Source organism: Nyctibius grandis, chromosome 2 (assembly GCF_013368605.1).
Source record: "Nyctibius grandis isolate bNycGra1 chromosome 2, bNycGra1.pri, whole genome shotgun sequence".
Classification (NCBI taxonomy): domain Eukaryota; kingdom Metazoa; phylum Chordata; class Aves; order Nyctibiiformes; family Nyctibiidae; genus Nyctibius; species Nyctibius grandis.
The window spans coordinates 83,027,517-83,604,232 of record NC_090659.1 but is presented as its reverse complement, the minus strand read 5'-3'; positions in this window follow the sequence as shown (position 1 = coordinate 83,604,232).

Sequence of the window (576,716 nt, the reverse complement as noted above, 5' to 3'; positions counted from 1 at the left end):
TTGTGTATACCTTTCTCACAACCAATTGCCCAGTCTCTTCAGGTCACCTTATAGTCTGCTCCTTCACAATGCCTTTATTCCTACACTTTTTTAGTCAGCAATGATTTTAATCATGTCTGTATTTATATGTGTGCTAAGAAAACTCTGCCAGGACAGAAAAAGATTATGAGAAAAATAAATAATCAATAAAGCAATGAATTTATTTCTCCTTTTTACAGTGGGACTTATATATCTTTTTTTGTATTTGAGTATTAATTTATGAATATCATACTATTTTTGTTTTGCTAAGCTGAGGAGTGCCAAGCAGCCTTGCCTTTCGTACTCTACAAATTTCTGCGTACACAATAATTAGCAATAACATGACACTAAGAGAGAATATAGTCTGGGATCACTTGTCCAACGTCATTCTCTAAATGAAAGTGAGAAAGAGTCTATTAGAGAGGCTGACATATGACAGCTCAACCTTTCTTCACTTTACGAATTTTTAGGAAAAAAAATGCCAAGAGACAAGAAAAGATTTTCAATTATACAAAACAATGTGGAGAGGATTATATCAACCACTGAGTGATTTTCATTTTTACTTTCTCATTGTTATTTATATCGCTCCACTGATGCTTTACAGACAAGTTACAAAAAATTACATGACCAGTGATCTGTGGAAAATACAATCAAATCTTTTCTTATTTTTGCTAGGAAAAGCATTAGGCCACTGGGTAGAATGAGATTGAAGGACGGGAGAACCATTTTTTATCTTTCTGGATTTGTTATTTTTTTTGTATGCCTGGAGATTAAGAAATTATTGATGTGGTGCAAACCAGGAAGAGTGAGCTCAAAAAAAAACCCCAACTATATCTGGAAATGTATCCCAAAAGTGCACAATTTTTCACTTGTTAACTCTAGTTTGGTGCCATAAGTTTGAGTTGTAAATTTTCATAGGTGCCCTGTCAAGAACCGGTATGGTTCCCCAGGAGGGGGGTTCACCAGCTACGACTGATCAGATCGCAGCCCTCCTCAGTCAGCCCCGCCCAGCTGACACAGGTCAGAGCCCCCTAAAAACTCCACAGTCAGCCCCACCTGTATGGGTCATAGCACCCTAAAAATAATATCCCCCCCTTCCTTCCCAGTGCACTCGGGAGCAGGGGTTTCCCTCCCCTATGAAAGGTTCTTAGTTGATCCTTGAGACAAAGATAAAGCACAAACGAGGCACGGGACTGATTCATGGTTGTCTATGTTTACTTGGAGAATGATATTCTATAAGTGGATAACGATATTTTGTGAAAGAGAAGGAAAGACATGGAAAAGAAACCAAGAGACAGAAGGAAGAATAAACTGAGATTACGGACAGTATAGCAAGGATAGGATAGTCACCACCCAGGATCCAGCAGCATCCCACAGGTCCTCTGTTTGTCTTCGGTGTTCAGTCTTCTGGTGGTGGTCCGGCACCATATCTCGGGGGTGGTCTTCTTTTATATCATGTAAGTGGGTCTCGTCATCTCAGCAATGGTGGATGTCAATGCCTGTTCTTTGTGCGATTACAGTTTAGCACATGCGAATACATCCCATGCGCTGTTCACCTAAGGGTCTTGCTTATTACTTGGCCTTCTCTACAATAGACAGGATGTTCTTGGTGGGCTGCTCACAGAATCACAGAATCACAGAATGTTAGGGATTGGAAGGGACCTCGAAAGATCATCTAGTCCAATCCCCCTGCCGGAGCAGGATTGCCTAGACCATATCACACAGGAATGCGTCCAGGCGGGTTTTGAATGTCTCCAGAGAAGGAGACTCCACAACCTCTCTGGGCAGCCTGTTCCAGTGTTCAGTCACCCTCACCGTAAAGAAGTTTTTCCTCATATTTATGTGGAACCTCCTGTGTTCCAACTTGCACCCATTGCCCCTTGTCCTGTCAAGGGATGTCACTGAGAAGAGCCTGGCTCCATCCTCATGACACTTGCCCTTTCCATATTTATAAACATTAATGAGGTCACCCCTCAGACTCCTCTTCTCTAAGCTAAAGAGACCCAGCTCCCTCAGCCTCTCCTCATAAGGGAGATGTTCCACCCCCTTAATCATCTTCGTGCTCTGCTCGCTCAATCTGGATGAGGGTCGGTAACTGATAAGCAGAAGAATGGTGCGCTGCATCCGCCATCTTATCAGTCAAGCCAATGCACACAAGCAAACTTTGAGACAATCACTTTACATTTCAGTCTCTCACATGCCCACACATGCACAGGAGAAGTGGCCCTGGGGAGTGAGGTGACCAGCACTCACCTGTGCTCCATCGTGACCTGAGCTGGTGACAGATAGGCACCTCAGGTGAGCCCAGCCCCACAGCCATGCTCACAGCATTCCTGAGTCTTCTCTGGAGAGTAGCAGCTGTGGACACTTCCACCAAAATGCAGGGCCAGAGAAAAGGTATGCCTTCAGCAGTACTCAGCCAGGTATCTCCCAGTTCAAACAACTTGCAGTTTACGGAGGAAATGAGAAACCTAGTGCCAGTTTCTTTCTCTGCTTAGTATTTAAACCCACACCTTTCTCCTGAGAGATTTCTCCAATTTTCAAGTGATGGAAAAGTCAAGACAGCCATGACATGTTTCCCACTGCTGCACCTGCACCAATGTGCAAAAAGACGTGTGAGATTCCTGGGACCAGATGGAGAGAATTTAGGAAACTGGGCTTTGCAGACTAGTGGATGGGACATGTTGCTCATAAAAAGAGATTTGCATTCAAATCCTTGTGCCCTGAACTGTTTATGTATTTTTACACAGCATAGTAACTGGATTAGAAAATCAGAAGTAGGCTGACAATGACCAGAACCCGATTTCCTCCACATCCAAGCAGTGCACTCTCAAGACCAGACTGCCAAGTTATCCTCTCCCACTCTTCACCTGCCACCACAAGTCTTGCATTCCTTTTCATATAGTCATCCAGCTACACATGAAAGCCAAATGCTTCACTCACCTGGACTGAAATGCAGATGTAAATTTCCTCAGAGTGAGTTGCAAACTCAACACAGGTCCCTCACTGTTTACCCACTAGGGTAGTTAGTGTACAGTCAGAAAGCACAGCTGACATCAACTCTTTAATGGATATAAGCCTTATCAGTTAAGCCTCTAAACTTTCAGGAATGGGCCTAGCCTCTGATCCCAGATTGATAGAAGCTTCTTGTCTCTGAGAAGGGAGGTCTGCATCCAGAAATATGCATGGAGTGTTTTCTATTGACTAACTTTACGCAGTTCCTTAACAAATGCAAAACAGTTTTGTAGATCATCTTTCTCAGGCTGTCTTTAGTCATTGCAAAACAGTCTGTGAGAATGTTTAAGTCAGGATCTGTGAGTCACTCTGTTAGGGCCAGGTGTCTGTACCTGGGATGAGGTAAGACCAGTAGGGTCAAGTCATCATGTTGGATAGGCACTAACCAGCACTGCGTTGGTAAGTGCCTTAGATTCCTCTAAGCAACTGTAATCTTCTTCTTTCTCTCTTTGCATCACAGAGAACTGAAGGAATACAAGTACAATCCCACTAAACGGGGTAAACACTCAAGTCATACTTTGATTCATGCTAATCGTAGTTATTTCGTGTATATATATATATTTGTGTATATGTATGTTTCGTAGAATTATGGACATAAGTCCAGTGATTCCTGAATCTCCTGATTCTGATTGCAGTACAGTTATAGCACTTAATATAATCTGCCTGCACCATCCATAAATGAGTTAAAGGAAAATAAAAGTCTTTTTTACTTTATCAGCTTGGTAATAATACAGGGTTTAATTGACCTCTCTGCAGCAGAATTTCTAATTCTGAAATAAAAAGTGAAGAGTCAGGCATCTTAAATTTTGTGTTAATATTTCTTAGTGAATCACCCTGAAATAGCTGGCACAAACAAGTCAGAACACAGTCAGCCAGCTCAGTTTGCCAAGGTCCATTTCTTTTTTAAGAGATAGATGAGGCTTCTCAATGTGGAGAATGCAGAGTGCTAGTGTTACGCCTTTTTATTTGAGTTGATTTATTCCAGTTGTGATGAAAGGTCACAAATTTCAGTGTTCCTTTTTTGCTTCCTTCAATTCTTACAAATTAAACTCTCTAGAGTAGGGCTAATAAGACATCTGAGAGTACACTTTGTGTCAGTCAATTCTCCTACCATTATCCTTGTGATTCAAATTACCATTATTAAGATATATTTTAAATTTTGGCATTTGTAATGTCTATATTGTAAAGTCCTATCTAGTGTCTAGTGAGTTAATATAAAATTAGTGGATCACTGCAGTGGATTCTGAATTAATCCCTGTGTTACCTAGCATCCTTAATCTTCTTCAAAATGCCTCTTTTATGTTGACCTTGGCATGCCAATGAACTCTTAGGGAAAAAATGTACTAGTTCAATAAGTGGCTATTTGCCAACTAAGTGATATTGGCTAATATGACACTGTATTCTGCAAATGACAGGTCGTAATTCTGGAACAAAATTAAATTCAAATGCTTGTTGTTGATCATTAAAACCTTCAATGACTTATGTTTGGATAACAGGGAGAACTTATTTGAAATACTGGATCCAGTTGTATTCTTTATCCTGAAGAATGGAATTACAGATTATGATAATGAAGCTGATAGGAGGTAGGTTATAAAACCAGTTTCACAGCGATCCAAAGGAGATCAAAAGGATCATGTAAAATTATTCTACATTGTATTCTTATTTAGTGATGAGCAGAGGAAAGGGCTGGGGGAAGGAAAACCTGGAAGATTCTTACCGGGTTTTATTAGGGGTTGTCAGGGTTTCAAAAAGACTTTTTATTATAATATAAAATTCTGGACTGAGGCTTAGTGTGAGACTAAACATCTGAAAAACAATAATCCTCAAAATTATGATACAAAAGAAGATGATGTAGGAAACAAAGTAAGGTGGAAAATTTCCATTTCCATCTTAAACAGATGTTTCAGAAAGGGTTATGTAAAGAACAGAATCCCATGATATAGCATTGTCTTCAGGCTACCTACATTTGTTCTGTCCTGGTTTCACTGCGATAGAATCATAGGAATCAATTTTCTGTTCAGGAAAGCTGCCCTTTTGAGAAGACTGCAGCACCTGATACTACGGGAACAAAGTTGTTAAGACACTTTGTTTTAGTTTGCGGTGAGCCATGGTATGTGGATTTCCATAGTGATCAAGGCTGTTAGCAGATTCAAGTTAGCCAGGTACTTAAGCCAGGAGGAGTGAAAGCCAGGGCAGCTGATCCAGGCTGGCCAACGGAAGAATTCTATACCATAAACATCACATTCACTATAAATTGGAAATTCTGCTGGGGATGCCCCTGTCTTCTCAATGGTCGCCATCCCTGGAGGGTCTCGCCCTTCATTCTGCTCCCAAGGCCTGCTCTTCGTTTGTTGTGACCGTCGCGCTTTTGCTGGAGCTGTGGTGCTCGCAGTGTCTGACATCTGGCATTCACTGCTGGAAGCGTGCAGCTCACAACCACTATGTGGGCTGAGTGCAACTCTGTGTATTTTTTTATTAGCATTAGTATTAATATTAGCTTTCTTATTTTATTAAATATGTTTCCATTTCAACCCACAGGTCTCCTTTCCTTTTCCTAATTCCCATTCCCGGCTGGGGAGCGGTCATTGAGTGATAGAACAACTGGTTATTGTTTAGCCCCGGATGCGGGCTAAACAGAGACACATTCTTATCTATGCTTCTAAATATTCTGAGGTGAATTGTTTCCTAAGCTTTTGTTTTGAAGTCTGTAGAACAGGGATAATGGAAATTGCAATTACAATGTTTTTAAGCATTGTATGGTCAAGAAATGAGAACACCATAAAAACTTAGCAGCCACAGAGGTGAAAATGAGGTTTTTGCTGCACAGATTGCAGGTCTAGTGAACAGTAAGAGAGATAATCAAATGGCACAGATATCTTAAGTGCAGTGATAGTACTTCAGAGGACAATTGGCCAAATTAATGCAAATAATCTGTTCATAGGCCACTACTTAAAATTTTGAATATTTGAAATAATAGTCAGTCCTATTATGCTACTCTGGAGAAATGACTACCAGAGTCCCAGGGCTGGGAGAGACTACACGAGCTGCCCTGTTGCTTCAGAGTCATCTCAGCCTGTGTAATTCCTGACAACTGCTTAACTAGCTTCAAGGCTTCCGGTAATGGAGCCTTTACAGTCTTCCCAGAAAAACTATTTCATGGGTTTGCTATGATGTTTATCATTAGAAATACATTCTAATGCCTCACCTCAACATTTCGTTCTTCAGTTAAAGATGATTCTTCATGTACAGTTCACTAACTACTCAGTTAAATTCTTGCTCAATTCTACTTCACTTCTGACTTGAAGACTGTTATGTTCCTCCTCAGTTTTTTTCTTCTTTAGGTTAAACAAATGAGTTTCTGTCATAGGTTATACCATTTAGGCATTTGATAATTCTTATTTTTCTCTTTCAGACTATCACAAGTTAGTCCACCTTTCTGAGGTATGGCATTGAAAATTTCTTGCTTCTAGCTAAGACCGTGTCAGGGCTCTATTTGTCTATGTGTTTGTTCAATACAAAGACAGTTCTTGTTGCTAGACCAAAGTAAAGTAGTAATACAATTTATTAAACTCTTTCTAATAACCCTATAGAGTACACATAGTTTTATTAATTTCTTCATATTTTATAGTATTTATAGTTCATTCATTTCCTATTAGAACAAGGAAGGCCACTTTTGTTCACAGTATGCAGAAATCCAGAATCTGTTTCATAGAATAACAGTATCATAGAATGGTTTGGGTTGGAAGGGACCTTAAAGGTCCTTTTCTTCTCCAGGCTGAACAACCCCAACTCTCTCAGCCTGTCTTCATAGGAGAGGTGCTCCAGCCCTCTGATCATCTTTGTGTCCCTCCTCTGGACTCACAGAATCACAGAATCGTCTTGGTTGGAAAGGACCTTTGAGATCATCGAGTCCAACCATTAATGTAACACTACCAAGTCAACCACTAAACAACACCCCTAAACAATATCCCTAAGCACCACATCTACTCGTTCCAGCAGCTCCATGTCCTTCTTCTCTTGGGGGCCCCGGAGCTGGACGCAGTACTCCAAGTGGGATCTCACGAGACTGGAGTAGATGGGGAGAATCACCTCCCTCGACCTGCTGGCCACGTTGCTTTTGATGCAGCCCAGGATATGGTTGGCTTTCTGGGCTGCAAGTGCACATTGCCAGCTCATGTTGAGCTTCTTGTCAACCATCACCCCCAAGTCTTTCTCCTCAGGGCTGCTCTTAATCCATTCTCTGCCCAGCCTGTGTTTGCGCTTGGGATTGCCCCAACGCATGTGCAGGACTTTGCACTTTGTCTTGTTGAATTTCATGCAGTGCACATGGGTCCACCTCTCAAGCCTGTCAAGGTCCCTCTGGATGGCATCCCTTCCCTCTAGCATGTTGACCGCACCACACAGCTTGGTGTCAGCAACCTTGCTGAGAGCGCACTCAATCCTACTGTCTGTGTCGCCAACAAAGATGTTAAACAGCATCGGTCCCAATACTGACCTCTGAGGAACGCCACTTGTCACTGGTCTCCACTTGGACTTCGAGCCATTGACCACAACTCTGGCGAATTCAAAATCCAGCACTTTAAACAATAACTGCGCCTTTGCTGTGATATTCATAGGTTTTTATTATTTTTAATAGAATTCTTTTTGCTAGAATTTGGCTCAAAAATGTAAGTTATTTAACAGATATAATTAGTTTGCTAAGCATTAACAGTTAATTATCATATTAATAAACAGTTATTACTCTTGTTCTATCCTGAACCATGCCAAAGCAGCATCATTATGCATGCATTGCTCTTAGGCAACGTAATTGTCCTTAAAGGAAATCATTACAATTTAAATGAAATTGGGAGCTACTGGTTAGGGAAGGCTGTAGGGCATGCACAATACACACTAAGCAAGGAACTGTAATTTCCCCAAATCACATCTTTTCAGTAATTTCACATCACAGGGCTATCTCTGTTTAGTTAAGAGGAAAACATTTTATTTTTGCCTTTCAATTTTACAAGGGCGTTATTTAACCAAGGACAAGCCAGTCCCCAAAATGGAAGACAATGAAGAGTCACTGCATCTTATTATTTAATATGAGTTAGTAAACTAGGACCATAATTTAAAATTTGTTTTATTTCAGGCTATAATCTAAGGAATGGATTTGCTGTGGTACTGGCACATACTGCCCAAGCAATGTGAGTCATAGACTGAATGCTACAAGTACCCTGAATGACATCCAATGTAAAATGTATTTCTGTGTAGAAATAACCGTGTCTCTTTTTGCTGATGAGATTTTTGCTTGCTTTTGCATACTCTTTCTCTTTGTTTAACAGATACACTAAAGACTTGTTCACCTCTATGACATTTTTTTATCATACGAAGGTTAAGTATTTGACTTTGTCATCTGTTAAAATACAAGGAGTTTGAACATTCATTCCTGGAATCTTTCTAGACTGATAACTAATTAATGTTTTATACTGCCATAAACATTTCCTTGGTTTAAGTGAATGACTCACGTTTACGAAAAGGTTATATCCTGTGTGGGTGCTAAGCAGTTTTCAGATGAATTAGCCAATAGTTCAAGTTTAATTTTATTAATAAGCATTTTTGACAAATATGACACATGGCAAATTATATGGCTCATAAAGTACTGTAACAGAAAACAATCTATAGCCTGTCTTCCTCTTTTCAGCAGTAAAACATACTAAAACTTTTTTTTTGGCAAAAAGAGTGCCAAAATAGTTAAGAAAAATCCTCTAACCCATACTAGCAACATAAGTATGCCTTACATTCGCTTTTTCATTTGTTTGAACCTTTCTTCATTCATATATGCTAGGCTAAAGTAGGAGTAACTCATGAGTATACAGTTGAATTGTGTCAATAAAAAAACAGAGCAGTGATAGAGATCAAGCCCAATACAGAATAGTTACATCAAGAATATACCTGGGCCTCTTTTTCCATACTGGAAAAAAAAACGTTAATTACACATAGTTTGTAATAAAGCTAAAGTAAGCCATAGGGGAGTTCAGAAGAGTGATATTTTTATGTCTACCATCCGGAACTGTGATAAGATTACAAACTAAACTACACACAAATTTAAACCAAGTGTCTTTCACAAGAAACTCATTGTCCTGTCTTTCATACAAGCTTTCAAGGGTCAGATTCTTCCTTCCTTGTCACCAGTGCCAACATGGAATACCGTTTTGAGTCCTTGAGATAAACTAGAATAGAATCTGACCTCCTTGCTGCATGGCCTGCTACTATCTTCATCACCAGATGAAGGTTGTGTGACTTTCTAAAGTCATACTTATATTGTTTTAAAAAATATTAAAAATAACTTTTTCATATTGAGAGCTTCTATCAGTGGCATTCATTATTTCTAGCTTTATTGGCATTTGAAGCTTATGATTTACTGCTAGTATCTGTATTTGTGACCTTACATGATGTTCTTGGCATTCCTGTTTTTCACCTTATGCAATTGGACTGCCTATAAAGGAAGGTCATCAAGGCTGTCAGTGAGGGGTTATGGCATTACCATAGTTGGCATGAACTGGGAAGCAAGAACTTCTGATTAGAGGTGCACCACTGCCAAAAATGCCAGATGAACAGAGTTCAGATTACTGCTCTGAAATATATAATATGCTCCTGACTGTAGAGTTGCAATTACTGTAACACTGATATTGTGCTACCAAAATGCTTTAGTGTTAGGGACTTATGAAGAGCAAGTGCAGTTTACAGCACATGTTCTAAGGCATTTCTGGTGCAGAGTTAGGCCACCACATTCACATTTAATTACAAAAATCAAGGCTCGGAAATGAATTCCAGAATTGTTGCTTGCATCAAACTTGAAGAAAAATCAAAAAGCTGGGCAACAGAATCTAGTCATGTAACTGATACCACTAGAGCCACCTGATGGGATTTGATCCAAAGCTTTATTTCAGAAGGAATGAGAAATGTTCATCTCATTAGTTACGAGCATGTACAGCTTATGTGTGTCTATTTACAGTCTCCCACTTGATATTGTAGTAATGGCTTTGTAGTACTTTGTAGTTTATGCTGCAACAAATTTCCATACAAAGCCTGATTTTTCCATCTCCTGAATTTTAAAATCGTAAAAACTATTCTTCTTTTTGGGTAGTTGGATTTCTGCCATATTTGATGAGCTTAGTAGTGGGCTCCTGTTTCAATCCTAAACATGAAAACAGTAGACTTCTAAAAAAAGTCTTTCAATTTTTCCTTCTAAAAGGTGAGAAAGCAGGAAAAGAGGAGAGAAAAAACTTTGTATACCAGTGTAGTTGAGACCCATTCACAGGATCAGAGAGCAGCTGATTGAAATCATTTCAAACTCCACTAGGGCTTAATTGTGAGAGACAGAATGATGCACCTGCTGAGGGCAAGGATGAGTTTTGGGGGTCTTGCTCCTGTTGTCTGCTAGAAACGGTCCTCAGACAAAAATTTACTGCCAAAAAGGCTTTTCTGTGGAGAACTGATTGTATACAATAATCAGTTGTACTGTAGAAGTGATTATATACAGTATAGCAACACATTAATTGTCATAATTAAAATACATCACACTCTGGATGAAAACAGTGAAACATTTAGAATTTGAAAATTCAGTGCACTAGTTTAGTTCATAATTACAGATGTGTCTGTTGGCCAATGAATACCATATGCTTTGCAACTTCTATATAGCTCCCAGCGTCTCATCAGGATTGGAGGTTGCGGGGTGCTGTTCTGGTAAAAGCATAGGCTATGAAAGTGGTGGAGAAAAAGCAAGGAGAATGCAGCAAAAGGAAGGAGACAGGATTAAGAAAATGAGTGGAATGGTGGAGCATGGAGCAGTGGGAAACTAAAAAGGGCACCTGAAACCCAAGAAAGTGGAGGGGTATTCCAACACATCTGTGCTATAAGAAATGCAAGGCAAAACATTCAAAGTGAAATTTTACATTTCTGAAGCTTGCTTTCTTCCATTCCTGCCTTCCTTCCTTTGCTTGTTAGGTTATAAACTTTTCAGAGCAGCTGGAGGAAATCAACATTCTGTATGCTCGAACGACTCTCTGGGCAATACAAATGAGTCATCAATGAGTTTAGTGTGCAGCAGGAGAAAGATGATACTGGAACAAAGTGTTCCGGTGCGTATTTGTGTAGTGTCTAGCATAATGGGCCTCTGCTCCTGACTGAGGCCTCTGGGCATTCCAGTGATGTAAATATTAACTAATAATAATAAAAAGACAAGCACTTTATTTGCATCCATGTTGCCATCTGTTGTGTAGACTGAATCAATATCAAGTACATGTTTAGCTTCGTGTGCTTTTCTCTAAGCAGTACACTTCATTTGCTGCAAAGGACCTGGCAGTTTTAAAAGCTTCCAGTAAATTTTAACATTGAAAGACATAGTTAATGTTTTTTAAATCTCCTTGCTAATAAGCAGTAGCTGTAGACTGGAATTAGAAGTAACATATGGATACAGTTGCTGATTTTGCTACAATTAAAAATATATATAATTATAATCTCGTTCTTAATACATATTCTTTGAAAAAAGGTGCCAAACTACTTACACAGCAAATAGAAGTATTTTTCTTGGATGATGTACTATAACTAATGTAGATTTTGCTTCTTTTTCACAATATATTGATAAAGTACAGTGCCCAATAATTACTAGTATGTTTGGAAGGACAGAGGACTCTGCCAGACTAGGTGTGGCTATTGATTAGGCCATTGCCCTTCTCAAGAAAATGTTTCTTTAGTCCAGAAGGGTACATGAGCAATCTACTCTGTGCACCATGAGACACAAGAATGCTCAACAAAACTTTTGAGCTGGTTTAAGATCTTAAGTATGTAAAAACAAAAGCTGCTATGTGAAATTAAAGAAAAGAAGAAAGGATCAAAACCATTTGTGTCTTAAGTTTCTTCAACTTTCAGGAATTTCTTAAGTAAATTCCCAGTTTATTTTGTGAATTGGACCACACCTCTTGTTTCAGGAGAAGGCAGAGAAGTCACTTGTTGTCGTTGACAGCCCAAACTAAGGGAAATGTTTACACAAATCTGGTGAGTGGTTTAACCTGAGCATATGGGAAAGATACCAATGAAATTATGAATAGAAGCATCAGCACATTATTTATAATTTTTCTTTACACACAGGCACACAAGTAAACAAGAATTCTGGTAAGTGATAAATGAAGGTGGAATTTTGTCTGAAGTAAACAAAGACACAAAATAAAATGCTGGCAAAAATAAGACATAATAAATAAACTGTGATTTTACATTTGTCAGTTGTAGCTTAGTTTTAATTATTCATGGTAATACTTCAAAGAGCACTAGCAGACACAGTGCCAATGTTTAAAAACCATAATGACCTGCAAAACTGTAAGTCTAGTGGCCTGACATTTATCCTAAAAAAAACGATTGCTGAACTGATAATATGGGATGCAAATACTAAAAAAAAAAAAAAAAGGCAAAACAAAACCACCACCCAACTTAAATAGAGTTATCTCATTAACACCAATCAACGTAGATGTAGAACTAGTAGAGTCTGCCAAGCTAGCCTGTTACCTGTGTTTGGTGATTCTGGATGTTCAGTTGATAAAGGTAAGAGTGTTACATAATTTGTTTATTTTTTTTTGTGAAGCATTTGTCTGGTTAGCACATGGGTTTTTTTAGTTAAGAGATTAGAAAAGGTAATTGTGCTGGTTTTGGCTGCAATGGAGTTGATTTTCTTCATAGCAGCCCATATGGTGCTGTGGTTTGGATTTGTGACCAAAACAGTGTTGGTAACACAGGGGTGTTTTATCTATTGCTGAGCAGTGCTTACACAGAGCCAAGGCCTTTTCTGCTTCTCACACCACTGCACCAGTGAGTAGGCTGGGGGTACACAAGAATATGGGAGGTGACACAGCTGGGACAGCTGACCCCAACTGACCAAAGGGATATCCCATACCATATGGTGTGCTCAGCAATAAAAGCTGGGGGGGAAAGGAAGGGAGTTTGAAGTTATACATTTGGAGTTACAGCATTTGTCTTCCCAAGTGACTGTTACACGTGATGGATCCCTGCTTTCCTGGAGATGGCTGGACACCTGCCTGCTCATGGGAAGTAGTGAATAAATTCCTCATTTTTCTTTGCTTGCGCATGCAGCTTTTCTTCACTTATTAAACCATCTTTATCTCAACCCATGAGTTTTCTTGCCTTTGTGCTTCCAATTCTCTTCCCTGTCCCATTGAGTGGGAGTGACTGAGTGGCTGTGTGGGGCTGAGCTGGGTTAAGCCACGGCCTGTAACATGATATATATTAAATGCAACAAAAATCTGTTAAGAATTAGAAAGTAATTTTAAGTAATAAATCACCATGATCAAGACACAATGTTACCAGTACTCATCAAACACTGATTCTTAGACCACTTGAAATCGTTTTCTCCAAGACCGTGTCTGGGGATGGTGAAAGAAATGGCTCTCTTCAAGGGTCCGTTATAAAAAAGGCTGTATTAATCGGACTGAACCTGGTCCTGGTGTTGTCCTCATTCCTCCAAGAGTATCAACTGGATTTACACCCTCAAATACTTGCATTTGTCCTCAGGTTACACTAAGGACATTCAGCACATAATAAAAACTCGTTCATGGTATAAAATCACCATTCTCACTGGCTGCAAACCAGTCCTCACATTACTTCAGATACTTGATCTGATTTTTTTTCTCTAAGTATCCCTCTGCCTTGGGGTCAGAGGGATACTACAGACTGTGAATGTAGCCAATCTGCTGTATAAGGGGCTAGATTTAAACAATATTGGCATTAGTCAGTCCATAAAACTTGTCTTAGGGAACAGAGGTCTGCCCTTGGCTGCCTTAGGTGTAGATACAGTCTTGGATTTTTGCACCCATCTATTTCACATTAAAATTACAATTACAATATGGAATAAAGCATGACTGATAAAGATTAGAAAATATTGAATAATGGAAAGAATGATATGCTGCTAGAAAGTTATATGGATGCCTCTAAACTAGAAAAAACAAAGAAACTTGTGGTTTAGTATGTCCAAACACACTGTATAAATTGAAAGATGAGAAATTATATTCCAGGGCTACATGACTGGGGAAAAATAAATTCAGTTATCAGACGGTTCATCAGCTGTATGTAAACTCCCATTAAGACACTTGAACCCAAAGAACTGATGTGAGTGTTGCATATACAAGCAGGACAATACTGAGTTGTTGTTGGGAATGCACTCAACAATCAGCAATGGTGGAGTAGCTAGTACAGCGGGGTCTCATCCTTGTGTCCACATTTCAGAGGATAGGTGATCACAGTGGCCACTTCTTGCTTTATAAATTAACATGTTCTAAAATATTGTAAAATTAAAAAATCTTAGTAATATTCTGTAAGTGAAATCACTGTGGCACCTGGTTGTTAGAAAATTAGAGATGCGTGGAAATGGCTGAATTTTGTGTGCAAGCTCTGTTATGAATGTTATAGCAAAATTAAACACATTAGAAGGGTTTCTATTGCTATATATGTTTTATTCCTGAATGGCAAATTACTTTTGAGTCGTATGTCTAAATTAATCTGTTATTTCCCCTGCTACGTGGTCAGAAATTTTTCCCAATCATTGGCCAAGTAGGTGCTTTCTGAGACAGCTTCTCATTACTTTTTCATCTAAGATAGACCCATGTAAGGCCAGGGTAGATTTATTGTATTGTAGGGGATGGAATAGGTGAATTAATAGACATTCTACACCATTAATTTCTACGGTGAAAGTCCAAAAATTATTCATAAGGTTGTCTAAATTAGAGCCCTTCCCATTGGAGGGGCTTGGAATCTTCACTTGGAATCTTTTTTATTTTCTTTCATTCTGTCAATGTATAAAGGACTGTAAATTGGTGCAATCATTATGCCAGGAGGCAAGAAGCAGATGTAAGTTAAAGTTGGGAGCCTATTTGACCTGTATTGTCTTCAGCGTCCTTGGCATGCAAACTCATGCAAATTGGCTTTCTCCTGTCTGCTTTAAAGGAAATTCACAACTGTGCATCCATACAAAAAAAATGCTCACGTAAAATAAACTCAGCTTGTTGGCACAAGGCTTAAACTGGCATGACTTTCCAACATATCACATGTAAGACGTTTCATAGGTCCATACCTTCTAAGGCCAGAAAATGTCATCTTGATCATCTTGCCAGACTTAATACAGGACATGGGACTCTTTGAACTAATTTTTGATTCAGCTGTAATAGATATAACTGAAGGAACAAAGTGACAGTAATTTTTTATGATTTTCAACCTATTGCACACTTTCATAATGAAAATACAAAGTCCAGAATTAAACTCTCTGACAATACAGCTTTCTTCTCTTATCTAGCTTTCCTGAATTTGCAAGTGTCTGTAAACTATGTGCTGAAAAGTACATAACTGGAACATAGATTTTAAGAGAAAAATATACAATCATATTTTAAAATTTCCACTGAGAAAAGAAAGCATCAAGCATAAAGCCTGGGGAAAATTAATAGCTAAAATAGTAGCGATTTCCACAGTACCAGGAGAACCTAAGGTCAAGTCAGTAAGACTAGATATAAGAGAATTTGATGTATCTTCACATGCCTTTTTAAAGCTTGACCTATAATTACCAAATACAACCTCTTGAATTTCTCTGGTGAAAGATGGAAAACAGCTATTCTTATGCTGGAGGATATTTTTTTTTTTTTCAGTTCAATTCTGGCATGAATGGAAGGAAGAAAGGTAGCTCAATAGTGAAAGGGTATACTTTGCTTTCTACTGTTCTTTTGCATTGGTATGAGTATGAATCTTACCCACTGAGTACGTGTATGATTGTGTTTAGTTGGAGCATAATTCATTAAATAAATTCTTTTGCCAGAATTTCAAGTGTTCTGGGAACTCTGTTTCTTTAAACCCAGAGAAAAAGCAGAAAAGCTGGAATCATGTTCACATCTCCAGACAGAGCAGTTAGCACTGAAAAGCATGGCCTATAGTGCTGACTTTGGAATGGGGGATTTTATGTTTGTTTGTTGCCAAAGTGGCCTATTCTGATGCTACGTCTTGACAGCAATTGTTTAAGATGGACAAGGGGCATGGAGCATCTGTTGTTTATAAAACACAGTAACTGCAATAGAGAATGACTTGGGGGACAGCATGAGAAGTAGAGTAATATCCCCTCACTACAGAGATAGTGGAAGATGGGACCTTGCTTCAGAATAGGTATTCAGCAGGATAATACTGAAGATACTTAGGGAAAAGAGTGCAGAATATGGCTATGAATCAGGCAAAACATAGATCCAAAACAAATGCAATACCATGCTGCTAGCAAGGAAACAGACCTGCAGTGTTTACCTTGTGAATAAGAATATGTTATGAAAAAGATGTGTTCTTCAGGATGTTCACACTTTTATTTGTCATTGTAACTACCACAGGGTATGGCTAGATATATGATAAGAAAAAAAAAAGAGATGATCTATCGGGTCAAGCTATTTATTTGGATTTCCCACTTGATTAGTATAGGTGCTGATGATTGTAATTTGAATAAATCTCAAATGAACAAAAGGTTTAGTGAAACAAGGGTAAATACAGCATACTGCAGACTTAACTTTCTGGCTTGATCTCAGACCTGCCTCATCACAGCAAACCCACCCAAAAATTACTGGGCTATATCTGACCCTGCCTGCTGTCTGCAGACCTGATGCTGGCCCTGGCTTGCTGATGAATTCCCAGCTTGACCTTAGATGTTCCCCATCCCTACAGACTTGTCTGGGGATCTGAACTCTTAGTTGATCCTAGTGATCACCGCCAAACCTGTTCTGCTGGTCTAAAACAGAGGTTTTTGGAGAATATGAATATGTTAATAAAAAAAGATGTTGATTCTACTGCAGTGATAACCCACCTGCAAATCTCTCAAGAAAAGATATTGAAGTGATAAGGATAAAATAAAAGGCATGAACGGAAAGGGGAACCAACTCTCAGTAACTTAAAAGCTGTGAATATGGCTACAAAAAGGAAACTGAGCAACAGTTAGAGCCTTTGTCAGCATATCAGGTAGCAGCAGCAATAGCTGCCTTCTGTCTGTACAATGGCTTTGAATGAATGACCTGTCTCAACTCCTCACCATTTACTAACCTGGGTCCATCAGTTGCAGAAATCCATATCTTTGCAGTCAATTTGGCATTTTGGGTAAAATAAACTTTGGGTTCTCTTTACAGATGATACTAAAGAAAAATAATGCCACAGACATCAGAGTTACAAAAAAGGTGGTGATGCATGAGCTGTTTCTCCTCTATGCTCAAGCACAGTAATAACAGCTGGAGGAATTCAACCCTGTGTATGCTTGAATGAGTCCATGCACAATACAAGTGAGTGATCAATGGGTTCATCATGCTGCAAAAGAGTAACAGGATTGAAAAGCAGTAGGTACTAGTAAACACCATAACATCTGAACAGTCTTCTATGGAAAGCCTCGTTACCATCAATATTGCAAGGAGCACAGAAAAAGTAAACGGCTTTAATATCTGTTTTGATCATTCTTGCTGAACTAGCTTTTAGAGAAAGAACAAGCAACATGTAGTAAAGCACTTTGAAATGAGAGGGGGAGAGCTTATGAGAGCTCTGCCAAAGGGCTGTCACATTTGCTAGTAAAAAAAAAGGGCAGATTACAATTCTAAAACTACTGTTCCAAGGACTCCTGGCAAAGGGGTGACACTGACTGTGCTACTATTCACAGATAAGGTTGCTCAGTGTATATCTGAGTGTTTTAGAGAAAAGGAAAATAAAGAGTCCTCAGAATTTATCCCAAAACCTTAAAGACTACCCAGAAGAAACTGGTTTAAGAGAGAAATTAATATCAGACCTCTTTCTTTCTTTTAATATTGGCATGATTTTGCTTTAGGGTATTTTTTGGGGGATGGGAGGAAAGGTGGGTTAATCTTTTTTGTTGATTTGGTTTCCCATTCTAGGAGACTACCTTTAACAAACAGAATATAGCTATTAAATATCTTCTAGTTGTACTCACAATTTTTGCAGGCATTCTATTGAAAATGTGCTACTAGAAATATGTTTACTGCTCACATAGCAAATATTTGAGAGAGTAAATTATGAATTTTAATCTAAGATATTTCCACCAGATACCTGACTTAATTTGCATTTGTCTATTCATTGAACAAAATTTGTGTGTCAAGAAAAATAATATTGCATTTGAATAAACAGTTAAAATGAACAATTTAAAATCCACGTTATTGAGAGAAAATGTGTGGTGAATAGCTGCAGGTAATGAATGTAGTTGAGAAAGTATTAAACTACTTGTGGGCACTTGACACATGGAAAAGAGGCTAGATGTTATTAAATTATTCACTGTGAATCATTTGCTCTTCCACACTCCTTCAAGTCACTCTTATTTTGACCTGATTGTATGGTCCCAACAGAAGGTACAGTGCCAGAGGAGTGTGTCATCCCTAAAAAGAAGGGTTTTTATTATTATTATCTAATTTTAGTGAATTTTTGCATTGAAGTAGTGGGGATGTCTACTGACAAACAGGAATTTTGTATTGCTCAGGGCACTGTCAGTAAGAAGAGGCTATATCTAGCACTAACATGTAGACACTGTACTTCATTAAAAAAAAAGCAAAAGATTTTTTAATTGTGAAAGTCATCTTCTACCTAAATGCTTAAGAGATGGATGGAGAGAGAAGGTTTGAATATATGGTGGCAAGGCAGGGAGAGAAAATATAGTTATTATGTCCTAAAAATTTACCAGGTAAAAAAATAGAAAATAGAAAAAAAATCCAGAAAGCTCTTGTACATTGCTATAAAACATTATAAGTGATACTAATCACAATTTCCTTACATTTCTATTCCCCTCTAAAGCTTGATACCCGCTCTGGTGGGATTAAGAGCTTCATATCATCATGGAAAAGAAATCACTTAATACTAAGAAAGACTGAATTCGAAAGAAAAGGATACATGTTGAAAGGATAATTAGCTATTACCTATCCCAGGTACATTTTCCCCAGATACACAGGGGAATACGTACTCCTAAACTTCTCTTAGCTTGAATGTTTCCTCACTGCCCGCTGTGAGTACATCTCTGGTGTTAATCAGTTTCAGTTCCAAATTCCCTCTGGTGTGCAGGTCCCCTGCCGTTCCACATTGCATGAATGGTAATTCACGCTGGAGCTCACAATACATCAAGCAGCTAACCTCCAAACATACCCAGAAATTTTTTTTTATAAAGTGTGGTAGACAAAAGTGAAGCAGGTTTGTTTCCTCCCTTCAATATTATCCCAACCTCATACATGCCCTAACTACACTCCCCTGCACATGCAATACATGGCCTCACTTTCATGCTGTAAAAAGATCACTTTGGTGAGCTGCAGCAGAGCCCTCACATTATTCACTTTGTCCCAGGGAGAAAGAAAAAAAAAAAAAGATCATTACACCTTTCCTACATGAGTCTCAGAAAAGATCCAGCCCTGATTTCTATGTATTGCGGATATATGAAGTCTGCTGTAGTAAACTAGTGCTCAGCAGTGTGGAGCATTATTCTCTACCTCTTGGTCTGTAGGCAGGGAGACTCCCTGGGGTGGGTGCATTTAGCCGTGTAGATATAACCTCTGGCATCCTTTCAGGGCATGGGTCTCTCTCTGTCTGTTACTACTTCTCATAAGCAGGATGTAACATTGCTTGGTGTCATTGCTCCTGGGCAGCCTCTACTGTCATTTTAACACCTTTCCCCACAAAAAGATAATAGTAAATTCTGGGTTTACAGTCAGTCCTCGGAGACACATATAAACGTGTCATGCTCTGCTAATGCAAGACCAGATCATGTAAAATAATAAATAGCTGCACATGTTTCTCTGTCTCAGTTTTATCATGACTGATAAGAGTTCTTAGGTTTTGGGAAAAAGCTTGTAAAAGAGCCCAAGACCCTTCTTTGTGTTTCTTCTGTCATACAATATTTCTTCTGGACCATGAAATATCCTTGCATTTCTGCAGTTTACTTTCTTGCCCTTGTATCACTGGTGCATCAGTTGTTGTGGAGGAAAGTTAAGTTGATGGCTAGAGAAAGCTCCTGTGCTCATCATCAGGTCCCCTCCTATGGATAACTGGTGGGTAACGACTATGAGGTTTGTTTTGGAGTGCACCCATCCTGGAGAGGAGTCTCAGCAAACCTTTCTGTTTTAAGTGTCAACCAACTTTTCCAGATCATTCTCAGACAAGTTACCAAAGCCTTTACAGGGTAATCTGTTACCAAGTAATGATATCTTTCACCCTCAAACTTAAAAGAAAAATATTCCAGGTTGCATGCATCTCTTTGTTGAACATTATCCCATTTAAGTCATCAAAGTTTAATGACTCTTGTTGTCTGCTCTGTGATAAAAGCAAGAATTTCTCATAACACCACCTGTGGGATTTAGCTCAATGCTGAGCTGAAAGTCAGAAAAAAAGACATGCAAGGCCCAGATTCAAAGTGATGTTTGCAACCTGACACAGTACTAGCACTATGTACTAGCACTGAATATGAAACATAGCCCATAAACTGTAAATAGACTGACTTCTTAATATCCTGATATATTCACTGATAAAGCTATTTAATATGCATGTAATGCTCTATGTTGGAGCATATATGCTTTTATTTTGAAAATCAGCTGTATAAAATTAGCATTTAAAACTCAGGAATGGGTCACTTCTGAACATTTTGAATTCTCTGAACACTTGTAGATGGGTTTTTTCTTTATGATTCTTATAAAAAAATCTGTAACTAGCTATTGAGTTCTAATATTTGAAGTTTGGGGTTCAATCTGTCAACTGTTGAAGTAGGCAAGTATGTCTAGGGAAACAACAGATATCTCATTAAGGAGATTAAATGAAAAATAAGAAATAACCTTTAAAGCAAGAAAGACTAGTTTAACATCTTTCTTTCCCTCTGCTCCCCATGACTATAATTCACACTAATTTTCTTAAGGTGCCAGTCAGTATTTCACAAGAAGTGCCTTGACAAAGAGAAAGGTATCATGTATCAGGTAGCCTTTGTATTCTTGCCGTGACACTTCCTTTTCACCCACTCTTTTCTATGTATGGCTCAATTATAATTTCTGAGACTAACCTGTATCAGGAGATGGCAAACTAGAAACAACTTTCATTTGTAATTTCTATAAGACATAATGTCTTCTGAAAACTGTAAGTGGAAGAACGTGCTGCTGGGGTTTGCCCTGTATTTAAAGAGTATGACACGTCCTCTCATTAGCTTAGTCCAAAAATCACTGGAATAAATGGGAACATTATTTTTCATTTAACCAAGTGCTTGTTCAGACTTCGGCAATGAAATGTAGAGCAGCGCGGCTCTGTGACTGATTGTAAAAATGCTTTTTAATCAGCACCGATAGACAGCTCTCTCCTCATCCTTCTTCGGACATGGAATTTCACATTCCTCAGTATCAGTGCCAGATTCTCTCCTCAGATTCAGCTCTAGTTCAGGCACTTCATCAAAGCTTCCACCCTTTGAATTTACAGTTTTCTTCAAAAGCATCGTGCAGGTGCAATGATAGGACTGAAAACTTGGACAAAGCTGTTTTCTGGGTATTAGAGATGAAATGTATAACCTTTAGAATTGATCTTACATGCTGTCATCTGGAGGTCATGTAATAGGGTCATAGGATGGAAAAAGACCTGGAAATAATCCAGTTCAAACCCTATGAATTGTAGGTAAATGTCCCATACAGGGTCTACAGAACATCTACTTTATACGACCTTGTATGTCACAGACTACATAGCACTTTCTAGCATCCTGTTATGAAGTGAAGATTTATGGTAAAAGATCAAACCTCTTAATCATACAATACTCCAGAAAGAAAGCAGAATCTCTATCTGTGTCCAGGATTCCTGCAGTCAGAAGAAATTTGAAAGCTAGAATTTTCACCGTGGGCTTTTACCCACATATAACCCGCATGTAGCACTTGCATTACATGAGCTCCTCAGCTTATACTTTTCTTAAAGTGGCTCATTATTTAGACACTATACAAGGAAAGTACTTCCTTTGGATAGGGAAAGAAGTCCTCTTCATAGGAAAAATTGCTTAATACCTCCCAGATGTGTAAGAAAAGTGAAAAACAATAGCTCATTTGAGGCAAGGCTTATGGCTTAGTGAGTTTATTAGTTCTCTGAATAGAGTTGTCTGCCCTGCATTTCTTCAGTTTCATTTAACATACAGACAAAAAAAAAAAAGTAGACTAAAATGAAATGTATTACATTTCCCATGCCAAATAGCAAAAGCAGAGGAATTTAATTATCTTTTTAATGTCTATAAAATATATGTTATTTTAAAGAATCCCACTTTATCAGGCTATCTTTACTACCCTCCAATCTGATATTCAGTGCCAGTTTATTTGTTTGCAAGAGACGATTTTAAAGGAAAAGTAGTGCTAATTTTCTGTGTCAGCTTAACAAATAAAATCCATGTGCTGTGGAGAGCAATCATTACAAGGATCTGTCATTAAAAATTGATCTGAGATGGGTTCTTTTTGTTAGTCTTTTGATAGGAGATAGTAATTAGGATTGTTTGAAGAAAGATAAGTGATACTATGGAATGAAATATACCATATTGATGTAGGAAACTACTAAAGAACACAGAATTCTATTTTTCACACTTGCATGCAGGGCATTCTCTTAACTGAAAATATGATTGCCATCAGCTGATTACCGAGGAAGCTTACATATCACTCACTTGGTGTTTAAATGACTAAGCTACAAGAGTCAAATTGTTTATTGAATTAGAAGGGTAATTGTAAACAGGACTTCAAATCTCTTCACAAAGTTCTTTCATGCTACAAGGAACTTGTACACTAAATCAGCTGGTTGGTACTGATTGCTCCAGTAGTCCATTAAGTGTAGACACCTATAACTATATTCAAATACTGATATGGCATCATTTGCACATGAAAAGGAAGAGCAGGTTGGTAAAATTTGCCCAAAGCGTCTCAGACTTTCCAAAAATTGCAATTACAGGAGCCTCTTTAGACCTCAAGATTTGTATCTTCCCAAGAAATATAACATCCTAAATTCTTTTAAGGACTCCTTCCATATGATGCATAAAATAATGTCAGTTCTCATTGGAACACAACTATAAATAAAGGGGAGAACTACAAAATTATCTGTGTAAAAGTGGATTCATGCATTAGAGCTATTAGATTGTTCACGGCTTTTTCAAATGTTAGAACCCTCATTAAAGTATCCTTGACTTAAATCTATTTAAAAAAAAAAAAGTTGCAATTGACACTCTAATGCTGCCTGCCTCAATCTTCATGTATAATTTATTCATCATACACTGCCGTTGCTAAATCGTTTAAGAATAAATTTTCATTGTAAGAGGAGCATCACTGTGGTTAGATCATTATGTATTTCCAAGAAAATATATTACTCTAGAGAGAAGAAAATATTTTTAGCTTTCTTATCTTCTTTCTTTTTCCAGTGATCTCTTTTTAACTCTCTTGTGTTTATCCTTCATCTTTTAAGCTCTCATTCAGAAAAAGCTTAGCAATTGCTAAGTTTAAGCATATACTTAAAGTCGATGAGACTGAAAAACGTGTTTTTAGAATGTGGTTAATTATTTTGCTAAACAGTGCAAATAGTCCACCAGTTAAGGACTCAGAGGACTGTCTATGCTCGCTCTCCTTGGTGTAAAAGTCACTCATTATACCTTTATTATTTCTCTGTGACAGCATGACTGTTCTGCAACTGCAATGTAGATTGGCAGACCTGTACTAACGGTTCTCCAGGTAACGCAATTTAAAAAAAATTCGCATGACTAGCAAACCCACCTGTTAGACTTATGTTTATGTCTGTGAGTGTGGGTGGCAATACTCTTACCTAATGTAAGTCACCAAGAAATTGTGTATTTAGTTTAAACTTGACAGTTGAGTGAAATTCAGTTCCCAAAACATTTATCTATCTAGTGACATTTTAAAATATCTTGGTATGCCTTGTGTCGCTTTCAGCAACAGTTCCAAAGGGGTCTCCAAAGAGGTCTCTATTTGTCATGTTTGCCAACCCCATCTTGATGTCTCAGGTATCCTAGAACACTTGAAACAGACCAGAATTCCTGTTTTGAGGCAACTGAACTGTATCTTTGACTCTTCAATGGGAATTAATTACCTTCTGGAGTTGTTCTCTTTTTTCATGGTGAAAAGAGATTTTGGGGCAACTAGTTTGGACAAGGTGACTAAATTTTAGGTGACTGAAGTCAGGTGAAATAATTTCTTTTTCATACCTTCCATACTAGATGGATTAATAAAGATTAACAATTAATGATTAATAATCAGTCTCTGCTCTGTGACATAATTATATGTTCTATGAATAAAACTGAAAAGTATATGAAATACAGGACAGTAAAACCTCCAGCAAGGTATATAAAATATTGAAGAATATGCTGTATAATATTATAGCCTTTGATCTTTCTGCAAGTTGGAGGGCGATTCTGGTCTTCAACTTGTAATGGCTATGTTTTGTTGCTCAGTTTACAGGCTTATAATATGCACTTTCTCTGAATCTATATTTCTTAACTTCCTCAAAGTAAAGTGTGAAAAAGGAAAACATGAGATTTACATTAGAAAGTACATCAATGACCTGTGATAATAAAGATAAGCCTATGTAATTTATATACATATATGTTTTAAGAACTTTACAGATAACACTTCACAAGCTAGGGAAAGGGGGATAGAACAGCATAAAAGTATTATTTCTTTTTGCTTAAGTTTGTAATATTTTTTCAGTACTTTATGGTACCTATATTTTAACGTTATATTTTTGCAGTTGTGTTTTATTATTTAGTAGATGATCGTGACCTAAAAGTCCAAGTCAATACATGGTATTTGAACTGTACCTGAAAGCTACATGATGGCGATCAAGAGTAGGAGAAAGAAATAAGTGAGGTGTTGGTACTTCACATAAGAATGTTAAAGTTTCTGATTTTTAGGTTTGATTAATCTTCCTTTAGAATACTATGATCTCCTGGCTTTCAAATTTCTTATTTCTTGCAGAATGTTCTAATAAAGTTTTTTTGTAAACTAATGGAGAGACATATCTGAAAATTAGTGTCAATGATTTTTAAGGGAATTTGCTTGGGTTTAATAAGAGAAAACTTAATCTATATTTTTTCCTAATTCTGTCTTTTCAGGTATTCTCAGGCAGGAATATGCTCCAAATGCCTACTTTTGCTGAGTACCTGCTAAAAAGAATCTCTGACAGCAGCCCCGCTCCTGAGAACCTTTTAAGCTCTGCTTGTTCCCTAGCCCTGGTAGTTCTATCTAGTCCTGTAAAGCTCATAAACTCCTCACTCCTCAGTGAAGACAGGAGAATAAACCACATTTGCCGTTTCTACAACATGCTGTTTTGGGGATATGCTGTTCTGAAATACATTAGGATAATGTAACAAATGCAAATCACCACTGATTTTACAGCCTCTCAAATCTCACAAATGCCTTGTCCAATTACCCTCAAACTTTCTAGGGGGAAAAAAAATAATCTTCTTTCAGAACACCACACAAGAGAAATTTCTAATAGAACAGTCTGATGTTAAAATTAGATGGAAGGGCCTAATTGAGCTTATAATGGAAGGTACTTACAACCTTAGCCATGGAATGACTATGGCAGCTCTATAATACTGTCTTTTCAGAAACCCAGAAAGCTTTAGACAGACTGACTCAGAGAGTATTAAGAAATCAGGGGCAAAAATACCAACCAAGACAGATCTGTGTTTATCACCGTACTGATATTGCCACTTATTGTATACCAAGAAAAAAACCCACTATTATGTTGGCTAACTAAACATTGCCCACTTTTGTGTTGAAAATCTGTGAAAGTCAAGTGCTTTGACAACTGTGTTTACTAAAGCCAGCTGAGTTATTCTGTGTTTTCAATTATATAACAAATGAGAAAATATTATAAGAATCTGTCCTTAATTCACCTATTAAAACAGTTATTTTTCAGCTTTCAGCTAAGGCACCACCACTTTTCTTATGTGGGCCAGTTCCATACTTATACACACACATGCACATTTGTTTTGTAATACATCTGAATGTCTTGGACAAAAACTTTGCCCATGGGAGTAAATAGCTTCCCTCCTACACCTTTATGCCTGAAATTTGGCCTTGGGAGACCATTTTAATGCAGGTAATCAGGCCTGCATTAATTTCACTTAACTTTAAACACCTAACCTAAGTGGCTAAATTACAACCAGACTTGCCATAGGTGATTCAGATCTCCACTGACTGTGTGAGGAGATGACAGGAACAGTGCTTGGTTAGGTACCAAAAACTAGCTGGGATAAATGTTATTCAGTGTGCCTACTCCTCCCAAGTCAGCTGAGGCATGAACAGGAAGAAAGCAGAGTGCTGACTCCACTGCTCAATGCAGTGTCCAAGACAGCTCTGTCTTGTAAAGGGAATTGTTGTTTGCTGCTGGATTAGGCCAACAGACATTTACTATCCCATTGAACGAGCTGAGGAGCATGGGTATGTGTGTCAAAGCATCTCTTTCTTACAGTATTTTTCAGAGTTACTGACCTATGGACACACTGCTCCTTTCTCCATTCTAAATTGACTCTTTAATATGTTTTTAGTGCAATTTTCTGATTTGGTTTTGTTTTCTCTTCCATGTTTTTAAGACAGATGGAACTGAGCAAAGATGAAGCCCATGGAAGTTTAGGAACTTGTGGGGTATATATGAATGAGACCATGCATTTTGCTGTTTAAATATCTACACAGTGGTGACTGTGATGGTCTCTGTCATAGCTGAACATTTCTAGTGGGTTCAGTGTACTGCTTGTAGCTTGTGAACAACTGAACAAAGTGAGACTTTCAGCTAGTTACTCAGTTTTACTGAGGCACTATACTGTTCCTGTAACAGAGTAGTACAAAGATTTCATGCTGCTTGGATTTCATTAATTTTCTGGATTATATTTCTGTACTTGATATTTTTTTTGGCTAAATCCAAATCAGCCATAGGTAAATAGACAATGTTTTTCATGGTAATACCATCCAATGGGTCTATTCAACAGTAAGATGAATTGTGTCTTGAAGAGTGCCCGTTTCTCTCATAGACTGTAAAGGGTGAGAAATGTATTCAGCTGAGCTGTAGATATCTGTACTGTAAAGCTATAAAACTGGTTGAGGTGGTATCACCTCATTACTGAGAAAAAACTTTTGATTCAGAAGTCCCATGAGACATTTTTCTCTCCCCTCTGTTTCCTTGCAGGTGAGACGTATGTGCTGCACTGCAGAGTCAGCATCAGACAGAGGCTGAATGCAACTTTGGACACAAGTTTAGGCAAGTGCCGTTCTGAAAGGCTGTGTTTTTCTGAGGCCCTAACTGCGCTGAGGTCCCAAAGGCTAGTTTGCTGACTCCCAGTTGTGGACTAACCCGATTACTTTGTCTCCTTTTGCAGAACTACATTTTTTTTATGTGTGTATAACAACAGAGAGAATGTCAGTGATACACATCTGGTAGAGTTCAGATGGTGAAAATCCTTTTTTCCTGTTTGCAGCCTATGTCTGTGTACCGGGGACAGGTGCCCAGGCACTGACAGGGGTGGGGATGCAGGGCGGCCTCTGTGAGGAGAGGCCGGGGCTGCCCCGTGCTTGACACAACTGGTTCCAGCCATCTCCAACCGACCCACCACAGGGCAAGGCTGAGCCACTTGCCTGAGATAATGGTGCCTCGGCGAAAGCATGTTTAAGAAAGGGTATAAAATGCTGTGTGGCAGTGAGGAGTCAGGAAAAAATATGAGCAAAACAGCCCTGCAGACACCAAGGTGAGAGAAGAAGGAGGGAAAGAGGTGCTCCAGGCACTGGAGCAGAGACTCCGCTGCAGTCCCTGGAGAAGACCACACCACAGCAGGTTTATCCACACATCAGGAATGAAGGAGTGAAGATGAGCCTGGAAAAAAGGAGGGAGCGAGGGGAAGGTGTTGCTTTAAATTTTTTTTGTCTTTGTTTCTCAACACTCAGCTCTATTTTAGTTAGCAATAAATGAAATTAATTTTCCCCAAGTCTGTTTTGCCTGTGGCAGTAATTGGTAAGGGATCTCCCTGTCTTTATCTCGACTCATGAGGTTTTTCATCTTGTTTTCTCCCCCTCAATGGCGTCAATATATCATCTTTCTGTCTGTAAAGTTGCAGATCCTTCTCTTCAATGCCAAAAGAAATCCCTCCATTAAAAAATACAGTAGATTCCTGGTTAGTGTAAGTGAGTATAGATCTTTATGTCATGGAAATAATTTTTGAGGTAAGTTCTGTCGGTAAAGACATCATCTCTGAAGCTGCATTGAATTTGAGGTGGTGACAAAGAGAGATGTGTAAAATATGTTTTCTCTTAAATATAGCATATTTATTTTTTATAACAGATATCTCTTCTTGTAGGGATACAAGACATATCTATTATGGTTAATGGAAACAAAAAGAATGAACTGCCTGGTAAAATTTGAGATAATTTTAATAATAACTGGTACTTTAACTTGTCAGAAAACAGAAAAAGTCCAGAAATTTTAAGAAGAAACTGTTTTCGTTTATATTGTTTGGATGGAAATTTTGGAGTCTCTTCAGCTGGAAGTACAGCATTTATTTTTCTTATGCTGATTACATTGTACATCTCTCCATGCCATGGCACTCTTAGCGTGGGTCTGTTCTCAACCTTGTTCTGCTCTTAGGTAGTTCATTCCTTCTTAAATTTTGCTGACTCCCATCTCTGAACCCACCAGACTAATTTATCTCTGGATATGGCACTACTTATTTTGTTATGACAAAAAAGAGGAATTACTGGTGGTCACAGCTGGCAGATTTCTGTTGGAGGAAGATTGAGAGACTAATTCAAATCTAGAAAGCAGCAAATAATGCTTTGAAATGTAATGAAGGCTATGGACCTGTACTAAATAAACAACAGTACACACATTACTAATGTCTTTTGCATTTAGAATTTAACATAAAAGTGAAAATTAAGGCAATTCTATGCAGTGTTCAATAGAGCTTTACTGTATTTTTGCATCTAAAAAAAGTATCTGTGCGTAGAGACATTTTAAGACATCCTTATTTCTCCCTGGTGCTCTCATATATTTTATTTCAGATATATCCTGTACTACATAGACCCCTGCCCACAAGTGGTGCCTCTGAGAGTGTCAGGCATTGTCTGTGTGAACAATCTGTGTGAAAATCATATTTTATTCCTGAGGCTTACAATTCAGAACCACTGAATATTGATACAACTTGCAAAAATGTCGAATTCTTGATCACTTGTATCATGATTGTGCTGCTTTCAATGCGATGTAATAATTATTGTATAATCTTGATGATACGTAGCTATATGATATGTTTACGTGACTACATAATAATTTAAGCTGCAGTATAAGAAGTATTCACACTCATGATGTCACTGAATTGTGGATTAGCTACAAGCGTCCTGAATAAGGAAGGATGTAAAATGAATTTTGTCAGTTTCTTTAGCATGCACCATCAACCTTCTGTCTCCTTCAGCAAGTCTTAACTAGAATGACTCATAGAACAGCTCAATAGCCTATTCAGATAATTTACCTACACCCTGACACACTTATGTAAGACATGGGATTGTCAGTAATTTACCTGCCATGGTAATTAGTTTGCTGTATTAGCTATAAATATGGCTCATAGTGTATTCACTATAGCTCATTGTCTATTTAACTCTTCCGCAGTCAGCTGTTTTTACGGTCTGACCCCTGAAGTTAGCAATACTGCTGATCTTAAACACCTGTCTTATAACAGATGCCTATTTCTCTCTATCAACCAGACACCTGGTTATAATATTAATAATGTATTTTTTAAGTTAGTCCCCCTCTCAGTAGCTTAAAATTTGGGACCTTCAGGTTGTAGTAGGATGCAGAGATTCTTAATGATGTGTTTAAAAAAATAAACAAAAAGACACAATATACTTGATGATAGTAAATGAGCTGTGATAATACTTTTCTTTATCTGTTTTATACAGACAGTCTTGTAAGTTACTGCTAAAACTCCTGTCTGCACCAGAATCATGCCTGGAAAGTTTCCACTCCCTCCCTCTAAAAGACCACTATCTTTCTTCCTCCAACTTTTGCCACTGCCAAAATGTATAGTATATATCTACTCACAGACAAAGACAATAACTGAGTGGCATCTGTGAACCAACACACTGTGAATTGCAGAATGACAGGCAGTAACACCTGAAGGAACCTGCCCAGGAATTTGAACTCTGAACACATATTCTGTGTTTGTTACCTACAATCACCTGTTCTCTGTGTGAGAATATATTTATACACACACATACATATAAGATCAAGAGCAAATGGACTAAGGAGCTCTTATAATTTTAATAATGGAGACAAATTCAATCTCAGAAATTTTAGTATCAGACAGAAACAAAACTTGTTCTGTTTTTTCCTTCTACCCCTCTTATATCAGTGAAGAACCTTTGCAATATCATAAAGATGACATTTCAGTTTCCCAAATTTGGACCTCTGTTAGCACTGCAATTCTTTAATGATTTATACTCAGTATGCATTCAGTCACAGACAGGAGAAAGAAAACAGCTTTCAGAAAGTCTTGGATACCTTACCACAATAATTGTATCAGCAAGGACTTTGGAGCACAGACAAAATACATGAAACAGGAACAGTCACTATTCACTCAAGAAGCGCAAAGGAAAAGATCAATGTTTGCTCAATAAGGAAGGTCAAAATAAGCAGAAGGTAGAGGGAATACACTGTCAAGACTGGGGTGCAGAAAATGGAAATTGTTTTTCTAAAGTGCTACTTGGTATCTCTAAAAATCTAGATTCTTTTACAGATGCATTTTGCAGAATGCTGGTAGTTAATAAACAGATGGCTACATAACAGATTTCAGCTGGAGAGCACCCATCAAGGGACAGAAGAGTGGAGATATGACCTTGTGTTTTGAGGCAGGAGTGGGAGAAAAAAACAGTGTGCATCCATGTTAAGTACCTAGCTGGAAGCCAGCAAAGTCAACATGATTCAGTGAGCTTTGGAGGAACAGGAGGTGGTCCAAGTAGTTACCTGGTGACTAAACATAGAAGTTACCTTAATATCAACCAAAAAAATCTGGGCTTGAATATAATTTTTACCATTTTTTTTAAACATAGAGCTCTTTGCTTCATTAATACAGCAAACTGGGTTGTTATATTTCACAGCTGTGCTGAGATTGACGGTAATATTTCAGCAAAATGAATATAGGTTTGTATTTGAGAAGGCAGATACGTAAATCTCTGTAATTAGGCTTCATAAGGAAAGTAGTTAGTGGTAGTTGTTTGCAACAGTGTTGTGCCTTTGCAAGCGTTGTGCCTTTCTGAACGAAAAGGGTCAGATGGAATTACTTTTATTATTTTTGAAATGCTGATTAAAGAGTCTATCAGCATCTTGAAATACTGTTTCAGTAATTACGTCATATTATGAGGACAGCATTCACTAAAAAAAATATGAGAAAAGATTTTTTAATCAATATAACTAGTAGCAATAAAGACTGGCCAATATCATCCTTATAGAATAATACTGTATCTCATATTAGTAGAATGCAATTTATTATATAAGATATCCTTCTTCTATATTCTAACAAATAGGAAGTTTTATTCTCCACTCACTGTTTCAGAAAGCCTTGTGTTTTTGTCTGATGAGAACACAGAAGAATGGCAGTTTAAATAGGTAAAGATGGTGACACTTCGTCAGATACAGAAAGAAATAGAGCCTATTTCTCTTCAACAGCAATAGTTTTCACACTTTCCAAACCTTTCCCTGGGGAACTTCAGAGAAAATCAGATGTGTACCATAATCAAGTAGAAATTTATAGGATTAAGGCTTCAGTGTTTGTCATCTTTCTGAGGGGACAGTGAAAAATTTATGACAAGTTTTTTCCAACTTAATAGTTGCAAGGAAAAAACAGAGTTTTGTAGCGATGGTTTAGGTAATGATGATAAAAAAAGGGCTGATTTGGGCTATTAAAGCAGGAGTGTTCACCATCTGGAAGAGCTATATGCTATGTAACATCTGTTGATTTCACTCTCCAGAACATCACTAAAATACTTACAATTAAGAAAAGCGGTGACTATGTATAAACATAGTTGACCATTACTGGAAGAAACACCCTATAACAGATGTAATTTTGATAACATGTAATTCAACAACGCTTCATGCAATATTAATGGCCCTTCATAACGTATTCTAATTTTAAAATTCATTACTAAATTATTCAGCAGTCTATAAAAGAGATGTATGGCACTGCAGCACCCAAGTTGCTGTATCCATTATAAAATTATATTTTTATAATCTGCATGTAATCTGTCCTTTAAGTCTCATACAGAATCAATGGATGTTTCCAGGTGCTATGACTCATTTCCAGTTTCTTCAGTCTCCTGAAAGGTTTCACTTCTGTTCCCTTATTATCTGTTTCAAGATTAAATGTCAAGCTTTTATGGTTAGTTTAATTGGTACTGTTGCTCAGAGCTTGATAGGCATATATTTTAGGAAAACAGAACACAGAGAAAATGTTTTATTTTTCTTGTAATATCTATTTGCATTTGCTGGAGGTTAAAAGTAACCTCTTTGTCCAAGCATACTTGGTCTTCCACCCAGAAAAGGTATGAACTAGGAACAAACCTTGCACTTTTGAAAGACTAATTTGGATTCCTCCTATACGTGACAATACACCCTTGGATGCCCTTTGCACCTTCGTCTCCTATGAATGTTGCAGAAAATGTTCTGGAGGAAATTATATGACCTGGGTTATAAGTCTGTATGACAGTTTCGGTAGCGGTAGAGAAGGAGAGGTGATTTTTTTTCCTCTGTTGTGTTCGAATTGATGACAAGATGACATGACAGAAAGTTTGGGTGAGCTGTTTGCTTTATTACATGGAATAGCAAAAAGTGGAGAGAGATGGTTATTTGTCTAATTATAGTAGCTGAAACATGAAAGCTGATGAGATAAAACAGACAAAGCATAAAGGCAACAGGCTGTGCAAAGTAGAACATGTTATACCAGCAAAGAAGGAAAAAGAGAGCTGATTTTAAAATGCTACATACATATAACTTACTTTAAAGTACAAGCTATGCACCACATCCAGTTACCCAAAAAAACTGCATAAAAGTGTACATAAATGGGTCCGAACAGGGTCAGGTTGCAGCTTTTCTCAGTCAGCAACCATGTTTTCACATGTATTTTTGGACTATTCTGTTTCAGGGTCTGGGGAAGAGTGAGATCAGAGACTCCAAATACGCCTAGTGCAATCACAAGAGTGATTCAAATCAATTTGCTGTTGATGTACCTGACTTAGGTTTGATCTCCAGATCGACTACTAAGATTGAAATCTTACTGGACTGGTATTGTGTGCTCTCTAAATGGATCAAGGAAGCAGAATGGTCTGCAACAGTTAGCCTATTGGTGGGTATCATTAGTAGAGATAGTTTCAAGTTAAGATGCTTTGATCATAGTCTGTTTTAAACAACTGTGAGGTCAGTATAGGCATAATCCTTTTTTACTTGTGTTAGAATGCTTTTATATGACCATGTAAACTTCTCTAGAATAGAAGGAAGACATCTGCAGCGTGGTAGCTTGGTAGAGCGCATTGTGTTATACAGAACCTGTGCACTAAGTATGCCACAGCAAAGATTTGACCCACTTGGCAGTCTGCACCTATAGTAGAAATATGCCTGATGCAGGACTCATGCCGTATAACGTCAGAGAACCATCAGTTCTATATCTAAATCTGAATGAATCATCCTGTCTCCCCCCATAGTCATTAGACAGAAATGGGAACCCTCAGGAGGCTTTTTTTCTGATTTATCTTAGATGCCTGTCATTGGGTGGGATGAAATCCCTTTTGGAGCTGTTTGCAAAGGAACGTAGGATGACTAGCACTGACATAGGCTGAAGATGTCTAAGCTAGCACAAATAAATTCTATTCCTGTTGCAAACTCCTCTCTAAGAGAATCTTATTATTCTCATCATAATCAGAATTATTCAAATATTTAAACTTCCTCCATGAAGTCTATATGGAGCTTGGCATATTTCTGTCTGTTAGCCTTTAATTTTGAAATGTCTTGAGAAATGCTGCCTTCCTTTTCTAAATTGTTATTCTTGTAGGAACCCTGTGATCCCTGTGAGTAGTATAACATTAGAAATAACAATATAAAAGAACTTGATTTTTTTTTTCCCCACAAGTACATTAAGAGTGAGACAGATTCCTCTGGAAAACAAAACCTGTCCAAAAGGTTACAGGGTGAGAACAATGTAACATAATAGCTGCACAAACTGCCTTTTTTTTTTTTTGTTCCTCTTGAATAGGCAGTATAGGGAAAATTGCTCAGCTATAGAGTTAACTAGGAGTAATCCCAAATGACAGAAAGAAGGGCACTTCATAGTCACATAATCAACTGAAACAGCATTTAGAAAGAACAGACAGCTGGCCCAGTCCAAACATCAGCAGCCAAGTGGGAGAGTTTGTCATTCTGTAAATGGCAAAATAACAAACACCTGACCTGAAGATAATAGGTTAATTGCTTTAATATTGCATTTTGCATTGATGTTTGTTTTAATGTTGTGATGGATGAAAAGAGGTCATTTTTTTTTAAAAAGCAGGCCTTCCAGAACTGCAAATATCTGCCCAGTGGCCTGATGAAAAACATCTCTTAGGTGATAAAATGAATTGCATGCAAATGACAAGTAGGCTTGATGTGTCCTGAAAACATTCAGCTTGGAGTGACCTGTGATCATAAATAACTGGCATGCTGCATAAGATCCTAGACTTGTAATTTCATCAAGATCAACAAGATGCAATCTTGAAAACTGTTTGCATGATGTGAGGACGAATTGATGCCCTTGTCCTTCCAGACTCTTGGATATGATGCTCAGGAGTCTGACTACTTTGTGTCTCTGAGTAGCAGTATAGGGCCATTGTAAATAATTAAGTAGAAATTTGTTACCCTTTTGTCAAATGTATTTCTGATGTTACCCTTCCTTCGCCTCCATTAAGAAATCCCTTGATTAAATTTTAAAGTCTTAAACAATTTGAAGGGCTGAGAGCACAGGACACAAACTACAGTCTGAATGTTTTGCACAGGAAAGTCATATTCTCTCTGGGAGCAAAGAAAATAATGTCAAGTATTTAATATGCAATCCCGTGATTCTCTTTCAAGACATGATGCTATAGATTTGATTACCAACTCAGTGGCTGGTACTTGTAGGTCATTTATTTTCTTATCTATTTGCTTTTAGAGATTCAGAATTTCTCTCTCAATATATTTACAAATATTTCTATATATTTATATAATTAGAAAGTATAGCTGAAAACTTAATCCCATGCAGTTACACTAAAAGGATACATATAGAATAGTTCATACAAATGTGAGATCTTCAGAAAAAGTATTGCCATTAATAAAGCCACAATTCTACCAATAAATCTATTCTAAGTTTTCTGAAGTGTATAAAAGAGCTCAAGAAAGAGACACAAAATTTTACAAATAAACGGGAGCTGAAAAATACATTACCCTTATCTTGATTTCTGCATCTGGAGACATGATTAATGATCATTCTTTTTATTATATACCTCTTTAAAAACATATATACAGTTACAAAGCTCATTATTATGCATGTCTTGAAGCAGACATGTAATATTTATAGTGACAAAAGCCATTTACTGTGCATTGAACAAAGAACACAATCTATACTCAAGGAAGAAAAAAAAACATTATCAGGGAGGAGCATATATTTCCACAGCAGAGAGCTTAATTCCGGAGCAGAGGACATATCATTAATGTTGACCTATTAATGCCAGCAAAAATATTGCTGTGCAGACCTAACTGCTCTCATACAAATACATCATTAAGTGTTTTATTTTTATTCTGATTTCCTTAAAGTTTGTACACTCAGTTACAAATAGCATCCATCCCTTTAAAGCTATATATCATTTTTCACCTCACTCCAGTGAAGCAGTAGAAAATAAAAGCATCCTAGTACAGTATAACATTTAAAAAACACTCCCATGAGTGACAGCCCTCAGTCATCATGCCACATTTGCACTCCCTGATTAGAACACTGTGAAAAATGACAGCTCCCTGTTACAGTTTTATTTACTCCCCCAGTAATATCTGGACACCCATTTAGAAGGTTATAGTCATTAATGTATATTGCAGGCAGTGGATGCCCTCCTTAGACTTTATATCTGAAATATACGTGCACTAATTATGTGCTTACAGAAAATGATGACTCATCCAATTTTCACATCAGACAGACCTAATTACATTTCATAGAATCATAGACTCATTTTCCCAATTACATGCTCCCATTTCAAAATTTTACAATATCAGGTTAGATACTTCCCCCAGCAGAAATCTGTAAAACAAACTCTTTGTAAAACAAATCTCTCTGCCTCTCCTCTGCCAACATTTCGTTATCCCCCAAACTTGATCTACACTGTCCGTCCAGCTGAGAAGTGCATATAGTTTCTTCTGAAATAAAGATGTGCTGTTTCTAAGAAAAACCTCAAGAAAACCTATATAGGTACTACTAGGTATATCTACATCTTCTTCTAACTAAATGAGCTGACTCCACAGACAGCATTTTTGATGTCTGTCAGAGAGCAAGAAAGGCTCAAATACTGAAGTTCAAAATCATGTTCAGCAACTGTTAGTGGCTGCAGGCTGTGTAATGAGTACCACAGAAAACATTATAAACTCAAGCTGAGGAAAGCTACAGGCATGATGGACTGCATTATATTGTCCAATGCATGGTAGACATAATAACACAGTAACAAGAAAACATCTTGTGTATACGTGTCAGAGATGTGGTCCAGCAGCAGATTTTTCTTTTTTTAATCCCTCCACAGGAAAGTCTGGAAATCTTCTTGCGATTGCCAAAAAATACTATTTTTTTAAACAATTCTAACAAGTGTTATGATATCTGAGGTCCAGTTTCTACTCTGGACATTGCTGATCTAAATTTGGTGAGCTCAGTTGATGTCAGTGATTGTTTTTGGCAGAAAGAGCACAAGCGGCCCTGTGTTATGTAATATTTTACCAGTTGTCAACTACACTTAAAAAACTCAAGGGAGAGATGCCTCTTGAACAGGTGATGATATAGGAAAATGAATTGGTTTTGAACATTTGGTATGCTCTTTGTTTAGAATCTTTAACTCACTTACAGTAATTTATATTGTAATGTTGAATGTACAAATAAACATTTCCCAGAAGAACTTTTAAAATAATCTTTTTGATCCACTTTCATAAAATTTTAATGTCCTGATCTTCAAGTTGCATTGCAAATGCAGCGTTGGAATAGTCTATAAAGTACCTACAAAAATTATAAGCACATACTGTAATCCCAGTACAGTTCTGTGAATTGTAAGACTAAGTTTGCCTGTTTGTAGCCACAGATTTATACTACCGTCATGTAACTGGGATGTGGCTGAGCCAAATTACGAATCTAGTAATTGCTTTCTGCCTCCTGAAGTTCATCTGCTAATTTTATCTGAATAAAATACTAGTCCTTCTTTTCTGTCCAGACAGCTGGTTTGCTGAGTGCTTTCAAGTATGTCCCAGGATCCTTTTCAGAGGTAACTGGACCTTGCTTGTTTTGATTTGTTTCTGTAAATATTGTTCTACCATGGCTAATTATTTCCTATTTAATATTGCCTTTGACTTTCTTTGAGCCACTGCAGTTATTCACCTGTTTATAAAGGAAAGCTCTTGGTACTTGCCAGTTATTAGCATGCTGTGGTATGTGAGCTACTCAAGGACAAGAAGGAAACCTTGATGTCATTGGTGCTGATTACTGGCAAATTGTGACATAATTGATAACTAGTCTGCCTCTGTTGCCTAGTTACTCAAATAGAAGTCCTTTTGGGTAGAATGTGTTGTCCAGTGCTTATTTAAAAAAGAAAGGGCAATATGAAACAGCTGTGAGAACATATTTTTTGGTGTATACTGTTGTGGATTTTCCTGTGTGGAATATATATAGTCACAGGCATGTTGACCTGTGACTGTGTCAACAGTTCTTGGTGACTTCTGTTACCTCCACTGGTGGAACTATTTATTGAGAGTGATATTGAGAGTGTTGTTCAAGAGGTTCTCCCAGCAGCACAACTTCAGCTGATACCATGCTGTGAAAGCTTTTTTGCTTGCACTCAGTCCTTACTTCGGAGGTAGTTTCTCACACTGTTGTATAGGGATTCTCTGCTTATCAGGCATTCACCCCTATGGCATTTCTTCATATAAGTAGGTAACAGATGCATTTGCTTTACTCTTCCTGTCTGGCCATGACGCTTGCAAATGCATTGTCATAAATCTCTGCATGTATATGTAAATAATATCTTAAAAGCGAAGGGAAGAAAAATTCTACTGAGGAGACTTAGCTCTTTTAGACTCTGAGGAAGGATTGGTCTCAGTGCAATCTTACACTGTTTAGATCACTCACTTGTATATAAATATATTTCCTGTTTATTATTATGCCTTTGTGAAAACCTTGCTGTTTACCAAAATATTGTAAAAAAAAAGTGTTTAAATTCTTGACTTGCTTTAATCTCAGAATCATCCCATTAGTTTACATAGCCTAGTTTGAAGCCCTGTATCTCATCTGAATGGAAGAGCTTTTTTTTTTCCTTTAAAAAAGCAAAACCAGAAATTAATGTTTTGAAAGGTACAATGAAATAAGATTGTCATGTTATTTGGTAGGTGGTTGAACATTTGAGCCTCTGTTATTTGCATATCAAAATGAGACATAAAAGCAGCTTGAAAATAACAACTGCAAAGCAGTAACAAGAAGCTACCTATCAAAACTCATATATAGGACTGGGATAGACTGGTCTATTGTATATATTCATGTCATTCTTGAAAATACAGAGAAAAAAAATCGTGTATGGAAACATCTGAGATTGTAGCTCATTGTAATCGCAATTGCCTCTTACTGAAATTCTTTTTGCATGAAGTTTTCCGCTCTTGAGTTTTAGTCCTTCCAGAGTTTCCTGTGCTTTCCGCTGCAACCTTTTTTTTTTTTTTTTCCCACTTGCCTTTTTAACTCAGTTGAAAACTGCTCCTCCTTCTCGTGGGGGAGTAACTGTCCCTTTCTGAGCATTGTTTGGAAATGTATCTCTTTTGACAAATATAAAGGCAAAATGAGGCTGCACATTTTATTTTAAAACGAAAACAACATATGCAGCTGACTCTAATTTTCTGTCATTAAAGAAGAATCAAGTAAGTGGAACAAAGAACTCTGTATACAAATAACAAAATTTCACTTTCACCTAGACATGTAGTCACATGGACCAGCTGGTATAAATTGACATTGCCTTTAATAGAGCTATACCAGGTGACATCAGCTGAGCATCTGGCATCTATTTAGAGGGTAAAATATAAAATCCGTTTGCTGTTTCGATATATGTCTGTACTTTCAATGAAAAGAGGGTTGTTTGAGTTGGAGTATCAATCTGCATGTTATTAGTTAACAGATTAAAACTAACCTGAGAAGCACTGGTGATTACATACATATTTGGATTTTAATAAGTCCATGTTTTTGAAGAACTGTGAGTAATTATATGCATGATTGGGTGAAATGGGACGAAATAAATCAATAATTTATTATGAGAATTTACTCATCGATTTAGTGTACAAATCATCAGTAATCATATGCACTGTGCCAAAGAATGAATTGAGCTGAGCTCATTAAAGTCTTATATAAAACTTGACTCCTTAGGATAGTTCAGTCACATGATCGACAATGCTTAAGATTCTTATAGCCCTTCGTTTAGCTCAGCCTTAGTAACAGATTGTCCTTTTTGCGGTGAAGTCAGAGCACTATTATCCATCCATTTGCTCTGAGATGCACTTTTCCATTCTCATACTTGCAGTAGTCTTTCAAGCTCTGCGCTTCACTTTTTCTGTGTTAGATTTTAAAGTCTTTTAATTGACAAAAAGTGTATTTGACATTCATTTAATCCACAAGAAAAGTGGTGAGGTTTTGGGTTACATGGCTGTCAATGTATAATTCCCATTTGTGTTTTGTGAATACCCTGTTATGTTTTACACTTCATTTTGAGGGTAACATTAAGTGCAGCTTAGAGCATTCATTTTAAAACAGGAGGCTGACACATAGTGAAGAGACTATAGCTGGGAAGCTTTGATAGAGCAATCAAGGGCCATCAACACTTAATGGCTCTACACCAGTGGATCAATGGGCTTGCTAGCAGCAGGGCCATTGACTTTGAACAACTCTGCCCAGAAGCTGAAAGGGTGCATGTTCACGTCAGAGCTGGAAAATTTGCAGCATAAGCACAGGGTGTTGAAAGGAGTCACAGGCTATTTTAAAAGGGGAAAGTTCTCCGTGCAAACAGGAAAGTTTCTTCTTCAGTAGCCAGGCAAGCAGTTCAACAAGGCCAAAGGGTTATTTGTCTCGAAGGCATAGTCTAAATCCTGAATCCACTCTGTTGCTAAAGGAACAGGAATGGTAAATACTTTCTGGGATGTTTAGTTTTAGGTAGATTTGTGCTTTATATTTTAAATACAAAAATGTGTATACATGTTTGAGAAATTGCATGGCTGAGCGAATGGTTCTTCCTTTTCCTGTGCATTGCCCCTGAATGTTCCCATCGTGAAATCAGACTACACTGCAGCACACAAATTTTTGTCAAAAATTTCCAAGTCAATTTTTTTTAGACAGCTGTGTCTCAAGGAGGCTGATACACAGATTTAGCAGCAGCACAGTGTTAGCAACAGCACCATATGGTGTTCCATTACATAAAGAGGATCTAACTTGATTTTGCACTAAAGAAGTTTGTCCAAGAAAGTTTTCCGGAATTTATGATCAGCCATTAACTAGGATTAGGAGATGTAGAAACCTATGGGATCCAGTGATTCAATCCAGATCTGATATAGAGTGCAAGTAAATAGTCTCGACAAATGTGTGTATCAGTAGAGGGGTTTTGGTTTTGTTTGTTTACCTGGGGGGGAAAAAAATTTATAGGGGGTTGTGCATAGGGGCATGCATTTTCTTCTGGCTAGCAAAATGCAGTGGTGTGACTGTTGCTTAGGTAACTGAATGTTTTATTTAAGAGCTGAAGAAATATGTGGTAAATGGACTTTGAGGATGAAATTCACTATTTTGTGCGAAATGGCTGAGAAATTGGATGTATGCAGGGAGGTAATGGGTAAAAGGTACACTAGATTCACAGACAGAACACTACGCTTGGGGAAAAAAGGTGGATAATGAATGTGGTCGTTAGAATGGGAACGCTTCAGGGGAAAGATGTTTTCAACAGTTATATTCAAAGGATATGTCATGGAGAAGTACAGAGATTGACATTTTGTTTTTAAAAAGAAGCATTTATATAATACAGACAAACCTACAGCTTGTGGGCACTGATATCACATCAACACATCACAAGCTTTTTATTTAATTGAGTGTGATTTAGGAAAAAGCATTTAGAACACAGTCTGTTCCATCACATCAAATTAACAGACCAATGTTTCAGCTGTAAACTGATGCTAATCAAGGACAAGATGCTAGAAGTTACTAAGTACCTCTTGTAAGCATTAAAGAACTTTGATTTCTGTTTACTACAGTGGGAACAGAGAATCATGATCCACAGATTTCATTAAAAATTAGGGTCTTTCTAGATTTTTTTTCAGGTCATATGCAGTTACTCTCATTCTTTGGTGTGGATTTGCCATAACTATAAGTAAACGTTTAACCAGCTCATAGGTAGCAGTCTGAATAGATGATATTAGGCATATGATGAAATCAAGTGTTTCTTAAATGGATGGTGATTTTTGGTGTTATCATCTGCATATTCCAGAAACATTATTTAAAGGAAATGTTTATTTTTTCTTTAAGATTGAGACAATTAAAAATAGCTCCATCAGAAACAGTTATTAATGAAATCTTTTTATAATATTTCATTCTCTAATGCTACTTGAGTAATTAAACAATAACAACAAGAAGAAAATTCCCAAATGATGAGTTAATCTCATTTTATTTCTTTCTTTTTTTTTTTTCCTCCAACTAAAATCCCGAGGACAAGCAGTTTGTTGGGTCAGCTTTAACAAATGGATGTGCAGTCCCTGTTACCAGGGTTACAAATTATGGCTATCTTTTCTCAAAATCATAAAAACAAGACTACAAGAAATGTAAATTACCTATAATTTTCTTATTCCAATAATTCAAATTCACATTTCCATTGCTAGGGCTGAGTAAAGGAAAGTATGATTCACGTTGCAGTGAAAAACTATTAAGGTCTAAGATTACTTGGGCTTTGAGTGAAAGTTGCCTGTTACTGTAAATGTGGAAAGCTAAAATAAAATCTTCACTTAGATTAGAAGATCTATTTAAGATCTTTGCACGTATTTGGCTGGAAATGTGTGTCAGCCTTTGAAATTTTACTGTTCCCCCAAATTTCCTAGTTCATTATTAGTACATTGAAAACAAACTCATTTTCAAACAGGTCTAAGTACTAAAGGTTCCCCTAAAAAGAAAAAAAAAAAAGAGAAAAATCAAAATAAATCTTCTCCAGCCCTTCACTGACTTCCTAGCAGTGAGCTAGAAATTACCTTAAACAGGAGCCAAGCTGTTCACAAATGAGGTTCTTCTCCTTTGAGGATCTGTATTCATTCCATGGTGCTCTAAGAGCTAGACCTTTCAGTCCTGCTGCATCTTTAAGCAGGGGGACACACTATATAAAAACGTACTTTCTGCAGTAGTTATACAGCTTCGTACTTTAGTGCATGATGTGTCTGTAGACAATGCTGTAAGAACCTGGGAGTCTATCCTCACTTCAGTATTTTAGAAAATAGAAATCTGTCTGTTTTCAGAGTTGCACTGTATTCACTGCAAGGTATTCACTGCCATGCTGCCTCCCTCCATGCCTGCACATGTGGGTCATTGGTGTGAAGGCTATTGCCCTTTCTAATGAGGCAATGAAGGCCCCTGGCATTTGTACATCATTCATTTTGATAGCTTGATTAAAGGAAGGTATACTGAGGCTAGGATTCATCTGACCCAATAGAGTTAATCTTTAAAATTTGCACATCTACATCTGAAATATCAGTGGACTATAGGCAAAGAAACATACAGTTTGAGTCCTTAGGCAGAAATCACATCACCTGTGGTCATATGAACCACACCCTAAAATTTTTGTTTTTCTTTCTGTTGACTACAAATGGAGTCTGGAGTAGCCAACTCAAACCAGGTATTGAAGTTGTAGGTGACAGAATCAGTAGAGAAGACATCCCAGTGTGTGATGGAACCCTCCACTGAAACAGCGGAAATGTACTGGTCATGGATTGAGCCCAGAATCAAGACTGGCTCCTTTCATTATCCTATCTAATAATTTTCAAAAAGATCTGGCTTAAATATTTTAAATTGAACAGTTCTTAAGTTTAACTGCATTTGTGAATATAAAATATTTCATAATGGCTTATCACTAGCAATAAAGGAGTAAACCCAATGATTTCAGTGTAGATTGTGTGTTAATGTAAATTTTTATACTTTAAGTAAATTTATTGGTATGTACATTAATAAATACATAAAATAATAACATCAAAGTAAAAAAATCAAATTATTTGACACACTATTTTGATGATCTGTAGTGAATGTATTTGGACTCTTGACTGTTAATTTCAAGAGTTTATATTTAAATTCAGAATTACCTCTTTTATCTTCAGTGAAATATTAGATTATGCTAAGAAAGAAACAAACAAATCAGCTACTAAGCAGTTCGAACTACTAGTTTTCCAGTAGTATTCTACTGTTTCTTTGTCAAACAGTTCAGGTTACTTATTCAAAATGCATTTAAATAGATTTTTTTTTTCTGTTGAAAATGACACCATCAATTAAAAAATAAATGATTTTTATTCTCAAGAATGAAGCAGTGTTTGTGATACTAAGCATTAAATATTATTTAGGACACTAAGTAAAAGGTAAATACGTATTTCAATGCTGGTTGTAATTTTGTGTGTTTATCATATATCCCTTCCACATGTTCACAGCAAGGAAGGCCAAGAGAGTATTTGTAGCTGCATGTCCTCAGCCTGATTTGAAATTTATTGAACATATATTAATACATTCAGAAAAGTCCTAACTGCTTTTCCAGTAAGCCAGGGTGTATATGAGTAGTAAACACAGAGATTTCATTTCATAAATAAGTTCCCACAACTCTTTCTTTGCCAAACAAGGGCTTTTAATTAAAGAATTTTCCATCATAAGTAAATTAAAAATAAAAGGTGTTATGAGATCAATCCTTTCAGCTCCTGAATACCAATGAAAATAAATGCAGTAAGCTGAAGTATTAGAATTCTGTTTTTCAAGGTGAAATCCAGCTTCATTATAATCAATGAAAAGCTTTGTTATTGATTTCCATACAGCCCAGATTTTTCCTGACACCATTTGCTAAGTAGCTGTGCTAATAGGCTCTTACATAGCAGGGGGGTTGTGTATTGTCATCAACAGAGTAAGGAAAGCTGCACTCCTGTCACTGAAAAGAGCATAGGTGAGTGGGAAGTAGCCCAAAGTACAGTTCAAGCAGCACAAGGCCCAGACACGTATGCTTTATGTATATCTACTGAATGTGCTAAAATGCAGCAAAACGATATTTAGAATTTCATTTTCTTCTACTGACAATCACTATTCAACAATGCTTTCTGTGTGCTTTCAAACTCATGAGCTGGAGCAATCACGAGTTATTGCCACAGTGTGACAGGCATGTTCCCATGAAACCCTGCCTCCAAAACAGCTGCTGAAAGCTGCATACCTTGTACCGGCCTCAGCTTTTCAAACACTAAGCTTCTCTGTTCATGTACAGTTTTTGTATCATGTACTATAGAGCAGTATCTTGAACAGCCTTACTCGTGGGTTTGTCATTATTTCTTTGCAACCCTGGGCGGAGCACTTTAAAATCTTTTTTCTTAGCTTGCATCACACACTTAGAGAATCAATGTAAACAGAACAAGCTCCAGCTTCAATTGTGCCTACAATTGAAATGACTGCAGCAACACTCGGGTTTGTTTAAAGCAGCTTACGTTCTCCTCTTTGGGAAATAAAAGGTTTTATATAATGGGATAAAGGAGAAGACATTGTTAATTACTCATTTTCATTTTCAATAAACTTTGGTTCACCCAGGGCAAGGCCAACTCTTGTTTACAAAAGAAATAGATACTTATTTTTAGCTTCAATTAACCGTATCATAGACACCTTCTAAAAGTCCTGTTTCAAGTAGGAACAAACGTTTTAGACTGTCTTACAGAGAAGTGGGAAACTTGAGTTACAGATAAAATTTCACATATTTCACCAGAGCCTTCAGGATTAAGTTTATTTCTGTTTTGGAAAGCATGTATACAAACATTTAGCTTTAGTGGAAGTCTTTGGGTATTCTGAAAGTGCTGGCAGGTTTCAGTTCCTAATTTCATCTTTTTGATGATATAGGAATCACTGTGTTATGACTCTTTTCCTCTGCTTTGTTTTTCACTATATTATGCTGACTAAATTCATGGGGAGGTACTGGTGCCATGTGAGGCCTGTCCGAAAGTTCTTCCCTAACTGTCTAGCTGGACCTGATCAAGGCTACTTTGTTCCCTCTGTGTGCCTGAGCCTCCTCTGATGTAATCTACGGAAACAGAAAGAGGAGAATGAAGAATAGAGGAATTTGTAAAATTTTTACCTCCTCTGGGTATGTGCAAGGAGGCATTGGTTCAGAGGGGTTCTCCCAAGTCCCTCACTTAAGACAGCCGTTAATGCTGTTTCAGTAAACTAATAAACTTGATATGCTGGTAGAGAGCTTTGGCAGGGAATGACAGTTCTGTGACATATATTTAAAAATGTGTAAAAACTTTGGTTGCAACATCATTTAAATATTATTTTTCTAACTACCTACTCAGGTAGTTGAATTGAAATGATTAAGTAACTGAAATAACTGATCTAACTGAGCAACTTCAGAAATTTGCATCCAACCTAGACCTAAGATGTAAGGTCTGGTTATCAAATACACCATTATTGCTGCATTGTTGTTTTGCTCCTTAGTTTTTCAAGGAGACACTTACAAAATGCTATGACAGTTTTTCTGTTTAGTCACATTCAGTGACTAAATCTGCATGTTGGTGATGGCAGGTCCTAAAATTTGGTAAGAACAAACCAGTGTAGTAACATTTACATTCCAGCCACAGTGGTATTTTCCCAATGATTCAAAACAACTTTAGGAACACTAAACATACAAGAACTATGTTTTCTCCAATTCAGGGTGCTACTTTTACAAGAAATATCCTGAAACATGATCCAAAACTATTAGTATTTAAGTATTTAAAAAGGTTAGGGAGAAGAATGTCTTAAGGCAGCAGAGAGTTCCATGAACTCTGATATACATGAGATACAGATTTTTTTCTTTCAATAGAGGTTTGGAGTTACTATTTACAAGTCATCCAATTTCTATCTGCTTCTTTAATACTAAAACTGAAATTATATTGTGGAGTAAAAACCTTACAAATATTTATTTTTTTAAACTTCAAATAAGTTCTGTTAGAGTTCAGAGATTTGTGAAAAGTATTATTTTCAAATAAATATCTAATTTATTGAATAACTAATAATCAGCTTTATAGCACTTGTACAGATTTTAAACAGCTTAAGAAGTTGAAGGGCATCAAAGTTATTTCAGAGTATCACTTTAGATAATGACAGTTTCAACGCAATAATTGGCAGCTAATGTATGTTAATAAGAAACTTCAAAATCTGTACTTTTCTCCTACTTTTTACAGAGTATCTGGGAAAAAATAGCGAAGTCTGGAAGTTATGAAACTTTGACTTCTGTCAATATGGTGGCCATTTTTGTCTCTTCAGAGCCTTCCTATGCTGAAAAACTATAAAAGAAAGACAAAAACCTGAAGCTGATACAGGCAAAATTCCAGAGTGTTCATGAAAACAGTGTCCTAATCAATCTGCAAGTGAAATATCAGGCAATTAACGCTGAAAGCCTGTTTAATTAAGATGAGTCATGTAAAAGGAAATGTTGGATAGTTCTATTTACACAATCACTATATTTACCCTTTTGCTAGAGCTATAATTCAAAGTTTCTACACACAAGTACTGATGTTGTCTCATTTTCCATAAAGATTATAAATTGTTCTGCTAGTTAGTTCTCAGTGACAGTATGAGGAGGGTTTGTTTGTTAATAACAGTCTAGATGCAGGACTAATGGTATGAAATCATAATATGCAATAAGGAACATACACAAAACTTACGTAAATAGATAATACCTAGGATGTCCTGATATGAAAAAATAGTGGGAAAAATTTTTTTATCACATAATCACACACCAAGCATTTGTTAACCAAAATCTTAGAGACGCATAGTCTATTTTCTTATGAGAATAAAATGCTACCAATAGTTTTTTGTTAGAAAATGAAAAAAGTACACATTTTATTCAATACACATTTAATAAAGTGTTTGTTTTTTAAAATATATCCACACATAGTATACAAGTTCTTTATAAAAACACACTTTCTCCAAAGGCTGTGACAATTTACATGGTGTGACTTTGCCAATGTATGGCTCTTTAGAGCTGATCAACAGTTGACACGGAAAGGTCTCCGAGGGTCATCTAATTTTTAAACATTCTACTGTTCCTCACATGAAGGTGAGCAAATATTGACTGACCATTTTCATAATCCATGGTGACCAGCTGTATACTTGCTACCTGAGGGGAATATTCATAACATTTTGTACATATGAAGGTAAAGTAGCGAGAGATGTATAGTTTTCACTTTGTTTTGTACACCTGCATTTTAAAATTCTATAAAAAAGAATATAAAGGATTGAAAAAGAGTGTTTGGAAGGCAAGAAAATAAATACAGGGTTTCGCTGTGTAATGCTGCATGCTAACTGCAGGTGTCATTTCAGGGCAAATGTTGAACAGGCTTGTGGCAGACCCACATGCAGTTTGGACTTCGCAGATACGGACAAGGACTTTTGCTCTGCTGAAGAGCTATATTATCCACCACAAAGAAAAGCATACTGGTGTGAGATATTCTCATTAGCCTGCTCTGCTTAGCAGGTGTGCTGCTGACAGCTGTGCCAGCTGCAGTTTAGTGGTGGCCCTCAGAGTCAAGCCAAGGTACAGTCAAAGTAGAGCACAGGAGCAATCAGCTCTTTTGTGACAGGAGCACAGTCTTTCAGATAACCCATAAAAATTACTGTATGTAAACATTTTGAATGTTTTTACTGTTATGCAGCACCCAAAAACAGCAAAAAAAAAAAAAAAAAAGTAGCTGGAAACAGGGATTCAGTAAGAAGTTGTAGTCTTAAATCAGGAAAATTATGCTGGATGATAAACAGCAAAAGACAGCATACAGCATCACTAGTTGTCAAAGATGTAGAAATTGTACTTCAGAAGTTTTGGAAGTGCCAAAAAAGTGTAGCTGAAGAAATGAAAGTGCAAATGATCTAAAATCACATTTGCAAGAACTGGAAAGTGAATCTTCTTAGTGGCTTATTGCTATGTATGTTGTTCCATCAGTCAGTTTACATTATTCCTCATGTCAAGGTGTTAGTGTCAAAAATTGCCTTTTACTTATGCATCCTTTTAGTAGGTAAGAAAGCAGATTAACTTATTTAGGAGGTAATTACCTAGACAAGAATTAAGAGTTAGACTGTCCCTGGATCTTTCACATATGCTCAAAGGGAAAGAAAGAAAATGAGCAAACACTGTAGTTCTGTTGCTTCTGAGCAAAGGTTCAGTTCAGGATAAGACCCTTATGCCTTCGTGAGCAAAATGTTTTATCAAATTATGTTGTTACCAAAAAAAAAGATCGTTCCCTGCACTTGATTTACCTTGAAATAAAGCAATAAATTAAACCTGATATATCTGTTCCAGTTGTAGTTTGTGTAGATAAACTCTGAGCCAATTTAAAGGCAAATTTTCTTGATTCTTCTGTTAAAATCAAACATTTCTTCCATAAACAATGTGCAACCTGAATCATGAAGATTCATCAACATGAATCTTCCATGACCATATTCTTACAACAACAGATATGAGAGTTCTGCAGGTAGAAGCAGTGCCTAAAGCTGTGCTATTTTGCACATAGAATTCAGGATTCACTGGGCATGAAAGAGATGGGCAAATATAAGATTGTTTCAGTCTGTTATATATGTTAAAATACAGAAGCAGCCCTGTAAATGGGAAATTCTCTCCTGGGCGAATCCCTAAGTACTGGACTATACAGTTTTCTCAGATATATGTTTTATGTTCTGCTGACCTGAACTAACCAAAGGGATATTCCATACCATATGATGTCGCACACAGCGGTAAAACTGGGGCATAGTCTTTGCAAAGTAGCCATTAGTTGGAGACTGGATGGGCATTGGTCTTCTCTTCTCTTCTTTTCTCTTCTCTTCTCTTCTCTTCTCTTCTCTTCTCTTCTCTTCTCTTCTCTTCTCTTCTCTTCTCTTCTCTTCTCTTCTCTTCTCTTCTCTTCTCTTCTCTTCTCTTCTCTTCTCTTCCTTTTCTCTTCTCTTCTCTTCCTTTTCTCTTCCCTCTCCTCCTCCTCTCCTCTCCTCCTCCTCTCCTCTCCTCTCCTCTCCTCTCCTCTCCTCTCCTCTCCTCTCCTCTCCTCTCCTCTCCTCTCTTCTCCTCTTTCCTTTTTCTCCCTTTTTTCCTCCCCCAGCCCCCTTCGCTTATTAAAGTGGCTTTATTCTGGACCCATGAATTTTTCTCACTTTTGTCATAGTGGTTCTGTCCTCTATCCCACAGAGGGAGTATTGCATGAATGACTGGGTGGGGGCTTAGTTGCTGACCAGGGTCAACCCACGACATTTACTTACTGGTTTAGATTATTTTGCCAAGTACAGTATAAATGGGGAATGCGAGGTAGTAAGTCTTAAAGGGCCATATCCCAAGGAATTGGATACTGACATATCTAAGGGTTATGTTTCTGAATTGGCTAAAGTTCTGCATTTTCTGTGAGATAAGAAACTCAGATAGAAACTCAAAGATACAGAAGATGCTGGAAAGCTGCAGGTTGTGAAGTTCAGTTGTATTTCAGATTTGTCAGCAGACAGGGATTTTGAGAACTGGTGCACTTATGACTAGATGAAATCAGTGCTCTCTGTGTCTAAATCTGGAGGGTATAAGGTACTTGTTGCGTGATGGCTACAAGAACCAGATACGGAAGTTATATTGATTTCCTTAAGCAAGATTGTAGCTCCTATGGAACTTATTAGGACATGTCTTGTTTACTTTGTCTCTGCTGATTCTGTATTGAATGATCAAAGTAAAGAATCAAACTGACTTCAATGAGACTTAGACCAGGTCCTGGAAGACTGAATAAGAAAGTTCCTTTTACTGAAATTACACAAAGAATCCTTCCTCCTGAATTCATTAGTTATTCTTTACACCACACCTGCTTCTCTAACAAAGGTTGTCCTTGGTACATGGTTAAAACAAAGAGAAAATGAGAAACAAACATCTTCATTTTTGGCATTGAAAGATGCTATTTTGTAAAGGTAAAAATAGCACAGACGAGGACAGGACTGCCTTTCTTACTGCTTACATTTATGTTTTCATAAATACATAAATAAAATGTTCAGTTTACTGGAATCTTTTTTAATGCAATGTAATCCACATTTTATATGAAATGTAATATTTATTCAGACATATGCTTGCCAAATTTGGTATAGGGAATAGAAACTAAACACTGATTTTTTTTCTCCCCTTAAATCTTGTTGCCAGAAATGTGTGGATGTACCTTTATGTCATCAGCTCTCTTTGCTAAGACCTTCATCAGGGGAGCATAGTGAAGAAACAACCAACTAAAACAATGCCTGTTCAACCCTCTTCATGGTCTCGTCTCTTTTCTTGCAGTGAGATAGTCACCTGTATGTAGTTCTCCCATGATGAAATGAAGGCTGCAGTGGATAGGTCTGTTACAATCTATCTCACATACTGGTTTCTCCATCAGAAACTGATGTGAATATAAATGGTTAATTTCGTTTTCAAGGACATATAATTAATTTTGAGATCAAGCTCAATTATTAGGACACAAGTTTTGGATGTGAAACATCCATGTGCCACTATGTTTTTTTATGTAATTACGGGTATGCCGAGTAGGCCAAATCCCAAGAAACACTCAGGTATGTAACTCCCATTAAAATCAGTAGAAATCATGTGCCTAGATGTTAGCAATGATCTATGTCTCAATCTCCTTAGCTTAGATATTACTTATGCTCAGTGAGTCAGTTCTGCATTTGAGATAGAATGGCTGAAAGAACATTTCTTTACCCCACAGAGACACTGCTAAGTACCTTGCACTCATTAACAGTTTCTATTTAACTTACTGCTCACTGCTGGATAGATAAACAACAGACACTATACTGAATTCACTGCTTTACCAAAAGATATATTAAATAATTAAGACCCTTCACAGAAAATGTACAATGCTTTTTAACACAGCACTAACCGTTATGCATTTTTAGCAGAAGGAAAAAACAGTATGAGGCATAATCCGTGATACAGCAGAAGTAATTTGTTTTTCATCTTCTTGTCAAGATTGACAGTTAATTTTTTTACCATAAAAGTCTAAACATTATTGAGGAATTCCTTATTTCTTTGGGCCTCTTAGAATGGTGTTAAACTTGTTATCTGTCAGAATGGTATCAATTATGGACAATGTCTGCCCGAGAACAATCTAGGTCTTGTAAGATAAATTGAACTGATCCCTGGTATGCACTCTCTTCATCACTACCTGTAGCTGCTTAAGCCTTTTTACCCTTGGAGATATCTAAATTCACTTTTCCAACTTAAAAGGTGCAAAAGTTCATGAGAACATTGGATCTTTCTGCCTTATCATAAATACCACAGAAATTCTGGAAACCTCTGCCAAAGATGTGAAGTATTCCTTACTTCATTATAAAGTAATCTATATTGCTAGACACTTAAACTACAACATACTGCTCATATACTTTTTTTTCGCGTAGTCAGCCCAGTGAATATCACACATTTTGAAAGGCTCAGAGTGCATTCAAGTCCACTGGGAGCCATATGTAGCGACTGATATTTATTGAACTCTCAGGGTTCTTAACAAAGATTTTGCTGCATGCATAACTGGCTAGGCTGTTCTCAGTCCTTCCCCAAGCCAAAGGTCTACAACCTTTTCTAATTCAAACTGTGATAGCAAAAAAGGCCACTCTATCCCTTGTTAGAAGTTACTGTCACCTTCCCAGTTCTTCCAGTTGACTAATTTTTCAGTCTCCCTCTAGCACATTTCAGCTGAAAAAAGATTATTCTAGGCAACTTAAAACATCAGAACCTATTTTATCTGCTGACAAGTTAAGAAAATTAATAAAAGTTAGTAGGCATAGAGACCAAACTCCTCTCAGTTGAATGCTCTTATCAGGGGCTATGATTTGTTTCTGCATTTTGTCTTCTGAATTCTGTATTTGTTCTGAACAGTGGTCTATCCCAGGTTCTGGATTCAGTCCAGACGCAGGCTGGAATTTCTATTTTAATCCTGAAGTGGGGTCCTAACAACTGGAGAGGTTTGCATGACAAGATATACACTCTGTTACTTAGTTTTTCTTGTTCTCTGGCTCCACCGGACTCATGAAACATATAATTTGGATTGCCTTTATAATTCTAATGTTTCCTCAGAGACTTGTCCCTTCTGCAAGGAACATGATTCTGGAATATGTGTTTAAAATATAAGCTTTACAGTACCAAATATGAAAATTAATTATTTGTTTTATCTGGCTAGATGCATTTTTAGTCAAAAAATATAATTTTTTTTCCTAGTTTATAAAAGCTTTTCTTATTTTTACCTTTCTCATACATCTTTCTCATACATGCATTTAGTGGTAATAAGCACTCTATTGGAAGTTTGGAATTTTACATTTCACTTTTCATTACTTGTATTTTATTGTTAATTCTGCTTCTGCTATAACAGTAGTCTGTGCACCTTTGTTTCATTTTAAATAAGTAAATGTTATGGTTGTTGTAGTGTGGTAATTTACCTATATTCAGTTTTCCACTGCTTCACCAAACAATTCATCTGTGCTAGAGGTGCTGCAGTTCTTTTTTCCTTCATAGCGCTCACTGTAACTGTTTGCAAATGGATCCAATTGTCAGCTTTTTTTTTTCATGTTCTTTTTAATGCACATTGTCTTAACCTGTACTCATTTTGATAAAATCGGTGTACTGTTGGTGTTCCTGAGCTCTGAACTGTTCATTCAGTTGATACTGAGTGCTTTTTCTTGGATTAAATTAGGATTTTTAGTCTTGTCAGAGTATTTCTGTACTTTCTGTACATTTAATTATTGATTATAATTTAATTTGCTTGATGAATTTCTAGCTACTTTGTTAAGGGTTAATTTTAATTCAGGAATCTCTCAGACCCTTTTCTAGTACTTGGTCAATTTTTATCACTTATCAGGGATAAATGACTTCTACCATCTCTTAAGAGTTATGACATTCCAAAATTTTGTTATACCTTTTTTTTTTTAATTTCACTATTTGAAACCATGTCTCTCACATGCTTAGTTATACGCAGAATTCTAGAGTTTTAAAATTTCTTGCTTATTAAATTAGCCCTTGTTTGATTTAATGGGAAAAAAATTCAACAAATGCAATGGGACCTGTGATCATATGACATAAGGTTGCTCGCTTTGTCTTCTGCACTGGTGCTTGATGCTCAGAGACCCTGGGTGAAATACTCTTTCCTTTGGGTATCATCTTTTGCATTTTCAGGGATTTTTCAGCACAGGTAACAGTGTTTAGCCACTCATTCCTGTACTTCAGGCTACTTTGAAGTTGGTAATTTATTGGGAACCTTCATCTCTTCTTCAGTTTTTACCCCCCCCAGCCAAAAATATTTAAAGGAACAGTTTCCAATGCTACAGAAGTGATCAGTAGCTCTTAGAATTGATAATCTAGATTTATACAAGATAGGACATTATGGGAAAGAAACTCCCAAGTTTAGCACATTCACTGAAACACGGGCTTCTTTTCCTATACAGGATAAGGGTACTCATGCAATGCAGAATGTGTATATGTTTCACCAAAAGCAGCACTGAACTACATATTCCTTCTTATGTGCAAAGTAACAACACTAAAACTCTTCAGATATTATGGTGTCTAAATAGTTGGTAGCACAAGCGGGAAATATGAAATTTCAGCTGAAACTGGATCAGAGCCTTCCATGTTACTCAACTCATACCCATACACACAGATAAGTGCACATATGTCTGCAATCATAGCTCCTAGCTCCTGGAGCCCCATAATAATAAATGTAAAAGCCAATAAGTCAGCTAGTCGTAGATTACTCTATATTTAAATGCTAGCAATGCAATAGTTTTTCCTCTTTCCTGGCTTTTATGTCATTTTCAAGAGAATCACTTTTCAGCCCAAGTTGTAAAACAATTCTTGCCTCCAGCTATCACAGGTAAGGTAAAGTCCATCCTTTGATAGATTCTTATTACTTATTAAATATTTAATAAGCTCTGAGACTTGTTCAAGGCTGTATTTCACTCTTCCCAAGTAATTTTGGTGCTGCTTGTCAAGGAAATAATACAAGCTGAATGAAGGGCACACAGCACTAGTTATCAGTTTGCATATGTGTCAGTAAAAATAACTTACAGATGTATAAGCAGGTTTTTTTTTCATTTTAGCTTACATCAAGTTGCATTTTAAAGTATTACCCTGAGGGTAAAAAAATAAAAGTGCTGAAAACAGATGCAGGAAACCAAAACCTAAGAATATCCAACTGCTGTGCTGAAAAATTGAATTTAAAAGGACTTCTTTTCCTTTTTTTTCTGTGATTGGCACAATGTTTAGCATATTAAGAGCAGCAAATAAGGTCACTAGCCTCAACAAGCAACCTCCTGTTGTTTCCCTTATCTTTAGTTTCTTGCTTTTCCTCTCTTTTCTCTCATCTCTTTATCTAATAAGCATCGACTTCCTTATTTCAGAGGCTCTATAATATTCTGAACCAAAGATTGTAATCTTGAAGATTTTCTTTATCACCATGCCAATGTGATAAAAAAAAATTTCTCTGAAAGTGCATACATTTTTTCAAAGCATAGTGTAAAGCTCTTGAAGTAGTATTGCTGGTGTCACGGTTTAAAGCTGGTGATTTGGAAAATATGAAGGATTATTTTGTTTTATCTTGAAACTTCATAAATTAACTTCTGTTTGCACAATAGTTACCACTTTACAATGCCACTCTGGTCCTCAATATCATTGTCTAACCACAGCAGATAATGTGACCAGCTTCATTATTTCAGTGGGAAAGATCATATTTAGCCAGTAACTGCTCTTGTCTCTTGAAGAGTACGCATGATCGATAACAGGACATTAACATAAAGATGGTATAACACAAAAGTGTTGAATAAAACATACCATATTTGTTGTTCACCTGCTGAATTTGAGATTTTCTAAATAAAATTTGTATTTTTTCATTCTCAATTAACAGGTTAAAATTTCCAGGTAAAAAATCTTGAGCTACCATAGTCAGCTAGATGAAAAAATGTTGAAATTGGACGTGCCAATATGTTATTTAATCACTGTCAAAACAATTCAATATTTCTCTTTTAGACAAAGTACTGTACTATTTTTGTGGACAAGTGCATTCTTACTCAATGTGAAATTGGATCAGAAATTCCTCTATTGCAAATCTGTAGCATTGTAACCCAGTAAATACATTATTGCTCTTGCCTATGACAGGCTACAGATCTAGAAAAGTTTGGAGAATAGAGACATAGGATGATCACAGAAGCCTGGAAAATACAAACACAGGTGAAAGCAGACTGCAACATCTTTAAACCACTCACCAGTGTTCAGGTGCTAGTCTTCAAAGGAAGGCAACCTTGGTAGCTGGGAAAAAAAAGCTGTAGGGGGTGACAAAAGAAAGAGCGAGCAACTATCCATTATATGTAAATTGCAACGTATACAATACATTCAGATGTATGGTAGACTTGCAGGTGAAGGAGGGATGTAGAATGTGATAATATATGTATAAAAATTACCCCAAGTGGATCTTAGAGTGAGGAGGAAGAAACCATTTACATTAACATCATACTTTTTCCATCAAAGGACTTGGTATACTGATGACTTGCCACCCCAAACCCCCAAGACTTGAAGCCATTGACCATAGGATGCAGAGCAGCAGTGGAAGGCTGAACATAATGCCAGAGAAAGGGGTAGATACTACAGAGTTTGTGTATACATCATTCTACCTGCATATGATTTGACCTAGAAGGGTTAAAATCAATGTAAATGGAGTAATAGTTCTTTGATTACACTGTTAAGACTTTACATGATGCATTCACAGAATCACAGAATCACAGAATCAACCAGGTTGGAAGAGACCTCAGGGATCATCGAGTCCAACCATTGCCCTGACACCACCATGTCAACTAGACCATGGCACTAAGTGCCATGTCCAGTCTTTTCTTAAACACATCCAGAGATGGTGACTCCACCACCTTCCTGGGCAGCCCATTCCAATGTCTTATGACCCTTTCTGAAAAGAAATTCTTCCTAATGTCTAACCTGAACCTCCCCTGGCAAAGCTTGAGGCTATGTCCTCTTGTCCTATCACTAGTTGCCCGGGAGAAGAGGCCGACTCCCACTCCACTATAACCTCCCTTCAGGTAGTTGTAGACTGCAATAAGGTAAACTCGGAGCCTCCTCTTCTCCAGGCTAAACAGCCCCAGCTCCCTCAGCCGTTCCTCATAGGTCACACCCTCCAGACCCTTCACCAGCTTGGTCACCCTCCTCTGGACTCGCTCCAACACCTCAACATCTTTCTTGAAGTGTGGGGCCCAGAACTGAACACAGTACTCAAGGTGCGGCCTTACCAGTGCCGAGTACACAGGGACGATCACTTCCCTAGACCGGCTGGCTACACTATTCTTAATAGAGGCCAGGATGCCATTGGCCTTCTTGGCCACCTGGGCACACTGCTGGCTCATGTTTAGCTGGCTGTCAATCAGCACCCCCAGGTCTCTTTCCGCTGGGCCACTTTCTAACCACTCTTCCCCCAGCCTGTAGCACTGAATGGGGTTGTTGTGGCTGAAGTGTAAGACCCGGCACTTGTTCTTGTTGAACCTCATGCCGTTGGTTTCAGCCCATCTATCCAGCCTGTCCAGATCCCTATGCAGGGCCTTCCTACCCTCCAGCAGATTGACATTCCCACCCAGCTTGGTGTCATCTGCAAATTTACTGAAGGTGCATTCAATCCCTACGTCTAGATCATCTATAAAGATATTGAACAGCACCGGCCCCAGAACTGAGCCCTGGGGAACACCGCTAGTGACCGGCTGCCAGTTGGACTTTGTCCCATTCACCACCACTCTCTGGGCTGGGACATCCAGCCAGTTTTTAACCCATCGAAGAGTCACAGAATCACAGAATGTTAGGGATTGGAAGGGACCTCGAAAGATCATCTAGTCCAATCCCCCTGAAGGAGCAGGATTACCTAGACCATATCACACAGGAACGCGTCCAGGCGGGTTTTGAATATCTCCAGAGAAGGAGACTCCACAACCTCTCTGGGCAGCCTGTTCCAGTGTTCGGTTACCCTCACCGTAAAGAAGTTTTTCCTCATATTTATGTGGAACCTCCTGTGTTCCAGCTTGCACCCATCCAAGCCCCAGGCAGCCAGTTTGTCTAGTAGGATGCTGTGGGAGACAGTGTCGAATGCCTTACTGAAGACTAGATAGACTACATCCACAGCCCTGCCCTCATCTACTAAGCGGGTCACTTTGTCATAGAAGGAGACCAAGTTGGTGAAGCAGGACCTGCCTTTCGTGAATCCATGTTGGCTGGCCCCAATGCCCCAATTGTCCTGCATGTGCCGTGTAATGGCACTCAGGATGATCCCATTCCTTTTGCCCATAACAAGATTTTGTGTGTAACTGGTGAGAATTCAAGTATTCTGTAACCTGAAAGCAACAAATTAGTAAGACATCCATGTAAGCATAATTAAGTCCTTTGTTCTTCTTTATACTTACCAAATATGTACTTTAAAAATATTCAGGCTTTGATACTTTCTTTTTCAAATATTTGTTATCATAGTTATTTGTTAAAAGGAAAAGAATTCCATTCTTGTGCTCCTGTTCTCAAAACTATTACTTCTCTTATTTTGCTCTCAGTTTCATAAATTTCACTAAACTGAGACAAATTTTGAAAATGGACTCCATTCTCTGCAAGTACGCTTGGCACTCAGTGAGTCTGCCACCCCATTATATATCTATGGTATGAAAAACAAAATAACTTTGCCTCTGCATTTTCCCCCACCATCCATGACTCTCTGTAGGTTAGCATGTAGGAGACACTTTGCTGAAACAGACTTCAGTGAATATTGATTGTCCTGTGCTACCCATCCTTAGCCTCGAGATCTTATAATTTTGGGTAAAGTGAAATTGCAAAAGCATAAAAAAGGAAGATTTAATGTAATGTACTGTTAATTAACTATCTGACCAGTGGTTTGTCAGCACAAAGTAGCTTTATTATACCATGATCTGGGGTATCTGCATCTCTTGAAGTCAATGGACAAAACTGTTTCTTTGAAAATTTCCTTCTATCTTCAATTTCAAGCATGAGTTCTAGCAATATATTCATGAAGCTATAGAAGTATGTGGCTGTAAAACAGCATATCTGACTTGTTCACGTACTACCTCAAAAAGCGTGGGGCAAGCCCACAGAAAGTAACAGTCCTGCACTCTGGGTCAGATGGAGACATCTGGAAAGCATGGTGCTTTCTGTCTGCTCCCTCTCAACCCAGGCATTTACCCACAAGAGTGAGACACCTGCAGATCAGGACAGGATGACAGAGGTCAAAAAGGAGACCAGGTTCTCCTGAGGTAAGAATCTGCAGTTCTCCTAAAGAACAGATATCTCAGAAAAGCAGGGAACAGATGTATACCTGTTCCTCAAATCAGGGAAAGAAAGACTTTTCCTAGGGATTCGGAGGAGATGATGTAGAACTTGCTGTAACTCAGGGAGCCCCTGAATGGTTTCTAAAATGAGAGCAAGACTGAGTGACAGTTGCTATAGTGCAGAGGCTTAGACTGATGGACAAATTTCTGAAAAATTCTTGTGCTCTGGTTTGAAATTTTCATTGTCCCTCACTCATTACTGATTCTGTTGGGATGAAAATGCATTCTGGTGTTATATGTGTGTATACTTTAGGAAACATTTTTGCTATCCCTGAATAAAAGTTATTCTTAACTTGCTAGTGCTCATCGGATTAACTTTGGTAAATATGGGGGGAAGGTACTTGAGGAAAATCCAAACAAGGGCTGCAAGACTGTTTGTCATATAAATGCCATGCAGGATCAAAAGTAATTATAATATAACACCCAATCCTTTTTATTTTCTGATTGTAATATTATCCCTTTTTATATGAGACACTAAAAGGTTAGAGATGTAGGTTATTACAGTTAGGAGGAGAATATGTTGACAGGATCCAGTGTCTTCTTCAGGTAATATCTGTATTTCAAAAAAAACCCATACAAAATGTTGACTTGCTGAATAATATGAGAAACTAAATGACAAGAGACAATTTCCTTGCTTACTGAAACATGTTTTCTTCACTCATTATGCCCCAAATTTTTGTAGTCCTTTCTCCGAAAGACATTTAATCTGGTGTTTAGATTGCTTCTTCTTTCCTTCTCCTCCCTCTATTTTTGTCTGTTTTCTGTTTTTTATCCTTCTCAATTCTTTCTGACCACTGCAATTTTAACATTATATACCAGAGGTCTTCTGTTCAGAAAGCTCAAGTGGCTAAGTGACTACAATTATTTTGTTTCAATTTGGAGGCTTCCCTAATAAGTTTAATAATTTCTGCTATTTTTGATAAAAGATGCAATTTGTCCTACCAAGTTGAAGAGGTTTAATCAAATCTCTAACAACGTTCTCCCAGTATCTTTTTTGAAGAAAATCCTTCTCTAATTACTGTATCTGTAAAAATACAACACTATTCTGTGGCCTGTGCCATTAAGCATTCTGTAGTTTCACCTCTTTTCTGTAAAGCAGAATGGGCAATATCAGCCATGATATGAATGATTAAAATGCCTCAGGCTTCTATGAGATAACATAAGCATAGACTCTGGGCCTAAGTGAGCTGATTTTCATTTTCTGTATACTGCTGTTCCTGTAGTTTTAAGAGCATTGAGGACATTGATCTTGTGGAAACTCTGAGGTGAAAGCATGTGCTCTGTGATTAAAAGAAATCCAAAAGAATATACTCTAAAACAATTTCTAAGAAAACCTACCTAAATTAATTAACCTCAGTAGAATTGGGGATACTTCTCCAAGAGAAATTGTAATACATCCCTTGCATAAAGTGCAAATATTCTAAGGCAGAGAGACATTTACCCAGAGGCATTTAAGAAATGTGGTGGGACAGTGCAATTTTGGATGATAATTAATTAAAAGTAACACATACGATAACAATAACAAAAAAGTAAACTAAATTCTAAATTATGATCTGTTTTCACAGGCAAGGACTGATGAGTGACCAGCAATATTGAAAATCAGTAGACTAAAAAGCAATGAAAAGAAAAATTTTCACTGTGTGCAGAGGAAATATTAGTTGGTGAATAAAACTCACTATGACATGTCATTTGGATTAAGACAAGGGCGATATGAATATTCATGCATAACAGGTAGGATTAAAAAATAAAATGTGTAAATATTCTCACTTTAGTGAATGAGCAAAATAGGAAGCCTCTGGAGATATGCACAGTTCAGTTTTACTTCACACGTGCTTATTATACAAATGGTCTGTGCACACACTAAAGGTAATATATTGCATTACTATGTCTATACAGTGAAGGTGTTCTCCACAAGTAATGAATGCATGCACTGGGTGCAGGTGCCCAGGTGCTGACAGTGGAGGGCTGCAGGGGCAGCCCCTGTGAGGAGAGGCCAGGGCTGCCCCATGCCAGACGCAGCTGGTTCCAGCCAGCTCCAATGGACACAGGGCACGGCTGAGCCCCTCAGCCAAGACGGTAGCACCTTGGAGAAAGCATGTTTATGAAAGGGCAAAATGTCACACAGGCAGTGAGTGTGAGAAACAGCCCTGTAGATGCCAAGGTGAGAGAAGAAGGAGAGGGAGGAGGTGCTTCAGGCATTGGAGCAGAGATTCACCTGCAGACCATGAAGAAAACCATGGTTGAAGCAAGTTATCCACCTGCAGCCCCTGGAAGACCATGTCGCAGCAGATACCCACACCGCAGCCCTTGGAGAACCCCACAATGGAGTAGGTGGACATGCCCTGAAGGAAGCTGCAGCCTTTGAAAAACCCACACCAGAGCAGGCTCCTGGCAGGAGCTGCAGCCTATAGAGGAGATCACGCAGGAACAGGTTTTCTGGTGGTAACTGTGGCCCGTGGGGACCCACACTGGAGCAGTCCATTCCTGAAGGACTGCACCCTTTGGAAAGGACCCATGCTGGAGCAGTTCTTGAAGAACTACAGCCTGTGGGAAGGACCCACATTGGAGAAGTTCGTGGAGGACTGTATCCTGTGGTTGGGACCTCATTAAGGAGCAGGCGAACAGCATGAGGAGGAAGGAGTGGCAGAGACAAAGTGTTATGAACTGACCACAACCCCCATTTCCCATCCCCCAGCACCATTCCAGGTGGGAGTAGAGGAGTTGGGAAAGAGGGAGCGAAGTTGAGCCTGGGAATAAGGAGGTCTAGGGCACAAGTGTTGTTTTAATATTTTTTGTCTTTGTTTCTCACCACCTGACTGTATTTTAGATGGTAATACATTAAATTAATTTTCCCCTAGTCAGGTCTATTTTGCCTGTGATGGTAATTGGTAAGTGATCTCCCTGTCTTTACCTTGATCCATCAGTTTCCTCATCTTACTTTCTCCCCCTGTCTTTTTAAGGAGTAAGGGGGGTGAGAGAGCAGCTGGGCGGGTATCTGGCAGCCAGCCAACATCTACTCACCACAACATGTGTATGATTTTCATGGTGCATAAGGTTTTCTGTGATTGAACAGGCTATCTGTAGGCAGCAGATTACACACCATCTTGACTGGGCAAGGGTGACTGTGCATAAGCTACATAGCATGCATGGACTTATTTTTGTGTGACAAATTGGCAGACATCTATAGAGATTTATAGTCAGTCTTTATTCTTATGTTTATTATTTAGTTGGGCTGGAAAATTTAAATGAAGTTAACATGTTTTCTTAGGAAAAAAAATATATATATAAAAATAAAGCTCTATGAAGGTACTAAACCAAATTTTATTTAGTTAATTCCAGAAGAGTAATGGAGAAAAGTCCTACAGTGTGAAGGAAAAAGTTTTCAAGAGTGATGTGGGACAACAAAAATTACAAAAATTCATATACTTTAAAAATATCTTTCTATCTGAAATCAGGAACATCAAAACTCTCATTTTCCCTTCTTATTTCTCCCCAAATTTTTCATCTGGATAAAACTCAAAGGGCAGCATGATATGGCCAGTATATTGTGTAGTCCTAAAGGACTGTGAAAATAGAGAGGTAGATAGATATCTATCATCTCCACTGAAACTGTACAAAATACAAGTTTTCCGAGCTGCTCTGTGTAATCACTGCTGCAATGCTACCACACTGGCTGATTTTGATTCCATTTTCCAGGTAGAAAATACCTTTTGCCTAAGCTTTGGACATACTTTCCCATAAGACCTTGAGGCTCTGTCACAAACCCAAGCATCTTTAAATTATTTTTTGTCCCACAGAATGATAACTTAAAAATATTTTATCTCTGAATTGTTGAAACATGTGACATACATGTTTTACCACAGTATACATGTGAGACATAGTTGAAATTTTTAAGCTCAAATTCCTATGTTAAGCTCCTTGATTAGTGCTTGAGTATCTAAATATTACAGTAGAATTTTTTTTCCTAAGAACTAGGTACCCACAGATGAAATCAATGAAAGGTGAAAGAGCTAAACCCCTTTAAAATTGGTCTACTTTTATTTACATTTCTATGTATGGATTTATGGACTTAATTTGCATTGAAAAAATGCCCATAAATGAACATGAGAAATTCAAACTGGTTTTACTTCTGTAGAACAAATATAAGCATTTTGAAAGGCTTGTAGACTTTGATATATCAAATTATACTTAATCACATATTATATAATTATATTTAATTTTTTAATATGATTTTTTGTATTTTTTTTCCTGAGCCATAAACTAACAGACTTTATACAGCTCACTGAAGGATATTCACCCAGGAGAGGTAATTCAGTGACATATCATATCCTTATCTCCTTCCTTACCCCATGGCAGAGCATATGGGAGAACACTAGGGCCATGTCAATGGTCATGAGAAAGTGAGCCAGAAAGCAAAAGGATTAAGCACATGTGGAGACAACAGCTTTTCATAGTGAAAATCCAGTGTTCAGTCATAAACTGGGGATGCCTAGTGTACTTGCTAGCACCCCTGAGGGCAGCAGTGGGCCTGTGCCACCCAAATTACCCCTGAGAAAAGACAACTGTGCTTCTTGAGGAGGATGTACCTCAGCTCCCCTCTCACTACCACTCCCGTGGAAAGCTGCCATTCCCTTACTCTGTGTCATCCTTGCATTTATGAGCAGTTAGTTAGGTGGTATTACTTACCTCACACATTCTGCAGATGTTAACACTTTCAGACATGAACACTGACCCACATAAAAACACAGTAAGTTATTTTTTCCACCACATAACCACTAGTCTGTTTTTTAACTAGTTCTTTATCCTTTTCTGTGTCTTAATCTGGGTCTCTGAAGCTTGTAGTTTTAAGCTGAAGCCTGTCGTGTAAAACTTGATCAAAGGCTTGCTACAAATCCAAATAAAATACATTATATGCACAGTTATTATCAACCTTGCCTGTAAAATGAAGATATAGGTACAAAAATCTTAGGCTGTAGCAATGTATTTGCAAGCATTACAATGTGATCTGCTACAGAGGGGTATTCTTTTAGTGTTTCATTTGTAGTATGTATTGTTCCATGAATAAGGTAATCCTTAAAAATTTTTACCCTGCAAAGTACAAAAACAATGCCAGAGTGAGTAAAGCATAATGTAAAAAGCTGCAGTTTCTTGTTAAAAACAGTGGTGATTTTGGTTTGTGATTTTTTTTTTTGTTTTGGGTTTTTTTGTTTGTTTGATCCTGTATAATTGAGATAAAGAAAGTTTTTTGCATTTGTTGCTGAATACTGCAATTAGAACTCTTATGTAGACTTGCATGTGTTTTAAATTGTCTTGTCACTGGGGATAGTAAAAATTTTGGTTAGAGGATGACATATTGTTCTGTGAATCAGAAGGCTCATGTTCTTACTAGTGAGAGAGAGTACCTGGGTACATAAGTCTGTTGGAGTCTTTGCATGAATTCTAAATTATCTATGTATTTTTAAAATGTGCCCATCATGTCAGAGAGCCATGAAAGGAGTCACAGAACAGCACAAAGTGAAACTCAGTTCCTCACTGTTGTTTTCAAGCTTCTTTTTGCTGCTGACCTCCTTGATCCATTGTTCTGCTAACTGGTTCAAGGCAGAGCTTTTTGTCAGTGACTGAAAAGGGACATTGATTTTGGCAGTTGCTATTCAGCACGGCAGGGACAAGTGTACTATTTGAGGTGGTGCTAGCAAGGAAATTACCATTAGCTTATCCCAGTTCCTGTACAGACACAACTTTAGAGTCATTCAGTTCCTCTAAAGTACAGTCTTTTGGGAAAAGTTTTATGTCCCTTCATTCCTCTTTGGATAGCGCTGTACCATTTCAGAACTGGCAGGCTGGATCTCTGCACTGAGCTCCATATTTCCTGATCATTCTAACATGACAGGCATAGCAGAGCTTGGCATCTGTGAACTCTTTCACACAGATGTTAGTAATTGATTGTGAATGGCAAAACTGTCCTGCAAATTAAAATCTATTTTACTGGTTCACTCAAGGTTCATGGAAAAAGGAAAGGAAAGGAAAGGAAAGGGAAAAGAAAGAAAAGAAGAAAAAGAAATCTCAATATCTATGAATACTAGCTACAATTTACCTACTTTTCCCATAATTTGTGAATTTTCCCTATGCTAATTAACCCACTGTTATCTAGAAATGGAATTGCTTTCCCTGTGCTCTGTATGGCTCTTTCCCAACATGTGCTATGGCTTACTGACCTTCTTACTGGGTCAGCTGCTTCAAGACTCTACAGGCTTGGTTTACAGTTAGGAAGAACACCTTTAGCTACTTTGGGAGACTTCTCCCCATCAAAAATTACCCATTATTACCCCCGTAATAACCCTCTCTCCCTTTTCGTGTTATGGTGCACCTTATCACGTCCTACTTACATTCTATTTAGTTTCTTTCTAATAGTCAAATCTGATTAATTCAGTATATGCAGGCAGATAAGATTAATTTATTGTTTTTATCAAGATTAATGCAAACAATTTCTTGAGTTTTCATATAGTGTGAGCTGATACACCATGCAGAATGTAAGACAGCACATGGTGTAAAAATAATTTTAAAATGAAAATTTGTAGGAAAAGCTATGACAGTTTTCAAGGAAGGGATGGGAAAGAAGGAAAAAAGTGTTGAATGCTAAACTTAAGAACATTACAGCACAGGATGGATAGCTAGTGAAGGATAACATTGCTAAGGTCTTTCTCTTCTGAATCTTGAGGTAAAGGAAAACAGTAACATTGCAGATACTGAAATTATTTTCTCACAGGAAAAAGTAAAAGACTAAAAGGTTTCATTATTGCACTGGAGCAGATAATTAGGAAATTATAGCTGTTACAATTTGATGAAGTAGGTACCAGAACTCTGAAGTATGCCTGCTTCTCAACCCTCAGTGTAAAACTTCAGTTAGACTTTTGAAGCATTGTTTCTACTTTTTACCCTTTTGCATTTCATTCTCTCTCCACTTTATATTTAGTTGTTGATTAGGGATGGTTTTTGTTACTAAGGAGTTATGAATAAAATTTAGAGTTCATGGTAAGGACAACAGGGGAGTAATGTAGTGAGAAGTCAGGATGAGAACAGTGAAAAATGATACTAGTAAGCATGGTGAGATTTATGAATTAAAGCATCCTACCACATGGTTTTGCGTCGCCCAAGGACATACTTATCTTGAAGAAACCTAATCAAAAGAAATTGGTAGGATTCTAAAGAAAAGCCTATATTGTGCTTGTTCACCTTTGTATCATCAATGAGTCCCATGAAGAACCTGTGGTAAACATCCAGTCCTGGTCTTATTGTCAACAATGGAGTTATACCATGGACTTGCTTTGAAGTCATAAGTATATGTGCTGACAAGCTTCCTGATAGTAACACCAGGACTCAGTTCCAATAATGATAAACATACTTTATTTGGGAACTGGGAAACACTGTTCTGCCTCTAAATTGTGCTTGGCTACCTCTACAGAGTGTCCATGAAGTTGGGGTTTTGATTAGTTATATGGACTCAATTCCATATCGCCTCTTTCTGTACAGGAATATTTCTTAAAGTAGACACCAACACATAACAGTATGCTATCACAGGGGAACTTAGGGTGGAGTGGCTACATGAACAAACCACACCATTCAGTAACAAAAAATCTAAAATTTATTTACCAAGCAGGATAGGTATAGTGAGTGTATAATAATTTCTATTCTAAGATTTCTGAGACAAACATACACTGTGCAAATGTACTCATGCCAGCCAAGTCTCCTGCTCCTCTGGTCCAGGTGTGTCTGGCACCGTAAAATTGGGGGAACAGAACACTCAGTCTGATCTTTTGATGGGGCTGGGGGCTGGCTGGCAGCCTGACCCCTACATGTGGCTGTTCCCACTTCAGTTTAGCCTTCTGCATGGTGTTGGAGATCCATGGATGAGTTCCCCTCCAAGGAGCTAATGTTATAACTATTTATGGGTTTTGGATAGACCACCAGTGGCCTCTCACATAGCCCCAGACCAATCTCCTTGACTTTCCCCATATCTTAAGCCAATAAATCAATTGCTACATAAGTAACTGTCACACTGTAGTCTCTCTCCAAGTGTGTTACAAGGAAGTAATGTTGTTAACCGTTCATCTGTGCTTCTGTGTATTTTTCCTGTGCAGACCTAAACCATTAGAGCAGGGCCAATGTAGTCCAGGTCAGTGCTTTCAGATAGGCCTGCCCATGACAACTATCACTGCTTCTTTGCTTTCCCCAGTGGATGCCAGAGCAACCTTAAGAGCTGGAACCAGGCAGATACAGTTCAAGATTCATTTTGTCTGAGTAGTTCTTTTAGGTAGGTTTCACTCATAGCATATATCTAAAACAACATACTAGTGTTGCCAGGTTACTATGTTGTATAACTTTTAACTGTACCAGAGACATTTTTTAGTGTCAGGAGGATAATCTGAAGAACTGGTAAGGCATTGATGGGCACAGGCCAGAGCATGACCTGACTCTGGAAATTTTTGTTTGTTCTTGACCATGATCCCCTGTTAATATACAAATATTTCCCTAACTCAGGATGTATTAATAGCAATTTTTAATGATCAGGATACCGAAAGATTTCAGATCAGCATGGATATCATTAAACTGATACTATCATTTCTTTTTTTTTGTAAAGGAAACCATTTTAATCTTAATGTGGTTCACTTGCTGTTATTGTCTTTTGATAATCATAGATTCATAGATTTTCTATAGCCAGAAAACAACACTGAAGCAACTGGTTACATGTAAAGTGTACAGTCTGCAGTTTCATCTGTAATTTTAATATTTAGTGAGCCTATACCCAGTGATTTATACCACTGATAGTAATAATTAATAATAATAGTCAGTTTAGGAGTGGTGTAGTAACTTAATACATAAATGTTAAGTCTGGTTTATACAGACAAGTTCCAGTTTATATTCAAGGAAACAAAGGCACAGAGCAGTGAAGTGACTTCAACATTTTGTGTGTGATAACAGCCAGCCTGTGACAATATTTCTCTCCTGACTCAGAACCAGTGCTTCATGCACCCTATCATGCTCCATGATATACTTACAAGTCATTGTTCCTTACTGTTAAAAAGAATTATTTAGCCAAATAAACACATACCTTTTTACATATCTCAGTTATTAATGGAATTAGTATATCAAAAGAAGATGATTAGTACATGTTAACTTATCATCTGTGAATTTAGAGTTCTTGGTTTCTGAACTCCAGATTTGTCTTACAGAAATATTGCAGGAAACATCTCTTTTAGGTTTCTGAAGACATTTATCTCTTCAGAGGTAAGGTGCAGGGCAAATCTTAGGAGGCAGAGAAATGAGGTATTTCTAAATAGTATTGTATTGAATGTAGTAGTTTATACATACCTAAGTATTGGATTCTGTACTTCTTAAAATTCCTGGAATTCAACAGAAGTTTTGTGTGATGAGATTTGAGAGACCAGGCTCAAAAACGTGTAAACTTGGAGTTCCCAGAAGATGAGCCTGTATAAGGCATTGTAGAATCAGAATTACGTAGCTTCTCCTGTGCAGAGAAACCACACAATAAAGTGTCATCTTTTACGTGCTGTGTAAGAACTTGCAATGAACCTAACTAGACCGAGCAGAGAGGGACCAGGTGAAGCCAGGAATGAACTGTCTTCAGATCTGGGGTTAATAAAAGGTGATTTCCCATTACTCGGCCATTCTCATTTTTAAAAATTTCCTCTAAAGAAATTGATTTGATGTTAGAGTATAATATGAACATTCTTACTCATGTTACCAAATTTTTTTCCTTATGTTAGTTTCTTTACAACTAATTTTCAAATTGTAAGGCATATTAAAAAATTGTGTTTAATCTTAGTGGCAACTTAACATAAATGAGTTCAGAATTCTTTTGGGAATATAAAATAGTTCATCAGGTCTACAATTTTTTTTTTCAGGGAAGAACCTTGCTGATTTATTTATAATATTCAAAACCAATTAAAATGTCTTCTAATTATTAGGAATACTTAATCTTCTCTAAGGCAATATGAAAGTGAAAATAATTAGAATAACAGTAGTGAAATTGAGTATAAAGAATAACTACTAATTGTAAGACATCATTAGAAAAAAACCTGGGAAATCTACCCACAGTTTTGATAATATCCCCTGATTGCAAAAATTATCTATATTTTCTATTTAAAAATAAATAAAAAAGGTATAAAAAAGTATATGCTTATAAACTTTCCCAAGTTGTACAGACTAGAGAATAGGGAAGAGAAAAAAAATGCATACTTGCTGTTTTATATTTGTATAAACTCCATAAGAAGTACCACCTACACCATAGCTACACTACAGCATAGTTTAAAATAGTTGTGTAAGAACCTAGTTATTCAAATGAAAAATTAGTGGCTGCAAACTGTTTTTCTAATCTTTACAATGTAATTATCCTGCCTGGTTTATGAAAGTCTGACAATATTTTCATGTATTCCTTTGGAATCAATTTATTAATTAAAAAATTAAGTCAGCTCTACTGACCTCATTAACTCTAATAAAACCAACTAGGTCACAGTTAAGATTCTCCTTTCACATAGGTGTTTTCTGTCTCTTTAGTGTCATTTGTAATTTAAGCCTGCAGGGCTAGTAGAATTATTTCATACTTTTTGCATTTTACTCTCTCTGGCACTTGATCTGCTTATTTAAAACAACATGAGTCCCACAGCTAACAAAAGCCAGGGACAAACTACTTGAAATGCCAAATCTAACATCTGTGTTAGCTGTCATTTGTGGTCTCTGTGAAAATATAAGGGAGAACAAAACCTGTGAGAAAAGTCTTATGATACTCACTGCATTGTCACTGCACCTTCCAGGGAACCAGAAAGGTTACTGGTTTACGTGGGTTGAGCTTCAAGAATTCGTCAACTATTAGGTTAGGAAGTGCTGATTACATACGTATTACTGGGTTATGTTTGTTGCACTGAAGAACCATGTTGTTAAAAGACCAATGTCTGCACTACAGAAAACAAATAACAAGTTACTTCATAATTAAATTAAAGCAATATCTCTATCCAAGCATAAAGAGTTTCAGAGCAAGACTGGGTTCATCTTTTGTTTTAGGTTTATACTTACAAGAAGCTTGTTGGAAAAGGATTCTGAGGTGTATAAATAGCACTATATAGAAAGCTCCAAAGTGTTTACTCTAAGCTATTTGTCTTGGTTTCCACTGTAGTTGGTTAACGGGGGAAGACAGGCCACCTAGATGACGTGTTATCCAATTTAGGCACCTATTTTAAGAGTGGATAAGTCACTTTCTTTACATATTTATTTATCTCTGCTTCCTGAGAGACCTAAAATATCTTAGATAAGAAGTCTAATCTTTCAGATAGTTATAGTAACTTAAGAGGATTACAGTAAGTTAATCATTATAGTATATTAATCATGCTTATTACAGTCTGACCATAGGCCAGTTTGTCTAATAATTCATTGTCCAGAAGAAATCTATGATAAATAAAGTGAGTAACACAACAGAAGCCCTAAATAACCCCTGAAGAGAGTGCCCTATGGGAAAACAGGCAATCCAGAAAGACTTAGCCAGGAAGTGTCTTAGTTGTAGGAAGAACTGTTGAAAGAGAAAAAATCTTCTAGGTTCCAGAACTCGTAAATATGTCAAAAATCGTTCTGTCAAGTAGTTCGATGACTCAGTTAATTCAAAATAGCAAAATAATGATCATCTAGCGATTATATCTGGTGTGAAAGTAAAAATACCAGCTGAAAGATGATCTAATGCCCCCATAGCATATTTTACATAGGCATTAAATGTTGCTGTTTACAAGAAGAAAATGAAAAGTTACGGGAATTGATTCCACTCAAAAGCCATTGTTGGTTACAATCAATGTCACAAAGCTCCTTGCTCGGCCAAAGATGACTGCAGCACTGCAGCAGCCATGATCACCTTTTTCTATAATGCACATTGTACACTGCTTTCTACTTCCATGATTCACAAAGAGGACTGTGATATAAACACTAGCTTCTGTTTCTTCTGAGGGTACTTAATATAATTAAAACCTCCAATGTATGAATTAAATATGATTTTGTCAGACTCTGCTTCAAATTGTTCCACTATTGTTACCTATTTATTTATATTTTTACAGATTTTACTTCAGGAAGAGATATTATAATCAAGTTTAAGCTAATGCGTGACTTGACAGCACTAATTCACCAAATAGTAAATAACTATAAACACAATTGCAAAAAAAGAACCTTCCTTTTTAGAAATCCAATAAAATATCAATAATCAATAATTTCATAATGAATTTTAGTTTTCTGGAGAGTACCTTACACAGTTCTCTTATCTTTTTTTTTGGCCTAATAAAGGATAGGTAGAGAATGGTCACTATCATTTAGATTGAAATTTCTCTTCCTTATGTGCAGTACTCCCTGTGACTATTTATCCTTCTTCCTATTTACTCATTAGTACATCAGTACGTTACAATTCATATTACAGCAAGTCGCAAGTGATTGTCCATAAATTATAATATGTAGGGTTTAGTGTAACACCTGCGTTATTTGGCGAGACAATTTGGACATTTAAATTGTATGTGGTTTTCCATTATCTAAGAAACAACTTAGCAATTGCGAAACACTTGCAAACACCAAAAACATTAGGGAAGAAACTTTTGTCTTTTAAAATTCTTTATTTCCTTCTGATAAATGGAAGCAGAGCGTTGTCTGAGCATAGTGCTTTCCAAAGGGCAGAAAAGTAGGAAAAATAGTGTAGTGATCTTAAGTTATGTTGAAATGACACAAGTTTTATCAACTATAGATATCTATACAGCTCTGTTTCTAAAAATGTTATTCTTCTTGCTATGGAAATTAAATTACTTTATTTTAACACATCTGCAGGTGACCTTAACTGTGTAAAATGAGGACTTGTTACGCTGGAGCAAGTCTAACATGATTTTACTCACTGTACCTAATACAGCAGCTTTAGCAGCAGGATTAGCAAAGTGAAGCAAAACACCAATAGATGTCATAGAACTTAATGGAATTTTAGTCAAATAGAACTTTTACAGTTTTTCTTCCCTGACATTAGTATATTTTTCATTTTATTTTTTTTTTAATCATGGAAGAAACTGCTTCTCATACAACAAAAGTTTTTGTAAAACCAGCCAACACAGTTACAATGCCACTGGATTTTATGTTTCTTTTATATTCAACCAAACTGCTAGGAATCAGCTCAGCATTTATGCACAAACCACTTAAGAACTAGAAAGAATTTGGAAAAGTCTAGGTTACTTGGGGCTGCTTCTGGGGACAGAGAATGCAGTAACCAATTGTTCACCCCAGGGGAAAAGCACAGCTTGGAAATTTGGTAAGTCTATAAATGTTCCTGAAATTTGGCTGTTTATGAGATGGATATGTTTGCAAGCCTTTATATGCTAAAACCTCAAAGGTACTGGGTGGTTAACTCTTATAGAAAAACTGCAGAGATGAGTAACTACATATCCAGATGACTAAAAAGTATCTTAATTAAGCCATAAGGAGTTGGATGTTTCCAGAATTTGTCAGCTATGTTGATGAAAATTGAATTTGAAACGTGCAGTTGTTGTGCGTGGGAACACTAGCTGTAGAATAGAAATTATGACATTTCTGACACAATTTTGACAATATCATATAGATTTAAAATGTAAGGATGGTCTCTGCTCAAGAAGTGTTTTTTACCCAATATGAATGAGGATCTGTAAATTTGTCCCTCACCTCAAGTTTTGTACATGGCTTTTTAGCATGGCAGATAATATCTTCAAGGAGAAAACTCATTTAAACACTGATAAGTATCAGTCCTTTAGAATGATCCTGTTATATCAGATCAACAGGATAATTAATTATTGAATTGAAAATATTCTGCTGATTGTTCTGTTTCTTCTGATGTGCAGGGTCTTAACAGTAACCCTTTTTTTTTTCCATTTGAAGTGATGAACCAAGTACCTGAATACTTTAATTAGATGACTTCTTGTAGTGTGTCTAAGGAATTAGATCTCACTAGGGTCTTTTAGCTGACTTTGTCTGTAGCCATAAACTTACTTGTGGTGGACACTACTCTGAATTAGTGACCCGAGTCTAACATTTGGGATTGTTGAATAACTGGGGAAATTTATTTGTTTGTTTGTTTTGTTGTTATTTTTGGGCTGAGTAAGACTACATAGCATACCATTCTGTTTCTAGAGTAGACTTCATTAATTTCAGCCCTCTACATGTCAAGAGAAACACTTGTGCTTCTTCATTTTGTACTAGAGTTACTATTCCTCAGGTGGGAGTCATCGCCTAACTACATGTAGACGGCCACAGTGAAGACAACTGTGTCTGAGATAGTGATTGCATGTTCCTTTTACAGTCACTGAAGAGGAATAGGTACTTTCAGGATATCATATAGCATTCTGAGGTATATAATCATCAGGGACCAGACTGACTGTCTGCTAGAAGATCTTATTTCTCTTCATTGTCTATAAGTAAGTGACATTTTCCAGTCTTTTTAAATAGCCATAGCATGATGTGTAAACATGCTGAGGAGGTTCAAGGGCGAAGGAAGAGCAACAGAAGTGTATTGCACCAGGCAACAGAATTATTTTCCTTTTCAAAAGTATACATTTTAAGGGTTTGGGATTTATTTTCTTTAAAAGACATGGCTGGTCCCTAAGAAGCTACAAATCTGAAATAATATCTATAACATAGCAACATGTTTCCATGCAGACTAGTTCTCAAAATTTTGAAAAAGAAATCCACCTTTGCAGGGTCATGTGTCTTTGTGTGCCAACTTCTGCGTATAAATCCAAACTAAACAGCTTTTCTTTCAAAACCTTACTCTTTGTTAGCCAATCACTTAAATTTTAAAAGAGTAATTTTATTTCTAGGAAAGATCTTGCATCTGCTTTCCCACTTATATCAAAAATTACCACCATTTTACAGTTTCTCAGCTGAGATGGCAGCAGATTGGTTCCTGCAGGTTAGCAAATGAAGACACTGCAATTGCATAAGAAAGTAAAGTAAGAACTATAAGATCCATTGTATGGTTAAGAATCAAGCAAAGTAAATTAAGGACCATACAGTGTCATACTTTGTCTCTGTTGATAGCAAATAGTTGATTCATTAGAGAAAAGTGTTGGAACACAAAGCTGTAGTGTAGGAAGAACAAAATATCACCTCCATTAACAAAGCATCCTATTCATGTGTGCTTTTCTTTTTTGAATTTTTCTGGTGACTTTTGTATTTCATATAAGTTTTTGCCATCTGCTACATTCTATAAAAATCAGTTCCACAGTTTAACAATGCATGGTGTGATAAGAATGTCCCCCTTCTTTGTTGTTTTGAAAACTTGTCTGCAAGTGTTTATGTTAAAGGGGTGGCTGTTAACTACCTTTAATTTCTGGCACTAGCATTTATGCCTGGGCAGAGGAGTGAACACTGCACTGCTCCTCTGTTTGAAGCTGTTGGAAGAAATAAAAAGTGGTAGCTCCACAAAACATTCTTGTTATAATTTCATGTGTTTCCCCACAAACAGAATATTACTATAGACATTGGAAAGTATGTGTATTTGCATAAGGTACCCATGAAAATATATTAAAAAAAAATCAGGAAAAAACCCTCTTTAAAAATTAAAGAGGGCTTAATAAAATTTTTCTTTTGGACAGATAATAGAAAATTTTATGGGTGGTTGATGAAAGAAAATGCAGAAAGAAAGACTGATAAAAGAAAATGCAGAAAATGCAGAAAGTACAGTACTTTTTGATGAGGAATACATTTAGAAATAATGGCTACAGTAATCTGAAATCACAGATTGACAAAAAATATATATTTGTTTGAAGAATAATGCAAAAAGATGTATAATTTAATAGTTTTGATCTTCAGTGCCACAAAAGAGGAAAACATATTAGGTTGGTGTATTGTCACTCTGGCTGAAGCATTGGCAAAAAGCTTTGCTTTAGAAATTGGTTTTAATAAGTTACTGGCATTATTATAGTGAAGTGAAAACAATGTTTATACTTTTGCCCCTGTTCATCCACCTTACAATACAGAAGCTGTAGTTTTTTTCTTCTTCTGTTGGGTTAGTTTTCCCTATAGAGGAACTCTAAATCTTTGCTGTCCCATAAATATGTGAACATAAACAGTGATTTATTGCAATTTAGCTCCTGTTTTGGTGGAGGAGGTTTATGGCAGTGAGAAAACCCATTAATCTAATTCACAGCTCATAGTATAAGCATAACCTTTACAATATATAACAGCAGAAATTATGCGTGGTTATGATTTACTGTTTGTGTTTTGGAAGGAGAAGTAGTGCAAACTTGTTTTGCCACTTGCAGTTTTAATACTCATTGATTAAGTTGAAGAATTAATATGAAACTGCTATAAATAACAGTCTATGTGTATTTACTTTTTGATACAAGTTTCTTTTTTAATATAACATATTAAAACTCAGAAGCTGTGAGAACAGTGTACTATGAGTCAGACAAGCAACTTTACAAAGCATATTCCAAACAGAATGCTATTAACCTGATCATTTATTACAACAGTAAATCTACTTAAAAGAGAGATTTCTGAAGTTGTCTCTTGAACATGTACATAACACAGAAAAGTAAGAGATTAAGTAACTGTGTTGTAGTAGTGTTAAATTTCTCTTTAGGTCTTACTCACTTAAGTATGCATATTTTATTAGGATTCATATTATCACTGAAGTGGAAAACCTCAATTTTGAGTGAAGAGTGGCTGTTAATATAATAATTGTAATATATTCATATCATGTAATACTATTATGACTTCACCTACTGCTTCTACTGAATTTTAAGAGAAATCTGTGATGCTTGAAAAACAGGCATATTTTTTGTTAAATGATCAAAAGAACTGTCAGATTTTGGTGTTTCTGTTTTCAGTCACTGTGCATAAAATCTTGAATATCTAAAGAGATAACAGCTATAATAATGAGATCTCAATTTTTTTTATATACATTCTGTGACGTTCTTAATATGTTTCTCATACTTTAACTTTCTATGATACTGTCCAAAGTAGATTGCAAAACGTGTATAAGTGATGTCGTTGGGAATGTTGCATGGTTAAATATATTTAGTTGAAGTCTTTTGAATATGCTACAGTTTATATATAGGAAATTTAAAAATACGTTATCAAGAACTCTTGACCAATCAAATCATTGTTCTTTTATAGAGCCGTGTTCTAAGACACTATTTTAATAGAAAATTCATGAAAGTGAACTTTGCATAATATTTATGTTTTTAAAATAATACTTATATACTGATAAAATACTACTAATAACAATCTTAAAACAAGGTAATTTACTATTCAGGAATTATGAGAAAGTTAGGAATCACTACAGTGATAAACTATATTGTAAAATGTGACTTCCCTCTCTCATATTGCAAATGAACCCTCAATTTAGAGTTCACTAAAATTATGATAAAAATTCCTATTGGAAAGATTTTATTATTGAAAACCTTTAATTCATAAAGACTATAATTCCTTCAAACTGTAATAAAATATTGCTGGCTAGAAACTATCTTACAAAGTCTGTTGATTACTTTTAGTTCATCTTTCATCTGAGCCATGCCTTCATTGGTGGTCTCCTTCTGACCAAAATTTAGTTCTATGAGTCATATATTGTTTTCTTTTATGTTATATGGAGGAAAATTATATCTCTCTATGAACTTCTTCACAGTTTTTCCCAATGCCTTTCTTCTGTATGGCGACAGTTTCTGTACAATGCGAGAAACTTCTTTTAAAGTTTCTACTAATGTAGTACATATTCAGCAATGTAGCTGTAATATGCTATTTGAATTTAAAATATGTATATTAATTTACAAAATTAGCTTGTGTTAGTTACTCAACTTTCCTTCTAAGCTATGAAAGGAGGAAACAAATGAAAGCCATCTCTTCAACAGTTATTAAGAAGATACAATGGTGTCTCTAGTGTCTAGTGACATTGAAAGAACATAGATATTTTTTAAGAATTAATTACTAAAAAAAGGAAAAAAAATAATGAGCTAGAAAATGTTTTTATAAATTATTTAGTGACTTAGACATTTAAAATACTATTTTTTTTGCCCTCCCACATATTCATGTCTTTATGTGTACTGAGTAATATATTATTCCACAAGTTAAACAGAAGATGTTTGGATGACTGGCTGAAGTTTCTATGCGATGTGAGGACACTGAGGACACATCAGTTCTTGCAGTGAGTTTTAAGTCATAAGATGATTTCACATGAAATTCAGTAGAATTTGGCAGATAATTTCGCTAGAATCTGTTTTAATTTCAATATTAAAGCTGAGCAGTGGAATGCATAAACTGTTTTCCTTGTATTACTTTTTTTTACAATATATTTAACTGTCATGAAGACTTGATTAAATATTAAAGGAAACCTTTTAGAATATAATGACAGATGTCAAAATATTCTAGAATCTATGTACTGGGCTAACAATTTTCCATTTCTCCAAGCAATGGCAAAAGAGCCCATTACCAATTCTGGATAAAATATATTGAGTTTTGATGGACTCAAATAATAGAGAGCAGTTGACCATATTGCAGAAGTGTGAATCATAACAGTGAAATGCCTGGCAATGTATTTTGAAGATTTAAAACATAAGGGCCATATACTGACCCTAAATTGTATAATCAATAATAATGTATGAACAATGATGTAGTAATATTGAGACTTCTGCTATGGAATTACAATACTCTAAGTGACATGGTCTAGCATAAGAAAATGTTTTCTTGAATGCTAAATCTACTGAGTGAAAAATCAGAGAAGGGCTTTTTATAAAGCAAACCAGCCTAAATCTAAAAAGCTTAAGGATGTATTTAAATATTGTAATATCCATAAATCCATAAATAAACCCTTATAGTGTTATACAAATCTAGAAGTACATTTCCCTAATACCTGAAAATCAAAAGAAGACAATTCGCTTATAGCTTTGGTAAATCAAGCTTGATCATTCAAGCCTGAAGATAAATAATTACAATCAGATGGAAGATATTTGTATGACAGGGCTATTTCCTGTCTAGACTAAATTTAGTCAGAGCAAGGAAGATTTCATGTAATCCTACTCAAATCTATTCCCATCATTCACTAATATGTTACTGAAAATACTCAAGATGAGGAAAATTTAGAAAATATATTTCAACAGTATATTTCAAAGTTATATGTATCAATGTCTCATATATTGTCTCTTACAGTATTCTTCTGGACAAAATGTCCATCATACAGCTAGACAAGTCTGTGATACATTGGGTGAGCAATTGGCTGACAAATCGGGCTCAAAAAGTTATAGTAAATGGGGTTACATCAGGCTGGCAGCCAGTCACCAGTGGCGTTCCTTGGGCCTCCATTTTAGGGTTCTTTAATATTTTCATAAATGATTTGGATGCAGGAATTGAAAGTATATTAAGGAAGTTTGCTGATGATACTAAACTAGAAGGAGCTGTGGACTCCCTTGAGGATAGAGAGGCCTTACAGAGAGATCTGGATAGACCAGAGAGCTGAGCAATCACCAACCACATGAAATTTAGCAATAGCAAGTGCAGTATTCTCCACCTGGGATAAGGTAATCCTGGTTATACATACAAACTGGGGGATATGAGGTTGGAAAACAGCCCCATGAAAAGAGGTCTGGGGGTTTGGGTTGATGGCAAGGTGAATATGAGTCAACTGTGTGCCCTGGCAGCCAAAGGGGCCAACCGTGTCCTGGAGTGCATCAAGCACAGCATAGCTAACTGGTTGAGGGAGGTGATTGTTCATTTCTGCAGTGCTCTGGTGCATCCCCACCTCAAGTACTGTGTGCGGTTTTGGGTGCCTCAATATAAGGACATCAAATTATTGGAGTGTGTGTCCAGAGGGGGGCAACAAAGATGGTGAAAGGCCTCAAGGGCAAGACTTACGAGGAGCAGTTGAGGTCACTTGGCTGGCTCAGCTTGGAGAAGAGAAGGCTGAGGGATGACCTCATTGCAGTCTACAACTTCCTCAAAGGGGGCAGCAGAGGGGGAGGTGCTGATCTCTCTCTGGTGACCAGCGATAGGACATGAGGAAATGGAATGAAGCTGCATCAGGGGAAGTTCAGATTGGACATTAGGAAAAGGTTCTTCACTGAGAGGGTGGTCAATCACTGGAACAGGCTACTTAGGTCACGGCACCAAGCCTGTCAGAACTCATGGAGCATCTGGACAATGCTCTTAGTCATGTGGTTTAGTTTTAGGTAGTCCTGTGAGGAGCAGGGAGTTGGACTCGATGATCCTTATGGCTCCCTTCCCACTGACAATATTCTATGATTCTATAACATCACATGTATATTAGCCTACTGGTTACAAAAATAATTTGACTGAGAAAATTAAAAATATAGTAACATGGATGCTCTACTAATGTGTATTTGTAATTGTGCTTTCTGATATCTTTTGAAAAGAATATCTGATTTAGTATAGTATGGGGATTTTTTGGATTTTTTTTAATTGTCTTCCTAAATCAAATAAAATAACGAATTACTATATGACAAGGTTCACAAAGTCGGTGGGACATTTTGTGAAGACAGATATTATATGGTAAAGGAATATTTGAAATCAGTTCAGTCATCCATGTTTTATACAAATGTCTCTGATGCAATAAGAAAGCTTAAGTAATAAAAAGAAGATCAAATTGGGAAGAAATAAAAATACAATTATATTCATCTTTTTAGAGGGACCACATTTGGAAAACTCCTCTCTATGAACAAAGCCCATTATTCACTTCTCCACAGGAGATAACTTATTCCCTCATTCCAGTTTTATTAAGTAAGGACAGATACCTCTTTCCTGAGAAGAGCTGAAAAAGGCTTTTCCTAGGTTATTTCACTATAAGCAAACAAGAGTACAGTGAACACTCAAGCCATCTAAAGTATGCTGATTTATGCAACTCTTTAGCATTATACTGATTGTCACATAGGATCTGCCCTTAAAAATATTTTCTACTGAAAGCAACATGGGTACTTATGCCATACCCAGCCCTTACAAAAATTAAAATACTTGACAGTAATCTTTGATGGACTCAAGTTTCATCCAAGAACCATATCACCAGCACGCTTTTTTGAATCGTGATATTCATATATCCTAAGAAAGGCATACTGTGGTCTTAATTGAACAGCATCTAAGAGTAATTCTGAGGGATCACCCGCTGTGTCTTCACAACTCTAATTCTAGGTGGGAACATCATGTAGGAGTACAGATTCATCTTTTAAAGGTGCCTAAGTCGCTTCACTAAATAAAACCCCTAGGTATCTCTAGCTCTGAATATTCCACTAGAAATGGATGCACCTGGGGCTTTCAGGCACTTATTTTAGGCCAACATGGACTGGCATTAGAACATTCAAAATATTTAATTCAGCATCTAATTGGAAGGTTGAGATAAGAATGAATATTGCATCTGTATGGTCCCATTTCTGTCCTCTCAGTATCTGAAGGCCACTTTTCATGCATTTTTCTTCTCCTAGAGATTAATTCTTATATCATCTTTCAACAATTTGCCTGGAGTGAGATTCATTTCATGTACTCCTAGACAGGTAAACATCAGTTTAAGCTAGTTGTATAAACCTCACCAAGAAAATGGATAAATACCTCCAATGAAGCATTTGTCCTAACTGAAGACAGATGTATAAACCAAAGCAGATGACTATTCTTATTTCTGCGTCTCTGGTACACAATCCTGACCTTAAGTTATATGCCTGATGCTGTTTTAGTGATCCAGCCTCTGTATGCTTCAAATTAAGTGCTTCCAACCTCCTGAGATCCCTCATTACTTCCTCATGTTCTTTCAGATCTTTCTCAACCCACAGACACTCTGGTTATATTCTCTTAGATTTTTCCAAGAAAATTTGACAGGAGCAGAAAACACCTTTTTAATTATTTCTACTTTTTTATTAAAGCAACTGAGAATTACATGCAAGCTGTCTGCTTCCCCTCATTTCATGAATCAGAGATTTATCAGTATTTCAGGCCTAACCAAATTCTCCCTTCTCCCTCCAACCAACAAGTCCTTAATTGCAATTGAAGATTCTGCAAAGGCTGCATTCTGCTTTGAGATAAGCTCCTCTTCCTATGCCATGTACTCACACTGAGAAGGTATGAATCCACCAGAGAATGACTGTGGAAGGAACATTTTTGTTTTCCCCACTAGCAATAAACCAGTAGTTGATAATGCTCCAGTGACTCTCAGGCACTCTTCCACAAGATATGAAAGACCTTCCTTGAACAGGTAAGTCATTTTAGAACACAGTAGAAGAGGATATGCTTGTGCAGTCACTATTTCCATACATTGTCTGAAAGAGTTCACACTGTGTCTATTTCTACACAATACAAACACAATAAGCCTGTTTAAAATACTGGGGAAAGTATAGTCCCATGTAAAGATTCTCCTACTGGAAGTAGGAATCTTCTTCACCTTTTCATTATGAGTCCAAAAGCAGATGCAGCCTTGATCTAGATAAGGGCTGGTATAGCAATAGGAACTGCAACTTCCTCTCATGATGCAAGATGTGAGATGCATGGTGCACCGCCTCTGCTTCTGGTAATTTGGTAGGGGTGGTAATGAGGAGGCATACAAACTTGAGTTGTCTCTGTCCCTTTCAATTCTTGGATGCAAAACACTCATTTTTGTACTGGAGAAGTGCTTGCTTTTTGTGAAGAGCCTACTACCACCATAGGAACATAAGAGTTTCCAGACTACACAGCTACATATCTAGAGTGTCAGAGTAGCTTTGCAGCTTAACTCCTGCTGCTGTTTCCTGATTAAAGTAAGAGTGTATCAGTGTCTTTTGTTGGAGACCAAGAAGCTGTAATGGACAATAGTCTATCTCCAAGACCCCTGCTGTTACCCTTGAAGAGAAAGTTGGGATTCAACAATAAACTCCCAGCCTTCTCAAATTAGTTTTCTACTTCAGAAGAAAAGTTGGTAGCATTACTGGGACATATGTAACTAGTTGTTTACTCTCTACGTTGCAGTCCTACATATTGTTAATGGTAGCAAGCTGTGCATTGCATGTCAGGATATTTCTTCACCTGCCTACCTTGTTCCCTCTCTCATCCATTATCTTTATTTCTCCTCTTTTCACCCTTGGATAGCTGATCTCCGTGAAGAGAGAAGCCCATATATCTCATTATTTCACATTTTTCTCCTCACAGATGGTAACCCCACCTGCAGATCTGCCCTTTTCATGCCATTACTAACTTCATGCCCTGTTTAAACTCTCTTATGTTTGCAACCAGGTCACCTGCTGAGGGAATGGCTACTTCTGACAAGACCCAATCTCCTATTGAGCAAATGAGCTACAGACACAAAGGCCCAATTATTATTAAGTGTTAGCATAATTGTAATTATAAGTAGAGTGTTTCATTATAATACAGCTATTGAGGCTTTAATGCATCCCTGTAATGTGCTTTATTAATAAGCTATATAGAACTGCTGACTTTACAATTTTTTGGATCACATTTATGATAACAAAAGAGGTTATGAAAATGAATTCCCTACATGAGCCCTACTGTGTTAGTTACTATGATTCACAAGTTTATTATGATAATAAAGCAACATGAGACAATAATGTTGGGAACTGAAATACACTAATGATGCTTCATATTGTTCCAAAAACATTATGCAGAAGTGGTAAAAAGTGTTACGACTTGCAGATAGTCAAAATGTAACAGATTTCACTAAACTTAAATGTATTTGGAAATGTGGAAGATTTAAACTTCACTTGAAATATGTAATAAATGGGTGACGGCAGAAAAGAAGACATTTAGAGGCAGTCTTATTTCCAAAGCAGCTATTTCTGAAGCATTACCTGATTTTAATACTGCTCAGTTAATTCAAGCAGAGGAGGTTAACTATGCAACTATTATAGAAATGAGAAGTACAGCACTTCATAGAAAATAGAAGGAAAAATGCTTTTAATAGAGTTTATTAAAATAAAAGCAGAGAGAAATTTGTGATCCATCTATGGATGAGATCTCATCTTGTAATTTGGAGGAGGAATTGGAATCCCCTATTATGAAATAGAAATAAAAAGAACAATAATAAAAAAAACCCACAAACAAACATAAAAAAATCTGGATGAAAATAAACAGGAGATAACAAAATAAACAGAATTTGTTAAGCAAAGGAAATTACCCAAGCAAGACTGAATGTGATAGAGAATGCATAGGATTCTTGAACTGTTGAAGAATATACTATGCAGAATGATACTGAAACAGAAAGGTTGGGATATTCAGAGCTGGAGTCCATCCAAAACTCTGGACAGCAGAAGAAGACCAAGCCAATACTTAACATTTGTGAAAAGACAGAGGAACTGATCATGACTATTATAGACTGTAAGTATCAGAACAGAAAGTGCATTACTGACAAAGTGGATAAAATACCATTGGTTCAGGAGAATTATCCGTAAGATGTTATAGAGATGAAGGAATGACTGAAAAGCATATGGGAACTGTACTAATTTAAATTGATACAAAAGGCATTGTGATGCTAGAGATAAAGACATTAGTACTGCTAAAGAGATGCATAAGTAGCAAAAAGGAGGCAGGATAATTATTTGTGTCTTAAGGTGATTATTTTGTTCACAAACATAGGTACGTCAGATAAATATATGTGGAAATATATAGAAGAAGTTGCCTTTTTTAATTTCTACCGGGAACTATGTCACAAATAATTAAGTTATACATGGTCACTCAATTGACTTCAACATTAAAAAACCCCCAAACACCACTGAGTATGCAGACAGCACAGCTTAATATGCTGGGAAAGTTCGCCACACACTGAAGTAGAGGTTAAAGAGGACATTTCATTTTAATCTAGATATTAGAGATTGAAGAGAAAATGTGTAATTACTTCATGCACCTTATTGTTATTGAACCATAGGAAAAATGAAAAATCATAGAGAAATGAAGAAGAAAACAAGGTACTTAGGCTTATAGAGAGTCTCAAAGAAGCAAATACCTAGAAAATGAACTTTTTCATTTAGCTATAAAGAGAAACATTTTTGGAGAGATGGCTGATGCCAGGTATTTTCTAACTTGATTCAGCCTCCAGGTCCTGGCATATGACCTTAGAAAACCAGAGCTCATGTTTATGCACAATGTATGGTTTCTTGGAAAGTACCATTTCCTCTGACTGCTGTATGATATTCAGTACTTGTTGCTTATCACTGGAAAATGCAACCAATTTATTTTATTGCATAGAGACAGGTAATTTCTGTACAGATGATGTTTTGATCTGAGAAGTGACAGTAAAAGAATGTGGCTGGAGACTCCAGGCAGTCCTGGAGAAAGCCATAGCTTCTGGGCTGTAGCTAACCAAAAAAAAATTAAGTTTTTGTTATTGGAAATGCACCTGGGAAGAAATGAAGGTGTAAGAGAAGATGACAGTACACCTGTTTTGAGTTTCAGCATGCCTACCATAGCAGGGAAGAAAGGATACTTCATGGTAAAAATAAATGCTGGCATTCTATAGCTATGTCAGTAATCTTAGAGTGCTACTGTGCAAAATTGTCCAATAAAGCTGAGATAGAAATTCTAAGAAAGAATTTAAAAAATTGAAAAGTTTTTTATTTGTTTCTTTTTAATGTTTTTATAGTATTGCATAGCATTACATAATTGTTCAAAAAGCTTAGTGAACCTTAGCCCTTTAGAACCATTGTGATAAGCAGGAAACTAAGGACATGTGTCTGCTGTAATATAGAAAATGTATCTTTGCAGGCTCCATGGTGATGTTAGCTGCCTGGGAAATTTTTAAAATATACCTGATTTTGTGCTCTGGCTGCATTGCAGTCATACCGTAACTTATTCATAGTAACACATGAATGTTAAAAAACAATATTTCATCATAGCTGGTTCAAAATGTCATGCATTATTTAAACAACTATGTTTTATTGTGTTCAAATAAAGAAGATAAATCTGTTCTTAGTGTTAGGTATGAAAAGCTTCACTTTAATTCTAGAGGGAAACTGGTAGCTAAAAAGGACCGTAAGCTGCTTACTGCCAATTTCTGGGATTTATTCCTGAGTTTCAAATTCTGTTGGCAAACATCTTCCACTATAAATGTATAGATTTCCACCCTAAATGTACATATTGTATAGATACTGGACTTCCAGATCGATTGTCTAGAGCAGTATTTAACTATTTTTTAAAAAACAGTGACCACCTAACCTTTATGAAATGTCTAGAAAACACCTTTTACAGTGATTTCATTATTTTTCATGATTTTTGGTCACAGACACATAAAAATCCACTTAAGTTTCACTTCAAATATTAATTTTTAATCTTTATTTTAACTCAGTTTTCAGGTAAATGGTTGCATATTGTTCATTGTTTTTCAGATCACCTTCATACGTATTATTGCCTGAAAAACGGAACACATCCATTAGGAGCAAGTCAAAGTATTACCTTAGGCAGAAATCATCATCTATATAAATAGAGCCAAAATAAAATCTAGAAGTTTCTGAAAAAAGTAAGTTTTTCTGATGTATCTTATGTTGCACTAAAATCAATAACGTCCTGCTACTCAAAACCTTGTAGGGAGCTAAGTCAACCTAAGACTAGTATGTATGGCTTGCAATGTAATCTATTAGTCCTGTAGAACACTAGGAGGACTCAGATGGAACATCAAGTGCAATTTATCTCACCTAACTTTATATAGCTGCAATGTAGTATCAATGTCCGAGTTGAACAGTGTAGAAAACATTTTTAAGAGCAAATTTCATTTCATCCAAAGGTAAGAAATCTAAAATGGTTCAAATGAAGATCACACTGAAATATCTGTTTCGCTTCAATTTGCAGAAAGGAAGACAGTAAAAAAGGAATTTTTTCTGACTCCAAAAAATGAAGTAAATATTCTTCAATGCCTGGCCTAAATAAAATCTCAGTAGAAAAAGAGTTTTTCAGGAAAGATGGGGCTCAACTGGGAAGAGTTTAGAAGAGAATATTCCCATCTCTAGAAAACATCATCCATCAAGAAAAGGGGATCTGGAGATCTTTCAATCATTTGTCTTTTTTGATAACAAAATCCCACTCAAGATCAGAACTAATGGAGCTACTACTAACAACAATTGTTTTTTTTTGTGATTTTTTTTTTTTTTTAAAAGGAAGACCTTCATATACACATGACAGTGTCAGGCACTTGAGAAATTGATTTCACATTCCTAGCTAATTTTAAGTCACAGATGAACTATGTTTTTTTTTAAAATAAAATATTTTTTAAATTTTAATGTTGTGGATTACTGGTTAATATTGTATGCCTAAAAAGGGTGTTGTGAGAGAACATAACTAGTCTAACATATATCAGGTGGACCATATTTTCTGGTCTCCAGATGCTTAAGTTGAGTACTAACAACAAAAGCTCATATACTAAGTGAAGCAGTCTGCTGACAGACTTAGCTTTTAGTGATTTCTAAACAACAAAATTCACTATTTTCAAGGCTAAATAAATATAATTAGGAAGTTTACAAAGATTTCTTTTTAGAGATATTTAGGGTTCAAGCAGTCTTGAATTTTAAAGGCTTATGACTCTAAATCATATTTTCACATGAAACAAGGAGATCCAGGATGTATGAGAAAGCTTAACAAAGACTGTACATCAGTGTTTAAACAGCTGCATGAAAGTAAGAAGTTGTACACAGGCTGTGAGTGATAAACTGTCTTCTCCTCACTGGCAAAAAAGAAGAAATACTGACACTTGTCTGAGTTTTTCATTATAGCCAAAGGTACAATGGTAAGCAAAAGCTCTATTATCTTGGAAATTCCTGGATAAATTTGGTGGAGTCAAATTGCCTAGGGAAATAAAATAAATTTTAAAAAGCCTTCCCATGTTCTATGTGCTCCTCAAAGAAGGATTTATATCTCTCATACCTGCTTTACGTATCAGACCTCTGACTTCAGAGTCATATGAGTGTCACTTACGATATCCTACCATATGGTGAGCTTCTTATGTTGGAACTACAATAATGTGAATGATCAACCCCAGCATTCACTTGAGATGACTATAGAAAGCATGTTATAATGGCAATAACTGTCACCTTTGCTTTCATTACTGTCTGTAAAATAAAAAAAAAAAAAGTAATTCTTTGATATTTTTAAAGGAAATATATTAAAGCACTGCTTTTTCTAAAAAAAAATTTTTGTTTAGTTGTTAAAGACAGTGGAAAATCAGTGAAAATCGAAAGGGCAGAATTCAAGTGTTTGGATTTTTAAATGACATGGCATGATTATTCTAGTTCCAGGAGCTATTGATATATTTCTGTGGTGGGTTGACCCTGGCTGGATACTAAGTGCCCACCAAAGCCACTCTATCACTCCCCCTTCTCAGCTGGACAGGGGAGAGTAAGTATAATGAAAGGCTCATGGGTCGAGATAAGGACAGGGAGATCACTCAGCAATCACAATCACAGGCAAAACAGACTTGAATTGGGGAAAATGGTTTAATTTATGACCGATCAAATTAGAGTAGGATAATGAGAAATAAAAACTAAATCTTAAAACACCTTCCTGCCACTTCTCCCTTCTTCCTGGGCTCAACTTCTCTCCCGATTTTTCTACCTCCCCCCACTTCGAGCGTGGGATCCCTCCCATGGGAGTCATTTCTCCACAAACTTCTCCAATGTGAGTCCTTCCCATGGGAGACAGTTCTTCATGAGCTGCTCCAGCATGGGTTCTTTCTATGGGGTGCAGTCCTTCAGGAACAAACTGCTCCAGTGTGGGTCCCCCACAGGGTCACAAGTCCTGCCAGAAAACATGCTCCAGCATGGGCTCCTCTCTCCACAAGGCCAAAGGTCCTGCCAGAAGCCTGCTCCAGTGTGGACTCCCCATGGGGTCACAGCCTTCATAGCCTCCTTCAGGTATCCATCTGCTCTGGCGTGGGGTTCTTCATGGGCTGCAGGTGGATATCTGCTCCACCACTAACCTCCATGGGCTGAAGGAGGACAGCCTGCCTCACCATGGTCTTCACCACGGGCTGCAGGGGAATCTCTTCTCTGGCACCTGGAGCACCTTGTCCGCCTCCTTCTTCACTGACCTTGGTGTCTGCAGAGTTGTCTCTCACATATTCTCACTCTTCTCTTCAGCTGTGATTGCACAGGGTTTTTTTTTTTCCCTCTTGATAAATATATTCTCACAGAGGCTTTACCACCGTTACTGATTGTCTCAGCCTTGGCCATCAGCGGGTCCATCTTGGAGTCGGTTGGCATTGGCTCTGTTGGACATAGAGGAAACTTCTAGCAACTTCTCACAGAAGCCACCCCTGTAGCCTCACCACTACCAAAACCTTGCCATGCAAACCCAATACAATGTCAAATAACAGCCCTTACGGAAAAATGTCCTTCTACTTTATATATAAAAAGGCAAAACAATTGCTTGCAATATAGATGAATTTTATGTTTGGTTGAGAACAACAACAAAATCACTTTCACCTCTCAGCTTGAAATTCTTGTCAGAAAAGCCCTTCAATGGAAGTATTTAAAGCCATAGCGCCTAAAAAGAAATAGCCAAACTGGATTCCCAGGTTTTTGTATCAAAGACATAGATAAAACTTCTCCCATTTTTGGAACATAAAGCATATTAGTATATGAAAATCCTTTAGCATAATAGAGAATAACAGAATTCAATAAAAAATTATATTTGTGTTGTCATAAAATTTCCTTTTTTTAAAAAAACCCTTTTCATTTTATAAGCACTTTTTCTGTAGTAGGTGATTATACAGGTAGTAGAAATATACATATATTTAGTTTCTGATCCCCAAAATCAGCAACCATTATCATATTTTGGAGAGCAGCTTCTTTATATAAACTTAATGATTCAGAAGGAAGAGTGTCTGACTCTCATGGGTATTTATGTCCAGTTTAAAACTGCACACAATGACAGTAGCTAAGATGAATTGCTGCTCAATTATGAGCATTCTTTGTGTGTTACAGTTTTACAGACAAAAGGTAATATGACTGAGTACAACAGCACTGGATGTGTGGTAAACCCCAGTGCAAGATACAGAATCACAGAATCACAGAATCAACCAGGTTAGAAGAGACCTCTGGGATCATAGAGTCCAACTGTTGCCCTGGCACCACCCTGTCAACTAGATCATGGCACTAAGTGCCATGTCCAGTCTTTTCTTAAACACATCCAGAGATGGTGACTCTACCACCTCCCTGGGCAATCCATTCCAATGTCTAATAACCTTTTCTGGAAAGAAATTCTTCCTAATGTCCAACCTGAACCTCCCCTGGCGAAGCTTGAGGCTGTGCCCTCTTGTCCTATCGCTAGTTGCCCGGGAGAAGAGGCCGACTCCCACTCCACTACAACCTCCCTTCAGGTAGTTGTAGACTGCGATAAGGTCACCTCTGAGCCTCCTCTTCTCCAGGCTAAACAACCCCAGCTCCCTCAGCCGTTCCTCGTAGGTCAGACCCTCCAGACCCTTCAGCAGCTTGGTCGGCCTCCTCTGGACTCACTCCAACACCTCAACATCTTTCTTGAAGTGCGGGGCCCAGAACTGGACACAGTATTCAAGGTGCGGCCTTACCAGTGCTGAGTACAGAGGGACGATCACTTCCCTAGACCGGCTGGTTACACTATTCCTACTAGAGGTCAGGATGCCATTGGCCTTCTTGGCCACCTGGGCACACTGCTGGCTCATGTTTAGCCGGCTGTTGATCAGCACCCCCAGGTCTCTTTCCACCGGGCCGCTTTCTAACCACTCTTCCCCCAGCCTGTAGAGCTGCATGGGGTTGTTGTGGCCAAAGTGTAAGACCCGGCACTTGTTCTTGTTGAACCTCATGCTGTTGGTCTCGGCCCATCTATCTAACTTGTCCAGATCCCTCTGTAGGCCTTCCTACCCTCCAGCAGATCAACACTGTCACCCAGCTTGGTGTCGTCTGCAAATTTACTGGGGGTGCACTCAATCCCTATGTCTAGATCATCTATAAAGATATTGAACAGCACCGGCCACAGAACTGAGCCCTGGGGAACACCGCTAGTGACCGGCCGCCAGTTGCACTTTGCCCCTTTCACCACCACTCTCTGGGCTGGGCCATCCAGCCAGTTTTTAACCCATTTAAGAGTCCACCCATCCAAGCCCCGGGCAGCCAGTTTGTCTAGGAGGATGCGTGGGAGACAGTGTCGAATGCCGTACTGAAGTCTAGATAGACTACATCCACAGCCCTGCCCTCATCTACTAAGCGGGTCATTTTGTCATAGAAGGAGACCAGGTTGGTCGAGCAGGACCTGCCTTTCATGAATCCATGTTGGCTGGCCCCGATGCCCCGATTGTCCTGCATGTGCCGTGTAATGGCACTCAGGATGATCTGTTCCATCACCTTGCCTGGCACTGAGGTCAGGCTGACAGGCCTATAGTTCCCCGGATCGTCCTTCCGACCCTTCTTGTAGATGGGTGTTACATTTGCTAATTTCCAGTCAGCTGGAACTTCTCCAGTTAACCAGGACTGCCGGTAGATAATCGAGAGTGGTTTGGCAAGTTCATTTGCCAGTTCCTTCATTACTCTGGGGTGAATCCCATCTGGGCCCATAGCCTTGTGGGTGTCCAACTGGCACAGCAGGTCACTAACCCTCTCCTCCTGGATTACTGGAGGTTCACACAGCTCCCCGTCCTTAACTTCAGGCTCTGGGGGCAGAGTCTCCTGAGGACAACTGGTCTTGACATTAAAGACCGAGGCAAAGAAGGCATTGAGCACCACTGCCTTTTCCTCATCCCCTGACACTACACTAGTCTCCTCATTCAGCAAGTGGTGGAAGCTCTCCTTGACCCTCCTTTTGCTGTTGATGTATTTGTAAAAGCTTTTCATTCATTCATTCATTGCTGTCCAACATTTCACTCTCAGTATGCTGTATCACTTGAAGTCCTATGATCCTGCTGTCTCAAAAATTGCTTCTAAGGTTGTAGTTTTGTTAATTTGCTCAACTATTTGTGCATCACACTAACCTCTGAAAAGTTGCTATATAGAAAAAAGAGGCACTATTGTTTTCTTTCTGTTTGTGACCAATATGATCAAATCCCCAAGCCTCTTCTGCTTATGCAAATAAAATACCAAAGAAGAACTATGGAGTGACCTTGGGATTCAACTGATTTGAAGAATCTGGAAAACTTTGATCTACTCAAATTTCTGAGCACCACACTGGCTTTGTTTTGTTATGCAAACATCTGTTGGAGCACCAGTCAGGTCCCAGAAGTACCTTTTTAAGCCTTATAGACATATGATTTTATTTATCACCTCAGTCAATGATATTGAAATTTCATAGTGAGAAAAGCCAGGTCAATAATTAACGCAGTTGTTTGAGGGTCTCTGTCAATTGTGATAATCAAAACCATAAATGGATTAAATGTTTGCTTAGTCACTCTCATCTAAGCAACAACAGGGTTTAAAAAAGGACAGTGATATAGTAGCTGGAACCTTTGATCCTCAAGAGACAACCTCTTCAAGACTGGACCTTCAATTAATTGTGGTCTATATGATAAGCATATCCACTGTGTTTAATTTAAGGTTTGTTTTCTGTTGGCTAAGTAGGTCTGAAGAGAGAATAAGGAGCTGTCTCATTTTTTTGCTCTCCTTCTGTCACAAGACTTCTTCCTAGGATGTATCTGTTAACCGTCTCAAAAAATTTGTGGAGAGACAAGGGTTCATGTTTACAACTTTACTACTCAGCTGCAGAGCACTCACAGCACTTGTTTATAAAGCATTGGTGTACAGGGGAAATAAGACACACAGTTCTCTTTACTGTATTCTCTGTACTGTTCTCTTTACTCTCTTTGCCTTCATGTGTCTTCTAGAGCAGTCCCTTATTATGTCTAATTTAGAATGTAATAATAGACCTATTTTTTAAAAAGTATTTGCATATGAATGGTAATATGGATATATAACTTTTTTTCCAAGAATCAAGGAGAATCAGACTTAGATCATTAATCAAAAATAACAATGCACATGTAATTTTATTTATGCCATTAAATATTCATTGGATTGTAACAGTTTATTGCTATTACTTAGCCAAATTAGATTCAAATGGATGGCCAAGAGGTCACTGTCTTCAAAACCCATAATAATCCTTTCAGGCATCCATTCCTATACAAACGCTTAAAACTCAGCTTTAGTTTATTATTTGGATAAGATAATTTAAAGTTCTAGAGAGCTAACCAGTGGAAAGGCCTGTACTAACTTCTTGGCACTTTTAAAGACCATGACCTAAGAACATTCTACAGCAGAGTACTGATGAATTCTCCCCTGCACCCCATTTTTATTTCACTTAGCATAAAATTTGTAAAATGGTTGAATATCTGGCTCTGAGAGAAAATACATTTCAACCTTTTGCTATTTATTTGTACCTTTTGATCTGCCTGCAAAAAAAAATACTCTCGATTTTATCCTGCTTTAACTTCTGTATTTCAATTGCAATGTCTTCATTATTAGTATAAGGGCAAGTATACCGCAGCTTTCATTTTGGTCAGGGTCTCGAGCTACAGAAGAGAAAGATTGAAAACATCATATTTTCTGTCTCTCCACAAATCATAGATTCACAGAATCATAGAATGGTTTCAGTTGGAAGGGACCTTAAAGATCATCTAGTTCCAACACCCCTGCCACAGGCAGGGACACCTTTCCAATAGAACAGGGTTGCTCAAAGCCTCATCCAATCTGGCCTTAAACACTGCCAGGGAGGGGGCATCCACAACTTCTCTGAGCAACCTGTTCCAATGTCTCACTACCCTCACAGTAAAGAATTTCTTCCTAATATCTAATCTAAATCTACCCTCTTTCAGTTTAAAACCATTCCCCCTCATCCTATCACTACATGCCCTTGTAAAAAGTCCCTCTCCCGCTTTCCTGTAGGCACCCTTTAGGTACTGGAAGGCTGCTATGAGGTCTCCCCGGAGCCTTCTCTTCTCCAGGCTGAACAACCCCAACTCTCTCAGCCTGTCTTCATAGGAGAGGCGCTCCATCCCTCTCATCATCTTCGTGGCCCTCCTCTGGACTCACTCCAATGGCTCCGTGTCCTTCTTATGTTGGGGGCCCCAGAGCTGGATGCGGTACTCCAGGTGGGGTCTCACGAGAGTGGAGTAGAGGGGCAGAATTACCTCCCTCAACCTGCTGGCCACGCTTCTTTTAATGAAGCCCAAGATACGGTTGGCCTTCTGAGCTGCAAGCTCACATTGCCGGCTCATGTTGAACTTCTCATCAACCATCACCCCCAAATGCTTCTCCTCAGGGTTGCTCTCAATCCATTCTCCACCCAGCCTGTATCTGTACTTGGGATTGCCCCGACCCACATGCAGGACCTTGCACTTGGCCTTGTTGAACTTCATGTGGTTCTCACAGGCCCAGCTCTCAAGCCTGTCAAGGTCCCTCTGGATGACATCCCTTCCCTCCAACATGTCAACCACACCACATAGTTTGGTGTCATCGGCAAACTTGGTGAGGGCGCACTCAATCCCCCTGTCCATGTCACCGACAAAGATGTTAAACAGGACCAGTCCCAATACCGACCCCTGAGGAACGCCACTCGTCACTGGTCTCCACTTGGATATCGAGCCATTGACCGTAACTCTTTGAGTGCGACCATCCAGTCAATTATTTACCCACTGAGTGGTCCATCCGTCAAGTCCGTGCCTCTCCAATTTAGAGACAAGAATGTCATGCGGGACAGTGTCAAATGCTTTGTACAAATCCAGGTAGATGACATCAGTCACTCTTCCCCTATCCACCAGCGCTGTAACCCCATTGTAGAAGGGGGAGTTCATGCAATGAATAACATGTGTGTCCTAAATGGCACCTATCTATCTGTCTTTTTTTTTGTTGTTTTTTTTTTTTCTTGTAAAATTGAACTAACACAGATGCAAAAGCTATCCTAACCTCACGGAAAGAATACAAGATCAGAGCATAGTGAATTTGTGAGTGACTGCTCTATTGGACTGTAACATATTCACTAACATTAACCAGGCCAAGTGTCGTACAAAGAAGGCTCAAGTTTTTCTGACCTGTCTGTTTCACTCTTTAACCACCTCTGAGACTTAGAGCTCATTTTGGAGGAGAGTGCTTGACTGTCGGAAGTATCCTCCTCATGAATCAGAAGCTATTCAAGACCTAGATGTTGAATATTCTGAGATCATCTCAAGCTGCCTCAATTGGTCTCAAGAGGGCCGTTAGTGTTAAAGAGATCAATGTCATAATGTCAGACTTGATCTAGGGAGGTACAGTGAGGTCAGAACACCAGAGCAATGGCATGAGTCATTACTGAAATGATGCTTACATGACTGCTATGGTTTTAATGTCCCATTTTTTGATGGTGTACAGTGATTATCAACAGTGCAAAATCCCACTTACATAAAAAATAACTATTTAATAAGCAGTGCAGCTGCTAATTTTTAAAGAAGCGATGTTTAGCAGTACTAAGTTAGATTATGAAGATATTCTTGCAACAGACTTGAGAGCATAAATGAGAGAAAACTGTAAGGGTGGGAAATGAGGTTATATAGACGTATTGAGGACTAGAAATGAGATATGCAGTTGTAACTTGTTCTATAGTCTATGCTGTGTAGGTGATTTTGTCATACATGTCTTGTGTCTGAATCTTTCAGTAATATGCATTTTCTCTTTTACTCCCCAGCAGTAGAAAAATTTGTGAATATTATGTTGTATGCATACTTACATCTAGAAGAACATTCACAGTTCTGTATATTTCTTTTAGAGAAAATAAGAGATGTTATCTACAACTTGTACTTTGAGAAGGTTTGTGATTGTCCTCAGTTCCTGGGAGAGCTGATTCTTCAGCCTTTCAACCTTCAAGAGAGTTACTAATTTTCTGACAAATTAGCCAAAGTAACTGAAACTCCTTAAGACAAAACAGATTTATCATTTTAATTCAGTCAGTGACTTGTTGTGTCAATAACCTCACAATTTTTAGCAGGTAACTTAAATGTTGTTTTAAATTCCAAGGTAGTGGACATGGCACGAAGACAAAGGATTAAGAAATGAACATGTCCATATGGTCAGTTTCTTTCCCAGTTTTCCTCCAGGGCATTAGCCCATACTGTACAAATTACACTCATGCTGGTTTTCTCCAGGGCTTTCTCTGCTCTGAGAGAGTCAACTAGCTGCCTCTGGAGTAAAATTTGGGCATGGCTTAAATTATAGCTTTCAATAGTGACAGCTCCTCATAGACATCAGCTGTGTCTAGATATCAGATATATTGTGTAGGTACTGTCTTCTTCTCTTTGGCCTGGGCAAACCTCTACAACTATTCCAGGAGACCACAAAAACTCCATAGACATATCCACTAGCTCTTCAATATTCATCTGGTAACTGGAATGAAAACAAGATGCCTTACCCCATCTTTGTGCTTTCACGTACAATAAAAAGAGCAAATTAAATGTTAGCATTATTAATTTTATATTGCTGTGGCCGAGATGAGATGTGATGGACTGAAAAGAATAGTGAAGACCATACTGTTGAAACCAAGAAGACAGTTGCCCAAAGATTTTGGCTGCATAAGCAGCTATTTAAATATGGTGTACTCTAGCAAGCACTTTAAATACTGCATTAAAAAACCTTATTATGGATTTATAGCACTTGAAAGTTAAAGCCTGATCCATACAATATAAAGGCAAGAATAGGTATGAACAGCACTTTAGCACTTCAAGACAATTGGAAGATAACAAACATTTTTTGCATTTGGTGGGGTTTTTCTTTTTTTCCTATTTCTAGAACAGACTTATTTGTAAGAGAAAATAGCTGGAGAGGCAAATTTAATACTGAAGATTTTTTTCAAGATCATTTAATCTCTATTAATGCGACCCCATGCTGCTATCATGGCCAGTAAGACATATGATGACATGCTGAGTAAATGCTATTTGTAAAACTTACAACTACCTGGGGGCAGCATTAATTATAGCAAGCAGTTTAGCTTCAGAGAAGATAACAATCAACTGGTGAAGCCTGAATGAAAGCCACATGGCTGCTCTTCAATTCATATTAGATAAACAAAATTTGTTTTCCTGAAACTGGCTCCTAACTCTATGCTTTTAAAAGATATGACTCTTTCCCTATTTCTAAAATATGAAACAATGTCCTGAATCATATATGAAGTGTTATATATAGGAAGATTCTCTACCCTTGTAATCCCCAGCCTGAGGGATGAGATATAACCTTTGTAAGGTATCTAACTACAATTCAGATTCAACTGTACTGCAACTGTTATTGCAGTTATACTTCAATAATGCACTAATCAATTGTTTGACTGATTCAGGGTAAGCAAAGGAGTGGAAGATAAGAGGTGAGATAAATTATTTTGCATTTGAATATTGCCTGTGTAGACATGTTGAAAGGCTAAGGCAGGACATATCACTTGAAAGGACCCAAAAATATTTGTAGGTGATGGCTACAAAGATGGTTGATGTAGGCGTGCAGAGAATTTTTATTAGTAGTGAAGAGTCTTCAATTACCATAGAGCTCAGTTAATATAAATAATTATAATTATACAAAAAAAATGTTTACAAAAGAGCAAGAATATTTTGAAATATAGACTACTGCATTGTTTCTTCCACATGTTTTAGAAGCTGTTATAACGCCTATAGTCATATGGGAAGTGGTGCAGACTTGCCAACACATGCTACTTCTAAAGGGCAGTTTTTTTGGACTGAATGAATAGTATTCAAGTGAGGTGTCAAAGCACAGGTGTAATATAAACATACTTTTTCAAGTGAAATGAAATATTTTATTTATTGCTGGCTCAGGTATTTGTCTATATCTGACCTCTAACATATCTTTTCTTTGCAGGTCTCATCTAGTGTTGAAATTACCATTTATATAACTTTGAGCTGTGGAATACCAAAATCTGTTTTAAAGGAGCAGCCAAGCATACGTTGACTTCTAGCTGATTTAAGATTGGAGGGCTTCAAACAAAAGAGTTTCATCTATCCTATACCATGATTTAGCATTTAATAAATGTTACACAAATATATCTTTAGTATTTAGGAAACGAGTCAAGAAGAAATAGAAAAAAATCTATGCAAGATATACTCTTATTAGATACATTTTAGTTTTTTAAAATGACTGGCCTAATTCTATCCTTACATTGGTTTTAAATTGCTCTAAATGTAATGACCTCAATCAAGTTATTTTTAATTTACACAGGTATAATTGAGATTTGAGTAAGACCCAGATGTGCACCCGTGATTGCTGCTGGACTTGGCAGTTTTTATTATTTTTCAGCCAAGTTCAAGTAACAAACCCATCTCATTTCTGAGAGTGTGAAACAGATCTTTTGTGCTAATGCTTCTTCCAGGAGCTGCAGCAGTACAGTATGACCTGCCTAAATGACATGTCCTTTAAGGACATGGTTCTGTTGGAGCTAGTCAAGAGGAAGGACACAATGATGATCAGAGGGCTGGAACACCTATCCTAGGAAGAGTTGAGATTGTTCAGCCTGGAGAAGAGAAGACTCTGGGGAGACCTTATAGCATGCTTCCAGTACCTGAAGGGGGCCTACAAGAAAGCAGGAGAGGGACTTTTTACGAGGGCATGCAGTGATAGGACGATGGGTAAGAGTTTTAAACTGAAAAAGCGTAGATTTCGATTGCATGTTAGGAAGAAATTCTTTACTGTGAGGGTGGTGAGGCACTGGAACAGGTTACCCAGAGAAGTTGTGGGTGCCCCCTCCCTGGAAGTGTTCAAGGCCAGGTTGGATAGGGCTTTGAGCAACTTTGAGTTGAAGATGTCCCTGCCTGTGGCAGGGGTGTTGGAACTAGATGATCTTTAAGGTCCCTTCCAACCCAAGCCATTCTATGACTCTATGACTCTACAATAATTCAGCAGATAAGAATTTTCTTGAAATCTTGCACTTTCTTTATGACATAATTTTTAGTTCTGGAAGAAATCTTTTCTTCAGGTCTTGGGCTCTGTTGCAGTCAGGATCAAGGAGTTAGAGTTTAATCATCTTGTACTTCCTTATACAAAGATCACAAAAATATGAAGAATGGAGACAAGTAATAGTTCACTACTATTTTGTGCTACCCTTTGTATTTGTTTGGTGCTAGGAACCAGCCATTTCAAGCAGAAACGTATTCCTGTGAAAATGCCTTTGGTTTGTTAAGAATTTCAGAAATTTTGAAATAGATCTGAAAATAGCATAAAATATCACCCAGTTTTCCATCTCAATACCCATAAATAGCCTCATCTTACTCTATGGAGAGTGAAAGTATTTGGAATCTATCAGCTGATAATTAAATGATACTAAAGATAAACTCTGTTTTAGATGGTGATTATAAATATTATTCAAATTGCTGGTTCTTGATGGGTTAAAGTCCAATCATTGTGTGAAAATAGGCATTGGCACTTCTAAACAAAGGTTTTGATAAAGGTGGAAAGTGAATTCTTCAAACTCTTCAAAATGGTTTTACTTCTAAGTGTGAAAAGCTGCACATCATTCTGGTTTAGAAATAGTTATCTAGGATGTGCAATCTCCCTTTATTCCAATAGATGGTGAATCCAAACTTGTCTTCCATATATAATTTCTTCCAAGATATCTTGCTTTCAGATTGTCTGTGCCCTTCTTGATTTTACCTGATTAGAGATATGGGCAGACTGTACATTCTAGACTTTTGTAAAATATCATTATGATTACAGGATATTGATACCAAATTATGAAACAAAAGTTCTGCAGAACTGTTTGTCATTCACAAGAATGTAAAAATGTTTTTGTTTACTGTGAGACATGACTTTATTTTGCTATGTCCTCCATTTGTTTATCAGTCCTGTCATTGCACAGCACTTGCTAAGGAATGACATCACAGTTCTCAAATGTCTTTCATATAGTTCCTATTGTATGAATGCATTAAGCTTCATAGGAATAACTTATCACGTATCACACTTAACCGAGTGTTCTAACATAGTACCTCCTTTCTGTGGAGTTGTTACTGTGATTATTTCAAGTATAAGACAAAGAACAATTTGTCTTCCTGATTGAAATGAAACATTACTTCACAGATACCTATTTATAACAGCACTGAACTTTTCTTCAATTAGTCCAGACTGAACAGTCTCTGATAACCCCACTGTGAAATTACAGAAAGAGCAGGCAAATATTCAGCTTGATTTTGTATCTCATCCTTCCTAGTAGTAGAGAAATCCAAACAGCATGCCATTTATCATATCCTAAATTAAACAGCTGGAGAGCTGCTGTAATTTTTCAGTGGACCGTGTGTTGTCATTTGCAAGGTTATTCAGAAATCCTTTGGTAAATGAACCACACTTGTATATGCTGCAACTCTGTTTCCCTACAAAACTCACATTGTCCAAATGCTGTTTCCTAGTTGATCTACCATTTATATATTTTACAAGTCATACAAAACTGTTACCCTCTAAAATAATTGGTCACTATTACTATTGCTTTCCTGCTGTGCAATGTTTTGTGTCTATTTTAGGGTCAAATCCATCACAGTTTGTACTTATTTCTGCTTAATTTTATGGAGTACATTTCATGGCCAACTTACCATTTTAACTTTTGTTAATTCGGCAATGTGTTCAGAAATTGTTTCATTTTCCTTCTACATCTGTTTACCAACCCAGAAGCACTCTACACATACCAGTGGCTTTAAAGATGGAAAATTTTGCAGGATTTCAGATAAAATTCAAAGTTTACTTGTGAATTCACTAGAATGAAATGTGTCTATGCAACAAGCAATAAGTTAGTATCAAACACAAGAAAACCACCATTTTTTTTACTTCTATGATAGAAATACTGGAATTAATATATCCTTCTTCTTATATTTACTGTTAGAAACCTTACTTTTCCAGTATTAATGTCTCCCTGCATTTACCTAGAGATCAGCCAGAAGCACAAGAGAAAACCTAAACAGTAATTGAAAACAGTTTTTGATACCACACTCCTATACAGTCCTCTTTTACTAATTGATCTTGAAGATCTTTACAAAGAAGATTAAAATCAGTAACTAGTTGTGAGCACTTAGAAGAAAAAGCAGATGAGTAATAGTCCACATGGACATGGTGCAAACAAGCTATCTCGACTTGGTCTCATTTTCTTCCACAACAGGTTGATATTCCTTGTGGACAGAAAATCCAGAACCCTCAACAGATATTGTGTTGCTCTTTTTCTTCCAGTATTCTCAGAAGCAAAGGAGGAAAGTAATATCTCCTAATCAAAGTTTTCTGTCTAAATTCTAGATTAAATATTTCACATGTGGGAATGTTATTGGCTAAGTGTTATCAGGGAATAAATTGTAATGGTTCATTGTCAAAATCCAGGAATGTACTAGGACGTCTGTGGCTATGCAGGCTCAAAAAGTGAAAGAAAAATCCATGGCAGAAAATTCTATTGCATGATATTGGATAGTAAGATATCATCTCTCATTCAGGAAGTTCCTGAGCTACCAGTTGTTTGATACTGGGAGAGTATTCTGCGGAAGTAGAATTGTATACTTGCTCTTAATTTTGTACTTTCTGCAGAAAATTGTTATTGTTATTCCAGGAAACTACAGGCTGGTCAGCCTCACCTCAGTGCCTGGGAAGGTGATGAAGCAGCTAATCCTGGAAACCATTTCCAGGCACATTAAGGGCAAGAAAATCATCAGGAGTAGTCAGCATGGATTCACCAAGGGGAAGTCATGCTTGACCAACTTGATAGCCTTTTATGGTGAAATGACTGACTTGGTATATGAAGGCAGAGTAGTGGTTATTGTCTACCTGGACTGCAGTAAGGCCTTTGACTTTGTCTTCCACAAGATATGCATAGAGAAGCTTTTGAAGTATGGGGTGGATAAGCAGATCATGAGGTGGATTGAAAACTGGCTGAACGGATTGGCCCAGAGGGTGGTGATCAGTGGAACAAAGTCTAGTTGGAGGCCAGTATTAGCAGTGTACCCCAGGGGTCAATACTAGGTCTAGTCTTGTTTAACATTGTCACTAATGATCTGGATGATGGAGCAGAGTGTACCCTTAGCAAGTTTGCTGATGACATGAAACTGGGAGGAGTGACTGTTACACCAGAGGGTCATATTGCCATCCAGAGGGATCTTGACAGGCTGGAGAAACAGGCTGATGGGAACCTCATGAAGTTCAACAAGGAGAAGTGTAAAGTCCTGGATATGAGGAGGAAGAAGGCTAATGGTGTCCTGGGCTGCATTAGGCAAAGTATTATCAGTAGGTTGAAGGAGGTGATCCTTCCACTCTACTGAGCACTGATGAGGCCACACCTGGAGTACTGTGTCTAGTTCTGGGCCCCCAGTACAAGAGGGTCATGGGCATGCTGGAGAGAATCCTATAAAGGGCCACAAAGATGATTAAGGGAATAGACTATCTCTCATGTGAGGAAAGGCTGAAAGAGATGGGACTGCTGAACCTAGAGAAGAGAAGGCTCAGGGGTAATCTTATTAATATACATAAATATCTGAAGGGAGTGTGCAAAGATGACAGAGCCAGGCTCTTTTCAGTGGTGCCCAGTGACAGGACCAGAGGCAATGGTCACAAACCGAAACACAGGAGGTTCCCTCTGAACATGAGGAAACACTTTTTAACTGTGAGGGTGACCAAGCACTGGCACAGGTTTCCCAGAGAGTCTGGGAGTCTCCCTACTTGGAGATACTCTGATCTATGATACTATGATCTGTCTGATCATAGTCCTGGGCACCCTGCTCTAGGTGTCCCTGTTTGAGCAGAGGGTTGGACCAGATGACCTCCAGAGGTCACATCCAACCTCAACTATTCTATGACTTAACTGAAGGCTGATGTAGCTGTTCTTATGATGAATTCTGCATAGTATCTCCTGGGTCTGGTACAATTTAATAATTTCATTAATGACTTCAGTGGTACAATAGATCACATATATATACATATATATGTCACAACTCTGCAGATCTAATTTTGTGAAAATCTTGATGATTTGGTCCAAAAACCATAGAATGATATTTGATAGAAAGAAATGCAATGTATTGCAACAAAATATAATGGGTTTATTGTGGATGACAAGCTGAACACGCATGGAAAAAATCACGCGTTGTGAGAAAACCTCCTAATATCATATTGTGATCTATGAATAATATAATCTGTAAGATATATTAAATAACGGGGTAACACGCCGGGACTTGCAAGTTTTCAACTTGATATTTTGTCTCATTTTAGTTACCATGTATCTAGAAAGTTGTGCACCAGTTGAAGACAGTCTAGAAAAGAGTAGAAGTCAAGAAAAATGCCTAACAATTCATTATGCTGAATAAAAATCAGCAGAAGAGAAGAGTAATTGTGGACTTGCTAAAAACTTTCAAGGATACGAAACAAGAAGTTTCAGAAATTTATTTAATTAAAACAAAAATTACTTGTTCTATATAATGAGATAGCAATACATTACAGCACTCAGTAATTTTACTTTAGGTAAAATGTGTGAATAATTTATTTGATTAAATAATAATTTTTAATTTTACTTTTATAAACACACAAAAAAATAGCAATAAGCTGGAATTACTGGAAAGGAGACCATAGAGTCTGACAAGAAGAGAATGATCATCTGAAAAGTGAAGGAACTGGGTCTATGGGATACAGCATAGATTTTCAGTGCAGTTTGGACACAGCTGAAAAATTCTGTTTTGCAGTCACATGTAACTGTCAGCTGTATATGTATCCCAGAAAAGCTTAGCTCTTCGTGTCAGTGTAAGGACGTGTCAATATTTAGTGTGCTGATGAGAAGTGTATCAACATATGAAATCCGAATTCCATTAAAGTCATCCAAATCTGTGCTCCCCTGAAGCATGTTTGACTTGAGTAGAGTTGCATTTGATTACAGACATTAAATGAGAACCTATCAAAAATTAAATGTACCTTTGATACTTTTTGATAGTTGAAGCCTTGAAAGAGTATAAATATTTGTGTTTTCAAGAATAATTTGCAACAGGCAGGAGCAAAACCTTTCCTATATATTAGTCCACACAGAATGTAAAAGATCCAAACATTCAAACACATATAGTGTCAAATAATACAGTAACTACAATAGCTATAACAAAAATAACAAATAGAATTAATATAATAAATATAATATAATATAATATAATATAATATAATATAATATAATATAATATAATATAATGTAATATAACATAACATAACATACCTTGTTTGTAGAACTCAAATATTCATTTGTTTTTCAATCACCCTCATGGTCATGGATGGCTATGTCCTGTTCAGGAAAGACAGGCCGCTAAGGAGAGGTGGTGGAGTTGCTCTTTATGTGAGTGAGCAGCTAGAATGTATTGAGTTCTGTCCAGAGGCAGATCAGGAGCGAGTTGAGAGTTTGTGGGTGCGAATTAAGGGGCAGGCTGGCAGGGGTGATACTGTTGTGGGTGTCTATTACAGGCCACCGGATCAGGATGAGGAGGGTGATGAGGCCTTCTACAGGCAGCTGAGAGCAGTCTCTCAATTACAGGGCCTGGTTGTCGTGGGGGATTTCAACTACCCTGATATTTGCTGGGAGGCCTACTCAGCCAGCCATCCCCAGTCCAGGAGGTTCCTCCAGTGCATTGATGATAACTTTCTGATGCAAATGGTGGATGAGCCAACTAGGAGAGGAGCGCTGCTGGATCTTATCCTCACTAACAAGGAGGGTCTGGTTGAAGAGGTGAAGGTTGAGGGCAGCCTTGGTTGTAGTGACCATGAGATGGTAGAGTTCAGGATCTCATGTGGCAGGAACAGAATAGCTAGCAGAATCACAACCTTGGACTTCAGGAGGGCCAACTTTGGCCTTTTCAAGCAATTGCTAGGGGAAATTCCATGGGACAGGGTACTAGAAGGTAAGGGGGCCCAAGATAGTTGGTTAGCATTCAAGGACTGCTTCTTCCGAGCTCAAGATCAGAGCATCCCAAAAGGTAGGAAGTCAAGGAAGGGTACCAGGAGACCTGCATGGTTGAACAGGGAACTGCTGGGCAAACTCAAGTGGAAGAAGAGGGTGTACAGATCATGGAAGGAGGGGCTGGCCACTTGGGAGGAATATAAGTCTGTTGTCAGAGGATGTAGGGAGGCAACTAGGAAAGCTAAGGCCTCCTTGGAATTAAACCTTGCAAGAGAGGTCAAGGACAACAGAAAGGGCTTCTTCAAATACATTGCAGGTAAAGCCAACACTAGAGGCAATGTAGGCCCACTGATGAATGAGGTGGGGGCCCTGGAGACAGAGGATAAAAAGAAGGCGGAGTTACTGAATGCCTTCTTTGCCTCTGTCTATACTGCTGGAGGCTGTCCTGAGGAGCCCCGGACCCCTGAGGTCCCAGAAGAAGTCAGGATAGAGGAGGAATCTGTCTTGGTTGATGAGGGCTGGGTCAGGGACCAATTAAGCAATCTGGACGTCCATAAATCCACGGGCCCTGATGGGATGCACCCGCGGGTGCTGAGGGAGCTGGCGGAAGTCATTGCTAGGCCACTCTCCATCATCTTTGCTAAGTCGTGGGCAACGGGAGAGGTGCCTGAGGACTGGAGGAAAGCGAATGTCACTCCAGTCTTCAAAAAGGGCAGGAAGGAGGACCCGGGTAACTATAGACCGGTCAGCCTCACCTCCATCCCCGGAAAGGTGATGGAGCAACTTGTTCTTGGTGCTATCTCTAGGCACATCAAGGATAGGGGGATCATTAGGGGCACTCAGCATGGCTTCACCAACGGGAAGTCTTGCTCAACCAACTTGATAGCCTTTTATGAGGATGTTACCCGGTGGATAGATGATGGTAAAGCTGTGGATGTGGTCTATCTCGATTTCAGTAAAGCGTTTGACGCGGTCTCCCACAGCATCCTCGCAGCTAAACTGGGGAAGTGTGGTCTGGATGATCGGGTAGTGAGGTGGATTGTGAACTGGCTGAAGGAAAGAAGACAGAGAGTAGTGGTCAGCGGGACAGAGTCCAGTTGGAGGTCTGTGTCTAGCGGAGTTCCGCAAGGGTCGGTTCTGGGACCAGTTCTATTCAATATATTCATTAATGACTTGGATGAGGGATTAGAGTGCGCTGTCAGCAAGTTCGCTGATGACACAAAACTGGGAGGAGTGGCTGACACACCGGAAGGCTGCGCAGCCATTCAGAGAGACCTAGACAGGCTGGAGAGTTGGGTGGGGAGAAATTGAATGAAATATAACAAGGGCAAGTGTAGAGTCCTGCATCTGGGCAAGAACAACCCCATGTACCAGTACAAGTTGGGGGTAGACCTGTTGGAGAGCAGTGTAGGGGAAAGGGACCTGGGGGTCCTAGTGGACAACAGGATGACCATGAGCCAGCAGTGTGCCCTTATGGCCAAGAAGGCCAATGGCATCCAGGGGTGGATTAGAAGGGGTGTGGTTAGCAGGTCGAGAGAGGTTCTCCTCCCCCTCTACTCTGCCCTGGTGAGGCCGCATCTGGAGTATTGTGTCCAGTTCTGGACCCCTCAGTTCAAGAAGGACAGGGAAGTGCTAGAGAGAGTCCAGCACAGAGCCACGAAGATGATGAAGGGAGTGGAACATCTCCCTTATGAGGAGAGTCTGAGGGAGCTGGGTCTCTTTAGCTTAGAGAAGAGGAGACTGAGGGGTGACCTCATGAATGTTTATAAATATGTAAAGGGTAAGTGTCAAGAGGATGGAGCCAGGCTCTTCTCAGTGACATCCCTTGACAGGACAAGGGGCAATGGGTGCAAGCTGGAGCACAGGAGGTTCCACTTAAATTTGAGGAAAAACTTCTTTACGGTGAGGGTGACTGAACACTGGAAGAGGCTGCCCAGAGAGGTTGTGGAGTCTCCTTCTCTGGAGACATTCAAAACCCGCCTGGACGCGTTCCTGTGTGATATGGTCTAGGCAATCCTGCCCCGGCAGAGGGATTGGACTAGATGATCTTTCGAGGTCCCTTCCAATCCCTAACATTCTGTGATTCTGTGATTCTGTGATTCTGTGATTCTGTGTTTGTGAATGAAGTCTCTCATTCTTACAGTTTTCTCTATTTTAGGTAATGACACTGAACATGAAAAATCTTGTAATTTTAAGTGTAGTATAGAAAAGATATTTCATGGCTGCTATAGCAGAAAAGTTGGAAAGATAAGCACCATGTTTCAGAGGCTTGATTTAGTCTGAAAAATTTGGAAACGAATCCTTGTATAGATGCCTTAGATACAAGTAATTTTCCTGTCTTATTAAAGAAACTTCTCAGAAGTCTTTCAGCATTTTTTTCTCATTTGCATTCTGTTGCATCTCCTTATTTACCGTTCCATTATTTTAATTCACCTTTCAAGCAGAAGTTCAGTTGCAAATATATATTCCAGATGCATCTCGTTGACCTTTCCAAGACTCATGAATAGTTGTTGCTGTCAGTCAGTTATACTTTGATGACAAAGCCAGCCAATCATTCCTAGAAAACGATACCAGGAGAGGGGATCTCAAACATTATGGGGCAGGGTCATACAAAATCTTCCTAAAGAGTTTTTGGATCTCACTGTTAGAAATGGGGATTTCATTTCTAAATCATGCTTCTGTCAACACACAATATGAGAGTCCAATTTGTGTTCATTTCTTTTTAATAAGTGGTCTGTAGAGGCCACCTGCTTCAGTACCATATGCACATTGACCCTTTGTAACACTCATATTCTTGGACACACTGAACTAAAGAACATACAGGGTTTTTTTTCCCCTAGCGTGACAACTTATGTTTGAACAAGTGTTTGATACAAAGAGTTCTCTTGTGATGTCTAAACTTATCAAAATAAATTAATGAAGATGTTTCTGAGCTTACAAAGACTATTATTTAAGGAACTATGCAGGATTTAGACAAGATTTATTGAAACTTTGGTTGGAATGACAGCTCAACATCCACTTCGAAGTAAGTTCAATTAAATTAGCATTCCATCACAGAATATTAGTTTCATGGCGCATAGAGAAATTATAGGCTGATATTTGCATATATTGAAAACCACAAGGGGAACGAAGCATACAGAAAGAGGAGTAAGCAGCAGTAATAATCAAATTAATTTATTTTTATAACTATCTAGCAAGTATAAGGCAAGCTAAAATAATTTTTATAAGTGGATCCAGTTAAAAATATATCAGCTCATTACTGAAAGATCAAAAATTGCCTTGTTGTACTATCCTCTCTCCCTTGCAGTAGGTTTTCTTAGGCTGTTAATTATTTGTTAAAAAAAAACAAAACCAAAACAAAAAAAACCACCTCCAAAACAACCAACCAAAAATCCAACAAAAAACCCCAGGAGATAAAGCAATATAAAGCATTCGAGAAAACAAGGCACTTCTTACAATGACTTTCATTTATTTCTTTAGTGAAGAGGAATGAAGCTAAAAAGTGCGTAACGTATTGCACAATGATTTCAAAATCTTAAAGTGGGATTTGTCTCACTAAGGGTAGAGTTTAGATGTGTCTATCCAAGAATTTCATACAGGTTGAGTGTTAAGAGACATTATGTGACTAAACTGGTTTAGTGATATCTGTAAGATTTGTTTTCTAGGATAGGACTTGGACATCCGGGTTTACCCCAGCAATTACTTTTTCTTGTTTCCTTTTTTTTGTGCCTCTATGTTCTTATTTGTGAAAAAGTATTTCTCATACTGACATTTATTAAACTCTCCAGGACAGATGGATGCAAAGTGCTACAGAGTAGTTATTTCACGGATTTCTGACTTTTTACTGATGAAAGTTACATTTGTTTTTAAAAGAAAACATTAGCTCTAAGATTATAAGATTTAATATTAGAAGATTACAGAAAACTGAAGTAATCAACAGACTTATTTTCCCATATAGAAGAAAAGGAAATGTTAATTCCAACTCTTCCTTCTCAAAAGCTGATATTCGCTCCCCTCCTACCTTTTTTCACCCTCTCTCTCTGTGTCCCTACAAATCATGCTCACTCCAAAACATTAAGTTTTAATGGCCTAAGCAAAAGTAATTTTATCTCATTGTGAAGAATATAATTTAACACAAGGTTTTCGTAAAGCTGTACTTGGTGTCTGTGTCAAGATTTTGGTAGCTAGTGTGGCTGCAGAGTGGGTTCTGACAGAAGAGGTCATGTGCTGCCCTGTGCTGGACACAGCTGATTCCAGCTGGCTCTGCAACACAGAATCACAGAATCACAGAATCAATCAGGTTGGAAGAGACCTCAGGGATCATCGAGTCCAACCGTTGCCCTTACACCACCCTGTCAACTAGACCATGGCACTAAGTGCCATGTCCAGTCTTTTCTTAAACACATCCAGAGATGGTGACTCTACCACCTCCCTGGGCAGCCCATTCCAATGTCTAATGACCCTTTCTGAAAAGAAATTCTTCCTAATGTCCAACCTGAACCTCCCCTGGTGAAGCTTGAGGCTATGTCCTCTTGTCCTATCGCTAGTTGCCTGGGAGAAGAAGCCAACTCCCACTCCACTACAACCTCCCTTCAGGTAGTTGTAGACTGCAATAAGGTCACCTCTGAGCCTCCTCTTCTCCAGGCTAAACAGCCCCAGCTCCCTCAGCCGTTCCTCGTAGGTCAGACCCTCCAGACCCTTCACCAGCTTGGTCGCCCTCCTCTGGACTCGCTCCAACAGACCCACTGCAGGACATAGCTTAGCCCATCAGTCAAGTTGGTGGCATCTCTGAACCAGTTGAAGGAGTTTATGGTACTTCTGTGAAAACATATTTAAGAAAGAGTAGAAAATGCCAAGATAGAAGAACAAGAGGCCAGAGCAGGGGGTGGTGCTCCATGACAGAGCAGGTTCACGCCCAAAGTGACTGCAGCACTTGGTAACTCATGCTGGAGTAGAGATAATGGGTAAGAAAGAAGGAACAAGGGAAGAAAAGAGTAAGGAACAAGGAGCAGCAGAAGGAAACTGCTGTACCCTGACCCCAATCTCCTGTGCTGCCTGTCGCCTCACCTAAGAGACAAAGTATAATCTGCAGTGATAACAAGGAGAGTAGAGGCTAGGAAGGGGAGATGAAGGTGTGTGGAGTTAAGTCTAGGTAAGGGAGCAAAGGTGTATTCCCTAAGTGTTTAAATGTTTATCTTTGTTTCCTAATATCTGAATTAGTAATTAAATGTTTTAAATGAAGTTAAATTCCCCAAGTCAAATCCATTTTTGCCCATTAAAGGAACTGGAGAATGGATTCCTTGTCTTTATTTTGACCCATGAGTTCTCTTGCTCTTGCTCTTCATATTTTTTCCCCTGTCCTGCTGGGCAGGGTGGGGGCCAGAGAGAAAGAGAGTGAGTGGCTGTGTGGGTGTTTGACTTCTAGCCATGGCCAATCCACTACAAGAGCACACTGAAATTAATCAAAATATGAGAATCATTCACAACTTTTGGAAATACAGCCGTCGGAAGTAGCTAGCCTTGCAACTCAAGAATGCCTCGGTTGAAATAGAGACACAGATATTCTTATAGTCAAGAAATGACCTAATCAGATTGAAAACTAATTAAAAATCAGAATACATTGTCAAGAAAAAGAATATAAAATATGAAGACTTTTTTTGTTGTTTTCTTTCTTTCCCAGAATAGGCCCCGGAGCTTGCATTTTAGATAGCAGGTCATCTGCTTGGTCAGTCACATGCAACAAATAGGCAATTTGTGTCTATTTGTGTTAATTGACTACTATCAAAACATATACTTTACTGTTTTAAGCTAACTGTTCTTTTCTGTAAATACAGAGATTTATTTTGCACTGACCTAAGCACCCTAGCTTGTTATCTTTCTTTCTTGCTCCGTTACTACAAGAACAGATTGCTTTATGAATAAAATCAGTTCCTTTCTCACACTGAAGTTATTGGCATCCAGACCAGCAGTCTCCTTCATCAATGTGTATGTACTATAAGAAAGAAGATAACTGAGCATCCCAAATTGTAGCAACAGATTAGTATTTGTGCCTGTGATCATTAAGCATTCTATTATGAGATTGCTGAAAGAAATTACCACAACTCTATTAAAAAACTTACTATTACAGAAGAATTTTTGAGTTTGTAAAGCTTGTCAGTTGATACAGGTTAAAGTTTGTCTTAGTTTGGGAGCCATTAAAAAGTATATGCAAGTTTTGAATTGATCTCTGATATTAGGACCAGACTCTTCATTCCCAAAGTAGCTTTACAATATCTTAGAATCATAGAATCACAGAATAGTTTGGGTTGGAAAGTATCTTTAAGGTCATCTAGTCCAATCCCTCTGCAGTGAGCATGGACATCTTCAACTAGATCATGTTGCTCAGAGTCCCATCCAACCTGACAGAGCCTCATCCAACCTGACCTTGAATGTTACCAGAGATGGGGCGTCTACCACCTCTCTGGGCAACACGTGCCAGTGTTTCACCACCCTCACTGTAAAAAAATTCTTCCTTATATCTAGTCTAAATCTACCCTCTTTTAGTTTAAAACCATTACCCCTTGTCCTATCTCAACAGGCCCTGATAAAAAGTTTGTCCCTGTCTTTCTTACAAGCCCCCTTTAAGTACTGAAAGGCTGCAAAAGGGTGTCTCCAGAGCCTTCTCTTTTTCAGGCTGAACAACCTCAACTCTCTCAGCATTTCTTCACAGGACAGATGTTCCATCCCTCTGATCATTTTTGTGGCCTTCTTCCGGACCCACTCCAACAGGTCCATGTTTTTCTTGTACTGATGACCCGAGAGCTGGATGTAGTACTCCAGGTGGAGTCTCATCAGAGCAGAGTAGAGGTGCAGAATCACTAAGAATCTTCTAAGAATTGCATAGAATCTTCTAAGACAACATAGCTAAACCAGTTTCTGTTTGAAAAATGTTTGGAAACTGAATGGTCTACATTATGAACGAGTGAAATTTAGTATCTTTATAGGAAAGTAAAACAGACAACTGCTGATGCTTACATTTTGGGAATGTGCAACATGACAAGACAACCTAATAAATTCTCAGTATTCTTATAACACCTCAGATATATGCAATAGCTTTGTCATGGTGTGAAAATGTTCCAGTTCTCATTTCTACTTCTTTACAATTATTGAAAATCTTGGGCTTTTTTTTTTAACATCCTGGGAAATATTAATCCTATTTATGTGTTGAAAAATTGAAGTGAGCAATAATGGAGACCTTATTCCTTACTTTCACATTGTTTGCACTACATTTAACCTAAAGGTGAGGGAACTGAAGGGAGAAATAGGATCTACGATGTTAAAACCATGGAAACATTCAAGGTCAGGCTGGACTGGACTTTGAGCAACCTGATCTAGTTGAAGATGTCCCGGCTCATTGCAGGAGGGTTGGACTAGATGACCTTTAAAGGTCTTTTCCAAGACAAACCATTCTATGATTCTATAAAAAACTGATAATAATCCAGTGTAAAATGAATATAAGGTCATAAAACAGTTTAGTGAATTAATTCTAAGATTATGATGTACAGATCTGACAAAGAGTATGATATAAAAGTATGATGTAAGAGTATATTCTGAACTGTATTTAAGAGAAACAGTGATCCATTTGCCCATGTCTAAAAGTACCACTTAAGTGCCTGAGCTACTGAAAGGATTTTAAATTTTAAATCCCTGTCTGAAATGAATAAAAAAATTACATCTTTTGGTGGACTGTGAAAGTTGATGTGAGAGGGGCCTGATAAATCCTTTCTTGGGCACTTACTTACCATTGTTTGCTAGGGATCTATCAGGTATTACCAGGGTGGCTGCTGTGATTTCCAGATCTCATTCAATATAAAGGGAAAAGAAGTACCTAATTCAGTGTTGGATATTTCATCACTGATCAGGCATGTAACTTTTTAGGCCTTATATTGTTGAGTGTCTTAGTGTTTATATAGCTTTTTAAATGGGGGTCTGATATTTGTGCAACAGTCTGAGAGCTCACACTCAAGGTTTGCAGTGACATCATGTTACATTTTTGGTGTTCAGCTTCAGCAAAAAATAAGGACATTTATTTGACTATTCAGAAATAAGGAAGAAAATTTTTCTGCTCTGAAGTAATGTGGTGTATTTGGTTTGCGCGATAAAGTTTTGGGAGCGGGACAGGGGCTGCAGGGGTAGCTTCTTTTAGAAGATGCCAGAAGCTTCCCCCCATGTCCAATAGAGCTGCTGGCCAAAATGGAGCCAATAAGCAATGGTGGTAACTCCTCTGTGATAACATATTTTAGAAGGGGTAAAAATCTTCTGCGCAACAGCAGCCAGAAGAGAGGAGTGAGAATATCTGAGAGAAACAACTATGCTGACACCAAAGTCGGTGAAGAAGGTGCCAGAGGAGGTGCTCCAGGTGCCAGAGCAGAGATTCCCCTGCAGCCCGTGGTGAAGACCATGGTGAGGCAGGCTGTCCCCCTGCAGCCCATGGAGCTCCACAGTGGAGCAGATATCAACTGCAGCCTGTGGAGGATCCCACACTGGAGCAGGTGGATGTGCCCAAAGGAGGCTGTGACCCCATGGGAAGTCCAAGCTGGAGCAGGCTCCTGGCAGGACCTGTGGACCTGTGAAGACAGGACCTCATGCTGGAGCAGGTTTGCTGGCAGGATTTGTGACCCCGTGGGGGACCCACACTGGAGCAGTCTGTTCCTGAAGGACTACACCCTGTGGAAAGGGCCCATGCTGGAGCAGTTCATGAAAAACTGCAGCCTATGAGAAGGACCCATATTGGAGAAGTTCGTGGAGGACTGTCTCTTGTGGGAAGGACCCCACGCTGGAGTAGGGAAGAGTGTGAAGAGGAAGGAGTGGCAGAGACAACGTGTGATGAACTGACTGCAATCACCATTCCCCGTCCCCCTGTGCCACTTGGTGGGGAGAGGTAGAGAAATCAGGAGTGAAGCTGAGTCTGGGAAGAGGGGAGGGGCGGGAGGAAGATGTTTTAAGATTTGTTTTTATTTCCCATTGCCCTATTCTGACTTTTAGTTAGTACTAAATTAAATTAATTTCCCCAAGTTGAGTCTGTTTTGCCTGTGATTGTAATAGTTGAGTGATCTCCCTGTCCTTATCTCAACATATGAGCCTTTTGTCGTATTTTTCTCCCCTGTCTAGTTGAGGAGTAGGAGTGATAGAGCGGTTTGGTGGGCACCTGGCATCCAGTCAAGGTTAACCCACCACGTGTGGCTTAGCCAGTACAGTCTAATTTTAAATTTATGATTGCGTTAATAAAAACTAACTGCGTGATTTCTTTTAAAATGTTTCAGCTTCCCTAGATAATTACATTACTTTAGTAGATGTATTGTTCTAGGCCTTATTGTTAAATAAAATATGTTTCAGAATGAACTCTGTCTTACTGAACCTGAAATTAATAGAATTCTGATTAAAATATCAAAAAAATATGATCATAGGTAGTTAACATGCTTTGACACTGATGAAGAAAACTGTCTTGCTGGAGAAGATCTTTGTCATCGTGTTACAGGAACTTTCATTAAAACTACTACCTACATAAATTTCCAGATCTGAGAATGTGACAATGAATGACTATAATCAGACCTATAAATATGTAGAAAGTTTAGCATCTCCATTTATTGCCTTTAATAGAAGTTTGAGACTACTATGCTCTAAAAATTAATTATTTTTTTCAGACAAATGAGTAAAAAATGGGATTCTAGTTAGAGGTTTAAAATACATTGATTGTTTTTTTGTAATATTCCAAATTCTTGGTTCTGCCACTAACACTATGCATAGTAGAAAAGTGTTTTTCATTGTTGACATTGTTTTGCATGTTTTCCTTTTGCTGTTCTTCTTTTCCAAAACTTGGAATAGTGGAGAAAAAAAAAGAAAAAAATAGCAGCAGTCATTGGAAAAGGGGGGAAAAGCCTTGATTTTTACTGTTTTTTTTTTCATATGCCGTTGAATAGCATAAAATGTAAAAAAAAAAAAAAAGGAGAAAGGAGGAAAGAGAAACTTTAACATTTTCATGAGAAGCTAAACTACTTCATTAAAGATTTTTATTAGAAGGTTTTTCATAAATGACCATTTTTATATACATTTTAAATTGAATCAGATTATTCATCAGTGCTAGTATTAGCAACTTCTAGTCTATGCTAAAAGTAACGCTTTCCTAAAGAAAATAAAAGTTGACACTTGAAATATTTGTGGGTTAATATAAAAAAACTTACTTTCAGCTCACATATACACACTTTGCAAGCAATATTAGTAATTTCAGCTCTGGAATAAAGAAACTATGAATTGCACTGAAGCCAAAGACTCCCACCTCCACCCCCACTGCCCAATATTTTCATGACTAGGAACAAGTAATATATTAGAAAAAGATGTCTTGGTCAATGGCAGAGCCAACTATCTTCTCTTTTGGAAAGAAGATTGGAAGTCCAGGCAAGGTAAGAGAAAGATGCCTGTAACTTTTGTAGAGGGTTTGGACAAAGTGGTTTGTTCTTTAGTCAGAATTGCTGTCTGTATTGCTGAGCAAATGTGCTCTGTCATGCACCTGCTTTTCCAGTCATCCAGACTGGAATACATTGTAGTTCTTTCTCTGTGTGCCCAAGTTTCCTTCCAAAGGAAACCTTAGTGTACAGAGACACTATGCATATCCAGGTGTCTTTCTGGCATGCATCTGGGATGCTTTCAGATCATATAATTACAGAGCCAAGATTGTAGAGCATACCTGCCCTGTGGTGCTGATGTGGTCACTATTTATTCATTTAAAGCAGTTTGGAGACTTTTAAACTCTCATTTCATTTTTACTCTTGAATAGTTTTATCATGAATTTCAGAACCAATGGGTAATAAACAACATTGCTTGATTGCTTTTTCAGTGCTGAATAGCTTAATGATACTTTCCTTCATCTATCTTTCCTCTCAGTTCAGGCACTGAACAAGATTCTGCAGATTCCCGAAGCATGAAGAAAATACAGCAGTCTCTAAAAAAGACTTAGAAAAAAAAGGAAGCTAAAGTAGGAAGAACATTGAAAGTACCTTAGGAAAAAAAAAAACAAACAACAACCCATCACATCGTACTTACCATGCATGGACATGGGACAGAGCAACACTTTCTGTGTATTCACATTCTGTGATTTGTTAATAGAGAATACTTTATGATTGGTCACATATATTTCAGTTGTACTCAATTAACATTAAGATTATGCCTCAATCTTTTTTTTTGATGACTGGCTTCATTAGAAAGAATGAGGGGAAATAATTCTTTTGGGGCTCTTTATATTTTCTTGTAATTCTGGTTTACTTGTCATGAAATTGCTAGATAGGTTTTATATGAAAGAAGTTTTAGATTTGTCTCTGTATTACATAGAAAACATGCCAGTGAAAATCAAGAAGGTATAAGAGACTAATTTGGATAATGCGACAGAAGCTAAACAGGATCTAAGGTGTGGGAAAAGCAAGGCCCAGCAAGCAGAAGAAATAAAGGGAACAAAAAGGTAAATTTTGAGTGGATCCCAAATTGTTACTGAGTGTATGACTGAGATCTGGCTTTGTAACTTAAATATCATCATTGGTCTGTTTAGACCAATGGACAGATTAAAGGCAGCTTGCAAAGGCATAATGTGCCAGCTTTAATAGTGGCACAGAAATAGTGGCAGTGAACTAGGGAAATGACTTTAGATGATCACCAATAATTTTAATTGATGAAGAAAACTCATCCATTGGAAAAACCTAGTTGGTAAACTAGTGAGTAAAAGTGATTTAATGTGTTCTATGGATCAGAAAATAAGACTTGGCATGGAGTATTGGCTATTAGTGCAGCTGTTGTGAAGATGTTCTGCATTGGAAAACTGAACTGAAAAAAAAGCCACCAGTGAGCAGAAGCTTTGGGAAAAATACTGGCATTTAGTGGTATTTTCTGCAAAAAGTTTAGTATTTTTGTTCTCCTGAAGTTACCATTAATCACCTAGCAAATCATCATAAAGGCACTCTAAGAGTCAATAAGAACATATAGTGATTTATGAGGATTCAAATTATTAAGCAAACAGGAAGACCCATCCTGCCTGATACTCGGTAGAGACAACTATGTTCTCCTGTTGTTTTAAGGCACTAACAAGATGAAATTATTGAAAAGGAGTAATCATACAGATGAATGAATATAGATGAGTTGAAAATGAACTTATAACAGAAATCAATGTCTAGTTAAAAAAAAAAAAAAGTCAATGCCACAAAGTACTTGTGTATGTGTTAGACCCATAAGACACTCAGAGGAGAATCTAAAGCAGCACTTTGAGATGTGACTGGAGGTGTGGCCTTCCAGTAAGTTGGACATAAGTGCCTCCTAAATCTACTGATACCAGTAGCAGATGAAAACATGTCTCCTTTTAAAGTGGAGAATGAACATATTTCACAATGAGGAACGGGATTCCTCTTACTTGAATTCTGATATGAGAAAATCAGATATCTAAATCCAAGTCATCTTTCTTCCTTGCCATGGAAGAGTACTAAGCGTGTAGTGGATGTCTAGCTCAAAGTTAGATGCCTAACTTTTATGTTAAAAAGGCTAAGTGAGATGAATCCCACGTTCTGTGTTAATTTTTTTTATGGCTAAAGATATCCAGATATTTTTCATTGTTTGACAGCTTTTAGGGAGGCTGGTGAATTCACAGGGAACATTTGAGTAGTATTTTATTAGTGAAACGTGGTCTTATCTCTTCTTTTCCCCCTTGTGAAGTAAAGCCTGATCGTGATCATTTAAAACATTAGATTACCCAAGATAGATCATAAACTATGAACTATCATCAGAGAGTTGGAACTTAATATTTTGTTGCTATGAGCTAGCTATCTGCTAACAATATTTGAGGCAGATTAAAAAGAAGCTTCATGTCTTTCAGCTATGATGATCAGTTCATATTTTATGACTGAATTGATAAAACAGATGTGCTATTTTATGCAAAACTAGCCATGCTGAACTGGCAACTAAAACAATGAACTGAGACTGTGCATGTATGCAGAATGTCACCACAATGTCTAACGTGTAAAGTTCTGCACTGGGCAGAGAACTTGGATGAAGGGGAAATGTATGGCTAATGACTAGCTTGGCATTTTAGCTGAGGTTTAGAGAGCCCAGAACAAGAATCACTTTATAAATGCCAAAATCATTTACAGTGTAAGAACAAACGTACATGTTCAAGTCAAATATTTTTCCTCCTACTGCTGACTATGTGCGATAAACCTTTCCCCCTACTAGGACTGATGAATAAGTATAGTGTTTAATGAGACATACTGTTCTAAAGAATTATCTAGCATGTGTTTTGTGAAAAATGAAGTAGCTAAAGCCTGCATATTTTGAAACAGCTTACTGAATTTCAATTTAGCCATTCTAATATTTAATTGGGATGTTCGATATGTTTATTGACTTTCAGCACTTCACAGTTACTCAAAGTGATATATCTGATTGATGATAAAAACCAATTTCTACCATCTTATATAAAATAGCATCTTAATTTTAAGACTAGTCCCACTGAAATCAGAAAGACATCCTGTGGAATAAGTGGCTGCCAATGGTGAAAAAAGGTGGCAGGAGCTAACTCAATATCTTTTTATTTGTTTATAACATCTGATTGGAGAGGGTACAGCCATTTACTACTGGTTTTATAGTCATCTGATCTGCTGTACTTGTGGTTGGCTATCAGGTAAGCCAAGTCACTCTTTGGCTTTAAAATCCTCTGTTAAAGCTGGCTTAATTTGATTCAATCTTGATTTATTTGAAAGATCATTGATTTTTCTTTGCTGTGGAACTTTTGTTTTGTTTCCAAACTCTGCAGTGCTTTGAACTGCGTTTGCTGTTAAAAAGCCCTTTTGTAAAATAAAGTTGTGGTAAAAAAACACTGCGTGGAGGTTACCTGGAGACTTCACAATGTGACATTTTCTCTGTAAAAGTACTGTGTGAGAAGTAAACAGAAATACAAGAAGAAAAATGTCCTTTTAAAAAGCACAAGCCTGCTACACAAGATAAGCAGAGGGGATAATGAATGTTATAAACCCTGGAAATTACTGCTTATTTTAGAAAAGTTTATATGTCAGAGAGGAAAAAATTAAAAGAACAGAGTAATTTGTGTACACAAAACTGTAGTTCTTCCCCCAATTAAAAGGAAAACTAACGCAAATTTTATCACTTAGCTTGTGTTCCTTTACAAACAAATATTCTGATATTGGTGTTCAGGCTACCAAGTGTCATGTATTGTCAGCTCATGTGGGATGTTACTTGCTACATCGCAGATTTGTTGGAATCGTCAGTGCATCAGTAGGTAATACTGAGTAAATAGGTTTTATTTAGATTACCAAAATTCATTCTGTAAAAAGCAGGAATAACAATAGAATTTCAACTGGAGAAAAAATATAGCTGTGAATGCCCAGAGGAGGTGATTTATAGTACAAGAATGTTTGTCCAACTGCCTTTTGCATTCAGTTCTTAACATCTCTCTTGTCGGTGCCAAGGGTTTTCAGTGGTGTGGGCACTCATCTGCTAAGGACTGGAAAGCAATCCCAAACCCATTTCAAACACTAATGTCAGACACCAGTGAATCAAATTTTCCAGTCGTTCATCAAACAAACGTTCTTAGGCTTCTTCCAAAGTTTTCCCAGTCAAAGACGATGGAATTTGACCTCATAGACTTAAGTAGTGGTTAAGTCAGTCAGTAGTTTTACATTTTGTTTTTCATTAAATAACCTCCTCTCTTTTCATGGGACACGATTAATGCTGAACCATGATCCTACCAGATGTATCCAGTTTCTGTACACAAGTATATACAATTTCAAAGGCACACAAACTGAAAACCTCCAATTTTGTGGGTCCAGACAAAGGAAATTAAGAAGCTGCACTTTCATTTCCATGGACAGTCTGTAAATGCAAATCGAAGAGGCATTGTAAAAAAACAAAATCTTGTAAATCTTGAATTATTCACTCAAAAGTGACCTTTTCTAAAAGCTTGTCCTGGAGTTCTTCTCCCTGCTTGTCCTTGCGTTCTTCTCCCTGCCATCAGGGAGTGAGGCTGCTGCTCTCTATCCACAGCACAGAAAGGCAGAGACACCTCTATGTAGACATTCTTTTTACTCATCTTTGGTTAGGTACTGAAATATCTGGAATAAGTTGGGAGTGCCAGTACTTCTCTGTTTACTATTTAGACTGTAAACAGGTTACATGTTTAACTCTAAGAAATTTAAAACTCTGTTGGATGAATCCTACTGCTAATCAAATATTTGTGTCAAAGAATGAGCATTATGAAACCCTCCTTGTATTTTACATTTCATTTAAAAGATGAAGTAAGAGTCCTTTTTTTTTTTTTATTTTTCAGTGCATGAATATTTTCCTCGGACAGATGACTGTGAGCCCAGTTTAAGATAAAATGGAGCACACAGGCCTGTGCTGCACCTATGGCAGAAGTGTCAGACCTGACTGAAAACTAAACTTCCACAAAAAAGGATAAAATAAGCAGATGAACCCAACAACAGGGCTGATTAACAAGACATATGATAGGCAGCTGTGGGACTTAAAGGTCATCCCTAAACATGAAGCACATTTACCCTTTTGGCTACAGTGCTGTGATCTTGTTCAGGCAACAAACCCTTGAGATTTCACCGTTACCCATCTATGTTGAGTTACATTGCTAATTTGAATGCCTAGTCATTATGCTGTGTTATGATATCAATTGAAAGGTCAATGAATTCAGGAAATTACTTTCTTATAGCTTATATGACAGTCTTCTTGATATTTTCAAAAAAAATTAGATAGTTGATTACTTTCCATATTACATAAGACAACAATCAGGGAATATAATGATAACATTCACAGAGAGATATAATGTACTTGCTATGGGTTTTAAAGCTTAAGATTAATGAATGAAAAAAAAAATTCAAGGCTCACTTGTAGAAAACATTAGCTCTATTTCATGTATTGAATAAGACAAATACATAAAATATAAATTTTGGTTTAAAAGCTCCATGGTTTATAAGTTTTTTCTCCCTCTGCATTTTAAAAAGTAAAAGAGGGTAAAATATGTATGCAAACAGATATGGAGAAATGTATTAAAACAATGTTTACAAATATTTGTTTAAATTCCAGATGGGTGTTTGCTTTAACTGTTTTCAACCTGCTTTTATTTGCAAACTGTAAATATTTACAGGAACAAGATTTTGCTTGTAAGGATGCTGGGGGATATACAATTTTTTCTGTAGATACTTACTCATATGAGAAGAAAGGCATTCACATACAAACATATGTATTTGTTATTTGCTGTTTGCTATTCTCTACTGTTCTCTTTACAGTCAACTATACCAGGAACAGAAACAATACCATGTGATGGTGATGACTAATCACGTACAGCAAATTTTGAGTAGCTCTGGGAAACAGTCCGCAGGCTGCAATTGTTCACTTTTATTGTCCATTGAACAATTAAAAATAATGAATTTATGGAAATTTAAATGATGAAAAATCTATTAGTAATCGATGCCAAAAATGGGTTATTATTTTTCCCTGATGATTTATTAATTTTAAGGAGCTTTTTTCAAAACAATTTGTTTCTTTCAGATAGAGCTTTTCTGAGTTGGTTCTCTTAGAGCAATGGCTTTGTCAACACTGTAAAATTGTGAAATTGTAAGTTCACATCCTGTATTGTATGAAAGTCTAGTGTGATATTAATTTTGTATAGAAAGAGAAGAATCTGTGACTGTTTTCAAGATCAAGCTTTCAAGATCAGATCTAACTAGGCATTTAAAGTATGCCCTTAATTTAAATATGAATAACCATTGATCATCACTCTGCTGGATGGAGCTGTGAAACCTTTTTTTTTATTCCATAGGAATACAGTTTTAAACTTGTCACAGCTTTTGTATGTGATATTAAGTTTGTGATTCTGCTTTTTGACCACTCTTGTCAGTATAGCCCTGCATGATGTTTTCTGCTGCTCTTGTTTTTTATAATTTGCATGTTATTGTACAGAAATTAAGCTAATAAAGCCTTTGTGGTTTTTGTTCTCTACGCAATATCCATTCATCAGAAAGTGAAGAGAAGCATGAAAACAAACGTATCTCCCACAAGAGCCAGACAAACATACTCTGAAAACAAGCAACTGTTAAAAAATAAATTGTATGAAATTATGACCCAATTGAATTAAATCTTTTTATTGATTTGGTTTGTCTCAGATGTGAGCCTCTTGTTTTCTTTGATCTGATCCAACTACTTATTTACTAAAATATTATTTGAGTTGAAATTTATTCAAATCTGCAACGTTACAAATGCACTTCAAAGCTGAAGGTATTTGACAAGACTGACTGTGTCATTCAATGTATTTCACCTTCTAGTTCTTAAAATCCAATAGCAAAGCCACCAAGAACTGAAGAGAGGGAGGAACACTCAAGAAAATATTTATTTTAAAGTATTTTGTCAATAAATAGATCTTGAAAATTGAAATGTAAAATGTACCTCTCGATAGCGAGAATGAGACATGAATGAGGTGCACATGTAACAGAGTGAATGAACACTCCAATGCAAAGATCTGTTTCTAAGTATTTCTGCCTCATTGTCAGCTCTCAGTGTAGACATTAATTTCTCAGTAGGCTAATAAAGTCCTTTGAGGAGAAAAAAGGATTTTGCAAAGGGGATGTACACATGCATGCCACAAGCATATGTATTCAAGAGCTAATGTGTCATACACTTCTAGATAAAAATATAACACTAGAAGAACTAAGAATTTTGACTGCCATGCATTAAACATTTCTAACTGATTTCATATGATTTGTGTTAGAAATAACCAATATTCATTATAATAATCCACTAAAAATGCCCATCACTTGAAAGTGTGAAATATTTGTGGCATATGTTTACAAAGTCCAAATCAATTTGTTTTATAGTGGTAATTCATTTCAGTTGAAATTTATACCAGCTAAACTACCTATTGAAGAGTGCAAGTTGAATTGCAAACAAATGCTGCAACAGCACAACTTTTATAAAAAGTTTTCTCTAAGAAGAGACATTGCTAGTACCCAATAAGTGCTTTCCTCCACCCATTGAAGGTTACCAGATCTCTGCATTGCCAACACTAAACACAAGTATAAAAGGAATAAATTGTGTATCTGTACCAAAACATATCTGTCATTTTTGAAGGGCCAGTCCAGAAGCTTTCAAAAACTTTGGAAGAAGGGAGGAAGTATTCAAACACAGCTACTAGTGTATTTAGCAGTTAAGATGAGCATTCATTTGTGATTCTTTTGCAAAGTGAAAGGATGTGGCAGCTTTAAGAAGAAATATTTATTGTGTACTTGTCTATAAATGTGACTAATGAAGCAAGAATATTGAAATCTGTGGTTGTTCAAGATAGAGAACATAAAAGCAAAGTGGTTTCCCTGAACTTTCCTAGTGTTGGTTAGGTGTTTTGAGTGACCTTGCAACTAAAATCATCCTACTCATTTCCAGTACGTCATGACCATGAGATATAGAAAGCACATTTTTTTCTAAGCTGGACATTACAAATTCTCCATCAGCTATACTTAAGAAGATAAAATTAAGCAGAGATGTCTGTCTGCTTCAGAGAAATTATGATTACCAAATATACACAAATCTATTTGGCCTGCAATGAGCCTCATCAAAAAAATTAACTGTCCATCTATCAGCCTTCTCTGACCCTTGTTTTCAGTATTGCTTTCATGGAGTACCTGTGTTTTCTGCAGGCAGAATTGTTTGCCCTCAGACCAAACAGCCATATGACGACTTGTGTTTTCAGAAGTCTTGGCATCCAGAACATTTGGGTTGCTAGACAGCGAAAAAAGAAAAGCACTAGAAATTTCTTAAGAGACAAAATGATATTGCTTTTTGTCTAGAATGCGGAACAGTCCAGCTTCAGTAACAGAGAATTTTGAAAAATTCAGCTCTTTGGTCACGCAACATTTTGTAATATCTTGTAGATTTGTCATGATGGCATTTGAATTTATAAATAGGTCTTAATCTGACATTTGTTTTATCACAAACCATTCCTATATAACCCCCAAACCTGAACACACAGGTTTGGTTATAGCCCTTAGTATCTGAAATCTTCCGTGGTTATTGTTAGAGTAGTACCCTGCAGGGCTCTTATGAAAAAGTTAAGCACTTCAGTACAAGTTGTACCCTCAGTCTTGACTTTGAGACATAACCATTTTATTGAAACTAACTTACTTTTTATCTTTTTTTGTAACTGCTGCTTTGCTTAGTCAATTTTTATTTGGTGATTAAACATTGAAATGATTTAATGGCTTTCACTTTGATAAATTATCTCATTATGAGTATATAGCTGCATCATCTGGCAAAAAGTGATAGTAAACAATATGAAAACTCAAAAAGTACTTGCACTGTGAAATCCAGTTTTTAGAAAATAATATCTGTTCTGTCAAAGACAACATGGCAGAGACAGAGCAAAAATTTAGAAGAAAAGACCTATTCTGAACATGGAGGAATCACATCTGAATACTAACAGTTCTTTCACAATTGTTCATAGTGTGTTATGATCTGAAACTTAAAACCTTAATATTTCTTGCAAGGTTCTGTCACAGGTGAAAAAAACCAGCTTAAAACGTGAATGCTAACGTGGCAGATAATTGGGTGTATGTGTGTCTGAAAATTTTGATAAAACTTGGACTGAAGAAAAGTGGCATGTCCTGAATCCTTCAGTTGACAGCGACATGAAACAGAACTTCCAGTCAGAAGGCTGATCAGGTATTGTGCTTCTGCATGCTGAGTATTTAGATTTAGGAAGAAGTGGTCTCTGAAAGAAGAAGGTGAAGATCCTGGTTGAAGGAAAGATCTGGGAAGCAGGGGAATATCCCAGACATCAGAGAGCTCTGTGGAGACAAATGCTGGGGGATGGCCAGGGACTTTGGGCAGTAATACATGAGGCTGGTGACTGTGAGCAACAGCATGGCAAGAACCAACGTGACCTTCTGTCCAGCCTTCCTGGACCAACAGTGACCTCCCTGCAGGGAAAGCATGTCCAGACCTAGTGAACATAATGCTGGAGCGGAGGGAGGGAGGGAGTGTCTATATTCACTGTGGGTTGTCCTCACCCATGACAGATCCTTAGAATGTAGCTAAACTTACCTAACTAGACATCTACCTCATAGTTATTTTCAGTAGCTGAGACTCCTGTGTCCAAATTTCTCTGTTTCTCCCTATTGACTATTCAAAACAAGAGGTTCCAATACATCTGATGGAAAACAGACAAGTTACACTCTCGGTGATAGTATTGCTCATTCAAATATAAGAAATTGCTGAGCTTTCTAGTATTGAAAATGCTCACAGGCTGAAAGACCAGATATCTGTCCCTTGGTGAAATTTATTAATCACAGAATCACAGAATAAAAGAATGGTTAGGGTTGGAAGGGACCTCTGGACATCATCTAGTCCAATCCCCTGCCAAAGCAGGTACCCCTAGAACACGTTGCACAGGGTCGCATCCAGGTGGGTTTTGAATATCTCCAGAGAAGGAGACTTCACAGCCTCCCTGGGCAGCCTGTTCCAGTGCTCTGACACCCTCAAAGTAAAGAAGTTTTTCCTCATATTTAGATGGAACTTCCTGTGTTTCAGTTTGTGTCCATTGCCCCTTGTCCTGTCACTGGGCACCACTGAGAAGAGTCTGGCCCCATCCTCTTGACACCCACCCCTCAGGTATTTGTAAGTATTGATAAGATCCCCCCTCAGCCTTCTCCAGGCTCAACAGACCCAACTGTCTCAGTCTTTCCTCATAAGAGAGATACTCCAATACTCTAATCATCTTTATAGCCCTCCTCTGGACTCTCTCCAGTAGTTCCTTGTCTTTCTTGAATTGGGGGGCACAGAACTGGACACACGATTATTTTCAGTTGGAAAGAAAATGAAGAACTTTTCAGATACCTAATACAGATAAGAGTTTTCTGAAAAATGAGTGCCTGCCAGAAATGTGAAACAAGACATTTATTGTAATTTGAAATATGGTCAGATATATATCCGGACCTCAGGGTCCCAGTGGACAGCAAATTAACCATGATCCAGCAATGTATATAGGATAACATTTTACTGATTCAGAGCTTTCACTGAAGCTCAGGAACTAACTGCTGCATGAGCATAACATGCTACACTTCTTGTTTGTAAGAGGGGGAAAATCATTCCTCTCAGATCTGGTCTAAAAATGCTCTTGAAATTAATAGTATTTTTTTTTCGTTTCTTTTGGTGGATTACCAATAGACTCTTAAGCAGTGCAGATTTTAATTCAGTGTTCTGTTTGGCTGAGGAAGTAGTTTTATAACAGAGCATCTAAATGAAAATTCAGACTTGGTTTAGGGTTTCAAAGAAGTAATGATCGGCTCTCAAGGCTCACAGCTTTAACATTTCTCCTGCCTTGTTTCATTCCAGTCAGCTATGCAGGTTAGCTATCATTAAAATTGCTCACTACTAGAATGCTATTGGAAAACGCAAAGAGAAAAAAAAGTTAACACGTTGACAAGAAATGGTGCTGTTGACTCAGTAAGTGGCACTCAAATCTCTGGGTGAGCACTAACTCACAGATCAGGTTTTTGAAAGGAACTCTTACATAATATGAGATTTGCTTGGGGTTTTTTTGACCTTTATTACAAAGAAACAAGACTATAATCATTTATAATGTCCTAAATGCATTAAGAAGGATGAATTAAGGGTTTTATACTAATTATATATGAGATGTTTCAGAGGAGTACCCTTTAAATAATAAGTGAGGGTAAATTACACACAGTATTGCTTTCCTCTAACTCCTATAGTAATCTCATTTGACCGGTTGTGCTCGAAGTCCAAAATAAGGCCCCTATAATTCTATCACAGAGCCAGTTATGTTCTGAGGCAGCTGGGACACCAACTTAATTAGGACCCATTAATTGAGTTGCCTACCTTTCTCTAAGAAGAATCTGGTCCCTATTGCCTTGCTTATGGTGTCACTGTACACTATGAAAGTCCCTACACCCTACCTCAAGTAAGGTACAATTCAGTGCAATTTGTTATGCTTAATGCCATATTTCAGTAAAGTCATACATACAGTACGCATAGTATACCTACTTCTTACACTTCTACTCGACTATTTCGGCCAGTGTTTACCATCTTCATGTTTAGAACTGGAAAAGTATTTTCTCTTTTATAATGTTGCTGGTTTTGGAATCAGTCACAAATACAAATATTCTGTGTGTTCTTTCTTCATTTATGGATGAAAGGGCATCATAAATCATAGAAAAGGCAGTCAGAGATTTTATTTAGTGCTTTGGAGTTTTTTTAAGCTGAAAGTTATGTACAACTACGTGTAGCTTGATAATTGAAAAATGCACGTACTAAGGATTAACACTTGCATAGTAATACTTCCATTTACTGAATGTCTGTGGCCAGATCCATGTTTTTGTGACTGCAGTGTAATAAAAAATGTGTTTGCTGCATCTGGATGATCTAGATTATAGATCTTAAATATGGAGCACAGTTCAAAGATTTTTCCTAAAGGAATCAAAGATGTTTGATTTCTTGTTTTTAAATAACTAGAACTGTCATGCATCAGTTCCATTAGCTTTCAGAGCCTCTGAAACAGATCACAAACACCTTTGACATATATTTGTATTATCATTACTATAAAGAGAAACTCCCTTCTAAAGCTGATAACATCAATACATGATACTTGCTGTGTTCCAGTATATCCTTACAACTTTTCTACATGTCAAGAGTCCTGCCTGGCTGCTAGTGGATGTTGACAGAATCCACTTCTTCCTGAACTCTAGTTTTCTAACCAGTTGCAGCAGGTTCTGTAGAGGCCCAATATGGCACTTTGGATACAGTAGAGCAATTTGCAAGGAAACAGGGTATTTGTTCCACAGGTTCTCTCATACGTATAGGGATGAAACAGGTTACGTATTATTCAGAAATAGTAGAATATGCTTACTTATTGAAGAAAATTACAAGAGAAGAAAGAAGCAGAAATTTGTAGTTCGTTATGCTGATATTGTTTGTTCTTCTCTGAGCTGCAGTTTCCCTCTACTAACTTTCGATAGAAGTTGTGTTACTGTGCTAAGATAGCTGTTGATTAGTCTAGTTCTCTGCCACCATCCCAGAAGAGAGGAAGAACACAGACAAAAAGTTATGACTGTTTTCATATTCCTTAAATTTTCCTACTATCCAATTATAAAGGATTCCTTCCTGTTTCTTGTAACAGAGTTCTGGGGAACCACCCAGCATAGTTGTGAAAAATCTTTACTACTTTCTCTTTTCATTAACATACATATATAGTATGCTTGATTCTTTTCTAATTTGAGACAGTTTTCCTTGGTTATCTTGAAAAACACTATATAATGGGAAGTATTAGGTTTGTATTCTTGTCATTACAGTCATTGCTATGCTTTTCCTGTAAGTGTGATGTAAATAGAAGCCAGATTCCAGAGATTTTGAAATTAAGAATGGAAACTTTAACTTGAATAACATCCCCACAATCTCATTCTATGCCAGTTGTGAGCTTTATGGAGGATCCATCAAGGGGATATATTATAGTAGTACATCCCTTTCAAATAATTTGCAATTGATGATCATCCTATAGACCCAGACATGCAATCTGATCAGACACACTAATAGAGTTTTAGTGTGTAAGTGGGCTGAGATTCTGAAAGGTCAATGGAGTATAAATAAGTACAGTAATAGTAACAGTTGTTAATATAAGCAGCAATCTAAAGTTATTCAAACATGCTTATTTACTTAATATATACAAACCATACTGTCTTTGGTTACCACTTTCTTACAAAAGGAACTATAATTTATGATTTGCCCTTACTTCCTAAACAGAAGCACTCTCATTATTCTCCAATTTCCATTAATAAACATGAAAAAAAACACAAAACCAGCTAGTTTGCTTATGAAAAACAGATGTTCATATGCATTGCGTTGCCCCAGGAACAATTTTAACAGTTTCTGTTACATATGGCTGCCAGAGATTGACAAGAACAACTATCTGGTATGCAAGGGTCATAATATCTCTCTGTATCATTCTAGTTTTAGGCCAGCATATGTCTGTTCATTTAGATGAGAACTCTATTAAGTTGTGGAATTTCATGTAGATCCATGGCAGATCTAACAAAAGTGTTTTTATCAAAAAGGCAGGCAAACAGGCTCGTGTGATAACAGCTTTAGAGCCTTCAGCTATAGTTTGTTGCGAAGTGTTTTCTTCTGAGGTAGCTTTGTCCCCAGGCCTTCTAGACTGCAAGCACTTTCCTGAAAGAGACTGATTACAGGTTGACAACCTCTCAGTGGAGACTGCAGTACATGGGAGAGGTTATATGGACAGCTGAATAGGGAACTAGCATATTAAGTAAAGGAGGTATATAGTCTTTCAGGATGGGACCCAGAGTCAAGCTTCCCACAGAGACAACATTTACCTTCTTTCCTGTCCTCTAACTCATGAAAAATCATTCCCCCATGGAAATGAATTGTTTGAAATAGTCATCTCTCTTTTGCATAATTCAAATGTGTTTTGAATATTAATAGGGCAATTCAGTCTATAAGTTGTGTGAATTAAATAATTTCCATAGAGCTTGTAGATCTCTAATAAACAGTTTGATGTAATACAAATCCCAAAACTTTTCAAATGAATAAAATACTTCTTTACAAAAGACAAAAATTACTGATCAGCTCAGAATGAGCATCATATATTTTAAGACTGATCAAAGAGACAGCAGCAAGTATAATATCAGCTCCTTAAAAGATTGAACTCTTCCATGCAAAGATATATTAATTAGAATGCTTCTGGTTTTGCTTTGTAAAATATCACTGCATAACTTGAAAATTTACAAAATAAGTTAGGAGTGTGATTAGGAAGCAAAATAGTGTAAAAATTCCATAAAAATAACTTGAAAGAAAAGCATTAGGTTTTGGGCTTTATCAAAAGCATATAAGCAGGAACAATGTCAGAAGCTAGTGAATATGTAATACAATTCATTGTGAAGAGCAGAAGAGAAAAAATAGGAACCCTAAGTGAAATGCATATCAGCTAACTTTAGACATTAGTGTTGCAATATCTGCATTTGCATTACTCATCGTGCCTCGTTTTATTTATAGTCAATAGAAAAAAACAGATATTCCAGGATGCCCAACAGACCTGTTTAATGAGTTAGTCATTGAAGTTGGCTAGATATCCCCAGGAACATATGATATAATTCACTCACAGAATCACAGAATCACAGAATGTTAGGGATTGGAACGGACCTTGAAAGATCATCTAGTCCAATCCCCCTGCCGGAGCAGGATTACCTAGATCATATCACACAGGAACGCATCCAGGTGGGTTTTGAATGTCTCCAGAGAAGGAGACTCCACAACCTCTCTGGGCAGCCTGTTCCATTGTTCGGTTACCCTCACCGTAAAGAAGTTTTTCCTCATATTTATGTGGAACCTCCTGTGTTCCAACTTGCACCCGCTGCCCCTTGTCCTGTCAATGGATATCACTGAGAAGAGCCTGGCTCCATCCTCTTGACACTTGCCTTTTACATATTTATAAACATTAATGAGGTCACCCCTCAGTCTCCTCTTCTCCAAGCTAAAGAGACCCAGCTCCCTCAGACTCTCCTCATAAGGGAGAGTAAGGCAACCATCTTGCTCTATTCACTGTATAGAAAACCAATTGAAAATGCTTAAAATCTATATCCACATGAGTGGAGATTCAGTCTACTTAAATGAGGCATCCAGATATCTTGACTGATAGAGCAGGGAGTCAAAATGAAGTGACAGGTACCTGTATAACCTGAGATCAACTTTGTATAGCCTTATTCTGAATTCTGGTACTAAACAGAGCAAGTCAATTTTCAAAAAGTTGATTGTAGGAATAACCTTTGCAGTTAGAAATAGGTTTCTACATATAGGAACAGGATTCAGTTCCACAGAAAAATGACTCACAGTTAACAGAAAGCAAATCTACATGGAACTGAAAGGAGATGCCTTACTGTAGCTTCAGTTGCAACTGTTGCCTGTAGGTATAGCACAGCTAATCTAAAACAGTACTAGACATCTTTATTTGGGCAGTTCTACTCTCTGTGTGAGTGACTCCCCATGGGTAACAAAACTGCAGGCTTTGATTGCCTACTATAAGCATCTAGTGTCATTTTAGCACTGCTGAGCATCTTATTTAACATATAGATGCTGATACAAACAAATGAAGGTTTTCTGTACGTTCCTTGTGATACCTACCAACACCAGATGAATGTGTTCCATGACATCAAATATCCATGTTTGTCAACTGAATCCCACTACAGATATTTAAGTTCCCATTAGCAGGACTGTAAATGTAGGCGTCAATTCATTAGTCCATACGTAGTTTTCTAGTGCCAATGGACATGTCCTTGGGTATCCTACCTTGCCTCTATCTACCACAGTAGAAGGGTATTGGTCTTTTACAAGCTGTATCTCATATCTACCAGAAACTTGTGTGTCTGCCTTGGATGCCCTGAGGATGACTAAAGTGCTCTGAGTCAGTACCCAGAGCAGCTGAATGTGAGCAGCTGAATCAAGCTCCGAGGAGCTGCATTAACGATAAGGAAAGCTTGGATCCCCAATTAGAGGTGTCCGTTACCTGGCACAGAATCCTGACCCAGTAGTGTGACTCAGCTGTCCAGACACAGGCATCTAGTGCCACCGGAGAGGACCCCAAATGCCTGAGACATCTGTATGGAGCTAACAGATACAGCAGAGTACTTATGAGAGATTCATAATCTATTGGAGTGGCAGCCAGAAGCTGGGCAGGATTTCCAAAGAAATCTCAAACAGAAAAAGTTGCTATATATAAGCAACTACATTAAGCCTAAGAGTTCTACTATGTATGTAATTTTCCATATTTCTATCACTCTTTATTTTCTAGTATTGTATTTAAAGCTGCTAAAATAACTAAAATTAATTGTGAAGCAAAATATTGCTGAGTACAGACAATAATGGAAAACTGTTGCATTGAGAGTGGAAGAAAAATTGTGCAACTCCCTTTAGGCCATATGCCTAAGATTGATGCATTTCCTTAAACCAAAGAAAAATATGGTCAGATCTTAATTTCTTAGAAGACATTTAGGATTTTGCCATTGACTCCAGCAGGGTCAGGAATTAGCCCAGGGAAATAAAAATATCAATATATATTTTCCTTTCCTCTCATTCATAAACCACTTCTGTACAGAAATTCTAAATAAAAAAAATTAAAAAAGAGAACAAAGGAAAAAATAAGAATAACTAATGGTGGTACTTCAGTATTTTGAGGTAAAAATCTGTGGTTTCTGTGAAAAAAAGCTTTTAAGGTTTTTAGTTGTATTGTTGAAATGAACCGAATTAACAATGAAATAAATATGCCTCAAAAAAGCAACTTTTTTTTAAAATGTGGTGCTGTAGCCTTCCTCTTTAGTGTTTGCCAAGAGAATCCTCAAGAGACAATTTTGAGTACTAAATAAGTGGCTAATATTAAAAGTGTCACTATAGTGATCTTCTGCACTACCGCTGATACTGCTGCTCATGGGCTTGTGCATGAATTTGAGTATTTCCTTGCAATGAATGGGCACACATAGAAAAAGTAGGGAGAGGATGTTCTTATTACCTCGATCTGAATGGCTGTCTTTAAGCTAGTGCATGACTCGTGTCCTGGTGGTTCAAGACCTTGCGCAGCTTTTCCAATGCAAAGAATCATTAATATTTTTTTGTCTAGTTTTTTATTTTAGTGCCATATATAGTTGACCTGTTTCAAGGGTAAAGACTTTAACTCACAAATTCCCCAAAGATTTTATGTTCTTGGTTTGGCATAATCTGATGCAAGGTGAAGGGCGAGAAAAGGGACAAAATGGGGAATATGGGACCGTGGAATTTTTTATAATGAAAGGCATATGATAAACATTATGTATGTTGTAGGTATGTACATACTTTTTACATCTTCTTTTGCTTCTAGCTTTATATTCATTTAGTGGCTGCATAGATGGTGTCTAGATTGAGGTTTGAAGGGCAGGAGAAGCTAAACAAAAATAAGTCAGTTCTCAGCAGAGATTGGTGGGAAAAAAGCAAATTTTCATTTTGAGGCTGAACAGGAAATGCTGGAGCTGGGCTGGTTGAAGGAGGAAAGGGGTGCATGACAGTTTGCATATTCACTGAACACAGTTTGCATGACATTTACGTAAGTGGAGATGAGGAAGAGAAGATTGACTGGGCTCAGTTCAGTTGCCTACAGAGGCCACTGTTACTGGAGAGTCTGCAGAGGCCAGGAGCCTGGCTACCAGCAGCTGCTTCAGAAGGACATGGGTCCTGTAACACAGACAGGCTGGGCCCATGTGGCTTTCCATATACATCTGGGTGTCTTAAATGATGGCTGGTTACTGTGCTTAGGCAACTTTCACAAAGAAAAATGACAGGGTGGCATTTTTTTAAATACATGAAAATAGCTACATTGTGGGCATCTACATCTGTGCTAGCTACTTTAAATACTCTTTATAATTGATGGAGATAGAGAGCACTTCTAGATGTGAAAAATCTTTTCCAGTAATGGAGCCCTGAAAGAGGTCAGATGAATAGGTCTTATATGTGACTATTTCTCTCCATTGTCTGTAAAACAAGCATAGGCTGAGAGTTAGGCATCAACACTTATGAAGTCAGTATTCTTCTGAAGCATCAGGTTCAGGTTGGCGTATCAGGCGTTGCTAGGGCTGTGAGCAGGGGACTGGCATATCATTTGAAGGGTATAAAGAGAAGAAATTGACATAATGACTTAATTTTAACAGCAGAGCTGGAAAGGATAGATTTAGAGGAGGCAATGAAGAGGAAAATGTTGATAAGGAAACCAGAGGCAGACATCTCAAGCCCATGAGTTAAGAACTTTTGCCACTCATAAAGAAAACTTTGTTCTTGGACTGAGAACAAAAGAGTTCTCACCCTGTCTCTGCCACTAGTTTAGTGGTTGGCAATGTCTGTTTTAGGTATTGATGCCTCAGTTTCCTCAGATGAGAGCAGGAAATTATAACACTTCAAATAATTTTACAACATATTAATGTGAAATATTGCAGAAAAGCTTCTAACTTTACAGACTGCCTTTTGTTGCATATTTGTCAGTTAAATTCTGGAAGAAGCCACTCTGAACAATACATATAAAATTACAGAAAATGACTATTCGATTCCTAAGAGGAGTAACAAGTAATAATAATAATTTAAAAAACCCAGTTGCAATAATTGACTAAGCCTGTTTTAAAATTATTTAAAATCCGGTTTGAGGAAATAATCACACATACACAGTCTGCTGTTGTGGCTTTTTAATCCAGTAGGTGTAAAATTGAAATCCTTATATTACCATGGGAGAACTATTTTAGGCAATTAGGGCAAAGCTTGAGTAAGATGTGCTAGGCATAAAATATCCAGGATAAAGAATTAAACTGTGATCAAAATAAGATGTTATGAACTTTGCAGAGTACAAGACAATTTTAAGTGTTGAACTACCTTAGTTTTGAGCAGTTTTACATTATGATTTATATGATTTTCTTTAGCACCAGTACATCAGCATTTGTAGCCTCCAGTTCCTACTTTTTCCACTTCCTTGTTCCTTATCCACCACTAAGAACACCATCAGCAATAATCCTCTGCACTAAATGTGGAGGCACCTTTGAATCTTGTTTTGCTCTTCAGATCCATCTAGAATCTAAACTTTATTGTGGGTTATTGACAAGATTTCAAGCTGATATCTTCACTGTATATATCTAAATGTTGCAAGGGTCGAATCCCATTTTAAGCAGCTTTTCTTTGTACTTGGTGACTGGATTCAGCTCCCAAATTGTAGATTGTAGATGTTGATTGCACATAATTAAATTTAGTTATCTCAGTGTGCAATTCTATGCCTATCTAGGTATTTATGTTACCACTGCAGTCAATGAAGATCTAGCAATAACTAGTGAACGGAGTTTAGAGAGCAATTCAATTCACTGGAAAATAGTTATTTCTGTTCATCTAAAGTTTTCTAGTCTACATTAATTAAAATCCACCCAAATGCCTAAATTTTGGTATCTAAATATAGCTATAAAGGATCTTCCTCTGTGGTACTCAGAAAGAGCTGCTTCTTTTATCTGTCTACATGGAAAAGTATCAGGTATTTTCTGCAGGAAAAAAAGGTATGTGAAAGTTGGGTGCCTAAATTAGGCAGTTTTCACTCCACCTGAAGACTTGCTGCGGCAGCACCGTGGTATAGCTGTCCAAAATGCACTTACATGAAAACATACGGTGGGAGTACTAGAGATGGATGAAAAGTGCTATTGTCATGGCAAAAAACTAACTGTTGCACATATTACAGCTGATTACATTTAATAGATCTAAAGTGACAGTTATCATGTAGTTTGAAGTTGGTATAAGGAGAAACCTTGTTTTCCAACAACAGAGAAGACTGTGGAAGGTTATCCTCATCTAGCATTGATGATTCTTTGCTTTTGAGATACTGGATCCCATTAAGATTGCATGCAGCCAGCACATTGTGAAAAGGAGAACTTCGGTAACTCAAACCGAAGGCAAAGTTCAAGAGGAAAAGAGTACCGGTACCATCTGTAGCTAGGTTACATTGCTGGACTGATTTTGAGTTTTTGAATAACACAGTAGCACCTGACCCCATCGTGATGAAGTATTCTGAGAACATATTCAGAGAGCTCAGCTGTCATAAGGGTATATGAGTCAAAAGATGCAATTTGAGAAGAACCAGAACAGAAACAGATATAAAAGAGTTTAATGACAGTATAAAGGTCGGTAGACAGGGGACAATGGTTGCCTAGCACTAGAACGGAATATGTAAGCTTCTCTGGTACCACTGGACCAGATATTCAGGCCCAGCTTCTCATATAAGGAGTTCTTCAGGTATTCAAGGATAGATGTATGTAATCATCTCCGAGTATCTGACCTTTCCTACTAGGAAAACTTCAAAGTGGTAGAAGTTTGAGTTTGCTAATGCAAAAATTCTCAGTACTGATATTGAATAGATATTCTTCAGTTTTCATAAAAGTGCTTCCAGTTTGGTATCAGAATTATTTTCCTAACAGGGCTTTTGAAGGAATTCTGTTCTTCCAGAGCATAGTTTTAAATGCTGTTAGCGTAGTTATATCACATATTACAACTTTCTGATTCTCATGTATGTTATATTTCATAGCTAATTAAAACTATATGTAATATGCAAACTGAAACTTGTCCAATCATTTTTAAGAGAGAGAATGCTTATTATTAACTTAAGTTCTAGGGGCTGACAATTACTTTCACAGACAGTTAATTTGTAGAACATCTTATAACTGATCAACAAATTTATGTGTAATATAGAAAACACTTTTATCACTTAGAAAGTCAGAGAGATCAATCATTTTCACATAAGCATTTTCATACATTATTTCTTTGTGGCTTATCACAAATATAACTAATTTCATATAAATTTCCACTGGATTCTCTGGACCCAGAGGAGAAGTGAAGTACTTTTTGTCATGAGATTGCCATGAGATATTGCAGCTCATGAACAGATCAAACTTTTTTTAATAATCTCTCTCTATTTTACAGATTATTGAGCCTCTAGTTTATGGATTGTTGAGATAGAGACAAATTAATACATGTTAATAAGTGAACAATGTAGAAAGTTTTGTATGAACACAAATGATTTCAGGCTTTCAAGGCTATGTTTAGTTAACTGAAAAGTAGAAAATTTAAGGTTGAAAATGAAAAAATATAATTGCAAAATGAACATTCGTCCTTTAGGACTCACTGCCAAGATGAGTCTGATGAAGAACAGTAGATTTCAGTCTTCCAGTTTTTTTTCTTTCAGAGGCATCTTGAACAAAATCTGCATGACTATTTTTATTCACTTGATTTATGCTGATCTTTCTAGAGGTACGTTCAGAGTGTAAAAACAAGCCTTTTTTTCAGGAAGGCAAGAAGGTTGTTTTCCTTTGAAGTACCATTGTCAAGGCACTGCAATAGTTCACTCTTATGGAACAGATAAAGCAAAACACAGGGTTCTGCTCTGTTTGCAACAATAATCCAAAATAATAATAGTAATAATAATATATTCAAATACATATATGCACATGTACAGATTGTACAATTTCCTCAAATTGAACTGTAGCTGACTACATAGAAAAGGAACTTTATGTAACGATTATTATATCATCAAGGCCAAGAACTTGGCAAGATTCAGAAAATAATTGGTCACTGATAAGAACATCTATAGGATTAAAAATAAAAACTAGTATCTTAGACAGAATGCAAACTTGTATGCCTCTAGTCTCTTGTAAGAGTTAAGAGACACTGCTAGGAACAAAGAATTGAAGAATTTCCACTTCATTGCTCAAACATTTGCATAAAGATGTAATGGGCACTGGAGATGTCCATACTAGAAGGAATGCTGAAGAAGCGGAAATTTAAATCTTCTGCTGTGTTATTCTGTTATGCTCCTGGTTTTAGCTTCAGACTTAAGCCCCATCTCAGCAATGATAAGTAAATCTTCGTAGAAGACTTGCAAATCTGTTAATAGTCTAGAAGTGCTGTACTCTCTTGAGACTCAAATACACCACAAGATGAAGAAAATATGAATGACACATTCTATGTGAGTACTTCCTTTTGCTTGATACTGGAGAGCAAAATCTTCCTTTCTGAGAGAAGCTCAATCAACCCCTGCCTGACAACAAGGCTGCAATGTGAATAAATAAAATAGAGTTTGAAGGATAGTGTCATATTGGTAGCTTTGGTTCATGCAAGCACAAACAGAGCTTCACAGCATTATAAATACAAAGAAAAGAAAATAAATCCCCCTCACCCCGGCAGACTGAACACCTAAAGTCTTTCTTTATAGAGTCTGTCACAATCTAAAATGAGAACTGGAATATTAACTTCATACAACAAGGAGTTTGAATCCAATGCCTTACTGTCATATAGGATGTCACACACATTTTTGATTTATTTATAACAACTGTTTTGTGCACTAATGTAAATCGTTATTTTAAAAAAGAGAGGGAGTGAATACAGTGACCACAAAAAACACAGCTTTTCCACATTTCTTCTTTAATTAGAATGCGGCTCCGGGGGGCCTTCAGGAGCTAACAGCTTATATATTAGTGACTGTTGACAAGGCAGGACACAGCAATAGACCTTAAACTACTTTTTCAAATACTATGATCAGTGACATCAAGAGAAACTCATTCCTAATGAATAAATGGAAAAAACGTGACAATAGAGATATAAGCATTTCACGGTTTGCTGAAGAAGGAAAAAAGTCTCAAAAATCAAGTCTTCTGACAAGACTGGAATAGGAAAGAATTAAAAATCTTAGACATTATCTAAAGCAAAGACCAATACATTGATAGTGGAAGGGCAATAAAAGTAGCAGGACCTGGGTTTTGAAATTTACAACAGGAAACTTTTTTTTCAGCTGGCTTTTCTGCTCTGATGAACAGAATTCTTTTAACACTCGGGCTTACATTTTCCAATGTTACATTTTCCAAGGGTACATATGGCAATTTTTATGCTGCCTCAATGTTTGTATACTATCACAGAATCACAGAATCACAGAATCAACCAGGTTGGAAGAGACCTCAGGGATCATAGAGTCCAACCATTGCCCTGACACCACCCTGTCAACTAGATCATGGCACTAAGTGCCATGTCCAGTCTTTTCTTAAACACATCCAGAGATGGTGACTCCACCACCTGCCTGGGCAGCCCATTCCAATGTCTAATGACCCTTTCTGAAAAGAAATTCTTCCTAATGTCCAACCTGAACCTCCCCTGGCGAAGCTTGAGGCTGTGTCCTCTTGTCCTATTGCTAGCTGCCTGGGAGAAGAGGCCGACTCCCACTTCACTACAACCTCCCTTCAGGTAGTTGTAGACTGCAATAAGGTCACCTCTGAGCCTCCTCTTCTCCAGGCTAAACAACCCCAGCTCCCTCAGCTGTTCCTCGTAGGTCACACCCTCCAGACCCTTCACCAGCTTGGTTGCCCTCCTCTGGACTCGCTCCAACACCTCAACATCTTTCTTGAAGTGTGGGGCCCAGAACTGGACACAGTACTCAAGGTGCGGCCTCACCAGTGCTGAGTACAGAGGGACGATCACTTCCCTAGACCGGCTGGCTACACTATTCCTACTAGAGGTCAGGATGCCATTGGCCTTCTTGGCCACCTGGGCACACTGCTGGCTCATGTTTAGCCGGCTGTTGATCAGCACTCCCAGGTCTCTTTCCACCGGGCCACTTTCTAACCACTCTTCCCCCAGCCTGTAGCGCTGCATGGGGTTGTTGTGGCTGAAGTGTAAGACCCGGCACTTGATCTTGTTGAACCTCATGCTGTTGGTCTCGGCCCATCTATCTAACTTGTCCAGATCCCTCTGTGGGGCCTTCCTACCCTCCAGCAGATCAACACTCCCACCCAGCTTGGTGTTATCTGCAAATTTACTGAGGGTGCACTCAATCCCTACGTCTAGATCATGTATAAAGATATTGAACAGCACCGGCCCTATAACTGAGCCCTGGGGAACACCGCTAGTGACTGGCCACCAGTTGGACTTTGCCCCTTTCACCACCACTCTCTGGGCTCGGCCATCCAGACAGTTTTTAACCCATCGAAGAGTCCACCTATCCAAGCCCCGGGCAGCCAGTTTGTCTAGGAGGATGCTGTGGGAGACAGTGTCGAATGCCTTACTGAAGTCTAGATAGGCTACATCCACAGCCCTGCCCTCATCTACTAAGCGGGTCATTTTGTCATAGAAGGAGACGAGGTTGGTCAAGCTGGACCTGCCTTTCATGAATCCATGTTGGCTGGCCCCGATGCCCCAATCGTCCTGCGTGTGCCATGTAATGGCACTCAGGATGATCTGTTCCATCACCTTGCCTGGCACTGGGGTCAGGCTGACAGGCCTATAGTTCCCTGGATTATCCTTCTGACCCTTCTTGTAGATGGGCGTTATGTTTGCTAATTTCCAGTCATCTGGAACTTCTCCAGTTAACCAGGACTGCCAGTAGATAATCGAGAGTGGTTTGGCAAGTTCATTTGCCAGTTCCTTCATTACTCTGGGGTGAATCCCATCCAGGCCCATAGCCTTGTGGGTGTCCAACTGGCACAGCAGGTCACTAACCGTCTCCTCCTGGATTACGGGAGGTTCACACAGCCCCCCGTCCTTAACTTCAGGCTCTGGGGGCCGAGTCTCCTGAAGACAACCGGTCTTGACATTAAAGACCGAGGCAAAGAAGGCATTGAGAACCTCTGCCTTTTATCAGGAAAAATGAGGTTCTGAGCTGAGTGTGTGAAAAGAGAGACCTGGAGACATAAAGACTCAAGATATTGGAAAGTGAGATGTAGGACATTCCAACTTGCTGATATCTGGTTAGGGGAGTTGCTATTGACTGCAAGTCTTTGTCATTGGATGGCTATTTCCTTTCTTTATGTGAAACAAATTGGTGGCACTGTTTTAGTGTCAGATTTTTGTTTATAAATCACATCATGAACATACACACTTGGTTTTGGCAGTGCTCTCAGAGGGGGCAAAGATACATTAGGCACAGTTCTCTCTTCTGTAAATGTGTTTCCTTTAGGCAGTGATAAGACATACAATCAATGTGGAAATTGCAATGCCATTGCTACTGTTTTGTCTTTGGGATCTAGTGGAGATACAGACTCAGTGGAGTCTTAACTTGTACCTGAGGGCAGATATAAGCCCTTTGAGAAGGTGTTCACTTTACCTGACCATCAGTTCAACAACTGCTATGAAATTATATGATTTATTCAGTTCCTCCCTATTTTGAGAGATATAATCTGGAAGTATTAGTGCTTGTTAGGGACTTGGTATGCTGAAGTGCTCATTGTGTTTAATGAAGTGCCAGTCGCAGAACGATTTGAAGACAAATTCTGGAGACACTTCAAATTCTATAAGCCATAGAACTGCTTAGCAGTATTATGCATCCTGCCACATAGGAAATATTTTACTGACTGGCAGAAAATGAGTGCACTCTCAGTAAATTTGCAGATGACACCAAGCTGGGTGGGAGTGTCGATCTGCTGCTGGAGGGTAGGAAGGCCCTACAGAGGGATCTGGACAGGTTAGATAGATGGGCCGAGACCAACGGCATGAGGTTCAACAAGAACAAGTGCCGGGTCTTACACTTCAGCCACAACAACCCCATGCAGCTCTAAAGGCTGGGGGAAGAGTGGTTAGAAAGCGGCCCGGTGGAAAGAGACCTGGGGGTGCTGATCAACAGCCGGCTAAACATGAGCCAGCAGTGTGCCCAGGTGGCCAAGAAGGCCAATGGCATCCTGACCTCTAGTAGGAATAGTGTAGCCAGCCGGTCTAGGGAAGTGATCGTCCCTCTGTACTCAGCACTGGTGAGGCTGCACCTTGAATACTGTGTCCAGTTCTGGGCCCTGCACTTCAAGAAAGATGTTGAGGTGTTGGAGTGAGTCCAGAGGAGGGCGACCAAGCTGGTGAAGGGTCTGGAGGGTGTGACCTATGAGGAACAGCTGAGGGAGCTGGGGTTGTTTAGCCTGGAGAGGAGGAGGCTCAGAGGTGACCTTATTGCAGTCTACAACTACCTGAAGGGAGGTTGTAGTGAAGTGGGAGTCGGCCTCTTCTCCCAGGCAACTAGCAATAGGACAAGAGGGCACAGCCTCAAGCTTCACCAGGGGAGGTTCAGGTTGGACATTAAGAAGAATTTCTTTTCAGAAAGGGTCATTAGACATTGGAATGGGCTGCCCAGGCAGGTGGTGGAGTCACCATCTCTGGATGTGTTTAAGAAAAGACTGGACATGGCACTTAGTGCCATGATCTAGTTGACATGGTGGTGTTAGGGCAATGGTATACTCGATGATCCCAGAGGTCTCTTCCAAGCTGACTGATTCTGTGATTCTGTGAATAGAAATACCTAAAGTTGTTAGTTAAATCTAAAGGCAAATGACAGTTATTCCTAAATTGATCCTAAACTGTGGTCCAATAGTGCTTCTTAGGTCAATAGATACCCTTTTCAGACTGTTGTTTTGCTAACCCAAACTTTTTTGAGGTCAGAATCTATTCTCCAAGCATCTTTTCAAAAGCCCTTATATGGTGGTGTTCCAGCTGCAATAGTAATTAAACTTGGGGAGGTCTCCAGGGTAGAAGTTGAACAGAATTGCCTCTTATAAATTTTAACAATAACATACTAGTCTTGAATCCAGTACCCACTTAGAGATCATATTCTAAGGTAATGCTTTGTGTCTATATACTGTGTTTCTTAGGTGTCAGAGTTTGGACTAGTCATTGAATCACAGAATGTCTGAGGTAGGAAGGCACTTCTAGAGATCATCTAGTCCAACTTAATCTAGCTCTAGTCAGAGTAGGGTCAGCCAGAGCAGGTTGCTCAGAGCCATGTCTAGTTGAGTTTTGAATATCTCCAGAGATGAAGATAGCCTCCATAGGTTCTCTGGACAATCTGCTGTAATGTTTGATTGATCCTGAATTAAAAGTGTTCTTTTCTGTTTAAGCGGAATTTTCTGTATTTCAGTAGGTGCATATTGCCTCTTTTCCTGTCACTGGATATTACTGTGAAGAGTCTGGACTGGTCTTCTCAACCTCCAGTGCTCTCCCCTCATCCATCAGACCATTCATCTGGTCGTTAGAAACCTATCAGGTTGGTCAGACATGATTGTGTCTTTGTGAATCTGTGCTGACTACTCCCAATCAATAATGACGCTGTCCCCAGTATTCATCTGTCCTTAGTGTGGGCTGTGTGTTAGCCAAAATTCGAGCAGAGGTTGAGTGAACAGTCACAGGAGATATCGCTGACCACCAGGGATCATGAGTTTGCCATCCAGAATATCTCACATGCTGTTACGCTTCCCTGTTCTGTAACTGGTGTCATCATATACTGGCAACAATGTGTACCAGGTATCAGGAGGCTGGGGTACTGGTCACATAGCTGCAGGCAAACCTGCCTTCAGATTCCTGACAAGTGCTTCCTTGGTTGTATGAGGTCCAGCAGACTGTACCTCTCCTTATTTATTTGTGCTAGGAACATATCATCACTGCTTTCCAGAAACTTTCTGGACTGCTTGCCCTCTCCTGTGCTGCCCCTATTGACCTGTCTTCTTGGTATTTCTTCAAGTCTCTGCTTACTTAGTGGTATGTCAGGAGCCCTCTGACTTTCTTTCATGTCTTTGTGACTCCTCATATGTGTAAAGGTTTGTATGCTACTGAAAAAATCAATGCTCCATAACTACTTTATCAACTTCTGGTCTCTCCATGAGCTTTCCCTTATGTGGCTCTCTTGACTTCTTTTCCAACTGCTACTCCTTGATCACAGTGTTGCTTGGTTGGTATACCTCTAGTTCTGACTTTTGTGCTCTAATCCTATGTCTCTAGTGGTTTCAGTCTCTTTTTTATGTCCTGAAGATAGGATGAAGTATAGATTCCTATTGAGAGGGTTCTAGGTCAGTGAAGATGGGGTTGAAGAGAATACAGTTTTTCTACCTGGAAGATTCATCACAAATGCCTTTAAACTGGTGCATCCTTCTAGCTTTCTGCATATTGTGTTAAATAAATAATGCAGTGTGTCCTAACATGCTTGTCTCATCATCAGTGAAAGCTGTATTTTGCGATAACTGTGCTGCTTCTAAAGAACTAAGCAGGGGATCAGAAGTCAGGCAGTGCAAACTACAAAGAACATATTATTAAAGAATTAGTTCATAAAACAGGTTAATGAACGTTAAACACTTATATTTGCCTCAGCTTAGTTAATTTTTTCAGTAAAAAATCATCAGAAGATATCTTTCCCTGTGTCTTCATTTAGCCCTCACCCAGGGCTAAACAATAACAGTTTTTCTCTCACCCAATGTCCCTTCCCCAGCCGAGGAAGGAAATTGGGAAAAAGAGGGAGACTCATGGGTTAAAATTAAACAGAATTAATAAAATAAAGAAACTAATATAAATGATAACACAAAACACACAAAAGTATACTCAGCTACAGTTGCAGCATGTTCCAGGAACACTAATTGCTGTCAATGAGAAAAAGGGAGGCCAGAAAAGTGGAGAGCAAAAAACCAACCCCACTTCTCCCCAGCAAGCCCTCCCTTTTATAGTGAATTTGATGTTCATGATATAGAATATACCTGCGGGCCAGCCTAGGTCGGCTGCCCTGCATTTAACTGCTAAGGGCCTTGATCACCATTGGCTGGCCACAAACTGAAACAAAAACCCAGTGAAACCAGGACACCCTGCCAAACCACTTAAGACATGTTTGCTGAAAATGGCAGTGTTTGTAAATAGTATAGTCCAAACTACTTATTTTACTTTAAGGTTTTTGTTTAAATGTCACACCTATACATATGTATTTTAAATGTACATACATCAAATTAAAGACATAATATCTGAAAAGCTTTAATTATGTACTAAAATTCTTGTCAAAAATTGATAAATCAGTAAATTGTTTGTCTTAACATCAGTTAAAGTTAACAACTTTAACTTTTCCCCATAGCAAAAATGTTGAAATGTCTTAAATATCATATAATTCTTATGAGATATTCAATTATTTTAGAAGAAATATAATACATAACTTCATAACCTGGTAATACAGCATGCATACCTTTCCAGGAAGCTGCACTATGTAATACTGTAAACTACTGTTTCTGAATAACAGAATGAATCCATGAAATAAGTTATGTCTAAATATCATTAAAGAAATGTCACTGTTAAAGAAACATTAAGGAAATTGTCCAGAAACTTCATTTGTTAGTAGCTTCCAGAAAATCCAAAACATTTTAGAAGTCAACTTGAAAAGCTAAAATATACTTTCTTTCTTTCCCTCCTCTGGATGTTAGATGAGTTATGTTTCCTCCTTTCAGACTTACAAGTTTACTGGTCACTTAATTTTCTGCTTCTGTGTATGTCCAAAATTGCTGTGTAAACAGCCAAGGATCTATCTGTTAGCCTGAACCTCAGTTTTAGTTACAAGCTAGGCAAAGCATATGCACATTAAAGGAGGACCTGAGATAACCTGGCAGTGTGCCTAATAAATCTTATTAGGAGTGAGTCTTTCACAAAAGGCAGTTGTAGATGCCGTTGAAGAACATGGCCATAGGTAAGAAACGTATAATAAACACTCACAGAAAGACCTTTTCAGTTTCAAAAAATTATGCTGTTAGTGGGCCTGAAGGCTGAACTGGAATAGGATCCTCCCTGCCTCCAGATCTTCCAGCTATGCAGCGACAAATTTCATGGGTCTGTGATAGGAATATACAAGCCATGGCCTAATTCAACACCATAATTAGTCCACTCTACTTGGAAAGGGCAACTGTGCATTGCAGGCACTGTATGCATTTTGTATTACACACTCACTGGATGAAAACCAGAACTAAACCTGATTGACAGGTCTACAATTCAGCTTTTAGGCAGCAGAGCATTTCTTAAGTGAAAGATGATAAAATCATGTAAGTATTTTATAAAAGATAAATAACTTAGTTCCCTAATACATTGTCTTGTGCCTCTGGAAAAAAACTACTATGGCACTATTATATGTTTCAGAAAAACGTGGTTAATAAGTTCTATTCTGCCTAACCATTTTGATTTGTTCTTGCATAATTGTCCAATAAGATGGGCCAAAAGCCCTTTATAATACCCCATCATTCTGAAGAGAGATGCACACAAATTTGAAGGGGAGGGAAAAGGACTCTCTCTCATGCCAGGAAACTGTTCTTAGGACTTAAAATGGGCTTTAGAAATGTCATTTTCAGAACATGACTGGAAGTGAGATTGCAGTGCCAGATATCACTAAGCATAAAAGCATATTATGTAACTTTTATAGCTCTCTCTTGTGCAATGCCTTTCTATGCTGATTAACTGAAAAATTCTATCATTGTCATTTTGTGGCCCAGAGTACAATGTGATGTTATTTAATAAGATGTATAACCTTCCCGCCTGTCTATTCTTATCGTCACTGTTAAATGGGGTATACATACATCATCATGACTGTGGCAATGTTTTTCATTGATCTAGTTATGGTTTCCAAAATGCTTCATTGCAAGACATGTTGACATTATTAAAAAAAAATCTGAAAGAGAGAGAAGAGAAATGTATTTAACATTCGTTTCATAACCTCTCTTTCCATAACTTTACAGGATGTTTACTGAGTCAGGAAAGAGAAGGATAGGTTTCAAAACTGCCTGGGAATTAAAATCAGAGAAGCCAGTCACCAGCTTCAGCATTCTCCATTTAAATTTCAGTGAAAAACTCCTCATGTTATGTCTTCTACTTACTGCTCTATTGCTCATTTGTGAAAACAAACATTTGCCATGAAGACATAACTGCCAATTTAGACTAACTAAGACAAATGAGATAATGAGGCCAGTGGCAGCTTTGAGTTGACAGACCTAGCTGAGTGCCCAGCTCCAAGTAGAAAGCTTTCTTTTCCTGCCAGAAGGTCTATATGCTAATACTAACTAATTTGCCAACCTTGGCCCGACAGTGTTTGACAATAGGAGAGTGTACTGTTTTGTTACAGATGTGACATTAATTTGGATCTAAACTAAAGCTGGAACAGGTAATCTATGCCATCTTATAATGAAGGAGGTGGTCACCAAAAATGTAAAACCTTACCTGGTAAAAATAAATACAAAAATACATAAGTCTGAAGGACAGATTATTTTAATGCAAATGATGATGAAGGAATGACAAAGTCTATAGTAAATAATGAAAGAAGTAAAGCCACTATAATCTGTAGCTCCTTATATCCCTTTGCTTTAATGTTCTTACCTTAGCATTAAAAGAAGAAACAAAGGATTTGCCCAAATTCCAGACCCAACACAAAAAGGCCACTATTGACCTGGTATTTATTTGAAGAGCTGTAAACAAGAAAAAAGTTTTCAGAGTATTTTGAAACATCTTGTTTAATTAATTCCTGTCACTAATATTTTTTGAGGGAGTTATTTCCTAAAGGAAACATTTTTTTCCTTTCCCCTCCCATCCCCCCAAACTTCATAAAGAAAATAAGTGAGAGTGAAGGAGTTAGGAATATTGCTAGGAATTCTGGTTAGGAATATTGTTTTTTTTTATATAAATGTTTTAATGTACAAAACTGCATTTATATGTTCATTCCAGATAGAAGGTTTAAATATGGATGAGAAATGTATTTCGTAGATATCTGGTACGTGAAATAACAAAAAAAAACCAACACATGAATTTGTATGTTTTTACTCCTTGGGGCTGTGAGAAGAATCTGTGATTTTAGAAGCATTTACCAAGATTTTTTTTTCCCCTATGGAGTACAACATGGCTGATGTGTAACTCTACTTACAATGTTGCAAAGAAAGCTACATATTGTCCCTAACCTCAATGGAGCTGCTGGTGATTTCAATGGCAGTTGTGTACATTGACCAAGGACATTATTTGGCCTTACACTAAGAAACCTCTAAAATACTGTTTATATAACTGTTCAGACTTCATCCTAAAAAATTATCCACCCTCAGATAATTGAAATAACTAGAAATATAATTTCATTTTCCTCCTATTTATAATACGGCCATTATAAAACTCTTCTAATGTAGATCAGTAGAATTAATCATTATCTGTAACTAATGCACTTGAAACTATATATATGGGTTCATGCTGTTTTGCTAAATGATCCACAAATAAAATGTAGGCTTTCTTTTATGAAAAACAAGCAAGTGTTATATCAGGTAATTATATATTTGACCAGCTACTTAAAGAGTACTTTAATTTTTTAGAGTTTTATAGTTTTGGTTAATCTTCTATAGTTTTGCCCTAATCTACTGTATTTTAAAAGCTATGTAAACTAAATTTTAAAATATTGATGCAGGTCTCAATGAGCAAAAAGAAGAATATATTCTAAATTTAAAATAACCAAATTCACTAATGCTTTTTGAAATATTTGCTATAATATCTTAACTTCTGATATGTTAAAATAATTATTTAATATTATAGAGTGATGATTAGTATGCCTTACTCAGATTTCTAAGCTAGATGAATGCAATATTCTTCTGCAAACCTTCCAATATTCCTGCCCTCTCCCTTGACATACAGGGGCAACTCAGTCGCTTACTCTGGGAGAAGTGGTTTACTAGGTGCCCACAATTTATATGCAGGTTTGATTCAATACTACTCATTATGGGAATAATTGTGAACTCTACTGAGTTCTGTTTTGTTGTTGTTGTTTTTATACAAGTTGCTAAATCTTTACAGTTTTGAACAATTGCAATTCTAGCTTGTAATTGTTAAGTGCAGCTGTTATCATAACTATAGCTCATATCCATAGTATTACCATCAAATACTGGGTATTGAATACTGGGACAAGCATGGGTCAATTGGAAGATCTCCAACTACCTTTTAAGGACAAAGAAAGCTCTCATTACAGTGTGAAGGACTGAATGGAAAAAGCTTATCAAGTTGCATCATGTTGCATAGTGATTTGTCTTAGGAGCTCATGAGCAGGATTCATCTGGTATAGTTGTTACCTAGTTACTTCCAAGGAAGATGTACATATGTATACAAAAATTTACTAAACCCAGCAGTCAGACCACTCAAGATATGTATATAATACAAAAACTTTAAGAAAACAATCACCCAAGGACTTCTAGCTTTTGAAATAAAATGGTATAATGATTGTTGTAGTGATCAGAAGATAACACGTCACAAATTAAATAATCCAACTGCTTTGAAAGAGACGACCATTGATGTCACGTTGTGTTCTTTGGCCTAGTAGAGAGTAGCAGATTATTCAAGAATGACTACACAACAAAATACAGTGATATGGGCAGTTTAGTGATTTGTAATTCAGTATGGTGATTTGGAAGACACTATACTCCAGCTTTGAAAAGCTAAGTGGGATTCTATCAGTTTAACTTTGTGTTTTATATTTCCTGGTCTTCAAAATCTGTGAACCTTTTTGTCAATTTTACATGTCTCTTGCGATATTTTTGATCATTCATTTTCTAAGTACAATTGATAAAAAGTAGGCTAGTACTGGGAAAAGCACAGATTGCTACAGGATTCCAGTAGAAACAGTTAATTTGATGATAATTTTCTATTTAGTTACATTTTACAGTCTATCAGTTAGGAAATTTTAATCCATTTAAAAAAAATGGATGAATTGTGTGTATATTTTTAATTGTAATAGCATGATCACTTACGTTGAACATTATCATAGTTTAAGTAAATTATATCAACATATTGGATCTCAGTTTGCTAATAATCACATAAAAAAGAGATCAGACTTATCTGGCATTTCTGATTTTTTTTAGTACCCTGTTGACCACCATTAATTATAATAATCATAGTTAATGAAGAAGTCTTTAATGAAGAAGTCTCTAATGAAGAACTAGTCTGCTGTTCTTGTTTTATGCTTTACTTGTGGACAATGTGGTATTATTTCAAGTAATTTTGTTTCTTACAGGAAAAACAAAACTGGAGTAAAAAGTCTCAAAATGCTGACACATTTCTAACTTAACACACTTTTTAAAGTATCTAAAACTTTCCATTCCCCTAAATGAAAACTGACAGCAAGAGCCTCTGATATTTTCAAACAGCCAAATAATGCTTTGTGACAGATATCTGTCTGTCCTCTGTTCTTGAAAGAAGTTCAGTGGAGAGAAGACAAAAAACATCTTTTACCTTCCCTGTAGCAGTGGTATTTTGTGCAGGCAAGGAACTGAGGAGATAATAGTCATGAAATCCTAAAATATTTCTTTCTCCATGAAAGCAGAGATTAGCATTCAGTTCAGACTAATTTGTTTATAGGCTGCTTTTTGTGGTAAAGAGTAGTAGATGTATATGGTTTAGAAACTATCTAATCAAATTAAGATTAGCTGATCTGGGTGATTAGTTGGCAAACAGCTGATTATGTTAAGTTTCTACATTTGGATGTATAATCACTTGACTGTGAATTTATCTTCAACTCAGAATGAACTTGAACAAACAAAATAGATATTGGGTGGACATGATAAGCAAAAGGAGCGGAAAGGTGGGAAAGAAGCTTAAAATGACAGGGTGCCTTTTGAATGAGCAATATTTTATTAAAAATAAAACCAATGGAAAGTACATTTGGAGAAACTTTCAACTAAGATAGAGAGAAGAGCAGTGGCTGTTTGTAGAATGAAGGACATTATTTAACTAATGGGAGAAAATAAAACAATCTCAATTTAGAGTGCAATGTATCACAAATTATTTTATAAACCTACTATACATATAATGTCATTAGTGCAGATGAACTGAGCTCTCTATATCATTTGTGAAGAGAAACAGAATTCTCCAGAGGTCAGTTCAGAGAAGTGATTTTACACTTCTATTTTAAAATGAAATGTGTTACTGCCTCTAACTGCACCATTCTCTTCATTGACCATAATTGAAATCTAGACAATGAGCCCAGATATATACATCAAATACAGATATATCTAAAGTCTAGCTGTCCGAAGACAAGATGTACCCCTGCTCAGTACATATTACTCATTTGGACTATTAGAAATGATACAGATCTGCTCCTGGAATCAGCAAAAATATTGGAAGAGAGAAGATGACTCTAATTACAAGCTTCATTTACTTTGGACAACATACTTCATTGATTCCACATACGCATGTGCAGAACTGAGTAAAAATGGCAGAATCAAAAGAAATTAAATTAAATCTATGGTTTACATTTTTTTTTTTACTTTATTAGAAAAATATAACATAAAATTCTTGTGAAACAAAAGAGTTGGATGTATACATACCTGTGAATATTTGGGTCATATGTGAGGATGGCAGTAGTGCCAGATTTTTAGGCTGCCTACTCCTACTTTTGCAAGTCAGTTCTCAACTGCTCATAGCTCAACCAAATTTCTGTTGTTCAGTTGGAGGTTTTCAAGCTGAGTGTAAGACTAGGTGATATTCATGGCCTCAGAAGAAGGATACCGCTGATGATTTACCTGAAAACACCTGTGGAAGAATCCACAGGGGTGATCACCATCTAGACATTGCTGTTAGGGTTTGATCTAAGCGCCTGCTGCTCTCATGATTGCCACTATTATTATTTGATGGCTTCTGACCAGGGGATACCACTATGCCAGACATGTATTCTTGCGTTTCCTCTGCCTTAGTGGCTGACCATGACTACAAAAACTCAATCTCCAGCTAGTGATCCATTGATGTTAACCAACTGACTGGGAAAAATTATGGCGTTTTTCTTATTTTAGCATTGTACCTTCATACTTGTAACAAAAATAATGTTAAGTGATAGTCTTTATCTCTTTTTTTTTTTTTAATTTAATTTTCATGTATAGAAGGGTGCCTTTGCTAGGTGCTCTACTTCCTAAGCAGTTAACTCCAGCAATTGGTAGATACTGAGCTTGAGTAAAGGTGTACAGAAATGGGTAAAAAGAAATAACCTGAGAATGTTGCCTACAGAATAGTTTCTTCAACACCTAAGATAGGCTTACATTAAAAAACGCTGTTGTTCTGAAGCTGTTGTTATCAGGAGTTATGTATTTAATCTTGAAAAATCATTCTTCGACAATTTTTTCTTTGTATTTCAAAATGCCATGTCACACATATAGCACTCTGAGGTTTCATGCTGAGGTGGAGGTGTAGACAGGCTAATGCTGAACCATTCATAATTTGGCCAGGCCCTTTCGTAACATCACAGTTGTAACTTTATGCTTGTTTTAGTTGAAAACTGTTGCAGTCTGGAGTATAAATACACTAATCACATATACTGATTTTGGTTACTTCCTTTTCATAGAGTAATAGAATCGTTTTGTTGGAAAGGACCTTTCCAACATCATCAAGTCCAACCGTTAACCCAGCACTGCCAAGTCCACCACGAAACCATGCCCCTAAGCACCACATCTATATGTCTTCTGAATACTTCCAGGGATGGTGACTCCACCACTTCCCTGGGCAGCCTGTTCCAATGCCTGACAACCCTTTCCGTGAAGAAAGTTTTCCTAATATCCAATCTAAACCTCCCGTGGCACAACTTGAGGCTGTTTTCTCTCATCTTATCATTTGTTACTTGGGAGAAGAGACTAACACCCTCATCGCTACAACCTCCTTTCAGGTAGTTGTAGACAACAATAAGGTCTCCAATGAGTCTCCTTTTCTCCAGGCTAAACAACCCCAGTTCCCCCAGCCGCTCCTCATAAGACTTGTGCTCCAGAACCTTCACCAACTTCGTTGCCCTTCTTTGGACTCACTCCAACACCTTGATGTCTTTCTTATAGTGAGAGGGCCAAAACAACACAGTATTTGAGGTGCAGCCTCAACAGTGCCCAGTACAGAATGACGGTCACTTACTTAGTCCTGCTGGTTATATTATTTCTTATACAAGCCAGGATTCTGGTGGCCTTCTTGGCCACCTGGGCTCACTGCTGTCTCATATTCAGCTGGCCATCAATCGATCAACACCCCCAGGTCCTTTTCCGACAGGCAGCTTTCTGGCCACTCTTCCCCAAGTCTGTAGCGTTGCATGGAGTTGTTGTGCCCCAAGTGCAGGACCCGACACTTAGCCTTGTTGAACATCATACAGTTGGCCTCGGCCCATTGATCCAACCTGTCGAGATCCCTCTGCAGAGCCTTCCTACACTCCCACAGATCAACACTCCTGCCCAACTTGTTGTCATCTGCGAACTTAAGGAGGGTGCACTTGATCTCCTCATCCAGATCATTGATAAAGATATTGAAGAGAACTAACCCAATACTGAGCCCTGGCGAACACAACTTGTGACTGGCTGCCAACTGGATTGAACTCCATTCACAATTCTTTGGGCCCAACCATACAACCAGGTTTTTACCCAACGAAGACCATACCTGTTCAAGCCATGAACAGCCAGTTTCTCCAGGAGAATGCTGTGGGAAAGGCTTTGCTAAAGTCCAGGTAGACAACATCCACAGCCTTTCCCTCATCCAGTAAGTGGATCATCTTGTCATAGAAGGAGGTCGGTTTAGTCAAGCAGGACCTGCCTTTCATAAACCCGTGCTCACTGGGCCTGATTGCCTGGTTGTCCTGTACGTGCTGCATGATGGCTTTCAAGATGATCTGCTCCATAACCTTCCCCAGCACTGAGGTCAGACTGACAGACCTGTAGTTCCCCAGATCCTCCTTCCAGCGCTTCCTGTAGATGGGCATCACATTCACTAACTTCCAGTCAACCTGCACCTCCCCGGTTAGATAGGACTGCTGATAAATGATGGAAAGTGGCTTGGTAAGCACTTCCACTCTTGGTACCCTTGAGTGGATCCCATCTGGCAACATAGACTTGTTTGTGTTTAGGTGGTGAGCAGGTCGCTAACCATTTCCTGTTAGATTATGGGGGCTTCATTCTTCTCCCCTTCCCCGCCTTCCAGCTCAGGGGTCTGCGTACCCAGAGAACAACGGGTCTTACTACTGAAGGCTGAGGCAAAGCAGGCATTAAGCAACTCAGACTTTTCCTCAGCCTTTGTCACTATGTTTCCCCCTGCATCCAATAAAGGATGGAGATTCTCCTTGGCCCTCCTCTTGTGGCTAATGTATTTATAGAAATATTTTTTATTTTCTTTTACGGCAGTAAAAGACGAGCAGTGGAGATTAAGCTCTAGTTGGGCTTTGGTCCTTCTATTTTTTTCCCTGGATAGCCTCATGACGTCTTTGTAGTCCTCCTGAGTGGCCTGCCCCTTCTTCCAAACGTCATAAACTCTCCTTTTTTTTTACCTGAGTTCCAGCTAAAGCTCTCTGTTCAGCCAAGCCTGTCTTCTTCCCTGCCTGCTCGTCTTTCAGCACTTGGGGACGGCCTGCTCCTTAGCCTTTAAGATTTGTTTCTTGAAGAGTGTCCAGACTTCCTGGACCACTTTGCCCTTCAGGACTGCCTGCCAAGGGACTCTGTCAAGAAGGCTCCTAAACAGGCCAAAGTCTGCCCTCCAGAAATCCAAGGTAGTAGTTCGGCTGACCCCCTTCCTTACTCTTCCGAGAATCGAAAACTCTTATCATTTCATGATTGCTATGCCCAAGATGTCCTCCAAACATCACATCACCCATCACATCAATGAATTACAGCTGTGGTCTTTGTAAAAGGATACATAAAATTTAAAAGAAATTGTTGGGGTTTTTTTACAAGATCTAAGCAATTTCATAATCAGATTATCATTTTAGTGTGCTTATTTCCTTGGCTAATAAGCTATGTTTAAAATCTTTGTTTTGAAATACGTTTTTCTTACCTAAATGAAGCATTCAGGACCAAGTGTAAAATAACCATTTTACATACACGCTTTTAGTACTGGTTAGTGACACAGCAGTTTTATTGCTGTTCCTGCTGGTGAAGACTGATCTTATTTTGTTCATGTTCATGCATTTGCTTATACTTAAACTGTGAAAAAGCAGAATTTCAACACTCATGATACTAAACGAATTAGAAAAGAACAACTGGAGAATAAAGAAAGCCTTAATGCTTCAAGCCCATGACTCATGAGATTTGTTTTTTCATGTATTTCTGCTTAAGACTTAGAAAAACTGTTTTCATTGGTGGTTGTGAAACAGACATGACTTTGCTATGAAAAAGAATGCTTAGTTTCCTTTGACCCATTCTGAGTGAAACAGGGAAAATATAACATTTCCTTTTTATTTTTTTTTTAATTATTAGTTAGACAATAATATGTTCAGAGCAAAGATAGGCTTTTAGAAGTGTTTAGTACAATTTTGCCTCCATCAAATTATGTTGTTATTACTGTAGTGACGTAGTAAATGTAATAGTCACACAAAATAGTCTGTGTACTTTCTACAGAGCATCAGTGTTTCACTGTTTTCAGTGTTATAATATTTAGTATCATGCAGGTCTCCTTGAATTTTCTTTTGGAATTTGCATGTAACAGAGAAAGCAACTATCTTTTGGTATTATACACATTCTAGAGTGTGGTGTTTCTTTCTTTGCCACCCCCACCTCCAATCTACAAGCATGCAATTCATAGAAATGATGTGGGTTAATGGTTTCTTTCTCTGTTACAAATCGCTGGGCGTAGTTCTTCATTGCAAAGTGAATTATCTCTGTAAAAAAAGTAAATTCAAAGTATTCAAAATATCAATTCAAAACACCAGGGCAAATAATTGCAATCTGTACCCGTTTCCAAATCTTTTGGAAGTGTACTGAGCAATTATTCAGCATTCTGTTACCAGCCCAGACTTCTTCATGTAACATTACAAAACTGGTTGAAAACAGTGAGAATGGAAAGTTTAAAAAAGAATGTATTTTTAACAGTATCCAAATAATCCTTTTTTGACATCTAAAAAACAATACTGCATCCCAAAGATAAGGCATCTCTGACCACCATATAATGTATAATTTCTGTTTTTATATCAACCTATTATATACTTCTCTACAGAGGCACTACTTAGCTACTCCTGTAGATCAGGACTGAGTGTTCTAAACTCTTTATACACAGATCAGTTTCAGATTTTGCTTTATTAAACCTAGTTTGTATAGGAATTTATATAACAGCACATAAAGTAGAATTCCTGTAATGTAGTGCAAGCATACCAGAGCTAAGCATATAGTCTTAAGCTAGTTTAAATATCTGCATTCTCTCTATAGTCCTGAAAGAGAGCTAGGCATATCTGAACAGTGACTTGGATAAAATAATCTGTTGGTGAGGTTAATTGCTCTCTAGTTGTCAATCTGTCTCCATTAACCATGGAAGTAGCAGGAGATCTGGTCTTGGTTAGGTAAATGTAGTTTTTATGACAAGTAATCTGTCAAGGAATGAAAGTGGATCTAGAGGTGAATTGTGAATTCTTCAGACTTGTGGGAAATATGCACATGGAAAATAAAAAACCAGTCTCAGAATTATGCTAGGGAAATGAGAAAGAGGGTCCTTATCCATATGCAACCATTTGGCTTCCAGAATAAAATTTATAGTTTCCCATCAGCTGCTTAACTTCCAACCATATTTTAGGGAAAGAATTCAACACTGGGAAAGACAATTTCCATTAGTCAGCACAGTAAGCAGGGACACACACATTCTAGCTCATAGAAAACAGCAGAGAGAATTTGAGCATCTCCTTCACTGCCCAAAATTCACTGGTTATTTAAGATGGTGATTAACAGGCTGAAAATTTCTCCTTTTAGGCTGATAGTCTTTCTCTGTGTGGAGAACTGGTTCTTTTCCCCCTCTTCCTCCTTTGAAACACATCTGGAAGTGTCAGTGTTGTCCACCTTTCATATGATAGCCTAGAGCACACATTCAAGCTGTAATAGATCTCATTTCTGTGGCTTCCTCAGCCTGAGGCAGTTCAAACTTGCATTTCCCAGGAGAGTGGCTTAACTAATGGAAAGGGAGGGAGCTTTCTCTTCAGCTCTTCTGACAGAGATTTGACACTGCAGCTGAGAATTTAAAATTTATAGGATGAGAGAGAATAAGGATAAGAAGTTTCCTGCCTCTTAACCCACTGATCAGACCATTCGTCTGAGAAACTGTCTTTTTTTGCATTTTATTTATATATTATGAAATGGAAAACATGTAAGCAGTTGTAGGAGCAGAAATCAGATTTAAGGACTTCCTCGCTCCCAAATTAGTAGTCCAATTATCAGGCTGCCAGGCCATGACCCCTCTTCTGCCTTCCCTATGTCCCTAAGTCTTTCATATTTTTCTACACGGTTCTATAGTTTTAGCAAATGAGGAGAACATACCTTCCTTCTTTCCTAGACTGGTTGTTAGATTCTGCTCTTGGAAGAGGAGAAATTAAGATTTGAATCCAGAGGAAGTATTCAGAGACTTAAGAAGACACAGAATCTAGTGGTTTTCCATCTTGAACATAAAACCTAACCACTAATCTGCTATGCAAAAATGAGCACAAACAATAACTACGTCCCTATCACTACCCCTTTATATTACCAGGTGTTATTCCACCAGAGATTTTACACAAAAATTGATGTGACTATTGCTCTGAGCTTAATTAACTCTTATAGTGTGGGTTATCTGTAGTCAAAAACTGGTTCAAACACTTCTCAAGATATAGATACAAAACCAGTTACTTTGTGAGAAGTAGGCGTAAGCAGAAGAGAGTCTTGACAATTCTAACCATAACCAGGTGCACCTGGGCATGTAGCACATTTTATTAGTTAAAAAATAAGTACCTATTTTTCAAATGCGTACAAATTAGGCAGAGTTTTAACTCACCTTGAACTTGATCACTGAATTGGCTTTCTGGGCTCAATTACTTATCAGGTCCACCTTCAATGCTAATGTTTTAAGAAGAAAATAATGGTTTAAAGTAATGGAAAAATTGTAAAGAATCATAATTTTGGGAGATATCCGAAATATTTTTCTAGTATCTGACATTACTTGTGTATGTGCATACCATTGCACTGTATTGTAGTTTATTTTTGTTGAAGAAGCCAATATGTCTATCACTCTTGTTTTTTGGCTTCTACATTAGTGTCTTTGTTTATATCAGGATAAATATATTTATTAGTATTCTGTCAGTAATAGATCTCTGAAAGGAAAATGTTTTTTGAGAAAACAGAAAAAAGGAAGAAATACTGTTACATATGACCGTCATAAGATAGATGAAACTATTTCTTTGACTGCATATGAAATGTCTTTTATTTTTAAATTTCTTCCAATAATTCTTCTTCCAAATTGAAATATGTTTAATAATAATACAATTCCAATTAATACATATTTTTCAGCTATCATATTAAATTGATTGGCTAAATTAAAACATTTCTTCCCTATTCTGTAGAAACTTTTAACAGAAAAATGAAACAAAGAATCTTATCATGTTAGATTTGATAGCCACACACTGAGCTGCCACTTGCAATCATATGTACTATTCAATTTACTAACACTGTAATTAAGATTATTTATCCTCCTCATTATATTCATGATTCCACTATAAAAAGTGCAAAGCCATGAGACACATGCAGCAGTCTTATTTACTCCAATGAAACTTAGATCTTGTTGAATCAAGCCCATGAGGACAATGACAATGTTAATTCAGACATAATTCTTAAAACAGTTCATTTCCTCTTTCACTTTTTAATTATTAATGGAATGGTAGCAAGCTTATATGATACAATTTCATGTCTATTTCTTCTGTAATTAAAAGAATAATGTCTACTTACTTTTGACAAAACATTTTGAGGTTTGGATTCAGAGAGATATCCCTATACTGCAACTGTGCTTAAGAATCTGCTTGTATTCTATCCTTTTTGAAGTTAAACTGAAATCTTGACTGCTTCCTGTGACAGAGACCCCAAGAATAGACCACGTTAAGTCAAGGACTGACTGAATGATGAAGGAATGAGACTTAGTTAGAGCATCCCATTCCATTTGCCACATTTCTAGCCATCAGGTGATGATTAAAGAATTATGTCAATTATAAACTGAAAAAGAAGGCTGCACATTTACTATTTATTTAAATTTATATTCATGGTTCTAAGAATGTGCCTTCAGAAAGCTGCAACAGAGCCAAACAGCCTGAAACCAAGGATGTACTAATTAAGGTATACAATAGAAAGGTTAATCAGATACATCCGGGAGAAGGGGAAGGAAAAAGAAAAAGTCCTCCCCCGTAAGAGGAGGTAGAAAAATCCCATTTACAGAAAACAGAGAAGGACCTTTTGGAAGAAGGAGATAAGTAGATATAGTAGAAAGGATATGGTAGAAAGATCCGGAGTTTTGCTTTGTGTCCTTCCTGTCTCTGATACCAGAAAGTGGAAGAAGGTGTCAGCATACCTCAGGAAACAGCTATCAGATCTGGAGTTTCCTTAGGCCTATCAAGGGCTAATTTCTGAAAAGGAAGTGATAGCTATACACTGACTTTTAGGGACTGCTGCTTTTGAAACAGTAATCAGTTTTCTTTAATTTATTTTTTGTCTATTGAGGGTATAGGAACTAAAGTATCAGTAAACACCAAAGACTAGGAGCAAAGAATTTTCCTGGACTGTTGTTTGTTCATGTATACACAAAAACAACAACAAACTGATATGAGGAGAAAAGTTCTGGGTTTTGAGAACTAATCAAAGAGCAAGACTGCATATCCAATGAATATGCAGGTCATTTTTGCAATTGATTATAATGAAAATTATGATGAGATGCTGAAGTGATGTGGAAAGAAGGTAGACTAGTAACCTGCGGCAGTTTTACTAGAAAATCAAGCAGCACTAGAAATTCAGCTAATGAGCTAGTAAAAATAAAATAAAAAATCCTGTTAAAGGACTGAAGAAATCCTGGAAATCCATACATTACCTAGACTTTGAGAAATGTGATGTGCAGCAGTATCAGTGCAGTCAAAAATACCATATAGACCGTGAGGCAACTGAGTTTATAGACATTAATCTAAAATGCATATAATATTTTGCAAGATTATGACAATTCATTTGTCATAAATAAACTTGTATTTAGTCTGAAGAAAACCAGTTTAATCCTTCTGAGATTGCCATTAGCTATCCTAAACTGCATCAGTGTGTGGTAAGGTGTGGAGTATCAAGAAAAAAAATTATAAAAACTCACTTATATATCCACGAGTTCCTGTGATGAGCATTCATTAGAAATGATAGTGACAATCATAGTCATGTGCCATTGTCTCACACGCCCTGTGTTACAAAGGCTGTACTGGAATCAAATTAAACATTGCTTTCCCATTATGACCATCTGTGGTATCATTTTCCATCCTAATATAGTGCTTAAAGTGCACCACATAAATCTTATAAGGAGTCTGTGTTGTATTTCTTACAGTAAAGTTGTATAAAATTCTACTGTTTATCTGCAGAAGGCTCTATCAGAGGCATAAGCTGGAGCCAACAATGTGCTAATTAAAAATAAAGCAAGAGAAAGATGAATAAAAAGCTTTATGGTGTGAGGAAAGGAAACTAAAGTGAGCTCCCTCAATATCAAGAATCCATGGGAAGGTGATATTCTAGAGGAGAAAGCAAGCAAGACTTTTGCAGTGTTTCTAACATGAATCCCTCAGTCACTTAATTCGTTACTGTTGCTCTACTTGGTCTGCATTATCAATAACTTTTAATTATATTCTCTCATATAAGTACTTGAACTTCTCTAGAAGAACATAATATCTGGTTTCTTTAATCAATTACTCATTTAGATTTTATATATTGACATATCTTTTATTCATATTCCTAGCAAAACCAAAAATATCCTATAGCAGTCTGAAGAGTTAAACTACCTATGTGGTGAAAAAAGATAAGAACAAAAATAATTAAATGAAATATCAACATTGTATTTTTAAATTATATTTCTTTAGGGATTATATTATGAGCAGATTCTGGACTCCTCCTTACCTACACACAAATATAACATGAAAATTGTATAAGCTTTACACAAAAATAAAAATTAATATTTTAAGACAGGTTATATTGTGCACATTTGCTGATTGGCTGTTCATATTCTTAAAGCATAAATTAATTTAAGTAAATATCTTCCCTAAAGCACTCTAAACTGCCAGCTCATGGTGGTCCAACTTATTTGCTCTAAATAATTTATCACCACATAAAGTTAACATAAAGTTTGGTCTAGCAATTAGCATGACAGGGTGGTTGTTGTCAGATACTCTTACTATAGACTGAGACTGATATACACTCGCTGAGGATGTGATGGACTGTTTAACAAGTCTATCTGACACTGACAGAAGACTGCTCCGGTTCCATTCTATGAATTATATAGGTCAATGACTTATACAGCTTGATTAATACCTCAAAAACTGTCTTTAGGTACTTGCTTAAATAAGAGATGGAAGTATGCTTAAGCTGAGTTTGCATCCCCTTTATGCTAGATGTCTGTAAATATTTCATTGAATAAGCTTATTGTCAGAATGGTCAAGAAAGCAAATTTTAAGGCTGCTCTAAGGAATATGAATGTTGAACCTTAAAATATGGGTATTCGTTCCACACATTCAGTTCTCAGAATTGTATGTCTAATTAGGAAACAAATGTCGACTAGAGTAGACATAAAAATGAGCAAATTACTTTATGAGAAAATTCTATTTTTTACTCTTTTCAAAATTTCTATGTATTTAGTAATTTCTCAGCACTCTCCATCAAGTCAGAAAAAATGAGAAAAGCCAATAATAATAAAAAAAAGGAATTAAAAAATATATTAGTGAACATGTTAAAGACTCTTCATTTTGATTAATTTTAATCTGACATAATTTACCCTTTAATTTTAAATACTGAAAGTCAAAACACAGGAATTTTCTGCTAACTCCTACATATTAGAAAACTGGATAGACATTACTAAAGAGTAATGTTTGTCAGTACATGAGGGACAACCTGATGTTATTGTTTTATTATAAAAAGTAATGGAATCTTAATTTTATTCCTCACAAAGCTGAGTGTCTAATAACATATAAAAAGAAAAAAAAAAAGAGGAAATAAAAGGGTCTTGGAGACTTGTTCTGTTAATGCAGAGCAGCAATAGAATATTTTGGACTAACTGTTCCTGTAACCAGCAGTAGTATATGCTCTGATTCTGCTCATCAGCTGTCTCTATAATGTACTGAAAGTACAGAAAGTTCATGAAGTACATGAGTTTTGGCCAAAAATGTCAACTGCAATAACTAATTTTGTTAATATATTTCTTTTTTTTTTTTTTCTAACAAATGCATGTTTCTCTTGTTGCTTAGTGGTAGGACTGGTAGTCTGTCTATTTTGACAAGGACTATGATGTAGGAAGACATTTACAACCTGAAATATGAAAATCTGTGGATAAAAATAAATAATTAAAATCTAACTGAGAATAAATACAGGAAACATGTCTTTTAGAGAGATATCATCTTTTAACCTTCCAAGACTTAATTTCACATGCTATTTCTTCAATCTGAAATACCAAATTGGCAAAAAGTGATGCAATATACGAATATTTATATTTTCTTATATTTTTCCTATAAGAAACTATGTTCACTGATGTTTATGTGTGGCTACTTGTATTTTGTAAATATAGAAGCTGGGTGCATATAAGAATGTCACAGCCTGCTAGAAGAATGCTAAATGCAACCATATAAAGAAGAATGTAATTAAGAGATGCCTACACTGTGTCTTAACAGCTGGCTCTGCATATTTCTCCTGATTACAGCAGGGGATTTTCAGGAGGAAAGCTGTGTAGAATGGATTTGAAAAATTTTTTTTTTAAGACAATATGTTGCCACTATGACTCAGACTACTTTTATTACCATGTCTGGAACTTGTCATTAGAGCTTTGATTAAGTTCCCATTTCTAGGAGAACAAGACGACTGTGGCATGACAGTAATTGAAGACTTTTAGAATCACTAGCTTTTTTTCAATTCAGTTAGTGATCTTGCATACCAAGAGATGAAGTACAGAATGCATTGACTGAATTTGTTAGTTATCTCTTCCTGACAAAAAACCACTAACCCTCTTGGTATGTAGCTTCACTAACCAGAGACAACATGCAGCCCATTTTTTAGATATGTTGACAAAATTTCTGCTCCTATTTATAAGCTTGAGCTGTTTCTGCAGTCATATTAAGTGATAATAAATAGATCTTTTTCTTGAAAGATTTTTCTTCTGCTTCAAAGAAATACAGTGAAAGGAGGTAATTTAAAAGTTTCTAAAATGATGGTCTTTATTAAAGAATCACAGAATCACAGAATCACAGAATGTTAGGGATTGGAAGAGACCTCGAAAGATCATCTAGTCCAATCCCCCTGCTGGAGCAGGATTGCCTAGACCATATCACACAGGAACGCGTCCAGGCGGGTTTTGAATGTCTCCAGAGAAGGAGACTCCACAACCTCTCTGGGCAGCCTGTTCCAGTGTTCAGTCACCCTCACCGTAAAGAAGTTTTTTCTCATATTTATGTGGAACCTCCTGTGTTCCAACTTGCACCCATTGCCCCTTGTCCTGTCAAGGGATGTCACTGAGAAGAGCCTGGCTCCATCCTCATGACACTTGCCCTTTACATATTTATAAACATTAATGAGGTCACCCCTCAGTCTCCTCTTGTCTAAGCCAAAGAGACCCAGCTCCCTCAGCCTCTCCTCAGAAGGGAGATGTTCCACCCCCTTAATCATCTTCGTGGCTCTGCGCTGGACTCTCTCTAGCAGTTCCCTGTCCTTCTTGAACTGAGGGGCCCAGAACTGGACACAATATTCCAGATGCGGCCTCACCAGGGCAGAGTAGAGGGGGAGGAGAACCTCTCTCGACCTGCTAACCACACCCCTTCTAATATACCCCAGGATGCCATTGGCCTTCTTGGCCACAAGGGCACACTGCTGGCTCATGGTCATCCTGTTGTCCACTAGGACCCCCAGGTCCCTTTCCCCTACGCTGCTCTCCAACAGGTCTGCCCCCAACTTGTACTGGTACATGGGGTTGTTCTTGCCCAGATGCAGGACTCTACACTTGCCCTTGTTATATTTCATTCAATTTCTCCCCGCACAACTCTCCAGCCTCTCCAGGTCTCTCTGAATGGCTGCGCAGCCTTCCGTTGTGTCAGCCACTCCTCCCAGTTTTGTGTCATCAGCGAACTTGCTGACAGTGCACTCTATTCCCTCATCCAAGTCATTAATTAATATATTGAATAGAACTGGTCCCAGTACCGACCCTTGAGGGACTCCGCTAGACACAGGCCTCCAACTGGACTCTGTCCCATTGGCCACCACTCTCTGGCTTCTTTCCTTCAGCCAGTTTACAATCCACCTCACTACCCGATCATCCAGACCACACTTCCTCAGTTTAGCTGCGAGGATGCTGTGGGAGACCGTGTCAAACGCTTTACTGAAATCAAGATAGACCACATCCACAGCTTTACCACATCTATCCACCGGGTTATGTCCTCATAAAAGGCTATCAAGTTGGTTAAGCATGACTTCCCCTTGGTGAAGCCATGCTGAGTGCCCCTAATGATCCCCCTATCCTTGATGTGCCTAGAGACAGCACCAAGAACAAGTTGTTCCATCACCTTTCCGGGGATGGAGGTGAGGCTGACCGGTCTATAGTTACCTGGGTCCTCCTTCTTGCCCTTTTTGAGGACTGGAGTGACATTCGCTTTCCTCCAGTCCTCAGGCACCTCTCCCGTTGCCCACGACTTAGCAAAGATGATGGAGAGTGGCCTAGCAATGACTTCCGCCAGCTCCCTCAGCACCCGCGGGTGCATCCCATCAGGGCCCGTGGATTTATGGACGTCCAGATTGCTTAATTGGTCCCTGACCCAGCCCTCATCTACCAAGACAGATTCCTCCTCTATCCTGACTTCTTCTGGGGCCTCAGGGGTCCGGGGCTCCTCAGGACAGCCTCCAGCAGTATAGACAGAGGCAAAGAAGGCATTCAGTAACTCCGCCTTCTTTTTATCCTCTGTCTCCAGGGCACCCACCTCATTCATCAGTGGGCCTACATTGCCTCTAGTGTTGGCTTTACCTGCAATGTATTTGAAGAAGCCCCTTCTGTTGTCCTTGACCTCTCTTGCAAGGTTTAATTCCAAGGAGGCCTTAGCTTTCCTAGTTGCTTCCCTACATCCTCTGACAACAGACTTCTATTCCTCCCAAGTGGCCAGCCCCTCCTTCCATGATCTGTACACCCTCTTCTTCCACTTGAGTTTGCCCAGCAGTTCCCTGTTTAACCATGCAGGTCTCCTGGTACCCTTCCTTGACTTCCTACCTGCTGGGATGCTCTGATCTTGAGCTCGGAAGAAGCAGTCCTTGAATGCTAACCAACTATCTTGAGCCCCCTTACCTTCTAGTACCCTGTCCCATGGGATTTCCCCTAGCAATTGCTTGAAAAGGCCAAAGTTGGCCCTCCTGAAGTCCAAGGTTGTGATTCTGCTAGCTATTCTGTTCCTGCCACATGAGATCCTGAACTCTACCATCTCATGGTCACTACAACCAAGGCTGCCCTCAACCTTCACCTCTTCAACCAGACCCTCCTTGTTAGTGAGGATAAGATCTAGCAGCGCTCCTCTCCTAGTTGGCTCATCCACCATTTGCATCAGAAAGTTATCATCAATGCACTGGAGGAACCTCCTGGACTGTGGATGGCTGGCTGAGTAGGACTCCCAGCAAATATCAGGGTAGTTGAAATCCCCCACAACAACCAGTCCCTGTAATTGCGAGACTGCACTCAGCTGCCTGTAGAAGTCCTCATCACCCTCCTCATCCTGATCCGGTGGCCTGTAATAGACACCCACAACAGTATCACCCCTGCCAGCCTGCCCCTTAATTCGCACCCACAAACTCTCAACTCGCTCCTGATCCGCCTCTGGACAGAACTCAATACATTCTAGCTGCTCACTCACATAAAGAGCAACTCCACCACCTCTCCTTAGTGGCCTGTCTTTCCTGAACAGGACATAGCCATCCATGACCACATTCCAGTCATGCGAGGCGTCCCACCAAGTCTCTGTAATTGCCACTAGATCATAGCCCCCCCACCGAACATGGATTTCCAACTCCTCCTGTTTATTCCCCATGCTGCGTGCATTGGTGTACAGGCATTTCAGGGAGCGAGCTGAGCACACCGATTTCACCCCAGGGGGATGGGAGGCCTCCTGGTCTACCTCAACACTAGAGCATTGCCCCAGTGGTGCAAGCCCAGCTACTACCCCATCCCCCTTCAAATCTAGTTTAAAGCTCTCCGAATGAGCCCTGCTAATTCCTGTCCCAGAACCCTTTTGCCCCTACGACATAAACCTTTCCCATGTATTACAGTCATGCCTGGTGTCTTATAAAACCAGCCATTATCAAAGAACCCAAAGCCCTGCCTGTAGCACCAGTCTCGTAGCCAGGCATTAATAGAGAGAATCTTACTATTCCATCCCACGTCATCACCGGAAAATGGAAGGAGGGAGGAGAAAACAAGTTGTGCCCCAGACTCTTTCACCAACCGTCCTAGGGCCTTGTAGTCTTTCTTCATCCCCCTCAGACTATGGGATGCAGCTTCTTCCCCACCTGTCTGGAAGATCAGCAGGGGGTAGTAGTCTGTGGCCTTCACCAGGTTGGGGAGTTTCCTGGTGATATCCCTGATTCGGGCTCCAGGCAGGCTGAAGACCTCCCTGTGATGGGGGTCAGCTCTGCATATTGGGCCCTCAGATCCCTTTAGGAAGGAGTCTCCAACCACTAAAACTCTTCTCCTCTTCCTTGTGGAGGAGGTAGCTATACACCTGTGAGGTTTTTCTGACTGTGGTGGGACCTCTGATATAGGTTGCCTCTCCACCACATCCCTATTGGACCGGCTGTATTCCACTAGGGCTTCATATCTATTGCTCAGAGGCACCTGTGGAGGCAAAGTAGGCAAGGAGGGCACTCGCCTTTTGCCACGGCCATAGACTTGCCTCCACTCACTCCTCTCCTCTAAGTTATTGTTTTCCACCTGAGAGGGGCAGAGTACAGTTGTCCCTCGATCCTGGGAGCTCTCCGGCAGGTGCTCCCATTTTTGTTGCAGGGAGGGCAGAGCCTGGCTCCACCAGTCTATCTCCATTTCAGCCTCCCGAATGCTCCTAAGCCTTTCTACTTCGGCTTGAAGCCTTTCAACCTGGCTTTGCAGCTGTGCCGCTCGGCCGAGCAGATCATCTACCTGCTCACAGTGCATACAGCCCCCTGACACCACAGAGACGCTGTAGCATTCCCTGCAGCCTGTAACCTGCACCATCGCCTCCTTCCGTGGGAGCTCTGTCTGTGTTCCCACATCCATTTTGGTCTTCTTCCGCCGGGTAGATACCATTGTTCTTTCACTGAGCTGGGAAATACCTGTTGGTGCCACCCCTGGTTCACAGCTCCTTGGCACCTTCCTCGCCTTGTGCACCGGGAGGGAGTCAGCGCCCTCCCCAACGAGCTGCAAACTGCTGCGGCCTCTCCTGCCTTGGGACACACCCAGTCACTGCTGACTCTCCCTCTACCCCCTGGGCAGGGACTAGTCCCTGTCCTCCAGGAGGCTTTTTATCACCCAGTCAATCACCACCCCCAATCAACAGGGGGTGGTGCGTTTAAATCGCCCGCGGTGCCTCCAGCTACGCCCCCTCCTCTCCTGATTCGTTGCTGGGAACCTCCGGGTCCGGGGTGGGGGGGAAGTAGCTCGGGGCTGCTGCTCCAGGGGGGTCAAGAGTACGAAAACCTCCTGGTTACAGCCCAATGCCGCCCTCGCCCCCGCACTAACCTCAAGTCCCTGTCGCTGCTGCCGCCGCTGTCAGCTGTTTGTTCTGGTTTCACTGCGTTTAAATCGCCCGCGGTGCCTCCGGCTGCCGCGGTCTCTGGTATATTAAATTATATTCTGGTCTCTGGTATATTAAATTTAAACTAATTTTAGTCGCTCAGACTCAATATAATTATTTATGATTATGTTTTTCTGAAAAAGAGATCTAAATCTAAGTCCAAACGTCAAACAGTTCCAACTCATGAAAGCCTATTGATCAAAAGATTACAGTTATTCCCTAAAGATAATTATGGTTTTCAGTCAGGTCATGACATGTCATAAAACAACGTCCAGGGAGATATTACCCTTTATACAAATTACCCTTTTGTTCCTTCCAAAGGGATCACTGATGACATTTAACAGTTGCAAGTGAATTTCGTATTGTTCTTCTGCATGAAAATATGTAAAAGTTGCTACAATTTTGCTTGTAAATGGAAAAGGATGAAAAAGAATAATAATACATGGCAAGCCTAAAGCAACATGGGTATAGAGTTATGTCATCTTTTAAATGAGATCTATTCAGATTTAAATATTTGCAATAGATCATAAATGTTTTTGTAGTTAATTTAGTTAACAGAATTTCCTAGGACCAAATATTTAACTAGCCTTGTGTTTGTAGAACATTCTTTCCTGTGTATAATCATTCAATGATACAAACATTCTGCATATGGCTGTAGGTACTTGGTAGCTGTTGAAAATTCAATTTGTATATAAAGTCCTTTCTCAGTATTACAGGTTGCCATGATCCCAGTCACATCAATGTCACTATAGAGAACTTCCTGCAAACTTCTGATGTAAGGACTACTCTAAAAAATCAGAGGAACTTTATTTACTTCATTGGATTTGCATCCATGGCATTTTTACCTCAATATAGTGACTTCTTATTTGCAACTTTACTGCATGAATTATTTTGAAAGAATCACTACAATTTATTACACATCTTGATATTCCAAGATGAAAGATGTTATAAAAATGAAAGATGTTATTATTATCATTCTGTAATTTAAGAACATGAAGTCCTTCATACTTTAACTGACTTATATGTAAATTCCACATTCTTTGTCATTTAGCAATTTTGCTATAAAAGTTAACATCTTGGAACTAATATTTTCATTAGCATAAGTATTTTGATATGAATATTTTGCCAATATAATGAATTTTAACACAAGAAATTAGAAACTATAAATTATTAAGCCATTTTGTCTATCCATCCTTTGTGGAGTTTGAAATAGAGTTTGCCTGACACATTTTGGTTTTGCATTACCACTATATGAGTTTAAAGAAAGGTCATTATTTGGACTATTACTGTTCTAGTTCTCAAAATTGTTTGGGAAGTGGATGGGCATATCTTTTAAGGAGTAACAAAAAGACAAAAAACGGAAATTAAATGTAATGCAGATACTAACTAACCTAAAAGCACACTGAAAAAATCCTAGTACAATTGATTAGGTGCCCCAAGTTGTATGTTTCTGAATGGTCTTCACAAGCATGAGTATCTCAGTGCTGTTGTGGTGCCTAAATGTAAAGAGGATCTTGGAGTGGGTATTTCAATCATCTAGATCTCTTGACGTTCTTATCTGATGGGTAGGCTCTGACCTATATAATGGCAAGTGTATATAACAGAACAACAATACAAAATTTCAATGAAAAAACTATAGACCATTTTATTATATACTAAAGCAGTTATCTGGGAGAGAATTTTAGGGGTTCATGTACCTCTTCTATGCCCTACGACTCTTTTCTGGTCTCAGATGACAGAGGAAGGACACATGTTTATACAGCTCAGTGAATAATGGTATAGGATATTTCAATTCCTGCTCAAGGTATGTGTTTGGCATTTTAGACAATGATAATCTAAGGGAAAGTACATAATATTTCTGAGAGACAAAAATCCAAGTCTCTCTTCCTGAACATCTCTTGACTCTTTCCATTGTTTTGGAAACTCTTTATTCACCATAAATAAATTTGTGATTCCAAATATATTGTAAAAGAAATGTAGGCACCTTAGGACACTTGCAGAGCTACCTGTTTGAGTATGCTTCCAAAGAACACTATCTCAACAAAAGGACTCTAAATTACAGGCTATGGAACAGAGCAAAACATTTCTACTACCTACCTAACTGCTCTCTATTTCAAAACTGCACAGACAAAGCCTATGATAACCACATATAAAAAACCCCAAACAAACAAAAAACAAAAACACAAAGAACAAAAACCCAGTGATGAAGATACAGTTCAATACTGCAAATAGGAGAAAATATAAACTCCCAAAGGGACAATTAATCTCAAAAGAAAACCAAAGAAGACTCCATGACTGGAAGTGAAAGTCAGGAAAATATACATGTCCAACACAGACTTATGGTAAGAGACGCTATCAGTTAAAAAAAACCCCACCCTGCAAAACGAAACATTAAGTATTTTATTCCTTTTAGTATTTCTTTCAGGAGCAAAAAACATTTTGAAATTTATCCTTTGCCAAAGTTTTATGACCTATTTATTTAATAAATCATATTAATGATCAGCTCTTTCTGTCATGTCTTTAAAATATATACATACATAAGCATTGCCTGCTGTAAGAAACTGCCAAAGTACTCAAGAAAAGAGTTTGTGACTATGCATAGATTAGTATTGCATCTTGACCCACTGTAATAGAATTTGTTAGTGATTATTGTGGTGGAAACTCCTGAAACAATTTTCCTTAGAGGCTGTATACAGAATCTGTTGAATTTCTTTGAAGGAATTTCTTATTCTCTGGAGAACGCACAAATCTCATTCCTAGCAGTGTTTAAATAGTCTTTGCACTCTTCAGAACATATAATCCCCTTTATGAACACTGTATCTTGTGCTGAAAGACAATAATGTGCACACTGTATAGTTTAAAATTGTGGAAAATAATGTAAATATATTCAGATCAGATGTGATTGTCATAATTTTGACCTTTTAAATATTACTGGTGCTTGAAGTACAACCAAATTCCAAGGCTCATCTGTGCACCTCAAACACATTTCCCCCCTGCCCAAGTAGGTAAAATCCAAGTTGTGCACCAACTGTGCACCACACATGTGTTCAGGTTTCCATAAACCCAAGCTCATGGACCAGACAGCTCACACGAGACAATCTAAACATAGTGCCCTTTTCAGTTCTCAGGAACATACTTGATATGACTGTAGGTTCATAGCAGTAGCAGTTTTGTTATTTATACTGATGTAAAAGCAGTTTAGAATTGTTAACAAGTTATAGTCATCCATGTTGTCAAAACCAAGATGTATGTAGTGCAAGACTGATTTTACTAAATTTAACAAAATCTGATTAGATTTCTATTATCAGGATTTATAGTAAAACACAAGTCTTGAAATGGTCAGGTGAACTGGACCTTTAGAAAGCCTATTTGTCTCTGTCAGCTGCAAAAGGATGCCTGACTGCCAGTTCATGTACAGGTGTTGATAATGTTAGACATCTATAGTTAAGCCTTCCCAAACTGGAAGAGTGTTTTCAGGGTATTTCAGAAGTTGAAAAATATATCTTACAGGGACATTTGAGAATCTTATTTATTTTATAACAAAAAGGTCAGGAAGTAACTTAGTGCACCTTTCTAAGTCACATAGACATAGGATTTATGATATAAAAGCAGATCAAGAACCCCTAGTTGGAGGCTGAATGCATACTGCAATTACTTTTTTTTTTTTGAAATAAAAGCAATTTTCAACAAAACAGATTACCTGAGATTGGGGTGTATTCTCTCCGTTCTTGAAGACTTGTAATTGAATGTAAAAAAAAAAAAGGTGGTACAGAGAAAGAGAATCTCTGTAAACTGTATCACATGCAAGGCCAGTTGATGCTAGAAGTCCATTTTAACTTTAAAATCTATTAATATGTAATTAGCATTAGTTATTACACAGTCATTGCTGGGGAATAATTCCTTGGAATAGACTTGTTTCTGTACTTGCATCTTTCAAGCAGCCTGTGTACTTTCTGTGCTTTCTAATCTCACAGGTTTTCAAGCCTTAAAAATTATCTTCTGTTTTAAAATTTTGTTTTAAAGCCATCTTACAAACACTTCATTACATTATGTTTTACTGCTATCAATAAAAATCAAAATATTTTAATGGTATTTTATATACTATTGACATAATAATTTTATCTGAAGAATTTTCTTATCCTCTTCTTTGTATTAGCCACCCATGACATAAAAGAAGACAACTGTCTAGGTAATACTGTTTGGGGGAATAAGAGCTCATTAACAATTAAGATACTTAGTTTCATAATTGTATAAACTTTATAGATAAGTACCACATAAGGAATTTGTTCTACCACGTAGGGTTGTAGAGAAACATGACATTAAAAAATAATTTTTCCCTCCACTATGTTCTGCATATGCAAATTCTAACTGCTGACCTCTTGGTATGTGTGCATTTATTTTTTCTGTTTATTTTCTTTTAACAGAAGTCCCTGAAATCTCTGGCTACTTTGATCATGCATTTTAGACAAGCAGCTTTTGTTTGTTCCGCCTCCAGACCCACATTCTCTGCTGTGATATGTCACTAATGGTTTTGTCAATCATGCATCTCCACAACGAATACTGTGTTCACTTTTGGGCCCCTCACTGCAAGAAAGACATTGAGGTGCTGGAGCAAGTCCAAAGAAGGTCAACAAAGATGGTGAAGGAACTAGAGCACAAGTCTCATGAGGAGCGGCTGAGGGAACTGGGGTTGTTTAGCCTGGAGAAAAGGAGGCTCAAGGGAGACCTTATCTCTCTCTACAACTACCTGAAAGGAGGTTGTAGTGAGGTGGGTGTTGGTCTCTTCTCCCAAGTAACAAATAGTAGGACAAGAGGAAACGGCCTGAAGTTGTGCCAGGGGAGGTTTAGATTGGATATTAGGAAAAATTTCTTCACTGAAAGGGTTGTCAAACATTGGAACAGGCTGCCCAGGGATGTGGTGGAGTTGCCATCCCTGGACATGTTTAAAAGACATCTAGATGTGGTGCTTAGGGACATGGTTTAGTGGTGGACTTGGCAGTATTGCATTAAAGGCTGGACTCATTGATCTTAAAGGTCTTTTCCAACCTAAACAATTATATGATTCTATGATTCTAAGTGCTGTTAGAAACGAGTAGAGATTGATAGTTAAAATGTCTAATCAATTTAAGAGCATATGTTATTACACTATAACACTAAACAACACATACTTATTGTAGCAGTATAGATGTGTTTAAGTCCAGCATGTGCATTCTAATCAAATTGCATACATAAGGGAGATTTATACAAATTACATATATTCTGAAGTTTTTTACAAAGGCTCTGTCTATTCTTTTTTTGCTAAGTTTTTAAATAAGAATGTGGCAAATTTTGTAAACTCAGAAGTTTTCAGCAATGTGTGGTGGAGGGAAAGAAAAAGAGAGGAAAAGTAGTTTTCTGGGAAAAACAAATAGAGGAGAATGCAGGAGGTTGTGCTCACACAGAAAGTGCAGCCATGGATTGCTGTGTATTACGTTGCTGCGTGAAAGCTCCATTAGGATTAGAAATTTTAGATTAGGAAAGGCACGTGCCATATTACCCTCCAAGAATTAAGAGAAACAGGTTGTGCATCTCTTTTTGGAACTAGCAGACTTATATAGCTGCTTATAAACTCCTAATATTGGTGCTAGAAATGCATATTACATTGATTAGCTGTAAAGCACTGCAAGGTAACACTAAACTTTTGAGTGGTCTCTGCAGTATATTTTCTTATTTTGGGTGAATGGAACGTATACAGCAGCTGTTGTAGTACATCACTAGAACTGGTTTCCTGGGATTAGCATAATGCTATTCTATGAATCCTCCTTTCCATTTTACTGCTTCTGTGTGGTTGTTTGTTTATAGGAAATCCTATCAATCATCTGGATTCATTAAAAGTCTGCCTAAACAGCACAGTTCTGTATAATTTTCCTTACCATTATTTTTAAAACTGTGCATGAGAAACCATAGTCTATGCAATTTTTTATTCAGTATCACACTCTCCTTTGAGAGGTAGACTAGATTTACATCAAGGCTGATTACGCCAAGAGGAGATCAAGCTGCTAAAAAAGTATACAAGAACATCTACACTTTTCATTAAAAAGGATCGTTTTGACACAGAAAAGTTGTTTGGTGTGGGATAGCAAGGAAAATATTTTGCAAATGCTATTCCAGAATAATGATATTCAGGCACTGCCTAACAATTTATTTTAATATAAAGGTTTGGAAACACTCTAGAGAAAGCTACTTCTGCAGATACAGACTTAAAAATAGCTTTGAAGCTTCTTTTTCCAGCAAAGCCAGGTCTACTGGAGGGAAAGCTTGCCTTTCCCTCACCTTCCTTTTCTTTTCTCTGCCCCTAATTCCAGTGATATTAGAAATACATTTAGCTGAATATAGCTCCTATCTGCAGCGTTACGTATGCCTTTTAGTGACTTGCACTGAAAGTTACATGGTTGTAGGAATTCAGCTAATGTAAAAGAACCTTTAAATATTCAATATATAATGAACTTTTTTTCACATTTAAACAGGAAGGATGTTGTCCTTATGGCTTTGTGGGGGAAATATTCCAAGTCCTTTTAAACGTGTGTGAGAGGGTGAAGCTGTGAGTTCACTGGATCCAATGGAAAAAATTATTAAAGGGGGGCAAAATAACATCCTGGGTCTTTCACAGAATCATAGAGTGGTTTCTTGGAATAATCTTTCTGAAAGCTTTTTAATTTTCACAGCTAGTTATGAGTTAGCTGTGTTTACCTTGATATCAGTTAGTTGTTTTCCACATATCTTCCATCCCTTCCTGTCTTTCCCACTTTACTTTTATAGTTTTGACATCTGGATATGCATTTAGTAATGTTCTCCTACATATTATAAAAAGAAAGGCACTAAAGATAAATAGCATGCATTTTCTCTGCATTGTGTAAATATTTAATTCCTTTGACATAACTAAAGCCTCAATTAAATTTCAACTCCATGGACAAAATTCAGAGGTTTTCCCTCGCAGAAAAAAAATATTTGAAGTAACCTTTCTAGTAGCAATGAGAACTAGAAGAGGTTAATAAAACTATGCAAATTGACCTCTGAGGATCAATATGAGAATATGAGATGCATACTCATAAATCCTCTTTTTCTCAAAGAATTAGTGGAAGAAAAATGTCTATCAGTAATGTGGTCTAAATAGAAAAGCTATTTTTCTTCTATTTTGTGTTTTAGTTAACTCAATATATTTCAGTTTGTTTATTATTTTTATGTGTTTAATAAAGCATCCAGTTTGTGTAAGTTAGTATGCCAAGCTTGTAGCATATTGGGGTATTTTGGTTCATCTCCATTTAACCTGTAGATGGCATCACTACTACATTTACAAACAGAACTGTCCAGAACAGGGGTAATACCTACTGTAAACACGAAGATTCTTAAAACACTTCAATACTGACCATAATGGATGAAATACATTAGAAACTGTGATTTCCCTCAGTATTTCAGTGGCTTTTAGGTCATTTGTGCACATTTTGTGAGCCATATACTGAGACATCTTTTGGAGTAATTTCGTTAGAGGAGGGACATGATGTTAGATAAATCACATAATGCTTAGTTTTCTTGACTCTTGAGTATGCTGCCCCAGTTTTTTTGCCTTTCTTATCATTCATTACTCGTATTGAGATAGCATCTCTGAGGCATAGGTGCCCTTTTATGTGTGGTACAAGCATAGAAAAGAGAAGTTTCCTGCTGCCTGGCTTTTATTCTTTGGGAAGTACTGAAGTGGAGACTGAGGAAGCAATTGATGAAGGGTTTTTTACCCTTTCTACCTGTTTTCTGGGTGATCACAGCTCAGGGTCATGCTCTCTTTGTGCCTCAGTTTCCGACGCTCACAAGCTGAAATCATAAAAACTGGCCAGGGCTTTGCATCTGAAGCTTGTTTTCCTGACTTCATAATCAAATCAACCCATTGGAATTGCAGGAAAATACATACTGGATCATAAGGCCTGAGGTCATAATTATGGTTATTGCCATGGGACAGTGTCAGAACACACTGTAAATACTGTTGGGTGGAACTGTGGTCAGAACAGAAGAGTCAGTAACAGTTTTACCAGAATCCTAGCAAAATACATGGTTTCTGTCAGCCTCTCTGATACATAGTTTAGGGCAGAATTTGCAATCAACAGCTTCCAAACATGTCCCATATTCACTGCATTAATGTGCTTACCTTGCATGCAAGAACAACAGCTAAAAGGGCCTGTGTTAATAAAACATATTTGAGATTTCATCAGTAACTCCTGCCATGATTTGTTGAGTTTCTATCAATCAAATGTACATAAATTCCAGGGAAATTTATTAAAATTTGAAATAACTCAGTGATATTGTTTCTTGCTGCTGTGATTAATACTACTGTCCACATTGGGTCAAACATCTAGTCAACACACTATTGCAGATATAGCTGAAATTTCTTTGTCGTTTTGGAAACAGTTTTATTTGACTACGGATAAGGAGAAAATAAATGTAGAATGAAAAGGAAAAACAGAAAGAGTATTCTGGAATACCAGTTATACGCTTTCTTTTGTATTTCATGCACAGGAAATAAAAACTGTATGAATTATTTCAACTTCCTTCCTCTCCTCTCCTCTCCTCTCCTCTCCTCTCCTCTCCTCTCCTCTCCTCTCCTCTCCTCTCCTCTCCTCTCCTCTCCTCTCCTCTCCTCTCCTCTCCTCATTTTTTCCCTCATCTCTCTCTCTCTTTTTGTCTTCTGGTGTTTTTTTTTCCTTCATTCTGCAAACTCATTCCTTCTTTGGCATTTCTTGAGCACAATTATTGCTGGTGAACTGAAAGCACTAACTGGTGAATCTGAGCTCCATTTCCTATTTTATTGATTGTAAAATAAAGTTCAAATGACTATTCATCTGCCAAAAAAAAAAATCTCTTTTGTTGACTATAATCTGCTAGCACAATAAATTATAATGTGAGCTTGCAAATCCTGGACAAGTATTAAATGCTACTGAAGGTGAAAGAAATTTATTGTGAAAATACATTGCATTTGTAGTTGGAGAAAATGCCCCTTTGAAATGAGGCTGAGTGAAAGATTGTAAAGTGAGATGACTGTAGTTTCCAGTGGTTCACTGTTCTGCAAGAGGACATGCACTTAAATTAGGACACCACTTTGTTTACTCATCTGGGATCCATTTGGCAAAAAATATTTTGCAGGTCATCATTTGTTTTTTCCTTCTTTCTACCTAGTGAATGGCTGTTATTACCTTTTGTGACCTGTCTCAGCAGGTGCTGAGCTCTGCTTGAACCTCATTGCCTTTTCCTCATGTCAGGTCTAAAATTTCAGTGAAGAAGGTAGTCACTTTGTTGTAAACATTAATACTAAGTTGTCAGATTCTCTGGTGTGAAAACAACGTTCCTTCCCTGATACACCAGACACTTACAAAGAGCATGACATCTGCCAGAATTTGGCACTAGTGACTGGCTTGACTGGTTTCCTTTGCATGGGTTCCTATGTAAAAATGGTTACCTTTCTAACACGAGTTTAAAAATTGTATCAACTGTCAGCTAAGGAAATGTGTCCATCTACCCTTAAATTTGATGTATACAATGGTTTTGGTGAGCAACTAGCAATCTTTATTGGAGAGAGCTGGGGTTGTTTAGCCTGGAGAAGAGAAGGCTCCGTGGAGATCTTACTGTGGCCTTTCGATGTATAAAGGGGGCTTATAAAACAGATGGAGACTTTTTACCAGGGCCTGTGGTGATAAAACAAGGGGCAACAGTTTTAAACCAAAAGAAGGTAGGTTTAGAATGGACATAAGGAAGAAATTTTTTACAAGGAGGATGGTGAGACACTGAAATAGGTTACTCAGAGAAGTTGTGGATGCCCATCATTGGAAGTGTTCAAGGTCAGCTTGGACGGGGTTTTGAGCACTCTGATGCTTCGAAAGACGTCCCTGCCCATGGTAGGGAGGATTAAACTAGGTGATGTTCAAAGGTCCCTTCCAACCCAAACCATTCTGTGTTTCTATGATTCTGTGTTTCTATGATTCTGTGGTTCTATCACAAGTATTTTGGCTTGCCACTGCTTTCAATCATGGCCAGTTCTGGTTCTGCATAATTTCAACCAGCTTATAATTTTCTTCAGTGACTTAAAACTTATGCCTTAATAATTGAATTTCTTCTTTTATGAAACTCCAGAAAGACAGTAATTTTACTTTCTTTTTTGTCATGCCTACCCGTATTTAACCAGATGCTAAGCACCAGTTCTGATTCACTGAGCCCTGTACACCATTCTCATTCAAACGGACTCTCCAGCAAGAGCTTTACCTGTATCTTGCATGCATTTAAATGATGGCAACTGATGAACTGCAAGCCCTCAGTCTAACGAGGCTTTTGACTCTCAGTCTTTCCTATTATTTTAATTCAGTTACCTATAAATTCACTTACCTCATGGATTTGCCCAGCTGAAAGGATCTCGTAGTTTTCCTGAAGGCGATTCCACTTTGTATGTCTTACTCTAAGAAGTGCCTACATTAAACACCTGTGACCATGTTTAGATGAATAAGTAATGTTTGAACTGCTTTCTTCACAAGTGAAGTAACAGTATTTAAACTTGAATTTACTGAAAGTACATGTATTTACACTATGGAAACAATTTTTTTTTAATCCCCAAAATAATTACCTATTAGTGTCTATGTGTTTTGGGAAAATTAGGGTCTGAGAAATAAATGTTGTTTTAGATCAAATCAGGCACTCTTGAAGATGACATCAGTACAATCTAAGTGAGTTATCCACAGACAGTTTAAACTGTAAGGGCTTTTAAGCTTCTGAGCTGCAGGTTTTGCTTTATGGCATTATATTACACAGTAAGTGCACAAGAGACAACATGATATGATTTCAAAGACTAATCTTAGCAAATCCTCAGCATTCAGCTTATTTGTTCTGAATGCAACAGACCACATAGTTTGCTATGCAATACTTTTGTTGGTGAATTGTCTTTCATTTTACGGAAAATATGCATATAAATACACTCAAATACTGTTTTGAAAATGAACACATATGAAAAATGGACTGCTGTACCAATTGAATCATAGGGTAAGTTAATAAATAATAATAATAATAAAGTTGGTTCATGTGAATGACAATAGCACCCTTGCAAGAGATAGCACTCCTAACTTATTTTATTCAGTATATAAATGAAATTTTTTAAACATTCAATTATTTCTAACCATATGTTATTAAATCAAAATACAGCAGACATACAGATGTGATACATACATAGATGAACTATAGTGCATATTACAACAATGTAGAAGTAGCAATAGGGGTTATATTATCTGCTATTGTATTGAGGACAATAAAACTGCCCATTCCATTAAAATCTACACAGCAAGACACACTTGCAAGAACATATTATGGTAGGTGTTTTAAAATTATTCATCTAAGGATGATGCTTAATTATTATATATCTAAAATAAATTATGAAAGATCTCAGCCATCAGAACAGGGAGCCAATCAATTTTTATTATTCTGTTTTATAGTTAAATACTTATTTTCAACTGTATATGCTATTGGAGTTTTTTAAAAACAAGATATATAAGCTACAGACTACTCTCTGTTAAAGTAAATGGTGCTAAATAGTTGCTTATATCTTTAGATGTTTCATATGCATAAGACATAAATGTTTTTAAACCCAGAAAGTTTATTTTAAGTAGTGTCAGTAGTTTTAAATGTTTTTATTAAACCCCACTACCACCACCTATATTGTGTTAAAATAATCTTACTCAACCAAAACACCTTAACAGCAAATCAAGCAACAGAACCAGTATACCTGTATTTCTGTTGCAACCATATTTGATCAGGTAGCAACTGTCAGGTTCCGTATTAAGCTCGTTGGCAGTTGCCCGGCTCTTGGCCCTTGACAGCAACTCCAACTAAATTAAATGCAGTCAGTCCCGAGAGGGACCCGCCTTATTAGTAACTTCAATGCAGTCAGTCCACGTGGGACCCGCCTGATTCAATTGCAGTCAGTCCATGTGGGACCTGCCTGATAAATCACCCAGTATGCTTTACCTGCCTGCAGGTAAAGCACCCCCAAAATCCTGACCAAAAGTAAAATAAGATTCGTGATCCTTGAGTTCAGAAAAAGCACGACCGAGGCACGGTATCAATAAACTTAACCTTGACTTTATTAAGTCCAACACTGAGGCAACTAACTTAGTGAACAAGAAAGGGAGAGAGAGAAATAAATAAAAGGAAGAAAGGAAAAGAGATCAGTTGAGAGGGAAAGGATAGTCACCACCCTGGTTCCCGCGGCATCCCGTGGGTCCTCTGTTGATTCTCGCTGTTGGGGATGGGCACGCGCATGGTGGGGCAAAACGGCCTCTTTTATTGCAGAGTCCTGCTGACGTGGAGCCGCCAGTCACAGTTCGCACCATTCACAGTCCCGAGAGCGTGCCAGGTCCGGTTCCCGCGCCGTAGGATTGGCCCATTGCCAGGCTGTCGCCCAATATCCCAGATGGGTCTCTCCGCAGGGGGTGGAGGGCAGAGGCATCACTCACCCCTAGTCGGCGTCTAACTTCTTGCATCAGAAAATGTCATCAAGGTGAGGTAGTCCTTTACCCCAGAAGATGGAGTCTGAGCACGTGGAACAGGACGGTTTCTGAGACAATGCCGAAAAACAAAGGGGGCAAGGAACAGATCCCCACACCACCCCATGGCTCAGAAATAGTCAATGTCGATGGTTTGATTCCAGGGGGTGTATAAAGGTAAGGACAGAAAGATATGAGTGGTTAAAAGAAGGAAAAGGGAAGAGAAAAGCATACAAAGATATAAAGATAAGTCCAATGACTTGCGATTGATATCATTCTAATAAACAGAATGAGACACCTCCTCTTCTTTACAGAAGTCTTACAACAACAACATCATCAATAACGACAAACAACTTTTGATAAAATTATAGTACACTTATAACACGTCGTAAACAAAATGAGAAAAGAGTTATATAATGTAACCACATCTCCATTATCATCAATTTTCAAGCAACAATTAGAGTAATTTAATTTTCCACAAACTCCTCCTTCTGCTAGCAGGTAATCGAGAACCAGCCAAAGTTGATTGGTTCATTGGGGTTCCAGGCTGCGGGTCCATAATACTCTATAATTCGTTGGGGATCATATCATTTGATTCCCAATTCTTAGCTGTCCATTTCCAGAAGTAAGAAGAATGGCAGTCATATCATCCCGATATAACATACCTCGGTCCAATTTTTTTTTTTTTGGTAGCATTTTATATGCATGGAACAGATTCCCACAGCAACCCAAGTAGTGTGTGTTACCATGAGCTCAAATTTAATTCATTCTACAGAGCATGCATATCAAATAAACAATAATTCATCCAGATTGTCAGATGATTCAATTAGCAGTATTCAAAACATTTATACTTTTTAAATACCATGTCAATATAGGGCAGTTAGGACAAAGCAAATCACAAATCTTGTTGCAGTTTAAAAGAAGAATTTCCTTAGACTACTTGTAGTAGTCTAAATGAAAATAACAAACTTAATTTAACTAAATCAAAATAACAAAGTCTGATACTATTTTGCAAAATTCTTCTGTAAAGGATTTAGACCTCAACTACTGAACTGTGTCTCTTAAGCCACATCACTAAAAATGGGATGATGGCCCAGTTAGATAGATTTCTTTTAATTATTTTCAAAATTTTATAACAACCTTGAAGACAATTAGAAATGTCTAACAGGATTCCACAAATCTTCTGCCTCACAGAACTTTCTTTTCTCAAAATAGCTTAAGATGATGACAATTACAGTGCCCTACGTACAGGTAACATATATTCTACCCGACATTTCTCTTAGTAATTTTAGTGGAATAACAGTGGAATAATAAACACCCTCTGTACACATCTCTTAGCCCTTGGTTTATAGGGTGGAGCCCCTCAAATTATTTTAGTGTCCAATAACAACTTGTTGCTCTATTATATTTCATATTTTAGAGCTATTCAAATCTGTCTTAATTTCACCTTGGTTTGTAATTATAACAAACTATTTTTTTTCCGTCTGTTCTGTAGCAGTTTCTAATTTCTTCATCTTCAGAAAAAATGTCCAATTTCAATTTAATTGTTTAAATAAGCTGATATATAGTACTTAATGTAACAATTTCTTCTCCAGCTGCCAAAAATCCAGAGCAGTAAAGAGATAGGATACAGGCAGGAAAATGGGACAAATTGCTTGAGAGATGAGGACATATTTATAGGATTTGGTACTTTTTTTGCTTACTTTACTTTCTAGAACATGATCAAAATAGTTCTGTAAAAAATAGGAAAAACCATTTTTCAAAGACATTTATGTAATTTTAGAGGCAGAGTGTGCCAGAAGAAGCAATATCTTCCATTAGATCTTTATTAACAGAAAAAATAGACAAGCTTTTGGTTCCAAATCGCTTCATCAGCCAGAGCAATGTAGTTCCTGTAGAAAAAAAAACCCCACGTTTATTTAAACAAGAAAGTCAAGCTGGCTCTGCTGTATTACTTATGAATAAGTTAACAAAGGCTATGAAACTATTCTTGTGAATGTTACCAGATCCTTGCCTTTGTATTGACACCTCTAGATCAGAGAAACTTCCTTCCTCATGATCAGAATAATAAAAAGAAAGAAATAAGATGTGTGAGCACATCTGGAGAGCAATCAGCAACCAAGCTTTAGCCATCTGAAATGGTTAAAATATGGCTGAACTTCTTTCAGTTTGGGAATAGGCAAAGCAGATGGCAAGGCAAGAAATATGCACAAAGCATTTGAGGAGAAGGGGTTAGAAGCAAGGGCTAGGATGAAGACAGAGCTTATTTCTTATTATTTTTAAAGTAATACTGAGGTGTTAGAGTATGATCAAAAAAGGGTTTAAAGGTGAAGAACATTTGAGGTTTACTGATTAGATGGAAAAAAATTACACAGTCTAAGCTGCAATAGAAAACTTATAACACCATAAGATTTAATGTTTCTGAAAGCTCAATAAAGGGAGGCCAACAGTTCTCAAGGATATATAGGCAGTATTCCAGATAGATACATGTAAACCACAAAGACAACCTTCTCTTTTCCAGAGACAAACTCTGAAGGTGAGTCAATGTCTTCCTGTTGACTGTGAGGTTCTGGAGAAAGTCTCAAAGTAAATTAAAGAACAGATTTTTTTTCCTTCCACTTCCATTTTTTCCTTAAAACTTATAAATTGAAAACTTTTAGCTCTCTGCCAGTTCTAGACATTTATCTGGAATACAAACATTTATCATTGCCAGAATATTTAAAAATGTAACTTGGATAAAGTGGAAAATAGAACTAGATGACATGTATCGTAGTTCTACCGAAGTCACATAAGTAGTAAAAAGACTGAGTGAAATTCGGAACTCACTCTGCAGAAACCTGAGACATGAACATAAGGATTCAAATAGTAACTCTCGAGAAGGCTATTGTGACATGAAATAGGAATAGGATCTCATTCCTGGGTTTTTCTCAAACAGAACTTTTGGCTTTCAGTAGAAAGCCTAATGTTTTAGGAGAACCAAGCCTTTTACAGCTCCTACTGATGGTCCCTTTGGAATGGTGAGAGAGTACAGTTCCCATTGGCATCTTAATGTTCAAAAATGTCTGCGAGTCTTCATTGAGTCTCTTCAGGTTCTACATATTTTGCCAAATACTTGGCTTAGAAGCAAATATTATCTGGATATAGATTAAGTAAGAGCTGCAGGATTTGGTATATAATGAAAGCTTAATGATGCATTTAAAGTGAAGAATATACCAAATACATTTTTACTTGGAATAAATAAAAAATAAAATCGTGAAATTTTCACACATGTGCCATTTAGGTCACACTGTCTGCAAATACATTTGACAGATTATAGCCCAAGGACAAAAGAAAGCATGTAGGAAATGATGAATAAGCCTTTGCCTTCTGATAGCGCCCATGTTTGCTGTTACAGGAAACACCAAATTTCATCCATCTTTGTAATTAAGTCAGTTTTTTTTTCTTACTCCTCAACTAGTTCTGCCATTCTTCTGCCCTAGGTTGAGGTGTATAAAGCTTACAGGTCTGTATGTCAACCAGTTATCCTTTTTGAGGTAGTAGACTGAAACAAGCTAATGATTCATTGGCCTCTTTTAAATGCCTAAGGGGAGATGGCTTGGCTCTGTAGATACTGATCATTCTCCACAGATTATGAAAAAGCCTGTCATGATTAGCTCAAACATGCATGTCTAGTCAGATGACTAGAAACCAGGGCAGATTAATCCTACACTTATTTGCTGACAATTGCCAGAATTCTTAACACCTATATATCTCAGTGAATAATTTCAGACAAGGAACGCATTCAACAAATTTCATCTGCCTCTCATTTCTAGTCATAAGCAGTCTTTTATGTTCTACTCTTTTTTAAAAAAAAGTAATTTATAAAGTATTCTTTAGTCTTTATATATGCAATATAACTTTCCAGTGTATAAAGCTGAGACGTATGGGTTAATTTTCGCTGGACATTAAGGTCACACAGTAATTTTTTATTTCCTGACAGGATAGGTGTAAGTGTTAAAGTCAGTTTGCGGTACTGACAGTTTGTGGGCAGGAGATCAGCATAGATGAACAAGGAGCTTCTAACAAAACTCAAATGGAAGAAGGAAGTCTACAGAAGGGGGGAAAAGGGACAGGCCACTTGGGAGGAATACAGGAAGGTTGTCAGAGTATGCAGGGATGCGACGAGGAAGGCTAAGGCCCACTTGGAATTAAATCTGGCAAGGGACATCAAGGACAACAAGAAGACCTTCTTCAAGTACATCAGCAGCAAAAGGAAGACTCGGGAAAATGTGGGCCCACTGCTGAATAAGGAGGGTGCTCTGGTGATGGAGGATATAGAGAAGACAGAGTTACTGAAAGCCTTCTTTGTCTCAGTCTTTACTGCTAAGACCATCCCTCAGGAATCCCTGACATGGAGGTATAAGAGAAAGTCTGGAGAAAGGAAGACTTTCCCTTGGTTGAGGAGGATCAAGTTAAAGATCATTTGGGCAAACCAAACACCCACAAATCTATGGGTCCCGACGGGATGTACCCACGAGTGCTGAGGGAGCTGGCAGATGTTATTGCCAAGCCACTCTTCATCATCTTTAAAAGGTCATGAAGAACAGGAGAAGTGCCTGAGGACTGGCGGAAGGCCAGAGTCACTCCAGTCTTCAAAAAGGACAAGAAGAAGGACCGAGGAAACTACAAGCCAGTCAGCCTCACCTCCATCCCTGGAAAGGTGATGGAACAGCTCATCCTGGATGCCATCTCTAAGCATGTGAAGGAAAAGAAGGTTATCAGTAGTAGTCAACATGGATTCACCAAGGGGAGATCATGCTTGGCCAGTCTGATGGCCTTCTATGAGGATATGACTGGCTGGGTAGATGAGGGGAGAGCAGTGGATGTTGTCTACCTTGACTTCAGCAAGGCTTTTGACACTGTCTCCTGCAACATCCTCATAGGGAAGCTCAGGAAGCGTGGGTTAGATGAGTGGACAGTGAGGTGGATTGAGAACTGGCTGAATAGCAGAGCTCAGAGGGTTGTGATCAGCGGCGCAGTGTCTTGTGGGAGGCCTGTAACTAGTGGTGTTCCCCAGGGGTCAGCACTGGGTCCAGTCTTGTTTAACTTATTCATCAATGACCTGGACAAAGGAACAGAGTGTACCCTCAGCAAGTTTTCTGATGACACAAAACTAGGAGGAGTGGCTGATACACCAGAAGGCTGTGCTGCCGTTCAGCAAGACCTGGACAGGCTAGAGAGTTGGGTGGAGAGGAACCTAATGAAATTCAACAAAGGCAAGTGTAGGGTCCTGCACCTAGGGAGGAGTAACCCCATGCACCAGTACAGATTAGGGGCTGACCTGCTGGAAAGCAGCTCTGCGGAGAATGACCTGGGAGTCCTGGTGGACAACAAGCTCACCATGAGCCAACAATGATGTGCTCTTGTGGCCAGGAAGGCCAATGGTATCCTGGGGTGCGTTAGGAAGACTGTGGCCAGCAGGTTGAGGGAGGTTATCCTCACCCTCTAAACTGCCCTAGTGAGGCCACACCTAGAGTACTGTGTGCAGTTCTGTGCTCCCCAGTTCAAGAAAGACAAGGAACTACTGGAGAGAGTCCAGCAGAGGACTACAAAGATGATCAAAGGACTGGAGCATCTCTCTTATAAGGAGAGGCTGAGAGAGCTGGGTCTGTTTAGCCTGGAGGAGAGAAGTCTGAGGGGTGATCTTATCAATACAAATACCTTAGGGGTGGATGTCAAGAAGAGGGGGCCAAACTCTTCTCAGTGGTGCCCAGTGACAGGACAAGGGGCAGTGGATACAAAGTGAAACATGGGTAGTTCCATCTAAATAGAGGGAAAAGCTTATTTACTTTGAGGGTGACAGAGCACTGTCAGCTGCACTGTCAGCAGAACAGGCTGCCCAGGGAGGTTGTGGAGTCTCCTTCTCTGTAGATATTGAAAACCCTCCTGGACACGACGCTGTGCAACCTGCTCTAGGTGAACCTGCTTTGGCCGGGGTTAGACTAGATGATGTCCAGTTGTCCCTTCCAACCCTAACCATTCTGTTATTCTGTGATTCTGACTTACTAATTTCCTCCCAAATTTAGGTGTTATTATTTTCCATTCATTTTCTGGATGTAATGTAATTCTGCAGAATACCCTTCGAAGTCAAACAAAAATAAGGAAAGCTCAGCTGAAACACATTCAGAGTCTTTAATATATTTTATATATATATTCCCCTCTCTTGTTCTTGTTTTCTCATGCTTCTCTATGTTTTATTCACTGTTGCTGCCTGTTGAAACATTAGAGAAACTCCTCCAAATAATTCCACAACTTGGTTGAGCTCGTTTTCATGAAAGTGAGGTCTTTCATACCAGTTGAGAATTTGGCCACTTGCCAAACAATTTAATGGAACAATTTTGATTCATGTTCATTTTAGATCTTGCCCCAGATATTTTCTTGTACATAATTTTTTTAGTAGACAAATCATTTTCACTGGAGTAATAAAATATATTTAGGAACACTATTAAGTAAATGAACTAATGCTGCAGAACTTAAAGTGAGAGGTCAAATAAGTGGCAGTATTTAGTTTGGCGAAATATATATCAATCTCAAAATTAAATTAGAAATTGGGAATTTTTTGCACACATATAACCATTTATGTTATACTACATTGGTTTCATTCATTTTTGAAGGAAAACACACATTTTATTGCTCAAAATCCTTTGTATAGAATTTCTCTCAAGAGTCTATTTGACTGCTTTTATTTGCTAATGAAATATTAGTATTGAACTCTTGTGTATTTTAAGTGACTTATGTGGTTATTGTTGTCAGCATCAACTTTATTCCTGAGGGCTGATGCTCTGATATTGTGTTCTCTGTTTCCTCTGGTGTTTTGATAAATGTTAAGGTAGCGCTGTAGAAAGAAAGTGCAATTATCGCTCAGGAAGAAAAAGTGACTGTGTAAACAGTCAATATATTTATAGTGCACTGTAAGTCAACAGTATTTGTGGGTCAAAGATCAACTCAGTGACATACCTGTATGGAATTGCTTGAAAAACTCTGCAATAATATTTTGTTACATTACAGGCTTTTATCATTTGAAAACACTTGAAGACTAGTAATTTTCAGTTTTTAAAAATTTATTTATTTTTTATTATTTGTACTATTACTGACACTTTCCATGGATAGAGAAAACTTTATTTCAAGTACTCAATAAGCACTTCTAATCAACTCTAAGAACGAGAATATGACAAATGTAGGGCTTGAAAGGACATGAGAAACCTCTCACTATTCAGTCCAATTCTGTATTGAAATGGGGTCAGATGCACCTATGTTGTCTCTGACAAGATTCTGTCTAACTTGTTCTGAAAGCCTCCAATGAAAGACATTCTACAGTGTCCCTAAGAACATTGTTCCAGTGCTGTACAATACACATATGGCAGTAGAAATTATATTAGAAAAATGTCATCACTGAAAAGGATATAGAACATGAAAGCTATTTCAAGGGGCAAAGTAGCTTTGCCCAGTGGATACTCAATAGTTTAAGTCATCAAATGAAAAGAAAAAAAAAACAAAACTTTATTGAAATGAAATATAAAAAGAAGTATACAACAAAATGTAACTCTGCAGGAGACATCTTGGCAAGGAAGACAAGATAAATATATGCAATTGTATTTTATTTGACCAGAAGTAGTGAAGTCAAGTTCTTAGAACTAATTTTTCATCTGAAATATCCTCAAAACTGCAGCATGCCCCTTAAAAGCAGAGGCACTGATTCAGTGTTGAATCAGAGGGGAAAAATATTGCCTACTAAATCACTAGTACTATTTCTTGCACCGTCTAGCTTTTTCTTGGAAGCTTTCCACTTGAGCTGACCTCAACCTTTCTAAGCAACTAAGAACAATCAGGATCACAGTAAAAGCCAATGTAAGTAGAGGCCTTGTGAATATAAATTCACAGAAATTGCAGCAATTAACTGCAATTAACTATTTGTTAATGATTACCCATATTGTATTCTGTTAACAACTAAAATGTTTGGAGATGATTGTGTTATGTCGTTCACTTACTGCTGAGAATTTGAGGTAAAATTCAAAATCAATGTAGAACTACTTTCCTTCTTACATCTTTTTATGATACCCATAATTGAAGACAATGACAGATGACTTACCAGCTGGCCTGGAGATTTTGGAACAGATCCAGAAAAACTATGGTGGTGTCTAAAATAAGTGAGGCTGAAGTTTTGTTGCTGAAATTTAAGGAGGTCATCCAAACTATCTAAATTATAGTCTCTTTGGGAAATGTTAAATGCTTGGAAAAATGCCCTTAATTTGAAGATATAAAGCAGATCTCCCCATTGCTTCAATTCCTCTTCTACATGGGACTCTAAGTGCTCCCAGAATCAACAAAGGGTGTTGAAGGCCATATATAATTAGAATATTTCCTGAAAAGTGGAAGCTTAGGGTTGGGGATCAAATCCTGTCTAGTTCAAGAGTTATATCTGAACTAGAGTTTAGGTCAGCTATTTCCTTGCTGTGAAATCTGATCACTTTTCATAGCAGATAGATGTCAATTCTTCTCATTTTTTGCCTTGCCTCGATGTTTTCTTTCCACTTATGTTCTACTTAGGCTTCCAGTTTTCTGGAAAAAATTTGCTTATGGAAACCTGTGTTAAGGAAAGTGCCTATTGTTTATAGAACACTGGGGGTTTAACTATAGTACAATTTCTTCTTGACTAGTACAGCTCTCTAGCAGACAGATCTACTGAGCAGATTTGACCTAGTGGATGTCTGAAGTGCGTAACTTTGCCATGTATGACAGACAGATTTTAAGAACATATTTGCAACTCTGAATGATTGTTCAGACACATAATTTTTCGGAACTATGAAGCCAAAAGTTGGAACTGCCTTCAGATGCTGCTCTAGTAGGGTTAAAAGGAATGGAAAGGGTCCATAGTTGAAACTTAAACATACAATTGAAACTGGGTAAGCCAGAGTCCCTATATATAATTGCACATCCATGAACAACATGTTTTCCAGATTCTTACTGGTGCCTGAATGATATGAAAACCAATCTTAGCAATTTTTCCTACTTTTTCTAATATTCATACAGCTACTTAAATATGAAAATCATCTGTAAAAACTGAATACTCATTAAAGTAGTTTATGGAACTCACAAATTACTCATTTTCCTGAGTTATTAATGATAGATTAACATTTAAAATATTGAATCAAACTTTTAAAATAACTTATAGGAGACAATATTGTCTGTAAAATAATGTCTTTAAGCCTTTTCTTAACTTTGGGATATTGAAAGTAAGTGCTGATACTGAGGAAGACTATAAATTTCTTGTAAAAATTGTGTTACAGTGTGTGCTTTGAAAGAACATAAATATCCAGAGCATTCTTCACTTTCCTTGACATTTCACAGTTCATATGTCTTTTCAACAGACACAGAAATATAAATAAACATATTGTAAATGTGAATGCACTTTGGCTTTAAAAGTTGTTATATTTAAACACAATTTCTGATCTATCCCATTTTCAGTTTACAAATTTGACATCCCCTGTCCCTGTGAAACTGATTACTGATGTAATAATAAAGTATGGACAAAATTTTCTGTAGGGTGCTAAAGGAGATAAAAATTCCCTTTTGAATCAACACAAAGACCTTTTTCAGCTTAATAACATTTAGACAGGAATACTAATATTTGTTTGACTACTGTTATATAGTGCAGAGGCTACAGAGGCTGAAACATATACATGAAAAATTGAGTCATTTTTTCTAGCTTAAAGATTAGCACCCACACTGAAACTTTTCAATACTGGCCTTACAGCACTAGTAGGATTGCTGGACACCCACAAAGCTGTTTGTTTTAGATTTCAAACAGTAAATCTCTGTTCTTTTTTGCTTTTTGAGCAGAGTAGGCCCCAGTTCTGCCTTTTGCTTCAATTCTTTCACTGTTATCCCTTCATGTGTGGAAGTCTGCTGGCTGAGATGCTTCAGACTCCAAACTTCAGTTGCCATAGATACCTCCATGGCTTAACCACATACATTCTTTTCAACAGTTTCCATTTTTGAGTGCTCTGTTTTATAATTTGCCTGTTCAGGACCTCACAGAATGTCACCATTTAAGGCTGGGCAGGCAGTTAAACAGCCAGCAGACACTCTCTATTAACCTTCTCCTTCCCCAGAGAGAAAAAGGAAAAGAGAAAAGGGAGAGAGACTTATGGGTTGGAAAGTTAAAATTGTTTTAATAATCAATAAGAAGGAAAGGAAAGAGTATAATAAATAATGAACTGTATACAAAACCGCTACTGAGCTCCCCCTGATGATGATCACGTCACTGATGACACTGCAGGCCAAGCACTGGGCAGTCCCAAAGCACACGCGGCAACAGGCAGGAACCAGATTCGTAAGTGAGGGCAGGAGCACGGGCAGAGTCTGCCCAGGATGTCAGCCATAGGGGAAGAGAGCACGACCCTCGTGGTCCCCCAGCTTTTAACTGAGTGTATTATGTGGGTGGGATGGAATACCCAGTTGGTCAGTTCGGGTCACCTTTCCTGTCTGCCCCTCCCCACAGGTGCAGTACTCTGCAGCCCCTTCCTCTGTGGGACAAAGAGACCCAACAGAGATCCTGGTTTCCACAGCAACAGGCACATGTAGTCAACTTCAGAAAGTAAAGTCACTTAAAAGAAACTTAACAGAAAAGTCTGTCCTAGTCCAAACCAGGACACGGAATAAGACAGAATCTGCTCTGCTAGACCTGCTGACCTAGTCACACTTCATTTATCAAGAATAGAGGAATCCAGTATTATGTGAAAATGTGCTGTGTTGCCTGCCTGACATAGCTTTTCTAATGTCAGTAATTTCCTCCAAGGAATCCTGGCATACATATTTTTTTTGTTTATTCTAGAGAGATGGAACTGGTTTTCTAGAACTACATGCAGAGTTCATAAGATCAAAGCAAAGTTTACAGTATAGCCATGTATTTTCTAACATTTTTCTCAGATTTATGTCTTTCTACTACTGATACAATTATTCTGCTTACTCATGCTAAGTCCAGTAGGAATGAACTATACTTACCATAGTGTGACAATATGGTTATGATGTCTATGTTTCCCGCTTTTTCACATATGGCAGATGTGTATCGAAAAAATTTTCACAAGACCAGTCCTATGATCTATAACATTTCTCCTCTGCTTTTCATCTTACATGACTATGAATATAGTTTTGGCAGCTTTAAACTTAATGAATGCTATTTCATATTTATTATGCATTGATAGTAGAGTTGATATTGGAAAAGGCTCAACAGAATGGATCTTCTCTCTGGGTATCATACTAGAAATGAAGAGAATTTCAAAGAATTGAGAAAAGATATTATTTTCCTTTGAAGTCTCAACATTTGTATCAATAACAGTATTTCTTTTGTTGTTGGATTCTCACAGTCAGTCCTTGAAAAAATAAATTATTCATTTCATAGTATCCTCTCTTTGTTATTGAGTTATTGTAATTTCAGTTTGCATTTTTATCCTGTCAATTTAGATCTATTTTGTTGAAAACCAAATCATAATCTGGTTTATACTGCTTAGCTTATTTTTACCTGTATTAGCCATATTTTAAGGAATTTCTATTCTAATTTCATTTGATAATTTTATCTGGACTTCAAATTCTGGATCACTTGGATTATTCCCTCTGAGGGTGAACAATTATTCATTGCTATGTAAATTCAAGTGCACGGGGTTTGTGCCTTCTGTATTCCTTTGAAGATGAAATATCTTACAAAGCCTGAAAGAAAGCAGGACAGCTCAAGGAGATTTCAGGGTTCTTTTTATTTTGTTTCCTTCATTAAGACAGGACAAGTGACCTCTAAAGTCTGTAGAGGCCATTCTTTTATTTCAGAGTGTTGTAAGATCTCTTGGATATATTCATGTAGTACAAATTATTTTTCTTTAGTTTTTTTTGAGACTATTTAAAAATTAAATATATGATTTAAGACCTTCTCCACCAGAAAGATGGGAATATTTAATCAGTCATCCTCTTTTCTGGATGGTATTAATCAATAGTGTATCTGAGGAATGTTTTACTCTAGTCTCACCTTTTCGATTCCTCCAAGCATACGTGGTTGAAAGAATACTGTGTCAGTCAACATGATCCTGACCATAGTTGTTACTTTTCATCACAGAATTTATCAGGGCTATAAACTCAGATTCTCTACCTGAGATCTTTCATTGTCAGGGACAGTAGAGTTGGTTTTAAGAAGTTTTAGTACTTTAGTTTGTGTTCTGCCTAGGACTCTAAAACGTAGGAGAACAGACACTTTTAGAATGTGATTCATCTGATAAAACATGGATGTCGAATCTAGGATGAAATCAACTGCTCTCTAAAAGTTTCTCCTTCTCTTCCTGTTGCCTATAAAAAGAACTGAATGTGTCTAGTTCAGATGTAGATATTTGTCTCATAAACATCCGCATTCAGCCAAATGAATTCACAGTAGTGGAGACTGTCTACATTTGAGAAAGTGGTTTAGTTTTTGTACTGTCAAATGCCATTTGACTCCTGCAGGCATGTGAAATCAGTACTCATTTCCACTTTAGAGTGCTACGGCTCTTGGATTGTTTCTTTACTAAAATAATTCATGAGTTGTAGAAGAAATTCCAGGAGTAAAGATGGGAAAAACCTATGTCTGTATTTGCCAAAAACAATTGTTAATTGTGAGGAATGGAACCAGTCACTTTCCTGCTCTATGCCTTTCTATCTCCATGAATCTTGCATTCATTTCAGCACTGACTCATCCCCTCCTGACTACAATATGGTCCAGCTTCAATGTGATGGCCAGAGAACTTTAAAACAGCACTAAGCTTAACAAAAAGAAGTATTTCACCCAACACATAATTAAGCTGTCAGATTTATTACCACAGAATGCTCTGGAGGCCAAAAATATAAATGAGTTCAAACACGTAAAATTTTTAAAAAATATTTAAAGGAATTCAAGCAAAGATTAGGCACAGTCAGAGAAGAAAAGTTCATTAAAGTCTATTAGACGTAGTGACATGGATGTTATGTTGATGATGTGGACAAGAAATCCTGGAACTGTAGTTTGTTAAAAGTTGAGAGAAGTATCAATTACACTTGCCTTTTTTTTTTTTTTAACTTTATTTTTGTTCTGGCCATTGTTTCTACTCAATTTCTCAGGGGAGTGTTTCACCTCAGAATATTTTCAAACTCAAAGCCTTTCCCAAATGAGGGTGACATGGAAGTGAGATCCACGTAAATCCAGGTGTAATAAATAGGAAGAAAAAGAAAAGAGATCAAGATGAGGTCAGAAATTCAAAAACCATCAGGCACTTGAAGCAGAGGACTCTGACAGTTCAAATACTATTGAAGGTCATTTAAAGGACAATGCAATCATTGGGCACAGTCAACATGAGTTCACAAAAGGAAAGTCCTGTCTACCTAATTTGATTTTTTTCTATGATAACGTCACCTGTTTAGTGGATGATGGGACATGAAGGTGTTGGATGTAGTTTTCCTGGATTTTAGTAAGACTTTTGATACTGTTCCTCGCAGTATTCTTCTGGACAAGTTGTCCAATTGCGAGATGAGCAAGTACACGGTACGCTGAGTGAAGAACTGGCTGAAGGGCTGAGCTCAAAGGGTTCTAGTTAATGGGGCTACATCTGGCTGGCAACCAGGGTTGTTCCTCAGGGCTCAATTCTAGGGCCAGTTCTATTCAATATATTTATCAATAATCTGCATGCAGGTGTGGAATGCATCCTTAGTAAATTTGCTGATGATATTAAACTGGGAGGTGTTGTTGACTTTTTTAAGGGAAAAGAGGCCTTGCAGAGGGGTCAGGATAGATTGGAGCTTTGGACAATCATCAATGGCATTAAATATAACAAGAACAAATACTGGATTCTGCACCTGGGATGGAGTAACACTGGACTTTCCCAAGTATAAATTGGGAAAAAAGTGTCTGGAGAGCAGCCCTCCAGAAAGGGATCTGGACATGCTAATGGTTGGACTCGATGATCTTAAAGGTCCTTTCCAACCAAAATTATTTTGTGCTGGTTGACAGCAGACTCAATATGAGTCAGTGGTGTGCCCTGGCAGCCAAGAGGGCAAACAACATTCTGGGGTGCATTAAACACAGCATAACCAGCCAGTCAAAAGAGGTAATTATCTGACTGCAGTTAGCATTGGTGTGACCTCACCTTGAGTGCTGTGTGCAGTTCTGGGCTCCACAATTTAAGAAGGATATTGAGGTACTTGAGTGCATCTGGAGGAGGGCAACAAAGCTGGTGAAAGGGCTGGAAGGAATGTCCTATGAGGAGTCAGTAAGGAGTTTGGGCTTGTCTAGTTTGGAGAAAAGGAGGCTGAGAGGCAACCTCACTGATCTCTACAGCTTCCTGAGGAGGGGAAGTGATGATCTCTTGTCCTTGTTATCCAGTGACTGGACACAGGGTATTGTTCAAAGCTTCGCCAGGGGAGGCTCAGACTTGACATTAAGAAGCATTTCTTTACTGTGAGGGTGGTCAAATGCTGGAACAAGCTTCCAAGAGAGACAGTGAATGTCCCATGCCTGTCAGTGTTTAAGAGGCATTTGAACAATGCCCTTAATAACATTCTTTAACTTTTGGTCAGCCCTGAAGTCATCAGGCAGTTGGACTAGACAATTATTGTAGGCCCCTTCCAACTGGAACTAAACTGTTCTATATGACTCCATTGAGATGTGCAAGGTGCCATAAATGCCCTGCTTGGAGGCAATGAGAATACATTTTCCAGGAAATGTACCTCAAAGTTCTGTTCTGTCTTCTGCTTTTGATGGCCAGCTTGGCCACAGTCAGAAGACTAATGAGAAAGTCTTAGCTTTGTGAGGTCTCAGGTAAGAATTGTATAAGTAAAAAGACAAAAGGAAAAGTAGAAGAATCTGGAGGAACCAGAGAAAAATCTGGGACCTGATATTCTCAGTATATATGTGAAACAAGTTTTCCTTGTGGCCTAGAAATTATATGTGCAGATGACCTCTTCAGGTGCATGTGTGCCTAGAATTTTGTAAAGACGACTCTAGCTTCTCTTGTGATAATGGCTGATTTTGTTAGTATCACCACCAGTTTTCAGTAATGCCTGGGTGGGCTGGACAGAGCGTATGGAGCAGTGGTGCTTAGTAGATATTTTTAGTTTGTGAGTTGGAAGTGGAGAACTTAGATGTTATTTACATGAAGAGGTGTCCTGAAGGCAGCCTGAGGAATTCCTGGGACAAATATCAAAAGCTGAACACTAGAAAACAGGTGGAAGAAAAGGACTGTTCTTCCCTGGGGTTTGAGGTACAACAGTCTTCTAGGAAACAATGCTCTTCATAAATTTTAATGCAAAACTCTTGGATGCATACCAAAGTGTTTATGGCCACATCAGAGCTCTTGGAATTAGGAGAGGGCAGTACGAACCAACACGTTTCAGGCTGGGTTATCTGTAATGTACATAAGATTCTGCAGGGCCTGAGGGTGGTGACTTGACTGCTACAGTAAAACAGGCTCTTCCTCTTCCAGTCAGTAACCAAGGCCACTTGCAAACTACTATTCTGAGGATTTACTGAATTTTTACTCTAGAGTTTGGGTTGCCTTGGGAAATGTTTTCGTGTCCTGTCCTTAAGTTTAGTACACCTGGCTGAAAGAGAAGTATGAGTAACAGAAAGCTAGATACTAAGAGTGTTGGGTCTGTACCATAACCACATGGTACATTGGGCAAAACACAGAGACAGCGATCTGCCTTGTCACCTGTTTACAGATGTTAGACCAAGGGTCTAGACATAAGAATTAGGAGAAGCTTAAAATAGGAAGGAAGATTCTAAAAAAAAAAAATAAAAAAAAAAATGGATACAGGTGTCTATTGTCTAGATGGGATATGAAAAGAAGGTGGTTGAGTAGTAGAAGCAGAATTCCAGAGGACTCTTTGTCTAATATAAGGGGAGGACAAAGTAATTTTATGTTGTCATAGTTCTGTCATTCCAAATTGAATTTTGTGACCTAATCCTAAAGCTAAAATGATCAGGTTGGTCTGAGTGGTCTAGTTGTCCAATATGTTTTGTCTGTCTTAGCTTCCTGCTCTCCAATTTTTGCTGACTGTTACCATGACAAAGAAAAATGGGCAAAGTTGGAAGGTGTCTATTAACTTAATTTATGTGGTACTGTAAAAATTTCTTATAGGTGCCTAGTTTGCCACCTTCACAGAAAAGAGTAGCAGTGCTATTGGCAAGAGGATTTGCATTTTTTTTTTATATTATGTGAAAAATTTTCCCCTCTCTAAGTATTGAAAGACTTAATAATACAAGTCTTGCCAAATGCTACTGGAGAAGGAAGCAGAGCAAATATAATTTTCCACAAGGGTAATGAGACCTGATTAACAAAGTTGCAAAGCTGCCACTAGCAAGCCAAAAGAAAAAATTCTAGAGAAATTGCTTTAGTGCCGCTGTTCCTACCTGCTGTTGACTGGTTTAGACTATGGTCTTGTCATTGACTTCTGTGCCATAATTTAATTATAGAAGTTCATTCTTTCTGGACAGCACCAACCATAGAGCAACATACTAATACATCATCAACTGTTGATGATCACTAATGTTGAATCAAACATATATCATTAGCTCTGTCACACAGGTGGCTTTGCAGATTAATTTCATCAGAGCAATGACCTGTGATGATGACGCATTACTCAAAGGATAATTTTGATAAGAATGGGTCTTACATAATTTTAGATTCAAGTGTTATTTAATTTATATAAAGCTTAATCAGTATACCTTCAAGTAATATAACTGACTGATGAAAGCAGGTGTGTTCCTGGAAAATCTGGACAAAGATGTAATGCATTGGGGCTAGACTGTATAGTTAAGATGAAAAAAGGTCTCAAACCATGAAGAAACTGTAACTATAAACATAGTGAAATGCAAGGTTTCTTACAAGTATTGCATTGTTGAAGAAAAACTGTTAATTAGAACTATGCAAAAATAGTGCAAAAATATTGAATCAAACTTGACTTTCATTAACTGAAAATACAAAAGGCAAAACCCTGTAATATATATACAAAAAAAAAATGCGGTAAAATAGAATATTTACCATTAAAATTTCCTTTAAATTTTGTGACTCATATAGCTGTGATTGCTTGAGGAAATTTCAGAAAAGTAGAGAAAACTACTCGCTTTTTTAAACGTTTTTCTCAGCCTTCCTATATATCTTATGGAATAATGGAATTTTAAATTTTGGAGAAACATTATTTTATGGGCTCATTTTCCATTAGCTTCTTTTTCCATGCATCCATTCTTTGATCTTCGTCAAGAGGGACTCATTAACTTTCATGTCCCCAGTAAAAATACATCTTTTCCACACAGATGTTATTTTTTCTGAACTCTATTTTCACAGTACAAAGCATCCATGGTACCTCTGCATTCTACATATTGTGTGCAGTTCTGGTCATTCTCTCTTCAAAGACAAAACTAGAAAAAGGATGGCAAAAGAAGGTCACACCTTTACGATAACTTCTGTATGGAAAGAAATATAAGAGGCTGGAATTTGGAACAGTATTTATAAAGAAATAGACATCTAGAAAGGAAGGAATGTTTGAAAAGCTGCACCAGAAATAAAATTGTCTACTGTTTTTCCCCAAAGAAGAAAAGACATGCAATAAAATTCTCAAGCATTATGTCTAAAACAAAGAAAAAGTAGTATACTTTTCCTTACAGCACAGTTGAGTTATGGAACTGAACATGGCAGAATGCTGTATAGACCCAAAGCATAAAGGGGTTCACAAAAGGTTTAAACAAATTGAAACTGAATTCAGCTTTCAGCCCAGGAAGTCTCTATTCTACTATTTTTTGGAAAACAAGAAGAATTTATTTTGTCTGTACTTAATTTCTGCCCTTAAGTATCTGCTACATTAATGTTGCTCAACAGAGGTTACTGGACTTTTGATCAAACCTAGTAGTGACGTTCTTAAATAGCACAAGATTTCTAGGTGATCAGCCTTTGCCTTATACTGGCACTGAGAAATCAGGCAACAAGCGCCTGGGATCAAGTCCGACAACAATTAGATTCAGTTTTACCTAGTCCCATTAATAAATATCAGGATACAAACTGTCAGGAGTTAATCTCAGCTTTGCCATTAATTCTACATTATTTCATTGGCATGATTTCTCTGGTGCATTATGGTATGCTTGCTATAGTAATCATTTGCATTGCTTTCATGAACACCCAAGAACTGAATTCTGTGTTATGTGAGCTATTGAAAACAGATTGAATAATTGACATTGGACTGAGAAAGTAAGAACACCGTATATGGGTTAATGATTTCTCTATAACAAAAAGGCCTTTGTGAGGTATTTTTCTTTTAGGTAAATAGCTATCAGTATTTTTAAAAATTCATTAAGTATGTTTAAATTCAACAGAAATCAGAGATGATAGAAAACATTTTATTTTCTCTAAAAGCTTCATACAGAAGAAAAAAGTTCTACCACAGTAAAAGAAAATGACTGAAAAAAATGACATCATGGGATTCCTTTTCTCACCTTTCAGTGGCTGAAGATTCAACTTAGTCACTTCTCAAACAAGAATCTGTCTTTTCTGTCACTGCCTGCTCATGATCTGACACAGAATATGCTTTCTTCCTCAGAGAAGGGTCAGAGAGTCACTAGTACAACCCCATGTTCAGATTACCACTTCAGTGATATGAATTCAGCTATTCTTGGTTTTCCAGTGTTTTTCCCTGAAGTGTCTATTTGGTCCTAAAAAAAAGTTAAGGTCAGTTCCCTCCCCTCTTCCCCCTTCCTTACTAAACTCAGTGTCTAGGCTGAGTTACATGAGTTTACACAAGTTTACAAATGAATACATGCAAGAAACAGCACTTTGAAATAAAGGTGTCATTTACAGTCACTCTTTTTTAGAGATAATTGAACGTGAAAAAAAAAGAAGTACTACAGAAGGAGCTGCAGATTTGGGGGGCTAAAAATTTAATGGTTTGGTTTTGGGTTGGGGGGGTTCAGACAGTTTAATGCATTTATTCTCCTGTACTGCTATTGTCTTCATTTAGCCCGCACCCAGGGCTAAACAATAGCAGTTTTTCTCTCACCCAATGTCCCTTCCCCAAACAAGGAAGGAAATTGGGAAAAAGAGGGAGACTCATGGGTTAAAATTAAACAGATTTAATAAAATAAAGAAACTGATATAAATGCTAACACAAAACACACAAAAGTATACTTAGCTAGAGTTGCAGCAGGTTGCCCAGAAATACCACTTGTTAACAAAGGGGGGGGAAAAAAAAAACCAAACCAACAAAAAACCCAAAAAACCATAGGCCAGAAAACCAGAGAGCAAAACCAGCCCCACATCTTCCCCATAAGCCCTCCCTTTTATAGTGAACTTGATTGTTAATGATATAGAATACACCTGTGGGCCAGCCTGGGTCAGCTGCCCTGGATTTAACTGCTAATGGCCCTGATCACCATGGCTGGCCACAAACCGAAACAAAATCCCAATGAAACCAGGACAGCTATATATAAGAACATTTTAGTGGGTGAAATTTTCTGTATACAAATCATATTATCTTTCGGTAGTGCAATATGTAATCATTCTTTGCTATAGTATTATTCCAATATCGCTTTACATTCATTAATTCCAATACTAAGGAAGAAGATCATGGCTCTATCTCAGAGAAGACATTTATTTCCAAATGTAATGTTTGTGAGAGAAGGAACTGGAGAACAAAATGCCTATGATATTTAAACATGCAACTTAGTCTTTCTGTAAAAGTTCCAGTCCTTTGGCAAAGTCAGAGTTTGAAACAGCTCATGGATAATCCAGAAGTCAGTTAAAAGTCTTAATATATGATAATTGATGTCGATAATGAAAATATCTAACGGAAAAAAATTGAATTGTGATCACTGATAGTAAAAATCTGAAAAATCTGATTTTTTTAACATCAGCTGAAATATAATTGAGAAAAATAAATAGAATTCACATCTGATGCATAAAAGTTCACTGATAAAGAAGCTGTAGCAGCAGAGAAAGAAACACACATCACTGGCTTCATCACACCTGTATCTCCTGAAGTTTAACCTAATTGTGCCTAATTAGTCTAACCTAATTATGTATGTTTCTTCTTCAATGAATGACAAGTATTCATTCCAGGAAGCCATTACTCTTGCCTTAAGACAAGTAGTATAATTGATTCTTTGAAGACTGGAATATCTGTTAATATGGAAAGAACTAGGCTACCAGTCTAGACAAGTAAACTAGTTTTTTCATGGCTAAAATTAGGTAAAACAGATCATGCTGATGGGGTGGTAATCTGTTCCACACTGTTGATACCTAACTGTAGGAGTCTAAAGGCAGGCACCTATATAGGAGCTAAATGCCAAAACCCAGGACATCCTGTCAATATAGAAAAAATTACTGAGAGAGAAGACATCTGGCTAAACATAGATGTCTCTTTTTAGAGTGACTGGAGTAGCTGTTCAGAATTCCAGTAGGTTCACTGATCAGAGACTCCCTTTCAAGCCCAAAAATGGGAGCTTAGAGCTCTAGGTTACATGCAAACACCTGTACATAGACATCTGTTTTAAGCTGTCTGCAATCTGAGTTAAATCTTACTCATGGAGCTGACTCATTTGCTGAAATGCAGACATCTACTGCCATTGAAGACATCACAAGATGTCCAAGCCATCCACGTTGATCTACCATATACAGAGCAGGACCTAAAGGAGGTCCTTGCATTTCTGGAGCAACAACTGAATATTAAGTGAGAATGAGAGATCATTTAAACTGAAAAGAAACAGTACAAATGATGAGAAGGATGACACTATCATCACCTGTTCCTGACTTTTCAATGTGAGATAGCTGAGAGATGCAAAACCTGTTTTCATGAAGTTTAACTAAGCATCCTAAATTTGACTGTAAACTACAGGCTGACATCTGAAAAATGTGAAACGAAGCAATTTTAATCATGTATTTACCTCCCCCTTATTCAAATACATCTCTCTTTCCTGCAGAGTGAAAAATATAGATACAAAACTGTAGGTAGATTAGGGTACGGCGACCGGAAAATCTCGGGCTGTAACGGAAGGTAGGCGTGGCGAAAGGAGCAGGATGTGTCATTATCGTGCGAGTTCGTACGGGACAAGACGACTATATAAGGCTGTTGCGCAGTTAAATAAACGCCATTTGTTGCATCCTCACATTGATGTCAGTGCTCAATGGCCCTGGGGTGCGGATAGCCTCAGGCCAGCCAGCAACCGAACGGAGCTTGCTGCAGACAAGTGGCAACAAGTGGTGACCCCGACGTGATTGCTGGGCTGGCGGACCGCAGGCGGTCGGAGTGGGTTCGCGAACCATGGAAACCTTGATAAAGGTGATTTCGTTACTGGGCAAGGAGTTTAAGATTTCTGTGAAATCGAAAGACATAGCCCAGTGTGTGGACCGTCTCGTTAAAGGGGGGGGCGGTGGCAGGACCGGCTGATTGTTTACATCCGAATACCTGGGAGCGGTGCTCGATGCAGCTCGCTGAGCGAGCTATGGCAGCGGGTTCTGCCAAAGAATTAAAAACATGGGGAGTTATCTTGTGGCTGCTACGGGCTGCGCGGGAGGACTGGGCGACATGGGATGCGTCTCGGATGTGTTTACATGGGGTCTACCCTGACCAAGACAGAAGTGGCAGTGGTGAAACTCCTCCAACATATACTCTCTGAGAGAGGAATTAAATATGACGAAGCTGCGTTAAAGCAGTTACTGCTTTGGGCAAAAGATAAAGGACATTTTACAACCTTTAATGATGTCTTTGAAGTGCCTTTATGGGAGAAGATTGGTGACTCTCTCTGGAATGCGGTGTCAAGTGGTGATAAGGAAGCCTTTAAATTGTCTGCTACTTGGAGGCTGGTTAGTGAAGCGTTAAAAGGAATAAAAGCAGAGAGAGAAGTCACACATACAGCTTTTATGGCTTTAGGACCACAGGCGCCTACTACCCCCTCACTGTTTGCGGGACCAACACCTCCCATGGCCCCGGTAGCTTTACCGGTGGCAGCTCCTTTATCACCGTGGGTACGGACGGCTCCGAAAAAAGCTGAGGAGCGGGGAGTGAGAAAAATAGATACAGATCCATCAGAACTGGTAGTGCGCCCTAAAACACGAACTTGATTTGAACTAATTGATTCAGACGCTGAACAGGAGACTTGGCAGAAACCCCCTCCGAAACCCCCTCCCTCTCATTGATCTCTCTACGGATGAGGCTGAGCAGGAGGACAAGAAGGAGGGTAAACATGCTTTGTACCCACCTTTACCGGATTCGCCATTTACAGAGTCAGCAGTACCAGAGTCACAAGGACTTAAAGGACTGTTACCATCACGAAATGGACACGAACTTGACATGACAGAGCTTGGTAGACGACTGGAAGAATTAAAGACGGAATTGCAGCAGCATCGTTCAGCCAACGCCTCGGGACACGTGACTATGTCTCCCCCAAAACCCCCCTCTGTGTTCGAGACAAGTATTAGGGCCACCTCAACCTCCTTTACAACTCCCTACTCCACCTTTAGATCAGGGCCGGGGGGGAGGTTTGCGTCCATCTGGTAATGTGGGAGGTGAGGGAGAGGGTCAGCGTCCGCCCGCGTATACAGGGGAAGGGGGGGGAGGTGAGGGAGGAGTGAAATGGAAAGGGGTCATTCGAGATGTGTTATTAGAAGGAGTTATAATTCCACAAGCACGTCTGGTGATTGTGGGTGCGGGTCCTGAGGGAAGAAATATTTGGCAACTGTTAGATTGGAAAATTGTAAAAGAAGCATTACCACTATAGTTAGCGAAAGACAACACAGGTGAGGACTGCAGAAAAGTTGTTGCAGGGATGGCAAATAGTAATGCCACCTTAACTGAGCTAATGGATGCTTGTGAGAAAGTAGGAACCACCACATTTCAGATGGAGCATTTAGCAAAAACTTTTGCGGCGGCAATTAAGGTAGTTCATCGTTGTTATACATGAGAACAGGAAGGTCACTTTAAGAAAAACTGCCTTAAGAAGTTGAAGCTGAGTGGGAGAGATAACTCTGTTTTGATGTGTCATTGCTGTGGGAAGCTAGGGCATTTTGTGAAGCTGTGCAGGTCTCAGTATAATGCTCAAGGTCAGCTGATAACAACCAGCTGCAGAATACGGGGAAACTGGAGAAAGAACATGGGGGGGGAACCGTATGCTGACACAAATGAATCTTCCCAACCAGTTCCAGACCTATGCAGTTAACTCGCAGCCCAAACCGCAGGGAGTGCAGGACTGGTGTTTCCACACGGGGTTAACCTGTGCGGCTGCCAAGCCTTGGACCTGTGGCAAACAGGGATAATGCTAATGCTGATTGTCAAAAGATCATTGAAGCTTTACCTAGAAAAACAGATTTGAATGCTATGATAAAGGCATGTGCAAAAGTGGGTACTGTGGAACATAAGGCTCAAGTTATGGCTGCGGCCGTACTTGGGGCTTACGTTGTCACAATTGCAGTCTCTCTTCCAATTATTAACAGGAGACACAACTTTAACAGCACCATGACACACTACTGCAGAGATACAGCAACTGATTACAGAAATAGAAAGCAGGCTACATTCCAAATTTGTACATCGTATTGATTTGAATCAGGAAATACAAATTATCACTTTGTTTTATAGGCAAATTCCGTATGCAATAATTGGTCAATGGAATTCAGAATGATCAGATTCGTTACAGAGCTATTGGCACAGATTATTCATCAAAGGACGGATGCGATGTCGGGAGCTTGTGGCCAGAGATCCCTGCATCACTAACCGTTCCTATTTTGCAGCTCAATATTTTGAGTGGTGTATGGCTAATAGCTTTGCTTTGCAAACAGCTATGGAGAATTTCTCGGGACAGGTTGTTTACCACTTGCCCTCCCATCCTGTTATAAAATTGAGTGTGGAACTTCCAATTGCCACAGGAGTGTGGTGCGCAGACACTCCTGTGGATGGAACTACCATTTTTACGGGTGGATCTGGGAACACAGGCAAGGCGGGCCTTGTCTGGTATTCTGACGGCAAGTGGGAATCTATGGTAATACAACAAAAGGGTTCACCTCAGGTGGTAGAATTACGAGCTGGATTAAAAATATTTCAGAATTTTCCCATTCCCTTTAATTTGATTGCTGATTCAGCATATGTAGCTGGCATTATAAAGCAATTGGATAGATCTGTTATAGAGCATATATGTAATCAGTGTGTTTTTGAATTGCTGCGAGCTCTGTGGCAAGAAATTCAAATCCGAACTGCATTGTTTTATGTTTTACATGTAAGAAATCATACTAATTTGCCTGGGTTTATTGCAGAAGGCAATGCTCGAGTGGACTCTTTGTTTTTTCATCCTAAAACAACAATTTGTACCAGAGTGGGAGCAATAGCACAATTGCTTGTCAAAGTGCATAAAAGGATTACAGACATTACCGGACTAGACTCAGATGCTATCTATTTACCTATCAGAAAGGAATATCTACAGTGGTTAGCAAATCAGTCAACTCTTTTTCAAATGGCCTTACAGGACTTTACTGGACAATTGTTAACACATTTGCCAAAAGATAAAAAGCTACAGTTTATTTGCAAACAGGATTGGGAAGAAAAACCTATCAGATCAGAGATACCTATGACTGGACTAACTGTTTTTACTGATGCAGGAAAGCGATCACATTCAGCAGTTATTACCTGGCAAGAGGATGGACAATAGAAACATTGTAAATTCTCAGGAATTTACTGAGGACTCATTGCAGACACTTGAATTTTTTGCGATATATCAGGTTTTTGTAAAATGGACCAATAAGAAATATGCGACTTTACACTATTTTGCTACAGTTGCATCAAGCAATAAACCTCAGAGAGATACCTTATTTTGTCACCCACATTCGTAGTCATCAATTTGATCAAAATTTGAGCATTGGAAATAATAAAGCAGACACACTTGTGTCCTATACGCAAATATCACCAAATTTATTTGAACAAGTACACCTATCCCATCAATTCTTTCATCAATCAGCGAAAATGTTAGCGAAACAATTTCACCTCACCATGGCACAAGCACGTGAATTAGTTAGTGGTTGTCCTAGTTGTCAGAAAATTGGCATGGGAATTGGAATAGGGGTAAATCCTCGAGGACTGAGTGCGTCACAACTGTGGCAAATGGATGTTACTCACATTGCAGAATTTAGAAGGCTCAAATATGTTCATGTATCTGTTGATGCATTTTCACATGTAATATGGGCAACAGCACAAACTGGGGAAACAGGTCGTCATGTCAAATGACATTTACTTGCTTGCTTTACAAGTCTTGGGGTTCCACAACAACTTAAGACTGATAATGGACCAGCATACTGTTCATAAATTTTTCGTCAATTTTGTCAACGATGGGGTGTTACACATGTCACCGGGATTCCTCATTCGCCTATGGGTCAGGCGATTGTGGAACGTGCTCATAGTACATTGAAACAGCTTCTGCAAAAACAAAAAGGGGGAGAGGAAACTGAACCTTCTGAGAGACTTGCAAAAGCTGTTTATGTACTTAACCATTTAACTTTAGCAGGAGATAAGGAGCGACCCCCAATTGTAATACATTGGGAGGCAGTTCGACAGGGAGCAAGCTATGTGCAAAACAAAGGCAAAGTGTGGTATAGGGAACCAGGTACTAACGAGTGGTTGGGACCAGGGGAACTATTACTAATGGGTCGAGGTTATGTTTCTGTCTCTACAGGCGCAGGAGTACGGTGGATTGTTTCTAAAAGGATGGTTAGCCACATTATTAGAGGGAATAGTTTATATAGTTGTGATTATAATTATCATAGGGATCTGCGTGGGTTGTGTTGAGGCAATCATTGAGAATAGTATATGGAAGTAGTGAGATAATAAATCTAACTACTTCCAAAGGGGGAAATTGATACCGGATGGTTTAGCAACGGTTTAGCAAGAGTAGGCCTCAGAGTAGGCTCTAAAAGGCCTGATCTGTGTTACCTTTAAACAGAATCAGCTTTCCTGTCAGTAATTTTCCTTTCAGCTAGAATAACAGAGAGTAACAGTATGTTCTGAAGTAAACTGCATGTTTTGTAGATAGAGTCTGCTTATGGGAATGTTTATAATAGGCATTATCCTACTTGTGTTACCCTGTTTGTTTGCATGTTTGCAGAAAACTGTGCAACGAATGGTCAATACAACCTTTGTGGCTCAACAACAGAGAGCAGGATTTATGGGTAACCAAGGCTGGGATTCTCTGACTGGGCTCTGCGAGACACAGGGAACCAGGTTTAAGAGTACCTGTGGGGGAAGCCGAAACAGCACCAGCCTCGACCTTCAGACGTGAGGAGTCATGACAGTACAGAGAGTCTGGTAAAGGGCGGGGTGCCAAGAAAGATGAGGAACGGCGGCCGTTGCTGAGTGAAACAAAAGCTTTAAACAATGCGCTTATGATTAGCTTGCTTTTGCTTTGCATCTCAGGAGTTGCAGGGGAATCTTACTGGAGAACCTGGGCTCGGGATGTTGTATCCGCCAGCTACGCTTACGCTTTGATGCAAGGCTCCAGAATCAGCGATACGCTTTACTTCGCATGACTTGAAGCATGGGGAGGGGGAAATGTAGGTAGATTAGGGTACGGCGACCGGAAAATCTCGGGCTGTAACGGAAGGTAGGCGTGGCGAAAGGAGCAGGATGTGTCATTATCGTGCGAGTTCGTACGGGACAAGACGACTATATAAGGCTGTTGCGCAGTTAAATAAACGCCATTTGTTGCATCCTCACATTGGTGTCAGTGCTCAATGGCCCTGGGGTGTGGATAGCCTCAGGCCAGCCAGCAACCGAACGGAGCTTGCTTCAGACAAGCGGCAACACAAAACGAATTGCGTGAAAACGAAATTCAGTTCTTACTGGAGATTTGATATTATGAAAAAGTAGAAAAATCTGATCTCAAATTAATCCTTGCTGAGTCTTGAGAACAGCTTTCCAAACATTTTAAGCTGGAATGCATTGGTATGATTATAGGTCAGGAAAAGTCTTCCTGTCTGGAGATTGGTAACCAGCTCTAGTATATGACTTTAGCTAAACTAAATAAAATAAAAAGGGATATTGCAGAGCAATCTGAAATAATCTCAAGAAGCATTACCCATGAGATAAAACCACACATACGTTAAAAAAAAAATAACATATACTGTACATGCATCAAAGTTCCTCTGTTATCAGGGAACTGACTTTTTTTTGGAATAAAAGCGAAATTATCTTCTTTGTCCCTTTCTTCCCTTCATTTTGTAGAAGGTTTTATATTTTTGCCTCTAATGACTGCCTAAGATTAGAAAAAGCTTTCATGCCCGAAAGCAAATTTTATTGAGACTCAGCAGACACTTTTTGGGTGGCTCCTTTCCATCCTGTAGCATATTCTCAAAGATTGTTTGATGAAATCTAATATCCTGTTTGACATAGGAAGCAAACAATGGTTGAAAATATATTTATAAAAGAATTACCACTACAATATACCTCAAAGTCAATAAAAGGCAAAAAATAAGATTGAGCATTTACCTGCTTGCTTTATCAGGAAGATCAAAATCTATTTAAAACTCTTTCCAAGACAGATGGTTCTCCTTGCAGAAAGACTTGGGAGGTTACAGAGAAGAAAAAAGTCTGTGAGTCTCAGTGAATTTGATCAAGAAGAGCTCTGTCTACCATTTACAACCGATAAATAACATATATTCCATGTAATTCTTAGAGGATGCATTTTTCATTAGAACCACCACTGGTGGTCCCATACTGCCTTCTGATTTCCTTGCACCTTGGATCCAAAGTATTCAGTGCTGGTTCTGAGTTAAGAAGGGTTTCCATAGCATTGACACAGTCAGAATGAAAGTAGATTTTTTGAAAACTGTAATAAAGGTCTAAAATACACTCCTCTGCTTTCCCATGGCTTGCATTTGAAGATCTGCATTCCCAAACAAACAACTCAGGACTATTTTAAGCAATATGTAGAAATGGGAATTTAAACCTCTTTTGCAGGGTATTGCAAAGGGGACACGTCTTCAAAAATATCTAATAGAGAGCAGTTTGGTTCTGAATATTTTAACATGTCACTGTGGTATATGAGCATCATAACCTAGCAATGAACAGCCTCCTTCATCATTAAGAATACTGAAAGAAATGAAATCATCTGTGGTAGAGGTCATCAGTAGAATCCTGCCAAATATTATACATATACAGTGCAGACACCTATACCTGAGTAAGGGGTCTAGAATTCCCTTAAAGGTAGAGACACTTGCAGTGCAGAGTAAATTTCACCCTAACATACTCTTAAAAACTGATTAAATAAAAAGAAGTTATTCCATTTTTTCAAGTGAGTGTCTAGTGGCGTGCTAACACAACTAAGTCCTAGTGTGCTGGTATAGTTTGTGCACAGTACTTTCCCATCCCACACAAAGCACATTGTTTCAGTTTTTGCTTTATTTTAAAAAAAAAACAGAAATTCTAGCTGTGACTAACTCTGAATATGGTATTTACATCTTGGCGTTGTCCTGATTATAGAATACAGTTCTGAATAGATTTCTGTCCTAATGAAATGGTGAGAACAGAAGCTCTTGATGAACATCCTACAACAGAAGACTCCATAGAGTTAAATTGACTAAATTAAACAACATTCTCATTGAATCTTAATGAGAAGGATTATCTCGTTTGTGTATGTGAAACTTATAGTAATTGTTTAAGTCACTTGAAACAAATAATCCTGTAACATATAGATGTTGTTCACTGAAGGGGGCTAGTTGTTTAGTGTGGCCGAACATGAAATATTCACCAGTTGGAAAATTTTGCTTATGCTGGAGCTAGGATGTGTAACTGTGACAATGTTGATTTTTTTCTATTATTGATTAAAAACATGATTAAGGATATTTTCAACAAAGGGAAATGAAAAGAGCACAGACACTAGATTCTTCATAAATCAAGATTAATCATGCAATACATTTCAATCAAAAATAGAACAAATTTTCAGTTTTAAGCTTCACTGCGCAGGATGAGGGTACATGGGTTCTTAAGGGTATTTTTTTTGTTTGTTTCTTTTTGAATTAATTGAATATGGGGCATTGTGCTTCTGAGCATACTTTTAATGTGATTGCATTTTTTTTCCAATGCTTACTAAATTGTTCAACGGAAATGCACATACAGTCATATTTTAATTTTCCTGTCTGATTATTTGTTTTAATGGCAAAACATTATTCAGATAGAGTTAGAAGTACTAGGTGTTTCTGAATTGACTGTGGTCTTATATTTTTGGAGATACCTGACACTTAGCTTTTATAGCTGCTATGACTGCATCAGTAATGCACACAGGAATAATTGTTAACTGTCAAGAGCACAATGTATTTCTAATCATATTCCATCAATGACATGTGTTTTACATTGTTAAATCATTGTGGCTGAAAAAAAGAGGCTCAGAATGGAATATAAAAAGCCTGTTCTTTCAGTTTCTTTGCATTATTCATAAATGCAGTACCTTGTCAGCACTTAGAGTGTAATCAAAACATAAATGATATATGAATATTTTGTGTTCAAACTGCATGGAGGATGTTTCTAAGTTACACAACACATTGCATTATCTTTTTTTATAGTCAGTATAAAATTTTAACTATGTGTGTCATAAGTTCTCTAAAAGCAAGACTTTCTACTGTTTCCTTTTTGTTCTCTGATTCAAAAGGATGAGTTGAAATTAAAGAAAAAAACACAAAAAAAATAACAAAAAATCAACAATCTGTTTTTAACCTTTACAATTGTATCTCATTCACACTGATTATGCTGTTGCATGGTATAATGGTATCATTTTCAAACTAACTATCATGAGCACTGTTTTGAGTGTTTCAGAGATAAATAGCATCATGAATAAATACAAAAATGCCATGACAGCCTTTTTTTGTGCAGTGAAGAAAAGGATTATGAAACATGACTTCTGGATTCTCACAGCTTGGAGTCTCTGACTATGTATTGAAAGCTAAAGAAAAAAGAAGTCTAGATTCTGGAGAAATTGTGAAGTAGAAAAGATGAAAGAAAATTTAACATACTGTAATTATACAAAAAGAAAAATAAGAAAAAAGGGGATGTAATGACTTACAGTTGAAAATGTGGGAAGATAAGTTAAACACATTTTTATTGTCCATTCTGATAAGCAGATTACAGAAAAATATTCCTCTTATTATACTAGGTGAGCTTCTTATTACCTGCCAAGTTTTCAGCAGCAATGTGTAACTAACACCTTGCTTTCAGTATTTTCTTTAATTTTGTTTGGAGACACTTGAGTTCAATAAAATAAAGTGTGACTAGGAAACCTAGAAACACCTTCAACTTTAACTGAAGCTATAACAAAACACTGTTTCTTGGAAGAAATTTGCCCCTATGCATAATTTCAACAGAATGCACAAATTCAACAAAATGCACAAATTTTGCTGAATATTTTGCTTCATTCGGTTATGAGAATTAATTGGAATACTGGCTTTTTGATGAATTTTTGTGCTGGAATAAATATCATACTTTTCTGTACCTTTCCCAGGCAAACTGAATCTGCTTTCAGTGGTGAAGTTTCATAACCTTTCATTGGGGAAAAAGGGTCTTTGCGCAGGAGTTAGCAGGGCTCATTGAAATAGCTTTAGACTAGATTTGAACGGAGAAAGGGGTAAAAACAGGCTTGCTAGAGATAAGCCTGGGGGCAGCACGCCAATGTTTGTGGGATGCTGTGCTAGCAAGGTCCTTCAGGCTGCCATCTCTGTGGAGGTAGGGGATGGAGAGCCAGCAGCAGACGCGCAAGAGTTATTGATGGGTTAGAAACTGCTGAGGTGCCTGAGAATGGTCACGTAGGAATTAGAGCTTCTCCCCACACAAAGGTGACAGGATGGGTAGCCCAACTGAAGTGCACCTACACCAATGTATGCATTATGGGAAACAAATAGGAGGAGATGGAAGCCATTGTGCAGCAGGAAAACTATGACATAGTTGCCATCACAGATACATAGTGGGATGAGTTGCTCAACTGGAGTAATGCAATGGATGGTTATAAACTCTTCAGAAGGCATAAGCAAGGAAAGAGGTGCAGTAGGGTGGCCTTGTATGTTAGGGAGTGATTTGGTTGTCTAGAGCTTGAGGATGGTGATGATAGGGTTGAGTGTTTATGGGTAAGAATCAGGGGGAAAGCCACAAGGCAGATATCACAGTGGGAGTCTGCTATAGATCACCCAACCAGGATGAAGAGGTAGATGAAATATTCTATGAGCAGCTGGGAGAAGGCTCACGATCAGTAGCCCTTGTTCTCATGGGGGACTTCAACTTACTGGATGTCTGCTGGAAATACAATACAGCAGAGAGGAATCATTCTGGGAAGTGCCTGGAGTGTGTGGGAGATAACTTCCTGACACAGCTAGTGAGTAAGCCAGGAAGAGAAGGCACCTCACTGAACCTGTTGCTTGTGAACAGAGAAGGACTTGTCAGTGATGTGATGTTTGGAGGCCATCGGGCATAGCGACCACAAAATGATAGAGTTTTCAATTCTTGGAGAAGTAAGGAAGGGGGTCAGCAGAACTGCTACCTTGGATTTCCAGAGGGCAGACTTTGGCCTGTTTAGGAGCCTGGTTGACAGAGTCCCTTGGCAGGCAGTCCTGAAGGGCAAAGGAGTCCAGGAAGGCTGGACACTCTCCAAGAAGGAAATCTTGAAGGCACAGGAGCAGACTGTCCCCATATGCCGAAAGATGAGCCAGCAGGGAAGAAGACCGGCCTGGCTGGAACTTAGGAAAAAAAAGAGAGTTTATAAGCTTTGGAAGAAGGGGCAGGCCACTCAGGAGGACTAAAAGGATGTTGTAAGGCTATGCAGGGACCAAATTAGAAAGGCCAAAGCCCAACTAGAACTTAATCTGGCCACTGCCATAAAAGACAATAAAAATTGCTTCCATAAATACATTAGGAACAAAAAGGAGAGCCAAGGAAAATCTCCATCCTTTATTGGATGCAGGGGGAAACATAGTGACAAAGGCTGAGAAAAAGTCTGAGTTGCTTAATGTCATCTTTGCCTCAGTCTTCAGTAGTAAGATCAGTTGTTCTCTGAGTACGCAGACCCCTGAGCTGGAAAGTGGGGAAGGGGAGTAGAATAAAGCCCCCATAATCCAAGGGGAAATGGTTGGCGACCTGCTACACCACTTAGACACACAAAAGTCTATGTTGCCAGACGGGATTCACCCAAGGGTACTGAGAGAGCTGGTGGAAGTGCTCATCAAGTCACTTTCCATCATTTATCAGCAGCCCTGGTTAGCCAGGGAGGTCCTAGTTGACTGGAAGTTAACAAATGTGATGCCCATCTACAAGAAGGGCTGGAAGGAGGATCCAGGGAACTACAGGTCTGTCAGTCTGACCTCAGTGCTGGGGAAGGTTATGGAGCAGATCATCCTGAGTGCCATCACATGGCACAAACAGGATCGCCTGATCAGGCATGGTGTTAAGTCAGCATGTGATATCATGAAACCAGGAGCCTAACTGTTATAGAGACTTTTTACAGCAGATCAGGGAATAATAAAGAGATATTTTTTAAAAGTATTTGGGGAACACCTCTCAAATATGTGCGAATATTTCTTAAAAGATTGAATAGTAAATAATTGAGACTGATCATCTGGAAACTGGAGTCAAGGTAATAACAATGAGTAAGAGCAAATACAGAGTGTAAGTCAAGACTTTGAGAAGCTAAGCACCTTGATTTACACAGGGAGAAATACAGGGAACAGGGAGTCTCAAACGACTGAGTGATACAGTCAAAGACATAGACTATGAATAAAGGTTTTGCATAGTGTTCTGATTTGCAATGCATGGGGTCAGAAAAGAGATGTTCTGCTAGTCAATAGTTAATACAATATTCTGTTTAAACGTTTTACTTCCAGGAAAAATCTTATCTAAGAAACATTACACAATCTAGACTTGAGACCTCTTACTTTCATAGAATTACAGAATCATAGAATGGTTTGGGTTAGAAGGGACTTTTGAAGATCATCGAGTCCGACCCCTCTGTCATGGGGTTGGGCTTTCAGTTCAAAACCGTTACTCCCTTGTCCCGTCACTACAGGCCTTGATAGAAAGTCTGTCTCCATCTTTCTTATAGGCCCCCTTTATATATTGAAAGGCTGCAATAAGGTCTCCCCAGTGACTTCTCATTTCCAGGATGAGCAATCATAAGTCTCTCAGCCTTTCTTCATTGGAGAGGTGTTCCAGCTCTCATTTTTGTGGCCCTCTTCTGGACTCATTCTAACAGGTCCATGTCTTTCCTCTGTTGGGGACTCCAGAGCTGGATGCAGTGCTCAGGTGGGGTCTAACAAGAGTGGAGTAGAGAGGCTTGGCTTTCTGGGCTGCAAGTGCACATTGCCAGCTCATGTCTAATTTTTCATTCACCAATATCCTTAAGTCCTTCTCCACAAAGCTGCTCCCAATCCATTCATTCCCCAGCCTGTACTGATAGTGAGGATTGCCCTGACCCAGGTGCAGGACTTTGTACTTGGCCTTGTTGAACTTCGTGAGGTTCACATGGGGCCACTCCTCAAGCCTGTCACGGTCCCTCTAGATGGCACCCCTTACCTCTAGTGAGTCAATTGCACTACTCACCTTGGTGTCATCTGCAAACTTGTTGTGGGTGCACTCAATCCCACTATGTTGATGAAGATATTAAATACTATTGGTCCTAGTACAGACCCTTGAAGGACACCACTCATTACTGGTTTCCATCTGGACACTGAGCAATTGACTGTAACTTGTTGGACACAGACATCCAGCCAGTTCCTTATCCATCTAACAGTCTATCTATCTGTCAAGCCCATGTTTCTCCAAAGTAGCAGCAAGAATACTGCGAGGGATTGTGTCAAAGGCCTTATAGAAGTCTAGGTAGATGACATCCGTATCTCTTCCCTTGTCCACTGATACAGTCACTCCATCATAGAAGGCCACCAGATTAGTCAGGCATGATTTGCCCTTGGTGGAGCCATGTTGGCTGTCTCTAATTACCTTCTTGTCTTCCATATGTTTTGACATGTCTTCCAGGAGGATCTGCTCTATGATCTGATCTGGCATAGAGGTGAGTGCTGAACAGCTGAAAGCCTTACCTCACGGAGGTGAGACGTGCTGGAGTAGTTTGTGCTCCAACTACTATAATAGCAAAAGGCTATTTGGCATCATGATCACAGCCACATTTTAAAGAAAAAAACCAGCTCTACCTCATCTGGTTCCTGTCTTCAGAGAAAGGCTAGACAGGCTGGCTCCCAAGAAGACACAGGTGTGTCTTTCTCTGTTTAGCCAGTGAAGAATGATAGTCATCTAAGATAGTAACTTCAAGTAGTAAGAACTTGTGATTGATTTTCTAAGATCTTATATTAGGAGACTTCAATCATTGCACTAAGGCTAGTTACCCAACATCTGTGCTTAACTGAGGTATCCAGATTGTGGATTTCAGCCAGAATTCCAAACACAGTCACTATACCTAACGGAGTAACTTTTCAATACCACATAATGAGCTTCACAATGGTCTCTACGTACCCCTGCAGTACCCTAGCCATCCATTCATAGTCTGTGAAATATGACACAGAAACTATGGAAAAGTCATATCTCTCTAGGCTAGCACATGGAAGTCAGGCAAGATGTGTCAAGGCATCTCAAATATTAGACACATATGTCTTTGTAACTGAATTGAGTACTATTTCTTTTAAAAGCTTTAGCCATCCTGTAGACATGTTGATCATATGTACTTGTTCTTTTTTTTTTAATTTCCTCTGTCTGCCATTGCTCGACCCTGTATAATACCAGAGGTGTTAGTGGGCTGAACCTCACACGGAATATTGACTGCAATATTCTGAGGGAACTTGTATCTCTGTGATCTCTTTACATGTCTTCTGCTCAACAGAAATGTAGTGGTATAACTTTCCTGGCACCTTTCCTTGAAGTGGAAGTCAGACTGTGATTTTGCCATGTCTCTATGCACAGTCTGGTATATACCCACATATATAATAGATGGATATATACCCACAAACTTACATATACATGTACTGAATCTGCAATTTTGAGAAAATAAGTATCAACAATTCTATTTTTTCAAAGAATTATGAAAAATATTTTTTAAATCTTGCCTGGGTTTGAGTATTCAGTCATAAAAATTATGTGTCAAACCTTCTCTACTATTAATGACTAATTGCTAAAGGCAGAATAGGAAATTTAAGCTAAGACTGCAGAGTCAATGTTTTTTGAAGTGAAACAGACAAGACCTAGAGTTTCCATCTAATAAACTTAACTTTAAAATATGGAGTAAAATAAAGCCTGGTACAAGCAAGGCCTGTTTAAAGAATATAAACTTCAAATTGTATTTAAAAGTGGATATAAATGGGGTAAGTTTTTTAAAATGAGAAAATTCTGGTTCTAAAACACATTGTAAGGAGTTTTAGATATAAATAAAATACCAATATATTTAATTATATGCAATTAAATTATATTTCAGCCCCCAAGCAACATTCGCTTTTAAAGACTACTTACAGAGAAGTAAAAAATGATAATGAATTCTAAAGACTTCTGTGGCATCATTTAAAAACAATGTAGTGAATTTATTAAATTTGTCATGGAAAATGAATGTAATTAAATACAAAAACGCTTATTTTGACTTGAGACCTTCTTTCAGAAGCAATGTATCACTGGTGTAGGGCATTTTTCTCTTTAAAATATTTACAGGAAAAGTACAAATACATTTAGTGGCAATGGCATCAGTTTCACTTAAACAGTGACAACAAATACATATTTAGTGTTAGCTAATGAAAGTAGGCTAAGAGGTATTGTACTCACTCTATTTGTTGGAAATAAAACAAGGAACAGCAAAGAAAGATGTACAATAGGTAGAAACAGATTCAAAATAGCTCTGGCCCCAGTGGCACCCATTTTAAGTATCTAAATGAAATATTCTAGTATAGCGCATAATTCAAAACTTGTCTCCTATGTAGAACATAGGAAGAATTTTGAAATCACAATGCATCATAGAGTCGTAGAACAGCCCAGGTTGGAAGGGACCTAGAAAGATCATCTGGTCTAACCTTTTGTGTGTTATGAACTCTTTATAACATGGATGGGGATAACAGTGCTAGTTTTAATCCAATGAACACAGGCAGTGCTCAGCTGTATTTTCTCCTGCAAAATATGAATAAAGTTGGTCAAAGTGTACAGTCCATTACAATTTTGGTTACAGTAGACCCATTTACTAAGAAATTCGTAGTTAATATTACACTGTTATTGTAAAATGAGAATTAAGCTCAGTCTTATTAAAATTTTACACAAGAAAAGTATTATATATTCTAATTTTTTTTCATATTTCAAGGTAACTGGTCAAAATATTTTAAAATTTCAGGTGCTTAAAATGGTGCTTAAAATGGTACTTAAAATTTCTACAGATCTCAGATATATTTAGCCATAGCAGTCACATTTTGAAAATTTCAAATTTTACATATCACTAAATCCTACTACAGTTTCATCAAAGTTTAAGAAAAACTTCAGAAAATGCTTAACAAGAAAAAAACCTGGGTTTACCCAGTTAGTTTAGTAAATCCTGTTAACCACTGATGTTGTTTGCATGTTTTTCATTCATATAGAGTATTGAGACTGATTATTGTTTACAAATGTTCCCTAGAGAGGATGCTGTTCTAAAAACAGGCAAAGGAAGTTAAGATGCTTCTGGGAAATCATCAGTGACCATCTGTCCAGACAGTTTTTGTAGTTTCCCAGTTTCTGCAACCTGATTAATTCCCATTTTCTCGATAATTATTCCTCTATCAAAATCCCAAAATGTCCAAAGCTTTCTTCCTTGCTCTGGTTGCTAGGTATGACACCTACTTTGTGCAAGAGGATTTTGCATTCTGGTCATCTTGCCTCTATAATGAGGGCTTTAACTTTTCTTGATTTTCAGCATTATTTAGCTGCCGTTGATTATTATATCTGACCTGTAGCTGCTGGTCCAGAAGGTGCAGCTCTCCTACAACCTCTGTGTCAGATTTTCCAAGTGTCATGGAAGCCTTGGATACTTAGAAAATTTCATATGGCAGTCAATGAATATGCTTGAGCAGCTAAATATATTCCCTGCAAAATAAGACTATCTCAGCAGTTTAGACACAAATTTCAGAATGAGACAGAAACCATGTATGCTCATTTATACTCATATGAGCTCAGAAACTGTATAGACTCATTTCTCTTTACTGACTACAATGGGAGATTGGTGCCTACCTGAGATTTAGACATTTAACTTCAGGTACTTAACATTTCATATATGAATTCTATTTCCACCTTCAAAATTAATACTGAATTAATTTAGCTACTCTAAAATTACATTCAAAATAGACATTGAAATATACCAGGATATTCAGAAAGCCAGACCACTATTCACAAGCTGACATAGTTATTAACCCCAATTTGTCACACTGTTCACATCGTTTATAATGCTTTACATTGTTACAACATTTTGTGTTCTTCAGTATTGCGACAAAAACCTGCAGAGGAAAAAAAACCCCAAACTCCCAAAAAATGAAGAAAGAAAGGCTCCAGGGAAAGCTGGCATGGTATAGAATAATCATCACAAGGACTTTTTGACCCCTCCTAGCCTTTTCTTATTTGGGTCAGCCAAAAAGTTATAGTGGTGTGATATCGTACATTTTGGATAGGAGTTATGTTCAGGTGTGTGACATATTGTAGCCAGATTCTTGAAGGTGGTCTTGCTACCTCTACAGGTGTGTCAGTGCAAGAGAACTTTCCCTGATTTCTGAGGCATCACCATTTCCTCAGGAAGCTGAAGAATTGAAAAGAGCATGTTGTGTGCCATTTATCTCCTTTACGGTCTATAGGGAGGTCCTTTAAAATTATTCTCTTCATGATGCAGTAGACAAATCTTTAGACTTCATTGTGTCATACCCCAGGAAGAGAGAGAGAGAAAGGTGGATGGAAGTCATTTTTTCATACTAGAGCCATTCTGATAACAGAAAATACTTAGGTATCTGCAGCTTTTCTCTCCACCCAAAACCAGCAGTGTGTTATTGACTTCAGCTAATCACTTTAAAGTTTTAGATTTTTGTTTGTTTATTTTTTCAATATAGAAGATATGAATGCCTACTTCAGCAAATTTGTTTCAACCTTTACATTTCTTCTGCTTTTTCCAGTCAGTTATGACCATGACCAGCCTACATCACATTTATTTTAACTGACTTTAATTTTTCTGGTAACAGTGGTTTGTCTTGATTAAAGATGATAAAAAATTACAACCACTTTTGCCTTTCTGAGGTCAGCTTTGGTTTCATTAGGCTTCTACTACATAAACTAATATAGCTCTGGCTTAATTTTACACGTCATTGATTAGATATTGCGGCCTTTCAATACTTGAAAGGCTTATAAGAAAGATGGAGAGAGACTTTTTACGAAGGCCAATGGTCATAGGACGAGGAGCAATGGTTTTAAACTGAAAGAGGGTAGATTTAAATTAGATATAAGGAAGAAATCTTTTACAAGGAGAGTGGTGAGACACTGGAACAGGTTGTCCAGAGAAGCTGTGGATGTCCCATTGTTAGAAGTGTTCAAGGTCAGGTTGGACGGGGCTTTGGGAAGCCTGATATAGTGAAGGATGTCCCTGTCCATGGCAGAGGGATTTCACGAGGTGATCTTTAAAGGTCCCTTCCAACCAGAATCATTCTAGCATTCTATAGTCTAAATATCTCTTGCCTTAAGCATTTCAGAAAGCTCACTCAGATTGTCTCATATATTTTCATTTGTATGTGTTTGTTTGTGGAAGTACATATGTTTATACACACTTTGATGGACTCAGTGATGAAGTCCTAGCTCTGTCTACTCATTTGGATCAATATTTTAGTTTGCATTTTTAATGTTATTGTAGCTAACTTCAATAATTCTATATAGACGAGTAGAACAAGTTCCTCAGTGATATTTTAAACTACAAGAAAAAATTTCTTGTCTCATTGGGGAAGGCAAGGAGCAGGGAGTTGCCCTGTATGTGAGTGAGTAGCAGGAATGCATGGAGCTCTACCTAGGAACAGGAGTTGAGCCAACTGACAGCTTGTGTGTAAGGATTAGAGGGTAGTCTAACATGTTGCAAGTGTCTGCTACAGACCATCTGACCACGAAGAAGTAGATGAAGCCTTCTTCAGATGACCGGAAGAAGCCTCATGTTCACAAGTCCTGATTGTCATGAAGGACTTCAACCATCCTGATATCTGCTGGAGGGACAACCCAACAAGACACAAGTAATCCAGAAGGTTTCTGGGGTACACTGATGACAACTGCTTGACACAGGTGGTCAAGGAGCCAATGAGGGGAGACATTCTGCTGGATCTCATCTTTACTAACAAGGAAGCACTGGTCAGAGATGAGAGAGAAGTTTGGAAGCAACCTTGGCTGTAGTAACCATGAGATGGTGTTCATAATCCTGAGAGGAAAGAGCAAGACAAACACCAGGATCTATGTCTTGGAAGTCACAAGAGCAGACTTTGGCCTGTTCAGGGGTCTATTTGGAAGAATCCCAAGGGATATAGTCCTGGAAAAATGAAGGATAAAGGACAGCTAATTGATTTTCATGGATAAAGAACAATCCACCCTGATGAGAAGGAACTCAAGCAAAGACAACAGGAAGTCTGGATGGGCAAACAAGGAGATTCTGGCTAAGATTAAACATAAAAAGGAAACATACAAGAAACAAATTCAGGAACAGGTGAGAGAAAAATAGAGACACTCTCTTAGAATGCAGGAATACTGTTGAAACACACAAAATACGTTTTTTTCTGTAAGGGTGGTCAAACACTTATATATCTGAACTTCTTTTCAGAAAGGGTTATTAGACATTGGAATGGGCTGCCCAGGCAGGTGGTGGAGTCAACATCTCTGGATATGTTTAAGAAAAGACTGGACAAGGCACTTAGTGCCATGGTCTAGTTGACAGGGTGGTGTCAGGGCAACGGTTGGACTCGATGATCCCTGAGGTCTGTTCCAACCTGGTTGATTCTGTGATTCTGTGAACACTGGAACAGGTTGCTCTGAGAGATGGTGGAGTCTCCATCCAAACATTCAAAATATAACTGAACATGGCTCTGGGCAGACTCCTCTAGCTGGTCTTGCTAGATCTCCAGCAATAACTTCCAGACTTCATCATTCTGTGATTCTCTGATTCTATTATTGTACATGTATTTAGCCTTTGTTGACCCAGATGGAGTCAGACGCTTCATGTTGAAAAACTGGAAAGTGCAGGCAATAAGCCACAACTCTCATTTTCTCGCCACATTTTTAACCATATACTCTTATACTTCCACTTTTCTCTGAAAATATATGCTAGTATTTTATTCAGAATTAAGTTAATATGGAAAAATGAGAGAGCAATGAAAATAAGAGAATGTGAATATGAGCTATCAGATTTCCTGATAGAAAATGCAGAACAAGGTCAGCAAAACTGCCAAGGTCTGGTAAGAGCTGAGTTATTAACAGTGAGAAATTGCCAACCATATTGCATTTTATTGGATATGTGACCCCTGTAGGAAACTCCTGCTCCACCACATACAAAATGGAACTGATATAATTGTATTGTTCCCTCTTGTGTTGAAAACCCCATCTATTAATTTTCAGTCAAATTCCACCCACCACATAGCACTTCTAACAAACTCCCTTTGGCATGGCACACATTGTGTTCTTCAAATAGAGGAATTACAACTCTGAGAAACAAGGTGTGCTCTCAGTGGTCTAAGTACAAATGGTACTCACGGGGAGGTATGCAGGTAGTCTAGATGTAACTGTGTACAGATCTAGCATGTGCTGGAGACATCTCCTCTCATACAAGTGTCAGAAAGCTATGGGATTTTATGAGTTCATGCGCCTCTAGTCTTGTGTATCCTTTTGAACTAGGACAGTGCTTGATTCTTGTCAGATTGCTATTTAAAACTTTTTTATTCAGGTTACCTGGGTATAGCTCTGTTGAGTAATGCTGTGTTCGTTTACTTTAATGAAGAATCTGTGCAGAATGAGTATATATATATTTATTTGCTTTATTTTTTCAAAGCAACAGAATTCCAAATACATGTAAATTTGTTTTTCTTTTTTTTTTCCTGGTCTGATGTAATTTATTATAAATCTGGCACTTTATTCTTCCTATTATATATATCTTTTGTGTTTCTAGGTCTAGAAGGATAAAGATTTTATACCAAGCAACAAAAAACTTACCATATTTTTCCAGTTTATACATTAAATACCCATGCCATTGAGCAAATATATTGATTTCTTCAGAGCTTTCTGTAATTTTTATTTTATCTTCTTCCATATTGACTCTGTTTCTAGTCAATTTATGAATAGAAATAAGCATGTTGAAAAAAAAGAAAAAAGTTAAATAATGCTAAGTGTATTCTTAGTAAAGTTATTCCAGATAATTGAAAGCTTAAACTTGTCTGAGGAGGAGACTAGTATATGCTTTCTAAAACTAGTCATAATAAATACTTTACAAAATATTTCTATCAATAGATACTACTGACACTAGAAATGATTTAAATGAAAACTGATTAAACTATATAATTGATATCAGAGTCTGGGATTTCAGTTTTAACTTTTTTTCTTTTTTTTCTTTTTTTTTCGCAACTGTGAGGTTTGTGAGTTTAATAAATCTATTGTAGATATATATATCCCACTACAGGAATAATAAAAGTAACTTCATTGTTGAAGTGTTATTTTCATACAATTTGTTGTTTAATATGTTTGAGGTTTTTTAATAGAGCAATCCCATGATTATTAAAACTCTGTAACACCTTCTTTCAAGTTCAAACCTCTAAATATAGATTGTATTTTGCAAATGGGATTGCAGACTGATGAGACATTTCATTTATAAAACTGCTGACAGAAACATAACTGTGGCAGTCTGCCTGTAAACCTTTATTATATTATGATACACTGTACTTCTATTAACTTGAAAATGGTCAGAACTGATTTTTTTCCTTGTGAAGAGATGGAGCTCCCTCTTTTTTTCTTTTTTTTTCTCTTAAATTTCTTTTTATCAGGTCATATTTATTAGGCCAGATCATATTTCTTGAGAAAAATACAGTAATAGCCTACTTGGAATAAGTGGTATTAGATTAGTAATGCTTAAAAAAAACCCAGCTTAGTGATTAATATACTGACATACTCATTTTAGCTGCAGATGTAAATTTGTATGGTTGTCATAAGACCTAGCCTTTTATGCGAACGCTGTAGGGATTTAAGAAATTTTAGTGGGGGCCCCAGTAATATTGGGGGTGGAAACAGAAGACAGAGGGACAGAGAGAGGGAAGAAGAAGAAGAGGAGGAGAGGGAGAGACTACAGACTAGACATTAATGTTCCTGAGACTTCGTCAGCTGGAGGCATGTTCAAGGCTCTGCCTCTGTCACTGGTCATTACTGACACCTTGGGAACTTGGACACAGTTTTAGGACTTCCTACTGGCTGAGGTTGCATGCTCCAGAATCTCTCTTGACTTCTAGCTCTTCAAGAAACCAGCTTCACTCACTGTTGTCTCACCATAGGGCTTGACTTGACACTGGCTGTCATATCTCTTTATTGCACCATACAGTAGATAACAGTTATAACAATGAAACTGTGGACCAAGAGACATAAAAGGATGTTCAGTTGTAAGTAAAGGGGGAAGCGATAAACAAAAACACACAGATACATACACCTGGTAGACAAGGGAATATGGAGACAGTGCCAAAAATCCAAAGTCTCTAATTATTAACTGATGGGCCATTGAGAAACTGCAAGCACAGCTTTAGAGAGGGCCAGCCAGGTCTTTGCAGCTGATAATAGGGTGGAAACTAGAGGAATATGAGGATTTGGGATACTTGGGATACACTTTCTATCCCATATGAAGATACACGGGATATACTCTCTATCCCATGTGTGTCAGTGCTGCAACGACTCAGTGCCAGCTACTGGGAGACCAGTGTGAAGGGACTGGGTGTTGGGTGCTGGGTGCTGGGGTCAGACCAGGGGTGTGGGCACCCCTGGCCTATGCTGCCAGCTAGTGGAGCCAGTGGGGTCTTTAACCTCCAGCCACTGGGGCAGGAGCAGTGTGTGTCAAAAAAAACCAGCTACTAGCAGGGACGGGGGTGACGGAGGGGCTCAGCGCTGGATTGGGATTGCAGGTCACAGCCCGTGTGCTGGGTGCCAGCTGCTGGGGGTGAGTTACTGTACCTTTCCCAAACCAGGTGTGCATGGGGTGTGCATGTGGATTCACTGTCAAACTCCAAGCTGGACCAGCCAGTGAGTAGGACACCTCAGGTCTGGGCAGGGATATCAGGCAGGCAGAGGGTCCGTGCTGGTATTCAGGGAGACCTGTGAGTGTGAGGTGCTGTGGGACGAGTTTGCCGTAAGCACCCAGCTGGGACCAGCCAATAAGTAGGGGGCCTATGGGGTGGGTAAGGGGAGTGGGATCCAGGGAGGGGTGCAGGGTGGGCAGAGGGGACATGTCAGTGCTCGGGGGATCCGTGAATGTGAGTGTGCTTGTGAACCTGGAGAATGTGGTGTGTGTGCTGCACTAGTGACCTTCTGCTTCTGCCAGCCCAAGAGGACAAGGGGATGTAGCTGTCTGTGCCTGTGTCAGGTGTGAGTCCTGAATGTGGGTGCTGCTGGGGGCAGCACCTTGTCTGTGGCTGTCTGTGTAGTCACAGCTGTGGCTGTGTCAATGTCTTGCATGCATGTATCTGGGATACACACTGTCTATTTCAGTCCATTTGGCCTTCTTTCTGAGTAGCTCAGCCACATCTATCACAGCACAAAGAGTTGTGTGAATCTTACACTTCAGCACATAAGTTTCCCATTTCTGTTTTCTAGTAACTGGGAAAGGCCTGACTGAAAATTCGACTTCTGGAGCTAAACTCTTATACTGTAGGTACTGCAACACTGGGCTCTACTGCTTTACTTTTTGAAGCTACTGCTACATATCTAAAGACCAAATTTTTTAAAGAGTCATCTCAAACGTGTGTGCTCATCTGAAGGTGAGTACAGGTAACACAGACTTCTTTTTGTTCCTCACCCATGAATATCCAGAGCCATCAAAGAAACCCTACTCTAGCTTGAGCATTACTCAGAGCTGCCAGCTGCCACCTTAAAATGGCCTGGTGTCCCAAAGTCCCTGAGTGACAGCTCTCATCTCCTTGGGGGTGTCTCAGATGCCCTACAGCCTCATTAAGGATGAGGTGCTTATGAATAAGCAAGTAAAGTCAGACTCTAGCAGGTATGCTGTTTCAGATTGCAGAAACCTAAATATAGGTGAGTACTGACCAAACATTATGGTGTGAATGCTTGTTAATCCATAGGTGCCTAATGTCACAGAGTCACAGAGTCACAGAATGTTAGGGATTGGAAGGGACCTCGAAAGATCATCTAGTCCAATCCCCCTGAAGGAGCAGGATTGCCTAGACCATATCACACAGGAACGCGTCCAGGCGGGTTTTGAATGTCTCCAGAGAAGGAGACTCCACAACCTCTCTGGGCAGCCTCTTCCAGTGTTTGGTCACCCTCACCGTAAAGAAGTTTTTCCTCATATTTAAGTGGAACCTCCTGTGTTCCAACTTGCACCTATTGCCCCTTGTCCTGTCAAGGGATGTCACTGAGAAGAGCCTGGCTCCATCCTCATGACACTTGCCCTTTACATATTTATAAACATTAATGAGGTCACCCCTCAGTCTCCTCTTCTCCAAGCTAAAGAGACCCAGCTCCCTCAGCCTCTCCTCATAAGGGAGATGTTCCACTCCCTTAATCATCTTCGTGGCTCTGCGCTGGACTCTCTCTAGCACTTCCCTGTCCTTCTTGAACTGAGGGGCCCAGAACTGGACACAATACTCCAGATGCGGCCTCACCAGGGCAGAGTAGAGGGGGAGGAGAACCTCTCTCGACCTGCTAACCACACCCCTTCTAATCCACCCCAGGATGCCATTGGCCTTCTTGGCCACAAGGGCACATTGCTGGCTCATGGTCATCCTGTTGTCCACTAGGACCCCCAGGTCCCTTTCCCCTACGCTGCTCTCCAACAGGTCTGTCCCCAACTTGTACTGGTACATGGGGTTGTTCTTGCCCAGATGCAGGACTCTACACTTGCCCTTGTTATATTTCATTCAATTACTCCCCGCCCAACTCTCCAGCCTGTCTAGGTCTCTCTGAATGGCTGCGCAGCCTTCCGGCATCTCAGCCACTCCTCCCAGTTTTGTGTCATCAGCGAACTTGCTGACAGCGCACTCTAATCCCTCATCCAAGTCATTAATGAATATATTGACTAGAACTGGTCCCAGAACCGACCCTTGCGGGACTCCGCTAGACACAGACCTCCAACTGGACTCTGTCCCATTGGCCACCACTCTCTGGCTTCTTTCCTTCAGCCAGTTCACAATCCACCTCACTACCCGATCATCCAGACCACACTTCCTCAGTTTAGCTGTGAGGATGCTGTGGGAGACCGTGTCAAACGCTTTACTGAAATTGAGATAGACCACATCCACAGCTTTACCATCATCTATCCACCGGGTTACGTCCTCATAAAAGGCTATCAAGTTGGTTAAGCATGACTTCCCCTTGGTGAAGCCATGCTGAGTGCCCCTAATGATCCCCCTATCCTTGATGTGCCTAGAGACAACACCAAGAACAAGTTGTTCCATCACCTTTCCGGGGATGGAGGTGAGGCTGACCGGTCTATAGTTACTCGGGTCCTCCTTCTTGCCCTTTTTGAAGACTGGAGTGACATTTGCTTTCCTCCAGTCCTCAGGCACCTCTCCCGTTGCCCACGACTTAGCAAAGATGATGGAGAGTGGCCTAGCAATGACTTCCGCCAGCTCCCTCAGCACCCGCGGGTGCATCCCATCAGGGCCCATGGATTTATGGATGTCCAGATTGCTTAATTGGTCCCTGACCCAGCCCTCATCAACCAAGACAGATTCCTCCTCTATCCTGACTTCTTCTGAGGCCTCAGGGGTCCGGGGCTCCTCAGGACAGCCTCCAGCAGTATAGACAGAGGCAAAGAAGGCATTCAGTAACTCCGCCTTCTTTATATCCTCTGTCTCCAGGGCACCCACCTCATTCATCAGTGGGCCTACATTGCCTCTAGTGTTGGCTTTACCTGCAATGTATTTGAAGAAGCCCTTTCTGTTGTCCTTGACCTCTCTTGCAAGGTTTAATTCCAAGGAGGCCTTAGCTTTCCTAGTTACCTCCCTACATCCTCTGACAACAGACTTATATTCCTCCCAAGTGGCCAGCCCCTCCTTCCACGATCTGTACACCCTCTTCTTCCACTTGAGTTTGCCCAGCAGTTCCCTGTTCAACCATGCAGGTCTCCTGGTACCCTTCCTTGACTTCCTACCTGTTGGGATGCTCTGATCTTGAGCTCGGAAGAAGCAGTCCTTGAATGCTAACCAACTATCTTGGGCCCCCTTACCTTCTAGTACCCTGTCCCATGGAATTTCCCCTAGCAATTGCTTGAAAAGGCCAAAGTTGGCCCTCCTGAAGTCCAAGGTTGTGATTCTGCTAGCTATTCTGTTCCTGCCACATGAGATCCTGAACTCTACCATCTCATGGTCGCTACAACCAAGGCTGCCCTCAACCTTCACCTCTTCAACCAGACCCTCCTTGTTAGTGAGGATCAGATCCAGCAACGCTCCTCTCCTAGTTGGCTCATCCACCATTTGCATCAGAAAGTTATCATCAATGCACTGGAGGAACCTCCTGGACTGAGGATGGCTGGCTGAGTAGGACTCCCAGCAAATATCAGGGTAGTTGAAATCCCCCACGACAACCAGGCCCTGTAATTGAGAGACTGCTCTCAGCTGCCTGTAGAAGGCCTCATCACCCTCCTCATCCTGATCCGGTGGCCTGTAATGTCATATGAGATGTGACATATTGGATGCTCTGCCTGAAGGTTAGACACCACTTGAGTACAACATAGGTCTCCTAAAGATACTGCACCACATCTCACAGCCCTGAGTAGATGTTTCATCACCTGGGGTGTCCAAAAGGGCAATAATGCTAATTTTTGGCCAACTGCATTGAGCCAGATCGGCCTAATTTCAGGTAAGAAGGAGAGTTGTACAGACTCCACTGACTAGACCTCATCGTGTAACTATCTTAGATTCTTATCTTGTATTTATGTTGTATTTAGACATGAGTGTAGTTATTTAGTGCTAAGTGTATACAGTCTACAGTTGAATTCTGCCTCTAGGAGGATTTTCAAAGTTTCTATACACGCAAAGCTTCCAGAACAGCTGCTTGAATACTTCTGGAAATTCCTTTTGGCATGTAAATACACTTAAACAAAAATGAAATAAAGAAATTATTTTAAAACATCCCTGAATGAAAAAAAAGTAGACAGCCTTTATTTTTACTTTTTCTATTTAATTTTAATTTTTATTGGAATTTTAGCAAATTGTTATAGAAACAATCTTTATTTAAAAAAATAAAATGGGAAAGTTCATTATCTGCAACTGCACTTTAATGTTCATTGTTAAGAAGCTTTTCCATTTCTCTTTCTAAGCTTTATCCTGTTTCACTTGTTTGCTTTGCTTATCTCAAGTAAAGGATTGGAAATGGCTTATTATGTAAAAATATGTTCAAATACAACAAATTATTGATGAAACAATAGATGAAATAGATGAAAATCTTTGAGTTGAATTCTGGTGCCACCAGCTTTATTAATTTCCAGTTTATATTATTTGCATTGACTATAAAATGATACTGTAGACAATAATGGTTAACTATGCCTTAAATTAATTGGATTTAAAAAAAAAATCTAAATTAAATTTATTTCAAGCTAAGTTATTAGTATATGTTTATTAGATATTCATGTCTCCTTTCCTTTTTGGTTCTTAAAAATACTGCTGTCTGGCAGTACTACTGTTTGTTTTTTCTCCTTTTCCTTTTCCTTTTCCTTTTCCTTTTCCTTTTCTTTTTCCTTCTCCTTCTCCTTCTCCTTCTCCTTCTCCTTCTTCTCCTTCCCCCTCTCCCTTCCCTTCCCCTTTTGTCTTCCTTTTCCCTTTCCTCTTTCCTTTTCCCCTTCCCCGATTCCTTTTCCCTTTTAATTTTCATTTCTCCTTTGCTTTTTCCTTTTTTCCTTTTTCCTTTTTTCCTGTTTTCATTTTCTCCTTCCTTCCTTCCTTCCTTCCTTCCTTCCTTCCTTCCTTCCTTCCTTCCTTCCTTCCTTCCTTCCTTCCTTCCTTCTCTCCTCTCTTCTTCCTTCCCTTCTTATCCTCTTCCCTCCCACTCCCCTTCCCTCTTTCTCTCCTGTATATTTGGCAGATACACACCCATTTTTGTTTGTTTGTGGAGGGTTACTCGATACAAACATGAACAGTATTATGTATTGGCTATGCCTTAGCTGCAAAATAAAAAAAAAAGGAATTGAGTATCTATTACAGTCCTGTCTGTGTTGCCTTTAGGGATGGGCCCTGCTATGAACTCTGCACTGAACTGTGACTTGGCAGTGTCTTGTAGCAGAGCTAGTTAGTGTGATCTAAAACAGGCTGAGAGAGCAAGTTAGGAATTAACCATTATTACTTAATTAGGATCCAATGCTTGATCTCTCTTCCTAACCTTGTTTTACCTACAGATAGATATACCCTGTACTACACTAAATTAAACATTGAAGGTATCATCTAATGAATCTGTAATAATGTGCTTGGTTGACTCTTTCTTCACCAAAACACCTATTAATGTATAATATCATTTCTCCAAATAGAATGAAGTCTCAAAATGACTGAACAATTTAAGTTGATTGCATAATAAATATGAGACTATCTCTTAAATGACTTGTGCTGTGCACTCGCTCTTTGTCCCATCATTGTGTAAATTGGGGGTTAAGTCAGCCTTTAGGGAGGAAAGGAATGGTACACATACAGAGTCATAGAATCATAGAATCATAGAATGTTAGGGGTTGGAAGGGACCTCTGGAGATCATCGAGTCCAACCCCCCTGCCAGAGCAGGACCAATCTAGGGCAATCTAGGGTTACACAGGAACGCATCCAGATGGGTCTTGAAAGTCTCCAGAGAAGAAGATTCCACGACCTCTCTGGGGAGCCTGTTCCAGTGCTCTGTAACCCTTACAGTAAAGAAGCTCTTCCTCATGTTGAGATTGAACTTCCTGTGCTCTAGCTTGCATCCCTTGCCCTTCGTCCTATCGCAGGGCACAAGTGAAAAGAGGTTGCCCCTTTCCTCTTGACACCCAGCCCACACATTAATCAGATCCCCTCTCAGTCTTCTCTTCTCCAGACTAAAAAGCCCCAGGTCTCTCAACCTTTCCTCATAAGGCAGGTGTTCCAGTCCCTTAATCATCCTCGTAGCCCTCCGTTGGACTCTCTCTAGTAGATCTCTGTCCCTCTTGAACTGGGGAGCCCAGAACTGAACGCAATACTCTGGGTGAGGTCTCACCAGGGTAGAGGAGAGGGGGAGGAGGACCTCCCTCGATCTGCTGGACACACTCTTCTTAATGCACCCCAGGATACCATTGGCCGTCTTGGCCACAAGGACACATTGCTGTCCCATGGATAACTTGTTGTCCACCAGGACTCCAAGGTCCTTCTCCACGGAGCTGCTCTCTAGCAGATCATCTCCTAACCTGTACTGGTGCATTTTATTACTCCTTCCCGGGTGCAGGACTCTGCACTTATTCTTGTTGAACCTCATTAGGTTCCTCTTTGCCCAGCTCTCCAGTCTGTCCAAATCATGCAGAACGGCCACACAGCCTTCAGGCGTATCAGCCAAACCTCCCAGCTTTGCATCATCAGCAAACTTTCTGAGAAGACACTCTGTCCTTTCATCAAGGTTGTTGATGAAGAAGTTGAACAGGACTGGACCCAGCACTGATAGCTGGGGGACTCCATTAGTTACAGGTCTCCAGCTAGACTTGGCACCATTGATTACCACTCTTTGGGCTCTATTGTGTAACCAGTTCTTAATCCATCTCACTGTCTGTTCTTCTACCTCACACTTCCTGAGCTTGCTCACGAGGATGTTATGGGAAACTGTGTCAAACGCCTTGCTAAGGTCAAGGTAGACTACATCCACTTGTCTCCCTGCATCTACCCAGTCAAGTCTGATATGGGAGATACACAGTCTTGAGGGATAACCCTGGAATGAGCGGCCAAGTTCTCCAGTTTAGATGGTGTCACAGAGTCCTCTGCAATCACTGGACACGTGTTTAGAAAATCAGTTTCTGCTTTTATACCAGATGATAAGTGCATTTTGCACACTATTCAACTCTTTTAAGCCAGAGAAACCCAAAGAGTTGTTGCATAGCAGTTTCACTCAGTTTGTGCTGCATAATGAAAAAAAAAATAATATGATATGAACTGTATTTTCTTTTTCAAGAATGTATGTTTAGCTGATTGTTTTAGTTTCACAAGGCAGGGTGAATGTAACTTGCAGGCAGACTAAGAATGGCTAGTAAGAATTAAATGAAAACGTATTAAATGGAAAGAATCTGTTCATGCAAACGCAGATCCAGAATCTTTTTCTTTCAGATTCTCCTGACGGCAAAGATCTAGGGTTATTTTTGGTGCTGCAAGTAATTAATTATTCTCCCATGGGAAAGTCTTATTAAAACCTCTGAAACATTATTTCATAAACAAATGTTTCTACTGTTATCTATAGTGAGCAGTTGATTAATTTGGACTGGATACAGTACTTGCTTATATAGTTTTTTAATACTGTCACTTCATTGAGTGCAATGTGTCACTATCGCACAACAGTGTTTTAACACAGTGGAAATTTAAACCATTTCTGAGCTTCTGAAATGAAAAGATTGGATTAGTTTGTAACAATTTAAAATCAGATTTTCTTTGTAACAGCAATTCCATTGTTTCCTAAAGGCATATAAGCTTGGTAAGCTCTCTTTTTGTGTGAATTAGATATATCATTTAATGTCTTTCCAAACATCAACTGATATGAAAGCTTAATACTTTGTAGTATGTACTCACTAGTATCTTTGGTAAGTAAGAATTCAGTTTAGCTCATAATGTTTCCTGACTTAGAATCATGGAATCATGGAATTATTTAGATTGGAAAAGGCCTTTAAGAACATCAAGTCCAACAATTAACCTAGCACTGTCAAGTGTCACTAAACCGTGGCCCTAAGCACCGCATCTACACGTCTTTTAAATACCTCCAGTGATGGTGACACAACCACTTCCCTGGGCAGCCTGTTCCAATGACTGACAATCCTTTCAGTGAATAAATTTTTCCTAATATCCAATCTAAACCTCGCCTGGCACTACTTCAGGCCGTTTCCTCTCAGCCTATTACATGCTACTTGGGAGAAGAGACCAACACCCACCTCGCTACAACGTCCTTTCAGGTAGTTGTAGACAGCAATAAGGTCTCAACTGAGCCTTCTTTTCCTCAGACTAAACAACCCCAGTTCCCTCAGCCTCTCCCCTAAGACTTGTGCTCCAGACCCTTCACCAGCTTCATTGCCCTTCTTTGGACTCACTCGAGCACCTCGATGTCTTTCTTGTAGTGAGGGGCCCAAAACTGAACACAGTAGTCAAGGTGCGGCCTCACGAGCGCCGAGTAACAAGGGGACAATCACTTCCCTAATCCTGCTGTCCACACTATTTCTGATACAAGCCAGGATGCTGTTGGCCTTCTTGGCCACCTGGGCACACCGCTGGCTCGTATTCAGCCATCTATCGAACAACACACCCAGGTCCTTTTCTACCAGGCAGCTTTCCGGCCACTCTTCCCCAAGCCTGTGGCATTGCATGTGGTTGTTGTGACCCAAGTGCAGGACTCGGCACTTGGCCTTGTTGAACCTCATACCGTTGGCCTTGGCTCATTGATCCAACCTGTCCAGATCCCTCTGTAGAGCCTTCATACCCTCCAGCAGATCAACACTCCTTCCCAACTTGGTGTCATCTGCGAATGTACTGACGGTGCACTCGATCCCATCATCCAGATCATTGATAAAGATATTAAAGAGAACTGACACCAATACTGAGCCCTGGGGAACACCACTTGTGACTGGCTGCCAGCTGGATTCAACTCCATTCACCACAACTATTTGGGCCCGGCCATCTAGCCATTTTTTTACCCAGTGAAGCGTATGCCCATCCAAGCCATTGTCATTCTGTTTCTCCAGGAGAATGCTGTGGGAGATGGTGTCAAAGGCTTTACCAAAGTCCAGGTAAACAACATCAACAGCCTTTCCCTCATCCACTAAATGGGTTATCTTGTCATAGAAGGAGGTCAGTTTAGTCAAGCAGGACCTGCCTTTCATAAACCCATGCTCACTGGGCCTGATCGCCTGGTTGTCCTGTTGTCCTGTACATGCTGCGTGATCGCACTCAAGATGATCTGCTCCATAACCTTCCCCGTCACTGAGGTCAGACTGACAGGTCTGTAGTTCCCCAGATCCTCCTTCCAGCCCTTCTTGTAGATGGGCGTCACATTTGCTAACCTCCAGTCACCTGGGACCTCCCCGTTTAGCCAGGACTGCTGATAAATGATGGGAAGTGGCTTGGTGAGCACTTCTGCCAGTTCCCTCAGTACCCTTGGGTAGATCCCATCCAGTCCCATAGATTTATGAATGTAGCTCATGGATGTGTATGACTTCCACAGTATCATGCACTCTGGCCACAGCAAGGGTCAGAGTACAGTCCAAAGAAGAGTTTCCATTCTGTAGTTTGTGTTAAGCATGGGAATTAAAGACATGGCTTCCACCTAGGTTGACTGTAGTTATCTTTTAGTACTCAGTATATTTTTCAATGATGATGCAGAGACATCTTTTTGATTGTCAGCAATGACAAATAGAAGAAACTTGCCTGGTCTTACCACTTTAATCCTTTGACAAAGACGTGTTTGTTACATGCCATCCTGTCTTCCAGTACTGTGCCCTGAAATGGAGATCAGGTGCTTTGTATTAGTGAAGATAAATGATGGCAAACTGAGATTTACTAGGAAAGATTATTAGGAGCTTATGACATTGTACATAGTTTTTGCATATATAATTATAACTTTATACGTAACTTTTTATATATAACAAATTTTTATATATAGTTTTATATGTATATCCTATAGTTATATATGTATATGTGTATGTATATCCTTCATGATATAAGTTTACTGCCTCTTGCTCATCTGCCCCAGATACAGACAGCAAACACAACTTGACATGCATACGAGGCATAGCAAATTTCAAGATACACTAAGGATGCAGATTTTTAGAGCACTTAAGTTATTTTTTACACTGCAAACCCTCTTTACTCATAACTATAATGAAACTAGTGCTCTGCTATAATATCACATTGGTTGTGTGAGGCTTAAAAGTGTTGGTATAATCCCTGATTATAGAATTTGTCTACTCTATGTCTGCTGGGTCTAAGCAAACTGAAGGATGCTGAGTTGTGTTTCTGATTTTAGTCTTACTCTGGAATTGAATTTGCTCTTCATCCTGAGTTCTATTAGTGCACTGCAAACCACATTTATTTCCAGCAAAGATGTGCAAGGCACATGTGTGTGTAGTGGGTAGCTGGGGGTGGGAAAGAAATGGAGGAAATTATTTCTATTATGGTTTCTGAATGTCAGGATGCTTCTGCTAATATAGTTATATTTCAGTTTCTGCTGAAGTTCACTAGGAAGGAATTTACTTGAAACATTTTTATCCAATGCTTGCCACATTACTATAATGTAAAATTGAGTATGGGTCTTTTACAAATTGTGAGGTTAACTGAATTTCTAGCCATAGAAAAGAGATTGCTTACTACAAAACTGCTCATCCACCAGCATGTGTCAAGCCTGAATCCTTGATAACATATTCAAGCTCAAAACTTTGTGTTATGTGTCTAGACACCTTGTGTTTCAGTGCCACTATATAACAGTACACATGGCACAACACTAATAGTTCACTGCATTGTCTATTGAATGCTATGCTAGATTGAGTCTGTGCCTCTTACTAACATCATCTCACTGCTCAACAAAAAAAAATGCAATTCTTGTGTTCCTTGAAAATAAAGACTGGTCTGGTTTTCCTATCATGGGCAGCTTTCCCCAAATACCTTTGCCTTCAAAACTCCAAATCTCTTAAATTTATATTTTCACATTAATCACCGTTTCACAAAATCACAGAATCAACTAGGTTGGAAGAGACCTCTGGGATCATCGAGTCCAACCTTTGACTCAACACCACTGTGTCAACTAGACCATGACACTAAGTGCCACACCTAGTCTTTTCTTAAACACCTCCAGGGATGGTGACTCCACCACCTCCCTGGGTAGCCCATTTCAATGCCTAAAAACCCTTTCTGAGAAGAAATTTTTCCTAATATCTAACCTGAACCTCCCCTGGCGCAGCTTGAGGCTATGTCCTCTAGTCCTGTTGCTAGCTGCCTGGGAGAAGAGGCCAACTTCCACCCCGCTACAACCTCATTTCAGGTAGTGGTAGAGAGCAATAATGTCTCCCCTCAGCCTCCTTTTCTCCAGGCTAAGCAATCCCAGTTCCCCCAGCTGCTTCTCATAGAACATACTCTCTAGACCCTTCACCAGCTTTGTTGCCCTCCTCTGGACTCGCTCCAGCACCTCAATGTCTTTCTTGAAGTGAGGGGCCCAGAACTGGACACAGTACTCAAGGTGCGGCCTCACCAGTGCCGAGTACAGGGGGACAATTACTTCCCTAGTCCTGCTGGCCACACTATTCCTGATACACACCAGGATGCTGTTGGCGTTCTTGGCCACCTGGGCACACTGCTGGCTCATGTTCAGCCGGCTCTCCACCAATACCCCCAGGTCGTTTTCCACCGGGCTGCTTTCCAACCACTCCTCCCCCAGCCTGTAGCACTGTATGGGGTTGTTATGGCCAAAGTGTAGGACCTGTCACTTGGCCTCATTGAAGTTCATGCCATTGGTCTCGGCCCATCTATCTAACTTGTCCAGATCCCTATGCAGAGCCTTCCTACCCTCAGGCAGATCAACATCAACCCTCCCACCCAATATTTAAGCCCTTATCACTTTTACCTTGTAAAAGGACAAGATAAAGTTTTTTGTATTTGTGAGGATTGCGAAGTGAAATCAAATGTACTGCTTGAAGTCACTAAGGCTTTTTGCCACCAGGTTTTCTCCCTCAAAATTTTATTTCTGTCCAAAGACTGAAATCATCAGGTTGGCAATTCAGGCTCTTAACAGAATAGTTGCTGAGAAAGGAGATAAGAATTATTAAATCCTTACAATTTTTCTTTTGGACAAAAAGAATGCTGAACACTGAAGTTTTCTGTTGGTCTATTGTCCCTGCTTAAGTTCTTTGCTTTATTGTTCATAAAACAACTCTCTCAAACTCTGTTTGAAAAACAGTGTGAAATAATTTCTTTTAATATATGCCTTGGAAATGCAGGACATGTCATTGCCACAATACGTAACCTCAGTTTTATTCTATTTTCACACTTTGTCTCAAATTGTTTCTTTTCAAGAAAGATTTGTTTCTTATTGAAAGAAATTTCACCTTTCACTTCCTTCTACTGGAGAGCTGCTTTTCTTAGAAGTTACTTTGAATCAATGAAAAATAGTACATATCAGAAAAGGGGAAATTTGTTGGAACAGTCAAGCCTAATTTTGTTCAACTTTTGCATTAGCTATTCTTTCTGGAAAATGAAAACCAAGGAAACTTTTCTATCAAACAGATATAAGTACTTGATTAGCTCATAATCTAAGGCTTTGTTTTTTCATTAACTCTAATCAAACAAGCATTTGAAACATATTCTTATAGTTGTGTGCATGAAGCTCATTTTAAGTCCAAACAGATAAATCCATTTGCAGGTTATTTTCACCATGTTGTTTATAATAGATACACCATTTGCCCAACAAATCTGCTTCAGACCCTTTGGCATTATGAAATATATGAGAGGTCATTTCCTATTGCCTTGGACAACATTTTATCTTATAAAATCAACCATTGAACAGGTAAGTGTGTATTTCAAGGCGATTCCCTGCCTTTCAGAGGTCAGCGTGGGTTAGTGGCATTAGACTTCACTGTTCCTGAAGTGCTTTGAAATACCTCAGGAAATAAGTAGAAAATATCACTGTGTTATCTTTTTTTTTTGTTTTATTTTTTTTTCTAAACTGAAATCATTAGAAAAGAAAGGGAGTCATCTTTGCTGTCTTTCTGAGAGATTTAGCTGTTGCCTTACCAGCACAATAGGAACCACAGTGCAGTCACGTATATATTTGGAAAACATAGACATATATGTGTATATATATACACAAAAAAATACATAAACTGGGTTAGGAAGACTAATCAAAACCATACAATTTTACTGAAGAACAAATGGTGTAGGGTTTACATTTTATGGTGGAACTGCTATTATAGATGTTTGGAGAAAACTTTCTGTGAAACATTTCTGTGTCACACTGGATTTGACCCAGATTCAAACCGTTCTAATGATGAAGTTTCTATGAACTTCAGTTAATTCAATGTGCATAATAATAGAGATTTCATTTGTTTTGTCAATACAAATGTAAATAAACAAACCTGCCCAGTATAACCTGTGAAAACAATATCTAATCATATATCTGTACGAGACAGCTATTCCTGTTATCCATAGCCAAGTAAAGTGATTCCAATATGGATAATAACATATTTTTTATCTTCTGTTTTTTTCTCTTGCTAAATCATAAACAGTGCCATCTCTGATTGAATGAAATATGACACTAAGGTGGTTTTTTTTTACATCAGTTCTAAAGGAAAATTAACAGAACATATAATTTTCTCTAAAATAAAGAATCTAAATTGTGTGTTTGCTGCTTACTCATTCATTGCTTCTCTTAGGAAGTTTAGGAAATTATGTTGGAATGTCCCCATCTGAAATAATGATTTAAACAAGTCTGTCTTGCATTATCCATCTCCTTTCTTCGCTTCCTTTTATAATAAAATTTACTTGTCTTATTAATTTTATATGTGGGTATAATTGAGATAGGTGGATGAAACTTGACACCTGCATGAACTCTCTTGTATTTTGAATGGTGACGCAGCTGAAGACATCAGCAAGAAATATAACTTCTTTTTGCTGGCCTCTGGCAGGTATAATAAATATCCTCTTTAGCTGAACCTAGATGACCTTTTTTCCATCGTTTAGGGAATTAACTACCAATGATCACCCCAGGACTCTAGTTCATTAAAGGGTACAAGTAGCATGACATTCCTGATTAAATTATTACTCTAAAACCAGTGTGGACTTATTTTTAAACATCATACTACAGATTTGAGTAATAATGCAGCTCACCAGCTGTCTGTTGACCAGAAGATGGGCTAATAAGCACAGAGGTAAATTCAGTATACCATTGAAAAATTTAAATTCCAAGTCATGATTTGAGGACTTTTTAGTTCCAGTTAAATACAGAGCTCATCAACCAAAACATTAGTTTTTACTCATAGTTTCTGGGAGATTATTCTTTGTGCTGAATTTAAATCCTCAGTGAATTATCTAAGGCAATTAGGACATCACAGTTTTTTCAGTCTGACTTAGCAACAAATGAAGGCTGCAGCAGCTTTATGTAAAATCAGAACTTGCTAAGATTTATTATAGTCTTTAGTATTCATAAACCTCTTCCTGTTTAGCACTCCAACAACATGCTGTATCCTGGCAAGAAACCAGCAAGTTATGATAGCTGCCTGATATTAATTAATAATTTAGCCTTTACAATTGTCCTGGCCTTTATCCTAGAAGTGCTTTTTGTGAGCCCTGGCAGTTTATTAGCTGATGCACTGCAGGCAATTAGAAGATGTCATCTTCATATGGGTTTGTTGCCCATTCACCTATTTAATAAAGCATTTTCATTACTTGCATTTGGCTTATGTTGGAACAGGTATAAAAATACTTGCAGCTAAAGTAAGATGTAAATGCCTTACAATGGCTCTGTTGTCATAGGAAATTTAGGTAGTTAAATAACTGTTTATTTAAGGGAAATACTAAACATGAAGGAAGAGACTGAATCCTGATTTGATTTCTCTAACACAGGATATTAAGATTTAAAATCAAAAGATGTATGTGACAGTGGTCATTTATTTATTGCTTTGAATAAAACAATTTGAAAATTATTTTGTTAAAATAGCTTCAATAGTTTTAGGTTTTAGTACGCAGTGGTGTTCTGGATATTTTTTCCTATTTTTTATTTCTTTTTGTGAGTCTAATATCTGAATGATGAGAGAACAAACCATAACACAGTGAATAACTAGAAAGGTATTTGGCATACGTGAAGAGCTCACAGAAATATTTGAGGATTCCTAGTACAAATGTTCAGACTTATTTTAATCATGTTTTGAAAATTCTTATTTCAAATTACTTTAATATACTTACTGTTTAAATTAGATTGTATGTTATTTTTCCCACAGAGGATATTTCCCTGCTGTGTTTGGAAAGGCATTTTGGGCATAATCTAGTTGACATGAGTTGTGGTACACACTGCACATTTGCAGTTCTTGATATAAAAGTTAATGGTTTCCAGCTACATAATATGTATTACAATGCATGGTAATGATTTGTAACTGTTATTCTAAAACCATCTTTTCAAGTGTGAAAATATGACATAATTATACATAAATGTGAAATATAACAATTATTTAACACTTTATAAACTATATGTAAATTCAGTTTTAACATAAAATATACCCCCAATACCTGTCAAAGTAACAGTTTTTAAATCAAACCAACAAAAAAGTAATTCCTTATACTCTCATTGTCTTACCTAATGGATGCAAAGAGAAATGCAGTTAAGATGTATTGAATGATGAATATGGAAGACGACAGTGAACGCTTGCTATAAACTACTTGGCCAATATAATTAATAAATAAATAAATTCTAAACACAATATCTTCTTCAGAGGTCATTTTAGGAAAGAAAACTGAAATTCCTAAACATTTGCTGAATGAACTAGTTCAGGCAGTCACAAAATCCACAAAGATTTTCTTAGATTTGCTTATAGAATGCTTTACAGTTTAAGAATTGCAAACTCTTACCAATGCAAGCCTAGGTTTAACTTTTACAGAGCATATGAAAATTATAAGTTAATGTATGCCAGTGACCTCAGAATGAAAACTAAGTAAGCAGAGAGAAGTAGCCTGGAAATATTAAAGAAAATAATTTTAGTGGCAATTAAACTTCAGGATGAGTATAAACCTCACAAACACAAGAAATACATTGCTATTTATATATTTAAGACAAGAAAAATGATGAAATACATTATTTCTTAGTATTCTTTTTGGCTTAACAGTGGTGGCTACATGAAAGTATTTATGGTATGCGAAAATGTAAGCAGAAGCTCTTTCATCTGAAGTTTAATAACACAGGAAGTTTTACTTCATTGGTATGTACTCCTTTCTGACTAAATCAAGGGATTTAGTCTAAATCGAGACCTGTTTGTAGAGGAGTTTTTTGTCCGTTGCTTCTCACCTCTGTTACTATGGGGCCATTTGAGGGAATCTGTCATGAAAACTTGCTGCAGCTCCAGGAATTTCTACAGTTCTACCTGGACAGCATGCAGTAAGACCTAAACTTGACCTAATTCTCATCCAGTAACATTAACTGTTTTCAGAAGTAATGGTTAATATATGCCTTTGCAGTGCATATTGGAATCACATTTTTGTCCTTTTTATTTTTTAAAGTATCACAAGTCTCTGCAATTGTTGCAATATTCTATGTCATCAAGAGACAATTAAATACAAATAATGCCATTTCATGTTTCACTAATTAAGAAAAGAAACTGAATGGAAATATATAGAATTAGCCACCAATATTTTGAATATCTTGATTACAGTATATTTTTCTCCAATAACAAATTTGGCACTGGTATGTTGTTTTTCTTACTCCTTTCTTCTATGCTGAATGACATCTGTTCCTGACAGACACAGTATGTAGAAATAAAAGACTATTCATTTAGATTACTGAACTTTTTGTAGGATATACGAAATCAAACAAACAAAAAGTACCAAACCTCTCCCCATTATTCTCTGGTTTGAAGATTAACAGTCCATCCAAGCACACACAAAGGTGAATCCATCTCGCAGTTGTAGCAATCTAAATATTAGGTATCTAATGTAATCTAGTTATAAGATTGTATATAAACAAAAATTTCAGTGTAAATGATTCTGAGTTAAATGCAGACATTGGCTTTTTCTTGAATGTTAAAAAGTATCACACATAATGAAAAACATGCAAAATGGAAGCAGAAGTGACAGAGTGGCAAACCTGAGGAAATCCAGCTGTAAGTCAGTAAGTATAATGTAAAAAATATATACAAGAGTAATATCACATTTATTTGATGGTTCTTTCCTATCTATAAGCAGTGCTTGTTTCACACAGTTGACAGACAAAACATAAAACTTCAGACATGAGTCAACTAACTAATTTTTAAGAATGATCCTTGAATGATGAGTCCAGCATAGAAATGAAGTAATAATTGGAAAGAAAGAATTCTGTAACTCTTCAGTTCCTTTATTCAAAATCAAGGAAAGGAAAAACATGACAAACATAGAGAAAACTTCCGATTGTTACTTCAGAATAATCTTTGCTTGGATTAATTAAATTCCTGTGTTGAAGATGTAGCTAAGAAAATTTTCCTTGGTAGTTCAGTAGAGAACTGTTTCTCTGTGTGTATGTATGTATATATGTATTTAAAAACTACAGTGCAAATGGCAGAACAAAAATGTTTATTACACCTTTGTTTACCTCAAAAAAAAAAAAAAAAAAAAGCTCTTCACAGAATCAGTGGGAAGGACCTTTGTAAATTATTATGAGTAGAATATGGAATAACATTCTATAAAGTTCATCCAAAGTTGATCTGCTTGTCCATCTATTATAGACTGATAACTAGAATCATAGGAAAAGGTGAAACAGTTAATCCCTTTTTTTTCTAATATATTGTTTACTATACTGTTTAAATATATTTTCATGTATCCCTTCAGGAATATAGGTATATGTGTGAAAATACACTTCATCATAGACAACGTACTGTATGGTGTTTGCTCATTTGCTACCACCTAAACCTCACAAGGCTGAATTTCCATTTTGGGAGTTCTTTTTCATCCGTTCAGGATCTTCAAAATCACAATAATCAGGGGCACTAATTGGATCTATTATTGGTTTCAGTAATATGGAAAGAGTTATTAACCTCCTTCTGATAAACCATGTTACTTAACATAATTACTGGCAGCTATTTGCTTGTAGCTGTATCTACACAGGAATTTATCAGGTTGTGTGGCGTGGTTTTGGATAATAAAATCAGTTTCATGCTGTCTCAAGCAGCAGGTTGGGAAAGACTTGCTGAAATTTGCTTAAAGGCTTCAACTAAAAAAAATGGGAAAATTTGGACAATCAAAACTCCACTTTATGCAGAAGATAGTCAAAATATGGAATCATATCACATGAGGAAACCGTCACATCTTTTTAAATTGTCTTGTTGACAGATAGTGTTTCTGTCACATGAAGAAAGAAGGTCTAATGAAATTGAAATAAATTTATCCAAACCAATGAAGAAAGACCAAAATAAATCTGTAAAAGAACAACTCTAGATGAACTGATATGTTGTCTTCTTTGTAGGAAAATAATCCTTGTAAAATTATGTATTTATAATCACATGAAGGATAATAATCAAAATCCAAGTCGGGAAGGAGTTGTGGATTGTCATCCATGACAGCAATGGATACTAAGCTTTTTTCGGTGATGCGTGTGTAGAATCTACCTTTATGTATATTGGCATATGCTCTGATCAGCTTTAGCAAAGAAGGAACTATAAGTAATTGTCTCCTTTGGAAAGAGTGATGGCCACAGCCCATCTTTCAATCTCCAAATACAGAAAAAATTATTACAGCAAGATTAACAGGAATTATAACGACAAAAAATATGATTCACTTCTATTAAGTTGCCCAGAGGTTAGCTGAGTCACCAACACTGGAATAACATAACCAAAAGGAAAGAAAAGACATTAAACTTACTGTCATGAAGGAAACTGGGAATTATTTAATAAGTCATTCATTGTGTAAAGACTATTATATAACTCAAACAGTAAGGCCACAGGGGCAAGCCTACTAATTAGCTATCAGTTTTCCTGCAATACTTTAAGTGAAAGTTATCTTTTCCTTAATTTTTCATCAGGAGCAGACATGAGCTAGAGATGTTTTATTTTGATAAAGGCAAGATGCTCAACATCCTCTGTCAGGAAACCTGTTCTATTCTTGATTGCTGCAATGAGGAAATTACTGAGGAAATGTTCTGTCCTTACACATTTGTAGATAGATGTCTTTAGATAACAACAAGCTATCTGAGTGAAAGGTTAACAGAATTGTACTTACTGTGTAGTAGGTAGTGAGATTCTCATTCGCTTAGTAAACAGTTCAGAAAGATGTCTATCTACTGAGATAAAGATTTATCTGCCCGCTTAGGAGTAAGAGAAATTTCAAGGACTTATGTGGATTAATTATCAGGAAAACACTTATACCTTTGACTGATGAAAAATTAAGATGAGAAAAGGAAGAAATCTGAAAAAAAATCAAGAATGTAATTTATATTCATTATGCTTAAGTCACTTTAAGTTTAGATGAGGTATTTCAATGTTTCTGCTCAGCTATATTGGCTGGATTTCAGAAAACACTAAATAAGTTTGAGCATATGTTGTCTGTTTTGTTTGTTTGTTTGTTTGTTTGTTTGTTTTTTTGTTTGTTTTTAAAGGGAAGGTAAAGCCACAAGTTTTCCTGCTGCTGCTGTCTTAAATGGGAAAAGAAGGAGACTTGTACCTTGACAGTATGTACACTTTGCTCCATAAATTTCTGGTAGAAGCAGTGGTCAGACAGCTCATCGAATCAGCATGGGTGAGACTCAGGTCAAAGTTAAAACACACATTACACATCTAAGGTAGGGGGTCAATTAAGTTACCCACATATAGGTGCTTAGCAACATTTGAGAAGTCTGAGATCAGCAGAGACATCCCTGTGGAACAAGCAGGTGTGATACACTGCTGGAGGACAGGTGTAATTTGTGAGGACAAGTATCTCAGATGGTAGACACCTATGCATGGGCAAGGGAACTAAAATCATAGGTATCTGACCTCCTTTTACAGTGAGTGACTGCTGAGGGCTTGATACAGTTGCCTAGTGTCTGGTAAACTTGCTTCATAACCATGCAATTAAGTGAAGAGTTTCACATAGTGCCTACGGCCTTCTAGAGCAGTGACTGAAGGTCACTCGCTGTAAAAGAAGTTCACAATCAATGCGGCTATGTGATATAAAGATTATGTAGGTATCATGCTTGCTTTTTATGTCATATACATAAATGCTTATACATATGCATGACACTTATAAACAATGATACAAAAGAGCAAGAAAATGCCTCTTCAATTAATTGATACCTCCCTAGGAGAATAAAACCAAATACACAGTAGCTTTCATAGATTCAGAAAACCTACTCTTTTCTACAAGAAACTGTTACTCAGACATTGACTTTGGAAATAAAAAAATTACACCAATACTGTAATCAGAAAATTAAAGCCTGAAGCATGATAAGGAAATTTAATTGATGCTTCTTATTTCTTTTTACTCTGTGTTAATAATGCCTTCTTTTTTCTATTAAATGTGCTAGGTTATTAGTACTTTGCTAATAGAGTTCATTGAATAAATCTAACAAGTCTTTAAAATATTCTATTATTAATTCAGTAAAGAATTACAGTTAGCTAAAACGCCATTGGTTAACTCCCCGGTAATCAATTAATATTTGGGGAAGCTATACAAATATATTCTAGGATATTTTATAAACAGCCTGCAACTAAGTCCCTCTTTTCTGGAAGGGTTGCTGAGAAGTAAGGGATTAACAAGGGATTTGAGGAATGATTTTACTGATGTGACTGTTTAGATTATCCTGGACAACACTTTCACTTTAACAGAAGGCTGAGTGGACTTCAACTTTTTTTGTCTATATGATCAGATAGGGTGCATATCAGGTGACAGAGATTTTTCTCCATCCTCTGTGTTTCCAACCTTAAAAAATATTCTAAAGCACACTGAGCTGAATTTATTCTCTGGGAACATACCTGCGAACACTGGAACAGGCTGCCCAGAGAGGTTGTGGAGTCTCCTTCTCTGGAGACATTCAAAACCCGCCTGGATGCGTTCCTGTGTGACATGATCTAGGTAATCCTGCTCCGGCAGGGGGATTGGACTAGATGATCTTTCGAGGTCCCTTCCAATCCCTAACATTCTGTGATTCTGTGTGACATATTATTAAAATATACTGTATGTATTTGTAAAGAAATGTCAAGACTCCATTAGCTTAAACTGATACGGTGAATGGTATTAATGGCCGTTTTAGACCATTGATTAGTCTTCCATTTTTACAGGACTTTCGTCTCTCCCCACTCTCAACACACATATCCTTGTCCCTACCTAAGGATAAAGAAAAAGATACTGGGCTCCTTGTTTCAGCTCTATAGTTCACTCTATATTTCTCACAAACAGGAATACATAAAGTTAACTGAAAACTACACACTGTTAGGGTCTAGTGGTATGTTAGGTATAAGAAACCCCATTAAAGATAATTAACCCTAAAGTTTAAAGCTAGAAAGAAACATACAAAAAAATCGTACAGCAAAATGCCATTATAGGTGAATAAACAAAGAATTAATTGTACATAAATTGTAGTGGACTGTTCTACAGTTGTTTGCTTCAAATGTACCTTTGATACACTCAAAATAGCTTGGAAATACGGTCTTCTGAGGGAATGATAAGACTTAATAAATAGAATTATTTTTCAGAGCGAGTTTGTATTCAGGTCTGACATTTCATTGGAAAGCTGAGATTAACTTTTGACAAAAAAGAAATGGACAGAAGAATAGACTAAAATATATGGCAACAATGACAGAAAATGGCAGATAGACAGACATTAGACCATTCAAAACTTCAAAGCAGACACACATTTATTTATGGTCCAGTTTACATATACTGAAAACCTTAAGGGACTTCACACCAGTGTAGAAAGAGAAAGAAATTAAAATTGATTGCTGCCTGCAGAATGCGCTAGAAGAGAAGTTTTCATATCTGTTTTTTACACACAGTAGCTAATACTGAGGAGGAGAAGGTGTATAGCAAGGAGGTGTTGTCTACTTTCTCTGAATGCATTTGAAGAAAGTGATGAATGAACAGTGTATCTGGTGTTTCTGTTTAGATGGAAAAATCATCTTAGATCATTGTTATTTACTCAGTGGACACCTGGAGAACAGGTCAAAGCAAAGTAATGCACTAACTCTCCTACTGGAAGTACAGGGAGTCATTTCTACTTCTGCGTGTAGCTTTGATACCTGGCTCAAACACTCTTGAGAAATTAATCAAAGCTTTATCTTTAAAATGTCACCAAAAAAAAACAGTCCCTCAAAACAATCTTCTTTCTCTCCATTCCAGCACAAGGTATAGATTCAAAAAGAAAACTACTATTCAGATATATCCAACCTCAAAACAGACTTTCATCTTTCCTGTTACCCAGCTAGTACACCCAATCTGGACATCATCCTTAATTCTGCTGCCCAAGCTAACAGCACAGTCCCAGCTGCAGATGCCATTATGATATGTTCATGGGGCATAGTTAAACCCCTCGGTAAGGATTTTTTAAATAATAGAGAAGCAGTGTGAAATGCAATGTTTTCAATTTAAAGGTAACATCACAGAAAGATGCACTGATAGTGATGAAGAAACAAGTAGCTGACATAAACTTCTGTTGTGGTTTAACGCAACTAAGCACCACACAGCTGCTTGCTCACTTCCCCCACAGTGGGACGGGGGAGAGAATCAGAAGAGTAAAAGTGAGAAAACTCGTGGGTTGAGATAAAGACAGTTTAATAGGTGAAGCAAAAGCCACACACACAAGCAAAGCAACATAAGGAATTCATTCACCACTTCCAACTGGCAGGCAGATGTTCAGCCATCTTGAGGAAAGCAGGGCTCCATCATGCGTAACAGTTACTTGGGAAGACAAACGCCATCACGCTGTACTTCTCCCCCTTCCTTCTTCTTCCCTTAGCTTTTTATGCTGAGCATGATGTCATATGGCATGGAATACCCCTTTGGACAGTTTGGGTTGCTGTCCTGGCAATGTCCTCTCCCAATTTCTTGTGCACCCCCAGCTTCCTCTCTGTCAGGGCAGTATAAGAAACTTAAAAGTCCGTGACTTAGTGTAAGCACTGCTCAGCAACAACTAAAACATCAGCGTGTTACCAACGTTCTTCTCATCCTAATTCCAAACCACAGTATTATACCGTCTACTAGGAAGAAAATTAACTCTATCTCAGCTGAAACCAGGACACCTTTAGCATGCAGAACCTTACAAAATTTGCTTTTCATTAGGACTATTGAAAAGCAGTGCCTCATGCTGAAAAAGGATGTTTTCATTAAACACAGTTGCCACAGTAAAGGTAAACAAAACCAATAATCCAACTTATGTGTAGTATTATCAGTATGATCAATGCTATCAAGAAGCTAACTCAATGACTTGGTCATTCTTCTTCTTCCTATGCACCCCAACTCTATGCATATGTGAAGTTTGTGACAAAGGTTTTTCACTGGGGCTGTGACATTCAATTATCACTGGATCAGTCTCCAAAAGCAAAATGAAAACCACATTCAGGACTTCTGTAGATTTTATTCAACTGCCTATTATGTGTAGACTTTGTTCTGTAAATTAGTATTTACTAGATACAGACACTTCTGGGAAAAACACATTCTTGCTATAACGAGCAAAATCTTCTGAGAGGATTTATTCCTTTATCTCTTGTAGTAGATATGGAATAGTGAGGGAGAGGAGCTGCTGAAGGTAACATACACAACATTCTTCTGGAGAAACTGGCTGCTAATGGCTTGGATGAGCGTACGCTTTGCTGGGTAAAAAATTGATTGGATGGCTGGGCCCAAAGACTTGTCGTGAATGGAATTAAATCCATTTGGCACCCGGTCACAAGTGGTGTTCCCCAGGGCTCAGTATTGGTGTCAGTTCTCATTAATATCTTTATCAATTATCTGTACGAGGGGACAGAGTGCACCCTCAGTATGTTTGCAGATGACACTAAGTTGGCCGGGAGTATTGATCTGCTTGAGGGTAGGAAGGCTCTGCAGAGGGATCTGGACAGCCTGGATCAATGGGCTGAGGCCAACTGTATGAGGTTCAACAAGGCCAAGTGTTGAGTCCTGCACTTGGGTCACAACAACCCCATGCAATGCTACAGGCTCAGGGAAGAGTGGCCAGAAAGTTGTCTGGCAGAAAAGGACCTGGGGGTGTTGATTGGTAGCTGGCTGAATATGAGCCAGCAGTGTGCCCAGGTTGCCAAGAAGGCCAACAGCATCCTGGCTTGTATCAGAAATAGTGTGGCCAACAGGACTAGGGAAGTAATTGTCCCTCTGTACTCAGCACTGGTGAGGCCGTATCTTGAATACTGTGTTCAGTTTTGGGCCACTCACTGCCGGAAAGACATTAAGGTGCTGGAGTAAGTCCAAAGTAGGGCAACAAAGCTGATGAAGGGTCTGGAGCACAAGTCTTATGACAAGTGGCTGAGGGAACTGGAGTTGTTTAGGCTGGAGATAAGGAGGCTGAGGGGAAACCTTCTCTCTCTCTACAACTACCTGAAAGGAGGTTGTAGCGATGAGGGTGTTAGTCTCTTCTCCCAAGTAACAAATGATAAGATGAGAGAAAACAGCCTCAAGTTGTGTCAGACGAGGTTTAGATAGGATATTAGGAAAAATTTCTTCACCAAAAGTATTGTCAGGCATTGGAACAGGCTGCCCAGGGAGGTGGTTGAGTGATCATCCGTGGCGGTATTTAAAAGATGAGTAGATGTTGTGCTTAGGGACATGGTCTAGTGGTGGACATGGCAGTACTAGGTTAATGGTTGGACTTGATGATCTTAAAGGTTCTTCTCCTGCCAAAACTACTCTATGATTCTATGATACAGGGTTAAGGGACCACGCAGGGATACTGCCTAGTTCTGTTTGGTTGCCTGCTGTAGCTCCTACTCAGTAAGGTGCGTAATTCTGGTTTGATGTACTCCAACTTGCTTCTTGCTATCTCAGTAGGATGTGCAGCCTTGCAGCTGAGAATTGCAGCAGAATGACCTTAGCAGCCAGTGCAAGATGCTGACAACAAACGTTGAGTTTAGGCCTCCACGAACTGGGAGTCCTCTCCAAGTGGGACCTGTGAGAGTTCAGACTCTATTTTTATACTGTTTTCTCCTTTCTTCCTGTTGATTTGTCAGAGATGGGTGTTTACTTCCATATCCTTTTTTAGTTTTTCCTTCATAATCTGTCCTAAATCTTTTCAGCAGCTTTTCATGAAAATATAAAAGCAGTAATAACAGCAGTGAAAATTAGGTTGGATGTGCCATAGTGAATAAACCGTGAGCGTAGACACTGCTTGAAACACTGACAATGACTGCTTAACGAAAAAGCATCAACAATAACATAGTCCAAAAAAAAAAAAAACCAGCAATGACAGACAGTCTTTTTTTCCTTGGAGAGAAAATCTATAGAGTCTTAGGAGAGTGCAACCAAATAGTGATCAAACCAAAAATCAAAAGAAAGACTATAGTAAACCTGGGCAGCAGAGACTACATAGATGAGTCTAACGGAGTTCCCTGATGTGTCTCACCACAAGGAACTTATGGAACCCCTATACTTTTCTCCAACTCTCAGAATCCAGGATCAAACATACTGCCTTGCTTATGTGAAATACTTCATTTACAGTACCATATTCCTTCATAGAAGTGAAATATATGGCTGCATGTCAAAATCAGCTTTGCTCTGTAATGAAATCACAAACCATGAAAGGTTGAAAAACCTGCCTACCGCGGTTAATTTTTTTCAAAACTACCAGGTTCTTTGTGTGGATCTACAGATCTTCTTAAGGTAGATCTACAACACGTACTCAAATTATGAAACTGTGAACTAGAAGGTGTAATTCTACCAGAAGAATAAGAATCCTGGACTCTGGAAAAACACTGCTTTATATCACATTGCATTTTTTCGGTTACTTCTTGCACACTTAACTTCTTATGATTCACAAATTATAATTTCATCTGTTTCATAGTTGCTTACCATTCATTTTCTTGCTAGCTATCTTTCTGCTCTACAGGTAACAAAAGTCTCTTTATAAATATTTAGTCTAGTCAAGTCAGCTGAAACTACTTGCAACTCATTTTTCAATTTTATATATACATTCTTTTCGTATTTGGGATTCAGAACTTATGGAATACCTCATCTGGTCAGTGTAAGCATTTCAAGTTTTGTTTCTGCCTTGGATATGGTAATTTACATTACTTTAATTCTTAATGACTGATCAGCAATTGCTGTCATATTCCTTATCATCTTTTTTGAAAAATAAGGTAGAGTATTTGATGCTGCTGCCATATTTTGATTAGCTCATTTCTCAACATTTTTATGTGTAGCTGTCTTAGCTTTCTCTTTTCTTACTCTCTTTTATTTATGTGGTTGAAGAACTTTTATTACTTCCTTTAATTTTCTTCCCAAGTTTCAGCTTAACTAGGCTTTTGTCCATTCTCATTTTATTTTTCCCCTTTTTGACCTCTGAGGCATAGCTCTCCTTGCTCATCAATCACTTTTTCTGTTCCTTTTAGGTTCTTTATTTACCCTTGATATCCTGTGTGAGGTGTTTCTTCCTCCAGAGAGCCTTGTAACCCTTTCCTGCTAAGATTTTTTTTCCTCTTGCTTGCGATGCAAGCTTCAGTGTTCATACTTTTAACTGAAAATAATTCCCTTCTTCCACTAGTTCAAATCCTTGAGCTCTTCGGTTCAGTCAACCTTAGTAACTAATTTCTTAGTTTCTCAAAGTTTGCTCTTCTAAAACCCTAGACCTTAACTATGTATTCATTTTTGTTTGTCTTGCAATTTAAAATAAACTGAATCAGCTCATGATTGCTCGATCTAAGCTTATTTTTTACAACTAACCCATGTACTGCTCCTCCCTGCTGATTATTTAAATTAACTCTGAAGTAGCACCAGCACATTTTTACTTCATAGACTATTTTGTACATATGTTCGCCAACTGATGCATTCAAGAATATTTAAGACCTACTGATGCCTGTGGGGGCATATCTTTTCAATTAATGTCAGAAAATTAAAGTCTCCCATAATCCTATACTTCCTCTTCTTGCTTCTTTCTTTCATACTCTTACAGAGATCACAGTTGCAATCCAAATCTATATGTTAGGGACTAGAGGAAGGTCCCATTAGTATAGTTCCTAAACATACCTCTCCAGAGTGACTTCTGCCTCGAGGGATTCTGTTTGTTAACTATGGAGAAAAAAAAAATAGTTAATCACTATGTATATTTTTTGTTTGTTTCTTTGCCCTCATCATTTTTCTCCCTTTCTTTCTGTCCTGCAATGGAAATTCTTATTCCTTTAATTTATTGTCCAGCTTGGTTTCATTATTAGTTAGATATTTTAATTGTTTGGGTTTGGTTTTAACATAGTTCTCAATCGGAACAACCACAATACATTTTCTAAAATACTATGCTTAATACTTACCTTCTGTTTTTTGTTGTTTTGTTTTTGTTTTTTTTTTAATATCCTTAAGTTTTTATTTCCCCCATTCTTATATATCTGGTTTCCATGTTTCCATGTATATCAGAATTTGCAGGACTTCACTGACCACTTCCTAGGTTAAAACTCTGGTTTTGATCAAGTCATCAAGAATCCTAAAACGTTATTCGTTATGTAAGCAGAGTCTGTTATTTCAGAATAGTAATCTATGTCTGAACATTAAACATCCTGAAATGTTCCTGCTAGTACCAGTCCCTGAGGTACATGTCAATCCTCAAAGATTTTGCCAAATTTTTCCCTTCTTTTGCAGAAATAATGTAGTTTTCTGAAATTCCATTTCCCTGCAAATCTTTCTATATCCTAGGCATAATGAATCTCAGTTCACATCAGTGAGAATTTGATGGTATTATTTATTCTTCCAATATGAAGAATAATATGTATCTTCTTCCTTACCACAAAAAGCAACAATCTGGCTCTTGCATTCTTTTTCAAAAGCAAATCCAGATTGTGTGATTTTTTGCAAATTAAGCAGTCCAGAGGAGATCACAAATGAAAGAATGAATGTTACTCTTAACATTTCTGTGCTTTAATATTTCAGAGAAGTCATTTCAGAGACACCATTTTGATATTACTTTTAAATTGACCTATGAGGCCAGGTCTGTCATTTTTGGATATCAGGTTACAAATATATTTCATAAAAGCATAATGCCTTCTAAAATTACTAAACCAAAAATAGTCTAGGATTTTGAAGTACTGCAGCCTGTGTAAAGACGTCTATATTATCCTGAAGAAATTAACAAAATGATAAAATGTTATGTTGTATAAATTTTTTACAAAGTCATATCTGTGCTTCTGGCTCAGAACTGACAGAGCTCTATAAATCTAATGGAACATAGAGTTCAGAATTAAACATTGCCATTAGTTGGCCGTTTTCCATAAAGTTGAGTAATGCACAAAACCCTCACGATTCTTGCAAAATCAATAATTTAGACATAACTTGGAATTTTAAATGTTCATATTCCCTTGATGTAAACATTCCTGTGGAATCAAATTTACTTAAAATGTATAAGTTGTCAAGATATTCAAATGTATTCTGTGTAAATAAATACAAAAGTAATGATAGGGAGGCTACAGTTATGCAGCATGGCTGCTTTTGTTTGAAATCTGTTCTAAAGCCTTATTAACTACAAATACAGCAAACTTCACTATATAACATTTGTTACAAATTCCATGATATTATCTAAACATGCTTGCTACATTTAAATATTTAGGTATGCTCATGCTAGCTAATATTCTAATCATTAATGAGAATGCACACAGAACATGGAAAGAAAAACTCCATTGACTTTCTGCCTTCAAAAGTTTTAGTTGTTTGTTTAAAATTATTTTCTCAAAGGAGACTCAAGTCTCAGGAAAATAATTCCCCAATTTTCATCACTTTTTAATCAGATGTGGTATGTATGTGATTTTCTGCTATTATGCTCTCAGTTTTTGATCCTCTGAAGGAGTTACTGATTGTGAGAATTTTGTAAAACATTTTAGTCTATTAGACGACAAAATTCAGTGCACAGAATATTTTATCAAGTAAATTTATAAAAATGTCTTGGATATGTTAGATCAAATGTAAATCCAACATTTAGCAATCCATACAGATGTTGACTAAACCTTTGAAGTCACTATATATTTTTCTATTGATTAAAAAACAAACAGACAAACAAACAAACTCAACAAGTCTTTTGTTTCCTTTTATGGATATATTCACAACTGCCTATGTCCTGATGCCATAACCAGAGCTCTATTTCATGTGGAAGCTTTGGTAGAATTTTTTAAATATAGATTGTCTTCAGTACCTTGTCCAGAAAGACCACATCATATAGCATTGCCATGTTTACTGTGTGTGACCTTAGTGAAATGAGACTTTGAAACTTCTGTCCCAAACTGATATTTAAATGTTTATACAGAAGGAAAAAAGTCCAATAAGAGAAAGTGAGACGTAACAGAGTAAGAAGTAGAACCCCATACAAAAACATCTAGTGAACAGTCTCTAAGAACTTACAGTGTGGTCTATATCCAAACACAGAAAAATATAACATTGTTATTCTGCTTTGCAGCTGAGGTATTGAAACATTGAGAAATTAAAGTTTGAATCCACCAAGGATTTTAGATGCTGTACTGTCTACTGATTTTAAGAAGACTCTTCTTAACCCATATCCACTCCATGAATCTTGATGAGATAGATAAGATGAAACGACGACTGAGGTGCTGAGACCTGAAATGGGGAAAGAAATTCCAGACATATTTAGAAGCAGAACTTAGATATTTGGGGAATATTTGTAGCTAAATTATTAGAGTTTCTAACAATTCATTTTTCTGATTTATTTGTTTAATTTCCACAAAAGAATATAATAATTCTTTTATTAACAATGTTATATTTTTCTGTGTTTGGATTTCAACCTAAGAAACTTTTCCAAGGTCAGATAGGATGTTTGTGGTAAAGATGACAAAAAGCCAGGAATCCCTTGGTTCCGAGATCAATCCATTAACCACAATACTGCCTTCTCTCACCAGAAGTCACACTCAGATATTGTGTCTTCAAAGCTGCCTTAATTGTCACACTTGCTTCCATAAACATTAGAGTGTGGGGGACATTCTGATTATTACATGCAACATCTGCAGTTAATAAATCTGTCACGGTTTAAAGCTGGGCTGGCTATTAAACCTGCAGCAGACGCTCTCTGTTAACCCTCCCCCCCCACCCGAAGGGAAAGGGAAAGGGAAAAGGGAGAGAGACTTACAGGTTGGAAAGTTAAAACAGTTTTAATAAACCTATAATAATGAAAAAGAGTATAATAATAATATTGGAATAATCAAATATATACAAATATATATACAAAACCAAGATCGAGCTCCCCCGATGTCGGCAACGTCACCACCGGCACTGCAGGGCAGGCTCCGGGAAGGCCCAGGCTGGGCCTAGCGACGGTCGAGAGCTGGATTCAGGGATGCACGGATCGGGATCGGGGGCAGCAGGAAAACAGACGGAGTCCTCCTTGGACACCGGCCATAGCAGAAAAGAGAGCAAGAGTGAGACCCTCGTGATCCCCCCGCTTTATACTGAGAATGACGTGTATGGGATGGAATACCCTCGTTGGCCAATTTTGGGTCACCTGCCCTGTCTGCTCCCCCCTGCAGCTGCGACCCCCCTTCGGCTCTTCACTCATAAGCAGTGAGGAATTCAGCAGTGACCTTGGTTTCTCTAAGAGTAAGTAGCAAGAGCCTTACTGCACAACATCCCTACCGGTGCCTCAGCGATAACTACAAACTTCGAGCGTTATCAGTCCTGGAAGCGGACACTGTCTGCAAAACATGTAGTTAGTTTCAGAAAGTGCAGTTACTTAGAGGAGACTTAGCTGAAAGTAAAAATCACTGAAAGGAAAATCGGCCTGGTTTAGGCCAAACCAGGACACTTGCTTCCATAAACATTAGAGTGTGGGGGACATTCTGATTATTACATGCAACATCTGCAGTTAATTTTGATATTCATTTACAAGTCATCACATTGTGCAAGATTTGCTTATACTAAATAACTTCTCTATATCTCCGCTCAAACAAATAGATCAGTCAAAATCCAGCCTTCATTATTTATTCTTGAATGATAGAAGCTTTACAAAGTCATTAACGTCTACCTGACTTTACCTGCTAAATATTCATAAATGTCAACAAACAGCTTTCTTCTTCTGATTATGTCTTGGAATACCATCTGTTTCACTGGTTTGAGTGAAATAAATCGATGTAATACTTCTGATTTTATATCAGTATGATTGGGGATAATTTTATAAGTGAAAATTAAAAAATCAAGTATAAAAAGATCTAATAAGAAATTTTTCAATTTTAAATTTACTTCAGAATTATTTAAAACATATGCTCTTTTAATGATTAAGTTCTGAAGAACTGAAGCATTTCAGTTGGATTCAGTATCTCCTTTTCATCTTGCTTCTTTTCTTTAAATCCCTCCTACTTCCAATATGTTCAGAAATCATTTTACCAAGGCCTTCTTGTTGTTAACTTAAATCTATTTTATAGCAGCCTAGTGGTATGAATGTCCATGTTGTTCTGGGTATTTATACTGAAAAAAAACATATTTGCCTGCAAACTCATGGCTAGTAAATAGCAAATCAGGACTTTCTCACATTTAGAAAAGATCTGATAATCAAACATTCTGAGTAGATTTTTTTTTTAAGATATAGTGTTTAGGAAATACATTGTTTTGCTTTACATGATCTGCAATGATGCAAGTTATGTAAATGCATATAAATAGAATCAGAAATCTGTCACTTTTACATGATAAAATATTTTAGATCTTCAAACTATCAAACTTAATATGCTTATAGCATCCCTAGGGTGCTTCATCCTGAGGGAACCATAGGAAAAAAACATAATCTTGATGATGCTGAGAGCCTCTACTGATATCATAGCTAAGAAATTCAGGGACTGGGTGTTCCTAGTGGTTGAAACTAGTCTTTCTTAGTTTTGTATGTTTGGCCTCACATACCAGTCCAGATCGTAAAGAGTGCTAGTCTTTTCCCTTCCTTTCCCTACCAGGTGTCTTTCACCCAGAATTAAGCTTTTTATTTGCAAATGGAAGAAAGATCTTTGTTTGACCACAAAGTTACATGCATCGATCATATTGGGTATGGGGAAATCTCTTCATTGTCTCCTAAAAACTCTTCAGACAGGCCCTATCATAGAGATTTTTGAAGATCCAGTCCTAGCTGTGTTTATTAATGGAAATTTTGTACCTTAATGAAGGTTGTGAATGATATGACACAACATATCTGAAAATTTGTCACTGAGAACCTAATCCAAAGGAATTTCAGATAACTGCTAAACCACATTAAAATACAGGCCAGCAGCTTTTACATGCACAATCTGGTAGTTTTTTCCCATATTGTTTTCAGTTTTGAACACTGACAGGACATTCCTTTGTGGATTAGTTAGCAACCATTTTAGGAGAATATTTTTGCACAAATTAAGTATATGCTTTTTCTTGAAACCCCGAGCCCCCCCCCCGAGCATCAGCCCCAAGCTGCTTCCCCCACCCTGGACCCGGAGGTTCCCGGCAACGAATCATGAGAGGAGGGGGCGTAGCCAGAGGCACCACGGGCGATTTAAACGCACCACCCCCTGTTGATTGGGTGATAAAGAGCCTCCTGGAGGGCAGGGACTAGTCGCTGGCCAGAGGGGAGAGACTTAGCAGTGACTGGGTGTGTCCCAGAGCAGGGGAGGCCACAGCTGTTTGCAGCTCGTTGGGGGAGGGCACTGACTCCCTCCCAGTGCACAAGGCGAGGAAGGTGCCAAGTAGCTGTGAACCAGGCCCAAGATAGTTGGTTAGCATTCAAGGACTGCTTCTTCCGAGCTCAAGATCAGAGCATCCCAGCAGGTAGGAAGTCAAGGAAGGGTACCAGGAGACCTGCATGGTTAAACAGGGAACTGCTGGGCAAACTCAAGTGGAAGAAGAGGGCGTACAGATCATGGAAGGAGGGGCTGGCCACTTGGGAGGAATAGAAGTCTTTTGTCAGAGGATGTAGGGAGGCAGCTAGGAAAGCTAAGGCCTCCTTGGAATTAAACCTTGCAAGAGAGGTCAAGGACAACAGAAAGGGCTTCTTCAAATACATTGCAGGTAAAGCCAACACTAGAGGCAATGTAGGCCCACTGATGAATGAGGTGGGGGCCCTGGAGACAGAGGATATAAAGAAGACGGAGTTACTGAATGCCTTCTTTGCCTCTGTCTATACTGCTGGAGGCTGTCCTGAGGAGCCCCGGACCCCTGAGGCCTCAGAAGAAGTCAGGATAGAGGAGGAATCTGTCTTGGTAGATGAGGGCTGGGTCAGGGACCAATTAAGCAATCTGGACGTCCATAAATCCATGGGTCCTGATGGGATGCACCCGCGGGTGCTGAGGGAGCTGGCGGAAGTCATTGCTAGGCCACTCTCCATCATCTTTGCTAAGTCGTGGGCAACGGGAGAGGTGCCTGAGGATTGGAGGAAAGCGAATGTCACTCCAGTCTTCAAAAAGGGCAAGAAGGAGGACCCGGGTAACTATAGACCGGTCAGCCTCACCTCCATCCCCAGAAAGGTGATGGAACAACTTGTTCTTGGTGCTGTCTCTAGGCACATCAAGGACAGGGGGATCATTAAGGCCACTCAACATGGCTTCACCAAGGGGAAGTCATGCTCAACCAACTTGATAGCCTTTTATGACGACATAACCCGGTGGATAGATGATGGTAAAGCTGTGGATGTGGTCTATCTTGATTTCAGTAAAGCCTTTGACACGGTCTCCCACAGCATCCTCGCAGCTAAACTGGGGAAGTGTGGTCTGGATGATCGGGTAGTGAGGTGGATTGTGAACTGGCTGAAGGAAAGAAGCCAGAGAGTGGTGGTCAATGGGACAGAGTCCAGTTGGAGGCCTGTGTCTAGTGGAGTCCCTCAAGGGTCGGTACTGGGACCAGTACTATTCAATATATTCATTAATGACTTGGATGAGGGAATAGAGTGCACTGTCAGCAAGTTCGCTGATGACACAAAACTGGGAGGAGTGGCTGACACAACGGAAGGCTGCGCAGCCATTCAGAGAGACCTGGACAGGCTGGAGAGTTGGGCGGGGAGAAATTGAATGAAATATAACAAGGGCAAGTGTAGAGTCCTGCATCTGGGCAAGAACAACCCCATGTACCTGTACAAGTTGGGGACAGACCTGTTGGAGAGCAGCGTAGGGGAAAGGGACCTGGGGGTCCTAGTGGACAGCAGGATGACCATGAGCCAGCAGTGTGCCCTTGTGGCCAAGAAGGCCAATGGCATCCTGGGGTGTATTCGAAGGGGTGTGGTTAGCAGGTCGAGAGAGGTTCTCCTCCCCCTCTACTCTGCCCTGGTGAGGCCGCATCTGGAATATTGTGTCCAGTTCTGGGCCCTTCAGTTCAAGAAGGACAGGGAGCTGCTAGAGAGAGTCCAGCGCAGAGCCACGAAGATGATTAAGGGAGTGGAACATCTCCCTTATGAGGAGAGTCTGAGGGAGCTGGGTCTCTTTAGCTTAGAGAAGAGGAGACTGAGGGGTGACCTCATTAATGTTTATAAATATGTAAAGGGCAAGTGTCATGAGGATGGAGCCAGGCTCTTCTCAGTGACATCCCTTGACAGGACAAGGGGCAATGGGTGCAAGTTGGAACACAGGAGGTTCCACATAAATATGAGGAAAAACTTCTTTATGGTGAGGGTGACCGAACACTGGAACAGGCTGCCCAGAGAGGTTGTGGAGTCTCCTTCTCTGGAGACATTCAAAACCCGCCTGGACGCGTTCCTGTGTGATATGATCTAGGCAATCCTGCTCCTTCAGGGGGATTGGACTAGATGATCTTTCGAGGTCCCTTCCAATCCCTAACATTCTGTGGTTCTGTGTAATAGAACAATTTTTTTACTCATTCAATGGGAGACTCTGCACTAAGCCAAAACAGACTGGCAGTTTCTAGGACATTTCTTGTTTTATGACATCAGATACAGTTGACAACCTCTCACTGATCACTTAGTGAAAATGGCATTCTGCCACAATTACTAAACCTAGATAAAGATTTCTAACTGTAGGGTGCTCTGGGGATAAAATGAGGTTTTTAAAGCTGTAAGTAATTAGCTGAAATGCTTATAAAAGAAAGAAAAGTAAGTGTACTGAACTTTTTTTAACTGAAGTATTTACATTTTCTGACTGACAAAGCTCTTTAATACATTTTTTTGTGTGGGCGTACCAGCTGTTCTATATGTAAAGTTATACTAAGACTTTTCCATGACTGTTAACCATTACAGAAATGCTTCCCTGAAAGGAACTGTGCCTTATGGTATAAAGTCTGTCTATTCGAAAGTTTGTTTTGTTTTGTTTTGTTTTTTTAATGCATAGTGTAGTTTTCACACTATCTAACTTTAGGTATCTCATTTACATGCCTAAGTCGGAAAGCAATCTCCTCCTGAGAATTCAGATCTCTTAAGTTCACTTCTGCCCACCAAAGTCAAACACTCGATAGGAATCAGCCATTAACTATAACCTTTGACCAGCTCTTTCAAGGTATGTGCTTTAGCATAATTTCTTTGAGAATTTATCTGATATAACAACAAAAAATAAAGTGTGTAAGAAGAGTGGCTATATAATTTGTTATAGCAATCAAGCACTCCTAGGTGTTCAGTAGCGTATCTCAATTGCACTGTGACGCCAAATGCTGCATTCTTTTGACCTTCAGAGTAATGCGCCTAGGTGTGCTATAAATATTAATAGCCCCTTTAGTTTCCTATATAATTATCCGAGTCCTGAATGGACACAAAGTAAAGGACTGAAAGGATTGCTGATGAAAAAGGTGAGGAACAATAAGCACATAGTACAAATAATTTTAAGTAATTCTACAAAAAGTTTCATTTTTTTCTGAATGGATAAACTATAATTTCAGAGATTTTAGCAATGGAGTCTCAGACATTCACCATCCTATAATATCTGCAGAGGTACTGGATTCATCCAGAATGCTTAGAAAGCTGATGATGTTGTAGAAGACATTTTAATGGTGGGTAAAGGGCAGATTAAAATTAATGCACTTTTATTTAAGTTAAAAGCCTCACTGACACAAATAACAGTGAGATCTTTCTTTCCTCAGGTTCTCTGAAGTTGAGGGCTGACTGATCAACCAAGGGGCTTGGCTGCTTTTGTGATAAAGGGAGAAAGGGAAGAATGACGTCTCGCAAATCCCTGAGCTCCCATATGAAATCTGGGTTTCACACAGAGGAGCACTGTGGTTGAATGACCTCTTCTTCCCATTGGCTCCTGACCTCCTTTCGTAGTAATGTTTAAATCAGGAGTCTTGTTCCCCTGAAGGAAAAGGAGGACCATGGCAAACAAAGGTTGACCTGGGAACTGCTATCCTAGAAGGATGAAATGTGTTATATAAGTAAAATTTTTCACTATTTACTGCATGCATTCAGTGAGAAAGGATGGAAAAACCTGTTCAGGCTTTTTATACTACTCTGAATCCACTTATTTCATGTAATTACTCATAATTAATCTGCATGTAAGTAACATAAGGATCTTGTCTTTGCTGCTTGCTAAATACAAAATTCTAATACTTGTCCCATTCTTCTGCATCCATAAAGAAAAAAAGACAGGTCATCATCATGGGAGAATTCGTCTTGAAGGGAATAGAAAGCCCGATATGCAGACTGGACCCACTTCACAGGGAAGTCTGCTGCCTCCCTGCAGCCTGGGTTAAAGATGTGAAGAGGAAGCTTCCCACCCTGGTAAGGCACTCAGATTATTACCCGTTATTGATTTTTCACTTTGGCAGCGAGGAAGTAGCTACGAGAAGTCAGAGGGCAATTAAGGGAGACTTCAGGGCCTTGAGTTGACAGGTTAAGGGATCAAGATCACAAGTAGCGTTCTCCTCTATCCCTCCAGTTTCAGAGCGTGATGAAAGAAGAAACCGGAAGAGCCAGGAGATCAATACCTGCTGAGACTGGTGTCACCGGCACATTTTTATGTTCTTTGATCATGGGTCGATCTACATGACACCAGGCCTGCTGGTGGCAGATGGGGTATACCTGTCTCAAAGGTGGAAAAGGATCTATGTGGAGGAGTTAGCAGGGCTCATTGAAAAAGCTTTAAACTAGTATGGAAGGGGGAAGGGGATAAAACCAGCCTTGCTAGAGTCAAGTCTGGGGGCGCACGCCAGTGTTCGAGGGATGGTGTGCTAGCAAGGTCCTTCATTCTGCTGCCTAGGTGGAGGTAGGGGTTGGAGAGCTATGTGGCAACAGGGACGGAAGAGTTAGTGATGGGTTAGAAACTGTGGAAGTGCCTGAGAATGGTCATGCAGGAATTAGGGCTTCTCCCTCCACAAAGGTGGCAGGATCAATAGCCCAACTGAAGTGCACCTACACCAATGCACACAGCATGGGCAACAAAGAGAAGGACCTGGAAGCTGTTATGAGGAAGGAAAACTATGACATAGTTGCCATCACAGAAACATGGTGGGATGAGTTGCTCAACTGGAGTGCTGCAATGGATGGTTATAAACTCTTCAGAAGAGATAGGCAAGGTGAGGGAGGCGATGAGGTGGCCTTGAATGTTAGGGAGTCTTTTGACTGGCTAGAGCTTGAGGATGGCGACAATAGGGTTGAGTGTTTATGGGTAAGAATCAGGGGGAAAGCCAACAAGGCAGATATCACAGTGGGCCAACAGCATCTGGGCTTGTATCAGAAATAGTATGGCCAGCAGGACTAGGGGAGTGATTGTCCCCCTGTATTGGGCACTGGTGAGGCTGCACCTTGAATATTGTGCTCAGTTTTGGGCTGCTTACTACAAGAAAGACATTGAGGTGCTGGAGTGAGTCCAAAGTAGGACAATGAAGCTGACGAAGGGTCTGGAGCACAAGTCTTATGAGGAGCGGCTGAGGGAACTGGGGTTATTTAGTTTGGAGAAAAGGAGGCTGAGGGGAGACCTTATCACTCTCTACAACTACCTGAAAGGAGGTTGTAGCAAGGAGGGTGTTGGTCTCTTCTCCCAGGTAACAAGTGATAGGACAAGAGGAAACGGCCTGATGTTTAGATTGGATATTAGGAAAAATTTCTTCACCGAAAGGGTTGTCAGGCATTGGAATAGGCTGCCCAGGGAAGTGGTTGAGTTGACATCCCTGGAGGTATTTATAAGATGAGTAGATGTGGTTTTTAGGGATATGGTTTAGTGGTGGACTTGGTAGTGTTAGGTTAATGGTTGGACTTGATGATCTTAAAACTCCTTTCCAACCAAAACAATTCTATGATTCTATGGTTCTATGGTTCTTTTTTTTATATTATATCTGTCAATATATATATACTATATGGAATAAAGCTGTTTGATAACATTCCTATATCTCTCAAAATCGGTTTCCCTTTCAACTCCACAACTTCATCATCAGTGTAACAATAAAAAAGATCCAGATATAATGTGGCTTTTCCTGTTTAAACTAACGTACTTAATAGCTGAAGTCAGCAGGCTGAATATATATCTAACTGATCTGAAAAGCCTTTCTCTGAATATCCTTTATGGCATTCATTTGAGAATAACAGGCTAAAAGAGAAATGGCTAAAATTTACCAGGGAACTTTATTATTTATTTGCAAAAAAAAAAAAAAAAAAAAAAGAAAAAGAAAAACAGTATGTATAGATCACAGGAAAAATGCAATATTTAACTTGATAAAAAATAAGTCACTTCCCTGGAGTAACATCTATATTATTGGGACTCACAGTAAATCACTGACAAAGAATTTAGATCGCTAATGACTGAACCAGAGCTGTCCTTCTTCTAGTATTCAAATGTACTGAAGTCATCTCCATGGCTATATTGATGATACTCTAAAGCAAATATTGGTAATATTCTACTGATTTTAGATTATATTTATTAATATGTGCCTGATATGTTCCCGAGGAAAAAGAGATTTGATCTGATATTAGTCTGAGGACTGAAATGCAAGGCTTTCATAGAGCTTTACCCTAATTTAGCCATTTTTTTTCCTACACACTAGTTCTGGATATTAGTATGAAAACTGGTGCATTCTGTTACAATTACTTAAATGGAGTACAGGAATCTGGGTAGTCTTTCTGAGTTGTTTTTTTTCCTAACTTTTCCTTTCACACTAAAAGTGAAAGGAAAACCATAAATCCTTTCACAGTTGAAACATCTCAACTCAGCTGTCACTACTCCCTCTGCAGTGCAACATTTCCAAAAGAGCTCAGAGAAGAGGGGGCCATGCACCCTGTCAGAGACCAGAATGAGCAGAACAAGTGGAATAAGTACTGTTAGAGCCAATGCAAACAGAACTTGATAACCTGAGAAGTCAGTAGCTATGCTGACAGCTACATTGCTCCTGATAAATAAAAGGGGCTTCAAATCTAACCATGCCTCAAAGCCAGGTGGCATGAACTGGCTCACATTCATACTGCTTAAGGGCTGCCTCCTCCCTCTCTTGAGAGCAGATTAATAATTGAGCAGAGTGCTCAAATTGGGAAAGTGTCCAGCGTCTGAGCTCACCTCCTGCCTTTCTGCCACAGTAGTGTAGATAACCTCAGTGAGTCTGGAGCCAGAGTCAAAATTGTAGGGAAGGACCAAAGGTCCACATCCTGTCTGGAATCTGAGCCAGGGATCTGAAAAAAAAGACAGAACTAATTGGAGCAAGATGCAATCCAGACTGCTCAGGACGTGTATGCTCTCCAGAAAGGGATGCACATTATCAATATTGGTCAGACAGAAGCTTTTGGGAGATAATCAGTCTATAAGTCTTGTTACTTTACAACTCACTGGCTGGAATACAGGACCTTACTTGCACAATTTGTTTCTACAGTGTTTTGTAGGCTAACATATATTCAGGCATCCCAAAATGTGAAAAAACTCTGCTTTGTGTAAAAGCCACATAAGCTCATTTACACTGGAAGATTTCCACACCTAGAAAGGAGAAAGGAAATTAAAAGGAAGTAACCTTAAGTCTGAGTATATCTCTAGTTTCTTGTTACTTTAAATGGAAACTGGGCACCAAAGTTGGAACAGAAAAGCTAAATGCTTCTGAGGATTTGGTGTTGGTTTTTCTAAATAGATGAATAAGGATCTGAACCGAATAACTCCAAAACATTCCCAGTTTTCTGGACCTTATATATAATATCTTATAACAGGTCTAATTTCATTACTGAGGAGTCCATTAAAACTTTTAGTATTGCAATTCCTTTCTGGAACTTTGGACTATTAACTCCAGTTATTGAAGGGAGTGGTACCAAAAGTACTAGAGGTCGGAAGTGATTTAGCATCATTTTAAGGGGAAGTGACAAATATACTTAAGAACAAAGGAGAAAATATGATCTACTACCATTCTAAAATTACAATTGAAATAGAAATTATTCTAAAAAGCACAAAAATTTCCCCATATTTTTCCTCATTGCTGAAACATATTTTAGTCCTGATATATCAGGGATAACAACTTTTGTCTCATCTAATTCTTCCAACAAATGGAACAACTATGAACAACCTCCTCCCCCCAGTCAGATTCTTCGGTTTAATCTGTTTAAACATGAGGTTATTTACCTCTCTAATGCACTTTGTGGTGAGGTTGTGCCAGCTGGTTCCTTGTTTGGAGTGTCAGTTTGACTTAGTTCATCTTCATCTCTCTGAACAAGAGAGTTTTGCTTCATATCCTATTAGCTGATAGCTATGATGATACTGCAGACTACCGGTAATGAGGGTTCAGTGGTTGGACGTGATGAAGGTACTGTCTTTAGAATGAGATGTTACACCACATTTTCATTTCCAAGTTTCTGTTTTTCAGAGACATGTTAAAAATCCCATAGCACTTTGGGATTTGGCCAGCTTTCCTTATCTAAATTAATACAATCACAGACTTAATTAACACCAATATAAATATTCACAGCTGTTTGTATAACAGATCTGAATGCAAAACGCTGTGTTTGCATAAGCTGTTACATTACAAGCATACAATTTATTGCTTTCTTAAGGGAGATGCAAGTTATATAAAAATAAACAAATGTAAAATGAAGTTAAACAACTGATACTTATTTTTACTTGCATTATTGTAACAGTTCTATCATCTGTATTACTGAGAAGATTTTGCAAATACAGAAAAAAGTAGTACACCGTTTTTTTATTTATTGTACATACATGAAGGAATATTGTTACTGTTATTATTTGAAATATGTCTTGCAGATTACACCTAGTAAAAAAATCTTTCTTCTAGTAAAAAATGCTTAATTTTTTTGAGAATATCCTTTTTGGGGAAAAGTCTTCTAGATTATTTCCTGTATTTACCTGAAGTTTTCTTCTTTGAAAAAAAAAATTGATCTCTTTAAGGGAAAAACAACAACTAGAAGAAACAAAGAACAACAACAAAAAGCAAACAAGAATAATCACTCTCTGGACTGTCCCTAGGACTTTAAACAAAAATTGACAATGTTAGAGTAAACTTTCCCATTATTTCAAGCTTAAAATATGCAAAATTTCTGGTCACGTCAATATAAAGTATTTTCTGATTTTGTCGTATTACGTCACCATAAAGCCTTCCAAAATTACGTGAAGGTAAATATAAACTGAGGAGTTATTCAATGATTTCTTGAGAGAAAATATTTCAAGTATATTGTTGGGGGGCTTGTTAGAATTCTGAGAATATTTCTAAACCTGACCTAGAACTTTTCAATATGTTCCTTAATTAAAAAAACAATTTTTTCCTGAGTTAGTGACGGTGATCGCCATTAAAATAAACACTGAGTCATATAAATATAAATAGGGGTCCTTTAACCATTAATTTTTTTCATGCGAATTAATGTGGCTTTGAGAGAAAGTGTTACTCTTGCTATCTTAAGGATATTTTTGTTGTCAGTAAAAAAAACCCTACTGAATCTACTAACTTCAAGTCTTTGGCAATCAGAAAATGAGGAAAAATAATACTTTCAGACAATAGGAGTGTAAGGGCTTTAGGCAATAAGGAAGGAACAGCAAACAACTCTGTAATTTAAAAGTAATCAGGGAAAAGGTTGCTAGGAAGTGTACCAACTGAAAAGAAGAATTAGAAGTATTAAACAAAACAAACTATAACAAACGAGCAATATTGAGATGGAAACCCCAGACTCTCAGAAGTCAAAACTGCCTGCTAAATCATAATTTTATTCCTTTTGAACACAATAATACACCCATTACAATAATTCCATTAATTTATTTTTATTGCAGACACTTCATACATTGAATGGGTAGTAGTTTTAAAATGGACAGCAATTCAGTACAATTTCTTTTCATTGTTAAATGTCTTAGTCATATATTTACAGCACAATATTAAAATTTCCTTTTAAAGATAGACTTGGTATATTTAGTTATTATCTTCATGGGCTTTCCTATAATGCTTATGACTCTAGAATCTGAATGACTCAATAATTAATTCATCTTCATACACTCCGTAGTGAGGGAGAGATTGTCTTAGGTGAGGAACTTAGTTGGTGACTGAGAAGATACACTGATATTTGAGGGTCCAGCTTGATTCATATAAGTCTTGATTTTTAGGGAAAATCAGATTCTTACAGGATTCTATGTTCACAGTACAGATCCATTGGCTTTAATTGCAGCTGTGAGTACTTACTATTAGCGAAAAGGAGACTCCAGGGTGTCAGTGTGTGCACCAATAATGAAAAAAATAATACCACACATAAAGTTTGTTTTAAGGGCACAGCAAGCTGGTGACAGGATAAGTAAAGAATCCAGCCACACTAACCAAATACCTTAACCACAGAATCTTTTTTTTTCCTCGCTCTGAAAATTTTTGATTATACAACTGTCATGGTTTAAAGCTGGGCTGGTTATTAAACCGGTAGCAGATGCTCTCTGTTAACCCTCTTCCCCTCCACAGAAGGGGAAGGAAAAGAGAAAAGGGAGAGAGACTTATGGGTTTGAAAGTTAAAATAGTTTTAATAAACTATAACAATATAAAAGAGTATAATAATAGTAATGGAAAAAATTAAATATATACAAATATATACAAAACCAAGATCAAGCTCCTCCGATGAGGTTTGCATCACCACCGGCACTGCAGGGCAGGCTCCAGGAAGGCCCGTACTGGGCTCAGCGATGGACAGAAACTGGATTCAGAAACTCATGGATTGGGATCGAGGGCAGGAGGAAAACAGACAGAGTCCTCTTCGGACGCTGGCCATAGCAGAAAGAGAGCAAAACCCTCGTGATCTCCCAGCTTTATACTGAGAATGACATGTATGGGATGGAATACATCATTGGTCCATTTTGGGTCACCTGTCCTCTCCACTCCTCCCTGGAGATGTCATCCTTCTGCGGCTCTTCACTCATAATTAGTGAGGAATTTAGCAGCGACCTTCGTTTCTCTAGGAATAAGTACAAGCAAGAACCTTTCTGCATAACATCCCTACCAGTGCCTCAGTGATAACTATAAACTTTGAGCATTATCAGTCCTAGAAGCAGACACTGTCTGAAAAACATGCAGTTAGTTTCAAACTGCGGTTACTTAGAAGAAGCTTGGCTGAAAGTAAAAATCACTGAAAGGAAAACTGGTTCTGTTTTAGTCCAAACCAGGACAACAAGTTAACATAACTTCAGGTAATTTGTTGGAAGTTTTGGGGATTCTTTCACTACTTCATTACACTGACTGTAACACTAGTGTATTCTGTAAAGTAGAATAATGTTCCTGCCAAAAGCATGATTAAACTTCCCATACTGATGTGAATCTCAAATCGTGGTCTTTATGAACAACCTGATATTTTTTTTCCTAATTTGCACCTGCCATCTGATTGCTTGATTTTTGATTATTAGTAATATTTGAACATGAATTTTTGATGTGTAACACTCTTCTTTATTAAAAGGTTAATCAAAATCAGTGCTATAAGTTGTGTACTTACTTTGTCACTGCAACCAAAATCTCTCATCCTCTGCCACTTGAGCTGATTGAATAGCTAAGAACATAAAGTGTGCTCTCTAAACCAAAACTCCCAACGGGAGGCACCAGCAGTAGGTTTCACAGGTATTTGCTGTTATTTGCATTCCCCTCAAACATTAGAGGGAATTATGTTTTGGTAAGACAGAATTTATTCCCCCATTTTCTTCAGGTATGCTTGTCGAAACTGCCTGTTTCTCAATACAGTATCTTTATCATCTGAATTTTCATTCCAGCCTCATCCTTCTAATGTGGACAGTCCAACCACCTGCTCCCTATACATGTTTATTCCAATGTCTCTCACCTGTAACTAATACTGCCATTTTTCAGTAGTCCCTATTTACTCTGATACTGTCTCAGAAGTCCCTATTTGTTTTTCTTTATTCAAGTAGTTCTTATTCTTGATATCATATTCTTCATATAATCTTTCTCTCCCACCTTCATCCATTTGCTGTCTTTACTGACTTCCAATCCCATTGTTACTCCTTGGGCTTCTCATTCACTTAGTCACCAAAATTATTCTTTTTAGTTATGTCTTCACCATCTCCCTTCCATAGTTTATAGTTTTCTGTTTAAGCCTTTTAAACACAGCTCCTCATAAGGGTTGTTGGCTTTCTTTTTTTGTTTTTTTTTTCCCTTTTCTTTTTTTTTTCCTTTCCATTTATTTGTCAGCCTGTCTTTACTCCTTTCTTCTTTTTCAGTTGTTCCAGCTTTCCTTCCCAGTACCTGGTCTCTGTTTCTATCCCTACTTCAAGCAGTGTATCGCCCATAATTTGCCTCTTTGTCTTGTCATCTGCAAGTATTATTCTAATGTCTTACCCCCGAAACAGAAAGCTTCCTCTCTGTGCTGATTGGGTCTTTCCCCAAGAAAAGATGCTGGCCTGAGTGTCACAGGAATGACAAAGTTGAAGTGCTTATGTTCTTTTCCACAGAATACAGAGATAACTGTTCCTTATTCATAAAGGGTACATCTTTTGAAGTAATTAATGAAAGGACAGGAATGCTATTAGTTTCACTTGTTATTAATTGTAATGCAGATTTTGGAAAAAAAGGATAAGCCCCAAGAAAAATTTGAAAGACCTCTAGCAGTTTTAACTAATGCTTTAATTAATGATGAGCTAAGGCTATCTCACTAATCACAAAAGAGAAACGCACAGATCAAAACCAACCTGGAAATACAGGTTTCATAGTGACTCCCTGATATTGTAGTGGATATATACTAGATATATGAGAGAGACAAAACCTATTTGGTCAAGAGAGGGACTCTTCTATGTTATACTAATTTACTCAATTAATATGAGCAATCACACTGTCAGAATTATGACAGTATGAAAGGGACGAGCAAAATTGTATTATGTGCAACACTGACAGAAAAAGAAAAATAATTTTATTAGTTCTTCTCCAAAGGATTTTCTTTTCTATCCCACAGCTTGCCCTGCATATCTTTGATTATAAAAAATAAGTTGAAATGGCTGGCATCAACTTGAAAGAGCTTATGGGAAACAGATTCACAGACTCTGTGCCTTCATTTATTTCTTTTTTCCTCATTGTTGCATTTGCTTGATATATTTCTCATAGAGAAACCCATATTAACACTCCAATAACCAGGATATTTTTTTCTGTAGACAACACACACAACAGCATATGCATAGTTATGAGAGTTGTCTCACTTAATTTTAGCCACTTAAATATTAGGGGACAGTTTAACCAGGTGTCTAATGTATTTGTTAATGATTTTCTTGCTGAGGAAGAAAGATAAATACCTCCAGAAAAATTTTCATCACAACTATGTCGGATGACTTACCTTAGGAGACAGTTATTTCTCTCTCCACTGATATGGAGAGAAATATCTGCCTTCAAAGGCAGGACATCTGACATAGTTGGGATGAAAATTCATAGCTGTGATAAAATTCATAATGGAGATGAAGATTCTCCATTGATATGGAAAGACTCTACACAATCAGCTTAACTATACAAATGAACACAGATGAAGCTGAATACTTTCTAACTTAGTAAATGCACGGCAATGAAGAGATGGTTATGTAGCTTATGTCCTCTGTCCTCTAGTCAGGAACACTAACATCAGTTGTAACAGTTAGGTTGTGATATAGAAATTTATCTACTGTAGTTAAAAAAAAGGACATTGTATGGTTATCAGAAAGAATTTTCACTTCATACTAATCTGTCTAAACTCTATGAACTTGGGTATGAACTCTTGGTTCTTATTAAGACAGTTGTTTGGAGTTTCACTGGTGACTTCAGAGAAGTTAGATTTCACAGATAAAATCTTTATATCCTACGCAAACTATGTTCCCTCCGACCAAAGTTTCACAGAAAGAATGTGTGAATTATTTCTCATTCCTGTCTTCGCTAAATAAGGTAACAAAATTTTTTTTTCTATTTATATTAGAAAGAGTTATTGCTAGAAACCAATACCTGAGGTAAAGTTTTAAAAACTGTTCAGCAACATATTTAGTATCAGTTGTGATGTTGACATATCTAGAACCCCTTGTTAACAGAAGCTGTTAATTATATCACTTTCAGTAGCTAAACTCTAGTAGCTGTTTCTTTTTGAGTAAACAAACTTCAATCAACTCTAAGGCTTTCAGGACTCATTAAGGATCTTAAAAAAAAAAAAGAGTTGACTGTTTTGAAAGGCACATTGACTTTGCAAATCTTTTAGCTATAAGACACATAAATCTTTAATCTGTAAGGCATCAAAGTAATTAACTGGTGTTTTAAAGATATGTACATTTAAATGCATATGAAGCAAAGTAAAATGTTAATTTTCAGAGAAAAATGCATCTCCTGAAACCTGCTACAAACTGGTACCTGAGTAAAAGTTTTCATTTTTGCTAATATTGCAGTTTTTATTGCAGCTAATGTTTTGGCAATACTGATAAATCAATAATTGTAATCTGTAATTGTAATCTAAAGTTTTAAAAGAGATGTATGAGCTTTGAAGCAGGCTTGGATGAAACGTTGAGGTGGTTTGAGAAAGACATGACTTATGTTTAATTTTAAACACTAAATCTGTTAAAAATTCAGAAGCTAAGTGTGGAAATTACTTTGCATCTAACAGTAAAAATAAAAAAAAATAGGCAAAAGTAAAGAAGCTGTAAGCAATTTTGCCTATAATTTTTGGAACTGCAGAAATTTTGTATATGGCATATGCTTAGAGGGTCTACTTTATTTCAAAAAAAATTTTTGTACTGATAATTTGTTACTGAATCCATCCAATACACTTACAATTCATAGCAAGGCCTTCTATTGCCCGAAGCCTATCAATGAGGCACTCAAGGTTTTTGAACAAGTTGTCTACCAAAGTAGGCAAGAATACCCACCTTGTGGGAAAGGCAAGATACCTATGTTACTCACCAAGCTAATGAAAAGACATTCTACTCAGCACTACCTGAATAAGAAAACTGAACAAAGTGAAATGAGCATCATGTAACTAACTCAGCACAAGCCTTGGTAATGTCTTAGTCTTGGGACCATTAGGAAAAGGAAATAATTTCTCCACTTAAAAATATGTATGGAGGTAATATGGAATATTAATATTTTCATTTGTTCTTAATCTGCAAGATATTTCATAGTGATGATAAATAGTATTTCCTTTGAGACGTTGCACTGAATAGTCCTCTAGTAAAGATTTTATTCTTATTTTGATACCTATCTAAGTATGTGCATTCTCTCAAATGCAGAGCTTATATCTCTTATTCATAAATAAATTGCATCTTATGTTTGAACGTCAGGTATATTTTTCGAATCATCTGGAACTAGAATTGCCAAGGTCATTAAACACATCCTTGCAAGAGAGGTCAAGGACAACAGAAAGGGCTTCTTCAAATACATTGCAGGTAAAACTAACACTAGAGGCAATGTAGGCCCACTGATGAATGAGGTGGGGGCCCTGGAGACAGAGGATATAAAGAAGACGGAGTTACTGAATGCCGCCTTTGCCTCTGTCTATACAGCTGGAGGCTGTCCTGAGGAGCCCCGGACCCCTGAGGCCTCAGAAGAAGTCAGGATAGAGGAGGAATCTGTCTTGGTTGATGAGGGCTGGGTCAGGGACCAATTAAGCAATCTGGACATCCATAAATCCACGGGCCCTGATGGGATGCACCCACAGGTGCTGAGGGAGCTGGCGGAAGTCATTGCTAAGCCACTCTCCATCATCTTTGCTAAGTCGTGGGCAACGGGAGAGGTGCCTGAGGACTGGAGGAAAGCAAATGTCACTCCAGTCTTCAAAAAGGGCAAGAAGGAAGACCTGGGTAACTATAGACTGGTCAGCCTCACCTCCATCCCCAGAAAGGTGATGGAACAACTTGTTCTTGGTGCTGTCTCTAGGCACATCAAGGATAGGGGGATCATTAGGGGCAGTCAACATGGCTTCACCAAGGGAAAGTCATGCTTAACCAACTTGATAGCCTTTTATGAGGACATAACCCGGTGGATAGATGATGGTAAAGCTGTGGATGTGATCTATCTTCATTTCAGTAAAGCATTTGACACAGTCTCCCACAGCATCCTCGCAGCTAAACTGAGGAAGTGTGGTCTGTATGATCAGGAAGTGAGGTGGATTGTGAACTGGCTGAAGGAAAGAAGCCAGAGAGTGGTGGTCAATGGGACAGAGTCTAGTTGGAGGCCTGTATCTAGTGGAGTCCCTCAAGGGTCAGTACTGGGACCAGTACTATTCAATATATTCATTAATGACTTGGATGAGGGAATAGAGTGCACTGTCAGCAAGTTCGCTGATGACACAAAACTGGGAGGAGTGGCTGACACAATGGAAGGCTGTGCTGCCATTCAGAGAGACCTAGACAGGCTGGAGAGTTGGGCGGGGAGAAATTGAATGAAATATAACAAGGGCAAGTGTAGAGTCCTGCATCTGGGCAAGAACAACCCCCTGTTTGAGTACAAGTTGGGGGCAGACCTGTTGGAGACCAGCATAGGGGAAAGGGACCTGGGGGTCCTAGTGGAAAGCAGGATGACCATGAGCCAGCAATGTGCCCTTGTGGCCAAGAAGGCCAATGGCGTCCTGGGGTGTATTAGAAGGGGTGTGGTCAGCAGGTCGAGAGAGGTTCTCCTCCCCCTCTACTCTGCCCTGGTGAAGCCACATCTGAATATTGTGTCCAGTTCTGTGCCCTTCAGTTCAAGAAGGACAGGAAACTGCTAGAGAGAGTCCCGCGCAATGCTTAGTAGATGAGGGCAGGGCTGTGGATGTAGTCTATCTAGACTTCAGTAAGGCATTTGACACTGTCTCCCAAAGCATCCTCCTAGACAAACTGGCTGCCCAGGGACTTGGATGGGTGGACTCTTTGATGGGTTAAAAACTGGCTGAATGGCCGAGCCCAGAGAGTGGTGGTGAACGGGACAAAGTCCAACATGAACCTCCCTGGCGAAGCCTGAGGCTATGTCCTCTTGTCCTATCGCTAGTTGCCTGGGAGAAGAGGCTGACTCCCACTTCACTACAACCTCCCTTCAGGTAGTTGTAGACTGCAATAAGGTCACCTTGGAGCCTCCTCTTCTCCAGGCAAAACAACCCCAGCTCCCTCAGCTGTTCCTCATAGGTCAGACTCTCCAGACCCTTCACCAGCTTGGTTGCCCTCCTCTGGACTTGCTCCAACACCTCAACATCTTTCTTGAAGTGCGGGGCCCAGAACTGGACACAGTATTCAAGGTGCAGCCTCACCAATGCTGAGTACAGAGGGAAGACCACTTCCCTAGACCGGCTGGCTACAGTATTCCTACTAGAGGTCAGAATGCCATTGGCCTTCTTGGCCACCTGGGCACACTGCTGGCTCATGTTTAGCTGGCTGTCGATCAGCACCCCCAGGTCTCTTTCCACCGGGCCACTTTCTAACCACTCTTCCCCCAGCCTGTAGAGCTGCATGGGGTTGTTGTGGCTGAAGTGTAAGACCCGGCACTTGTTCTTGTTGAACCTCATGCCGTTGGTCTCGGCCCATCTATCTAACCCGTCCAGATCCATCTGTAGGGCCTTCCTACCCTCCAGCAGATCGACACTCCCACCCAGCTTGGTGTCATCTGCAAATTTGCTGAGGGTGCACTCAATCCCTACGTCTAGATCATCTATAAAGATATTGAACAGCACTGGCCCCAGAACTGAGCCCTGGGGAACACCACTAGTAACCGGCTGCCAGTTGGACTTTACCCCATTCACCACCACTCTCTGGGCTCGGCCATCCAGCCAGTTTTTAACCCATCGAAGAGTCCACCCATCCAAGCCCTGGGCAGCCAGTTTGTCTAGGAGGATGCTGTGGGAGACAGTGTCGAGTGCCTTACTGAAGTCTAGATAAGCTACATCCACAGCCCTGCCCTCATCTACTAAGCGGGTCACTTTGTCATTGAAGGAGACCAGGTTGGTCAAGCAGGACCTGCCTTTCATGAATCCATGTTGGCTGGCCCCGATGCCCCCATTGTCCTGCATGTGCCATGTAATGGCACTCAGGATGATCTGTTCCATCACCTTGCCTGGCACCAAGATCAGGCTGACAGGCCTATAGTTCCCTGGATCATCCTTCCAGCCCTTCTTGTAGATGGGTGTTACATTTGCTAATTTCCAGCCATCTGGAACTTCTCCAGTTAACCAGGACTGCCGGTAGATAATCGAGAGTGGTTTGGCAAGTTCATTTGCCAGTTCCTTCATTACTCTGGGATGAATCCCATCCAGGCCCATAGCCTTGTAGGTATCCAGTTGGCACAGCAGGTCACTAACCATCTCCTCCTGGATTACGGGGGGTTCACACAGCCCCCCGCACCTGACTTCAGGCTCTGGGGGCCAAGTCTCCTGAGGACAACCGATCTTGACATTAAAGACCGAGGCAAAGAAGGCATTGAGCACTTCTGCCTTTTCCTCATCCCCTGACACTACATTACCCTCCTCATTCAGCAAGCGGTGGAGGCTCTCCTTGACCCTCTTTTTGCTGTTGATGTATTTGTAGAACCTTTTTTTGTTATCTTTGACTGTAGCAGCCAAATCAAGCTCTAATTGAGCTTTGGCCCTTCTAATCTTCTCTCTACACCACCTGGCAACATCCCTATAGACCTCCCAAGTTACCTGACCCTTCTTCCAGAGCAAATAGGCTCTCTTTTTTTCCTTAAGTTCTAGCCTAAGTTCTCTGTTTAACCAGGCCGGTCTTTTTCCCCGACGGCTTGTCTTTCTACACACCGGGACAGCCTGCTCCTGAATATTTAGCAATTCCCTTTTGAAGCATGTCCAGCCTTCCTGGACTCCTTTGCCCTTCAGGACCGACTCCCAAGGGACTCGGTGTACCAACCTCTTAAACAGGCTAAAGTCTGCTCGGCAGAAATCTAAGGCAGAAGTTCTACTCTTGCCCCTCCTTACTTCCACCACTATCGAAAACTCTAACATTTCATAGTCGCTATTCCCAAGATGGCCACCGACTCTCACATCTCCCACTAGTCCTTCTCTTTTCACAAGCAACAGGTCAAGCAGGGCCCCTCCTCTAGTGGGCTCATTTACCACTTGCATGAGGAAGTTGTCCTCCACACATTCGAGGAACCTCCTAGATTGCTTTCTCTCTGCCATGTTGTATTTCCAGCAGACTTCCGGCAAGTTGAAGTTGCCCATGAGTACAAGGGCCAGCGACCGGGCGGCTTCTGACAGCCGCTTGTAAAACGCCTCATCCGCCTGCTCATCCTGGTTGGGTGGTCTATAACAGACTCCCACCGTAATGTCCGCCCTGCCGACCTTCCCCCTGATCTTTACCCATAGACATTCAACCTTGTCATCCTCATCATCTTCCTCAATTTCAACACAGTCTAAGCACTCCCTAACATACAGCGCTACCCCACCGCCTCTCCTGCTTCGCCTGTCCCTCTTAAAGAGCTTATAGCCATCTATAGCAGCACTCCAGTCATAAGAGTCATCCCACCACGTTTCTGTGATGGCAACCACATCATAACCTTCCTGCTGTACAGTGACTTCTAGCTCTTCCTGTTTGTTGCCCATACTAAGTGCATCGGTGTAAACATCTATAGTAACAGAAATACGCAGCAGTGGGTAGGCACAGACAATGGTATGTAATTATCTATTTTGTTTCACATTTGGTGTGCTCTGTAGTACGGCTACAGATGGTGTAAATCAGCTTTCCCCTGCCTATTTTTACCCACGATCTGAGGGATAGCATGGCTCAGGGACTATTTCAGGGGACTTTAGGGATAAAGTACTCTTTTTGGAGGGAATAGACAGTTTTAGCCGTGTGAACACAGGCTGTTCCACACCGCTTGCCTCGAGGGCCAATGAACAAGGCCATGTGATTGTGTTTTCTAGCATATATGGGAGTCAGTGAGAGTCTTGAAGTGAATCTACTCATTCTTTTTCTTCTAGTGAGTACACGAAAAACACCATAAGAGCTTCCAGTTTCTAAATCTAGGGTTTAAGAAAACACAAAATAATAAATGACACTTGGCAAAAATTGCAGACAGAGAAAATTCAGACCTGTTAGGTGTGATATATGAAATAAGTTTAAAAAGAAAATGTCCATCATATCCAAAGTATCTTTGAGGATTATTTACTTCAAGTTACTATTAGCATATTTTAGAGATTCAAAGGCACTCTGAAGAGTTTGCAGCAACCCAGGAAGCCATTCAGAATTGCTAGACTATTTCTACTACATTTGAGGCTTGGCTGTGCATCTGCTCTCTGGCCTTCTCAATAACTTCCCAAGTTAAACTTCTGCAAATGTATTTTTTGCTGTGTCACTCAATTTTTTATTCCTCTAACTCCTTCAGAACTTTCTCACACACTGAGCACAGCGAGATGCTTTCAGAGAAATATCCATCTCCTCAACTCTTCAGAGTCCCATCTACCTGAATGTGCAGTGGCCATGGAAAGGCAAGCAGTCAGGTTTCTTTCCTCACAAGTTCTGAAGAAAGCGTGAAGTACTAGTGGGTATTGTAGGTGGTAAACAAACAGAAAATAGATGGTACTACCACAATGCTATTAAAAAACATGATTTCTTTCCCCTAAAACCTCAGTACAGCATTAGAATATTTAGAAAAACTATTATCAAAACCTAATCTTACAATTCTTATTTCTTGCCATAGAGATCATTGAACAGATTTAAAGCATATCCAGATTACTAGGACTGCATGGACTAAGAAGATCAATTGAGGGAGTCAGGCTCATTCAGCCTAGACAAGAGGTCGCTTGAGGGGACCTAATAGCAGCCTTACAATACTTGAGAGTAGGTTACTGAGAAGATGAAGCCAGAGTCTTTACTGAGGTGCACAGCAGGACAAATAGGGAAAAATGGTCATAAATTCAAACAGGTCAGGCTCTTAACAGGTATAAGGAAAAAAGATTACTATGAGGATAATTAAGCATACAAACAACTTGCCCAGAGAGGCTGTAATGTCTATGTCCTTGGAGATTTTCAAGACTTAACAATACAAGAACATTGAAAAGCCTGGTCCGAATTCAGCATTGACCCTCCTCTGAGCAGGAGGTAGAACTGGCTGACCAGCCGAGATTCCTTCCAGACTGAGTGATTCTTTGTTTACTTATATGGATGAACAAAAGAATGAAGTAATATTCCCCTGTCTATTTAAACGATGTTTGACACTCCCAAATTTACAATCTTTTCCAGAAAAAAAGAAGTACCAAAACAAGACTACAAGAGATCTCTTTTTTTTTGACTGTCTGTTTCTTTTTAACAGGTAACCCTGAAATGCTGTCATAAACTGGTAATGTTCTATATGGAAGTAATTTTGCTTTCTTGGCATACTTACTTATCTTGAAAGTCTATCCCAGATGTGGATTCAACTGATTATTTGAAATCAGCAGGACTGAAAAGCATATGACTTTGGATATAAAGGAGCTGTAGGAATTTCTTTTAATCAAGTATACTAAAAGGTATCTGGAGCTTGTTCAAAGAAGAGAAACAAAAAAAAAGTAGATATCTGAACTGAAGTGTATGAACAACTTCCCCAAGAAAAGGAAGTGAGATTTATAAAGGATTAAGCATCTTCTAAAAGGGATAATCTGTTTACGGGAAGCCTGAAATCTGAGACAGCAAAGAATGGTTAAACAAGTGCTATCTAATGAAAACATTAGCACATACTTGGATTTATCCTAAACAACATTGCTTTTTCTCTGAGTTTCAAGAAATAGCATGAAATTCCAAGGTCTTCACAACCTTTCACTTTGTACTCCTGGTATGAATAGTGACAGAATCACAGGCGGGATGAGGTTGACATGGACCTCTGCAGATTGTTTAATCTGTCTGTCTTTCTCAGGGCAGGGTCACCTACTGCAGGTTGCTCAGGGCCATGTCCAGTTGAGTTTTGAATACCTGCAGTGATATAGATTCACAGTCGTCCTGTGAAACCTATTCCAGTGTTTGACTACATCACTAAAAAATTTTTCCCTTATGATTAAATGGAATTTATTGTACTTCAGTTTGTGACTCTTGTCTCTTGTCCTGTCTCTGGGTAACACTGAGCCTGTCTCCATCTTCTTTACTTTCCCCAATCAGGTATTTATGCACATGGATAAGATCCTCTTGAGCCCTCTTTTCCTCAGACTGGAGAGTACCAACTCTCTCTACCTCTCCCTGAATGTCACATGTTCCACATTCCCTTAGTCATTTTGGTGTCCCTAAGACCTTGCGGTATATAAATTTCCTGACAAACTAAATATCCTTGCCTTGCTTACAGCAACAAAATATATCAGGATTAAAATGTTGACATTCCTCTAAAATTAGGTTTTTTTTGAGTCTGAAATGTCACAATTACTTTAATTGAAGAGAGGTTCTTGCTGTTCCAGGAATCCTCCCTCCTTTTCTCCCACCTTGCAAATATTGTTTTGCATCTGTAAGATCTACAGGAAACTTATCCAAAATTCTTTCTTCCATTGCTGAGACTAATACCCCAAGATAAAGTACTGAAGACTTCTGAGTGATGAAAACATAAAAGGTTTAAATACTTTTTTCTTACATATATTAACTTTCATAGAGTAATTTACCATTAGAAATGTAATTAGGAAGCACTGACAATTCCATGAACTTTTGGTCTATACTATGCTCTCAGAAGGCAAAACTATATAAAAAATATCAGTGGTTTCATTCTAATGTTGCTGCTTAGCGACGTTATGTTTCAACAGATGATTATTTAATTTTTGGTACATATACCCCTGGATAATTCAGTGCAGAAGAGGTAAAATGCACATATTTATGTTATCTTATGTTCTTGTGGGCAGGATCAGTTGACTCCATTGTTTTCCAGAGAAACAGGAGCCAGACTAGAGGTTTTCTTTAAGTGGGGAAGTATGGCCTGACCAAAAGGTTTGATTAAATATGGCTGCTGATTGTACAGACAGACTAAGTTCATATTGCCTCCATTACTCCTTCATGCAACTAGTGACATATCTGCTAAAAATATATGAAGAATACAGTTAAGAAAGGATTTGTAATCATCATTTAGGTGCATTTTTATTCTAGATACTAAAATGACACATACTGAACTTGCCTTTATACATTCATAGCACCAACCTGTCTTTCTAAAATAAACTCTGGGCACATTTACACTGTTTTTCTTTAGAACTCTAGTTTAGGGCTTACTGTCCATTTTCGTAAACCAATAATTAGTCTCTGCCCCAAAGAGCTAACACATTAGGATTATGATAGGTGCAAGAATAATCAGGTATTGTAGTAGTGGATATGTTTCAATATCAGAGCAGTATCATCAGTTTCTAATATTATTACTTAATATTAACAAGGCAATATTTTCTTTATTCCAATTAAAGAAAAATATTATCACTAAATGGATGTTGCACTTATTCATAAGATATTAAATAGAAGTCACCAGACGGTGCTGTAACACCTAATTTTATGAAGTCCTTTGTCTGAACAAACAACAGACTCTCTCTTCAGCCACAAGAAAATCTACATTCTTTCTAGTTCGATGATGTACTTCATTTTAGGGAGAGCTCTTGCAACCAACTAAAATATGTGCTTTCTATCTTGGTTTCATTCACCAATCATTTTGGTTAAGTAAATTTTGTGTTTGGGCTGAGAATCCTAAACCAGATAAATTTTCTGCATGCAGTATGTCTCTGTGAGAAGAAAAGTAGGTGGTGTAAAATTAGCAACTTAAGAACATAAGGTAAACTGTTAATTTCATTCTCAAGATTAGCTATCCCTTGGCAGAAGACTAACAGTTTACCCGTGATAAGTTAAAAAAACCCAAACCATCCAAAAAAACAACTATTTTTTCACCCGTTTAGTTATACAGCAAAGAAAACTTCCTGATTGGAGCACTTTGACACCAGTCTTGGACAGTTGCAAAAAAACGCCACTGAAACCCGTGTTGAGTTGCATGGGCGTCTGAATTTATAGCATCTAGCACTTCACACATTTTAATCTATGGATTTAAATTGATTCAAACATAATACAAAGCTATCTATAAATATCCATTGTACATCTAAGGTCTTTCTCAGTTCAGACTTCTGCTGCCCAGTGCCAGTGATACATTCTGTTATGCTTGGGGTTACTTTGACGAGAAAGAAAATTTGCTTCTTCCAGTCCATGACTTTTAAAAGAATCACAGGCTTACTTTTAAGTAAGAAGGCGTGGTAAAGACCTTGACATATGATCCAGTCATTGACCTTAAAACTCTGTAGAATTGTACATCTTCCCTGTAAACACAACCAAGGACTATTTGCTTAGATCTCCTTGTCTGTTTCTACGTTTCAGATGAAAATTCCAGTAACGCTTCCTCCCACGGCTCTTCAGTAACCAAAATACACTGAAAAGGAGTAAGAAAAGGAACTATGGGACAATATTGTTTATGTGAAACCAAAAGGAGAACTGGAAATTCATTCTTCTGTTTTAATGATATTTCCTCAATCACTTTGTACTTCTTTCACCTTTTCCTTTTTGTACTTGCTTACTTACCACTTCACCTTGCATTTTTGCTGCCAGATCAGAGAGGAGTGCTCACCTCCTTCTTGTTTCAATACACAAGAAGCAATGAAAAGCTTCCTTCTATAAGCTGGAAAGAAACATGAAATATTTTTTTTGTGTTTGCCAGAAGGTGAACATGATGCATTCTCCGTAAAACTTTCAACAAGGTCTTCTGACTTCTGATGCATGGAAAGAATAGATTGTGCAACAAATATGTAAGCCATCATGGAAAAGCATAGGAGAACACATGCAGCAGCTTTTATTACAGTAAGCCTTAAAATGAATAGCATATGTGACACTATTGTTTGTAATAAACTATGTTTTGATTATTTTTTAAAGCTTTTTAAGAATAGATAGCTGATAAAATGCTGTCTCAGAATTTCCAGTTTGGCATCCATTTTGTCTTCAGATCAGAGGACTATGCTATCGAGTTTTAGTCCTGTATACCTTTGTATGCAAGCTCTTGTGAAAGTGTGTGATGAGAAGAAACAAAAACACTCTACAAAACTTACATTAAGTAAAAAAAAGAAAGCAACAATCGGGAAATATGGAATAAAATAATAGATTATTGAGTGGTTTATTATAAACAAGATCTAATCTTTACTTCTGCATATTGCACTGAAGATAATTTCAGCCCTGATCACTAATTTTTAATTGGTCCAAACCAAATGTTTTCAAAATGCAGCTAATTCTAATGTAAAAACTTCAAGATATCTCTTGGTTATTTGTTTCAATACCTGATTAAACTAGCACTTAAAAATTCATCTTATAGTTTGTATTTTTCTGTTTTAAACTTGATATACAATCTAAGATTGGAACACACCACTGGATGACTGTGACTACTGCATATTATGACAGCTATTATTATATGTGTTATTAGCCTGTAGAATATGTGATTAAAAAAAGTGAATCAAGATCTCTTCAACTCTCTTCAAGCTAAGATAACACCTATTACTACATTTGCCTCCATTAACCTGACAAAGATTGACTAATACCAAGTAATATCACTGAAGTTAAGCTAAAGTACCAGGGCTATGCCTTATACAATCTTATTGGCTAATTCTTAAATTAATGACACATATGCGTAGAGTAGGAGAGTAGGTGCTTGGAAGTCCTACATTCAGTTTTATAGTTGGAGGGCCTGATGCCATCTAAAATTATCTGCAGAGCCCCAGAATTTCATAGAAGTTCTCCACAATGTTAACCATCTTAAAACAAGTAAGCTTTGGTTTCTCATTGTCATTTTACAAGCAGTAATTCTCACATCCTATTCTCCATCAATGTTATTCTCCATCAATGAACAGCTATTCTCCATCAATGAGCTCTAAGAAGGATCAGACATGTTTTTCTACAGTTATTGTTTTAGCACTAGATTGTTGCATTTATATCACAAGCACAGATGCTTTTTGTTAATCAGCAATAAGGTTTAGTTCCATTAGAAATTTCACACCCACTTATCACATGAAAGGTAGTTGAAATATCCATCTGTGTAAATCTAAAAACTTTTTTGATAGAGACCAAATTACTAATTTATACATTTACAGCAATCTATTTCTTATCCCTTAGCTAATCTGTTTAGACCTGCATTTCAGTATATCAATGCATTTATATTTTTACCATTCAGGAAATCAAATATTTTAGTTAAACACCATTTGTTCTGAATACAGTTCTGTATGTTGGAGTTCAGTCATACATTTTCTAGCATTATATCAACATTATCAGTAAATCTCATAAGGTCAGAAAATAGCTTTTGTCTAATTTTTTACATTTTAAACTAAATTTTTAAACATGATATTAATACATATTCTTTTTTAAGATATGATGATTATACTAGTTTATAGTGTGATTGTACAATAATTTTACATGTGTATTGGTCTATTAATCAAACCAGGAAGGAGATACAATTTAGAAAAGCCTTGAAAAGCCTGGAGGAAAGCGAATGTCACTCCAGTCTTCAAAAAGGGCAGGAAGGAGGACTCGGGTAACTATAGACCGGTCAGCCTCACCTCCATCCCCGGAAAGGTGATGGAACAACTTGTTCTTGGTGCTGTCTCTAGGCACATCAAGGATAGGGGGATCATTAGGGGCACTCAGCATGGCTTCACCAAGGGGAAGTCTTGCTCAACCAACTTGATAGCCTTTTATGAGGATGTTACCCGGTGGATAGATGATGGTAAAGCTGTGGATGTGGTCTATCTCGATTTCAGTAAAGCGTTTGACACGGTCTCCCACAGCATCCTCGCAGCTAAACTGGGGAAGTGTGGTCTGGATGATCGGGTAGTGAGGTGGATTGTAAACTGGCTGAAGGAAAGAAGCCAGAGAGTAGTGGTCAGCGGGACAGAGTCCAGTTGGAGGTCTGTGTCTAGTGGAGTCCCTCAAGGGTCGGTACTGGGACCAGTACTATTCAATATATTCATTAATGACTTGGATGAGGGATTAGAGTGCGCTGTCAGCAAGTTCGCTGATGACACAAAACTGGGAGGAGTGGCTGACACACCGGAAGGCTGCGCAGCCATTCAGAGAGACCTGGACAGGCTGGAGAGTTGGGCGGGGAGAAATTGAATGAAATATAACAAGGGCAAGTGTAGAGTCCTGCATCTGGGCAAGAACAACCCCATGTACCAGTACAAGTTGGGGGCAGACCTGTTGGAGAGCAGCGTAGGGGAAAGGGACCTGGGGGTCCTAATGGACAACAGGATGACCATGAGCCAGCAGTGTGCCCTTGTGGCCAAGAAGGCCAATGGCATCCTGGGGTGGATTAGAAGGGGTGTGGTCAGCAGGTCGAGAGAGGTTCTCCTCCCCCTCTACTCTGCCCTGGTGAGGCCGCATCTGGAGTATTGTGTCCAGTTCTGGGCCCCTCAGTTCAAGAAGGACAGGGAACTGCTAGAGAGAGTCCAGCGCAGAGCCACGAAGATGATTAAGGCAGTGGAACATCTCCCTTATGAGGAGAGTCTGAGGGAGCTGGGTCTCTTTAGCTTAGAGAAGAGGAGACTGAGGGGTGACCTCATTAATGTTTATAAATATGTAAAGGGCAAGTGTCAAGAGGATGGAGCCAGGCTCTTCTCAGTGACATCCCTTGACAGGACAAGGGGCAATGGGTGCAAGCTGGAACACAGGAGGTTCCACTTAAATTTGAGGAAAAACTTCTTTACTGTAAGGGTGACTGAACACTGGAACAGGCTGCCCAGAGAGGTTGTGGAGTCTCCTTCTCTGGAGACATTCAAAACCCGCCTGGACGCGTTCCTGTGTGATATGGTCTAGGCAATCCTGCCCCGGCAGGGGGATTAGCCTAGATGATCTTTCGAGGTCCCTTCCAATCCCTAACATTCTGTGATTCTGTGATTCTGTGATTCTGTGAAGAGATAAAACCTGATGAAAAATATATCATCAGTGTTCCACAGCTGTTCCACAAACTCAAATCTTATTCTTACAGTTAGCAAATAAGTAAATAAAAAAGGTTGTAGCAAATATAATCTTTAACATTCAAGAAATCCAGTGTTATGTTTCCCTATAAGAACTTATAGAAGATCTCGAATGGATTAGTCTGCACATGAAAATACTATGTTGTATCAATCTCCTAAATACTATGTTGTATCAATCTCCTAAAACCAATTATACTTGGGAGGGTTATTTCTAACAGTTACATGTAGGAACAACGTCTGTCAGGGACCCTGGAATTAGTCCAAATACACAGTCACAATCTTTCAAAGTACAGAAGATACAGAAGAGTGTTCAAACGTTATCTAACACCTCATTGCCTTCATCATTATTTTTAAAGTTAGTTCCTCATATTTTCATTTACCACTGGAAGACCTGAATTGGTGGATGTCAAATCATTTTGAATTAGTCCTCTAGTGAGAAGATCGGTATGAAACAGTCTACAAAGGGCAAGAATGTATGTTGGAGACTCCAACTCATTCTCTGCATGATACCCACTTACAGTAGGTACAATTTGCCAGAGAAGATATAACACTTGACACCCAACTACAGAGAATTTGACTATAGACATAAGAAAAATGACCAGATTGGTTCCATTTTCAGCCACTTTTCCTGTCTTCCTCAAAATCCTTTACAGATTGTCATTACTATTTGGGTAATGTGGTAGTAGTTCAAGGTGGGAGTCATTTCACCTCTCCAAGACATCTAACTTATACCTGAAGTTTTTTGACTATTGATGGATTTATATCATTAAGATATTGAAAGAAGACTTTAGGCAGTAAAACCTTAGCCCCTTCTCCAGGCTCAGTTTCTGTGTGTGCTAATTATACAGATTTAGATACATAAAGATCCACTTTGTTGTTTTAAATATCCGTCTCACACATGGGCAAGATTTACCTCGTTGACTAAATGTGTCTAATATCCTTTCAGGCCTTGCATAACTCTTTTCTTTCATAGCAGCTCCCTCTAATTTCTAGAAAGCTCTTAAATTTAAATTAGCTCCAGGTAGTAACTGCCTTTCTCAAGCACTTCAGGTCTGAAAGATGATGAATAAACATGGGGAGGCATGCAAGGCTGCTGTTTCCATTCCATGCCAAAAAACCTGTCTCTGTCTTAAGAGTACCTGTACCAGGGCCATTATTGGAATGTGACGTTCACTGTTTTGCTTGCATAGCAATCACACTAACCCATGTGGTACTGTGGCAAATAATGATCCTCACCTTCAGCAGAGGATCTGGATCAGTAATAGTGGTTGTAGACTTGTTGGCTATCACAGTTTTGTTCTGGAAAATGATATGCTATGCTTTAATTTTCACTGAAGTCTTCATGGAAGTATTCTTCTTCATGGGTATCATTGGTTCTGGGATTTCATAATTCATGTTTGCAGTATAGTTATCTTAAGTTCGTGTGTGGATATGTGGAGAGGAAGAGGATGTAGCAGATAAGATACAAGGGTAATGTTTAGGATGGAGTCTGCCCAGACTTTCATTCTCGGGCTAGCAGTCTAAAATGCTTTTGCTGGGAAATATAAAGGTTTTGAATAAAACTTTTATCACAAATAGAAGACTGCTGTATATTTTGGAGTAATTATACTTTGTCCAATTAGCTTAGAGAGCCTGAGTGAATCAGTCTTAATCAAGGTTGTGGTTTATCCCATCTAAAAGTAACTATGAAATTAAGATTCTAGACTAAACTAACCAGCTAAGATAATTTATGGAAGAAGATAGGCACTTTAATGAGGTCTCCAATGAAAATGTCTAAATATGGACAGATGCTAGTACCTTCCTACTTCCCCCCCACAGCTCACTGTCTGGTAAGGCTGTGAGTTAATTTAGCTGGAGTGGAGCTCCCAGCAGAAGACATTCATGACACCTCCCTCTCCTCAGTAGCCATATAGAGGGATGAGGTACTTAAGAGTAACTGGTTTACCAGGCTTCAGTGTTGGAGCAATTCCATAAGAGCCACAGTATAATTAAATCCCAGTGGGTGAAGTTAAGGACTGGGAATTGGGAGAACTGAAACGTCATTTTCAGCATCTTCCATATGTTACGTATTTGACCTAGAGCAAACCATTTAGGGTTATCTCTCTATTTCCTGACATCCCATTAATAAAGAACAAGTCTTGTGTGAGCTCGCTGGTCACCACTACTTTAAGGACTGTTTTGCCATCCCTACTTCACAAGTTTTTCCTGTCTTTTTGCTGTATTAATTTGGTTGCAGCTTTCTACATTGAATCTTATTATCTTGGTTTAATTTTTTCAACACTAGTTGTCAGCAGGAAGCATGCAATAACTAGTAAAAAAACACAGGCTTTAAAATAGATACATTAAATTTAAGAAAGATGAGGCCTTTATATTGTATTACATATTATCATCCAATTAATTAATTTTACCTAGTTATTCTTATACTGAAAGCAGTAACTTCTGTTTTACTGAAGCTTATACTTGGTAAGAACATCACATGTATGATAACAACAGCGCAGTAGGGCTCATTGTGAGGATGCTGTGTAGGTTGGGGGCTGCCTGGGGGCTGGGAGCTGGGGTACTCTCCAGTACCTGGCAGCCAGGGTCCATCCCACCCCAAGCCAAGAGCAGGACAGCTGAGGGGCACTGGGGAAGCCCCAGCCCCAGGCATTGGGCACCTCACTGGGGATGGGCCAAGGCAAGGTTGGGACATGGGCCCAAGAGTGGGCCCAGCTCTGTGAGGTTCATGGCCAGGCAGGGCAGGGCTGGAGACTGGCTGGAGACTGGCCCTGCTGCAGTGTCACTGGGGCAGCAGCTGATGGCCCTGGGGGACTGAGACGCAGTCCTGGGCCATGGGCAGGATGATGGAGCCCCAGGGAGGCTAGTCAGGGGCAATCAGGCCCATTAGTGCCCTCTGAGCCCTGACAGTGATATTCATTCATAGACACCTAACTTTTTGTCTACATGTAGGGAGTCTACAGACCTGAGGCAGATCTGAAAGCTCCCTGTATAGTAACTGACTGTCTGGTTAAACAGCCAATGGCAGCTATTTAGTCTACTCAAAAGCAAAAGAATGGCATAAAATTTTAAGCTAAAGAATTGCACAGGTGTTCATGTTATTTGAAATACTCTGGGACACTATTTCTGGTCCAGCACTGCAGTTCCAGGATGACAGAGGTCTCCTCTAAGTCTTTGTATCACATCTGCCCTACCCATTTGGTTCTCTTGAAACTTCCAGGCCCCACATGTGGCAACTGAAGCCTACCCTTACATAAAAAAAGCCAAATCCCTACAGACTCTTCTGTCCATACTAGCTAGATCTCCCCTGACTAAGTGTAAACATGTAGCTTATGCGTCAGTGTCTGGACATCGATTCAGTTGCCTAAATATAGGTGTTTAGTGCCATTTGAAATGACCTATGGTATCTGAGACTTGCATATGGGTTTGGTGGCTATAACACAGGGAGACCAACACCCTTTTGCAGTGGAACCAAAAGCCAAACAATTCATAGCAGTGTGTTTCAAATTATTACTTTCTTCAGCTGCTACTGAGGTCTTAATAAAGTTATAGATAATATTGTAATTATATCCATTAAAATATTTTCCTTATTTGACTCAGGGCAGCATTACTGAGCCATTAAAATTCCCAGATCTTTTGCTATAACTGCCATAGAACTTGTTGTTTCCTAGCCTGTATTTGTGGAGATGATTATTTCTACCTAATTGTAGGACTTCAGATACAGTCTTAAAAGACATCATCTTATTTTATCATGCTGCTTTTCCAATTTGTTAGGGTCGTTTTCACTTCTAATCTTGTCTTCCTATTGCATTTTCCAAATCATTATTAATAAGTAGCACTGGCTCCTGAGTAGAGCCCTGTAAAACCTAATGCGATACATCCTAGCTATTTGGCAAGGCTCATTAATAATAACTCATAAAAAGCCTTTGTAAAATCAAGATATGGGAAATCTACAGCTTCTCTTCTATCTGTAACGTTTACTACCTTGTCATAGAAAAAAAAAAAAAAAGATAATTTTTTGACAGGAGTTACTCTCAACATGTTGTTGTTATTTACCTCCTTGTTATCTTCTGCGTAGTTACAAGCATTTTATTCGATTATTTGTTCCAATACTTTTCTGGAAAATAAAGTTGACTAGCTGGTCAATATTTATTCCTTTCTCACCTGTTTCCCCACTTTTTTCCATTTCAAAGATAGGCACATTGTCTTTTTGTTTTGTTTTTTTTTTTTGTTCTTAGTCTTTAGGACCTCATCCGTCTTTCATGAGTTCTCAAAGATAAATGCTAACAGTGTATCTCTAAAGCAGACATTTAGCAAATGCACTTAAGTGTTATGTTTCATAGTGTTGCATTGCCTAAGCTTCAGAAACCTTGTTCCAAGAATGAAATTCAAAGAAAAGAGATAGCCATCTAAAAGGTGATGTTTGTAGAAGAGCAGAAATGGAATTCACAGCACCTAGCATCCTCAATGCTGAGTATATACACCATACAAAGAAATGAGTTTATTTAAGATCTTTGCTATTGCAAGATACCTAACTCTGCTATTTAGGAACCCAGATTAATCTGGATTCAAGAGCTGAAATGCCCTCTAAAGGTATAAACATGAATAATAAGAATAAGAATAAAGGCTCTTTCCTTTCCCAGGCAAGTGAGATAATGCCTAAATTATTAAACAAAGAAAGTACCAGTAGCTTTAGGCAATCAAATAAACAGAGTCTAAACATGACCTGAAACTTGTGCATTTCTGAGAGCTTAAAAAAAGGGATTCTTTCTTCCTGATTCTTTAAGCTTTCTTCAATATCACTTCTCAGTTTATTTTCTTGTTCTTACCTGACTCCTTACCTCTTTAGAGCTGGTATGAGTTGTGTTGGTTATCTGGCTGTCACTGTCAGTTTTAATGAACAGGCTGCCCAGGGAAGTGGTTGAGTCACCATCCCTGGAGGTATTTAAAAGCTGTGTAGACATGGTGCTTAGGGGCATGTTTTAGCGGTGGACTTGGCAGTGCTAGGTTAACAGCTGGACTCGATGATCTTAAAGGTCTTTTCCAACCGAAACAATTCTATGATTCAATCTCAATATTTTATAGAAACTATGAATTCAACAAAAGTCTTTCCCAACCAAAACAATTCTATAATTTTATGATTCTCTGAAGAAGTTAGGTCTTGGTATTGTTTGTTGAGGAATTTCTCTGCAGAATGATGAAACAATTCTTTTCCTCTTTCTTCTTATGTAGTTAAATAATGTTTTCTTAGTAACAGTGCTGATTGTATATTATTTCATGTATTAACCTTTTGATTTTCAACTTACAGGTTTGTCCCACTGTTTTATATTTGACCTCTGTCATCTGACATGGTTCCTGTTTTCTCAATATTGTGCTGGACTTCTTACAGCTCTAGAGCTACTAAATATCTATACAATTTTGTGAGGGCTATGAGGGCTACTTAATTCTATTTTTTATTAATAGCTACATCAAAAAAGGGCTACTTACGTTGTGGTGTCACTGAACAGCCATAACCACTAAACTCTCTTGTACTATTTTTGTGTACCACTTTTCACAATATAGCACTAAACTTCTTTAGATCATGACTTTCATAAAATGTCTTCCACATTTTTCTGATTTTTTTTAGTGTTTTATTTTCTGTTCAACACTACAGAAAACATCTATACGTTCATTAAATCTTTATCAGTGAAAAGAAAAATGTATAAAAGGAATAACTCTTTGTGGATACAGTTTAAACAATTTGAATTTAATTTCATTCTAGTCAGTGGCTAGCAGTGGGATTCATTTTTGTCTTGTGGATTCATTTTTGTATTACAGGTAACAGAATTTCAGTGCAGCTTACATGTAGCAGTGATCATAACTTACAAAGTTCCTGTTATATTCAGTGGATATTTAAAGTTTGATTCATCCTAACAATGGGTATCCAGTGCCATATGAGATGATAGATAGCTTAGTGTATCTATCTGTGACATCCATATGTGATTGACAGAAGCTGCATAGGCTTGCATTACACTGGATAGGAAGCTGAAAACCCAGTGGGGTGTCTCTAGATACGACAATTAACTGACTGAAGCAAAACCTTAGTTCACATGAGAATGCAACCTTTAGACTCCTAAATGTAGGCATCTACACCCTGATCACACCAAGATCTGAGCAGAGGTATGTGTGTTCCTTTTCCTAATACTCAGCTAATATTACCTTCTTCTGATAAAGCCTATATGACAGAAATACAGAACCTCAGAAACTCTGTAATATTTACTGATGCCTCTTCTTATTGCTTCTGTCACCATGGGCCGCATTAGAAGCTATTTCTTAATACAAAGACTCATAGAACATCTTTCATTTGCCAAAATGTAGGTATCTAGTGTCCTTTTGTATGCTCTGGGATACCTTACTTAGCCTGTGGTGTTCCAGAAAGTTTTGGGTTTCCTATGAGGCCTACACCATATCTGCTGGCCCAGTATTTTTGAAACTCCAGCCAGGCCCTATCAAATAAAAGTAGATGTCTATGTTTAGGCAACTGGACTGAACCTTAGTGAGAGTTACATTCACTTAGCAACCCTCTAATGTATTCAGACGTAGTGTTCAGAAGCCCTGTTTGTATTTACAGGCAGTAACTGCAAATGCAACTCAGGAACTATAAATTAAAATGGCCTAGTGAGAAGGGAATTGAGTTAAACCTCTCAAAGTAGATGGAATAAAGAAACCTGACCTGCTATCCCAAATCAAATCAATGTACCAATAAATTCAGCAGTTGTCAATATCTGAGACTTTAAGGACAGATGAAAATCTTCCTGTCACCCATACAGTTGAATAATTGTGTTGCACTATATAGAAAAAGAAAAAACATCTTCCCTGGTCATCACAATGAGCTGTTAAGCTTTTGAGAGGTGTGAAAACATCCCTTATTTTTTGACTTGCTTCAGTATATTTTTTGGTTCATGTCAGTTATAAAATCATTCACTGTTTTTTGCAGACTGGGATTCTCTACTCAGTTGTATTAATTTCCTAACAGTTTTAAGTAGCTCTTATGGAATGTTTCACAAAAGAAATCATTGCTATTTTCACCTCTGGTTTACAGGTAAAGAAAGTGAAACATAGATATTTGCCAAACTCAGGCAACAAACAATGAAATTCTAGAAATAAAATTTGGGCATTTTGAATATTTGTCCAACATAAACTCTCACTGTCACTATGATATCCATATAATGCTTTCATATTTATCTATCAACATTTTTGTGTTTGAAGATCAGAAAAACTGAAGAAATGAAGAGCTTATAATATTTCTTTTAAAATCTTAAATATCAATATTTAAAATTATTAAACTCTTTCATTTTTTCCTATTAAACTACAACATTACATTTCGATTTAAACTTATTGCTGTTTAATTTAGTGGTAGTATCATAAACCATCATGGATGTTTTTTCAAAACCACTCTTCTGTCGGACATATATGAAAGTGATGCAACCTTAATTACACACAAAAAATAGTGTCTAATTCAATATTGAAACAGATGAACAAGGAGATGGAAATGCATTTGCTGATCTACCTAAAATCCTCATCCAAATTATGCAGTATAACTAAGATTCTTTTTTCTAACAATTGATTTAACATTTATACAGTCTGTCCATATAGTAACCTTATCCTGGCTTATAATAACTGTTTGGTTGTACTGCCCCATTTTCTGTGTTAAAAAGTTGACTGTAGTTTGACCTCTAGCAATCAATACGAGAGAAAATTGCCTGTTTTCACTACTGGAGAAGTTTGGGGTCACTTGGAGAAAGGTGATTCAGACTCAGTGTGTTATTAGAAAATTTAAGTTTACTGTCTGTAATTCTTTTGTGAAATATTTCCTCAAATATTGATATAATCTTAGATTTACTTTCCTTCTTATATCCATCATTTAGATTCATAAATTGAAATTTCTGAAGTTTAGACTAATCTAATACCATTATCACTGGGATTAGAGGTTAGTTTGATTGAGAGGAACAGAGGACAGGGAGGAAGTTTCAGAGATCTGTTCAAGGTCAGAACAAACTGTAAAAAGAACTGTTGCTCACAGCTACTTTTTGACGTAGCTGCTTTTGTGCAAACAGAAGAATAAATAATTTTGGCCAGTATCATGGCTTAATATATTATGAAGGATTTAGAGAAAAAAAGTTTCATTTTAAGAAAGGAGAGAGCACAAAAGATAAAACATATTGAATAAAAATAAAGCAGCAAACATCCTAAAACTTTCAAACACAGGTTGAAAGAAAGCTAAAGATTTAATTGCAAGCATGGGATGAGTACTCATTGTTATTTCTGTACACTAAATCATTAACTGAAAAAAATAATTTTGCCCTGGAAACATATTCCATCCTCCTGCCATTTCTTTCATTATTGTGGAACTTGGTATTTCATGATCAAATTTTATCCAACTCAGTGTGTGTTCAGAGCAATGCATATCCAGCTTTCCTTACACTCTTAAATTTGTTCCATTCTTCATGTTCTGGATACACTGGCTTTTGCAATTTCTAAAAGGTTAACATTTTCAGTTTCTCAAAATTGATTACAGCAACTAATATTATGTCTGGCAAAGTACTTAATACTAATTTGTTGAATGAAAAATCAACTATTCATGTGACTTTCAGGGTTTAGTCAGTTTTCAGCTCCATGGTTGACAGCAAGAAGGACTTCCATCTAAAAAAAGCTTTTAGATAATTTAGTGTTGAGTACAGGGCAGGTGATTCCCATAACAGGGAGAAGTATAGGCCAATCAGAAAATATTCCTGAAAGCGCCTTCATTAAATGTGGAGCTATTTAATTAAATCTCCTAAAGGCTTTAAATGACAAACATTTATATGCTTATTAATAAGCCTAAAATCACTTTTTCATTTAAACTTAGGAGAAGGAGAGGTGGCTTGTTGGAAGACAAATGAAGAATATGTATTGTTAAATCCACTCTCTCCAAAGTTTGGACAGAGATAGGAAAAGAAAATTAAAAAAAAAAAAATCAAACTAATAGTAATTTAGAAGACATTGAAAGGCTTCAAAATTATTTATATTGTTCATGGACAACAGACTAAGACTTTACTTTTGTATAGGCTTACAGCGTTAATGTTATTTGTGAAAGGAATTAGTATTTAATCACGTTGTACTACCAGATATACAATGACTTTAAGGACTTAGGTCAGCTTCTATTTTTTTGTCTAAAATTCCAAAATTGTCATAACAAATAAAACTGTTAAACGAAAGCTAACATTTCAATAGATGAGACAAAACCTTTAGGGTTGACTTAAGATTTTTGTTAAAATTGAAGATGCTTGTACAGCTGCTCTTTTTGGTGCGTATACAATAGCATTCCATATCTGTCTTTATATAAAACTATAAAGAAGAGCTAAGAGAAAATTTTGCCAAGTTTTTAAGTTAGAAAAAGATGATACTTCTTATCACTTGCAATGATATTAAAAACATTTCTCTTTTATAACAGTGTCTTGGGTACTGAAATAAAACATTAGTTCTTCAGAATATTTTGAAATTTAATTCAAAATTTGATGTTATAATTAAATTTTGGAATTATTTCTATAATAGATAATGATTTTTTGGTAGTGATTGTAGTGTAGTAGCTTCATACTTTGGTGGGTCATAGGAGCTGAAAAAGTCTATAGATGTATAATTTTGTGTTTAAGTGATCAAAGGCAGTTTACAATCAGATCATATTGAAAGATGTTATCTTATTTTCTAGATCAAACTCTGTACTATAATGAGAATATTTATTCTGTCTTCAAATAAGAATTAAATCAAATGGCAGTTTGTTGAAGCTACCTGCAAAAATGGCATTCCTGTGTTTTGATCATATATTCAACAATAAACTAGAAGTATAAATGTATACATACAAAAACAGCAGTCATCCTTCACAAACAGATTTTCAGTTTCTTAGATTAAAGTAATAGGTTCCTTTTTCTAATATTTTAATGTCCAAAATGGTTTGAAATTCTGGTAGGGGAGCAATCTACAGAGAAAGGATTATACAGAGGACATGTTAGAGCATTTACCTATGTCTACAATAAAAAATAAAATGGTCTAGGGAGCTTTGTCTGAACTTGAGACAAACCAGCACATCATGTCTCTGTTCAACTAAGCTCTCTTATTTACCTGTCCTGACCCACAACTGGGCACAGTTATACACTGACTGTCAGGAATGGTCCATGGCCTCTGCTAACCTCTGAATTGTCCTAGGTTGTTCATCTAGAAAGCTATTTGGCCTGATCAAAACTGTGACAGGGATCACTCTAACAATACAATTGTGCAGATAATAATGTTCCCATGATTATCACAACTAATGTTTCCTGGCACAGTTTGATTTATAAGTATAAATGTAAACACCAACAATTGCTTGATAAATGGTTTATCTTCTAATTTCCTTAAGCATTAACTGTTTTTGCAAATTCTGAATTTGCAAATTCTAAGTGTTTCTTCCACTACATTTCCATTCTCTAAAGTAAACAAAAGATGTCTTCACAAATGCAAAGATGATGTTTGGTCCCTAAGTCATTGCTGAGTTCCACAAAATATATTTCTATTTAACTGCTCAGGACTACAGCATGTAGAGTTATGTTTGGGTACATCACTGTGCCCAAGGCAGAGAGGTAAACAGAGAGGACAGGGAGGATGACACTTAATTGTAGTTTGAAACAACCTGGAACTCACAATGCTCAAATTCACTGCAGGCAGGAGTAACTCTTCAGTGGAGGAATTGGAAATTATACAATTCTCGCAAAATTGATCACTGCAAAGGGGCTTTTGTAGAGAAAATGGTGAACCACATACTGCAGGGACTGGTCATCCAGGCATTATCAGGACAAAGCCATGTCCGTCCCTCTGAGGTCAGTACAAATATGTTAGGAGTGATGTTCCAGGATTAGATTCAAAACTCGGTCCAAACTCAACAGCTAGCCATTCTCTCTATGATAAAATGAACTAAACCGCTATATTTTGGCTTGTTCAAAATCTGAATCCAAATGTTATTCTGACTCTTCTCTGATTTCCATATAATCAATCTGGATATCAATACAAGCCAGGACATTCCCATAAAAGCTGGTCACTTGCTCTCCCTTTTCTAAGCTTAACTCTTAGAAAGCCCTACTGTATTGAGACCAATTGATAACCGAGGGCAGAGGCTTCTCAGGTGGGCATGAGTACTGGGAAGATAGCTCTCTCCAACATGGACTGAGGGCTGAGAGTTCAAGGAGAGAGAAAATATTCTGAACAAGGCTCACTTTTTTTTTTTTAAGAGTGCTGGTGCTTGTCCTCAGCTATGAATTTCTTAACTCTAAAGCCAAAGAGTTGTGTTTGTTCTCCTTCAGGGCTCATGAATCTTGTATTCTTGACTACCCAGTGACATAGCTTCAACATGAGGTGAAAAGGGTATCCCCTTTTTCTTTTCTCCTTCTTATTTCCTTCCCTTCTCCCTCATGTTTCTGTGATGATCAGGGCACACTCCTGGGGAAAGAAGTTATTTTAGTTTGAAATCCTTTAGATTAAGGATACTGAACTCAAATCTCCCAAGTGATTTATTTAACCAAGGGTCTGTCATACAAAACATGAGTAATGCCTCCCTTCATCACCTTTCTCTGACAGCTGTGTTTTAAAGGCAAAGCAGTTAATACTGTTTTATAAGTGGCTCAGTAAGTGTCAGGCACGCTTGAAGTAAAAGTTTCAAACCTTCAGTCCTACTATCTTAGTCTTCTTAGGTAATATGAATTCCATCAGGAGTTAGCTGAGGGCTGTGCATCCTCAAAAGGAGACAAGAGTATTAATAGGCATATTAAAAAATGGGATTTTAGGCAATTAGGAAAGTATTAGGTCAAACATAATCAGGCCAGTAAATTTAGCCGGTGTTTCAAATGGCAATTATGCCATGAGGTGTGTAAACTCTACCTACATTTTTTTAAAGGAGCCTCCATGCCTTTCATTGTATGCTCTTTACCTTAGTTTATACTATAATACCATAAGTACTTCCATCATCTGCCATTCTTAACCTCTTTTTCTGAAACGGTGACTTTCTTTGTATTTGTTGGAAATGTATGTTACTCTTCCCTTTACTCCTGATATCAATTTTATCCCTTTTTCTGAATCGCAGTAGATATAGATATGGTGTAGGTAGTGTACCAGTCTTTGACTCTATCTTTTCAAGCTCCACAGGCTGAATTTTTACTGGCTTGTACCTGAAGACGTTAATATCTGGGCAAGTATTATAATTAGCACAATATGTCTTCATAAATGCAATAATTAGAGAATTAGACTATTGATGGCTTGTCTTGTTAATTAGGCCTAACTTGCCACTATTCTCATTGGTCAAAAAATGAAATAACAAAAAAGACTGCTAGTGAGGATATAGACTATAAAATTTGAGAACCTAACTCTAGCAGCTGTTTGGGGACAACTTTACTCATGATAAAATGTATGATACATTAAGTTCAGCTTCTTTCCCCAATTGTTAGTGTAGTTGGGGAAAACTTGACACAAGAGGACATACAAAGCAGAGCTACTAAGATCACAGAGTGGTTAAACCTGATTTTCAGAAACCAAAGTTCAAGAAAGAGTAGGAAAAAGCCCATATAACTTATACCAATCAAAAAAAAAAAAAAGGAGGCTAGTCTAAATAAGTCATTCAGATTCCCTCTCACTGTAATAAAGAAATATTTTTCATATTGAGATGACTTGCTGACTGCAAGTGTTGTTTTTCAGTTTGGTATTTTTTTTTTCTATTGACTACCAAGGTATTTTAGACATCAGTGTTAGACTGAATGTCTAATTTCAGAGAAGTCAATTTAGGTGAGACAAATCTCAGGCTGGTTGACTGGGTGGGTAAGAAAAGCTTAACAGTATGTGGTTAGAGGTCATTTACAAGATGTCCTGTTACAATTTTGTGGTCGTGAGTCACAAAATATTATTACATTGATTGATCTACCTAACACAGCTGTTGTGAAAATGAGTTAGCCTTTGTATAGAAAGAAATAAATCAAAAAGATACAATTCCATCTCCTTTAGTCCAATACTTCTGATTGACTATACTAGGAGACACAAAGCATGAAAGGTGCAGAACTAAACTGTATGTAGCATTTCTCTTGAATTTACATTATAACTAAGACAATTCTTCAAAAGTTTGGTAGAGGAAATTTGTTATCCTCCTGTCTGGTTTCAATAGTAGCAAAACCGAGCAGAACAAGGATACAAATACGCCTTCAACTTCCCTCAACATTTCTTCTCCAAACAAGAGCTGTGTTTATTGCCTACGAATAAACAGACTAGCAGTAATTGAAAGATAATTGTGTCTTTTCCTGTGTTTGTATCTACTTCATTTGCTGAATGCAGGATTTCACAATGTTTGAGGGTCACAGAATACACTAACTCATTTTTTACCCATTGAAATGGGTAAAACTGTAACTGTGAACTCAAGCTAATCACAAACTTAAGATGTTTTAGTGATCCCAGGTTGTACCTCAGTAGAGCAAAATACTCTACACGTAGCAAATTATCTGATCTATTTTGCTACAAACTAACTAACAGTGGGATTTATCCTAGCTAACTCAGCTTATCTAAAAATTAAGATGGATTCAGCTTTCGATTAAAACACTAAAATTTTGGTATCTACCTGTGAGATATGTGTATGGACTCCTATTGGAGTTGAATATCTGCATCTCAACACAGCTGCTAAACAGAGATATGGTCTTGTTTATCTTCCCTGGCTCTTGACCTAGAGGTTTGTACATCTCCCATGACATCAATCCCATAAGGATGTCTTTGACACCTTAGAGCATCTCAAATGACACTAGAGATATGGTCAGGCAGTAGAATAGGAGTCTGTAGTCAATGAAGTCTGGAGTGTTTTCAAAGTTCCTAGAGTGTCATCCTTCTATGATCCAAAGCCTAGTTTTAATACAGTATTATGGCATAATCTTGGCTCATGCATCTGAGAAAACTGCCAAATTATGGGAAAGAGTTGTGACAAAACTACATAGACTAGAGCCATGAAAGATAAATAAGGTGGAACTACAGACAAGGTAGGAGAGAGTGGGTCAAGGAACCAACAGGAATAAGAGGCGAGAATAATCATAAGGGGAAAAATAAAAAAACCCTACGTTTTATTCCTAGTTATCTATTTTATAACAGACAACAAATGTTTTATACTTTTCAGTTTTATAATAATTATGTGATCTGTATCAATCTAAAACTTCTACAGTTATTAGTTACCCTTGTTCAGTTTCTCCTGCTGCCTAGTCTCTTCATTTTCTGTTCCAAATACTTAAGTACCCCAATGAAAGAGCAATCTCTTTTTCTATAAAGGCTTTATACTACAGAAAATAATTTTTAAAAACCCATAAAGATACAATTGTAAAATATATACTGGCATCGTCCTCTCTACCACTAGAAAACATGATACTTGTGGTAGTTATTATTTAATCCATTGCAACAAATTTCTGATGTAAAACTGAAGCAAGCCTAGGTTCTGAAATCTTTCAAAATGGTCTTGCGTTGGTGTATTCTAGACACTTTATTTCCAATGAGTAGACAAGAGTTTTCTCAAGGCATATACAGGGGAAAAAAGAGACAGTGGAGTGCCAGTAAAATAAAATATAAGAAACCATTTTCAGATGAAGAGGAAAGAAGAGGTTAGCTGGGCTTGAAGTCCCTCCTCCATTTGTGCCATGAAACTCAAACATCTGTATTTAATTTTACCACACTTGAACATAGTCAGAAGAGGAATTAAAAGAAGCCTTTTTAACTGGAGGGATATAGAGAGAAATAGCTATCAGGAATTCAACCAAAAGAGTGTGTCAAATCACCAAAAAAATATTCTACCCTCTTTCAAGGCCTATCCTAAATAATTTGAGAACAGAGATGACATTTAAAAGCAGAAGGAAAGGTGGGCAGGAAGATCAGAGCAGAAAAGATGAATTTCTTGTGCTGCAATATAACACCATCATTTTTCTTAATTATTCTTGACATTTCACCTATTATTCTGTGAGCTCCCTCAGAGCATAGAGGAGAAAAAATGCCAGTTGCTTTTCATTATAAAATGTGAAGAGATACTCGCTGTCGGCTTTTATGGCTGGAGTCTGCCCTTTGATACACAGAATCATAGCACCACCTATCTGGTAAAATTAGCTATTATGTTTGCAGATGTGCAACCCAGGGCAGATTATGCAAAATGGTGTGTGTGGTGTGTATTTGTGTGGAAGAAAGCCACTACAGTAAACTTAATTTCATATTAAAAGAGGAATATCTAAGATATGGTGAAGAAAAGTAATACTTAAGCACTGAAATAACCTTGTGAGAACTTTTATTGAAATTTGTAGGCTAAAGTAAAAAGCATGTATCTGTATAGGGCATTTCAATTCAATATATTCTCTAAAATCCAGGACCAATATTATAGAGTAATATCTATCTATCATAATGAATGAAACATTAATTTCCTCAGCTTCTCTAGGGTGTTGCTGTAAAAGAAGGATTAAGAACTGCTCATCAGAACCAATGTGAAAAAGACGTAGAAGTTAAACTAAGAAATCTACAGTTTTCACAGAAGTATAGAAAACAAGCAGAAAACTCCATCAAACCACTAGAATAAAATTTAACTTCTTAATAAGGACACCTTCATTTCACTGTTTTTTTTTTTGAAATTTAATCTCTATACTTCATTGAATCATGAAGTATAGGTAAGAAATAAATTGCTAGCCAACAAAATTACACAGATCTAGATAATCACTATCCTTAAAAAAAAAAAATACTTAATAAGGATTATACAATTGAAAGTATATGCTTGGGAATTAGTAAATGGGAGTCACAGCAAATAAATTCAGAAAGCAAAGTACATATCTGCTAGAAGGCCATCATCCATGTCAGAATGTATTTATTTGTCTATTTATTTATGTATTTATTTCTTAAGGGAATACTGACCTCTTCACCAAAGTACAGGCTCAAAATGAAAATCTGTTTTACTCACAGGAAACGTCTTGAAAGTTTGATACAATTTGTGAGTAAGCAGCTCTTCTTTAAATCTTTCCCATCTTTAATGAGATTCATGGATGTAAGATAACGAAACTACATTAACTGAAATCTGTAGGATCTCAGTCCGTCCTGGCTAGTAAAATTCATTTTGGGGAAGAAAATCTTCCATGTCAATCCACTATGAACGGTCAATTCTCTATTACTGTTTTGATCCCTGTTCCCATAAATTCTGCCCTCCACTCCAATGGTAGGGATTCTGATATTCTGTAGTCCTACCAACCAGCTCTAAAAGAGAAAAAACCCACAGTTGTCACTGCCTACTGGGTATTAATATATTAAGAAGGCACACTTGCAAAGCACTAAGCAAAAGACTTCTGGTCCATAACCCTCCCACAGCTGTGAAGGGAGACGGAATGATAGATGTGAGCTCATTCCCCACAAAAGGAGAAACTAAGCGCCAGATGAGCAGTCAGGACTAGAACCTTACCCACTGTTGCATGCCTTCCTCCTCTTTTCCAAGAGGGTGTCATTACTTGTTGCGACACTTAGGCAGACCTTTGTACTTTAAGTAGGGCTATACTTATGGGTTGTACAGTGTTAAAAATGTGTTTAAGCCAGGGTATGGTTAAGGCCAGTCTTGTAAACAGGTTCTGGCACAGCATCAACCACCAGCACGTTGCACACACCTTGTAGTGTCAGGGCCTGGGATGCCCTGAATGAATGTGAAGTGCCTGATTTGAGCATACAACTGAGGATACAACATAATGAGTGCTCCCTGGCGTATCTTTATTAGATGCCTCTTAAGGAATGACCTATAAAATTGTGGATACATAGCCATGGAGGTTTTTTGTCATCTACCTTGGTGTAGCTTCTAGGGAAAGATCCTTCAATTTTTCCTCTTGCCATTCTTCAGAAACTAGTATAAACCACAAGAGTTAATAAATTAAATGTTGATTTGCAGATGGAAATTTAATTATTAAAGAGTTTATTAGTTATTGTTATTACCATCATCATCATTATTGTTACTACAGCGATTCTAACTTAAGAAAATTGAAAATAACTATTGTAGTTCTGTCCCAGGAAAAATACAGAATAAATGTTATTTATTGACTGGTTTGTAGACCAAATAAACTCTTCGAATTAGATTAAATAATAGTGAAAAGTTATCAATTGATTTTTTTTTGCCTATTATGGACAGAAGATTGCCAATATTCGATCAGGCCTAAGATCCCTTTAGTCTGCTTTCTTCAAATAAAATATGGGTAAGAATTTGTGGCGGGTCAGGCATGAATGTGCTCTTAGATTCTAAGAACTTGTAGCCCAGGGACTTCCTGAGCCAGAACCTATTTCTTCATAGTTTGTACAATCATCTTTTGAAGGAACGTTAATTTTTAGCACAAGATCTTGCAGAAAGGAATTCCATACCTATTACACACTGTTTGTTCTTTTTTTTTTTTTTTGTAGAGAAAATAATTTTGGAGCTGACTACAGTGAATAAAACACCTGAGTGATATATTTTAGGTATCTACTTTCAGTTGAGATGACTAGAACTGTAGATTTACTAGTTCCTCTACATTGATCTAGTGGTTAACTTAGATGCCTACATTGTAGACACGTAAAATTTAGTCTGAAGATTCTACGCTTTCTCTCTGTGTAAATTAAACGTTGATAATAATAATACCCTGAAGCATGAAAGTTAATGCAAAGATATTCTGACAGAATGATTAACCTTCAAATTTTAGTATTTAGAGGAGTCTGCAAGCCTTAGAAATTTAGAGGAGGCATTCATGGGAGGCAGAGTATTCCATGTGTTCCTATTACATTTTACATTTCTTGGCTGAAGCTTCCAGGCCTGGTTGTTTCTCCTTCTGAAGCCAATGGCCCCAGAGCTGGACCTTCTATGGTGATTCTTATTAACTGGATGTCTTCTGATCACAACTCTTTTTCTTACACATTGTGAAAATATGGACATGTTCAATTTCTTTGTGCCTGATTACTTGTCACTACTAAAGGAAAAGAATGATATTCCGTATCTTCATTAAATCTGAAATTTTTTCAATGTGTACAAAGTGCTTTGGTTGTACTCATTATTGCCTGAAGTTGTCCTCAAAACACAGCAATTTAAAAATTAAATTAGTTTGAGATAATATATTTTTTATGTGCATGACTTCATAAAAAAAATAAATCCAGTTATGCCTATATCACCAGTAATTAATGTATGGCTATAAATTAAACAGTTCCCTGAGATCTTTTTAGGGGATTAGTTTTTAATGAGCTGCATGCATTCGGGACATTTGGAAAGAGGTAAAAAAAGAAGATTCCAGCCATTTCATTACTCTGTGACAGGCTGTTATTTCTGAGACAGTCATATATGCAGAATGACCACTGGTCTCAGAGATACTAGGGTAATGGCTACTGAAGGTGAAAAATGCCAGCTGATCAAGTCTGCAACAGACAGGATTCCCTCTCTCTGCTCTCTGAGCTGTTAATTTGTCTAAAATAAAAAGGAAAATAATCCAAAGTGGATTTTTTGTCATTTTCAAATAGACTGTTTGTATTTCTTTCTTCACTGGAACAGTCACTCCATGCTGCAAACTGATTTCTTTTACATTTATTAAATTCTGAGCAGGTTTTAACACAGAGGACTTCATTCTTACTTTAGATCCATGGATGCACACTGCAACTTCTCTTGTAAAAATCACCTATTGTAGTTTTACATACTTGTCTAGGGTCACACAACAGAGGTCAGATTCAAGGCCTAAACCGGTAATATCCTACCAGATTAAACAAGCTGTAATACCTGAGAAGGAAGGAACTTTATCCTGCTGAAGATATGTGTACTCTGTGTAATAAGAAAAGTAAAATAATCACTACAGCTTGTCCTTGATGTCCTTCAACAGAAAATAAACTGACATAAATATTTAACAAAAGCATGAAACAGAAAATTCACACTCTCCATTTAATATGTTTTTTATATTTTATTAATTTTTAAATTGTTGGATGTCTACATTTTTTCATAGCAAATCCTTGTAACTTGAAGGAGTATTGCCTTAGGCAAAGCACTGCTGTTTGATTTATCTTCTGCACTTGTCTCACTTTAACAATATGAACTTTTTTTCAGAGAAGTGCAAAGCCGTGTTTGACTCCACAGGGAAAAAGTTTTCTTTATTAAGAAATGTGTACAAAGTACTTAATAAGTTATGTCACTCAGTTTTACTGTATATTATTTTTTCAGTGACTACAGTTAACTTTCTGAATCCCCAGATGCCAACATTTTAATAAAAACAAGACATTTTCAACAAAATGTCAGTAGCAAAGTGATCAAAGTGCTACGGGAACAGTTTGGCAACAGTTTGAGCTTTGAATTTCCTATTCACTTTCCAAAACATTCACTTAAAAAGCATTTATTGAAGCTGAACTGCCTTTATCAGCCTGATCAGAGCTCCATAAAGAGCATGCATGATTCAACTGCCTTTCCAAGCTTTAAAAAAATATAACTTTGATATATGCCTCACAAGTACAGCACAATAGCTTTCATGCTCACGTTTGTTAAGATTTAGTGCAGCCATTAAAGAACAGAAGGGCTCTTTGGTGGCAATTCTCAGACATACCAAATATCCCAAAGCACAACCTTCTACAAATCAGAGATTAAGGTACTGACAAAAATTTCCACTTGATTGCAGTTTTTCCTCTTAAGCTTGTATCAGGAGTGACTATCTTTTCGATCAAATCTCTGAGGGAGGTGATTTTTTTTTTTACTCTCTGAGAAAAATATCAACTGAGAGGTAAAAAGTGACATTTTATGTGCCTTTTTCAGAAGTCAGTCGATTTATTTAAAAAACTTTGTGTGTGTCTGACTTATCCATGAAGTTTGTGACATGTCTCTTGTCAAGTATTGATCACTTAAGACTTTACTGTTTGCTTACTGCCATGTAGCTAATAATCTCTTTTTATTTAGTTTTGTGGCTTTGAATTCTTATCATGACCCAGCTGATTTCTCTGGGACCTATTAGACTCTTGCTTCAGCTGTGTAAATGGGCTATGGAAATTAAGCCTGCTAAAGAACCTTTCCTGGGCAAACAGCCTTTGTTTCCCATCAGTTCACACTGCAAGTGATTTGCATGCAGATAGATACATGCGGAAGCAGCAGATACCATCAATCTTTATGACTTTCTGATACACACCATTTCACCTCTACCTCTTGCAAGGGATGGCTGAGCAATCATGCTGTTCTTGAATGATGTAAAACTTTCTTGTTCAGCTCATCTTAACATTTTGCGATCGTTTCTGGGTATACACAAATGATGGAGCTTCCAAATCTCTGCTTGGTGTCTTTCAGATAGCGTTCCACTCTGCCAGACCTTCTTCTCTGTAAACACTTATGTTATACTGTCTTACTTTTCATTACTTCTCACTTCAGAATGAAGAGACTGAATATGTCTTATTTTCTTAATGTACCCAGACTATTTTTGTACAGACTCCAAATGTTAGCGGAGATGTTATTCCTAGGGTTACTGACAAATCTTGTATGGAACTGAGAAAAGCGAGTAAAATGAGAAGAAAAAGCTCAAATTTTAGGATATTTATATATATCTCACCAGCGTAATGGGATGATCTTTAGTAGAGGATTTAGATCCTGCCTTGTTCAGAACTAGGTATATTACCACCATAGGACATCATATGACAGAGCTTCTGAAGCTGCATTTATGCCATCCAAGTAGTTTGCAATGCAATGGTTCATTTTACATAGATTTCAAATGTAATGAACTGAACAATTATATTTCAGGCTTCTATTCAGTATTAATTACACACAGGTGTCTGCAACAGATCTTTCAACTAAATCTTAAAATCTATAGGTGCCTTTAAATATCTGTTTGAACAAGAGCAGGGAAAAATGTACCAGATGTTGATTTGAAATTTATTAATAATTATGAGTATCTCTACTATGGCAACACCCAGCAGTATCAGTCAGAAAGACAATCATCTCATTTGTCAGGTTAAAAAAAACCAAACAAACAAAAAACCAACCCAAAAAAATTCTGTCATCTACAATGAAAACAGAGTGAAAACACTCAATATAAAATCTGTGATTCTAAAAATTCCTACAGAACTTCCCTCTAATTCTCTGCCTGTTTATATTACAGAGACTCCCTGTCTCTTTACTTTAAATTTCTTAAACCTTTGTATTTTTTAGTTTGTACATGCCTAGAACTGTGCCAGTCCTATTACATCTCAGCAGTTCAGAGATTACTTTGTATCTAAGTGTTCAATCAAAACACAAAGCAAGAAATGCCTCTTCCAAAATATCACTATTTTTGATATGAAAATATTTCTCACTGTTGACAACATAGTGACAAAAGTGGACTGCTAACAAATATTGTTCAGATGTTATTTTCATTAAACTAAGCTGGTGAAATAGTGTTCTCTTTTTCTGTAAGAATGAGGCACTTAAAGTGCTGCCCAGATGGTAGGAGAGGTAAATTAATTTCCCTCCCTCACCTAAAATTATTCAAAACCACATCCCATATGGGAATAGGCTAACCATCTGGCTGTATCTGTTTTATCTGACTAGGGAGTGATTGGGAAATCCTACTGGGAAAGAAAAAGTCTTGAATTGTGATTCTGGTTCTAAATAGTTACTCTGAAATTTACTTATATAGTCACTAACAAAAAGTTTGAACTGTTCTGAAACAGGTACCATATTTCATATCTCCCCTGTTTCAGGTGACATCCTAGTCACTTCCACAAGAAATTATGCTCTTGCTCTACTTCAATTAATCTTGCATTTCTTTTTGCAAAGTTGCACAACTTCAGCAGAAGAGTAGGAAGATGCTAACCATATAGCGAAGCCTGTAACCTGCTGGTGAGGAAACTTCTGGAGAAATGGAATTGAATCTAATTCTGTCCATGTATGCCAATATTTGCACAGTATGACCATTGGGTGAAAGGAAGGCCACTCCTCTCATTTTTGGACATGATTTCACAGAAAGCACAAGTGGAAAGTAATAACTGAGGAGTTCTCCCTCAGCAAGTGTTTGGAAGCTCTCAAAGTGCTTAGTAGCTGAACATTGAATTGCTACAGTATGGCAAGAAACGCAAGTCTGCAATCTTGGAGTTGTATCTATACTAAAAAGCTAAGCAATGCTAGTGACTTTTCTCAGGTTCTGCATGGGTGTTTGATCTGACATAGCCTGACTCACTTCCTTGCAAACTTCTTCCACCCCCAGATGCCACAGTACTATTAGGAATAGTTGCTGGCCTGTGCTACCCAAGAAACTATGCCTGAAGAAATGTCTGAAGAAATGTCTGAAGTAAAAAACTGTGCAAGAGAGCATGCTAACAATTAGATATCATAGACAACCAGGTACAAGGGCTAGAGCTCATGTTGTGACCCTGATAAATTTACTAGCACCGTTCTGGCAACTCCAGTTTCTAGTTAAGTGAAATAGTAATTCGAAAAGTCTTCTAGTAGTTACTGCTTCTGTAGCCTCTGTTTTCAACATTTTCTATCATATCCGTTTCAAGCCCTGTTGAACTTACATTTCATCTCTTTGAGAATGAGAACACTAAGAGGCTTTTCTCATCTACTCGGCTACCCTTTATAATCAATCTTGAGGAATTTAGCATATCAGAGATTACTGACTTTTAGTCAAATACAGTTGAAATTAACCTTTGTCTTTAACCTTTGTCTTCAGAAGCATTTGAGGATAACAGACAAATAGACATAACATATACACACATAAAGTTTAGCAATGTAATCCCAATTTTACTAGGAAACAGGGATAAAATTAAATAAAAAATATACCAAAATTAGGGTGCTTTTTAAAGGAGTAACTCGATGTTCTCTTTAGATCCTTATATCAAACTGCATGATGACCGACTCTGTCTGACACCTGGCTATTGCTTTTTTTGATGTCTGGTACTTAACTTCTACCTCCTGCTGCCTTTCACTTGAGATGAAGTTTGATCTCCTGGCACCCAAAAATCCTGATTCCTAGAATGTTGATAAAGAGCATTAGAATTCTTAAAATTCTTTTGACTAGAAATAAAACTAGCAAATTAAAGACTTAACTGTTTCCCCAGCAAAAGAACATAAATTTCTCCTGGTGATTTGAAAAAATACGTTCTAAAGTATTATTTATACCACAGAGTTAAAGTTCTGTGATACTCACACATATTTCTGACAGAAAAAAAAAAACAAGTAATATAAAAATTTAACTTGAGGAGGATTGTAAATGAAAAGCAGAGCTTGAGGCTTTATTCTCATGATCACCACCATTAGTGATAGTAATGCTACAACAGAGAAAAATCTTAATGATATGAGATAGATTCTAGCTATTTTTTTTGCAGTAAATTGGCATAATAACTAAAAAATCACATTAACAAATAATACATGGAGGAAAGAAAGCCCTCATTAACCTGCTGATTTACCCTGGTGAAGCTTGTTTTTTAACTCTAAAATGACATAAACATAGGGTTATGCTCCTAACTTTGCCAAGATGTTCCTCTGCCTTGGTCATATGGAGTGTTATACAATCATAGTATCATAGAACTGTTTTGGTTGGAAAGGACCTTTAAGATCATCAAGTCCAACTGTTAACCTAGCACTGCCAAGTCCACCACTAAAAGATGTTCCTAAGCACCATGTTTACACATCTTTTAAATACCACCACGGATGATGACACCAATACTTCCCTGGCCAGCCTGTTCCAATGCTTGATAGCCCTTTCTGTGAAGAAATTTTTTCCTGATATCCAAACTAAACCTCCCCTGGCACAACTTGAGGCTGCCTCCTCTTGTCCTATCACTTGTTACTTGGGAAAAGAGACTAACACCCACCTCGCTACAACCTCCTTTCAGGTAGTTGTAGAGAGCGATAAGGTCTCCCCTCAGCCTCCTTTTCTCCAGACTAAACAATCCTAGTTCCCTCAGCCGCTCCTCATAAGACATGACATATAAACCTAAATCCAGTTGAGATGATTGAGAAATTATTCTTCATTTGGTTCTGTTTCCCCGAGGCAGCTGTTACAGTTGGCATTCTCGAAAATGCCTGACACACGCACTCTGAAAATATGTAGCAGTCTCGAAATTTATGCAGATGTCCAGATGCTAGAGTGTTGATTGAGACATGGATGATGAAGGTTCAGTTTCATGGTTCTTCCTGAAAGTAGGAAGTTCAAATCCTAATTTCCCGCTACCATTCAAAAGACACTAACCTTGAAGATATTTGCTTCTGCTGAAAAGGCCACAGTATACTCCTGTTACTGAAATCATATTTCAATTCTGAAGATTCATTAGGTGAGAAAAATATACAGAAAACAGTATACTTCATTAATTCGGTAGATTAACAGAATGGGGGTATTACTAGGAATGTGTCTTTTGTATAATGTAATAATATTTACTATTACACTATTATGTAGAGGGATGCTGGAGCTGAGTAAGGCAACCTGATACACAGATCAGGTTTGAGACCATCTAAGGAACCTGAAGGTGCACAAGTCCATGGGACCTGACGAGGTGCATCCATGGGTCCTGAGGGAACTGGTGGATGGAGTTGCTAAGCCACTACCCATCATTTTTGAGAAGTCGTGGCAGTCTGGTGAAGTTCCCACTGACTGCAAAAGGGGAAACATATCCCCTGTTTTTAAAATGGGAAAAGAGGAAGACCCGGGGAACTACAGGCCAGTCACTCCCACCTCGGCCTGGCAAGATCATGGAGCAGATCGTCCTGGAAACTACGCTAAGGCACATGGAAATCAAGGAGGTGATTGGAGACAGCCAACATGGCTTCACTAAGGGCAAATCACGCCTGACAAATTTGGTGGCCTTCTACGACGGGGTTACAGCATTGGTGGATAAAGGAAGAGCGACTGATGCCATCTACCTGTCCTTGTGCAAAGCATTTGACACCGTCTTGCACAACATCCTTGTCTCTAAATTGGAGAGACATGGACTCGACAGATGGACTACTCGGTGGAAAAGGAATTGGCTGGATGGACACACTCAAAGAGTTGCGGTCAATGGCTCAATATCTAAGTGAACACCAGTGACAAATGACATTCCTCAGGGGTTGGTATTTGGACGGGTCCTGTTTAACAACGTCTTTGTGGGCGACATGGGCAGTGGGATTGAGTGTGACCTCAGCAAGTTTGCCAACGACACCAAGCTGTGTGGTGCGGTCAACACGTTGGAGGGAAGGGATGTCATCCAGAGGGACCTTGACAGGCTTGAGAGCTGAGCCCGTGCAAACTGCATGAAGTTCAATAAGGTCAAATGCAAGTTCCTGTATGGGGGTTGGGGAAATCCCAAGCACAAATACAGACTGGACGGAGAATGGATTGAGAGCAGCCCTGAGGAGAAGGACTTGGGGGTGATGGTTGACGAGAAGCTCAACATGAGCCTGCAGTGTGACTTGCAGCCCCGAAAGCCAACCGTGTCCTGGGCTGCATCAAAAGCAGCGTGGCCAGCAGGTTGACTCTCCCTAATCTACTCTCGTGAGACCCCACCTGGAGTACTGCAATTACGGAAGGGGCCTCCAACATAAGAAGGACATGGAGCTGTTGGAGCAAGTCCAGAGGAGGCCCGCAGGGACGATCAAACGGCTGGAGCACCTCTCCTATGAAGACAGGGTGAGCGAGGTGGGGTTGTTCAGCCTGGAGAAGAGAAGGCTCTGGGGAAACCTTTTAGCAGCCTTCCAGTACCTGAAGGGGGCCTACAGGAAAGCTGGAGAGGGACTTTTTACAAGGCATGAAGTGATAAGACAAAGCGGCCCCTCACTTCAAGAAAGACATTGAGGTGCTGGAGTGAGTCCAGAGGAGGGCAACAAAGCTGGTGAAGCGTCTGGAGGGTATGTCCTATGAGGAGTGGCTGGGGGAACTGGGATTGTTTAGCCTGGAGAAAAGGAGGCTGAGGGGAGACCTTATTGCTCCCTACAATTACCTGAAAGGAGGTTGTAGAGGGGTGGGTGTCAGCCTCTTCTCCCAGGGAACTAGCAACAGGACTAGAGGACATAACCTCAAGCTGCACCAGGGGAGGTTCAGGTTAGACATTAGGAAAAATTCTTCACAGAAAGGGTTATTAGGCATTGGAATGGGCTACCCAGGGACGTGGTGGAGTCACCATCCCAGAGGTGTTTAAGAAAAGACTGGACATGGCACTTAGTGCCATGGTCTAGTTGACACAGTGGTGTTGAGTCAAAGGTTGGACTCGATGATCCCAGAGGTGTCTTCCAAACTGATTGATTCTGTGATTCTGTAATGTTTTTTTTATGAACAACAGAACATCTTCATCAAGTAGTCTGGATACTATGGTGCAATTTGGGATACGTATCTGTGTCCATCTCAGGAAAATGCATTTGACTGCGTAAGTAAATTTTGCGTCATGAATATGTTATTTATCTCTTGGTTTTTTTTTAAAGAATGAGCTATTTGGCCCCTCTGTGAAAGGCTATAGCTACTTTCCTTCAAAAAAGGAGTGGAAAAAGGCACCAACACATGTTTGAATCATGAAGCATATTTCGAGATAGATACATCCTGCACTTAATATTTCCTATTGGCCTCAGTAGAGCATGTCTTGGATCATATCCTGAGATGTCTTTTTCTATGTAATTAGTAATTAAATTCTATGTAATTTCTAAATTAAACAGTTCCAAGGAATCTTCATATTCTTTGGAACTTCAGTGTCTATTTTCTTAATTTTATTTTTTATTTTTATTTTAATTAGTGCTCTCCGAAATAATTCCTGGACATCATTCAGGAGTTATCACATGCTACGGACATTCTTAATTATCATTTTGGGTCTGCTTGCCTGTTTTGGAGGATGAAACAATTTAATGGTCTGGACACACACACAAGGACTCATTTAATGCCTGTCAGCCTCAGTGTCAGCCTGTGGTTCTGGACACATTTAATTTACCAGTACAGATGTAGCTTAAACCTACTGATATACTGTGTAGGGTACATCATAAGTTTTTATTTCCACTGCCTTACCTGTCAGGTCCTAAGCAAATCTTTGCCTGTGTTTTTCTTTGGATTTGATCCTAGGAGCCTTGCCCAAATTTACCAAAGATGTCCATTCGTAGATAAAAGAAGACAGATTAGACTGAGATGAAGTCCTACTTTTTAATGAAGAAATTATCTGTATTTCCATCTGTTAGCAAAATTTGTGCAGGAGAAGAAAGACTGCTTAGTGGATGGGAAGTGGAAAATTATTTCATACTAAAGGGACTAGTATAAAAATTAACAATATAAAATTTTCTGAGGGGAACAAAGGAAGCATTTAGAACATGAAGAACAGGTTAAGGTTAAATTAGTAATCAGATATGGAGTAATGCTATGGAGAATTTGAAGACGACTACATGAATGTGATAAAAAGATGATGAAAAATTTAGAGGACAGCAAGTTAGCATTGGTTTTCTAGAACAGACTGTTGCATTTAACTTTGATACTTTGAAAAAAATGGACAAAAAATAGTGGAGAGCCTGTATGGGAGGATGCTAAAGCTGTCAAGACAACAGATAACTAATATATAGACTAGAGTATTGACTAGAAGAACAAGAGCAAGAGATATTTTACACTTTCTTTCTTCACTGAAAGGGTTATGAAGGATTGGAACAGGCTGCCCAGAGAAGTGGTGGAGTCACCATCCCTGGAGGTATTGAAAAGATGAGTAAATATGGTGCTTAGGGATATGGTTTAGTGGTGGACTTGGTAGAGTTAGGTTAGGGGTTGGACTAGATGATCTTAAAGGTCCTTTCCAACCAAAACGATTCTATGATTCTACACTGACGAATGAGTGACAAGACTTTGACAAATCTAGCTGAATACTGGAAGTCTTGAAATGGCTATCATTGGAGCTCAAATAAGCAAGAGCTTATATCAATGTGCTTTCCTTGAGACAAAAATCTTCCATGCATGGTGGTAGTGTCACTTAGTTCTGTCAGCTCTTTTGGTGTGTATTTGTGTATGTCAATCACCTAGTCAAAAAATGCAAATTTATAATTCTGAAAGGAAAGTATTGGATTTTAAGTCTCTCTTTCTTAAGCATGTACACACAAACATGTATGTATAGACACCCTGTAAAGCACTTTTGTCAGAGCAGCAGTTTTTCTTGACATGCAATTTTTTTGGTATAAAAAAGAAGTCTAAATGAAAATTTGGCAACCCAGTCTACAAAAACAGATTACTCAATTACTTTATTTACTAATCCATTTTGTGCCAATTTCATCTTCATAGTGTCATGTTTATTCCAAAAACTGAATTCTAATGTTTGCTGCTGCTTCTTCTTCCTTGTCTTCTTTTATTTTTTGTTAGATCTAGAATGTTTTCACTCATGAAATTAAAAGTAAAAAAAAAACAAACCAAAACAAAACCAGCACACCACTAGTGTATGATGGAAATATTTGCATGGAATTTTATGTTGTTGAAATACATGAATTCTAGGTTCCTGTTTAGAAAAATGGTCTTCGCTTCCATGCTTGTCTTGTCTGAGCCACTTCTTATAGGTAGAAGATTTTCTCATAATTTCTGTGATGCTGTTCTGCAAGTTTACTAAGAGACTCCATTCACTGCTCAGGGTCCCATTCTGCCACTAGCTAAAGAAATACATGACAATCAGTTCCTGCTTTAAAAATGTGAGAGCAATGCATAAAGATTCAAAGAGATCCCCAAAACAGAGGGAAGGGGTCAAGAAAATATGAGACAAATCTGGTTAATGCTTAAAGCTGTAGTTAGGGCCTCTGGCTGCATAACTTCTATACCATTTAATCTAGGCCTTACAGTAAGGTTCAATGAAAGGTGTAAAGAGTGACAATGGGGTGTCTTTGCAGCTGTTCACAGGGAATCTCATATTTAGCCAGAAGTACACAGAAGTCATGAAGGTACTTGTTTGAAAAATTAAGGCATGGATGGAAAGGTAGTCATTTTAATTTGAATAGAGGAGGAAAGTAACAATTCAATACTTTCAGAGAGCTAATAAATTGGAGGGGAAAATAATTCAGACATGTGGAAGAGAAAGACAGTATAATAGAGAGCCGCAAAGGAAAGAGTGACATGGTGTAACTTCTGTCAATAGTACGGCCATCACAGATTTGAATTCCCTGTAACCCTTCAGTCAGATCTTATTTAGAATCAAATAGGCTAATCTCAAATTTTGTTACCAGTTTAAGTCCTTTCACACAAATACTGGAAAACATGCTTTCTGGTGCATAGCCAGCTCTTATTTTGCCTCATTCAAAAACGTAAATTGCTTGACTTGACAAATAATATTTTATTTGAGGGAGAAAAGGAAAACATAGGAAAGTACGTAAGCAGGATAACGTACAGCTCCTAACTGCTAACTATTTCGTGGTCCTCTTTTATAATAAGGCAACTCCTAAGTCAGCTGTTTTTTTCTCTGCTTCTGCAGTAACATGTACTTTACAGTTGGGATTGACCAGTCTTGCTGGGTAGTAAAGCACTACTGCTGACCTTATGGTGATGTGATCTACTTCGCTGTTAGTGGCAATCCCTCACTGCTCCTTGTTATGCTACGTGCTCACCATTTTTCTCCACTCCTTGTTATGCTAGCAGCTTTACTTGACATTTTCAGTGTTTATAAATTCTTACCAAGAATTCGGGAAGCACTGAAAACCAAGTCCCGTAACATACAAGTGATTCTTAAACAGACTCTTTTTCTCAATTTACAGATACATCTTAAACTTATTATCTTTTAGAAAACATTTTTCTACAAAGTCTTGTGTCTTTTTTTTGTTTGTTATATAAAGGCCGTAACTTTTGTAGCTTGCTACAGAAAGCTATTGCCTTAGGTTAGCTGTCCACTCTGCATACATTTAATTGGCCATCATTCCTATGCATTGTTATGATCAGAAATGTCTCTTTACTTTATGGTACTAGCAGAAATAGTTTCCAAACACAAAGAAATAATATATGCAAAGAAATAAGCTGCAGGCTGCCCGTTGCAACATTTTATCTCCTTCCTTTCCACTAGATGTCAATAGAGTGCTCTTCCTTTTTGAGCTCCCCTACAACTTGAAAATTTGGAACAAAAAATAGCAGGGGTTTGGTTTTTGCTTTAGCCCTTAGCTACAAAGCTTACATCCCCATACATCCCTTAAAGGGTATACCAAAGAGAATAAGGAATAAGAGGTCTGTCACTGAGGTAGAGAATGATTTTTGTTTACCGAATCAAGATTAGGCTCTGTGGGTGCTGAATTGAAATAAAATTTCTTTTAAATAGGGCCCTGAGAAATCAATTGTAACCACCAGTTAATGACCAGTTTGTGAACAGCTTGAGCGAAAATCAAGGGCAGTTAAGACTCCAGCAAATCGGTTTTTAACTGTACTAATGAATGATATTGCAGGGATTATTGCTATTATAAACTGTAATCAATCAGGTTTATTATTGTGTCTAAGAAAAAGTTTGCAGGTAACGATATTTTATGGGTGCAGCTCTGCAATTCCAATTTTAATTAATATGATAATCTGAGTATTCCACAATGCTAAATTCTACTTTAGGTTTCAGGCAAATATAAGCATGCATATTACACATAAAAATAACAATAAGTACTTTATGATAAAATGTGGTCATATGAAATAATAAGGACATCAGTCAAGGCATCAGGAAGCCTGTCATGATTTATAGGAAGACCATACAAATAAAGAGGACTATCTGTGTCTGGATTCATTGTTATATTCTTCCTGGTGATCAAAGTTGCAAAGTTGAGTAATTCAGGACTGTTTCGTTGATTCAGTTCTGAAAATTTCACTGCATGTGTAATTCCTGTTTACACAGTGCTTTGCTGAGCACTGCATCTCCTGCTCTCAAGGGCAGTAATTCTCTCCCAGTCCCAGGTGATACATTGGCCAGTTCCCCTCATGAGGGAGTTTTGTAAACTATTACTTTATCAACTAGGTCTGCTGCATGGTTTCTGGAGGAATGAAATGTAGCCTTCCATAGGTGTGGCTTTTTTTGTTTGTTTGTTTCAACTCTGAATACGGACCTTAACAAAAGCCTATCCTCTTATTGGTGGCTTGCAGTGTCAATGTCTGTGTGCAAGAAATATTGACAGTAGTCTAGAGGTACCAGTAGAGTTAGTGTAGGTTTACATTATGAAATACATCCATACTTTCAGGTAGGTTTGATGTGTCTTTTGCTTTGGGTCCTAGAATGCCATTGGCTTCTGTTGCATGGGTGATACTAGTGTGAGTTTCCAGTGTTGCAAAGCAGAAGATGGATGCAGATCAAAAGAAAATCAACGCAATATACAAACCCCTTCATACACCATGGAAGTGAGATGGTTACATCCTTTGGGCACACTTTCTCACTGACATTTCAGATATAGCTGTTATCTATGATTCTGAAGCCCAAAAGAAAGTGATTCAGGGACTGATCCTTGGCCCCAGAGTCTAGGGGTACAAACTGGCTTACTGTCACACTATTGAGCCCTATCTGTCTCTGCAAACTGTTCTCAGACTTACTATTGATCACATGCCCCTGGACCTCCTCTGGACCCAGAGGTTGCATTTGTGGTCCACAGATGTAATTATGATTTTTTTAATGTGGTTTTTTTTTTCTAGGTCATAACTTCAGAAATAATGTGACTGATATTGTTCAGTGTGACTTTTAGGCTAGTTGTTACCTGTAGAGACATGTTGCAGGAGGGAACGTGAGAGTGCAAAAGCTTTAGGATGTTGCTGGAATACTGTCTGGGACAGAGGAAGCCACCCGTGTGCTCTCACATCTGTAGTGCCTTTTGAGAGCAGTTCCTGGAGTGATCAGTGCCTTGAGTTGTGCCTGAGTATACTCCTTGAGAATCCCAGATGGAGTATGCATAGATGAGAGACTTAACAATTATGCAAACTAAGCAATATAGAGGTACAATCCTTGATATTGCTCCCTGGCTCTCTCTTTATTTAGTAATATAGATGTAGGTACATTCAGTCTGGCCTTGAACATGTTCCCAGTTCTGGTGATTACGTAGCTTACTTCTGGTTTAAATTAAAATTACTGCTATGGATTAAAACTGAAATGTTAACAAAGAATGGAAAACAATACCATAATTATTGTAGAGAAGCTCTTGATGTTTTTTCTAATTGGATTTTAGACCAAATCTATATTAAAGCAAAGTGATCCGCACTGGTACTTGAAGTCTCCTACCACTTAAACTATTTTATGAATTACAAAGTAAATGGGATAATTCAGATCGATATTAATCTTGGTAAATACGTGATTACAAAATGTCATGCAAACCCTAAGTGAGCAATGATAACTAAACCCCAAACAGGAGTGTGTGTGTAAGTGATGTTATATAATTTGTTGGCAGACAGTGTTTTTACTTCTTTAGCAGGCAAAATATGGATTATGGCGATGGCTCATAAACTGTGAAGAGTTAGCATTACTGAATTATGAAATGAACACTAAAGAGATGTTAAATGGTTTAGAACAGAACAAAGAAAATGGAAGTAACAAGATTTGTGTCAGTTACCAGCCTCACCACTTGTGTCTTTTAAAACAGCTATTCATTGCTATTTTTCCACCATGCCACATATTTCCTCATACTTTCTCGTTGTGTTTAATTATACTAATATCTGGCAGATAACTTCAATTTCTTCTGTTATAAAAACCTTCTGAAACTGACCTTTTATCACTTGTAATGCTCTAAATCACCTTAATTTCTCCTTTTGTTGCCTATTAATCTGATATCCCATAATAGTAAAAGTATATGGCAGAATATTTAACAAGATAAAAAGCAAAATTAGATTTTTATTTATTTGTAAAGTGAAAAATTATTACAATTAAACTGCTCTGGAAGATAAACTTGTATTTCTTTAGACTTAAATTATAGTAATTACTATATATTGTACAACTACAATAATATGTTCAGAGTTGAATGTCACCCTTTGCTAAAGTTTCCTGTTCTAGAAAATAAAATTTTCTTAAAGGTGAAAAAAAGCAAATAATTTCTTAAAATAGTAAAACACTTACTGTCATCTGAAACAAAGCGTTTGGATGTAAAATTATTAGTACTTTCACATCATCTACTGCTATATAAATAATAATTTATTTTAGGGTTATCATTTGCTTCAGGGTTCAAAAGATTTAAATAGTTCCTTTACTCACGAAACCTTACATTGTATTGTTTTGTTGGGTTTTTTTTACATTGAATAAAGCTTTTTCGCTTAAAGGACTTAACTAACTTTCATTTACTTATTTAAAGTTTTAACTGAAAAGTTACCTACACAATAAAGTTAAAATAGCCTGCAAATTGTGTTCTAAAATAATCCAAATTATTATTTTTGTATGTATTTCAGTAGAATGTGGTGGGATTTTTTCCTTCCAATAAATATGTTCTTACAATTTTTATCATCCTGACTATTTGCTTTAGAATGAAAGGTTTATTTTCACCAAGAATGACACAGCTTTTCCCTTATTTGTCCTTTCCAGTATTTGATCTTCCTTTGTTAACTATAAGGCATACAATTTCAGAGTTAGGTTTTCTGGAAAACTCCTTTGTTACCTGGTGGTTGGAAGTCTTCCAAATTGTTTTATGTGATACTAATTCAAGCATTCAGTATGTTGAAACAATCTCAGCCTTAGAATTTGTTCAAGTAATTACCTGCAGTGTTCTCTTTTGAATCACAGAAATAGGCCTAAACATTTTGAGACTGGGGGTTAATTTACTACATGAAGTATTTGTAAGTTTTTTCAAATTATATTTCTATACCTGCATTTTACTTATACTTTGAAATGCTCCTACAGTGCTTTTTTCCCCTTCAATTAAAACTTTTAGGCAAAAAATAACTAAGAAAAAGCCATTTCAATTTGGCATGTTATAGTGATCGGTATAGTTAAATGTCACAGAATCACAGAATTACAGAATCAGCCAGGTTGGAAGAGACCTCTGGGATCATCGAGTCCAACCATTGCCCTGACACTACCATGTCAACTAGACCATGGCACTAAGTACCATGTCCAGTCTTTTCTTAAACACATCCAGAGATGGTGACTCCACCACCTCCCTGGGCAGCCCGTTCCAATGTCTAATGACCCATTCTGAGAAGAAATTCTTCTTAATGTCCAACCTGAACGTCCCCCGGCGAAGCCTGAGGCTATGTCCTCTTGTCCTATCACTAGTTGCCTGGGAGAAGAGGCCGACTCCCACTTCACTACAACCTCCCTTCAGGTAGTTGTAGACTGCAATAAGGTCACCTCTGAGCCTCTTCTTATCCAGGCTAAACAACTCCAGCTCCCTCAGCTGTTCCTCATAGGTCAGACCCTCCAGACCCTTCAGCAGCTTGGTTGCCCTCCTCTGGACTTGCTCCAACATCTCAACATCTTTCTTGAAGTGCGGGGCCCAGAATTGAACACAGTATTCAAGGTGCAGCCTCACCAATGCCGAGTACAGAGGGATGATCACTTCCCTAGACCAGCTGGCTACACTATTCCTAATAGAGGTCAGGATGCCATTTTCTTGGCCACCTGGGCACACTGCTGGCTCATGTTTAGCTGGCTGTCGATCAGCACCCCCAGGGGGCCTCTTTCTAACCACTCTTCCCCCAGCCTGTAGAGCTGCATGGGGTTGTTGTGGCCGAAGTGTAAGACCCGGCACTTGTTCTTGTTGAACCTCATGCCGTTGGTCTCGGCCCATCTATCTAACCTGTCCAGATCCATCTGTAGGGCCTTCCTACCCTCCAGCAGATTGACACTCCCACCCAGCTTGGTGTCATCTGCAAATTTGCTGAGGGTGCACTCAATCCCTACGTCTAGATCATCTATAAAGATATTGAACAGCACTGGCCCCAGAACTGAGCCCTGGGGAACACCGCTAGTGACCGATCGCCAGTTGGACTTTGCCCCATTCACCACCACTCTCTGGGCTAGGCCATCCAGACAGTTTTAACCCATCGAAGAGACCACCCATCCAAGGCCCGGGCAGCCAGTTTTTCTAGGAGGATGCTGTGGGAGACAGTGTCGAATGCCTTACTGAAGTCTAGATAGGCTACATCCACAGCCCTGCCCTCATCTACTAAGCGGGTCACTTTGTCATTGAAGGAGACCAGGTTGGTCAAGCTGGACCTGCCTTTCATGAATCCATGTTGGCTGGCCCCGATGCCCCCATTGTCCTGCATGTGCCATGTAATGGCACTCAGGATGATCTGTTCCATCACCTTGCCTGGCACCAAGATCAGGCTGACAGGCCTATAGTTCCCTGGATCATCCTTCCGGCTCTTCTTGTAGATGGGTGTTACATTTGCTAATTTCCAGTCAGCTGGAACTTCTCCAGTTAACCAGGACTGCCAGTAGATAATCGAGAGTGGTTTGACAAGTTCATTTGCCAGTTCCTTCATTACTCTGGGATGAATCCCATCCAGGCCCATAGCTTTGTGGGTGTCCAACTGGCACAGCAGGTCACTAACTATCTTCTCCTGGATTACGGGGGGTTCACACAGCCCCCCGCACCTAACTTCAGGCTCTGGGGGCCGAGTCTCCTGAGGACAACCGGTCTTGACATTAAAGACTGAGGCAAAGAAGGCATTGAGCACCTATGCCTTTTCCTCATCCCCTGACACTACACTACCCTCCTCATTCAGCAAGTGGTGAAGGCTCTCCTTGACCCTCCTTTTGCTGTTAATGTGTTTGTAGAAACATTTTTGTCAAGACGTTAGATTCTCTTATATAAGCATGATGCTTCTTGTCAACAAAAGGAGGGGCCGGACAGAAGAGAATCTGAGGAAGGTGAAAAGTGAGGGAGGGGGAAGGAGTGAAAGTGACAGACTGAGAGGATGTTGGACTAGTGCCAAATCAGCTGAAGTCAAAAGACAGACAGAATTGATTTCCAAGGCAATTGGATCACATCTATTATCTGATGTTACTTCATTTTTTATATTTAGAAAGCAGGAGTTATAGCCAAATTTTCAAACTGCTAAATTTTATACTAAAAATTCCAGCTTCTCTTTTTCTCGAATTCCTTGGTTTTGTCCTAATGTGTAATTCAGCCCCTCTGACTGGCTGTGCTCCTAGCATATAGCAAATTTTGTTTTTATAGATAGCCTCACTGAAGGCCGTTGGGAAAGAAAGCAACTATGTACTTCCAATAAAGTAGTTCTCTTCTGGGTGGATAAGTCTTGCAGCTATAGGTCACGGTTGCCTTGCAGGTGTCTGCTTGCTGCTCCAGCTGTTACTGAGGAAAAGGCTAAAGCGCTCACCTCCACCTCTCCAAAGTCAGTCTTGCTGGGATAGAGGGTACCGGAGGGCACTTAGAATATAGAAATGCTGTGTTGGAGCACTTCAAGTCTGTAGTATACAGTGTGAAAAAAGGGGTATCTGGTTCAGTTAAGATGTGGCATAATAATATTACTAATTCAAACTCTATTTCTACAGAAAATTGTCAGTTCAGTTTTTTGCCATCATTTGATCATTTGTTATTGCTTACAATCGTTACTTTCAGGTCTCCCTTTTTCACACCTTACCCTTCCTGAAATGCTTCTGTTTAAGTCTCATCCTCTCACATTCTCCCCACATCTGTAGCCCTACCTATCTCTGAACCAACAGAAGGCTGCTTTTGATACATTTCAGGTTGGAGACAGAGCAGCCATTGTATTCTTCTGTTCTTTCTCTTGTAAGGATTCGTTGTGATTTTTTTAACTCAAATTTATAATTTTTTGTCCTTAAAGAAATAAAAAAAAATTATTACCATTTATTGATTAAATGAAATGTTAATAAGCCTAGTTATGACAGTCTGTACTATTCGTTCCATTGACTTCAGCAGGACTTATCTCAAGGGCTATGGAATTTTGAGCCTATATTAGGAAGGTTATCTTCCAAACAGAAAGGCAAGAAATACTATAGCTTTGTTTCTGTAGAAAACGTAATGGCTTTAAGAAGCTTTTTATGGGACCTCAGATGCTGAGAATGACAATGTAGAATATTAAGTACGCAATGGAAAGAAGTTTCTGTGCTGCAGGCTGAATGAGACCTAGATGAACTCTGTTGTGGATACAGTAATTATTACAATTATTTACCGAGCTTCATCTGTGCTGTAATTTATGATATGTGACAGGAGACACAGAACTATGACTGTCAGACTTGTTTAAAACTCTACAGTTTAGTACATTTCAAAATAAGAAAGACAATAATTCTGCACATGTCTAGGTTCAGATGATAAATTGGACGTGAAAGGAAAGACATGAACTCAGTGAGCTATTAAGATGTGTGTCTGTCTATAAATTTATTATGTATATCCTTAAGCATATAGTAGTTTGATCAAATGAATAATGCACTTGTAAATCAGATAACGGGTTATCTCTGTTCTCAATTGAAATTTTAAATCTCATTTAAAGAAACTTGTTGTCTCACCCAATCCAGGTCCTATTTCATTCAAGCAGTTTTACTCTGAGAATAAAGACTCAGGGGTGCATACACAGGAATGTTTTCATATGCTGTTTGTATTTGTATCTAATTTTCACAGTAAGAAAACTTCTTGTTTTGTGTGACTAGTAATTTACTTTCACTCACACAGGTATTTCTGTAAACAGGAGACGAAATTCTGTCTCAGTCAGGAAGTTTCTGAGTATCTGTTGTCATCTACTGAATATTTCGAACTCTGACTGATGTTGTGGCATCTCAGCAGTATGTGAGAGCAACACATTGACTCATAAAATAAGGCTTTAACCAGATAAAATACAGCAACACATTAGCTTGATAGTTAAAGCTGTCTCTAGAGTGGTGAAAGATACAGACTTAAATTGTCCCAGGAAATGGAGTAATTTACTGTGGACACACTCTGATTTTTTGACTCTTCTGTAAGAGGCCACTGCCCTGATACTAGCTGTTACCACCATACCTTGTGGGGAAACTAGTTGTGCTTGGGTGTGTCAGGACAATGTCTATTCAACAAGCAGACAAACACGTAGGTTTTTGTTCCCAAGGACTTCTAGTTACACTGATTGCCACAGCCTGAAACAAAGACAGAACATAGAACTGTAGGCATGCAGGAGATTTTCAGGTAAAAAATAAACATGCCACATGAATCAAAGGAACTCAAGTGATAGACCTCTAGTATTTGTCTGCAGGGGAATTCTTGATGATAGTATTGGATTGTTTGTTAAGCTTTAATAAATCTGATTTTTATTAAAATATCTGGGCATGTGCAGAAACAAAAAATTATTGATCTTGAAGAGTCTGAAGTGGAATAGCAAGTTCTTGTGAAGAAATAGCTCCCATGGGGAGCACATGAGAAGGGATTTTCAGCATTTCAGTTGATATAGATACTTTCAGTTTACACCTAAATCTCAGTTTAGCAGCTTAGATTCCTTACAGGAATCTAATCTCCTCTTAGGTGGTTGAGTTGTTCATGTCTTGATTGACTAATAACCTAGCTAACTAAATAAATCTCTTTTGCCATAGTTATCTTTTGTTGCTTAGTCAGTTGTATGTCTGAATATCTGTAAGCGTAACATGGTTTGTCATGGATATACTCATTCAGGCAAGCTGAGGCTACAGCCCATTCATTCTAGCAGTTGTAGAAAATGTACAAATGTAACAAAGTTTACTTTATTTGATAGAACTTCTTTAAGCATCAGATTAGTAGAATTGTCACTCTAAATACAAAAGCATAATTTTTCTCTTCATTAGCTGGAAGTAATACTGTGACATGCAGCCTGTTTTTAATATCTTCTTGTTTTACAATAGTCTGCATTTACCAGTATGTTTATACTAACCATCTGTAAATTGAGTTAGAATTGTTGTTCATCTTGTACAACTCATAGATTTATCAATACTTTCTTACACTCAGAAGATCATCATAGCATGTCTTCAGTACGTGCTTTCAGCTGATTGCAAGAAATCCTTCCTCAGAAGTGAGATTCATGCTACAACGTTCATTTGTGCCATGCATGCTACAATAACATGTTGTGTTAGGCTCTCCCACAAAGGCCTGGTATTAATCCTTACGATAGATATAATCAAGCTCAGAAGCATGTGTACTTCGTATATCAGTGAACATGAAGAAAAGTTTTCCCAGGAGGTCAATATTCAAAGTTAATACTTATGCCGTTGGATAATAAATTGTGTTATTCATCTCAGCAAAGATCAATATTTCCTCAGTGGATTGATAAGGTAAAAGTGATCTGGTCAAACTTTAGCCTATACTGTATTAAATGTGGATATTGTTACTTCTACTAATGTTTCACAGAAGTTAACTGCAATGTTCTCGGATAACTTGACAGTTAGTTATGATACAAGGAAATAATGATAAAACGTAACCTTTCTATGTGTTCTGGTTTGGACTAGAACAGAACCAATTCTCCTTCCAGCAATTTTTCCTTGCAGTTAAGTTTCATCTAAGTAACTGCACTTTCTGAAGTTGACTACGTGTTTTTCAGACAGTGTCCGCTTCTAGAATTGGTAATGGTCTAAGTTTATTATTATTACTAAGGTAACGGTATGAATGGTATGCAGAAAGGCTCTTGCTTATATTTATTCCTATGGAAAACAAGGTCACTGCTAAATCTTTTATGTTCAATCCATGCATTCCTGAATCCAGTTCGCATCTGCTGTGAAGTCCAGTCCAGGACTTCCTGGTGCCTGCCCTGCAGCGCCAGTGCTGATGTGATCATCATCAGCGGAGCTTGATATTGGGTTTGTACATATTTGTATATATTATATTATTTCCATTAATATTATTATACTCTTTTTCATTGTTATTGTTTGTTAAAACTGTTTTAACTTTCCAACCTGTAAGTCTCCCTTTTCTCCCTTCCTTTTCCCCTCTGGGGAAGGAAAGGGTTAATAGAGAGCCTCGGTCCTGGGATTAACAGCCAGCCTAGCCTTAAACCATGACTCTATGTAACATTTTGTGTATATTATGGTGCAGTGCAAAGTTAATATATAAGGTAGTATAACTTCATTTTAGTGGAGCTGAAATAATACATAGCACTTCAAGTCAAAATTTGTATCAACATTCTTAACTAGAATATACATCTCACCTCACATATGCACACATACAAAGAAATATTCATACATGAAATACCTCTAATTTATTGATTCTAAAGATTGAGAGTACTGCAGTGTACTGAAGTTGGAGTATTAGAAACCTAAGAAAAATGAAATAAACAAAGATGCAGAATTTTGTTAGAACTGATCATGAGTTGTATACATTGTCGCTCCATGACCTTTGCTAATGATGGATGCCATCATGTAGTCAAAAAGAGAAGACTTTTATAAACACATTTAAATAAAAGAAATCCAGACTTTTGCTAATTCTCAAAGAATTAAAAAATATGGATGCAAATGCTGCTGTTATCCAAAGGATCCTTATACAGAAATGAGAAACTATGCAACCTTTCTGTACTCTAGAAATTCATCTTCTGTACTGACCCTGTGTGCTCTGGAAAATCCTATTTCCAGTATGTCTATTTTAATCAGAAGGCACCACAAATCATTCATGTCATTTAGCTGAATTAAAGTAAGAAGAAACAATATTTGCATGTAACCACAGCTTCCCAAACTTCTTACCGGTAAGCTACTTTATCTAAACCTTTTTTTTTTAACCTTTGTTTTGATTTTTGTCTTGTTAGACAGGAAAATAACAGAGCAGAATCATCCCACTGTAAAATACCAAATTGTTCTTTAACAAAAACAATAAAAATGCAATGTTATTTGATAGCATCAAGTGATTTAACTGTAAGTCCTCATCCCGTTATGCATCTCTCTTTTAATTAAGTAGGTTCCCCAAATTACTCTAAAATTAATAAATGAGTATTTCACTAGTTGTTTGCACCTACAGCTTTTGCAATCAAAGCTTGTTTCAAAAAGACAAACACTCACTTCCTAAAAAGAACTACAGCTTAATAGTGGAATATGGCTGATGTTGTATCACATACTGTGCAGCAATTTCAGTAGGGAGAGAATAGGATTGGGAACCCAGGTAACAAATTAGATTGATGTGTTGTCCTCGACATACTGGCATTTTCATTTCTGAGGCCTACTAAGTCCAAAACAAAACCATTTTTTATACTTGTTCAAAATCTCAAGAGAAATGAGTTCAGGTGGTCTCAGTACAGTTTTTCATGTACAAGAGGACACATCAAAAAGCTGTCTTGTGTTGATAGTAATTCATCACTCTTGTCTGTGAAAACCATGGGATTACAAGCATGGGGAAAACAAAGTGCTGCTAACCACATTTTTTCCACCAACTATATATATCTGGCCCATTTTGTATGAATATATGAGCAGACATGTCAATGGTCGGAATGAAGATCATGTCTTCATGATTATCAAGGACTGTTTTTTAATTCACCTTTCCTACTCCTTGTCTCTGATGGAATCTCAATATAATGAAACAATCTCAAAATATGGAAAGCAAAACAATGGAAGCTATAACTTAAAGAAAAACAGGTAGTGAAAAATGTAAGTCACTAAAGAACACTGATGAGATGTTATAAATGTAATCAAGCGGCATGTCACTGTGTACAGTTTAATTCTCTCAATCTCCTAAAATGACCTCGGGAAAATTAGAACACTTGAAAATGTTGCATCTTCAGTAAGTCTTTTCCCTCAAGTTTAACGAAGGAGACAGAAGAGAGATTACTGATATGATTATGTTCAAGATAAAAGATTTCTCTGAGGAATATCTGTATTGAGAACACTGTTCAGTTTTCAGCAGTGTCAGACATATGCTTTTGGAGATGCCACAATGTCACACCAGAATGTGCAAAATTGCTTTCAAGTGGCTGTTTTTATCCTTTCTGTTCTTTCTGTCCTCCAGAACTCATTCCATGTAACTCTGGTGAGGGAAGGGAGTTTCATCATCATGATGACAGGAAAAAGACAGACGTGCACAGTTCATGTTTCCCTAAAGCTCTGATAGACGAGGACGGAACACAACCTAACTTACTAAAAATGCTCATCTGGATGACCACAGCAGATTATTGAAAAGAAATTTAACTATGGAGTCAATGTTTGTCAGCAGTATCTATCACAGATGGAGTGAGAGACTCCACTCGTAAGAGAGAAGTGGCAATGTTTGTTGATATAAACCAGCAATTTAACAACGTTTGATAGTAAATGTAACAGTGGTTTAACAAGATTCGATGGCAAGGTGCACTTCATTATTTACTGCATAGAGGACAGGGTCAGACAAAACTGTCAGGGAGACCCTCGGTTAAGTCACAACATTCAGAAAGGATGCCCTTGCTTTCTAAACTCCTTCTCAGAGAGGAGGTTAGGTGCTTCTGGATCCAATCCTAGACCCAGACTTGATCAACGGTTTATGTCTAAAGGATTATATATGAACAATCAAACCTTTATATCACATAGCTAAGATTTCAAGGTTTAGCATGCTACTTATCACCTACCGAGAATCTGCTGTGACAAGGAATCTCTCGACCACAAGAAGTAACCTCGAGAGGCATCCCTACCCAAGGGGAGATCCTGTCATGCAGCCTGCTGCCATGCAGAAGAGCTCAAAGAGCTCTTGGGCTGCTCACTATTTATGAGGATAATATGATTGACTCATAGTCATATTTGCATACTTGACCACAGATGCTAGTTGCTTCCAGATTTGGCTTGAGTCAGACATTGATCAGCACTATGGTTAGGTGAGTGCATTGCTCAAATTAACCCTTGGATATTGTGTTGTTATCTGTCTCCCCCCAATTCACTTTGAGCTGGATGCAGCCATCACAATCAGATGCATTCATTATGACACCACAGGTTCAGTGTGAAGCGCACTGTCCGAGTATCTTCCTAACACTGCTGAAGCTGGGGGAGTGTGAATTTCTTCTGTTTTGTATTCTTTCTTTGGGACATACAAGAGACTAGCATAGAGAGAAGTGAGACAGAAGTGAGGTAAGAGGGGAAGGAGGTGTAAGGCAGTGAAGAAGCTGTTCCATTCAAGAACACGTTCTGTTCCATTGACAATGTCATAGTCAGTGTAGATGGTACAATAATTAATCCCCATTAACTAATGTTGAAATGGATGATTTCATAGAATCTCAGAATGGTTAGGGTTGGAAGGGACCTCTGGACATCATCTAGTCCAACCACCTGCCAAAGCGGGTTCCCCCAGACCATGTTGCTCAGGGTCGTGTCCGGGGAGGTCTTGAATATCTCCAGAGAAGAAGACTCCACAACCTCCCTGGGCAGCCTGTTCCAGTGCTCTATCACCCTCAAAGTAAAGAAGTTTTTCCTCATATTCAGATGGAACTTCCCATGTTTCAGTTTGTGCACGTTGCCCCTTGTCCTGTCACTGGGTACTACTGAGAAGAGTCTGGCCCCATCCTCTTGACACTCACCCCTAAGGTATTTATAAGTATTGATAAGATCCCCTCTCAATCTTCTCTTCTCCAGGCTAAACAGACCCATCTCCCTCAGCCTCTTCTCGTAACAGAGATGCTTCAATCCTCAATAACCATTCATTATAATATCTGTTGGAGAAAATAAGCTCAACTGGTAATAATACAACAAATGTTTAGAACAAAGAAGAAAACTCTGTAGGAAGCCCTTGAGATTGTTTATTCTGACAGCCTATGATGTTTAGAAACAGTGCAATATCATCTTCTGAAGTATTTGAGTAAATATAAAATGAAGTAATTAATAACCTATTCACTAAATATTGTTTCCAATAACTGTGATACAGGTAGATATTCTAAATCATATATTTAAATGGCAAAATTTGAGTTTGCTCAAAAGCTTATCAGCAAATAAGCAATATTCATATTATATAGGAAAGAAATTCATAGATTTAGTCTGCAAGTAGCACTGGCAGAAAAAGTAGCTGCTTTCACATAGCTGTAATTTGGAGGGTCTGTACTATGTGATTTTTATAATCCAATATTTATGTATGATTTGGATGGGCATCAAGAAAGGATACGAATACTCCAGTTTCTCAGTGCACTGGATATACTGTGACAATAAGAATCTGTCAAAGGATCCATTTACTGCTATAATTTGGTAACTTAATATTCTTTTTAGGTTCCCATACACAATATTAATAAGTGTATTATATGTAATTATTCTAGTAGAAACATTTTCAGTAGATCCAGTGGCATTACACTGTTACAATTTAGACTGCTTAGATGCAGTCATGAAGCTTATACACCCAACAGTTATGTTTGCAGTTGACTTTTATTGACAGAATTGTTAATGCACTCACAATTTCTGAGCAATTTTACTATATTTCATTTGCAGAAGCTAGAAGAAGAGCTTTCACTTTGGGGTAAAACATTAATATTAGAGGTGCATGCAAATGACAAAATCCTGATGCTACTGATGTGGCTTTTGAAAACCCATAGTAGTCAGGCCTAAATCAGTCTATAACTTCAGTTCAGGAGAGCATAGGGATATTGGGTGGTTAAATTTTATCTTGTTCTGTTAATTATTATTAAAATTATATTAAAATATAGATAATTAATTATTAGTAGTATTAACCAATATGATCTGTACTAAAAGTAACCTCCCATCTTCTCTTTCTCCTCTTACAGTACTTATATTAATTTTTTCTGTGCTCTGGTTTACTTTGCAGCCCACAGACAGCACACTGTAGCACTGTATCTGAATCAGTAGAGAACTGCACCACTTTGGGTAAGAAAAAATAGCCAGGAGCAAGAGGACAAAGAATGGGATCTAAATTAAGTTGACTTTGTTTCAGAAACCTGCGTATTTCTATAACTCACCCAAAAATCTATAAGAAAGCAGATAGAAATTCTATTACTTGCATATGTTAAAGAAGACACCTGGCCTTTACCTGTGTTCCTTTGTTGTTCTAGTTTCTAATTAACGTGGGCAATTTCTCAAAGAAAAAATGTGAACATTTTATTCACATAGAGTACAAAAGCAAAAACCAATAACAGTAAACAGTTTCTGCATGAAGTTAATAACACAACAATGGTGTGACTGGACCTGCTATATAGAAGTGTATTGTTCTCAGACAGACAATGTGTTTCCATAAATTAACATCATCTCATCTCTGACAGTAAACAATGACTAGCATTATTTAAATTAAGGAATATAGCTTGTTTTGCTCATCATCTGTATTTCAGCACTGCTGGACTGCAAGCAAGGATTTTCAAGAAGGAAAAGAGAAAAGCAGTCCTAATAGTTTCTTTTTCTCTCTGTCAAAGTACATTTGATTTTACGAGGGTAACATGGTCATCCACAAGAATAAACATCATATGCTGCCATTGTATGAGTATGCATACTGTTGCAGGGAACAACTCAGGATATCAAGAGGTATTTTAAGCTGCAGATCTCCTTAGAAGAATAGGAGATGAAGACTAAGAGGTTAGGAACAGTGGGAGGGGAGAGACTATTTTTTAAGGAAAGAAACTCATTCTATAATCTGACTTTTAATTAAAACATACAATTCCCTTCAGATTCTGTACACCAAGAATTCTTCATAAAAAGGACATCTATCCTGAAGCTGTAATGTTATTTTCATTTTTCAAACTTTTTATCTTAGTTTTCCAGTAGAAAAAATAAATTCACAGAATCACAGAATCACAGAATGTTAGGGATTGGAAGGGACCTCGAAAGATCATCTAGTCCAATCCCCCTGCCGGAGCAGGGGGATTTCAATCAAAATTGAAATATTTGATTTTGGATCAAGACATTGTTCATCAAGTTCAGTTCAGAATAGTGTAATTTTTTCCAAGACTTTTCAGGATTCATTTGTACTCATGCAATGTTCTCCAAGGACACAAGTTAGAGAGGAAGAAACTATTTAATTGAACTGGAGTAGTTAAAATTATACATCATGACTATCAAAGAGAATTTATATGAATTGTCCAGCTACAAAATCTGGCCCATAGAGGAAAACAGGCTTTTAAGTCATTTGAATAACTCTCTTGAGGCCTGTGGCCACACATGGAACACAACTAATGTCCAAGTGACCTGAATGAAAATATTTCATCATGTCTTTTGATTTTGTTCTTGTAGAAGATGAAATCCATGTTGATATATTAGCATTTCACATAGGATGGAAAAACAGGCTTTATATCTTATAAAATATAATCCTGGGGAAAAAAAAAAAAAAAAGGAAAGGAATGATGAAATGATGATTCTACACCATGCCACAGTGTTTAAAGTTCTACCATATCACAAAAATAACTAGCTTCAAGATCAGTCCATCCCAATAAGCAGGAAATCAGGCAAAAATGCCAGGAGCCCTGCATGGATGGACAAGGAGCTCCTAACAGAAGTCAAACATAAAAAGGGAGTATACAGAAGGCAGAAGCAGGGACGGGTAAACTGGGAGGAATCTAGCATGCAGGGATGAGGTTAGGAAAGCCAAAGTCCACCTGGAATTGAACCTGGCAAGGGATGTCAAAAGCAACAAGAAGGGGTTCTAAAAGGTACATAAGTAACAAAAAGAATACTAGTGAAAATGTGGGCCTACTGCTACATGAGGCAGTGGCACTAGTGACACAGGACATGCAAGAGACTGACGTACTGAATATCTTCTTTGACACAGACTTTACTAGGAAGACTGACCTCGGGAGATCCAAGGCCCTAGAGACCAGAGGAAAAGACTGGAGGAAGGAATACTTAAACAAACTGGACACACATAAATCCATGGGCCCTGATGGGCTATGCCCACAAGTGCTGAAGGAGATGGCTGACGCCACTGAGAGGCCACTCGATAATTTTTGAAAGATCATGGAGATTGGGAGAACGGCTTGAGGGCTGGAGGAAAGCAAATGCCACTCCTATTTTCATAAAGGGCAAAGGACCAGCAAAGTACAGGCCAGACAGCCTCATCTCCTTCTCTGGGAAGGTGAAGAGACAACTAATACTGGGTACCATTTCCAGGCACACAAAAGACAAGAAAATCATCAGTAGTAGTCAACATGGCTTCACCAAGGGGAAGTCATGCTTGACCAACTTGATAAACCTCTACAATGAAATGGCTATCTTGGTAGACTAGGGGAGGACAGTGGATACTGTCTACCTTGACTTCAGTAAGGCTTTCAACATTGTATACCGTAAGATCCTTGCAGAGATGATGATGAAGTGTTAGCTGGATGAGAAGACAAGGAGGTAGATTGAAAACTACCTGAATGACCGGGCCCAGAGAGTGGTGGCCACTGGAACAAAGTATAGCTGGAAGCCAGTAACTAACGGTGTACCCCAGGGGTCAATACTTGGTCTAATCCTGCTCAGCAACTTTGTTAATTATCTGGATAATGAGGCAGAGTGTACTCTCAGCAAGTTTGCTGATGATGCCAAACTGGAAGGAGTGGCTGATACACCAGAAGGTTGTGTTGTCATTCAGAGGGATCTCAACAGACTGGAGAAATGGGACAACAGGAATTTCATGAAGTTCAACAAAGAGAAGTTCAAAGTCCTGCACATGGGGAGAAACAACCCCTTGCACCAAAATATGTTGGGTGCCAACTGGCTAGAATGCAGATTTGCAGAAAAGGCCTTTTGGGACCTGGTGGAAACCTAGAGGAGAGAAGGCTCAGGGAGATCTAATATATAAATGCCTGAAGGAAGGGTTCAAATAGGACAGATCCAGGCTTTTCTCAGGGGTGACCAGTGACAGGACCAGAGGCAACAAATGCAGACTGAAACACAGGAGGTTCCCTCTGAACATCAGGAAATACTTTTTCACCGTGAGAGTGACTGAGCATTGGTGCAGGTTGCCCAGAGAGGTTGTGGAGTCTCCATCATTGTAATTATTCAAAAGCCATCTGGACATAGTCCTGGGCATCTGTCTTTAGGTGTCCTTGCTTGAGAAGAAGGGTTGGACCAGATGACCTCCAGAGATCCCTTCCAATCTCAACCTTTTCTGTGATTCTGTGAAAATCATTTGCGACTTGTTTTTATGGTGCATTAATAGTTCAGGCAAATGAATGTTCTGTGAGATTAGCTTCTGCACCCTGTAAGTTACCTATAACAATAGTTATGTCTGTATTTCACCTTGGGTTATGAAATGTCTTAAAGCATTTGTTTTATCAACATAAATCCCTGTTAGAATTATTTCAGAGAAGTCTTGAATCTTGCTATTCTACATAGTTAAAAGACTTTAAGAACGAAGGAGACCTCTTCAAAGCTAATCCACCACTTTATAGTGAGTGAGATTAAAAAACACATGGTCTGGTCACAACTGCTTCATTCTGTGAGCAAGTGTGTTGCTGCAATCTGTAGAAGCTGAGAACAGCAGAGGAGTCATACTGAGAGGCCTGGTAAACGACAGTTGTGTTAAAGTCCTTGGTGATATATATTGTATGGTCCCTGGAAGATAAGTAAATGATCAACATGATTTAATTGTACAGCTGGAAATATTGTCAAAATATATCTAAACATGGTTCACCGTGAAAAGAGTGGTGTTGCTGAAAATACCACTCAGAAGCTAGCCTGACCTGCTATTTGAAGCCTATGCCTTTTGAAGAACAGAGCATACAGAAGAGCACGGAGCCTCTCTATAGTGCTGGCTTTCTTGTCTTCCTATAAAGTTATTGACACATTCAGCATAAAGCATGTATGAACATGCCTTCTGGACTACAGGTGCACACCTTGCAGTTGTATTAGCCTAGGAACCTTTCTGTTCATATATCAAGTCACCAGGTGCCACATTGAAAAAAGAAAAGTATGAATCATTGGCATCACACCCTCACCATAATTTTTCAGGTCAAAACCATTTTCTAGGAAGTGATGCTGATCTGTCAGTCAAACAGACTAAATGACTTAATAAGGCATGTTTTTCTGTTTCAGGTTCTATAATCTTATCAATAGGTAAGTTAAATCAGAAATTGCCTTTCAGCTTAAAAGAGTTGATCACTTTAAAAAATCACACTGCTGTCAAGATATCTGATTGGCAGTTTTATTTATGGGACAGTCATGGTGAAAATAACTGTCCATGTTTGTTCATTTGAATCTCTGTCTTTTCATGTGAGTGCTATTTTCACACTAGAGCAGGAGAAAATAGAAGAAACAAAAACCTGCTTTTAACTCTGTGAGAACATCCATAGTTTCAGTTGATGATATTTCAAGTGAACACAAACATTGGTGTTAATATTATAACATATTTGACTCCTTTATAATTTTAGATGTGTAATTGCACTTTGAAGTGTATTTCATCACTACCTGAAAGAAGACCTTGATTTTCCTTACAACACATTCATTTTCATTTCTCATCAAATGCTTTTGTTAACAGATACTTCTTGCACGTTAGAAATAAATGTTAGCTAGAAGAGGTCTTCTTCTTTGTATAGACAGTCTTTACTGCAAACCATTTACACAGTATCACAGAATCACTGAACGGTTAGGGTTGGAAGGGACCTCTGAAGATCATCTAATCTAACCCCCTGACAAAGCAGGTTCACCTAGAGTTCTGACTAGAGTTCACCTTAGTTCTGACCACCTTTCCTCTCAAATGGGCCATAGATCAGAAGTATATACCTTAATGTTTATTAGTTTTCACATTTCCAAGAGTTCATGTTAAGTTTAGTCCTATGTCATTATCTGGTTTTCCTTGGTGTCCAGTGACTAAAATAATGACTTGCCAATAGTTTCATCAATTTTGTAAACTGATGAAAAAAATCACACTCTATATTTTTTTGCATCAATTGAGTCAATTCAACAAAAAATAACTTTTTAATCTTTCTCTTCAGTGAAACCTTAAAAAAAATATATTGCAACGTCATAGACAATTGCAAGGAAAAAGTCAGTCAGCTAGGGGCTACTTAGCATACAGCTTTTGGTGATCTGCTGCGCCTGAGATTTCCACTTCACAGACTTTTACTCTTTAACAAAAGTAATTAATTGCTGAAAGCATGCAAGATCTCTGTAGTTTTTCCCTGTGGTAGCATTTGTTAGATATCTTATTTTTATTTACGTAATTCCCATGCTTCTGCAATTAATATATATGATTTATATCTGAGATGTCATTTGTGATAACTCTTTCTCTAATTGGATTCCAGGGGCCTCTATTGGTCAATCACTTCTTCCTTATGTCATCCTCTAAAAAGTCTTAAGTATGTAATTCCCCAGTTGGTCAGGAAAATCCAAGTATTTTCTCTAAGCTGCCATAGTAGTGAAAAAGAAATCTAAATTTGAAACAGGAGATTACTTTGATCTATTTTACAAAATATTATTGCAGCGAATTTCTTTATTATGTCCTCGTTACTCTTTCTGAGGATACAAAAAAAAAGAAAGAAATAAGCTAACTAGTTTGTGATTTTAGATTCATCTTAGATATAGTCAACAATGTTACTTACAGATTCTGTGTGCTGCTTTGGATATATAGTGAACATGGCCGATATTGTACATGGTATTATAGAGCCAAAGGTTTTTGGGGTTTTTTTAATTGACATTAGTAAAATTACTAGGCTCACATTGTTTGAGTAACTTAAGTTCCTCAATGATTCAGAAGCCATTTCAGATCTATTTTATATTTCTGCAGTTTAATAAATTCACAGAACTAAGCTTTTGTGTGATTTCATCCTTTGAAACTCTTACAAGACAGTCAATGTCTATTAGCATTTGCAAAAATTAGGTGACTGCTTCTGTAAAGAATAAGCCATTATGAATTTGCTTATTGCTAATGCAATATGCTTGGTTTATGAGGTACTATTGTTCTTGCTTCTCTGATTGTGAGCCATCTGCTTTATGCTCACAGTAAGTCAAATTCTGAAGTCCTTACTCTGATGCGGAATGTGTTGCTGTCACTGGGAGATTTTCCAGAATGCCGACTTCATGATTTATACAACACTATTGCTTAGCTCAAAAGATTTAAATTTCTACTTAGACACAGGTATATAGATACTATTGATCTAGTATATGGATATTGCCTACCTGACATTAGAATTTGATTCTACTTCTGAAACCCAGACAATTATCTGCTATAATGTTTACAGATTCTTAAATTCCAGTCTGATTAGATGGACCTTAGTGAAGCTCCCTCAATTCATCTAAGTAAGCAGATCATTATCACTACATTATCTTCAAGCTAACTCAGATCTTCTCAAAACAGCAGATTTGAATTTCCTCCATTTAGAGAGTTACTACAGTCTAGTTCTTTTTTTTTGTGTTCTGATAAAACACAGAGATGGGTATCTTCTGGTATATCCCTTTGAAGGAAAACTAGGCTGTTTCTTAAAGCTAATCATACATGGGTCAGAATCATGACTAACAAAACTAGTACAGTTTTTTAAGGAATGAGTGTATATGTAGACAAATTACTTCAATGTACTTGAAAACAAAAATTGACAATGTTTTTAGGAGGCTTTTAGGCGTAAAAGCTTTTACAGAGACAAAGCTGTTATGGAATGTTACTCCTGAGGAGAAATGATAGGAAGCAAAGGCTAAGGATAAATGATCAGCTTTCATATTGGAAATTTCACATGAGAAATTTCTGCTGGGACTTTTGCTTTTCCTATATTCATAATTTAGCTAGGAAAAAAACCCCAACAAACCCAAAACCAGGAAATAGTGAGATGGCAAAGTCTGCTGGTGAGAAAAGCTTACCCATGTGATAACAAATGAAGGACTACAGAACCATCTTGCGATACTGATTGACTTGATGATATAAGAGAGACATTTTTTATGATGAGTGTTGTGAAACACTGGAACAAGTTGCCCAAAGAAGTTGTGAATACCCCATCAATGGAAATGTTCAAGGTCAGTTTGGATGGGTCTTTGAGCAATCTAATCCAGTGAAAAATATTCCTGTCCATGGCAGGGTGGTTGGAATAGATGATCTTGAAAGGTCCCTTCCAACCCAAATCATTCTATAATTTTAGGATCAAGAAAGAAAATTCAGTATCAATAAAGGCAAACTATTACAGGAAGAAGTAACCTTACCATATAGGTTAAAAGTTGATCTGTCCTCATATAGACCTCCGTAATGTCAGTGACTGCTGGTGAAGAAGTCTTCTGGATGTTCTTCATAATGAATGAGGAAATAGAAACAGAAGATACAAATTATTTCATTCTAAAGCACATATCTAAAATGGATGTGGAAAAATAATGGCTGTTTTAACCTCTTTTTCCTTAAAGTAGCTTGATATTGATTCAGTTGTTGAATATTATAATGTACACTTGGAGGGAAGAGGGGCCCAAGAAAGCTGCTTAACATTCACAGAATCACAGAATCACAGAATGGTAAGGGTTGGAAGGGACCTCTGGACATCATCTAGTACAACTCCTTGCCAAAGCAGGTTCACCTAGAGCAGGTTGCACAGGGTCGTGTCCAGGAGGATTTTGAATATCTCCAGAGAAGGAGACACCACAACCTCCCTTGGCAGCCTGTTCCAGCGTTCTGTCACACTCAAAGTAAAGAAGCTTTTCCTGATGTTCAGATGGAACTTTTCACGTTTCACTTTGTGCCCGTTGTCCCTTGTCCTGTCACTGGGCACCACTGAGTTTGGCCCCATCCTCTTGATCCCCTCTGAGTCACAGAATCACAGAATGACAGAATGTTAGGGATTGGAAGGGACCTCGAAAGATCATCTAGTCCAATCCCCCTGCCGGAGCAGGATTACCTAGACCATATCACACAGGAACGCGTCCAGGCGGGTTTTGAATGTCTCCAGAGAGGGAGACTCCACAACCTCTCTAGGCAGCCTGTTCCACTGTTTGGTTACCCTCACCGTAAAGAAGTTTTTCCTCATATTTATGTGGAACCTCCTGTGTTCCAGCTTGCACCCATTGCCCCTTGTCCTGTCAAGGGATGTCACTGAGAAGAGCCTGGCTCCATCCTCTTGACACTTGCCCTTTCCATATTTATAAACATTAATGAGGTCACCCCTCAGTCTCCTCTTCTCCAAGCTAAAGAGACCCAGCTCCCTCAGCCTCTCCTCATAAGGGAGATGTTCCACTCCCTTCATCATCTTCGTGGCTCTGCGCTGGACTCTCTCTAGCACTTCCCTGTCCTTCTTGAACTGAGGGGCCCAGAACTGGACACAATATTCCAGATGCGGCCTCACCAGGGCAGAGTAGAGGGGAAGGAGAACCTCTCTCGACCTGCTAACCACACCCCTTCTAATCCACCACAGGATGCCATTGGCCTTCTTGGCCACAAGGGCACACTGCTGGCTCATGGTCATCCTGTTGTCCACTAGGACCCCCAGGTCCCTTTCCCCTACGCTGCTCTCCAACAGGTCTGCCCCCAACTTGTACTGGTACATGGGGTTGTTCTTGCCCAGATGCAGGACTCTACACTTGCCCTTCTTATATTTCATTCAATTTCTCCCCGCCCAACTCTCCAGCCTGTCCAGGTCTCTCTGAATGGCTGCGCAGCCTTCCGGCATCTCAGCCACTCCTCCCAGTTTTGTGTCATCAGCAAACTTGCTGACAGTGCACTCTGTTCCCTCATCCAGTCGTCTCTTCTCCAGGCTAAACAAACCCACCTCCCTCAGCCTCTCCTCGTAAGAGGGATTCTCCTAGTCCTCTAATCATCTTTGTAGCCCTCCGCTGGACTCTCTCCAGTAGTTACTTGTCTTTCTTGAAGTTGGGGGCCCAGAACTGCACACAGTATTTCAGGTGTGGCCTCACTAGGGCAGTGGAGAGTGGGAGGATAACCTCCCTCGACCTGCTGGCCACACTCTTCCTAATGCACCCCAGGGTACCATTGGTCTTCCTGGCCACAAGGACACATTGCTGGCTCATGGTGAGCTTGTTGTCCACCAGGACTCCCAGGTCGTTCTTCACAGAGCTGCTTTCCAGCAGGTCAACCCCTAACCTGTACTGGTGCATGGGGTTATTCCTCCCTAGGTGCAGGACCCTACACTTGCCTTTCTTGAACTTCATTGTGTTCCTCTCTGCCCAAATCTCCAGCCTGTCCAGGTCTTGCTGAAGGGCAGCACAGCCTTCTGGTGTATCATCAGCCAATCCTCCCAGTTTGGTGTCATCAGCAAACTTGCTGGGCGTACACTCTGTCCCTTCATCCAGACCATTGATGAATAAATTGAACAAGACTGGACTCAGTACTGACACCTGGGGAACACCACTATGTGCGGGCCTCCAACTAGACTCAGCAGGGCTGATCATAACACTTTGAGGTCTGCCATTCAGCCAGTTCTCAGTTCATCTCACTGTCCCAAGGATTCATGGATTCAAGGATGCAAGGATCACCTCCTCCAAGCTCAGGAACGATGCAATCCAAAAAAGAGGAAGTCAGGCAAAAATGCCAGGAGGCCTGCATGGATGAACAAGGAGATCCTAGACAAACTCAAACACAAAAAGGAAGCCTACAGAGGGTGAAAGCAAGGACAGGTAGCCTGGGAGGAATACAGAGAAATTGTCCAAGCAGACAGGGATTAAGTTAGGAAAGCTAAAGCACTGACAGAATTAAATCTGGCCAGTGATGTCAAGGGCAACAATAAATGCTTCTATAGGTATGTCAGTGATAAAAGGAAGACTAGGGAAAACCTGGGCCCTCTCTGGAAGGAAACAGGAGACCTGGTTACCCAGGATATGGAGAAAGCTGAGGTACTCAATTACTTTTTTGCATCAGTCTTCATGGGCAAGTGCTCTAGTCACACCGCCCAAGTCACAGAAGGTAAACGCAGGGACTGGGAGAATGAAGAACTGCCCACAGTAGCAGAAGATCAGGTTTGAGACCATCTAAGGAACCTGAAGGTTCACAAGTCCATGGGACCTGATGAGGTGCATCCACGGGTCCTGAGGGAACTGGTGGATGAAGTTGCTAAGCTGCTATCCATAATTTTTTAGAAGTCGTGGCAATCTGGTGAAGTCCCCACTGACTGCAAAAGGGGAAACATAACCCCCATCTTCAAGAAGGGAAAAACAGAACACCTGGAGAACTACAAGCCAGTCAGTCTCACCTCTGGGCCTGGCAAGATCATGGAGCAGAACCTCCTGGAAACTATGCTAAGGCACACAGAAATTAAGGAGGTGATTGGTGACAGGCAACACGGCTTCACTAAGAGCAGATCATGCCTGACAAGTTTGGTGGCCTTCTATGACAGGGTTACAGCATTGGTGGATAAGGGAAGAGTGACTGATGTCATCTACCTGGACTTGTGCAAAACATTTGACACTGTCTTGCACAACATCCTTGTCTCTAAATTGGAGAGACATGGACTTGACGGATGGACCAATCAGTGGATAAGGAATTGGCTGGATGGTCGCACCCAAAGAGTTACGGTCAAGAGCTCAACGTCCAAGTGGAGACCAGTGACGCGTGGCATTCCTCAGCGGTCAGTATTGGGACTAGCATTGTTTACCATCTGTCCTGGTTTGGCCCAAACCAGGCCAATTAGTCTTAGAGAAACCAAGGTCACTGCTAAATTCCTCACTGCTTATGAGTGAAGAGCCAAAGGGGGTTGTACCTGCAGGGAGGAGTGGACGGGGCAGGTGACCCAGGATTGATCGGCAAGGTATTCCATCCCATACATGTCATTCTCACTTTCCTGCTTATCACTAACCCCCTGCCTCCTGGAGGTGGGGCCCAGGAGGGAGGGGCCCTCCTGTCTCCCACTGATTGGTACCAGCTTTGCCAAATCTCCAGTTAAAAGCCTGCAGGTGTGATGGCAGGGGAGCTATTGCATTTTGCCCTCTGCCCGTGCTGGGTGGAGCTACTGCCTTTTCCCCTCTGCCTGTGCTGGGGGAAGCTACTGCCTTTTCCCCTCTGCCTGTGCTGGGGGAAGCTACTGCCTTTTCCCCTCTGCCTGTACTGGGGGGAGCAACTCTGCCTGAGGAGGATTTCCAAGCTCTTGATCTTGGTTTTGTACATATTTGTATATATTTGGTTATTTCTATTATTATTGTTATTATATTCTTTTTCATTATTATAGTTTATTAAAACTGTTTTAACTTTCCAACCCATAAGTCTCTCTCCCTTTTCCCTTTCCCTTTCCCTTAGGGGGGGGAGAGAGTTAACAGAGAGCATCTGCCACCTGGTTAATAGCTGGCCCAGCTTTAAACCGTGACAGATTTATTGGTGCCCAACGTGGGGCACGAGAGAAGCTCCAACAGGTTACTCTGATAAGTTGAATCCTGGCTCTGGTGGGAGGAGACCTGGAGAGCTCAGCTGAGAGAATATCAGATTTCTTCCTTTGAGATTTATGAGGGGTTGGAAAGTTAAAACAGATAGTGAAGATGGTGATGTCATTTTTGAATGCTGTGTTATCTCATCTTTTTATAGAGTTTCTTTCACAATTGAGTATTGCAATGATGCCTTACCTGCCGTGGGCACTGTGTTATTGCTTACTTCTTATGAATGTTTACATGCAGTTTAGCAGTGGGCGCTGGTCGAAATGTATTGTTTTGGTATGGGGTTTGATACTGATTTATGCTGTGATAAACTGGGCAGTTCCTATTCTGATCTTTTATCTCTATGACACAATGATGGGCAGCTTTAATCGCGAATCAGTAGCAGCGACTTCATCTGCACGCTCCAGGCGTCCTTTAGCAGATTCTGTTAATGATCACACTTCCAGTTTTACTTTGGGAAATAGTACCTTCTCCTTTTCTGCCAAGCTGATTCCACTAGATTTTGCGAAATTAGGATGGTGCTGTCTAGGTGGCATGTTTTTGTTTTTGGTTATCCTGAATGTGTTTCTGATGTGGGATAAGATAAAATATCGGTGCAGGGACAGTTGTAGGTGTTATGCAGCCACCTCAGATCCTACAGTGTGTACTGCCGCTACAGCCACTAAACCCACTGAAACCTTGGCAGCCTGTACCACAGCTGCTATACCCCCCAAGATGGCCACTGCAGCTACTCAGACTCTCAGCACTCCCACGACAGGCACTGCATCTACTCAGACCCCAGCATCTGTTGAATCTGTACCAATTGCTCCTGTAACCAGGAAGAAATACCAAAAGAAATCATCTCGTGAAGTGAAGGATGATGACTCAGAGCCTTCTAAGGCAGAGCCATCATATGACCCAGGTGAGGGCCCTTCTCAGGCAGAGTTAGGGCCCGACACAGATGGGGGTTTCCTCGATCGTCCTTTTAAAGCAGACCCATCACAGAAGAAAGGTCCTTCTAAAGCAGAACTATCACAAGAGGAGGACTCGGACGTAGAGATAACCTACCTTTCCTTACCCCTGAAGGACCTGAGAAATATAAGGAAAGACTTCAGCCGTTATGACGGTGAACCTATTATTACCTGGCTGCTCCTATGCTGGGATAATGGGGCAGACAGCATGCAATTAGATGGCAGAGAAGCCAGACAGTTGGGATCCCTGTCCAGAGATGGTGGTATTGACAAGGCGCTCGCAAGAATGTCAAACGCTGTCAGTCTCTGGAGGCGACTCTTGTCAGCTGTAAAGAGCAGGTATCCCTATAAGGATGATGTTATGAGTCACCTAAGCAAATGGACCACTATAGAAAAAGGTATTAACTACCTGAGAGAACTGGCTGTGCAAGAGATTATTTATAGACACCCACGGGAAGTTGTAGATCCTGTAGATCCTGATGAAGTGGAATGCAACCGATCCATGTTCCGGAAGGTTGTGAAGAATGCTCCACCGACATATACCCATACATTGTCAATATTAGTATGGGGAGAAGATGCTATGGCACGATCTAGTGTGGGCGAAATGGCTAACTGTATGCGACAGTATGAAGATAGTATTTCTTCCCCACTGCAGGCACGCATCTCGGCTGTGGAAAAACTGACTAAGGAAAACAAAGACTCATTTAAACAACTGTCAGACAAACTGTCCAAGATCGAGAATAAACTTGACTCTCTACCTACACAGGCCCATATTGCAGCTGTTAAGAGAAAACGTTCTCCTACAGGACCAGCTCAAAGGCAACGGAACACATCACGAGGTATCCTGTGGTTTGCCCTGCGTGGTTATGGGGAGGACATGAGCAGATGGCATGGACAACCTACCAGTACCCTACAGGCACGAGTATGTGAGTTGCAAGCTAAAAGAAATACCAGAGAGAATTTTTCTAGAAGGATGGCTGCTCCAGTTACCAGTGAGCAGGACCCCAGTCAGGGTAGGTGGGCCTCAAATCACTTTTTCCCAAGTGTGAATAGGAGAAATGAAGGTTCAGTCCCTGTGAGCAGCACGAATCCATTTCTTAATTAGGGGGGCCCTGCCTCCAGCCAGGTGGAGGAAAGGGACAACCAAGTTTATTGGACTGTGTGGATTCGATGGCCTGGCACATTAAAACCACAAAGGTATCGAGCCCTGGTAGACACTGGTGCACAGTGCACCCTCATGCCATCGAATCATAAAGGGGCAGAATCTATCAGTATTTCAGGAGTAACAGGAGGATCTCAAGTGTTATCTGTATTGGAGGCCGAAGTGAGCCTAACTAAAAATGAATGGGAAAAGCACCCCATTGTGACTGGCCCAGAAGCTCCGTGCATCCTTGGCATAGACTACCTCAAGAGAGGGTATTTTAAGGACCCAAAAGGGTACAGATGGGCCTTTGGTATAGCAGCTGTAGAGACTGAGGACATTAAACAGCTGTCTACCTTGCCTGGCCTCTCAGAAGATCCTTCTGTTGTGGGGTTGCTGAAGGTTGAAGAACAACAGGAGCCAATTGCTACTGCCACGGTGCACCGACGACAATATCGCACCAATCGAGACTCCCTGATCCCCATTCATAAACTGATTAGACAATTAGAAAATCAAGGAGTGATTGGCAAGACTCGCTCACCCTTTAATAGTCCTATATGGCCAGTGTGAAAGTCTGATGGAGAACGGAGATTAACTGTGGACTATCGTGGCCTAAATGAAGTTACGCCACCGCTGAGTGCTGCTGTGCCAGACATGCTAGAACTTCAATACGAACTGGAGTCAAAGGCAGCCAAGTGGTACGCCACTATAGACATTGCTAATGCATTTTTCTCTATTCCCTTGGCACCAAAGTGCAGGCCGCAGTTTGCTTTTACCTGGAGAGGTATCCAGTATACCTGGAATCGACTGCCCCAGGGTTGGAAACACAGTCCTACTATTTGCCATGGACTGATCCAGACTGCACTAGAAAAGGGTGGAGCTCCAGAACATTTGCAATACATTGATGACATCATTGTGTGGGGAGATACAGCAGCAGAAGTTTTTGACAAAGGGGAGAAAATAATCCAAATTCTTCTGAAAGCTGGTTTTGCCATAAAAAGAGGCAAGGTCAAGGGACCTGCCCGGGAGATCCAGTTTTTAGGGATTAAATGGCAAGATGGGCATCGCCAGATCCCAATAGAGGTGATCAACAAAATAACAGCCATGTCCCCACCAACTAACAAAAAGGAAACACAAGCCTTCTTAGGCGTTGTGGGTTTCTGGAGAATGCATATTCCAGATTACAGCCAGATTGTACGCCCTCTTTACCAAGTGACCAGAAAGAAGAATGATTTTCAGTGGGGCCCTGAACAACGACAGGCTTTTGAACAGATTAAACAAGAGATTGTGCATGCAGTAGCCCTTGGACCAGTCCGTACAGGACAAGATGTTAAAAATGTGCTCTACACCGCAGCTGGGGACAATGGTCCTACCTGGAGCCTCTGGCAGAAATTACCAGGGGAGACTCGAGGTCGACCCCTAGGATTTTGGAGTCGAGGATACAAGGGCTCCGAGGCCAATTACACCCCAACTGAAAAAGAGATACTGGCAGCATATGAAGGAGTTAGAGCTGCCTCAGAGGTAATTGGTACTGAAGCACAGCTTCTCCTAGCACCTCGATTACCAGTATTAGGCTGGATGTTCAAGGGTAAGGTTCCCACTACCCATCATGCAACTGATGCGACGTGGAGTAAATGGATTGCATTAATTACGCAGAGGGCTCGAATAGGAAACCCTAATCGCCCAGGAATCTTAGAAGTGATCATGGACTGGCCAGAAGGCAAAGACTTCGGAATGCCACCAGAAAAGGAGGTGACACGTGCTGAAGAAGCCCTACCATATAATGAACTACCAGAGGATGAGAAGCAGTATGCCCTGTTCACCGATGGATCCTGCCGTCTTGTAGGAAAGCATCGGAAGTGGAAAGCTGCTGTATGGAGTCCCATACGACGAGTCACAGAAGCCACAGAAGGACTAGGTGAATCAAGTCAATTTGCAGAAGTAAAAGCCATCCAGCTGGCTCTAGACATTGCTAAACGAGAAAAGTGGCCAAGGCTGTATCTTTATACTGACTCATGGATTGTGGCAAATGCCTTGTGGGGGTGGTTAAAGCAGTGGAAGCGAAGCAACTGGCAGCGTAAAGGGAAACCTATTTGGGCTGCTGAATTGTGGCAAGATATTGCTGCTCAGCTAGAGGAACTAGTCGTGAAGGTACGTCATGTAGATGCTCACGTACCTAAAAGTCGGGCAACTGAGGAACATCGAAACAACCAACAAGCGGATCAAGCTGCTAAAGTGTTCCAAATAGATTTGGACTGGGAACATAAAGGTGAACTATTTTTAGCTTGGTGGGCTCATGACACTTCAGGTCATCAAGGGAGAGACGCAACATACAGATGGGCTCGTGACCGAGGGGTGGACTTAACCATGGACTCTATTGCACAGGTTATCCATGATTGTGAAACATGCGCCGCAATTAAGCAAGCCAAACGGTTAAAACCTTTGTGGTACGGGGGGCGGTGGTTGAAATATAAATATGGGGAGGCCTGGCAAATTGACTACATCACACTCCCTCAAACCCGCCAGGGTAAACGCTATGTGCTTACCATGGTGGAGGCAACCACCGGATGGTTGGAAACATACTCTGTGCCCCATGCCACTGCCCGGAACACTATTCTGGGCCTTGAAAAGCAAATCTTGTGGCGACACGGCACGCCAGAGAGAATTGAGTCAGACAATGGGACTCATTTCAAAAACAGTCTCATAGACAACTGGGCCAAAGAGCATGGCATTGAATGGGTATATCACATCCCCTATCATGCACCAGCCTCTGGGAAAATTGAACGGTATAATGGGCTGTTAAAAACTACCCTGAAAGCAATGGGGGGTGGAACCTTTAAAAACTGGGATAAGCATCTGGCACAAGCTACCTGGTTAGTTAACACCAGGGGATCTATCAATCGAGCTGGCCCTGCTCAGTCAGACCTTCTACATACAGTAGAAGGAGATAAAGTCCCGGTGGTGCATGAAAGGAATCTATTGGGAAAAACTGTCTGGATTCTTCCTGTAACGGGCAAAGGTAAACCCATTCGTGGGATTGCTTTTGCTCAGGGACCTGGATGTACTTGGTGGGTGATGTTGCAAGATGGTGAAGTCCAATGTGTCCCTGAAGGTGATCTGATTCTGGGTGAGACTACTTAATTCTGAACTGTATGTTGTTACTGCATAAGTGTCTTTTAGGTTAAGACAGTGATGATGAGACCGGAGCTAGCTTCATCAAGTGGCGTCCAGTAACCTCCTCGAGTCTGACATCTTTAACCTGCAACCCGTGGGCATGAACCATGACAAAAGAGAGACTGCTAGCCAGAGAGACTGCTGAGACACTGCTAACCAGATGGAAACCCACAATCCTGAACCAAATGAACCTGATGGACTTTTTGCATAAAGATGAATCATAAACTAGTGATATGTATATCTATATTTGAAAATGAAAAGGTAGTGGTGATCTGAGTATGATGTGAATGGTATGGAATAAGGGGTGGAATGTCCTGGTTTGGCCCAAACCAGGCCAATTAGTCTTAGAGAAACCAAGGTCACTGCTAAATTCCTCACTGCTTATGAGTGAAGAGCCAAAGGGGGTTGTACCTGCAGGGAGGAGTGGACGGGGCAGGTGACCCAGGATTGACCGACAAGGTATTCCATCCCATACATGTCATTCTCACTTTCCTATTTATCACTAACCCACTGCCTCCTGGAGGTGGGGCCCAGGAGGGAGGGGCCCTCCTGTCTCCCACTGATTGGTACCAGCTTTGCCAAATCTCCAGTTAAAAGCCTGCAGGTGTGATGGCAGGGGAGCTATTGCATTTTGCCCTCTGCCCGTGCTGGGTGGAGCTACTGCATTTTCCCCTCTGCCTGTACTGGGGGGAGCAACTCTGCCTGAGGAGGATTTCCAAGCTCTTGATCTTGGTTTTGTACATATTTGTATATATTTGGTTATTTCTATTATTATTGTTATTATATTCTTTTTCATTATTATAGTTTATTAAAACTGTTTTAACTTTCCAACCCATAAGTCTCTCTCCCTTTTCCCTTTCCCTTAGGGGGGGGAGAGGGTTAACAGAGAGCATCTGCCACCTGGTTAATAGCTGGCCCAGCTTTAAACCGTGACACCATCTTTGTTGGTGACATGGACAGTGGGATTGAGTGTGACCTCAGAAAGTTTGCCAATGACATCAAGCTGTGTGGTGCGGTTGACATGCTGGAGGGAAAGGATTCCATCCAGAGGGACCTTGACAGGGTTGAGAGCTGGGCCTGTGTGAACCACATGAGTGGCGAGTTGCCAACAAGGCCGAGTGCAAGGTCCTGCATGTGGGTTGGGGCAATCCCAAGCACAAATACAGGATGGGCTGAGAATGGATTGAGAGCAGCCGTGAGGAGAAGGATTTGGGTATGATGGTTGATGCCAGCTCAATATGAGCTGGCAATGTGCCCTTGCAGCCCAGAAAGCCAACCGTGTCCTGGGCTGCATCAAAAGAAGCATGATCAGCAGGTCAAGGGAGGTGATTCTGCCCCTTTACTCTGCTCTCGTGAGACCCCACTTGGAGTACTGCATCCAGCTCTGAGGCACCCAGTAGAAGATGGACATGGACTGGTTGGAACGAATCCAGAGGAGGGTCACGAAGATGATCAGATGGCTGGAACACCTCTCATGATGACAGGCTGAGATAACAGGTCTCTTTTGGCTTTTTTAATTTAAAGACTTATTTTTTGTGTGATGGTATCACAAGACTCTACAGTAGCAGCTGGGAGACTCTTAAAGACCTGATGATTCAAAATTTGGCTGAGAGCAAGAACTTCTGTGTAATATATCTGCCTAAATGGAGTAACAAAGAAGCCTGCAAGGAGAAGTTTCCTTTGTTTTAGTTTCTCCCTATTGCTTCACCAGGAAAACACTCAAGGTCCTGATTTGTGAAGGGGTCTTGCTATAGGGCACTGACTGAAATTAGAGCCCGAGCTTGAATCTAGCCTCATTCAGAAAGGACCTTTGTGGATGAAAACTCAACATTCCTGACTACTTTTCTTAAATCCTGTAATGATAATGGGTAATGTCATTGGCATTTTAACAAATTTCATGATTTGCATGAGCAAGTCACATACACACAACACATGTTTCAGGTTCTTTATTGCCTGTGGCTGCAGTCAGGTAGTAAGCACTGATAAAGCAACACATCATTCAAACCAAACCAAACAAAACCAAACCAAACCTAAACCAAACCAAACAAAACAAACTCTTTGATGGAAGGAACAATGATGACTGAGACTCAGTCTGAAAAAATTAGTTCCTTGGCTGTCCAGAGGAAAAAAAAAAAGGAAAAAAAACATTCCTTCCATTTATTTAACCTGTTAGATTTAAATGCACTTCTAAAGGAAAGAAGTGACCTAGAGGAAACAGCTGCTTGTACATGTAAGCATTGTATATCTATCCTCAAACACAGTTTAAAGTACTTCATAAGAGAAAACTGTCAAAATGACAGATGAAATTTAGTGTAGATAAACATAACGTGAGGTGCATATTAAAAAAAAATTCTAATTTCATGTAAAAAATATTGGTCTCTGAGCTGAGCATTGCCATGTAGGAGCAAGATTGCTAGGCTATAAATAGTCGATTCAGTGCTCGTTAGTGACCAAAAAAAATAAGCTGAGTCCTAGGAATTATTAGAAAACAAAATAAGAACATCAGTGTTTCACTGTATGGATTTATATATTTGTCTTAACTTTGACTACTGAATGTAGTTCTGAGTAAGGACTACATTAAGTTCTGATTAAGAACTACATCTCAGAAAAGATATAGTAGAGCTTGGAAAGAGTTCAAGAAAAGGTGAGGAGGATGGACAAAGTATGTAGCAGCTTCCTTATGAGAGGTATCTGAGTCTTCTAGGCCTTCTCAAGCTGGCCATCTGGAGGTATGACAGAAGTCTGCAAAACGAGGACATGAAGAGGATAAGTGCTACATAAGCTGTTGTCTTATGGGATCGAGACAGCTACAGAGGACAGAAGCAAGGAAAATAGGGGATTTTTTCCCCATATGTTATGTTTTACCATACAAGTATAGCAAAAAATAACATCCTGTAATTGGTTTGATACCTCACATCAGTGATTAAGGTAGCTGCTCACTAATTGACCAAATGGGACAAATCATGAGCTAGGTGCTGACTTTTACAGTGGGATAACTGGGATCTTGACAGATAGCTCTATGGTTCTACATTCTTTCACAGTGTTAGTGCCTGTGTGTTAATCCTCACTGGCTTCTACATGCAAATGCCCAACATATGATGGGCCATATCAGAATATGTATATTTGACAAATCTGTATAATCACCCTAGTTTCTAGTTTTCAAAGCTTCTGCATCAACAGCAGCTTCATTTCAATAAGCTAAAAATGCTACATATCAGCAGAATATATCTTCCATGGCTACCACTATGAGCTAAACAAGTTTAGAAGTTTAAAAGTATCTTATTAAGTTAAGTGCTTTTAAATACCTTCCTTAGCATCTCTTTTGAATACTACGGTAGATAGAATAATGGGCTAAGTGGGGTGTTAGTCTAACGCAATAGGGCTATTCTTATCTCATATTAAGTTTGCCTAAAATTAGCCTGAGGACAAAAAAAAAAGAATAATCAAGGCTTCCTATCTATGCCAGTACTTTGTAGACTACCACAGTGACTTGACCTTTTCAGCATATATACAGTATATTAATAACATATTTTGGCTTAACTTACATTCCCATTTAACAAATATTCCTTTCAGTTTGGATCATTAGTTTTATATCTCCTATGGACTGTTTCCAGAATAGTGTAAATGTTTTGAGCATGCCAGGCCTCTCCACATTAAAGGAAAATTAAAGAAGTATGAAAAGATGAAAATTTAAATTAGACAGAGCAGTCATGTCTTACCACCTTTTTCCTAACTGCTGTAGTGATAATCAGTAATATCATCATTGACTTAACAAGTTCCATAGTTTCCTGCCTTCTTTGCCAGTGATACTAGCTTATGCTAATCAACAGTTTCGTGTCTGGCTTTTTGTTAGATACCCTTCTCCATTTCTTCTTTTTTATTGGAATTTTAAGTAATGTTAAAAACGTAAACTGTTTTAAATTTCAGTATTTAATTGGTGTATTAACATTTCTAAGTGAATAAAAATAATGCAAGCTTAGTAATTTTAGAAAAAAAACCCAAATATTTTAAGAAAAATAGTTGCAACTGCAACTTTTTTAAGATTTGGTTTTTTTTAGGTTTTTCAATGAGGTGAAAATAGAAAAATAATGAAAATACTTTTCATGCAAATAAACTTCCCAAAAATGTCATGGCTAGAGAATGAAGATGTAATTGTCTTACATTTAGGTCACCTATGGATGCATTTTCATTCTTCTTTTCAGAAATGAAAAGGGATGAAAACAGAGTATTCCTTTTTATGTGTTCACCTGCAAAAATATTTTTGTGTGTGAATATAACTCCAGAACTATTCCAGATGGGTGTTGTAGTTGACAACAGATTGATGTGTAGATTTTTATTCATTCCTGTTCAGAATTTGAAGTCCTATAAAATGGGTGTTGTGGTGAGTTTAATTTAAATAATATTTTTATTAAAGTCTAAGTAGGTGAAGGGTTTCACTTTTATTACATTGTTAGGATATCATTTTCTGTATATTCCAGTAATACAATGAATGATAACAGAAGAGAGCATATTGCTTCTGGAAGCTCTCCAGGACTGTTGATGATTTCCAGAAAATTTCAGGAGAATATTCTATGCTAACATTTTAATACATTTAAATATTTTAACAGTATTTACTGGGCTTTTTGTTGGAATGAAATTTAACAGAAAAATCTATGGAAAGCTGGGAGTTGACCAAGTTCCATGTTAAAACTGCATGAAGCTAATAATCGGTTTCAAGTTCATTTGGAATTCTTCTAAATTATAACAAAATTAGTCCGAATTTCGGACTAGTAAAATAGCATAAAATAAATAAGTTTTTGCAAGGCTTTGGGAATTTTACTGCAGGCATTTGGCATAACTTTAGACTAGTTGATTGTTAACTGGTTCTTTTGAAAGGTATCTGTACTTTTATCCTCCCTATACTCATTGTCTGAAGAAAACACTTTGTATGAAAATACCTTCTCTGAATGTAAGTACTGAAATAGAATCTAATATTTTAACCTCTTTTAACCCATTCAATACTTTTAGGAGTTAACTCCATCTATAATTTTAGCTACCAGTGTTTGGAGGCAGTTGAATTTTGGCAAAAGGACCACCTGAATGTGTTACACATAACCTGAGTAGCATTTTGTCTCTAACATAAATTCGCACTGTTCATTCTCACTATTCGTTCTCACTACTTTTAAGAACTGGAGAAAACAAAGAGGTGAATTTTAAAGATACTTGGGCACCTTATTTCATCTGGGGGATATCAATGGATGTTAGGGTGAAAATATGCTTAAAAGCAGTGTTATAAATGACTTTCCAATCATGAAAGGATTTTATTGCAAAGAAGAGGCTCAGATCCAGATCTCGTAACTTCTAGGCTCATTTCCTAACTAGCAGGCTGTTCTTGCTGTATTATACTCATGCATTTAACTTTGTGCTCTTGGAAGAGCAGACATTAACCATAAGAAGTTACATAGATTAGACGGAATATATTAGAATTTCAAGCAATAAGAAAATTATTCATAAATAGGAATAGCTTTATGGTTCAGATCACCTGGGAGTTACATTCTGCCTGACTCTGCAACCAAAGACATGCAACACACTCCTTGGGAATAAAACCATTCACATGCAAATAAATGCTATTCTAGTCAAGTTTTATGTCAGATATTATCTGCTTTTAATTAACATTTATCCAGGTGTCGCGGAAGCACCCACAAAATAGGCAGGGCAGGCCCTCAAAATGAAATTTATTCTAACCAAAATTACTTAGCACTCTGACAAACAATAGTAAACCGCAAGTTCGAATATGAGGCGTGAATAACACTACATAGCCAACTTAAGAATTCCTACATTTTCATGAACAATCTTTTAGAATGATGATTCAAAATGCACAATCACTCACCCAGACCTACTGCTCCGCAGAGGACCAACTCAACTCGCCCTCCAGCGGGACTCCATTTATACCCTAGTTAGGTCTGACCTGCAGTCAGTTCGGGTTGGCTGAGGGCCTCATCTTTCAGTGGCTATGAGCCTGGCAACAGTTACCATAAGCACGTGAAAAAGCAAGGAAAGGGTGCAAAAAAGCAAGGAAAGCATGAGAAAAAGCCCTCGGATCAGGTCAGGGTGGGTGCACCTGCCACACCAGGTTCAAAGAGGGTTTTGTAGTGATGATATATGTTAAGTGAGAGGAAATGAAAAACAAACCATCTATCTAGGGAAACATATTCTCATTCAGTGTTGGATAAATGGGACACGAAATGCAGAGGAGATATCAGTCGCAGTGCTCATTTTATATCCTTAGTTTGATTAGAGGATGTTCACACTTTAATCAAAGGATTCTGACAAAACAGTGCAAAGGATTCCCTGAAAAAAAAGAGGGCTTTTTGCCATTGAAATTCTGTGATGAGAGCACAACAAGGAGAAATTCTTAAACCAGGAAAGATGGTTAATGTAGGTAGTAAACTATTTCTAAATTCATAGATTTATCTTTAAGCATATTCATCATAATATACTAATAAACCTTTTTTATGTTATCTTTAATGAATACCCTAAGTTATTTTCAAAGACAAAAATGGATTTTGTTATTTGGTAAGAGGAAAAATGGAGCATAAAGCCAGCTTACTTCAGACGTTGGTCAAAGGCATAGGTCAAAACACTACATGATATAAAATATGCTTGTATGAAGATGATGAAAAGCCTCTAGATAAAGTGTGAAAGGAACAGAATCCTGTTTCTCACACATGTTCATGATACCTTTATATGTAACTTCAAGGAATCTCATAATGACTTTTTTTTCTCTGAACACAGAAAATCTCAGAGGATGTGGAGCACGTAACGATTTATCTCTGAAATGTGCTTCAAAATTGAAAAAACAGACTCTGAGGAAGCATATTTTTCTGATAAGCCAAAAGATATCTGCAAGAATCACTGTCAATAGGAATTCTTCAGAGGCTGTCCTATGATTTTCTCCCTGTTATCAACTACAATGTGTTTATTAACTACAGTGTGTTTATGGACCTGTTAACAATCTAAGTATTAAGGAGGAAAGCAAGTCATCTAGTCTTAAAAATAATCAAAGGAAGCAGGATCAATAGAGAAAATGAGTAATAGAGACATGAAGAAGACAGTCAAAACAGAGAAGCAGTCTAAAGAAAGCAACATGTAGAAAAAACAAGAACAGTACAGGGCCAATCAATTATTCAAGGACAAAGCTGCAAGTATACTTAAAATCTCTTCAGAAGCATACATCATAGACTAGCTTTAGAGAAATGTAATACTGAATTATAAAGATTTCCATTCAAATTCATCCCTGGATCTACCTGAGCACAAAAGAAAGAAAAGAGTACTGTGATCATAGAATGTATGTCAATATTTACCTGTTGCAGAGAACAACAGAATTTGAAACTCTTTTTTTAAAGGGATAGTCATTATGCCTTTCCAAATAGATTTTAAAAAGCATATTAACTTACGACAGCCATACAAACTGAAATTATTTGCTTATCACCACAAACAGATAGATATGCAGTCAGTTTCCCTCTGATATTAACTCATGTATCTCAACTCTAACCCATAGGGACTACATCTAATGATGAGAAGGCAATTGCTTCTTCATGTCAGTCTTCATTCTGTTAGCAGAGATTGCCAGTTAACACCAGTTGTTTTGGTGATTTTTGTGTTATAGATGCTTGTCCACTGGGATTTGACTTCTTCTAGTGACTTATACTTCACCTCTAGAGCAGCTGCCAGATGGTGGCCTTTCAGTCTCTTATCACCCTCTGCTACACTATCAGCTTCTGCTGCATTTGAGCCAATAATTTAGAGGTGAAAGATGCTCTATATAGTCTTCTGAACCATTGGAGCCCTCACAGTATACTAATTCTTTCTGAATAGCTCATTGAATTTTATGCCCGACTATAGACTAGGAGAAAGAAAAAGTAAGAGCAGTGCATAAAATTCAATAGAAATACTCTACTTCCCTCCCCACCCCCCCCGGTGATAAATACTTTCCTTGGCAATTATATTGCAAGAAAATGTGTCATTAGATTTACCTATTCACTGAAGACTGGGAATAGTACATTATGTTTTGGAGTTGGATGAACTCACCCAATCATCTTGGAAAAGACCTCTGCTCTGATCATGTGGAAATGGAAATGGCTGAGCATGAAACATAAAAGAATGGAACAAAAAAGAAATTTGCTATCTACAGATGATGTGAGATAGTGATAGCAGGCCAAGTGAAATTAGTATATAAAGAAATAAATTTCTTGTTTTCCTTTTAGGACATTTATTCCTTTGTGTTCTCTTTTCTCACTGCACTCACGTCTTCTGTGGATAATATGTCAAACTAGGGTTCTCCATTCCTATTGTGAGCTTTGAGGTCTCTATATCATTTATTCCTGGCTGTGAGAGGAAGAATTAGTGGATATAAGTTATAAATTATTTGCTAAAGATGTCTACCTCTCTCCATCAACTGTCAGGTCATTATGACTATTTCTACATTAACAGATAAAGTGACTCAAAAGAGTGAAACAATTGATTTGGAGAACCCTACACTATAAGGCAGGAGGTGGAGGGAGCAGATTACTTTGGACTAGTCTTAACCCAGTCCTGTGAATTTAATGCCTGTTAATATAAAGAGTTCACTCTAATGTTTTTCTGGTTTAGTTTCATGTGAAAGGGAATGATTTGTGCACTGTGAGTATGCTTGATCTGAAATAAAACATTAATGTGTTTCAGTTTTAATAAAACACACTATACTTCTAACTTCAAATAGTCATTTTTAGGAAGAATGGATACTTAGTTGTTAATATTTACAACAAATTTACTGATGATTTTTTAAGTTTATGCTGGAAAAAGTGAGATTTGCTTTGTCTCTTTTACTCAAAATGATATGCTGTAATGTCATGAAATTTTTGGATCACAGATATAATATGGTCTTTATAGTGAAACCAGGTGAAAGTTATGATAAAAGTGTGACACAAAGATGATTTAAGTGACTACTCCTTTGCTGCTTCCAAGTCACAATTCTTTAAATGGAATTCTGAAAGGTCCTGATCGTGTAAGTTGTTGAGCTTGAGGTGGGCAAGCTTAAGATCTTTTTAGTAATGGAAGCTGGAACCAAAGTGAGTGTGTCCTTTCCTCCCCTCATCCCAATGTCAACATCTCCTTTTATAAGAGGTTTGAGTTTCTAGACAATTCCTAATCCTTGGCCTCCACCCTGGGACTATGCATTTTCATCTGGAGTGTGATATTTTCCCAGGGCAGAAGTCCTTATGCTATTGCTTGGCTAGCTTTTTGTGTGTGTGTGTTTGCTTGGTTTTTCTTGTTTTAACTTGCTTGGCTGCTGCTTCTTTCCTTAAAGCAAAATCTCTTCTTGAGTACTGGAAAAAAAGAGATCTTGACTGGTAAATTGGCCATCAGTAAGCTGCTTTTTTGGGGTCTCTGTTTTCAACCTCTACCAATGTTTTCAAGGCCTTCGCCACTATCCTGTGTTAACACTGTACATCATAGTAAGAGACATTTAGAGTCAAGGTCTGGTTCACGCAGCAAGTGCTCTTAACAAGTTGATAACCAGGCAGACAATTCAACCAGGGCTTTGCAGCATTATCGTGTCATTATGGCATGCCTGTAGCAAACTCTACCCTGTTTTCACTGGGTCACTGAATCAATACGTGGTTATACAGTTACAGTGCATTAGTGTGCTTAAGTCCAAGATTAAGACTAGCTAATACTGATTAAACCCTATTTAGTGTGCTTCCATTTTTATGAGTGCAATAGGTCTCTGCTTTGGTTACATAAATCAACCTTATTTTCTTCCTTGACCAGGATAACTTGCCTAGGGGGAAAGTGAAATGATAGGGTATGATCTGGGTTAACACTGCCAAGGGTTCTGACAAAATATACATGATCTTATCATAAGAAAAGAAGGAAATATTAATTAGATAGATAATTATTGCAAATTTATAGCATGAGTACTTAATAAAACATAAATTAACTATCATATATTCCAGTGAAAGTGGAAGGAGGGATAAATTCCTACAGGAGTTTGGTTTTGTTTGGTATTAGGCAACACACTTAGCAAAACCTAAGAGATAATACAGAAAGTCAATAATGATGTGTTACGACCTGGTCACCACTGGTTCGTGGATCCCTTGGAGTAAGTTAAGGTGAAACAGCACCAAATAACTGATATGCAATTAAAACCAGTTTATTAGTACAGGGAAAGCAGCATGGCCACAAGTGTCTTAGGTTTCTTAAGCAACAGAGAAAAGAGAGAAAGGGAAAAAGAGAAAGAGGATAGAAAGCGGCTTAAGCAACGGAGAAAAAAGAGAAACAGAAAACGAGAAAGGGGATAGAAGATATGACAGAGACAGAGAGACAGAGAGATCCGAGGATCCTGCGACTTACATTGGTTTTAGTCAATCATTCCTCAGGTGGTGGGCGTGTGCACACCAGAGTCCCAAGAGAGAAGTTATAAATACTGTAGTTCATTTGTATGTGAGGTAGGAGAGGGTGGCGACATTCCTCTTGTCTCCCCTCTTTGCTCGCTTCTCATGTTATTTGGGACACCTGTGCATTTGTAGTCTTAGATTGTTCTTGAAATGAGTCAGTGATCCCCTATGGGTACCTGGTGGTCATGATCCCCCATAGTTGTTGTGACCACTCTATGACCCTGTTTCTGTGCAAGCCTGGTTGATGCCTTTATGTTGCAAAGATGTTGCACATGTAGGTTGGCCCCAAGGAAAAGATACCTCCACAGGACTTATCTCTTCCTCTGGCCTGAGTTGTAAAATAAGTCATTTAAGGCACAGCAAAGGTTCTGCCCTGAAAAGCCCTTATCTCTTCCTCCAGCCAGAGCTGCAAGTCTTTCAAGGCATAACAAAGGTGCTGCTCTGACTCTGCAGCACCCAACCCCACCTCCAGCCAGAGCTGTAAAACAAGTTGTTAAATGCATACATATTCTGTCCATCACATGGTGGCAATATATAAGGACATCATTATCACTCAAAAAATATGTCCTATATAAATTATTTGAAACTGTTAAAATAGTAAAAACAAGTGGAAAGAGTTATACTTGGGGAGGGAAAATCAAATGAACAGGTTGCAAATGTTCATTAATATGCCAGTCAGTCAGAAATACAGCAGGAAGGTGTTAGAATCTTCAGCAGAGTATGTACAAAAAAAAAAAAAAAGAATGCTCTAGCCAGAAGGGGAAGCATACTTCTGAAATGTGTTATCAGAATTATTTCTGGTAAAATGATACAGAAGTTCTCCCCCAAGGACTCATGAACTGTTGTTTGCTTGCTGCCTCTAAGTTTGACAATGGTATAGACAAATTGGAGAAACTCAAACAAGAGCAATAAGAAGCAATAAGGCTTGAGAGCTGGGCCTGTGCAAACCACAAGAAGTTCAACAAGGCCAAATGCAAGGTCCTGCACATGCCTCAAGGCAATCCCAAACACTAATACAGGCTGGACGGAGAATGGATTGAGAGCAGCCCTGAGGAGAAGGACTTGGAGATGATGGTTGGCGAGAAGCTCAACATGAGCCAGCAATACGCACTTGCAGCCCAGAAGGCCTGCATCAAAAGCAGAGTAACAAGCAGATAAAGGGAGGTGATTATGTCCCTCTACTTTGCTCTTCTGAGACCCCACATGTAGTACTTCATCCAGCTCTGGGGCCCTCAACATAAGAAGGACATGGAGCTGTTGGAGCGAGTCCAGAGGAGGGCCACGAAGATGATCAGGGGGCTGTAGAACCTCTCCTATGAAGACAGACTGAGAGAGTTGAGCTTGTTCAGCTTGGAGAAGAGGAGGTTCCAGGTGTTGTCCGAAAACCAGATTCCAGCCTGGCGTGCAATGAACTAATCTCACAAGCTCAGGAGAGGTATTGTATTTATTCTGCGTACAGTGCTCAGTGGAATCATCCACAAATCAAGCACACCTATTGCAAATCCCAGTACTGTTTTTATACACTAAAATTACATGAAGTCATCCTTCTATTTGCATTACACACTTTTCATTGATTAATATATCTAATTACAATTAACATAAATGCTTAATTTTAAAAACTAATACTTCTGTCAGGGTTGATTTACATTTGACAATGGTCATTCTTTTCCATTTACCAGGCCACACATCAAAGTCCTCCTGCTTCGGGGTATTCCTTTGTTCTTTTTCTTCTGGCCAGCCTCCCTGTCTCCCTAGATGTAGATGAGGTGGTCGTGCTGGCCTTGGGTGGTTGTTTTTCTTCACTCTAGCCTCCCTAGGTGTAGGTAATGATGATGTCTTCTTTCTTCAAGACGGACTAGTTATGTCCTGACAGAATGTATTCTACATATATCTTTAAGCAATTATTAAGTACAGGTGCACTAAGCAAATTCTACCACGAATATGAGTTTCACTACATCATCCTAACAGACTATATCCTACATACATGTTCAAGTAACTAGTAAGTACAAGCATACTATATCACGAGGTGACCTTATAGCAGCCTTCTAGTACCTGAAGGGGGCCTACAAGAAAGCTGGAGAGGGACTTTTTACAAGGGCATGTAGTAATTGATAGGACAAGGGAGAATGTTTTTAAACTGAAAGAGAGTAGATTTAGGTTAGATATTAGGAAGAAATTCTTTACTGTGAGGGTGGTGAGACACTGGAACAGGTTGCCCAGAGAAGCTGTAGATGCCCCCTCCGCGGCAGTGTCAAGGCCAGGTTGGATGGGGCTTTGAGCAATCTAATCTGGTGGAAGGCATCCCTACCTGTGGCAGGGGTGTTGGAAGTAGATGATCTTTAAGGTGCCTTCCAACCCAAAACATTCTATGATTCTATGAAAATCTTTCATCTATTTACTCAGACAAAACATGTAAACAATGGTAAAATACCATCTTATTCTGTTGAAAGTAGATTGCTATGCAAGGAAAATGTTGGGGGGATATATTTAATTTCTTTAATCTGATTTTTTGAATGTGTATATAGTTTTGTGTAAGAAAAGGGAAGTATCCTTTTTAATAACTTGGGTAATATCTGAGGGACATTGACTATTTTACCATTGCTATCAGAACAATGATGTGCATTAGAAAACTTCTACATAGGTAATTAGGAACTGTGAAGGATTCTAGACAGTGGAAATCTGTTATATTTTTTCCTGGCTTTGGCCAGGGTTAGAGTTAAATTCATTCATAGTAGCATATATGGTGCAATGTTTTGGGTTTGTGACCAAAACAGTCTTGATTACACACCAGTGTTTTTGTTATTGCTGAGCAGCACTTACACGATGTCAAGGCCTTTTCTGCTTCTCACACCACACCACCAGTGAGTAGGCTGGGGATGGGTAAGAAGCTGGGAGAGGACACAGCCAGGACAGCTGACCCGAACTGACCAAAGGGATATCCCATACCATATGATGTCATGTTCAGCAATAAAACCTGAGGGAAGGGGCAGGAAGGGGGGATATTTGCAGTTATACTGTTTGTCTTCCCAATTTACCAGATGGAGACCTGCTTTCCTGGAAATGGCTGAACACCTGCCTGATGATGAGAAGCAGTGAATGAATTCTTTATTTTCCTTTGTTTGCACACATAGGTTTTACTTTACCCATTAAAATGTTTTTATCTCAACCCACAAGTGTTCTTACTCTTACCTTTCCGATTCCCTTGCCCATCTCACTTTGGGGAGTGAGTGGCTATGTGGGGCTGAGCTCCCAGCTGGGGTTACACAACACTACTTAATGCTTCTATATAACAAAGACAAAACTTGCTAATATTTAAAAATACAAATTATTGAAAAAGACTTGGCATACAGCAGCATGCCTTATTATCTTCATTATTAAAAAAAATTGTCACTGTTTAAGGCCGGGCTGGCTAGTAAATGGACAGCAGATGCTCTCTATTAACCCTTTCCTTCCCCAGAAGGGAAAAGGAAAAGAGAAAAGGGAGAGAGATTTATGGGTTGGAAAGTTAAAACAGCTTTAATCAAACAACAACAATGAAAAATAGTATAATAATATTAATGGAAATAATGAAATACGTACAAAACAAATATTGAGCTCCAGCAGATGACGGTCATGGAGTGGTCCACTGCACCACTGATGCTGCAGGGCAGACACTGGGAAGTCCCAAACTGGACTCAGCAGCAGATGGGAACCAGATTCAGGAATACACCAATTGGGGTCAGAGACAGGAGAATGGGCAGAGTCCTCTTCAGATGTCAGCCATAGAGGAAGAGAGCACAACCTTCATGATCCCTCAGCTTTAAACTGAGTATGATGTGTATGGGATGGAATACTTTGATGGTCAATTTTGGGTCACCTGTCCTGTCTAGTCGTCCCCACAGGTGCAACTCCTTTACGCCCTTTCACTTGTGGAACATAAGAGATTCAGCAGTGACCTTGGTTTCTATAGGAATAAGTATAAGCTATAGCCTTTCTGCATAGCATTCTTACCATTACCTTAGTAAAGACTGCAAACATCAAGCATTATCAATTCTAGAACCAGACACTGACTGAGAACCATGTAATCAACTTCAAAAAGTGCAGTTACTTAGAATAAACTTAACTAAAGGAAAAAAATACTGAAAGCAGATTTTATTCTGTCTTATTCCAAACCAGGACACAAATTTAACTAGGTATTGCAATACTAAAATATTGAATATCTACCTAAAATAATGTGCCAAAGTTTCCTACAGTTTCTGTAGAGCAAATCTCTGAACAGCAGAGCTTTCTCTAAAGAGTAATCTAGGAAATTTACAGTGCGAAGACTCTTTTTAAAATTAACAAGTATAAAATGTTAGTATAGTTACACTCTTAATTTAGGTCTTTCCTCTGAAGTTTAGTAATGTTGAATTCTCTTCAGGAACTGATGCTTGCTGGAAAAGGAGAAGATGATTTTAGAATTATACCCTAGTGGATAGGCATTTGGTTTGGAAGTGTAAACCATTTTTCTTACGTGATTGAACAAGAACTAAAACTGAACTCTGTTTTGAAATAAACCAGCCAGTTCCCTCTGAAACAAAGCCTGTGTGTAAAGTATGTTTAATTCATTCCAAGGACTCTCTCAATAAGCTTTAAGCATGACACTACATGAGGTCTGGCCCTTTCTCCACACTCAGGATTCCAGTTTAATTTTAGCATGTCAACTGGTGTTTGCAAGCACCCAAAAATGCCTTTTTGCCGTATGACATGGCATGTGCTGTAAATCTTCAGTTTTAAGCAGTAGAAATTCTGTTGAGCTGCAACAAAGTCCCCATGTAATTTCAGATATTTTGATTTCAGCTCCCCATTTCTTCATCCCAAATATATACAGTTTAGGTCTATGTTCAAAAGAAAACCTGTGACCATCCAGTACACATGGCAGACATGTTCAGCCTACTGCAGAGGTGGCTAGCTGCATGGATATATGTCATGCAGTATCAGTTGGCCTTGAAGGCCAGGAAGAAGATCATTTAACAGTGTAGATGTGACCTGCCACATTTAGGCATTGTTGTAGTAAAATGATCCAGACTACCATTCCTAGATAAATATAAACAGATTTTACATTGTATGAAGTTTTAACCTTGAAACATCTTACTGGAAATCTCACTATAATTGACTTGCCTATATTTTAATTTTTATTTTTACAGATAGGAGTTAAAACCATCTGTTACTTCATAGGTCAGTGTGAATGGTATTTCTGTTTAAGAAATATCTCTAAAAAGGATGGAACTACTTGTACGGTAAATTCAGCGTATACCGACATTAAGTGTATACTTAAGTTTGTATTCCAACTTGATGTATTCCACTTAGTATTTTATTTTCAGGAAAAACAGAATCAAATTCATAGTGTCAATTATTATATCCAAAGTCTCTTTGTAACTTCCTCTGTCCAATCCTTTCACTCATGAACAATAGGATGATCACAAAGAAGTCTAAAGTTCATAAAAGTCTTTGTGGTAGCTGGCAAAATTTTATGGAAATAATTTCTGCATCCCAGTGGAATGACTGTGATTTGTTCTACATTCAACACAGTGCACAAATCATACGCGTTAGTCTTAGATGTCCTGCAATAATAAAATAGAGTAGAGTAGAGTAGAGTAGAATAGAATAGAATAGAATAGAATAGAATAGAATAGAATAGAATAATTTCAGTTGGAAGGGACCTACAACGGTCAACTAGTCCAACTGCCTGACCACTTCAGGGATGACCAAAAGTTAAAGCATATTATTAAGGGCATTGTTCAAATGCCTCTTAAATACTGACAGGTTTGGGGCATTGGCCACCTCTCTTGGAAGCCTGTTCCAGTGTTTGACCACCTCCTTGGTAAAGAAATGCTTCCTAATGTCCAGTCTAAATCTCCCCTGGTGCAGCTTTGAACCATTCCCAGGCATCCTATTACTGGATACTGGGGAGAAGAGATCAGCACCTCCCTCTCCACTTCCCCTCTCAGGAAGCTGTAGAGAACAACGAGGGTTCCTCTCTGCCTCGTTTTCTCCAAAGTAAACAAGCTCAAAGTCCTTAGCCTCTCCTCATAGGATATTCCTTCCATCCCTTTCACCAGCTTTGTTGCCCTCCTCTGGACTTATTCAAGGACTTTCACATCCTTCTTAAATTGTGGGGTCCAGAACTGCAAACAGTAGTTAAGGTGAGGCTGCACTAACGCTGAATACAGTGGGATAATCACTTCTTTTGACTGGCTGGTTATACTGTGTTTGATGCACCCCAGGATGTTGTTTGCCCTCTTGGCTGCCAGGGCACACTACTGGCTCATATTGAGCCTGCTGTCCACCAGCATGCCCAGATACCTTTCTGCAGGGCTTCTCTCATCCCACTGCTCTCCCAATTCATAATTGTACCCAGTGTTACTCTGCCCTAGGTGCAGAATCTGGCATTTGGACTTGTTAAATTTCATCCCACTAATCATAGCCCAATGCTCCAATCTATCTAGATCCCTCTGCAAGGCTTCCTGTCCATCAAGAGAGTCAACAGCACCTCCCAGTCTGGTATCATCAGCAAACTTGTTAATGGTGTATTCAATTCCTGCATCCAAATCGTTGATAAATGTATTGAACAGGGCTGGCCTTAGAACTGAACCCCGAGGAACACCGCTGGTGACCAGTCGCCAGCCAGATGTAGCCCCATTCACTATAACCCTTTGAGCTCTGTTGTTCAGCCAATTCTTCACCCAGCACACCACGAATCCGCTCATCTTACAGTTGAGCAACTTGTCCAGAAGGATGCTGTGAGGGATAGTATCAAAAGCCTTACTAAAACCCATAAAAACTATATCCACCACCTTACCTTCATCCACTAGGTGAGTGACCCTATCATAGAAGGGTATCAAATTAGTTAAACGGGACTTTCCTTTTGTGAACCCGTGTTGACTATGCCTGATAATTTCATTATTCTTTAAATGCCTTTGAATAGTACCCAGAATAATCTTCTTCATAATTTTTCCAGGAACTGAGGTTAAACACATAGGCCTGTATTTCCCTGTGTCTTACCTCACACCCTTTTTGTAAACTAGAATAACATTATCTAGCTTCAGGTCAGCAGGGACCTCCCCAGGCTCCCAAGACCTTTGGTAGATGATAGAGAGGAGTCCTGCTGCAACATCTGCTAACTCCTTCAGAACTCTAGGACAGGTCCAATCAGGCCCCATGGGCTCGTGAACATTCAGCTGATACAGCTGGTCCCTTACAATTTCAGTGTCCACAAATAGAAAATCACTGTTCCCATACTCATGCTCCTCAGACTCAGGTAACTGGGCAGCCCAAGGTCTATCAGTATTATTAAAGACTGAGGCAAAAAACGCATTGAATGCCTCCACTTTTTCTTCATCCCTATTAGTCAGATGGCCATCTTCAACAAGTATTGTTGAATATTTTCTTTAGACTTCCCTTTGCTATTAACATATTTTAAAAAGCCCTTCTTGTTATCTGACACAACACTGGCCAGTTACAACTCTAATTGAGCTTTGGCCTTTTGTGTCTTCTCCCTGCATAAATGAATCACAGCTCTGTACTCTTCCTGAGAAGCCTAGCCTTGCTTCCAGAGATCATACAGGTTCTTTTTCCTCCTTAGCTCCACGAGGAGTTCCCTGTCCAGCCAAGCTGGTCTTCTGCCCCACTTGCTTGACTTATGACACAGTGGAATTGCCTGCTCCTGCGCATCTAAAAGGGGATTCTTAAAGACTGACTGGCTCTTGTGGATTTCTAAGCCCTCAAAACTAGATTCCCAGGGTACCTTCACAGAATCACAGAATCACAGAATGTTAGGGATTGGAAGGGACCTCGAAAGATCATCTAGTCCAATCCCCCTGCCGGAGCAGGATTGCCTAGACCATATCACACAGGAAAGCGTCCAGGCGGGTTTTGAATGTCTCCAGAGAAGGAGACTCCACAACCTCTCTGGGCAGCCTCTTCCAGTGTTCAGTCACCCTCACCGTAAAGAAGCTTTTCCTCATATTTATGTGGAACCTCCTGTGTTCCAGCTTGCACCCATTGCCCCTTGTCCTGTCAAGGGATGTCACTGAGAAGAGCCTGGCTCCATCCTCATGACACTTGCCCTTTCCATATTTATAAACATTAATGAGGTCACCCCTCAGTCTCCTCTTCTCCAAGCTAAAGAGACCCAGCTCCCTCAGCCTCTCCTCATAAGGGAGATGTTCCACTCCCTTCATCATCTTCGTGGCTCTGCGCTGGACTCTCTCTAGCACTTCCCTGTCCTTCTTGAACTGAGGGGCCCAGAACTGGACACAATATTCCAGATGCGGCCTCACCAGGGCAGAGTAGATGGGGAGGAGAACCTCTCTCGACCTGCTAACCACACCCCTTCTAATCCACCCCAGGATGCCATTGGCCTTCTTGGCCACAAGAGCACAATGCTGGCTCATGGTCATCCTGTTGTCCACTAGGACCCCCAGGTCCCTTTCCCCTACGCTGCTCTCCAACAGGTCTGCCCCCAACTTGTATTGGTACATGGGGTTGTTCTTGCCCAGATGCAGGACTCTACACTTGCCCTTCTTGTATTTCATTAAATTTCTCCCCGCCCAACTCTCCAGCCTGTCCAGGTCTCTCTGAATGGCTGCGCAGCCTTCCGGCACATCAGCCACTCCTCCCAGTTTGGTGTCATCAGCGAACTTGCTGACAGTGCACTCTATTCCCTCATCCAAGTCATTAATGAATATATTGAATAGTACTGGTCCCAGTACCGACCCTTGAGGGACTCCACTAGACACAGACCTCCAACTGGACTCTGTCCCATTGACCACCACTCTCTGGCTTCTTTCCTTCAGCCAGTTCACAATCCACCTCACTACCCGATCATCCAGACCACACTTCCTCAGTTTAGCTGCGAGGATGCTGTGGGAGACCGTGTCAAACGCTTTACTGAAATCGAGATAGACCACATCCACAGCTTTACCATCATCTATCCACCGGGTTACGTCCTCATAAAAGGCTATCAAGTTGGTTAAGCATGACTTCCCCTTGGTGAAGCCATGCTGAGTGCCCCTAATGATCCCCCTATCCTTGATGTGCCTAGAGACAGCACCAAGAACAAGTTGTTCCATCACCTTTCCGGGGATGGAGGTGAGGCTGACCGGTCTATAGTTACCCGGGTCCTCCTTCTTGCCCTTTTTGAAGACTGGAGTGACATTCGCTTTCCTCCAGTCCTCAGGCACCTCTCCCGTTGCCCACGACTTAGCAAAGATGATGGAGAGTGGCCTAGCAATGACTTCCGCCAGCTCCCTCAGCACCCGCGGGTGCATCCCATCAGGACCCATGGATTTATGGACGTCCAGATTGCTTAATTGGTCCCTGACCCAGCCCTCATCTACCAAGACAGATTCCTCCTCTATCCTGACTTGTTCTGAGGCCTCAGGGGTCCGGGACTCCTCAGGACAGCCTCCAGCAGTATAGACAGAGGCAAAGAAGGCATTCAGTAACTCCGCCTTCTTTTTATCCTCTGTCTCCAGGGCCCCCACCTCATTCATCAGTGGGCCTACATTGCCTCTAGTGTTGGCTTTACCTGCAATGTATTTGAAGAAGCCCCTTCTGTTGTCCTTGACCTCTCTTGCAAGGTTTAATTCCAAGGAGGCCTTAGCTTTCCTAGTTGCTTCCCTACATCCTCTGACAACAGACTTATATTCCTCCCAAGTGGCCAGCCCCTCCTTCCATGATCTGTACACCCTCTTCTTCCACTTGAGTTTGCCCAGCAGTTCCCTGTTTAACCATGCAGGTCTCCTGCTACCCTTCCTTGACTTCCTACTTGTTGGGATGCTCTGATCTTGAGCTCGGAAGAAGCAGTCCTTGAATGCTAACCAACTATCTTGAGCCCCCTTACCTTCTAGTACCCTGTCCCATGGGATTTCCCCTAGCAATTGCTTGAAAAGGCCAAAGTTGGCCCTCCTGAAGTCCAGGGTTGTGATTCTGCTAGCTATTCTGTTCCTGCCACATGAGATCCTGAACTCTACCATCTCATGGTCACTACAACCAAGGCTGCCCTCAACCTTCACCGCTTCAACCAGACCCTCCTTGTTAGTGAGGATAAGATCCAACAGCGCTCCTCTCCTAGTTGGCTCATCCACCATTTGCATCAGAAAGTTATCATCAGCGCACTGGAGGAACCTCTTGGACTGTGGATGGCTGGCTGAGTAGGCCTCCCAGCAAATATCGGGGTAGTTGAAATCCCCCACGACAACCAGACCCTGTAATTGCGAGACTGCGCTCAGCTGCCTGTAGAAGGCCTCATCACCCTCCTCATCCTGATCCGGTGGCCTGTAATAGACACCCACAACAGTATCACCCCTGCCAGCCTGCCCCTTAATTTGCACCCACAAACTCTCAACTCAACTCTTTGAGAGTTACTTTGCTAAATAGCTCCCTGAATATCTTAAAGTTTGCTCTCCTGAAGTCCAGGGTAGCAATTCTAATGTCTTTTTTTTTCTTATTACAATGAATATTTTAAACTCAACTGTTTCATGATCACTGTGACCAAGACAACCGTCACAGTCACTTCCCCCATGAGTCTGTCTCTATTCACAAATAACAAGTCTAGGAGGGCGTCTTTCCTAGTTGGCACCTGTGACATGTTATCTCCTACAAACGTCAAGAATTTCCAAGACCTGCTTGTCACAGCACTATGATATTCCCAATTGATGTTTGGGAAATTGACATCTTCCATAAGGACAAGGGCTAGAGATCCAGAAATTTCTCCCTATTGCCTATAGAATAACTCATCCATGCTTACATTCTGGCTGGATGATCTGTAGCAGACACCCACTACAACATCTTCTTTGTTTTCCATCCCCCTAATCCTCACCCAGAGTCTCTCAACCACATCATTACTAACTGTAAGGGCTATGCAATCAAGCTTCTCCGTTACGTATAGTGCAACACCTCCACCTCACCTGCTCTGCCTATCTCTCCTGAACAGCCTGTAGTCTATGCAAACTGCCAGTAGAAAGTAATATGTATGCAATACACCTCTAATTCAGGAGCAGTAGGTGACTGTGACAACAAAATCTGCAGGTGGGAAACTGGAGGGAGAGTGGATGTGGAACTGTGAAAGCTGTATAGCTTCATGAACTAGGAAAAAATATGGTTAAATTATGAAATGGATACAGATTCTTAGCTAAACAAAGCCTGAAAATTTTTAGTGTGTTTGTCCTGGTTTGGCCTAAACCAGGCCAATTTTCCTTTCAGTGATTTTTACTTTCAGCTAAGTCTCTTCTAAGTAACTGCACTTTCTGAAACTAACTGCACGTTTTGCAGACAGTGTCTGCTTCTGGGACTGATAACGCTCGAAGTTTATAGTTATTACTGAGGTACCGGTAGGGATGTTATGCAGAAAAGCTCTTGCTGTACTTGTTCTTAGAGAAACCAAGGTCACTGCTAAATTCCTCACTGCTTACGAGAGAAGAGCTGCAGGAGGGTCGCACCTGCAGGGAGGAGTGGGCAGGGCAGGTGACCCAAAATTGACCAACGAGGTATTCCATCCCATACACGTCATTCTCAGTAAAAAGCGGGGGGATCATGAGGGTCTCGCTTTCTTTCTGCTATGGCCGGTGTCCGAAGAGGACTCTGTTTTCCTGCTGCCCCCGATCCCGATCCGTGCATCCCTGAATCCAGCTCTCGACTGCTGCTGGGCCCAGCCTGGTCCTTCCCAGAGCTTGCCCTGCAGTGCCGGTGGTGATGTGGCCGACATCGGGGAAGCTCGATCTTGGTGTTGTATATATTTGTATATATTTGATTATTTCTATTATTATTATTATACTCTTTTTCATTATTATAGTTTATTAAAACTGTTTTAACTTTCCAACCCATAAGTCTCTCTCTGTTTTCCTTTTCCCTTTCCCTTTTCCCTCTCCCTTCGAGGAGGGGGGAGGGTTAACAGAGAGCATCTGCCACAGGTTTAATAGCCGGCCCAGCTTTAAACCGTGTCGGATTTATTGGTGCCCAACGTGGGGCTCGAGAGAAGCTCCAACAGGTTGCTCTGATAAGTCGAATCCCAGCTCTGGCGGGAGGAGACCTGGAGAGCTCAGCTGAGATTTCTTCCTTTGAGATTTACGAGGGGTCAGAAATCAAAACAGATAGCTAAGATGGTAATGTCGTTTTTGAACGTTGTGTTATCTCATCTCTTTATAGAGTTTTTTTCAGAGTTAAGTGTAATAATAACTTACTTGCCGTATGCGCTGTTTGTTAGTGTTTACTTGTGGTTTAGCAGTGGGCGCTGGTTGAAATGTATTGTTTTTGTATGGGTTTTGGTACTGATTTATGTCATGATAAACTGGGCAGTTATTATTCCGATCTCTTATCTCTATGACAGTGCTCAAAACTAATTCTGGGCACTCAAAAATGAGGAATTCTATCAACAAAAGTTAATTAAAATATGTCAGTTTTGACTTCATTTAGTTCCTGTGCTTTATCTGTGGTAGTTTTCATTCTTGAAGGTGGAGCAGAAATATTTTTATGTAACTGTCAAAAGCCTCCAAAATTTCCAGGTCATTAGGAAAGATACTGGTACTGCAGGTGCCACACATCTAGTCAGAACTCAGTTTTAAATAATGAAAAAAGTGAATATCGTCAGAATATGCTTTTGGTTGACTGACAGAATTCATATATAGTGTCTAATAAGAAGGTCTTTGAGCTCTTTTGGGTGTGCCATTACGTATTTTCATAATATGTTTTGGACTTAATCTATTAAAAAAACCATTTTAGCTACCCCTTAGAGGTTACCAGTACATACACATGATACATTATTGCACAGCTGCTAGAGTCTAGCAGTTTGACTTTAATAAAATTTCACATTCTCACTAGATTTTTAACGAGTAGAGAGTTAATTGGTATATCAGGATATTGGGATATATATACACATATACATATATATGCACATGTATATATATACACACACACACCCCCCTCTATCTATCTATCTATCTATCTATCTATCTATCTATCTATCTATCTTCACACATACGTAGTCATATGTAATAGATTTATTTGGTAATATAAGGTATGTTTCAGATCACGATTGAATGTTAATGAGAAAAATCTTCAGAATCTAACAAACCCATAGCACTACATCCACCATGTTTTTTAATCAGAGAATGAAAATTACTCATTTAATTACTAATAATATGTTTTATGCATGATGACTCTTATGCAAGTTACAGAAAGAGAATGAAGACTTACTTGATCTGCAAAACTTCTTTCTGCTGTTACATCAGTTACACTTGTCATTTGCATTTTGGGCTCATTTTGAATGTGATTTATTATTCCTTTCTAGATTTGTAAGTGTGAGATTATGGTGCTGTTGCAAAGACTAGTAAACAAAGAATCTTGGCGAACACCAGAGAGATCACTGGAATAATTAGATTTCCTAGTTGTTAACAATGTGAATAAATTAGATGTACCTTACAGCCTACCTTTGTTTTAGTATTGAACTATAATTTATGGAATAATATTTTACTACTCTATAAACAAAAATGTAATTATTGTATCCGTAAATGAAATCTGAAAATAAACAGGTATTATTTCAAAGCATATTTAATGCTTAATCAAACTTTTTCCTTTTTTTGTCTAGAATACAATCTGTATACTTTAATGCATCAATATTTCATAAAATGCAATTATACTGAGACATGAACACTGCATTATTACTAGCTAAAATCTATCTATAATGCAAAATTAATTTTAAAATAAAACTGCATGCAAATAAATTTACAAAAATATGCAGTTGTTATTATCAACTCTTGGCTTGAACATTTAATTTAATGCAACAGAGAAAAAAGGAACATCTGCATGACTTTCCTAAGTCAGCTGATGAAACTAATCATGTGTACAAAGCCTTTCTAAGCTTAGGTGTAAGTCCGAGTGTAATTCAGTCGTTAAAATAAGAAAAGCAAAAAATATATAGAAAATGTAAAATTTAGTGTATGCCTTCAAGACTACGACTATTTTACATGGTAATGACTTCTGGAAAACTTAAATGTTTCAGTATATTCAGTATAAAGAAATAGAACTCATATCCTTAAATGATTGTAAATCACTTCTCAACATACACTCACGAATCCTCACAATGTCATTGTCGAGCATATACTCCCATACTCATGTTACAGACATTTTTACATGAAACAAAATATGTGTTTTATCACCTTTCACAAATCATATTAAGTGTTATAAATCTTATTTAATTTTAGATATCTATACAGTCAGTGTGGATTTTCAGCTAGTCACTCGTGGCTCCCTCTGCTCCCGGTAGAGAAATAGGTGCTTGTTAAGGTTTTATTCACCTGACTAAATATAGATGTTGAATGAAAATATTTCCATTCAGGAGTTCTACGTTTTTCCATTATCTGTAAAGGAAGTCTAAGTTCAGAAGCAGATGTCTAAAGTAAGATGATATAAATACTATACTATATGTCAAAAGTGAGAACGGAATCCAAGACAACTGACTCCTCTATTCAGACTGTTTTGCTTCTGTTGTTTCATTCATTCTTTGGCATACTAATCGAAATATAAAAACATTGCCTTAAATTCTCTCTAAATAGAACTCTTCTGAAATAATAGGGTGTGTTTTTTTTTTTCTTGGGGGTGAGGGCAGGGGGAGTGTGGTTTGCTTTTGTTTTTTTGACCTAAAGAATGTCCTTAGAATTCCATGTTTTCAGGCCAAAAGCACCATTATGGCAAGGTAATCTGCCCAGTTGTAGAGTAAGTTTCATTGGACTTTATTTTGTCAGCAAACTGGTGGCTTTGGAGTATCTTTTAGAAAAATGTCATAACTTCATTCAGAGACTTCAAAGAATGCAGAATTTATCATATACCTTGACCATCTATATAATGGCTAACTACAGTATTTAAAAAAATATAATCAGTGTTGCTTACCTATTTCTAGCACTGATGCCATTGTAATGGTTATCACAGTTGCTCATGATTCATATTATGCTAATCAATAATAGTTCCTTCTTCAGACTTTGGAAGTTTGAATCTAAACAATACCTAACTATATCAGCCATCATCACACAGCTCCGTTGAATGCTTAATCCACTGATATGGATTAAGTGGACTCGAGATTTGAATTAAAATAGATGTATTCTCAAAAAAAACCAAACAGAATCAGTATTGATTCTTCTGATCTGACATGTAATGCAGGACATATAACTGGACAATCTTATCAGCATCCGTGGGCTTGGCAAAAAAGATGTCCACCTAATGGTCTGTTAATTCCCAACAGAGATAGGATTTGTAAGCAAGCTGAAGTCAATCTATGTATAGATTTCCAGAGAGACAATATTACACTATGTGTTGAAACCTGGGACATGCTCAAAGTTAGAAAGATCCCAGTACTATTCCAATGTAGATGTAGCTTTTATTTATTAACCTGACTTCCTGTTTCAAATATATCTTAAATTAAAAAGCATCATGAACAGTTTATTTGTGATGTGTAAGGTTAACAAAATATATTTATAATTTTCAGGGCATAAAATAAGACAGGAAAAGCAAATTATTTCTTTCCAGTTTTTCTAGAGATATAACAGAATTTTGCTGTTTACTGTTCCTTTTATTTATATGACAGTGAGAGTAAAGACTAGCAAGAGTTTCATTCCTTCTCATGTTAATGGTAAAAAAACCCTTCTGCTAACTTTAAGGAGCAAGAATCAGATAATAAGTGGAGAATGCTGTACCCATGTATTAATATTTGAGGTCATATAATCATGTCAGTTATAGGCATATCTCTATAAGTCAAGCTTCAAATTAAGTTTCTGAAAACTTAGACTGAGCTCCAAAACCAACAAGGCTTCTTCACAAAGAGATGCATGAACCTACGTTTTGCGGAAAACCTAGAATTTATCATAATTTTTCACTTCTAAAACTAGACATCAAAAATAGAGAAAAATCAGTGTTAGAGATCAAAATTGCCCTGGAAGTGAGGTTGATGAATTGATCTAGCAGACCTTTTCCATTTGTTACTTCTAGAAAAGCATTTATTTAAGGGGAAAAAAAAATCTGTATTTTACAAAGAGCATGTAATTTTTGCAAATGAGCTTTCCTGTCTGAAGCCCAAGAAAACAAACAGCACTTTTTAACTGCTAACCTTGGTCAATACACTGTATAATGTGTACCAGCAGAAAATATCAAACACCTTATGAAGTGTAATGGTACATAATGACTTAATTAAAACTGATTGATTAAAGTTAAAAGAAGTGGGTGGGAAATAAAATGAACATAAAATAAAACTTTGAAAGCATACAAAGAACAATTTTCTTGAACAGCTATAGTCCTTTTTTCATGGAAAGCATATAAAAAAGGAATTATTGTTATGGTGAAATATTTGGTGAGAGATTTGGCTTTCCTCATACTCACTCACAATAAATTACTTCATAGGACACCAACTTTGCCTTTGAAAGTTTGAAAGTAGTGCTCTAATAAGCTGTGGTTGTATCGCATAAAATATACATATTATTTCTGTACAGTTTTGGTTGATTGGCTGTTTAGCTTTAATCATAGAATCATAGAATGGATTGGAAGGGACCTTAAAGATCATCTAGTTCCAACACCTCTGCCATGGGTACGGATGCCTTCCACCAGATTAGATTGCTCAAAGCCCCATCCAACCTGGCCTTGAACACTTCCAGGGAGGTGGCATCCATAGCTTCTCTGGGTAACCTCTTCCAGTATCTCACCACCCTCACAGGAAAGAATTTCTTCCTAATATCTCATCTAAATCTACCCTCTTTCAGTTTAAAACCATTCCCCCTCATCCTATCTCTACATGCCCTTGTAAAAAGTCCCTCTCCTGTTTTCTTGTAGGCCCCCTTCAGATACTGGAAGGCTGCTATAAGGTCTCCCCAGAGCCTTCTCTTCTCCAGGCTGAACAAGCTCAACTCTCTCAGCCTGTCTTCATAGGAGAGGTGCTCCAGCCATCTGATCGTCCCTGTGGCCCTCCTCTGGACTCGTTCCAACAGCTCCATGTCATTCTTATGTTGGGGGCCCCAGAGCTGAATGCAGTACTCCAGATGGGGTCTCACGAGAGCAGAGTAGAGGCAAAGAATCACCTCCCTCAACCTGCTGGCCACGCTTCTTTTGATGTAGCCCAGGATACGGTCAGCTTTCTGGGCTGCAAGTACATATTGCCGGCTCATGTTGAGCTTCTCGTCAACCATCACCCCCAAGTCCTTTTCCTCAGGGCTGCTCTCAATCCATTCCCCACCCAGCCTGTATTTGTGTTTGGGATTGCCCCGAGCCATGTGCAGGACATTGCACTTGGCCTTGTTGAATTTCATGTGGTTCGCATGTGGCCCAGCTCTCAAGCTTGTCGAGGTCCCTCTGGATGGAAGCCCTTCAACCGGACCACACAGCTTGGTGTCGTCAGCAAACATGCTGAGGGCGCACTCAATCCCACTGTCCTTGTCGCCAATAAAGATGGTAAACAGCTCTGGTCCCAGTACCAACCCCTGAGGAACACCACTTGTCACTGGTCTCCACTTGGACATCAAGCCGTTGACCGCAACTCTTTGAATGCGACCATCCAGCCGATTCCTTATCCACCGAGCAATCCATCTGTCAAGTCCATGTCTCTCTAATTTAGAGACAAGGATGTCATGTGGGACAGTGTCAAATGCTTTGCACAAATCCAGGTAGATGACATCAGTCGCTCTTCCCTTATCTACCAGCGCTGTAACCCTGTCGTAGAAGGCCACCAAATCTGTCAGGCATGACTTGCCCTTAGTGAAGCCATGTTGGCTGTCACCAATCACCTCCTTAATTTCTGTGTGCCTTAGCATAGTTTCCAGGAGGTTCTGCTCCATGATCTTGCCAGGCCCAGAGGTGAGACAGACTGGCCTGTAGTTCCCTGGGTCTTCCTTTTTTCCCTTTTTAAAAATGGGGGTTATGTTTCCCCTTTTCCAGTCAGTGGGAACTTACCAGACTGCCATGACTTCTCAAAAATGATGGATAGCAGCTTATCAACTTCATCCACCAGTTCCTTCAGGACCCGTGGATACATCTCATCAGGTCCCATGGACTTGTGCACCTTCAGGTTCCTTAGATGGTCTTGAACCTGATCTTCTGCTACAGTGGGCAGTTCTTCATCCTCCCAGTCCCTGCCTTTGCCCTGCCTTTTAGTTTCTATGGAATGCAGTTAGGCATGCAAAAATCCACTAGGAGTCATATATTTAACACTAGTATATATTTGTCAAGTCTATATTCCAAAACACCGAGTCTCAGGCACAAATTAGAAGTCCATAATTTTAGAAATATTCCTTGAACATAGAAATTAGGATTGTCTATTGAGCCTCCCACATTACCATGTCTGTTAGAGAAGCATTATACGATACTGAAAATATATATGTGTTCAGTAATATAACTCTTCTGTTACATAATTGCTTTCTGCAATACAGGTTGCAATATGTCATCTGTTCTGAAATATGTCTCATTTTTTTTGTAATTAATACAGCTGATTTTAATTAATGAACAGTTCATTGCTATAAGGGCCCTAAATTTTGATTGTGTGATGTGAACCTACTGGTTAGAGATATGTTTGCAACAACAGAATAGCTATATTAGGAGAACATCACTACAAATTTCCTACATAAAAGTTTATACCAGGCCATTACAAATATTAGAGAGACACTCTTTGTGTCTAATAGTTTCTTCCAGTTTAGCTCTGAGATGTCATACAGAAACTTCCACGTAGTTGCGAATGTGCCATCAACAGCTAATAGAGAGTGTTGTTTTCAAACAACGTTTTGAAAACTGTGAAACAGTGTGCTTCATTTCCAAGGCTGAATCCTACCTGAGGGCACACTAACAGCCTATTTCCTGGCCTTCCCTCTCATACTGCTCTGTCTGGAAACTCTCAGGAAATCACAGTGCACAATAATTTTGTTCCATATTCATTATAGATATTGACCAATCCAAAACCTCTACTTGTGGCTAAACCTGCTGATGTAAGCAAAGTCTCTTTTCAGCAGTTTTAAACAGTCAAATAGTTAACTTAAAAACTTTGCTTGAAATGTAATGTGAAATCTCCTTCAACAATCCTGTGACCTGGCCCAGAAAGCACTGAATATATGCCAAAAGGTGTATTTAATGTTTGCTGCTTAATGCTAAACTGCATTGCTGTGGCTCACCTCTTTTAAATGAAGAAGGGTTGAATTCTCTGTGGGTACAGACTAGGAAGCATAAGTTGGGTCTCTGAAAGGTGAGAACTTTAGGTTTATGGTATGCGAGAAATAGATGTGCTTAAATGCTAAGTCTTTCACAATGTGTTTCCAAACAAGCAAAACTCTTTTCTGTTGGCTACACTCAGGTAATCGAGAGGCTTATGCAAACAGCATATGTCTTAAAAATACTAACAGCTCAAAGACATAAAATGCTGCAGAATTCCTTGACAGGCACTTCAAAAACCTAAGGTTCCTTTTGCCAGAAAAGAAAAAAAAAAAAGGAAAAATATAATTCTTAAAATTAAGGAGAAATCACCTCTATTGTACTTCCCTTAATTTCTTCTTGTAGACAAGTGATCTACATTGTGAAGGAATATATCACATATTGTTAAAAAGTCAGTGTACCGTAATGCAGAAAGTGTATGTCCAGTAGCTGGTGCAACTAATACAAATGTTTAATAGTGTATGGTTTTCAGCTTTCCAGATGTTCAGATCTAGCCACTGCTACTTCACAACATTGTAAACTCTACTACGAAAGACTGTAGGTATAGTGGTATTTTACTTTTGCCTTAGCAAACCCTGTTTTTCTGAAAAATTCTAATGAATAAAAGATAAAAATGTAAAGAAATTGACTTCAGTCAATCTTCATGTATTATTCAACAGTCTTCTGTGCGTATGCAGTATCTAGATACTCTAATTAGCTACCTTGAGCAGAGAAGACCTCATTTAGAATGTTGAAAATAATAGGTTTCAGAGAGCAATTAACAGTAAATATGGGATTAGGTTTCCTAGTGCAAGTTGACAAGCACCTGGCATCATTTCACTTATAGTTCCATGTATAGTTTAGTTGTGAGATGGAAAATAGTAAATAATACAGAGCTGAACTGATTTCTTTAAACTCACGTTTAATGCACTAATTCTTTGGGAAGATAATATTACAGAACAATGAAGCTCCACTCCACAAAGAAAAACACCTTCCCATCAAGAAAGATTTCTTTTTGTGAGTTATTAAAGAAAAAAAAAAAAGAAAAAGAATCCTCAATTGGCATTCAGTTATATGTGTGTTGAATATTTATCCTCTGCGAATGACTCATGAGCATTTCATTGTACGCATGAGCAGACAGTGAAGATGTCCAAGTTCCAGAATGGCAATGAAAACTCAGGTCTCAAAGCTATATTCTGATTTTTATTTCTTTCTCATTTCTTTTGTTATACCTACTGTTGGCTATCTAATATAAAAAAGTGTTTTAAAAGTGATTTTTTAATTTTATATGTTGTCTGAATGAGAGAAATTTCAGTAATCAAAAATTACTACTTTCCTGTTGCCCTCCAGGGGTGGTGGAAGGGGGCTAGGCAGAGTGGGGGCAGGAGGGAGAGAGAGAGGTGTGACACACATTGAATATAACTGGCCAGAACCCAAACTGGTAGTAATGGTTGAATGTCTTCAAATGCTCACTGCTGCTTCATACCAGCTGAGAATAGTTGCAGTCAATTTCATGATACGATGTGTGTTATTGTAAATCTCTATATCTTTTCACAAAAAAATGCACCTGTGTGTACATACTGATGTTTTAGATATGATTCAACTTGAACGTTATTATGCTTATCAGTGAAATGAGGTTTAAGTAACATCTATGTCATCCATTGCATTTCAGAGATACATCTGAAAAATGACAAGTCTTAATATTATCAACTTCCATTTAATAGGCATGCACAAAGTACATATTTAAACAGTTCTACAAATCTGGGATGCTATCTTTTGCTTCCATTTATATTTTGGAAGTTCTTGGGCTTTTTGTTTCTCTTCATTTCCTGCCAAACTATGATATTTAAAGATTACAAAAATTAGTGTTTTTCTGATGATGCAAGAACCTTTATTGTTTCTCATAAAGAAAATTAGTAATATTTCATTCTGCATTTGACTAATAGTTCTGATATTGATCCAGCAGATACCTTATTACATTTGTGAGATGGCTGACTGTAATTTAACAACCATCTAATGAGTATTCCCATGTCATTCTGAACAATGATAATTATAGAGTAAAATTAATACTGTAAGACTGAGAGTAACATACATTTTAGGAGACAAAATTGTTATGAACTGTTGTTGTTAATTTCTATAGTCTTTGCCTGAATTATTTGTCAGATAGTAAGAATTAATGTTATAAGTACCATAAAATGAGAGTGTGGAAAAAAATGGAATAACATTAAGCATTTAAGTACCACATGGTAAAATTATTATTATTGTGTTATGTGCAAATAAAAATGGGTCTTGCATCAGCACAGCGTATATAGAATTTCAGTGGATTTTGCCAAGCTCTCTGACCAACTAATTGATAAAATGTAAGGATAATAAATTGTTCTCTGACTACTTTAATCACTTATAGTATTGAAGAGCCAGGCAGTTCCTTAATATTCATCTAACAGAAGCATTGGTGTTCATTAATTTAATCAAGTTTCCTGAAAAAAATCCTTTAAATTCATATGTAGCATGAAGGCAAATGAAGATTTGAGTAAAAACAAACAACACAACATTCTTTTCAGAATGTAGACCTAAGGAAAAAAAGATAAGACATTAAAACCAGGCAAATGTCATGTACATTATCTGTGACTGACGATGAGATGATGGTACAGGCAAACATATGGTGTCAATATTTTCTACACTTTGAAAAAAATTAGTTTGAGTACAGGTACAGTTATAGCTTTTAGTTTGTTTATATATATGTCGAGATACACATTTGTAGTTCTTAACTTAGTCTGAATAATTATTACCTTTGTAAGCATGAATTCCTCAATATCAGATAGCTGGAATAACAGCTGAAAGGTAAGTAAAGGTCTGTGATACATTCTTCTGTGTATGCCCACGTGTGTATTTCCCTGAAAACAGTTAATAAGATGAAAGAAAAAGAGCATTCCAGAAATTCTAATTCTAATATTTCTAATTACTTCTTCATTGTTTTACAGGGATTAAAGTGAGCAAAGGTAAATGTAAATCTTTACGTCATGGATGCTTCCATTTGAATTAGTGACATTATAATTCTTTGCAGTCAGTGTAGAGAATTAGGCATTTCTAAACAAGGTGAGATGAACTGTCCTGAAACCCACCTTTTTTTTTTTTTTCCATTGGCTATACCAGGACCAAGGATGTCTAGTTCAGACATAGATAGCTACCTCCTTTCCAATTTTAGGTGAGGTGAAAAACACTTTTATTGTTTCTGATTTTTCAGAAAATTAAGACACTGGAAGGCTAAAAGGACTGCTGTGATCATCTAGTCTGATTTCCTCCACAAGGCCCGAAGTCTTACTTGTTCCTGAATTCAACTTTATAAAGGAACCTGAATTTGAGAATATATTTCAGAAAGAACCAAAAGTAGCTCAGAATATATGGAAAATGATGCTTTGAAAATGCAGCAAGAAGATGTCCAATGTCTCATTTACTGTTTCCTACTGCACTACCCTAATTTATTGAAGGACACAGAAAATAAATTAACTGAAAATATATTTCAGTTTGCAAAAACAAGTTTTAGGATAACACTTTAGTTTAAATTTTGCAGATAGTCATCTAATTAAGCCCTTTCAGAAGAAAATTATTGCACTTCAGCTATCAAAACTGCAAACACAGGAAAACAAACTATATGGTCAGTATAACATATCTGGATTTATGCTATCTGATAATCCATATTTCCATCACTGAAAACATACAAAATCTGTTCCTTTTTGTAGTTTTCATGACACATACCTGGCATTATTTCAATCAAAAATATTCTACATCTTTGTTCATATTTTGGGTGTCATCCTTAAAGTCTTATGACTACTATCCGATTAAATGCTATAATATAATTTATATATATAAACACACCATTACAGAATGCTAGAAGAAAACACTATGTATTTGTAACATTCCCTATATACAGTGTGTAGCATAGAGACATGAACTCACAGACTATTTTAAAAAGTGTACTGGGCATTTGCCACTTTTGCTGTTTCTAGTAAGTATAATATTTCCATACCATGTTTTGTTCTCAATTTATGTCTTCTATTAAATATTTTGCTTTGCCTAATTAAGTAACACTTATTAGACTTTAGTAGAAATTCTGCTTTTCACTTTCATCAGGAATGAAATACATTTTTGTTGAAATTATTGAGAAAAAAAGTACAGAAAGTAACGCATCATCTCTCTATTTGTCCTCCTCCTCAGAAAAAAAGAAGATTTTTCATCTTTCCTGCCAGCAGGGAATAACATAAGAGATTCTTTACTGCCAGTATGGAGGAAATAGTGAAAAGCCTCTCCATTTCTCTAATTCAAATTCACTATAATAATCCTACATGGTGTAATTTATTGTAGAATATTAAATGGAATGGGAGTTTCATGGGATGTAAATAAAACTCTGATACTGGTAATTTGCCTAGAGAAATGAATGCTATTAGCAATATATGTAATTTCTTATGTATATTATCTTATATCTTGCCTTGTTGACAAGAATCAACAATCTGCTTTGTCCCCTTTTGCATATGTATTTAGTATCTGAGATTCTGTAAACCAGCAGTGCAAGATACTGTAATAGTGTGCAATGAACTGTGTAAGTTGTCATTTTAATTTATTGCTGAGTTTTTGTCTTTAAAAATCTGTTTTGAAACAAACAAACGAACAAGTATAATATTCTCGTGAAAAGACTTCCTTGCTAATCACAACACAAACAAAATGGAGTGCTCACAGGAAGCCTCTTTTATTCTTTTTTCCCAGACTAATTGTAGGAAAGCAGACCATCACAAAGAAAAGGACAGTTTTAGGGAGACATAGAAATTTTAAAGCAATATCAAGATCAGACATACAGACTAGGCAACTACTCCTATTGCAAGTGCCAAAAATGAGTAATCAAAATGAAGTTCATAAATAATTAATTTTAAAAAAAAAAATGAGAGAAAAAAATAAACCCTGTTCTGAATGATCTGGATATCTCAGAATCTAAAACATTTTAACAACTTGGACCATGAGTGTAGGTCCACAATGAGGTCTAATGTAATGTATGGCATGTTTAATGTACTCTTTCTTAACAGAAATTCAGTACGAATCATGCACAAATGCATAGCTACTTCTCAGCTGTCTAGCTGGGATATCGTGCCTTGTGTTTTCAACCACCATTACACAGCTCCACACCCAGTGCAAGGCATGCCATATCTTCAGTGCACTCAGTCTCATATTGGACGCTCTTCTGGGGGACATGCAGTCCTTACTATCATTACAGCTGAAACTATAGGCACTGGAAAGATTAAAAAAATAACAATAATGAAGCCATAGGATCTGCATACTGAACCCAAAGGAAACATGTGATGTGCAAGGCTGTGAATGCAACCTGCCTGCCCCAGGAGGCCTCTTGCTAGAGCCATGTGATCACGAGCCATTCTAACTCATTTGGCTTAGAGTTAAGGATCATTTCCTGGGATCGATGGTTTCAGGAGTGTAGATGAGCTTTTCTGTTCCTTTCTGTCAGCTGCCCTTAACATCTTTAAGGCTTTCTGGAAATCACACCAGTCACCTCTGCTAGGAAGTTCAATGCTTTTGAAAAATTGGCTCTGAAAAGATCCGCAGCTTTCAAAGTGCAGAATCTTATAAACTGCTGCACCAGGTGGCAATGCCTTGTGTCTGTGCAGCATTTGCTGAAACTAAGGGCTTCCAGTGGACACTAGTTTCTCACTTACAATTACTGCTCATCCACTCCTGCTCATAAAAAAGAAAACAAAACAGAATTAAAAATGATTCTTCACTATGTGAGACTGTTGTAAGAAAGACAGTTTAGGAAATCAGTTTATTAATTTTGGTAGATTGGCTAATAATTTAATCACATTTCACTCATTTTAAAAATAGAATTCACATTTATTGGAAGTAATTTATTTCTTAATTACTAAGTGTCTCTATCTTCATTTTTATATGCTTTCATGCAATTTCAGTAGTGTATTTAATTTTTCAAGATGTGCTTTATATCTGAAATGAGTTTTTGTTCAACTTGAAAAAGCCGAAAAGTATGTCAAGCTTTGTCAAGCAGCGTAAGATACAAGAGAAAAAGTCAACATGTTTTCCCCTATTGAATTAATTATCTGTGAGAATTTGTTCTGTGATGAACTCAAGCAGAAACCATTCAGTTGCAGTCTCAGTCCAAAGTGCACATTAGAACATAAACCTGAGAGAAAATGACAAAGCCCTCTGACTTTGTAATTATTCTGATCAAACACAAAAAAAGCAATTAAAAGGATATTGAAATCAAGGACCAGACTCTCAGTTGGTGAAAACCTGTGACATTCCATTGACTCAAATGAGTAGTTCTATATAAAAATCTATACCAAAACTCAGGATCATTTACGTTAAGTGGGAAAAATAGTGCAACTGATACTTCATAGGACCTCACTACAATTTATAAGATGACCTTGGGGCAATTTGAATGTTTTCCTCATTGGATTTTGTTTCCGAGACATGGGCTTAAAATAAAATATTGATAAAGTGCATTAGACCGAAGTCATGTTTCTGCTGCAGATTAGGAAGGACTATTTGATAATCAATATGTTGTTTAACCAGCAATCTGGGCAAAGATTTCAAAAAGGGTGAAATACGCTTGGATTGTCCCTTTTACAAGAGAAACCTGGCAACTGCTGTCTGAACCAGCTGGAGTTTATGCAGCATCCTATTGGGCAAGCAGCCAATATGGAATTGCAATAATCTAATCTTGAAATAACAAAAGCGTGAATGACCATTTCAAGGTCTGACTGTGAAAGATGTCACTGCAACATAGCAGAAGTTCTTTAAGTAGCAGGATGATAACATGCCCTGGAGTTTGTATGTTTTTAAAAGATAAGAGAATGAAGGTACCTGAAAGTTTTCCAACTCTTTACTACTGTAGTAAAAAATGTAGTTTCATTAAAGTAAAAAGGAGATTAAAAGCAGTCTGAAGATGTCTATGCCTAACATCCACTTATTAGACTGAGAAAATTATAAAGAAGATAAAAGCAAAACTGCTTATGATGTACCCAACATTTTATCAATATCAATATTTATAATGGCAAGGCAGATTCCAAACTGTGTGATTTGTCAAAGCTGTCTTGATTTTAATGGTATTAGGCCAGCAAAAAAACCTGAATGAAATGTACAATGTGTAATTCTGTTATATGTAAATTCGAATTTCCAAAATTTTGCTTAAAAACCCCAACAGATGTACTTATAAACTTTGCTAGTTTAAAAATCATTTACATAAATACATAAAAAAAGTATTATTACCATTATGAATTTCTGTTAGACAGTACAAATAAATATTTCAAAATTAGGACCTATCAGTTAGGTGTTATGTGTCTATTTTGTTACTCAATTCAAAAAAAACATGATTTTTTTTTTTTTAAAGCAGATTTGAGTTATTTGGTAGTAGCTTGTAAGATTTAGGGGCTTTTAGAAGAGTTATTTCACATTTATAATCTTATTTTTCACTTCATGTTTTATAATATTGGAATAGTTTATGTTACGGCACTTTAATTTTTTCAAAGCATTTTTGTCAAATTTAAAACCTCTCAGTGTGTATAAGAATTAACACAGAATCAAAGAATCACAGAATCACAGAATGTTAGGGATTGGAAGGGACCTCGAAAGATCATCTAGTCCAATCCCCCTGCCGGAGCAGGATTGCCTAGACCATATCACACAGGAACGCGTCCAGGCGATTTTTGAATGTCTCCAGAGAAGGAGACTCCACAACCTCTCTGGGCAGCCTGTTCCAGTGTTTGGTCACCCTCACCGTAAAGAAGTTTTTCCTCAAATTTAAGTGGAACCTCCTGTGCTCCAGCTTGCACCCATTGCCCCTTGTCCTGTCAAGGGATGTCACTGAGAAGAGCCTGGCTCCATCCTCATGACACTTGCCCTTTCCATATTTATAAACATTAATGAGGTCACCCCTCAGTCTCCTCTTCTCTAAGCTAAAGAGACCCAGCTCCCTCAGCCTTTCCTCATAAGGGAGATGTTCCACTCCCTTCATCATCTTCGTGGCTCGGTGCTGGACTCTGTCTAGCAGTTCCCTGTCCTTCTTGAACTGAGGGGCCCAGAACTGGACACAATATTCCAGATGCGGCCTCACCAGGGCAGAGTAGAGGGGGAGGAGAACCTCTCTCGACCTGCTGACCACACCCCTTCGAATACACCCCAGGATGCCATTGGCCTTCTTGGCCACAAGGGCACACTGCTGGCTCATGGTTGTCCTGCTGTCCACTAGGACCCCCAGGTCCCTTTCCCCTACGCTGCTCTCCAACAGCTCTGTCCCCAACTTGCACTGGTACATGGGGTTGTTCTTGCCCAGATGCAGGACTCTGCACTTGCCCTTATTATATTTCATTAAATTTCTCCCCACCCAACTCTCCAGCCTGTCCAGGTCTCTCTGAATGGCTGCGCAGCCTTCCGGCGAGTCAGCCACTCCTCCCAGTTTTGTGTCATCAGCGAACTTGCTGACAGTGCACTCTATTCCCTCATCCAAGTCATTAATGAATATATTGAATAGTACTGGTCCCAGTACCGACTCTTGAGGGACTCCGCTAGACACAGGCCTCCAACTGGACTCTGTCCCATTGACCACCACTCTCTGGCTTCTTTCCTTCAGCCAGTTCACAATCCACCTCACTACCCGATCATCCAGACCACACTTCCCCAGTTTAGCTGCGAGGATGCTGTGGGAGACCGTGTCAAACGCTTTACTGAAATTGAGATAGACCACATCCACAGCTTTACCATCATCTATCCACCGGGTTACATCCTCATAAAAGGCTATCAAGTTGGTTGAGCATGACTTCCCCTTGGTGAAGCCATGCTGAGTGCCCCTAATGATCCCCCTATCCTTGATGTGCCTAGAGACAGCACCAAGAACAAGTTGCTCCATCACCTTTCCGGGGATGGAGGTGAGGCTGACCGGTCTATAGTTACCCAGGTCTTCCTTCTTGCCCTTTTTGAAGACTGGAGTGACATTCGCTTTCCTCCAGTCCTCAGGCACCTCTCCCGTTGCCCACGACTTAGCAAAGATGATGGAGAGTGGCCTAGCAATGACTTCCGCCAGCTCCCTCAACACCCGCGGATGCATCCCATCAGGGCCCATGGATTTATGGACGTCCAGATTGCTTAATTGGTCCCTGACCCAGCCCTCATCTACCAAGACAGATTCCTCCTCTATCCTGACTTCTTCTGGGGCCTCAGGGGTCCGGGGCTCCTCAGGACAGCCTCCAGCAGTATAGACAGAGGCAAAGAAGGTATTCAGTAACTCTGCCTTCTTTTTATCCTCTGTCTCCAGGGCCCCCACCTCATTCATCAGTGGGCCTACATTGCCTCTAGTGTTGGCTTTACCTGCAATGTATTTGAAGAAGCCCTTTCTGTTGTCCTTGACCTCTCTTGCAAGGTTTAATTCCAAGGAGGCTTTAGCTTTCCTAGTTGCCTCCCTACATCCTCTGACAACAGACTTATATTCCTCCCAAGTGGCCAGCCCCTCCTTCCACGATCTGTACACCCTCTTCTTCCACTTGAGTTTGCCCAGCAGTTCCCTGTTTAACCATGCAGGTCTCCTGCTACCCTTCCTTGACTTCCTACCTGTTGGGATGCTCTGATCTTGAGCTCGGAAGAAGCAGTCCTTGAATGCTAACCAACTATCTTGAGCCCCCTTACCTTCTAGTACCCTGTCCCATGGGATTTCCCCTAGCAATTGCTTGAAAAGGCCAAAGTTGGCCCTCCTGAAGTCCAAGGTTGTGATTCTGCTAGCTATTCTGTTCCTGCCACATGAGATCCTGAACTCTACCATCTCATGGTCACTACAACCAAGGCTGCCCTCAACCTTCACCGCTTCAACCAGACCCTCCTTGTTAGTGAGGATAAGATCCAACAGCGCTCCTCTCCTAGTTGGCTCATCCACCATTTGCATCAGAAAGTTATCATCAATGCACTGGAGGAACCTCCTGGACTGAGGATGGCTGGCTGAGTAGGCCTCCCAGCAAATATCGGGGTAGTTGAAATCCCCCATGACAACCAGACCCTGTAATTGAGAGACTGCTCTCAGCTGCCTGTAGAAGGCCTCATCACCCTCCTCATCCTGATCCGGTGGCCTGTAATAGACACCCACAACAGTATCACCCCTGCCAGCCTGCCCCTTAATTTGCACCCACAAACTCTCAACTCGCTCCTGATCCGCCCCTGGACAGAACTCAATACATTCTAGATGCTCACTCACATAAAGAGCAACTCCACCACCTCTCCTTAGCGGCCTGTCTTTCCTGAACAGGACATAGCCATCCATGACCACATTCCAGTCATGCGAGGCGTCCCACCAAGTCTCTGTAATTGCCACTAGATCATAGCCCCCCGACCGAACACGGATTTCTAACTCCTCCTGCTTATTCCCCATGCTGCATGCATTGGTGTACAGGCATTTCAGGGAGCGAGCTGAGCACACCGATTTGACCCTAGGGGGATGGGAGGTCTCCTGGTCTACCTCAACACTAGAGCATTGCCCCAGTGGTGCAAGCCCAGCTACTACCCCATCCCCCTTTGAATCTAGTTTAAAGCTCTCCGAATGAGCCCTGCTAATTCCTGTCCCAGAACCCTTTTGCCCCTACGACATAAACCTTTCCCATGTATTACAGTCATGCCTGGTGTCTTATAAAACCAGCCATTATCAAAGAACCCAAAACCCTGCCTGTAGCACCAGTCTCGTAGCCAGGCATTAATAGAGAGAATCTTACTATTCCATCCCACGTCATCACCTGAAAATGGAAGGAGGGAGGAGAAAACAACTTGTGCCTCAGACTCTTTCACCAACCGTCCTAGGGCCTTGTAGTCTTTCTTCATCCCCCTCAGACTACGGGATGCAGCTTCTTCCCCACCTGTCTGGAAGATCAGCAGGGGGTAGTAGTCTGTGGCCTTCACCAGGTTGGGGAGTTTCCTGGTGATATCCCTGATTCGGGCTCCAGGCAGGCTGCAGACCTCCCTGTGATGGGGGTCAGCTCTGCATACTGGGCCCTCAGACCGCTTTAGGAAGGGACCGTAACAACAATGAGAAAAGTAATGTGAAAGGCATAGTAGCATGCTCAAAATTTTGTGCATATATGTCCAACGACCATTTGGGCTCATTTGAAACCACCACACAACTAAATGTTGTATTTGATTTAAAATAGTCAATGCCTTTTTCCAAATGGTCAGAACACAGAACTGTCCCGGTAACAGAAAATAATGGTGTTTGTGAAATAATTCGGATTTCACCTTTTAACTAATATAGTTCAGTTTGATAGTGAGCAGTCAGAAGGTCAGGAAAAATAAGTTTTGAATAAAATAGCAAACAAAACATTGTAAACTAATATTCTATATTATATATAACATATATAAGATCAAAGTACTGACTTTGAGGTTTACATTGCTATTTACATATTGCAGTTGGATTACATATCTCCCATGGCTCAAAAGAGCCATGTTTTATTATATTATATAATAAAAGGCTCACAAGAGCCATGTTTTATTTGTTATATAAATATGTTTTATTAGCATCATTAGTTTCTCAGATTTTCTCTGATTTTCTCAGAGTTTTGTTTTGTTGTTTTTTATTTTCCTTTTTTTTTTCTGTTCAGGTAAAAAAGAAGAAAACACAAACATGTCAATAAAGATCCTCATGTTTCAAAGACTCCCTCCTGCCTGGTCCCTACTTTCCATTTCAGGAGGGCACGGATTTCCTGATATACTTGATTCATGTCTACAAGTCCCCTAGTGGCTGCCTCAGATACTATAGGACCTCTCAAATGGTATAAGATGCTATTGTATAAGTAACTGAATTGAAACATGAATATATGGGTCAGAGTGTTGATCTGCCTGAGGGTAGGAAGGCTCTGCAGAGTGATCTGGACAAGTTAGATAGATGGGCTGAGATCAACGGTATGAAGTTCAACAAGGCCAAGTGACGGGTCCTACGCTTTGCCCATAACAACCGAATACAATGCTACAGGCTAGGGGAAGAGTGGTTGGAAAGCGGTCCAGTGAAAAACGACCTGGGGGTATTGGTGGGCAGCTGGCTGAAGATGAGCCAGCAGTGTGCCAAGGTCGCCAAGAAGGCCAACAGCATCCTGGCTTGTATCAGGAACAGTGTGGCCAGCAGGACTAGGGAAGTATTTGTCCCCCTGTACTCGGCGCTGGTGAGGCCACACCTCGAGTACTGTGTGCAGTTCTGGGCCCCTCACTTCAAGAAAGACATTGAGGTGCTGGAGTGAGTCCAGAGGAGGGCAGCAAAGCTGGTGAAGCGTCTGGAGGGTATGTCCTATGAGGAGCGGCTGGGGAAACTGGGATTGTTTAGCCTGGAGAAAAGGAGGCTGAGGGGAGACCTTGTCACTCTCTACATCTACCTGAAAGGAGGTTGTAGCAGGGTGGGTGTCAGCCTCGTCTTCCAGGCAACTAGCGACAGGACTAGAAGACATAGCCTCAAGCTGCGCCAGGGGAGGTTCAGGTTAGATATTAGGAAAAATTTCTTCACAGAAAGGGTTATTACGCATTGGAATGGGCTACCCAGGGAGGTGGTGGAGTCACCATCTCCGGATGTGTTTAAGAAAAGACTGGACATGGCACTTAGAGCCATGGTCTGGTTGACACAGTAGTGTTACATCAAAGGTTGAACTTGATGATCCCAGAGGTATCTTCCAACCTGGCTGGTTCTGTGATTCTGTGATATTCATGTTTGCAAATGTGAGAGTGATGAGTGTAAATTGTCCATCCAAGCTATGTATATTTAGAAGGACCTCAGTAGATGGCTGAACCCAATTGCACTGTGAGATATGAAAAAGCAGGAAACTCACTAGCGGACTACAGGAAATTCTCTTTTAGTGCATCCTTCTTATAGTCTCCTTTGGTTGAAGACCTAAAGGTTTAAAAGAGCACTCCTTTTTGCATATGATACAGTAATATTTTGACATATGATGCAGTAAGCTCCCTTTTCCAATAGTGTTTTGACCATGTGATTGGTCTTTCCAGGTCCCTTCCAACTTGGGCTGTTCTATGATTCTAAGATCTTTCTTCATTTTTTTATACTGAAAATAGTCTGGAGAAAAGTTAATTCAGCTTTTTCTATTAATATTTTTTTGTTTGAATACTATATTGTGTGGCTAGATGAACAATGGACTTTCAGAATATCTCCTTTCTCAAGAGGGTATTTAAATTTAAATTTTAATTTAGGTTCAAGTATACTGGAAAAAAGCATTTCTTGCATATTAAAGAACTTCATATAAAGTATACTGAGGTGTATGTGACTTTTTTTTTAAGGGGGGTTGTGGGTTTGTTTGGTTTTTGTTTTTCTTTTCCAGTCAAAGTACTGCTTCTTAAGCAGATGCCTTTCCAGGTTACATTTTAATTCTCCTTCTGTCAAGAACTGATATAGTTCCCCTGGAGGGGAGTTCACCAGCTACGACTCATCAGATCACAGCCCTCCTAGGTCAGCCCTGCCCAGTCGGCATGGGTCAAAGCCCCCTAAAAACTCCATGGTCAGCCCCACCTGTATGGGTTAGAGCCCCCTAAAAATAATTTCCCCCCCTTCCCTCCTGGTGCATAGGGTTCCCCTCCCCTATGAAAGGTTCTTGGTTGATCCTTGAGACGAAGATAAAGCACAAACAAGGCACGGTATTGATTCACAGTTGGCTATGTTTACTAGGAGAATAATATTCTATAAGTGGATAACGATACTCTGCGAAAGAAGGAGAAAGATATGGAAAGGAAACCAAGAGACAGGAGGAAAAATAAGCTAGGATTGAAGATAGACCAGCAAGAATAGTCACCACCCAGGATCCAGTGGCATCCCGCAGGTCCTCTGTCCGTCTTCAGTCTTCCAGTCGTGGGCTAGCACCATGTCTGAGGGGTGGTCTTCCTTTATATCATGTGGATAAGGAAGTGGGTTTCATCGTCTTGACAACTGTGTCTTGGCAACAATGTGGCTGCAGTTTTGCACATGCGCATATGTCTCATGTGCTGTTCATGCATCTTAGGTCTCTCTTATCACTAGGCCTTCGCATGGTCGTCTGTAGTAAACAGGATGTTCTTGGTGGGCTGCTCGCTCAGCCTGGATGATGGTCAGTGACTGATAAGCATAAGAATGGTGTGCTGCATCAACAAGCTTGTGGGTTCCGCAGTTCCGCTGTCTTATTTGTCCAACCGGTGCACACAAGCAAGCTTTGAGACAATTACTTTACATTTCAGTCTCTCACACCTTCCCACACTGTTTTTGTAGAATGCTATTCATTTTATTCTAAGTGCAGTAAAGTGTATTTCTAACACTCTCCCTAATTCCCTTAGTCTATCCTTATTAGAACGGGAAAACAATGAGGGCAATAATTTGACCCACATTCTCTAAAAACGGTTTAAATTCAAGGATATACCATACCTAACAAACATTACTGTGAAATATAAAGTTTTCAGAAAACTGTGAAGACCTAAAATAGAAAGCTAAAGGGAAAATTGTTACTCACATGTAATTATAGCTTACATAGTGTCACGGTTTAAGGCTGGGCAGGCTATTAAAGTGGTGGCAGATGCTCTCTATTAATGCTCCCCCCCTCCCAAGAAGGGGAAGGGAAAAGGGAGAAAGACTTAAGGGTTGAAAAGTTAAAACAGTTTTAATAAACTATAATAATGAAAAAAAAGCATAATATTAATAATGGAAATAATTAAATATAAACAAACATATAAAAAAATCAAGATCGAGCACCCCCGATGTCAGTCATGTCACCACCGACACTTCGGGGCAGGCTCCGGGAAGGACCAGGCTGGGCCCAGCGGCGGACAGGAACTGGATTCAGGGATGCACGGATCGGGATTGGGGGTAGTAGGAAAATAGAGTCCTCTTTGGACACTGACCATAGCAGAAGGAGTGAGAAGGGAGAAGAAGGGGCGAGACCCTCGTGATCCCCCCGCTTTTTACTGAGAATGACGTGTATGGGATGGAATACCATCGTTGACCCATTTTGGGTCACCTGCCCTGTCTGCTCCTCCCTGCAGGTGCGACCGTCCTGCGGCTCTTCTCTCGTAATCAGTGAGGAATTCAGCAGCGACCTTGGTTTCTCTAAGACTAAGTACAGCAAGAGCTTTTCTGCATAACATCCCTACCAGTGCCTCAGTAATAACTACAAACTTTGAGCGTTATCTGTCCTAGAAGCAGACACAGTCTGCAAAACATGCAGTTAGTTTCAGAAAGTGCAGTTTTACTTAGAAGAAACTTAGCTGAAAGCAAAAATCACTGAAAGGAAAATTGGTCTGTTTTAGGCCAAACCAGGACACATAGCAAATATATTCAGTTCAGAAATAAAACTGTGCTACAGAAGAATATGCATAGTCTTTGTTTGAATAGCTAGGCCTGTCCAAAGAAGAACCTCAAGTCTGCTGTGTCTGGTTGCTCAGGCACAAGCATTACTAATAATGTGCCTATGGCTCTGACCAACAGGTTAAATCTTCTTTCTTAGACCCCACAAAGTCCATGGAGCAAATATCAAATGAGCAAACATCAAATGTGTTTCTTCCTGAAGTGATCTGATGTCATGTGTCACAAAGCAGTAAAGGAGTCGCAGCTACTTTTGTTATGCCATCTTGCTACTATATGGATACGCAGAGAGTGGAGTACTTACGGTGCTTATAGTGGAGTACCTATAGTACAATTACTTATAATAGAGAAGTGCTGTATGAGTCTAATTATGGGAACTGTGTAAAAATGCAGAATACTGCATCATTGAAAAAGAGGAAAGCAAACTAGTGAATGAAGGGAGGGAATTGAGGATAACTTATCAAATCATAATAACTAAAAAGCTGACAGGCTAGTGACAAGATAAAGAATTACCTATCAGTGCAGTCTTAAAACAAAAAAATTTTGAACCATCACATCAGCAAAGTCAGCATCGCAGCTACATATGGAAATGGTGGCACAGCCCCTATACAGCTAATAGTCTTTTCTTGAACTCCTCCACAGACTAGGGTGCCTTGCTATAAAACGTTAATTTAAGAGATCTTTTATGGGTTATTATTTTCATTTAAATAATGAGGCAATCACTGCAATAGTGCCCTAAGACAAAATATCCCTAACTAGCACAAGACATTAAAAGTCTTTTACTGTAGGGGAAGGAGGGAAGAAACACCAGCAAGTGCATAGGCATTTAGATGTGTTTTCTGTATTTTTTTTTGTATAATTTTTTTTTCTTAAATAGACTTTTTTCCTAGACTACATCAGCATCAACTGCTTTACGTTTGCTAACTCTGGAATTGTCTGCTGCTGAAATAGATGGCAGCATCCAAATTTCAGTTTACTCCTTAACATTGATGAATAATTTCTTGCTTTTGGCTTTAAAATGTTTTTCCATTGGAAAAATGTATTATAATGATGTCTTTTTAGAAAGAGTTTCCTTCCTATTGATTCTACTTTAAACCGCTTTTGAGAAGTATTACAGCTGTAAAGATTTACATTCAGACTTTCACTGAAGAGAAGGTTATTAGGCAGCCATATGATGTTATTGAGGAATCAGACGAAAATACTTCATGGGGTAATGAAGAATAGAAGTTTGCACTTTCCACTCTCAGATGAGCTTACAAACGTTAATTAAGTTTCACAAGATTTATGTGAAATAAACAGTGTCCACTCTATTTAAAGATATGGGACACAGTAAATGGCAGACCACAGATGACACAAAACCTTCATAATGAAATTAGAAAAAGGTTACAAAGGAAACATATTCTCACTGGATATAAAAGTCTGCATCTCCTTTGATTTTCAACATACCGTGATTTCAACAGCTGAAGATGTTCCCTTGATTCACAGTTACTCAGCTGTTTTTCTGTTCTATAGTTACAAGACATCATTACCACCCACAGTGGACTTATAATAAACCTCACACAGCTAAAGCCCTGGAGGAATTTAAGTGCGTATCATGATACAGCAACAAAATAATATCTTGATTATGAAACCATCCAGGTTATGAAACCTGAAATAGCCAGGTAAGGCTTTATGAAACTTTGAAGTGATGATCGCACAACTTTTAATGCTTGATCTTCCTCTCACTAAAACCAATAGAAGCCTTACTTTTATCTTCATAAAGAGGAGAGTTGGTTCATGTGCTAATGGTTTCTCACTGGTTGAAGTTTAGTATCCGATTATATTTATAGTAGGATACTATGAGGAGAAAAAAAAAGGGGGGAAAAAGAGAGAAGGAAATAGGAACCCATTTTAGACGGATGAATCCCTGAACTCCAGTCCTATCTATCCCACTCTAATGAGCCACATATGCACCTAGTGACTTTTAGGTTTAGCTGCATATTCTCTGTGTACTATTGTTAGAGATTTTAACTTCATTCTCTGAATACAATAGCACAAAATAATGGAAAGGATACATACAGATACAGTTGAGCAGGTGTGAAAAAGGGTCTTGCAAACACGATTTACAGGGACAATGGATGGAGAACTTGGAATGGTAAGCATTGAACTTAGCTTTGCAAAATAAATCTGTAAAGTGATGATATAAAGTTACTGAGTTTTTGGACAAATTTGACATGACTGATTATTTAAGATACTCTTAGGTTGTTAAAACTGGCTTAGTAATTTCCCTTTCATATGCACTCTCTTGGTTAAGTTGGCAGGTTCCTGCCTGTATGTAGGAAACTATGGAGAGATATTAAAACACCCATTTGATTAAGGGAGACTTTTCTTGGCTGAGCTTGGAATTGAAAGCAACAATAAGAAAGAAGTAAGTGTGAAAATAAAACTATCCTCTCAAAAAATGGTAATAGAAGATTAAAATAGTGCTTGTGAGGAGCAAAGCCTTCCAAACTGACTCTCACATGGCTCACTGATACTTGAGAATAAATGCAGGGAAATAGTCTTTTCCTTAAGACTGTAAAACTATCCAGGGATTCAAGAATCACAAGAAATAAAAGAATTAATGTATGACAGGGAGCTGTAAATATGATCACAGAATCACAGAATGGTTAGTGTTGGAAGGCACCTCTGGAGATCACCTACTCCAACTCCCTGCTAAAGCAGGTTCACCTAGAGGAATGATGTGGTAAATCTATTCCCACAAAACTGAAAAATACACTTTCTACTGTCTTTTACCATGAAATTGTGTCTTAGAGTTTTGCTTCTTGGAAAAGACTATCAAGGTACCTTGTTTGCTACAGGGATGAAATCTTTGATGAAGCATGATGATGACTCAAGTTGTATTCACTCAAAACTCCAGAGTTGAAGGATTTTTATTAAGGGTATTCAAGGACAATAAGACCTATTGGTTAAGACAAAGAGACAAAAAAACAAAAAGTCAAAGACACTTTGAGGTGGACATTGTAAAACTGTTCTAAAATGATGGTGTTTGTTAATTCAGATTTGTTCACAGACCCTATTCCAGGCTCCATACGTAAAGAATTTTTAAATTTTACAATTTAAAAGAATGAAGGAGGTTTAAAGAAGTCTATAAATTGTCCTGTCTTTTCCTTTTGTAACCACTGCAGTATCTTTCCTGCTGAAACAACAGGTCCTAACTTTGCTCGTAGGTAACTTTAATCAGCATTTCAATCAAATTACTTTTTTTTAGAGTGAGAGCTTCAACAGATGGGCTTTTCAACAAGTCTTTAAGGTCACCAAATACTGGCTGTAGTGAAATGAGAAGTTAGATCCCTCATGAAGGACATCTTGTTTCAAGTGGGAAGCAGCTTTCAGTTCAACTGATCCTGAATGTCATGGTAACAGAAGAAGAAAGTTAGTTCTGGGAAAAAGAAATATCCTTGTAAATTTGGAGCTGATTTTACAGTTGTCACTGATACCTGCACAGATTGTGCCCTGTGGACTCTGGGACTTTAGTGGACTCTGAAGGAGTGATATCAAAGAAAAATGAAATGAAAGAAATTAAGCAAAGTGTTCCTCTATTAGCAAAAGTTACAGCCTCTGAGATATGGCAGTGGGCATTCAGGTAAAATCTATCTATCTGAAACATCCAGGCAGTGGCAAAGGACTTATACCCAGCTATTTCAGTTATTAAGAAGGTTGGCCATTCCGGCTTGTTTTCTAGGGCCAAGTCCAGAGACAGGGCAGCCTCGGAGCAATTCTTTGGACTATTACTACATAATGATTGCTAGCACTGAGCAAAACATAAACTTTCTTTCCTATGGTGTTTTTTTTGCATGGTTATTCAAATAGTTTCAGGAAAGCTAATTTTCAAAAGCTGTGACAACATCTGTCTCTGGATGGATGCCATTCAGTGAGACCTGGACAAGCTAGAGGGTTGGGAGGAGAGGAACCTAATGAAGTTCAACAATGGCAAGTGTAGGGTCCTGCACCTAGGGAGGAATAACCCCATACACCAGTACAGGTTGGGCTTTGACCTGCTGGAAAATAGCTCTGCAGAGAAGGACCTGGGACACCTGGTGGACAACGAGTTCACCATGAGCCAGCAATGTGCCCCTGTGGCCAAGAAGGCCAATGGTATCCTGGGGTGCATTAGGAAGAGTGTGGCCAGCAGGTTAAGGGAGGTTATCCTGCCCCTCTACACTGACCTAGAGAGGCCACACCTGGAGTACTGTGTACAGCTCTTGGCCCCCTAGTTCAAGAAAGACAAGGAACTACTGGACAGAGTCCAGTGGAGGGCTACGAAGATGATCAGAGGACTAGGAGCATCTCTCTTATGAGGAAAAGCTGAGAGAGCTGAGGCTGTTCAGCCTGGAGAAGACTGAGGAGGGATCTTATCAGTACTTACAAATACCTCAAGGGTGGGTGTCAAGAGGGTGGGGCCAGACTCTTCTCAGTGGTGCCCAGTGACAAGACAAGGGGGAATGGACACAAACTGAAATATGGGAAGTTCCATCTGAATATGAGGAAAAACTTCTTTACTTTAAGGGTGACAGAGCACTGGAACAGGCTGCCCAGGGAAGTTGTGAAGTTGTCTCCTCTGCAGATATTCAAACCCACCTGGATGCGACCCTGTACAACATGGTCTAGCTGAACCTGCTTTAGCAGGGAGTTCGACTAGATGATCCTCAGAGGCCCCTTACAACTCTAACCATTTTGTAATTCTGTGATTCCGTGATTCTATGGATGATATATATTTGCTTCTGTGGAGTGATGATGAGTACATATTGCAATAAACAGAACATTGCAGAGATGTGGAGTGAAATTTGTCCTCTGCAGCTGAAGAGGCTAGTTATCCCTGAGCAGAAACCATATCAGCATACTAGTAAATAACTCTATGTAATGTATGCATATGAACATTTCTTTTCAAATTGCTTATTGATTTTTCCCTCCTTTTTTACCCACCTAGAAAAGAAATCACATTAAATTTCAAGAGTAAAAAGGGTTGAAGAAAGGAAATGTGTATATGCATACATCTACATCTACATACACAATAATCCCAACATCATTTAATTGTTGCTGAAATGCTAAGAAACACTTGAGACTGAAAAGTTTCAGTAGAATATATTCATAAATACTAACCAGTAGAATGTTAATCAAGGACATTGGATGAAAAAAGAGGTGAAAGACTAGCTTTGCGATCTAACCTGAAAATATCTGTTGCTTTTATAAATATATTTCTTTGAACCATACTGTTGCAAACGATTCTGGCCAAAGAAATATGCTTTAGACAAAGAAAAGGAAGAATACCTAAAGGAGATTTATACTGTTGGCCTTAGAAGAATTTAGGAAGACTTAATAATAATTTATAATATTCTATATGCTAAATCTGTGTTTTATATATTACGATGTTTATTAACAACGAAGGAAAATTGCAACTGTGGTGAATGTAGTTAATGAAACTGTAAAGCTACTAAGGAAACCCCATTTCCCCTTCAAATGGACGCTTAGAATCTCTTTTCTCAATCATTATAAATTGTAGTTTATTCTTTCTGCTTCAACTTTCTACCTGTGTGCAAAGTATACACAAAATGAAGAGCTGTGCTCTACTGTATCATGGAAATTTAACTAATTGGTTAATACTGCATGAGGAAAACTGGGTTGCATCTAAACCTTTATCAGCAGCTTTGCAATTCTTGTATAAGATCCATTTTAGCATAATATCTAACAATATTCGCCACCTTTAAATACGAGAGTATTCTATTGATGTCAATGGAATACACATGCTTGAAGACATACTAAAAAATGTATACTAAAAACTCCCTAGGAAGGAACTATTTCTTTATACATGTTTGCACAGAGACCAAAATGATAGTCATCCGACCTTTATCAAGTTTCTCATGTACAAATTGGGCTATTAAATAAGAGTGCAAGGCACAGTATATAAAAGAAGACAGTTACCTATTATGAATTAGCTTAACTATTTTTATATTTCTGTTGAATTACCACAAAAATCTCATGTCTATACAGAGTATGAAGGCCAATTGTTTCTTTTTAATCATCTATCTTATAAACTACAGAAAAGCTGCAACTTTCAGTATTATTTTTTATATGGCTAGGTTAAAAAAATATCCTGTTCTTTCATCAGATCACATTTATAAAGAATGAAGTTTAATTATTGGGCAGGCATAAAAATAATTTAAAAAATTCAAGGGGAACCCAAGTTGAAAGAAGATTTTAAATTAGTACATTTGTTTATTGCTCACGATTCTTTATTACAGACTTTTTATTGTACAGTCTGTATTCCCTTAAGTGAAACGAGCAATGAGGTAGAAACAGGAGGGGTTTGTGAGTACTGTATGTAATTATGGATGGATTTTATGGTTTTAGAGTGCAATTTGTTTTAAAAAATCTAAATATGTAGCGTGTAAGTGAATCTTCTTATTTGTACACAGAAATAGCCTTAATTTCAGCTGTTGGCCTAGCTGAACTAGTAGAAATCCTTATACGATAGGTTACAAAAGTTGTAATTTGCAAAAATTATCCCCAGCTTGAAGTCAAGGCAATTTTCATAAAGATAAATATTTTTTCCTTTTTTAAATGAAGGCTTGAGTTGATTCAACATAATGGCTTCAACTAAAACTAATTCCATGAAAACATAGAAACTTCAACTCTTTTACACTGATTTACAATCTGCATACTTACATGCATGGTTATAGTAAGCACTGAATTTTTAAAAAATGTGTTTCTATATGAATAATGGAGCTGAGGATTTCATGTCTCTATTTTTTTCTAAAATGTGTATAGCTCATTTATATTGAGATTCCATACATGGCTTCCTGTCTTACTTTAGGTGCCTGAGTCCAGACTGTATCAATAAGTTCAAAAGATTACCATTAATGTTAATGGAATTGGCAAGGTGCAACAGAGGAAGATCATCCTTTCGCCATTTGCTGTGCTTGAAAAAAAATATTGGCTGAAAAAACAAACACCAAAACTCAGCGTTAAATTAAGCTTTTCAGTCCAAACACCTGAATTGTAGAATAGCCACTGATTTCCCAAATTTGTCACTGTGGATCAAATATGTTTTTTCTGCACTCCTTTCTTTTTTTGGTTTTGAGCTTGCCATTCACTAAAAATCTTGACACATCCAATTGCTTTAGAAGCATGACATCAGACAAAATGATATTCTTCTGCCACAGAATTAGACTTCATCTTTTTTTTCCTCCTTGTCTGCTCAACGATTACTTTTACTGTTCAAGTCAGAACTCTTTTTCAGATCTCTATGTGTTTGAAAATAACAACAACAAGGAGGAGGAATCAATTAAGCTGCTTTCTCAAAGGCCACATAAAACGAAGGCTTAGAGCTTCCTGGTAAAAGTCAAACCAGGTGTTTGTGCAGATCCTTACCATTGTAACATTCCCATAATCATAGATGATGTGTAACAAGAAGGTTCAAATTTCTGATTATTCTAATCATTCAGCCAATCCCCAAACCAGAGGCTGCTCAGGAAATTATTTCTGAACTAGACATTTTAGCCCCTATGAGAAGGAGATAGACGACCTTTTTAAAGCTCTTTTAAAAGACGACATTTTAGTTTCTTTCAAGGAAGGAAGACTTGCTGCAGTTTGGTGCACATTACCACTCTCTCCCCTTCTTTCTCCTTCTTGCAGCTAAATATAGAATAGACAGGATTTTTAGCTTTTCTGTTATAGTCTATAGAATCATTATGACCTTGATCCCTTAAATGGTAGAGTATCTGGCTTTGATCCAGTAGATGAGCTTAGTATAAGTATACTTAACCATAAGCATACTCAAGAAGGTGTTTCTATTAAAGCACATGAAAGTCCCACTTACTTTGATGCAACTCCTTGAGAGTGTATGCAAACAGGGTGGATTGCTGGACAGGGATCTTACATGTGATGATATTTCCTTTCCAGTTCTACCCCACTGCAGATGGTTTACAGCCACCTAAAATGCAGACTTAATAATGCAAGAACTGATGCTTAAAATCATGAGTAAAGATGTTTTTGCTCTTTAAATGTTGCAAAGTTCCCTACCAATGTGGTGGGAATCATTATCACTGCACAGTAGTCAAGAAAAAAACAAACTTGGAAATAAAAAATGCAAATTGATAGAATTCATTTGTTGAAATGTGATTAAAAATACAGTATATGAAAGTTGGCATTTTGGGACTGAAGTTGGGAATAATTAATCCTATTTGTGAGTATATGTTAACATAAACAAATGTGTTTTGGTTTCTGATTTATTTTTTTTCCAAAAAGAACACTGAAAAAGATGTCTACTCTGGCATGGATGTTATAGTCTGTGCAATAACAGTCCATAAGAGAGGCCTGATCCTCCCAGTACAACAGTGCTACTAAATTTTATTCAATATTCTTCTATACTACTGATAATAAATTAATTTGAAAAAACAATGGAACAGACTGGAGTGGTGACTTCACTGGCAATGTAGGTGTAGACTGATCTCATCTAACTTTATAAGTTTATGTACAGCTAGTAAATTTAGGAGTATTATTATGTTAGGTTTCTTAGCAATCAATGGAGAGGGCTTAATACCTTCAGAGGGTAATTCAGATTTTATATTGGCAAAGCTTCTGAAGGTTCCTATCTCTCACCACTGTTTGCACTAGAAGACTAGAATGACTATTCTGGGGTGTTTTTAAACACAGGTCCTGTAATTAGGCACTTTAAACTTACGTGGGAAATTTAGGTGTTAATGAGTAACAGGTAAGACAAGGAGAATATTGTCAGATTTCTGAACTCTAGAAAAATCTTATCCAAAAGCAGTGAAATAGTTTTTAGACTTCAAACATATATGGAATTATCACAGCCAAAGTAATTTTGCTTTCTTTAGTTGTTGTGGGGTTTTTGGCTTCTTTTTTACTGTTGTTGTTTTTCATAAAGAAAGATGTTATATAGAAAGCATTTAATAGTTTATCAGTGGAAAAAATGTACTGGAAAACTTATAAATATTCATTGTTCTCAGCTTTTTTTGTCATTAAATAACACCACAATGTTTTAAACTTTTCTTGCTCGGTTTGCTTTTGTTATACTGATCTTGTTATTTAAAAGTACATATAATGCAAATCAGTTTTGCATTGAAAGTAATTTGAAGTAATTTAATACTACTATAGGCATTAACAGTGTCTTTTGTTTTCCAAATAGCAGTATTGAAGTACCATCATAGTGAAGTAAGCTATATCTTTTCTTTATATTTGTTAGCTATTTTAATAAATGTTATCATAGCCTTCTTACAGTGGTACAAACTAAATGCAATTGGTGTACTATAACGTAAATGCAAGAAACAGATTTTATCTTGAAAATAATAAAGGCAATGCTATAAGGGTAACATCAGGAGCAAGGTCTGTTCCTTCTGCAAACTATTTTCAAGATGTTCAGTTACAGCTGCATATGTTTATCATATCTTAATATCATTTGGTGTTCCCTTTTATGGAAAACTAACAATTTCAGACAGTTACTGGGTATCATGGTTGCTCCAAAATTATAAAAAGATAAGTAAATACTATTCATTATTAAAATTGCAACTTGTGAGGAAATGTGGAAAATCCTTAAAACTGAGCTTTCTCCCACCTTGTGAAGGCAATTTTCTCATCAAAAGAGAAACAATAACTTATACAGTATTCCCAAATCATATTTAAATCTCTTCCTTTTCTAAGAGCTGGTTACTTATGTAGGACTTTTGAATCCCCACCTTAAAATACTTCTAAATACTTGTACAGCATAAAACAATACTCTCTTCATATTCTGTAATAGGATAATTCTGAGATCAAAATTAAAGAAAACACCACAAATATGGAGAAAATAAATGAGGATCTAAAACTTCCATTATCATAGAAATTTTCAGGTAGACTCTCAAAACATTTGAAATAGATTAAAAAACTAGTTAAAGCATGATATGACTACCACATAGGTTTATGAAAAGTATGGTCTTAGTTTTATAAATATTAACACTCAGCTGTCTTGTCAGTTGCTGAAAATCACACAGCAATTTAGACTGCCTTAGAACAAGTGAACTTAAAAAGTCTGACTTTCAAATTCCAGCTGTAACACTAACTTAATGCTATGCCCACAGAATGGGTATTCTCCCTATTTGTTTCCCTTTGATATCACTTCATTAGCCAGATTTAATAATTGTTTGTCTCTTCTCTGACAGACATATTACATTAAATACATTAACAACAAAAGCAGGACCAAGGACAATCTCCATCCTTTATTGAATGCAGGGGGAAACATAGTGACAAAGGATGAGGGAAAGGCTGAGGTGCTTAATGCTTTCATTGCCTTAGTCTTTTGTAGTAAGACCAGTTGTTCTCTGGGTATCCATCCCCCTGAGCTGGAAGACAGGGACAAGGAGCAGAATGAAGCCTCCATAATACACAGGGAAATGGTTAGAGACCTGCTACACCACTTAGACATACACAAGTCTATGGGGCTGGATGGGATCCACCCAAGTGTACTGAGAGAGCTGGTGGAAGTGCTCACCAAGCCACTTTCCATCATTTATCATCAGTCCTGGCTAACCGGGGAGGTCCCAGGTGACTGGAGGTTAGCAAATGTGACACCCATTAAAAGAAGAGCCAGAAGGAGGATCTGGGGAAGTACAGGTCTGTCAGTCTGACCTCAGTGCCAGGGAAGATTATGGAGCAGATCATCTTGAGTGCCATCATGGGGCATATACAGGACAACCAACCTATCAGGCGCAGTCATCATGGGTTTATGAAAGGCAGGTCATGCTTGACTAACCTGATCTCCTGGTATGACAAGGTGACACACTTAGTGGATGAGGGAAAGGATGTGGATGTTGTCTGCCTGGACTTTAGTAAAGTCTTTGGCACCGTTCCCCACAGCATTCTCCTGGAGAGACTGGCTGCTCATGGCTTGGATGAGCATACGCTTCACTGGATAAAAAAACATCTGGATAGTTGAGCCCAAGAAGTTGTGGTGAATGGAATTAAATCCAGTTGGCGGCCAGTCACAAGTGGTGTTCCCTGGGGCTCAGTACTGGAGCCAGTTCTCTTTAATATCGTTATCAATGATCTGGATGAGGGGGTCGAATGCACCCTCAGTAAGTTTGCATATGACCCCAAGTTGGGCAGGAATATTGATCTGCTTGAGGGCAGGAAGGCTCTGCAGAGGGATCTAGACAGGCTGCATTGATGGGCTGAGGCCAATTAATATGAGATTCAACAAGGCTAAGTGTCAGATCTTGCACTTGGGTCACAACAACCCCATGCACTGCTACAGTCTTGGGGAAGAGTGGCTGGAAAGATGCCTGGTGGGAAAGAACCTGGGGGTGTTGATCAATGGCTAGCTGAATATGAGCCAGCAGTGTGCCCAGGTGGCCAAGAAGGCCAACAGCATCCTGGCTTGTATCAGAAATAGTGTGGCCAGCAGGTCTGGGGAAGCGATTGTCCCTCCAGACTCGGCACTGGTGAGGCTGCACCTTGAATACTGTGTTCAGTTTTGGGCCCTTCACTACAGGAAAGACACTGAGGTGCTGGAGTGAGTCCAAAGAAGGGCAATGAAGCTGGTGAAGGGTCTAGAGCACAAGTCTTATGAGGAGCAGCTGAGGGAACTGGGGTTGTTTAGCCTGGAGAGAAGGAGGCTGAGGGGAGACCATATTGCTGTCTACAAGTACCTGAAAGGCGGTTGTATCGTGGTGGGTGTTGGTCTCTTCTCCCAAGTAACAAATGATAGGATGAGAGGAAATGGCCTTAAACAGTGCTAGGGGAGGTTTAGATTGGATATCAGGAAAAATTTATTCACTGAAAGAATTGTCAGGCATTGGTACAGGCTGCCCAGGCAAGCGGTTGTGTCACCATCCCTGGAGGTATTTAAAAGATGTGTAGATGTGGTGTTTAGGGACGTGTTTTAGTGGTGGACTTGGCAGTGCTAGGTTAAAGGTTGGACTCTATGATCTTAATGGTCTTTTCCATCCAAAACAATTCTATGATTCAATCTCAATATTTTATAGAAACTATGAATTCAACCATACAAATGAAACAGATGCTCATGGGCACTATGATAGGGATATATATATTATGGGGATGAGACAAGATAGATACAGGAAAGAAAAGTAAGTATATAGAAATGCTCTCATAACTGAGGAGAAAGAAAAGCTCAAAAATCTTAATACTCACAAGTGAATGAAATAATCTCTATAATGGAGTATCAAAAGAACAGATACACAGAACTATCAGTCAACAAACAGCTACCTTCCACAAATTTTATCAGCTAAGTATAGTATCAGCATAAGACTAAACAGGAATTTGCATCAACTCACTTTAGCCTCTAAAATATGGATGTCTCTAGCACAGATGACATTGCATATGGTACTATTTTGGCATTTAAGGACATGAATTCACATGGGAACGGGCACAGAAATAAATAGTATGATCAGTGAAAGAGATAAGTCTGTCTTAGAAAAGAAAATCAGTGAACTTGTAAAGTTTGGTAAAGTCTAGGGACTACTTATGCACAACAAAAATGGGAGGAGGGAGAACAAAAATCCAATAAATTGGCAACCTATGTATGTTAACAAATGTTACTCTTCATTCCTTTTCGGCTTTTGATTGCTTCATTGTTCAATATTGGTTTTATTTTACTTTACTTGAAGATAGTTTTTCCACATAATGTAACATAATGACATTATACAGAATTTAATCTGAATATTAAAAGGAAGAAAGGCAGTATAGGTACAGAAAATTGCCTGTGGGAGTCTATGTGCTTATATCATACATGAAAAGTACTTAACAAGTCAACTTAGATGAAAAAGTTTTTCAGCATAACCTATACTGGCAATATCATTTATCTTTTAAAATTAACGTTATTTATTTCTTGTCAAAGACTAAGGAAAAAAAATCCAAATTGCGTTCCCTCTCCTATAAATTGTAACATAGATAACGTGTCAAGTGTGTGTTTAATGCCATGCAGGCAAGACTTGACTCACCTGGAGTATGGTTACATACACAGGCACTTCTGTTGAGATTAAAGGGACAGATTATGTGCGTGGTACTCACACTGACAAAGGGGTTTCAAATCTGGTTTGCAGAGTGTACATTTTTTTAAAGTGAGAACCCCGTCTTCATATTTGTCTTCAATGTATCAAGATTTTTGTATTAAAATTTGTACATGGACACACACATATTGAATATATATTCAAATATACATGTACATGCACATATATATACTTTTTACATACGTATGCACTATATTACAAATCTTATCTTATAATAAGTAGTTTGTCATTTTACAGAGGAATGTGGTTCTGCACATGCTTTTTTTCTCCATCTTGGGTAAGACATCACACAAAATGTTCGTGACACTCAGCAGCTATTGCTGTGGGGCATAAAGCAGCTTCATAGAATAAAACCCAGGAACTGATAAACAGACTCCATTTAAATGTGTTTTCACTCTAATATTCAACCAAAATGAGAGTTATCTTTTGCTTTGATGTTACCATTTGTTCTGTTACCCTTATTTAGTTGTTTTGATGTATGCAATAATTGATACTTCAGTAATAAACTTGTTTATATTCAAAATGTCTTTAATCCCTGTATGGTTCTTTTGATGTCTTTTTTTGAGACTGAAGTGTCTTCTTGGCATATCACTACTCTGACGTCTTCTTTGCAAGCTTTTCATTGCTAATTTATTGACATGAATAGCAGTGGTTTCATATTTGCCATCTATCCAGCACTGAGAAACAAATACTGAATTGCTGTCTTCCTCCACTCATAATGTTTTGGGCTTTAGTCATACATATATAATTTATATTCATATATGATAATAATCCTTATTAAGTAGAAGGAATGATGTGAGAAAACAGGAAAGTGATATTACAGTAGGAAAAAAATGAAGGCAACAGAAAGAACTACTGCAGTATTTTATAAATGGGGACAAAATACTTACAAACATGCAGAATAAATAGCATGTGTGTTAGTTCATTACCACTTGCAGAGGAAATGACACCTTCTATGCTGGTTTATTCTTTAAAAAACATATAAATAAAGGATCTTGGTAGTGATGAATTCCTGCATTTATTTGCTATTTTTTACGTCTCAATCCTCTTTCCTACAAACATGAACTTGTTTTGTGCATTTTACTTCCACTCTAGTGAGAATGTGTGGTGGTTGACCTTGGCTGGCTGCCAGATGCCTACACAGCCTCTCTCTCACTCCCCCTCCTCATCAGGACAGGGCAAGCAAATAAGATGGAAAAGCTGGTGGGTTGAGATAAGGATCGCTTACCAATTACTGTCACAGGCAAAACAGACTTGACTTGGGGAAGATTCTTGACTTGGAAAGAATTTAATTCATTGCCAGTTAATAACTTAAGAGAGTGAGAAACAAAAGCAGAACCAAAACTACCTTCCCCCTCTCCCTCCTTTCTTCCCAAGTTCAACTTCACTCCTGACTCTTCTGCCTCCTCCTCCTCCAAGCATTTTCTGCCCTTTCTTAAATATGTTTCCCTCGAGGCACCACCATCTTGGCTGAGGGGCTCAGCTGTGTCCTGCGGTGAGTCCGTTGGAGCTGGCTGGAACCAGCTGTGTCTGGCACAGGGCAGCCCCAGCTTCTCCTCACAGAGGCCACCTTTGCAGCCACCCACTGCAAACACCTAGATATGAATGGGTGACCTAGGTTGTTATATACATATCTGGAATATGTTAGCTGGACTAAAAACATTACTAAGTTCTTTGAGAATATTCTAAGCTGTGTTCACTGCAGTGTCAATGAAGGAATAATGTAATCTTTTTGGTTCATGAATCACATAATGCTAGTAATACTCACCACTAGTTAGAATGTCTTGTGCAAAGTCTTCATGAACTTCTTTTTCCTAAATGTCCTGGTTTGGACTAGGGCGGACTTTTCAGTTAAGTTTCTTTTAAGTGATTTACTTTCTGAAGTGGACTACACATACCTGTTGCCGTGGGAACTAGGGTCCCGGTTGGGTCTCTTTGTCCCATAGAGGAAGGGACAGTACAGTGCTGCACCTGTGGGGAGGGGAGGACAGGACAGGTGATCCGAACTGACCAAAGGGGTATTCCATCCCACTCACGTGATATACCAGTTAAAAGCTGAGGAACCATGAGGGTCGTTCTCTCTTCCCCTATGGCCAGCATCCTGGGAGGACTCTGTCATGCTCCTGCCCTCGCTCCTGAACCCGGTTCCTGCCTGCTGCTTCATGTGCTTCGGGACTGCCCAGCACCTGCCCTGCAGCGTCAGTGGTGACGTGGTCATCATTGGGGGGAGCTCAGTAGCGGTTTTGTATACAGTTCATTATTTATTATACTCTTTCTTTTCCTTGGTATTGTTTATTAAAACTGTTTTAACTCGCCAACCCGTAAGTCTCTCTCCCTTTTCTCTTTTCCTTTCCCCTCTGGGGAAGGAGAAGGTTAACAGAGAGCATCTGCTATCCTTTTAACCGCCAGCCCAGCCATAAACGGTGACACTAAATGACAAGGCTTATTAGTCACTCATTAGTGGCTATAGATTTCTGAAAGTCTCCCACCCTTCCTCAAGTAATTTACCTACTGTCCCACACCACATCCTTGTCTCTAAATTGGAGAGACATGGACTTGACAGATGGACCACTCGGTGGATAAAGAATTGGCTGGATGGTCACACTCAAAGAGTTACGGTCAACAGCTCAATGTCCAAGTGGAGATTGAGTGACGAGTGACGTTCCTCAGGGGTCGATATTGGACCGGTCCCGTTTAACATCTTTGTTGGCGACATCGACAGTGGGATTGAGTGTTCCCTCAGCAAGTTTGCCAACGACACCAAGCTCTGTGGTGTGGTCGACACGCTGGAGGGAAGGGATGCCATCCAGAGGGACCTTGACAGGCTTGAGAGCTGGGCCTGTGCAAACTGCATGAAGTTCAACAAGGCCAAGTGCAAGGTCCTGCACGTGGGTCAGGGCAATCCCAAGCACAAATACAGGCTGGGTGGAGAATGGCTTGAGAGCAGTCCTGAGGAGAAGGACTTGGGGGTGATGGCCAACAGCTGATGAGCCGGCAGTGCGTGCTTGCAGCCCAGGAGGCCAATGGTGTCCTGGACTGCATCAAAAGAAGCGTGGCCAGCAGGTCAGGAGAGGTGATTCTGCCCCTTTACTCCACTCTCATGAGACACCACCTGGAATACTGCATCCAGCTCTGGGGCCCCCAGCATAAGAAGGACATGGAGCTGTTGGAGCGAGTCCAGAGGAGGGCCACGAAGATGATCAGAGGGCTGGAGCACCTCTGCTATGAAGACAGGCTGAGAGGGTTGGGGTTGTTTAGCCTGGAGAAGACGAGGCTCTGGGGAGACTTCATAGCAGCCTTCCAGTACCTGAAGGGGGCCTACAGGAAAGAGGGAGAGGGGCTTTTAACAAGGGCAAGTAGTGACAGGACGAGGGGAATGATTTTAAACTGAAAGAGGGTAGATTTAGATTAGGTATTAGGAAGAAATTCTTCCCTTTGAGGATGGTGAGACACTGGAACAAGTTGCCCGGAGAGGCTGTGGCTGCCCCCTCCCTGGCAGTATTTAAGGCCAGGTTGGATGAGACTTCAACCAACCTGGTCTAGAGGAAAGGTGTCCCTGCCCGTGGCAGGGGGGTTGGAACTAGATGATCTTTAAGGTCCCTTCCAACCCAAACCATTCTATGATTCTATGATTCTACTGAAAGCATCTGAAAGACTTTTGGCACAGTGGCCCTCATGCTTTGACATAGATAGAATTTCTTCCTGCTTCTCAGACAAGTATGCAGCTGACTTTTATAAAAGATTTGTGATTTGTGTTTTTCCCATTGCATGTTGCTACTGTGAACATAAGTGTTAGGAGTGCAGACTCTGTTGCTATGGACAATGTACTTGAGGCATGTTTCCTGCAGCTCTGTCTAATAACATTTGTTCAGAAGAAAGATGAGAATGCTTTGTGGGTTAATGGAGAACACAACTCTAACACTAATTCAAGGTGACTAGTGGATGTGCACTCAGATGCTTAAGTGCTGCTGAGGAAGTCAATCTGAACTGGTAACAAGAAAACTCTATTAGTGACATATTATTATTTTTCCAAGGGTTCAGTGGAATCAAAAGTAGAAGACGCAAAAAAAGAATAGTTTCTTATGTACGGATAAATGAATGTGAATGATATTTTGCTAAACATGAGGGACATAGGAAAGAAAAGGGAGGCTTCTAGAAGTAGTGAGGGACATGCATGCCTACTTGGTCCCTGGAATTATTATGTGCATACCCTGCTCTAGGTTTAGAATGAGGGATCAGTATCCCCATTGAATATCTCTTTGAAGACAGAGGAACATATGACTGTGTAGATCACATGTGTTTCTGAGCTCAACAGCTGAACGAGATGAACTGCAGATGCATTCTGATATTTTACTCAGAAATACATCACATGAAATCTCATCCTGAAAATGCTTATTATTTCCCAATATACACAGTCTAGGGAGTCTAGAATGATTACATCAGGGATTAGGCAGTGCAGCAAAGAGGCTCAAAACGAAAGTTCTAGTCCATCCCATGTGTCAGAACTATTAAAAGAAATAAAAATAAAAAGACAGAAAATTAGAAAAAAAACCCACCAGTTACCTTCAAAAGCCTACTTATTGCTACAGTACCTCTCCACAAAACTTGGATGCTTCTCTCTACAACTTTTCAGCAGAAATAAGAAGGATCATTGTCACGTGTATGCACATACAGAGTTAACTCAGCAACACCAAACACATTTTCTATGTGGAGTGCTTCACTACTGATGTGGCTCTTCCTTTTCCCTGAAGGAAATGCTTACCATAATTGACATATATCACCTGATACACATACCTCAAAAACTGACATTCCTCCCGCTCTAATGCATGTTCACATTAATGCCTGAGTTGTTTGCAATTCCCCCTCATAAAAAGAAAAGTGGTTCCAGATATTAAGCTTAAGTAAGAAAAATATCAAAATAAAAGGATTTTTGCCTTCCTAGTCTGATAAATGTTATAGATAATGTAATAGATGGGAGTAATGCAGTCTAATGCACACTTTACCGGGGTGAGCATGAGCAAGAACACATGGTGAGAAAGCTGGATCTTCTTCAGCACACTGAGCAGCAGTGATTTGTCTGTCGGTGGCACTTCTGGAAAGGAACGGGGACAAGCAAAACAGGTCAGAAAGGCAAGACTGACTGTGGCAGCTCAGAATGTGTATCTGTGCCTCTGGAAACAGAGTTAACTCACAAAAATAAAATATTATTTATGCAAAGGTTTTTAATGAGGTTATTTTCAAGGCAACTGGATGTTTTTACAGAATATTTGTTTAGAAAAAGGTTTTCAAAAGTGAGCTTTCAAAATAACAAAAAAGGAACCAAAATATTAATAAGTCAATGTGAATTCTGAAAAGATAGGAATGCTGATACGGTTTTTGTAGAAATCATTTAAATCTTTCTGTCTTGTGTCTATGCTTTTTTCAAAATCATAGTAAATAATGTCTTTCATGTACTTATTATTTACGTGACACTGCCGACAATATGTCCTTAGTAATTTTGCATTGCCTTTATTAATACGGCTCATAATACTTCCATATCTCACACCAAGATAAAGATAATTCTATGATTTAATTTCACAGATTTTAAAAATACATTTACCTTGTTCAGTTTGTTGCACATGCAGAATCAGTCCCAAGCCTAACTGGGGTTTAAACATCCTCTAAGGATGTTTAATACAAGGTTTAATACTTTTTTAACACTATTTGTTCACCCATGTAAGAGCTTAAAAAAAATGAAAAGAAAAATACAGTAGCTTTGACTTCAGGTTCTTTATCTATGTTTTATTCAGGTGTAAATTTTTATCCAAATCCCACCGAAATAAATGAAAGAGTTCCACTGTTTGAACTGACTTTGGGTCAGAATCTAAATTAAGATATTTCAGTGTGCCAAGCATTTACTCTTTTTTTAATATTTTTTCTTCTTTTTGCAAAGAAAATGTGTTTCTTTTTAGTTTAATGTATAAAAATTGAGCAAAGAGAACATTCATTCATCTTCAGTGTTGTTTTTGTCCTTTTATGCTAAGATGATGATGCAACCACACTAAGACAATTCAATATACTTGACATATCTGCTATAAAACTATGTACCTTACATTAAAACAACTTGGCCTTCAAAAGTCTTTTTTTCAGTGTCTTCATGACAAAAGAGGGCATAAACTTATTGCCAGAGACTGAAGTGCTTTTTGATTTCTATAGTCTTGAGTGCTAGGCATGTTATGAAAAAGGAAAAGCAAAAGCCCCATCTCCAGCTTACCTCTAAGTAGTTTTTAAATTTAAGTGATTAGCCAGTATGAGGTGATGGTAGTGATACTTTAGAGCATTTTGCTGAAGAAGATTCACTAGTGTAGTGTGAAATGACCCAAAGTTATTTAAAGAATACACAAAATCTTCTTTCTCTGAACATGGGGGCACAAAAGACTAGAATCTATGAGAAAAGAAAATGTCACTGCTCTTTCCATTTTTCTTTCTCACAATTTCTAACCCTTTTCCACATAGCTCTGACACTTACCTCCAAAAGCTTTATGTTGAAATGACACCGAAAACAATAGTTTTGTGTCTGTGTGTATCTGGATATTGTTTCTTTCTCTGTTTTCTTATTGCAACTTGCTGTTCCTTTCTCACAGAAGAGGTTTTAGTCCAGCCAGTCCTGCAGGTCTAAGTCTATCACCAGATTACAGTAAGCCTCTCTTTTTAGCAAGGTATAGGAAAATACAGATAACTCTTACTCCAGCCCTGTGTGTATCATTTTGCAGGCAGAAGATCTTACTGTTTCAGCTACATCCTTTCTATAAAGGATGTAGATAGGGTGGATGGGGTTTTTACACTTCAGCTGAATGAGACGTTGCATCTATCAACTTCACCGAGGTTAACCTAATTCAGAACAAAGTGTTGAAATGGAAGATGTAACTGGGAATACAAGATACAGAACAGGAACCTAGGGAAACTGCAGTATAAACTTAGACAAGTCAATTATATTTCTAAAACTGGATGGTATGGATTTAGAGGTAGGTGTCCTGAACAATGCCAAATGCCCTTTAAAAATAATAATAATAAAAAAACAAACAAACACACAAACAAAAAACTCTAATCAATTTCCCTTGAGATGAGAAACTTAGCCCTTTTTAGGGCATTTTCACTACTTAGATACAGCTTTGTGCTATATTTAGTAAATTGCTAAACAATCCCTATCAAGCTCTAGACTATTTCCACTGGTATTCCACAATCTATTGATTGCTTGATTTTATATGCAAGTCCACAAACATTTGTGACGGTGAGAAGAAGAGGAAAAAGGTGTTAGGGGTACAGCCTAACATGTATTCTGACCAATCCTCTGTTCCTGCCCCTGCTCCCCCAAATCTTGCTTGGAAAACATGACTATATGGAACAAAATAATTTCTAGATTTCTAGTCACACAAGTATTTATGAGCATTTCCAGGATAGTCTTAAACAATCTCACCAAAGTGATGCTTAAGTACTCTGCATACTTCTAACTCATATAGAGGGATTACACTTGTAAAACAGAGTCATAACTTTTTTTTTGTGCAAAGTATGAAAAGTTTTGATGTCAAGACCTGCCTTTCACATCACAGAATCACAGAATGTTTGAGGTTGGAAGGGACCCCTGGAGGTCATCTAGGCTAATCCCTCTGCTCATTCATGGCCACCTAGAGCCAGTTGCCCAGGACCATGTCCAGACGGCTTTTGAATATCTTCAAAGATGGAGACTACACAACCTCTCTGGGCAACCTGTGCCAGTGCTCAGTCACTCTTACAGTTATAAAGTGTTTCCTGATGTTCACAGGGAATCTCCTGTGTTTCATTTTGTGCCCATTGTCTCTGGTCTTGTCACTGGGCAACACTGAGAAGAGCCTGGCTCCACCCTCTTTGCACCTTCCCTTCAGGTATTTATTTACACCAGTGAGTTCCCCTTCTCTAGGCTGAACAGTCACAAGTGTCTCAGCCTTTCCTCGTAGGAGAGATGCTCCAGCCCCTTCATCATCTTTGTGGCCCTTTGTTGGACTCCCTCCATTATGTCCATATCTCTCTTGTACTGGGGAACCCAGATCTGGACACAAAGGCAAAATGAACACTGCCGTTGTTGTCTCATATAGGAGAACTCTCTTGAGGGATAGAAATTAGGAATCTCTGTCTTCTCCCAGATGTGGTTTGGAAGGTCACTGCTGCATGATACACTTCAGAAGCTTCCTTCCAGTTGAGTGTGCTCATTTGCTTCCAGACATAGAACAGCCTGCTTATCCCTTCAATGAAATTCCATTTGATTCTCTTCTCAGTAGCCAAGACATGACAAAGGAGTAATTATGCTGCCCAGATATACACTCAGATATGCCAAATACAATATAAAACAAGCTTTACATAGTTGTCAATATAAGGGTTTATTTTGTATTTCAGAAAGATGGGTGCTTTTTTAAATTCACATCCAAAATGAAGTATCTTCCTAATAAAGACTTCATGGCAAAATGTTGTACTGTACTTTTATGTTATTAAAACTTTATTACTTTTTCAAAATATACTACAGAATATTTACAAGTTTTTATGAATAATCATAAAGGAATAAACCAAAATTATACTTGCTAAATAAAACACAGAATCATAGAATCATAGAATCATTGAGGTTGGAAAAGACCTTGAAGATCATCAAGTCCCACTGCAAATCTAATACTACCAAGTTCACCACTAAAACATATCTCTAAGTGCAAAATCTGCACATCTTTTAAATACCTTCAGGGATGATGACTCAACTACTTCCCTGGGCGGCCTGTTTCAATGCCTGACAATCCTTTCAGTGAATAAATTTTTCCTGGTATCCAATCTAAACCTCCCCTGGTGCAAATTGAGGCCGTTTCCCCTCATCCTGTCACTTGTTACTTGGGAGAAGAGACCAACACCCACCTCACTACAACCTCCTTTCAGGTAGTTATAGACAGCAATAAGGTCTCCCCTCAGCCTCCTTCTCTCCAGGCTAAACAATCCCAGTTCCCTCAACCACTCCTCATAAGACTTGTGCCACACACCCTTAACCAGCTTCATTGCCCTTCTTTGGACTCACTCCAGCACCTCAATGTCTTTCTTGTAGCAAAGGTCCCAAAACTGAACACAGTATTCAAGATGCGGCCTCACCAGTGTCGAGTACAGGGGGACAATCACTTCCCTAGTCCTGCTGGCCATGTTATTTCTGATACAAGCCAGGATGCTGTTGGCCTTCTTGGCCACCTGGGCACACTGCTGGCTCATATTCAGCCAGCCGTTGATCAACACCCCCAGGTCCTTTTCCACCAGGCATCTTTCCAGCCACTCTTCCCCGAGCCTGTAGCATTGCATGGGGTTGTTGTGACCCAAGTGCAGGACCCAACACTTCGCCTTGTTAAATCTCATATAATTAGCCTCAGCCCATCAATGCAGCCTGTCCAGATCCCTCTGAAGACCCTTCCTACCCTCAAGCAGATCAATACTCTTGCCCAACTTGGTGTCATCTGCGAACTTACTGAGGGTGCATTCGATCCTCTCATCCAGATCACTGATAAAGATATTAAAGAGAACTGGCCCCAGTACTGAGCCCCGGGGAACACCACTTGTGATCAGCTGCCACCTAGATTTAATTCCATTCACCGCAACTCTTTGGGCCTGGCCATCCAGCCGTTTTTTTACCCAGTGAAGTGTACATCCGCCTAAGCCATGGGCAGCCAATTTTTCCAGGAGAATGCTGTGGGAAATGGTGTCAAAGGCTTTGCTAAAGAAAATGAGCAATGCAATGCAATGAATTTTCCTTGCATGCTAATTCTCAGAATTCCATATTTCGTAACAGACTAACCATCCATTATTATTAGTAAAGTCAATATTATTAGTAAAGATGTAATGTAACAGGGTTTTTCTAAGCTTCTACCGATGCCTCTGGGACACTTTCACCGGCTGTAGCCTCCTTGAATTCTGTGCAACTAAACAAATTTATGACTAGATGAGAATTTGACCACAAATATTTGCAACAAGACATTTCATATGTGCAGTGTAAACCATGAAAAAGCTTTGCTGGATCAAGGAGAGTTGTTGTATGTATCCTGAATTGGTGCACTGTCTATACTATTTTCTACTCAAGGCACTATTAATAAGGTTAGGATCACACTTCTGTGTTGTTACAAATGCACTTTTTTCTGTATTTAAAACAAAAATAACATGCTGATACTAGTAGAGAAACAGAAAGAAGCTAAAAACTTAACAGTAAGGGAGAGGGTGGAGTTTTATGTCAGTATTCATGTATAATTGCACTATAAGTAACAATGAGAGTGTACAAGTTTGGTATTTCTTTTCCCCAATTAGCAGAATAAAATGCTTCAGTACCTCTTAATACTGCCTACTGATGCAAAAGTAGCCTACACCAAGATAATGTAAAGTCAATTTTCAGTATGAATGACTAATGTTCTATTGATGGGCCCTAAAAATCTTGCAGCGACAATGGAGATCTTTGCATAAAACAACTAGCCCATCACAGGCACAAACCTCTCAGATTTAAATATTTCTGATATAGTAAAGGAAAATAGAATTGAAATTTATATTACAAATAAATTTCTGGCACATGCAGCTTCATAAACTTAACTGCAGCTGTAAATATCACATACAGAAAAAAACAAATATATCTGTAAAGGATCTGTAAAACAGTCCCCACAAGGGAATAAAAATTGAGCTTTTTCACTAGTTTGGAATTCAGCATCACTGATTTTCCATGTTATCAAAACATTTCCAAATTATTGTCTATTTTATGAAAAATAGAATAGAATGTCTTTCTAATTTCTGTTGATGTTGTCAAAGCACTGAACACAACATGACCTTCAAAGGTCACTACTTTTCTTTGTTTATGTTGTGAAAAATGCTAACGGACTGCCTACATAAGCAACAGCTATCAAATGTAAAAATGAGTTGTGCTGTCCCTTAATTTAACCTGTTACCAATTCAGACACAAATTTTGTATTTTGGGGTTATACTGAATTCATGAAACAAAGAATGACATTTGATTGCTCCAAGTCAAGCATAATATTAGAAGTCACGGAGAAAAAGAAGAAAGAAAGAAGAAAGGAAGGGAGGAAGGAAGGTGGGGAGAGGAAGGGAGAGACGAGCAACAGAAAGACAGAAGGAAGGAAGGAAGGAAGGAAGGAAGGAAGGAAGGAAGGAAGGAAGGAAGGAAGGAAGGAAGGAAGGAAGGAGGGAGGACAGGCAGGCTGGCTTCTATTAGTTAAAGTGTAGAAGTTATGAGCTTGGGAGCTCCAGCTCCTAAGTCAAACTTTGTCCTGTCTGCAGGTTGAGATGAGTCCTCATTCTGAATTTTACTGAGGGAATATTTCAGCAAACAGACAAAGAGAAAAATCTGCACCATCCATTCTCTCGATACATACAATCCTTGGATCAGGACTTCGGAACACACTACTTTCCACAAAGTTAAGAAACAGCTGGAATGGTTATGCTACATCTTCACCCTGTGAACTCTAAATTTTCAGATTTTTGACTTTTTTCTTTATCCATTAGAGAAATATAATCAAAAATAACAAAATTAGAACATATTTTTCATAGTAAGATATGCCATGTTGTCCTTGAACAACAGTCCTGGTAGACCAGAGCTGAAACTCCCTATTTCCACAACCACACTCAATTTTCAAATCTTGAAGACTACAAATATTTGAGAATATGGAGTGTTATCCAGGTTGATTTTGACTTTTCTTACATTCTTAAAGTTCTACATTTATTCAGACATTCAACAGCTGTACTGTATTTTACAGCAATGCAGTGCTACATAAACACAGCAGTGGAGCTGATATGGATGAGTCAGCAATATGGTATTAGGCCCTGTAGAAGTCTTTGGAAATTCTTCTGTAAAACAAACATATTATTATTGTTTATATGAAATAGACATACCAAAGGGACATTCCAGAAGGCAGAAAGTTTTGCAGGGATTCAGCCTCTTAGAAGAAAGAAGCATATAGGAATTCAGCCCATACTCTACTGGCTGAATATTGAAGATTTTGGAGCTAGAGGAACTGAACATGAAGATGTGCATGTTCTTCTGCAATACTCAACACAGGCGATCAGGTTTCCAAAAAGCAAGAGAAAACACATGATTTGCTGTTAAAAACTTGATTACAATTTCTTCTTGTATGTATTCAGCTGTACAGCTTATCTTTCTGTTTTCTGCAGTGTGGTCTATGATAGAGATCACATTATCGTCTGGTTTGTCACAGGACTGCATAATGTATGCACAATCTTGTCAGTTTATCTGTAATTCACCTTGGATATTTGAGATCTTTTGTAGTTTAAATCATAAAGTATCATACAAAATAAGAAAAAATGCAGGTGTGATAATCCCCCTATCTTTAAGTTAAATTGTGTACAGTACATGAAAATATATTTTTTGTAGCTGATTATTAATACAGAGCAATGACTAGAAGTTGTAACCATGTGTTTCTTGAATATTGGCTTTCTAAATAGTGATCGTTATAGAGATGACTGATTACATGGGATTTCCAAACTGATCACTGTATAGATGTTGAGAATTGGCACATGAACTAGACAGTTCATGGTAGGAGGTTGGATAATGATGGTGAATATGGAGAACTTTTCTACATTTAATTCTATCATCAGCTTCACGTGGTTTCTTTTTTTTCAAGTGGAACTTCAGACACAGACTTTGGGATAATATTTGCAGGTATGTTGACTGTAAGTGTACAATCATCAGGTTTGTAGCTTTGACAGATGCTAATTCTGACCTTGGCTTTGTTAATTGTACTGTATGACTGCTGGTTACTGAGTGCAGAGCCGGTGCAACTCATGTCTTGTTAGGTTGAAAAATTTAGCTCCTTCTTTTATTTTTTTTTTTCCTTGCTCAATCATGAAAGGAAGTTAATGATATCAAAGGCAGAAAAAGGCATAAACAGCACTCAGGTTTAGAAAATTATTTAATAAACGTTCAGGTTTTTTGGGTAATAATAAACAATTCAGTGGGAAATGCGAGAAACTTGACTTTAGGCCTCACCATACAAATCACTTGGCTTAGCATGTTATTTTATAGTTTGATTTTTCATCAAATGTCTCAAAATATTGAAGGAGTTACATATGTATTAAAATGAAATAGTGTGAACTGAGGTTCATTCTTAATGTATTATATTTTCTACAGCAAAAATATTCAGATGTAATAACAGCAAAAAGGTACTTTTCAGAACTGTGGACTATTAGCACAAAAGTATGTGTACAACTATTATGACATGAATTCTGGAACATAAAATAAGTATTCTAAGCTTCTTTCAGAGACAGAGACAAAGCTGACAGATTTCTAAAGTGAAATTCTGGTTCACTTTTAAGAACTTCATATCTGATCTGTTTTGCTTTCTTTTTATAACAGGTGATTTGCTAGAAATTTCAGTCTGTTTTTGTCCTCTTTCTGCTTTGGAAAATTGCCTATAAGCAGTCTGTTGTGAATTAAAATCACAAGACAAAGATATAGATATGAAATCTCTGTTACAGGAAGAGGTTCCTAATTTCTCACTTTTTCTGAGGATAATGTGATCTGGAAAGTGTTTCTCCTAAAACTGCAGCAGAGAAAGAAGAGGAAGTACACACAATGATAAGAACCAGATGGTCAATGCTTGTGCAGTGAAAAATTTGAGAAGTGGTGATCTGGTCTCAATCCAGACTAGGAATTTGGGGCAGACTGGAAGATGATTTCCTCTCCAGCTTCATATTCACCAGACCCATATACCATGGGAGGCAGTAGTTAGAAGCAAAAGAAATTTTTCTCTATTTTATGGCCTGTTTCTCTTTATGTTATTGAAGTTTTTCACTTAATGCAGTGAATCAAAAAATCAAGATAATCTGTGTGCAGACCAGAAAGAAAAGGACTACTTACAGAGGAGTGGTAAAGGTAACTGCAAACCAGACATGATTCACTACGCTGAATCTGCTCATGAGAATCACAGTCATTTAGCGCGCACACAGACAGAAAGTATTTTATTTTGATGAATTTTAAATTCTCTGTTATTTTCAGCAGTGATCAAATGCATTTCTGCGTTTGGAGGAAGAGAAGCAATCTCCAAAGAAATGAGGTTATGACCCTCTCTAAGGTGTTCATGTCATTTGCTGATTATAGCAGGGCACAGTACAGATTTGGTCTCTGCTGCTGAGGGACAGAACAATAGTGTGCTGCCGCTGAGGTTGCTGACTGCACAGTAGTAGTTATTCCTGCTTATTGGCATCACACTGCTCTTCTAAATCCCCAGGTAACCAATTGTTAAATTGTGCATAAACTTCCTAAGTTATTTTAAAACTCAATGTGAAAACACCTAGGCAGGTAACTGGTATGCACTACCTGTTAGACCTTGACAGAAACACATTATAGACACAGAGTCACTGTCACAATCCCTAAAATTGCATCTTTTCCCCACCAACCCCACCTTCCTTTTGCCCATCTCCATTTACAGTTTCATAATAATATAAAAATGTGGCCTCCATTTAGAGCTAGTTTTGTATTTCTCCCTCATGACCTTTTAGAAATCTTTTAGCCTCTTCTCACAATACCTGGCAGGAAAGTACTACCTAACAGTTCCTGGGTTGGTTTGAAGCAGAAGTGTCAGCCTTATATATTCACAGTATTTCAATGTAGCTGTGCTGTAGGAGGTTACTTTTCTTCTACTACATGATACAGCAAGAACTACTGGCACAGGTGCAAACAGAATATCAGTTTCTGTGGTCATTTTTAAGGGCAGGAAGAAAATATTGTAAATGATTTATATCTTGTCATTAAAATCTAAACCTGTTGCTTCAAATGTAATTAAAACTATGAACAAAGTAAAAACAATCCTTCACAATAAAAGTAGATTTCTCAATATAAAAATATTAATATTACTCAAATTTCTTTAAGTGTTAATACACCAACATCAGCTGCTGACTTTGCAGCTATTTAGTCACCCTCATGTCCTCCAGGAAGGCAGAAGCAGTCAGAGTATTCTGTCTTCTTTTCTATTTGTGTTTAGTATGCGATGAAAAAAAAGTCTGCTTCTGTAATGTGTTTGGCATTGTAGGGTACTAACATGGTAATCCTCAGTGAAATTTTCCGTTATTGCTTGTTCCAAGATATTTTATTTGTTGCACATTAACAAGCCAGATTATCTGTTTACCTGACAATTTGATAATTAAGTTCTCAATGTACATATTTGTTTAACAAGCTTGCCTGCCCACTTATTATATAAATTAATTTCAGGTGACATAGCACAAGCACAGTGGCTATGCCTAATGTCATCTTTGCTTACTTTGTTTTAAAAACACATTTCTGCTAGTTAAAAGGCTTTGAAATTTATCGACAGTTTGTTTTGGGGTTTTGTGGACATTTTTTATCTTTTTTTTTCCCCCCAGTATTGAAGAGAAGTTAATGACAAATATATTAACTGCTTGTTCTACAACTTGTTGAGGAACCTATAGTAATTATTCTGCCATTCATCCTCATGACCTGCAGTACTGAAATACTGGGGCTCTGCCTCATCTCCTGTTTACTGTGCTGTGATTTATTAATTGACATAGATGACTCTTAATTTAAGATTTAGTTGTTTGTGTAGACATATCTATTCACAGATTTCTTAAACAACAGAAATAAAAATTGACTTACACTTTTGTCCTGGTTTCGTGGGAATAAAACTTACAGAACCACTTTTCTGTTACATTTTGTTTCAGTTTGTGGCCAGCTGTGGTATGGTGATCAAGGCCATTAGCAGTTAAATTCAGCACAGCTGACCCAGGATGGCCTACAGGTATATTCTATAACATTAACGTCAGATTCACTATAAATGGGAAAGCTTGCTGGAGATAGGATGGCCTCTTTGTTCTGTTCTCTTCTTTCATACTGTTTTCTCCTTTTATGCTCTTCTCAACAATTGCTATTGCTGGAGTGACTTGCCACCACTTTGTGGGCTAAGTATAATTTTGTGTCTTTTGTATTGATATTGGTTTCTTTATTTTATTAAATCTGTTTAAATTTTAAGCTATGAGTCTCCCTTCTTTTCCCCATTTCCTTTCTCAGTTGGAGAAGGGATATTGTGTGATAGAACAACCGCTTATTGTTTAGCCCTGGCTGTAGGCTAAATGAAGGCAACTTTATTAAGCAATGAGTCAAGAAGTAGAAAATAGGACTAACAAATCAAAATTAAAATGGAGAACCTAGTTAAAGGTATGATGTAAATATTTTACTATAATTAAGAGAAAATAAACAAAACTTTTAATTGTATTTAGTGGTAATTAAATAGATTTAGGTAGCACAAAATTCAGATGTTCTGCCAGAAGTTACAGTAGAGATAAAACAATATGATTTTCCACCATTAACATTTTTTTTTTATGTTTGTTAGCATGCATTTACCTGATATTATACAAGTTTATAATAAGACATTCCTTACACCAAAGAACTTATTGACTAAATGTTACCTTGTGGTATGCAGAAGAGTCTGAGCAGAGGCACATGGAGAGGGTGCTTTTGTATATTCCAGCAGTCTCTCTCCTCAAAATCAGAAAGAATGGTAGAGTCCATCTTGCTTTATATCCAATGAAAAGTTAATCAGTTTCACAGGACTTTTCAGAGAAAAGTGTTGCTCTACCGTATGAACTCTGTAATTTTGAGGAGTCTTAAGAAAAAACAGGAGTCCAAAAGTATTTGTCAAGAGTAAAAACTGGGAGATATTCAGAGGCATGCATTTTAGTGAGGATTAGCAGAAAAAAAAGAAAACTTTTGATTATCAACTGAAAGCAAAGTCTCTGAAACTGTTTAGGCCTGTAAGTGAGAAGGATTCCTAGGAATTTGCATCCACAAGGCAATAATAGCAAAATAAGATTAGGAATGTATATGAGCCATGCATATGAATAAATTTTACTTTGGAGAGAGGAAAACAATGGAAGAAAGTAAAAATGCCTCATTTACCAACATAGTGTGATGATATGTGTATATAGTAACTTGTAAATGAAAAAATAAATCTAAATATTTTTGTGAGTAAATGTAAATATTGAAGGATGAAAATGAACTATACTTGTTGTGAAAAAAAATTGGCTCCATTAATAAGTTAGAGAAAAAAAGTTAGAGCTAATTGTATTTTTCCCAACACTTCTGTTTTCTACTGGAAACACTGATCCAGTATGAATTTACATAGATTGTTAGTTGAAAATATTGGCGTGTTCAAGTCTGATAACTTAAAGAATTTATTTTCAAAAAGTTTGAGACTTATTTTAGCTCAATAGTACTGTTTCAACTTTATTTCTGCTTCAACATATTTGTACTCCAAAGAACCTGGTATTCACAAGGTGGGTAAATAATAAGAAAACACTGGAGTATTTGACTCTCCTGAAGGCTTGTGTTGACATCCAGGTCTCTGGCTGCCTCAGGGGAGAACCTGCTGCCCCATCCCAATCCTAGGCCTGGATTTGGCAGTGGCCCCAGCTGTGGGAAGGGGGCTTGGTTCGAGGCACTGAGTTGCTGGGTGAATCACAGAGTGGTTGAGATTGGAAAGGACTTCTGGAGGCCAATTCAGTCTAATACCCTGCTTAAGCAGGATCACCTAGAGCAATTGCTCAGGACCATGTCCAGAAGGAGGCGAAGGAGCTATGAGAGGAGGTATCCAAGTTGTGTAACTTTGGAGACTAGGAACAGGAGATCAGCAGAAACTACACAGAGATTGCAGGTAGAGGCAAACAAACAGGCTAGAGAGTTGAGAGGAGAGGAACTTAATGAAGCTCAACAAAGGCTAGTGTAGGATTCTACACGTAAGGAGGAATAACCCCATGCGCCAGTACAGGTTGGGGGTTGACCTGCTGGAAAGCAGCTCTGCGGAGAAGGACCTGGGAGTCCTGGTGGAGAAGTTCACCATGAGCCAAAAATGTGCCTCTGTGGCCAAGGGTATCCTAGGGTACAATAGGAATAGTGTAGCCAGCAGGTCGAGGGACCTTATCTTCCCACTACGCTGCCCTAGTGAAGCCACACTTGGAGTACTGTGTGCACTTCTGGGCCCCCCAGTTCAATGAACGACAAGGAACTACTGGAGAGAGTCCAGTGGAGGGCTACAAAGATGATTAGAGGACTGGAGCATCTCTCTTTTGAGGAAAGGCTGAGAGAAATGGATCTTTAGCCTGGAGAAGAGAAGACTGAAGGGAGGATCTTATCAATACTTACAAATACCGTAAGGTCAGATGTCAAGAGGATGGGGCCAGACTCTTTTCAGTGATGCCCAGGGACAGGACAAAGGGTAACGGGCACAAACTGAAACATGAAAATTTCCATCTGAATATGAGGAAAATCTTCTTTACTTTGAGGGTGACAGAGCACTGGAACAGGCTGCCTAGGGAGGTTGTGGTATCTCCTTCTATGGAGATATCCAAAACCTGCCTGGATGCTGCCCTGTGCAACATGCTTTAGCTGAACTTGCTTTAGCAGGGGTTTGGAATAGATGATTTCCAGAGGTCCCTTCCAACCCTTACCATTCTGTTATTCTGTGAAACCCCACGTCTCTCAGAGGAGGGAATAGCCAGAGGCTGCCTTCAGGCAAGGGAGAACAGGGACTCCAGTCATGGCAAAGGCTGGGAGATTTGCCACTGGAGAAGAAAGTACTTGAGAGTGGGAAGGAGTAGGGAGGAAATATACTTGCACTATTTTACTACCAGAAAGGAAGATTCTACAAAAGATGGAGTTAGACCCTTTTCAGAGACATAAAGCATAAAGACAAAATGCAAAATACTAGTTGCAACAAAGGAAATCCAAATTGCAAATTAAGATGAATGCTTAACTGCAATAACAGCTGTTAAGTAACAGAACAGGGAAAGTGTGGAATTTCCATCCCTGGAGATCTTCAAAACTTGACTGGAGAAGTTGTGAACAGCCTTATTTAAGGTTTTATGCTATCCTTCCTTTAAGCTGAAGCCTGGTTATAAATGATCATCAGGTGTTCCTTCCAGGCTACATTTTTCTGTAATCCTGTGATTTCACTCTATTCCTAATGCCTAAAATAACAAGCATTTAAAATGTGGAGGCTTTATCTCCAGTCTTCAGTCTTTTCCTTGTCGGAAACTTATTTCATGATAGACTATTTTCAAAGTTAGCCGTTGTCTTCCTGTAGCAGTATGAATGCATTGGTGGCAATTAGTCAATTGGTGTTAGAGTGAGTCCAGAGGAGGCCCACAAAGATGATCAGACAGCTGGAGCACCTCTCCTATGAAGGCAGGCTGAGAGAGTTGGGCTTGTTTGGCCTGGAGAAGACAAGGCTCCTGGGAGACCTTCTAGCAACCTTCCAGTACCTGAAGGGGGCCTACAGGAAAGCTGGAGAGGGACTTTTTACAAGGGCATGTAGTGATAGGATGAGGGGGAACGGTTCTAAAGTGAAAGAGGGTGTGAGGGTGGTGAGACACTGGAACAGATTGCCCAGAGAGGTTGTAGGTGCCCCCTCCCTGAGGCTTTGAGCAACCTGGTCTAGTGGAAAGGTGTCCCTTCTCATGGCAGGGGAGTTGGAACTAGATGATCTTTAAGGTCCCTTCCAACCCAAACCATTCTTGGATTCTATGATTAACTGATATACTCCTTTAAGTATTAGTGGTAGACCGTGTGTTACGGATAATCTCTTTTCTACTGCTCAACATAATCAATCTGTAGACATGCACACACACAGTTGTCTCCTGGTAAAAGGTATGAATTAAGGGATCCTAATTCCTGTCTCTATAATAGGCTAAACAATATTTGCATCACAAGAAATTTTGAATTTGGATCAAAGTACAGAAAAAGGGCTATCACAAATCACTTCTCAGATGCAACCTCCACTTCCTTTCTCATTTTCAATCACAATAATACTATATCCCCTAAAATTTTCTCATAACATAAATGCTTGTGACCCGATATTTCATCTATGTGCTTCATTGTCTCCAGTGCAATTATTTCTTTCCTAGTCTCTGCTCCAAACAACCAGGATAAGAGGCCAGGCTAATTTAACCTCATCTTTGGTATAATTTATGCTTTAACCTTGGTCTTGACATTTATTCTGCCTTCTCTCTTTTTGCCCCCAAACTGTATTCAAGCTGTGTCCATAAAACAAAAACTGATGAAGAGACTCTTTGGTCATTACCTAAATCTCAGTTTTTAAGCCCTTTATTGAAGTGCTAGGCAGTTGTGACTGTTCTTCTTTTGAGGATTACACATTTTACTAATGACTGCAAGATAACTGCTTAGCAATGTATTCATAACTAATTATGAATATAAATAATTATGCCAAATTAATTTTTAAAAATTATTTTGAATGTAGAGAAATTGACTAGATTTTCCAGAGATTAAAAGTGAATGGGTAAAATGTAGGATTTTAAGTAATTAAGAAAACAACAAAACAAAACATTAGGATTCTTCCATACTTAAAAGTATCTTTTAATTTAATGCAAAATGTCCATAGAAGATTAAGTATGTTCTGAGTACATATATAGTTTAAAATGCATTTAAAAATGAATGAAACAAAGGTTCTCCCAGGAAAAAAATATAATCACTTAGTCATCCAAAAGGTGTTTCAGTAGTTATTAACACTTTTGCTCTCATTATGTATTGGCAGAATATTTAACAAACAGGACCTCATCTCCTGGCAGTGTTATGGCAAAAAAAAGTAATTTTCTCATGACAATGTTTTCATACTCAGAAAAAATAAAACAGATCTCTTTAACCATCTGATGACACGAGACATTTCACTACAGAATCAGGAGTATACATCTGAGTATTATTCTTTTGTTGGGTGAAGATTATGCCACCATGACCCAAAAGAAATGCATACCTGATCATTTTAAGTGTGGAGTGTACTGGGTTTGGCTGCGATGCAGTTAACTTTCTTCATAGCAGCCCATATGGTTCTGTGTTTCAGGTTTGTGACCAATACAATGATGATAGCAATGTTTTGACTTTTACCGAGAAGCGCTTACGCAACAACAAGGCCTTCTCTGTTTACTACTCTGTCCAGTCAGCGAGTAAGCTAAAGGTGCACAAGTGTTAGGAAGGAACATAGCTGGGACAGCTTACCCAAAGTGACCAAAGCGATATTCCATGCAGTACAACTTCATACTCAGCAGTAAAACTGTGGGGGAATTTTTCTAAGGTAGCTGTTGCTTGGAGACTGGCTGGGCATCAGTCTGCTGGGGGTGAGTGATTATTTTTGCATCACTGGTTTGTTTATTTGCTTGTTTTCTTCTTTTTTTTTCTGTTCACTTCTTGAACTGTTTTTATCTTGACCCATGAGATTTCTTACTTTTGCCAATCTTATTCTCTCCCCATCCTGCTGGAAGGATGGTGAGTGAGCAACTGGGTAGGGGCTTGTCTGCCAGCCGTAGAGAGTGAAGTGTGAGTGGTAACCTAGCTATGTAATTTTTTATGTAAAATAATCTGCAGGAATGGACTTGGTTTAATTAAATTGTATAGCTGAGTAACCAAGCATGAGATAGAATAGTTTATGGACGAAATAATAAGATTTGTCTATACTGAAAAGTGATTATTGCTGGCAATCTTTTCCAGAAGATGGGATTTTTTTAGATTTTGATCTGGATATATATATTGTGCTACATATAAAAGTGTATAGTTTGAGACGGAGCCATGTTACCAATATATTTCTAAAAAAACCAGCTCTGAGGCAGGAAATATCAAACCTACTTTATTGTGGGAAAATATATGTAAATTAATCAAACTATTTATTTTAAATAAAACGAAATGTCATCTATCAAGTATCTTTATATTATGCTAACCTGATACGAACAAATCTGTTGCCTGTGGTGAGATTTATAATAGACACGTTTGTGTTTAGAAAACCTTGCCTTTCATTCCAGCTCTGAGCTGTGCTGTAGAATGGAATGAGGTAAGAGTAATAGACAAAAGAGCAAGGATAGGTGAGATCGTCTATTTCAGATAAATATGAGAGTAATGAAAATAAAGGTCACTTGATATAAGAGTGGAGAAAGGTTATTTTTTTTTGTTACCACTCAACACCTGGAGAATATAACTAAGTGAAAACATTTGAAATGTTTTTAGCAAAAGTGAACAATTCAGAAAAGTAAAAGAAAAAAGGAAAGAAAGGATATCTCCTAAACCTGGAAGTCAGAAATCAGGTTTCATTTTTATCAATGACAGCTAAAAAAATAATTTAAAATTAAAATATATATGAATATTTTCTTATAGGGAGCTTGGGATAATGAAAAATACTGTCTGTATTTGTTGCAGTGTGGTAAAAACCTATATATAAATCTTGAAGAACAAAACATTAAACCAGACAAAAATATTTTTTGTTTCTGGGAAAAATGCATATTTTGTTGCTTTACAAAAGACCCAGATCAGGAGTCATTCTGTGTTAGATAACGTACCCAGATCTGAGGCAATTATTTCCCTCCCCTCCTCTTTGCTGGTCATCTATGTATATAAGATCAATGATTGGCTTTGACAAGTAAGTGGGGGGAATATGGGACTATAGTGAGACCGTTTTGATTAATGGAGTAAGCAGAATAAGAAATTAACAGAAGTAAGAGAAATAAATGTTTCTGGAATAATTCCCATGGCACTTGACAAAGACAGTGTACTCCAGGGGGAATTTTATGTAGTCAGTCTCACATTGTGTAAATAGCTTTAACTCTGCTGAAAATTGACTTTACAATTGTTGAGCAGCTTATATATTTGTATATATTTGTATATCATCATAGGTAACTGCTAAATAACAGACAGGCCACCTTATTATGCAAAAAGGAGAGTTTCTAACTACAGAGTAAGGCACCTTTAATTTGCATCTAACTAGAAAGCAAAACTGGAGTGAAAAATGGAAAACTGTAAGAACAGTTAGAACCATTGACCATGAGCAACTTCATTTAAGTCTAGTAAGGAATGGAAGAGTTCACTGAGTTCAGTGTTAAAACAGTTCTGAATTCTTATGTATCTGAAGATATGTAGACAATGGTATGGAAGCTTAGAAAACCTCAGCAGGTCTATAAACTTCTTAAAATGATAAGGCCTCTGGTATTTTAAATGTTTATATGAATGATATTTAACCTCCTTGTTTTGCAGAAGGCAAATGTGTGGGAATTTGGAACATTTTGTTCTAATTTCCCCAAGAATCCACAACTAGATCTCCAAAAGGTACGTAAAATAACTTAAAGAAAAAAAAATCAGCCTTTGGAAGATTTTCTTGAAAATAATTGAGACTTTAATATTGAAAATGTGACTTCTGGGGGTTAATAGGCAACCCCTATTTGTAGGAAGGTTTGTTTTGATCACTCCCTGGTATGAGAATCTCTACAGTTTCAGTTGCTTCACTTAAAGAAGTATTCCAGAATCAAGACTTTAATGAGCTGCAATAAAAAAACATGTAAAAGGAAAAATGGGCACAGCATTATAATGCTTCTAAATCATGTAAGTAAATACAAGTATATATATCTGTATTTACTGTTGTTCCAAAACAAGGAAAATATAAAACTTCAACTAAAGTTTAAGGCATATTATTTTTATATTTAGTTTTTGCATTTCTTGAAAACTGTATATTACTATATTTAGATATATTCTTAGGATAACTGGTTCCACACTTCCCCACATATGTATCTTCCACATAATAAGAGGCAGATAAGAAGCTTTTAACAATACAAATTTGTGAATATAAAATTAGAGGAACTGTATTCTCAAAAACAATTTCAAATTTTAAATAGAAATTTTAAGCTAGAAATGTTCTTCATAATCTATCAATATGAAAGGGGTTTTAGTTATCCTACTGAATACCACCACTAAGTCATTATTGCATATGGTATTTCAATGATGTAATTAATTAATTTATTAATTTATCTCCTCTTTATTGATCCAAAAACCATTGAAAGTGTCATGAAGAATTTCCTTTGGCTATAATCAGATTAGATTAAACTCCAAATGAAACAAGTCAAACAAAAAGATATTGAGTCATCTGATGTTTACAAAAAGAAGATAAGGACACTAAAATAGAAAAGTTTACTAAAGAGAGGAATACTGTTTCTATCAAAAGGAGGCACAGTCACTAGGAAGAGAATAAGTAAACAATAAGTAAAGTGGCAAAATTTGTGAATGGTAGATGGATGAGACACTGAAATCCAAGAAAAAAACACATATGAAGATTATTACTAATGCTGCTGGTTTCAGAAGGTAAAATGTACAATCCCTCCTCCTCTTGGAGTCATTGGTAGAAGGTGAAAGATTTACTTTTTGGATAAATGTAGAGCTCTTGTTACACAAAGTCTTTTATTCTTATAAGATGTTTCAGAGACATGCTAGACTTAGAAAAACTTGGCCACTTGGGATGTACCACAAGGGGGCTGAACATGTCAGATTTAGAAGCTGCCCCTCTAAGTTAAAGCTCCATATTGCAACAGATATATAGGCAGTATGCATTGCAGTAAACAGTCCTAGGAGACATTTCATTGCTGGCAACACAGAGCAGAAGCAAAGACGATGATGTATAAAGATGACTGGACTCATTATCAGAATGGGGACATAAATTCAAAAAAATCCAAATGTTTTTAACCATGAATGTGCTTATGATGAGATCACAGAATCACAGAATTTTAGGGATTGGAAGGGACCTCGAAAGATCATCTAGTCCAATCCCCCTGCCGGAGCAGGATTGCCTAGACCATATCACACAGGAATGCGTCCAGGCGGGTTTTGAATGTCTCCAGAGAAGGAGACTCCACAACCTCTCTGGGCAGCCTGTTCCAGTGTTCAGTCACCCTTACAGTAAAGAAGTTTTTCCTCATATTTATGTGGAACCTCCTGTGTTCCAACTTGCACCCATTGCCCCTTGTCCTGTCAAGGGATGTCACTGAGAAGAGCCTGGCTCCATCCTCATGACACTTGCCCTTTACATATTTATAAACATTAATGAGGTCACCCCTCAGTCTCCTCTTCTCTAAGCTAAAGAGACCCAGCTCCCTCAGCCTCTCCTCATAAGGGAGATGTTCCACTCCCTTAATCATCTTTGTGGCTCTGTGCTGGACTCTGTCTAGCAGTTCCCTGTCATTCTTGAACTGAGGGGCCCAGAACTGGACACAATATTCCAGGTGTGGCCTCACCAGGGCAGAGTAGAGGGGGAGGAGAACCTCTCTCGACCTGCTGACCACACCCCTTCGAATACACCCCAGGATGCCATTGGCCTTCTTGGCCACAAGGGCACACTGCTGGCTCATGGTCATCCTGCTGTCCACTAGGACCCCCAGGTCCCTTTCCCCTACACTGCTCTCCAACAGCTCTGTCCCCAACTTGTACTGGTACATGGGGTTGTTCTTGCCCAGATGCAGGACTCTACACTTGCCCTTGTTATATTTCATTAAATTTCTCCCCGCACAATTCTCCAGCCTGTCCAGGTCTCTCTGAATGGCTGCGCAGCCTTCCGTTGTGTCAGCCACTCCTCCCAGTTTTGTGTCATCAGCGAACTTGCTGACAGTGCACTTTAATCCCTCATCCAAGTCATTAATGAATATATTGAATAGTACTGGTCCCAGTACCGACCCTTGAGGGACTCCGCTAGACACAGGCCTCCAACTGGACTCTGTCCCATTGACCACCACTCTCTGGCTTCTTTCCTTCAGCCAGTTCACAATCCACCTCACTACCCGATCATCCAGACCACACTTCCCCAGTTTAGCTGCGAGGATGCTGTGGGAGACCGTGTCAAAGGCTTTACTGAAATCAAGATAGACCACATCCACAGCTTTACCATCATCTATCCACCGGGTTACATCCTCATAAAAGGCTATCAAGTTGGTTAAGCATGACTTCCCCTTGGTGAAGCCATGCTGAGTGCCCCTAATGATCCCCCTATCCTTGATGTGCCTAGAGACAGCACCAAGAACAAGTTGTTCCATCACCTTTCCGGGGATGGAGGTGAGGCTGACCGGTCTATAGTTACCCGCGTTCTCCTTCTTGCCCTTTTTGAAGACTGGAGTGACATTCGCTTTCCTCCAGTCCTCAGGCACCTCTCCCGTTGCCCACGACTTAGCAAAGATGATGGAGAGTGGCCTAGCAATGACTTCCGCCAGCTCCCTCAGCACCCGCGGGTGCATCCCATCAGGGCCCATGGATTTATGGACGTCCAGATTGCTTAATTGGTCCCTGACCCAGCCCTCATCTACCAAGACAGATTCCTCCTCTATCCTGACTTCTTCTGGGGCCTCAGGGGTCCAGGGCTCCTCAGGACAGCCTCCAGCAGTATAGACAGAGGCAAAGAAGGCATTCAGTAACTCCGCCTTCTTTTTATCCTCTGTCTCCAGGGCCCCCACCTCATTCATCAGTGGGCCTACGTTGCCTCTAGTGTTGGTTTTACCTGCAATGTATTTGAAGAAGCCCTTTCTGTTGTCCTTGACCTCTCTTGCAAGGTTTAATTCCAAGGAGGCTTTAGCTTTCCTAGTTGCCTCCCTACATCCTCTGACAACAGACTTATATTCCTCCCAAGTGGCCAGCCCCTCCTTCCACGATCTGTACACCTTCTTCCACTTGAGTTTGCCCAGCAGTTCCCTGTTTAACCATGCAGGTCTCCTGCTACCCTTCCTTGACTTCCTACCTGTTGGGATGCTCTGATCTTGAGCTCGGAAGAAGCAGTCCTTGAATGCTAACCAACTATCTTGAGCCCCCTTACCTTCTAGTACCCTTTCCCATGGGATTTCCCCTAGCAATTGCTTGAAAAGGCCAAAGTTGGCCCTCCTGAAGTCCAAGGTTGTGATTCTGCTAGCTATTCTGTTCCTGCCACATGAGATCCTGAACTCTACCATCTCATGGTCACTACAACCAAGGCTGCCCTCAACCTTCACCTCTTCAACCAGACCCTCCTTGTTAGTGAGGATAAGATCCAACAGCGCTCCTCTCCTAGTTGGCTCATCCACCATTTGCATCAGAAAGCTATCATCAATGCACTGGAGGAACCTCCTGGACTGTGGATGGCTGGCTGAGTAGGCCTCCCAGCAAATATCGGGGTAGTTGAAATCCCCCATGACAACCAGACCCTGTAATTGAGAGACTGCTCTCAGCTGCCTGTAGAAGGCCTCATCACCCTCCTCATCCTGATCCGGTTGCCTGTAATAGACACCCACAACAGTATCACCCCTGCCAGCCTGCCCCTTAATTCGCACCCACAAACTCTCAGCTCGCTCCTGATCCGCCCCTGGACAGAACTCAATACATTCTAGATGCTCACTCACATAAAGAGCAACTCCACCACCTCTCCTTAGCGGCCTGTCTTTCCTGAACAGGACATAGCCATCCATGACCACATTCCAGTCATGCGAGGCGTCCCACCAAGTCTCTGTAATTGTCACTAAATCATAGCCCCCCGACCGAACACGGATTTCCAACTCCTCCTGTTTATTCCCCATGCTGTGTGCATTGGTGTACAGGCATTTCAGGGAGCGAGCTGAGCACACCGATTTGACCCTAGGGGGATGGGAGGTCTCCTGGTCTACCTCAACACTAGAGCATTGCCCCAGTGGTGCAAGCCCAGCTACTACCCCATCCCCCTTTGAATCTAGTTTAAAGCTCTCCGAATGAGCCCTGCTAATTCCTGTCCCAGAACCCTTTTGCCCCTACGACATAAACCTTTCCCATGTATTACAGTCACGCCTGGTGTCTTATAAAACCAGCCATTATCAAAGAACCCAAAGCCCTGCCTGTAGCACCAGTCTCGTAGCCAGGCATTAATAGAGAGAATCTTACTATTCCATCCCACGTCATCACCTGAAAATGGAAGGAGGGAGGAGAAAACAACTTGTGCCTCAGACTCTTTCACCAACCGTCCTAGGGCCTTGTAGTCTTTCTTCATCCCCCTCAGACTACGGGATGCAGCTTCTTCCCCACCTGTCTGGAAGATCAGCAGGGGGTAGTAGTCTGTGGCCTTCACCAGGTTGGGGAGTTTCCTGGTGATATCCCTGATTCGGGCTCCAGGCAGGCTGCAGACCTCCCTGTGATGGGGGTCAGCTCTGCATACTGGGCCCTCAGATCCCTTTAGGAAGGAGTCTCCAACTACTAAAACTCTTCTCTTCTTCCTTGTGGAGGAGGTAGCTATACACCTGTGAGGTTTTTCTGACTGTAGTGGGACCTCTGATATAGGTTGCCTCTCCACCACATCCCCATTGGTCCGGCTGTATTCCACTAGGGCTTCATATCTATTGCTCAGAGGCACCTGTGGAGGCAAGGTAGGCAAGGAGGGCACTCGCCTTTTGCCACGGCCATAGACTTGCCTCCACTCACTCCTCTCCTCTAAGTTATTGTTTTCCACCTGAGAGGGTGGAAACTTTCTTTAAGAGTTTTTCTTCTCTCCCATCCTAACTAACTAGCATATAAAACAATGAAATTGTGCCCATGCTTTCTCCATGTATTTCTCTTATTTTGGCTCATTTTTCTGTGCCCTGAATGGAGCTAAGCAGAGGCAGAGTGGACAGGGTCAGGCATTAGCATAGCAGCAAGACAAAATTATAAAGGCCAAAGCAGCACAGCAAGTCTCCCCCTGGGTTCTCGTGGCCCTCATATACCCCAAGGAAACCTCCTGGAGTGGGAAGATTCGACAGCTTTTCTGCAGGTGCTGCAGTGCACAATACCATACCCCCAGCTGGAGAGTCAGCATTGCTAGGAACAGTGGCCAGTGCCTGCAGCTGGATCTGTATGCAGAACCTCTGCTGTCCTTTTGATCTCCCCTCTGAGCATTAGTAGTCTCCTAACTCCCACATGTATACTTTTGTGGTGTCCTTTTATCCTTCAGTTCCTGCTTTTCTTAGAGAGACAGAGAAAATATGATTGATAGTCTGCTTTTGCTACATCCCAGCTGCTATTTCAAAATACTTAATCATCCGAATAAAATTGGATTAACAAGAACTGTGGAGTTCTGTGCAATTATGCATAGGCTGATCAGAACTGCATGGGAATCGTACATTTATTCCCGAATGTGTCACTTTTTCAGTGACATTCCGTTTCAATTTCCACATAATTTTTCTTCCTCTCTCCCTCTCAATCCGCCATTTTTGCAGGAAGACATGAACAGTCTTTTATTTTGGAAATATTTTGTCCATCTGCAGGATTTGTGGGGGTTTTGTGTAGTTTTAATTAATTTCCTTTCTTGTGAAATATGTGGTGCTGATCCGTCCTTCTGAAATCCTTTTCATTTTTTTGCTATTAGTGGAAGCATTATTTACTCCTACTCCAGCTTTCATCTGATTTCTTCTCCACTTTCAGACCCCATTTTAAAAACCATAAAGCTTTCTAAATTCCTTGTCTTATTCCTCCCTTCTCTATGACACAAGTGTCAAGGCTCTGGCTTTTCAGCTGGATATCTTCGTCTTCCATGCTTCCTATGGATCAATATCTTATGGCCATTGTGATCATTGGATTAACATGCACTTAATTCCCATCCATGTTGTCTGCAATAACATAGATGTGATATGAGGATGCAGAGACTGGCACCGCCTCCACATTTGTGCTTGGAGGACAGATGACCGAGTGTTTTGAGGAAAGGTGTAAATGAACTCCATCTCTGAAGCTTGCAATGTATTCAAAAGCTCTGGGAAGGTCATCTATTTATTTTTGCTATAACCACAATAGGAAAGGTTTTGGTGTCTCGAGAAAAATGGGATTCTTTTCAAATTTCAACTTTCAGATTTTAAGAAGTCTCTCATTGAAAATAGTGATATCATTCAAAGTTGCAGATTAAAAAAAACAAACAAAAGAAAAAGGCATAAACATTCTTTTTCAACCATCAGTTCCAGAGTGTAGAGAAACTGATTTATCAAAGAAACTGTCATGGTAATCTAAAATTTATTTATATTTTAAAAACCTATGTAGCTGAACCTCAGAAAAAGCTTGGCTATTCAGGATGAAATCTTCCCAGAAACTAAAAACAAGTATAATCAGGCTAAGACAGACATCTGACACAGACAATAACAATATGAATGTTAAACTATGTCTGTTATAACCTACCGAAAATAGGATCTTACGGTGGGAGTATCACACAGGTTCAAAAAGAACGAACCATTCCTTTTAAAGGAGGAGTATTCAGTTATTTCTGTAAGCATTAAAAATAAAAGTTTTAGATACAATAAAATATTTTAGGAGAAAAATTATCTACTGTTTCTTCAATGCAGATTATTCAATTGAAACATTCTTTCATACATTCTTTGAGAGCTCTACTGTGGCCATTGACAATGACGCAACCCTTATAACCAGGATACTCTGATTAACTTTTTCTCTTTCACACACTTTTTTTCAAGTCAAACTTTTCATTTGTTTCAAGAAGATACGCATATCACAGAAAAAACAATATATTCATATTGATCATTGTTCCTATACAAATATTTCTAGGCAGAACAGACATTAATGCGAGTATCTTCTTATTATTGTCTGTTAAAAAAATTGAACTTGAAAACTTCGTATTTCAAAGTAATTCCCTGTGTCTAGGAAAAATAGCTACTGTACCTCTCTTGGGGAACTGATGCAATCTGTCCCTTATTTCACCTTTGCAACCTCTGAATATATCGCTGTGAGACTAAAAATACATCTCCACATCTTTATATGCAAGGATCATTGATAATGAATTCCTCAAATTTACAGGGAAAATATTACAAATGCAGTGCCTTTGTAGGCACTTAAGTTGCTTTATAGAGCATTATCTAAGGGATATTAATGGATTTTAAGAAGTACTATTTTGTTCTTGTTGTTAAGGTTAATTTTTTCCAACATGATAGCAGCAGCACGCCTGTTTACACACCATAGCTCACACTAGGGGTTTTCAATCACAGACAATGCGTTCTTGCTTTCTTATTACACTCCATGGTACTGCCCTGGCTGAATCACTGTCACCCACTAGATATAGCCAAAATGTCAGCAACTGTGATGAAGAGAAGGAAAAAGAAATAACTTGCCATACAAAGCCTTATGCTGTGGTGTTTTATAAAGCCAATGCTGTCAGTCAATGCCCATCAGTGCTGCTAGTGCAAAGCACGGGGCTTACTATTGATTTAATTAACTGGAGTTGAGATAAAGTTCAGTTACGCAGCGCAATAATTTGCAGGATATTCGCAGGATTTTCACAGGATTTCACAGAATGTGTTGTGAGAAAGGGAAAATGCAGAACTGAATGGATGGGACACAGCCCTGGAATCAGTGACAGACTAACAGACAAGGCTGCGTATGTATTCAACATCTGAGCAAAATGTTCTGTGCTACTGATATCTGAGATGCAATAGTTGTAAAACATGTACGGGGGAGTAAGTTCTACTTTCTCTTTCCATTATCATGTGCCACCATGGATGAAGAAACTAATCAGATCAGCATTTGCTGTGTGGTTCTCAGAGAAATAACACTTTTTAATGTATTTGCCTTCAGAAGAATATGATGTTCATTTTAAAAAGACCACAATATAATATCACCAGTGACACAAAGACCCATCTTTAAGCTTTTTAGGTGACTGACTTTATGAATCTGATTTTATCATTTGTTCCCTTGCAAGTTTTTATTACATTTGAGACACTCCAGGAAAATAAATGCCTGTGACAAGAATAAAAATAAGTTTGTTTTTAACTACAAGCAATCAACAACATCTCTTTTCCACCTTCAGCACGTACCAGTGTTTTAATTTTTACATATGTGTTTCTATATATGTGGTTATGTGTCTGCACTGTATACATATTATTAGAATAGTAAGTGTTGCATAAAATTAACTTCTTAACTAATATTTTGTCTCAAAAATCTCTTCTCAGTTTGCAGATTTATTGAAGTAAGTGGCTCTTAAATCTTGAAATATGTGGCTTTTGTGGACTAATGTAGAAATCAGAAATATTTATGTGAACTTAACACTCTCATTTTATACCAGAGCTGCTTTAAAAAGTCTTGGTGAATTAGTCTTAGATATCAGTGTTTCAAAGTTCTGCTTGACATGGAAAAAGCTGCTGACTTTTTCTGCTAAGAGATTGGTTGCAGAGTATTCCTTGCTTCAGACCTTTCTTTACCCACCTTATTGTTGGCAGCACCTCAAGTCTGCCACTGTCCAACAATAATGTCAACTTGCTCTCATCTCCGTATCTGATACAACTATTTCCATCTTCAATGAAGGGCATTAGACAGTCTTTGTTTTCCAAATATAATTGCAGGGGCTTTAGTGAATTATACAAAGGCCAAAAGGAAGTTTTATACAGACATAGACATAGATACAGCCACAGACATGCATATAGCTATGAATAAGATAGTATACATACACACACGCACATATATTTCTTTCTATATGTATCTATGTCTACATATATTCACATGTATATTTATATGTATATATAGAATGAAAGTCTAGATCTATTGTATAAACACAATACAATATACTAGACAATGTAAGAATTAGCTAAGGAATTTATTTTGAAAATAGGTTAACTGAAGTAAAACATTTTGAAAGTATAAATATATAGTTATCTTTAATGATTACAATATTTCTTATTTTCCTCAAAAATTTTAGGAGTCATTTGCCTTAAAGTAGTAAGCTGAAGAAACTCTTCATCTTTTATTCTGTAATCTTGATAAAGGAAGGTGCATTTTGTTTGTCAGGAGGCAGCTGAGTATGTTATTATTCAGATGCTAACAGAGTTTTATTCATGTATAATAAAATTCATACAGTCATTGTGCACAGTTTTATCCTGCATTAACTCAATGTGTTTCTACAAAGCACAAATAACATGATGGACTCTTCACAAACTTTGTTTAAGTAATAGAGTCTTCACTAAAACATCCCAAATCCAGATGGCTCTCGTATCTGGAAAACATACATGGAACCAAACTGTTCTGGTAGGGACAAGAGCAAGATACTATGTTAAGAAAGAACAAAAAGATGGGGAGAGGTGGTTTGGCTGTGGGGGATATAACAGAGAATCCCCTTTTGATGGTAAGAGACAGTTTGTACAGAAATGTAGTTTTCTTTCCTATGCAGTTTAGAAATTTCTTTTGCATTCCTTGTAGTGAAAAGCTTTTAAATATTACAGAAGGATGAAAACAAGAAAATTTCCCAGATAAAGCGATCAAGTAAAACTCCTTAGCATAGAATGAAGGCTGAACACAGGTAACAACTTTCAGAAAAAAGTCTTTAAAAGTCACAGAGAAGAAAGGAGATCTTTATACATGAGCGAAGTTAAAAAATTAAGATGACCTTTAAAAACAATGAGATAAACACTGCATGGCTTAAGAATGATCATCCAAATGACCTTGATTATGACTCTGGGCCATACAGAGGTGGTCCAGATGCACCCTTTAGCTCAGGATGCCCCTAAGTTGGTGGTTACTGAAAGCTGCAAGAGTAGAAGGAACACAGGCTCTTTTTCTTCCATTCTTTCCTCAAGCATCTGCAACCGGTCACTTCTGGAGACAGGATACTGAATTAAAAGAACATTAATTCCTCCCCACAAAGATATTTCTATCTTATGACACAATCCATCCTTCCTTTTTTTCAGACCTACATTTTAAAGTACAATCTCTTTAACTGAAAGAATTTTCCTGAATAAATATGGACTAGAAAAAGACTGTTCCCTGGTACTGTTTGTGAAGCCTTGCTAATTAACATAAATATTTTGGAAAACAATGCTAAGCGACATTTTACTTTCATCATTTGCCTGTGGAGTATAGCAACAGCAGGTTAAAACCTCTTTCTTTCATGCATATCTAGTAATTTTGTAAGTGCTTAATTTTATACTTTATCTCTAAGCTACTCTGTGCTGTTACTTTCTGCAGTTCATAGTTAAAGGTATGTTTGATTTCACAACAAAATAGCTGTATAAATTTTTCATGATTCACTGTGTGTTTGAGACTACTTACGCAGAGTGACCAGTGTAAAAGCAGTTTGAATTGCTTTAGTTAGCAATATTCCTTAGCTTTTTACAGGCACTAGCTCTATTTCTTGTTGCTGTTATTTTCAGCAACAGCAAAGAGATATTAGTAAATGTCCAATTTATTGTTCTAGCTTGCATTCATTATAAGCTTTCTGCACTTTTAGCAGATCAATACTTAGAGCGTAATAGATGTTCATAATTTATTTATTTTAAATGGCTTAGCAAACTAATTTTTCTTTTTGGTCAGATTTTCGTCTTCTTTGTTCTACATCCATTATCGAATAAGACTTCTCACATGAAACACTCATCTTTGTAGAAAGTTAGGATTCTTCACATATTCAGTAAAAACACAGTAAAATAAAAGAAGAAAACTTCTTTCTTCTTTCATTTGTACAGATTTCTGACAGCGCATTTTTGTTGATGCTTTCCATAGCACAATTTGATGTGACACTGACACATAAATTTTCTCCACTCTTCTGTATTTTATTTGCTTCCCCTTGTCAAACATTTATGAATAAAAGAATCTTATGCTTTATCAGTACATGTTGAAAATAGAAGAAAAAGAAAAATTAGTAAAAAAGTATTGAAATTATCAAATGGTCCAAAACAAACCAATAAGGTTTCTGAGTTAGTTGCCACACTACAGAAGAACTAGAGAGAGGTTAGTTGGATAACAAATGGCTAGGGAATAAAATGTGCATCGTGTAGTAGAATCATAGAATGGTTTCAGTTGGAAGGGACCTTAAAGATCATCTAGTTCCAATCCTCCTGCCATGGGCAGGGACACCTTTCTACTAGACCAGGTTTCACAAAGCCTCCTCCAATCTGGCCTTAGACACTGTTACGGAGGGGGCATCCAAAACTTCTCTGGGCAACCTGCTCCAGTGTCTCACTACCCTCACAGTAAAGAATTTCTTCCTAATATCTAATCTAAATCTACTCTCTTTCAGTTTAAAACCATTCCCCCTCGTACTATCACTACATATCCTTTTTACAAAAAGTCCCTCTCCTGCTTTTCTGTAGGCCCCCTGCGGGTAGTGGAAGGCTGCTATAAGGTCTCCCCAGAGCCTCCTCTTCTCCAGGCTGAACAGCCCCAACTTGCTCAGCCTGTCTTCATAGGAGAGGTGCTTCAGCCTTCTGATGACCTTCGTGGCCCTCCTCTGGACTCATTCCAACAGCACCATGTTCTTCTTCTGTTGGGAGCCCCAGAGCTGAATGCAGTACTCCAGGTAGAGTCTCACAAGAGCGGAGGAGAGGGGCAGAATCACCTCCCTTGACCTGCTGGCCACGCTGCTTTTGATGCAGCCCAGGATACGGTTGGCCTTCTGGGCTGCAAGCGCACATTGCTGGCTCATGTTGAGCTTCTCGTCAATCTTCACCCCCAAGTCCTTCTCCTCAGGGTTGCTCTCAATCCATTCTCCACCCAGCCTGTATTTGTGCTTGGGATTGCCCCGACCCACATGCAGGACCTTGCACTTGGCCTTGTTGAACTTCATGTGGTTTGCACAGGCCCAGCTCTCAAGCCCGTCAAGGTCTCTCTGGATGGCATCCCTTCCCTCCAGCATGTCAACTGCACCACACAGCTTGGTGTCCTTGGCAAACTTGCTGAGGGCGCACTCAATCCCACTGTCCATGTCACTGACAAAGACATTGTTAAACAACACTGGTCCCAGTAGTGACCCCTGAGGAACACCACTCATCACTGGTCTCCACTTAGACATTGAGCTGTTGACCATAACTCTTTGAACGCAACCATCCAGTCAGTTCCTTACCCACCAAATGGTCCATCTGTCAAGTCCATGTCTCTCCAATCTAGAGACAAGGATGTTGTGCGGGACAGTGTCAAATGCTTTGCACAAGGACAGGTAGATGACATCAGTCTCTCTTTCCCTGTCCACCAGCGCTGTAACCCTGTTGTAGAAGGCCACCAAATTTGTCAGGCATGATTTGCCCTTAGTGAAGCCATGTTGGCTGCAATCCAGAGATACTGGATTACTGCATCCAGAGATAGAATGGGAGAGAGAAAATCAGTTAAAGATAAAAAGAAAATGGAAGAGTGCATAAGTAGGAAATGGTCAAAGCATTAGAAAAATAGAATGCATACAGGAGAGGTGTAAATATGTAAAACATGCAAAGGTGTAAATACACAAAAGGGTGCAATGACATGACACCAAATACTTGATTTAAAATATAGTAGATGAAGAAGTGAGAACAATTGTATGCATATAAGCAGAGCTGAAGGAAGCAGAAAAGAATCAAACAGAAAACATCCAGTTGCAAACAGAAAAAAAAAAAGAGATATTATAATAATAAATAAAACCATAAAAATGTAAAACAAAGAAAAAAAAGACAGCATCATATGAATAATATGGAAAACATCGTGATTACAAATAATAGAGTAGCAATAGTGTATTTTATGCTGACTTGTGTTTAATATAAGATGCTTATTACCCTCTTATTAGTTTGTGTGAACTTTTTCTGTTACTTCAGTCTTCTATTAATTTTCTTGTCCTCTTTGCTCTTTTAACATCTTCTTAAGATACCATATTATATGATTGCATTCATTATTACTCATTGTAGGTCAAATTTCATCTTATATTATTTCTGTATTAATCCCAACTAAGAACAATCATATTATAGAAAGATTTTACATACCCTTAGCATCTGGCTTTTTTATCCAAGGAAACTGCACACTCCTAGAAAAAATGTTTGCTTCATACATCCATGACACTTCTACCAACATTCATCAAATAATTTATAAGAGTATCTGATCTGCTATTTAGCCATTTCTGAGCTGCAATTCATTAATGAAGTTATATTTCCAGTGGACTAAGAGTTATTCTATAAGCAATGTAGATATTACTGTTTAATGTCTCTTTAATAACATACATCATATAATAGTATGTATTACACCGTAATATATTACCTCCAAATATAATATAATATGTGTAACGTAAAATGTATATACATTGTATAATAGTACCTTTTGTACTCTGTGCAGTTTTGATCCCTCCTTCTAAACAGGAATGTAGTAGAACTGGAAAACATTCTGAGAAGGGTGTGAAGGATGACAAAAGGTATGGAATAGCTTCCTTAAACTGAACTTGAAAGTTACTGCTCTTCATTCTGGAAAACTGAAGAGACTATGATGAACATCTACAAAATAGGAGTGGCATTGAAAGGTGGAGAGGAATCGGCTGTCTACTGTTTATTTCTGCAGTAGAACCAGGAACTATCAGTTGAAATCAACATTTGACAACTACAGGTTTTTATTTTTTTAAAGAAAACACATTTCTTTTAATAGTGTTAGGGTAAGCGTGTGTCGGGTTCCGGATTAAGGTCTGCCTTAAAAGTAAATCTAGAAATAAAATGCAGACAGCCCACGTGGGGGGCCCGCCTAATTAGTAAATGGAGTAAATCTAGAAACACAATGCAGTCAGTCCCCGAGAGGGACCTGCCTGATTAGTAACTCCAGTGCAGCCCACGTGCGGCGTGCCTGGTTCAATGCAGTCAGCCCCCACGCGGGGCCCGCCAAATTATAAATCACCCGGTATGCTTAACCCGCCTGCAGGTAAAGCACCCCCCAAAATCCTGACCAGAAATAAAATAGATTCGTGATCCTTGAGTTCGGACAAAGCACAACCGAGGCACGGTATCAATAAACTTAACTCTGACTTTATTAAGTCCAACAATGAGGCAACTCAGTGAGAGAGGAAGAGAGGGGGAGAGAGAGAGAGAGAGGTAAAAGAAAGAGAGGAAAAGAGAACAGTTGAGAGGGAAAGGATAGTCACCACCCTGAGATCCAGCGGCGTCCCGCAGGATCCTTTGTTCCTTCTCGGAAGATGACGGTGGGGGCCCGTGTGGTCGGGTGGTTCAGCCTCTTTTATAGAGTTTTTCGGCAGAGTCATGTGACTTGGAGCCGCCAGTCAACAGTTCGCACCAATCACAGGTCCGAGGGCGGGACTTGTCTGGTTCCTGCGCCGTAGGATTGGCCCATTGTCAGGCTGTCGCCGGAGAGAAACATCCGGAGGCAGGTGGAGGGCGGAGACCTCAAGCCGGCGCCTACCTTATTGCGTCATAAAACGTCGCCAAGGTCAAGTCGGCGCCTACCTTATTGCGTCATAAAACGTCGCCAAGGTCAGGTCGGCGCCTACCTTATTGCGTCATAAAACGTTGCCAAGGTCAGGCAGTCCGGGCCTCCACAAGATGGCGTCTGAGCACAAGGCATAGGACGATTTCTGAGACAATGCCGAAAGGAAAAAAAAAGGGGGACACGGAACAGATCCCCACAGCGTGAGAGGCTAAGGAAAGTTGTGGAAGTTAAAGCTGAAATGGATACAAGTGCAGACTGGACAAGTTTATAAAAGAGCAATCATCTGAAGGTTATTGATTGCCACCTCTTTTTCATGCAATCTGTCAGTATAAATTGTTGAAAATTAAGGGAATATTCAATGGAACTATCATATATTTGACTTATTCTTCTCATTTTCCATAAACATCTCTTTTAAGCTGGTTCTGAGTAAAAAAAAAAAGATATTAATTTTTCTGAACTTTTTAAAATTCTTGGTGTAATGCCTTTTATGTTCTTGTCATTGTTGGGCTTTGTGTAGATTGGTGATTTACATCCACTAAATCCCACTCCAAGATCTATTACTCCAGCAATAACTCAGTGTTCCCTCATCCCTATACAGTTTAAAACACAATCTGATCACTCCAACTTCCCCAGACTAATCTTTACTGCATCCCATATTTTCTTTCCCTCTGCCATTGTTTTGACTCCTAGCAGTATGTGCGGTGGCAGCATCAATGTTATATATGTTATATATGTCTGTGTAGTATAATATCTCAGCTTGCCAAGTGATCCATTTTTGTCATAGAAAGCACTTCAAATGTGTGCCACTAAACAAATAAATGAATAATGTCTGTTTCAATTGTTAGACAAATATTTTGCTTTCTGAATTAGGCTATTAAAGGACTTCTCTCTAATAAATCCTAAGAATTTTTATTTTAATCTTTTAACTGAAGCTTATATCTTTCCATATAAAAATTCAGTGGACAAAAAACATTTTCTGAAGGAAAAAGTCTTTTTGAAAATACATCAATCTGTTCAGTTCTTGCAGTAGAGTCAGATGTAGTGTAGTGTTGTTGGCTACACTCCAGCAACAGAGGAGCTCTACATAGTGCAAGACAGGATGGAAGACCCTCAGACTGACAGCCTATGCATCAGCTCATTGTAAACCGTGCTTCAAAACAGAAGCAGGAGAAAACTAAATATCACTTCTAAAAATTCCAGAGTACTTGGCTTAGTGTTATTGACTGGGTGTTTCACAAGACAAAAAAATATGTGTATCTATATGCTCATCTCATATACATTTAGGGCATTCTTGGTTGTTTATTCACAATCTGCAGGACTGGTTTTATTTTAAGGTGTTTATATCTTCTATACAGTGTACCCAATTTTATTAGTAAAAGTCTAAAGCACACACTTATGTAGGCATAAATTTTCAAATTTCTGACTTCAGTCATTTGTGTGCTGTTAAGAAATACACTGCATACACACATACATATACACAAATGTAGAAAGTATTTTACAATGAGATCACATTAATTTTCCTGCTGACACAACTCTGAAAATTTTAAAGTTCTTTTGCTCAAATTTTAAATCAGAAAAATACAACCTTACTTTGGAAAACATCCTGGCTAGAAAAAATACAAAGACGTATTTAGGAAGTTGTGACTGTATATGGATTGGAAAGCTGATACACAGTATTAATTCAATTTTAAATGTAGTCGTCGCTGCTGGCAAGGGAACATTTTGTGCATATATGTGTGCATATTATACACATACTACAGTTCTTCCCAGTACTCCTCCTGAAGTCTACAAAGTCTTCCTGCTTATTTTTCTAGAAGATACATCAAACTAAATATAAATATTTTCTGAGATAACGATTAAATAAGGGACACACTGATGATGTTTTTAGAGCAGTTTGAAAATACATATTCAGGATATAGATTACTAAAAAAAAGAAAACCCAGTTTTCAGATGTTCTCCATAAATTCCCAGCCATACAGGGTGGGATTCTTTTCACCTAACTTTGCTTATCATCTGCAGCGTAAACACTTACATCTGAGGCAGTCACACTAGACACCCTGTTCAATGTAGAGAAATACGTGTTTCTGGAGTAAAATTATTAGCATCCTGAAGTAGTCTAAAACAATACAACTGAACCGTGCACTTAGAGGTAGCCTGTCTCCACCGTGCATACAAGGAGTCTGTTTCAATCAGCTCAGATGTAGGTACCTGCACTGTAGACATTTCAGTTAGGTGGTATTAATCCAACTCCCATGAAAGGGAACCAGAGGTACAAGATCCCCGTGTGTGAGACCTTATTGCTGTATACAAGTACCTGAAAGGAGGTTGTAGCAAGGAGAGTGTTAGTCTCTTCTCGCAGGTAACAAGCAATAGAACGAGAGGAAACAGCCTTAAGTTGCACCAGGGGAGGTTTAGATTGGATATTAGGAAAAATTTCTTCACAGAAAGAGTTATCAAGCAGTGGAACAGGCTGCCCAGGGAGGTGATGGAGTCACAGTCCTTGGAGTTATTTAAAAGACGAGTAGATGTAGTGCTTAGGGATATTGTTTAATAGTTGACTTGGTAGTGTTAGGTTAATGGTTGGACTCGATAATCTTAAAGGTCCTTTCCAACCAAAACGATTCTCTGTGTGTGTGTGTGTGTGTGTGCAAAGTAAGAATAAGGCAGATGATTGGTCAGCTCTGATTTTTTTTGGATATCTGACCCTCATTTACATGTCGGAAGAGAAATTATGGGTTTCTGACCAGATATGGAAAAACAATCTTTCCAGAAAATAAATAAATGGGATTTTTCATAAGTCATGTTTTCATGATTTATCTAATCTGATGTAAATAATTTACAGTAATATATGTGAGAACAGCAGGTCTGAGTGGGCTGGTGTGAAATTCAGGTCTAAAATGAGGGCTGTATTTTCTAATGAGGGGCAGTTGAGAGCTACCGTATGCTCCTAACTTTCAAATTAGTAGAGCCATCTGTTAAACAAGTTGTTATTTTCATATTTTTTTATTTATTTCTTTTCTTTATAATTAAATTTAATTATTAAGCAATGATCTTACTTCTAAGTTCTTTACCTGGAGTTTTCAAAGTTTTTAAAATGACATTCATCAGGTTTTGACAAAGATATAGATCTCCTTGAAAAATGTAAAGATTATAGACTGCTCTCCCTAGGAGTTTGGTTCATTAGTTATTATCTATGGTCTTTCACATCACAGAAACTGTGAAAACCTGCAGATCCCAGCATAGCTAGAAGTCATGCTATTCATATATTTATGTTTGAAGTCTATTAAAATCCCCAAACACATTTGTTTTCATAGCAAAAAGTGGCAGGTCTCAGAGAAGGGTAAAGAGCATACACAGAGGAAATCTGTATTTCCAAAACTCACATCTCTATCCATCTTGAAATTTAATTTTTTTCTACACAGAATAAATCTGTGTTAATATTTTTACAAAAAAAAAAAAAAAAGAAGAATAAAACCACAACCAATACCACTATATTGTAAGTAACATTCATTTTGTAGATCGAATTAAGTCATTCCAGAATTTGATGTATTTTACTGTCACGGTTTAAAGCTGGGACGGCTATTAAACCTGTGGCAGATGCTCTCTGTTAACCCTCCCCCCTCCTCGAAGGGAAAGGGAAAAGGAAAAGGGAGAGAGACTTACAGGTTGGAAAGTTAAAATAGTTTTAATAAACTATAATAATGAAAAAGAGTATAATAATAATATTGGAATAATTAAATATATATACAAATATATACAAAACCAAGATCGAGCTCCCCCGATGTCGGCCACGTCACCACCGGCACTGCAGGGCAGGCTCCAGGAAGGCCCAGGTTGGGCCCAGCGACGAGAACTGAATTCAGGAATGCATGGATCGGGATCGGGAGCAGCAGGAAAACGGACAGAGTCCTCTTCGGACACCGGCCATAGCAGAAAGAGAGCGAGACCCTCATGATCCCCCTGCTTTATACCGAGAATGACGTGTATGGGATGGAATACCTCGCTGGTCAATTATGGGTCACCTGACTTGTCCACTCCTCCCTGGAGATGCAACCCCCCTTCGGCCCTTCACTCATAATCAGTGAGGAATTTAGCAGTGACCTTGGTTTCTCTAGGAATAAGTACAGCAAGAGCCTTTCTGCATAACATCCCTACCGGTGCCTCAGCGATAACTACAAACTTTGAGTGTTATCAGTCCCAGAAGCAGACACTGTCTGCAAAACATGCAGTTAGTTTCAGAAGGTGCAGTTACTTAGAGGAGACTTAGCTGAAAGTAAAAATCACTGAAAGGAAAATTGGCCTGGTTTAGGCCAAACCAGGACATTTATTTTTGATAAAAATTTAGTGTTTTGAGTTATTTTAGGAGTGTGTAGTTGTTTAGAAATTTTAACTTTTGTCCGTCAGTGGAGTTATAGTTTGTCTTGGACATATTAGCAACTTCATCTTCTCCATATGTGCACGTATTTGTTACACGTCGGTTGGTCATAAAAAACTTGGTTATAATTATTTCATGCAGCTTTGTTATGGTCCTTTCTTCATTTATCTTTTTCTGGTGTACAAAAGACCTATAAACCTTTTTTTTTTAATATTTCTCCACTCATTCAATGGATCTTAGGCTACAGTTGCATGTTATGCCTGAACTATTAGAATTTTCCTCCTCACCTTGCTCATCCTCTGCCCTTCTCTTTGTCTGGTTCTGCCCCAGATGGGCTGTCTTTCTGTCAAATAAGCTGGAGTTCCTCACACCCTCTGCTGAATGTATTCAGCTCAGTAATGTAGAAGAAAAATATTCTCTTTTGCCCTATTTTTTTTTCTCCTCATTGACTGGGTAGTTCTTCCAGTGTTTTAATGAGTTGACTCACTTCAGTGAGAGTACAAATGAAAAACAGAGCCAACTTGAGGGAGATACTGAGAATGTACAGCCAGACACAAGAGAAGGAAAGAGAAAATGGAGAAGAATCTTTCTACCTTTCAAAGGCAGCTTACTATTTCATCCTTCAGCTGTAGCCAGCATAGCAACGTTTCTCTGCCTCATGTTCAGTTTAAATGGAAAGTCTTCAGCTGTATTTGCTTAAGAGAAATCAATAACCAATTAGTAGCACTTGAAGGCTAAGAAGGTAAAAGATAGTCAATACATCACGTACTGCTAATTGTGAGATAAACATGGTGAGATGCAGATTTACAGATCCTATAAAAATCCACAGTTCACAGATTCAGAGAATGGTAAGGGTTGGAAGGGACCTCTGGATGTCATCTAGTCCAACACCTTGCTAAAGCAAGTTCCCCTAAAGCACGTTGCACAGGGTCACGTCCAGGCAGGTTTTGAATATCTCCAGAGAAGGAGACACCACAACCTCCCTGGGCAGCCTGTTCCAGTGCTCTGTCACCCTCAAAGTAAAGTTTTTCCTCATTTTCAGACAGAACTTCCTGTGTTTAACTTTGTGCCATTGCAACTTCTCCTGCAACTGGGTACCACTGAGAAGAGTCTGGCCCCATCCTCTTGACACCCACCCCTAAGGTATTTATAAATATTTATAAGATCCCCTCTCAGTCTTCTCCAGGCTAAACAGACACAGCTCTCTCAGTCTCTCCTTGTAGGAGAGATGCTCCAGTCCTCTGATCACCTTCGTAGCCCTCCACTGGACTCTCTCCAGTAGTTCCTTGCCTTTCTTGAACTGGGGGACCCAGAAATGCACAGAGTACTCCAGGTGTGGCCTCACTAGGACAGTGTAGAGGTGGAGAATAACCTCCTTCAACCTTCTGGCCACACTCTTCCTAATGCACCCCAGGATACCATTGGTCTTCTTGGCCACAAGAGCATATTGTTGGCTCATGGTGAACTTGTTGTCCACCAGGACTCCCAGGTCCTTCTCTGCAGAGCTGCTTTCCAGCAGGTCAACCCCTAACCTGTACTGGTGCATGAGGTTATTTCTCCCTAGGCGTAGGATCCTACACTTGCCTTTGTTGAATTTCATTAGGTCCCTCTCTGCCCAGCTCTCTAGCATGTCCAGGTCTCTCTGAATGGCAGCACAGCCTTCTGGTATATTGGCCACTCCTCCCAGTTTTGTGCCATTAACAAACTTGCTGAGGGTACACTCTGTTCCTTCAACCAGGTCACTGATGAATAAGCTGAACAAGACTGGACCCAGTCCTGACCCCTGGGGAACACCTCTAGCTACAGGCCTCCAACTAGACTCTGCGCTGCTGATCACACCTTCTGAGATCTGCCATTCAAGCAGTTCTCAATCCACCTCACTATTCACTCATCTAACCCACACTTCCTGAGCTTCCCTATGAGGATGTTGTGGGAGACAGTGTCAAAAGCCTTGCTGAAGTCAAGGTAGACAACATCCACTGCTCTCCCCTCATCTACCCAACAAGACTTAGAATCATAGATTCATAGAATGGTGTGCATTGGAAGGGACCTTAAAGATCATCTAGTTCCAATTCCCCTGCCATAGGCAGGGACACTTTTCCACTAGACCAGGTTGCTCAAAGCCTCCTCCAGTCTGGCCTTAAACACTGCCAGGGAGGGGGAATCCACAAATTCTCTGAGGAACCTGTTCCAGTGTCTCACCACCCTCACAGTGAAGAATTTCTTCCTAATGTCTAATCTAGATCCACTCTCTTTCATTTTAAAACCATTCCCCCTCGTCCTATCACTACATGCCCTTGTAAAAAGTCCCTCTCCAGCTTTCCTGTAGGTCCCCTTCATGTACAGGAAAGCTGCTATAAGGTCTCCCTGGAGCCTTCTCTTCTCCAGACTGAAGAGCCACATTTCTCTCAGCCTGTCTTCATGGGATCTTCATGGGAGCTCTCTGATCATCTTCATGGTCTTTCTCTGGACTCACTCCAACAGATCCATGTCCATCTTCTGTTGGGGGCCCCAGAGCTGAACGCAGTACTCCAGGTAGGGTCTCATGAGAGCAGATTATAGGGGCAGAATCACCTCCCTCGACCTATGCCATCATAGAAGGCCATCAGATTGGTCAAGCATGATTTTACCTTGGTGAATTCATGTTGACTACTTCTGATAACCTTCTTTTCCTCCACATGCTTAGAGATGGCATCCAGGATGAGCTGTTCCATCACCTTTCCAGGGATGGAGGTGAGGCTGACTGGCCTGTAGTTGCCTGGGTCCTCCTTCTTGCCCTTTTTGAAATCTCAAGTGACATTGGCCTTCCTCCAGTCCTCAGGCACCTCTCCTGTTCTCCATGACCTTTCAAAGGTGATGGAGAGTGGCTTGGCAATAACATCTGCCAGCTCCCTCAGCACTCGTGGATGGATCCCATTGGGGCCCATAGATTTGTGGGTGTTCATTTTGTCTAAATGCGTTTTGCCAGAAGGTCCTTGCTCATCCATGCAGGTCTCCTGCCCCTTTTGCTTGATTTCTTAGTCATAGGGATGCATCAATGTTGAGCTTGGAGGAAGTGATGTTTGAATATCAACCAGCTCCCTTGGACCCTCCTACCTTCTAGAGCCGTAACTCATGGGTATCCCCAAGTAGGTTCTTGAAGAGGTCAAAGTCAGGTCTCCTGAAGTCCAGGATTTTAATCCTACTTATTGCCCTGCTTCCTCCACACAGGATCATGAACTCCACCATTTCATGGTCACTGCAGCCAAGGCTGCCCGCAACCTTCACAACCCCAGCCAGACCTTCTTTATTTGTTAGCACAAGGTCCAGCAGCACCTTTTTGACACAGGTGGTAGAGGAGACAATGCAGAGAGGTGTCTCTCTGCATTGTCTCCTCTACCACCTGTGTCAAAAAGTTTTCATCAATGTTCTGCAGGAATCTCCTGGACTGTGGGTGCCTAGCTGTGTTGTCCTTCCAGCAGATATCAGGGTGATTGAAGTCACCCAGGAGAACCAGGGCCTGTGATCACGAGGCTACTTCCAGCTGTCTGTAGAAGCCCTCATCTACTTCCTCTTCCTGATCAGGTGATCTGTAATAAACCCCTACAACATTGTCACCCGTATTAGCCTGCCCTTTAATTCTTACCCATAAGCTCTCAACGTGTTCTTCATCCACCCCTAGGCAGAGCTCAATACATTCCAGTTGCTCTCTCACATAAAGTGCAGCTCCACCTCCTTGTTTTGCTGGCCTGTCCTTCTTAAAAGGTATGTACCCATCCGTGACAGTTTTCCGGTCATGAGAGCTATACCACTATGTCTCTGTGACTGCAATAAGATCAAGGGCCTGCAAACACATATAGGTCTCTAATTCTTCCTATTTATTCCCCATGCTGCGTGCATTGGTGTACAGGCATTTCAGAGAGGTAATCAAGCATGCAGCTTTCCCAGGAGGGATGCAAGAGGATCCACCATAGCTATACGTGTCCTTGAGGTGGTTGGCTTTCTGGTTCCCATCTTGGGAGGCAGCTAAGGAACATTTCTCACTGTTCTGGTTACCTGTATTATTCCTCCGTTGGATGCAATGACATGAACATTGCCACTCTGGACCCCTCCCCCTGAGTCCTTCAGTTTAAAGCCCGCCTCACCAAGTCAGCCAGTGTGCTGACAAAGATTCCCTTGACTCTTCTAGGCAGGTGGATTCCATCCCTCCCTAATAGGTTATAGTTGTGAAAGAGTGTTCCATTGCCATAAAAGCCAAAACCCTCGTAATGGCACCAGCCATGATGCCAAGAGTTGATTTCCATTATACGTTTAATTCTGACTGCCCACTTTCCTCTAACTGTTGCTTAAGATTTCTCTGTCATTGCTAGTTGGTGCACTTGGCTACAGTAAACTAGATTCCTAGTTCAACCCCACCTCTGGGCCTGGTAAGGTCACGGAACAGATCCTCCTGGAAGATATGTCAAGTCATATGGATGACAGGGAGGTGATTAGAGGCAGCCAATATGGCTTCATCATAGGTAAATTATGCCTGACTACTCTGGTGGCCGCCTATGATGGACTGAGTACCTGAGTGGACAAGGGAAGAATTACTAATGTCGTCTACCTTGACATATGTAAGGTCTTTGACAAGGTCCCCCACAACATTATTGTCACTAAATTGGAGAGATATGGGTTTGATGGATGATAATCCGTTTGATTCAACGGATAAGAAAATGGCTGGATGGTTGCATTTAAGGAGTTGCAGTCAATGGCTCTATGTCCAAAAGGAGATCAGTAACAAGTGGTGTCCCTCAGGGTTCTGTACTGGAATAGATACTGTTCCGTATACTATTAATGACATAGACAGTGCAGATGACACCAAGATGAGCAGTGCAGTTGATATGCTTGAGGGAAGGGATGCCATACAGAGAGACCTTGACATGCTTAATGTGTGAGCCTATGTGAACCTCACGAAATTCAACAAGGTCAGGTGCAAGGTCCTGCATCTTGGTCAGGGCAATCCCTAATATCAGTACTGACTGGGGGATGAATGGATTGAGAGCAGCCCTGAAGAGAAGGACTTGGGAATACTGGTGGATGAAAAATTGGACATCAGGCAGCAATGTGCACTTGCAGCCCAGAAAGACAATCATGCCCTGGGCTGCACCAAAAGAAACATGACCAGCAGGTCAAGAGGGGTGATTCTGCCCCTTTACTCCACTCTTGTCAGACCCCACCTAGAGTTCAGCATCCAGCTCTGGGGTGCCCAGCACAAGAAAGACATGGACCTGTTGGAGTGAGTCCAGAAGAAGGCCACAAAAATGACCAGAGGAGTGGAACACCTCTCCTATGAAGGAAGTCTGAGAGAGCTGAGGTTGTTCAGCCTCCTGCTGGCCACACTATTTCTGATGCAACTAGACTTATAACTAAAGACTGAAGCAAAGAATGCATTAAGCACCTCAGCCTTTTCCTCAGTCTTTGTCACTATGTTCCCCCCCGCATCCAATAAAGGATGGAAATTCTCCTTATCCCTCCTTTTTTTGTTAATGTATTTATAGAAACATTTTTAATTGTTTTTTACAGCAGTAGCCATATTAAGTTCTATCTGGGCTTTGGCCCTTATAATTTTTTCCTTTCATAGCCTCACAACACCTCTGTAGTCCTCCTTGGACTGAGTGGCCTGCCCCTTCTTCCAAAGGCCATAAACTCTCATTTTTTGCCTGAGTTCCAGCTAAAGCTCTCTGTTCAGCCAGGCTGGTCTTCAGCTCTGGCTCATCTTTCAGCACTTGGTGACGTCCTGCTCCTGAACCTTTAAGATTTCTTTCTTGAAGAGTGTCCAGCCTTCCTGGACCCTTTTGCCCTTCAGGACTGCCTCCCAAGTGACTCTGTCAACCGGGTTCCTAAACAAGCCAGAGTCTGCCCTCCAGAAATGTAAGGTAGCAGTTCTGCTGACCCCTTTCCTTACTTCTCCAAGAACTGAAAACTCTTATCATTTTGTGATTGCTGTGCCCAAGACAGCCTCCAACCATCACATCACCCACAAGTCCTTCTCTGTTCGCAAAAAACAGGTCCAGCAGGGCGCCTTCCCTATTTGGCTCACTCACCAGCTGTGTCAGGAAGTTATCTTCCACACACTCCAGGAACCTCTGAAACTGTTTCCTCTCTGCTGTGTTGTATTTCCAGCAAACATCTGGTAAGTTGAAGTCCCTCAGGAGAAAAAAAGTTTGTGATCATGAGACTTCTCCCAGCTGCTTATAGAATATTTCTATTTTAGAAATTTTCTAAATATTTCTATTATAGAATATTTCTCTTCTTGAAAGAAGGAGGCTTTTTTTTCCCCCTTGCCATAAGAGAAATGTTGCTCTCACATTTTAAGAAATTTCTCAACAATTTTCAGCCTACGTTCTTTAATATTGCACTTAGGGATTCAAGAATATTTACTTGAAAAGTAATAAATATGGGGAAAACCTAAGAATTTTCCTGTAGTACTGTGCTGTCACTTAAATTCAAGGTTATGATTTTTTTTTTATTTCTTCAAATAGAGAAGACGACAATAAGTTAGTTTCTAGGTTGAAAATTCCAGGAGATTTATGGAGTTTTATCTGGCTAGTTACCATGGAAGTTAATTATTGTTGAGATAAGCCCTAAGGATTATGAAATTTCAAAGCACAGAAAAACTGCCATTCTCTGTTATGTAAGGAACAAGTTCCCAAATCACTCGGATGTCCTTAGTAGGAACAGCAATAAGCTGGGACAACTGCAGTCTTTTTTTTTTTTCCTAGTGATGTTTCAGGTGAAATGCCCCTATTACATTTGTAATCTTTATCCCTTTCCCTTGGGTAATAGGAGGAGTTAATGTGGTGCCTCTTCTCTTGGTTATGAAGCCTTTCTTTTGTTGCTTTAACTAAATTCTGTCTTTGATTTGTAGCTATATTTAACTCCAGCATTTTCTGAACCATCAGCAAAAATATCCAAAATATCAACAAGACAAAATGGTAATATGAACAGTGAAGACACTTTGATTGTTTTCTGCACTAGGTCACATAATTTAAAAAGATGTGTTAAAAATTACGTTATAGTTCTTGTTAAAATACAAACATTGGAAACATTAAAAGGTATCCTTCTCTTTGATCTGTATTAGGAAAAATAGGGCAAAGGTTTATCATCTTCAATGGATTTTATTTTCACTGTGGAGAATTTAACATAACTGTAGATTTGGTTCAGTGGAATACCATGTCTTCAAATGCCCAGAAACAACCATGAAGCATGTTATGCCCTTAAATTTAATAAATAAAAACACACAAAACATTTAAGGTTCCTCAGTCTCTCCCTAAGGAACATGTTGTGTTATCTTTCTAATTCCTCTAGAAGAAAATATTTTAGATGCATTTTTAGACCTTAATCGTATCCTTAAGGTCTGGGGTTTTTTAGTTACTGTAAAACTGGAATAAAGTAATACAAAACCAAATGCATTGGAAACTTGATTAAAATAAAGCACACACTGAAGAAATGTTACGAACCATATTCAGCTGACAGATCTGAAAGAAATCTGGTGCTATATTTGCAGCAATTATTTGCCTTCTTGTCCAAAAAAAATGAAATCTGTTCATTTATTCTCTAAGGAAAACAAGGATTAGGAGAACTTTTACCTCTTCTGGTGATTTTAAAAAATTTATATGAAAAGCACCTTTTAATAACATTTAATTTTTTTTAAAAAAACAACAAAAACAACTTTAACTCACTCTTTTGCTTTCTTGAGATCATTGCCTATTCTATGAAACTGCTAACAACTACAGGAACAACATTCCTTTATTTTTTCAATCATTTTACCAGCCAGTCACTTAAACACTCAGGTAATCACTTTTAAGATTAATAACATCTAATTTAGGAGTGAGATTCAGTTTGTTTCTTCAGGTTTTTAGACTGATATTTAGACTCTGTTATGGCATTGACTGGGGAGTTGATAAAGTTTGACCACACACACAGCAATTTAGTGCTATCTGAAATATAGCATATTGGCTAACCTCCAGCTTCCACCGCAAAACTGTGTGGGTAGTCCATAAGTCTTGTGTAAGATCAAGCTATCCTTTTTCTTTGATTGCCTAAGGCCTCTCAAATGGCAGTAGATACCATGTGGACAAATGAATTAAGTTCAAGATCTCTGTGGACAGTAATGGCAAGTTAGACATCTACCTCATTGCAGATACCTGCATTTAGATACCTGATTTAAGTGGTTTGCCTCACTCATAAATTTGGATACTTGAATTTCACACCAAATCCCACTCAGGTCTTGATTCACTTGCTGAAACATGGGCGTCTGGCACTGTCTGAGGAACTCAAGGATATCTGAAGCATCCCAATAAGGCTGGTAGAAATGACACAGAGGACTTACAGGAGACTTTTTAAATCAGGAGCTTTGGCCAGAATAGACACACTGAAGCAGTTTAAATATGATTAATAGTAGATTCTTTTCTGGCATAAGCAGAAATGTTCAATTTGGTTTGTGTAACAAAGCCACCAACTTAGACTGGCAGATACGACACATTTCATTGTAGAAGACTTGCACTGTCCAGAAGCAGCAGCTAGAAACTTCAGATCCCAGGCAGAAGAGGGAGGCCCATATGTAGGTGATTGGAATGAGCCTAGGGTGTTCACAATGGTTATGTTTAACTCTAAGGGTGTCATCGTAAATTCCATTTGTAGCTAATAGAAAAAGAGTAGCGCTCTTAGGGTATAACTGATCTGACACAATTTAGATGTGCTCATTAAAGGTCATACTCAAGGGACCTGTTTGAGATAATGAGGGGCTGAAAATTGCATTAGAATAACTGTGAAAACATTTTAAAGGAATTTTTGCAACTGCCTGTGCACTGACTCCTCACATTGAAAGTGACGAGCGTATTAGTTAGCTTATGTTGGGTAAAGTTGGTAGACAGACATGAATTATGATTGACTCTAGAAGAAGCAGCTGCTGAGCTTGCGTGCACAGCGAGGGCTGTTACTGTTTAAGAAAAAACATTGAATAGGGGGCCCTCTAGGACTCCTGTTCTCTGAGGTTAGGTGGAGTAGACTCTCTAAAAAGAGAGCTGGCAGTGATGCCTTTTTTTCTGTCTGTGACAGTATGACAGAAGGAATATTGAAGTTGAAAGATTCAGGGCAGCAGAGATTAGAGTAAGAAAGATTTCCATTAAGAAGGAGGTAGCTACAACTGTGAGGTTAAATATGACTGATGTAACAGAAGCCAGAGACTTGGGAAAAGAATTACGTTTGGATGAGGTGAGGATTAGAGACCAAGAAAGCCAGATATGTTTGGTAACTGATATTAAAAAATCTATGCAAACAACACCTCATTTGGAAGATTTGAATATGCATCATGTCTAATTTTTCTGATTGTCCACACTGGCTGTTTGTTAATCATAGAATCATAGAATTGTTTTAGTTGGAAAGGACCAATCTAAATCTCCCCTGGCATTACTTAAGGCCATTTCCTCTCAACCTATCAGTTGTTACTTGGGACAAGGCAGCTTTCCAGCCACTCTTCCTCAAGCCTGTAGCATTACATAGGGTTGTTGTGACCCAAGTGCAGCACCTGACCCTTAGCCTTGTTGAATCTCATACAGTTGACCTCAGCCCATCAATTCAGCCTGTCTGTATCCCTCTGCAGAGCCTTCCTACCCTCAAGTGGATCAACACTCACACCCAACTTGGTGTCTTCTGCAAACTTACTGAGGGTGCACTTGATCCCCTCATCCAGATCATTGATAAAGATATTAAAGAGAACTGATCCCTGGGGAACACCACTTGTGACTGGCTGACAACTGGATTTAACTGCAGGCTTAACCAGGGCTGTAAACCAAACCTGTTGTGCTGAAGATATCACAGAAGTCAAACATCTTTCCACAATCAGGAAAAGGGAGTACTTTCCCTGGCTAACAGGAGATCACCCAGACAATCAAAATGAGCATCACGATATCACTGTGTCAGTGACTGCTCTAAGCTTGAGAGCATCAGAATCTATCCACTACTCCCTAAGTGGGTTTCGTGCTTTATTGAAATGTTATATTAGTTGTAAGAACTCAGAATTAGCAAATGTCAGAGTTAATGGAATTATTCTTTGTGCTTTTTGTAGCAGGGAGTGTTTGGATTTGCAATTACCAGAAGCAAGTGATCCATGATCAGTCACTGCAGAAATATGGAATGATTGCTCTTGTATGCTTTTAAAAATTTCATTGGAAAATGTAGATTCTCTAAGAGTTTAAGGGACAGAAAACAACGTTTTCTTGCAGATGTCTTGAACAATAAGGTATTATTGCATACTGAAAAGTATATAAGTTAGAAAATTTCTCCTATAAGCCCTGTCAGGACACATTATCTCTGATGAATGAGGAAAAGAAATAATACTGACACCTGTAACACTAATAATGTATTAATTTGTGAAAGAACTGAATTAGCTTTCTGATAACATGAGACAGACCATGTCAGCCAGTTCTATGCACTTCCAAGTTTTAAGCAGTCCACTCTCAAGTTTTTAGCATTTGGATAAAAAGAAGCATAGCATCTCCTCTTCCCTCCCTACCCACGTTGATGAGTAGTGGAAGCAGAAGATCCTCAGCATCATCAGGATGTACAAAAAGGTCTCTGAGCAGAGCTTTGCATGATTTAAGTTCTAGTTTCCATTAATATTGAATAAGAAAATTATCCAAGCCTTTTTCATTGTGAATAGCTTGACTTCTCCTCAAAATGTTCCTGAGATGGCTACTTCAGTGAACAAAACCACTTTACTAGTGCTAATGGGCTCATATCATAGAGCAATTCCTTATTCTGTATGTGTTTTTTCAGTAAGCGGCTGTTCATTATGTTAACAAACAAAGGAAAACAAAAATAAAACCAAAATCCTAGAACTAATTGTATAAAGAAGCAAAGGTAGTAAGTTGTCACCTTTCTTTTCAATATATACCAAAGATTTTTTTCACCACCACTCTCTGGGCCCGGCTATCCAGCCAGTTCTTAACCCAGTGAAGAGTGCACCTGTCCAAACTGTGGGCTGCCAGTTTATCCAGGAGAATGTCGTGGGAGAGAGATATGGGAGAGTGGGCTTAAATCCCTGTTCTTCATGATTCAGGGAACTTCCTAACCCAGAAACATGTAATGTGAATGTTTCCATCCTGCTAAGTGAAAGAGGGCCAAGAGCAAGCACACTGTTGAACTGATAGTTCACTATCTGCCTCCTTTCGCAATTATTTCAGCCAGTTCACTCTGAGACAAGTCCACTATAGAGAAAGTTAATCACCAGCTAATTGGAGCCTCATCAGCGTCATTTCACCTTGGGGTCAGCAATCATTCCCTAGTCCCTTGTTATGAATAAAACAACAGCAGACAAGGGTACTAATGCATGCTTTTGTGTTTGTGTGTGTGTGTGTTTGGTTTGTTTTTTTTTTTTCCTGGTAAATTAATATACCTTCAGGAAAAAAAAAGTTTTGGTTACAAAATATCAGTCCATTATAGTCAGGAATCCCAAATTAGCAGTGATCCTGTGTAGTACATGCTAGAATTTAAGCCATTCTGGAGGCAGATGTCACATTTGAGGAGATAAGTAAGCAGTGCCTAAGGAGATAAGCTTTTCCCCTGGATTATTTTTGGTGTTCATACTCACTTCTTCAACCTAGTGCTATTAGGGAAAACAGACTTATTGGAAGCAGTAAAAGTCTAGAGAGCTGCAGAAGATATAGAATGATAGACAGAGATGATAAGCCACTGGAAAAATGGAGGGTAAAAAGCTTTACAAGTCATGAATATAAAGAACGCTTCAAAAATGAATGAGCAGAACGAAGAAGTAAATAAAAATAAAAGCTTGGTTCTGAGTAAGTTATAGCAAGTGAACACACTTCATCCAGAAAGTTTACAAACAAGGCTCATGTGAATGCAGGAGCTCCTCTAATGTTTTAGTGGAGCTGTGTCCTCTTTGCCTACTTGAGAAAATTAAGAATGACTAGCAAGTTTGAAAATGTGTACAAACTGGATTACCATAAACAAAGTATAGGATCATAAAACCTTTATCACACAGAAGGTAAAGAAATTAGTAAAACTGGAATATCAACTATCAAATTGTTACAATAACTACATGTATTTTGCTGGGTGATTTTTTCAGCATGTTCAGTACTTATAACCCAGTAGCTTTCATTGTGTGCTTTTTTAAGATGGACCAACTGTAATGCATAAACAAAAGCATAATTCAGGAGTCAGGTATATTATCTCGTATAACTGCATTGTCAGTTGTCTTCTGTATTGTAGTAACACCTTTATATTAGTGTTAAGCATTTGATTTTTGTGGTAATTAAGTAAACTTTTAAAACATTTTCTACTCTCAGTCATTTCAGAAGAGCAATAAAACTATCCCATCAATTCAGTCTTCAGGAAAAATTAGTCCTCTGTGGGAGAATATCTCTCATGACAGCAATCACAGCATCTACTATAGCAAGATGTATTTGCTCACTTGTGCTTTGCGGTGCAAATTTGTGCTTGAGATTTACGGCAAGAATAAAAATGAAATGCAGCATATTTGCGGGCAATATGCAGATCTGCGCACATTATCTAAATTAGTAGATCTAAAATATTCCTGTTCGTTTCATATGCCCTTCTGGTTATTTACAGGATATAGCATGGGAAGATAAGCTAGTCTAGCAACTTTATCTTAGAGAACTTAGAAGTATTTAAAAAATTTTAAGGAATAGTATGCATTCAGTCCCTGAAAATGTGTTTCCTCGTTCTCAGAATTTTAGAAAGAGTGAAAAAAAGTGAAGCATATATGGCATAAAATAAAAGTAAATTAAGACAGAATGTCTCTCTCGCTACAGAAAATACTCTGTAGCTCACCAAAACACTAGTCTGCTAGCAAGAACTTTCTTTTAGATTACTTCATTTTAGGTACATTTTGTATTTTCCAGCTTAGAGGTTCCACACTGTGAACAAAAGATTGAGAGGCTTTTGAAGTCAATTAGGATTTCAACTTTGCTGATACACTGTCTCAATGCTAGTCCAAAACAGCATGTTTATGTTCTTTGCATAACTGAAGAACTGGGGAGCAAAGTGACCCTGTTCACCAATGCATTTTCCTGACTGACTTTTATTTGAAGGGACTATGTGTGACAAAGTCCGCATTCAGTCGTCTTGACACCATCAATCTAACAACATCATAGCATTCAACATACTGTAGCACACTTAAAATGTGTGATACTAAAAAAGGACATCAGCTTCTGAGATGTTTTCAGAAAATGTTACTTTGTAAAAACGATACTGGGTTATCACCCATATCCTCCTCATTTGTGTTAAGGAATATTAATTGTTTCTAATAACTAACAAGTAAAAGGTCACACAGCTAGTGACTTGTTAAACTTTGGGTTCCCTTGATCACTTGTTTTAATGCATCACCAAAAGAACATTTTAGCATGCTAAAATCTCTTATACAAGTAATTCAGAAGTTAAAGAAAACTATGAATATCATGCATTAATATAATTTACTGAATATATAACCCAAAGGAAACCAAAGGGCTTTCAGGTATATTTTTGTCTCTTTTAGTCTCTCTGATATGTACTTGGGAATTTTCCATCTCAGATATTCTCAGTTTGAATTGAGTTTGTGGTTAGAAAAAAAATTGCCTTTCCAGCATAACACAAATATTCTTTAAAAACTTTACAGAAAACTTTACACACCAATCCTGCCAGTTTGATGCCAGGGCCATCAATAGATGCCCAGAGCCTGGAGAAGGATTGCAGGTCAGCAGAAGAGCACCTGAAGAGCAGCACAAAGGAATTCCAGCCAGTAGGTCAGCTTCATCGGACACCCAAAAGAAATGCCTCTATGCAAACGCAGGTAGCATGGGGAATAATCAAGAGGTGCTAGAAACATGCGCATGCCTTCAGGGCTATGATCTTACTGGCATCATGGAGATGTGGTGGGAAGGCTCCTATGACTGGAGGGTTAGAATGGAGGGATACAGGCTCTTTACGAAGGACAGGCAGGGGAGACAAGGAGGAGGTGTTGCCCTCTATGTCAATGACCAGCTGGAGTGCATGAAGCTCTGCCTGGGAATAGAGGAAAAGCCGACTAAGAGTTTATGGGTCAGTATTAAAGGGAGGGCAGAGACAGGTGACATCATTACAATTGGGGTCTGCTACAGGCCACCTGACCAGGAAGACCAAGTGGATAAGGTCCTCTACAGACAGATAGGAGTAGCCTCATGTTCACAAGCCCTGGTCCTCATGGGGGACTTCAACCACCCCGATATCTGTTGGAGGGAAACACAGCAGGGCATAAGCAATCCAGGAGGTTCCTGGGAATGTGTTGATAACAACTTCCTTCTCCACGTGATAGAGGAGTTAATGAGGAGTGATGCTATGCTGGATCTTGTTCTCACCAACAAGGAGAGGCTGGTGGGGGATGTGAAGCTCAAGGACAGCCTTGGCAGCAGTGACCGTGAGATAAGCGCACTATCCTGAACTTGAGGAGAGCAGACTTTGGCCTCTTCAGGGATCTGCTTGATAGAGTACCTTGGGATAAAGCCCCAGAGGGAAGAGGGGCCCAAGAAAGCTAGTTAATATTCAAGGATCACCTCCTCAAAGCCCAGGAGCAATGCATCCCAACAAAGAGGAAGGCAAGCAAAAATGCCAGGAGGCCTGCATGGATGAACAAAGAGCTCCTAGACAAACTCAAACACAAGAAGAAAGCCTACAGAGGGTGGAAGCAAGGGCAGTTAGCCTGGGAGGAATACAGAGAAATTGTCTGAGCAGCCAGGGACCCAGTTAGGAAAGCTAAAGCCCTGATAGAATTAAATCTGGCCAGGGGTGTCAAGGGCAACAAGAAAAGCTTCTATAGGTATGTCAGTGATAAAAGGAAGACTAGGGAAAGTGTGGGCCCTCTCCAGAAGGAAATGGAAGACATGGTTACCCAAGGCATGGAAAAGAATGAGGTACTAAATGGCTCTAGCCACACCACCCAAGTCACAGAAGGCAAAGACAGAGACTGGGAGGATGAAGAACTGCCCACTGTAGAAGATCAGGTTTGAGAACATCTAAGGAACCTGAAGGTGGATAACTCCATGAGACCAGCTGAAATGCATCCACAGGTCCTGAGGAAACTGGCGGATGAAGTTGCTAAGCCGCTATCCATAATTTTTGAGAAGTCATGGCAGTCTGGTGAAGTTCCCACTGACTGTAAAAGGGGAAATATAACCCCCATTTTTAAAAAAGGAAAAAAGGAAGAACCAGGGAACTAGAGGCCAGTAAGTCTCACTTCTATGCCTGTCAAGATCATGCAGCAGATCCTCCTGGAAGCTAGCAAAGGCACATGGAAATCAAGGAGGTGATTGATGACAGCCAACATGGCTTCATTAAGGGCAAATCATGCCTGACAAATTTAGTGGCCTTCTACAATGGGGTTACATCATTGGTGGATAGGGGAAGAGTGACTGATGGCATCTACCTGGACTTGTGCAAAGCATTTGACATTGTCTTGAATGACATCCTTGCCTCCAAATTGGAGAGACATGAAACTGATGGCTGGACCACTCAGTGGATAAGGAATTGGCTGGATGGTCACATTCAAAGAGTTGTGGTCAATGGCTCAATGTCCAAGTGGAGACCAGGGACAAGTGGTGTTCCTCAGGGGTTGGTATTTGGACTGTCTCTGTTTAACATCTTTGTCATCAACATGGACAGTGGGATTGAGTGTGCCCTCAGCCAGTTTACGGACGACATCAAGCTCTGTGGTGTGGTCAACATGCTGGAGGGAAGGGATGTCATCCAGAGGGACATTGACAGGCTTGAGAGCTGGGCCTGTGCAAACCACGTGAAGTTCAACAAGGCCAAGTGCAAGGTCCTGCATGTGGGTCAGGGCAATCCCAAGCACAAATACAGGCTGGGTGGGGAATGGATTGAGAGCAATCCTGAGGAGAAGGACTTGGGCGTGATGGTTGACGAGAAGCTCAACATGAGCTCGCAATGTGTGCTTGCAGCCCAGAAGGCCAACCGTATCCTGGGCTGCATCAAAAGCAGCGTGGACAGCAGGTCAAGGGAGGTGATTCTGTCCCTCTACTCTGCTCTCGTGAGACCTCCATCCGGAGTACCGCGTTCAGCTCTGGGGCCCCCAAGAAAAGAAGAACATGGTGCTGTTGGAGCGAGTCCAGAGGAGGGCCATGAAGATGATCAGAGGGCTGAAGCACCTCTCCTATGAAGAGAGGTTGAGAGAGTCGGGGCTGTTCAGCCTGGAGAAGAGAAGGCTCTGAGGAGACCTTATAGCAGCCTTCCACTTCCTGCAGGAGGCCTACAGGAAAGCGGGAGAGGGACTTTTTACAAGGACATGTAGTGTTAGAATGAAGGATAATGGTTTTAAACTGAAAGGTGGTAGATTTAGATTAGATATTAGGAAGAAATTCTTTACTGTGAGGGTAGTGAGACACTGGAACAGGTTGCCCAGAGAAGTTATGGTTGCCACCTCCCTGGCAGTGTTTAAGGCCTGGTTAGATGTGGCTTTGAGCAACCTGGTCTAGAGGAAAGGTGTCCCTGCCCGTGGCAGGGGGGTTGGAACTAGATGATCTTTAAGGTCCCTTCCAACCCAAACCATTCTATGATTCTATGATTCTAAATCATTAAATGATGATAAAATTTGAGCATCATGAACATTGTGCATTTTCAGTAATTTTGGTAGCTATTTTGATTGTAGTAATTCATATTTTTACATACTAAAACAAATGAATGCTTTCCTGAACTTCTGAACATTGTCAAAAACATTTGTATTTTCTCCGATTCCATTCAGTGGTAAAGGCTTATTTCAGTTTCATTCTTAAACTTGCTAATAGCAAAAAAAGATTTTTGCAGCTTAATAAACAAGCAAGTATTTTAAATAATTACCTTTCACACGTAAAGCATGTGTGTGCCTATGTACTGTAAGCGTTTTATGAATCAAGCTTGAATTTAAAAAGTGCTATTAGCTGATAGACATTTTACAGCTTAAATTTGCTACTGAAATTTTGCTGAAATTCCAGCCCTAATTCATACCATGAAGAAAAATTGAAAATAAGTGTTATGTTGTTATGTTTATTTTTTTATATGACATTGTTCTGTCATATACATTGAACTAGAAGCATGATAAAAGGTTTTAGTAAATAAATATTTTTTCTAAGTAATATATGTTCAGTCTTTTTTTTTTCTCTTTTCCTTCTAGTACGCACTTAAAACAATAAAGAAGAAATTTTTATTGTTTCTAAACTGATTTGCTAAAATTGATTTTATGAAGTGTAGGCTTTTTGACTTCAGAAAGGTTTAAAAGCTATAGATGACGTAATCAAACATTATTTAAGGGAAAAGAGAAAAGAGGTTTTGGTGATAATGTAAGATTCTAAAGCAGCAAAGAGGCCTGGATGTGTCAGTAAAGTATAACCAATTTAGAGGAATGATAAAGGAGCTTTACCTAAAAAAAAAAAAAGAGCTAACACTTGCCATGGTCTTGATACAGGACAGCCACTTTCTATGACTATGGAATTTATTGATGGTGGGAGTAATTTTGAAAGAACTTTCAGTCAGAAAGGTTTCTCAGTTAAATGGAGAGCAGGCACAGGATTCCAGGACTACAAATATCCTTGTGATCAACAGTGCTAATGAGGAAGAGAATACCACCCCTGATTCATGTCCTTGGGCTATCTGAGACAGATTAGATACTTCAATCTCAGAATAACCTCATCAAAGGCTGTTTAATGAGCTCTTAGCAGGTCATTCTAAATTTACCATGTGATAAAGTATGATACAGCAGGAATATTGACCCTGGGTTTTCCAGATTCCAGCATTTTGTGGTTTGTTTGTTTGTTTGTTTGTTTTTTCTGAGGTACACCTGCATTTCCGATTCTGGAAGTTTTATGTGTTTTGTTTGGTTGTTTTTTTGGGGTGGTGGTTTGCTTGGTTGGTTGTTTGGTTGTTTTTCCCTCTCCTGTGATGCTTTTTCAGACACATTTTTTTCTGTTGTATTTCAGCAGGGAAGGGGGGGAAGTATGGGAGTTTTGGAGACGGACTTTATTTTCAATTAGACTTCCTTGTCCTCTTTTTCATAGTGAATTGATGCATCCTATCATCTGCACTTTAGCTGAATTAAGTCCTAAACAACAATACCATTAGATCTTTAGCTATGTGAGGGTCCAAATTCTATTGGTATCACTCCCATCTTTCTTTCAAAATAACAGTTATGAATCTAAGGGACAATGTCTACAGAATAGGAAAATGCTTCCAGCCTGAGTAACAAAATTAACATTTTTCAATCTGTTGTGTAGATATTTCATTAAAGTAGAAGCAGTCTGATTTTGCAAAAATTAGATTCTGTGAAACCCTGTTTAAAAGTGCTCAAAAATTGTGGAAATCATCTAAATTTGGGGTTGAAAATTTAATTGGAAACAGCCACATTTGAATTAAAGCAGTGAAGGGACTGACTGGGAATCATTTGAAACTGACTTCTCCATTCTCCCTCCAGAAATATATGACTTCTGCAGGAAAAAGTACAAAATCAGCATAATTTCTTTGTGTTTTCTATTAAATTTCTGATGTTATTATTCAAAGTTTATCTACAAGCAGGCCAATTCCACATAACTGACCTTGTCACTCTTCTCATTCTCTTTCTCTTCCCCCATTTTTAGTACCCTTTCTGCCCTACTAGATTTTGCTATTGTTTTCCTTCTTCAAGTGTCTCTAATGCACTACGTTTTTCCTTCACATGATGTATTTTAATCTTCTTCTTTCTTATCTTTACTATTTCTTTCTCCATTCAAGTGACTGACGTGGCTTTCTGTCCTTATTTCCATTCCCTGGTGTCCTATCAGCATTTCTTCTGCACCAGCCTTTCCAATTTAGTTTTCATTTCCTCCTTGAGATAAATCCAGTAGTACCGAAGATTTCTCCTCTAACACCACGTAAGTACTGCATTAAAACTCTATTACTGGTAATTGAGCTAATGTAAAAGTGCAGATTACTTATAATTTATGACAAAGTAACTCTGTGTTTTAGGCATTGTAATGAATCACCATTTTAATTTAAATGTATGGGACGCTTACCAAACCTCCCAAAGTGATGTTGGGAACACTTGAAAGAATATTCTAAAACCCCTGACAACAGAAATCTAAGCAGTGCAAATCCAGACTCTTTCAGGACAGTGGAGTTATCCTGGGAACTGATATTCTAGCTGTCTTCTTGACCATGAGGCGGGTCAGACCTGTCATTATATGCTATTTTTGTCTCAACTCTTGAATTGTCTTCCGTATCTTCTGGTTTTGCAGCAGCCAAATGAAATTTCAGTCAGGAATCATGTATTTTGAATGGTATCAGACAGCAGTTATTTCACATACATTGGTGTTTAGTTATTGTATTCACTCTTGTAGAATTTAACCATTGGTGTGAGTCTTCCTGTTTCAGTTAGATGTATCAGAAGTAGATTTGGCTCAATATTTTAAATGTAAGACATTTTCACACTTTAATTATGCTGTGGAATCCTGAGAGTCTAAATTCTGCTGAGTTTTACAGCTTCATGAAACTGACAAAAAACAGACTCTTAATATTCTGAAACTGGAAGAAGGGGAAGTTTGCAACTGTTAAGCAAAATAACCTTCCCTGCCTTTCCATTGTGAGTGTTTTGTTTGCAAGAATTGTACTGCTGGAGTGGTCAGCCACAAATCAGTGTTTAACTGCAGTGATCATTGCGCTGAGGCTAGCTTGCTGCTTTTTGTGCCAAGCAAGACAGTGGATTTTTTTATGTCAGTGCTGGCTCAATAATTTTGCTCTTCTACATTTGAAAATACTCAGACGTGTTCTAAGTTATACAGCTAATAAATCTAAGCATATGGACTGTCTAACCACATGGAAGTAAAATTGGTCCACAAATGCATTTCTCACCTTTCATGCCCTTTGTTCTGGATTAAATGTCAAGACCTTGTTAAATGAAGTCAGGCTATAAATTATTAATATTAAAATTAATAGACATCTGTTACTAAGGGAATAAAAGAATATACATATATATTTATTTTGTTGATCTGCATTTAGAAGTTTCTCCCTTTCCTCTTCCTATTTGTAGTGTTTATCTTTGTACATGTCACCCACTCAGGGTTTTTGGGAACAGGGTAACAGGAGAGGTGTCTGAATAAATTTTTTTCTGAAGGTGATGGCAAATTGAAAAAGTATTTTTCTAAAAGTTTTACATTTTCATAACTATTGCACTCAATAAGTATGCATTACATGCTATTAGCCTTAGCAAGGTATTTTAATCTAACAGTTCTGCACCATGTTCACATTAATATGCAAATAGAACGAGAATATAAAATTAAGTGGAAATGAAATTTGGAAGTTAATTGACATTTTTGTCACAAAAGCTCAGAGAAACAGTACTTATGGATTAATGGCAAAAAGCTAATGTGTCATCCTAGGGAGGGCTACATCAATCTAGAACTAAGATGATTTTACTGAGGAAAAGTGCAAAGTGCTGTTTGTGTATGCAGGTTGCCAGCTCCCCCTATGCAGGTGGTCCCATCACCGTAAACCTGGACTAAATTGCTGCCATCCATTAAACACAGTGGCTGCCTGGATAGCTGCCTAGCACAGACTTACACAGGTCATCTATTCCTGTCAGAAATATGATATGTCACTGACAAAAGTTTAATTACTCCATTAATTAATAGGACAATTTTCAAAATGCCTTGCAATGCAGCTTGACACTCATTAGTGCCATTTATGAATAACTTCTCCCAGGGTACAATACTCTATAAAGTGTAGTTTGAAAAGGAACAATACATTTTTAAAGCCTACGTATACGTGAAACCAAAATACATTCTTTGCGGAATTAGTCAGCTTTATAAAAAAGCTCAGATCTATCGCTGAATGCTTGGAAGGACATTTCTCTATATCAAAACACTTCTGGCACAGAACAGTAAGCTTGTTCTGGATTAGACACATTTAGAAGTCCAGGTAGCCCTTCTTTCCCTATAAGAAGTCTTCATCCCCCTCTAGCTGAACTCTTACTACCTTCAGTTCTGCATGAAGGCCAGGGGCACCGAAATGCTTGGACTACCACTGTACCAGTACATATATTTGTCTGTGGGTATCTGTAACCCTTTATATGACTGAAAGAAACTGAGGACAAAGGAGCTGGCAAAGATTATTCCATCACATACCTTCTAAAATCTAAGACCAGAAGTGAATTTGCAGGGGAGTAAAAGTACAGGACAAAAATGAGCCAAAATAAGAGAAATACATGGAGAAAGCATGGGCACAATTTCATTGTTTTATATGCTAGTTAGTTAGGATGGGAGAGAAGAAAAACTCTTAAAGAAACTTTCCACCCTCTCAGGTGGAAAACAATAACCTAGAGGAGAGGAGTGAGTGGAGGCAAGTCTATGGCCGTGGCAAAAGGCGAGTGCCCTCCTTGCCTACCTTGCCTCCACAGGTGCCTCTGAGCAATAGATATGAAGCCCTAGTGGAATACAGCCGGACCAATGGGGATGTGGTGGAGAGGCAACCTATATCAGAGGTCCCACCACAGTCAGAAAAACCTGACGGGCGTATAGCTACCTCCTCCACAAGGAAGAAGAGAAGAGTTTTAGTGGTTGGAGACTCCTTCCTAAAGGGATCTGAGGGCCCAGTATGCAGAGCTGACCCCCATCACAGGGAGGTCTGCAGCCTGCCTGGAGCCCGAATCAGGGATATCACCAGGAAACTCCCCAACCTGGTGAAGGCCACAGACTACTACCCCCTGCTGATCTTCCAGACAGGTGGGGAAGAAGCTGCATCCCGTAGTCTGAGGGGGATGAAGAAAGACTACAAGGCCCTAGGACGGTTGGTGAAAGAGTCTGAGGCACAAGTTGTTTTCTCCTCCCTCCTTCCATTTTCAGGTGATGACGTGGGATGGAATAGTAAGATTCTCTCTATTAATGCCTGGCTACGAGACTGGTGTTACAGGCAGGGCTTTGGGTTCTTTGATAATGGCTGGTTTTATAAGACACCAGGCATGACTGTAATACATGGGAAAGGTTTATGTCGTAGGGGCAAAAGGGTTCTGGGACAGGAATTAGCAGGGCTCATTCGGAGAGCTTTAAACTAGATTCAAAGGGGGATGGGGTAGTAGCTGGGCTTGCACCACTGGGGCAATACTCTAGTGTTGAGGTAGACCAGGAGACCTCCCATCCCCCTGGGGTGAAATCGGTGTGCTCAGCTCGCTCCCTGAAATGCCTGTACACCAATGAACGCAGCATGGGGAATAAACAGGAGGAGTTGGAAATCCATGTTCGGTGGGGCGGCTATGATCTAGTGGCAATTACAGAGACTTGGTGGGACGCCTCGCATGACTGGAATGTGGTCATGGATGGCTATGTCCTGTTCAGGAAAGACAGGCCAGTCAGGAGAGGTGGTAGAGTTGCTCTTTATGTGAGTGAGCAGCTAGAATGTATTGAGTTCTGTCCAGGGGCGGATCAGGAGCGAGTTGAGAGTTTGTGGGTGCGAATTAAGGGGCAGGCTGGCAGGGGTGATACTGTTGTGGGTGTCTATTACAGGCCACAGGATCAGGATGAGAAGGGTGATGAGGCCTTCTACAGGCAGCTGAGAGCAGTCTCGCAATTACAGGGCCTGGTTGTCATGGGGGATTTCAACTACCCTGATATTTGCTGGGAGGCCTACTCAGCCAGCCATCCTCAGTCCAGGAGGTTCCTCCAGTGCATTGATGATAACTTTCTGATGCAAATGGTGGATGAGCCAACTAGGAGAGGAGTGCTGTTGGATCTTATCCTCACTAACAAGGAGGGTCTGGTTGAAGCAGTGAAGGTTGAGGGCAGCCTTGGTTGTAGTGACCATGAGATGGCAGAGTTCAGGATCTCATGTGGCGGGAACAGAATAGCTAGCAGAATCACAACCTTGGACTTCAGGAGGGCCAACTTTGGCCTTTTCAAACAATTGCTAGGGGAAATCCCATGGGACAGGGTACTAGAAGGTAAGGGGGCTCAAGATAGTTGGTTAGCATTCAAGGACTGCTTCTTCCGAGCTCAAGATCAGAGCATCCCAGCACGTAGGAAGTCAAGGAAGGGTACCAGGAGACCTCCATGGTTAAACAGGGAACTGCTGGGCAAACTCAAGTGGAAGAAGAGGGTGTACAGATCATGGAAGGAGGGGCTGGCCACTTGGGAGGAATATAAGTCTGTTGTCAGAGGATGTAGGGAAGCAACTAGGAAAGCTAAAGCCTCCTTGGAATTAAACCTTGCAAGAGAGGTCAAGGACAACAGAAAGGGCTTCTTCACATGGACAGCGGCGGCAGCAGCGAAAAGCGGCGGCAGCGACTTGAGGTTAGTGCGGGGGCGAGGGCGACATCGGGCTTAACCGGGCGGTTTTTCGTACTCTGGGCCCCCCCTGAGCCCCCCGCGAGCATCAGCCCCGAGCTGCTTCCCTCTGACCCCGGACCCGGACCCGGAGGTTCCCGGCGACGAATCAGGAGAGGAGGGGGCGTAGCCGGAGGCACCGCGGGCGATTTAAACGCGGTGAAACCAGAACAAACAGCTGACAGAGGCGGCAGCAGCGAAAAGCGGCGGCAGCGACTTGAGGTTAGTGCGGGGGCGAGGGCGACATCGGGCTTAACCGGGCGGTTTTTCGTACTCTGGGCCCCCCCTGAGCCCCCCGCGAGCATCAGCCCCGAGCTGCTTCCCTCTGACCCCGGACCCGGACCCGGAGGTTCCCGGCGACGAATCAGGAGAGGAGGGGGCGTAGCCAGAGGCACCGCGGGCGATTTAAATGCTCCACCCCCTGTTACCGTTGATAAAGAGCCTCCTGGAGGGCAGGGACTAGTCCCTGGCCAGACGGGAGAGACTCAGCAGTGCCTGGGTGAGTCAGCAGTGACTGGGTGTGTCCCAGGGCAGGAGAGGCTGCAGTTGTTTGCAACTCGTTGGGGAGGGCACTGACTCCCTCCCAGTGCACAAGGCGAGGAAGGTGCCAAGGAGCTGTGAACCAGGGGTGCCACCAACAGGTATTTCCCAGTTCAGTGAAAGAACAATGGTATCTACCCGGTGGAAGAAGACCAAAATGGATGTGGGAACCCAGACAGAGCTGCCACGGAAGGAGGCGATGGTGCAGGTTGCGGGCTGCAGGGAATGCTACACCGTCTCTGTGGTGTCAGGGGGCTGTGTGCGCTGTGAGCAAGTAGATGATCTGCTTGGCCGAGCGGCACAGCTGCAAAGCCAGGTTGAAAGGCTTCAAGCCGAAGTAGAAAGGCTTAGGAGCATTCGGGAGGCTGAAATGGAGATAGACTGGTGGAGCCAGGCTCTGCCCTCCCTGCAACAAAAATGGGAGCACCTGCTGGAGAGCTCCCAGGATAGAGGGACCCCTGTACTCTGCCCCTCTCAGGTGGAAAACAATAACCTAGAGGAGAAGAGTGAGTGGAGACAAGTCTATGGCCGTGGCAAAAGGCGAGTGCCCTCCTTGCCTACCTTGCCTCCACAGGTGCCTCTGAGCAATAGATATGAAGCCCTAGTGGAATACAGCCGGTCCAATGGGGATGTGGTGGAGAGGCAACCTATATCAGAGGTCCCACCACAGTCAGAAAAACCTGACGGGCGTATAGCTACCTCCTCCACAAGGAAGAAGAGAAGAGTTTTAGTGGTTGGAGACTCCTTTCTAAAGGGATCTGAGGGCCCAATATGCAGAGCTGACCCCCATCACAGGGAGGTCTGCAGCCTGCCTGGAGCCCGAATCAGGGATATCACCAGGAAACTCCCCAACCTGGTGAAGGCCACAGACTACTACCCCCTGCTGATCTTCCAGACAGGTGGGGAAGAAGCTGCATCCCGTAGTCTGAGGGGGATGAAGAAAGACTACAAGGCCCTAGGACGGTTGGTGAAAGAGTCTGAGGCACAAGTTGTTTTCTCCTCCCTCCTTCCATTTTCAGGTGATGACGTGGGATGGAACAGTAGGATTCTCTCTATTAACGCCTGGCTACGAGACTGGTGTTACAGGCAGGGCTTTGGGTTCTTTGATAATGGCTGGTTTTATAAGACACCAGGCATGACAGTGATACATGGGAAAGGTTTATGTCGTAGGGGCAAAAGGGTTCTGGGACAGGAATTAGCAGGGCTCATTCGGAGAGATTTAAACTAGATTCGAAGGGGGATGGGGTAGTAGCTGGGCTTGCACCACTGGGGCAATGCTCTAGTGTTGAGGTAGACCAGGAGGCCTCCCATCCCCCTGGGGTGAAATCAGGGGGTGAATCAGGGATGAAATCGGTGTGCCCAGCTCGCTCCCTGAAATGCCTGTACACCAATGCACGCAGCATGGGGAATAAGCAGGAGGAGTTAGAAATCCGTGTTCGGTCGGGGGGCTATGATCTAGTGGCAATTACAGAGACTTGGTGGGACGCCTCGCATGACTGGAATGTGGTCATGGATGACTATGTCCTGTTCAGGAAAGACAGGCCGCTAAGGAGAGGTGGTGGAGTTGCTCTTTATGTGAGTGAGCAGCTAGAATGTATTGAGTTCTGTCCAGAGGCGGATCAGGAGCGAGCTGAGAGTTTGTGGGTGCGAATTAAGGGGCAGGCTGGCAGGGGTGATACTGTTGTGGGTGTCTATTACAGGCCACCGGATCAGGATGAGGAGGGTGATGAGGCCTTCTACAGGCAGCTGAGAGCAGTCTCGCAATTACAGGGCCTGGTTGTCGTGGGGGATTTCAACTACCCTGATATTTGCTGGGAGGCCTACTCAGCCAGCCATCCCCAGTCCAGGAGGTTCCTCCAGTGCATTGATGATAACTTTCTGATGCAAATGGTGGATGAGCCAACTAGGAGAGGAGCGCTGCTGGATCTTATCCTCACTAACAAGGAGGGTCTGGTTGAAGAGGTGAAGGTTGAGGGCAGCCTTGGTTGTAGCGACCATGAGATGGTAGAGTTCAGGATCTCATGTGGCAGGAACAGAATAGCTAGCAGAATCGCAACCCTGGACTTCAGGAGGGCCAACTTTTGCCTTTTCAAGCAATTGCTAGGGGAAATCCCATGGGACAGGGTACTAGAAGGTAAGGGGGCCCAAGATAGTTGGTTAGCGTTCAAGGACTGCTTCTTCCGAGCTCAAGATCAGAGCATCCCAACAGGTAGGAAGTCAAGGAAGGGTACCAGGAGACCTGCATGGTTGAACAGGGAACTGCTGGGCAAACTCAAGTGGAAGAAGAAGGTGTACAGATCGTGGAAGGAGGGGCTGGCCACTTGGGAGGAATAGAAGTCTGTTGTCAGAGGATGTAGGGAGGCAACTAGGAAAGCTAAGGCCTCCTTGGAATTAAACCTTGCAAGAGAGGTCAAGGACAACAGAAAGGGCTTCTTCAAATACATTGCAGGTAAAGCCAACACTAGAGTCAATGTAGGCCCACTGATGAATGATGTGGGGGTCCTGGAGACAGAGGATGAAAAGAAGGCGGAGTTACTGAATGCCTTCTTTGCCTCTGTCTATACTGTTGGAGGCTGTCCTGAGGAGCCCTGGACCCCTGCGGCCTCAGAAGAAGTCAGGATAGAGGAGGAGTCTGTCTTGGTAGATGAGGGCTGGGTCAGGGACCAATTAAGCAACCTGGATGTCCATAAATCCATGGGCCCTGATGGGATGCATCCGCGGGTGCTGAGGGAGCTGGCAGAAGTCATTGCTAGGCCACTCTCCATCATCTTTGCTAAGTCATGGGCAACAGGAGAGGTGCCTGAGGACTGGAGGAAAGCGAATGTCACTCCAGTCTTCAAAAAGGGCAGGAAGGAGGACGCGGGTAACTATAGACCGGTCAGCCTCACCTCCATCCCTGGAAAGGTGATGGAGCAACTTGTTCTTGGTGCTGTCTCTAGGCACATCAAGGATAGGGGGATCATTAGGGGCACTCAGCATGGCTTCACCAAGGGGAAGTCTTGCTCAACCAACTTGATAGCCTTTTATGAGGATGTTACCCGGTGGATAGATGATGGTAAAGCTGTGGATGTGGTCTATCTCGATTTCAGTAAAGCGTTTGACACGGTCTCCCACAGCATCCTCGCAGCTAAACTGGGGAAGTGTGGTCTGGATGATCGGGTAGTGAGGTGGATTGTAAACTGGCTGAAGGAAAGAAGCCAGAGAGTAGTGGTCAGTGGGACAGAGTCCAGTTGGAGGTCTGTGTCTAGCGGAGTTCCGCAAGGGTCGGTTCTGGGACCAGTTCTATTCAATATATTCATTAATGACTTGGATGAGGGAATAGAGTGCGCTGTCAGCAAGTTCGCTGATGACACAAAACTGGGAGGAGTGGCTGAGATGCCGGAAGGCTGCGCAGCCATTCAGAGAGACCTGGACAGGCTGGAGAGTTGGGCGGGGAGAAATTTAATGAAATATAACAAGGGCAAGTGTAGAGTCCTGCATCTGGGCAAGAACAACCCCATGTACCAGTACAAGTTGGGGACAGAGCTGTTGGAGAGCAGCGTAGGGGAAAGGGACCTGGGGGTCCTAGTGGACAACAGGATGACCATGAGCCAGCAGTGTGCCCTTGTGGCCAAGAAGGCCAATGGCATCCTGGGGTATATTAGAAGGGGTGTGGTCAGCAGGTCAAGAGAGGTTCTCCTCCCCCTCTACTCTGCCCTGGTGAGGTCGCATCTGGAGTATTGTGTCCAGTTCTGGGCCCCTCAGTTCAAGAAGGACAGGGAACTGCTAGAGAGAGTCCAGCGCAGAGCCACGAAGATGATTAAGGGGGTGGAACATCTCCCTTATGAGGAGAGGCTGAGGGAGCTGGGTCTCTTTAGCTTAGAGAAGAGGAGACTGAGGGGTGACCTCATTAATGTTTATAAATATGTAAAGGGCAAGTGTCAAGAGGATGGAGCCAGGCTCTTCTCAGTGACATCCCTTGACAGGACAAGGGGCAATGGGTGCAAGCTGGAGCACAGGAGGTTCCACTTAAATTTGAGGAAAAACTTCTTTACAGTGAGGGTGACTGAACACTGGAACAGGCTGCCCAGAGAGGTTGTGGAGTCTCCTTCTCTGGAGACATTCAAAACCCGCCTGGACGCGTTCCTGTGTGATATGGTCTAGGCAATCCTGCCCCGGCAGGGGGATTGGACTAGATGATCTTTCGAGGTCCCTTCCAATCCCTAACATTCTGTGATTCTGTGATTCTGTGAAAGTTGCCTTTCTGTTTTCACAGTCAGGAAGCTTCGGTACTTTATTTTGATGAGGTAGAGTGTCTTCTAGTGCCTGCTCTGGGACAGTGCACCTCTTTCTTATTGAGCTTACAAATTTTTTTAAAGTTATTTTTTTACGTTCTTAGACTTCTTTCAACATATGGATAGAAACAGAAATATAGTCACTGGACATATGCCCCTGCATGTGAAAATCTACAGAAGTCTCATGTTAGAACAATGAGGCCACTAAGAAGCTTGCACTTCAGTTCACTGTGCTCTTTTCACAGACTCAGGAAACAAAGTTTCACTTCATTCTGCTGTGCTGGTCATAAATAACTTTTTCTGATAGGAAAGTTTGTATCACTTTAACAGTCATACTGAAGAAAAGACAGAAATAGTAGTACAAAACAACATGATTAAAATTACCACTAAAATGCATGTGATATATTAAGAAAGACCTACTTCCAAGGCTTAACAGCATTTAAGGTGTTTATGAAAAGTAAGCTACTAAGGAAGGTCTGGAAAAACACTTATTTTGTGTAGATGGTGGTACATTAAGGTAAACTGCCTTACACGGACATTAGTGCAAACTCTACAGTCTAAAATAATGATTTTAGGAAGGGATCTTTTAGGTTCCCAATCTGGGATTGCGTGACCTATGATTTTTGTTTAGCATCCACAGATTTGACTGTCCAACTTGGATTCCCTAAAGGAGCTCAGAATTTTCTGAGTGTTCACCCTCAGAAAATTCGTCTCTTTAGGGCATTCTTCAATGTATGGGGGCAGGTGGTATAGGCTAGGAAGGTGAAAAATATTACCACTCCCTCTGCCTGTTCTGTTCCCCTGCACAAGTTGCTTGCTAGTCAACTGAGGAGGCTGATCTAACAGTATGTTGCTGCCGTGGTTCAGGATCTGATTCTAGAACAGCAGGGATGGGGGACACGGTAACCTTTTCAGCCATCCCAGTCTTAGCCTTCTTGTCAATCAAAGCCCTAAGAATACACTGAAAAAACAGATTTTCTGAGGGTGGGCACTCAGCAGTTTCAAAAATCTAACTTTTTTCAAAAAGTCTTATTTAGACACTCATTGGTTAGAGCTCTTAAATTTGGTGCACATCCCTTAATCGGCAAAATCTTTATACAGTTCTACAGCTTGGGCAGCTAAAGCTGTTCAACATTTAAAAGTGCTGATTACCCAGCAAGTCCCATTCGTCAACTGATGATAGTATTAGCAACACCTGCCCCCCGCCTGCCCCCCCCCCGCCTGCCCCCCGTGTTTGGTAAAAAACCCAACACTTTGATTTTTCTTTGACTTTCCAGGAAGAATTCCATTCTATCATTTGCTCTGGAATTGATTTAGGCAAGACTGTATCAACCATTCCTCAGTGACTTAGTATAGCCAGGTGTGTTTTGTACGAAAGATATAGAACAGAGGTATGTTAAATGGTGCTCTGATGTGTCTTTTGCACCCCCCTGCTCAAAGCATAGAGACTACTAAAGTACTCTCTTAAAAGAAAAAAAAAGAAAAAGAAGGAAAAAAAGAGGTTACTGAGTGGATTACTGATGTTAATGAGTGACTTCTGTACTCCTTCTTTCACCATTCAGCTCTTTCTTTCTTACAGCTTCCCTTCAACACCAAAGAGCCACAGAAAGAGTGGGAGTTACAGTTCTGTTTGTCTTTAGCTATTGCAGGTCATAGGAAGATGTTACAAAGTCAGTGCCTCAGGCATTTTGTTTTTTTTTTCTGCACTGAACCCAATCCTACTCTTACAAGATTTTTTTACAACACTTCAGTTAGTTCTCCTCCTTGGTGCCGATAAGTACTACTACCCTGAAATATCGTAGAAGTAGTTGGGTAGCCTTTCCCATCTGCAACATGAATACTGTCTCCCTTCCCTATAATCAGTGACAGGTGGCCTGTTTTTATTTAAAATGTCTTCGTATTTGTTTTTGAAGACATAATCCTCCCAATGTACACACCTCAGCACATGGTACATATTTCAGAAAAGTATAAGCACATCTGAAGACTTTCCATCCACCTAGGAGCCTGTATAAACTAGGTGGCTATCTCTCTGCAGTGGTGTTATGCTCTTCGTTGCATTGGAAGAAATGAGAAATGCTTGATGGTCACTTTGACTTAGTATCTGATGTGGCTGTACATCTCCAAAGAACACCTATCTAATGGAGGAAAAAGAGCTTCCTTTCCAGAAAGAAAATTATAATCCTCACTTACTGCTCTCAGTTTAGTGATTAGAACAATCAGTCATGATGATAAGATGCATATAATCTTATCTTGACTCAGTCTGACATGCCCTCAACCTTTGTGTCCCACATTGCAGGAGAGGTTCATAACACTAGGCTATAATAACAAGAAGAAAGAAGGGGAGAAACAGATTTAGAGGTGAGCTGTAAAATGCCAAAAATACAAGACTGCTAGGGATGGAAGGAGAGATGGTAAAAGGAAATTTGAATCTTACATAGGCAAATGCAGATCATTGCTCATTGGAATAGGATTGAACATAATATACAAACAACACAAGCTACAAAAAATTAAAACAGCCTTAAGAAAAAAAAAACAACCAAAACCCAAAAACGTAGGTGTCTACCTTTCCAGCTGAGTGTCATAACCCCACACAACAGAGTACTCTCCTAATGGTCTGATGATTCATGCATTCCTGAGCTGCATGCTGATCTAGCTGCATTTGAAAGAGTGAAGAGGTTTCTCATCCAGAATATGCCATAATGAGGTGTCATGATTGAGACCACCTGCAGCTAGAGTTTACCTTCTATTAATCTGTGTTACAAGAAATTAACTCGTCTCTTACTGTTCAGATCATTTTTACCTCCCGTTATTCTCATTGCTGCTTTTACCAGTCTCAGGGTTCTTTCCTCAAATAAGGAAGCTGTGGATGTTAACTATCATCTAGCAAGGACTTAAATCCTGATATGAATTCCTATGCTTAAGGTTGCTGTCATCATCTCCTCCTGATAGTCATGGAAGATTAAGTGGCTGCCTACATTAACCTGAATTGCCATCATATTTCCCAGGCGTATGTCTGCACGGTGGGTAAATAACTGTAGACGCTCAAAGACATCTGTGTCCCTATGGAGTTACGTGATTCAAAAAGCAAGATTACCATTTGGGAGATGGGGTTTATGGAACTTTATCCATGAAGATGTTTTCTTCCTTAAAATTTGGACAAAAACACTATCAGTTCTATGATCTTAGTATCATAGAGTCGTAGAATCATTTAGGTTGGAAAGGACCTTTAAGATCAAGTCCAACCATTAACCTAGCACTGCCAAGTCTACCACTAAACCATGTCCCTAACCACCACATCTACATGTCTTTTAAATACCTCCAGTGATGGTGACTCCACCACTTCCCTTGGCAGCTTGTTCCAATGTTTGATAACACTTTCGGTGAAGAGATTTTTCCTAATATCCAATCTAAACCTCCCCTGGCACAACTTGAGACCATTTCCTCTCGTCCTATCGCTTCTTACCTAGGAGACAAGACCAAAACCTAACAGGCTACTACCTCCTTTCAGGTTGTTGTAGAGAGCGATAAGGTCTCCCCTGAGCCTTCTTTTCTCCAGGCTAAACAACTACAGTTCCCTCAGCCACTCCTCATAAGACTTGTTCTCCAGACCCTTCACCAGCTTTGTTGCCCTTCTTTGGACTCACTCCAGCACCTCAATGTCTTTCTTGTAGCAAAGGGCCCAAAACTGAACACAGTATTCAAAGTGCAGCCTCACCAGTGCCAAGTACAGTGGGATGATCACTTCCCTAGTCCTGCTGGCCACACTATTTCTGATACAAGCCAGGATGCTGTTGGCCTTCTTGACCACCTGTGCACACTGCTGGCTCATATTTAGCCGGCCATTGATTAACACCCCCAAGTCCGTTTCTGCCAGGCATCTTTCCAGCCACTCTTCCTCAAGCCTGTAGCAGTGCACGGGGTTGTTGTGCCCCAAGTGCAGGACCCGACACTTAGCCTTGTTGAATCTCATGTTATTCGCCTCAGCGGATCAATCTAGCCTGTCCAGGTCCCTCTACAGATCTTTCCTGCCCTCAAGCAGATCAACACTCCCACCTAAAAAAAAATGTGTAATGCTTCACTAATTTGTGTTTCATAACACTAGGAGGGAAAAGCAGAGCCTGCTGATGTACTGTCCCCTTCATAAAAGAGAATCTCTTTCTTAAATACTCCAGTCTAGAAATAAACTTTTCTGGACCTTTTGTATGTAACACCACCTGTTCCATAGACTAAAGTAATGATTTCTGGGAATGAGTTAGAAGAAGTGGGTGTTTTCTAAACACAAAAGTGGAATGGACCCAGACTCATACAAATCATTTGACACTGTCCTGCACAACATCCTTGTCTCCAAATTGGAGAGACATGGACTCGATGGATGGACCACTCAGTGGATAAAGAATTGGCTGGGTGGTTGCATTCAAAGAGTTGCAGTCAATGGCTCAATGTCCAAGTGGAGACCAGTGACGAGTGACGTTCCTCAGGGGTCAGTATTGGGACCAGCACTATTTTACATCTTTGTTGGCGACATGGACAGTGGGATTCAGTGCACCCTCAGCAAGTTTACTGACAACACCAAGCTGTGTGGTGCAGTCAACACGCCGGAGGGAAGGGATGTCATCCAGAGGGACCTTGACAGGCTTGAGAGCTGGGCCTGTGCGAACCACATGAAGTTCAAGAAGGCCAAGTGCAAGGTCCTGCGTGTGCGTGGGGACAATCCCAAGCAGAGATACAGGCTGGGTGGGGAATGGATTGAGAGAAGTCCTGCGGAGAAGGACTTTGAGGTTGTTGGTTGATGAGAAGCTTAACATGAGCTGGTAATGTGTACTTGCAACCCAGAAGGCCAACCATATCCTGGGCTGCATCAAAAGAAGCATAACAAGCAGGTCAAGGGAGGCAGTTGTCCCCCTCTACTTTGCTCTTGTGAGACCCCACCTGGAGTACTGCATCCAGCTCTGGGACCCTCAACATAAGAAGGACATGGAGCTGTTGGAGAGAGTCCAGAGGAAACCCACAGAGATGATCAGAGGGCTGGAGCACCTCTCCTATGAAGACAGGCTGAACGAGTCAGGGCTGTTCAGCCTGGAGAAGAGAAGGCTCTGGGGAGACCTTTTAGCAGCCTTATAAACATGAAGCAGTTTTATAAGCATCAAGCCATTGGTACCTTACTAAGTGAAGATTGTAAATGTCTGTCCTTTCCCGTCACACAGGGCTAAATCATGCTGAGGTATCAAAATATAAGTTCAGCAAAGATGCAGCTGCATTTATTTTTATTCTTCTAGTTATTTGCATTAACATGGAAGATCATTGAGTCCAACCGTAAACCTAACACTGTCAAGTCCCACTAAACTATGTCCCTAAGTGCCACATCACATCTTTTCAATACCTCCAGGGATGGTGACTCAATCACTTCTCTCGGCACCTTGTTCCAATGCTTGACAACCCTTTCAGTGAAGAAATTTTTCCTAATATCCAATCTAAGCTTCCCCTGGTGCAACTTGAGGCCGTTTCCTCTTGTCCTATCATTTGTTACTTGGGAGAAGAGACCAACACCCACCTCGCTACCACCTCCTTTCAGGTAGTTGTAGAGAGCCATAAGGTCTCCCCTGAGCCTCCTTTTCTCCAGACTAAACAACCCCAGTTCCCTCAGCCGCTCCTCATAAGACTTGCTGTCTAGACCCTTCACTCATTATGATTAAAAATCTTTCAGGCTTCATGCTCTGTGTGAGCCCAATCAGTTAAATAGCTGTTAAATAGTTGCAACATGAAGAAAGAAAAAAGTAATCTGCTAAATTACTACTCAAACTTACGCTGTTATCTCACTGGAGCTAGTTTAGGGATCTCACCCACTCCTGCACTAGATTATACAGATATGCTGTGTGCCTCTAGGGTTTTTAGTGCCTTAGCTCTTACTATTGAAGAAGCAGAGAAAGGCAGGAACTACACCTAACTGGAATGAAGAGTCTGGTGAAGGAAAAAGGATTATGGAACAGGGACATAGGCACAGGTGGAGACAGGCAGAAAACACTGCAGGACCAAGAAATGCAGAGCAGGGGAGAGGAAATCAGGACTGTGCAGTCACAGTAAAGGAGGAAGTAGGAACATGGATCTAGTCAGGTGAGGAGACTGAGAGCTGGTCAAGCAGGGAAATGTTTGGAAGTACAGTGTAAAGGAAATTTAATAATCTCCGATCACTTCACTGTAACATTAATAGAATCAGTATATATTTTTGTCTAATCACTGATGGTACACAACGCATGGGGATATGAAGGAGAAATTGCAAAAGGATTGTACTTTTTGATTGTTTTGAAACTCCTTAGCATTTCGTATCTTGGGAGACCTGTCAGTATAAAGAATAATAGCAGATAACAGGGCAGCTTCAAATACCTTTTGCTGCAGTCATGGGTTCTTGCTACTTCTTTAAATCTGATTTTATTTTTCTTACGTAGATATCTAGAAAATAAAAGTCACTGTGTTCGTTATCTGCATGTGGAGGAGTTGGTTTAAGTGATATGACTAAGAACATGGTGAAAGAAGGAAATTCTACTTGTACCGTGCTCAGAATTAACCATAAAACTATCCTTTCTTCTCAAAAGCTCTTCTTTTTGTCTCACTTTGTGTATTAAAGCTTCTTCAATAAGTGAAGCATGAGAACTTTGCAAACAAATTATTTTCCAATAACAAAGTCTGATTTCTTCCCTCAGAATTTTGCCTTGCCTGTCCAGGACAGCTTCCAGTGAGTTGAGAAACTGGATGATAAATTTTAATTTATACTCAATTAAATAATTTTTAAGCCTATGAGTGTTCAAGCCTTCAAGTTTAACTTTCTTCATTATGATATGTTATTTATAGTGATTTTAATTATAAATTTATATTTGTTAGGACACTTTCCCTAGCCTGCCTTAGGAGTGTTAGTTCTTGATCCAGTTATTGTGTAGGGTATATGCAGTGGGATAAAACATAAAATTGAACTGTGGAGATGGAATCCCACATCTACCAACTTCAAGCTGACTGCCATGGCAAGAAGTTATAGACACATGCCTGCATTTGCTGTCTTTCAGTCTTTCTTTGGCCCAGAAAATATCTTTTCACTGAGTACTCAACTGGTGGGTGGGACTGAATCTCATCTCCGAATACCCAGCTGTTTAGTGATTAGAGTAGGAAATATGTGTTCATGTCTACCCAGGAAGAAGAAAAAATTTGAAATTAGCTAACCCATATCACAAGTGAAGTGCTCTATTACTGAATTATTGGAGAAAAGGAGTGGTATCAGTATCTTGTCCATTTCTTCTGGCCATAATTCAAAATATATTAGGCCTCTGATCATATTTTGGGCCCTAATCTCTGCAGAGACACACAGATATGAATCTCATATGGATTTAAATGTTCTCTGGAGCTGGGAGTTAGGTGACTATAACCTTAGTTCCCATTTTCCCTTACAGTTGTTCTTTCTGTCTAACTTATTGTCATTATTTTTTTTGTGTGTTGATCTTTGTATATTCCGTTCCTTAACACCAAGTTCTACCCAAATAAAGCACAAAGCACCTAGCTGTCTGGACTGCATAGTATTCATTAAGTAGCTGTGGCATAAATTTCCCTTGTGAATGTATAGCCTAACAGCCTGTCTCCAGGCAGCAATCAGGACCCCACTGAGCCTGGCAAGGTGCAGTTACTGATACAGAGCATTCGCAACATAAGCTCATGACAAGACAGAACAGATGGAGACACAGGTAAATAGCAGTGTGTTGGGAAACAGAGTAACAATGAAGTTAGGTCAATCTGTTGTTCCTGTAGGCACAGAAAGTACCCTTGTCCTCTGTTCTGTCTCATTGCACCACTTCATCTCTTTAGGTGCAGCAGGTGGCTTGATAGATAAATGGACAAGGCCATGCTTTGACTGAAGGGGGTGTATTTATGTATCATCTCTACCTCCTACACAGACTTTGTTTTCTTCATCCTTCTCTTCCTCTCAGCCCTGAACACCATCCCAATTCTGTTGGCAAGGTGGATGGGCACGGTGCCCTCATCATCTTTGTGGACCAACAGTCAAGTGCTGAGCGAGGGAATCCATGGATAAAGAGCTCAAAGCTTTTCTTTGAGGCAAAAGCTCTCCTAAAAATTCAAATGGTCCAGGAACTGTTCTCTGATTCTGAGACCAAGTGGCATGACATAGCTGGTGTCCAAATGGCTGCCTTCTTTTATGCTCCAGTAAGCTGGCCACAACAAAATTGCTTACTGGGGGTGGTCTTTGGTGCAAACTGTCCTTCAGCTGTTTCAAAACACTGCGTGGGAACATGCTAGCTGGCGCAGCTAAAACCAAGCCGCAGATAGTACAATTAAGCTGTATCAGTGGTCTTAGGTCAGTGCTTGAGCCCTGCACTTATTTAGTTTGCTAATATAGGAACAGTCTGAGCAAACAGACCTACTGGACGCTTTATGAAAGATGGAAAACTAAGGGATAAAATGCAGGCACATGGGGAAAAGACTTAACCAGCTGGAGGGGTTTTGAAGGTTTATGACAAACTATCCCTTTCAACTGTTTGGTTTGGTTTGGTTTTTTTTGGTTTTGGGATGCGGTGTTAGTTTTATCCAGAAAGAGGTGACCTTCCTGTTCAGAAATCCTGAATGCTGGACCATTGTAAATAAAACAGCAGATATCTTAGTAAGGCACTAAGTGGATAGTTGTGAAAACCATTCAGGTTAGAGGTAGTTGTCATTAAATTCCTATGCTTCTATTACATTGCAGTACTGCAAAGGGACCACGGTTATATCAGTATTCTACTGCATCTCAAATAGTCATCATCCTTTGTGTCATTTAGTCACAGTGTCATAAAATAGAAGTTTGATTCTCTGAAACACTCAGTGTAAGGTGCCAATCACCTTCAAACCCCAATCCACTAGACTGCTTGCAATAACTCTCCCAAACATACCAGCTACTTCTCATTTTCTGTACCTATAAAATTGTGGAAAAAAAAAAATCAAACCACCAGACACTTCAGTTTTGTGTCTGCAGAGAGGAAAGAGATCTCTGTATAAAGTACATATGCATTCGTTTGGGGATGAATTTCCAGCACTGTGGAGATGGGCAGAATCACTTAAAATAATGCACCTGATCCTGCTTTTTTCTAGGTTGGGACTTGACTGCCATTGAAATACTTATTTTCTGGTTTTGTTAAATTGATTTAACATAAGGCTGCTAGTTATAATCATGGGTGAAAATGATTTTTAAAACTAACATACTTGTAGCAAAAGGATTATTTCATTGTTATAGAGACTTATGTTACCTCGTATTTTTAAATGTTCATTTTAACAGTCAAAGTGGAAGACTGACTTGGGTGTATTTACATTTTTTGTCCAACTTAAAAATAATAAGATATTTAAATATCATGGTTACTATAATAACTAAGAAAATAAAGATTGAGATAAATATCTTCCTATACTTTAAGAAATAGTGTATTAATAGAAGAGATATAGATAAACTAGGAGCAAATATTAAAGTGTCATTAGAAAAAATGTCAGTATGTCATCGATTTTATCTGAGAGCATACCTTTGATCAGAATACTGTGTGAATTCACTCAAAATCCAGTCTTCTTCTAATGATTAGGCAACGTTTTGATCTTCATGTTGTTAAGCAGAAAATAAGGATTCATAGCTAAATACCAAATTCACATGATGGCTCAGAAATTTGCATAACAAGGTACTTGTTTCTACAAATTGCAAATTTCATACTAAATTGAATTTTTATTATTGCCATTCACAGACTGTATATGCAAATAGTCTTCAGTTTGTTTCTTTTTTTAAACCAGTGTTCTACTTTATAAACATAAAAGCTCCATTTAAGGTATGAATATACATATCACATTTTCCATTACAGAGTCAATGAGGTTGGAAGAGACCTCAGGGATCATCGAGTCCAACCATTGCCCTGACACCACCATGTCAACTAGACCATGGCACTAAGTGCCATGTCCAGTCTTTTTTTAAACACAACCAGAGATGGTGACTCCACTACCTCCCTGGGCAGCCCGTTCCAATGTCTAATGACCCTTTCTGAGAAGAAATTCTTCGTGATGTCCAACCTGAACCTCCCCTGGCGAAGCTTGAGGCTATGTCCTCTTGTCCTATCGCTAGTTAGTTGCCTGTGAGAAGAGGCCGACTCCCACTCCGCTACAGCCTCCCTTCACGTAGTTGTAGACTGCAATAAGGTCACCTCTGAGCCTCCTCTTCTCCAGGCTAAACAACCCCAGCTCCCTCAGCCGTTCCTCGTAGGTCAGACCCTCCAGACCTTTCACCAGCTTTGTTGCTCTCCTCTGGACTCGCTCCAACACCTCAACAACTTTCTTGAAGTGCGGGACCCAGAACTGGACACAGTATTCAAGGTGCAGCCTCACCAGTGCTGAGTACAGAGGGATGATCACTCCCCTAGACCGGCTGGCTACACTATTCCTAATAGAGGCCAGGATGCCATTGGCCTTCTTGGCCACCTGGGCACACTGCTGGCTCATGTTTAGCTGGCTGTCGATCAGCACCCCCAGGTCTCTTTCCGCCGGGCCGCTTTCTAACCACTCTTCCCCCAGCTTGTAGTGTTGCATGAGGTTGTTGTGACCGAAGTGTAAGACCCGGCACTTGCTCTTGTTGAACCTTATGCCGTTGGTCTCGGCCCATCTATCTAACCTGTCCAGATCCCTCTGTAGGGCCTTCCTACCCTCCAGCAGATCGACACTCCCACACAGCTTGGTGTCATCTGCAAATTTACTGAGGGTGCACTCAATCCCTACGTCTAGATCATCTATAAAGATATTGAACAGCACTGGCCCCAGAACTGAGCCCTGGGGAACACTGCTAGGGACCGGCCGCCAGTTGGACTTTACCCCATTCACCACCACTCTCTGGGCTAGGCCATCCAGACAGTTTTTAACCCATTTAAGAGTCCACCCATCCAAGCCCCGGGCAGACAGTTTGTCTAGGAGGATGCTGTGGGAGACAGTGTCAAATGCCTTACTGAAGTCTAGATAGACTACATCCACAGCCCTGCCCTCATCTACTAAGCGGGTCACTTGGTCATAGAAGGAGACCAGGTTGGTCAAGCAGGACCTGCCTTTCATGAATCCATGCTGGCTGGCCCCGATGCCCCAGTTGTCCTGCATGTGCCATGTAATGGCACTCAGGATGATCTGTTCCATCACCTTGCCTGGCACCGAGATCAGGCTGACAGGCCTATAGTTCCCTGGATCATCCTTCCGTCTCTTCTTGTAGATGGGCGTTACATTTGCTAATTTCCATTGAATCAGTCTATTAACAACTCTTGCAGCTCTAACATGAAATGGTGTAAGCGAGCTGTCTAATCACATAATTCATAAGCAGAGGAAACTCCAGTTGATTTGATTTTTTGTGTAAAACTGCATAACATGTAGTTTATGTTATTTATTTTATTATTTTATGTTATTTACATAGCATGGATGTAAATCCGTATTATGTGGTCCATTTTTGAATCATACATTTAGTCATAAAAGTTCTACAGTATTTTAAGTGTAATTCTGTGTTGAAAAGAGCTTCAACTGGAGTCACCCATGGACTCCTCCTCCCCCTCAAAAAATTTCAAAGCTAATAGTCTAAAACAGAGAGTAATTAAATTAAATAAATACCTACAGCAACAAAATAATTTTTAAGGAAGCAAACATGCTCCCTTTTAGACACAAGTGCACTTACCTTGGCAGAAGTTTTTAGGTTTTGGAGATGATGTCTAGCCTGACATTCACTCCAGTGCCTTAAGAAAAGTTCTTGTTAATCATCTACTGCATATTCATAGATGATGACGATGATAATAATAATAATATGAAAAAGAATTCCTGAGACCTGTAGGAAACATGAAATTCTGTCTCTATTAACTACTGGTTATTTTGGTCGTGATAACTATGCAGTAAGCCCTTCATCCCTTCATTTTCTAAAGGAACTGACACTTCCTGTTATACATAATTAGGCCAGCTGTTCCTTTTTGGGGGGTAAAATATCATATACAGTTAAATCTACTCAAATTGCTATAAAAAACCCCAAAGTAAAGTTGAAAGTCCTTCATCGGGGAACCTGAACTTTAAATTCCCAAGTAATTAGAAAGAAAATAATTTTCAGTATAAAGTAATGCATTCAAATATTTAAGAATGCTGTATTATGTTCCCAAATGGCAATAATTTAGTAAGTGAGAAATAAAGACATAAAGACATTCATTTTGCTATTTAATAGGGAATGTGATGGGTAATGAAGCAAGATTGCAATTAAATTCTAGCATGCTGTGTCCTACAGGAAAAATCAGCTCTAATGTTTCTAACCTTTATCAACTGGCAACACTACAGTTCTGATCTCATAAGTAGTTATCTATTCTGTCTGTATGGCATGGACCAGGATTAATGCTGCAAGACATGAATGGAATGAATAATCTAGATAATCTTAAATGTGTAATACTGCATGGTCATCATAGAATTGCAGAAATACTCTATGGATTGCAACTTCACATGGTCAGAAACATTTACAGGCAACATTTGCCAAATTACAATGTCTAAAATTAGGAACCTGAAACCATATTCTGTTATCTCACTGTGAAGTCTGACTTTTTCATGAGTACTGAGCACTTCTGACCCTATTAGTGTTAATGAGACCTAAAAGCCCAGAAAACCTCTGAAAATCTGGCAACTTTCTTTTATATGGCTAATTTCAATTATCAAAATTAAAAATTGTAACTGAGAGTCTTTTCAGGTTTTCATCACGCAGTGGGGGGCATGTGATGAAAAGCACAGGCCACTGCTGATCACTTGGTGCTAGATGTTTAGTAAAGCAATTGGCAGCTAATTCCAAGAAGCCAATGAAATAAATTGTTGAATAATAGCCTTTCAGGGAGACACCACAGGTGGACCTCGAGCAACAAGTGGAAGCTAGAGTCCAAAGAGGACCTGCTTTCTCAGCCATGGACCTGACACATCAACCAAGAGGAGCAAGTGTCCTATTCTTCTGGGTCCAACCTATGTTGGTCTGAAGTGGACTAGTGGTGCTGAAGCTCTGGTTTGTGTGGACATTTGTGTTTTGGAGGAAAGGAATTACTATCCACCCACTTAAACCATCCTGTTAAGCAAATAAGTTTAGATTACATGTCAGTGAGCAGTGTGGTTCTGTTCCAGTGACCACACTCACAACCTTCCCTTGACATCTTCCCACAGACACTTTTCCTCCTACTTGTTTTGTCTGCACCTTGCAGAAAGGAGCTGTTTGTGAAGAAAGCTATGTAGAGTCCTCCTCACAAAATGGTAGAACTGCCGAAACATGATTCCTTAAAGCTGAGTCATCCCAAATTCATGGAGTGACTGTGTCTCAGTAACACAGGTGGGAGGTGTGGAAATAGACTAGATATTTAACCTCTCCATTAATTTCCAACACTTTTCAGAACAGCACTCTACTTACACATTATATTAATGTAAATATGTCTTTGTGTCATTGGAGAGATGGCTGCATAAAACAGTCAGAAAGGCATACTGTCTAGAGACTGGGAACTATACAAAAAAATTTTCTGTGAGTTTTTGGCACCTGAGTCATGCAACTGAAAACTCCTTAAAAAAAAAAAAAAAAATCCTGCTTATTATTCAAAAGTGACTTTCTTCAGATGTATTTTTGGATGTTACAAAACTACAATAACTTTTTTATTCCTTAATAATCATAACTAATATAAATTTCATTTCAATAATGATATTTTTATTAAATATGAAATGGAACTTTAAATATTTGTAATCAATTGCTTCATGATTTCATTCTGAATTATACTGTATCATTAAGCCTTTGTAAAATTATTGATGGTCACTTTGTTGTACAGTTTCTCTTCAATGAGCTTTAACCAGGTGTCAGAATTTTTTCAGTGGTTTGATCTCAAGCTAGTGGTTAACCAATGTTTTGTACCTTTTAACCTCTGTATCATAAGACCAAAGTCACTCAGGAAGGAAAAAAATGCAGAGGTCATCCAATCCATGTTGTTACTAATGATGAATTGCCCTTTATCATGCACTTTATGCTATTTTCCTCAGAATTTATTCCCAGATACTATAGGTGAGGAGATTTCAATCACTTTTAGTCCAAATTAGTTCTGAAGCATAACACACCTGTTTTTTTCCGCTCTATAATCAGGCTTAATTATTTCCCTTTTAGTACTATTTTCTTGTTTCAGCTGGACCCAATCATGCAGTGGAACTCTAAATAATTTTCCCACTGTTTGTTATCATCTGCCCCCCCAATACTTCTACTGGTATAAATGCTTGTTTTTCCAGCCTAGGTCATCATTTATGTGAGACTTATGCATATGTTTCATTTTTGAAAGATTTGGAATATACTCCACTTGAATTTTAGCTCTGAGAAAGTACACAAATCTGATTATGAGGGCGCAGTGTAGACCTCCACAATTTTCACCAGATATTCAAAGCACTGAATATAGCACATGACTGGATGAAATATTTACATATCAGTCTTTTTTGTGAAACTGGCTGTCCTGGTTTAGACTAAAACAGAACCAATTTTCTTTTCAGTGATTTTTACTTTCAACTATCTTTATTCTAAGTAATTGCACTTCCTGAAACTAGCTGCATGTTTTGCAGGCAGTGTCTGCTTTTAGGACTGATAACACTAGAAGTTTATAGTTATTACTGAGGTACTGGTAAGAATGGTGTGCAGAAAGGCTCTTGCTTGTACTTATTCCTAGAGAAACCAAGGTCCGTGCTAAATTCCTCACTGATTACGAGTGAAGAGCCGCTGGAGGGTTGCAGCTCCAGGGAGAAGCGGACAGGGCAGGTGACCCAAAATTGACCAACGAGGTATTCCATCCCATACACGTCATTCTCAGTTTAAAGCTGAGGGGTCATGAGGGTCTCACTCTCTTCTGTGTTGGCTGGTGCCCAAAGAGGACTCTGTTTTTCTCCTGCCCTGAATCCCAATCTGTGTGTTCCTGAATCGAGTTCCCATCTGTCGCTGAGTCCAGTCTGGGCCTTCCTGGAGCCTCCCCTGCAGTGTCAGTTGTGACGTGATCATCATCGGGGGAGCTCGATCTTGGGTTTGTATATATTTGTATATATTTAATCATTTAAGTTATTGTTATTATTATACTCTTTTTATCATTATAGTTTATTAAAACTATTTTAACTTTCTAACCTGTAAGTCTCTCTCCCTTTTCTCTTTTCCTTCCCTTTCTGGAGTGGGGAGAGGGTTAACAGAGAGCACCTGCCATGGGTTTAATAGCTTTAAACCATGACACTGGCTGAAATCTTACACTGCTGCATCAGAAAACACTTTTGGATAGTATGAATCTCATTTATATCCCATATATAAATATACATGTTTCATGTTGGGTTGTTTCCTGAAAAGTCAAATGTGGCTGAATGTCTCTTCTGTTGAATTTCCAAGTTGGTCAGTGCTTTGAAGAGGGTGTGCTTGCAACTTTTAAATGGTGAGCTTAAAAAATATGAAAAAGCTTTTGTAAATGTAGATTTTTTAAAAGCAGAAAGAGACAGAACAGAAATATAAGAGGATTTTAGACAAATCTGTACTCTGCCTACAGTGACCTTGTAGTTCAAGTCCTTTGCTTCAGATTTGCTCTCAGTACAGGAATGCAATGTTTTTTGGGGCCTCAAAAAATCCACCCAGTGCTCTCTAACTCTCCAGGAAAAGAATTGTCTGCTATTACATCTGAGACTCCTTGTTTCTTCTTACCCTCTCCCTGCCCTCAGTCCTTTGGTTTCATGGAAAATGTTTCTTCTCCTTCCAGAGATTCTAATGCATTAGCCCTGATAACACCAGGAGACAGCCATTTAAAAAAAAAAAACAAAACAAAAAACAATTAAATCGTGAACTAAGCATAAAGACAGACCTGTGAGAGCATCACTTGTCTCCATAACTTGTCTTCCCATCATTTCTCTGAGTTTTGGAAATATTACTGGTGAGAGATATAAAACAAAAAGAAATGTTTGCCTTACCCTGACAAAAGACATAACCTCACAAACTTTAAGGAACACACAAAATATCCAGGAGTGTAAGTAATGGTTGCACAATCAATGTTTGAGGACACATCTGCATGGCAATACAGAATTCCCTGCAGAGAGAACACATAGATGGTTCCAAACAAGCTGGACTTAGAACTGTAAGAAATATTATTCTCTCAACACAGCAGCCTGGCTGAGGAGCAGGATATGTATTAGCTTAAGCAGATCAGTGTGCTAACAGCACATTTATACTAGCCTAGCATGGCCACACTACTTTTTGATCTCCACTTCTACATTTGCATGATACCACTGAGACAAACCTCTTTAATGGACAGTAGCTGAATATGTTAACAATGTGTTGCGCTGTTCCACACAGACATATTGCAAATGCACATACTCCAGTTCTTCATGCATTGATAGTTTAGAGAGAATTCCAAACCCTTGAAACAACAGTTTGTCTTCACTGAACTTTGATTAGATACAAACACAGATAATTCAGGTTTACTTAATGGTAACAGTAGACTTAACCTCACATAATTCAACCATTTAAATTATTTTCAGTTTATTCTTGCATTATAGCTGCATTTTGTATTATGAGCTACAATGCAGTGGTGGTTTTACTCATTATCTGAGGAAGTACTTGGACCATTTCACACAATTTTTTGTTTTATGTGCTATTGAAATATCATAAACTGCTAAAAGCTGAAGAAACTAACTGTCTTATTATAGCACAAAATGAAGGCACGGCGTAACAATTACAGGAAAGCACTTTTGTTACCAGACTCTCTCCAACATTATATATAAACAACAGTGACAAATAGCACTTATCTTATTAATACTTCACTACTAATACATCAGCTTTAACTAAGTCTCAGATGACCTAAAACTCTCAAGATTTCAGCCAATACCCTGCCTTAGCTTTCATGCTTCAAAAATTTTATTGTTAGCTTTCTTTCTACATACATAATGCACAAATAAACTCATCCGCTGGGGTCCTGCCTTGTCTTCAATATTCAGTAGATTAAATGAAGTCCCAGTCTGAGTAAAATGAAAAAAGATGTAGCAATGGTAAACACATATACAACATGAAGAAAATACTATTGTACATCACAAGGGAGAATCAAACTCAGTTTCAGTATTTCATAATTTCCTCAAAGTTAAATTATATCCAAGAATGTTATATGAAAAGCATACGTTTTACCAATTTGAAAGTAAATTAAATTTATTTTTCTAAGTAAATTCCTGCAGAGAGAAAAGAGGATAGAAATGTGATTTTTTTTTAGGAGTTCAACTTAAAGTCAATGTCATCAAGTGAACAAAAGTGAACAGTATTCACTGTATAGTTAGTTACAGGGAAATCTCATCTCAGATCCCACCTTATGTGACTGATCAACAAATTCCTACAACAGAAGAAGACTCAGAGGAGATGGGCACTGGCAATGTGCTCATGAAGCTCAGGAGCAAATATAAGGACTAACCACAGCTGTTATAAAGCAAGCTAAACTTATCTCAACAAAAAGGAACCATACGGTGGCTTTTGTTTTGTATAAAGGGCTACATCAGTTGAGTGGATCTACTGTTTTTTTAAATGGCTTTCCCTGAGTTAATCAAAAAGTGTAAATGTCTTCCCAAGCTAGCCAGACCAGCATGGAGGAAGTGTATAAGTGGCTCAGCCCAACTTAGAGTATAAAAACTGAGAAATCAACACAATAAACTTTGAACAGAGCAGTGGGCTTGAGCTCATTTCAACTGTATATTCCTTACCAGTGACTGGGAACATCCAGTGTCATGATGGTCAGCACACAAAGACTTTGCCCTGAAGATATGCCTACCTCTTTCAATTGCCTATAGGGGAATTTTAAATATCTTAAAATAAAGGCCCAACTTCAGACATCTAGAGTATTCAGTTGCCTAAACATAAGCATCTAGTGCTATCGAGATGTCCTCCAGTTAACAATCTAAGAAGGTGTATATGTCCCACCAATACTGCATAATATAGAATCAAATTGAATTGAATCAAATAGAATAGAATTTCAGTTGAAAGGGGCCTATAATAATCATCTAGTCCAACTTCCTGACCAATTCAGGGCTGACCAAAAGTAAAAGCATGTTATTAAGGGCTTTGTACAAATGCCTCTTAAACACTGACAGGCTTGGGGCATCGACCACCTCCATAGGAAGCCTGTTCCAGTGTTTGGCCACCCTCTCAATAAAGAAATGCTTCCTAATTTCCAGTCTAAACCTCCCTTGGTCCAGCTTTGAACCATTCCCACGTGTCCTATCACTGGATATTGGGGAGAAGAGATCAGCACCTCCCTCTCTACTTCCTCTCCTCAGGAAGCTGTAGAGAGCAATGAGGTCACACTTAAGCCTCCTTTTCACTAAACTAGACAAACCTAAAGTCCTTAACTGCTCACCATAGGACATTCCCTCCATCCCTTTCACCAGCTTTGTTGCCCTCCTCTGGACACATTCAAGGACCTTCACTTCCTTCTTAAATTGTGGGCCCCAAAACTGCACACAGCACTCAAAGTGAGGCTGCACCAATGCTAAATACAGTGGGATAATTACTTCTTTGACCAGCTGCTTATACTGTGTTTGATGCATCCCAGGATATGGTTTATCATCTTGCATGCCAGGGCACACTGCTGACTCATATTGAGCGTACTGTTAACCAACACCCCCTATCTGCTAGCTCTGTGTAGATGACTCAGATATTCCAGGGTTTTCAAAAGGGACAAGGCATCTAGGCAAATAAATTTCCCCCTCAGGTGGGATTCGAATCCAGAGTATTGACCTCTTACTTCAAGTATCTAAATATAGGTATCTATATGAACCATGTGGCTAAGGTCTCCTATTCAGTGGACGTTAGAGTCAATGGAGTCTAGAGAGCTATTCAGTTCACCCAGAAGTAGATATCTACCTTTGATCATCTGAATGATGAAACAAACAATTGATTTAAATAAACTGGAACATATTCAGAGCATTCCTCCCTGCAGATAAGGCTTTACACAGCCACAAATTTACTCTATTTCCTTAGAGATGTTCTCACTGTAATTCTGAAACAATTATATAACTGTTTTTTCATATTCTAAACCAATATACATCTCTTACAAATTATTTTCATGTACATTCACAGTATTTGGAAGAGTTAGGTATGGATTGGTGTATATGTGATATTACAGGAAAATTTTGAGTCACCTGATTTGAAAAATTACATGATTGCATGAAAAAGTAGCTTAATGCATAATCAAGATGTTTTATGACACTTTGTAACTTCATTTTCCAGCCTAACACTAAATCAAGTAGTTCTGTCTGCTTAGATTCCCATTCATTTTGCACTGTTTATAGTGACAAAAGCTAATTTTGTAGCATTAAGGGAACAACTTTTAATGTTTACGACACTAAATGCATAAACAGGAGCTGAAAATCTTGAATAATGTAAGAAAGTTAATCTATTAATTTCATTACGACAATCTAGAACTGAAGTATCAAGATTTTGCAGTCAAAACACTATGAATATTTATAATTACAAACTATATATTGGGAAATGATAAAAGAAAAGTTTACATTTCAGTTTATTTATGGCTGCTCCCTATCTTTATATTTTAAGATGGAAAATGAGAGATGTAACTGCAGAAAGTTGTTGTACCTACAGTAGCAGGACTGTGAAATCAATTTCTCTCTTTTTCGTGAATAAGTATTTATACAGAAATTTCTTTACACCTTCTCTATAGTATAATTCTATGGCTTGTATTTGTGGAGGAGTCTGTGAGAACATTTTCATATACAAGATCTCAAAAAATCACAGGATCACAGAATGTTAGGGTTTGGAAGGGACCTCGAAAGATCATTTAGTCCAATCCCCCTGCCGGAGCAGGATTACCTAGATCATGTCACACAGGAACGCGTCCAGGCGGGTTTTGAATGTCTCCAGAGAAGGAGACTCCACAACCTCTCTGGGCAGCCTCTTCCAGTGTTCCGTCACCCTCACCATAAAGAAGTTTTTCCTCATATTTATGTGGAACCTCCTGTGTTCCAGCTTGCACTCATTGCCCCTTGTCCTGTCAAGGGATGTCACTGAGAAGAGCCTGGCTCCATCCTCATGACACTTGTCCTTTACATATTTATAAACGTTAATGAGGTCACCCCTCAGTCTCCTCTTCTCCAAGCTAAAGAGACCTAGCTCCCTCAGCCTCTCCTCATAAGGGAGATGTTCCACTCCCTTAATCGTCTTTGTGGCTCTGCATTGGACTCTCTCTAGCAGTTCCCTGTCCTTGAACTGAGGGGCCCAGAACTGGACACAATATTCCAGATGCGGCCTCAGCAGGGCAGAGTAGACGGGGAGGAGAACCTCTCTCAACCTACTAACCACACCCCTTCTAATCCACCCCAGGATGCCATTGGCCTTCTTGGCCACAAGGGCACATTGCTGGCTCATGGTCATCCTGCTATCCGCTAGAACCCCCAGGTCCCTTTCCCCTATGCTGCTACATAAGAAGTACATGTGTAAAGTAATACACTAGTATAGCTCAGAATTGAGAGTAATCCATAGTCATTAACTTCTTCTCTGGGACAGAATTAATTGTGGCCCATGTATTTTTACAATTATAGGTTTCCTATGGGAAATTGTTCATGATTTTTCTTAGTATGTATAGTTCGAAGTAACCTGATGTTCCATAGGAATAAACTGTAGTTCACGGCAAGATCACAAGGTAATACTCTATCTCAATAGATTTATTTCCTTAACATTTTGAGTCCTCTTATACAGTATATTTTAAACAAAAGAGCTACTCTTCCAAGCACAACAGTGCCTCAGAGATTACTCTTCTTTCTTTTGGAGCAACCAGGAACTGGTGTTTTGTTTGAAGACAAAGTATGTTTCCTCTTTTAGAGAAAATCAATTTACAAAGGTAAATATTTCAAATTGTTGGTTAGGTATTCTGTATGCTGTGAGCAGAAAGGGTTTAGCTCTAATCTTTAAAAAGCAAACAAGAAACTCAATCTTTTTTCTAGATCACCAACATGAATTTACATATTCTCAAAATTCATATCCCCAACTAATGGCCCAAAGTTCCACTAATTAGTTATATAACCTATAAAGCTGCATTTCTTTTTGCTAGTTTTAAATTTAATTAGTCTCAATATATCTTGTACAAAGACAGGTACATAAAACAGTAGCAGGTAGAAAGATGAACAAATGTGATATTTATCTACCTCTGCTTTGGTCATCCCTGGTTAAGGTAAACGTTATCCCTTTATTATAATCCTACTCTCTTTCCTGAAAAGTGATCAATGGACAAATTTAGTTACGTGGAATCCCTCTAAATTACACACTGCTCAGGGCTGAAGGAGACTAATTTTTTATCAAGACAGTAGCAGTATCATCCCTGCTTATGCAGGATTTGGAGTTATTGAGACATTTATGCATACATGCACAGAGGGAGAAACAGAAACTTCAAGCACTTGAGACCATGTTGCTGCTTCTACTTGGTCTGTGCCAGGAGTGGTGCAGTGCTCTCATAGCTGGGGAAGCCTGCTGTGGCTGAAGTTGCAACAGACATTTGTGCTTTGGGCAGTGCATATTCTCCTAATTCCAGCCTCTAGGAATAAGTCCTACTGTATGACATGACCTTTTTAAGCTTCATCATAGCTATGACAACCCTTTTTCTGGTAATAATTCCTTCTCTCTTTTCAAGTCTAGTTTTGAGCTATTACACCTCAGATTTGAAGAGGAATAAATTGTACTGTATATTTCACAAGTTAAAAGTTAACTTTATAGTTAAATGTTTCAGACCTTTTTCACATATATTATACATAAAAGTTCATATTAATTTAGTGTAACTTTTGGGATGTAAAAATTGGAATTATAGTCTAAGTTAGGTGCTGCACTTCCTTCTATTGCCAATGAAAATAGCGAGCACCTTGAGAGGGTGATTCATTCCATCCATCCATGATCTTGGGTGAAATTTTCTTTTGGAGGTGGTGCCTGTCAACCTTCAGTAATTATAATGAGCTCAAATTTTGAATGCAGATTATATGTTTTAATAATATGTGCTTAAAATATTGTGAGCTGAATCTTGGATTGCACATTAAGCATGAACCCAGTAAAAATTTATTTCTATAGTTATATTGGGAAGTTTAACACACCATCTTGTTTCTTTGTAAGTGAAGATTTTTGGTGTGTCTTAGTTCTGAAAATTCCACTAAATCTGGTACTTTGTCTTTAATAGTAGCCAGCAGCAAATATGAAACGAAAAAGTATAATAAATGAAAGAAGTTGAGAATAATCTTTTCTCTGATATACTTGGATATATTCTTCTAATTCATGGCAATCAATAGCTCAGAAACTTCCCGAGTTGGGCTTGTTCTGGATATTTATTTACTCAAAAAGAAACAATTTTATATTCTATTATTATTATTTTATTTTCATTATATAATGGTTGTTATACTTAACGCTCTTATTATCCTGTGACTTCCTCTGTGTCTTGGTACAATGGTTATGCAATGTAGTTACATATAATAGGAAAAAAATACTTTTTTCAGTTGAATTGAAACTGACTGTCCAACAGCTTTAGCAGGTGGCTCCTACCTTTCTGTTTTGGTGACTTGTGTTTGAGAGGTATTGGACTGAAGAGAGAGAGTCAGCAGTTATGTGTTTACATGCGTTAAGGGCAGACAGACATTTGAGAAATAAATGGACAAGTGGACTAGATGTTATCTTGTAGTCCTATTTGAGGTTTTGTTTGAGTTCTGCTGAGTAGAACTCTACCTAGATTAGAGTCTAGGAGTTGTGGTATCTCTGCTGTTGGACCACACCATGAAAAGAAATCTGAAGGCTGTCATGGGAAAGCCAGCTGTAGTGGTAGTGTTTGGGACAATTACCCAGACTGTCAAATGAAGATTGTTACTTAAGGAACGAGAGAATATCTTCAGAGAGTAGGAAAAGTGTGAGGCCACATAACATTTTTTAAATGTTACTTCATATGTCCAGCTATACCTTAAAATTTCTATTTTATTCGCTCCCCAGTGAAGGGGAGTCAGTAGATCGAAAATAAGACTATGTATGTTGCCTGTGTATGTAGGCTGTCCAGAAGGTCAAGTTTTGATAAAGACCTTGGTAGCCTTATGAAAAAAGAGTGAGGTCTGGGAGTTAAAACATGAACTTTCTTCAGAAGGAAGTTCTGGAGAACATGAAGGAACTATAATTGTGATCACCTAGCAAAAGGTGCAAAAGTGTTGGAGGAAGGGATCCGGACTGCAAAGAAAGGTCAGGCTGTGAAAGAGTTAATTATTCTCATTCTTTTACTCTCTGATAGTACAAGAACAAAATTACAACCTGCTTTGCTTCTGAGCACACCATTAGTCAGACTATCTTGAGTTTTCTGATCACTCAATATATTATTCTTTATTTTGTCTATTTTGTGAAACAAAAAAAAAATCAAGGAATGCATTGATGACTGTGTTCCAAGCTCTCCCCTTTCCAGTGATGTCTTAAAACTGTCAGAATTGTTCCTAACAGGCACAGCCACAGCCACCGAATATTACTTGGAATTAACCAAGCAGAGGTAAGGCCAGTATTTTTTATCTTTGCACAGTCAACATCACAGATTCACAGTTTCTGATTTTTTTTTTTTTTTTTTTTTTTTTCATTTTTCCATGGCAGCATGAACATCTCAGTGTTGTTCACAGGTATCATTCTTTGGGTAACTCTGATATGGAGGAATATCTGAGTAGAAGGTAGAGTTCTGAAGGTTTACTCTTTCTTCTTGCCTTTCTCTGCAAAGACAGATGCTTTCCATCTCTGTGTATTATTTCTGAAAGACTTTCATTGTAAGAAACCTGTCTGTCCTTTCTCCTCCTTTTTCTGTATTGTAGGTTTTATAAATTGCCAAATGGCAAAGCAAGTCTAGTTTCCTACTAACTTTTCCTTAACAAAAGATTTGCCTCCTCAGGCATCTCTAGCATTTACAGTACTCACATATACCTCTTCATCAACTTAACAAAGCTATTCAGAATATTTCAGATACTGCTGGCAAACAGGCTCATTACAAGCAAAACCACCCTGCTTCTAGGGAGTTATCTACAACATGTAGAATTTTCTGCCACCAGCTGACATTTTGATAGGTGAAACTGATTAAGAGTCACACACTGCTAAATCATATGAAACTGCGTTTATATGACAGCATGTGGAATATGCCAGTCAGCAAGCACCCAAAATGCCCTGTGTTGACTTCAGAATTCTTTGAATAAGAAGAATGTGGTATGACAGTATGATTAGCGAAACTAAAATATTACAGCTGTTGAAATATTTGAACTACATTTGACTTTTGAAAGAGTGTTTGTTCATTAATTTAACTGAGGTAATAAGATAAAAACACTTGAATTTCCAGGAAAAACAGCTTCAAAACTGGGAAGCAGATATTTCAATACAAATCAGCTTTAGTTGTTCTATTTATTTCTGTTGTGGAACTGAATAATTATTATTAAATAAATATTTCCAGTTTACTTAAGCCACCTGTAATCCATGTGTGGTGAAAAATCCGAAAAATGTGTAGTATTGCTTTAAATTTTTAATGCAATGCAGTTCCTTTCTGTATTTTCTCCAGAACATATTTTTTATTTTAGCAGACTTGTCTTTTCATCTACTCCTATTATCAAAAAATATCTTTTACACAGTGCCTTCCTTTTGCCCCATTCACTTTACATAGCCTTAACAATGTGTTTATGCCTAATCCCAGTAAAGAAGGAATATTTATTCATTCAGTCACATGAATTAAAAAATAGTAAAATGTAGTATTATTGGGAGTCCATTATGGTCTCTCCATTGGGACATCATAAACCAATCCCAAATCTGTTTTCTGTTGTTGTAGGTGGATTCAAAACAATTTTCTTTCTCCATATCATTGTAGCTGTGAACAATACTTTTCTTATTACGTTTATGACTATCACATAGGCCATGTGACATGGAAGGATCTGATTCCTTAAATTTCTGTGCTGAAGTATAAAAGCCAGGTCCTTCATGTCCACACTTAGAAAAATTACGGAGGCATCTTGTGCTCTTCTATGTGGGAAATGTACACAGATGGATGCATGTATATGAACTAGGGAGTTCTAAGAACAGAGCTGCTTGATTTTTTTTTCCACGAGAGAATACGCAAAATATGGAGTTTCTTTCAGCTATGAAACTGGTATATCTGCACATTAAACTTAAAAATTATTTATGAGATGTAAAATTTAGAAATAAATGATTCAGGAATTTAGATAGACATCTATTTTTATAATCATAACTACTGTCAATAAAATATTTGTGTATTTCCAGCTCAACATTACATTTAATGATCACACTGATTATTCATGTTAGCTGCACTTCCTGTGACCCATTCTGCTTTTTCTATGTAACTTGAGTGGTCTTGAGTCCTATCAGATACCAGAACAACCAGGTAAGGAGTACTCTCAACAGCAGTATTAGCAACTTTCTAGGAAAGTTCTCTCAAAATTCTATTTGGTCAAAGGCCCATTGCTGAAGAAATACTATACATGAGTTTCTGACTAGCTCTACCCTCAGTATGAATTCCCTTGTCATATGTTAGTACAAGATTTGCTGCCACTAATTCTATTGAATTGCAAATAATTAGATGTTTCTTAAATACTTTAACTACTTCACACCCACTTGTAAATGTGCTGACCTATAAAATGTTAAATTCTGTTTTTCAAGCTTTGTATCTTAGTACTTGATTCTGCAAGGGCATGTGAGGGAATGGTGCCACAAGCTGTTTCAAGTCTTGATTCCAAAGTCCACGGACATTTCCATTTGCCTGCTATTTCAATTCATTCTAATTGGACATGAAATTTTAAATATGAAGACCATCATAGCTGATAAAGGCACAAAAGTATTTCTTTTTGACTGTCTATTTTTCAAAGTTCCATTCTGTGTATGGCAGTAAAATTACAAATTTATAAAGCAGGGATTTTAACTTTGCAGGTCACGTGATATTTTACCAAAATTCATCTGAAAAAAACCCAACAGAATAAAATGAAGATGTGAGTAACTGTATCCACTTCCTAAATTCTGTAACAGTAAGGAGAAACTGACACACAAAGACCATAGAATCACAGAATCATAGAATGGTTTGCGTTGGAAGGGACCTTAAAGATCATCTAGTTCCAACCCCCCTGACACAGGCAGGGACACCTTTCCACTAGACCAGGTTGTTCAAAGCCCCATCTAGTCTGGCCTTAAACACTGCCAGGGAGGGGCATCCACAACTTCTCTGGGCAACCTGTTCCAGTGTCTCACCACCCTCAAAGGGAAGAATTTCTTCCTAATATCTAACCTAAATCTACTCTCTTTCAGTTTAAAAACATTCTCCCTTGTCCTATCACTATATGACCTTGTAAAAAGTCCCTCTCCAGCTTTCCTGTAGGCCCCCTTCAGGTACTGGAAGGCTCCTATAAGGTGTTCCTGGAGCCTTCTCTTCTCCAGGATGAACAACCCTAACTCTCTCAGTCTGTCTTCATAGGAGAGGTGCTCCAGCCCTCTGATCACCTTTGTGGCCCTCCTCTGGACTCACTACAACAGCTCCATGTCCTTCTTATGTCCAGTGTCCCAGAGCTGGACACAGTACTCACAGAATCACAGAATCAACCAGGTTGGAAGAGACCTCAGGGATCATCGAGTCCAACCGTTGCCTTTACACCACCCTGTCAACTAGACCATGGCACTAAGTGCCATGTCCAGTCTTTTCTTAAACACATCCAGAGATGGTGACTCCACCACCTCCCTGAGCAGCCCATTCCAATGTCTAATAACCCTTTCTGAAAAGAAATTCTTCCTAATGTCCAACCTGAACCTCCCCTGGCGAAGCTTGAGGCTGTGCCCTCTTGTCCTATCGCTAGTTGCCTGTGAGAAGAGGCCGACTCCCACTTCACTACAACCTCCCTTCAGGTAGTTGTAGACTGCAATAAGGTCACCTCTGCGCCTCCTCTTCTCCAGGCTAAACAACCCCAGCTCCCTCAGCCGTTCCTCGTAGATCAGACCCTCCAGACCCTTCACCAGCTTGGTCGCCCTCCTCTGGACTCGCTCCAACACCTCAACACCTTTCTTGAAGTGCAGGGCCCAGAACTGGACACAGTACTCAAGGTGCGGCCTCACCAGTGCTGAGTACAGAGGGACGATCACTTCCCTAGACCGGCTGGCTACACTATTCCTACTAGAGGCCAGGATGCCATTGGCCTTCTTGGCCACCTGGGCACACTGCTGGCTCATGTTTAGCCGGCTGTCGATCAGCACCCCCAGGTCTCCAGGTAGGGTCTCACGAGAGCAGAGTATAGGGGCAGAATCACCTCCCTCGACCAGCTGGCCATGCTGCTTTTGATGCAGCCCAGGATATGGCTGGCTTTCGGGGCTGCAAGCACACATTGCCGGCTCATGTTGAGCTTCTCATCAACCATCACCCCCAAGTCCTTCTCCTCAGGGCTGCTCTCAATCCATTCTCAACCCCGCCTGCATCTCTGCTTGGGACTGTCCCGAGCCATGTGCAGGACCTTGCACTTGGCCTTGTTGACCTTCTTGTGGTTCTCACAGGCCCAGCTCTCAAGTCTGTCAAGGTCTCTCTGGATAGCATCCCTTCCCCCCAGCCTGTCAACACACCACACAACTTGGTGTTGTCAGCAAACTTGATTAGGGTGCACTCAATCCCACTGTCCATGTCACAACAAAGATGTTAAACAGAGCCAGTCCCAATACCGACCCCTGAGTTATGCCACTCGTCACTGGTGCCCACTTGGAAAATTAGCCATTGACCACAAATTTTTAAGTGCGACCATCCAGTCAATTCTTTATCCACAGAGTGGTCCATCCATCAAGTCCATGTCTCTTCAATCTAGAGATCAGGGTATCGTGCAAGACAGTGTCAAATGCTTTGCACAAGGCCAGGTAGATGACATCAGTCACTCTTCCCCTATCCACCAGTGCTGTAAACCCATCACAGAAGGCCACTAAATTTGTCAGGCACGATTTTCCCTTAAGGAAGCCATGTTGGCTGTCACCAATCACCTCCTTATTTTCCATGTGCCTCAGTATAGTTTCCAGGAGGATCTGCTCCATGATCTTGCCAGGCACAGAGGTGAGACTGACTAGTCTGTAGTTCCCGTTTCCTTCCAGAGACAGCCCACATTTTCCCTAGCCTTCCTTTTATCACTGACATACCTACAGAAGCTTTTCTTGTTGCCCTTGACACCCCTGGCCAGATTTAATTCCATCAGGGTTTTACCTTTCCTAACCGGGTCCCTGGCTGCTCAGTTTCTCTGTATTCTTCCCAGGCTACCAGCCCTTGCTTCCACTCTCTGTAGGTTTCCTTTTTGTGTTTGAGTTTGTCCAGGAGCTCCTTGTTCATCCATGCAGGCCTCTTGGCGTTTTTGTCTGCCTTCCTCTTTGTTGGGATGCATTGCTCCTGAGGTTGGAGGAGGTGGTCCTTGAATATTAACCAGCTTTCTTGGGTCCCTCTTCCCTCCAGGGCTTTATCCCATGGTACTATACCAAGCAGGTCCCCAAAGAGGCCAAAGTCTGCTCTCCTCAAGTCCAGGGTAGTGAGCTTGCTGCACGCCCTCCTTGCTGCCCTAAGGATCTTGAACTCCATCATTTCACGGTCACTGCTGCCAAGGCTGCCCTTGAGTTTCACGTCCCCCACCAGCCCCTCCTTGTTGGTGAGAACAATGTCCATCATGGCATCTTTCCTCGTCAACTCCTCTATCACTTGGAGAAGGAAGTTACCATCCACGCATTCCAGGAACTTCCTAGTTTACTTGTGCCCTGCTCCGTTGTTCCTCCAACAGATATTGGGATGGTTGAAGTCCCCCACGAGGACCAGGGCTTGTAAATGTGAGGCTACTCCTATCTGTCTACAAAGGGCCTCATCTACTTGGCCTTCCTGGTCAGGTGGCTTTTCGCAGACCCCCACCAGACCCTACCCTCCCTTTAATCCTGACCCATAAACTCTCAGTCAGCTCTTCCTACATCCCCAGGCAGAGCTCAATGCTCTCCAGCTGATCATTGACATAGAGGGCAACACCTCCTCCTCATCTCCCCTGCCTGTCCTTCCTAAAGAGTCTGTATCCTTCCATTCCAACACTCAAGTCATCGAAGCCATCCCACCATGTCTCTGTGATGCCAGTAAGATCATAGCCCTGCAGGCATGCACATGTCTCTAGCTCCTCTTGTTTATTCCCCAGGCTACGTGCATTTGCATTTCAGTTGGTGCCCCGATGAAGCTGACTTCCTGGCTAGAATTCTTTTGTGCTGCTCTTCTGTTGCCGCTTGTCTGCAGCAAGCTCCATTCGGTTGCTGGCTGGCCTGAGGCTATTTGCACCCCAGGGCCATTAAGCACTGACACCAATGTGAGGATGCAACAAATGGCGTTTATTTAACTGCGCAACAGCCTTATATATTCATATTGTCCCGTACGAACTCGCACGATAATGACACATCCTGCTCCTTTCGCCACGCCTACCTTCCGTTACAGCCCGAGATTTTCCGGTCGCCGTATCCTAATCTACCTACATTTCCCCCTCCCCATGTTTCAAGTCATGCGAAGTAAAGCGTATCGCTGATTCTGGAGCCTTGCATCAAAGCGTAAGCGTAGCTGGCGGATACAACATCCTGAGCCCAGGTTCTCCAGTAAGATTCCCCTGCAACTCCTGAGATGCAAAGCAAAAGCAAGCTAATCATGAGTGCATTGTTCAAAGCTTTTGTTTCACTCAGCAACGGCCGCCGTTCCTCATCTTTCTTGGCGCCCCGCTGCTTTACCAGACTCTCTGTACTGTCATGACTCCTCACGTCTGAAGGTCGAGGCTGGTGCTGTTTCGGCTTCTCCCACAGGTACTCCTGCAAAACATAAAGCTCGGACAGCGTACATATTACTTCGGGTTAGGATTTTGTTTTAAATCAGGGCGCAAACAGTGTGTAGGGACCCACTGTATAACATCATCCCGTTTGATGGCGGCATACCCCCTCCCGTGATGTAGCAGCTCCCAACCTGTTTCCCACTCCGCTGTCCCAGGGAACCGAACCTTGACTGGGGGGCCCACTTCTGGCACCCCTGGACCCCAATGTCACTCAATTGGGGCACGCTCTTGGTCTCCCCGGGCAAAATGGTTTAAAGAATAAAGAGCACGATGTAAAATGTGAGATTGGTAGTTGACAGGAATTACGTCTGGGAATCCTTCCCCCTCCCCAAGAATCTTAATTCTGTGTTTTTGTTTCTTAATCAAACCTGGTTCCCTGTGTCACGCAGAGCCCAGTCAGAGAATCCCAGCCTTGGTTACCCATAAATCCTGCTCTCTGTTGTTGAGCCACAAAGGTTGTATTGACCATTCGTTGCACAGTTTTCTGCAAACATGCAAACAAACAGGGTAACACAAGTAGGATAATGCCTATTATAAACATTCCCATAAGCAGACTCTATCTACAAAACATGCAGTTTACTTCAGAACATACTGTTATTCTCTATTATTCTAGCTGAAAGGAAAATTACTGACAGGAAAGCTGATTCTGTTTAAAGGTAACACAGATCAGGCCTTTTAGAGCCTACTCTGAGGCCTACTTTTGCTAAACCGTTGCTAAACCATCCGGTATCAATTTCCCCCTTTGGAAGTAGTTAGATTTATTATCTCACTACTTCCATATACTATTCTCAATGATTGTCTTAACACAACCCATGCAGATCCCTATGATAACTATTCCCTCTAACAATGTGGCTAACCATCCTTTCAGAAACAATCCACCGTACTCCTGCGCCTGTAGAGACAGAAGCATAAACCTTGACCCATTAGTAATAGTTTGCCTGGTCCTAACCACTCGTTAGTACCTGGTTCCCTATACCACACTTTGCCTTTGTTTTGCACATAGCTTGCTCCCTGTCGAACTGCCTCCCAATGTATTACAATTGGGGGTCGCTCCTTATCTCCTGCTAAAGTTAAATGGTTAAGTACATAAACAGCTTTTGCAAGTCTCTCAGAAGGTTCAGTCACCTCTCCCCCTTTTTGTTTTTGCAGAAGCTGTTTCAATGTACTATGAGCACGTTCCACAATCGCCTGACCCGTAGGCGAATGAGGAATCCCAGTGACGTGTAATATCCCATAGTTGACAAAATTGACGAAAAATCTGTGAACAGTATGCTGGTCCATTATCAGTCTTAAGTTGTTGTGGAATCCCAAGACTTGCAAAGCAAGCAAGTAAATGTCGTTTGACATGACGACCTGTTTCCCCAGGTTGTGCTGTTGCCCATATTACATGTGAAAACGTATCAACAGATACATGAACATATTTGAGTCTTCCAAATTCTGCAATGTGAGTAACATCCATTTGCCACAGTTACAACGCACTCAATCCTCGAGGATTTACCCCTATTCCAATTCCCATGCCAATTTTCTGACAACTAGGACAAACACTAACTAATTCACGTGCTTGTGCCATGGTGAGGTGAAATTGTTTCGCTAACATTTTCGCTGATTGATGAAAGAATTGATGGGATAGGTGTACTTGTTCAAATAAATTTGGTGATATATGCGTATAGGACACAAGTGTGTCTGCTTTATTATTTCCAATGCTCAAACCTTGATCAAATTGATGACTACGAATGTGGGTGACAAAATAAGGTATCTCTCTGAGGTTTATTGCTTGATGCAACTGTGGCAAAATGGTGTAAAGTCGCATATTTCTTATTGGTCGTATAAAAGCTCTTTCAATTCGATTTACAATGCCTGCTGCATAAAGAGAGTCTGTTACAATATTTACAGGTAAATCCTTCCATTTTACAAAAACATGATATATCGCAAAAAATTCAAGTGTCTGCAATGAGTCCTCAGTAAATTCCTGAGAATTTACAATGTTTCCATTGTCCATCCTTTTGTCAGGTAATAACTGCTGAATGTGATCGCTTTCCTGCATCAGTAAAAAGTTAGTCCAATCACAGGTATCTCTGATCTGATAGGTTTTTCTTCCCAATCCTGTTTGCAAATAAACTGTAGCTTTTTATCTTTTGGCAAATGTGTTAACAATTGTCCAGTAAAGTCCTGTAAGGCCATTTGAAAAAGAGTTGACCGATTTGTTAACCACTGTAGATATTCCTTTCTGATAGGTAAATAGATAGCATCTGAGTCTAGTCCGGTAATGTCTGTAATTCTTTTATGCACTTTGACAAGCAATTGTGCTATTGTTTCCACTCTGGTACAAATTGTTGTTTTAGGACGAAAAACCAAAGAGTCCACTCGAGCATTGCCTTCTGCAATAAACCCAGGCAAATTAGTATGATTTCTTACATGTAAAACATAAAACAATGCAGTTCGGATTTGAATTTCTTGCCACAGAGCTCGCAGTAATTCAAAAACACACTGATTACATGTATGCTCTACAGCAGATCTATCCAATTGCTTTATAATGCCAGCTACATATGCTGAATCAGTAACCAAATTAAAGGGAATGGGAAAATTCTGAAATACTCCTAATACAGCTCGTAATTCTACCACCTGAGGTGAACCCTTTTGTTGTACTACCTTAGATTCCCACTTGCCGTCAGAATACCAGACAAGGCCCACCTTGCCTGTGTTCCCAGATCCATCCATAAACATGGTAATTCCATCCACAGGAGTGTCTGCGCACCACACTCCTGTGGCAATTGGAAGTTCCACACTCAATTTTATAACAGGATGGGAGGGCAAGTGGTAAACAACCTGTCCCGAGAAATTCTCCATAGCTGTTTGCAAAGCAAAGCTATTAGCCATACACCACTCAAAATATTGAGCTGCAATAGGAACGGTTAGTGATGCAGGGATCTCTGGCCACAAGCTCCCGACATCGCATCCGTCCTTTGATGAATAATCTGTGCCAATAGCTCTGTAACGAATCTGATCATTCTGAATTCCATTGACCAATTATTGCATACGGAATTTGCCTATCAAACAAAGTGATAATTTGTATTTCCTGATTCAAATCAATACGATGTACAAATTTGGAATGTAGCCTGCTTTCTATTTCTGTAATCAGTTGCTGTATCTCTGAAGTAGTGTGTCATGGTGCTGTTAAAGTTGTGTCCCCTGTTAATAATTGGAATAGAGACTGCAATTGTGACGACGTAAGCCCCAAATACGGCCGCAGCCATAACTTGAGCCTTATGTTCCACAGTACCCACTTTTGCACATGCCTTTATCATAGCATTCAAATCTGTTTTTCCAGGTAAAGCTTCAATGATCTTTTGACAATCAGCATTAGCATTATCCCTGTTTGCCACAGGTCCAAGGCTTGGCAGCCGCACAGGTTAACCCTGCGTGGAAACACCAGTCCTGCGCTCCCTGCGGTTCGGGCTGCGAGTTAACTGCTTAGGCCTGGAACTGGTTGGGAAGATTCATTTGTGTCAGCACACGGTTCCCCCCGCCACGTTCTTTCTCCAGTTTCCCTGTGTTCTGCAGCTGGTTGTTATCACTGACCTTGAGCATTATACTGAGACCTGCACAGCTTCACAAAATGCCCTAGCTTCCCACAGCAATGACACATCAAAACAGAGTTCTCTCCCACTCAGCTTCAACTTCTTAAGGCAGTTTTTCTTAAAGTGACCTTCCTGTTCGCATGTATAACAACGATGAACTACCTTAATTGCCGCCGCAAAAGTTTTTGCTAAATGCTCCATCTGAAATGTGGTGGTTCCTACTTTCTCACAAGCATCCATTAGCTCAGTTAAGGTGGCATTACTATTTGCCATCCCTGCAAATTTCCTGCAGTCCTCACCTGTGTTGTTCTTCGCTAACTGTAGTGGCAATGCTTCTTTTACAATTTTCCAATCTAACAGTTGCCAAATATTTCTTCCCTCAGGACCCGCACCCACAATCACCAGACATGCTTGTGGAATTATAACTCCTTCTAATAACACATCTCGAATGACCCCTTTCCATTTCACTCGTCCCTCACCTCCCCCCCCTTCCCCTGTATACGCGGGCGGACGCTGACCCTCTCCCTCACCTCCCACATTACCAGATGGACGCAAACCTCCCCCCCGGCCCTGATCTAAAGGTGGAGTAGGGAGTTGTAAAGGAGGTTGAGGTGGCCCTAATACTTGTCTCGAACACAGAGGGGGGTTTTTGGGGGAGACATAGTCACGTGTCCCGAGGCGTTGGCTGAACGATGCTGCTGCAATTCCGTCTTTAATTCTTCCAGTCATCTACCAAGCTCTGTCATGTCAAGTTCGTGTCCATTTCGTGATGGTAACAGTCCTTTAAGTCCTTGTGACTCTGGTACTGCTGACTCCGTAAATGGCAAATCCGGTAAAGGTGGGTACAAAGCATGTTTACCCTCCTTCTTGTCCTCCTGCTCAGCCTCATCCGTAGAGAGATCAATGAGAGGGAGGGGGTTTCGGAGGGGGTTTCTGCCAAGTCTCCTGTTCAGCGTCTGAATCAATTAGTTCAAATCGAGTTTGTGTTTTAGGGCGCACTACCGGTTCTGATGGATCTGTATCTATTTTTCTCACTCCCCGCTCCTCAGCTTTTTTCGGAGCCGTCCGTACCCACGGCGATAAAGGAGCTGCCACCGGTACAGCCACCGGGGCCATGGGAGGTGTTGGTCCCACAAACAGTGAGGGGGTAGTAGGCGCCTGTGGTCCTAAAGCCATAAAAGCTGTATGTGTGACTTCTCTCTCTGCTTTTATTCCTTTTAACGCTTCACTAACCAGCCTCCATGTAGCAGACAATTTAAAGGCTTCCTTATCACCACTTGACACCACATTCCAGAGAGAGTCACCAATCTTCTCCCATAAAGGCACTTCAAAGACATCATTAAAGGTTGTAAAATGTCCTTTATCTTTTGCCCAAAACAGTAACTGCTTTAACGCAGCTTCGTCATATTTAAGTCTTCTCTCAGAGAGTATATGTTGGAGGAGTTTCACCACTGCCACTTCTGTCTTGGTCAGGGTAGACCCCATGTAAACACGTCCGAGCCGCATCCCATGTCGCCCAGTCCTCCCGCGCAGCCCGTAGCAGCCATAAGATAACTCCCCATGTTTTTAATTCTTTGGCAGAACCCGCTGCCATAGCTCGCTCAGCGAGCTGCATCGAGCACCGCTCCCAGGTATTCGGCTGTAAACAATCAGCCGGTCCTGCCACCGCCCCCTCAATAACGAGACGGTCCACACACTGGGCTATGTCTTTCGATTTCACAGAAATCTTAAACTCCTCGCCCAGTAACGAAATCACCTTTATCAAGGTTTCCATGGTTCGCGAACCCACTCCGACCGCCTGCGGTCCGCCAGCCCAGCAATCACATCGGGGTCACCACTTGTTGCCGCTTGTCTGCAGCAAGCTCCATTCGGTTGCTGGCTGGCCTGAGGCTATTTGCACCCCAGGGCCATTGAGCACTGACACCAATGTGAGGATGCAACAAATGGCGTTTATTTAACTGCGCAACAGCCTTATATAGTTGTCTTGTCCCGTACGAACTTGCACAATAATGACACATCCTGCTCCTTTCGCCATGCCTACCTTCCGTTACAGCCCGAGATTTTCCGGTCGCCGTACCCTAATCTACCTACACTCTTCAGGTGCTCTTCTGCTGACCTGCAATCTTTCTCCAGGCTCTGGGCATCTATTGCTGACCCTGGCATCAAACTTGTAGGATTGGAATGGAATGAGGTTCCCTTCACCCAGCAACTTTAGTTTAAAGTTGACAATTCCCTGTTTACTGTAGTGAAAGTGAAGAATTTTCCCCAAAACAATAAATCTTTGCTGAATCTGCATTTAAATCTTATCCTCTCAGTTCTATGTAACCTGGAACGTCTTGCGGAATATTTTTTGAGGTAACTGGCAGAAGGAAAGGAGTTTATTTTCTTTTTTTTTTCCAACTTAACCATAATAATAAAACAACTATAGAAATATATAAGTCTATAACTATATGAGAAAAATAAGTTATCGTAGATGAGAGCTGGGCAAACATCCAAAGACTACAAACTTTTCTGCAACTTTAATATAATATTTTTAGCATGTTAACAACAAATCAGAAAGAATCTGAATGAAATGAAAATGTCATATTTATCACCAGTCTAGTATTTTTACTCATCCTCTTTTCATGCTTGCTGCATGCATGAGTTTGAGAGTATATATTTACAGTCAGCAATATTCTGGGGACATGGAATATATGTTTGCAGCCTGTGGAGTGTATCCATACCATGATTTAAATCGGTAAGTATGTTTTCTTTCTAAATCTATTCAAAAGTCTCTTCAGAATGGATTTTCCTAGTTAAGTTGTCAATAATAGGAATTTGTTTCCTAATCCACAGATGCTATTGAAAACATAACCTTTTTAATTCCTTAACAATCTGTTTGAAATTGAGGTATTGTGAACATTATCTTGTTTGCTAGATATTACTAAAATACCCTGTGGTTATTTCTACCTAATACAGACTAATAAGGATCATGAAACAAAACACTTCCTCAATAAGACATTGCACTGTGTAGTGATGCTTCATCTGGTAGGAGCAAGAACTAAGGGTGCCTGAACTTCTAAGAGGAAGGGAGGTACTTCAATTTGCCACTGAGATCTGTGGAAGTTCTGGTATGAAGTAGCAGCCTGGGATTCTCTGTAACTTCCAGGGGAGCACTGTACCACTGAAATACGAAGTTTTCTGTTTTTATTCTCTTTGAAGGCTTGTTTGATTGCTATAAGCTTGAACATACTTCTAGTCCTGTTTTGATAGCTTGCATGAAGGTGATGTGGTTTTCTCCTGTAGAAATTAATTTTCCCTTTGACTTCTTTGACAGTGAAGAGTTCTTTTTCCCCTTCCCCCATAAAGTTCATTTAAAAAAATAAAAATCAGTTGCTAAGAAATTTCCTTACTAGATTCACCTGCAATCTCCTTAACAGTAAAAAACAACATGACCTCTAGTTACAGCTAAATAAGTCTTCTTCAGAAGATCTTTGAGGGCAATGAAATCACTGGTTTGCTCCAGAACATGACAAATTGTTTATCTATTTTCCAATCATTTACTCAAAAAAAAATAAAAAAAAAAAAACAAAGCTAGTTCTTTTCTCCCCAAAATAAATAAAACAAGGAGGAAAAAAAGACCTAAAGTCTCTGTTACATTAAAATTGAATTGAATTGAAGGGAGGGGAATTTCACAGCGACCTGTTGCTGAGGATTTTTTTTGAAACCACTTATTACTTAGCACATCACCTTTCATTAAACCAAAATCAGTCACACACTTCATGAAAAGAATGACAGTGAAAGCATCACACAATAATACACCTGGAGGATTTTCATGTGAAAGATTCCATTTTAAAGTGTAAATCTAGACCCTGAATTGTGATCCAGACTCTTTGTTCCATTTTATGTTTTTAAAAGCTCTCTGCCTATAGATTGGACTGGAAGATGGAAAGTTATTTGGGCACAACAAAATTAGCTAAAAACTCGAAGTATTGTAAATGTGACATTAATTTTGTGAATTGAAACTTAAGTATGTTTGCATTTATTATATCTGTTGTAGAGGAAGACATTTCCTCACAGGCTACTACAAGAACATAGAAATATCTAGACTCTTTTGAGAAATAGCGAACATTACACAATTGAAAACTTTCATGACACAAAGACACTTCATGGTGCAAGGAGAAGACAAGCAGTGCAGGAGCCATTTTCTTCAGAAAACTATTTTTATACCTACCATGAAGAATTTGGTATCCCACATTGATTCTTATTTCTCCACTTAAAAATGTTATAATGCATCTTGTCAGGCTTGTGTGGTATGGATCTTGGAAAAAGCCTCAGATATTGAAGAAGCAAGGGTATTAATATCTCAAAGAGAAATTGTATAGGCTTAGATTCGTAAATGATTTCATGAGCTACTCATCCCGAGAAAGACTTTTGGTCCTTCTATTTTATGGAAAGGAAATTTAATGTATACTAATAATTCTAAATTTCTTTCATGTATATTAGAAAAAATATTTCTTCATGTATTTTTCTACTTAACATGGACTAATAAGAATGTTACACTGTAATACTTTATCTGAGAGATGACTGAGATTTTCTGACAAGAGATGAGAAAGCGCTATTCTCACATCCATTCAAATAGTGTATTGAAAAGATTTCTTATAGTTTCTTTACAGCATGTTGATCCTCAGCCAAGCTGGTGAAGGGTCTGGAGTGTATGACTTATGAGGAACGGCTGAGGGAGCTGGGGTGTTTAGCCTGGAGAAGAGGAGGCTCAGAGGTGAGTTTATTGCAGTCTACAACTACCTGAAGGGAGGTTGTAGTGAAGTGGGAGTCGGCCTCTTCTTCCAGGCAACTAGCAATAGGACAAGAGGACACAGCCTCAAGCTTCGCCAGGGGAGGTTCCGGTTGGACATCACGAAGAATTTCTTCTCAGAAAGGGTCATTAGAGATTGGAATGGGCTGCCCAGGGAGGTGGTGGAGTCACCATCTCTGGATGTGTTTAAGAAATGACTGGACATGGCACTTAGTGTCATGGTCTAGTTGACAGGGTGGTGTCAGGGCAACGGTTGGACTCGATGATCCCTGAGGTCTCTTCCAACCTGGTTGATTCTGTGGAAAAAAACAAACAAACAAGCAAGCAAAAAACCAACAAAAAACCCTTAGAAACTATTTTATATATCACAGGTGTAATTGTCTCTTATGGTGTTTTCCACATATATTTGTAATTTTGTCTTTTATGAATTTTCAGACACTTGCATTTTTTATTACACGCTCCATATGTTGTATGATTCTTGTAAATAGTTGCATTGCTGATTCATTAAAAAAAAATAGAGCTAGCAGTGTTGAAACAGCCTGCCCTGGCTGCAGATCAAGAAAATGTAAGCAAAAAACTTTCATTTGTTTATTGTTGTGTTAGAAATAACACAGTGGTTTACAACAGGCATTTACAAGTAGAGCATAATTTGGAGTAAATTAGAACCATGCACAAAGTACTTTCTCTCCATGTCACAAGCAGTCATGACAATGTTTTTTAAAACTAAGAAAAAAAACTTATTTATTGGGATCTTGGCAAAGGTACTGTTTGCATGGGCAATCAAGTCTCCAAACAGCATAGTTAGTCACTCTTTGGTGGTGATGGGAGTTCTGTTTCTGAACAGCAATCTGTCAGAAGGGTCTTTGCAGTAGCATCATCAGCTGAATCAGGAGAGACTCCTCAAATCACTGGCCCCAGCACTTGCATAATTCCTCAGTCTTTATATGTCTTAAGAATACACAGAAGATCTCTTAAATAAACTAACTGCATACAAAAGACTAATCCACCTGAACATGTCTGCAGAAATGGTTTTTATTGAATGCTCATAGTCTACATATATTTTAATTACTTCTATGGCAGGAATCACCTCTGGGAGTCTTTGGGACACTCCACCCAGGGTATTAATCAAAATTTCTAAGCATAAAAATTGGGCTAGACACAGCAGGAGTTGCCTTGGGCTATTTCTAAATTGTCCAAAATTCTTACCAGGAGTGCTCTTCTAGTTATCAGTGAATAACTTAATTCTAAATGTTCAGTTAATGATTTAGTTTCAAGGCAGTTCATTGTCTCAAGCTAATGCATCATCTCATCTGTACAGATGACTACCAAAGGAGTTCCTGGACCACCCAAGAATTAAGGACCTGGGTGCAATTGCTGTGCAGACAGGCACAGCCCTAATATACTACAGAACAGCCCAAACTACACCACAAAACATCCTTGTTTTCATACTTCTAATTCAAGTCTTATAACTATTGCCACGCTGTAGACCCTTGTTTAACAAATAACACAGTTTACAGTACTGTGAGGTGCATACCAAATAGTATGCTGCCTTTTACTAGCAGTGTTTCTGGGGTTTGGTCCTAGTTTCTGTCACTATTGTTGTTCCTTCCCTTCACATACCTTCCTTTCCCCATCCTGCTTCAAGCTCATGAACACCTGGGGAGGTTCAGCTAAAAATCCAGGAGTGCTGGGGTGTCTTCATTTAGCCTGCACCTAGGGCTAAACAATAAGAAGTTTTTCTATCACCCAATGTCCCTTCCCCAAATGAGGAAGGGAATTGGGAAAAGGAGGGAGACCTGCAGGTTGAAATTGAACAGATTTAATGAAATGAAGAAATCAATATAAACGACAACACAAAACAGAAAAAACTATACTTCTCTAACAACCAGCAAGTTGTTCCAGGAACCATAATAAGGGAAGAAAGGCAAGGAGAGCATGAAGAGCCCAACTTCTTCCTAACAAGCTCTCTCTTTTATAGTGAACTTGATGTTAATGATATAGAATACACCTGTGGGCCAGCCTGGGTCAGCTGCCCTGGGTTTAACTGCTAAGGACCTTGATCACCATGGCTGGCCACAAACTGAAACCAAATCCTAATGAAACTAGGACATGAAGGAATGCAGAATCGTTTTCAGGGATCAGCCTGTCGATGAGGACTCTGCACCCCCCATCTCTTACCAGGACAGAAGTTCCCATTCCTAGCAGTGATGAGGGAGGAGAACAGAGAAGAGGAACAAGGACAAATTTACACATGAGATTAGTGCCAGAAACAACACTTGGTTAGGAAACAGCCTGTAACTGATGAAACAAAACCTGTACTGGTTTTCAGAAGCAGAAGGTGGCAAGGACAGGAATAAATAACAGATGAGAGTCAAAAGTGACAAAGAGAACAGGGGGATATTTTGACAAAACCTAGGAGATTTAAGAAGATTTGTTGTTGTTGTTCCTAAAAGAAATGTTTGATTCAGAATTAATTCATGAAGTACTATTTAGATGAAAATTATTATATTTCAGAATATAATGCAAGGTTGAAACATTGATTAATTATGGATGTGGGCAAAATTTCATTATCCACAGCTGGGACTCTTTTGTGCTCTAATAACAATATTTTTTCAAAATTGACATTATCTAATAAGTCCTTATAATCCGACCTTATGAAATACTGTGTATTATGTGTTGCTTAATGAAGGACTGGGCACATAACACATTCTGTAAGGTGATTATATATAGAGAGTTTTATCTTAAAGCAAATTTGATAGCTTTCTTTGAATGTTTGTGCATATGCACATTAACTTACTGATGTAAAGTTAATGCAGACTGTTATTTAGGAAAAGAAAGATAAGAAAGGTATATATTTCTTTTTATATAGTCCTTCAAAAATTACCTTACTGTATTAGAAACTAATTAATTGTAAAATATTCTGACCTAGAATAATATAATTTTTATTTTAAAGTTTTATTTTATTTACAAATTATTTACAAGACTTTTAAGAAAGAATTGTGGCTTTAATGAATTATTTAAGCACTGGGCTGGGAAGAGTAATCTCTCTCTGAGCTTGGAGAATATAAGCCCTTCTTTTTAATCTTTAACACCTGTGTTCATTTAAAAAAAAAATTACAAAATAGATTTTTCAGCCAGAAAGTTATATTTTGTGAAATTGTCATGGAATTTATCTTGTTCTTTTGACAATAGGCACTGTTCTACAGGACACTGTGTGCAGGCAGTAGATCTGTGACAAATGCAAACATCATGGAATTTTTACTATTTATTTCTAAGTCCTATGGTAATTTTATTGAAATCTACCTCTGAAATGCTGTGAGCAGTATGAAGTAATCCTTTTGGTCTCTACCAAACTTATTTCAAAGAGAAAAACCCTCCCTTACTCCAAAATAGATCATTCTTCAAGCCTGTACAGTCCTAAAAATCTCTGTACTATATTTATTCTGCAAGGAAAGGAGCAAGACAGATAATGGTGTAGGTAGATTAGGGTACGGCGACCGGAAAATCTCGCGTTGTAACGGAAAGGTAGGTGTGGCGAAAGGAGCAGGAAGTGCAAGTATCACGTGAGTTCGTACGGGACAAGACGACTATATAAGGCTGTTACGCAGTTAAATAAACGCCATTTGTTGCATCCTCACATTGGTGTCAATGCTCAATGGCCCTGGGGTACAAATAGCCTCAGGCCAGCCAGCAACCGAACGGAGCTTGCTGCAGACAAGCGGCAACAAATGGTGACCCCGACGTGATTGCTGGACTGGCGGACCGCAGGCGGTCGGAGTGGGTTCGCGAGCCATGGAAACCTTGATAAAGGTGATTTCGTTACTGGGCAAGGAGTTTAAGATTTCTGTGAAATCGAAAGACGTAGCCCAGTGTGTGGACCATCTCGTTATTGAGGGGGCGGTGGCAGGACCGGCTGATTGTTTACATCCGAATGCCTGGGAGCGGTGCTCTATGAAACTCGCTGAGCGAGCTATGGCAGCGGGTTCTGCCACAGAATTAAAAACATGGGGAGTTATCTTGTGGCTGCTACGGGCTGCGCGGGAGGACCGGGTGGCATGGAATGCGGCTCGGGTGTGCTTATATGGGGAACCAGGGCTGGATACACGTTCGCGGGACGTGAGTGATCGCGACACGCAAACGGAGCCCTTACCTCGGGAGAAGGAGGGGGAGGAATCCGGGCCAGGGAGTGGGCGCGGGGAGGGAGATCAGCGTCCCGAGCCCTCGGCTCCAATGTATGCCTGGGGTGAGATGAATGCTCAGCCGCTGGCTCCCCCGGAGCATGGGGTACAGGCGTGGCCGGTGAATAAGCCGACGCCGTTGTATCCCTGGGGTGAGATGCATGATCGGGACCCCGCGGTTCAGCCCCCTCAGTACACGCCACCAGCGGGTAACCCCCCCGCGGAACCAGTGGTAGTGACCGACCCATTAGACTGGCTCCCCGGGACATACATAAAGATGGTGCCGGAGGAAGCGGGGGAGGGTCGGTCGCGAGCCTCAGGGACGCGGCCTAAGACTTGCCCCAACCCACCTTCTGACCATAAAAGGCAACAGAACTTAGAAACCCTGCCCCTCCCGGAACAAAGGAGGGGGCAGGAGGTGGAGGAGCTCACCACCCGCTTGCAACAAGCATGGAGCCCCGCCTCGGTACAGCAGACACGCGAGGCGGGGGGGAACCGCCACCACTGACGCGACCGCACCTGGAGGTAGTCGACCAACTCGTGGAGACGTTAGAGGAAATAAAGAGGGAGGTTTTGCACCAAAAACAGGTGTTGCAGCGAGTAGAGAAAGCAGGGGACAGAAAAGAGACCGGGGAGGCTCCAAAGATCCCATTGACTAATTTGAGGATCATTGCAGAAAACTGTGCTTTGGAAGGGATCCAGCTACAACGCATGCCTGCTGTTTTTCCCGTCCTCGTGCAGGCAGGGGGCGTTGCAGAATGGGTCCCCTTGGAACCCAAGATAGTGCAGTCGCTGTTGCAAGCCATAAAAGATCATGGGCTGAAACATCCCTCTCACGCAGGCTCGAGAGGTTGTTGCGACCTGCCCGTACTGTCAGCATTCACCGTTATGGAGTGCTGGGGTCAACCCCCGCGGACTGAAGCCTAACGGCATATGGCAATCAGACTTCACCCTATGTCCTCAACTCAGACCTCAACCATGGCTGGCAGTCACAGTGGATACTTACAGTATGATGATTGTGGCCACCTCGCATCGGAAACAAACAGCACGCTCCATTCAGCTACATTGGAATCTTGCAATCGCTTGGCTAGGCCTACCTGTTGAGATCAAAACTGATAATGGCCCCTGTTTTATTGCTCATACCACACGTCAGTGGTGCCAGCGGTGGGGTATCACGCTCAAACACGGCATTCCGTGTAATTCTACCGTGCAGGCCATTGTAGAGCGTGCTAATCAGACGCTAAAACACAGAATTAAGATTCTTGGGGAGGGGGAAGGATTCCCAGACGTAATTCCTGTCAACTACCAATCTCACATTTTACATTGTGCTCTTTATTCTTTAAATCATTTTGCCCGGGGAGACCAAGAGCGTGCCCCAATTGAGTGACATTGGGGTCCAGGGGTGCCAGAAGTGGGCCCCCCAGTCAAGGTTCGGTTCCCTGGGACAGCGGAGTGGGAAACAGGTTGGGAGCTGCTACATCACGGGAGGGGGTATGCCACCATCAAACGGGATGATGTTATACAGTGGGTCCCTACACGCTGTTTGCGCCCTGATTTAAAACAAAATCCTAACCCGAAGTAATATGTACGCTGTCCGAGCTTTATGTTTTGCAGGAGTACCTGTGGGGGAAGCCGAAGCAACATCAGCCTCTACCTTCTGAAAGGAGGTGTCCTGACAGCACAGAGGGTCTGGTGAAGCAGCGGGGCACCAAGAACGATGAGGAGCGGTGACCGTTGCTGAGTGAAACAAAAGCTTTGAACAATGCGCTCATGATTAGCTTGCTTTTACTTTGCATCTCAGGAGTTGCAGGGGAATCTTACTGGAGAACCTGGGCTCGGGTACATAATCAGACATGGTATTGTCGAGGACCAAAGCTCTGGGGGGAAGGCTTCCAGCCAGCGCGGAACACTACTGTAAATAGTTCCCTCGTTGTGGATGAAATAGATATAAGGGATACTCCTTTTTTGTCTGCAGCACCCGTTACTATTATTATTATGTAATGGTACTGTTCACAAATGTTTCTACCCAAGAGAACCATATGGGTGGTGCATATTTGGCACTCTAGAACCCATGGGCATCTTCCTGAAACCTGAGAGACAAGGCAGTTGATTGTCTCAATGAAGGAAGAGGGACTTAGGGACATTGAGAGTGGAACTGGATGATGGCGAGGTAATAACCGGTGAGAACTGTTATGCAGGGGAGTTCTTGTCTTTCCCTGTCTGGAAAGGCGCTGCGGGAGTCTTTACGTTAGCTTTAACAGATCCAGGAACGTAATGTAATCCTCCTGAAGGCAGCGAATAGCTTGGTAGAAATAGCTAAGGAGGATCCAGTTAAATGGCAATGGCTAGCTGATATCGGAGCTAGTGTCTGGGGATGGCTAATGTCTTGGTTTTCTTGGGACAAACTCATAGTAGTTGTTGCTGTTGTTGTTAGAGTTATTCTCCTAACATGTTTTGGTTTTTCTATTTTAGGATGTTGTAGCCGCTAGTTACACTTACGCTTTGACGCAAGTCACCAGAATCAGCAATATGCTTTACTTCGCATGACTTGAAGCATGGGGAGGGGGAAATGTAGGTAGATTAGGGTACGGCGACCGGAAAATCTCGCGTTGTAACGGAAAGGTAGGTGTGGCGAAAGGAGCAGGAAGTGCAAGTATCACGTGAGTTCGTACAGGACAAGACGACTATATAAGGCTGTTACGCAGTTAAATAAACACCATTTGTTGCATCCTCACATTGGTGTCAGTGCTCAATGGCCCTGGGGTGCGAATAGCCTCAGGCCAGCCAGCAACCGAACGGAGCTTGCCGCAGACAAGCGGCAACAAATGGGAGCAAAAAAGCTCTAAAATATCCAGATTCAGCTTTTACATTATTAACAGAGAAGTTTAGTGAAGATCCAGTCAGCTCTTAATTGTTTTTTGCTAGCCAATAAGTCTCTTGGCAGTGGTAAACATGACTTCTTTTCTCATCCCAAGCAGGTCTTCTCATCACCTTTCTGTGTCTTTTTGTTATAGAGCAGATTCCAGAAGGTTTGGTCAGAGGTAGTAGGTGGCATTCTTTGCTATCTGACAGTCAGAGTCTAAAATGTATCTATATCAGATCTGCTTGGCTACCAGCCGGGGCCAACCCACCACACATATTTTGTGTGAGGAAATTTTATGTATTTGGTGCTTTAGAGGACAGTGTGCTTGGCTAGCTTGTAAGAATAACTGGAAGTACAAAAAAGTTCTTTCTGTCTGTAGAAGAATTTCAGAGAAGTGGCCAGCTGGTTCAAACTCATTGAGCTCAATCTAATATTTCAGTCTTAGAGCTGCAGTATTTAAGACTGGTTATGATTGTTTGTATTTGCCCCTCTATATAGGTCCACTTGTATAAAGAAGACACAAGGGAGAGTTCCCCAGTCATGATTTCACTGTAATGTGAATTTAGCCTTCTACCCCCTGTGGAATCAGACTACATGAATATGACTCCAGAGAAACTACAGATGCACAAGTCTGGGGCACTAAATAGATTCAAGGCTGTGATACCACCTTGTGACTGACTGTGGGACTCACACACAACCTAAGCAACCAGAAAATGGGGAGTGATTTCAATGATGAAATAGCATACTTGGCCTTACTCTCTATAGGGTAGGCCAGTATGCATCTTGTCAACTATTTTCCAATTTATTTTCCAGTTTCAGGTGTCTGCACTTCTGAGACTTTGTCAGAATTGCTGGAATGTATTAAAAGGTTTTGCTACTAGTAATCCTCCCTCCCTTCCTCATCTTCCTAGATTTCAATCCAAATTTTGTTCTCTCAGAATTTATCTCATTATACTGTGTTAATACTCCTTCCAAAAGAGTAAATAAATCCTCTCCTTTCTTCTTATTGTTCCAACAGGAAGTGATTGTTGATTTTTTCTCCATAGCACAAAGTCTCTGTATGTCCAGATAGAACTTCTCTGATTCATGGGATCTTCTGTAAAATGCTCCCTTCCCTCTGTTAGTTGGTTCAGTACTTAAATAGTGCCAACACTATGCAAAATAAAGGGTAGGAAATTGGTCTGTAGGTTTGCTTAATTCCTCATTAGCATACAGAGTCGAGTGGAGATGAGGAAGCATTCTCCATGCCATAAAAAAATCTCATGGTTCTTGACTGCACTTAGAAGTTTTAGGATGCACATACACAAGGTTTTAGGAAGGTACATTGGGACATCAACTCCATTCCTTTATACAGGCTTGTGTTTTAGTAAGGCAAGTGTATGGCTCAAATTGATTAGGTGGTGAAATTAAGTACACATGTTCTTAGCTTCACGATTTTTATTTAGTTGGTTTTTGTTCTCATTTTGTAACATTTTTCTTCTTCATGTTTTTTTTTATGAGACGGAAGGAGTTTGTAGAACCACTTTTCCCTTTCCTAGTTTGTTGCATAAAAAAGATGAATCATATCTGCCTGAATTGGGTGCTTCTTTGAGATAAAGGTCACAATTTGCTCTATAGAAAAGGAACTCTCTTTTCCCTCGAAATTCAGTTTCTTAAACTTGGTGACCATGAAAGACTGATTTATATTGCTATGGTAGAGCGGTTTAATGCTGTGCTTGGATTTGAACAAAAAAGGAAGCATGTTTGCAGTATGCAGCAGAACTAATTTAAAAAAAAAAAGCTGCAAACCTTGAAGTTGGGATAGAAATAGTTAGTTCTGAAAAAGCCCATGGTTTTAGCAAAAGAAATTCATCTGCAGCTCAGTGGAATACAATGCAGTATAGCCTACTTTAAGTGACATCAGGCTAAGCTGTCTGTCAGGCTAAATGAAGAGAAAACATTTTGTTAAATAAGACTAGTTCCTAAATTACTAATCTTCATGCTACAGCCATTCACTTCTAATTTCAATGGCACTGGAGATGAGCTTTTCTTTTTACAAAACAGAAAATAAGAACAAAAATTTTCTAAGTAAAAGAAAGATCTTATGTACTTACAGAATAATTTGACTTATTCTGCAGTGCTTCATTCCTAAGGACAATTTCTTTCTATCTTTAGAGGAGTTGACCCAGAACCCAGCCATGGGAGTGGGTAACTGCAATAAGCACTGTGAATTAGACTTTGTAAAAAAAAAAGTACCTTGTAATGAATTTCAAAACTTCTGTAATAAAATTTACCTTATGTTGGAGTTGTCAGGAAAAAAAAAAACAAATGAAGTCCATGTGAAACTTGAGCTCAGTCTAGGAAGATGCAGATCACTTCCTGAGAGGGGCTGAAAGCTCTGACCAGGATTTGAGCCCAATGAAAATACCCTGCATTGTGTATTGATTATGTCCATAAAGAGAACCTAATAAAAAGTCAGCAACAGAAGTATAAGTTTAGAGATTAAATGGTCTAATTTGTTGGCTAACTGTTGACATGATAAAACTTGCCATAGATAGGTAAAATGCTTGAAGTATTTATGTATTTATTTTGGGACCTATTTGAATATGATCCATGTAAAACTGTAACTCAGACATTAAGTTGTTGATATTCACAGAAAAGTGATTACAGAATTGGGAAAAGGATAGAGAAAATTTAAATAAATAAATAAATACAAAATTAAAATAGTTGTATTTTTTAATACATGAGAAGCAGATGATAATTAGTCATGTAAATGAGTAACTTATCTATCTCCTGTAAACTCTAAGAATTGGTTCTTTGTGTATTAGTCCTTAATAAATTATTCATAGATGGAATTTTTTTGCAGAAAAGGTTACTGTAGGAAACTTCTGTGAGACCTGATCAAGGAGCAGAGATGGTGTAACCTAACTCGCAGTAACTAGTACCTTGTTCTCATAGATATGGACTTTTTGTAGAGAACAATTTGATAGAAGCAAGATTAACCAAAACTGACATTTATGGTTTATAGACTCAGTTCAGTTCGACAATGTAGTTCCTTCTCCTTTCTTTGCCATCCCCTCCCATGTCAACATGTAACAAAGGCAATCAAAGCCCATTGAACTGGAAATAAAATTGGGAAATGTGGGATATTAGTGTGATTTATGAGCTTTTTATTATTTTCTGTTTTTATCTAGGAAAGAAATACGAACACAGTCTTTTCGCTATTCCATTTCCACTCATGCCTTGAACTAGGGTACGCAGAGTCATAGAAATTCATTAACTGAACATGTTGAACTTCAAAAAGATGTTCAGTTCACTGAAACTTATGTGTGAAAGTTTAGATCACTTCTTATTTTTTCAGAACTGATTCATCTATCCGTATGTCTGATAGAATCATTCATCTCTTCCTAATGTAGCTGGAAAAGGCTAGAAAAGATTTAACAGCTTCATTCCCACCTCTTGCGAAAAAAACCCCAAACAAACAACTAGAGCAAATTTCTCTCTTTTTCAAACAAATGGATGCTTCATAGAACAATACAAAAACATAAAATGGATTATACTGGGCTAAGCTAGAGGTCTATTTAATCCACTATTTTTTTTCTGTCCTTGGCTAGATCTTATGGAAGTTCAGAATAATACTTCCTCCAGTGTACTACCAGATTTTGGCAAGCTCCTACTTAAGACCTTCTGGAGCGAAGACTTTACTTTCACATCACAGTGTTTAATAGACCTTGCTGGACATTTCTCATATGAATTTGTCTAATCTACTTTTGATCCCATTTGTACTTTTGGCATCCAAAATATTCTGTGGCAACAAGTGCCAGAATTTAATTATGCATTCTGTGAAAAACTACTTCCCTCAGTTTGTTTTAAACCAGCTGCCTTACAATCTCATTTGCTGCCCCTACTTTTTGTGTTATGAGAAACAGTGAATATTAGTTTCTTATTCATCTGTTCCATGTCATTCATTATTTTATATACTTTTATCGTACCCCACCACCTGTTCTCTGAAGCTGATTAGTCTTGTTCTATTTAATTTCTCTTCCTACATAAGCCATTTTATATCTCTGAGCATCCATCTTCGTATCAATTATATCCTTCTTGACAGCAAGTGACTAGAACTGTATGCCATATTTGAGACATAGGAACACCACAGAGTTATTAGTGACACAGCAATACTATCTGTTCTTTTCTCTCTTCTTAATAACTTCTGATGTCTAGTTTGCCTTTTTGACCTCAGGTGAATACCAAGATGACTTTTCTAAATTCAGATCCAGATCTCTTACCTGACTGACTAAAAGCAAAATTTAAGCCCATCAAAATGCATGTACACTTAGAATTGTAGTTCCCATGTACATTACTTTACAATTTTCAACACTGGATTTTTTTTAGCATTTTTTGACTAAGATTCTTTTTCAGTTCTTTCAGCCGGTTTTATTTCTCACTATTCTTAATAATTTCAAACATCAACCATCTTTGTCTTGCCAGTACTCATCCTTCTGTTCCAGGTTTTTCATAGATACCCTATGGTATCTGACTATTTCACAGATACCCTATGGTATCTGACCTGCCACGCCCTGTTTGCCCAGCCTGGTCGCTGGTGCTCCCTAAGAGCTTATTTTATTTGGGGGGGTGAGGGGCTGGGCCACCGCTAGGTCTCATCAGCCGCTGTGGTGTGAGCTGCAGGCTCCTGGTGGCTCTCTTGGCTCCCTCTGAGGTTCCCCCAGTTCGGGAAACCCCACTGTGCACCGTGCTAGGGCGTTCCACTGCGGTTCGTGCCGGCACCGGAGCTGCTTCCCTTGGCGACTAAGAATAGTTTCTTGCCATCAAAAAATGCCATTTATTTAAATCAACATCATTTTAAGGTGTTTCAATTCTTTCACCTAAAATTCAGAAATATTAGTTTTCACATTTTTTTTAACATATTCAAGAGTTTTGACTTTTGTATATCCAATTGCTGGTCAATGCTTTAGTGTATTGACACTGTGCTTTTGTTGTTGTTTTGACTAAAAACTTCTGTCTAGAAAAATTTTGGGTTTGCATTAGCCTGAGCTAAACTTGCTCAGGCTCAATTATAACCTCTTAACAGTGAGATTTGTAGCAGAAAAACTCACAACCCTTTAACTATAGTAGACATGTAATGCAGTACCTTAATAATTGAACAATATAAATAATTTAAATGTAAAACCGCCAAAGAAAGCAAGTTGAGAATTTAGCAATGATATCTCCCTAGACTGTATTTGATAACTAAAGTTATTTATTTTTCTCTGGCAGGTAAATAACCAGTTTCTCTTAATTACACTAGATTATGGGAATGAAAGCACTATTGAAAACAGAAACGGAGTACAGTATTGTCTTTTATCAAGAGCAGTATCTTGTAAATGTCTTAAGCTGTCTGATTAGCATGATAAATAGGTTGGGGTACACACACACTTTAATTATTAACAGTGAAATCTGCTGAAATTGAAGTGTTGCACTTGATAGGAGCTATTAATGTTGAAATGACCCATTTAATAGTGACCTGTGGTATCAAAGTATGGATTTAAATTGGTAATTAATAAAAGTCCATTTCTGAAAATGTTAACACAAGAGCTCAATAAAAATGCTAACTAGGTCTCAAATACCACAGACAGTTTACTGACATTTTAATACATATTACTTATGCTAAATACTTTTGTATACTCAGAACTAAGGATGAGAGGATAACAATGGACATATTTCCCAGCTAGCAGTTAGGAGATCAGTGGTACACTTAGTGGACCAGTTCACTTTTGTAGGTTTTAATCCTGCTTATAATAGAGGAACACGGCATGATTTCTTTTTGAAGCTGCATTTACAAAATGAGCCATTTTATCTCAGACTGCAGAGAACAAGAATTCTAATTTTTTTTTTTAAAAAAAGAAGAAAATTAAGTAGTTCTCATCAGACTATATTTTTAATGTCCAAGAGATGAATACAGTGAGCTCTCCATGATTTAATAGTGAAAGTGTTACTGCTGCTATAAAGACAAAAGCTGACATATTATCTGTCTGGTTTCTTCCACCTATATATCTAACAACTGACATTTCAGAGGCTCAAGACCCTTCATAAAATCCTGATTGCATATGTCAGACAGTGCACAATTTTGTCCACTGTTCTGTAGGACAGAAAAGATATTTCTTGTGAAAAATACCAACTTCTATTTTAAATCATAGCCCTTTTTCTTAGGCAGCCCAAGGATTAATTAGCCCAATTCAGCAAGATATTAGAGTGCATATTTAAATCTATAGGATTAGTGTGCCTTTCTGAATGATGCCCTAAATTCATAGCTATTTTTGTTGGTAGATAAAGTGCTTTAATGGAATGCTAGCATGAATCCTGAAACTGGAACATAGTTGCTGAGGTGTATTAAATGTCTTCGGAAGGCAGAAAAATAATACTTTTTTTCCCTTGTACCTAAGTGTAACTTTTTCCTATGTTAAATATCAAGTTTAGGCTGGTGATTATATCTGTATCTCTCTCTCTCTCTCCCCCTCTCGTATATATATATATGGAGATATATACATATATATAAAATATGTCTTGTTATGAAGACTTCAGTTTTTAATAGAAGAGAAAATTTTTGGAGGCGTGACATTCCTTCAGTCTCTCTATATCTATAAAATACCTATATTTTAAAATAATTTTCTATACTCTTAATGCCAGCCAATGAGGATAAAATTGCTGAAGAGTTTTCAGATTTAAGTACTTGCAACTATGACTTGCTTATGCAGAATATAGTTACGTGTATGTTGAATTACCATTGAAAACAATGGTCTTGTAGTGGGAGACTAGCACAGGACTGAGCAGTCTGGAAAAAAATAGAAAATTGGAAAAAGCATTGATTTTTAGTGGGTGGTAAGGTGTTTGTGGCTTTGGGAGATAAAAGAAGAGTTTGTGCAAGCACTGGACATTTGTTAGCTTACTCATTGTCTCTGTACTTTTGCGACTGCTGGATGTTACCCTTTCTAAGTCATAGCTACTATAGAGAGGGTTAGTTCCAAGCACTATGGAAATGAGTCAATTTGCACCACTTGGACTTGGGCAAAGGACTGCAGGTCAGGCATATTCTGATTGACTAAGTGTTGGTTTTGGCTGTTAGTGTGTTTAGAACTAGACACCTTGAAACTAATCTTAGGTACTTGCCTATCCTCTTTTGGATCTGAATTTTCACTGCATTATAAATTTGAGCAAAAAACTCAAAGCAACAGCTTTGTTTTTCTTTAACCTGAGTGATGAAATGGGAATTTCTCAAATATTGAATATAAAGTACCAAAGATGAGCCCTACCACTCTGGTCATCTCAAATGTAACTAAGTCATATACATCATATACATTGCCTTTCAGCATGATCACACTGAACAGATGCATTTATTTGACTGCTATGATCACAAGGGCAGTGGCCTTTTCCCAGGTTAGGGAAAGAGCCCAGACTATTGATCTCAGCATTATGCTGTTATCTACCTTATGTGAAAGGTTGAGGAAATGATGTTACAGGTTTCAAATCAAACTTCTGTAAAGAATCTATACGAATGCTTTTAGTGGCATTTGATTTTGTATTTTTTCACTTAAATTTTCCTGAGCATACTCAAATAACATAACTAATAGGTTTTATACTTCAGAATACTCTGGTCAAATATGATGTGACATGTAATTTAACATAGATATTTAACATTTTGGTCATTTAATTGTTTGTGTCACACATTAGTAGGTCTGATGGTTCAAAATATGATTTTGATACATAGAATAAAATAAATCAGTCCCAAAATGATACAGCTGTTTAGAATAACCTTTAGTCTTCACCAGATAAGGTACCTGTTTTAGAGAAAATTTCTCTCTCGCATATCACTAAAAAAAGTCTCAACTCAGGGAAATTTTACATAATTTAATTTATTGTTAATTAACACAAACTTCTAATCACTGATTTGGACAATAAGAAAGGATAAAACATAAACAGTTAAACACACAGTTAAGTAAATACCTTTTTTTCCCGCTTCCGGGATTGGGTGATAAAGAGCCTCTGGGAGGACAGGGACTAGTCCCTGCCCAGAGGGTAGAGGGGGAGTCAGCAGTGACTGGGTGTGTCCCAGGGCGGGGGAGGCCACAGACACTTGCAGCTCATTGGGGAGGGCCCTGACTCCCTCCCAGTGCACAAGGCGAGGAAGGTGCCAAGGAGCTGTGAACCAGCCAAGCTGTGAAGGCGCCAAGGAGCTGTGAACCAGGGGTGTCACCAACAGGTATTTCCCAAGTCAGTGAAAGAACAATGGTCTCCACCCGGCGGAAGAAGATCAAAATGGATGTGGGAACCCAGACAGAGCTCCCACGGAAGGAGGCGATGGTGCAGGTTACAGGCTGCAGGGAATGCTACAGCGTCTCTGTGGTGACAGGGGGCTGTGTGAGCTGAGAGCAGGTAGATGATCTGCTCGGCCGAGCGGCACAGCTGCAAAGCCAGGTTGAAAGGCTTCAAGACGAAGTAGAAAGGCTTAGGAGCATTCGGGAGGCTGAAATGGAGATAGACTGGTGGAGCCAGGCTCTGCCCTCCCTTCAACAAAAATGGGAGCACCTGCCGGAGAGCTCCCAGGATCGAGGGACCCCTGTACTCTGCCCCTCTCAGGTGGAAAACAATAACCTAGAGGAAAGGAGTGAGTGGAGGCAAGTCTATGGCCGTGGCAAAAGGCGAGTGCCCTCCTTGCCTACCTCGCCTCCACAGGTGCCTCTGAGAAATAGATATGAAGCCCTAGTGGAATACAGCCGGTCCAATGGGGATGTGGTGGAGAGGCAACCTATATCAGAGGTCCCACCACAGTCAGAAAAACCTGACGGGCGTATAGCTACCTCCTCCACAAGGAAGAAGAGAAGAGTTTTAGTGGTTGGAGACTCCTTCCTAAAGGGATCTGAGGGCCCAGTATGCAGAGCTGACCCCCATCACAGGGAGGTCTGCAGTCTGCCTGGAGCCCGAATCAGGGATATCACCAGGAAACTCCCCAACCTGGTGAAGGCCACAGACTATTACCCCCTGCTGATCTTCCAGACAGGTGGGGAAGAAGCTGCATCCCGTAGTCTGAGGGGGATGAAGAAAGACTACAAGGCCCTAGGACGGTTGGTGAAAGAGTCTGGGGCACAAGTTGTTTTCTCTTCCCTCCTTCCATTTTCGGGTGATGACGTGGGATGGAATAGTAGGATTCTCTCTATTAATGCCTGGCTACGAGACTGGTGTTACAGGCAGGGCTTTGGGTTCTTTGATAATGGCTGGTTTTATAAGACACCAGGCGTGACGGTAATACATGGGAAAGGTTTATGTCGTAGGGGCAAAAGGGTTCTGGGACAGGAATTAGCAGGGCTCATTCGGAGAGCTTTAAACTAGATTCAAAGGGGGATGGGGTAGTAGCTGGGCTTGCACCACTGGGGCAACGCTCTAGTGTTGAGGTAGACCAGGAGACCTCCCATCCCCCTGGGGTGAAATCGGTGTGCTCAGCTCGCTCCCTGAAATGCCTGTACACCAATGCACGCAGCATGGGGAATAAACAAGAAGAGTTAGAAATCCATGTTCGGTGGGGGGGCTATGATCTAGTGGCAATTACAGAGACTTGGTGGGACGCCTCGCATGACTGGAATGTGGTCATGGATGGCTATGTCCTGTTCAGGAAAGACAGGCCAGTCAGGAGAGGTGGTGGAGTTGCTCTTTGTGTGAGTGAGCATCTAGAATGTATTGAGTTCTGTCCAGGGGCGGATCAGGAGCGAGTTGAGAGTTTGTGGGTGCGAATTAAGGGGCAGGCTGGCAGGGGTGATACTGTTGTGGGTGTCTATTACAGGCCACTGGATCAGGATGAGAAGGGTGATGAGGCCTTCTACAGGCAGCTGGAGCAGTCTCGCAATTACAGGGCCTGGTTGTCATGGGGGATTTCAACTACCCTGATATTTGCTGGGAGGCCTACTCAGCCAGCCATCCTCAGTCCAGGAGGTTCCTCCAGTGCATTGATGATAACTGTCTGATGCAAATGGTGGATGAGCCAACTAGGAGAGGAGTGCTGTTGGATCTTATCCTCACTAACAAGGAGGGTCTGGTTGAAGCAGTGAAGGTTGAGGGCAGCCTTGGTTGTAGTGACCATGAGATGGTAGAGTTCAGGATCTCATGTGGCAGGAACAGAATAGCTAGCAGAATCACAACCTTGGACTTCAGGAGGGCCAACTTTGGCCTTTTCAAGCAATTGCTAGGGGAAATCCCATGGGACAGGGTACTAGAAGGTAAGGGGGCCCAAGATAGTTGGTTAGCATTCAAGGACTGCTTCTTCCAAGCTCAAGATCAGAGCATCCCAGCAGGTAGGAAGTCAAGGAAGGGTACCAGGAGACCTGCATGGTTAAACAGGGAACTGCTGGGCAAACTCAATTGGAAGAAGAGGGTGTACAGATCATGGAAGGAGGGGCTGGCCACTTGGGAGGAATATAAGTCTGTTGTCAGAGGATGTAGGGAGGCAACTAGGAAAGCTAAGGCCTCCTTGGAATTAACCTTGCAAGAGAGGTCAAGGACAACAGAAAGGGCTTCTTCAAATACATTGCATGTAAAGCCAACTCTAGAGTCAATGTAGGCCCACTGATGAATGAGGTGGGGGCCCTGGAGACAGAGGATGAAAAGAAGGCAGAGTTACTGAATGCCTTCTTTGCCTCTGTCTATACTGCTGGAGGCTGTCCTGAGGAGCCCCGGACCCCTGAGGACCCAGAAGAAGTCAGGATAGAGGAGGAATCTGTCTTGGTAGATGAGGGCTGGGTCAGGGACCAATTAAGCAATCTGGACGTCCATAAATCCATGGGCCCTGATGGGATGCACCCGCGGGTGCTGAGGGAGCTGGCGGAAGTCATTGCTAGGCCACTCTCCATCATCTTTGCTAAGTCGTGGGCAACGGGAGAGGTGCCTGAGGACTGGAGGAAAGCGAATGTCACTCTAGTCTTCAAAAAGGGCAAGAAGGAGGACCCGGGGAACTATAGACCGGTCAGCCTCACCTCCATCCCCAGAAAGGTGATGGAGCAACTTGTTCTTGGTGCTGTCTCTAGGCACATCAAGGATAGGGGGATCATTAGGGGCACTCAGCATGGCTTCACCAAGGGGAAGTCATGCTTAACCAACTTGATAGCCTTTTATGAGGATGTTACCCGGTGGATAGATGATGGTAAAGCTGTGGATGTGGTCTATCTCGATTTCAGTAAAGCGTTTGACACGATCTCCCACAGCATCCTCGCAGCTAAACTGAGGAAGCGTGGTCTGGATGATCGGGTAGTGAGGTGGATTGTGAACTGGCTGAAGGAAAGAAGCCAGAGAGTGGTGGTCAATGGGACAGAGTCCAGTTGGAGGCCTGTGTCTAGCGGAGTCCCTCAAGGGTCAGTACTGGGACCAGTACTATTCAATATATTCATTAATGACTTGGATGAGGGAATAGAGTGCACTGTCAGCAAGTTCGCTGATGACACAAAACTGGGAGGAGTGGCTGACACACCGGAAGGCTGCGCAGCCATTCAGAGGGACCTAGACAGGCTGGAGAGTTGTGCGGGGAGAAATTGAATGAAATATAACAAAGGTAAGTGTAGAGTCCTGCATCTGGGCAAGAACAACCCCATGTACCTGTACAAGTTGGGGACAGACCTGTTGGAGAGCAGCATAGGGGAAAGGGACCTGGGGGTCCTAGTGGACAACAGGATGACCATGAGCCAGCAGTGTGCCCTTGTGGCCAAGAAGGCCAATGGCATCCTGGGGTGGATTAGAAGGGGTGTGGTTAGCAGGTCAAGAGAGGTTCTCCTCCCCCTCTACTCTGCCCTGGTGAGGCCGCATCTGGAATATTGTGTCCAGTTCTGGGCCCCTCAGTTCAAGAAGGACAGGGAACTGCTAGACAGAGTCCAGCGCAGAGCCACGAAGATGATTAAGGGGGTGGAACATCTCCCTTATGAGGAGAGGCTGAGGGAGCTGGGTCTCTTTAGCTTAGAGAAGAGGAGACTGAGGGGTGACCTCATTAATGTTTATAAATATGTAAAGGGCAAGTGTCATGAGGATGGAGCCAGGCTCTTCTCAGTGACACCCCTTGACAGGACAAGGGGCAATGGGTGCAAGCTGGAACACAGGAGGTTCCACATAAATATAAGAAAAAGCTTCTTTATGGTGAGGGTGACCGAACACTGGAAGAGGCTGCCCAGAGAGGTTGTGGAGTCTCCTTCTCTGGAGATGTTCAAAACCCACCTGGACGCGTTCCTGTGTGATATGGTCTAGGCAATCCTACTCCGGCAGGGGGATTGGACTAGATGATCTTTCGAGGTCCCTTCCAATCCCTAACATTCTGTCATTCTGTGATTCTGTGATTCCCCAAGCTCAACATATGCCAAAAACCTTTCCTCCCCTCTTCTTAGTCTCCACATCCCTTGTTTTTGCCATGGTTTACACTCAATATGTCCCAAACCTTTTTGTGAGATGACAGGTAGTGTAGGAGGTTGGGGTTGGTTCTGCCACTCTTCCTTGCTTTTCAACTGGTTTTCCTCCGCCCTAGCGTGGATTGCCCACAGGCTGCAGTCCCTCAGCGGTGTTCCCTGCTCTGGCATTGGTCCAGGATACTATTATCCTAATTCTTCTATTTTCTGCATTGTTACTTCAAAATCTTTTTATTTCTGTATATATATGGAATGGTGGGACAGGGAGGTGAGTTTGATGACTCATCAGTTCAATGAGACTTGGAAGATAGCCAGCTCAGGTATAGTTACGTGTTGCCTTTTTCCTCCACTTCTTGATTGCACTCTATTTATAGTATACACACTTCAGAGATGAAGATCTGAACTCCAGAAGTGTGTGGAGTGCCTAATGCATTACAGCTTTCTATCTCTGACAAGTTCTGGGAGCCACTGTAATACAAGCATTTAATAATCACCAGTGCCAATGCTCTCTTATTGTCTGCAGTAATAGCACTTAAAAATTTGCTTTGAACTGACCTTCCTTGTAATTTTCAATATCTTTACATTCTTTAGGTGTCAGTTGTTTGCTCTTTCATTGCTTCACTTTCATTCCGCCATTTGTGAGTGAAAAGCGATGAGCAGTCTCTAGGCAAGTATGTTCTATGTACAATCCTTTATTTGCTGAGCTTCCTGTCAATAATCACTTCCCACAGGCATGAAATCACTATAATAGCCTAAATATTACTATGAAATTTAACCAATTACCCTGGTCATATTTTAGGGCTTATATAATAAATAACAATGTAATTCTTGTGTAAAACTTATTATAGAGTTCAAAAGAAGCTAATATTTTGGATTTATTTTTGACTGCTTTCAACTGACAAGACACAAATTTTGCTCTCTTCAGCTGTCTAACCTATCTGTTGTGGTATTTCAAAGCTCTCAGCTGGCCTGTAACTTCAGACTTCCTTTCTGGGAAAATCTTGACATTGTAGGGAGGAGAAACCAGAGAACAAAGCAGAGTTGCTATATAGTCATGTCAGAACACAGTTAGGAAGCAGAGGATTTGGAAAGTGCTACCAGGGTTTGATCATACCTAAACTTGAGTTTTAATTAACTAAAGAAAACCTCACTTAAAACAAGTTTGAATACCGATTCTTCATTTTTTGGATAGTATAATTTTTACTTTTTTAATTTCCTTAATCATGTCATTTGATGTGATTAAATCTATGTTTTCTCATTTCTTTGAGATTGAGAATTGGATCACTCAAAATCCTTTTCTTCCAGAAGTTCAGTTTCCATATCTACCTTCATAAAAATCTTCAGAATGTGGCAGTACCCATTCTGGAAACGCACATACAACACCACATCTCAAATCAGTGCTTTACGCTCTACCAAAATTTCTTCTGATTGCTGTCTGTCATTAGGGTGATCATCTAAATACCCAGCATGACTTTTTAACTAAATCGCCCATGAAGAGTTGGTGGCTTTAGTGATTCTAAGTATCTCTCTTCAGAATGGCTCTTAGACTTTCTACAGTAAATGGAATCTGTTTCTCAGAACCCTCAAGTTTTCTTTCTCACCTTTTTTAAAATGTGATAAGTGCTTGCTTGTCTGCTGTGGTGCAAAGTTAAAGTCTCTCTTCTGTGTTGCCTTAAAATTTGTATTGTTAGTTGTAGTATTGTTGTGTGGTTGCACCACATCTACGCATCTTTTAAATACCTGCAGCGATGGTGACTCCACCACTTCCCTCAGCAGCTTGTTCCAATGTTTGACAACCCTTTCAGTGACGTGATTTTTCCTGATATCCAATCTAAACCTCCCCTGATACAATTTGAGGCTGTTTCCTCTTGTCCTGTTACTTAGAACAGACGACAATCCACCTCGCTACAGCCTTCTCTCAGGTAGTTTTAGGGAACCATAAGGTCTCCCCTGAGCCTTCTTTTCTCCAGGATAAACAATGCCAGTTCCCTCAGTTGATCTCAGAAGACCTTCACCAGCTTCGTTGCCCTTATTTGGACTCTCTCCAGCACCTCAATGTCTTTCTTGTTGTGAGGGGCCCAAAACTGAACACAGTATTTGAGGTGCAGCCTCACCAGTGCCGAGTACAGAGGGACAATCACTTCCATAGTGCTACTGGCCACACTTTCTGATACAAGCCAGGATGCTGTAGGCCTTCTTGGGCACCCACCTGTGCACACTGCTGGCTCATATTCAGCCAGCTGTCAATCAACAGTCAGTCGCCGAGGGGAGCTGCTGCGGACCCGGCCTGTCCCACAACGGAGCAGCAGATCTCGGTGCACAGGGGCTTTTCCTGAGGTAAGGAAACACCAGGGCAGTGGCGAGAGCCTCCCAGAGACGGCAGCTCTCACAGAGAGTAACTGAGGAGGTGGAGGCATTGTCAGAGCAACCGCCGCCTAATCAAAACACTCCCCAAAATACAAGGCCACCCCAATGCCTCTCCTACCTTGCTTGTCCCTTCTGAAGAATATTTCTGCAGGTTGTGAAGTAAAACACATCACCTGCTTCTGCCTAAAATATAAAATAATTTTTTGGACAGCACTTTAGTGGAAACAGAGTTAACATTTTGCTCTTCAGAAGGTCTGCTTTGATCCATCTTGAAAACTTCCTTAACCCTCCTCTTCTCTACAAATGAACTGAATGTAAAAGTTCCTTTATTCCAAAAAATCAATGAAGATTTAAACATGAAATCACCTACAAATAGGAAGTCCAGTTAGTCGTACAGCAGTGATGAATGGATATTTTATGCTTCAGATGAACATTACCATTTCTTAGAGCATATGACGAGTCCAAAATCACATCATCATCATCTTCTCCTACATATAGTGAGAAAACTCTTTTCTTTGTGTACAAATAGAGAAGCTTTCAATGGAAATGTAAAACACAGAAAGAAAGAAAGATGAACATAAAAGAAAAGTTTAATTAGGGAAAAAAATAAGCAGTTGCTAAAGACAAAACAAAATAAAGTATTATAGTAAGCTAAACAAAGAATCACATAATTATTGACTACTTAATTATCTTTGGAGGCAACAGAATTGGAGGCTAAACTAACTATTTTCCAAGCTGTTTTTATGACTTCTTTTCTTATCATACTCTTCTGAGTTGACATTATTGATGTAACTGTATTTATTCTGTTCCAGCCAAGCACATTGAAAGTTAAGAGAATATACTGTAACATATCAGACTTGTGAAAATCAGCCAAATACATTTTGTAATGTCAAAAGAAAACCAAAAGCATGAAAAACTGTCACTTCATTCAAATTATGTAGCCTTCATTATAATTATTAAATAGATACTGAAGACAGATCAGATTATTAAACAAATCAGTTTAGCTAGTGAAATAAAAAAAAATAATTAACATACAGTGTTACAAACTAGACAAAGTTGGTAACAGGGAGTTATGTCCTAAAAACTAATAACTATTTGACACAGGTGGTGGAGAAGCCATCGAGGAAATGTGTGCTGCTGGACCTTATGCTAACAAAGAAGATCTGGTTGTGGATGTGAAGGTTGCAGGCAGCCTCGGCTGCAGAGACCGTGAAATGGTGGAATTCACGATCCTGTTTGGAGGAAGCAGGCAATAAGTAGGATTACAACCCTGGACTTCAGGAGAGCTAACTTTGGCCTCTTCAAGGCCCTACTAGGGAGTATCCCATGGATTACGGCTCTAGAAGGTAGGAAGGTCCAAGAGAACTGTTTAATATTCAAGCATGACTTCCTCCAAGCTCAAGATTGGTGCATCCCTATGAGTAAGAAATCAAGCAAAGGAGGCAAGAGACCTGCCTGGATGAGCAAGGAGATTCTGGCAAAACTCAAATGGAAGAAGGCAGTTTATGGAATGTGGAAAAAGGGACAGGCCACTTGGGAGGAATATAGGAAGGTTGTCAGAGTATGCAGGGATGTGACAATGAAGGCTAAGGACCACCTGAAATTAAATCTCGCAAGGGACATCAAGGACAACAAGAAGGACTTCTTCAAGTACATCAGCAGCAAAAGAAAGACTAGGGAAAATGTGGGCCTGCTGCTGAATGAGGAGGGTGCCTTGGTGATGGAGGATACAGAGAAGGCAGAGTTACTGAATGCCTTCTTTGTCTCAGTCTTTACTGCTAAGGCCATCCCTCAGGAATCCAACTTTGCCAACTTTGGCCTTTTCAAGCAATTGCTAGGGGAAATCCCATGGGACAGGGTACTAGAAGGTAAGGGGGCCCAAGATAGTTGGTTAGCATTCAAGGACTGCTTCTTCCGAGCTCAAGATCAGAGCATCCCAACAGGTAGGAAGTCAAGGAAGGGTACCAGGAGACCTGCATGGTTGAACAGGGAACTGCTGGGCAAACTCAAGTGGAAGAAGAAGGTGTACAGATCGTGGAAGGAGGGGCTGGCCACTTGGGAGGAATAGAAGTCTGTTGTCAGAGGATGTAGGGAGGCAACTAGGAAAGCTAAGGCCTCCTTGGAATTAAACCTTGCAAGAGAGGTCAAGGACAACAGAAAGGGCTTCTTCAAATACATTGCAGGTAAAGCCAACACTAGAGGCAATGTAGGCCCACTTATGAATGAGGTGGGGGTCCTGGAGACAGAAGATAAAAAGAAGGCGGAGTTACTGAATGCCTTCTTTGCCTCTGTCTATACTGCTGGAGGCTGTCCTGAGGAGCCCTGGACCCCTGCGGCCTCAGAAGTCGTCAGGATAGAGGAGGAATCTGTCTTGGTTGATGAGGGCTGGGTCAGGGACCAATTAAGCAATCTGGACGTCCATAAATCCATGGGTCCTGATGGGATGCACCCGCGGGTGCTGAGGGAGCTGGCGGAAGTCATTGCTAGGCCACTCTCCATCATCTTTGCTAAGTCGTGGGCAACGGGAGAGGTGCCTGAGGACTGGAGGAAAGCGAATGTCACTCCAGTCTTCAAAAAGGGCAAGAAGGAGGACCTGGGGAACTATAGACCGGTCAGCCTCACCTCCATCCCCAGAAAGGTGATGGAGCAACTTGTTCTTGGTGCTGTCTCTAGGCACATCAAGGATAGGGGGATCATTAGGGGCACTCAGCATGGCTTCACCAAGGGGAAGTCTTGCTCAACCAACTTGATAGCCTTTTATGAGGATGTTACCCGGTGGATAGATGATGGTAAAGCTGTGGATGTGGTCTATCTCGATTTCAGTAAAGCGTATGACACGATCTCCCACAGCATCCTCGCAGCTAAACTGGGGAAGTGTGGTCTGGATGATCGGGTAGTGAGGTGGATTGTGAACTGGCTGAAGGAAAGAAGCCAGAGAGTAGTGGTCAGCGGGACAGAGTCCAGTTGGAGGTCTGTGTCTAGCGGAGTCCCGCAAGGGTCGGTTCTGGGACCAGTTCTATTCAATATATTCATTAATGACTTGGATGAGGGATTAGAGTGCGCTGTCAGCAAGTTCGCTGATGACACAAAACTGGGAGGAGTGGCTGAGATGCCGGAAGGCTGCGCAGCCATTCAGAGAGACCTGGACAGGCTGGAGAGTTGTGCGGGGAGAAATTGAATGAAATATAACAAGGGCAAGTGTAGAGTCCTGCATCTGGGCAAGAACAACCCCATGTACCAGTACAAGTTGGGGACAGAGCTGTTGGAGACCAGCGTAGGGGAAAGGGACCTGGGGGTCCTAGTGGACAACAGGATGACCATGAGCCAGCAGAGTGCCCTTGTGGCCAAGAAGGCCAATGGCATCCTGGGGTGGATTAGAAGGGGTGTGGTCAGCAGGTCGAGAGAGGTTCTCCTCCCCCTCTACTCTGCCCTGGTGAGGCCGCATCTGGAGTATTGTGTCCAGTTCTGGGCCCCTCAGTTCAAGAAGGACAGGGAACTGCTAGAGAGAGTCCAGCACAGAGCCACGAAGATGATTAAGGGAGTGGAACATCTCCCTTATGAGGAGAGGCTGAGGGAGCTGGGTCTCTTTAGCTTAGAGAAGAGGAGACTGAGGGGTGACCTCATTAATGTTTATAAATATGTAAAGGGCAAGTGTCATGAGGATGGAGCCAGGCTCTTCTCAGTGACACCCCTTGACAGGACAAGGGGCAATGGGTGCAAGCTGGAACACAGGAGGTTCCACATAAATATAAGAAAAAGCTTCTTTATGGTGAGGGTGACCGAACACTGGAAGAGGCTGCCCAGAGAGGTTGTGGAGTCTCCTTCTCTGGAGACATTCAAAACCCGCCTGGACGCGTTCCTGTGTGATATGATCTAGGGAATCCTGCTCCGGCAGGGGGATTGGACTAGATGATCTTTCGAGGTCCCTTCCAATCCCTAACATTCTGTCATTCTGTGATTCTGTGATCCCTGGCCCTGGAGGTACAAGAGAAAGTCTGGAGACAGGAAGACTTTCCTTTGGTCAAGGAGGATCGGGTTAGAGATCATTTAGACTAACTGGACACCCACAAATCTATGGGCCCCAATGGGATGCACCCACGAGTGCTGAGGGAGCTGGCAGATGTTATTGTCAAGCCACTCTCCATCACCTCTGAAAGGTCATGGAGAACAGGAGAGCTGACTGAGGACTGGAGGAAGGTCAATGTCGCTCCAGTCTTCAAAAAAGACAAGAAGGAGGACCCAGGCAACTACAGGCCAGGCGGCATCACCTCCATCCCTGGAAAGGTGATGGAACAGCTCATTCTGGATGCCATCTCTAAACATGTGGAAGAAAAGAAGGTTATCAGGAGTAGTCAACATGGATCCACCAAGGGGAAATCATGCTTGACCAATCTGATGGCCTTCTATGAGGACATGACTGGCTGCGTAGATGAGGGGAGAGCAGTGGATGTTGCCTACCTTGACTTCAGCAAAGCTTTCAACACTGTCTCCCACAACATCCTCATAGGAAAGCTCAGGAAGCGTGGGTTAGATGAGTGGACAGTGAGGGGGATTGAGAACTGGCTGAATGGCAGAGCTCAGAGGGTTGTGATGAGCAGTGCTGAGTCTAGTTGGAGGCCTGTAGCTAGCGGTGTTCCCCAGGGGTCAGTACCGGGTCCAGTTCTGTGTAACTTACTCATCATTTACCTGGAGGAAGGGACAGAGTGCATTCTCAGCAATTTTGCTCATGACCCAAAACTGGGAGGAGTGGCCGCTACAGCAGAAAACTGTGCTGTCATTCAGCGAGACCTGGACAGCTAGCGAGATGGGCGGGGAGGATCCTAATGAAGCTCAACAAAGGCAAGTGTAGGGTCCTGCACCTAGGGAGGAATAAACCCATGCACCAGTACAGGTTGGGGGTTGACCTGCTGGAAAGCAGCTCTGCAGAGAAGGACCTGGGTGTTCTGGTGGACAAGTTCACCATGAGCCAGCAATGTGCCCTTGTGGCCAAGAAGGCCAATGGTATCCTGGGGTGCATTAGGAAGAGTGTGGCCAACAGGTTGAGGGAGGTTATCCTCTTCCTCTACACTGCCCTAGAGAGGCCACACCTGGAGTACTGTGTCCAGTTCTGGGTCCCCCAGTTCAAGAAAGGCAAGGAACTACTGGAGAGAGTCCAGTGGAGGGCTACAAAGATGATTAGAGGACTGGAGCATCTCTCTTATGAGGAAAGGCTGAGAGAGTTGGTCTGTTTAGCCTGGAGAAGAGAAGACTGAGAGGGAACCTTATCAATTCTTGCAAATACCTTAAGCGAAGTTATACAGGAAGTTCCATCTAAATATAGAATCATAGAATAATTTTGGTTGGAAAGGACCTTTAAGATCATCAAGTCCATCCATTATGAGGAAAAACTTATTTACTTTGAAGGTGACAGAACACTGGAACAGGCTGCCCAGGGAGGTTGTGGAGTCTCCTTCTCTGGAGATATTCAGAACCCATCTAGACACGACCCTGTGCAACCTGCTCTAGGTGAACCTGTTGTAGCAAGGTGTTGGCCTAGATGATGTCCAGAGGTCCCTTCCAACCCTAACCATTCTGTGATTCTGTGAAAAAGTAATGGTAATTTAATTCAATAGTTACAAGCAGACCTGCAATTAGTATTGAATATTCTTACTTTTTTTTTGTGTCAGGAAACACAGAGCTAGCTGGATCAGGTACACACAATGCCTTGCAATTTTTTAATCTAGTACTAAATTCTATTAACATTGCACATGATTGGCACACTAGCACCTTACTTCTAGTAGATTGATTTTATTGATGTTGCTACCAGGTTAATCAGGATGATAAGTCTTTGTAAAAGCTGTTTCTACATCTATAAGCGCTTGCATTTCCCCATTTGTCCTACTCAACAAAAATGAAAACACATTAGTGTGTTTTGTTGGTCAATAGCCATCATGAACATTTAAATAAGGTTTTGCTAGGGACTGATAGAATACAAATCTTGTGGTATGGGGAAACCTTCACAATCAATTATTTATTGCAGTTGTCCAGCAAGTGATCTATAGGTTTAGTGTGATGTTGGACAAGACAGTTGAGCTGATGTAATTATATTGAAAAAAGTATCCAATTTCCCCTTCTGCTCTTAGTTTCACAGTCCCATATAGCTCCCTATTGTTTCAGCCCTGCTGCATTTTTAGTCCTTTGATAAGCTATGGGGGTAAATGAAAATTAGCAACATTGTGTTACTGATGAGCACCAGAGGTACTACAAGAGTGTTGAAAGTGGGAGGGAACGGTGGGATGGGACAGGAGGACTCCCCTACTGTGTGACCATCATGACGCCACAATCTTAGTCACTGTTGTCCAGATGTTAAAGACTGAAACACTAGTATCAAGTACACAAACATTTGAAACTAACTCCTGAAGAAGGACTTTGTGATGAAAAGAAAAATCAAACAAGTACAACTGCAATCCATGCTTTCAGAATTACTTGCCACATTTTCCTGTGAATTTGAGAATAAAGAGAATATACCTGAACTTGAATGTAACCATTAGGTTACACCCTCTCCTCTCCTCTCCTCTCCTCTCCTCTCCTCTCCTCTCCTCTCCTCTCCTCTCCTCTCCTCTCCTCTCCTCTCCTCTCCTCTCCTCTCCTCTCCTCTCCTCTCCTCTCCTCTCCTCTCCTCTCCTCTCCTCTCCCAATATGCCTGGCCCAGATATCCAATTAAGTTGCCATTCCCCGCCTTTTTTTTTTAAGTACAGGTGTAGTCTTTTTGAAAAAAGGCCAAGCTATAAAATCGGAGTTTCAAGAGAAGCCATTTTTCACCTAATTGTTCTGTGAGAAACCTAATTCATTATGCTTTCTTCCCAAGATTTTGCACACTAGCCAGAAAAAAAACCCAAACAAACCAAACCCAAAAACCTAAAACGCTTTTCCAAGAAAATTTAAAGATTTGCACATCTTTTGACATCACCTATTTTGCTCTTTTTCTTCATAATTTGAACAGATATATCAGTTTTGTATTGTTGTCTAGAGCTCTCAAAGATAACTGCCCTCAGGCATATTCATTTAAGGAGGAGCTTTCCAAAATGACAGCAAATCCTTTCTGATAATGCTCAAAGGACTCCAGCTCAGTATCCTAGCCATTTTTCCCTCTCAAATAGTGATTTAAATGAGCACTCCATCCTCATCTACATGCAACTCTCTCAAAAATTACTGGTGTCATAAATGACTTAAAAAACAACTGAGAAGATGAAAAAAATAACCCAGAAGTCTATGTTTCTTAAAGATTTTTCAAATTTAAACTCTTCTTTATTTTGTGATTTTTAAACTTATAAAAACATAAGATTTGAATTGAAAAAACCTTACAGTTCTGCATTTTTTTCCTTCCTATGAGACTTTGTGCTTATCAGGAATGTAGTTTCTGACCCACTTTGCCTTTTTCTCCAGTGCCAGGTGTTTATATGCCTCAAGGTTTTTGTATGTCCAAGTGTATTTACCAAAGCAACTATTTGCATTTTCTGGGAAAGATCTAGGTACAAACTTACATTGTCTTGTTTCTTGTAGCACAGGATCACAATATCTCAAAAGCAGCACTGGAAGACAGAATCTTTCTTTTGTGTGCTTCGCTGCATTTCAGGGAAGGGTCTTTTCTCAAATTAAAAAAATAATCTGACAAAACCATTTCTCACAGCATTCAGCAAGATGATGTTAAAACATCCAAAACACTTGTCTGATCTGGTGACAACTTTATTTGCCTGATAACCAAAGAGGAGTGGAAAGAGGAGAATACAGCTTACCTAAGATAAAGAAAAATCATAAGCATCCCTTACTTTAGCCATGGAATAAGTGTACACCTATCTGTAAAAAATGTCAATTGTCAGTGGTAGGACAGAAGTGACTGAAAACTCATTGCATGTATTTGACATGTTAGGAGAACCTTGAGCAAACCTGGCACCATATTTGGGTATGTTTGTTTTCTCTCTCTACGCCTGCAACAAGAAGAGATTCCGGGAAGTACTACACTTAAGAATTTATATAGATTGAATACTGGACTCCCACTGATTTAAATAAGATAATATGTCACTTAAGGATACTTCTCAGGGCTCAGGGGAGACCTTATTGCTGTATACAACTACCTGAAAAGAGGTTGTGGCAAGGAGGGTGTTAGTCTCTTCTCCCACGTAACAAACGATAGAAGGAGAGGAAACGGTCTCAAGTTGCACCAGGGGAGGTTTAGATTGGCTGTTAGGAAAAATTTCCTCATGGAAAGGGTTATCAAGCTGTGGAACAGGCTGCCCAGGGAAGTGGTGGAGTCACCATTCCTGGAGGTATTTAAAAGACGAGTAGATGTAGTGCTTAGGGATATTGTTTAGGGATGTTGTTTAGTAGTTGACTTGGTAGTGTTAGGTTAATGGTTGGACTCGATGATCTTAAAGGTCCTTTCCAACCAAGACAATTCTGTGATTCTCAAGATAAGCAAAGCTTGGAAATGCGGACATTGGATTTCACTGTCTGTGCTATAACATGGTTGTCTTCTAATGTGTTGCTGGGACTTGATTCTGTGTTTTGTTAGCATTATGTAATTTGAAAAGTTTACTGGTAAGATATGAACTGATTAGAGATATTAAGTGTTTGGGTGACTGAGATAATTTGTCTTATTCTTTTATTTTACCTTGTCATTTTCAATTATCTTTGTTTTCTGCAGGCTCTTCTCTTTTATTTTTTTTTTATCAAAAGAGTTAAATATGTATGTTTACTCTATATGAGACTTAGATTAGATCAAAATAAGAGATTTAGTTTTCAGAATGTCTTCCCTCGCTTTGCTGTAAATCTGAACAGAAGATTTACAATAACACAAACAATTCTTGAAGTTGTTTCGGTAATAGTCAGCAGTCAAACTATTATAATTTAAACTTACTGTGAAGCCCTAGAGGGTTCATTTTACAAGCAAGCTAAGAAGCATTGAAAAACAATGTGAGTTAAGGTCGCTTTGCCATTGTGTTAATGCTTCTGAGAAAATCAGTGGTGATAACGTCTAATAAGACTGCACTCTGTTCTAGGATTTCACTCAAAAATGTTAAGACAATAGAAAAATACAAGGTCATGGTAATGCTGCTTTTCTATTTGCATGACTATACTCCACCTTTAACACCTTTGTACCCTGTTATTTCAGAGTCTCTCGTTTGTGCAAATAAAGGAAGTCTTTGCTGCTTTTCAACCGCAATGAGTAAAGGCAGTAATTTGTTGAGGTTTTTCTAAGTTGATATGAAAGTATCTTGATATAAGTTGATATATTAATTAAATAAGGAACCAAATTACATTGGTTTTCTTATTTAATTCATAAATTATGGCATTTTAGCTAACATTTTGTGCAAAGTGTTTTTGGTGAAGTTAATTGTATGCGTATTTTTAATATATGTGTTCATATTAGTGTTATTTAGCCATCAGGTAATGCAGAAAAGATTAATGTAAATTGCATTCAAGCAAATCACAAAACTTCACTTTGCAGTCATATTAGAAACTGTTACTAATAATTATCTTAGAAATATAATTTGTTAAAATGTAAAGACAAAATCTGCATTCCTCCCTTGTTGAGAAGTGAATTGAAATCAGAATCCCTGGGCTTCACTGTGTGACCTTAAGTTTCTCCCTTTCCTGTAAGAGACACGGGAAAGTAAGCTCCGTGGAGAGTGGAAAATAAGTTATATGGAAATGGGTGGAAATGGTTTTATTTTTTTTACAGCAGAACAGCCAAATCTTCTGCTCGTGTTGAATAATATTTTGTACACACATGAAGTCTTTTTTAGTCCAAATTAACTTCAAAAGGATTTTAAAATATTGACTTTTTATTACTTGGATATCTCTTATGTTAACATCCCTGTACAAAGATACTGTCAGCAAATATACTTGCTTTGGTAAAAGTATTTTATTGGGCCTTACTATTATCTCCAGATTTGAGATTTAATCTGTTTTATTAATATGTGTATACAGTGATGACATGAAATAAATCTGTGTTTTGTCAGCGTTTGTTAATGTTTGAAAATAAAATGAAAGTAGTAATTTTACTGTATTCTAGAAAGAACAAAGTGACCATATTTTATAGTACTACTAGCATTACTCATGGCACATTGAATTATTCATATCTGACTCTTTGGTCTATTGATGCCAAATATTTCTGCATATAAAATAGGGAAAGGAGGGAAAGGATAAACTGGTGATTTATGCTTTATACTCAAATTCCAGTTCTTTTGGGGGTTGGGAACACTTATTTTTCTTGTGTATTGGACATAATTAAAATGTTTTCTTTATTTATTTTTATGCAAGGATCAGATCTTTATGCAGCTCCCTTTAATCTTCCCCTGGATCAAGTTCTTTATACAGTTGTTTATGTGGGCCAGACTAAACTGGTTCATTCTTTTATGAAGAGAATGAATCACAACACCCCAATTTGTTCTGTGTCCCACCGAAGAGACTTAAACAGTTCCAGTCAAGAACTGAACACTCTTAAGGACAATTTAGCATGATCTAATAGTGATAATAAAACAAGCCAACATTTATTAGATATCTAATCTGAAGTCCAAGTCCTGAAGTCAGAACACCCAGACTGCACTGAGGAAAGCCTTTATCATGCAAAGCAGCATAGGACACCTGTGAACCCCTTCTTTCCCCATGGGTTTCTAGAGCGCAGTTCCATGTACTCTTCAGTGACAAAGCTGGTTTAAAAGATCACTTTTCTAACACCACTTGCTCATTCCTGCCCCTATGCTAGAATTCATCACGTCTTCAATGTATCAGTGCAACTATTTTTAATGCTGTGCTGTAAACTGAATCATTGACGTGAATAACAAACCTTGGAGACTCTAAATGCAGTTCATTTCAAGGATCTATTCTACATTATGGCCTTACAAATGTTTTCAGCAGCACAAAAGAGAGGGTGGTGAATGAGAACAAGCAGTGGGGAGTCAAGGTCTGTGCATTTGTGTAGGGAGTGAGGACCTCTAAAATTAGCTGCGTTTCCAAAAAAAATATATGTGGAACTACACTCTTAGTCTTCTACCTGCTCTCTTCTTTAATACAACTTCTATTCACACTATTCTTCTGTTCCTCCCTCCAGGGGGGTTTCACTACTTAAAGCAAATGTCTGGTAGTTGAAAATTCCATTCTCTTCAGCAAAGAGTAATTTCTCATGTAGGAGGGCCCTATTGAATTTCCAATAGCACTGCAAACACTACCATAAACGCCTGCAGCCTCCAATCACAATAGAAGATTTTTAACACATTCTTTCCTTTATTTCAGATGTAGAGAGAAAGGGTAGCTAAGGTGAGCATAATGATGATAAATGTATTCTCACACTCTCCACGCAGTCAGTCCTGCTCCTATTGTAATTAACAAACTTCTCTTTTACTTCAAAGGAAACAGATTGCTGACAAACTGTAGGTAGACTGAAACAGCAAATTGAAACAATACATTACATGAGCAGTAGCAGTAATCTCTCCAATTTCATGTTAAAATTTACATTTTCTTGATATAATTCCTGCCTCTTTAACAAAATTTGAGAAAAAAATGCAAACTAGTGCAAGTATGAAAATCCAACAGCCTGGCAAACACTTTGCATATGAAAGAATTGAGCAAAGACTGCAGCTTCAGTAGAAAAATCCTACTTGGTGGTTTTTTTTTTCAGAGTGGAACAACTTTTTCACTTAATAAATCATGAAAAACTATGATAGTTATCTTATGTACCTTTACTCAACATGTGATGACATTGCAGCACATGAGAAATAATACATTTTGTCTCAAACTGATGCACAATCACAGTATCACAGAGTCATAGAATCACAGAATGATTGAGGCTGAAAGGGACCTCTGGAGGTCATCTGGTCCAACCCCCCTGCTCAAGCAGGGCCACCTACATCCAGTTGCCCAGGACAATGATCAGATGGCTTTTTAATATCTCCAAGGGAGACTACACAATGCCTCTGGACAACCTGGGCCAGTGCTTGGTCACCTTCACAGTAAAAAAGTCTTTCCCAATGTTCAGACAGAACCTCCTGTGTTTGAGGTTGTGCCCATTGCTTCTTGTCCTGTCACTGGGCAACACTGAAAAGAGCTTGACTCCATTCTGTTTACTTACTCCTTTCATATACATTGATGAGATATCCCCTGAGCCTCATCTTCTCCAGGATGAACAGTCTCAACTATTAACCTTTCCTCCTACAAGTGGTGCTCCACTCCCTTAATCATATTTTGTGGCCCTTTGTTGGACTCACTGCAGTAAGTCCATGTCTCTCTTGTACTGAGGAGCCCAGAACTGGACACAGTACTCCAGGTGTGGTCTCACTAGGGCTGAGTAGTGGGGAAGGATCACCTCCCTCAAACTTCTGACAATAATTTGCCTAATGCAGCTAACAATGCCATTAGCCTTTTTTGTTGCAAGGGTACACTGCTGGCTGATGATCAACTTGGTGTTCACCAGGATCTCAGGTCCTTTTCTGTCAAGCTGCTTTCTAGCTGGGTGGTTCTCAGCATATAGTGGTGCCTGGGGTTGCTCCTTCTCATGTGCAGGACTTTGCACTCCCCCTTGTTGAACTTCACGAGGTTCCTCTCAGCACATTTCTCCAGCCTGTTGAGGTCCCTCTGGATACCAACGTGATCCTCCAGCATATCAGTAACTCCTCCCAGTTTAGTGTCATCTGCAAACTTGTTGATGCCCCATCATCCAGATCATTATTGAAGATGTTAAACAGAATTGGTCAGGATTTTTTGTGTTGTTGTTCTGTGTCTGATCAGGAGATTTTCAGTGGAGTTCTGCCTGTCAGAAAATTACAGTTTGTTGAAGTCACATTGCTTGCTGATTTCATTGAATCCTGTCTGATAATGAAAGCTAACCTCATTGACCTGACTTCTTGGCAGCCTGCCTACCTTACCATCTTGGAGTCTCTCTAAGACTGAAGGACTGCCAAGCTTAATGTCTAGATGCTTCTCAGGAAGGCTGGGGTGAGGCAGGGCTCCTGAAATTTCCAAATTCTTTGTATACTTCACATTGCAAGAAGAAAATTCCATGATGCGATGCTGGATGTAAGATTCCTGTCTGTTTAAAGGCTCCCTCTTCCACTAGTTTGGAGTCCTACTTTCCTAGACATTTTGAAATATCTCATTCTTTCTCCTTCTCACAAGAAAAAAAAAAGGTAATTAAAAATAGTTAGACTGATTTTTCTACTGTCTTATTTTACTTACAGCTTAAACTGCTGTAAGATAGGTATTTTCTGTATAAGTTTTTCTTTACATGCTGGCTTTTGTAAGCATACTCCTTTTTTCTTTGAGTTCTTAGAAAAGATATAGCCTTTTGCACCATATCACAGAATCACAGAATCACAGAATGACAGAATGTTAGGGATTGGAAGGGACCTCGAAAGATCATCTAGTCCAATCCCCCTGCCGGAGCAGGATTACCTAGACCATATCACACAGGAACGCGTCCAGGTGGGTTTTGAATGTCTCCAGAGAAGGAGACTCCACAACCTCTCTGGGCAGCCTGTTCCAGTGTTCGGTCACCCTCACCATAAAGAAGTTTTTCCTTATATTTATGTGGAACCTCCTGTGTTCCAGCTTGCACCCATTGCCCCTTATCCTGTCAAGGGATGTCACTGAGAAGAGCCTGGCTCCATCCTCATGACACTTGCCCTTTACATATTTATAAACATTAATGAAGTCACCCCTCAGTCTCCTCTTCTCTAAGCTAAAGAGACCCAGCTCCCTCAGCCTCTCCTCATAAGGGAGATGTTCCACTCCCTTCATCATCTTTGTGCCTCTGCGCTGGACTCTCTCTAGCAGTTCCCTGTCCTTCTTGAACTGAGGGGCCTAGAACTGGACACAATATTCCAGATGCGGCCTCACCAGGGCAGAGTAGAGGGGGAGGAGAACCTCTCTCGACCTGCTAACCACACCCCTTCTAATCCACCCCAGGATGCCATTGGCCTTCTTGGCCACAAGGGCACACTGCTGGCTCATGGTCATCCTGTTGTCCACTAGGACCCCCAGGTCCCTTTCCCCTACGCTGCTCTCTAACAGGTCTGTCCCCAACTTGTACTGGTACATGGGGTTGTTCTTGCCCAGATGCAGGACTCTACACTTGCCCTTGTTATAGTTCATTCAATTTCTCTCCGCCCAACTCTCCAGCCTGTCCAGGTCTCTCCGAATGGCAGCACAGCCTTCCATTGTGTCAGCCACTCCTCCCAGTTTTGTGTCATCAGCGAACTTGCTGACAGTGCACTCTATTCCCTCATCCAAGTCATTAATGAATATATTGAATAGTACTGGTCCCAGTACCGACCCTTGAGGGACTCCACTAGACACAGGCCTCCAACTGGACTCTGTCCCATTGACCACCACTCTCTGGCTTCTTTCCTTCAGCCAGTTCACAATCCACCTCACTACCCGATCATCCAGACCACACTTCCTCAGTTTAGCTGCGAGGATGCTGTGGGAGATCGTGTCAAACGCTTTATTGAAATCGAGACAGACCACATCCACAGCTTTACCATCATCTATCCACCGGGTTATGTCCTCGTAAAAGGCTATCAAGTTGGTTAAGCATGACTTCCCCTTGGTGAAGCCATGCTGAGTGCCCCTAATGATCCCCCTATCCTTGATGTGCCTAGAGACAGCACCAAGAACAAGTTGTTCCATCACCTTTCTGGGGATGGAGGTGAGGCTGACCGGTCTATAGTTACCTGGGTCCTCCTTCTTGCCCTTTTTGAAGACTGGAGTGACATTCGCTTTCCTCCAGTCCTCAGGCACCTCTCCCGTTGCCCACGACTTAGCAAAGATGATGGAGAGTGGCCTAGCAATGACTTCCGCCAGCTCCCTCAGCACCCGCGGGTGTATCCCATCAGGGCCCATGGATTTATGGACATCCAGATTGCTTAATTGGTCCCTGACCCAGCCCTCATCAACCAAGACAGACTCCTCCTCTATCCTGACTTCTTCTGGGTCCTCAGGGGTCCGGGGCTCCTCAGGACAGCCTCCAGCAGTATAGACAGAGGCAAAGAAGGCATTCAGTAACTCCGCCTTCTTTTCATCCTCTGTCTCCAGGGCACCCACTTCATTCGTCAGTGGGCCTACATTGCCTCTAGTGTTGGCTTTACCTGCAATGTATTTGAAGAAGCCCTTTCTGTTGTCCTTGACCTCTCTTGCAAGGTTTAATTCCAAGGAGGCCTTAGCTTTCCTAGTTGCCTCCCTACATCCTCTGACAACAGACTTATAGTCCTCCCAAGTGGCCAGCCCCTCCTTCCATGATCTGTACACCCTCTTCTTCCAATTGAGTTTGCCCAGCAGTTCCCTGTTTAACCATGCAGGTCTCCTGGTACCCTTCCTTGACTTCCTACCTGTTGGGATGCTCTGATCTTGAGCTCGGAAGAAGCAGTCCTTGAATGCTAACCAACTATCTTGGGCCCCCTTACCTTCTAGTACCCTGTCCCATGGGATTTCCCCTAGCAATTGCTTGAAAAGGCCAAAGTTGGCCCTACTGCAGTCCAGGGTTGTGATTCTGCTAGCTATTCTGTTCCTGCCACATGAGATCCTGAACTCTACCATCTCATGGTCACTACAACCAAGGCTGCCCTCAACCTTCACCGCTTCAACCAGACCCTCCTTGTTAGTGAGGATAAGATCCAGCAGCACTCCTCTCCTAGTTGGCTCATCCACCATTTGCATCAGAAAGTTATCATCAATGCACTGGAGGAACCTCCTGGACTGAGGATGGCTGGCTGAGTAGGCCTCCCAGCAAATATCAGGGTAGTTGAAATCCCCCATGACAACCAGGCCCTGTAATTGCGAGACTGCTCTCAGCTGCCTGTAGAAGGCCTCATCACCCTTCTCATCCTGATCCTGTGGCCTGTAATAGACACCCACAACAGTATCACCCCTGCCAGCCTGCCCCTTAATTCGCACCCACAAACTCTCAACTCGCTCCTGATCCGCCCCTGGACAGAACTCAATACATTCTAGCTGCTCACTCACATAAAGAGCAACTCCACCACCTCTCTTGACTGGCCTGTCTTTCCTGAAGAGGACATAGCCATCCATGACCACATTCCAGTCATGCGAGGCGTCCCACCAAGTCTCTGTAATTGCCACTAGATCATAGCCCCCCGACCAAACACGGATTTCTAACTCTTCTTGTTTATTCCCCATGCTGCGTGCATTGGTGTACAGGCATTTCAGGGAGCGAGCTGAGCGCACCGATTTGACCCTAGGGGGATGGGAGGCCTCCTGGTCTACCTCAACACTAGAGCGTTGCCCCAGTGGTGCAAGCACAGCTACCACCCCATCCCCCTTCGAATCTAGGGGGATGTGATCATCATATCCTGTGATGATTTCTATAAACAAAAGTCAGATATAAATTAGAAATAAAAAAAGTGTTTCCTATAATAAACTTTACATTTTACATTGTTCTTCATGCATACAACTCAAAAGTAATGTATAATAACTGTTGTTTTTTCTTCCAGCTAAAGAAGTTGTGGTATGGAAAAGTGACCTGACTAAGGTTGCAGAACACATTAGTGTAAAGTTGAACAGGCAGAGTCTAAAGCCTATCTCTGTGTAGGGTACTACAGAAGTGTAGCTATTATAAAGTCACAAAAATAGTAGATAGCTAAATTTCATATTCAGCAGAAAAACTATGTCCTACAGAAAAACAATCATATTAAATTGTTCACCTTTGTATATTTTTTTTTTTTTTGTCAGGAAAGCAAAACCAAATGAAGATTAAAATCTTTTGATATTTAGAATTACATTTCTGGAAGCTCACTCAAAGTATACAATTCACCTTGAAAGAAATGGAATTTGACTTTTTCTTTCTGTGTATGTCATTGTCCCTGGTAACAATGACTTCTTAGCAGATAGCCAGTCAAAAGATTAATAGAATTAAAATCTTTGTAAAACAAGCCTGTTCTCACTGACAGCTGACTTGTTTTTTTCCCCTTCCTTTTGGAAGACAGTAAACAGGAACAAAGCCTGCAGCAATACAAAGAAAGCTAGCACATTAAAGAGGGATTAGCTTCAGGAGGCTATGACAGATGTAAAGTACTTTGCACACATTGCTATGAGATGTTCAACATATGTTGTCAATTAAAAATTGTTTAAGAAATATTTAACAAAGAAAAGTTAACATACCCCTAGTTTGTAAGGATATATTGAGCTTATGCATCGCTGTTCCTCATTTTATTTTTTTCAGTTTTGCTGTAAGCTGAGAAGAACCTTACATAACATGACTCTCAACTACTTTATGTTTTAAAGTAGCACTTTAATTCAATGTATTGGAAAACAGCATCCGTTTCATCTTTTATTAAGATGATGACTGGATAATTTAGTAGTCAGAGGACCTGCTAAACTGGTTAAAATTAGTTTTCTGCAGTAAAGGATCATTCACTAAATTTGTAAAAATAGGCACCTAACTGCATTCAAGACATCATAGGCTTTGGCACATTCTTTATCTAGATTTTGCTAATGTCAATTGCTGAGAAATCTTCCTAGTAAACACCAAGGAATATGACACAAGTCCTAGGTTAAATTGTTATTTTATCATCTTCCTTATCTAGTTCACCTGAATATTTCTGTGTGCAAGACATCTGCTGTCTTTCATTATTTCTTTTTGTTTTTCTAAAATGATAAGGTTTTGTGCCCTTTTCAACCCCCGAATAGCCACTAGAAACTATTGTCTGTCTTCTTGCCAAAATACAAGTGCCTTTCCACACAGCTGTACGGCAAAGCCTCCACTCAAGAAAATAGCAAACTTCTTGTTGAACTCTGATGCCTCAAGATCTCTTCACAAAATATTTTCTCCTAATGTTAGGAAATTCCTGAAAGCACCATTTCTGTTCCTATGTCCACAAATGAAGAGCTTTTTACCCCTGAGAGAAGAGAGGTTTGCAGTCTTCTATGAAAAATACTGCTTATGTCTGTGGAATACATGTTAACTCCTGCGTGGAGGAAGAGGGACTGAACATGTGGAAGAAATTAACAATAGGTCCACAGAGATTTTGCAGTATCTAGCCACCCCCACTGAATCCTGAAGATATTCCCACAATGAATTAACCTTTTGGTTAAAGTCTGTAGTTCCTGTCTTGAATCTCCTCTGATGGAATTCTGTTTCCAATCAGAAAATGTGAGAGTGTTTAAAAATAAAAGTTACAGTGTTTATTCCAAGAATCTTTGTACTCTCAAACACATATAGTGGGCTGCTACATACATCATCTGCCAATCAAATGTCAGCCCAAATCCTTCCTCCCTTTAAATAAGATATAAAAGTACTTAAGAGGTATTCAGAGAACTGTGAACTGTATGTGTCCTTAAAATGTGTTGTTGATGTGGGAATTCATACTAAATTGCTGTGGTGATGGATGTTTGACTATAAGTTGAACTATTAACTAAGAAAAATTGAAACATATACTCAAATATTGCAATATATATTAATTTAAAGGAACAATATAGAACAGATAGATTTCTGCCTCAGTGAGAGACAGAAAAAGGCATGGAGGGGGAAACAAGATTAGTTTTCTGTATATATAAAACTGGAACTACAGAGTAATTACCTTTGTTCTTGATCTTTATTTTTCTCCCTGCTCCTTTTTTGAATAAGTACTATGAGATTATAAGCATAAATTTAAAAAGTGACAAATGTATTGTACTGATCCTAAGAACTGGTAGATCATGTTGTACAATCCAGTTTAAAATCCAAACAAAAAGAAAATATATGCAAAATATATGGTCTCTGGTTTTGATCAAAAATAAAATTAAAGTCTGAGAACAATGTAACAACTTCAGAATTTTGTTATTATTCAAATATACCAGCCAAGTATTTTAGTAATGGGAGGACTTTTTGTTTGTTGTATATTCTGGGTAGATAACTTCCAGTATTTAAAGCCTGATATTACAAATTGAAGCTTTGTTAGTTGCTTGGTTACACGTTTCAGTATTGTTTGGTTAAGTATAACCTATATGTTCACAAGGAGGATTGAAAATCATGTGGGCTTTGAAAGTCTCAAGGCATGGTAGCTTATTAAGGGAAGAGATAAGAAAACTTAGGAAATTCTATTAAGCATTTTAAACCTTTCTTCTTGTCCACACAGGCCTTGCCTAAGACATTATTACTAGGAAAGGTAGGCTACTGTGAGATTTTTCAGCTACATGCAGAGCTTGAATTGACATCCACACAAAGAAATGGAAAATGCATGAGCTAGCCTAATTGTGGATAGTGAAGTTATGTCCTTGTCGAAGTAATTTAAAATCATTTTCTGTACTGAAGCTTAATATGAAAGATAGTTATTTCCTTTATAAGGAGTAAAGGATCTTCACTATTCTTAAACAGTAGGAAAGGATAACACTTGTTGAATTTTTGTACCTGATTATTGTTCGGTAGGGTGCCTTTTAATTTTTCTTACTGCATTAAATTAAGTTTATCAATAGTCAGTTTCAAATTAACAAACTTTCCTCTGTGTATATAGGGAAAGCAGTTACATGTATCAAATCTGTTCCACAATATTGCCATGCCATGTTTTCTGTCTTTTTTCAGGTATCATTTACCTTATTTTCTACTTATTCATTTTGATTTTAGTCGTATGGTCCAGTTATTTTTTTTTTTACTTTTTTTTTTTTACTTCTTGTTTTATTTTTGAAAGCAAGTTGCTGTTATCAGGTTTGTTATATATTGCTGCAAACACCCATGTCAAGATTTGCTAAGAAATGTATTAACATTCATATTTGTTCCATGAGTGTATTATCAGGATATGTTCGTACAGTTTTCTGCCTGATTAAAATGTTGGCTTGTTGAGAGGGCAAGGAGTAAATGCACACAGACCAATATGATCGTTAAGCAGATCTCATTTATTTACGTATCTGAGGGTACATTTATACTATTCTATTGAGGGTACATTTATACTATTCTATTTTTGTACACACTCTGTGTACATGTCATTTCTATTATGATTGGTTAGTATGCTTTGTTCACACACCTCTATATTAGTTCTGATCGGCTTATGCTAAAAAGTTATATCTTGCAGGTGCTGCATTCTTTCTTATTTTTCAGCTTCCCCATATCTTATTTTTCTCATAGCCAAGGTCCTCAACTTCCCCCATATCTTGTTGGTCTCATAGCTAAGGCCCTTGTTCTGTATTATGATTGGCTAGTTCATCACCACCCCATTACCACCCCCTGGACATGCCTGGACATAGCTCGTTCAGTACCTCGTTCCCACCATTGTCCCGTGGGAACCCCACATTGGCTAGCTTCTGAAAGCAAGTGCATACTTGCCTTGTGAATTGATATTCAACTTTGTGGGTTGTTTTGCAAATCTTGAGAGCTAACAGTAAATGGAATGGGTCTGATGACTTCATCACTGTCTTCACCTAAGCAATGCCAATTAATGATAGCTCTGAATTTGAACCAAATGTGCACACATTTCTAGAAGCTGTCGCATCTTTGTGAAGATTTTGCTAGTCTACAGTAATTTTTTCAGTCATAAGAAAATAAAAAAATGTAATTATCGTTATCATTAGAATAATTTTAGGTGCATCAGATATGTAACCACTTATGGTTTACAGCAGTTTTCTCCTGGAGATATCTTTATATGTCCTCATTTCTGGCATCCACAAACCTATAATTTTGATGACCTGATCTTTCCTCTGTTAAAAGCAGTGACTGGAAAGGTGTGGAAAGGTACAGTCCTTTAATTATTAATTAACTCATACAGACAAAAATTGCGAAAGCTCCCTTCCTTTTCTACCTATTCGATAGAGGTCCACATGGTTTGTAAAAGCAGTCAAAGAAGTTGTGTGCTGTAGCAGTGGACTGTCATGGTTATCTATATTACCTTGTGTTGGTATTAGCATCACACTGCATTGCAATATGATCATTACAGCAGCTTAAGTGTACATGTATCCTTAGCATGCCTCTGTAGAGTTGATTTCCCATATCAGTAGTGACACTTGTTGAAACTAGGCCTTTTTCTTCAGTCTGCTAAATGCAATTGGCATCTTATACCAGCTGTAGAATTGTTAATTGTATTGAGTTGTGCCTTGATGGCCTACATATGTCAAAAACCTTTGGCTGCTGTTTGCTTTTGATGTGGACTTCTTCTATGGAAATGGTCACATCCTCTCTATCTCGTCAGGCTGCAATGTGCATGTCAATCTCCTTGAGATGTGCTTAGCAGAAAGCAATCTTGGGGGGCAGAAGTATGGGAGGAGCTGACAAATTAGAATTTTCAAGAGATGTATCTTCTCCTTTTTCATTCTGTGTACAACTTCCTGCACGTAGCTCTCACAGTAGAGGCTGTCATCTGAAACTAAGCTGGTTGTACTCTGCTTTGAACTTTCATTGTTTTATTGCAAAATCAGAATCAGAGCCTTTTTTCATCTGCCAGTTTAGATATCCAATAGAAATTGAAAGTTTACAATGGCACAGAAGTGGTTGAACAGGTAGTGACAGCTGAGTTTCCACTGAAGAATTCCCTTATGCAGGATTTGGTGCTGTCAGAGCTATCATCTATCTAAACCTGGGTGATGAGAACACTTTTTTTAACCTTTTGGAGAATTTTGATCCAAGTCTTCAACTTGACTTTACTTAATCATATCTCATTTGTCTCACGATGGCTGTAGAAAGACATGAAAAATCCTAATGTGCATTGGCCCATAAGTGCAAAAATCAGACTCAAAAATATGCATCCAATTTCTATACACATAAGAGTCAATTCCAGAATGGGAGCATCTGGAAAATATCTAACATGAAAAGGTGTCTGAAATGGAAATGATAAAAGTATGGACTTAGCCTTATTTGCTTGGTTTCTCTTATTTGGAATGTTTTCTCTTTGAAGGCCTTTACAGACTCTTACTTTCTTCCTTTGTTCAGTACTGAGAGGCTGTCTCTCCTGCTTCTGATCGTAAGTCCAGTCCTGCATTAGAAATTTAACAAGTGAATAAATGATTCTTTATGATTGCTCCCTTGCCACTCCTCTTCATCATTGCTATTTCACAGAAGCATGCACAAAACACTTATTCTCATTGATACCTCTCTTTTGCTGTGATGCTTAGGAAAAAAGTAATAATTAAGCAGATGATGTTTTGAGATCGCTGCTGATCTTTAAGGCTAACATTGTCTCGCTGTTTCCTTGTTGTCTGACAGGTTTTTTTGTGTGTCTGCTCTGTCTTGTATCATACTTAGGGAAAGAGTTACCTAACATTATCTGTTTAAAAATCAAGTAGACATCTATTCTAAGCAAGTCATCTCCGCCCTCTTTCTAGTTGGAGTAGAGAGATAAGTAACAAAGATAGTAGTGTTGAATCATACTCCAGAGTTCATAGAGGGAACCTAGCTTGGCATACAGAGCAAAGCTTAACCTAGAAGTCTAGCTTTAGACAGCTAAAGGTAACTGAGATTAATTGTACTCTTAAATTGTAAGTTGGCTGATATACGGACTTTTTTTCCCTCTGTTTTCATACAAAATTTAATGCAATGGGATCTAGGCCCATAATTGCACCTAGACTAGTAACCAACATTAAACAGTTCCTAACATAAAAATGGAAAAAACAGTTACTACAGTAAAATTAAAAAAAATAAACAACAAAAGAAAATAGAAAAAAATGCTTTTAGGAATAATCTCTCTTTAGGTGAAAGAGCTATAGATCCCTACAGTGCAACCTTCCTCGTAGTTTATTTTTCCTAGGCATTAACATTTTAATACTACTGACCATCTCAACTGAAATGACAAAAACCCTCCCTTCCCACCCCAGTACTACAATAGTAGAAATAATATTAAGGAACAAATTTAGATCACCAATTAATTAGTAAAAATGCTTCATTAGAAAAGCTGTGTCTCTAAATGTATCATAACTATTACTGCATTTTAGTTTAAAACAATGACTGATTTCAGCTATTCTTGTGTTGAATATTTTATGTAGGCAGGTAATGAGAGAGAAAAACCATCTAATGTAGCTGATAACAGATGAAGCAATATAATGTAATTTAACAGATGACACATAACTTTACAAACTAGTAAGATTTTTAGACTAAGCCTAATCACTTTCTTTGTTACTGCAAGATATAAGCAGAATTCTAGTATTTTTAAATAAAGCTTTTATCTCCATCTGTCAAAGAACAATAATAATGCATATATTGGCATTAATGATTGTCTTCATGGTTTTGTTATAATGACATCTGTCATTAAAATATAAAAAATCTTGATTTTAATAATGTTTCAATCTACGCAATTTTAAAACTGTCTTAACGAGTAGTGAAGTTAATATCTTACTAATATGTACCTATTTTGTACTATTTGACTTGGCATTCTGAGCAGCACACAAACAGAAAATTCAAGTAAAATATTTTGATTTAAAATAAGAAATATCTATTTAAATTAAAGAAACTATGGTAGGATAATCTGTTTTATCACTGGTTAAGAAAAAAGCTCTAATCTTTTCTCTCTATATATTGTGTAAGCAGAGAGCTGCTGATACCTGCCCTATATTGGTACTGGGTTTTTTTGTTGTTGTTGTTTTCCCCATCTTTCAGTGTATACTGTCATCTAGAGTGACTTTTAAGTATTCTTAAAACAATGGCCAATATTGGACCATAGTATAAAGTCTCCAAGTGGGCAAAAGGATCAAACCACAGCTACACCACATCAGTTTAGCCAGAATATGAACAGTGGGAAAATATGCTACATAAAGCTTCGATGAACGATGCAATTACCACTTTCAATCTGTCATGAGTGTTTTTTCAACAGCACATATATCAGCTTCCCAGCAAGAATGTTAAGCTTAGTTATCTTAGCAAAGTCTGAAGATCATAAAGTTTTTACCAAACTCTAATACATCTCTCTAGTGAATTATTGTTCTGCAGAAATAGTGACATTATGAATTATACTTGCATTCTTATTTTGAAAATTATATAAATATTTTCTTGTTTTTCATCAAAAATTCATTCCCTTTGCTTTATATGAAACCAAATATATGTGTTCCCTGTCAGCAACTCTTTACAAGGACAAACATTGATCCAGAGTTACATGAGATACTTTACTAATTGAAAAAGAAAAGCAGTTTTCCTGGAAAAGCATAGTCTAGTCAACTAATTTGAAGGTCACAGTGGTGAATATATCCTGATACTTTTTTGTTCCTTACTTTTTTTAATTTCTTTCAAAAAATTCTATCATGTTCTATCGGTAGAAATGGGCTAAGAGAGTTTCTTATTTTTCAGAGTTGTATCTTTTTATTATGAACAATTTTAGCTATTAGAATTTTCAGTAATTGTGTTCAGTAATGTTTTTTGCCAGGTTTTGTTGTTGTAGTTTCTTTTCTTTAAAAAAAAATATCTAGAGTGTTGGAGCTTTCTATTTCTTTTTTTTATCTTTCACTATATTTTTTAATGTTTTACATTAGTTTATATTTTAGCAAACTTCACAACAAATTCTAAAATCACAAGGTTTTATTGAGATGAATTATTACTATAATCTGAAATATTTTAATCAGATTATCATTGATTTAGACACAGTGAAAGCAAACAAAATTACAGTTGTATCAGAGGTATTAGTCTAAGTTGTTAATGAGATGTTGCAAGTAACTGGAAAGTTAGTATTATCTATACTCTTCCTCATCAGTAGAAATTCAACACCTACAATATCCTGCTCCTAATCTCAGAGATAGAGTAGTCATCCTATTTTGAGTCAAGAGGGAATTTACATTTCACAACAAATTTTTAGTTTATTCTAATGTAAGAACTGTCCCAGTTTCTATGACTATCTATAAAATTTACTTTTCATGTCCAGTGTTTTTAAAAGTCTGCTGGTGCTGAATGTGCCCTTGCTTTCTTCCCCCAGTAGATTTTGATTAATCTTAACATATATTTGAGTTTGATTCCCACAGGAAAACTCTATGTGGTCCTTGGTGTGCAATAAAAGACATGTAAAGTAAATAACCCTCTAAAACCTTCACAAGTAGTTATGTACATCAGGGTTACCTGTAAATCTGAAGGCTAGTTATAATAAGGAAGGTGATCCCGTTCAACAATATATACCTACTATAAATGAAAATTGCAGCTCATGCAACATATCTTGCCACAGCCAGAACTGATGTTTTCTGATTTCCAGTGCAGTGCTCCATTCCCAAGATCATGTACAGGACACCAATGATAATAAGAGCCTAGGAGTATGCAAATTAATTATTGGTCTGGCTTAGTGCACTTTTTTGTTTAAGTTACTATTTGCCTCTCCTGTTACAAGCTACAAAATAATTTTAATTAACTGATTTCTTTTAGGTGTCACAGCAGAGAAGGGATTCTAAAAGAAGGAAAGTCATAGAGTCTGAATGAACTGGGGTAAATGAAATGCAACATGGCAAGAAGGAATTCAGTAACTTTTGGAGGACAGATGTAATGTGACTGATGAAACTTGTCATCCTTGGAACATCAGTGGTGTGGTACAAGACAAGAGCTTGGAAAGCTAGAACAAGTGGAATTTTGAACAGTATTGGAGGTCCGAAGAAGACTCTTGAATATATGTCAGTGAATAGGAAATTCTCGGTGAAGAGTCTCATCTCACATACAAGTGAGATGAAAGGAACAAACAGAGATATTCTTTGCAGCTACATTTTGAATATATTGCAGGACTTGACACCCATGGTTCTGGAGTCTAAAGAAGATATTGTGGGAGACAAAGCAGAAAAGAAAGGGACTGGAGACAAAAATTTTTGGCTGAAAAAGATTAATATGGCAAAAGAACTTTTGGTGTTCAGAGGCCTGTGGGATATATGAGCTGAAAGGGAAAAAGGTAAAGGATGCCCAGTAGAATTAAAAGGGAAAATGGCAGATAATGAGAAAGGTCATCACAGGGGGAAAGGCAAGAATACTGATGTGAAGATATCCAAGAAGTGACTGTTGATGGTCCATAAGTGAGAACAACCTCAGGTTGTGATGCAAGCTAAACAAGAGGAATAAATGCATCTGAGACAGAGCGCATGCTGTTAAATAGAGAGAGGCTGCTGTAGTATAGACAGATGTAATTCTGGAACTGCTGGAATTTTCAATGGGAATGAAATCTGTGTTAGTGGGTCCATATATGTATCTAGCTATTGATATATTTCAGATAGGTATATAATGTAGAGTTGGTCTATATATTCATCTAACCGGGATGTTGCCATGACACTTGAATTACTATTTATACTCTACTTCTATACATTCCATTAGTATTTATAAGGGTTACTCAAATAAAGAGCAATTTAGATGAAAGCATGAATAAAGTCCCTTAATATTATTAATTAAACTGTAACTAGCCATGTAGTTGTCAAAAATATTTCTGTGACACTATTTTTACACTATTAACCTGTTTCTGTCATCTAGCAACAGTAAAGAAACAGAGATAAAATATTTTTATCTGTCATAGAACAAGAAAAGTTAGTGTAACAGGAGAAGAGTATGACCCCAAAAAGACATTTTTTTCCAGTTCTGTTAATTTTCTGGAACTTTTCTCAAGTTTCCAGAACTATAGTGCATTTAAAAAGAAGAAACAAACAAACAAAAAACCCCCCTACAAAATCCAAACCCAGAGAACATCCTGCTGAATTTTAAATAAATATGATAAAACATTAAAATAATCTAAGTGAAAGATATTAATCTTAATGGCAACAGATACATTAACAACACTCTAGTTTCCTTAGTAGGATTTTAAATATCAAAGAATCTATATCAGTTGGACCTCTGTCTGATATCCTTGCTTAATCTATACACAAAATGCACTGGAAAATCTAATCAGTGGCCTTATGATATTAACCCATCTAGTTTTGTATATGAATTAACGTAACTTCATTTCAGATTGACAATCTCTTTTCCCCTTTCCCATAAATGCAGCCATCTGGGAAGTTATTCATAAACTTATGGGTTTTTTTTCTTCTTCTAGTGAAATATTTGTTCAAGGAAAAATATAAGTTTTATTGTCACAAAATATTTATAAGGGAAATTCATGTAATGGTTTTTATTGAAAACAACCTAGCAACTTTACATGAAACTTTCGGATCTTTCAGAAAAGGAATAATGGTCTCTTTTTTTTTCTTATTTACTTCCAGAATTAGGATGCTTACATGTTTTATAGGAGACAGAAATTTAAACCTACTCAATCCTACTTTTTTTTTTAAAAAAAAAGCAAAAAAAAAGGAAGTGCAGGCTATAATGCTAAGGGATTTTCTGGAGTTTAGCAAGTCTGCCAAGGAGGAGTAAGACTGAGGGGAATTTGAGGTTTGAACAGAGTACCCCAATCCTCCGAAGGATCTATTAATCAAATACCAAAGCAAATAACTGACCATTTTAGAGGCACTTAACACTCCTCTTCCTTTTTGTGTGAGGAAGAATAGATCAAACACACTTAATTCTACGTTACTATCAGGAAGACCAAGTGACTGCATATTTTATTTTAAGGGATTTTATGTCTGTAAAGAAAATCTGGTTATAGAAAGAGAATGTGACTTCACCTTACATAATATCCCTTAACAGAGAACTGCTGCCATGTGGTTAAGACTGGTGGTGTGGTTGTAAGAGGTGTGCAGCAGGAACAGAAGAAGTGCATGTGAAATGGGAGGATATAACTCTCCAGTGAACTTTCGGTCTTGAATACAATGTCACGGGGTATTGCCAGCTTGTTCAGTGTGTTTCTTAAGTTTTACACAAGCAAGCAACCATCACCATTTTTAGAGAATACTTGTGCACTTTCTTTTGAGTGTAATGATTCTGCCATTTTGGTACATTTTCATGCCTTAAAATGTCAGTACGCATCAATACAAGGGGAATCCCTCACCTGTATCTTTAACACACATTTCTAAATTGTTTATTAAAAATTGTCTTTAATTTCAAATAAGAGGATATGAAACTAGTTTGGGTTTTTTTTATAGTTATTAATCAAGGAGGCAAAGTGCATTTGTTTAATAAAAACAAATCAAAGCACTTTAGATTGACACGGTTGCCTCTATAACGGGATGATTCTATTATTTTGACTATACAGAGGTTACTTTTTAAACCATTCTTGATTAACCGTTCGTTTATTTTCTGTTTCCTTTGAACTAAGAGCTTTTCTGTCTTGTTGCAGTTCACATATATATCTCAAACACCAACTTGTCAATTGATGACTTTGAAGCTCCAGTAGCTATGGACATTAAACTGCACTGGCAGAAAAATAACTGTGATGTCAAAAAAAAAGGAACTGGGAGGTTATAGGCTCTCAAGAAAGATTAGGACAAAGCTTTCCAATGACAAAGGAATTAGAAGAACATGACAAGGCAAAACCAAAAGTCTTCAGTGAACATTGTTTTGGCTTTGATTTACCTCTGTGATGTGGGAGAACTAAGTATGTCACCTGTACAAAATGATACAGAAGCAGCTGGATGTGAGCCAGACTGGCTTTTAAGAGATTAATGCCTAAAACACATACATTTAACATGATTTTAATGTGCTCACTTCCTTTCCTAAAGGAAGTTAATATATTGTTCCTTTCAGTTTGAAAGCTGTTGCAAAAAATGTTAGTGCATTGCCTTATTTTAGATTTCTTCAATTGCCCCCAGAAGGGGTGATGACTTGGACTGCAGCTGTTTAAAGTGGAAACACAGGAACCAAACATTGCTTATTTTTTTCTGGTTACTTGAACTAACCCTGTGTTGCAGGTATACTAAACTACTTCATCCACAACACATCAGGAGAGAAATTGCCACAGACCAAGTGTATCTGAAAAGATATGTTTGCAACATAGTGTCGTGGAGGCTAATACCAGTTACTGGCTATCTCTTTCTGAAGGCTATGCTTAATGTCACCAGTTAACCCTAAGTTTGCATTTAGATTCAGACGATAACTTCTTAATTTTTTCTCCTCTCGCTCTCTCCCTATCTCCGCAGTCCTACCTAGTGGACAAATTGCAGCATTAATTTAAATAATTTGCCATCTTTTGATAAGATCTCTCTAGGATACCAGGAAAATTAAAGCTGTCAAAACTACACACAATTAAAATTTGTAAAATTAATGGGCTGCAAAATAGTAAAGGGTTTGCAGTAGGCAGTCCAGATGATCAGGTCAACAGGAGATACTATTAAAATGAGCATGATGAATGGTGACAGATAAACACTTCCATGCTGGAAAGTGTATTTATTCAGAAAATAAGTGTCACCATATAAGAGTTTAGTACATGAAATAGTCATACAGTTGAATTTTAAGACATTTTATTGCTATCAATCAATGTTGTGATGGTAAGGTCCACCGCTTCTATGTAGTAACATACAAGTACATAGTGACAGTTGCCGAGGGGAGCTGCTCTGGAGCCAGCCTGTCCCAAAGCACAGCGGCAGATCTTGGTGCACAGGGGTTTTTCCTGAGGCGGGGAAATGCCAGGGGAGTGGAGAGACCCACCAGGAGCTGGAAGATCTCAAGGAGAGTTGCTGATGAGGCATGGGCATTGCCAGAGCAATGGCGGCCCAGGGAGTGCTAGCGACCAGAAGCATTGCAACTAGAGTGGGCAAACAGAGCGTGGTGCGTCAGCCAGGGCATGGCACGGCAGTTTGAGCAACAGTTCGTGTGGAAGGGAGGGCGCCTCTTCGAAAGAGGGGCATTCCACTGGCCAAGTGGGAGCCTTGAAGTGCACAGAACCCAGCAACCAGGCACCGTTCTGTGCACAGATCAAAGGCATACACCCTACCTGACCCTCAAGGCAGAATGGTGGGCACTCTTCTGAGAGCAAAAGCTGCAGCTCCAGCTCAGGGAACTGCACCCTCTGCCCCAGTGGTGACCAGTGCCTCCACCCAGATGGAGCTGCTGAAGGGAGAGGCTGCAGTGCAGACCTCAGGCTGCAGAAAGTGCCTAGACCTTTCTCCTGGGGCAGGGACGGGTAGCAGACCTGCTTGCAAAAAGTGTGCCCAGGTGGAGGACCTCCTGCAGTAGGTGGCTGAGCTGCAGGAGGCAGGGAGAAGGTTGTGTGGTATCAGAGAGGCCTAGAAGGAGTTAGATAGCTGGGTCCAAGTGCAGTCTGCAGTTGCCCCACAACCTACAGCCACACAGATCTCTTGCCATAGAAGGGTTAAAAAAATTGTTCCCACTGAAGAAAATCTAGGTAAGAGCATCAGTCTAAATGCCCCAAAAGAGACAGGCATGGTAGTAAGCACAATGCTACTACATCAGTGCTTTTGATGTACTTGTTAAACTAATTACTTGAAAAGTAATTGATTTTAAGCAGGAATAAGCCATGTGCCTCTTCTGCATAAAGGGATGACCTCTGGGGCCTGTTAGCTACAACTTATTGGTACATATAAAATGTGCCATTTTTATGTGCCACTTATTGGTACATATAAAATGTGCCATTTTAAACTTACATTCTACTCTATCTTCTTTTTAAACTTGCACTAGACATTTGAGCAAGTATTGGAGAAAAACAATCTGCAAATATCCCATTACAAATTTTAAATTAATTTACTCAGACTTTGTTCATCCCATTTTTTTGTATTTGCTTTTTCCAAGTCCTAAAGAAAGTAAGTTTACCATCTGGACTGTCTGCAGAAATAGCAAGTTTCTGAATGTTAGCAAGAGCAAGTTTGGATGTACCAAATGACAAAGAAGCACATGAAGACTTCTTCTAAGACTTATGTTCATCAAGAGAACAAGATTTCCTGATTTGTCTGATTTTTTTTGAACAAAATTAACTAATCCATCTCAGCAGTCTCACACTGACTCCTTGCTAAGGTGATGTCTTAAACAATACTCACAGCAAACAAATTAATTGCTGATGGAAAGGGAGCAGAGACAATGTAACTTACTTCATGTTTAGAACCATATAGCAATCCTTTTCAAGGGTTTGCACTAATACTAATTTCAGACTGTCTTCTCACTTCCTTTTCAGTTCCTCAGTTTCCTCATCTTACAAAGATGAAAAATGACACTGTTCTTCCTGAAACACTTAACAGACATTACCGTGAAAGAGCCAGGATCTGTATCATATTATGGGACAAACACAGAATGGGCGATAAATATACAGAACAAAATATTTGAGTCAGTTCAGAGCCATCTTTGAAAGACAAACAGAAACTGGTCGCATAATTTGCTAGCTGTGAGCCTATTATTAATTATTTTATTTGTTTATTATTTGCTTTATCTTTCCAGTGAATGTAAATTTTAAAATGCAAGCTGATTAGTCAGCTGAAAACTTATCATATAAGTCATAAATAGTTTCTCGGCAGGTATTTGTAGTTAGCCTTTGGGGTCAAAAAGCCCAAGGGTCTGATCTTCCTGAATTTTCAGGATAAAACAGGAAGTTCACAGTGTTGTTTTGTTTGCCTTATCCAAGGGAAGCTGTGAGAAATAGCACAGACGTTTGGAGATTTAAAACTCCTTTTACACTTTTGAAATCCTATTTTTTTGCCCTTTCTCCAGACTGTAACCCTGAAGTAGTCTCATTTAAACCCTTGAAAATGCAAATAGATAAGGTTTAGTTGATTATTTGTTAGATTTTCTCTAAATGTGCAACAAAAAATTGACTTTCTGTTGTAGAAAGTCCTAAATCATAAAAACACACTTGAATTCAAGCATATGAACAATTGAGTGAAACTTCATTCATTTGCATGAAGGGTGGCTTATACGTACCAGTTTTCACCATCAGAGACTATCTCTGGTATTTACAGCTGAAATGATATCCACTGACCTCCATTTTCAGAAAGGGTTGTTATTTAAGAGTTTTTTCTAGTAGATGTTTTATACATTTGGCTTTTCTTAGGTTTGGTAGACCCTGAAATTTCCAAATTCTATATCATTCTGAAGTTCTTTGACTCATTTTACAACAGTTTTACCCTAGCATATGAAGGTTTTGACCTTTCCCTGCAGAACAAAAAATTTGCATTCTTAAACACATTTTGTCCCGAAGCATTTTGCGAAATGACATACTAAAGATAAGCCAGATTGCTTCTCCTGCAGTTTCTTGCATAGCATCCAGAAAATAAAATTTGAGCCCCTGCACTCCTATACACACTCAATGAGGTATGAAAGAATTCGTCAGTTCACATATTGTGCAATGACGTATTATGCATGGGATTACGGGATTGTATCTCCTTTTCTGTTACCGCCATTTGGAGTAGTGGGTGCTCAAAGTCACATAGTGGGGGAGTGTGGAGTAAGTACTGGAGGGCAACTTACTGAAACTAATTATTGGAGGCACACTTATTGAGAGTAAAGTTATATCCACATCCTACAGAACTAAGAAAGCGTGTAGGGTGGGATGCGGTCGGTATGTAAGGAATCTGCTCTGTGATGGTTCCCCAGGTAACCTGGCCTGCATTCTTAGATGGTCACACACCAAGGGAGCTTGGTATGCTAACCCTGAGAGAAGCGAGGGTGAAATGGTGTGGTGATAACAGTGGCCAGGCTCTGTGTAAACAAGGCAGGCACAGGAACGGGATGGTACCTCGCAGCTGATAAATCACATAGCTACTGTCAAATAAGAGATAATATCCCTTTCCACCCAGAACAGCTGTTGCTGTGCTAGCAATTGTGGTGAAATCATGTCCTATGGACGAACTTTGCTCATTATAATCTCATTACAAAATCAAAACACACCTCCATTCCAAAAGTTACCCACCTCCCTGCACCCCTGAGCATGTTCTCTGAATTTTTCTTAGTCTATACCTTTAAAATTGAAGTGAGAGAATTTACACCAATCAGTAACAAAGTTATGTATGACTACAGTCACTCAAGCTCCACCTAAACATAAGAAAATAATATAAAGAAAGAGACAAAGTAGGGAAGATACCATTACTGAGAAGTCAGGGAGACATCACTACAGACTTCTAGGATCAGGCAACGAGCTGAACCTCTCTTCCCCACCCATAGGGACGCCTTTGGGTAAGACTCATACACTTGGTTATACCAGGTGCTTCCCCGGGAAACTTAGAAATCAAGCTTGCATTTGTAATCGTATTAGTAGTGCTATATAGTCATCCTGCAACATATATACATTCATAGGTACCTAAGCGTGCTTTGCAGACAGTGTATTCATCACCAGCAATCTAAAAGAATCTGTATCTGTTGCTTAAATAAATTACCTTAACTGTGGAACTGGTCGCGAGGATTTTATTTTGGTGGATGCGCCCAGACTTACAGTATCCATACTATTTGTGAATCTGGAACTGTGTTAGTTCATCGACTGTGGCTAGGTCCTGCACTATTTGTGAACCCAGACCCGTGTTAGTTCAACATATTAGCTGTTGAACACAGCTGGACTGATAGTGCTGACTTTGGCCTATATCAGCCAAAATTTAAAGTGTCAAATCGGGCATCACTCAGAAGCTAAGCTCAGCCGCTCCCAGCCCTCTGATATCTGAGGACAAGCTGGAACACAAGGAGTTTTAGCTACTGTCAATTTGACTCTCTTAAATGCAACAGGGAGATGTTGTGATGCCACACTCTCACCCATTTTCAAATACTGTTACTTCTAGCACCAGTATCCTGGTCTATAACTATAGGATAAAAACACTACAACTGTGCTTCCATTTCCAAAACCAATAAGCTTCCACATTTACATGCATTAATGTAGTTCTTTGTTTTTTCTGTATTTATGTATATAAATACACACTTGCTGATAAGGAATTGTTTTGCATCTTTTCTTCTGAGTGCTGCATGTGAAACTTCTAAAGTATTACAGTCACACAGAATCACAGAATCAATCAAGTTGGAAGACACCTCTGGGATAATCGAGTCCAACCATTGCCCTAACACCACTATGTCAACTAGACCATGGCACTAAGTGCCATGTCCAGTCTTTTCTTAAACACATCCAGAGATGGTGACTCCACCACCTCCCTGGGCAGCCCCTTCCAATGTCTAATGACCCTTTCTGAGAAGAAATTCTTCCTAATGTCCAACCTGAACCTCCCTTGGCGAAGCTTGAGGCTATGTCTTCTTGTCCTATCACTAGTTGCCTGGGAGAAGAGGTCGACTCCCACTTCACTACAACCTCCCTTCAGGTAGTTGTAGACTGCAATAAGGTCACCTCTGCGCCTCCTCTTCTCCAGGCTGAACAACCCCAGCTCCCTCAGCCGTTCCTCATAGGTCAGACCCTCCAGAGCCTTCACCAGCTTGGTCGCCCTCCTCTGGACTCGCTCCAGAGGTCTTTTTTACCACTATTGTTAAATTGCAGGGGCTTTTATTTCTTTATTTTAGATTTTCTGAATAAAAGTTTTTGGATAAAAAGGTTTTATTATTTTATTTTGTATCACTACAGACTATACTTTTTCATCATATGAAACTGAATATATGTGAGAAATGAGAACATTAATGAGGTATCTACGTATATTTCCTCATCCTACACATCCCTAAATATATATATATGTATCTGTTGTTGTTTCTCTCTTATTTCAAAAAAAATATTCCGTTTCATAGTCTACTCTGATCTGTACTTTTCACTCTAACTCTTAAATCACCACATCACCACTTCTGGTTAATCCAAAGTAATGACTACTATGCCCAACAAAATATTTTTTTCTCTTATGAGTGTTTTTAATTGTGCATATAATCTTTAAGATAGCAGTGAAACACCTTAAAAAAGACTACTTGCATCAGAAAAGCTTTGCTAAAGATAGTAAAATAGGAAAAATAAGTTCATTGATAAATTTAATCTACTAGAGATCTTGAATCATAAAGACACCGAATAGCTTTGGTTCTATTTACAGAACTAATCTTTGACATTTGTAAATTTAAGAGAGAAATGTTAACTGCATATTTGACAAATTAACTTGTGCCTGTGATTCATTTATCTTTTATGACTGGAGACTCACTTTGACAGAGTTGTCCCATCAGGGCTACACAGTAAAGCAACGTATTCGTCTTCAAAACAGGGGTTATTTTCCAGTCAGACATCAACTTCTCAGAGCTTTTGTGGATATATATATGGAAATGCTTTTAGATATATTCTATCATTCTGTGATAAAGTTCAGGCTACCTTTAATATATATTATATCTTTTAATATATATGTATATATTTTGTATATGTATACATACATATCTATCTATCTATCTATCTATATATTTATACCACTTATACTGTCCTTGGAGAACAATTGGTTGGTAAGAAACTGTAGAAATGACAAAATGTCAGACATGTTTAAGGGTTTTCTGAACTCCCAGGATCCGAACAGACACCCTGCAGTATAGAGCTTGGGAACTCTTGAACCTTGAGATTTAGCTTTGAGGGATAACCCCAGCAGATCTAAGGGTCCTGGCTGGATCAAACTTTCCAATGGATTTAAAGCCTGTGTGGCTGGCAGTCCTGGCATAGCTAGTTATTCCAAAGCTGTGAACGTTGGACTTTCTGCACCACCTGCCCTGGACTAATTGACTCTCTGGTCAGTCCTGGAGTTGTAGGCTTATCTTAATGCTTTTCTGTTAGGATACCTGTTTTTGTCGTAAATAACTCATAATTCCTGAGTTTTCCAGTGCTTTCAGGCTCTTACCTCTGTAGTGCGGAGGCTAGAAGTCCTGTCTCTCTCGGTCTTATGGGGCTGCGATATTCCACTGCATAAATATGGGTCACTAAAAGATTATAAAAGTTGAACTTGGGAAAAAAGAGACTTTTTTTTAAAAAAAAAAACCTGGCATACTCTAGTTAAATGGTTTCACATCGCTTTTGGCAAATCCCTGCTGTTGTATTCCTTTTTCCATTACCTTTTTCTGACAAACTGTAGGTCATATTCAACAATCTTTTGACCTATAACTTATGGCAGTGTCCATTGGGTGGTAATAAGAATAATTAGGATTCTGCAATGTGAACAGAGAGGTGTCCAATAGAAATGGGGTCAAAATGAACATGAAGATACATGCTCAACTGAAGAGATATACTCTGTAGATCAAAACTTAAATAAAACAGTATGAACAAATACTCAAGGTGCTTTGGTTTGGGATTTTTGGTTGGTTGGTTGGTTGATTTTTTTTTTGTGGGATTCACTTGACTTTTTGTGGGATTTACTTGACTTTGGATAATACAAATTGCTTTCTGAGAAGTGTCTAAAACATCAGGATTATAAATGGGGATCACAGTGATTTAGTCAGGTGCAGATATCTAAATCGTTGATGCCCACATTAGGGCAGATGTAGCCCACATTTTTGTTCTTCGATTTGATTAACTCACTATGTCTAACTTCAGACTCCATGTCTCTTGACCTCATCTTACAAATTTATGTGTTCAGCTCTCTTTTCACACTCACCTCTGCTTAAGCATTATCCTTCCACTTCAACGTGATTCAATACCCATTTAAATTAATACAAAGGATTCCGGATGATTTTAGCAAGCTTTGGGGCTAGATGGTTAAACATAGAGTTTACTTTCTACCAGAGGAAGGCAAGTATTCTTACCTATAATTTCTCCTAAACTGAGCTGACTGGAAAATTCACATCAAAACTTTTTTTGCTTGAATATTCTGGCTTGTCAACCTGCAAAGTTTTCACCTGGAAATTATTTGCTTTGATGAGCTTTCACTGTATCTGAGATAAATTTTCATGGGAATCCACAGACTTCTTATTATTTCCATAGATTTGTTGTGAGAATAGTTTGCATTCCTTAGGGCAAGCATGTCAATGTTTACAGTGTTTGCAGTACTGGGACAGAACTGCTTGGGGGTTTGCCATTGAAATGGATATTTAACATTCTCATATCACACTGAATTAGGTTAGACCATGCAGAGCTCCTGGTACATAGGACTTTTCTGACACTAAAATATTAAATTAAAAAATTAAAAGATGTATTTCCTGCTTTATTAAAACTTGTTTCTTGGTAAACTGTGCTCTGAACTGCTAGGCTTCAGGGTCATAGGTCAGCTGTATCCAGTCAGAAAACTCTCCCTGAAATGCAAGAATCCACATGGATTGTACTGTGAAACAGCTACTGGCTTTTCTAGAAGTATTAGCTATTTTTTCTATAAGGTTTAATGCACTTGGGTATGAAAGTTCAAATATCTAACTTTTAATGCTGAAAGCCGCGATTGGCTGGCTAATTTCTGACAGTCAACCTTACCTAGTTTTAAATCTCCAATAGATAGGGGTGAAACACTTATTATGGCCTACCTGGTACAGTGCACTAGTACTCTAGAGTTACCCAATGTGCTAGTTCAGTCATCCGAAGCTCTGTCCCGCTGTTGAGCTTCTTTAGAATACATCCATGCTAAGTTGTACTCAGGGCATGTGACTCTGGAACACTTCTTAACCACCTGTAACATGTTCTACCTATGCCTCATCCTTTTCATAACCTGCCAAACCAGTTCTAAACCATTCACAGAAAAAAAAAAAGGTTAGCCAAATCTATACTGATTCTTACCTCCTTTCTCATTTTATCACAAAAGTATCTTGTCTGTTGGGACAACCTTATCTGTTGGGTAGAGGTCATGAAAGAAGATTTTACTACTCAACTTCTAAAAATTTTGTTTCATTCTTTCTTTAGGTGATAGTGTAAAATCTTGTGCTTCTGTAAGCATTTTCTAACAGAGAAATAGTTACTATCCATAAAACAGTAGTAATATTATAATAGCCATTATGACATAAGGCCCAGTTTTACGGCAAGAAGTTAATGAGCCCTAACCATGCCTATTATTTTGTTCTGTAAGCAAGGCAGCATAAAGGTATCAAATGAAATAAGACAAGGAATTAGAAAGAAAGAATTCAGAAGTGAGATCTCTGAATTCATACTAAATAACAATGTCTCAGTCCAGTCAGCTGAGATTTGCTGATAATTGCACCAGGGATGGCAATCATGTTAATGCTTAATTTAATAAAGTGTATATTAGGTAATTCTTCTGTGCTTATAAGGAGTGTGGTCCTCATTTCAGGTCTCCAAGATCTTTAAAAGACTCAAATAGAAGTGACATACTTGAGAGTAACAGTGTGAGAGTCTAAGGATACAAATAAAAAACCCTGTTTGTAAGGACCGATACAATCTTACACTAATATTTTTTTCTGTATCAGTTACTCCTAATTCTCACAACCCAAATTCAAAGGAATTTTTATTTATTTATATTTCTTGAATCTTTAGTGCATTAGTCATTACAGTAAGGCCAAGTTAATTTCAAGCAAAGAAAGTTGAAACATGGATCTTCAAGCTGGGGAAATCCCAAATGCTCAGACTGCTGAAGGCTGGGATGCTATATCAAGAGACATATTACTTGTGGACTTTCTGCTGCTTGTATTCTTTTCCAAAAAATCTTCAACAGGTTCTGGAAGAAAAAACTTTCTAGGTTAAATGTGTTTCTTTTCCAATACATTGTATTCTCATTTTGATAGGCGAGCTATAATTTCACTGAAGCTTTCATTTCAGTGTCATCCATCATCTGCACTAATTTAATATAGATCCTAAAATCATACAAAATTTTCACTTCACACATTGTATTGTGTAATTGCAAATTTCATTTACACACTGTACTATTTTTTCGTACTATAGAACTATTTACTATTCCATGGGTTAAATAAGAGTCTACATGAAAGGAAGAAGCAATATCAAATGGCACCCTTTCATCTTTCTATTTTAGTCAGGCAAAATGTTTGAGCTTATCCAAATGTTTGTAATGTTATAAATGTACACTTTTTTATCACTCCTGTACTAAGGAGTTTTGTGATTTTTTTGCTTTTTATTCTAATTCTAACCAGATTTATTATCAATAAATCAGCTGGTATGGAGGATCGTATTAGGCAGCAAACTGTAAACATCAATGGAAACGACTTCTTTATTCCTTCTTTCCACTTACCATCATATTCTGAAGGCAGCAGCAGAGATATTTTGGGCAGTCCAGAAGGAATAGGAAAGTGTACTTTGATAGTAATATAACATTTCAAAATGTGTATGCCGCTCTTTTCAATTTGACTACATTTGAATTAATTTGTAGACTGTCTCCCCAATGAGTACCTTAGCCTTCAGTCTGACTTTCCATGAAAATTCATTTTTCCAGTGATATTTTTATCTTCAATATTGCATTTGGTTCACTTCTCTTTCAATTGAATTCAGCTGGTAGTGAAGAGACACTATGGATGTCAATGCAAATGAGAATCTGTTTCTTTTTTCTTATCCTGCTGTCCTATGAACAGAAGAACTTGATTTTGTTTCCTTATATGTATTTCAGATGCCCTAGAGTGTCTGAAATGGCATTGACCCCTATTCATTTAGGTAACTGAATTGTACTCCTGAGTTTTCACTGACTCATATCTAGACATCCACCTTGTAAACATCTAAAGACATGATCATATGTATATGCAGAGACAAAAATAACCCCACAAACCTCCTTAGTTTGACTCATTTGAAAAATCAATCAACCAAGAGATACAGCTCTTTAAAATATTTCCTTACTGATTCACTGAACAGTTTATTTTCCTCCGAATCTTTGTAACAAAATGTACAGTGTATAGAGTATTTTAAGAATATAAAATGTTTAAAAAAACCCAAATAACCCAACAAGAAATTCTGTTACCCTTTTCCACAATGATTGAATTTATATTGTGAGTGGGATCTCTGGGTAGGGTGCCATGAGAGCTGGGTTCCAAGAGGAGCACTCTGGGCTTGTCCTGCCCTCAAAGGAAGAGTGGTCCCTCGAGCTCCTCTCACTTCTCATCCTTTGGTCATTCTCAGAGTATTGAAATGCACTACCACTCCCCCTCTGCTGATACACTTTGCTTTCCTTTGGAAAGGTACGTAGTGATTAGAAATGGTGTCAGTGGAAGTCTTCATCTCTCATGGAATCAGGATATGGTCTCAAGGAATCAAGAATGTGAATTATATCACAGATCAGTCCTGTCCCATAGTATAGAGTCAGACAATAAGTTGTGCTTTGGATATACATCCTATCCTTAAAAATGTACAGAGAACAAGGACTTTTTTTGATGTGAGACGTGCAATGACTGCTACCGCTTGACCAAATTTAAGCAAATTTTAACTGCTTCTCAAAAAGTGAGATTAAATATAAAGCAATATGAAAACTAAAACAATAAATTCGAGTCTTAAACAAATCTAAAACTGTTATAATAATTTTTCTCTCCTTATAGGTGAGCATTGAAGGTCCATATGATTCCCACTTCTTAAAATCTAAATGGTATGCAATTACAGACATATCAAATAACTGTGTGGCAACAAACACTGAATCAAATATGGAGATTCTCCAAAGTCCTGGCATTTGCTAGTTGGCCAATGGTTATAAAATAGAACATTTGATACATTCATTTTATAAGCATTCCATGTGCAAATGGGATAATGATAAATCAGACAAAGAAAATAAGAAAATCCTGTCTTTGCAGTAGTTCTATTTCCACCTCTCTTTGGGTCCTCATATTCCTTCTCTGATACTTCCCACTTTTATTTTAGAATTCTCCTTCTGTCATGGAACACTACTATACTATGGGGAATCACATCAGAGAGGAGCAAATATACTTGATGCCTATTTCCTAGCTTCATACCTGTAACTTCCTATGCTATACCTGGTTAAGATAAGAGAGTGGAAGACAGATAGACAATTTAAAGAAAGAAAAAAATAAAAATGGAGAAAGCTGAGAGAAAAGAACTTGAGCTCAAATAGGAACTACAGGGGAAAAAAAAAAAAGAGGAATAAATTCTCCAACATATAGACAGATAGAAAGCAGAAAAAAATATATGAATCATATTTAAATGAATATACTATACTATCAATATAGATCAATGACTGAAAAAATCCGTACTACGATACTAATTTTCATTGTGCTGACCACTCTTTACCAGGTACAGATGGCACTCTTTATACTATAGTGGCAGGATAAGGACTATAAATTGAAACACAAAAATTCAGTCTGCCAAGCATAAGTCATTCTAGAGTAGGGAAATTGAAGGATTTTTATATGAAATAAGTCAAGTTGGTTTTGCTGGCCACTGCAGAACAAGTGTATTGATTTTCTTGATGCCTTTTACCTCCCCACAAATTACCCACATCTTTGCAGTTTTCTATTCTTTGGGTCCATGGATAGACTTTTGAGTGGAAACCACCGATGTGTGATGTTAGTATTGGAGATTTCACATCTTGGCATTAGAAGAAGATATGTTGTTTGATGTACCTGAAATATGACCCATGTCTGGTGACCCATGGTTCTGCAACTTTGTCCTGGTTTGGCCTAAACCAGGCCGATTTTCCTTTCAGTGATTTTTACTTTCAGCTAAGTCTCCTCTAAATAACTGCACTTTCTGAAACTAACTGCATGTTTTTGCAGACAGTGTCTGCTTCCAGGACTGATAACGCTCGAAGTTTGTAGTTATCGCTGAGGCACCGGTAGGGATGTTGTGCAGTAAGGCTCTTGCTGTACTTTTTTCTTAGAGAAACCAAGGTCACCGCTGGATTCCTCACTGCTTACAAGTGAAAAGCTGAAGGGGGGGTCGCAGCTGCAGGGGGGAGCAGACAGGGCAGGTGACCCAAAATTGACCAACGAGGGTATTCCATCCCATACACGTCATTCTCGGTATAAAGCGGGGGGATCACGAGGGTCTCTTCTCTCTTGCTCTCTCTTGCTCGCTCTTGCTCTTTCTGCTATGGCCGGTGTCCAAGGAGGACTCCGACTGTTTTTCCTGCTGCCCCCGATCCTGATCTGTGCATCCCTGAATCCAGCTCTCGACCGTCGCTAGGCCCAGCCTGGGCCTTCCCGGAGCCTGCCCTGCAGTGCCAGTGGTGACGTTGCCGACATCGGGGGAGCTCGATCTTGGTTTTGTATATATATTTGTATATATTTGATTATTCCAATATTATTATTATACTCTTTTTCATTATTATAGGTTTATTAAAACTGTTTTAACTTTCCAACCCGTAAGTCTCTCTCCCTTTTCCCTTTCCCTTTCCCTTCGGGTGGGGGGGGGAGGGTTAACAGAGAGCGTCTGCTGCAGGTTTAATCGCCAGCCCAGCTTTAAACCGTGACAGATTTATTGGCGCCCAACGTGGGGCTCGAGAGAAGCTCCAACAGGTTCCTCTGATAAGTCGAATCCCGGCTCCGGCGGGAGGAGACCCGGAGAGCTCAGCTGAGAGAGTATCAGATTTCTTCCTTTGAGATTTACGAGGGGTTGGAAATTAAAACAGATAGGGAAGATGCTGATGTCATTTTTGAGTACTGTGTTATCTCGTCTTTTTATAGAGTTTCTTTCACAGTTGAGTATTGCAATGATGCCTTACCTGCCGTGGGCACTGTGTTATTGTTTGCTTCTTATGAATGTTTACATGCGGTTTAGGAGTGGGCGCTGGTCGAAATGTATTGTTTTGGTATGGGGTTTGATACTGATTTATGCTGTGATAAACTGGGCAGTTACTATTCCGATCTCTTATCTCTATAACACAATGATGGGCAGTTTTAATCGCGAATCAGTAGCAGCGACTTCATCTGCACGCTCCAGGCGTCCTTTAGCTGATTATGTTAATGATTACACTTCCAATTTTACTTCGGGAAATAGTACCTTCTCCTTTTCTGCCAAGCTGATTCCTCTAGATTTTGTGAAATTAGGATGGTGCTGTCTAGGTGGCATGTTTTTATTTTTGGTTGTCCTGAATGTGTTTCTGATGTGGGATAAGATTAAATATCGGTGCAGGGACAGTTGTAGATGTTGTGCAGCCACCTCAGATCCTACAGCGTGTGCTGCCGCTACAGCCACTAAATCCACTGAAACCTCGGCAGCCTGTACCACAGCTGCTACACCCCCCAAGATGGCCACTGCAGCTACTCAGACTCTAACGAGTCTCAGCACTCCCACGACAGCCACTGCATCTACTCAGAGTCCAGCATCTAACGAATCTGTACCAATTGCTCCTGTAACCAGGAAGAAATACAGAAAGAAATCAGCTCGTGAAGAGGAGGATGATGACTCAGAGCCTTCTAAGGCAGAGCCATCACAGGACCCAGGTGAGGGCCCTTCCCAGGCAGAGTCAGGGCCCGACACAGATGGGGGTTCCCTTGATCGTCATTTTAAAGCAGACCCATCACAGAAGAAAGGTCGTTCTAAAGCAGAACTATCACAGGAGGAGGACTCGGATGTAGAGATAACCTACCACTCCTTATCCCTGAAGGACCTGAGAAATATAAGGAAAGATTTCAGCCGTTATGATGGTGAGCCAATTATTACCTGGCTGCTCCGATGCTGGGATAATGGGGCAGATAGCATGCAATTAGACGGTAGAGAAGCCAGACAGTTGGGATCCCTGTCCAGAGATGGTGGTATTGATAAGGCGCTTGCAAGAAAGTCAAACACTATCAGTCTCTGGAGGCGACTCTTGTCAGCTGTAAAGAGCAGGTATCCCTATAAAGATGATGTTATGAGCCACCTGAGCAAATGGACCACTATAGAAAAAGGTATTAACTACCTTAGACAACTAGCTGTGCAAGAGATCATTTATAGACACCCACGGGAAATTGTAGATCCTGTAGATCCTGATGAAGTGGAATGCAACCGATCCATGTTCCGGAAGGTTGTGAAGAATGCTCCACCGACATATACCCATACATTGTCAATATTAGTCTGGGGAGAAGATGCTATGGCACGACCTAGTGTGGATGAAATGGCTAACTGTATGCGACAGTATGAAGATAGTATTTCTTCCCCACTGCAGGCCCGTGTCTCGGCTGTGGAAAAACTGACAAAGGAAAACAAGGACTCATTTAAACAACTGTCAGACAAACTGTCCAGGATAGAGAATAAACTTGACTCTCTACCTACACAGGCGCGCGTTGCAGCTGTTAAGAGAAAACGCCCTCCTACAGGACCAGCTCAAAGGAAACGGAACACATCACGAGGTATCCTGTGGTTTGCCCTGCGTGGTTATGGGGAAGACATGAACAGATGGCATGGACAACCTACCAGTACCCTACAGGCACGAGTACGTGAGTTGCAAGCTAAAAGAAATACCAGAGAGAATTTTTCTAGGAGGATGGCTGCTCCAGTTACCAGTGAGCAGGACCCCAGTCAGGGTAGATGGGCCTCAAATTCCTTTTTCCAAAGTGTGAATAGGAGAAATGAAGGTCCAGTCCCTGTGAGCAGCACAAATCCATTTCTTGATTAGGGGGGCCCTGCCTCCAGCCAGGTGGAGGAAAGGGACAACCGAGTTTATTGGACTGTGTGGATTCGATGGCCTGGCACATCAAAACCACAAAGGTATCGAGCCTTGGTAGACACTGGTGCACAGTGCACCCTAATGCCATCGGATCATAAAGGGGCAGAATCTATCAGTATTTCAGGAGTAACAGGAGGATCTCAAGTGTTATCTGTATTGGAGGCCGAAGTGAGCCTAACTAAAAATGAATGGAAAAAGCACCCCATTGTGACTGGCCCAGATGCTCCGTGCATCCTTGGCATAGACTACCTCAAGAGAGGGTATTTTAAGGACCCAAAAAGGTATAGATGGGCCTTTGGTATAGCAGCTGTAGAGACTGAGGACATTAAACAGCTGTCTACCTTGCCTGGCCTCTCAGAGGATCCTTCTGTTGTGGGGTTGCTGAAGGTTGAAGAACAACAGGTGCCAATTGCTACTACCACGGTGCACCGACGACAATATCGCACCAATCGAGACTCCCTGATCCCCATTCATAAACTGATTAGACAATTAGAAAATCAAGGAGTGATTAGTAAGACTCGCTCACCCTTTAATAGTCCTATATGGCCAGTGCGAAAGTCTGATGGAGAATGGAGATTAACTGTGGACTATCGTGGCCTAAATGAAGTTACGCCACCGCTGAGTGCTGCTGTGCCAGACATGCTAGAACTTCAATACGAACTGGAGTCAAAGGCAGCCAAGTGGTATGCCACCATAGACATAGCTAATGCATTTTTCTCTATTCCTTTGGCACCAAAGTGCAGGCCACAGTTTGCTTTTACCTGGAGAGGTATCCAGTACACCTGGAATCGACTGCCCCAGGGGTGGAAACACAGTCCTACTATTTGCCATGGACTGATCCAGACTGCACTAGAAAAGGGTGGATCTCCAGAACATTTGCAATACATTGA